Below are 576716 nucleotides of genomic sequence, written 5' to 3'. Positions count from 1 at the left end.
TATGGAGGGGGAGTGAGTGCATGCATATGTGTGCATGAGATGAGGGGAAAGAAACTTCTAACAAGAAGTTCTGAGCAGAAATTGGCGATTTTATGGCAGTTTCCCATCACCCCCCTAGAGAGGTGTTTGAAACAAAGAAGGCTCATTCAACAAGTCTAGAGACAGAGAAAACAGTCCACTAGCGTTTATAGTTTTGCCCAGCTCACACATACATATATACACACATTCATATATGTACATACACAAGTATTTATACATACACACAAGTTCCGTTCGAAAAGCAAGCAGCCGCCTTCAATTGCCAGACTTTCAAAATGAAAATAAAAACTTGCTAAGGTAGAGTTTCTTCGTGACAAGGATTTTAAGTTATTGAAAAGTTATCGGAACTCGATGAAATCGGGCATTTGCCCTCTATTCGAGCAGGAGAGCAGAGCGAGCGGCCGCTCCCCGGGGAAGCTCCCAAAGGCCGCCTCTCAGCCCGGGGAAGCCGGCAGACGAAATTGCCAGCCCAGAGCAGCCTGGGGTTTGGGCCACCAGCGTCACCCACTCTATTGACGCAGCACTTGGGGAACCTTCCCTCCGGAGAAGCCTTACAGAGAGGCGGCTCCCCAAGGCGCTCTCGACCTGCCAAGCCCCAGATCTGCTGCCCCTCCTGCCCCACGCCCGATCCTCGCAGGGTTTCCATTTAGGTGGCTTTCTGGCGCCCTCACGCCCCGCAGTGGCGGCGGACCGTGGACCCCGGGGACTTGCCGGGTCAGGCCCGCGGCGAGCGCACTGCGTCCAGATTCCGTCGCCTTGTGCCCTGGGGCTGCCCCCCGAGCACATCCGGCAGTTCGGGAGGCCGAAAACCCGAAAGCCCGAGCTGCGGGGAAAGAAGCTGCGGGCCCGGGGGGTCGCCGAGGAGGTGGAGCATTGGCAGCGGACTGGCGAGGGCGCAGCCCTCGGCCCGGTTTAGAACTTCCGCCCCTGGCTGGCCAGCATCCCTGGCCCCGGAGCCAAACCCCTCCCCCTGTCCCAAGTGTCCTCCAGAGTCTGGCCCGGCCTCGAGGTCACCTGGATGCTGGATCCGGGTTCCGGGGCCCAGCTCTCACGCCTCCTCCGGGCCGGGCGGCCCGGGCTGGGTCGACTTGCCCTCCCCCTACGACACCCCCTCTTCCCCTCCCCGCGTTGCGGCTGTTGCCGAAAGGGCCTCGGCTTCTGGCCCAGCATCTCCCACCTGGACATTGGCCTAGCGACGGCAGCCACAGCCCTCTACACAGCGAACAAGAAACTTTCATCTCCTCTCTCCTCTCCTCTCCTCCCTCGCCCCTTTCTTTTTCTTCTCTTAATCCCAGGATTTTATGGGTTGAGCATTAAGAAAACTCGCCGGCAATGTGGGATTAGATAAATACTCTCATTAGGGGCGGGGGTGGGGGGGCGGGAATCGTGCTACTTGATACCTCCCAACTTCCCCGAGACCGTGGCAGCATATGGACCCGAGCGCGCCGGGCTCCAGCGTGGCGGGCCCTGGGGACCGCCTGAGCACATTCCAGCGCGCACAGCCGCTCCACCTCTCCGCGTCGGAGCTCGGTTGGGCGCTGCAGCTGCCGGCGAAACGGGGCCCGAGGACGCGGGAGCGCGGGACGTAGCGGGCCCGGGACGGGGCACGCACCTCAGCCTTGGGGAGCTAACCAGGCGCGCAGCGTGCAGGCCCGGGCTGGGGTGGCGCTGGTCTGGGGACGCAGACGCCCGCCTAGGCGCACCCCAGGACGCCCGCATTCGCTTCCCCCCCAAATTTGTGCGCTCCAGCCCGCGCCTTTTCCCAGAACTGAAGGAGGGGGTATATTTCGTTTCTTTCTTTAAACCTCTGCACCATCCTGGGGGTTGGGGGATGGGGGAGGTTCCGAGCCGCGGGCCTCGCCGGCTATACACCCCGCCGGGGCCTGCGCGAGCCTAAGGTGTGTCCCCGCCCGGGTCAGCGCTGCGCTCTGCGCAGTTTCTTTTCCTTGTTAAGCTTTTCTTTCTCATGTTTTTTCCCTTTTCTTTAGTTTCTTTTATTGTTTTCTATGTGTGTCTTTCTCTCCCTTTTATGAATGGGCCGCGGTGTCTTTGTTCTGGAGAGAAGCGCCCGTGTCGCTGACTTTTGTGAACCAGAGAAGGATCTTGTAAAACCTCCTTTTCTCCTTCACACTTCCCACTCCCACCCCTCCTCCTTTGCCCCTTTGATTAGATGTTCCCTCATCGTACAAAAAAAAAAAAATGTAATTTCGTTGGTCTGGCGGCCACTTTCTTTGAACATTAGCTCGCTTTCAGCTCCAACTTCAATTAGAAGGAGTTGATTTTGAGAGATCAACAAAAGAACCGACCAAAGCCTTATTAAAGATCCTAAGAAGATCTCCCGGGTCCTTTGAGAAGCAGTTAAGGAAACAGTGCGCCCTCCATCATATTCTGTTACCGTATTTTATTCGGACTCCAAAGGAAAGTGTCGCTTGGGGGAGGGAGAAGCACTTTGATGAGCGGCGGCCGCGGCCCCTTTTCACTCAGCGGGCTCCCCCTTCCTTCTCCCCTCGCCCAGCGCCGGGTCCGTTCTGGGTTCCCGACCCCGCAGCCCAGGCAGCGCCTGCGCTCCCCACCACGATGCACCCGGCGACTGCTTGACTCGCCCTCACCTCACACCTACTCCAGTTCAAACTTTTTATTCCTCCCGTAGGGGTGGGGGGGAGCAGGGATTAAGAAAATGGGGTAGGAATTCCTCGAAAGGCAGGGAAGTCGTGCCTAATATTAAGGAGGAGGTGCCATTTAAAAGAATTACCTTGCTTAGGATTGGGCCGAAAAGACGTTTTTTGTTTTGGGTTTTGTTTTTTTGTGTTGTTGTTTTTTTTTCTTTTGCCAAGTCCACTAAGGTAGATGTGTTTGAGAAGTTTGTTCGGCTAGGAAATGGGCTTCGCCAGTACGATCTACACGGGGAAACCGCTTCAGGGAGGCTCCTTCTGGGCATGAAAGAGAAAAACTGAAGGCGGGGGTCTGTGGCCCCATCTTACACCTGACTGGCCCTGGCGGGAGAACTGGAAGGAGACAGAGGCAGAGTATGAAAGATAAAGTTTCCTATCAAAATCTTTCGATTCAGAAGTAGAGTTTGTGCAAGGGGAAAGAGGCTGAGCTCCGACGTTGCAGAAGAAAAGTTTAAGATTTGCAAACACCCTTCGTGGGGGTTGGGAACTCCTGGAGACGCCGAAGAGCAGGTAAGTGGCGGGCCGCTCCTGCGGGTGCTGTTCCCGAGCGCGGGAGCACTGAGGCGCTGAGGCGGGATCTGCGCACCCGGAGCTGCGCCCGCGCTCGGCAGAATAGCCTGTGCCGGCACGAGCCGCCCGCGGCATCCGTCTGCAGGTGGCGGCACGGTGGAAGACGCTGGGGACCGCGGCGCCGAGAGAGGGGCTGAGGGCCCGCTCTCCTCCAGCCCGCGGCGCCGAAGTCCTCGCGCCCACAACCCGGCTGCCTAGCCGGTGGCGCGCGGGGACGCGAGGGAACCGGTTCTCCACCTCGCCTCGTCTCTGCCACTCCCTCCAGGGCGCTGAGAGGGCGAGAGAAGGGCGGGGGCCCCAAGGCGGCCTAGGGACCGGCGTCCCCCTCCGCGGCCAGGGCTCGGGCGCAGTACAAGCCTGCATCGCCTAGGTCTGTGCCGCGTTTGCCTGCCAAGCCCTGGAGTTAGCGCGCGACCCGGGCGGGGCGGGGCGGTCTGGCGGGCTGCGCGGGCGGGGTGCAGGGGGCGGGGGAGGGCGGGGGCGCGCGGAGGTAACCCCGGGCTCGGGCTGCCATTGCCCCGCTCCCTGTCACTCAGCCCGCGCGGGGCCGGGGATTGGCAGCCTATCCCCGTTACGCACTCACCTCGCGTTCACATACCCGGGGAGGGCAGTAGAAAGGTGATCAATCTTCATCAGGCTACATTTCCAATCACCTAAACAACCGAGCAAGACAAGCCACTCCGACAAGGTAAATCGCTTGATTTATTTAGTTTGCAAAGTGCCTCTGCAGGACTTCCCCAGCCCCCACCGCCTCCACGTTGTACCGAGAGTGCAGCGGCAACCGCGAGCCGTCCCCCAACTCTGCCCCTCTTACTCCTACCTTTTCCCCTGAGGCCCCTCGGCGCGGTCCCGGGCGAGGTAGTGTCTCGGGAGCGTGTAGGGCTTCGCAAACAAAGTGTCTGTGCAATAAAGTGAAACCTGGAGGGACACGCACAAAGCCAGTGGAAAGAAAAAAGAAAGGAGGAGGGAAGTTGGGAAAAGAAAGAAATCCGGGGGTCCTAGAGAACCGCCAGCCCGGCGGGTAATTCCTGTGCCGCTCTGTTTTGCAGGTTGGCTGCCGGCGGGTCGGTGAGGGTGCGAGGTAGATGGTGAGCAGCCCCGGCAGCTGAGGGCAGGTAAGGAGAAAGCCGTGGGGCTGCTGGGGCTTTGGTAACGCGCGGAGTGCTCTCGCCTCTCGCTCATCAGACTAGTCCCAGCTTCCCGGGTCCCGGCAGGTGGGCGGGGCTGGGGAGCGGCCAGGCTCCCCTCCCGGCGCGCGGCGGACCCCAGGGCTCCGCTGCGGCCCTGCGCCCCCGCCTCCTCCGAAGTAACCAAGCTGAAGTGCTAAGTTTGGAGAAAGTCTTTAAAACTCACGCTGCAGCCTAGCAGAATCACCTCGGCTGTTTCCCTTTCGTCCCCTTCCCTGCAAATTGGGTTCCCCTGTCCAGGCCATGGGTCTCGAAGAATAGGAGCGGGAGGCTTCTTTAGCTCTAACTTCTCTCCCTGAACTCCCTAAGCCCGGGTCCCAGGCCTGCGCTGAGTTCCCGCGAAGCGGGATGAAGCAGCAGGTCTTCTGAGACTCCAATCCATTCCCCCAGCACCACTTCCTTACTCCTGAGAGTAGTGCCTCAGGTTCGGAGCACCTGGGGAAGCCAGGCTGACTTTCCCGTCCGGGGAAGCGCAAGCGACGCCGCCGAGGCCTAGTTTTCCAGTCCCGATAGGATGCTGGAGCCGGGAGTTCAGCTGGTATGGAAGGCAGGGAGCGCACGGGACCTGCTGCCCTCACGCCTCCCAGATCGCGAGAGCCCTTGGGGAACTGGTCGGGCCACCTCTCAGCCCTCTCCTGGACCCTATTGTCCGCCACCAGGACCCGCAGAAAGAAGAACCGGCTTCAGTTGGTGAAGACAGGCCTGCGGCCCTGGCGGGGCACCTCTAACCTAGGGCCGTGTCTTAGGGCCGCATGGCTACAGTGGCCCCTTCTGCGTCTTCAGGCCGCCTCTGGGGCTCCCGGGCCCGTAACTGCTGTTGGGGTATAAAGGGATTTCGGGTGAGCAGTCTTTCAGCGGCTGAGCACAGAGAGGCCAACTGGAGGGGTGGCTGAGGGCCCTGGGATCGGCACTTCGCCTCTGAGACCTTTGGAGGAACGTACTCTCCTAAGTGGGCCTTGCCTCCCTGAGAGGTAATGTCTACCTTTCCTTTTCGCTTTCAAAAAGATTTCAAACAAAACGAAACAACCTCTCATCTCTGGGTGGCCTGCCGCGCGGGGCGCCCAGTGAAGATTTTCTGGTGCATATGGGGCCGGCCCTCTCCCGACTAGAATTTGCTTAGATTTGGGACCTTGCACAGTCCGCGGTTCAGGCTCTGACTTTCCCCAACGTGGCTCTGCTTTTAACCTCTCCTCACTCCTAGCAACACCCTACGAGCGTATTTGGCCCATTCTAACCCTGAACACAAGCGATGAAGATACAGAAAAGTTTGCTTTTCAAAGAAGTCTTGGTCTTTGGACTAAGGCCTTGTAGAGCCGAGTTGGCCGCCCTGTGCAGTCTGTAGCCTGTGTCCCCTCCCCATTCCGAGGCTCCTTGCCTCTGACAAGACCAGGAAGCCGAGCTGGCTGCGAATGATTGTTTCCTTGTGTTTCTTGTCTCCATAGGCCGAATCCCCATACAAAACAGAGCCTGAAGGACTGAGCGGTGGGAGCCCCGCACTGCGCCAGGCCCCCTGGATCCGTCGGGGCGCCTCCACACGGCTGTTAGCATGATGTCTTACCTCAAACAACCACCATATGGCATGAATGGGCTGGGCCTGGCCGGGCCCGCTATGGACCTCCTGCACCCCTCCGTGGGCTATCCCGGTGAGCACCAGCCCCTTGGGGACTCCCAGCCTCTTAGGTTTGAGCACACACTTTGTGGCTGTGTAGGCACGGACAGCCGGTTGCCTTGACTGTTTATAATGCCGGGCATGGGGCGGGATGGTGAGGTGGGCCAGGGTGGTGGAAACGGGCAACGTGCAACCTCACCTGTCTCCTGTTGTGACCCCACCACTCGCATAGGGATTCGTTTTTCATAGGTGGCTTTTTTTGCTGTGTGCATGTGTGACTCTCTTCCTTTCCCTCCAACACTGAATGAGGAATGTAGACACTCACCATGCCCTGGCAGGAAGAGCCAAGCTTCTCTTATGCCAAGCGATTGGCTGAGCTGAGGAAGGGGATTCTCCCTCCCTAAATTGTCCTCAGGACCGGTTGTCTGCACTAACTTTTGCAGTGCTGTTGTGGATAGCTTGAGCGGAATTCTAGCTTTCTTTTCTAGCTCCCGCTTTTTCTTTCACTCCCATTTATTCCCTCAGAAAGAAAAGTGTTTTCCAGGTGGTGTGTCTGTGCACCTCCTTTCCACGCTCCAGCCAGGGAGTGTGAAAGAAGGGAAACTGCATAATTTCTCTTCCTTCCTTAACTTCCTTCCGAGAGTCAGGGAAGGGGGCAGCCCTGGAGTCTTGAAGATACTACCTCGAAGTCACACACATGCACTTTCTACCACCTGTGGCCTCCCAGGCTCGGCCTCTGGGGGAGTTTCTTTTACTCGGAGCTTGGCTTTCTTTTGCAACCGCTTTTTTCAGGCCTGCGAGGGGCCTGTCCGCGCCCTCTGGCGCGGGTCCTCATGGTCACAGTTGACCGGAGGCGCTCCCCCGTGTCCCCTCAGCCACCCCGCGGAAGCAGCGGCGGGAGCGCACCACCTTCACGCGCTCGCAGCTGGACGTGCTCGAGGCGCTCTTTGCCAAGACTCGCTACCCTGACATTTTCATGCGCGAGGAGGTGGCGCTCAAGATCAACCTGCCGGAGTCCAGGGTCCAGGTGCGCGCGCCGGACGCTCCAGGGTCAGGGTAGGGGTGCTGGGGCGGGTAGTAGAGGGGATGGTCTGGTTTGGGGGCGGGCCTACAGACTGGGCAGACCCTCCCAGACAGTCCCCAGCAGCTCTGGGCCTGGACCTGAAAGAGGCTGGAGAAGAGGGCAAAGTTGAAGGAACTAACTTAGAGCCCTGGTTTGGCCCTTGGCCCCCGGGCGCCTTAGGTATCAACGTCCTTTTTAGGATTGAGGAAGGACAGACGAGGCTCTCCCGTAGGTAGTATGCCCTGAGAGTGCAGCCATTGCCTGTGTTTCTTGGGCCGCCCCAGGACTTGGGAGTTTCCTTCGGGGTCCTGAATTCTGCCTCAGTCCCTGCCTTGCATCCTGGGGATCCTAGAAATGGAAGAGTGGAGCTTGGCCGGAGCCCGGTGCTCTCTCTGGGAGTGCGCTCGGCGAGTAGCGTCCGTTTGATTAGACGCTTCCTTTGCCCTGAGAAGATGCTAAACGCAAAAACAGGCTATCGGCTTTGCTGTTTCTGTTTTTGCGATGAAAGAGCCCCGAAAATAGTGTTTGGATTATAATTTAGAACTCTCCGCAAGGGCCTTTTATCTTGCCTTCTTTCACCGGAGTCTCGAGAAAGAACCAGGAATGCAATGCCAAGTCCCGGGGCCTTCCAAGACGAGTGAGAACTTCATGATTGACTGTACTATTTGGTTCCCCACTCGGAGCCAAGAAGCCTAGAGGAAACGCTGCCCAGGCTTCCTTCCCTAGTCTCCGGAGTTCCGCCTCTGTTTAGCTGCTCGACTTTGCTCCTGCTCCCACCCCAACTCTCGCCCTGCCCAGCACCGGGCCTCCAGGGGCCGACGGGCTCCGACCTCAAACTTGGTGACTGTCCTGTACTTCGCGGCCTGCCCTGTGCCTCTTTGCTGTGTCCTGAGCTCTTGCCATAGAAGGCAGGAGCTCCAAACATACGCGGGCTCTTGGGGAGCAGCCAACAGCGGCAGTTTAGAGATGGCTGAACTTGCGGCGGGACAGGAGCAAATGTTTCGCCCTAGGGCAGAGTTGCTCTAGGGGTGGGGATGGGCACATCCCTATTTGGCCAGAGGAGGGTCTCTGAGCAGTAGGATGGGGGAGGGTGGAGGAGCTGGGAACGCAGGGGCTGGGTCTGGCCGGACTAGAGATGGGGAGGGGCGGAGGCGAGATCCCAGGCGGGGTGGTGGGCCCAAGGGGCGGGGGAGTAGCAAGCTGCTGCAGCCTACTGACACACTCTCCCCCACCCGGCCTACTTCAGGTCTGGTTCAAGAACCGTCGTGCCAAATGCCGCCAGCAGCAGCAGAGCGGGAGCGGGACCAAGAGCCGCCCAGCCAAGAAGAAGTCGTCCCCGGTGCGGGAGAGCTCGGGTTCGGAAAGCAGCGGCCAGTTCACACCGCCCGCCGTGTCCAGCTCCGCCTCGTCCTCTAGCTCGGCTTCTAGCGCTTCCGCCAACCCAGCAGCTGCGGCGGCGGCGGGCCTAGGCGGGAATCCGGCGGTGGCGGTGCCGTCGTCGTTGAGTACGCCCGCTGCCTCGTCCATCTGGAGTCCGGCCTCCATCTCCCCCGGCTCAGCCCCTGCGTCTGTATCGGTGCCCGAGCCCCTGGCCGCGCCTAGTAACGCCTCGTGTATGCAGCGCTCGGTAGCCGCAGGCCCGGCCTCGGCCGCAGCCTCTTACCCCATGTCCTACGGCCAGGGCGGCAGCTACGGCCAGGGCTACCCCACGCCCTCCTCTTCCTACTTCGGCGGAGTGGACTGCAGCTCCTATCTAGCGCCCATGCACTCGCACCACCACCCACACCAGCTCAGCCCCATGGCACCCTCCTCCATGGCGGGCCACCACCACCACCATCCCCACGCGCACCACCCATTGAGCCAGTCCTCGGGCCACCACCACCACCACCACCACCACCACCACCAGGGCTACGGCGGCTCGGGGCTCGCCTTCAACTCTGCCGACTGCTTGGATTACAAGGAGCCTGGCGCCGCCGCTGCTTCCTCGGCTTGGAAGCTCAACTTCAACTCGCCCGACTGTCTGGACTATAAAGACCAAGCCTCTTGGCGGTTCCAGGTATTGTGAGCCCAGGAGAGGGAGAGGAAGAGAAATGAAACTACCTGCGCTCTCCGTGGTTCCTGTCCTGTTGCTGCTGCACCGCCCGCCTTTGCCTCAGCTTCCAGACATGATATTCATGCCCCCAAAAGATGCCCGTTGCCTGCACTGCCGCTCTCATCTTTGTGCCACTCGCTTGGGGGGGTGTGCAAACCCGCCCACCCCTTGGATGAGCGGACTGGTGCTTTGGCTTGGCCCACGAGTTCTACACGGGAAAGCTGTGCGCTCTCCCTCTCAACCCCCGACGAACTTCTAAGTCACCCCTTTCCAGTCGTTCTGGACAGTTAGTATGCACTTGCAGCCTTCGGAGTTCCTCGCTCTGACTGGTTGTTTGAGCCCTACACTTTTATTTATTCTTTCTGGACCCTGGAGTCACTAACTGGCATGTGTCTGCCCTTTGGAGTGCACCCACACTACGCCCAACCAACCACCAAGTGTTCCTCCCTCGCGGGCTGCCGTCCGTCCCTTCCTCTGTCCTGGGCCCCGCTTCCCGCCTGCAGGCCAGGGCTTCCCGGCTTTTCCTCCTTCCCAGCGGGATGCGCCGGGGCCGGGCTCGAGGGAGGAGCGCCCCCCAGCTTCTCACGCTCAGCCCCGCCCTGTGTAGAACTGGCTCAAGCGTCCGCCTCGGTGGGAATGCTGTACATAGTGGGTCCGTTCCAGCGACCACTTACACTTTTTAGTTGCTGTTGGTTGAATGGAGCATATCTCGTTTTAGCGCCCAGGAAATAGAACTTTAAGATATATACGTATATATGCACACATATATATATATATAAAACAAAAGCAAAAATATATCCCTCTGTCCCCCTGCGTCTCTTCCTTAAACGATGGCGCTTTTAATTTTTCAGTTGTTGCAAAGCTGCCCTGCCCTCACACTTCTTTCCTATATGTATTTATTCAAGAGAACCGTTTGGTTCCAGGAAGCTGGGCGCAGAGGACCGGAGGGTCCGGGAGTGTGGAGGGAACAGCCGCGTCAGGCTGCGGGGGAGGAGGGGAGGCTGGGTTGGGGCGTAGGACTGAGTCCTGCACCAGGTCTAAGCACAGGGTCGTGGTTCCTGTTAGAGACCAAAAACAAAAGGAAAGAAAAAAAGTAAAAATGCAGCGTTATGGAAAAACAAACAAACCCAGGCCCCAACCCCAGTTCCCATTCCTCTGTCAGCTTCTCTCTTTTTAAACACCCCCGTTTTGTCTAGTGAGTTCTTAGTGCACCTTCATTCTAAATCTGCGGAGAGCCCGCGCCTGTGTATCAATTTTGGCTTTGGCCATTTCGTCCAGTAGGTGGGAAAGTAATTCGTAAATTTAAGTTGTCCGATGTGAAGATCACAAATTACTTGTTGAAATGTAAGGCAGCCCCCCCCCTTCCTTTATCTACATTATTTCCCGAAAATAAATGCAAGTTAACGAACGGCTTGTCAGTGTGGCTCTTCTGATTCCAGCACCCGTTCCGGGTGTGGGGAGGGGCGGCGGTAAAAGGAGAGACACTCCTGTGTTAATAACCCGCGTGTTAATGATTTGTGTGAATCTGGAGGCCAGAGGATAGGGCGGGAAGACTTGGCAAAAGGAGTCCCCAGAAACGTTCTTTTAGGGAGTATCCTCCCCCCTCGGTCGGTCCAGCCTCTGCCCGGAGGCGGTTTGACCCCGCGTCCCCTCTCACCGTCTGGGGCAGAGACAGGTGTCAGGACTCAATTCCCCAAGCAATTCCTTTCTCTTTAGAGGCAGAAGCAGGAGCCTGGCACTGATTCCTTCACCCTAATTGCCTGCACCAGAAAGAAGGGGGGGAGGGGAAGAGGGCCGGGAGGCGGGAAAGGATAGCTCTGTAATGCACTCAGAGCTGAGCCAAAAAGGAAAAGAAAAAGAAAAAGGAAGAAAAAAAAAAAATCCAAGTCCTGCATGTTGGCAGCAGACAACCTTTCTTTCTGCTGAGCTGTCCCGGGTGGCTTCACGACGCTGGGGGATCCGAGTCATTCCTTTCACGTGCTAAGATGTCCTTGTAAAGCCTCATACCCTTTCCAAAATTAGCCAAATTATCTTTGTTCGTACTGTGAAGTTTAAAACGCAAACACAAAATCTAGAAAGTCGACAAGGACGCGTATCACTTTGGCTTACAGCAGGGGGTCGGAAAGTACGGTTCCACCTTTCCCTGAGGGAAGACGGAGATAGCGGTGGAGATAGGGTGGGATGACATCCCCTACACACACACACACACACACACACACACACACACGCACACACACACGCACGCACGCACGCACACACACATACATAACCCAGAGCTTCAAGCTCTCCAGACTCTGGCCTGAAACCTCCTGGGTGTGAGAAGCTGCTCAACTTTTCCACGGGCGGGAAGGAAATAAGGAAAAAACGAAAAGTTTCCTGCAAAGTTACCAACACACCCTATTCTTTTTATTCCGTGTGAGACCTGATAACACAACGTGAGGTCGGGTTGGGAGAGTGACCCCTCCCCCAGGTCCCGTGCGGAGCGAGGGCTCCGGCCCGCAAGCCCCGGCTGTAGGAAAGCGTTCTCGCCGCGGGCTCCCTCCAGACTCCGTAGGCCCGGCCCGGGCGCCGCGTGCATTCCCACTCCCACAGACCCATCAGCCCCGACTCCGCCAAGGCCCGCTGGAGGGCGCAGCCGCGGCCCCACAGAGCTTGGCCCCGCGGCGCCGCCCCCTGAGGGAGACCCAGAGCGCAGGGCCTGGCCGGGCCGCGCCCGCGCCCGCGCCCGCGCGAGCTCCTCCTTAAATGCCCGGCCAAGACCGGCCTGCGTGATGCGCCGTGGCCCCTCGGGTGCGCGGTCAGCACGTGCTGGTGAGGCTGGCGGGGCGGCCGGCGAAGAAGCGTCTAGCTCTCTCCACACAGGCCTGGGCCTCCCTGGTGTTTTGCTCAGCCGACCCTGCCTGACCCACCACGGGTCGCCCTGGCTCACACAGCAGCTGCCAATGCCATTCGAGGCCCAGGTGCTAGGCTGCCCCCTCCGGTGGGTCCCGGAGGTGGGCTCAGGGCGGCCCACCGGTACTCCTGGCGGCTCGGTGGACTGCAACCAGGAGACCCGGCTTTGCACCTCCTCGGACAACTGTGTGGTCCCCGGAGCAAGGTACCCAAACCCCTGGACCTCGGTTTTGTCGCATTTGTTGTTTGGCCCCACTGGTCCTGGGACCGTCCAGAACTTAACACTGTGGGTCGAGGAAGCGCGCGTGTGGGCCTGACGCGCCGGTGGCCGGGCCACTCCGTAGCGTCTCGAAGCTTCGGCGTTTGCGTGCCTAGGCAGACGGGGACCAGTGGCCGGGCACACGGAGGCCTGGCGGGAGTTCCCGCCTGGGGGACGAGGCTTCGAGGAGAGGCACGTGCTTTACCCCAGCGCCTTCCAACCTGCGCCGAGGCCCGCGGCGCTGAGTGGAAACCAGGTGCTGGTTGGTGCCCCTCCGGCCGCAAGAATGTGGGAGCTGGAGTGAGCGGGGTAGATGGGTGGCCCTGGAGGGGGAGGCCGGAGGTGGCCAGGACGCCAGGACAGGGCAGCCGCGCTGGCTGGGAGTCGCCGGGGCGAGGCGGCGGCTGCGGGAGCGCGGAAGGTCCCTCCCAGCCCGGCCACCTGTTAACCCGCAGGTTCTGGGAGAACCGTCCTCAGCTTCCCCTTCTCCCGAGGGGGGGAAGTTTGTTCAATTTGGGTTTTAGTATTCTTGACGCAATTGAAGCAGTTAGAATGGAAGAGCTCGAGGAAATTTAGCAACTTCAGAACGTTTAGCAACTTTTAGACGCCTACAGTTGCCTGTCTTTTAGTGCTTAACGAAATCTCCCTGTTTTCTACTCACGGCTTGTGTTCTCCTTTCATACTCTAGGGGCAAAAAAGTGTGCCCTTAAGTGAATACGTGTGAGGTGCTTTAGGAGCAAAGGATAGGTCAGATTTGTGATTTTTTTGAATTTAAAAAAAATCCTTAAAGCCATCCCCAGAACACCGCACTAATTTGCTGAAGCTCTGAAAAGACTGAATGAAGTAAGTTTGTTGTAGAGCTTTTCAGTACTCGTTTATGGTAGCTACGGAGATTTCCCTAAATTGAGTTGTTTTTTTTTTTAAATTAAACTGTCCTACACCTGAGAGGAAAAACAGGTGTAAAGACTCTGAATGTCAGAAAATTCGTGCCTGCTACATTACAGAAACCAAAAAAAAAAAAAAAAAAAAAAAAACTGGTTTCATCGCTTGTGTCAAATTGCTAGTTTTTTCATGTATTTTTCATGTATGTTCAAAATAGCAGTTTCACAGGAAAATTGAGAATTTTTTTCAATTGCAAAAATATGTGACACATTCACTACTCTGACAGAATTGTTATTGATGTCATTAAGCACTGATAGGGACTAAGAATTTAGAGATACAAAAATAAAATATATCTGATATGTTATAGTTAATATATACATTATTGGTAAAGAAAATCTGTATTACTATTCAAGACCAAAAAAAAAAAAATCATTTGGCTTCTGTTGCAGAGTTAATTTAAGAACAGCAACAAGATATCTTTGTAAAATTCCTTCATTGAAATTGAACAACTTCTCAAGAAGTTATTTTATATTTTCCACACTTTTCTCTCCCTTCCCCCATACATTTTAGTGTCTGCAATGAGAATGAAAAAAGCTCTTAAGTTTAACTAAGGAATACTTGTATTCAACAATACCATACTTAAAGTAAAAACCACAAACTAGAAAATGAATGCTGCATAATTATGCATTGCTTATTTGACAACAAGAAAACTGCATCATTGTTTTTAAGAATGAGTAGTTTAATTAAATGTGTGAGTGTCTGGAATATACTTTTTGAAAAGGAGAAGCTTTTGGGGGGCTATGTTTAGTACACAGTTCCTGAAAAAACAATTATGCCTCCTAATCATCCTGTTAATATTTACTGATATCTGAAAAAAAATGTGTGTGTGGTGGTCTGGGAGGACATGTCATTTTGACATAATGATTCTTTAATCATGCTTTTAAAATAAGTTGGACTTTACTTAAAACTAATTAGGTGCAGTCTTTCAAAAGTTTTTAAAAATCAAAAATGTTTCCCAGAAACCTTCCAGTAATTTAGGTGAATTGAGTTACATAATATAGCCAAAGGTGGAACTGATTTTAAGTATATCAGTTTTTTTCTTAGGAAAAAAATAGAGCAAGGAAGTGTATGGTATGCTCATAACTAAAATGCATATCCCTTTAATTATGAAATTATACATTCATGATTCTTGGACTATTATTTCAAAGATAAGGATATGCTTAAAAATATTTGAGTTCTTTTTGATCAAATAGGACTCTGATTGATTTAATCAATGGCAGTCCATCAAAATTTAAACATTGAAAATCTATTGTGTTACTAAAAAATATGCTTCTATCCCCTTTGGATAACTTACTTGGTGGCTAATATAACCAAAGACACAAAATTCCAGTCCATTCCTAAGGTCATAAATATTTTCTTTTTCAAAGATTATTCTTTGTTGAACAGCTTATGAAAACTATTTTAGAAAATTTTAAAGTGGATTGTAAAGTTAGTGTTTAAGGAACTTAAGACAATTTTTTTCAGGATCAGAGTATAAATAACTAATTTTGATATTAGGTAAAATTAACTTAAATGTAGTAATAATACATGGTTTCTGGTTCAACAAATTGGTGTCTAAAAAGCTCATGAAATATTTTTAGGAAACAAATATTCTTTTGTGTGTTTAGAGCTCTAAATGCTTATAAAACATACCATCATCTGCCATAGACATTTACATAAAGGAATCATATGTCTTTTAAAATTTCATTAAAACACTTTATTGTGAAATAATATGTGCAAAAGAAAGCATAAAACAAATAAATACACTTTAAAGAGAAAGAAAAATTACTAGGAACAAACAAAAAGTTCTTAAATACTTGGAAAACTAGATTTGGAGTTGGCTACAATATCAGCATTTTAATTTGATGTTACATAAATTATGTCTATTTATGTTTTAAGGATTTTGATAAATCCTTTAGAGTAGTGGCTGATAATATAGGGACACCTTTTTAAGGCAGAAAAATAATTAAAATAATAGGATATAAAAGATCCATAGACCTTTGAAAATCCACAGAATTTCTTTTTTGATGGAAATATTATGATTTATGTTTATTTATATTTTTAATGAAGGGGCACTAAAAGAATCTGTCTTCTTGTTTCGCAAGCATGGATATTTGATCTCATCCAAAGCTATAGCTTCAGCTTTGATTTTATTACTGATGACTCTCAAATCCACATTACTAGGTCAGACCCCTCCGTTGGACTTCACATACATTCTCTGAAAAGAGGCTGTTGAAGTTTGACTCTTAGGAAGTTAATGATATGCTTTAAAGTGATGGAGGAAGAGAGGGAATGTGTGAAATATAGATGAAACAAGATTAATCATGAGTTAATTGTTGAAACTGAGTGAGAATACATGTAACTTCACTATAATATACTTTTATATAATTTTTTGCAATAAAATGTTAGTTTACAGAAAGTTTTGACAGTATGTTGAAGGGATTGAGCTTCTCATGCTTTGGAGTTTTTATTGTATTATTCACATACATTCTTTTATCTGTTCTCAAGTCTTGTGGTTGGTGTGAGGCTCAGAGTGGGTTGGTTATTTACACAAAGGTTAAATGGTTGGTAGGTGGCAGAACTTGGTACTCAGTCTTTTAAACAATCTGTTATTAGCATTTATTTTATGCTGAATTTACTCTCAGGCCTTAAGTTTTTGTTCCATATCTTCTGGGATATATCCTTTTTCTTCTGTGCAACCTCATATTCTGGTTTAGTAACAATCGTCTTTTTTTCAGCTGGATTCTCTCCACGTGTCAGACAGAGCTCATGTATGGGTTAATCGGCCCATGAGTTCTGTAAGTTCTGCACCATATCTTGAGAGCTTTATTTACCTGGATGTGCTCAATGGTCAGAGACTCGACATCTAAACCCTTAAGTTTAGCACTACTCTCTGCTTTTTAGGCATGTGCAGTGAAAAGTAAGCTCTCTTTTTTGGGCCACCAATCCTGCGTCCAGCCCTACTGCTTGGCCTGGGCATACCTCCCAACTCCACCATTGTAATAACAGAATGGCATACATTGATTCTGTAAAGTGACATCCTTCAGATATACATACCCTTGATGGCCTGGGCAGTTTCACTAGTGTCCTAAAGTGAACACGGAGATTTGAGCCTCTTGATTTGCATGATTTTGTGCCATTTTCTGGATCAAGTGAATAACACAAAAAAATTTTCAGAGGTTACCTCAGGCTGCTTACCAGAGGAGCTGGTACTCAGTCTTCAAATTCAATGCTCTTTTGGCTGTAAGAGCTACCTAAAATATATTCAAACACATTAATTTAAAAAAAGTACATCAAATCACTTGAGAATCGGATTACCAGATAGATATCAATAAAACATGCTTTATCTAAGTTCAAGTTTTAAAATGTGAGTATTGGTAACTGAAAATTATTTCCTGGTACATTATTACCTTTATGTTTCTGGGCATCACTTCAGTCTCATTATTATGAGTGTTCAGAAAAATATTAATTTAGTATTAAATGAGAAGACTAGTTTAATACCAGGTCTTTTATCTCCCTTTTTAGTTTCTTATTAATTTTAGTTCCTTACTAATTTTTAATTTCTAAGTAATTTTAAAATTCCTTACTGGTTGGTTCATTTTTATGAGTGTTTTTTTGTTTTTGTTTTTGTTTTTGGCTGAGAATTTTTTGCTCCTTAAAATATTGCTTTGCTACATTTAGGAGTTCTAATCTGGGGAAAGTTGCATAAACCAGATATGGAGTTGAGATAAGATTAATATCTCTGTATATGAGACTTAATTTATTTGTAAATAGATATTTAAAATCTCACTGATCCTACTAAATCATTGTCTTTTTAGGATATATTTTATGTTTCAGAGATCACATCACTATAGATTTAGAATTCTTTTATTAAAAAGCTAAATGCAGGATTCTTGTTTAAGTTGTATCTTTATTTCTTCAGTTTTTAAGAACACTTGATCTCATGCTTTTATTTTTGCGACTGACTTCCTCAGTCTTGCTCTTACCTGATATAAAAAAATAAAGGTTGTCTGTTTGTATTTAATGTTTGGAGAAGAAAACATCTAGTATATATTTTCTCCATGTCTCTCCTCAGTGGAGGCATAAACTTTATCACACACTCAAATCAGTATCTGATAATTCCTGCATGCCTTTTTATTTGTACATTTTGGAACTGAGATCACCTCCTCCCCCATGATTGTATTCCAGTCTGTAAAATAACTAAATCTTTTATCCCAAGAGAGATTATAAGTCAGTAGGGGTCCTAGTGCTGAGAGGAGCCTAAGAAATAGGACTATGGTTTCCTGTACAGCAGGTCCTCAAATAACATCATTTTATTTAAAGTTGTTTTGTTATAACATTGATGAGATGATATTAACTCTTGTTTATATCAGTTAGCCTGTGGTAAAATTGGTTTCTTCATTTGTTTTATGTTTCCCTTAAAGCCACAGAACCTAGAACAAGGATAGTAAGGACTTCCTGTACACCCAGACCTTGGCACAGTTACAGACACATGGTAGGTCTCAACAGTGTTTGCTGAGTGAATGAAAGAATGAAATCCAGTCATCAGCCTTGAAACAGTTTTAAATGTAATTCATCTCAGATCTTTTTTCTTAGTGGTTTTCAAAGTTTTAAGTGGATTCAATAGCCTGTTTTCTTAATCTCTTTTAGTCACCCTTAGAATCAAAACGTTTTTGGTTATTTCTTACTGTTATATCTCTTGTTTAAAGAGATTTTTCAAAACTTTGTTCATTAAAATTTAAAGTTATAAAATATATTTATAAGTCCATAAAATCTATATGTACATTTTATCAAATGGTTATCAACTTAACACCACGTAATCACTACTACTAAGGTCAAGGAATATAACATTATTGGAATCCCAAAATTCTGTGAATATCCCTTGCCTGTTACAATCACTGCTGTTTCCCTAGAGGTAACCACTATCCTGTCACTATAGTAATTGTTTTCTTGCTTCCCTCTTTTAACTTAACCAAATGTATATGTATTTATAAAAGCATGGATTTTATATGAATAGAATTACATTGTATTATTTTTCTAACTTGCTTTTTTCATTTACCATTATGTTTATCAAATTCATTCTTGTTACTGTGGGTGTCTGTAGCTTCTTCATTTTCATTGCTCTATGCTGTATAATATTCCATTCTGTAAATATACCACATTTATTTATTTGTTTTACTGTTGATAGGCATTTGTGATATTTCCAGTTTAGGACAATTATAATGATGCTGCTCTGACCATCCTTTTGTGTATCCTGATGCACATAAAGAAGCAAATCTCTCACAAGGGTGTCCAACCTTTGGCATCTCTGGGCCACACTAGAAGAAGAATAGTTGTTTTGGGCCACACATTAAATACATTGCAACATGTAATCACAAAAAAACTCATAATATTTTAAGTAAATTTACTATTTTGCATTGGGCTGCATTCATGGCCATCCTGGGCTGTATGCAGTGAGGGCTGCAGGTAGGAAACCCCTGCGAGTATATTGTAGGAAGAAGTTTCTGAGCCACAGGGGACACATATTTTCAACTTGACTAAATGCTGTCACAATTTCCCAAATTGGTCGTGTTAATTTATATTTCCAAATAGTATATGAGAATTTCAGTTGCTCCATATCTTTGTCAAAGCTTAGTGTTGTTACAGTTTTTAAATTTTGTCAATTTTGGTATGTAGTAATATCTCATTGTGGTTTTAATTTGTATTTTCTGGATTACTGGTAAGATTTAGCCCCTAGTCTTACATTTAGATATCTTCTTTTGTGAAGCATCTGTTCTTATATTTACCTATATTTCCCTCTTTTTTTTTTTTTAGTAGATTGTCTACCTTTTCCCTTTGATTTGTAGAAGCTCTTTACATGTTCTGCATTCTTGTCTTGTGTCAGTTATATGTGTTACAGATATATTTCCCACTTTGTGGACCTTTTCATTCTTTCTTATGGTGGGTTTTGTTTTTTTTTAAATTCTTACCCAAGGATATGTTTGGAGAGGAAGGGAGAAAGAGATGGAAAGAGGGAGGGAGGGTGGGCAGGCAGGAGGGAGGGGGAGAGAGACAAAATAGGAAAGAGAGAAAAAGGGGGAAAGGGATACACCAATCAGTTGACTCCCAAGACTCCTGGATGCACCACAACTGCGGATCAAACCTGCAACCTTTGGATGCATGGGATGATGCTCCAACCAACTGATCCACCTGGCCAGGGCTTTTATGGCATTTTAAATAACTAAATTTATTAATCTTTTCCCTTTTGATTAGTGCATTTTGTGTGTCTTGTTGAGGAAATCCTTTCTTACCTCATGATCAAGAAAATATTCCCAATACTTTTTTATAAATGATTTCTTTTAAAAATCTTGCCTGAAATATTTGTCATCTTACTTTTTGTAGTGTGCAATATTTGGCAATGGTTCCTCTTTTCCCTTCTTGAAACTTCATCTGCTCACATGACTGCAAGTGTCATCTTTATGTTGCTAATTCCAAAAATCTATTTTTGGTATTGACTACACTCCTTAGCTGAGATCCTTATTTCCAACTGTCCCCTGGATCTCTCTACTTATTGTCTTGTAAATATCTGCAAATATCGCAGGTTAAGCTCATTTTAAAAATCTTTATTATTATTATTATTATTATTATTATTATGGTTTAGATTAATTCATCCTATAAGCCAAAATACATGGTGGAATCTTAGACTCTTATTTTCTTGCTGTCTCCAGTCAAATAGCCATCATGTCTAAGTGATTCTGCTTCTGAAATACACGTCAAATCCATTCATTCCCTTCTCTCCAGCTCCACAATTACTGCCTACAGCTCTACCTAGTCTGGTACAATAGACTTCTAATTGGTTTTCCTGCCTTCCTTCTATTCCCCTTCTCTAGTCAGTCATTCACACTGCCACAGAGTTTTCTTTCTAAGGCACAAATCACCTGTCTTTCCTGCTTTTATGGCTTTTTATTGCCTACGTTAGAACAAAAAGTTCAAGTTCTTTCACATGGTGTCTACCATTATTCTGTAGGAATTATGTTTTAGGCACACCAGGCTACTTTTTGTTTGTTTTTTTTTTTAAAGAAGCTGTGTATTTTATTCTGCTTTTTTTTTTTTTTTTCATGTTTTTCCCTCTGCTTGGAATAGTCTTCCTTCTACCTCTTCCCACTGGGAAAATCCTATTCCTTCTACCACCATTCCCGGTAAGAATTAATCCTTCCTGCCTCTGGGCTTCCCATAGCACTTTATTCATACATTTATTGCAGTACTTATCATATTGCTGTATATTTATTGCTTTATGTATCTGTCTCACATGCGAGGCTATGAGGTTTTTGAAAACAGAGAATATGTTTTATTAATCTTTTTATTAGAATCTATCAGTGCCTGGTACAAAATAATATTCAATAAATACTTGAATTAAATAATTGTGTTAACCTTATATAAGAAAATAGAAATGTATATACTGACTTAAAAGTTGTGAGGCGGGAAAAACATTGGTGAAAGGGTACAATGAGCTGTTCTTTGTGGGTGGGGTTCTAGCTGAAAAGACTAGAACATGCTACTCTGGCCCAACATTAACTGCAGGGACAAAAATAATTTTAAAAGAACAAATCAAAATTGATTGACTTCTCTTCATTTTAAAAATGGGACTTACATTTCAAACAGACTTAGAATACAAAGTTAAATAAAAGTGACTTTTTAAAAAGTAAGAAATTCACAATATAGCTGAAGAAATTTGTCTTTTTTTCAGAGAACATATTAATGGTATAGTCTATCATATAAGTTTTATAATTTGTCTATATCTCTGTTTTGACAATGCTTGCTATCTTTTACTCTGGGAGGTTCTGGTAAATCAGGTACCCCTTAGGTTTAATCAGAACAGTAACAGGTTAACAGTATTGCATGTGTTAATTCTGCAGACTCCCATAAAAAATAAAAGATCTGATGACTTGAGTCCAAATATTTACTTTAGGTTCACACAACACAATTGAATTGTGATTAGACAGGTTTTTGGTTTGTTTTTTTTACAGTTCATCTGAAGGAAGCAGGTTCATGTTGAATAGCATTATCTTTCTCTCTTATCATGCTAATATAACTGATTCACTGTATGCACAAGAATATTCTAAATACAAAATGTTCTTACTAAAGAAATGTTAAGAGCAAATTGATTTTTATTAAATATTATAAATTGTCCATATCTGGAATTTTTATTGCAATAAATCTTTAAAGAAGCTTGAAAAAGTTTGTGTGCAGATATGTTCTGATGATGAATTTATAGATTTTGAAATAAATTAGCCCCTGATCCTAAAAGCAACTTCCAGATAAACATAGTCAATTGAATATATGTGTTTATTTTCACTCTTGAAAACATACTAAAATGAAAGTCTAAAGAAAGGCAGAAATTACATAAGGACAAAGAAAACATGAGACACGATGTCAACATAACTTTGGGAGCTGAGACATTGGTAGGTGAGTGGTAACTAACTTAGCACAGAAATCTGAACTCTCAGTCTGTGCAGTTGCCGTCAACCTGCCCCACCTGCCTAGCAGAGAGAGCAAATATCAGCCAAGGGCTATGCAGATGTTGATGGTTTCCAGGCAAGTGGCCAGCATGAACTCAGTAGGAACCAAAGCTCTATCTAGGATAATCTATTTGCAATACGTATGTCTAGATGCTTTGAGCCTGGGAATAACTGAACATTCATATATAAATTATGCTATATAAGTATATATTATAAATGATTACAGGAGTAGGATGATGGTATCTGAGGAAGAACCTTAATGGCTCGGTTAATTCAACAGGTGTATCATAATTCTAGATGTTATGCAGTTATAATATCTACACCTACACTGTCCAGTACAGTAGTCACTAGCCACATGTGACTTTCAAACTCGAAATTTTAAGAGCAAATTAATTTTTCATTAAATTGTTATATATTATTTATATCTGGGATTCTGATTGTAATAAACCTTCAAAGCAACTTGAAAAAGTTTATCTGTGCAGATATTGAGAAATATGGCTAGCCTGAATGGAGATACAATGTAAGTATAAAATTAACCTGGATTTCAAAGACTTCGTAAAAAATGTAAAATAGCTCAGTAACTTTTTATATTAATTGCTTATTGAAATATTTTGTATATATTACATTAATCCAAATATGTTATTAAAATATTTCACCTATTTTTTACTTTTTTAATGTGGATACTGGAAAATTTTAAATTACATATATGGCTTTTATTATTTTTCTTTTATTCAGCTGTGAATAGAGGTATTGATCCTTAGGGGTGGCTGGTTTGGTTCCCTAGTTTGTCTCCTACAAGGGCTGTTTAAAATGAAGGTACTTTTCCTGACTAGTTTCACTTAGCATAATACCTTCTAGGTCCATCCATGTTGTCGCAAGTGGCAAGATTTCATTCTTTTTTTTATAGCTGAGAATATTAAATTGTATGTGTATACCATGTCTTCTGTATTTATTCATCTGTCACTAGACACCTAGGTTGCTTCCATATCTTGGCTGTTATAAATAATGCTTCAGTGAACATATAGTGCATAAGTATTTTCAAATTAGTGTTTTGGATTTTTTTTAGATAAATACCCAGGAGTAGAATTGCTGGATCATATGGTAATTCTCTTTTTAGGCTTTTGAGGAATCTCCATACTATTTTCCATAGAATCTAAAACAAAAGACAAACAAACAAAAAAGACAGAAGCCGAGATCAAATTAAACTGATGGTTGCCAGAGGGTGGGGGAATGAATAAAATGGGGAATATATTCAGTAACAGTGTGATAACTTTGCACAGTTACAGATAGTAATTATTAGACTTAGTGTGGTGATCACATAGTAAGGTATATAAGGGTAAAATCACTATATTGCATACCTGAAATTAATATAATATACTCTACCAACTGTACTTAAATAAAAAGAAGGTACTCTAGTATGTCCATTATAAATAAAAAAATAAATGTAATGAAAGGTACTCTAAATGGGGACCTCCTACATAACACGCAGCACATCTCAGTAGCACCTAAAGTATCACAATATATAACTTTGGCAAACTACAGAACTAATGGTGGTCTGAGTATTTATTGAATAAAGTAGAGTAGTCTAAAGTTATCAATAGACATTTTGCTAAAATCTGTAAAATTTTTTGTTACCCATACATCATGCTTCTTCAGCACCTCTTGTTCCCTTCATCCATATAATTTCTGTACCTGATTACTGAATGCTATAAGAGAAAACCACACAGCTGAACCAACTGAGAATACCATAGAGTCTTAGTTAGCAACCTGGCCTTGGGTTCTCAGTTTCCTAACAATACCGAGTGGGGCGAAAGTAGATCTATAGTGGTGAGTACACAAAACACAGAGGTTATTCTTGTATTATTATTTATTAATTATTATTTCCCGTAAGAACAACTGTAAACCTACTTCTGTCCCTACCTGGTATTTCTGTGTTTTCCTAGTCATCTCTTTAACCTAGTCTTGATAATGGCTATTTAAAACCTCTTTCAACTCTTCTCAAACCTCCTACATTTGGGTTTTGAAGCTATAACCTCAAAGTTGTGGTGGCCGCGCCCGGACGTCCCGCTGACCGCTCGCATACTTCTGAGAAATGTCTACCAATGAGACAGAAGCCCCTGCCAACACTCAGGTAACAGCTGAAAAACCAGTACAGCAGCCCAGCGTGGTGGGCCGAGTGGCCAATATGCCCCTCGTCAGTTCCACCTGCAGCATGGTATCGGTGGCCTACACCTCCACCAAGGCGAGCTACCCCCACATCAAGACGGTCCGTGATGCAGTGGAGAAAGGCATGAAGACCCTCACGGCTGCTGCCGTCAGTGGGGCCCAGCCCGTCCTGTCCAAGCTGGAGCCCCAGATCACATCAGCCAGTGAATACACCCACAGGGGGCTTGATAAGCTGGAGGAGAACTTGCCCATCCTACAGCAGCAGTCAGAGAACGTCCTGGCGGAAACTAAGGAACTCGTGTCTTCCTGGGTGTCCGGGGCCTGAGAAGTTGTGTCCAACATGGTGTCCAGCGCCAAGGACACAGTGGCCACCTGAGTGACAAAAGCAGTGGATGTGACCCGGGGAGCTGTGCAGAGCAGAATGGACATGACCAAGTCTGTGGTGACCAGCAGCGTCCACTCAGTCATGGGGTCCCGCGTGGGCCAGATGGTGCTGAGCAGAGTGGACACAGTGTTGGGCAAGTCAGAGGAGTGGGTGAACAACCACCTGCCTACCTGCCTATGACAGACTCTGAGCTGGCCCACCTCGCCACGCCCGTGGAGGGCTCTGACATGGCCTCAGTGCAGCAGCAGCGGCAGGAGCAGAGCTCCTTCATGCATCTGGGCTCCCTGTCGGAGTGGCTGTGCCAGCGGGCCTACCAACACTCTGTCTGGGAAAACTGCAGCACACCAGGCAGAAGGCCCAGGAGGCCCTGCTGCAGCTGGCGCAGGCGCTCAGCCTGATGGAAACTGTCAAGCAGGGAGTTGATCAGAAGCTGGTGGAGGGTGAGGAGAAACTATACCAGATGTGGCTCAGCTGGAACCAGAAGCAGCAGTACCAGGGCATGGAGGGGGACCTGGCAAAGCAAGAGCAGGTCAAGTCCCAAATGCTCACCATGTTCCGGGACGTTGCCCAGCAGCTGCAGGCCACCTGCGCCTTGCTGGGGCCGAGCATCCAAGGGCTGCCCACCCATGTGAAGGATCAGGTGCAGCAGGCTCAGCACCAGGTAGAGGACCTCCAAGCCACCTTTTCTGGCATTCATTCTTTCCAGGACCTGTCCGGCAGCATCCTGACACAGAGCCGAGAGCGAATTGCCAAGGCCCGGGAGGCCCTTGACCACATGGTCGAGTATGTGGCCCAGAACACACCCATCACATGGTTGGTGGGTCCCTTCGCCCCTGGAGTCGCTGAGAAAGCTCAAGAAGAAAAGAAGCAGGAAAGACAGGAAGGGGGCTCAGTGTCTCAGTCCCTCCCCTAAGGCCCAGCGGAGCCCTGGACGCCCTGCCCCCCAGCTCATCTTAGCTACTACCTTGGGAAGCTGGGGTCTCCACCCTCTCTTGGAGCATGGAAGATACATGTTTGGAGCCTTACTTCATCAGTCATTAATGTGATATTTCTGGACATTTTTTTCTAGAATGTTTTGAAACAACTGTTTTAGAAAAAGGTTCCAAAATTTTGTTTTCCTTCTTAAAAACCAGAGACATAGTTCCCCTATTCAACTTACTTTTCTACATCAAGGGCCCCATCCAGCAGTCTTTAGGTACCGGACTCCAACCTCTGGCCTGTGAAGTGGGCTTCCTGAAACAGGGTGGGAGAGGGTGGAGCTTCCCAGGTGCATCCTAGAGTAGAAGGGGGCTGAGACCTGCCTGGCAACTCACAGGTGCCTGGAGCTTCAGCGTTGCCTTAATAAATTTTACCTGCAGCTAAATAAAATAACAAACAAACAAACAAACAACAAAAAACCCCTCCTGTTTTTGTTCTCAGCAGATGACCTTCTTAATTCACTGAGAAAATACTGTGAAAGGTGTCAGAGAAGAATGCCCTTGACTTTCAGTTACATACACCATACATTTATGCCATACTCCCAGTCCCAGGGGTGTCCAACCCACAGCCCATGGGCTGCATGTAGCCCAGGATGACTATGAATGCAGCGCAACACAAAATCATAAATTTACTTAAAAACATTTGAGGGTTTTTTTTTGTTTGTTTTCTTTAGTGTTTGTTTATTTAATGTGTGGCCCAAGATGACAATTCTTCTTCCAGTGTGGCGCAGAGATGCCTAAAGGTTGGACACCAGGCTCACAGCCATTCCTTTATTCCTGTCTGGTGCTAGGCCTGGTGGTTCTCTACCCCTGGTTAAATCTTTGTCCTTGTTCTGCATCTCTTGGTTTCTGTGATACTCTACTCTTCTGGTTTTTATTCTAATGTCTTTTCTTCTTAAGTTTTTGTGACTCCCTCTTTTCTGCTGCATTAGATATTGTTGTTTCTCAGAATTTCCAATGTGGGCTGCTGTTTTACTTAACATACCAACACTCCTTAAATAGTCACTCCCACATTTTCAGTTCTGAATCTGTATCTTTAGCCCTAATCTATAGACCCAATTTCTTTTTCTTTTTAAGATTTTATTTATTTACTTTTTAGAGAGAGAGAGGAAGAGAAGGAGAAAGAGGGAGAGAAACATCAATGTGTGAGAGATGCATTGATCAGTTGTCTCTTGCTTGCCCCAAGCCAGGCAACCTGGCCCACAAGGCAGGCATGTGCCCTGACTGGGAATCAAACCAGCCATCTTTTGGTTCACAGGCTGGTGCTCAAGCCACACCAGCCAGGGCTGTTGACCCAATTTCTGCATCTTCTGGACATACAACAGTACCTCTCCTACCAAATCTGTAGAGGCTGGAGTATAGTTCTAGATACAGTTAGAGAGGCAGTATCTTAGGTTATTTTCTATAATGAACTAAAGGAAGATTGTTTTAGTGTAATGTTGTTGTTAATGCCAGCTATGCAATCCACAGAAGAGGTTTTGTTTAGGTCAGTCCTTCTCTTCCTATTCACATTTTCCTTGAAAAACTCAAGGTCATTACACAGCCAGTGTCACTTGTCTTGGTGTTTATTTGCTTAATTGTAGCTCCAGAATTGACCACACTCCCTTGCTTTATATAAAGAAAGAGCTCTTATGATTCCTAAAAATGGATGTAATTTAACTATTTTTAAGTGGCATAAATTGCATTCATAACATGCAACCATCATCACTGTCTTATTTCTAAAAATTTTTCATTACCACAGAGAGCTACTTTGTCCCATTAAACAATAACTTTACATTTCCTCTTCCCCCCCAGAGTCTGGTTACCTCTAATATACTTTCTGTCTCTACGAATCTGCCTATTTTATATATCTCATATAACTGGAAACATACAATATTTGTCATTTTGTGTCTGGCTTATTTCACTTAGCATCATGTCTTCAAGGTTCATCCACAGTATGGCATGTGCCAGAATTTTCTTCCTTTTTTAAGGATAAATATTTCATAGTATGTGTGTGTATACCATTTTGTATATCTGTTGTTGGACTCTGGGTTGTTTTCATCCTTTGGCTATGGTGAATTATGCTGCCATGAACATGGGTGTACCAATATCTGTTCCAAACCCTGCTTTTAATTATTTTGGGTATATACTCTCATACATGGAAGTGGAATTCCTAGATCATATGGTAATTCTATGTTTAATTTTTTGAGGAATGACAACAGTCTTTTCCATACTGGCTGTGCTATTTTACATTTGCACCAGCAATGCACAGGTGTTCCAATTTCTCCACATCCTGCTGATACTTGTTATTTTCTGGGTCTATTTTTTTTTTTAATAACGGTTATTCTAATGTGTGTGAAGTGGTATCTCATTTGTGGTTTTGATCTGCAGTTCCCTAATGACTAGTGATGTTGACTATTTTTTCACAATTTTTTTGTCCATTTGTGTATCTGCTTTGGGGAAATGTCTATTCAAGTCCTTTGCCCATTTTAAAATCAAGTTATTTGTTTTTTCCTTGTAGAAATATAGGAATTCTTTATATATTCTGGATATTAAGCCCTTATCAGATATATGACTTGCAAATATTTTCTTCTTTTCCATGGATTGTCTTTTCACTCTGTTGATTGTATCCTTTGGTAAACAAAGTTTTAAATTTTGATGCAGTCCAATTTATCTATTTTTATTTTTTTGCCGCCTTTTGTTGCCCTTTCCAAGAAGTCTTTTCCAAATCCAATATCATGAAGATTTCTCCCTGTTTTTACCTATGAGTTTCGTAGTTTTAGGCCTTAAATGTAGGTCTATGATTCACTTTGAATTAATTTTTATATTTGGAGCAAGGTAAGTTCCTAATTTCATCTTTGCATGTAGATATTCAGCTTTCTCATCACTATTTGTTGAAAAGACTGTCATTTCCCCATTCTTTAGTCTTGGAACCATTGTTGAAAATAATTTGACCTTATATGCAAGTGTTTATTTCTGGGCTCGCTATTCTATTCCATTGGTCCATTTGTCTATCACAGTATGACACACTTGATAACTGTAGCATTTAGTAAGTTTTGAAATTGTATGTGTGAGTTCTCCAACTTTGGTCTTTTTCAAGGTTGTTTTGGTTCTTCTGGATCCCTTGAAATTTCATGTGAATTCTAGGATTTTTTTTTTTTCATTTCTGCCAAAAATGCAGTTGGGATTTTGCATTGAATCTGTAATTACTTTGGGTAGTATTGTCATTGTAACAATATTAAGTTTTCTAACCTGTGAACATGGAAGATCTTTTTATTTATGCCTATTTTAAGTTTTTCAGCAGTGTTTTATAGTGTTCAGTCAATAAGTCTTGTACCTCCTAGGTTAAGTTTATTTTTAAGTATTTTCTTAAAATTTTTAATTATGGTAAAGTATAAGATAAAATTAACCATCTTAACCATTTTAATGATTCAGTTCAATAGCATTAAGTATGTAAACATTGTTGTTCAACCAATCTCCATAACTCTTTTCTTCTGGCAAAACTAAAATTTTAAACCCATTGAACAGCTCCTTATTTATTTGCTCCTTCCCCCAGCTCATGGCAAACACCCTTCTAGTTTGTTTTTTCTTTTTTTTGAACAATGAGCTCAGATCTTTTATGTACCTTTAGAATGTCTCATCAACATTGATAAGGCATCTTTTTTAGGAAGAAATTCAAAGGAAAAGTTAATTATTGATTACTTATGTTCAATGTTTTATTTATTTATTTATTTATTTATTTAGTCAAATACATTTCTCTCTGCCTACCCCCCACCACTTTCCCTAGCCCCCTCCCTCCGTCCCTCCCTCCCTCCCTTAACTCTTCCCCTTTGGTTTTGTCCATGAGTCCTTGCTATATGTTCCTTTCCCCTTCCCTTCCTTTTCCCCCCGCCCCCGCTCCCTCCTTCCCTCTTATCTCTGTTGATTTCTTTTCCTTTCAGTGTTGCTGGCCTTATTTTCCTTGCATCTTTATATTGTTGGTTAGGTTCCGCTTATAGGTGAGATCATATGGTATTTGTCTTTTGCCCCCTGGCTTATTTCGCTTAGCATAATGCTCTCTAGTTCCATCCATGCTGTTGCGAAGTTCAGTAGTTCTTTTTTCCTTTCTGCTGCATAGTATTCCATTGTGTAAATGTACCATAATTTTTTGATCCAATCATATCCTGATGGGCATTTAGGTGGCTTCCAACACTTGGTTAGTGTCAATTGTGCTCCTATGAACATTGGAGTGCATAGGTTCTTTTGAATTGGCATTTTGGGATTCTTAGGGTATAGTCCCAGTAGGGGAATCACTGGGTCAAAAGGCAGTTCCATTTTCAGCTTTTTGAGGAAATTTGACGCTGCTTTCCACAATGGCTGCACCAGTCTGTATTCCCTCCAACAGTGTACTAGGGTGCCCTTTTCTCCACAGCCTCGCCAGCACCTGTTGTTTGTGGATCTGTTTATGATGGCCATTCTGACCGGTGTGAGGTGGTACCTCATGGTGGTTTTGATCTGCATTTCTCTGATGGCTAGTGATGCTGAGCATCCTTTCAAATGCCTCTGGGCCCTCTGTATCTCCTCCTTGGAAAAGCGTCTGACCAGGTCCTTTGCCCATTTTTTGATTGGATCGTTTGTCTTCTTGGAGTGGAGTTGAGTGAGTTCTTTATATATCTTGGAGATCAAACCTCTATCTGATGTATCATTAGCGAATATAGTTTCCCATACGGTTGGCTCCCTTTTCATTTTGCTGATGTTTTCTTTTGCCGTGCAGAAGCTTCTTATTTTGATGAGGTCCCACTTGTTTATTCTTTCCTTTATGTCCCTTGCTTTAGGAGACATATCGGTGGAAAAATTGCTGCGTGGGATATCTGAGAGTTTCCTGCCAATGTTCTCCTCTAGGACTTTGATGGTGTTGCAACTTATATTTAAGTCTTTTATCCATCTTGAGTTTATTTTTGTGTATGGTGTCAGCTGATGATCCAATTTCAATTTTTTGCATGTAGCTGTCCAGCTTTCCCAACACCATTTGTTGAAGAGGCTATTATTGCTCCATGATATGCTTCTGCCCCCTTTGTCAAATATTAGATGCCCATAGAGACCTGGGCTTATTTCTGGGTTTTATATTCTGTTCCACTGGTCTATGGCTCTGTTCTTGTGCCAGAACCAGATTGTTTTGAGTATAGTGGCTTTGTAGTATAGTTTGATGTCCAGTATTGTGATCCATCTTACTTTGTTTTTCTTTCTCAAAATTGCTGCAGCTATTCGGGGTCGTTTATGGTTCTATATAAATCTTTGAAATGTCTGTTCTATTTCTGTGAAATACGTCATTGGTATCTTAAAAGAGATTGCGTTGAATCTATAAATCACTTTGGGTAGTATGGACATTTGGATGATATTAATTATTCCAGTCCATGAGCACAGTATGTGCTTCCATTTATTTGTGTCTTCCTTAATTTCTTTCTTCAATGTTGTATAGTTTTCTGTGTAAAGGTCTTTTACCTCTTTGGTTAAATTTTTTCCTAGGTACTTTATTTTTCTTGTTGCTATATCGAATGGTGTATTTTTCTGATTTCTTCTTCTATTTCATTGCTGGTGTACAAAAATGCCTTTGATTTCTGAATATTGACTTTGTATCCCACTGTTTTGCCAAATTCACTTATTAGGTTGAGGAGTTTTTTGGTGGAGTCTACAGGGTTTTCTATGTACACTATCATGTCATCTGCAAACAATGATAGCTTTACTTCCTCCTTTCTTATTTGGATGCCTTTCATTTCTTTTTCTTGTCTGACCGCTGTGGCTAGGACTTCCATTATGATGTTGAAAAGAAGCGGTGAGAGTGGACATCCTTGTCGTGTTCCCGATCTTAGTGGGAAAGCTTTTAGTTTTTGCCCATTGAGTATGATGTTGGCTGTAGGTTTTTCATATATGGCCTTTTTTACGTTGAGGAATGCCCCATTTATTCCCATTTTGCTGAGTGTTTTGGTCATAAATGGGTGCTGTACCTTATCAAATGCTTTTTCTGCACTTATCGAGATGATCATGTGGTTTTTCTTTTCTTTTATTTATGTGATGTATTACATTGATTGACTTGTGTATTTTGAACCATCCCAGCATCCCTGGGATGAATCCCACTTGATCATGGTGGATAATCTTTTTAATGTATTGCTGGATGCGGTTTGCCACTATTTTGTTGAGGATTTTAGCATCTATGTTCCTCAGTGAAATTGGCCTATAGTTTTCTTTCTTTGTAGGGTCTTTATCTGGTTTTGGGATCAGGGTGATGCTGGCCTCATAGAAAGAGTCTAGGTGTCTTCCCTCCTCTTGGATTTTTTGGAATAGTCTGAGGACAGGGGTTAGCTCTTCCTTAAATGTTTTGTAAAATTCTCCTGGGAAACCGTCCGGCCCTGGGCTTTTGTGTGCTGGGAGTTTCTTGTTTACTGCTTCAATTTCCCCTGCTGTTATCGGTCTGTTCAAGCTTTCTGTTTCTTCCTCCTTCAGTGTTGGAAGATTATACTCTTCTAGATATTTGCCCATTTCATCGAGGTTTTCAAATTTCTTGGCATATAATTGTTCATAGTAGTTTTCTGACAATCCTTTGTATTTCTGTGGTATCAGTTGTTATTTCTCCTCTTTCATTTCTGATATTATTAATTTGGGTCCTCTGCCTTTTTTTCTTGATGAGTCTGCTTAAAGGCTTGTCAATTTTATTTATCTTTTCAGAGAACCAGCTTCTGGATTGGTTGATCCTTTGAATTGTTCTTTTCGTCTCTATGTCATTCAGTTCTGCTCTAATCTTGACTATTTCCTTTCTTCTACTTGCTCTGGGATTTATTTGTTGTTGTTCCTCCAGTTCTTGAAGTTGTAGTGTTAGGTCTTTTATTTGAAATGTTCCTATCTTTTTTAGATAAGCCTGTATTGCTATGAACTTCCCTCTCAGGACTGCCTTTGCTGTGTCCCATAGATTTTGGACTATTGTATGTTCATTTTCATTTGTTTCCAGAATTTTTTTGATTTCTTCTCTTATCTCATTATTGACCCATTCATTGTTTAATAACCTACTGTTCAGTTGCCATGAGTTTGCAAGTTTTTGAAGTTTCTCTTTGAGGTTGATTGTCAGTTTCAAGCCCTTGTGGTTCGAGAAAATTTTGGAATTATTTCAATTTTCCTGAATTTGCTGAGGTTTGCTTTGTGTCCTATCATGTGGTCTATCTTTGAAAAACTGCCATGAGCATTTGAAAAGAATGTGTATTTTTCTTCTTTGGGTTGTAAGGTTCTATATATGTCTGTTAAGTCTATTTGATTCAGTGCGTCATTCAGCTCCACAATATCTTTATTAATGTTTTGTTTGGAAGATCTGTCCATTTTTGACAGTGGGGTGTTGAAATCCCCTACTATCAGTGTGTTGCTGTCTATATCTTTTTCGAAGTCATCCAAGATTTTCCTTATGTACTTGGGGGCTCCTATATTGGGAGCATATAAGTTTACAATGTTGATGTCTTCTTGATAGATTCTTCCTTTAAGTATTATAAAGTGCCCCTCTGTGTCTCTTTTTATGGTCTTTGTTTTGAAATCTACTTTGTCTGATACAAGTATGGCAACCCTGGCCTTTTTCTCTTGCCCATTTGCTTGGAATATTTTTTTCCATCCTTTTACTTTCAATCTGTGTAGGTCTTTTGCTCTGAGGTGGGTCTCTTGTAGGCAGCATATGTGTGGGTCATGTTTTCCTATCCATTCAGCTACCCTGTGTCTTTTGATTGGGGCATTTAGTCCATTTACATTGAGAGTCATTACTGATAGAAACTTATTCATTTTTTCTCTTTGTACCTGTGTTTTTCTCTTTCTCACTCTTTTCCTTCATCTTCTTAAACCAGTCCCTTGAGCATATCTTGGAGTGCTGGTTTGGTAGAGATGTATTCTTTTAGCCTTCTTTTGTTTGGGAAACTCCTTATTTCCCCTTCTATTTTAATTGAGAGCCTTGCTGGGTAGAGCAGCCTTGGTTGTCGGCCCTTGCTTTTCATGACTTGGAATATTTGTTGCCATTCCCTTCTGGCTTGTAGTGTTTCTGTTGAGAAGCCAGCTTTTAGCAGTATCAGGGCTCCCTTGTATGTTACTTTCTCCTTCTCCCTTGCTGCCTTTAGGATTCTCTCTTTGTCTTTGATAATTGCCATTTTAATGATGATGTGTCTCGGAGTGGACCTCTTTGGGTCCCTCTTGAGTGGGGTCCTCTGTGCCTCCTGGATCCATGAGAGCCTTTCTCTCTTCAAATTAAGGAAATTTTCCATTATTACTTTTTCGAGGAGGTTCTCTATCCCTTGCTCCTCTTCTTCTCCTTCTGGTATCCCTATTATACGGATATTATTGCGTTTCAAGTTGTCCTCCATTTCCCTAAATGCCTCTTCATTCTTTTTGAGTCTTTTTTCCATTTCTTGTTCTTTCTGGGAGCTTTTTTCTACCTTATCCTCCATCTCACTGATTCGATCCTCGGCTTCATCCAGCCTGCTTTGGATTCCTTCTACTGTGTTCTTCAATTCAGAAATGGTATTCTTCATATCCTCTTGTGTCTTCTTGATAGTTTCTATGTCCTTTTCCAGGTTGATATAGTTTGTTGTAAGATCCTGATAGTTTCTCTGCAGTTTCTCATAGTTATCTTTGAGCTGGCTGAGCTCATAGAGCTTCCTTAGAACCATTGTTTTGAATTCAATATCTGATAGTTCCCTTGCTTCTGTTGCATTTAGCTCTCTCTGTGGGGAGTCTCCTTTTCGACTCATTTGGGGAGAAGTTCTTTTTCTTCCCATTTTTGTGAGAGTCTGTTATGTAATTTACTTACTTATTGATTTATTTTTGCTTCTGCTTCATTTTGGCTGTCTAGATTTCCTGACTTTGTGGATTAAACTTCTATGGTAGTAGGCGGGTCTTTTTATTTATTTATTTATTTATTTATTTATTTATTTATTTATTTTTTCCCTTTACTTTTCTTTCTGGGCCTGCCTCTGATGATGTCAGTTGTTGACCCTATATGACCTTAGGTCATTTGTTTGAGCCTTCGAGGAATCTACTGTCTGTGTCTGACTCCTGCTTTGGGCAGCTCTGTGACCCCTTCGGCCAGGGATCGACTATTTCTGTGGATCGCTCTGCACTCACGTTGGCTCCTTGAGTGCACTCTCTGGCCTGGCAGGATCCCCCACCCTCCTGGGCTCACGCGTGCTTGTCCCAGCCCAGGGGGCTTATTTGCGACCTCGCGGACTCGTCTGGCCCCCCAGGCCAGCGGGCCCCAGGCACTGGTCAGTTTAGGGTCTTCTATTGTGTGTTTTCCCCACTTTTGGCTCTTTGGATTTGTTGCCTGCCCTTGCCAAATGGAGACTATGGAAATGGGAGGAAGTCAGCTCCAGGACTCTCTGGTTAATCCTGTCTCCAGTCTCTCATCCAGGGACGCTGGGCAGCTCTGTGACCCCTTCAGCCTGGGATCAACTATTTCTGGGGACTGTTCTGCACTCAGGGCCGGCGCGGATCGATTTACACCTGCCCTCGCCGATCTGTGCACTCCCTTGCAGGCCCCATTGGTGCCAACCTGTGGGAGGCCTTGCCAGCCTGCATGGGTCCACACACATGCCCGCCAACCCTCGCCGGCCACTCAGCGCAAGTGTGCTCGCCTGCACTGGGTGGTTTTGGGCTGTCTATTGTGTGCTTTTCAGCTTTTGGCTCTTTGCGGGTGTGGCCTTTTCCCGCACAATGGAGGCTAGGGAAAGGAGAAGGAGTCAGGACTCCCTGGTTCCCCCTCCCGTTCTTTCCCCAACTCCTCTGTCTCCAGTCTTTCCTCGGGGGTCTCTGTGCAGTTCTGTGACCCCTTGGGCCAAGGATCCACTATTTGTGTGGACGGCGTTGCAATCGCGGGCAGTCTGGTTCATGCGCACCCCGCTTCTCCCTCTTTGGGGGCACACCCTGCCTGCCCAGAATGGAGACTACAGAATGGGGAGGGAGTCGGGACTCCCCCGTTCCTCCTCCCATTCTTTCCCCAACGCCTTCGTCTCCAGTCTCTCCTCAAGGCTCTCAATGCTACTGAGTGACCCCTTTGGCCAGGGATCCTCTGTTTCTTCCAGCCAGTCTGCACTTAGCCCCCCAGCTCACATGCGCACAAAAGGCAGGTTAATTGATTCCCTTATGCCTGAGCGAGATGGTAGCTGCAGAGTGGGAGGTGAGTTATCACCGGGGCTCCACTGGCTACCCTCTCAGTTCTCTTCACAAAGTTTTCCTCACCAATCTTTTCCCAGGCACCAGCCCACTCTGCTGCCGCCTCTACCCAGAGATCAAGGAGGGTGGCTGCCACTGCAATTTTTGCATTGGCCCTTTAAATGTCTGTTTGCACCCCCAGCCACCTGTCTCTGGCAGAGAGCGCCCCTAAGCTTTTCGGGGTTGCGTTTTGTCTGTATTTTCCTGGCTTTAGCTGCTGTAGTTTAGAGGTCCCTGTTTATGATTCAGACCCCGTTCTCGGGGGAAGCTAACTGGCCGTTTCAATGTCCCTCTGGTGCTGGTGCCCGTGGGCACCCAGCCCACCCTCTCGAGCCTCCACCGCAATTTTCACCCATTGGGATGGGTGAGAGTCGAATCCACTGTCTGTCCGCAGCTCCAAGGCTCCTCTCTATCGTTCCATTGTTTTCCAGGTGATTACTCCACTATTTAGTCACAATTCCAGTTTGGTCTTGGGAGGAGGAGGTCAGCGTGACTCCCATTCACTCCTCTGCCATCTTTCTTCCCCTTCTAGTTTTTGTCTCTATGAATTTGACTTCTCTAGGTACCTCATAAAAATGTAATTATACAGTATTTGTCTTTTGTGACTGGCTTTTTCTGTTAGCATAATATCCTCAAGATTCATCTGTTATAATATGTCACAATTTTCTTCCTTTTAAAAGCTGAATAATATTCCATTGTATGTATCATATTTTGTTTATCCATTCATCTGTTGATAGAAATGTGGGTTGCTTCCACCTTTGACTATTGTGAAAAATGCTGCTCTGAACACCAGTATACAAATTTATTAGTTTGCTATGGCTGCCATAACAAAATACCACAGATTGTGTGGCTTAAACACAGTAACTTATTTTTCTCACAGTTCTAGAGGCTGGAAGTCTGAGATCAAGGTGTCATCAGGGTTGATTTCTCCTGAGTCCTCTCTCCTTGGTTTGCAGTTGGCTACCTTCTCTCTGTGTCCTCATGTGGTCTTTTCTCTCTGTGCACGTCCCTGTATCTCTTCCTCTCCTCAAAAAGACACCAGTTGTTCTGGATTTGGGCCCTCCACCTCACCTCATTTAACCTTAACTACCTCTTTAAATGCCTAAGCACTAATGCAGTCATATTCTGAGGTAGACTGAGGTTTAGGACCTCAGCTTGTGATTTTTGGGGGGACACAATTCACTTCACAACAACAAATGTCTGTTTGAGATCCAGCTTTCAGTTATTTCAGGTACATTGCACAGAAGTGGATTATATGCTAATTCTTCTTTTAATTATTTGAGGAACTGCCATACTGTTTTTCATGGTGGCTGCAGCATTTTACATCCCTATCAACAGTCCACAAATGTTCCAATTTCTCTACATTTGTTATTTTCTGTGGTTTTTTGATAGTAGCTTTCCTAATGAGTATAAGGAGTATTTTATTTTTTCAATATTCTTAAGAATGAAATTGTTTTCTTAATTTCTTGTTGATATTGTTCAATACTAGTATATAGAAATACAACTTATTTTTGCCTGTTGATTTAGTATCTTGCAACCTTGCTGAATTTATTTCTTGGATTCTTTAGGGTTTCCTATGTAGAAAATCATGTTGTCTATCAATGGAGTTTTATTTCTTCCTTTTGAATGTGAGTAATAATAATAACTTCTTCTTCTTCTTCTTCTTATTGGCTAACTGTTCTGGCAAGAGCTTCTAGTACTATGTCAACTAGAAGTGGCAAAAGCAGGCATCCATATCGTGTTGCTGATTTTAGAGGAAATCAAAGCCTATTTTTTCTCTCAAGTCAAATCTTCCACATATAGAGAATGGTCTTTCATACTTGAGATTGATTTCTTATTAACTTGGTTTGAATGAAGAAACACAGAGCTTATTAAGAACAAAAGGAAAAAATATGGGATGGAAGAAGCTGGGACAAAGCTGATAGGAACATCGCCAGGTTTGACGAGGTGTTGAAACAGAGGTGGGCTCAGGGGCATCCAAGAATCGCCCCACCACTAGGAGGCAGTCCCCAGCTGTCTCAGAGCTAATTTCTAATAACTGGTTCATTGATTATGACAGGTATTTTTATAAAACAAATAAATATAAGATTAAAAAATAAGTATAATTCATGAAAGTTTCCTGTGTGCTTGGCTTCATCAATATGGAGTCCATGTAATTTATTATATATACTTTGAGGGAAAGAAGGTGCTGCTACTGATCCTTCCTGAAAAGCAGGTGTGAACTGATTATCCCAAGCAAACTGGACATAGATCATCCTATTTATAGAGTTCTTCACATTCCTAGATTACAACTGTAGTTAACATTTAATCTTCAGACTCTTCATTATGATGGCATATTGATTAATTTCTGTAAAGGAATTGGCTGCTAACACAATCTAGGGGTGGTTTCATAAATTTGATAAATTTAATGTAAACAGTTTCAGATTACAAATGAACATTGATAATAAAAGATAACTTATGAAAAATGTAGCAATCCATGCTGCTGTTACCTCTATTATTGCACATAATTAAATCTGTTCTCTAAGCTGGACTGTGCTTGAGGCAACCCTTTTTTGTCTGTTAGATTAGTCAGAGTGAACCTTATAGTGATGCAACATTTTATGATGATTGATGATGAGTTTATAGCTCTTTTCTGTTAAGTGGTATTTTTTGAGACTTTATAATAGCATATCTGAGTCAATTTACTCACCCATGTATGACAGAATTCATTTTGTATAAATAGTGTGTGGGTTTTTTTTTTTTAAAAACCTTTCTTTATGAAAGGAGGTATGTGTGACTTATACACAGGACTGTAATCTTTGATATCAACCTAAAAGTTTAGGGATTTGTTTCATAACATATTAGTAAACTGTCATGATTCTGTGGTCTATAACATTTCTTTAACCTTAACAAATAATTAGTTTATGTTATTAATTTCTACCACCTACCTGGCAAGAATAAAGTTTTCCATCATTTTATCATTTGTATGAAAAGTAATATTCATCTTTTTTAGCTGCTTTGCTGGTTCTTTCTGTAGTCCTCTAACCTGTGGGTGTCTTCCATCTCTAACCTTCTCTGTATTCATTACCTGTGTGAGCTCACTCATTCTGGTGATGAAAGATTCACCTGTACCTTTATGTTGGCTTTTAGAGATACTTGAACTGATCATCTCAATTTCATCAAATATAAAACTTAACCCATCTGTATGTTACACCCTCCCTTCACAGTTTCCTGAGGTTACTCACATTTGTCTTTCTTACTATAAGTCTGTCTGTCCTATATGTTACTACCAGTCTTAATCTTTACTGCTCTCTCTAGGAGTCTAGAGAGGCTTCATTTTGTATGTTACTTTAAATTCAGGCTCTTTTGCCTTTGAAGACTTTCCATCGTCTAGGTCCACCATTCTTGCTGATCCTCCCAGGATCTAATTTTACTTCTTTCCTTCCTTCCCTGGCAGTTAGGTTGGTCTCTTCTTTCATGGTAAACATACCTTGCTAATACTGTCTAGTTAATTCTGGAATGTACAGTAGAAGGTCTACCATAGCCTGAGCCTTTCCTGATCGTCCCAGCCTCCTAATACTATTGCCTAATTATGAAGATTTGTTTCACAAATGTTTAGAAGGAAGTGGGCATTCAGTTATTTGTTTTGACTGGTGTTTCCTTCACTTAGCCTGTAAGTTTTATGAAGGCAGATGGACCTCTGTTACAGATCTTTGGGCTTCAGTGTAATAAAGTGCTAGATGCATAATAAAGGCTTGTAATAAATTATATTTTAACATACCATATTTTCCAATATTTACCTTAACCACACTATATTTCTGATTTGCTTTAATTTAATCATATTTTGGTTAATCATAGGTTATCCTAATTGAAATCCTCATCTTTAGTTATTCTAAATGCAATTGTCAGGGAGTACTGCCTGTTTTAGGGGGAGGTGCTTTTCTAGCCAGGAAAGAAAATGCAAGCACAGTTGATTAAACGGGTCATTGCTTTTCTCACCATAAAAGGTTTGGGGCATCTTTGCTTTCTTAAGGCAGATCAGCAGAGGAATCCAAAAGGAAACAGTATGATAAACAGGAAGATGTCCAGGTGGCTGAAGGAATTTTCCAAAACCCTGACCCTAGACAGAACCAGCACTGGAAATGAAGACCTGGCATGATGTGCCATCAGACCAGGTACCCCCAAACCCACTCTCCCACACCAAGGCAGTAGTTTCCTTATCCTGCCTTAGACTTTAAGGGAAAAATGGTCAGTCAGAGTGACAGTTTATGATTACACAGAGGCATGTAGTATTTATAGTGAAACATTGCCTGAGAAATCAGTCCTTGCTTCTTCCTCAGTAATTCGACTGCTTGAGAAGAGCCAGGAAAATTCTGTTTCATTTGCCAATTTATGAAGTGAATGGCAAACTACTGATATTTAGTTGCTACATATAACATTTGAAGAATATATCGATATTTCAAAGAAATAAAGGAGGAGAAGGTTAACAGTATCAGTTATTACTTATAAAAACAAGTGCATGAACATTTAGTTGTCATGTATTCTGCCTGATATTTTCTCCCAGGTTAACTAAAGTACAAAGTAAGGAGAAACAGGAAGCAATTACTATTAAAATTCCTGCATATCTATAAAATCCAAGGGCTGGCAATTAAAACATAGTCAAATGATTTTAGGATATTTCTTTTAATATTGATATACAGGGTGGGGCAAAGTAGGCTTACAGTTAATATGGAAAATAATACAATAATAAAAATATAAGAATAAACTCTGGTTTTGCATACTAACAGCTATAAACCTGCTTTTGCCCCACCCTGTATAAGTATTCAATTTCAAACAAGAAGGAAAAAGTTAGTTTTTTCCCCTCCCTCTATAGAAAATTTCAATAAAGCGGTAAACTTGAGGTTTGGGTCTTTAAAAGTTTTTTTTTATTTTTTGAGAATTTTTTAAAACTATTTTTTCATAATTTTTTTAGATTTTATTTATTTATTTTCAGAGAGAGGGAAGGGAGATAAACATCGATGTGCAAGAGAAACATCCCTTGGTTGCTTTCTGCATGTCCCCAACCAGGGACCCAGCTGCAAACCCGGCATGTGCCCTGGCTGGGAATTGAACCCATGACCTTTCAGTCTACAGGCTGGCACTCAATCCACTGAGCCACACCAGCAGGGCAGGAATTTTAATGAAAGACATATGTTTGTATCAGCCATATTCATACTGTATCTAGAAAATCACCTATCCTGGGAAACTATCTCAGAGTTTTCTTTCAAACTGAAAATAACATATTTAAAATACATATGTAACCCTTTTAGTGTACAGGTATCTTTTTTACCACTGTTTATAGGATTGGTTTTATCCATGTCAAATGTAGTTCACAAAGACAAAGAACAAGTTCCTTTGTCTAGAGTATACAGACAGCATCACTCCATGGAGCCAATGAGGAGGGTTGGGTAGGGACAGAGACAATACTTTACCCTGGGAATAGCAGCTCTAATTCTAGGAATGGTTCTAAGCAGAAGGCTTGGCATCAGCACATAGATATTTTGTTGAAGTGCTGCTACACAGCAGCCTCAACCATTACATTGTCAAAAATAAATCATTTTCATGTAAGCTGGTGGGCCTTGTTTTCCCCCTCCTCTTAGGTGTCCCTAGACTCTTGGGCTACAATGATTGAGTTCTCAAGGATGCAGGGCAACTTGGTGAGTACTTTTGGAGGCTACAAGGTAACAGATATAATATTTATCAAATACTCATTATTATCTAGGCATTGGATACTTAAAAAGGAAAAGCTAGTTGTTTTTAGGGTAGTGGGATAATGAGTAATATTTAATTTTTTCCAAAATTGGACTATCTTTACCATTACTATTAAAAGAAAAAAATCATTTTGTAATTGATAGTTCTCTTCTTATCTGTGGAGCATGAGATGACCAAATCATTTTTGCATGATGAGAAGGGTCAATTTTGTTGTACAAATGGCTGAAGAAGAGCTGGATAAGACACTTTGTTCACAGCAAATGAGCTGTGATGTTTATCTGAAGGCTTATTTTTAAAGTATAATTTCTCTCTGCTACAAGTTACTTCAGACAGTCTCACAACATGACCAAAGTCAAAGTGTTTAATTTGCTGCAAATTATTACAAGCCCCTATAACCTGCAGATATTTTTTTTTAGACTGGAGATAAGAGGGGAAAGCAAACAATTTGTATAACTATCACCATATGTGCATGATCAAAACAAATTATTTTAAAGTTAAAATTTGCTAAATAAAATACATCTTGTATAAAATATTAACATCCTTAATATTTATCTTAGCTTACCAGTTGTGAAGTTGTAAAGACATAATAAAAATTAGCCATTTGCTGTTACTAAATTACAGTCCATATTAAAGAACATATTCTACTTAGAAAAATTTGAAAGTTTTAACTGCTGACTAGGAAATTATAAAATGTATTATTTTAAAAAGATTTCTTGACAGACAAATCAGTATCTCTGCCAGTTTTTGCATCATTATTTTTGGCAGGATAATAAGCTGTAATGCCAGGATTCAGATGTACGGTAGTCAGAATTATAGATGATCCAAAAATTCATTCTCAAACTGTGATATATCTCACACCCACAGGAAATAGAGCATGGATTACAAATAACTAGGTGTATACATGGTTTTAAAGCTACCCAAATATAGCAGGGGAAGTGACTGAAAGCAGGGTGAGAACTAAGCAAGCAGCATTGTTCCCTCTCTGACCACTCCCTAACATACAGCTCCACAACACAGAGAAGTGGGTTGTCCCCCTTCCCTGCCCTGAATATCTAAGGCTCCACCCCTTACAATGTAACAGGTGCTCTGAGACAAAGAAATATGGCCCAAATGAAAGAACAGATCAAAACTCCAGAAAAAGAACTAATTGATGAGGAGATAGCCAACCTATCAGAGGCAGAGTTCAAAACACTGGTAATCAGGAGGCTCACAGAAATGATTGAGTATAGCCACAAAATAAAGGAAGAAGTGGAGGCTATACAAAGTGAAATAAAGAAAAATATACAGGGAATCAGCAGTGAAGGGAAAGAAACCAGGACTCAAATCAATGATTTGGAACAAAATGAAGAAATAAACATTCAACTGGGACAGAATAAAGAAACAAGAATTCAAAAAAAATGAGGAAAGGCTTAGGAACCTCTGGGACAACTTTAAACATTCCAACATCCAAATCATAGAGGTATCAGATGAAGAGGAAGAGCAAGAAATTGAAAATTTATTTGAAAAGATAATGAAGGAAAACTTTTCCAATCTGGTGAAGGAAATAGACATGCAAGTCCAGGATGCTCAGAGTCACAAAGAAGTTGGACCCAAAAAGCACACATCAAGGCACATCATAATTACATTAACCAAAATTAAAGATAAGGAGAGAATCTTAAAAGCAGCAAGAGAAAAGGAGACAGTTACCTACAAAGGAGTTCCCATAAGACTATCAACTGATTTCTCAAAAGAAACCTTAGAGGCAAGAAGGGGCTGGCAAGAAGTATTCAAAGTGATGAAAGGCAAGGACCTACATCCAAGATTACTCTATCCAGCCAAGCTATCATTTAGAATGGAAGGGCAGATAAAGTTCTTTCCAGATAAGATAAAGTTAAAGGAATTCATCATCATCAAGCCCTTATTATTTGAAATATTAAACTGAATTATCTAAGAAAAAAAAGATGATCAAAACTATGAACACTAAAATAACAACAAACTCACAACATCAACTGACCTTAAAATACAAAAACTAAGCAACCAGAACAGGAACAGAATCATAGAAATGGAGATCACATGGAGGGTTATCGGCAGGGAGGGGGAGGGTGTTGGTGATGGGGAGGATAAGGGAAAAGGTACAGGGAATAAGAAGCATAGTTGGTAGGTACAAAATAGACAGGAGGAAGTTAAGAATAGTATAGGAAATGGAGAAGCCTAAGAACTGATATTTATGACCTACGGACATGAACCAAGAAGGGGAAAATGCTGGAGGAAGGAGGAAGGAAGGTACAGAGTGGAGGGGGATAGGGGAGAAAAAATGGGACAACTGCAATAGCATAATCAATAAAATATACTTTAAAAAATAAAAAATAAAGCTGCCCCAATAAAGATAAGTTACTAATAAGGGGATGAGAACTTTTGTACTACCATAATTTTGATTATGTATTTTAAGTTACCAGAACATTCAAGGCCTTAGCACTCTGTCAGGCTTTGGCAGTACATGATGGTAAATACACAATAATGCTCAGCACTTTTTGAGGGTAAAGATATAACTTTAAACAGTTTGTGACATATATATTCTTTGCTTATGAGGAAGCAGTTGAAGTTACGGAAGAAAGGAGTTCATTGATAGAGTATGGCGTGTACTTCTCTCTTACACAGTATACAGATGAGCTGTCAGAGGCTCTGGTGGGTAGATATGAACTCCAGAGCTCTGGAGAAGAGATTCCTATTCCATGATTACAGTAGGAAAGTAGAAAGAAAAATCTAAACAGACACTCCTTCAAACATTTGTTCAAAATTTATTTTATTGAAGATAGTAAGAAAATTATACCTCATTAAATTCATAACAAAAGATTCACCAGATGCATAGACTACAGCTTAAATTTTTTATGTTGCAAAAAATTTTTTTTCCTACCACATACAACTAAATCGTGTTATTTATTCACACTCATTAAGGATTGAGTGTCTCAGTTGCCCTACTTGATCTGACTTCTCCCTGCCTTTCTGCCATCATCTTCTATGATTTATTTCCTTGCTTATAAAATTCCAGCCACAGAGAAGTATTTTTTTCCCTTATTCTTCAAAGGTCAAGCCTGTTTTTGTTTTGAGACTTGCTTATGCTTTCTTCTTAGAATTTCCTGTTCCCCCCTGCCCTATCTTTGTATGGTTGGTGTCTTTATCCTTTAGTCTTTTGTACTTCAGTGTGGCCTTCTCTCACTTTCAGTCTGTAAACAGCTCTCAGCTCAGTCTTCTTTATAATATCATCTGTTTTCTTAACAAATAGTATTTATTACTATATATTACCTTTTTAAAATAATGTTTATTACTATTTATTATCTGCTTCTCCTAGAATTTAAATCCCCAAGAGCAACGACCTTTTTCCTTTTGTTATATGTCCCTCATAACTAGTACTCAATAATATTGTTGAATAAATTATTAAAGTGAGAAAGTGTTATTCAAAACATATTGTAAAGTTATTTTTCTGGTTTTTATGTTGGCAGCATGCTTCTTACTTTTCTGTGTTTTGGCACTGTAGTCAGTTTTCTCATTTTTATTCTTTTTTAAATTGAATTTATTGGGGTGACACTGGTTAACAAAATTATACAGGTTTCAGGTGCATAATTCTGTAGTCAGTTTTCTTATGCCGTCTTCTGAATGAGACAGCTTCTTGTGTGGCATATTAAAGGTTTCAAATTTGAGTTAAAAAATAAATTACTTTTTTTCTGGTAAATAGCACCATGCAATGGATGATTTAATTCTACATTTTCTGCAGATTGTGACTGTGAGTTTCAAGTGCCTGTTGGCCATTTGGATCAGATTTGGTAACCTCCAGTGGTACTGTACAATCTAATAGGTACAATTTGCAAAAATATTTGATGGAGATAGGTTGGGGCTCGTAAGAAGCATTTTAAAATTTTCTATCAAATGCTGTCAACTTTGGTGGTTTGGAGACCGGTAAACATTTGCTTGGTTATGAAGCATTTGCTTTAAGTGGTCCCTTATTATCAATCTATTCAATTTATTCCAGTGATGTTACAGTGCTTCTTGTAGGCTGGCACTCAGGTAGCTATTTGGTCAGTTAACCCTTTAACCCAGCCCTGGGAGAAGGATAGGTATAGATGCATGTCAGTTTAAGTATGATAGCAAGAATTTGAGGAGTTCTTAGCTGATATTCCTTATCAGTGAATTAGGAGGGAAAGACATTTGCTCAGACTAAAGGGAGAAATGGCAGGATGGGAGGTTTGAGGAAAGCAGTGAAGAGCAGAAGGAGATTGACTAGAAAACTGAAAAAGGGTTACTGACCGAGTAGAGTAGAGGACCAAACTGAGATAGGTAATGATACATTTCAGTGGTAGCAATCTATTTATATGTATGAACAATTGGAATGGTAAATTTTGGGGTAATATAATACCCAATTCTTATTTTTTTGAAATATGTTAGTTGAAATGTTGAAGACACTATCAAATGGGGTTTCCAATGTATGGTCATATAATATATGATATATAACTAAAACACAAAGGGCTAAGGTAAAGGGGTATTTATATGATGGTAATGTTTCTACATTTCACTTCAATTGTTAAAATAGTTATTCTAAGAAGACTGTGGTAAGTTAAGTAAGTTCATTGTAATCTGTAGAGCAACCACTAAAAAAATATGCAGAGTTATACTAAAGAAATATACAGATATAATAAAAAACACAGCAAATAAAATGAAATCCCAAAAATACTCAATCTAGAAGAAGGCAAAAAATGGGAAATAGAAGTGAAAACAGAGAGACAAATAGAAGACAATAAAATGGCAGTCTTAAATCTAAACATATCAATGTTTATATGACATATAAATGGTCCAAATATAACAAAGACAGCAATTGTCAGAATCAATGATAATTTTAAAAAAGACTATTATACTCTGTAAGAAACCCACTTTAAAAATAATGACATAGTCAGATTAAAGGGACAGAAAAAGATATATTATATAAATACAAATAAAATACTGGGAGTGTCCATATTAATATCAGACAAAGTAGACTTCAGAGCAAGGAAAATTACTGGGGATGTTTATAATGATAAAGGACCAAGATGACTCACTACTTAAAAATATCTATGCACCTAACAAAAGAGCTTAAAATATATGATACAAAAAATGGTAGAATTGAAAGGAGAAATGGGCAAATCTATCTCTGTGAGAATTTCAGCATTCCTTTCAGTAAGTGACAAAATAAATATAGTAGTGTCCACTTGTTTACAGGGGCATGTTCCAAGTGAATGCTGAAACCACAGATAGTATCTAAGCTGATACATACTATCTTTTTTCCTATACATAGCTATGATAAATATTTGTACAAAGTAGGCACAGAAAGAGATTAACCACAATAACCTATAATAAAAGAGAACAATTGTAATAGTATACTGTAATAAAACTTATGTGAATGTGGTCTCTCAAAATATCTTATTGTACTGTACTCACCTTTTTACTTAAAGGAAGCACTCTATGGCTTCTCTTTGGCACTTTATTGCATATCCAAATTGCCAGCATCACTACTCTTGTGCTTTGGGGCCATTCAGTAGAATGAGTTACCTGAACACAGGTATTGTGATACCACAACAGTCAATCTGATAACCCAGTTGACTAGTAAGTGTGTACTGTGTACAGCTTGGGCACACTAGACAGAGAGATGATTCACTTTCTGGGTGGAATGGAGTGAGATGTCACAAGGTTTCATCAGGCTCCTCAGAACAATGCGTGGTTTACAACTTATGAATTGTTTCTTTCTGGAATTTTTCATTTAATATGTTTGGGCTGAAGTTGAAGGCACGTAACTTAAACTATGGAAAGCAAAACTGCAGATAACGGCAGACTGTTGTATGCTCAAATGATAGAATAAAATGATCTAAGATGAAGAGACTTAAAAAATAAAATCACACTGAAGTGGAGGAGATAGGTAGATATTCAAATTGAATCTTGACATTAACACCGTCTAAGAATAAGAATAAAAAGTGTCTTATGTTGAGGAAATTTCACAGCTTGAGTGCCTTACTACGTATTGTTGAGGCATAGAGGACAGTACTTACTGGTGCCATTTCTCTCATGCCTTCTCACTTTTGAAAAATCAGTAGTCCTCAGATTTTAAGGAAAATCTGTAAGAATTTGTTTCTCCCTTCTATCATGTTTTTGGAAGTCCTTAATTATTTCCTAAAACTCTGTAATATGAAATGTTTTGTGAATAATTTTCATAATCAAGGAATGTTTGGTTGCAAAAACAGAAAGCCATTCAAAAGTTTCAAATAAAAGGGTGGGGAGAGTGGATATCATAGATGGGCATTTCATTTTGTTTAATTGCTGGCAGACTTGAGGAAAGCTCTCTGGACCCAGCTGGCTTGTTGACATTTTTCTGCATGTTTGCTTCTCTGTTCTAACTCATTATAAAGTGACTTTCCTGCTCACATATTCACTTGCACAAGACCTTATCATGAACATTTCAAAATGATAGCCTAAGACCTAGAGTCTATATGACCTCTGGCTCTTCTTCCCGCAATTTAGTTTCCATGTTCTAATTCCAAATCAACAGGAGACAGTAATTGCTTCAATCAGTTGTGTTCTGGAGGTAGGGTTTGGAGTGAAGAGATAGGATGAAATGGCACAAGGGATCTATCCGTTCCAGGGTTATGAGCAGGGTGGGTTATCAAAGAAGAAATTACTGACATCTCTTGTATATATCATGAGAAATTTTATTTTTTATATATATAATGTGAATATTTACAGAGTGAAGCAAGGGACTTCCTTTTTAGTCTCACAATGTCTTTCAATCTACTTGTGAATTATGTGAGGTCATCTCTCCTTTCTTGATAGCATCAACCTTATTAAGTGATCACAACTGAGAACGTACTGATTTCTGGATAGAAACCCCCCAAATGAATCCCTATTTAAGATTTTACTTTTTATTTTATATAAAAGGCTATCAAATGAAGACTTGAATTCCATCTCATAAAAATTATATGACATTTATTTGACATTTGTAAATAAAGAAGTTTACTCATGTTACATAGATAGTTTTGGATATTTTTGACATTAAATATAAGAAGTCCATTCATGTTACATAGACATTAAAATCTAATATGTTAGGAAAATCATTCTTGTTCTATGTACATTTATAGTATTGCTTCCTGCATAATTTTAAAATTTGAAATCCTCTTAACATGCAGAATAGATTATGATATACTGAAGGATTAAGCTTTACTGTCTTGTGTCAGATTAATCCCTCAAATATAGATCATCACTTGAACTAACAGAAATATGGCTGCAATTCAGCAAAAAGAAAAAAAAGAAAAGAAAAGAAAAAAGAAAGAAAGAAAAAAACTCAATGGATAAGTTATTTTATGCAGGATGAATGACATGCTTCTTGACTGGTTGATGTGTACTTCTCCAAATTAAATTTAAATAAACCTCATAAACATATTTTTCTCAGATTTACATTGGGATTCATGGAAAAGGTATCTCTGATGGTTTATGTGGTTTATTATGGTCATTAAATATTGTTTGGGTTCTTCTCACTTTATTGGAATAACTCAATTTGTAAAGATATTTTTCATTTTTATATAAAAATTTTTGTTTTTTAAAACTTTGATTTCCTTATCCTACAAGTACAGGTAAACTTTTACATTTAAAAAGCGGTTAATCCTATAAGAATGTTGCTCTACTTGCTTATGATTATGTTTTTGAGTAAAAGAGGTAAAAATTATATATGTATAGGTGAATGTTGAAATGGAGCATGAAAAGTGAAGATAGCTGTTATAGCATAGGGGTTATGGTTTGAAATTAATGTACAGTTAAGGAATATTTAAAGGAAATTTAAATAGAGCATGCTCTTTTCCTAACAGGAGGTTGTATGAAAACAATTTCAAACTGTCATTTTATGTAAATAGTTGAGTGGTAGAGCAGAAATATTGGCTTAAAATAAAAATGTTTGATTTATTTAGTTATTAAAATTTTATTTATTTTATTTAACTGATTTTTTTTTTGAGAGAGAGAGAGAGAGAAAGAGAGGGCAAGGGAGAAAGGGAGAGAGACCTCAGTTTGTTGTTCCATTTACTTACTCATTCATTGGTTGCCTCCTGTATGTGCCCTGACTGGAGAGTGAACTTTCAAAGTTGGTGAATCAGGCAACATTCTAAGCAACTGTGCTAACTGGCTAGGGCCTTAAATAAAGTTATTTTAATAAAGATGTTAAAAAAAAGAAGTTCTAATAAACTTGTATAACTCATGAAAAATATGGGTATAGTTTATGTTAGCATAATTATGAGAGAGAAAAGGAATATACCATTTTCTTTGAAAAGTTGATATGGGAAGTATAGAAGATTGAAGAAGATTGTTAGAGCAAAATTAAAATCTGAAGTTTTAAAGAATTGTATTTTAAATTACATAACTTTTTGAAAAGCAAATCAGTGGTTATTTAATTGGGATTATAGTTCTAGACTATTAAAAGACAGTAGTCCCCCTTATCCATGAGGGAAATGTTCCAAGACCCTCAGTGAGTGACGGAAAGCACAGATGAGTACCAGATCCCAATCAATTTCTTCAACTCTGCTGGAAATGTGGCAGCAGCTTCTTTATCAGCAGGTGCAGCGTTACCAATAATTTTTATACTTTTCAGTCCGAACTTATTCCTGAATCTGTGTCACCATTGCTTACTTGCAGTAAATGGCTTGATGTCATTTGCTGAAGGGTGTCCCCTAATGAAGTTTTCCTACAATAGATTCAAAGCTTTCTAGAGTAACAGGTTACCATCAATCAGAATATGTTTTCTGTTCAAATCTTCCATTCACAAATTTTTAATGCCTTTTCATCTTAACTACTTATCACTCATTGCGACCATAACTTTTATGGCTTGAGGTGCAACAGCAAAACTAGCCTGAATTTCTTTGTCCTTCTTAACTAATTCACAGGTAGATTTATTCTTACCATAGATCTTAGCAACCTCAGCATGTGATTCTTTTTCTTATTAAATCAAAAACTTTCACCTTTAACTTAAAGCACTTTATGGCTTCTCTTGGGCATATTTGAATTACCAGCATCGCTACTCTTGGGCTTTGGGACCACTGTTAATTAAAATAAAAGTTATTTGAACAAAAGCACTCTGATGCTATGACAGTTAATCTGATAACTGAGATAACTACTAAGTGATTAATGGGGGAATTATACAGGGAGGGGAAAAATAGGTTTATAGTAGTTGGTATGGAAAATAATACAATAATGAACAGTAATAAAAGAATGTCCTGGCTGGTGTGGCTCAGTGGACTGAGTACCCGACTGCAAAGCAAAGGGTTGCCGGTTCAATTCTCAGTCAGGGCACATGCCTTGGTTGCAGGCCAGGTAAGATCCCCAGTGGGGGGTGTGCGGGGGGCAACCACATATTGATTGATGTGTCTCTCCCTCTCTTTCTCCTTCCCCTCTCTCTAAAAATAAATGAAATCTTTAAAGAAAACCTTTTTTAAAAAAGAATAAATTCTGTTTCATATACTCACAACTGAAAACCTACTTTTGCCATCTGTATATAGCAGGTCCTTAAATAACATTGTTCAACATAATTTCAGTATAATGTTGATAAGATGTGATAGGAACATAACTCGTTTATATCAATAAAAGTGGTATTGTTGTACATCGTTTCACTTAAAGTCATATAAACTATTGACAATGTTAAGCAAAGACTTTCTGTACAGCATGGATACACTAGACAAATGGATGATTCCGGGTGGACAGAGCAGGACAGTGCAAGTGTAGTACCAGTTTTGTTTTTTTGACTTCTTAATGAACCCAAACCATTTAGATAATAGGTATTCCAAACAGTTTATTCTAGTAATCAGGCACAATGTCATAGCTAATATGAATTATTGTGGAATTATTTGGGGCCTGGAGATTTTGGAGAATAGTTGAAAAAGCTTATGGACCTATTCCTAAAGAGGAAACCTGTCAGTGCTAGAGCAGGTGCTCCCTAGCCATTCTTGTCTATGCTGCTGCTCTCACTGTAGAGCTGTGGTAGCTCATTCACAATCCTGCCAGTCTGTCGCAGAACAGGAATACCAATTTATTAGAATAGTTAATTAATAAACACTTCCAGGTTCACAGCATTTGGAAAACACAGCATTTGTAAACCATGGACATTGTCAAAGATCTCTTACATAATATATTTTTGCTACTATCTAAACATGGATTTCTATATATGTGAGTTAATTTCCCCAGAGGAATGTGAAGTGGGAAAATGGGAAATTTACTTAAGAACTAACTGTTGTTGGGCTTTGGGGCCATTGTTAATTAAAATAAAAGTTATTTGAACAAAAGCACTCTGATGCTGTGACAGTTAATCTGATCATTTTAATTATCAGATAGTTAATCTGTCTAGTTTTTACCTAGACAAGTGGCAAACTTATCATTATATAGAACAAAATAGTTTTATTTATATTCATATTTTATCTTAATATCTCTTTAACTTTTTAGCATAGATTATGGTCTACTCACATAGGACCTGGAAATAGTGTACTTTACTAGTCTCTCACCTAGTTGAAGAAGACAAAAGGATATGGGAGATCAGGAAATGTGGTTCATATTTTTGGTTCACTATTTACTAGAAGGTCTGGAGAAAATGTTGCCATCTTAACAAAAACTATCTCAATACAATTTTTTTTCTTTAAAAAATGAGTTAGCTTTTGATTAATATGATAAAGAGGATTGGAATAGTAAAATGAAAATTTGCTGGTAGCTCTACATTTCTTTTTATCACAGCTCACATACTATGTATTACTAAAACTCTTCCAGAGCAGTAGCAAATTGAAAAATGTAATTTGAATTTCATCTTTTTAAAAAATTTAACCTTTATTTTATTTTTTCCTATTACCCTTTGTTCCCTTATACTCCCTCCCCATCCTATTATGGACTTTTACAATTGTAAAATATATGCTTTCTACTAATGAATGGGTGTCGAGAACTTTGAAGGGTCTGAGATTTTTACCTTACTTGCAAGCTAACAAGTTAGCAAACTAATTTCATACTGGTATAAAACATGAGACTCCTCAGACAGAGATAAAGGACACTATTTCTCACAATAATAGTACTTAAAGTATCAACTTTTAGGGGGGAAGGTGGCATTGATTTCCTGAGCCCTACTCCTGTAGGGTGATGGTAAAGAGTGATAGATGACACCTCACCCTCCATGGGCTGTGTAAAGGATAGGAATTCTGAGCTTAGGGAACTCAAGATATTTTATAACTGGCAGTAAGCCCACCTGTTGATTCAGAGGGACGCAGTATCTTGTTCCAAGGGGGAGTCAGTGCCTCATAGCAGTAATTCAAGAGACCCATAGAAAATTGTCTCCTAACAGTGGGTCTGGGATGAAAGTTTTGCTTAATACTTTATATTTGCTTAACACTTCATAATGCAAATTAATAATATAAACAAGATCACAAGAGGAAATGTTTAAAACACTTGCAAGAGCCAAGTTTAAGTATACTACTTTTGAAGCACCAAGTAATTTACAACTGAAGAACCTTACAAAATTTTACATTATTGAAAAAAGTTAAGCACTTTTACTTAGGATCACTTTGCCATTATGCTGCATGTTTTTGAAACTAATAAAACTTGGCTTTCAAAACATTCTATTTTTTTATAGGTTTTATTTATTTATTTTTAAAGAGAGGAAGGGAAGAAAAAAGAGAAGGAGAGAAACATTGATGTGTGATAGATACATCAATAGGATGCCTCTTGCACACCCCCAACTGGGGACCTGGCCTGCAATCCAGGCATGTGCCCTGAGTGGGAATGGAACCAATGACCTTTTGGTTCGCAGGCTGGCACTCAATCCACTGAGCCACACCAGCCAGGAATCAATTTATTTTTTTTAAAACCATTTATTTATTTATTTAGACAGAGGGAAGTGAGGGAGAAGGAGAGAAAGAAACATAGATATGAGAGAGAAGCATTGAGGGAATCAAACCCATGGCCCCTTGGTTTGCGGGATGACACCCAACCAAGTATGCCACACCAGCCAGGGAAAAAAACACTCTAAACTTAAACATAACTAGTTTATATTCCTTTTTTGCTCCATACAGGGAAGTTTTATTCAGTAAAATACAAATTTCCTATTATTTACACCAAACCAAAGTGAATCATTCTTAGAGAACCACCATCTCCAATTTCCTGAAAGAAAACAAATAAGAATAATTAAAATAATGTTTATACAGAGTGTAAAAAGAATTGACTTTATATTTTTAATTTAAATATTTAAAAACAGTGAAACAAAATAAAATAGTTTTAAATGCATTATATATGTAAACAAGAAACCTATACTTATCTTACTCTTAAAATTTTGATAGAGTATTCATAAAAATCAATGAAGAGAAATAATATATGAAGCATAAAAAGACAAAGAAGGAAGGATAGGAAATTAGTTGAAATTTGGAAGCATCCAAAGGCTCCTACAATGAAAAGTTGCAAACTGTTGGTCATCATTTCTGATTCCACCTATTTGATTTTACAATACTATCTATTCTGAAAGGTCCTATGTAGCATATAGTTCTTAATTTTAATATATTATTAAGTAGTTGATAGTGGCTCTTGAGGTAATGATTCATAGGAAAGATAACAGTTTTATAAGCCCTATATAAAATTTTATAAAGCTGCAAAGAGATACTAACAAGAACCCATTTTCCATTTTATATTTTTTTTTCTCCCCCTACAGGGATTTTTAATTTTTTAATTATATTTATTGATATGACATTGGTTAATAAAATTACATAGGTTTCAAGTGTAAAGTCCCACGATATATCACCTGTATATTACATTGTCTGTTTACTACACGAAGTCAAATCTTCTTCCCTCACCATGTATTTGATCCTCTTTACCTTTTACTACTCCCCCATCCCCTTTCCTCTCATAACCACCACGATATTGTCTGTGACTGTTTTTGCTTGTTATTCTTGTTTTTACATTTGTTGCCTCCTGTTTTATATCCCACATATGAATGAAACCATATGGTTTTCGACTTTTTCTGTCTGACCTATTTTACTTAGCATGATGGATCTCACGATCCATTCATGTTGTCACAATGGACAGTATTTCATCTTTTCTTATTTGGCTGAGCAGTATTCCATTGTACGTATGTACCACATATTCTTTATCTAATCATCTATCAAAGGACACTTCAGGTGTTTCCATGTGTTGGCCACTGAATAATGCTGCAATGAACATAGGGGTGCATATATCTTTGCAAATAAATGTTTTCAAAATTTTTGGGTAGATACCCAGAAGAGAGGTTGCTGGGTCATATGGCAACTGTATTCCTAATTTTTGAGCAACTTCCATACTGTTTTCTTTAGAGATTTTACCAGTTTACATTTCTAACAGCAGTGATCGAGGGTTCCTTTTTCTCCACAACCTCTCCAACACTTACTATTAGTCTTGTTGATAATAATCATTCCTACATGTGTAAGGTGATCCCATTGTATTGCCACAGACATGGCAGAAATACCAAAGGTCATACTAGAGTACTATGAAACACTATATGCCAGCAATTTCAATAACCTAGAATAAATGGATAAGTTCTTAGAAATATATAATCTCCCTAGACTGAATCATGAAGAACTGGAAAATCTAAATAGATAGATCAACAGTGAGGAATTTGAAACAACCATGAAAAATTCGCCAAAATGTAAAAGTCCAGGACCAGATGGATTCACTAGTGAATTCTACCAAACATTCAAAGAAGATTTAATACCTGTCCTTCTCAAACTCTTCCAAAAAATTGAAGAACAACAATACTTCTAACACATTTTATGAGGCCAACATAACACTGATACCAACAACTGGCAAAGATAATGAAAAAAAAGAAAACTACAGACCAGCATCTCTAATGAATATAGATATAAAAATCCTAAATGAAATAATAGCAAATCAAATACAACAATACATTAAAAAAACATGTTGTGATCAAGTGGTGTTCATTCCAGGGGCAAAACGTTGGTTCACCATATGCAAATTGATCAATGTAATACACCACATTAAAAAAAAAGGATAGAAATCATATGATCCTATCAATAGAGTCAGAAACAGCATTTGATAAGTACAACACCCATTTGTTATTAAAACACATAAAAAAAAGGGCCATATATGACAAACCTTCAGCTAATATCATACTCAATGGTGAAAAACTGAAAGCTTTTTCTCTAAGATCAGGAACAAGACAAGGATGTTCACTCTCATCACTGTTATTCAACATAGTTTTTGAAGTCCTAACCAGAGCAATCAGGCAAGAGCAAGAAATAAGTCATCCAAATTGGGAATGAAGAAGTAAAATTGTAACTTTTGCAGATGACATGCTTCTTTTTAATTAATTTTTTTCCACATGATATTTTAATAGATACCTAAAATTTACCATATCAAAATCCACTTCCTATCCCTACCTGACCCCTGCCCTGGCAAATCCACATGGTCTTTTCTCACACAGTAAATAGAAATTCCTTTTTTTTCCTTTTTTTAAATTTATAAAGCATATTTATTCTATTACCGTTGTCTCAATTTTTCCCCCTTTACCCCCCTCCTCCCATCTCACCCCCACCCCTGCTCCCACAGTCAATTCCCACTCTGTTCTCCATGTCCATGGGTCATTCATACATGTTCTTTGTCTAGTCCCTTCCCCTTCTTCCCACCATTGTCCTCCTTCCCCATCCCCTCTGGACACTTTCAGTCTGCTCCATGTCTCCGTGCCTGTGGTTTATTTTGTTCGTTAGTTTATTTTGTTGAATAGAGTCCACTTCTAGGTGAGATCATATGGTATTTGTTTTTCATCAACTGGCTTATTTCACTTAGCTTAATATTCTCCAGTTCCATCCATGTTGTCACAAAAGGTAGGAGTTCCATCTCTCTCTTCCTTTCTTTTGTTCTTTTTTTCTTTCTTTCTTTCTTAAATGCAGATTGACTTTATTTTTTTAAATGTCAAAGTTAATTATAAAATACTAAAATAATTTAAAACCAATATAAAGTCTCAGCAATTAAACCAACATGACACCAGCATAAAATAATCAATTAGATCAATGAGGTATAATGAGCATTCTAGAGACAAATGTATATATCTGTTGAACAATATAATATGTGATTAAGTTGATATTTCAAATCAATGGGGAAAACTAGGCTTATTCAACAAATAATGTGCATAGACCACTATTACTGGCAATAAAACAAATATAGAGCCTTTTTTCACACATTATACAAGAAATATTCAGATGAGTTAAAAATCAATATGTAGAATCTAAGGAGTTTTAGGAGAAAATAGAACTAATATTTTTCATGACCTGAAGTAAAATATTCAACCCCAGAAGCTATAAAGTAAATATTGACAATATGACTATATTAAACATTTAAAACTATATAGTAATATACATATTAAAAATAGTTGAAGGACAAGGACTAGAATAGGAAAGTCTTTGCAACACATATAAAATATGGTTAATAGGTTTTTGGGGTTTTTTTTTAGAGAAAAAAGTTCTACACACCTTTAATCAATCAATAAAGAATACCAAAAAGTCATTTAAAGCTTTTTTAAAATAATAGAAATAGGCAAGAAATAAATGAAAACAGGTTTAGTTTCAACAAATAATACAGCAGTAATTAAAATAACATCATTGTCACAATCAGATTAATGAGTATTAAAAATATTGGTAATATCAAGTATTGGCAACTATGAAAGGAACTAGGTATTTATAGAAACTTTTTCTTCATCTTAAAGCAGTCCCTTAAGCATATTTTGCAGTGCCAGTTTGGTGGAGGTGTATTCTTTTAGCCTTCTTTTGTCTGGGAAAATCTTTATTTTGCCCTGCATTTTAATGGAGAGCCTTGCTGGGTATAGCAGTCTTGGTTGCAGGACTTTACTTTTCACTCCTTGGAATATTTCTTGCCATTCCTTTCTGGCTTGCAGTGTTTCTGTTGAGAAGTCAAATGCTAGTCGTATCGGGGTTCCCTTATATGTTACTACCACTTTCTCCATTGCTTGATTTAGGGTTCTCTGTTTGTCTTGATAGTTGCCATTTTAATGGTGATGTATCTTGGAGTGGGCCTCATTGGGTTCCTCTTGAATGAGACCTTCTGTGCTTCCTGGACTCGTGTGACTTTTTCTCTCCTCCAATTAGGGAAGTTTTCCATCATTACCTTTTCAAACAGATTTTCTATCCCTCCCTCATCCTCTTCTCCTTCTGGTATCCCTATTATATGGATATTATTACGTTTCAGGTTGTCCTGCATTTCCCTCAATGCCTCTTCATTCTTTGTGAGTCTTTATTCATTTTCTTGCTCTTTCTGGGAGCTTTTTTCTCCCTTATCCTCCAGCTCGCTGATTTGGTCCTCAGTTTCATCTAGCCTGCTTTGGATTCCTTGTACTTTGTTCTTCAATTCAGAAATGGTATTCTTCATTTCCTCTTGTGTCTTATAGATAGTTTCTATGTCCTTTTTCATGCTGACATAGTTTGCAGTAAGTTCCTCATAGTTTCCCTGTAGTTTTGGTAATTCTGAGCTCACTGAGCTCATTGAGCTTCTTTAGAACCATTGTTTGGAACTCAATATCTGATAGTTTACTTGCTTCTATTTCATTTAGTTCTATTTCTGGGGATTCCTCCTTTCCCTTCAAGTAGAGCGTATTTCTTTGTCTTCCCATTATTTGTGAGATTCTTTTCTTTTGCTTCTGACTCTGAAGTTGATCTATCTTGATTTCCTGACTTTGTGGTGTGAATGTCTATGGTAGGAGACCGCTGTTTTTACTCTCTGGATCTGCCTCTGATGATGTCAGATGTTGTCCCTGTCTGACGTTAGGCAGTCTGCTCGAGACTTCCAGGAATCTACTGTTGTGGCTGTCTCCTTCAGCTGTTAATCTAGTCAGTCTGCACTCAGCAGGTCACCTTAGACAGCTCAGGACGGGGCGGAGTCCCTCCTGGGGGCAGGATTATTGAGTCCTCTCATGCTGCTGCTGTATGGGGGAGGAGTCCGCACTGGGATCCCGCTGTCCACTCTCTCTGTTCTCTCCCCAAAGCCTCTTCCCCAGTCTCTCCTCATGTCTCCAGACCTCTCTGTGCCCCCTTTAGCCAGGGATCTATTGTCTGTGGCTGCCACTCTGCCCTCAGCAGGCAGCTTAGACAGCACAGGGTAGGGTAGAATTCTACCTGGGGGCAAGGCTATTGGGTCCTTTGATGCTGATGCTGTTCAGGGGGAGTGGCCTCCGCCTGAGCAAGATGGCTGCTGCCACATGCGGGATGAATCCTGTCGGCCACTCTCCCAGTTCTCTTCCCAAAACCTCCTTCCCTAGTCATCCTGGGGTCTCCAGCCCACTCTGCCCCTGCCTTCCCTGGAGACCACGGTAAGTGGCTGCAATAAAAATGTATGCGTTGGTCCTTTAAACAGTTCTTTGCATCTCCAGCTGCCTGTCTCTGGCAGAGAGCAACCCTGCCACTTTTTGCAGCTGGCTGTTTTCTGTGTACTTTCTAGGCTCTGGTGCTGTGGGCTAGAGATGCCTGCATTTGGTTTAGACTCCGCTCTTCTCAGAGGGATCCAACTGGCCATTTCAATATCCTTCTGGTGCTGCCACCCGTGGGTGCCCCGCCTGCCTTCTTGAGTCTCTACCACACTCTTTACCAGTTAAATTGCGCTAAAGCCGATTCTTCTGTCTCTGAGGTTATAAGGCTCCTCTCTCACTATTGTTCAGTTTTTTGTTTCAGGTGATTTCTCCGAAATGTAGTTGTAATTCCAGGTTGGTCCTGGGAGGAGGTCAGTGTGACTGCCACTCACTCCTCTGCCATCTTGAAATCTCTGATCTTTATATTGACAACCCTAAAGACTCCATTCTGAACAAGGATTTTATGATACGATTTTGAAATTGGAATATGTTTAAATGTAAGACTAATGATAAGTATTATTTGAAAAATAACACCTACTTAAAAGTTTGGAGATAACCTACTTAGTCTTGAAATGGTATAGGGGAAATGTAAAGAGAATAGGGATGACGGTTGTACTTACACTAATGTCATAATTGGAGACATTTCTCTTAAAGGTTATTCTTTAAGTTATACTTTGAATGTTCCTTTTGCTTCTAAGAGAAGCCTTTCAAAAAAATCCTACATTATAGTATTTTAAGTAGTTATACCTCAGAGAAAACAGGTGTGGAGCTGGCAAGTAAGGAAACATGTACGTATGCAAGTGCTAGTGGATCCTGATGAACATAAACATCTTTTAAAAACCTGGAAAAACAGGTAACAAGAAGAATGAGTAATTTAATAGTGCCTGGGGCTTGCGTGTGTATACTGGCTTTTAGCTTTCAATTTGAAAACAAAAAAATCATTTATATAAGCACTGGTATTTTTTAAAAAAGCATAAGCTCCAGCTCATCGCTTATAAGCTACTATATCAAAATCTATTTTTTACACCACTAGAATGGTTATCAATAAATCTAGATTTAGCTTTTGGTCTTGATCACTAAGTAGCAGAGATCCTACATAAATTATTTTCCTAATATTTGGATATAATGGGTGCATGAAGGCCAGATTTTGCATACTCAGGAAGTATCATCTGTTTCAGCCATATTCTTGATATTCTGTAGAGTCTTCCATTCAGGCCTTAAGACTTCTCCTATGTTACTAATTACATTTTACAAAGGAGAAATCACAGAATTAACTGCTGAAGGCTCTACCAGGATTAAAATAAACTTTTCCTTTGAAGGATATTTTAAAATCTATCCTGTTTTTAAAGAAGACTTCAGGGCATTTCCAAGGTTTCCATGAGAGTCTTTCATGATAAATAAACTTGAATTGTACTCTATTTACTTTACATGAATATTTTGATGATTAATGAAATAATATATTTTGAATTTTCATTTATTTAATAATTATTAAAATAAAGTATATTCATTAACTAAAATTTGGAAAACAAAAATTTACCCATACTCCCACTAGTTATGTAAAAACTATGATTTAAGATGTATTTATTTCCAATCTCTTTTTTCCCCATATATGTGATTTATTTGTTTTTAAAGCAGCAGAAATCGTATTGTTTATACATTTCTCTACGTTTTTGGTTTGGGTTTTTTTGTTTTCATTTTATTCCTCAATACTCCCATATACATAGTCTTTTTCTTTAATGGCTAAATTTTATTTCATTAAATATCAGTACTATGGTACTCCTTAACCATCCCTCTATTTTTGTTAAATTTATACTGTTTCTGATTTCTTCTTTTTTTAAATAACCCAATGAAAGATATTCTTAGGCATAAAGTTTTTTTCTGTGTTTAAGATTGTTTCCTTGGTATAGAGTTATAGCAGTAGAATTATTGGACCTAAATTACGAACTTTTAGGACTCTGGATAAACAGTATGGAATTGGTAGTTTTGTGTTATTTCTTTCATAACTTGGGAGGAGGTGATTTTTGTTTGATAATAGGAAGTTATAGTTTCAGCAGAGGCTTGTTTTTATTTTATTAAGTGCTGAAACTGTGCTCATCCTTAACTGAAGGCAACATGTTAATTCATGTAATAATTTAATGCAACAAAGGGGTTTTCCCCCACCCCTCATTTGAGTTCTATATATAGCTAAGAGTATTTTCTGAGCCACACCCTACTGCTGTTTCCTAATGTTGGATGATAGCAGATCACTTTATTTATATACAGATTTATTTTAAAAATTTATTGAATTTATTGGGGTGACATTGGTTAATAAAATTATATACATTTCAGGTGTACAATTCTGTAATATTGAATACATCATCTGTATATTGTGTTGTGTGTTCACCACCCGAAGTGAAGTTTCCTTCCGTCACCATTTATACTCCTTTCCCTGTGGTAATCGCCATACAGTTGTCTGTGTCTATGTCTAAGAGTTTTTCTTTTTAATTCTTTTACATTTTTTCACCCAGCTCCCCAACCCCCCAACTCCCCAAATTATAAGTCCCCTTTGACCACTGTCAGTCTGTTCCAAGTATTCAGGCCTCTATTTTGTTTTTGTTGTTGTTTATCTTGTTCATCATATTCCACATATAAGTGAAGTCTAATGGTATTTGTATTTCTCGGACTGGCTTATTTCAATCTTCAGGTCCATCCATGCTGTCACAAAATGTAGAATTTCCTTTTTTCTTTTTCATGGCTGAGTAGTATTTCACTGTGTAAATGTACCACAACTTCTTTTATCTACCCCTCTACTGATGGGACTTGGGTTGCTTCCAAATCTTGGCTAATGCTGCAATGAACATAGGGGTTCACGTATTCTTTTGAATCAGTGTTTTGGATTTCTTCATATATATTCTGAGATGTGGAATCTCTGCATCATAAGGCAGTTCTATTTTTAATTTTTTTGAGAATACTCCATACTGTTTTCCATAATGGTTGCACCAGTCTGCATTCCTACAAATAGTGCATGAAGGTTTCCTTTTCTCCACATCCTCACCAGCATTTGTTTGTTGATCTATTGATGACAGCCATTCTAAGAGGTGTAAGGTGATATCTCATTGTGGTTTTACTTTGCATCTCTCTGGTGATTAGTGACACTGAGCATCTTTTTGTATGTCTAGTGGCCACCTGTATGTCCTCTTTGGAGAAATGTCTATTCAGGTCCTTTGCCCATATTTTAAATTGGATTGTTTGTTGTTTTGGTGTTGAGTTGTATAAGTTCTTTATAAATTTTGGATATTAACTCCTTATCTGATATATCATTGGAAGATATGTTCTTTCATCCAATGGGTTGTCTTCCATTTTGTTGATGGTTTCCTTTGCTGTACAAAAAATTTTTAGTTTGGTGAAGTTTAATTTGTTTTTTTTTCTTTCATTTCCTTTGCTCAAGGAGACATATCAGAAAAAATATTGCTATAGAAATGCCTGAGATTTTACTGCCTACATTTCCTTCTAGTGTTTTTATGGTTTTGAGTCTTACGTTTACGTCTTTACTCCAGTTTGAATTTATTCTTGTATATGATATAAGAAAGTGGCCTAACTTTTTTGCACTATTGTCCAATTTTCCCGACACCATTTATTTGGTTTTTTTTACATTTTTAAATCATGTTTATTCTATTACAGTTGTGCCAATTTTTCCCCCTTTAGCCCTCTCTACCCAGCCAACACCATTTATCGAATAGACTAACCTTAACCTATATTATGTTCTTGCCTCCTCACACCCTATTTCTGTTAGCTAATGTTTTAAATGTACACAAATGTTAGTAAGCAAACTCTGCAGACAAGTTAAGGTTTGCTTTGCTACCAACTGGATTTTGATCTTTTGTGCACTTAATACAGGTATTTTTTTAATTATATTTTCCCATGTGTTACTAATGTTTTTTTATAAAGTTCCTGATTTTGTTCAACAATAATTTAATCTCTGAAGTATACTACTTTACAGATAGAAGAAATCTTAAAGTTTCTTAATCTGAAACTTTTTTCATTTTGTTGATGAGGAAACTGAGGTACACATGGGTTAACTGTTTTGTTCAGTCGCTAATTTAGTTGCAGAGCTGGAATTAGAATTTAATTTTTTCCCTGTGAAGTGCTTTTTTCACCACAGCATTTTGAATATGCTGACAAATAACACGTATTACACAGGCTGCATTATGATTGATTCTTATGATTGCCTGTTCCTGTCATTTAAGACTCTTGTTTATAGGCATGCCAGTAGCCCGTCTGTATGACGGGAGATGCTCTCCTGAGCAAGTTGTCCAGTTTCCAAGTTTCACTGTTGAATATTAACCCTGTGCCTTGCATATTTGGGATCATTTGAGGATTTATTTTTAATCAATATTCTTGAGTTTTGGTGTTGATGTTCTTTCTAGAAAAAGAAATGTCAAATTGTCTACCATCTAGCACTTGCCAAAAGTTGGCTTAAGGCTTCTGGTACTTATAAGAGACAGGTTGATAGGTAAACTAATTATCTATAACTTTCCAACTTCCTCTGTGTTAAGTAAACCATCAGAAAGGAATGTACTTAGAACAAACATGTCACTTTACCTTTCCACAAAAATGCCTTCACTGAATTATGATTCAGTATAATTACCTTAGATTTTATTGAAGATTTATAATAAAAAGATCTATGTGAATAGGATTTCTGTCTTTCTCAAAACCCTACTTGAAGACCTGTTTAGTTTGTTTTTCAGTTTTCGAACACAAGCATTCTTGAGTGTGAGCAGTGAAAGAAATATTTTTATACAGATGAATATACTATTTCATATTTTAAAAAATTAACTCAGTAAGAACAATAATGAACTGTGTTTTGGAATTCACAAAATGCTTTCATGTTACCTAATTTGACATAACAATCCCGTGATGTTATTAAATACAATTATTCCCATTTTACAGATGAGGAAATAGGTATAAAGAAATATGTGGCAGTGAAGAAGTGGCACTGAGATACGGGAACTAAGATAGTTGCCTACAAACCCTACAAATTTTTTCTATTGTACCATTATGCATCCTCAAGTAAACCTATTTCCCTTTTTTGCCTTACTTTCCCCGAATTCAGAGCTGAACTCTGTTTTAATTTGTATAAAACAGTGCAAACATTGAAGAACATTTCTTATTTTGCGACTTTGAATGAACTTTAATTAACTTTTCCTTCAATTAATTTTACTTTAGATACTCTATGTAAAATAACCTTATGAGCTGCTCCAACTATTTCAGAAAACAGATAGATCATAAATACTAAGATAAATTGGTTTATATCTATGAAGAATGACCACTGTATTATGGTTGTACTGACACTTTGTTTTTTATTACTTGTTTATCTAAGTCTTCTTGAGGAATATGTTGACACATTTAAAAATAGTTCTTAAAAAATCATTCTTTGGATGAGAGAAATAAATATGAGAATATCATTTATCCATGTGAACAAAGAGCTTAAGATGTAGATTAACAAACTTTATGATGAAAGTATCGATGACACAAAATTGCTACTTTTAAGTCACACTTTTAGTCCTGGCCAGCGTGGCCCAGTTGGTTTGGCATTGTCCCACAAACCAAAAGGTTGTGGGTTTGATTCCTGGTCAGGGCTCATGCCTGGGCTGTGGGTTTCTTCCCCACTTGGTGTACAAGTGAAAGGCAACCAATGGATGTTTCTCTCTCACATCAATTTTTGCTCCCTTTCTTTCTCCCTCCCTTCCCCTCTCTCTGGAATCAACTTAAAAAAAATTTTTTTTATTCCATTATGTATATGTACCATAATTTTTTGATCCAGTCATCTACTGATGGGCATTTAGGTTGCTTCCAACACTTGGCTATTGTAAATTGTGCTGCTATGAACATTGGGGTGCATAGGTTCTTTTGTATTGGCGTTTTGGTGTTCTCAGGGTATAGTCCCAGCAGGGGAATCGCTGGATCAAAAGGCACTTCCATTTTCAGCTTTCTGAGGAAATTCCACACTGCTTTCCATAGTGGCTGCACCAGTCTGCATTCCCACCAACAGTGGACTAGGGTTCCCTTTTCTCCACAGCCTCGCCAGCACCTGTTGTTTGTGGATCTGTTTATGATGCAGCAGAAAGAAAAAAAGAAGTACTAAACTTTGCGACAGCATGGATGGAACTGGAGAGCATCATGCTAAGTGAAATAAGCCAGGGGGCGAAAGACAAATACCATATGATCTCACCTATAAGTGGAACCTAACCAACAATGCAAAGAAGCAAGGAAAATATGACCAGCAACACTGAAAGGAAAAGAAATCAACAGAGACAAGAGGGAAGGGGGGGGGGCAGGGAAAGGGAAGGGAAGGGGAAAGTCAAGGAACATATAGCAAGGACTCATGGACAAAACCAAAGGGGAAGAGCTGAGGGAGGGAAGGTGGGAGGGGGCAAGGGAAAGAGGTGGGGGGAAGGCAGAGACAAATGTATTTAAAAAGTAAATAAATTAATTTAAAAAAAAAAGAATTTGAAAAGAAAAAAAAGTACATAAATTAATTAAAAAAATAAAAAAAAATTTTTTTTAAATCACAGTTTTAGAAACTACATACTTCAGTTATAGAAGGTGCTCTTTATAAAGAAGGATAATTGTCAATATGTAAATATTGGGGATATATATATGTGTGTGTGTGTGTGTGTGTGTGTGTGTATGCGCATATATATGTGTATATATACTTGTACTTTTCCCTCCTAGGTGATTATAAAGACTGAAAGAACATTATAAGCAGCATGTTGCTATAACTTTAATAATTCCACAATAAAAAATGAGTTTCCTACCATTTCTAAGTCTAAGATTTCTTCCAGACAGTATCCCAATGAGTAGTTCAGGCAAGACAATATAGATATATAGATATATAGATAGATAGATATAGATATATAGATATATAGATAGATATAGATATATATAGATATAGATATAGATATAGATATATAGATATAGATATATAACAATATGATTTATTACTTAGTTGTCTCTGACCAAAGTCAGTGGTAGGGAACCAGAGGTATGCCCCATACCTAGAAACTAATTACAGGCCCAAGTTAGCCTCTTTAAAGTTTATCCATAGATCAATGGAACAGAACTGAGAACCCAGAAATAAACCCACATCTAAATGGCAAGTAATTTTTGACAAAGGAGCCAAAAACAAACAATGAAGAAAAGAAAGCCTCTTCAATAAATGGTGCTTGGAGAATTGGAAAGCCATACACAAAAGAATGGAACCAGACTGCTGTTTGTCACCATATGCTTCATAAAAATTAATTCAAAATGCATCAAAGACCTAAAAATAAGACCTGAAACAAAACACATAGAAGTAAACATAGGTACTGAACTTATGGACTTTGGTCTTAGAGAAGATTTTATGAATTTGACCTAAAAGGCAAGGGAAGTATTTAAAAGCAAAAATAAATGAATGGTACTATACCAAATGAAAATGCTTCTACACAACAAAATAAACCATCAACAAAACAAAAAGGCAACCAACTGAATGGGAGAAGATATTTGCAAAGAACAGCTCTGACAAGAAGTTAATATCCATGATATATAAAGAACTCATACAACTAAATAATGATAAACAATCCAATTAAAAATGGGCAGAGGACCAGAACAGACACTTCACCCATGAAGACATACGAATGGCCAATAAATATATGAAAAGATGCTCAATTTCATTAGCTGTTAGGGAAATTCAAATCAAAACCACAATGAGATACCACCTTACTTCTGTAAGAATGGCTATTATCAAAAAGACTAATAATAAGTTTTGGAGAGGTTGTGGAGAAAACAGAACCCTTTATTATTGCTGTTGGAAATGTAAACTGGTAATATCACTAAAGAAGTTTCTCAAAAACTAAGAATACAGTTACCACATGACCCAGCAACATTTCTTCTGGGTATCTACCCCAAAAATTTGAAAACATTTATTTGCAAAGGTATAGGCACCCCTATGTTCATTGCTGCATTATTCACAGTGGCCAAGACATAGAAACAACTGTGGTGTCCTTTGATAGATGATTGGATGAAGAATATATTGTACATATATAGACAGTGGAATACTACTCAGCCAAATAAGATCAAACACTGCCATTTGTGACAATGGATAGATCTGGAGAATGTCATGCTAAGTGAAATAAGTCAGACAGAAAAAGTCAAGAACCATATGATTTCACCCATATGTTAGATATAAAACTGAGAGAAACAAAGGAAAAACTGAATGATGACTCATAGTCAACAGTATGGTGGTTACCAGAGGAAAACAGGGATTGGGGGAAGGTAGAAGGTAGAAGAGGGCAAAGTGGGTTAAGTATATGGAGAAGGAAGGAGACTTGACTTTGGATGGTAAACACACAATACAATACAATACACAGATGATGTATTATAGAATTTTACACTTGATGCCTATATAATTGCATTAACCAATGTCACCCCAATAAATCCAATAAAAATTTAAAATTATCTAATAAAATTTAATATAGAACTCAAATTCTTTCTCCCAGCTTCTGTGATTGGCACAAATCCCTCCTAAAATCCCTAGAGCTAGTTATACCTGTAGTGGTTTAATTTCTTTCTTTTTCTTTTAATTATTTTGGAAACTGTGGTGAAGTATACTAACATAAACTTTACTGTTTTAACCATTCATGATTTCCCCCACCCCTAAGGAGACATTTGGCAATGTCTGGAGATGGTATTTTGTTGTTATGATAAGTGGGGGGGGGCTACTGGCATCTAGTAGATAGAGGCCAGGATGCTGCTAAACATCCAACAGTGCATAGGAGGGTCCCCCCCAAACAAGAATTATCTAGCCCAAAATGTCAATTGTTCTGAGGTTGATAAACCCTGGTGTGGAGCCAGAGTGTTTGGGGTTGAAATCTAGCAGTACACTGTACAAGCTGTGTGACTATGGGGAAGATGCTTAATTTCTGTGTCTGTGTCTCTAAAAGGAAACTAATAGTAGTATCTACCTCATAGGGTTGTTGTGAGAATTAACTGAATTAAAATATTTAAAATACTAAAACCAGTGCCAGTCAGAAAAAGTACCTGATAAATATTAGCATTAATTATTTTATTTTAAAATTATTTTTTATTTAATGTATTCAATTGATTAAAGTTGATAAATAGTTGATAAAGAGACATATATTGAAAAAGTTATCAACAGAAAATTATTCAAAGACACATAAAATCCTACTTTGACCAGAGGGGAGGAGGATTTTACAGGGGAAGAAGGGGAAGGGTCAGTCAAGGAGCATGTATAAAGGAACCTGGACAAGGGCAATGCCAGGGGAGGGGAGGATTGAATGTGGGAGCGGTGGGCAGGGTAGGGGAGAACAATGGGGGTAAAATGGGGACAACTGTAACTGAACAACAAAAAAAAATCTTTTTAAATGTACTGCATGACAATTTTGAACGAGAAAATCCTTTGCAAGCAATAATGATAGGTTGTTAAAATCTGTACTTGAAGTGTATGTACTTAATAATTTCTAAACAAGAAACTATAAGGCTGAACATAAAATGTGTGTGAGTTAGTGCTAATCTGAACTTAAGCTATGTTAATATCTGAACTCAAACACTTATAGACGATTAGGTTACAATAACCATTTTATATAACTGGTATCTCTCTTATTCTGTATTACTCTTCTAGAAAGATCCTTGGGAAGTCAGTTTCTTGATTGGATATCATGTACACCTGTTTATCTGTAAAGTTTTGAAAGGATATAGTTTTTTTCTTTAACAAGTGTTTAAAAAAACAAGCTACTTTAAAATATATAAAATTTATGGTTTTTATTTAAGCTTTAGCAAATTACTTACAGATTATTATGTATATACAGTCAACCGTAATGTGGAGTATTTCCCTCCAAACAAATCAAGAATTTTAAAAAGTTTATTTTCAATGTAGATATGTCCATAATGAAGACTGAAGCAATGATTTTGATAATTGTTATTAGTATAGTTCCATATAATTAACAAAGTCTTACCACATACATGGTCACAACAGAGTTTCATAAAAATCCTGTGGGGTATGTGGCAGTATCTCTATTTTGCAGATGAGGAAGTTGAGGCTTACAAAGATGAAGTGATTTTTCCTAGGTTATAATGCTAGTAATTGTGGGACTATCATTAAAACTCAAGTCTCACAAAGAATCAGTTACTATAATCCACTGTGGGCTTTTAGGAAAATGATGAGGCTTAGTCTGACTTATACCTAAGCTTTCTGAAATTGGTATAATGGCATTGATATCTCTTTTCAAAATGATGTAATGTCAGCAGAATATTGAGAGGCACCTCACATGCATTACTTATTAATATTCACATGAATGTAATAAACATGAATTGGTTAACTTTGTCATTATTATAAACCTTTTGCTATTAAACTTATAATTTGAGATAATTTCAAACATACCAAAGTATAAAGAATGGTATATTTAAACTGCTATATTAACCATCACCCACCTTCATCAATTATCAACTCATGGTGACTTAAATTCACCTATATCCCTCCTTTCTCACCATTGGCTTATTTTGAGGCAAATTTCAGACATATAATTTCATTTATACATATACAATTTTATTTTTCAGAAATAAATATTTTAATAATTACAACTTTAAAATACTGAAAAGCTGAATATTTTTCTAGATAGATGTTTCCACTTAGCAGCTTTTCCTGAGTTCAAAATAATAACATACAGTATGCTTTTTTCTTGGAATTTAAGGTCTAATAAGAAACAGTAATTGAAAGTGTTTTACCTGTTCTATGCAGTCTTCTCTTATTTCTCCTTCTAAAATAAAAAATCACAACTTTAATTTTCTCAAAATCTAATAAAGGACCTTTACAAAAATTGTTAACAGAATCTTTTAACATCCTCGCTAAAAAGAGAAATACTTAAAACAGTATTAACTTAAACAAATTAAAATACTAAAAAAACTATAGAGAAAGCAATAGCCAAACTTCAAAATAATTGGTAAGTAAGTACCAATTATTCTCACACTTACATGTTTTGGTTAATTTATGCACTGAAATAAAATGAGCAGACTATGCCTATATTATACTTTCTGTTCTTAAAATGATGCCTTAAAATTTGCATGGCAACTAAGTTTCATCTATGTGCCAATTCTGGTTCATTAGTGGTGGTTATCCAGGGAACTGTGGAACTGTGTTGAGAAGTTTTATGAGGATTTTGTTATTATTATGCTTAATAATAAAGAATACTGTATTTGATTAGTGGGTGTTTGCACTCAAAGCAGTGATATACCTGCTGACCCTGGCTTAGTACATCAAAATGTTGCTTTTAAAAGAGGCATCCTTACTTAAGTTAGGCTAAGAAAAAAGAAGTGTCATTACTGACACAATCTAATTTCTCGTTATTGATGGATATTAGGTAGACATTAATGTACATATTTCCATCCTTGAAACAAGTAACTTCTGGTATTTTTAAGCCCCAATATAGTACTTAGTGCATGCATGCATATACCACTTGTTTGGCACTGTGCTTATATTAACTTATATTACTACTTGTTTCCTTTATTTATTTAGTCTACCTTCCCAAGTAGATTATATGTTTTCTAAAACTTATCAGCAGCATTTTATTCTTCCTTGTAGTCCTAGCACCAAAAAATACGTTGATGATGATTATATTTCTATAAAAATACATGAAACTTGTCTGTCTGTAATTCTAAGTTGCTGTTTTGGCACATTTTTGTATACACTGAGGTGTTTTGTTTAGTTATATAGTTTAAAATATTTCATAACATTTTAAATACAATATGGAGCCATGCTATGAAATATGGATTATAATACTTTCCTGTGGCATCTGGATTTAAAAAAAGTAATTGAATGGCTCTTGCATTTAAGTAGATAAAAGTTAAAATCTTACTGTAAGATGATTATTCTCTTCTGGAAGATTTCTAGGACTATATTAACAATCTCTCTCAGAAACTGATTCAACATTTTGTCTTCCCAATTGTCAACAAATTATTCTTATGACTAAACAAAAGTAAGACAAAGCTACTCTGCTTTAATTTATGCATGTTTTTAAGAGTCCTCCATAGACCATAAAAACAGGAGAACTTTGTGTAGTTTTAAATAGTAATTCTTATTCCTGTAATTTTGACATTTTTGAGCTAACAACTTTACTTTTAAATTTTTTTAATAGACAACAAGTTTCACCAAGTTAGTTACTGTTAATCTTCATTGAATCCACGCTAATTTTATCATATAAAGGAAAATTAACTTCTATAGCAAATGCATTAAAATCTATGATTGAGTTCCTAGATAGACATGTAAAGAGACTGGTGTAATGAAGTGATTGCTTCTGGTTCTGGTATGTTATGGTCTTTTAAATATGTACCACTTCTGTTTATTTTTCTCATAAAAGCCAGTGTTACTGCTTCATTTAGTTTCTTGCCAAATGTGACAATTCCCATCCTTAACTGTATTTGTCTTAGTTTAGATGAGGGGCCCATATTATGTAAAGGGCCAGATAGTAAATATTTTAAACTTTGTAGGCCAAGAGGGAAAATTGAAGATACTATGAAAGTATTTATATAACAAAAGAGAAAAATTCTACAATATTTTTATTGATGAAAGTCAAATTACAATAATAATTGAGTATAATTTTTTTATTTTGTGGAGATGTGGGATAGCACTTCATTTATCTGGAGTTCAAAGTTAGTGTTCTGTCTCATCAGACTCAGTTTCAAATGCTCATCTGTTAACACTGATCTCTGGTGAGATTTTATGTATTAATATTTTCAAAATGCCCTTTCAAGGAGATAAGTACAAGTACTGATATCAATCCATGATCAGCATCTCATTTTTTAGAATACATTAAATTCTTCTCTTGATTTTGACTTTTAGCATGTCATTACTTTGCAGATTAATCATTTCCAATTGCAGGTTAGGTGGAAGCTCTTCAGTTGCAGCTGATGGATTTTGAAATACAAAAATTTTCTCAGCATTTGCATCCAGGTCTGAAAAACGTGGCTGGAATTAGAGAACAATTGTTTTGGTTTTTTGTGACTAAGTGGTTTCCCAGGATTAGAGACTTAAAGTGCTAAAACTTGGACAATTTCTTACCCTAGCTGAAACTTAGCTTGAGATCAGAAAATTTATCTACTTCAAAATTGTATGGTAATATAGATCTTGTTTCTTGATTTATTTTTTGACAACACAACTTGACATTACTTGTGATTCAAACATTGAAGTGGTTTAATGTCAGTAAAATTTCACATATAGTAATTCTTTTGCATTTCAATTTTAAGTTTACTTCATTAAGAAACACTATCAAGTTTGCAGCCAAAACTACAAAGCCATTCTGTTAGATAACAGTGGTCAAGGTGATTCTTCTTATTCAGAAAAATTTCAGTCTGAACCCAGAGCTTAAAAAGTCACAATAAAAATTTACCACTGCTGTTTTTGAACTTCTGCATTTTTGAACTTATCTTTTTGAACTAGGGCAAGTCAGCATATTCAACCTCTGTTGTTTTCTTTTTTTAATTTTCATATTTATTTTTTAATTTTTAAAATTTTTTATTGTTCAAATACATTTGTCTCCATTTTCCTGCCTCCACTTTCCCCAAACCCTCTCCCCTCCCTCACTCCTTTCCCACTATGGCTTTGTCCATGGGTCCTTTATATATGTTCCTTGACTTGACCCTTCACTTCCCTTTCCCTGCCCCCACCCTCCCTCTTGATTCTGTTGGTTTCTTTTTTCTTTCAATGTTGCTGGTTATATTTTCCTTGTTTGTCTATTTTGTTGATTAGGTTCCACTTATAGGTGAGATCATATGGTATTTGTTTTTGACAAAAATTCACAAAACTGACAATGGGTAAGCCCACAGGAGTGAATGATGTTTACCTTCCAGTGTGATATATTGAGTAACACATGATCGATTCAAATATTTTTTGCAAGGTACCTGCTGATTGGGTAATATGAATAACCATAAAATGTAAACACCTTAAATTTTTACAAGCTTTGTAAATTTGTTTTTTTCTCCTCTACGTATATTAGCATCATCAGTTGTAACACATTCCAGCAGATTCCACTTTAGGTTTTACTGAATTAATGTTTTCTTAACTTCTTTGAAGATATTATTCCCTGAAATTGTTTCACAATTTCACAGACTGTTCATAGAGGCTAATTCTTTCATTATTCCAAACTCGGCATCGATTCCGCAAAAAAAAAAAACAGCAACATTCATAACATCTGTTGACCAAAGAAAACCACTTGAAATCATTCTCCTTGGGGTGGTTTTTTTTTTTTTTTTGCCTTGTTTTTAAGTCAACTATTAATGTTTCTTGCAGTGTTCTCAATTTTTGAGCAACTATACTTCCTGAATGGCTAGTAGTCTCACAAAGGTTTATTTTCTATAGACATATTTCTTCAGCTGCTATAATTAAGCATAATTTAATTAACTCATCATCATTAAATAGCTTTCCTTGCCTTGTTAACAAATGAGCCACTCAGAAACTTAGTCATAGCCTCATCTTTATTTTTTATTTTGTGGAGGATTTCTTCTATGATTAAACATTCCATTTTAAATTTTCAAATTTTTCTGACCATTGTTTGCTCATGGGCAGGATATATTGTGATGAATTCTTTGTCTGGTAATATTGGTGTCTATCGGATTGTTTTGAGCCCAGCTATAGTGTCACTGCATGATAAACACAATGCTTTGCCATCTAATTTGATAATAAAACAATCCACACTTCGCTGTGCCTTAAAAGCATGACATCTGAAGTCCAATTTTATATTTTGGTTTTGATATGAGCATGCACTGATAACAAAATAAAAATTGTAGTACGGTAATGTGCATTGCACTTGAAATGCTGTGGGTTTATAACTGTGCTACTATAATTTGCAGGTACCAAGCAGTCACACAAAGTGCTATTCAGTTCTGCTACTGTAGCATGAAAACAGCCATACACAATATATAAAAGAATGAGCATGGCTGTGTTCAAATAAAACTTTACTTATAGACACTGAAATTGAATTTCATATAATTTTTATGTGCCATTAAATACTGTTGTGCTATTCTTGCATATCCTCTTCTATATGACAAGTCACTTTTCTCTCACTGCTGTGAAAATTCTCTTTGTCCTTGACTTCTGACAATTTAATTATAATGTGTCTCATGAAGATCCCTTTGTGTTCAACCTATTTGTGAACTTTTGGGCTTCATGAATCTGGATGTCTGTTTCTTTTTTTCCTATTTTGGGGTGACACTGGTTAACAAAATTATACAGGTTTCAGATGCACAACCCTACAACACATCATCTGTACACTGTGTTGTATGTTTACCCTAAGTCAGGTCTCTGTCTATTGCCATGTATCCCCTCTATACCCTCCTCCACTTCCTCTTATGCTCCCCTCCTCGGCAGTTACCACACTGGGTGCCTAGTTTCTTCCTGGGATTTGAGATGTTTCAACTATTTCTTTTAAAAAGTTTTTGCCCTCACTTTTTCTCTCCTCTCCTGGAACTCCCATGATACATATATTGATTCCTCATATCAATCCCATATGTTCCATAGATTTTCTGTATTCTTTTTCATTCTCTTTTTTGTTGTTCAGTGCAGTCATTGTATTCTTCAGCTCCAAGTTTTTAAAAAAAATTTTCAATGGTTTCTATTTCTTTTGTTCACATATTGTTTTCCCTTTTCTTTTTCTTTATTTTTTCTTTTTTTAAAAGTTGTCTACTTGTGTTCACTTTTAACTGAGCATCTTTTAATGATTTTTTTTTTTTTGGAATCTTTTGTCGAGCAGTTCATGGATCTTTCTTTCTTTAGGGTTGGTTACTGAAACTTCATCAGTCTCTTTTGGTTGTGTTATATTTGCCTAATTTTTTTGTGATCCGTATAGCCTTGCATTGGTATCTGTGCATTTGAAGGAGCACAGACTATTTTTGACACATAAAGTGGTATCTTCCAGGTGCTGGAGAGATAGGCTTGCCTCTAGGACTGCAGTCGAGCAGGCAGGGCCTGGTCACGAGGCTGCTTCCAGTTTCACAGGCAGATCCTTGGTTGGCTGGCCTGTTACTGGGGACACTACCAGGTGTAGCTTTTGCTAGGTCCCCAGGTGATGGGGACTACTTCTAGGTCCACAGTTGGCAGGCTTCTTACTAGGGGTGCAGATTATTGTGCCTTTTTCCAGGTCCCTGGGTGGATAAGACTGCCTCTGAGATCATGGTTGAGCAGTTGGAGCTAGTGATAGGTTACTTCTAGGTTCACAGTTGGGTCTGCAGACAGGGGGCCTATTATTGGGGTCATAAATTGTGTGGTTCCTTCCAGGTCCTTAGGGCTGGTAGTAGGACCATAAATGAATGGAGCCACAGCCATGTCCACAAGGGAGATGGAACTGTTCCTGGGTATGCAGTCAGGTCTGTATTCATCAGGCCTGCTACCAGGGTGGGGTCATGCCTTGTCAGAGTGTTCTGCCTTGGTCTTGGGCTCCACTGGAGTGTTACAACTTCCGCCCTGGATTTTGAAGCTCTCATAGTGGCACTTTTGTTCATGGATGGTTGTCAAATTAGTATTTCTGTGGGGGAATGTGGGCTGGGGAATCTCATATTCTGTTATGTTGCTACTAACCATCAATATTCAACTTCAACTTTACTGCTGGCCTTGTAAAATACTATTAACTCTATACTTTTCTTCAAATTCAAGGGAAAACAAACTTAGGGGGAAAATACCACTTTTTTTCCTACTAGTAATCCCATATCTTTAAGCCATTAATGCCAGAAGAATCACTTTAGATTGTTTATTCAAGTGCCCATCCTTTATGAAAATCATTCCCTTTGAAATTGTGAGAACAACTGAAGAGTCGGAGTGACAGTATTTTGAGTCAGAGTTGGGACCATATATTTTATAGGCTTTGTGACGTACAGTTAGTAGACCTGTTTGTGGAAAAAAAAGTTATTAACCGCCACATGCTTAGCACTCCACAATACTTCTCTAAAAATTCTTTTACTCTCCTAACCACTTCCCTAAGATGCTAAAGTTGTTCCCATATATTCTCAATAGTTCCTTCCCTAGGCTATCCAGAAAAAAAAAATCATATAAAGTCTATTCATTCCATATGCCTTTCTTGTCCTTCTCTGTATATTCCTTTCTCCAAATTTTGCATTCATAAGTTTCAAAGATTTAGTTCAGCAGAATTGGTGCATTATCAGAGGGAAAAGTAAAAAAAATGAGTAGGCCCACCCTAGAGTCATCATTAGGGGACAATGGAAAGGGGCAAATGAGAACTTTCAAATATTAACTACTTTTGTCCCTTCACAGCCAGTGATCTGTGTATTATCTATGCTGTTTATTTCCATAATTTCTTATGCAATTTCTTTTGCATGTTGAAATTGTACTTTGAAGGCCACCATCTCAACTGAAGATCTTGACTGGAGGTGGTTGTTTTGTTACTTTGACCTTTTTTTGTACCAGTTTTAAGTAGTATATTTCATGGCTGTCTTATAGTACTTACTAAGTACATTTCTTTCATATTGAGTCAGGCAAAAGACATTCCATTTTTCTTAGTGACCTTCAGAGCCTGTTTGCTCAAAGTGTAATTTCCAGGCTAGTAGCATACACATCACTTGAGAACTTATAGAAATTTAGAATCATGGGCTCCACCCACACCTCTTGAATGAGAATCATTATTTTTAACAAGATTCCCACATTTGCTTGCATGCTCAAGGACTTAAAATTAAGTCCCTATCATAAGCAGGTAACTTGGTATTTTACATTATACCCACCAACATCAGTTTTATAGCACACCAAATAGAAATGCCCAGGGCTTTCATATTTTTATTCATTTACTGAAAGCTCTCATCAGGTATAATGTTATTTTTCTGTTATATTTTGAATACTTTGGATACCATGGATACCATTACCTTTTTTAGTACAGGCCTTACCCATCAAAGGTTCAGCACAGGTGTCTTTTTCAAGTTCATTCCTTCTGTTAAATACTTGTCTGTTGTATAAATTGGGGAAAGATAAAAAAGAAAATTATATGGTTAAATGTTATGGAGTTTTAAGTATTAAATATTTTCAAACTCCTGAGGTTTTAAAAAATGTAATTAAAAATTTTCTTGCAACCTTTTAACAATGTAATTGCTTAAATACCATAATGTTAAAAACATTGAAAGCTGATTTTAATTTCACCACTATCAAATATTTCATAGGACATTTTGAAGAGCATTAAATCCAACTTTAATATACAAGTAAAACATCTTACACATACAATTTTCAAGAATATCATATACTTTGAATTATACATTATAAATGTTTATAACTGGTTTCTTCACTCAGTATAATGCCCTGATATTTATCCAAGATTTTACATGTATCAATAGTTTACTTTTTTTTAATCTGTAGACTGTTTTTAAATCCTCACCCCAGGATATGCTCATTGGTTTTAGAGAGAGGGGGAGAGAAACATTGGTGTGAGAGAGAAAAAAAATCTATCGGTTGCCTCCAATATGCACCCCAACCAGGTATTAAACCCTCAATCTTTTGGTGTGCAGGGCAGTGCTCCAACCAACTGAGCCATCAGGCCAGGGCAATAGTTTGTTACTTTTTATTGTTGACTAGGATTTTATTGTATAGGTGTACACGTTTGTTTATTCACCTGATGAAGGATATTTATTTTCCCAGATTTTTGCAATTGAGTAAAATGGGTATAAACATTCAAGTACTGGGTTTTGTGTGGTATGCATTTTCATTTCTCTAGGACAAATAGTCAAGAATAGCACTGCTGGATTATATGGTAAATATATGTTTAGCATTGTAGAAAACTGCTAAACTGTTTCCCAGAACGGCTGTACCATTTTGTGGTCTTACCAGCAATGTATGAGAGTCCCCATTGTTCTGCATCCTAACCAGTGCTTGGTATTGTCAATAAGTTTTTATTATAGACATTCTAATAGGTTTGCAAAAGTATCTCATTATGTTTTTAATTTTCCACTTCCCTTATGACTAATGATGTTGAATTTTTTTCATTGCTTATTTGCCATCCCTATATCTACTTATTAAAGTGTCTGTTCAAGTTAAGTCTTTTGCCCATCTTATTTTTTTTCTTATTATGGAGTTTTCAGAGTTCTTTATATATTCTGGATGCAAATACTTTATCTGTTATTTGATTTAAAGCTATTTTTCCTAGCGTGTAGCTTGTCTCTTCATGCTCTTACCAGTGTTCTTTGAAGAAGGAAGGTTGGTAAAGTCCATCCTACCAGTTTTTAATGGGTCCTGCTTTTAATGTCAAACCTGAGAATTCTTTGACTAATTCCAGATCATGAAGATTTACTCTGATGTTTTTTCTAAAAGTTTTATAGTTTTACATTTTATATTTAGATCTATGATCTACTTTAAGCTAATTTTTGAGTAACGTGTTAGGTTTAGTTTGGGGCTCATTGTTTTTACACTTAGACATTCAGTTGTTCCAGTCCCATTTGTTGAAGAGTATCCTTTCTCCATTGAATTGCCTTTGTGCATTTGTCAAAACTCAGTTGGGTATATCTGTATGGGATGATTTCTTGAGTCTCAGTTCTGTTTCATTAATCTATGTGTCTATCCTTTTGTTAATGCCACAATTTCTTGATTAGTATAGTCCTATGGTAGGGAATTACAAACCACAGTCTATGAGCTAAATACACCCCAAGCCTATTTTTGTACTGAAATATATACCCACATCCATTCATTTACATATTGTAAATGACTGCTTTCTTGCTACAGAGGCAGACTTAAGAAGCTGTGACAGGGACTATGTAACCTGCAAAACTCAAAATATTTGTTAAAAGGCCCTGCACAGAATATGGTTGCTGACTTCTGCTTTAGAAAGAGTCTAAGATCATGCATGATTCCGCCAACATTATTTCCTTTTGTAAAAATATTTTCTGCCTTTTTATATAAATTTAGGATCAGATTATCTACATCTATTTAAAAAAAGCCTTCTTCATTGTTGATTAGGCTTGTTTTAAATCTTTAGATCAATCAGAAGACAGGTGATATCTTTACTATATCAAGTCTTCCAATTCATAAACATGATATGTATCTCCATTTATTTTGGTTTTCTTTGATTAAACTGTTTTATAGTTCTTGGCACCTGAATTTTGTACATGTTTTGGCAGGTTTTTACCTAAGTACTTCATTTATTTTGGAACTATTGCAAAATTAAATTTTTTTCATTTTCAACTGTAAATTACTAGTATAAAGAAATACAATGGACCTTTGTGTGTTGGTTGTATATCCCATGCTTTGCCAAATTGCTTATTAGTTGTATGAGTTTTTGGTAGATTCCATGGGATTTTCATGGAGACTATCATGCAGTTCTGCAAATAAGGATGGTTTTATTTTTTCTTGATCAAGCTGTATGTTTATTATTTCTTTTTCTTGACTTATTGTACTGGGTAAGACTTCAGCACAAGGTTGTGTAAGAGTGGTGAGAGTGGAAATCTTTGTTGTGTGCCCTGCCATGTACCCAATATTAATGGGAAAACATTGACTCTTTCTCTACCAAGCACAATGTTAGCAGTAGTACTTTTTCTTTTCTTTCTTTTTTTTTTTTCTTTGGAGCTGCTCTCTGTAGATTCAGGAAGTTCCTTGCTATTCCTACCTCTGAGTTTTTTAAAAATCATGAATAGGTATTAAATTTGGTCAGATGTTCTTATTTTGAACTAGTTGATCCGATCAACTACTTTTTCTTCTTTAGACTGTCAATATAGTTATGGATTTCATTGATTGGGTTTTGAATATTGAATGAGCTTTTCAATCTGAAGATAAATCCCACTTAATCATAGTGCACTTTTCTTTTGATATATTACTGAATTTATCTCTGGCAAGGGACATGCAGAGCTTGGTGTACCTTGAACCATAGGTAATAAGCCAATAGATTGGGCTATAAGGAAAAAATGTCACATGGTTGTGTCAGGATGTTTCAAGACGCATTTAGAGGATTTTCCTAGAGATCTGCACTATGCAGTTCAGCACCCTGTCCAGCTCTGTTTTCCGATGTACATGATATAGCAAAACTGAAAGCCTATTATTTAGGCTTTCATTATAGATATATATATATATATATATATACTTTTTTTTTTTTGTCTGTGAGGCACCATCTTCGTTAGGTTATTTTTTGCTTTTCATAACTGCCTCTGTGAAAGTTTTAATTTTTTAACTTTTTTCATCTCTATTTCTTGATGCAGAAAGGTATGGGAACCTAGATTAAAAAATAACTGCAGGAGACCGTATCTGAGGATATGGTCTGTTTCCACAAAAAAAAGAAAAAAAAGAAGTCCCTTAAAATGAATCCCTTTAAAATGGAATTGAAAATCATAGTAAATAGTGACAATTTGACTAAAAAGAAAGGTAAAAACATATAGATAAATTTATTTTATCTTATATGAAAATATAGGTTACACTTTTAATTCTGCATGAATTCTTAGAGGACACAAAGAGTGACTCAATTTTATTTGATGGATGGAGAGTGGCCCTAATTTTTCTATGTGTAAGTTCATTATATTTATGGCATCTTTGACATCATACATGATCATAAAGGGAGCCATTTTTTCAAGACATAATCAAGGACTTCATTTTGTTGAGGTTTCATTAATATTTCTTTTGCAATTCTTTTAATTTTATTATCCTTGTAGAATTTCTCTTTTTCAGTTGATTGATCTAAGTGATATTTCATCCCTCAAGGTTTTTTGCATGAAATCTACACATTTCTCCATTTTATTGGCTTCGTGAAACACTTTTGTTTTGCACAAAATTTTCAGTTGTTTTGAGATATGTTAGCATTACTATGTGGAGTGTTAACATAGCTGACAATCAGTGAAAACACTGATGAACTAACATTTAATACTAAATGCTAAATGCTAGTGAAGATAAATGCTAGTGTTCACTGGGGGGAATGGACTCAGTTTACTAGCAGTTCATTCTTAAATATTTCACATTATGTAGACTGTTTATTTTGTGTAACCATAGGGTTTCAGATGATAAAGACCCTTCAAAGTTATGAAGTTTGAAAGCTCTGAGCTTTGTGGAAGGAAAGTACTATGCAAATAGTACATGTCACATGAAGTACATTCATAAAGGATACAGATTTCAAAATATGTAATATTAATAAGGTTTTGTACATGAAATTATACTTTCATGTTTTCCATTTGGCTTGGTTAATAAAAAGAATACAGCAGACTTCTGGTCAAGATGATGGCATAGGTAAACACGGCTCGCCTCCTCACACAACAACATCAAAATTACAACTAAAATATAGAACAACCATCACTCAGAACCATCAGAAATCAAACTGAATGGAAGTATGACAATTACAGAATTAAAGAAATCCCATCCATCCAGAAAGGTAGGAGGGGCAGAGATGGGAAATGGGCTCATCCTACATCCATGGGTGGTGGATAAAAATTTGGGAGGGATATCTTGGGAGCAAGGAGTCCCAGCCCCACACCAGACCCCCTAGCTCAGTGTTCTAGTGCCAGGAACACAAGTCCTCATAACTTCTGTCTGCAAAAACTAGTGGGGAGTAAGTTGGTAGAAGAAACTTTGGGAGTCTCAAGCAGTTCCCCTTAAAGAACCCACACATGGACTTACTCAGACTCACTCCCTCTGAGCTCTAGCACTGGGGTAGCAGCTTGAAAGGCACCAGTGGCACACTGGGAGGAAATGAAATATCTGGCATCGAGGTGGGAGTTGGGGAATAGCTTTCTCCCAAACAGAAAGGTGGGCAGAAGCAGTTTCCCCTTTTCTGAGCCCTCCTCCCATAGAGCCGCAGAGCTGGCAGGCAGGTACAATATCTGAAACTCCATCACCCTGGCTAACACTATTTGCCTGCCCTGGAGATCCCCTGAGACTCTGTCACACCCAATTTATGGGTCAACAAAAACTTAACTGTGACTTTTCCATATGAATGGCTGGTCTTGGCTCATGCTTCACAGTTTCCAAAATCATATCAAACAAGCAACATCCAGCTTCAATAAGCCACCACTCCCTGTACCTCTTGCTAAGTGGCTCCAGGCCAGGCACTAGCAGCAGCTAGCCTATATTCACAGCTTAGCTTTGCTTGAGAATCTCCAAGCCCAGCACAACTAGCAGCTATCTCAGATTGTGTTATAGCTCATGCAGGGTGGCCCTAGGTGGAACACAAAAGGGGGCTGACCTTGGCCTGGACCACCTGGGAAGCCTCAGAGCCTGAGCACCCAGTGGACAGCTATAGATCACATTGGAGCACCACTACCCTGCCCCTGTACAGCTGATCCTCCACAGAGGGCAGAGGTTGGTGAGTGGTCACAGCCAGTCCTTGTAGCTAACTGGCATGGGTAAATCCCTCTCACTTACAGCAATCAAAGCTCAGCCACAGGAGGAGGGTATATGCAGCCCACACAAAGGGTGCACCTCAAGTACCCAGCTTGGGTGATAGGGGACACTGTGCCACTGGGCCCTACAGGACACCTACTACATCAGACCATGCTACCAGGACAGGGAATCATAGCAGCTCTACCTAATACATAGAAACAAACACAAGGAGGCTGTCTAAGTAAGGAGGCAAAAAAAAAAAAAAACAAGGCTCAAATGAGAGAATAGATCAGAACTCCCCCCCCCAAAAAAAACCCTAAAAAAAAAAAGGAGGTAAGCAATGTCAGATGCAGAGTTCAAAACACTGTTCATAAGGATGCTCAAGGAACTTAGTGAGGACCTCAACAGCATAAAAATGATCCAGTCATAAATGAAGGATACACTAATTGAAATTAAGAAAAATTTACAGAGAAACAACAGTAGAGTGGATGAAGCCTAGAATCAAATCAAATATTTGGAACATAAGGAAGCAAAAAACAAACAAAAAATCAGAAGAAGAAGAAGAAAAACAATCCAAAAAAACATGGATGGTATAAGCAGCCTCTCAGACAACTTCAAGCAATCCATCATTTGCATTACAGGAGTGCCAGAAGAAGAAGAAGAGAAAGAGCAAAAAAATTGGAAATCTATTTGAAAAAATAATGAAAGAAAACTCCCCTAATTTGGTGAAGGAAATAGACATGGAAGTCCAGGAAGTATGGAGATTACCAAATAAGATGGATGCAAAGAAGCCCGCTCCAAGACACATTGTAAATAAAATGCCAAAGGTTAAAGATAAAGAGAATCTTTAAAGCAGCAAAAGAAAAGCAGTTAGTTACCTCCAGGGAGTTCCCATAAGACTGTCAGCAGGTTTCTCAAAAGATACTTTGCAGGCTAGTAGGGATCGGCAAGACATATTCAAAGTCACAAAAGCAGGGACCTACAGTCAAGATTGCTCAATCCAGCAAAGATATCATTTAGAATTGAAGGACATGACTTCTAGTCCAGACGGAGGCATGGGTGGACATGCTTCGCCTTCTCACACACCACAAGAAGACTCACAGCTAAACTCTAAACAAAAAACATACAGAAGTGCCAGAAAATCAAACCGTATGGAAGTCTAACAACCAAGTATTTAAAGAAGCCACATTCATCCAGACAGGTAGAAGGGCAGAGATGGAGAGCATGGGTGGAGAGGACGCAGTGCAGGGTGAAGAGGCGGCAGTGGTGGAATGGGCAGTCCCACATTCACAGGTGGTGGATAAAAATCAGGAGGGGGTATATTGGGAGCAAGTGATCCCAGCTCCAGGCCAGACCATGCAGCCCAGGGTTCCAGCGCCAGGAACATAAAAGCCTTACAACTTCTGTCTGTAAACACCAGTGTGTGTTGTGGTGGCAGAAAAAAAGCCCAATTTCTCAGGAAGGTCCCTTTAAAGGGCCTGCATTATCCTTGAATGTACACAAACCCACTCACTCAGGGAATCATCACCAGGGCATGAGTTAAAAGAGCACATCACATACAGGAAGTGAGTAAAGTGTCTGGAAACAGGGTGAGTGCCAGAGGCCAGCAGCAGCATTGGCTCCTCCCTTCCCCCTCCCACACACAATGCAACAAAGCAGTGGAGCAGGTTGCCCAGCCCTGACGAATACCTAAGGCTTCCCCTCTTAAAACTTAGCAGGTGCCCTAAGACAGGGAGTCAAAGCGATTCTATCTAATATACAGAAACAAACACAGGGAGGCTGCCAAGTTGGGGAGACAAACAAATATGGCCCAAATGAAAGAACAGATCAAAACCCCAGAATAACTTAGTGAAACAGAGAAAGTCAAGTTATCAGATGCAGTGTACAAAACACTGGTGATAAGAATGCTCAGAGAAATCATTGAGTACAGCAAAAAATAAGGAAAGAAATGAAGGCTATATTAAGTGAAATAAAGAAAAATCCACAGGGAATCAGCCATGAAGGGAAAGAAGCCAGGATTCAAATCAATGATTTGGAACATAAGAAATAAACACTCAACCAGAATGAAGAAACAAGAATTCAAAACAAAACAAAACAAAACAAAACAAAAACAAAAGCACAAGAAGAGTATAAGATGACTCTGGGACATTTCCAAAAGCGCCAACATCCAAATCACTGGGATAACGGAGAAGAGGAAGAGAAAGAAATTGAAAACTTATGTGAAAAAATAATGAAGGAAAACTTCCCTAATCTGGTGGGGGAAACAGACATACAAGTCCAGGAAGCACAGAGTCCCAACCAAGTTGGACCCCAAAAAAACCACACCAAGGCACATTTTAATTAAAATGGCAAAGGTTAAAGAGAGAATCTTAAAAGCAGCAAAAGAATAGCAGAGAGTTTCCCACAAGGAGTTTCCATAAGACTGTCAGCTGATTTCTCAAAAGAAATTTTGCAGGCAAGAAAGGAATGGCAAGAAATATTCAAAGTGATGAAATGCAAGGACCTACAACCTAGATTACTCTATCCAGCAAAGCTATCATTTAGAATGGAAGGAGAGATAAAGTAAATTTTACCTTGTCTTGGCTTCCCAGACAAGTAGAGTTAAAGGAATTCATCATCACCAAGCTATTATTACGTGAAATGTTAAAAGGACTTATTTAGGGAAAGTTGTGGGGGGGAGGCAGAGACAAATGTATTTGAAAAAATAAAATAAAATTTAAAAAAAAAGAAAAAAGAAAAAAAAGAAAATCAAAACTATGAACATTAAAATGACAAACTCACAACTATCAACAACTGAATCTAAAAAACAAAAACAGAAACATACTAAGCAAATAACCAGAACAAGAACAAAATCATAGATGTGGAGATCATTGGGAGGGTTATGAGCTGGGAGGGAGAAGGAGGAGAATGGGGAAAAGGGGATTAAGAAGCATAACTGGTAGGTACAAAATAGACAGGAGGGTGTTCAGAAAAGTATAGGAAATGGAGAAGCCAAAGAACTTAGGTGCATGACGCAAGGACATGAACTAAGCGGGGAGGAATACTGGAGGAAATGGAGGTACCAGGTGGAGGTGGGCAATGGGGGAAAAATTGGGATAACAGTAATAGCATAATCAATAAAATATAATTAAAAAAAGAATTGAAGGTCAGATAAAGAGCTTCCCAAAGAAGAAAAAACTAAATGATTTCATCATCCCCAAGCCTTAATTATATGAACTGTAAAGGGACTTATTTCAGAAAAAGATCAAAACTATGAACAATAAAATGACAATAAGTATTTATCTTACTAACAAGTGAATCTAAAAAACAAACTAAGCAAACAAGAAGAACAGAGAGAGAGAGAGTCACGGGTACTTGAGAGGGGTTTGACAGTTTCCAGATTGGAGGGAGGTGTGGAGGAATGGGTGAATAGGTGATTGGATTAAGAGGTTCAAAGAGGTAGTCACAGAATAGCCATGGAGATGTAAAGTACAGTATAGAAAATGGAGTAGCCAAAGAACTTATACACATGACCTATGGACATGAACAATGGTGGGGGGATTGCCTGAGGGAGTGGGGGGTGCTGGGTGGAAGGGGACAAAGGGTGAAAAATTGAGACAACTCTAATAGCATAATAAACAAAAAATAAAAAATCCATTCCACACCAAAACACTGACACTTAGGATATATAAATTTTGGAGTTTGAGATTTTCTAAGGATTTTGCTTTTCTAGTTCTAGTACTAGAGAACTTCTATTTCATAAAAGAGCTATGAGTCCATAAAGCAGCTCATTTCCTGAGTTTTTCTTGAGACGTATTCAGGCTACAATAAAATATAACTTCTCTTTCACAATAAGCTTTATTTAGTGGGTCAGGAAACAAAAATAAGAAAATTCATAGGACACCAGATTAGGCTAGAGAGAAAATGGAAATACTCTTTTCATTCTTCAGCTCCTATGATCTTTCTCATATTGTCTTGATCAGCCTTCTCCAACATAACTAGAGATTCAGTAAAAACCTGAGAACATCTTTAGGTTGTCAAATTGCTGATACCATTAAATTTTTTTTTTTACCATTTTATTTGTTTTAAAAGAGTTTAAGATTATCTGTCTTCTTTGGAAATATGTTTAAGATTGGCTGGGTTTTTTTTGTTTGTTTTTTAGTCAAATACTGAGGCTTAGAAAAAGATGTCTCTACTTATTTTCTAGTTTTATAGGCAGCAAACATAATACACCTAAGTGGGAATAATATGAACTTAACCAGTTCTAATGTACATTGTTATCTTGAGAGCTGAACACATGGGGAATGCTCAGTACATTCCACATTTCAGTTTAAGATGCAGAAATGAACTTCCTAGACATATGCCATATGCTCTCATATTATGCCAAGTTAACAGGAATTACAAGACTGAGATGAATAAACAAGGTCAATTTAGGCTGAGCCAAATTAGACAACAGAACAGTCAGATTTTTTTGTTGACTGGACAGTTGTTTTGAGACAATCTTCATGAATAATAGCCTGTAATTTTTTTTCTGGTAATTCTAAATATAGGCAGACCCACCAGGCATTCTGTTGACTAGATTTTTGTAAACACTGAAAAATTCCATCACTTACATGTTTAGAGGTACATATAAGGATTCTAATGTATGGGTATTTTTTATTTTAACTTAAAAAGAAATTTTAGATATGAATCAAATAATATTAAACCAAAAACTTAATAACTTTTATCAGGACATTATTTCATTTGGAGTTTCTTAGGTATAAATTTAGCTATAATAAATAGCAGGGAACTAAACATTATAAATTATAAAGTATTATAATTTATATTGTTAAATTATAAAGTATTTATAATTAATTATAAAGTATTATAATTAATTTATGATAGTAAATATTAAGGAAGTAAATTTGCTACAAATAGAAGGTTTATTTGTTCTGTAATGAATGTAGACCTTGAAGAGGATAATTTAATACAAAAGGGAAAAGTGAGGCAGCCAAAGTTTACTTATTTGCAATATAATAACTTATTTAGGGCAGTACCAAATCTGAAGTTAAGTATATTTATTTTAGTCCTAGGATCATTTATTTTATCAGTGCCATTCTCACACTGTATGTATTTTTTTCCCTTCTAAAGTGATTGTTCTTTGAGTTGTGTAACCTTTTTAAATTGTTAGGTCAAAAATATGAAAAACCAACCATTTGAATGGTGGCAGACTTAGTCCACCACATCAAAAATATGAAAACCAACTATCTGAGTAATACTATTAATGATACAGAACATATAAAGTCTCAGTTTATCCACATAACAGTGATTTAAAATAAAACAAACCCTCATTTATACCCTAGAGGATATAATTGCTTTAAATTTGGAAGTGCCTGATTCTTTAATGTTTAAAATGCCTACCCACTTAGTACCAGCTATATATTCTTATATTCCTATATATTCTTGTATTATAAAATATTTCTTTTATTTACTTAATAAATGTTTAGTAAGCTTCTGTTACATACCGGACACTTTTTAAAGTCCTGTGGGGATGCAGCAGTGAATAATAAAAACAAAAGACAAACATCTCTACATTTATATGGTTTACATTCTAGTAAGTTTGTTTGTAAACACAAGTGCACTACAGTCTATTCAAAACCAGTTTTTGGTTATTTTCTGCCTTATATTTAGTTCAGATTAATTCAGTTTATGAATTCTGTCATGGGCTACTAAGAAGTTAAATTTTCATTTGGTGATTTGTAAGCATATGAAGGATATAAATGGTCACTGGTAAGAATTTAAAATTAAGTGGACATTTATAGAGTAGGCTGATATTTTATGGTTCATTCACTCATTCACAGAGGAAGTATCTGTTGAATGCTCAACAGTGAGCAGAAACAGACACACCCTTCACTACTGGCAAGTGGGACTAGGCTGTGGGCTGTGCTGCCATCCTGTTCTCTTTTCCTTCTTCCAGGGGCTGAGACATTACTGAATTACTGTACTCTTGCTTTTTTGTTGTCTTTAAACTTGCTTTGTCTGTTGAAGGAGAAATTAAAACAAAAGCTTTAAGTATCTTTGGAGAGCTAAACTTCTGCAAGTGCAGTTCTGATGTTCAGACTTAGCCCTGAGCCCCAGCATTCAGATGGCAAAGTACGAAAACAGACCCCACCAAAACATCCTCTGATATCAAGTCAGTCCAGTCATTCAAAATGATGTTAAAAATGCAGACCACATCCTAACAGTTTGTATTAGTTTTCTCTTGCTGTTGTAACAAATTATCACAAATTTAGCGCCTTAAACAGGATGCATTCCTTTCTGGAACTTTTAGAGGCCACCTGCATTCCTTGGATCGTGGCTCCCTTCCCTCATTTTCAAAACTAGTGAGGGCAGCTTGAGTCCTCCTCACAGTGAATCTGATGCTGACTCTTCTGCCTCCCTCTTCTACATTTAAGGATTACATTAGGCCCATCTGGATAATCCAAGATAATCTTCCTATTTTAAAATCAAATGATTAGCAACTTTAATTCCATCTGCTGCTTTAATTACTCTTTGCCCTGTAATACAGTCACAACTTCTGGGTATCAGGATGGGGATATCTTTGGGAGGCCATTATTCTGTCTCCTACACACTGATATCCTACCATGGCTTCTCACTGCCATGCAATTAAAACAAAGATCACATACCCTAGCATGACCCATAGAGACCCTAGATAATTTATCATACTTCATTTTCCTTTACAATTTAGCTCTCTGTTTCTTGGACCTCCCAAACTTGTTACCACTCTAGGGTCTTTGCATGTGCAGTTTCCTTTCCCTGCAATGCTCTGTCAATTCACCACATCTTCATATAGATAAGTCCTTGACCTTCAGGTCTCGACTCAAATAGTCCCTCCTGAGTGAGGATTTCTCTGATCACAAATTCTTTGTAGTTTTTGTTAGTGTTTACCATTAATTGAATGACTTTTTGCTTATGTATTTTTGCTTGTTTCTTATCTATATCATTTGTCTTCCTGCCACACACACCTGACTGAGAATGGCAAGAGAGCAGTGGGCCAACTATGTGTCAACTACGGACCAGATATTGTGGTAGAGTTTGAAGAAATTATAATGTCTATGACATTCATGGTGGTTCCTGCCTTCATGGAGTTTACAGGTTTTAATGAGGAAACATATTAATCTAATTATCAACCAAGAGAATAAAATTACAAATGACAGTGTTAGTGTGTCTTTAATACCCAGTAGGACTTGTTTTCCCTCTCAGTTTTTTAAGTGTTTTCCTGGATATTTCCGTATACTTGTTTTTTATATAAACTTGAATATCAACAGTCTAACTCCATAAAAAAGTATGTTGGCATTTTATTGGGATTACATCAAATTTGTAAGTTAATTTAGGGAGCAGTGACATTTTTATGATGTTGAGTGATCCTTTTCAAAAAGAAGGGAATATCTTTCCATTTGTTCAAGGCTATATTTATGTCTTTCAAAGTGCTTTAAAATTTCCCTCATGTAGATTTTGTGTATTTGTTGTTCAATTTATTTCTAAGTGTTTAATCTTTGCTAATATCATAAATAAAACCATAAGTGGGGTTTTCCTCTACTATTATGTCCTCTAACTGGTTACTGTTTGTGTATATGAAGGTTATTGATTCCCATATGTTAATTTTACATCCTTCTATCTTACTGCATATTTAAAATATTTCACTTTGTTTTATCATAAATTCCCTAGGGCTTTTCAGTTACATTGTCATATCATTGCAAATAGAGATAGTTTTATTTCCTTTTCAATTCTTATGCTTACAGTTAAAAAATGAGCAAAATTTTTAAAGAACAGTCAGATAGTAAACATTTTAGGCTTTGAGGGTCATAGGCAGTCTCAACTACCAAACCAGGGACAATAAATAAATGAATGGGATGGCTGTGTTCTAATAAAACTTTATCTATAAAAACAGACAGCAGGTTTGGATTTGGCCTATGGGCCATAGTTTGCCAACTCTGGCTCTATTTGATTTACCTAATTGTACTGGCTAATCCTTCCAGTACAGTGTTGAATACAAGTAAAGATTGTGGGCACTGTTACCTTGTTTCTCATCTTAGTGGAATTGCCTTTAGTGATTAAATGAGATGGCTGGCATTAGAACTAAGTTCTGTATACAGGGATGGGCAAAAGTAGGTTTACAGCTGTGAGTTTATTCTTGTATTATTATTTATTAATTGTGGTATTTTTCCATAAAAAAAAAACTGTAAACCTGCTTTTGCCAACCCCTGTAAATTCTTATGTTAAGAATGTGTCTCCCAATTTCTATTTTCTTGAGCGTTTTTTTAATCAAGAATGGGGGCTGAATTTTATCAAAGGCTTTTTCACCTTCTCTAGAGATAATCTTATGATTTTTATTAACCTTAGATCTAATACTATGATGTATGATATTAATGGATTTGATAACAATGAACCAAGCTTGTACTCTTAGGATAGACCCAGGTAATGGATTTTGTTTGCTAATATTTTACTTACTATTTACATTGATAGTCATGAATGATATCGATGTATAGTTTCTTTTATATATACTAGAGAATTTTTTCCTTTATTTTCAATGTATTGGACCACTTTATATAACATTGGGAATATCTGATCTTTGAGGGCGTGGTAAATTCTCCTATCAAACCATCTGGGCCTGATGCTTTATTATAGGATAAAAGTTCTAAAAGAACTTTGTCTATTTTTTAATGGATATTGGGCTGCTGCAGATTTCTAAATCTAATGGTGGTCACTTTAAATATCCATATTTACCTAGGAAATCACGTATTTTCCTGTTTTCCAAATTATTTGCATAGAAATCTGCAAAGTAGTCTCATGATTTAAAAAAAATCTCTTACAATGGTTAATTCTTTCCTCCCTTTGCCATTTTTTTATTTTTTTATTATTATTCTATTACAGTTGTCCCAATTTTCCCACCTTTGCCCTCCTCTGCCCCTCTCTGCCCCACTCACTCTCCTGCTCCCACAGTCAATCCTCACACTGTTGTCCATGTCCATGGGTCATTCATACATGTACTTTGTCTAGTCTCTTCCACTTCTTTCCACCATTATCCCCCTTACCCCTCCCCTCTTGTCACTGTCCATGATTCTATGCCTCTGGTTCTATTTTGCTCATTAGTTTATTTGACTCATTAGATTCCTCTTATAGGTGAGATCATATGATATTTGTATTTCACCGACTGGCTTATTTCACTTAGCATAATATTCTCCAGGTCCATCCATGCCGTTGTAAAAGGTAGGAGTCTCTTCTTTCTTTCTGCTGTGTAGTATTCCACTGTGTAAATGTACCACAGATTTTTGATCCACTCATTTACTGATGGGCACTTAGGATGATTCTAGCACTTGGCTATTGTAAATAATGCTGCTATGAACATTGGGGTGAACATAGGTTCTTTTGAAATGGTATTTTGGGATTCTTAGGGTATGTTCCCAGCAGTAGAATTGCTGGGTCAAAAGGCAGTTCCATTTTTAGTTTTTTGAGGGAATTCTATACTGTTTTTCACAGTGGCTGCACTAGTCTGCATTCCTACCATAGTGCACCAGGGTTCCCTTTTCTCCACATCTTCACCAGCACTTGTTGTTTGTTGATTTATTAATGATGGCCATTCTGACAGGTGTAAGGTGGTATCTCATTGTGGTTTTAATTTGCATCTGTCTGATGGCTAGTGATGTTGAACATTTTTTCATATGTCTGTGTGCCTTCTGTATGTCCTCCTTGGAGAAGTGTCTATTCAGGCCCTTTTCCCATTTTTTAATTGGATTGTTTGTCTTCCTGGTGTTGAGTCATATGGGTTCTTTGTATATTTTATAGATTAAATCCTTGTCTGATGTATCATTGGCATATATGTTTTCCCATAGGTCAGTACCCTTTTTACTTTGCTGATGGTTTCTTTAGCTGTGAAGAAGCTTTTTAGTGTAATTTTGTTCCATTTTCCCCCTTTATTTCCCTTGCCCTAGGAGATATATCTACAAAAATATTGTTACATGGGATATGTGAAATTTTCCTGCCTATATTTTCCTCTAGGACTTTTATGGTGTCATGACTTAAAGTATTTAAGTCTTTTATCCATTTTGAGTTTATTCTGGTGTATGGTGTAAGCTGGCTGTCTATTTCATTTTTTGCATGTAACAGTGTAGTTCTCCCAACACCACCTTTTTGAAAGGCTATCTTTACTACATTTTATGCTGCTGCCCCCTTTGTTAAATATTAATCATAGAGACAAGGATTTCTTTCTGGGATCTCTATTCTGTTTCATTGATTTATGTGTTTGTTCTTAAGCCATTACTAGACTGTTTGATTACAGTAGCCTTGTAATATAGTTTGATGCTGATACTGTGATCCTTCCTACTTTGTTATTCTTTCTCAAGATTGCTGAGGCTATTTGGGGTGTTTTTTTGTTTCATATACATTTTTGAAATATTTGTTGTATATCTGTGAAATATGCTAAAGATACTTTAATAGGAATGTGTTGAATCTATAGATTGCTTTGGGTAGTATGGACATTTTAGTGATGTTAATTCTTCCAATCTATGGATACAGCATTTGCTTCCATTTATTCATATCTTCCTCAATTTCTTTCTTCATTGTTCTGTAGTTTTCTGAGTACAGGTTTTAACCTCCTTGGTTAAATTTATTCCTAGATACTTTATTTTTCTTGTTACTATAGTAAATGGGATTTTTTCCTAGTTTGTCTTTCTGATATTTCATTGTTGTTATACAAAATGCCAATGATTTCTGAATATTGACTCTGTATCCTGTTTTTTTGCCAAATCACTTACTAGGTTGAATAGTTCTTTTTGTGGAGAGTATAGAGTTTTTTAATGTACACTGTCATGTCATCTGCGAATGACAGTTTTACATCCTCTTTTCCAATTTGGATGCCTTTTATTTCTTTTTCTTGTCTGATGACTGTGGCTAGAACTTCCAGGACTATGTTGAATAAGAGTGGTAAAAGTGGACCCCCTTGTCTTGTTTCTGATCTTAATGCAAAAGCTTTTAATTTTTGCCCATTGAGTACGATGTTGTCTGTAGGTTTCTTGTACCTGGTCTTTATTATGGTGAGGTATGCTCCCTATATTCCCACTTTGCTGAGTGTTTTTATCATAAATGGGTGCAGGATATGATCAAATGCTTTTCAGTGTCTATTGATATAATCATGTGATTTTTGTCCTTCATTTTGTTTATATGATGTATTATGTTTATTGATTTGCAAATATTGTACCATCCTGGCATCCCTGGGATGAATCTCACCTGATCATGGTGTATGAGCTTTTAAATTAATGCTGGATTTTGATTGCCAGTATTTTGTGGGGGGTTTTAGCAGCTATCTTCATCAGAGATAAGTTTTATTTCTTTTTGTTTCTTCATCTGATACTGGAAGTAGGATAATACTGGCCTTGTGAAAAGAGTTTGAGTCTTCCCTCTTCTTCAATTTTTTGGAATAGTTTGAGAAGGATAGGAGTTAGTTCTTATTTAAACATTTGGTAAAATTTGCCTGTGAAACCATCCACTTTTGTGTGCCTGGAGTTTTTTGATTACTGCTTTCATTTCACTAGTTGTTATCAGTCTGTTCAGGCTTTCTGCTTCTTCTTGATTCCTTTTTGGAAGATTGTATGTTTTTAGAAATTTACCCATTTCACCCAGGTTGTCCAATTTCTTGGCATATAGTTGTTTATAGTCATTTCTTACAATCCTTTGTATTTCTGTGGTATCACTTGTAACTTCTCCTCTTTTGTTTCTGATTTAATTTAGGTCCTTTCTCTTTTTTTCTTGATGAATCTGGAATAACGGTTTGTCAATTTTATCTTTTCAAAGAAGTGGCTCCTGGATTCATTGATCCTTTGTTTGTTTGTTTTTTTTTTTTTTTAGTTTCTATGTCATTTAATTTTATTGTGACCTTGACTACTTCCTTCCTTCTACTTGCTATGGGATTTGTTTGTTGTTGTTCCTTTAGTTCTTGTAGATGTATGGTTAGGTTTATTTTAGATTTTTCTATTTTCTTTAGGTAGGCCTGTATTGAACTTCCCTCTTAGGACTGCCTTAGCTGTGTCCCATAGGTTTTGGGCAGCTGTGTGTTCATTTTCATTTGTTTCCAGATACTTTTTGATTCTTCTTTGATCTCGTTGCCCCATTCATTACTTAATAACGTGTTACTCAGTATCCATGTATTTGAGTGTTTTTGAGTCTCCATGTATTTGAGTGTTTTTGAGTTTTTTCCTTGAGATTGGTTTCTGGTTGCAAGCCATTGTGGTCTGAGAAGATGCTTGACATCATTTCAGTTTTTTTTAATTTGTCGAGGCTTGTTTTGTGTCCTATTATTGGGTCTACCTTTGAAAATGTACCATGTGTATTTGAAAAGAATGTATATTTTGTTTCTTTGGGGTGAAATGTTCTGTATATATCAATTAAGTCCATTGGATCGAGAGTGTTGGTCAATGCCACAATATACTTGTTGATTCTTTGTTTGGAAGATTTATCCATTGTTGACAGTGGGGTGTTAAAATTCCCTATAATGACTGTGCTGCTGTTGATCTCTTTGTTGACATCTTCCCAGTTTTTCCCTATATATTTAGATGCTCCTTTGTTGGGTGCATATATGTTTAAAAGGATTATATGCTCTTATTGGACTACTCCCTTAAGTATTATGTAGTGACCTTCTTTGTCTCTTGATGGCTTTTGTTTTGAAATCTATTTTGCGTGATATAAGTATTGCTATCACATCTTTTTTTCACATGTCCATTTGCTTGGAATATTTTTTTCCTATCCCTTCACTTTCAGCCTCCTCTGTAGATCTTTTGTTCTGAGGTGGGTCTGTTGTAGAACAGCATATATGTGGGTTGTGTTTTCTCATCCATTTAGCTACCCTGTATCTTTTTATTGAAGTGCCATTTCTTATTTCGTATATTTATGGTTTCTCTCATTTTTATTGATCAAGTCAACTTTTTCAACTTTATTAAATTTTTAAAAAATATCTACATTTGATATCTTGTGTATTCTACAGTTTTTATTTACCTTTTACTTAGGGGTCAGTAACCTATGGCCTGTGGCCTAATCACCTATTTTTGTAAATAAAATTTTATTGGACCAGAACCCTGTCAATTCATTTATGTATTAAAAATAGCTGCTTTTGTGCTATAACAGAGTTGAGTAATTGCAGCAGAGAACATAGGTCTACAAGCATAAAATATAGACTCTAGATACTTAGGAAAGTTTCCCAACCTCCACTCAGATCATTAATTTGCTATTATCTTTATCATTTCCTTCCTTTTGACTAGCTTTGGTTTACTCTCATTTTTTTAATAATTTTTGAGTTGGAATTAGTACATTTATTTTATTCTTTCATTTTCTCTAATGAAAGTATTTAGTGCTTTGACTTTTTCTCTGATCATTACTTTAAGTATATCCAATAATTCTTAGTAGTAATGTTTTCATTATAATTATTTTTTAGAAGTTTTATGTTATATTTTCCTCTTTCACCCAAGAGTTGTTCACTAGAAGCTTTTAAAGCTTCTAGGAGGAAGGTCATTTTGTTTCTTGGTAAGGACATTTCTAGTTGTATTGCTTTGTGATCAGAGGGAGTTTGAAATAATTCTTCCTTATGGAACTTAGTGATATCTTTTTGGCACCTGATATATGATCACTTTTGGTGAATGACTATTCCATGGGTTCTTGAGAATAAAATTTATTTGCTATTATCAGAATTTGTTGAATATCTATATATATCTGCATTACCAATTATGTTATTTAGGTATTTTGTCTCTTTATATTTTGCCTACCTAATCTATTTTGTAATAAGAATAATGAGTTAGTCTCCTATTACTGGTGTTTTTCTGTCTTCCTTTTTGTAATTTTTCAAAGAGATGGTTTCTGTGTTATTAGGTGCATAAATAGTTGTAAGATTATATTTTAGTTATGAAATTTGTATGGTAGCATTTCTTTTCAATAGTTAATGCTTTTGGGTTTGAATTCTATTCTCTCTGTAACCAAATTTCCATTGTTGGTTTCTAATTTTCATTTGCCTGGCATATCTATTCCCATCTCTTTATTTTTAGCTTTTCTGAATCAGTTTATTTTAAGTGTATCTCTTGTATGCAGTTCAAAGCTGGATCTTGGTTTACAAGCAAATTAAAATTTTTTTCTTTTATTAGACAATGTAAGTCCATTTGTACTAATTGATATGACTGATATTCTTGGTCCCAGGTCTGTCTGAATATTTCTTTTTTAAATATATTTTATTGATTATGCTATTACAATTGTCCCAATTTCCCCCTTTGCCCCTTTATGTACCCCCATTACCTCCAGCAAGCCCCCTCTTAGTTCATGTCCATGGGTCATGCATGTAAGTTCTTTAGCTATTCCATTTCCTGTACTGTTCTTAACATCCCATTGTCTATTCTGTACCTACCAATTTGTACTTCTTAACCTTTGTACCTTTTTCCAATTCTCCCCCTTCCCCTTCCCAACTGATAACCCTCCAAATGATCTCCATATCTATGATTCTGTTTCTGTTTTTCTTGTTTTCTTTTTTTTTCCAGATGCAATTGTTAATAGTTGTGAATTTATTGCCATTTTAATGTTCATAGTTTTGATTTTCCTTTTCTTAATTAAGTACCTTTAACATTTCATATAATAAGGGCTTGGTGATGATGAACTCCTTTAATTGTACCTTGTCTGGGAAGCACTTTATCTGCTCTTCCATTCTAAATGATAGCTTTGCTGGATAGAGTTATCTAGATTGTAGGTCCTCGCTTTTCATCATTTTGAATACTACTTGCCAGTCCCTTCTAGATTGGAAAGTTTCTTTTGAGAAATCAGCTGATATTTTATGGGAACATCTTTGCATGTAACCATCTGCTTTTTCTCTTGCTGATTTTAAGATTCTCTCTTTATCTCTAACCTTTAGTTAAGCATTTTTAGTTATGATGTGTCCTCTTCTTGTCCTTCTTGTTTGGGACTCTCTGTGCTTCCTGGACTTACGTGTCTTTTCCCTTTGCCAAATCAGGGAAGTTTTCTTTAATTATTTTTTCAAATAAGTTTTCAATTTCTTGTTCTTTCTCTTTTTCTTCTGATACCCTATGATGCAAATGTTGGTATGTTTGAAGTTGTCCCAGATGCTCCTTGGCCTATTCTTTCTCTTTTGGAGTCTTTTTTTTTCTTTCTATTCTGATTGAATTTTTTTCTTCCTTATGTTCCAAATCATTGATTTGATTCTCAGCTTCATCCACTCCACTGTTGGTTCCCTGTAAAGTTTTCATTATTTCACTTAGTGTAACCTTTACTTTTGCTTGGGTGTTTTTTATGCTGTTGTACCCAATGAGTTCCATGAGCATCCTAATAACCAGTGTTTTGAATTCTGCATATGGTAGATTGCTTATCTCCATTTTGTTTAGTTCATTTTCTGGAGTTTTGTTCTGTTCTTTCATTTGGGACATATTTCCTTGTCTCCTCATTTTGACAGCTCTCCTCCGTGTTTGTTTCAGTGTATTAGGTAGAGCTGCTTTGACTCCCTGTTTTAGTAGTATGGCCTATTGTAGAAAGGTGCCCCACTAAGTTGGATGGGACAAAGCCTTAGGTAACTGCCTGGGTGGGGCAACCTGTGTGAATGAAGTTAATGGAGTCTCAGATACTGTGTTGTTGCTCTGTGGTTCTGTGTCCCCTAGAACCTCAGAAAGGGGACAATTTTTCTGCCTGGCCTCTGGAGTTTTAGGAAGTTGTCCCTCCGGACTCACCCTGCTACCAAACACTTCCAATTTCTCCTGCTATGCCAAGAGTGCCCTTCCAACTGCTATTCCAGTGCTGGAGCCCAGAGGGAGTGAGTCTGCATGAGTCTTAAGTTGGTTGTGGGCTATGAGAATCTCACGTTTTTTTCTGCCACCCCAATTCCCACTGGTTTTTACAGACAGAAATTATGGGAACTTTTCTGCCTGGCACTGGAACCCTGGCTTGGGTGGTCTGGTGTGAGGCTGGAGTCCCTCACTCCTGAGGTATCCCTCCTGATTTTTATCCACCACACATGGATATGGGACCACCCATTCTGTTTCTCTGTCCCTCTCTGTGCATCTCTGTGCCTCCATCCCTCCTTTCTGTGTGGACCAATGTGACTTATTTAATTCCTTGGTAGTCAGACTTCCATACAACTCAATTTTCTGACGATTCTGGGTGAGAGTTATTTTGTAGTCTAGTTGTAATTTCTGCTGTGGTTGTGTGAGAAGGTGAGCCGTATTTACCTATGCCTCCATTTTTACCTGGATATTTCATAATTATGTGCATTTGGTTATATTTGCTTATGTTTCTATATGAAGTGCATATGTGTTTCCTTTGTCTTAGTCTCTTTTCTTAGCTTTTAATTGCATGACGTATCAGTGTTTATTGGCATCTTTTAACTCCCACTTGTATACAACAATCCATGAGCTTATTCTGCTTTTATCTTTCACTATGTTCTCCTATTCTCCTCCCATTTTTCAGTTGTATCATTTGTACTTAATCACGCTATTTGTACATGAGTCTCCCATGTTCATCTTCTGTTTATATGTAATTGAAATGTTCACAATCAATATGTTCACAATTTCTTTGCTGAAGTTTTCCAAGATATCCATGGTTGGGTGAATCTCTTAGAACATTCCTTTAGAAGGATTCATGAAAACTGGTTTTTTTTAGGCTTGATATTTGAAGGAGAGCTTGGATGGATACAAAATTCTTGGTTCACAGTTTGTTTCATTGAGTTTTAAAAAATTGCAGCTCCAGTTTTGCCTTGCCTTGTTATTTTATTTTTGAAACAGTTCATGCTAGTTTAATTTTTATGCTTTTGTAAGTTACATGATCTTTTTACCAGGAGACCTTGCAGATTTTTAAAATTAATCATTGGAATCTAAGAGCTTTGTTAGGGTATGTCTTAGAACCAATTGTTCTAATATATTTTTCTCAGGTACCTGAGATGATTTCTTTTTCTTTTATTTTTATGGTTATAGCATAGTATTTTAATTTACTTTTATTTTTAATTACATTGATTGGGGTAACATTGGTTAATAACATTACATAGGTTTCAAGTGTACAATTCTGTGATACATTAGTTGTATACTGTATTTTTTGCCCACCACCCAAAATCAAATCATCTTCTGTTACCATTTATTCAATATTTGACCCCCTCATCCTTTTATTACCCTACCTGTTTCTCTCTGGTAACCACCATACTGTTGTCTGTGTCTATGAGTTCTTGTTTGTTCATTTGTCATGTTCAGTTTTATATCCCACATTGAGTGAAATCATATGGTTCTTAATTTTTTCTGTTTGACTTATATTAGTTAGCATGATATTTTCAAGGTCCATCCATGTTGTCAGAAATGGCAGTATGTGGATCTGAATCTTTTTAAAAAATTATTTCTGAAACATTTTCGTGGCTTATAGTTTTAAATAATACTTCTCTTTCGTTGTTTTATTTTTCCTTTCCAAGGACTCCAACTGTACAAATGCTGTTTCTTCTTTGCCTTATCTCCCATTCTATTACAGCAAGTCCTTGAATAGCACTGTTTCTCTCAATATCCTTTTGTAATAATGTTGATGAAAAAAACTATTTCTTGGATGAGACCATGGTCTGTGTGGAGTTTGGACTTTCTTCCCACTCTATGTGGGTTATTTTCTGGGTACTCTGGTTTCCTCCCACATCCTATATACACTGGAATGATCTCCAGGAGAGTGGACCCTTTGTAGTACAGGTTTCCCCGACTAGGTGAGTGATCTATGAACCCATCTGTATCAGTGTACCAACTGGCATTGTTGTGAGAGGCTGTGTTTGGCTTCAGTGATTTTTTTTTAAGGCTCTTTCAACATGTTTGCCCATTTCATGATGGGTGATTTATGAACACACCTGCCCACACTGCGTTGAGTGTTCAGCAGTTTGTGACCACAAATGGCATGACCCCCATGCTTCATCTTTCTATTCACCTAATCTCACCCTGAGCGACTTTCTTTTTTGTTTCCCTGGATGAAAATTTCCCAGGATGCCCTCAAAGGAAAGTATTTTGCTGACGTGAAACAAAAAGTGGCAGAAGCAGTAAAAGGCATTGAAATTGATGAGTTCAAAAACTGTTTTGAGCAGTGGAAAAAACGTCTTGATAGGTGTATTGCATCAAATGGAGAGTACTTTGAAAGTGACTGAAGTTTAAACATGTAAGAATACACAATTTTTTATAAATAAATTTCTTCCTTGGGGGGTCCACCCCTTGTATATGCATGTTTAGTTGACAGGTCTGAACTGTCCCAGTCTGCATGGGTTTGGGTGAGTGTGAGAGCACACTCTGCTATGTAAGGGTGTCCAGTCCAGGAAGGGCTCCTGCCTTTCGCCCTGCGCTGTCAGGACAGGCTTCAAACACGCGCAACCCTGAACTAGAATCAGTAGGTTGTAAAATAATTATCTTACTTGTTTTCAATTACTCTTTCATAAATGTATGTATAGTTCACATTTATTTCATTGTTTAATATTAGAAGTGCTTTGGGTCTTTATTTAGAAGTTTGGTGATGTTTTTGTGGTCAGAAATATACCATAGGAACTTAACTCTTGTTTATATCAATTAGTCTGTGGTAAAATGGTTTCATTATGTGTCACTTCACTTAAAAGTGGCAGTTTTCAAGAACCTCTCAAAGATGTTATGGATTTACCATATATCTCCCTGACATTTTTTTACTTTTTAAAAATATTCTTCTCATTCTCTTGTTTTCTGCCATTTTTAGTGCTTTTATTAAAATTGGTTTTGAGTTTATTTTCATTTTGATATCTTGTAATTTATTCTTTGTCTCTGAGATAATACTGTCTTTTCTTTCTTTTTAAATTTATAAATCATGTTTATTCTATTACAGTTGTCTCAGTTTTTAGCCCTTCACCCCCCACCACCCATCCCACCCCCACCCCCCACTCTCACAGTCAATTCCCACTCTGTTCCCCATGTCCATGGGTCATTAATACATGTTCTTTGTCTAGTCCTTTTCCCTTCTCTCCACCATTGTCCTCTTTCTCTCTGCCCTCTGGTCACCTTCAGTCTGCTCCATGTCTCCATGCCTGTGGTTTATTTTGTTCGTTAGTTTATTTTGTTGAATAGAGTCCAGGTATAGGTGAGATCATATGGTAATTGTCTTTCATCAACTGGCTTGTTTCACTTTGCTTAATATTTTCCAGGTCGATCCATGTTGTCACAAAATGTAGAAGTTCCATCTCTCTCTTCCTTTCTTTTGTTCTTTTTTTCTTTCTTTCTTTCTTAAATGCAGATTGGTTTTATTGTTTTAAATGTCAAAGTTAATTATAAAATATTTTAAAAATTTAAAACCATTGTAAAGTCTCAGCAATTAAACCAACATGACACCTGCACAGAAATAATCAATTAGATCAATGAAATATAATGAGCATTCTAGAGACAAATGTATATATAAAACAATGTAATATATGATAAAGTTGATATTTCAAATCAATGAGTAAAATAAGGATTATTCAACAAAGAAAGTGCATGGGCCACTATTACTTGAAATAAAACAAATATAGAACCTTATTTCACACATTATACAAGAAATATTCAGGTGAGTTAAAAATTGATATGTAGAATCTAAGGAGTTTTAGAAGAAAATAGAATATTTTTCATGACCTGAAGTAAAATATTCAAACCCAGAAGCTATTAAGTAAATATTGAAAGTCTGACTATATTAAACACTTGAGACTATACAGTAATATACATATTTTAAAAAGTTAAAAGAAAAAGAATAGAATAGAAAAGTATTTGCAACACATCTACAACATGGTTAATAGGTTGTTTTTGTTTGTTTGTTTTTAGGAGAAAAGAGTTCTACAAACCTTTAATCAATAAATGGATAAAGAACACCAAAAAGCCATTTAAAGCTTTTCTAAAAAAATAGAAATAGTCAAGAAATATACTAAAACAGATTTAGTTTCAACAAATAGTAAAGTAACAATTACAATAACATCGTCACAATCAAATTAATGAGTATTAAAAATGTTGGTAATATCAAGTATTGGTGACTGAGAAACAAACTGGGTATTCATACACTCTTCTTCTTCATCTTCTTAAAGCAGTCCCTTGAGCATATCTTGCAATGCTGATTTGGTGTAGGTGTATTCTTTTAGCCCTCTTTTGTCTAGGAAACTCTTTATTTTGCCCTCCATTGTAATGGAGAGCCTTGCTGGGTAGAGCAGTCCTGATTGCATGACTTTTCTTTACATTACTTGGAATATTTCTTGCCATTCCCTTCTGGCTTGTAGTGTTTCTGTTGGGAAGTCAGCTGCTAGTCATACTGGGGCTCCCTTGTATGTTACTACCACTTTCTCCCTTGCTTCCTTTAGGATTCTCCGTTTTTCTTTGATATTTGCCATTTTAATGATGATGTGTCTTGGAGTGGGCCTCATTGGGTTCCTCTCGAATGGGACCCTCTGTGCTTCCTGGACTTGTGTGACTTTGTCTCTCCTCCAACTAGGGAAGTTTTCTATCATGACTTTTTCAAACAGGTCCTCTATCCCTTGTTCCTCTTCCTCTCCTTCTGGTATCTCTATTATACGGATATTATTAGGTTTCAGGTTGTCCTGCATTTCCCTCAATGCCTCTTCATTCTTTGTGAGTCTTTTTTCATATTCTTGCACTTTCTGGGAGCGTTTTTCTACCTTGTCCTCCAGCTCACTGATTCGGTCCTCAGCTTCATCTAGCCTGCTTTGGATTCCTTCTACTGTGTTCTTCAATTCAGAAATGGTATTCTTCATTTCCTCTTGTGTCTTATTGATAGTTTCCATGTCCTTTTTTCCTGCTGATGTAGTTTGCAGTAAGTTCCTCGTAGTTTCCCTGTAGTTTTTGGTAATTCTCTCAGAGCTCGCCGAGCTCATTGAGCTTCCTTAGAACCGTTGTTTGGAACTCAATATCTGATAGTTTACTTGCCTCTATTTCATTTAGTTCCATTTCTGGGGATTCCTCCTTTCCCTTCGAGTGGAGCGTATTTCTTTGTCTTCTCATTATTTGATAGAGACTCTTCTCTTTTGCTTCTGCTTCTTAAGTTGATCTGTCTTGATTTCCCGACTTTGTGGCGTGAATTTCTATGGTAGGAGACCGCTGTTTTTTTCTTTCTGGATCTGCCTCTGATGATGTCAGATGTTGACCCTGTCTGATCTTAGGCAGTCTGTTCGAGACTTCCAGGAATCTGCTGTCTGTGGCTGTCTCCTTCAGTTGATAGTCTCTCTGTACTAAGCTGGCCAACTGAGTTACAACAGAGCATGGCAGAGTCCCTCCTGGGGGGGGGGGGTTAGTATATTTCTTGACTATTTCTATTTTTTTAGAAAAGCTTTAAATGGCTTTTTGGTGTTCTTTATCCATTTTTTGATTGTTTGTAGAATTTTGTCCTTAAAAACCCTATTAACCCTTTTTCAGATATGTTGCAAATACTTTCTTATTCTATTACTTGTCCTTTAACTTTTTAAAATATGTATATTACTGTATAGTCTCAAGTGTTTAATATAGTCAGACTTTCAATATTTACTTTATAGCTTCTGAGTTTGAATATTTTACTTCAGGGTAGGAAAAATATTATTTTGTATTTTCTCCTAAACTCCTTAGTTTATACATATTGATTTTTAACTCAGGTGATTTTTTTTTATATAATGTGTGAAATAGGACTCTATCTTTGTTTTATTTCAAGTAATTGTGGTCCATGCACCTTATTTGTTGAATAAGCCTTATTTTTCCCATTGGTTTGAAATATCAATTTAATCATATATCACATTGTTAGACAGATATATACATTCGTTTCTAGAATGCTCATTTTATTTCATTCATCTACTTGATTATATCTGTGCTGGTGTTGTGTTTTAATTGCTGAGACTTTATAATGGATTTAAATTTTTAATATTTTATAATGGATTTTGACATTTAAGAAATAAGTAAATAAAATCAATCTGCATTTTTAAAAAAATGAAAAAGAAGGAAGGAACTCTGACCTTTTGCGACAACATGGATGGAACTGGAGAATATTATGCTAAGTGAAATAGGCCAGTCAGTGAAAGACAGATACCATATGATCTCACCCATAAGTGGAATCTATTCACAAAATATACTAACGAACAAAATAAACCACAAGCATGGAAACATGGAGCGGACTGAAAGTGACCAGAGGGGATGGGGAAGGAGGTCAGTGGTGGAAAGAAAGGGAAGGGACTAGACAAAGAACATGTAGGAATGACCCATGGACATGGACAACAGTGTATGAATTGACTATGGGAACGGGGCCAAAGTGGTTGGATGGGTGGAGGAGGGCAAGGCAGAAAAATTGAGACTGTAATAGAATAAACAGGATTTTTAAAAAAAAAAATGTGTTTTCAGTTTCCCAAAAGTTTTTCATGAGCTTTTATTCTATAATCAGAAAGTGTGAATAAACATTAATATGAAGGTAAAAAAATATTTACTATATCTGCTATTTGTACTTTACATCCATATGACTATTTTGTAACTTCTTAACCTCCTCACCTTTTTGACCTAGCCCCTCTCCAATCTGGGAACCATCAGTTTGTTCTCTGTATCTATTAGTCTGTTTCAATTTTGTTTATTTGTTTTGTTCTTTAGATTCCACATCCAGTTGAGATCATAGGTATTTGTCTTTCTCTGCTTGACTTGTTTCACTTAGCATAGTGCCCTTTAGGTTCATCCATGTTGCTGCAAATGGTAGGATTTCATTCTTTTATGGATGAATAATACTCTATTGCATATATGTACCATCTCTTCTTTATACATTTGTCTACTGATGGGCATTTAGGTTGCTTCCATATCTTGGTTATTTAAATAATGCTGCGATAAAAATAAAGGTGAATTTATCTTTTAAATAAATAAATAAATAATAAAAATTTTATATCTGATAAAGGACTTATATTCTGAGTATATAAAGAACTCTGATAATTCAACAATAAGAGAACTCAATTAAAAATGGACAAAAGTTTTGAATAAATATTTCATCAAAGAAGATATACTAATGGCTAATAAATATATAAAAATGCTCAACATCATCAGTCATTAGGGAAGTGAAAATTAAATCACACTGAGCTACTACTCTGCCACCAACTAGAATGGTTATAATACCTAGCATAGGCGAGGATGTGGAGAAACTGGAGCACTCATACATTGCTGGTGGGTATATAAAATGATGTAATCATTTTTGAAAAAAAAATTTGGCAATTTCTTAAAACTAACAAATATTAAATTTACAATATAATCCAGCTCTTCTACTCCTACAAATCTACCCAAGTGGAACAAAACATAAGACAACTCAAAGACTTATATGTCAGTATTTATAGAAACATTATTCATAATAGCCAAAAATGGAAATAATTCAAATATCAATCCACTGGTAAGTGAGTAGATAAATATCCATGCAATATCATTCTATTTCACAATTAACAAGGAATAAACTGTGTGATGTGACATGTATGAACCTCCAGAACATAATGCTAAGTGAAAGAAACCTGACATAAAAAACAGCATTTTGTGTGGTTCCATTTATATGAAATTTCCAGATTGTATGATTTCATTTATATAAAATTTCTCCAAGACAGAAAGCAGACCAATGATTGGCTCAGGTGGGAGTGGGAGTTGACTGTAAATTGGCACAAAGAAACTATTGGGGGTGATGGAAATGTTCTAAAACATTTGGTAGTAGTTGCAAATTTTACAAATTTACTAGACATCACTGAATTGTATAATTATAATGGGTGAATTTTATGGTATATGTAAATTATACCTCAGTAAAACTATTTTTAAAACAGTAAACTGAGTGATGACTTCCAGCCAGCTGAATATACGATAATAGTGGCTGCCTTCCTTTTCACCTCCCAATACTTCCTTTATAAACAGTACAAAACAGAAGAAAGGAAGAAATGGAACTACATGAACACCACACTTTGGGCATGACTTGAAGACAGAATGTCCACAATTCATAATAAGTGTACATAAAATGGAAAAACCACCAAATCCCAGTTTATGATCTCTCCAACTCCTGGTATTCTAGATCAGAGCATGGACTACAGGAAGGGGCCTAAAATTAAAACTACCATGCAACTTGAAGGGGCTTTTGGGGAGAAGGGATAGGTGGGTGATCAAAGGCAAAAAGAGGCACCTTTGGCAATTGGATGTGAAGGAAGAAAGACGTATAAGGGGGAAATTTACTTTCTGCAAAACAAGAGAGAGCCCAAATATGAGGTCATATAACTGCATCAGGAATGTGCAGAGTTTAATTAGCCCCTCTTTGGTTCTCCCATTTCCAGGATCTCCCTGTTAAATTTCTGACTGGACTGCCATTCTGTGACTTGACCTAATAAGCAAGCTAGTAGAACTGTGGCCTTTTCTGTTCATGAACTATCAACTTTGTTACTTTTACTGTTTTACTGACCGTGAGTTTGCTACTTTTACTGACAATGCTGCTTGCTGAATGGGGTTTTTCCACTCTTAATCTCCAAATCAGATCAGCTATTGGTTTTCACAGTCTGTCATACCCTACTGAAAGCACAAGGTTCTTAACTAGTTTGGGGGTGGCAGGAGAATGGGAGCAGTCTCCTAGAACATCACAGATTGCCATATATCATGTATTTCATATATGATATATATCACATATTCATACACATCACATATATATGAAGAATGTGGTCTGTTCACAATTATTGCATATAGTTGGGATCTTTAAGAGCAAGTATGCAAACTACAGACCACACTACAAATCCTGCCCACTTCCTGTTTTGTAAACGCTAACAACCACTCTCATTCATTTATTTTCTCTGGCTGCTGTCATGCTACAAGTAATTGCGAGAGTCTGTATGGCCAACAAGCATGATGTATGGCCTTTTACACAAGAAGTCTTCTGATCTTTGCTTCAGAGTATTATCGTCATCATAATTAACATTATAATTTTCATTATAAATAACACTATTTAGTGTTTTTAATTTCACTTTTATCATTATATTTATTTCCTCAATAACCCAATGTGGCAAGTTGAATGATATTAAATGACCTTTTATCAGATTCCAAAAACTAATGGCAAGCTTGGTATAACATATAATTCAAACTAAATATTCAAAAAAGTAATATTTTAATCTAATAATTTAACAATCCTAAAATTTTTAACAAGAGAATACAAATAATTCAGTACATTAATAATAATTTTATTTTGGGCTCAAATAATATTCTAAAAGTTTTTTGTTTACATTCAATTCTGTCTCCATCATGCCTGCTGTTGCATGACCCAAATACTGCAAAGCCTTAGACATGAGAAAATGCACATTTCCTGTGACATTTTGAAATATCATTGCTTAACTATTAGTTTACATTTAAAAGAGGAATCTTTAAATTGTTTAATACTAAATACTTTTCCTTTATGCAGCAATTTTCTAAGTTCAACATATCTTACCTGTTAGACGAAGCATTCAGTGTTCTTTGTTGCATAATATGACTATGGATAGAACAAAAGGTAGGGAGGTTATCTGGAAATGAGTCTTCTCCTTGCGTTGTTAATGACAGGCCAAGAAAATCTTCAGCTAGTGTATCCCCTCTGTTCAAAGGTCCCAGGAGTTCTGTTAAAAAATGATAAGACATGAGTCAAATACAAATACAATTTCTGCTAATTGCTTTGTAAGTATGATTACCGGAACACTTGTACATACCCCAATGAAACTTTAAAAAAAATTTGTCAATTTACTAGGTAGAATACAGTGGAAATCCTACAGTCACCTCCCCTATTATTTTTGTCATTCTTATACTTAGTTCAACCAGGGGAATCTAATAACTGAATAATGAATTTTTTTTAGTTCACATTTTAATAATTCATTTACAACTTGCCCAATAGGGTTTTTTGTACAAAAATTTTAAGTACATTTTATTGATTATGCTATTACAATTGCCCCATCTTTCTCTCCCCTTTATCCCCTTCTACCCTGAAGCCCATTGCCATCAGCATTCTCCCCATCCCTTAGTTCATGTCTATGGGTCATACATGTCAATTCTTTGGCTTCTCCATTTCCTGTACTATTCTTAACCTCCCCCTATTTTGTGCCTACCAATTATGCTTCTCATTCCTTGTACCATTCACCCAATCTCCCCTCACCCTGCTGATAACCCTCCATATGATCTCCATTTCTGTGATTCTGTTCCTGTTCTAATTGTTTGCTTAGTTTGTTTTTGTTTTTTAGGTTCAGTTGTTGATAGTTGTGAATTTGTTGTCTTTCTACTGTTTATAGTTTTGAGCTTTTCCTTTTTTTTACTATAAGTCCCTTTAACATTTCATATAATAAGAACTTGGTGATGATGAACTCCTTTGACTCGACCTTATCTGGGAAGCACTTTATCTGCCCTTCCATTCTAAATGATAGCTTTGCTGGATAGAGTAATCTTGGATGTAGGTCCTTGTCTTTCATGGGTTTGAATACTTCTTCCCACCCCCTTCCTGCCTGTAAGGATTTTTTGAGAAATAAGCTGATAGTTTGATGGGAATTCCTTTGTAGGTAACTGTCTCCTTTTCCTGGCTGTTTTTAAGATTCTCTCCTTATCTTTAATCTTGGGTAATTTAATTATGCTGTGTCTTAGTGTATTCTTCCTTGAGTCCAATTTCTTTGAGCTTCCTGGACTTCCTGGAAGTCTATTTCCTTGGCTAGATTGGAGAAGTTTTCCTTCATTATTTTTTCAAAACAGCTTTCAATTTCTTGCTCTTCCTCTTCTCCTTATGGCACCCCTGTGATTTGGATGTTGGAACATTTAATGTTGTCCCAGAAGTTCCTAAGACTCTCCTCATTTTTTTTTGAATTCTTGTTTCTTCATTCTGTTACAGTAGAATGTTTATTTTTTTCCTTCTGTTCCAAATCACTGATTTAAGTCCTGGTTTCCTTCCCTTCACTGCTGGTTCCCTGTATACTTTTCTTTATTTCACTTTGCATAGCATTCACTTTTTCTTCCATTTTGCATCTGTACTCAACCATTTCAGTGGGCATTCTGATTACCAGTGCTTTGAACTCTGCATCTGATAGGTTGGCTATCTCCTTTTCCGTTAGGTCTATTTTTGGAGTTTTGATCTGTTCTTTCATTTGGACTATATTTCTTTGTCTCAGCACTCCTGTAATGTTGTAAGGGATGGAGTCTTAGGTATTTACCAGGGCAGGGCAACACAGGTCACTTCGTTGGTGGTGCTATATGTGGGGGAGGGGTCTGAGGGAACAATGCCACTTGCTTTACTTTTGCCCCACTTTCAGTCACTTCCCCCACTACCCACAAGCAAATTGGGCTTTCTTAGTTCTGATTCCTGAGTGGGAGGGTTTTTGTATGTTCTAGGACCCCATGGATCTCTCCAATGAACTCTCCTGTGAGGGTGGGAGTTTCTCCCACTGCTGCAGCTCCCACAGATTTTTACCACCAGTGGTTTTGAGGCTTTAGTTTCCTAAGCTGGAGCCCCCCATCTGTTTTGTTCCCTTCCAGCTTATCCATATGTGGATGTGGGATCGCCCAGTATACCAGCCGCTGTCTCGCCCACCCCGTCTTCCAGCCACCGCCATGTCCTGCATCCTCTCCACCCCAGCTACACATCTCTGCCCCTCCTACCAGTCTGGATGAATGTTTATTCTTTAACTCCTTGGCTGTTGGACTTCCATACAGTTCGATTTTCTGGCAGTTCTGGTTGTTTTTGTTTTTAAATTTGTTATTGTCCTTCGGTTGTAAGAGGAATCAAAACTGGTCTACTTATGCCTCCATCTTGGCCAGAAGTCCTCCCATTCAAAGTGTTTTTAACAAACATTTTATTAATTAAATATTATATTTTTTGTTACTGGAATATTTTATTATAATGGAATGTTATAAGTGAATTATTTAACTTTCTTACATGTAGCATACAATTTGAAAACAAAAAAGAAAAGAAAATATCCTTTCCAATATTCCAATAAAATTCTTAATTAGAATTTTGAAGTGTATAGAGTTTGCTACTCCCATATCATACGGATTTAGAGAGAAAACATAACGAAGTTGTGAAAAATATATACTTGTAGAAACAAACTTTATTAAAAGTCTAAACTTTTAAGACCACACTATGTGTATTTTTTAAACTTTTTTATTTATAAAAAACACATTTTTTTTTTACCATGCTCACCATTTTTAAGTGTACAGTTTAGTAGTATTAAATGTTACCGTGCAACAGATCTTCAGAATTTTTCTCCTTTCAAAACTGACAGTGTATACTTATTAAACAACTTCCCATTTCTCCCTCTCCCCATGCCCTGGTAACTACCATTTTACATGTTGTTTCTATAAATCTGACTACTTTAGATACCGCATATAAATGTTATCAGACATTATTTGTATTTATGTGACTAGCATATTTCACCTTGCACAATGTCTCCATAGTTCATGTACATTTTAGCATGTGACAAGATTCTCTCCTTTTTAAGGCAGAATGATAATTGACTGTGTATACTACATTTTGTTTATCCACTCATCTGTTGATGGACACTTGGATTGCTTCCTCCTCCTGGTTATTGTGAATAATGCTGCTATGAACTTGGGAGTGCAGAGAGGAATCACTATATTGTTTCGATTGTGGTTGCACCATTTTATGAGAGGGACTCCTGAAAAACTGGAATTATCTTCTTGAGGGCAGGTCCCTTGTAGTACAGACTTCCCCCACAAGGTGAGTGTTCTAGGAACCCATCTGTATCAATGTACTAGCTGGCATTGTTGTTAGAAGCTGCATTTGGCTTCAGCGAATTTTTTTGAAGACTCTTTCAACACATTTGCCCATTTCATGATGTGTGATTTACGAGTGCACCTGCCCACACCACGCTGAGTGTTCAGCAGTTTTTGACCAAAAATGGTATGACCCACCCCCATGCCCTACTCTTTGCCAGATCTTGTTCTGAACAACTACTTTTTTTGTTTCCCTGGATGAAAAGAAATTCCTCAAAGGGAAATGTTTTGCTGATGTGGAAGAAGTGAAACAAACAAACAAACAAAAAAATGGCAGCAGTAAAAGGAATCAAAATCAAGGAATTAAAAAATTGTTTTGAGCAGTGGAAAAAACATCTTGATAAGTATATTGCCTCAAATGGAGAGTACTTTGAAGGTGACTTAAGTTTAAACATGTAAGATAAATACACATTTTTTAATAAATAAATTCTGGTTTTTGGGGATCCCCCATTGTACAATCCCACCAACATCACACAAGTGTTCCGATTTCTCCACATCCTTGTCAAACTTGTTTTCTGTTTTTTTTTTAAAAGAGTAACCATCATAATGGGTATAAGGTGATATCTCATTACAGTTTTAATTTGCCTTTCCATGGTAATAGTGATGTTGAGCATCTTTTCATGTACTTATTTGCCATTTGTATGTCTTCAGTGAAATGTCTACTCAAGTATTTTGCCCATTTTTGAATTGGGTTTTTGGTTTTGAGTTTTAGAAGTATTTTATGTATTCTGGATTTTAATCCCTTATCAGATATATATTTGAAAATATTTTCTCCCATTCGGTGTGTTTCCTTTTTATTATATTGATTATGTCCTTTGATGCACAAACACTTTGAATTTTGATGTGCAGTGGAACCTCAATCCTTGAGCTTAATTTGTTCTGGAAGGCTGTTCAACAGGTGATTTGTTCAAAAACTGAATCATGCAGGTCACTAATCATACAGGTATCAGCATGAAAGAGTGGTCAGGTTGAGAACTGAAGTTCTGTTCAACAACTGAGACATTTTTTCTGTGAACAACTTGGTTGGCAACTGAATTGTTCAAGATGGAAGATGTTTGGGAATTGAGGTTTGACTGTAGTACAATTTATCTATATTGCTTTTGTTGCCTGTACTGTTGGTGTCATAACCAAGAAATTACCAAATCCAATGTCATGAAGGTTTCTCTGTTGGTTTGTTTTTTTTGCCCAAGAGTTTTGTATTTTCAGGTCTTTCATGATCCATTTTGAGTTAATTTTATGGATATGGTGAACAGTAAAGGTCCAACTTCATCTTTTGCATATGGACAGCCAGGTTTCTCCACACTATTTGTTGAAATAACTGTCCTTTTCTATTGAATGGACTTGGCACCCTTGCTGAAAATCATTTGACCATATATTAGTGGGATAATTTCTGGGATCTTAGGTTCTATTGGCCTATATATCTGCTTTTATGTTGGTACCATACTGTATTTATTATAGTAGCTTTGTAGTAAGTTTGGGGATGAGATAATGCAAGTCCTCCAGTTTTGCTTTTTTTCCATATTGTTTTTGGCTATTCAGGGTCCCTTGTAATTCCATATGAATTTCAGGATAGGTTTTTCTCTTTTTGAAACATACATCATTGGGATTATGATAGGGATTACATTGAATTTGTAGATTGCTTTGGGGTATAAGGATATTTTAACAATAATGTCTTCCAGTCCATGAACATGGGATATTTTTCTACTTATTAATGTCTTCTTTATTTTATTTTAGCAATATTTGCTACTTTTCAGTGTACAAGTCTTTTACCTTCTTAGGTTTATTCCTAGTAATTTTATTCTTTTTGATGCTCTTATAAATGGAATTGAAAATTTCCTTTTTTAAAATTTCCTTTTTAGCTCTCCACTTATAGGGTATAGAAGCACAACTGATTTTTGCATGTCAATTATGTATGCTGCAACTCTGATTAATTCATTTATTCTAACATCTTTTCAGTGGAATCTTTAGGTTTTTTAATATATAAGGTCATATCTCCTGCAGAGATAATTTTGTTTCTTCATTTCTAATTTAGATGCCTTTTATTTGCCTAATTGTTCTGGCTGGAACTTCTGGTATTATGCTGAATAGAAGTGGAGAGAATGGATGTCCTTGGTTTGTTCATGATCATAGAGGAAAAGCTTTCAGTTTTTCACCATTGAGTATGATGTTAGCTGTGGGCTCTTTATATATGATCTTTACTACATCAAGATATTTCCTTTTATACCTAGTTTGTTGAAATTATTTTATCATGAAAGGGTGTTGAATTTTGTCAAAGATTTTCTTCTGCATCAATTTACAAATGTGTGTGTGTGTGTGTGTGTGTGTGTGTGTGTGTGTGTGTGTGTAGTATTTGTCCATTCTGTAATGTGGTGTATTATATTGATTTCTGTAGGTTGATCTATTATCTTTGCATTCCAGGAATAAATCACTTGGTCATGGTGTATATTCTTTTTAACACGCTGCTGAATTTGGCTTGGTTGTATTTTGTTAAAAAAATATGTCAACATTCATCAGAAATACTGGCCTATTTTTAAAGCATCTTTGTCAGGCTTTGGTATTAGGATAATGAGGGCCTAGTAGAATGAGTTTGGGATTTTGTTTCCTCTTCAGTTTTTTGGGAAAAGTTCCTGGAAGACTGCTGGTATTCTTTTCTAAATGAAGTCATCAGGTGTGGACCTTTCTCTGTAGGAAGATTTTTGATTACTGATTCAGTCTCCTTACTACTTACAGGTCTGTTCAGATAATTTTTTTAGTATTCATTTTTTATTTTATTGCTTATGCTATTACAGTTGTTCCAGTTTTTTCCCCCTTCATCTCCTCTGCCCAGCCTGCCCTCCACTTCCATAGTCAATCCCTACCCCTAGTTTATTTCTTCATAATATACTCTTGGTAGGTGGTATGATTCTAGAAATTTATCCATTTCTTCCAGATTTTTCTGTTTGCTGGCATTCAATTGTTCATAGTACTTTCTTATCCTTTTTATTTCTGCTTTTCATTTTTGAGTCATCTCTCTTTTTAGTTAATCTGGATGATGGCTTTTCCATTTTATTGATATTTTAAAAAGGGCTCTTAATTTTGTTCACTTTTCCTATGAATTTTCTGGCCTCTCATTTATTTTGGCTCTGATCTTTGTTGTTCCCTTTCTTCTGCTAAATTTGGGCTTAGTTTGTTCTTCTGTTTCTAGTTCTTTGAGTTGTAAAGTTAGGTTGTTGATTTGAGATCTTCTTTTTTGACATAAGTATTTACTGCTGTAAACTTCCCTATTAGCACTGCTGTCACTGCATCCCTTAAGTTTTGGTATGTTGTGCTTTTATTTTCATTTGTCTCAAGAAACTTTTTAATTTCCCTTGAGATTTCTTCTTTGTCCTGTTAGTTATTTAAGATTGTGTTGTTTAATTTCCATGTTGTGATGGTTAATTTTATGTCAACTTGACTTGGGTAAGGGATGCCAAAACAGCTGGTAAAGCAATATTTCTGGTTATGCCTGGGAGGAGGTTCAGGAAGCAAATAACATTTGAATCATTAGACTAAGTAAAGAAGATCCACCCTCACCAATGTGTGCAGATACCATTCAATCTTTTGAGAGCCTGAATAGAACAAAAAGGCAGAGGAAGGGTGAACTGTCCCTCTTTTTGAGCTGGGACATGCATCTTCTCCTGCCCTCTGACATTGGCGCTCCTGGTTCTTGGGCCTTTGGACTATGGGACTTGCACCAGTTGCCCCCCGAAGTTTTCAGATCTTCAGTCTCAGACTGGGAATTATAGCATTGGCTCTTCTGGTTCTTAGGCCTTTAGACTAGGACTAAATTACAACACTAACTTCACTGGTTCTACAGCTTGCAGGTGATGTTTTTAGGACTTCTCAATCTCTATAATTATGCCAGTCAACTCCAATTATAAATACCTTCATATATCTATATATAGACTGTTGTTTCTGTTTCTCTGGAGAACGCTAATACACATGTATTTGCATTTTTAAAGTTTTCCTTCTGCTGTCGGTTTCTAGGTATATTCCATTGTTAAGAAAAGACAGTTTTTATGATTTCAGTCTTTTTTATTTTCAGACTTGGTGGTGGTGGTTGTTGTTTTTTAGCCCAACATAAAGTCTGTTCTGGAGAATGTTCCATGTGTACTTGAAATGAATGTGTTCTCTGCTATTGTTGGATTGAGTGGTCTATATATGTGTGTTAAGTCCAATTGATGTATAGTGTTGTTCAAGTCCTCTATTTTACTATGTATGGTTGTCCCTCCAAAAATGAAAGTAGGGAATTAAAGTCTTCTACTAATATTTAGTTACTTTTTCTTTTCCCTTCGGTTCTATCAATGTTCGTTTCATAAATTTAAGAACTCTGATATTTTGCAAATAAATATAATTGTTATATCTTCCTGGTGAATTGTCCTTTTTACTTTGATTGTCCTTTCAAATGTACTTGTCTCTTCTGACAGTTTTTGGCATAAAGTCTATCTGATATTAGTACAGCCACTTCTGTTCTCTTGTTATCATTTGTGCAGAATCTTTTTTTTATTCTTGTGTTTCCAGCCTATTTGTGTTGTTTAAATATAAAGTAAACCTTTTGTATGCAACATATTGTTGGATCCTTTTTAAAAATCCTCTCAGCCAATCTATGTCTTTTGATTGGGACTTTAATCTATGTGCATTTTCAAAAGAACATAAACACCCCTATGTTCATTGTAGTGTTATTTACAATTGCCATGATATGGAAGCAGTCCAAGCCCAGTGTCCTTTGGTAGATGAGTAGCTAAAACAACTATGGGACATTTACATGATGAAATGCTACCTGGTTGTAAAAAAGAATAACATTTTATCCCTTACAACAGTATGGATGGACCTGGAGAACATTATGCTAAGTGAAATAAGCCAGTCAGAGAAAGACAAATACCATATGATTTCACTCGTATGTGGAATTTAATGAACCAAACTAACAAGGAAAATGGGGACAGGCCCATAGATGGAGAACAGGATGCCAGCTGAGGGTGGGGTAGGTTCAGGGGTGAAGGGATTGAGCAAAAAGGAAAAAGAACTCATGGACATGGACAACAGTGTGGTGATTGCTGGGGTTAGAGAGGTATAAGAGTACTAAAAAGTAATGTGAAAACTCTAGCTGGTGTGGCTCAGTGGATTGAATACCAGCCTGCAAACCAAAGGGTTGCTGGTTCGATTCCCAGTCAGGGCACATGCTAGGGTTGCGGGCCAGGTCCCCAATGAAGGGCAACCACACATTGATGTTTCTCTCCCTCTCTTTCTTCCTTCCTACTCCTCTGTCTAAAAATAAAATCTTTAAAAAAAGGTAATGTAAAAAATACAATAAAGATTAAGTTTTTAAAAATCTATGTACATTTAAAGTAATTACTGATACAAAGGGATATAGCACTGCCATTTCGATACTGTTTTCTGTATGTCTTGTGGCTTCTTTTGTCCCTCATTATTCCCCTTCTGCCTTCCTTTGTGTTTCTTTGATTTTTTTCTTGTAGTGTTGTGTCTTGATTTCCTTCTCATTTCCTTTTCTGTATGTTCAATAAATATTTTCTTTTTAGTTATCATTTTGATCACATAAAATACCTTATAAAATCATAAAAATCTATTTTAAACCATTAATTTCAATCTCATAAAAACTCTACTCCTTTATAGTAATGTCATCCTATTTGTTATTGTTGTTACAAATTATATCTTTATATATTACATACTCATTGGCATAGATTTATAGAGCACTTTTAGGCTTTTGTCTCTTATAATCTATACAGTAATTAAAAATGGATTTATGCAGCAAACTTAAAGTAATACATGATTATATATTTGCCCATATATTTACCTTTATTGGGTAATTTTATACTTTCATATAATTTCATGTTGCTATCTAACATCCTTTCATTTCAATTGATAGAACTCAAACTTTTAAAAAAATACTCATCCAAGAATATATTTATTGATTTTAGAGAGAGAGGAAACATGAGGGAGAGAAAAATCAATTTGTTGTTCCACTTATTTATGTATTAATTGGTTGATTCTTGTATGAACTCTGACTGGGGATCAAACCCACAACCTTGTTGTATCAGGACGATGCTCTAACCAACTGAGCTACATGGCCAGGACTTTCAGTCACGTTGTGAATGACTGGAATGTTACCCACATCCTGACTATTTGTACATTGGACATTGCAGATTTTCCTCTCTTCATGGTGCCAGTACCTTTTATTCCTATCTATCTTTGTTAAAAGAATGAAATTGGTAACAAAAACTATTGTGATGTAGCATTGGCTTTTCTTTTTGTGAGTATTCTATTTCTGCCATGATTTTCAAGTAAAATCTTTCAAGTAAAGATGTTATATTGCCAAACCAATAAAGGTTTTTTTTTTTTTTTTGTTCTTTTGTACCATCTGACCAATGGTTGCTAGTTTATTGATAGGAAAACCTTACTAATGTCTTATGGGTTCAACATCCAGTTGGGCAGCCCTGGATCAGCCAGTAGGTAGGAACCAGCCAAGGGTGTGGTTGTCCAGGCCAACTGGCAAGTAAGTGTGGAAGTCACACTCACTAAAATCTCTCCCATATGTGACAGATGCTTCTTGCGTTGTACTGTATTACACTTGCATAGGACATCAATTCAAAGGGAACATCACCCATTAACTCTGGGTGATGGGATAGTTATAGGGGTTTAATGAGATGCCCAAGTAATCCCTCATGGTGGCTATTATGTTTGTCTGCTTAGTGGCAGGACAGCCTCACCCATTCTCACTCCTAAACATGCAGGAGACTCTAAAAGTGTTTACATCAATACATTCACCACTCCTTTTACTTGGCAGCTTGACCTCGCTCCTCCTTTCAAATTCTACCCTTACTGAATGACCCAGACACATCCAACCAAATGCCCAGTGACATAATAATACACCATGCACTGTGAGATCCCATCCTCAGCTTGTCATCTACTATGTACTTCTCTAACTGTAGGGCTTTTTCTCTGTATTATTAGTTAATATAAGTTCTGCTCTTCTGCAGTATTTGAATTTAGACTAATTTACCTGACCTCATTTACCATACCAGCCAGGCTACTGAGGCAAGAAGAGTTATTATTGGCATTACAGCCATAAAAATAATTATTGGTCCAATAAAACACAACAGTATTTTTTATATATTAATCCTGTAAACCAAAAGCATAAATAAATGTTATGGGCTATTTGCACCCAGGGATGTTTTCTAAGTGTGGACATTTTTGATAGGGACAAATTTCAAGGACCTATTAGTGTGGATCAAATGTCTCCACGGACATTTTGGACTGGACCAAAAAGCTGCTAATCTCTACTAAGTAGCAAAAGAATCGAGGTTCATATCTGTCATGTCTGGCTCAGAGCCAACACTATTTCATTTCTTCAAATAGCCCAAATCAAAAGAACAGAAGTGAGCTAAGAGAACTTGCTGCTTTTATATATTTGTCTTCTGAAATAAATAGCACTATTTCCTTGGTGATATTATACATTATTCTTTAAATCTAGCTAGTCTTTTGTTGGCTTTGTGCCTTCTAAGACGATATTCTTTCCAGTCTAAAATCTCCAAAGGATTTTCAGAGTAAAACACATTTCAAGATATGCAATCACATGGAAGAATGAAAATCTTTTATAATATTGTTTGCTAAAATGACAGCTCTACTTAACAGAAACCATTAAAATATTTACAAAGTAGCAGCTGCTCTTGTAAAAAAATATGGCTTTTTGGAGGCATAAAAATAAATAAGTTGATAAGTACAAGATAAGCCATTTGTAGGCGTCTTTGTGTACATAGCACAATATATAGAAAATTCTGATATTTACAGAGCAATTATAATATAAAACCTTTTAAGTTAAAAGGACACAAAGTTAGAACTGTTTACAAGAATTCTTCATACTGATCTTTTAAATAATTTAGGAAGCCCCCAACATAATTCTTTTAAGAAATGTTAGGTTTTTTTAAAATAGCTTTGTTCTTAAAGATAACTTTACATTTTATATATGTATATATAAAATTATCTCCCTGTTCAATTCAGTTGAGTTCTTTATTGAACTAGAATTTCAGCCAGTGGTCTTATGAAAACAATTATAAGTCATAGGAAATAAACCAAGAAAACAAAAATGTTTAAAAGCAACCGAACATTTGCATTTTTATGCTTTAATCTACTAATTTGATATTTTATATATATACACTGAGTGGTTGGTTTTGCTTTTTTTAAACAACCCCTTTAAAAAAGCAAACATTAAAAATCTGTAATGTTGGCCATTCTTACTAGTTTTCTCAAAATGGAGCAACGATACCCAACTATTACAATCCCGTTATTTTTGAAGGGAAAACTATAAAAAGTGGCTTTTGGCAAAATATTGTTTTAAATTTTTATTTATTTTTAATGAGATGGGAAGGGAGAGAGAAAGGGGAGTGAAACATCTATCAGTAGCCTCCCTCATGCCCCCAGCAGGGGACCTGGCCCGCCTATGCTCCAACTAGGAATTGAACTGGCAACCTTTTGGTTCGCAGGCCAGTGCTCAATCTACTAAGCTACACCAGCCAGAGCCTTTTGGCAAAATCTTGATAGTTACATGGATGAATAACATTGGCCATGTTTCTGTGATATGAGCTTGTTCATTTTATTCAGTGACTTCTGAATAAGAAGCATTAGAATGAACGGGAAATCTGATCATGATTTCTAAATCTCTGATATATTAATAGCTTGAGAAAACTACATATTATAATTTTGTTATTAAAATTTCAGTGTACTTCCAAACTTTTAAAATATTGAGAATATTTTTCCCTCTCATATTTTCTTATACCTCCAAATACAATATTTTCCATGCTGTTTTTTAACTTTACTTTTATTGCTGATACTATTACAGATGTTCCCATCCCCCTCTTCCATGCTGTTCTAAATGAAAATAGTATTTTTCTATCTTATAGCCCCTGAAAAAGGCATGAGATTAAGATGATAAGGGGGAATTGGGATGCTCAATAAAGTACCAACATCTTAGCAGAAGTAAGAAAAAGCAGGAAAGAAGAGCTAAAAAGGTTAAATGAGGTAAGCATTGGCAACTTTTAGGGTTAATGTTATGAAGTCCTACATTATTTCAAAGTGTTCATATGATCTCTATGAAAGTCATGCTTTTCAAAGTAAGAAATACGGAATATATTGTCTTGAACAGTTCCATTTTCATTAGAAAGTATGGAAGCACAAATAGGAAAAATATGCACATTATTAATAATGTATTGTAGTACTTCATGAATGAAAGTTTGTCTTTAACATTGAGTTTTCCCTTGTCATCTTTTGAGACCTTTGATATATGTACCTCAGTGTAAATGAATAATGACAAATCGTTCTTTGGAGAGATGTAACTACAGTTGATCCTTCAACAACTCAAGTTTAAATTGCATGGGCCCACTCATATGTGGATTTTTCTCCATAAATACAGTTGGCCCTCCATATTCATGCACTCACAGATTCAACTAAGCTGGGATCGAAAACAGTATTTTCCATTAGTGGTTGGAACTGAGCAGAAGCTGAGGGTTGACTGTATGCATTGTTCTATGCCATTTTATATTAGGGAACTGAGCATCCGTGGATTTTGTTATCCACAGGAGCCCTGAAACCAGTTGACCTACATATACCAAGGGCTGATGTAGTTAAGCTTTTGGGGTATTAAAAGTTATAAGTGAATTTTCAACTGCATAGGAGGTTGTCACTTTTAAATTATTCAAGGGGTCAACTGTATATGTACTTTTTATTTTTTCACAAGGGTGTCTTTGGGTTAATATCTACAAGTGGGATTTCTGTAACTGTTATATCTTCATTGTAAATTTTATCTTTTTCTCTTTTTGGTCTGATTTCTACCTTATCAGGTATAGAGTATGAACTCTAATTTCTTTTAATTTGCATTTTCCACATCTATGTTTATCTTTTTATTTTAATCTTTCCAGACCACTCACCTCCTTCCAGCCTTCCCTTCTCTTTCTGACAGTGTGTCTGTGTGTATCTATTTATTGTGCATGCATCACAGTATTACATTTTGCTTTGCTAGCTAATCTGAACTTTTTCTTTTTATGAGTTAAATCCATTTGCACTTTTAAAAGATTTTATTTATTTATTTTTAGAGAGAGGAGAAGTGAGAGAGAAACATCAATGTGTGAGAGAAACAGAGATTGGTTGCCTCTCTCACACCCCCAACTGGGGGGCGGGGAACCCAGCCCACAACCCAGGCATATGCCCTAGCTGATAATCAAGCCAGCAACCCTTCAGTTTGCAGGCCAGCACTGAATTTACTGAGCCACACCAGCCAGGGCATAAATCCATTTACATTTTGATCTTTATGTTCGGCCTTAAATTCATCACCTTGTTTTATCATTCACAGTCTATTTATGTTTTCTGCCTTATTTAATGTGTATATTAACTTTTAATATTTAGGAAGGTTTATACTTATTCCAATGATTACATTTATAGCTATTCCTTTATATAATATTCTTGACAGTTTTCTTTTTTAGGGGAACATTGTCTGTTGGTTCTCTACTGTGAATATACTGGAATTAGCTACTAGTTCACTTTCCCCTTTATCCATCTTCTGTAATGTGAGATTTGAAGTAGTATTTCTTTTACTTACAGCCAGTAACTATTCATTCACCCCACATTTTTGATAGCTGTGATCTATTATATGACTGTCTCCCTTATAACTATTATTTTTTTATTGTGGTAAAAAATACATAATAATTTATCATCTCACCATTTTCAAGTGGAGTCAGTCCCCATTTAAGATGGTTTGACTTAAGATTTTTCAACTTTACAGTGGAGTGAAAGTGGGTTTCTGCTCAATTCAGTAGAAACCTGATAGGCCGAGTTATGATATTTGGTAGATTGTATGCATTAAATGCATTTTTAACTTAAATATTATCAACTAAGATGGGTTTATTGGGATGTAACCCTATTATAAGTCAAGGAGGATATGTATACAATTCTGCAATGTTAAGCATATTCACAGTGTTTGCAACAGATCTCTAGAACTTTTCCACCCAGGAAAAATGAAACTCTATACCCATTAAAACTAATTCTATCCCCCTGTATTCCCCTACCATCCACCTTTCTTCTTTCTGTTCGACTACCTTCGATACTTCATATGAGTAGAATCATGCAGAATTTGTACAGTTAGTTTCATAGGTTGATATATTTCTTATGCTCACCAGTGATCCTTATATAGGTGTCGCATCATTTTGGTTGCCTGAATCTCTTTCTCTGGTAGATTCCCCAGTAATGGCTTATGGGAATAATAGGTTGTTTTGGCTGAATATAAAATCTTTGGCTTACATTTTTATTTTCTTGAGCATCTTAAATATATTACTATATTATTATATTCTGGAATAAAGTGTTGCTATCAAAAAATGATCATAATCTGATTTTATTTGCTGGAATAAAGTGTTGTCATAAAACAGTGATTATAACTGCCCTGGCCAGGTGGCTCATTTGGTTGGGGCATCATCCTGGCATACACCAAAAGGTTTTGCATTTGATTCCCAGTCAGGGCACATACCTAGGTTCTGGGTTCAATCTCTGGTTGGGGCTCATACAGGTTGCAGCTGATTGATGTTTCTCTCTCACATCAATTTTTCTCTCTTTCTCTCTGAAATCAATGAACATGCCATGGCCAGTATGGCTTGGTTGGAGCATCGTCTCATAAAACAAAAGGTCGTGGGTTCAATTTCTGATCAGGGCACATGTCTAGGTTGTGGTTCCATGTACAGGAGGCAGCCAATTGATGTTTTTGTCACATCAATGTTTCTTTCTCCCTTCCTCTTTCTCTGGAATAAAAAATATATAGGTATAAAATCAATAAACATATCCTCAGGTGAGGATTAAAAAAAGTGGTCATTATCTGACTCTGTTTCCTTTATAAGGTCTTAGTCTTTTTGTCTAAACACCCAAAGGATTTTTTTGTCTGTTTTCTTTAAAGTCCAAAATTTTCATTAATATGTGATGATATAGAAAATCTTGGGCTGATTTTTTAAGATATGTGATATGCCCTTTCATTTTGCAGTATAAAGTCTTATTTATTTCAGAATTTTTTTTAATTTTAACATCTTGTCAGTTTTATTTTTTTGCTTTTAAAAAAAATTTATAAATCATGTTAATTCTATTACAGTTGTCTCAATTTTTCCCCCTTTAAGCCCCTTTACCCATCCCACTCCCACCACCCCACTCCCACACTCAATTTCCACTCTGTTGGAAATTCATACATGTCCATGGGTCATTCATACATGTTCTTTGTCTAGTCCCTTCCCCTTCTTTCCATCATTGTCCTCTTTCCCCATCCCATCTGGTCACTTTCAGTCTGCTCCATGTTTCCATGCCTGTGGCTTATTTTGTTCATTAGTTTATTTTGTTGAATAGAGTCCAGGTATAGGTGAGATCATATGGTAATTTTCTTTCATCAACTGGCTTATTTCACTTGGCTTAATATTCTCCAGTTCCATCCATGTTATTGAAAAAGGTAGGAAATACACCTCTCTCTCTCTTTTTTTCTTAAATGCAGATTGAATTTATTTATTCTTTTAAATGTCAAAGTTAATTATAAAAATATTTTAAAAAATTTAAAACCATAATAAAATCCCAGCAATTAAACCAACATGACACCAGCACAGTAATAATCAAGTAGATCAATGAAATATAATGGACATTCTAAAAACAAATGTATATATCTAATTAATATATGTACGATTAAGTTGATATTTCAAATAATGGTTAAAATAAGCCTTATTCAACAAATAAGGTGCATAGACCACTATTACTTGAAATAAAACAAACAGCTCTATTTCACACATTATACAGGAAATATTCAGGTGCGTTAAAAATCAATATGTAGAATCTAAGGAGAAAATAGAATTAATATTGTTCATGACCTGAAGTAAAATAATCAACCCCAGATGCTATAAAGTAAATATTGACAATATGACTATATTAAACATTTAACTACATAGTAATATACATATAAAAAAAGTTAAAGGACAAGGAATAGAATAGAAAAGTATTTGCAACACATCTAAGACATGGTTAATAGGTTTGTTTTTCTTTTTAGGGAAAAGAGTTCTACAAACCTTTAATAAATAAATGGGTAAAGAATCCCAAAAAGTCATTTAAAGCTTTCTTTAAAAAATAATAGAAATAGACAAGAAATATACTAAAACAGGTTTGGTTTCAACAAATAGTAACGGAACAATTAAAATAACACCATTGTCACAATCAGATTAATGAGTATTACAAATATTGGTAATATCAAGTATTGGCAACTCTGAAAGGAACTGGGTATTCATAGAAACATTTTCTGCATCTTAAAGCAGTCCCTTTAGCATATTTTGCAATGCTGGTTTGGTGGAGGTGTATTCTTTTAGCCTTTTTTTTTTTTGTCTGGGAAACTCCTTATTTCGCCTTCCATTTTAATTGAGAGCCTTGCTGGGTAGAGCAGTCTTGATTGAAGACCTTTGCTTTTCATGACTTGGAATACTTCTTGCCATTCCTTTTTGGCTTGTAGTGTTTGTTGAGAAGTCAGATGCTAGCTGTATCGGGTCTCGCTTATATGTTACTACCTCTTTCTCTCTTGCTTGCTTTAGGATTCTCTGTTTGTCTCTGATATTTGCCATTTTAATGATGATGTGTCTTGGAGTGGGCCTCATTGGGTTCCTGTTGAATGGGACCCTCTGCGCTTCCTGGACTTGTGCGACTTTGTCTCTCCTCCAATTAGGGAAGTTTTCTATCATTACTTTTTCAAACAGGTTCTCTATCCCTTTCTCATCCTCTTCTCCTTCTGGTATCCCTATTATATGGATATTATTATGTTTCAGGTTGTCCTGCATTTCTCTCAACGCCTCTTCATTCTTTGTGAGTCTTTTTTAATTTTCTTGCTCTTTCTAGGAGCTTTTCTCTACCTTGTCCTCCAGCTCGCTGATTCAGTCCTCAGCTTCATCTAGCCTGCTTTGGATTCCTTCTACTGTGTTCTTCAATTCAGAAATGGTATTCTTCATTTCCTCTTGTGTCTTATTGATAGTTTCCATGTCCTTTTTTCCTGATGATGTAGTTTGCAGTAAGTTCCTCGTAGTTTCCCTGTAGTTTTTGGTAATTCTCTCAGAGCTCGCCGAGCTCATTGAGCTTCCTTAGAACTGTTTGGAATTCAATATCTGATAGTTTACTTGCCTCTATTTCATTTAGTTCTCTTTCTGGGGATTCCTCCTTTCCCTTCGAGTGGAGCGTATTTCTTTGTCTTCCCATTATTTGATAGAGACTCTTCTCTTTTGCTTCTGTTTCATAACTTGATCTGTCTTGATTTCCTGACTTTGTGGTGTGAACTTCTATGGTTGGAGACTACTCTTTTTTTCTTTCTGGATCTGCCTCTGATGATGTCAGATGTTGTCCCTGCCTGACCTTAGGCAGCCTAATCGAGACTTCCAGTAATCTACTGTTTGGGGCTGTCTCCTTCAGCTCTTAATCTATTCAGTTTGCACTCAGCAGGCCACCTTAGACATTCAGGGTGGGGCGGAATCCCTCCTGGAGGTGGGTTTATTGGGTCCTCCCACACTGCTGCATATGTGGGAGGAGTCCGAACTGGGATCTTGCTAGCTACTGTCTCCTTTCTCTCCCCAAAGTCTCCATCCCCAGTGTCTCCTCAAGTGTTGCCAGACCTCTCTGTGCTCCCTTTAGCCAGGGATCTACTCTCTGTGGCTGCTACTCTGCACTCAGCAGGCAGTTTAGACAGCACAGGGCGGGGTGGAATCCCATCTAGGGGTGGGGCTATTGGGTCTTTTGATGCTGGTGCCTCTCAGTAGTCTCTGCCTGAGCAAGATGGCTGCTGACGCATGGGGGATGAGTCATCCCCGAGATCCCGCAGGCTACTCTCTCAGTTCTCTCCCCAAAGCCTCCTTCCCCAGTCTTTCCTCAGGCGTCTCTAGCCCACTCTGCCCCTGCCTTTGCCGGAGACCAGGGTAACTGGCTGCTAATGAAAACTTATGTGTTGGCCCTTTAAACAGTTCTTTGTGTCTCCAGATACCTGTCTGTGGTAGAGAGCAGCCCTGCTGCTTTTTGCAGCTGGCTGTTTTCTGTGTACTTTTGGGCTACGGTGTTGTGGGCTAGAGATCCCCGCTTTTGGTTTAGACCCCGCTCTCTCAGGGGAATCCAACTGGCTGTTTCAATATCCTTCTGGTGCTGCCACCCACGGGCACCCCACCTGCCTTCTCAGGTCTGTATCCAACTCCCTACCAGTTAGATTGTGCTAAAGCCAATTCTTCTGTCTCAGAGGTTACAAGGCTCCTCTCTCTCTATTGTTCAGTTGTTTGTTCCAGGTGACTTCCCCACAATTTAGTTGTAATTCCAGGTTGGTCCTGGGAGGAAGTTAGTGTGATTTCCACTCACTCTACCGCCATCTTGATTCTCCTCCTCCTATTTCAGAAATTTTTTCTTTAGAGTATTTTTAGGGTTTATTCTATTGTATTGCTTTATTTATTCTTTTTTAGGAATTCTTATTATACATATGTTGGATCTTCTTTGTCTATTATCTATAGCACTTTCTCTGGAGCCCTTTTAATCTCTTCCTCATTTTTTTTCGGATTCAGTATATTTTATTCAAAATACACGCTATTATTACTGATGTATAATAAACGTTATATTTGCTTCAGGTGTATTATGTAATATTTGATATTTACATTACAAAATGATCCCTACAGTAAGTCCAGTTAATATATATCACCATAGTTATATATTTTTCTTGTGATGATAACTTTAAGATCAATTCTCCTAATTTCAAAACATGCAATACAATATTAACTGTAGCCATATTGCTGTACATTATATCCCATGACTCATTTTATAACCAGAAATTTGTACCTTTGACCCCATTCACCCATTCTCCCCTACCATGATGCTTCCCCTGCCCACCTGAGACAACCATTAATCTGTTCTCCTTACTGATGAGCTCATTTTTGTTGTGTTTTTCAAATTGCACAATAAGTGAGATTATTCAGTATCTTTTTCTTTCTGACTTAATTATCATAGTACCTTCAAATCCATCCATGTTGTCACAAATGGCAAGATTTCATTCTTTTTTTGTGGGTGAATAATACTACATTATACATTCTCTTATCCATTCATCTATTGATGAATACTTAGGTTGCAGTTATGTCTCAGCTATTGTAAATAATGCTGCGATGAAATGGGGGTGCTGATATCCTTTTAAAGTGAGTGTCTTTGTTTCTTTCAGATAAATACTCAGACGTGGGTTTACTGGATCATGTGGTAGTTCTATTTTTAAATTTTTTGAGGAACTTCCATGCTGTTTTCCATAGTGGTGACACCAATTTACATTCCCACTAATAATGCACAAGGGTTCCCTTTTCACCACATCCTTGCCAACATTTGTTATTTCTTGTCTTTCTAATAATAGACATTTTCCCCAGGTGTGGGGTGATGTCTCATTGTGGTTTTGATTTGTGTTGTCCTGACAATCAATGATGTTGAGCACATTTTTTTCTTTTTTTTTATTTTTTCAAATGCATTTGTCTCTGCCTATCCCCCACCACTTTCCCTTGCCCCCTCTCTCCTTCCCTCCCTCAGCTCTTCCCCCTTGATTTTGTCCGTGAGTCCTTGCTATATGGACTTCCTTGACTTTCCCCTTCCCTTCCTTTTCCCCGCCCCCACTCCCTCCTTCCCTCTTGTCTCTGTTGATTTGTTTTCCTTTCAGTGTTGCTGGTCTTATTTTCCTTGCATCTTTGTATTGTTGGTTAGGTTCCACTTATATGTGAGACCATATATCTTGGAGATCAAACCTCTCTCTGATGTATCATTAGTGAATATATTTTCCCATACGGTTGTCTCCCTTTTCATTGTGTTGATGTTTTCTTGGGCCGTGCAGAAGCTTATTATTTTGATGAGGTCCCACTTGTTTATTCTTTCCTTTATGTCCCTTGCTTTAGGAGACATATCAGTGAAAAAATTGCTGCGTGGGATATCTGAGAGTTTCCTGCCAATGTTCTCCTCGAGGACTTTGATGGTATTGCGACTTATATTTAAGTCTTTTATCCATCTTGAGTTTATTTTTGTGCGTGGTGTCAGCTGATGATCCAATTTCAATTTTTTGCATGTAGCCATCCAGCTCTCCCAGCACCATTTGTTGAAGAGGCTATTATTGCTCCATTTTATGCCTCTGACCCCTTTGTCAAGTATTAGATGCCCATATAGACCTGGGCTTATTTCTGGGCTTTCTATTCTGTTCCACCAGTCTATGAATCTGTTCTTGTGCCAGTACCAGATTGTTTTGAGTATGGTGGCTTTGTAGTAGAGTTTGATGTCCGGTATTGTGATCCCTCCTACTTTGTTTTTCTTTCTCAAAATTGCTGCAGCTATTCGGGGTTATTTATGGTTCCATATAAATTTTTGAAATGTCTGTTCTATTTCTGTGAAATACGTCATTGGTATCTTAATAGGGATTGCGTTGAATCTATAAATTGCTGAGCACATTTTCATATACTTGTTGGCCATCTGTATTTCTTCTTTGGGAAAATTTCTACTCAGATCCTCTGCCCATTTTGTAATTGGATTATTTGTTCCTTTTTTTCTATTGAGTTGTATGTTATTTATTTCAAACATTAACCCCTTATCAAAAATATGATTTGCAAATACTGTCTCCTAATCTGTAGGTTACATTTTCATTTTGTTGGTTTCCTTCACTTATTTTTGATTCAAGTGTTTTCTCCTTTAAATTCTCTAGTTAACAGAAGACACATGTTTTTGGTCTTGTGATCCTTCTAGTTTGACCTTCATCTCTGAAATGATTTTTCCTTCTTATTTTTATTTATTTTCTTCATTCTTTCATCTCTATAATGAGAAGTAATGTCATTCTGTAGTGTTTTCATTGTTTGTAGGAAAATTATTCTTCTCCTTATTCTGTTTTTTAAAAGTAACTTTGTGTGAGATTTTGTTGCAATCTTTTATTATTAATTTTTAATGAGAAATTGGGTTTTCTATACATTTAAGACAGCAGACTTGGCCACATTTTTTATCTTCATAGATCTGGAGCATGATAGTCTCTCATGTTCGTCAAGTAGTCAGAAATACGATTTCCTATTGTCTTAGTCCAGTTAGGCTGCTATGTCAAAATACTACAGACTGGATAGCTGATAAATAATAGGAATTTATGTCTTATAGTTCTGGAGGCTGAAAGTCCAAAAATAGGTCATGCACTTGTGAAAGCCCTCTTCCATGTTGGAGGCTGTTGACTTCTCACTGTCCTCATGTGGTGTAAGGGAGGCAATGGATCTCTCTGCAGCCTGTTTTATAAAGGCAGTAATCCCTTCATTAGGGCTCCAACCTCGTGATCTAATCACCTTGCAAAGGCCCCATCCTAGTACCATCATCTTAGGCATAAGGGTTTCAATGTATGTGTTTTGGGGGGACATATTCAGACCATAGCACCCATATTCTTCCCTTTAATTTCAACTTACTTTTTCCTGTGGCTTTATTGTGCCTATTATGCTGAATTTGGGCTCTATTCCCACTGTTTCTCCTCAGTTTGGGGAATTTATGTAGAGATGGTTGATTTGTTAGTTTTAAGTATTTTTAAGACCCAGAATCTAGGCTATTCCAGCACCACTATACCCTCTCACAGTTCCATTGTATTTTCAAATCATAGCCTACAGTGCTCCCTCAATTTTCTGCTACTGTTCTGAGAATGAACCTGCAAAATTTTCCAGTTAATAATTGAGTTCTCCATCTCTCAGGGTCATAAAACCTCCCTACCTTTTGTCTGTTTCTTCCATTAATTTATTATTTGTTTGTCTCCACATTCATAGTCTGTATTCATGCTGAGTCAAGATGATGTGAGCTTTTGCTCTTCTGCTTCATGAATGGTTTCTGTCCTCCCTGAACTAGACTTAGGATACCTGCATTACTGTTTCACAGGTGCACAGTCCCAGTCAACTCCCTAACTGGCAGTGTCCCTGGAGTGCGCTGTGTCTACCTAGTGTGACTGAGTGCTTGGAGACAGAAACAAGAGCCCCTGGGGTCAGTGAAAAAAAAAAAAAAAACAGTGAGAGTAGTGGTGTTTCACAGATGGCCCACAGTGCTGTCCCATCCCTCCCCTTCAGGTTAGGGATGTAGTGGTGGCAGTGGTGGCGGCGGTGATGGGGGGTGTGTGTGTGTACTAGGAACCTCCTGTTTATTATACACCTCGAGTCTCTTCATTGTTCCAGAATAGAGTCAAGCCCAGCAAAGTCTTTTTTCCTTGCTGATTCTGCCAAGCCTGTTCTCTTGGCTTTGGTTTTGCTGGCTAGTAGGTAGGGACAGTGAGACTCTTGTTCATCCATTCATCCATGTCACTAATTAGATCATGAGGCACTTGACCACCTTAATAGTGTCACAGTTACTGAATTTCTTCACTTCAACTTTCGGGGGACTAGCTAGAAATCACATTGTGTTAACACCCATTTTGGGCCTTCACAATCCCATGAAGTTTTTAGTGTATCTTGTATTTGTTGGTGATTTTTCCATACCACTTACATTTTAGAGTTTATAAGAATATGTTTCCAACTAGATTTTGTTGTAGATGTTGTCCATGGACTTTGGGGATCACTATTCTACTTGCTCTTTCTGTTTTTTATTAGAGATTTCAAGAATATTCAAACACTACACTGATGCCATCATCTCAGAATCCTCTGGCAGCATTGATTTTTGTAAAAACAGGGAATAACCCAAATATCCAGCAATAGGATATTGGTTAAACAAACTGTAGTGTGTCCACATAATTGAACAATAGCTGTTAAAAAAAAGAAGGGGTCAATCTACATATACTCACATGGAGCTCTGCAAAATACTTTGTTAAATTCTTTTTAAAAGGTAATTTGTAAAACAGGAAGTAATGGATGGCCATGTTTTGTTAAAAATATGTGAAAGGGTCCTGGCCAGTGTGGCTCAATTAGTTGGAACATTGCCAAAGGTTGTGGTTTGATTCCCAGTCAGAACTCTTACCTGGGTTCTGGTTTTGGTCCTGGTTGGGGGCCATACAAGAGACAACCAATTGATCTCTCACATCAATGTTTCTCTTCCTCTCTCTCTTTCTCCCTTCCCATCTTTCTAAAATTGGTGAGCATGTCTTCAAGTGAGGATAAATTAATCAAATAAAAGTATGAGACCTCCTTTCTCTCTCATTTAAAAAAAATGTGAAAGGGGGAAAGCTAGAAAAATATGTAATGTTAAGACTCCTTTTCTGTTGGGTAGGAATATACAGAACTTTTATTTTTCAAATTAAACATTTCATCAGTGTTTAAATTTTATATGTGTATGTGTATTACTAACTTTTGTCATCAGAAAGTATATATTTGAAAAACAATGACTATTATATAAAATTATATAACTTAGGAAATTAACATATATATAATTAAAAAATGTAGTATACACAAACATACACATGCACACATAACATATATGTAACATAACAATATTACTTGCCTCTGAAGAGAAAACTGGTGACCTCAAAGTGGACTTGGGATTAGACCTTTTCACTAGATACCATACCTTTTGAATTCTGAACTATGTGTGTGTTCTTTTTTCAAAAATCAAGCATAATTTAAAATTTCAAAAAAATATGCACATACATTTAGAAATCATCTAGAATAGGTAATTTAGTAAATGGCCAAAATTCATTTCTTTTTTAAAAAAATGCATTAGTATAGGTAATTTTTAAAAAGATTTTATTTATTTATTTTTTAAAGAGAGTGGAAAGGAGAAAGAAAGAGAGGTAGAGAAACACCAGTGTGTGAATCGTCAGTGGGTTGCCTCTCAGCCCACAACCTAGGCAGTGCCCTGACTGGGAATTAAACCAGCGACATTTTCGTTGACCAGCCAGCGCTCAATTTACTGAGCTGCACTGGCCAGGGAAGCTTAGGAGATTTTTAAACAGAATAAATAAAACCAAACATTTTATACTAAAAACTGATGTTTTCTTCTAAGGACTACTATATTAATGTAGTCTAAACACATTGAATTAAGCTCACCTACAAGATATATTTTAAATAACATTACTTCCACATATTTATTCTGGCAAGTCATTGACAGGTTTTTAAAAATCTCAGCAACATGCTTTTCCTTTGAAGCACAGAAACCCATAAAACAAGAATCAAAATAATCTGTTAGAACAAGAGCTGCTATCCAGCCCTGACTGTGTGGCTCAGTGGACTGAGTGCTGGCCTGCAAATCAAAGGGTTGCTGGTTCGATACCCAGTCAGGGCACATGCCTAGGTTGCAGGCCAGGTCCCCGGTACCGGGGTGCATGAGAGGCAACCACACATTTCCAGCCTGGTGCCTGTTTTTCTGCAGCCTACAGCGTAAGAGTGATTTTTACATTTATAATGGTTGGAAAAAAGTCAAAAGAAGAAAGATATTTTGTGACGTGAAAATTATATGAAATTTATATTTTTGTGTCCATAAATAAAGTTTTATTGGAACTTGATTTTAATCATTCATTTACATATTGTCTGTGGTGACTTTTGTACAATGGCAGAGTTAAATAGTTGTGACAGCAGTGGTATAGCCCACAAGTCTAAAATATTTACTGTTTGGCCCTTTGTAGAAAATATTTGCTGACCTCTGCTTCATTAACCTAGAAAAGCCAGGTCCATTAGAATCATAGGTTCTAAATCATCTCTTTAGTTTTATTTTGGTTCTGACAGAGTAATCAACAAAACAATTGAGTTGATCCTCAATTAGTAGTTTTTCATTCATGACTTAGATAAATTGAGACCAACAAATAAATAAAATTATTTGAAATAGCTTTCTTTCTCCTGAACTAAAATCTTACCTCACAGCTGTCATCCTAGAGTAAAAGGGAAGACTAACATATCATTTTGTGCTGGGCCACATAATTAATGGATCAGTGCACACATTGATAGGTTTAGATGAAAAGTGACTGAAATTTGAACTGTTAGCTTTCCCTTTTCTTGTTACTTCAAAACTAGTTTGGGCTTTAAACATCAGCTTACAGGTGTTTATCTTTTCTTACTTGTCACATAAATAGGATTCCTGAGACATACTTTTATGGTTCGGTCCACCTAAAAAAGAAAAACCCAAGAATCCTACAATTTAATCTACAGATAAAGACTAAACTACCTAATGTCCCTTAAGGTTGCCTCCATCCATTGACATACCCTTCATATGCATTCAGATATGAAAAATCAGGGGTGTCACTATTGAATACTAAGTTACCAAGCAATTACAGAGAAAGGTCTTTTCCTCAAAGTTTGAGCACTGACCAAAATTCAATTTGGCAATTCCCAGTAAAAGGATTAAAATCTTTAATACTAATCTAAAAGCTTAGACATTTGAATCATTATCTTGTTGAAATTAGACCACAAAAGTTATTTTACTGCCAGTAAGGTTTTTGATCTCAAAAGAAAGGGATGAGGCATTTTCACTAATTATATTGTGCTTTTCTGTACAATTTGAATTTATTTGATGAATTAGTATTACTTTTATTATTATGACTAAGATTAAATTAGCTAATATTTAGGACAGAATATTTAGAATATTATTAGTTAGAAGTCAGTAACCTATGCTATTTGTTTTCATCCCTTATTTCATTTATTTCAAAATTGTATAGTTGTTAGAAAAGTTTGATGTAGATATATGTTCTGCATTTAATATTTTAATGTAAAATTAAGCATTTCTCATAAAATATAGCACGCTTTAAAACACAGATATTCACCCCTCCCATAGTTATTTATAAAGATAATAAAAGTTTCTAGTGAAGCTTTTGGTATTAATAGAAATTTTAATTCAGTATATATATGGTCACACTGAAATACATTGTTAATAAGATGCTATAAAATACTGATTCAAAACTTGCCAACAATTAATAAAATTATTTTCTTTGTCCTCAATCTGAAATAGTTGCTGATATAATGAAGCCTGAATTAACTAATTGTAATGTTTAAATGTACAACTGATATACATGCATAGTGTCATAAATCTTTTTTGCATTGCTCTTCTCTACTTGGGTTTTACTATTTAATTTTTTTTCCAGATGGAGACTTTTATGAGCCAAAACATAGGAACATTTTCTGAATATACCTTTAGGCATTAACACACAAAAAAGGAGTGGTATTATAACCTGACTTGTTTAAAACATCACTATGCTACTTTCAATGACAGCTTACAATTTACAAGTAGGGTGTGGCCAATAATGTCGCTGAAGCAGACATAAGCATAGGTTTTCTCTTATACACACTTCTGGCTTGTCAGTCACACCTCCCAAATGCTTTGTTGCATAGGCATGCCAATAACTAAAACCACATTTTATCATTCTTATACCCAAAGGCTTTTAAAAGGCCATCAACCCTATCAGTGTTTGAAAACCCCAGATTAAAGTTGAAGTCCTCAGAGACTTCTATTTCATCTAAAAAGAATAAAATTTTCTTGTGACTGATACAATGTATTATAATTAAAATTATAATTTATCAAAACTTAAAATTTTGGTTTTAAAGTACTTGTTCTGCCTTGTTTTCAAAATTTTCTATATAGTAACTTTTATATATCTCTAAAATGTTAATACAAATGACTGAAATATATGTATGTATGTAGGCATGTATGTATGTTATCTTCAGTGGTTTAATGCACATTAAGGTCTAGTGAAAACAAAACAACAGCAACAGAAAACTCTATGGCTATGGCTCTGGCTATCTGCTCCCTACATCCCCTTCCCCTGCTTCCCCAAACACATCATCCTTAGTAAATTTTTCTTATTTAATGTGTTATCTGTCTAGATTCTATCTTTTGTGGGGTAATCTGGTACATATTTTAACTTAAAGGCATAGATGGGTGATAGAAGCAGGGGTTAAACCATTAAAAGTTCTATGTGTGTTTAAGCACTTTCTAGTTTATAAAATTGGTTCTCATTACAGCAGATTTCAAAATTGGACATGAGGTTGTTGGGAATTTGTTACTTCTTGCACATCTTTTGTGATTGGAGTATGGGGTGAAAAAATAACTTGAGAGATGTAGGGAGCAACTGAAGAGTGGTGAATCTGACTGGACATTTATGACTTTAAGCTGAATATGAGGTGGTTACAACATGACTGTAGAAGTCTCTAGGATATTTTTACCTAAAATGGGTAGTATGGATGTATCCTGGAGGAAAATAGTGTCTTCAACTTTGATTATATCTCCTGATGACTACTGTCTATTGCTTGGTGCATTGGAAGATTTTTTCTTTTTAAGTCTTTTTAGGTTTCTTAGCCTGAAGTCCATCTGAACTAGTGATTGGTAAGAGTTTGAGAAGTTACCTAGTGGTGCAGAAAAAAAACAGGTGTAAATTAAAATTACTATGCAGTGATATTCTGTAAATGAATGTAAATTATTATTTATTGGCCATAGTAACCCTCAAGTGCAGGACTTCTGTTTTTGTTTTTCCTTTTAGATACATTGAACCAGATGTATTGGCAGATGACTTCCCCATCTCCTTGTCTATATCCCTTGTTTTTAGGGGCTTGTCTCTAAAAGGGCCTTGATTAGGCATTGTTATGCATGCATGTCCACTTGTTTGCTCTTGTCTCAGGTAATTAAAATGATGTGGATAACTTACGATCAAAACTGAAGCAAAACCTTATACTTTTTTTGAGGTGTTTCATTAAACAGGGCAATGAAGTTAGAAAAATGGGGAATAAAATAACCAGTGAGTCCCAGAAAAGTTTAAAAATCTTTGATGAGAGGTGTGGGTTGTCCCATTTGGGGTTGGATCCTTTCTCATAGTTGGATAGAACATTGTTGAGGAGAGTCAACTTCAGGCTGTCAAAGATGCATTCTTCGGCATTGGTCCAGTGGTGGTATTCTTGCAGACTTAATTCCCAAAGCTGAACTGCTTTGCCTACACAGAGACTCATCTGAAGTTGAAACTAAGGATAAAAATCAAAATTTCATCCATGTATATGATTACTCTTAATATAAAAAGTCAACCTTTGACTCAGCAATTCCACTGCTGGGATTATTCTCTAAGAATCCTGAAATATCAATTCAAAAGAACCTATGCACCCCAATGTTCATAGCAGCACAATTTACAATAGCCAAGTATTGGAAACAACCTAAGTACCTATCAATAAATGAGTGGATCCAAAAAATTATGGTACATTTACACAATGGAATACTATGCAGCAGAAAGAAAGAGAAACTCCTACCCTTCACGACAGCATGGATGGAACTAGAGAGCATTATGCTAAGTGAAATAAGCTAGGGGGTGAAAGACAAATACCATATGATCTTACCTATAAGTAGAACCTAATCAACAAAACAAACAGGCAAGAAAAATATAACCAGCAACATTGAAAGAAAAAAACAAACCAACAGTAACAAGAGGGGAGTGGGGGTAACCGGGAAAAGAAGGGGAAGGATTAAGTCAAGGAACATGTATAAATGACCCATGGACTGAGTCAAAGTGGGGAAGGATTGGTGGGAGGTGGGGGTGGGTAGGGTAGGGGAAAGTGGTGGCGGGAAAATGGAGACAAATGTATTGAACAATAAAAAAATCAATTAGGGGAGAATAAAGATGGCGAAGAAGTGAGTGTCTCCTCCCAAGGCCAACATGGAATTACAACTAAATTGTGGAGAAATTGGCTGGAACAAACAACTGAACAAGAGTGAGAGAGGAGCCTTGTAACCTCGGAGACAAAAGAAACAGCTTCAGTGCAATCTAACTGGTAAGGAGTGCGGTACAGACCTGAGAAGGCAGGCGGGGCACCCCCAGGTGGCAGCACCAGAAGGATATTGAAACAGCCAGTTGGATTCCCCTGAGAGAGCGGGGTCTAAACCAAAAGTAGGGATCTCTAGCCCACAGCACCAGAGCCCAAAAAGTACACAGAAAAAAGCCAGCTGCTAAAGGCAGCTGGGTTGCTCTCTGCCAGAGACAGGCGGCTGGAGATGCAAAGAGCCTTCTATAGGGCCAATGCAACATTTTTATTTGCAGCCACTTACCCTGGTCTCCAGCAAAGGCAGGGGCAGAGTGGGCTAGAGATGTCTGAGGAAAGACTGGGGAAGGAGGCTTTGGGGAGAGAACTCAGATAGTAGCCAGCGGGATACTGGTGCTGACTCATCCCCCACGCAGCAGCAGCCATTTTGCTCAGGAAGAGGCCACTCCCCCTGAGCAGCACCAGCATCAATGGACCCAATAGCCTTTCCCCCAGAAGGGATTCTGCCCTGACCTGGTGCTCTCTAAGCTGCCTGCTGAATGCAGAGCGGCAGCCACAGAGAGTAGATCCCTGGCTAAAGGGGGCACAGAGAGGTCTGGTGACACTTGAAGAGAGACTGGGGACAGAGGCCTTGGGGAGAGAATGAAGAGAAGAGCCTGCAGGATCCTAGTGTGGACTCCTCCCCCATACGGCAGCAGCGGGAAAGGATCCAATAACCCTACCCCCAAGAGGGACTCTGCCCACCCCTGAGCTGTCTAAGGTGGCCTGCTGAGTGCAGAGTGAATAGATTAAGAGCTGAAGGAGACAGCCCCAAACAGTAGATTACTGGAAGTCTCGATTAGGCTGCCTAAGGTCAGGCAGGGACAACATCTGACATCATCAGAGGCAGATCCAGAAAGTAAAAACAGCAGTCTCCTGCCATACAAGTTCACACCACAAAGTCAGGAAATCAAGACAGATCAAGTTATGAAACAGAAGCAGAAGAAAAGAGTCTCACAAATAATGGGAAGACAAAGAAATATGCTCCACTCAAAGGGAAAGGAGGAATTCCCAAAAAAGAACTAAATGAAATAGAGGCAAGTAAACTATCAGATATTGAGTTCCAAACAGTTCTAAGGAAGCTCAATGAGCTCAGCGAGCTCAGAGAGAATTACCAAAAACTACAGGGAAACTACGAGGAACTTACTGCAAACTATATCAGCATGAAAAAACACATGGAAACTATCAATAAGACACAAGAGGAGATGAAGAATACCATTTCTGAATTGAAGAACATAGTAGAAAGAATCCAAAGCAGGCTAGATGAAGCTGAGGACTGAATCAGTGAGCTGGAGGACAAGGTAGAGAAAAGCTCCTAGAAAGAGCAAGAAAATTAAAAAAGACTCACAAAGAATGAAGAGGCATTGAGGGAAATGCAGGACAACCTGAAACGTAATAATATCCATATAATCGGGATACCAGAAGGAGGAGAAGAAGAGCAAGGGATAGAGAACCTGTTTGAAACAGTCATGATGGAAAACTTCCCTAATTGGAGGAGAGAAAAAGTGACACAAATCCAGGAAGCACAGAGGGTCCCATTCAATAGGAACCCAAGGAGGCCCACTCCAAGACACATCATCATTAAAATGGCAAATATCAGAGACAAACAGAGAATCCTAAAGCAAGCAAGAGAGAAAGAGGTAGTAACATATAAGCGAGACCCTATACAGCTAGCATCTGACTTCTCAAAAGAAACACTACAAGCCAGAAGGGAATGGCAAGAAGTATTCCAAGTCATGAAAAGCAAAGGTTTTCAATCAAGACTGCTCTACCCAGCAAGGCTCTCAATTAAAATGGAAGGCGAAATAAGGAGTTTCCCAGACAAAAAAAAAAAGGCTAAAAGAATACACCTCCACCAAACCAGCATTGCAAAATATGCTAAAGGGACTGCTTTAAGATGCAGAAAATGTTTCTATGAATACCCAGTTCCTTTCAGAGTTGCCAATACTTGATATTACCAATATTTGTAATACTCATTAATCTGATTGTGACAATGATGTTATTTTAATTGTTCCGTTACTATTTGTTGAAACCAAACCTGTTTTAGTATATTTCTTGCCTATTTCTATTATTTTTTAAAGAAAGCTTTAAATGACTTTTTGGTATTCTTTACCCATTTATTGATTAAAGGTTTGTAGAACTCTTTTCCCTAAAAAAAAAAAGAAAAACAATAAATAAAAAACCTATTAACCATGTCTTAGATGTGTTGCAAATACTTTTCTATTCCTTGTCCTTTAACTTTTTTATATGTATATTATTATATAGTTAAATGTTTAATATAGTCATATTGTCAATATTTATAGTGTCTGGGGTTGAATATTTTACTTCAGGTCATGAATAATATTAGTCCTATTTTCTTCTAAAACACCTTAGAATTTTTTTCAAATTTTCCATAGATTGAATTTTTAAATAAAAAACATGAGAGAAAAATGTAAAAACAACAAAAAAAACACCTTAGAATCTACATATTGATTTTTAACTCACCTGAATATTTTTTGTATAATGTGTGAAATAGGGCTCTATATTTGTTTTATTTCAAGTATAGTGGTCCATGCACCTTATTTGTTGAATAAGCTTTATTTTACCCATTGATTTGAAATATCAACTTAATCATACATATATTAATCAGATATATACATTTGTCTCTAGAATGTTTATTATATTTTATTGATCTACTTGATTATTTCTGTGCTGGTGTCATGTTTGTTTAATTGCTGAGACTTTGTAATGGTTTTAAATTTTTCTAAATATTTTATAATTAACTTTGACCTTTAAAAAATAAATAAAATCAATCTACATTTAAGAAAGAGAGAGAGGTGTATCTCCTACCTTTTGCAACAACATGGATGGACCTGGAGAATATTAAGCTAAGGGGAATAAGCCAGTTGATGAAAGACAATTACCATATGATCTCACCTATAAGTGGACTCTATTCAACAAAATAAACTAACGAACAAAATAAACCACAGGCATGGAAATATGGAGCAGACTGAAAGTGACCAGAGGGGAGAGAGAAAGAGGACAATGGTGGAAAGAAGGGGAAGGAACTAGACAAAGAACATGTATGAATGACCCATGGACATGGACAACAGAGTGGGAATTGACTATGAGAATCATGGGATGGGTGGAAGGGATAAAGGGGAGAAAATTGAGACAACTGTAATAGAATAAACATGGTTTATAAATAAAAAAATTAAATAATTTACGCAGTAAAAAACAAAACAAAAAAGATCAACCTTTGGATTTTGACTGAAGTGCACTGGCATGGGTTTAAGGACATTACAAGTTACTTTTAGTTTAAGAGTATATGGAGAGCTTTTCCACTTACAAGTGTACCCTGTAAATCCAGCTGCTTTAAGATTCAGACCATCAGAGCTGTAGGATATTGGCACAATAGGAGTTCCTGTCCTTTTTTCTTTTCTTCTTTTAAATAAAGACATTAAAAAAAAAACAACAAACAAATCCTGGAGATCTCCTGTATCATGGCCATAGATCAGGAATGTGGGAACAAGAGCCCCTGGCTTGGATAATAACTACAATGTCTGCCACATTAAGCACCAAATCTTTAACCTGAAGTTCTAGGGACAAGGTAATCCCTTTTGTCTCCTGGTCTCAGAAGACCTTCACGGGGAAGCGCATTAGGTCAGAATTCTAGGAGTGGATATAGCAGATAACACACCAAGCTAGATGGTTTGTAGACTATGCTTCCATCCCTCCCTTTAGAGGAAATGCTTGCAGTGTTTCAGTCAGCAATACAACATGGTTGTATCAGCTTGCATTAGCTGTTATACTAAGAGTGATTCTTTGTATAGATAGAAGCAACTTAATACTTCATTATGCTTTTTAGTATAGAAGTGTCACAAGGATTTATTTTAGTATAAATCACTTTCAATTTGTTTTCCTTTATATTAAAGTTGTGATACTCCATTGTTATTAAATTGTGTTAAAATGTTCATTATCTATGAATTTTATTTTAGCAAAGTAAAATTGATGTCAAATAAAATTATTTGTTTAAAAAAGAGGAAAAGGATAACAACCAGCTGATCTCATCTATAAGAAAAAAATGGGGCTCTGGCCAGTGTGACTTAGTTGGTTGGAGCATCGTTCATAAACTGAAAGGTCATGGGTTTGATTCCTGGACAGGGCACTTGCCCAGGTTGTAGGTTCAGTCCCCAGTCGGGGTAGGTACAAGAAGGCTACCAATCTCTCTCCCCTGCCCTCTTCTCACTCTGTCACTCGCCCTCCCCCATCCTCTTTTTCTAAAAGCAATGAAAAAATGTCCTCGACAGGATTAAAAAAAAGAAAAAATGGGGAAGTGGTACCAGACAAGCAAATTATCTATACAAACAATATAAAATGGATATATTTTTAATTTTTTAATCTCTCATTAAACAAAAACAAGAAATGACAATATCAGTACTAAATAAATATGTCTAAATGTAGGAAACTTAAATAATAGAAGAGAAAACTAGGGATTCCTATATTAGGGGTGGAAGAAAAAAACTGCTCCTGAATTCTATTCATACCTATTCTATTCATTTGAACTAAATTGTGTAATGAATTTATTCAGATAATTTCTGATAGACAAATGATAATCAGTGAAGACATAGATTCTCCATTAACCTAATGATATTATCAGAGAATGTTTTAACACCTTCCTATGTGAGTATCTCTAGACAACATATTGTTTTGAAAATCTGAGTAACACTGACAAGCCTAGCTATGTATAGAATAGACAATATTGCTACATTTATGAAGGCTCCATGGAAAAGAGAAGCTGAACTGTAATAACCCAGTTTCTGCTTCCCTGTGGAGTTTACAAGAACCTCATTTAGGGAAGTCAGTGGGCAGGGTTTAAGTGAATTCTGCGAAGCTCAAGACTTACTAGATTCACATAGGGTAATTCAGGTGAGGGTGGAGAAAAGCATGTGTTGGGGATGCCAAGACTATAGGACCTTTGTAGATGCTACAGGTTTTCATCACTCGTCTGATTTTGAAATCTCTTGCCTGGAAGGTCTGCTCTGATTGCCAGTGTTCTGGGAGCCAAGCAGGGAAAGAAGACCAGATATCTTAGTATTTCCCCATACTAAGTTGTACACAATCATTTAATATTCCTGTTTTTGACATGGTACTCACCCTAGGGTCTCTCTTTTACTCTTTCAGAGAATAAACCCCTGGAGAATAAGCCTCCATTCTTATGCTGGGTCAGTCACTCAACAGAATAAGGATCAAACCACTTTTTAAAGAACTTTTCTCCTATTGTTTTGTTTTTATCCCTTCTTTATGTCCTAATGTCATAGTTACCTGAGAGCTTTCTCTTGAATTTGAGAATTCTAGTAAGTCAGTGATTTTTATTACAAAGTTTGAAGGCATTGCTCCACTGCTGTCTTGCTTCCTATGATGCTGTTGAGTTCAAAGTTGTTTTGAACCTTTGGATTTGTATAATTTGGCTTCGTTCTCAGGCTCCCCCTCTGCTAGGTTCTTCTTAGATTTATCAGCTTCCCACCCTTCCCATTTCTTCCTCACCACTGTAGTTTTGGGAGAGAGCAACACTAAATGGGTGAAGATAGCCTGCCATTTTCATAACTGTCCTTCCTGCCTTCTCAATGAAGAAAAGGTTTTCAGAATTGCATTGTTACAAATTAATCATTTAAAATCACTTTAAATACTTGCCTACCTGGATTGTGGAAATAGTCCTCCAAGGTATTTGAAAGCAAAGTTGCTACACTTTTTCAATATGGTATTATTAATAAATAAATATTTTCAAGTGGAAAGAGCAAGTCTAAAACTAGAAATACAAAATTTTAAAAATGCCAGAACTCAACACTTTTACATCCACTCAAATAGTTCAGATTTCAAATGAGATCCTTTACATCTCTTCTACATAATATTTTGTGTCATTTTAATGATATTTAAGTCAATTTTTTCCTTTGAATAAAACCTTTGTTTCAAATGCCATATAAATAGTCAAAGGAATGTGTAGTGGAGATTCCTTTATTCTACCCTCTAGACTTCTATTAGTAGCCAAGTCAGTAATATCTGTAGTTGCCTAGTGAACTCTACTAATGGGAACACACTGGAGGTCTTTCATGTAATGACCAGAATTCATCAAACCTACAAAAGAGAAACATTTTTGTGGATATCTTGTATGCTTTGATAGAAATAAGCTGTAGATTTTCAGTGAAATATAATTTTCCTTTGATAGCTTAGGCTGAAATTTTCATTTTATTATTTAAAAAAACTCCTACTTCATAATAATTATGATATTTTCTCTATTTTTTAATATTATTATGAAGGGAACCTATATCCCTCCCAAACCCTTAATAGGTAGGAAAACTAAGACATACAATATTATTTTTTGTTATGTAGTAAATTTTCAGAGATTTGCTCATGTAATAAAGTTTGATAATGTTCAGTGTATTATTATGGACAAGGTAAAAACAAAAATCTCTTCTGACCTTTCTCTCTCTATCCTTGCCAAGATTTTGTATTAACACAGCTTTTTATTTTATTTGTTCTTATAGGTGTTTAGTAATGTCTCATTATGGTCTTAGTTGGCATTTTCCTAAAAGCTAGTGATGTTGACATTCTTTCACTTATTTGCCATCCTATATCCTTTTCAGTGAAATACCTCTTTGTGTCTTATGCCAATTTTTTGTAATTAGATTGTTTTTACTGGTGACTTTTGAGATTTCCTTATATATTCCAGATATGAGCCCTTTGTCAGATACATGGATGCCAATCTTTAGCATCTTTACAGAGCAAAATTTTACATTTTGAATTGTCCAATTTATTTTTTTCTTTTATGGATTATGACTTTAGTTGAGAACTCTTCACTGAGCCTTAGGTTCCCCAATTTTTCAGTCTTTTAAAAGTTTTATACTTTCCTATTTTACATTTAAATCTATGAAGTTTTAATTTTTGTATAGAGTATGAGTTGCAATTCCAGGCACTTTATTTTTCTTGGCCTATGGCTAGCCAGTTGTTCCATCACCATTTGTTGAAAAGGTATTCTTTCTCCAATAAATTGCTTTTTCACCAGTGTCAAAAGTCATTCAGGCATATTTGTGTGGGTCCATTTTTGGATTCTCAGTTCTGTTCCACTGATCTATGTCAGTCCTTCCACCAATACTATAGTCTTGATTACTGTAGCTGTATAATAAGTTTTGAAAATGGGTAAATTGTGTCTATGAAGTTTTTGTCTGTCTTTCGTGTTCATTTGTTGCTTTTAGTTTTATACCCCACATATGAGTGAAATCTTATGGTTCTTGACTTTTTCTGACTTATTTTGCTTAGTATGATATTCTCAAAATCCACCCATGTTGTTGCAAATGGCAATATCTCATCTTTTCTTATGGCCAAGTAATATTTCATTGTATACATGTACCACTTCATCATTTTCCAATCTTCTGTCAAAGGACACATTGGTGCTTCCATGTTTTGGCCATTGTGAATAATGCAGCAATGAACATAGGGGTGCATATATCTTTGCAAACAAATGTTTTCAAAATTTTCAGGTGAATACCCAGAACAGGGATTGTTGGGTAACATGGTAACTGCATTTTTAATTTCTTGAGGAACTCCCATAGTGGTTGTACCAGTTTACATTCTTCTCCACAACCTCTCCAACACTTGTTATTACTTGTCTTTTTTGCTAATAGCCATTCTAATGTGTGAGGTGGCATCTCATTTGTAATTTTGATTCGCATATCCCCAATAGCTAGTGAAGCTGAGCATATTTCATACATCTGTTGGCCTCTCTTTTTTTTTTACTTTTAACCTTTATTGTACTTATTAGCTTTTAGTCCCCTTATTACCTGCAACCACCAGCAATCACCACACTGTTGTGCATATCCATGAGTCCTTTTTCCTTTTTGCTCAATTCCTCCCCCTCTAACCTCACCCCGGCACTAGCTGTCATCCTGCTCTCCATCTATGAGTCTGTCCACATTTTCCTTGTTCGTTCAGGTTGTTCATTAGATTCCACATAAGAGTGAAATCATATGATATTCATTTTTCTCTGACTTGCTTATTTCACTTAGCATAATATTCTCCAGTTCCATCCATCCTGTCACAAAGGGTAAAATTTCTTTTTATAATTGAGTAGAATTCCATTATGTAAGTGTTCCATAGTTGTTTTATCCACTCATCTACTGATGGACACTCGGGCTGCTTCCACATCTTGGTGATGTAAATAATGCTGCAATGAACATAGAGGTGCTTAGGTTCTTTCAAATTAGTGTTTTGGGTTCCTTTGGATATATTCCCAGAAGTGGGATCACTGGGTCAAAAGGTAGATCTATTTTTAATTTTTTGAGGTATCTCCATACTGCTTTCCACAGTGGCTGCACCAATCTGCATTGCTACCAACAGTGCAAAAGTGTTCCCCTTTCTCCACATCCTTGCCAGCACTTGTTTGTTGATGTATTGATGATAGCCATCCTGACAGATGTGAGATGGTATCTCATTGTGGTTTTAATTTGCATTTCTCTGATGATTAGTAACGTTGAGCATCTTTTCATATATCCATAGGCCATCTGTATGTCCTCTTTGGAGAAGTGTCTGTTTGGGTCCTTTGCCCATTTTTAAATTGGGTTGTTCATGCCCTAGCTGGTGTGGCTGAGTGGACTGAGCACCAGCCTGCGAACCAAAGGGTCGCTGGTTCAATTCCCAGTATAAGTATGGCACATGCCTGGGTTGCAAGCCTGATCCCCCAGGGGGCGCATGAGATGCCAACCACACATTGATGTTTCTCTCACTTTCTTTCTCCGTCCCTTCCCCTCTCTAAAAAGAAATAAGTAAAACTTTTAAAAATAAATAAATAAATAAATTGGGTTGTTTGTTTTTTTTGGTGTTGAGTTTTGTAAGTACTTTGTAAATCTTGGATATTAACCCTCTTTTCAGATGTATTGGTGAATATGCTCTCCCATTCTGTGGATTGTCTTTTTATTTTATGATTTCTTTGCTGTGCAAAAGCTTTTTAGTTTGATGTAGTCCCATTTGTTTATTTTTTTTCTTTTGTTTCCCTTGCCTGGGGATATATATCTGATAAAATAGTGCTACAAGCAATGTGCAAGATTTTTGCTGCTTATGTTTTCCTTCAGGATTTTTATGGTTTCGGGTCTAACATTTAAGTCTTTGATCCATTTTGAATTTATTCTATTTATTCTCGTGCATGATGTAAGAAGGTGGTTTAGTTTCATTTTTCTGCACATGTGTCCAACTTTCCCAACACCATTTATTGAATAAACTACCTTTAGCCCATTGTATGTGCTTGCTTCCTCTACTGAACATTAATTGACTATAGAGGTGTTGGTTTATTTCTAGGCTCTCTATTCTGTTGCATTGATCTATGTGTCTGTTTTTATGCCAGTACCATGCAGTTTTGATTACTATGGCCTTACAGTACAGTTTGATATTAGGTAGCATGACTCCTCCAACTCTGTTCTTTCTCAAGATCGCTGTTGCTATGTGGTGCCTTTTGTGGGGTAGCAATACTTACATCCAACAAAATAAGACTTTAAAACCAAGGCTATAGTAAGAGACAAAGACACTACATAATGATACAGGGAATACTCCAACCCAAGAGGATATAACCGTAGTAAACATTTACGCACACAACACAGGAGCACCTAAATGTGTAAAGCAAATCTTGATGGTCATAAAGGGAGAAATTGACAAAAATAGAGGAATAGTTGAGGATTTTAGCACACCATTGATTTCAATGGATAGATCTTCCAGATAGAATATCTGTTGGCCATTTCTATGTCTTCTTGGAAGAAGCATCTGTTTAGGTCCTCTGCCCATTCTTTAATTGGATTGCTTATTTGTTTGATGTTGGGATGTATGAGTTCTTTATACATTTTGAATATTAACCTTTTGTTGGAGCTGCTGTTTGCAAATATCTTCCTTCATTTGGTCAATTGCCGTTTTGTTTTGTTGGTGGTTTCTTTTGCTGTGCAGAAGCTTTTTAATTTGATACAGTCCCATTCATTTACTGTAGAACCCTTATAGTATCTTTTTCATTTTTGTTATTGTATTCATTTCTGACTAGTTCTTTCTTTTGGTTTCTATGTACTTCTTCATGCTTTTGAAGTTCTCACTAAGTTCCTTGAGCATGCTTATCTTTGTTTTGAACTCTGTATCTGGTAGCTTGCTTGCCTACATTTCACTGAGTTCTTTTTCTGAGTATGGAACATTTTTCTGAAATGGAACATTTTTCTGAAATGGAACATTTCTGAGTTCCGTTTCTCCTGTTCTTTCAATTAGGACATGTTTCTTTGTCTTCCCATTTTGCCTGCCTCTCTGTATGGTTTCTGTGTATTAGGCAGATTTTCTATCTTTGGTATGGTGGACTTGTATAGTAGGTGTCTTGCGGGGCTCAGAGACACAGTCATTCTGATCTCCTGAGCTAGGTGCTCCATAATATCCCTTATGTGGATTATGTGAACTTCCCAGTTGTTGTTGAGTCTTGATTGCTGTCAGCCTGTCTGTGGCGGGGTTGCCCCTCTGGCTGCCTATGAGGATCCACCCCCAGTGCAATGTATGAGCTGTTATGCAGAGACTTGCTTCACGAAGCTGAATTTGTCCTAACAGGGTCTAGTGTCTGCTGAGATCTCCTTTTGTGTATAGAGTTTGAGGAGCTAATTGGGTCATGTTATTATGTGGTCTGAAATGCTGGTTGTATTGGTTCTGAGGCCCTTTGGGAGGGGATCCAGTGCCAGTCCATGTCAAGTGCTGCCAATGATGTGCCCTGAGATACCTGTTTGGAGCTACAAAGAGATCCACACCTTGTGACTGCTTCTACTGGGCCGCAGTGTGTGTGGGAGGGGACCTATGATTGCACTAAGGCCAGTTTCCATTAGCACTGAGCCCAGGGACAAGTCAGCAAAAGGTGGTACATGAGTTGCTTAAGGGAGGCTCTCAGCAAATAACCAGGTAGAGGCAAGTGGTGTTTACCAGACTGATACATATTCAAACTTGGCACTGTGCTGGGTGTGAGGTCACACAGCAATAGTCTTAGGGTACACCAAGTTTAGCAGCCACCATTGTGTGCCCACAGACCTTTGTGATAGGGCTGGGTCTCAGGAATTCATTAGAGGCTAGCAGTGTTCATCAGGCCCACAGGGAACCCTCTGCACAGGAACACTGGTCTAGTGTGTGTGAGACAAATGGCCCACCCAAAATCTTGCCACAGAGCTCAGTTCTTTCCTGAGTCTGCCTGGACCTACTGTAGAGTCTTCTGCCCTGGAGAGACCATGCTGACCATGGCCAGCTGACAGTACTGCAGAGCACAAGCTCAGCAGGGCTGGGCCACCAGAAGTCAGGGTGGTGGAGCTAACAGTTCTTCCTTGATGGGGCTAGTGGATCTCCCATTGGATTCAGAATGCTGTTACTCTGACTGTGAGGGCGGGCCAGTATAGGTTCGTGAGGGGCTCAACTACTATCAACTCCTGATTACTTTTGATTCATCTTTGGATAGTATATCTTTTACCATCCTTTTACTCTCAGGCTACCTATATCATTATGTTTGGAATTAGTTTCTGGTAAACATCATATATATACAGGCCAATATTGAAGATATTGCAGGTTCAGTTCCACAGTAGGGCAATAAAGCAAGTATTGCAATAAAATGACATAATCTTTTTTGCTTGTGGAGGGTATTACCTTTAATTTGTAAAAAGTTGCAACATCTGTGAAGTATGATAAAAAAAAGGTAGACCTATATAGGATCACGTTGTTTTTTTTAAATTATATTTTATTGATTATGCTATTATAGTTGTCCTGATTTTTCCCCCTTTGCCCCACTCCACCTAGCACACCCTACTCCCTCAGGCAATCTCTCCACCATTGTTCATGTCCACGGGTCATGCATATAAGTTCTTTGGCTACTTTATTTCCTATACTGTACTTTACCATCCCCATGGCTATTCTGTAACTACCTACTTGTAGTTCTTAATCCCCTCACTTCTTCACCCATTCTCCTCCTTCCCCTTCGCATCTGGCAACCTTCCAGTAACTAATTTCTTCTCTCTTGCTTTTGAGAGTCTCTCTTTATCTTTAATCTTTGGCATTTTAATGATGTGTCTTGGAGTGGGCCTGTTTGCATCCATCATAACTGGGACTCTCTGCACGTCCTGGTTGTGCATGTCTATTTCCTTCACCAAATTAGGGAAGCTTCTTTCCTTTTTTCAGATAATTTCCAATTTCTTATTCTTTCTTTTCTCTTTCTGGCACTCCTATGAGGTGAATGTTGGATTTCTTGAAGTTGTCCCAGAGACTGTTTGTGCTATCCTCATTTTTTAAATTCTTTTTATTCTTGTTCTGAGTGGTTGTTTTTTGCTTCCTTATGTTCCAAATCATTGATTTGATTCTCAGCTTCATCCATTCTATTGTTTCCTCGTAAATTGTTCCTATTTTAATATGTATCCTTTATTTCTAACTGGAACTTTTTTATGCTGCTGAAGTCCTCATTAAGTTCCTTGAGCATCCTTATGAGTAGTGTTTTGAACTTTGCATCAGGTAGCTTGCTTGTTTCCATTTTGTTTAGCTCCTTTTCTGGAGTTTTGATCTGTTCTTTCATTTGGGCCATGTTTCTTTGTCTCCTCGTTTTGGCTGCCTCCCTGTGTTTGTTTCTATGTATTAGGTAGAGCTGCTATGACTTCCTGTCTTGGTAGTGTAGCCTAATGTAGTAGGTGTCCTATAGGGTCCATTGGCACAGCCTCCCCTATCACCCAAGCTGGATACTCGAGTTGCACCTTTCATGTGGGCTGAGTATATCCTCCTCTTGTAGTTGAACCTGGGTTGCTGCTGGCAGGTCAATGAGAGGGATTTACCCAGGCCAGTCAGCTGCAAGGACTGGCTGTGACTACTGACCACCAATTTCTGCCCTCTGTGGAAGGCCAGCTGTGCAGGGGCAGGGTGGTGATTCTCTGACATGTCCACTGGGTGCGTAGGCCCTGGGGTTTCCTCATTGGTGCAGTCCAAGTTCAGCCCCTACCTGTGTTTTGCCTGGGGCATCCTTCCTGAGCTGTAAAGCAATCTGAGATGGCTGCTACTTGTGCTGAGTTTAGAGATTCCCAGGTAAAGCCAATCTGCAACTCTAATCTGGTGTTTAGGGCTCACTGAAGCCAGCTGTTGGTTGTCTGATAAGATTTAGGAGCCAAGACAAACCATTCTTATCGAAAAGCAACTTGGGTGGGCCCATAAGTTGGGTGGGGTAGAGCCTCTGTGGATCTCCAAGGTGGGCACACAGTGTTAGCCAGGTTGATGGAGTCTCAGATGTGGCACCAACCTACTGGCTCTGTTGGGGGGAGGGATCAGCAAAGGGACAATAGCCTTTGCTTGCCCCAATGCTAGACACTTCAGTCTCTCCCTGTACACCACTGGTGTCCTTCAAACTGCCACCCCAGTGCTGAAGCTGAGGGAGAGTCTGAGTAGGTGAGTCTGCATGTGGGTTCCCCAAGAGGAACTGTTTAGGGCTCCAGAAGCCTCCTTCATCAATTCAATCCCTGCTGGGTTTTTTTTAAATTTTATTTTAATTTGTTTTTTCAAATACATTTGTCTCTGCCTCCCCTCCAACATTTTCCCTTGCCCCCTCCCTCCTTCCCTCCCTCAGCTCTTCCCCTTTGGTTTTGTCCAGGAGTCCTTGCTATATTGTCCTTGACTTTCCCCTTCCCTTCCTTTTCCCCGCCCCCCCTCCCTCCTTCCCTCTTGTCTCTGTTGATTTCTTTTCCTTTCAGTGTTGCTGGTCTTATTTTCCTTGCATCTTTGTATTGTTGGTTAGGTTCCACTTATAGGTGAGATCATATGGTATTTGTCTTTCGCCCCTTGGCTTATTTTGCTTAGCATAATGCTCTCCAGTTCCATCCATGCTGTCAGGAAGTTTAGTAGTTCTTTTTTTCTTTCTACTGCATAGTTTTTGCAGCCAGAAGTTTGTGGGGACTTCTCTTCCTGGCACTGGAACCCTGGGCTGGGGCGCCTCGTGTGGGTCTGGGACTCCTCGCTCCCAAGATATCCCTCCTGAATTTTCATCCATGTGGATGTGGGGCCAGCGGTTTCCACATTTGCGCCTCTCCTGCCAGTCTGGATGGATGTGATTCTTCAATTCCGTATTTGTCAGACTTCTATTCAGCTGGATTTTGTAAATGTCAGACTTTCATTTAACTTGATTTCTGACGTTCCTGAGTAATTGTTGTTATATATTTTAATTGTAATTTTGTTGTGGTTGTGTGAAGAGGCAAGACATACCTGCCTACATTACCATTTGACTGGAAGCCCTGGATCATGTTTTTTAAAATGCTGCAAATCTCTGTTTTTTAACTGATGCATTTAGATCATTGATATTTAATTATTGCTATGTTAGGACTTAATTGCTATTTTTTTGTTTTCTCTTTTTTAAATGAGACATAATTGAACATAACACTCTATGACGTTAGGCATGTAACATGATTTGAGATATAGATACAAAAATGTGAATTAACAGAATAGGATTACTTAACATCTATCACAGCAAATAGTTACAATTTTTTTCTTGTAATAACTTTTAAGATTTACTCTCTAACTCACTTCAAAATATATAATACAGTAAAGTGTAGTCACATTATAGATCCAGAACTTGTAAGGCCCCCTGCCCCCAAAACCAAATTATCTACTGGAGGGCAGGTCCCTTATTGTATAGACTTCTCCTGCTAGGTTAGTGTTCTAGGAACCCATCTGTATCAGTGTAACAGCTGACATTGTTGTGAGAGGCTGTGTTTGGCTTCAGTGAATTTGTTTTGAAGACTCAACACATTAGCTTATTCATCATCGAGGATTTATGAGTGCACCTTCCCACACTATGCTGAATGTTCAGCAGGTTTTAACCAAAAGTGCTTTTTACCCCCATACCTCAACCCCCTATTCATCCAATCTTGCCCTGAACAAATTTTTTTTGTTTCTCCAGATGAAAAGAGTCCTCAAAGGGAAATGGTTGGCTGATGTGGAGGAGGTAAAACAAAAACTGGCAGAAACACTAAAAGGCATCAAAATTGATGAGTTCAAAAACTGTTTTGAGCAATGGAAAAAAATGTTGATAGGTGTATTGCATCAAATGGAGAGTATTTTGAAGGTCAATGAAGTTTAAACATGTAAGAATACACAATTTTTTAAAATTAAAAACTCTTTTTCTTTGGAGTTTTTATCCAAAGTATTTACCCCCTTGTATTTATCTTATAAGTCTGTACCTTTTGACCCCTACACAACTTTGCCCAGCTCCTGCCTCTGGTAGCTGTCAATCTGTTCTCTGTTTGATTTTTCTTAGATTACATATATATGTGAGATCATAGGGTATTTGATTTTCTCAGTTTGATTTATTTTGCTTAGCATAATGGCCTCAAGGTCCATACATAATGCAAATAGCTAGATTTCCTTCATTTTTATGGCAAATAATATTCCACGTGTATATGTATATTTATATAATGTATACATAGATACATAATGTTATATCTATATGTATGTATATATAAAATACATTTTCTTATCCATTCATCCATCAGTGAATACCTAGTTTGCTTCCATGACTTGGCTATTGTAAATAATACTGCAGTGACATGGGGGTGCTGACAGCTTTCTGAGTTGTTTTTGTTTCCTTCAGATAGATGCCCAGAAGCGGATCTGCTGGATCATATGGTACTTCTACTTTAAATGTTTTGAAGAATCTTCATAATTTTTTCCATAGTAGTCACACTAATTTAAACTCCCAATGCACAAGGGCCTCCTTTTCTCCACATCCTCACATGTCATTTCTTGACTTTTCTTTTTCTAAAATATTTTGTTACATTTTTCTCCATTGCCATTTATCCCCCCCGTACACTTTGTCATTTTGGTAATAGCTGTGAGGTGACATCTCATTGTGTTTTTTTTTCTTTTTCAGCATTGTAGAAAAAAAGTATATATTTAACAATGTAATGCATCATTAAATTGATATTTCAAATCAATGGGGGAAAATAAGGCTTATTCAACAAAGAAGTTGCTTGGACCACTATTACTTGAAATAAAACGAATATAGAGCCCTATTCCACACATTATACAAAAAATATTTAGGTAAGTTAAAAATCAGTATGTAAAAATCTTAAGGAGTTTCAGGAGAAAATACAAAAGAATACTTCTCTTACCCTGAAGTAACATATTCAAACCCAGAAGGTATAATGTAAAGTATTGACAATATGGCTCTATTAAACATTTAAGACTATATAGGAATGTACATATAAAAAGAGTCAAAGGACAAGTTTTAGAATAGCAAAGTATTTGCAACACATCTAAAGAAGTGTTAATAGGTTTGTTTTTGTTTTTTTAGGGAAAAAATTCTACAAACCTTTAATCAAAAAATGGATAAAGAATACCAAAAAGTCATTTATAGCTTTTTAAAAATTATAGAAATAGGCAAGAAATCTATAAAAACAGGTTTAGTTTCAACAAGTAATAAAGTAACAATTAAAATAACACATCATTGTCACAATCAGATTAATAAGTATTAAAAATATTGGTAACACCAAGTATTGGTGACTGAGAAAGGAACTGGGTATTCATACACTCTTATACACTCTTCTTCATCTTCCTAAAGCAGTCCCTTGAGCATATTTTGCAATGCTGTTTTGGTGGAGGTGTATTCCTTTAGCCTTCTTTTGTCTGGGAAACTCCTCATTTCGCCTTCCATTTTAATTGAGAGCCTTGCTGGGTAGAGCAGCCTTGGTTGCAGGCCTTTGCTTTTCATGACTTGGAATATTTCTTGCCATTCCCTTCTGGCTTGCCGTGTTTCTGTTGAGAAGTCAGCTGCTAGCTGTACTGGGGCTCCCTTGTATGTTGCTACCTCTTTCTCCCTTGCTTCCTTTAGGATTCTCTGTTTGTCGCCAATATTTGCCATTTTAATGATGATGTGTCTTGGAGTGGGCCTCCTTGGGTTCCTCTTGAATGGGGCCCTCTGTGCTTCCTGGATTTGTGTCACTTTTTCTCTCCTCCAATTAGGGAAGTTTTCCATCATGACTGTTTCAAACAGGTTCTCTATCCCTTGCTCCTCCTCTTCTCCTTCTGGTATCCCAATTATATGGATATTATTACATTTCAGGTTGTCCTGCGTTTCCCTCAATGCCTCTTCATTCTTTTTGAGTCTTTTCATTTTCTTGTTCTTTCTGCGAGCTTTTTTCTACTTTATCTTCCAGCTCGCTGATTCGTTCCTCTGCTTCATCTAGCCTGCTTTTGATTCCTTCTACTGTGTTCTTCAATTCAGAAACTGTATTCTTCATTTCCTCCAGTGTCTTATTGATAGTTTCCATGTGTTTTTTCATGCTGATATAGTTTGCAGTAAGTTCCTCGTAGTTTCCCTGTAGTTTTTGGTAGTTCTCTCTGAGCTCACTGAGCTCATTGAGCTTCCTTAGAACCGTTGTTTGGAACTCAATGTCTGATAGTTTACTTGCCTCTATTTTATTTCTCTCTCTGGGGATTCCTCCTTCCCTTCGAGCAGGGGGTGTTTCTTTGTCTTCCCATTGTTTGTGAGACTCCTCTTTTTCTGCTTCTGTTCTTAAATTGATCTGTCTTGATTTCCTGACTTTGTGGTGTGAACTTCCATGGTAGGAGACTCCTGTTTTTTTTTTTTTCTTGCTGGATCTGGCTCTGTTAATGTCAGCTTTTGATCCTGTCTGACCTTGGGCAGTGTGTTCAAGACTTCCAGGAATCTGTCTGTGGCTGTCTCCTTCTGCAGTTAATCTAGTCACTCTTCACCCATCAAAAGATGGTTGGCCGACTTAGAGACACCACAGGGTGGGACAGAGTCACTCTTGGGGATAGGGTTATTGGATCCTCTGATGCTGCTGCCACTCCGGGGTGTGTCCTGCCTGAGCCAGGTGGCTGCTTCCATATGGGGGAGAAGTCAGCACCAGAATCCCCCCGGCTACTCTCTCAGTTCTCTCCCCAAAGCCACCGTCTCCAGTCTCTCCTCAAGTTTCTCTAGAACACTCTGCATCCCCTTTAGCCAGGGATCTACTCTCTGTGGTTGCCACTCTGTACTCAGCAGTCAGGCTTTTGCACCACCAGTCCTGGGCCGAGTGCCTCCTGGGGATGGGCTATTGTATCCTCTTACACTGTTGTCACTCAAGAGAGTGGTCTGCCTAAACAAATGGCTGCTACTCTATGCGGGATGAGTCAGCACTGGGATCTCACCAGCTACTCTCTCAGTTCTCTCCCCAAGGCCTCCTTCCCCGGTCTCTCCTCAGGCATCTCTAGCCCACTCTGCCCCGCCTTTGCTGGAGACCAGGGTAAGTGGCTGCAAATAACAATTTATGTGTTGGCCCTTTAAACGGCTCTTTGCATCTCCAGCCGCATGTCTCTGGCAGAGAGCAACCCTGCTGCTTCTCACAGCCGGCTGTTACCTGTGTACTTTTTGGGTTCTGGTGCTGTAGGCTGGAGATCCCCACTAATGTTTTAGACCCTACTCTTCTCAGGAGGATCTAATTGGCCGTTTCAATATCCTTCTGGTGCTGCTGCCCTTGGGTGCCCCACCCGCCTTCTTGAGTCTCTACCACAGTCCTTACAATTTAGGTTGTGCTAAAGCTGATTCTTCTGCCTGTCCGAGTTTATAAGGCTCTCCTCTCGCTATTGTTCAGTTGTTTGTTCCAGGCGATTTCTCTATAATTTAGTTGTAATTCCAGTTTTGTCCTGGTAGGACGTCAGTGTGACTTCCATTCACTCCTTTGCCATCTTGATTCTCCCCCATTTTAAATTTTTCAAAGGGGCTTTATATAACCAGAAATCTATTATTCTTAAAGGGAATCAGGGAAGGATCAGGGTTTTTATATAAGGTTCCTAAAGAAAATAAAATGCCCTACATTCTCAGATCTAATCATCATATAATTTGCTATGCGGTAGAATTCAGTTTAAAGCTGATCTTGTTCAGCTCCCACCACATACTTACATACATACAAATCTTTCAAGAAATACATATGTCAGGAACTTTCAGTGTCCTGGTGATGCACTGTGGCTTGTTCCTATGGCCTACAAGTGCCACTTCCAAGTTCAGTGACATCATGTTGGTAGCCTGAAATTGGCCAGAGTATGAGTATTTACATTATAGAAAACTGGTTGGTTTTTTTGCTTTTGTTTTGTTGTGGTTTTTTGATGAGCTAGCTATTAATCATTTAGCCACACATCACTAAGGTACTCCCTAGTTATTGTTTTTGAAGGCCAGGTCTCTACATATCAAAGAAAGGACTATACAACTCTGCCTGATTCTATAGCTAACAACTGAATTTTTAACATTCATGTATTCTTCAGTTTTCTATAATTTAATTGAGAGTATAAAAGAGAAAGTAGGGTCCATACATAATTTATTGCATATCTTTGAACCTGTAATAGCAGTGTCGTCCAATAGAAATACAATGCAAGCCACATACATAATTTGAAAACTGCTACTATATCTTAAAATAATTCTCAAATCAGATGTCAAATTTTTATTGGAATTACATCGTATTTAGATTTCATAAAATTTACAGTTGAATAATTACTTTGGAGTATTCAGGTTGATTCAAATGTTCCTACAAAGTTTATAATCACTAAACTATACGTTTTTACATTTAAATTACTTAATATTATATAAAATTTAACAACTAGTTCAGTCATACTAGCCATATTTCAAGAGTTCAGTAGCCACACATAGTAGTGGTTACAATGTTGGGCATTACAGCACTACAGCATCAGTACTTCCCAGACGGTTGGGCTTTACTCTCTTCCAGGTTGAAGTGTGGAATCAAATTAGTTATTTCACTTTTCAGTGCTTCAATTTTGTGAGACAATAATAACCTTAGAAATATGATGGTTTAATAGCTATAACTAATAAGTTCTGATGATTGCTGTAATCATGAAATCACTTGCATGATATAGCAGCTCCCTTTCTGGCATGTCATGTTATTTTAACAACTAATTCATCAAGCAGTAACAGCATTTTGAAAAAGAGCTTAACCTTGTTAAATGTTAGTAGCAATAAATGCTAAGCATTTATAGAGTATTTTTCATCTTTAAAGGGCTTTACAAATTTTAATTAATCTAATAACATAATACAGGGTCCAGCACAAATAACATCCCTTTTTTATTACAAAATGTTTTATTACAAAATCATAAGTATGTAATTCTGTAACATAACACTATCACACTCAAGCACACCATATGACATTTTAGGTGAAATGTTCAAATTAAAACTATAAACTATTATACCCATATTATTATCCTACCAACCACATTCAAGCAGGCGTTACTTCTTCTGGACCCTCTTTTTGATTCCTGTTAGAAATGAACTCCTGAGGCCAAATAGGTCTTTCTGCTCAACAAAAACCTTCACTACACTTGTCATACACTCTATATTATAATATACGTAAAGTGTTAATATCTTATTCCTGAGTACACAAGATATTCATATTTAGTAACTTTTCTGATTCTTAGTACCATAATAAACTAATCTCTACTAAGAAAAATGATGGTATGTAATGTTCATTACTTGTGTATTGTCTGTAAAACTAACAAAAGTCAAGCATAGCTTTCTTGATTATATAAAACAGATTTTTAAATTCCCATTTTTATGGTACTTAACCTCTAAAACTGTCACCAGAGCCAAAATAATAATATCCATTTTTATGGGCTTTATAGGTTTCAAAGTGCTTACCTGCATCTTTTTATTACTCAGCAACCCTTCATAAACAAGACAGGTGTTGTTATGCCCTTTTTTTTTTTTTTGGATGAAATTCTGAAAGGCTGAATGACTTGCTCAAAGTTACATATTGATCAGTGCAAGACCTAGAGCCAAAATGTAATTCTTATGATTTTAGCCATTTGTCAAGTGCTTACTATATGTTGGACAATATGTTGAACTGTTTGTGTATTACCTCATTTAATGGTCATGACATCCCACAAACATAGCTATTTTACAGGTGAAAAGGATGATGTAGAAAGCTGTTACCCATAGGTCTTTTTTTTCCTCAAAACATTTGTTCCTCTTTACTAAGCTGAATCTAAAAATAAAATATTATGGTTAAGAAAATAAAGGAACTAAATTAAAAATAAAAGTAACTGCTATTTACTAGCACATATTATTAGTCAGCCATGATACTAAGCTCCGTGATTATGGTCGTGTTTCATATTTACCATCATAGGAGTTGAGATTAGTTTTCCCATTCATAAATAAGGACACAGACTCTGTTAGAGTAAGAATTTTAAAACCTTTCCTCTTTGATTCCAAATCTCATACTCAGAACCCACTCTGCCATCCTGCATTTTTATTTCAAGTCCACTGCTATTTCCCATATTCCTTGCTGCCCAAAACTGCTTGTTACTTTTTTTTTTTTTTTAGTTGGTTTGCTTTGGGTTTCATTCGTATTTTGAATTAAAACAAGATAGTAGGAAAAGTTTTCTTTGTCACCTTTGTTTACCATATTATACTAACATTGCCAAAAATGCATGCTTAAGCCATTGTCATAGCATACTGCAGGGAAGTAGATTTGTGCAGTGTCTCATACACAATTGCTAACACCTTTGAATAGTAAGTTGGCAGGTAATAACACTAATGCAGAACTGAACTTCTTTACTTTGGACTTTGAGCTAAATGGTTCCTTCACTTATTAAATGGTAAATTTCTGCTATTCCTATAGAACTAAAGAAAGTTGACTTGTTCATTCAGTGGGTATTTTTATTTAAAGCTATATTTATAACAAAGTATGGGACTGAAGGCAAAGCATTGTTTAGTTAATTTGGTTAATGGAGCTAAATACATATTACTAAAGACTACTGAGTGTGTATGAAGGGTGATTACTTTCCCTCAGTCAGAAATTCTTTTTTCCTACATTATCTAAATATCCTTATGAACTCATTTTGTGTTGCCTTAGTTATCAAAAATAAGTGTTTAGATCTTCATAACACTTTTTCATCACAAATGGTATATTAACCTAACCACCATAAATGCTCCCAGGGCATACTGTCTTTTAAAATTAAGTTAATTCTTTTATTTTTCTGGCTAAATTCCATTGGTACTAGATAGCTACCATTTTCCTGGTAAGACTTTCTTGAAGAAGGAAGTAAAACAAGTTTGTCCACATACGTTCATATGCAAGAGCAGAAGAGAAGACAAAATGTAAAAAAGAAACATGTCCTTTCTAGTGAATGTCTTATCTAGGATTAGAGATATTCATAAATGTATGCATTGTAGTAATGCATAGAGATGACTGTTTTAGTTGTTTTTTTAATTTATAGTTTTTCAAAGCTAATAATGTACATATATGGAATGCATTCATTTGAGCAGAAGAAATAGTTGGCAAACATTTTTATGTCAAGTGGTATGTGTGCTAAATATATAACCTTTCTTCTAACTCAATGTGACAGGGTGTGATACATCACAAAGATGACTGAGGTCAGGAATTTCAAGAAATCTTGAAAACAAATAGTAATTTTATGTCTATTGGCCATCTGTATGTCCCCCTTGGAAAAGTGTCTATTCAGGTCGTTTGCCTGTTTTTTAGTTGGATTGTTTCTTTTCCTGGTGTTGAATCATATAAATTCTTTATATATTTCGGAGATTAGACCCTTGTTTGTTGTGTCATTGGCAAATATGTTCTCCCATACAGTTGGTTCCTTTCTCATTTTGATGAGTTTCTTTAGCTGTGCAGAAGCCTTTTAATTTGATGTCGTCCCCTTGGTTTATTTTTTCCTTTACTTCCCTTGCCTTAGGAGATATATCAGCAGAAAATATTGCTATGTGGGATATCTGAAACTTTACTGCCTATGTTTCTGCTAGGACTTTTATGGTATCACAACTTATATTTAAGTCTTTTATCCATTTTGAGTTTATTCTGGTATATGGTGTAAGTTGGTGGTCTAGGCTCATTTTTTTGTGCATACCAGTCCAGTTCTCCCAACACCATTTATTGAAAAGGTTATTTTTACTCCATTGTATGCTCATGTCCCCTTTGTAAAATATTAATTGACTGTAGAGACATGGGTTTATTTCTGGGCTCTCTCTTCTGTTCCATTGATCTATGTGTCTGATCTTATGCCAGTAACAGACTCTTTTGATTACAGTGGCCTTGTAGTATAACTTAGTATCAGGTACTGTGATCCCTCCAACTTTGTTCTTTCTCAAGATTGCTGTGGCTATTCACTAGACATTAGAAAGATGTAAATTTAAACATGATGAGATATAACCTCACACCTGTCAGAATGGCTATCATTAAAAAAATCAACAAACAGCCCTGGCCAATACTCAGTGCATTGAGTATTGGCCTGTGAACCAAAGGGTCACCAGTTCAATTCCCAGTCAGGGCACATGCCTGGGAATTGGTGAACCAAAGGGTCACCAGTTCAATTCCAAGTCAGGGCACATGACTGGGTTGCAGGCCAGGTTCCAAGTTGGGGGCATGTGAGAGGCAACCCCACATTGATGTTTCTCTCCATCCCTTTCTCCCTCCTATACCCTCTCTCTAAAAATAAATAAACAGAATCTTCTTTAAAAAATCAACAAGCAGCAAGTGCTGGTGGGGATGGGAAGAAAAGGGAACCCTAGTGCACTCTTGGTGGGAATACAGACTGGTGAAGCCTTTGTGGAAAACAGTATGGTATTTCCTCAAAAAATTAAAAATGCAACTGCCTTTTAATCCAGCGACTCCACTGCTGGGAATATACCCTAAAAACACTAGTTCAAAAGAACTTATGTACCCCTATGTTCATAGCAGTACTATTTACAATAGCCAAGTGTTGGAAACAGCTAAAAGTGCCTATCAGTAGATGAATGGATTAAAAAATTATAGCCCAGAAAGAAAAGTAAAGGGATAAATAAATAAATAAATAAATAAATAAATAAATAAAAAGACCCACCTACTACCATAGAAGTTTAATCCACAAAGTCAGGAAATCTAGACAGCCAATTGAAGCAGAAGCAAAAAGAAATAAATAAATAAGTAAATTACTTAACAGACTCTCACAAAAATGTGAAGAAAAAGAAATTCCACCCAAATGAGTGGAAAAGGAGACTCCCCACAGAGAGAGCTAAATGAAATAGAGGCAAGGGAACTCTCAGATATTGAATTCAAGACAATGGTTCTAAGGAAGCTCAATGAGCTCAGCCAGCTCAAAGATAACTATGAGAAACTGCAGAGAAACTATCAGGATCTTACAACAAACTATATCAACCTGGAAAAGGACATAGAAACTATCAAGAAGACACAAGAGAATATGAAGAATACCATTTCTGAATTGAAGAACACAGTAGAAGGAATCCAAAGCAGGCTGGATGAAGCTGAGCATCAAATCAGTGAGATGGAGGATAAGGTAGAAAAAGCTCCCAGAGAGAACAAGAAATGGAAAAAAGACTCAAAAATAATGAAGAGGCATTTAGGGAAATGCATGACAACCTGAAACGCAATAATATCCGTATAACAGGGATACCAGAAGGAGAAGAAGAGGAGCAAGGGATAGAGAATCTCCTTGAAAAAGTAATGATGGAAAATTTCCCTAATTTGAGGAGAGAAAGGCTCTCGTGGATCCAGGAGGCACAGAGGACCCCACTCAAGAGGGACTCAAGGAGGTCCACCCCAAGACACATCATCATTAAAATGGCAACTATCAAAGACAAACAGAGAATCCTCAAGGCACAAGGGAGAAAGAGAAAGTAACATACAAGGGGGCCCCGATACACCTAGGAGCTGACTTCTCAACAGAAACACTACAACCCAGAAGGGAATGGCAACAAATATTCCAAGCCATGAAAAGCAAGGGCCTACAGTCAAGGCTGCTTTACCCAGCAAGATTCTCAATTAAAATAGAAGGGGAAATACGGAGTTTCCCAGACAAAAGAAGGCTAAAAGAATACATCTCTACCAAACCAGCACTCCAAGATATGCTAAGGGGACTAGTTTAAGCAGATGACAGAAAAGAATGAGAGAGAGAGGAACACAGGTACAAAGAGAAAAGATGAGTAAGTTTCTATACGTAGTATCTCAATGTGAATGGACTAAATGCCCCGATCAAAAGACACAGTGTAGCTGAATGGATAAGAAAACATGACCCACACATATGCTGCCTACAAGAGACCCACCTAGAGCAAGAGACCTAAACAGATTGAAAGTAAAGGGATATAAAAAAATATTCCAAGCAAATGGGCAAGAGAAAAAGGCCAGGGTTGCCATACTTGTATCAGACAAAGTAGATTTCAAAATAAAGGCCATAAAAAGAGACCCAGAGGGGCACTTTATAATACTTAAAGGAAGAATCTATCACGAAGACATAAACATTGTAAACTTATATGCTCCCAATATAGGAGCCCCCAAGTTTATAAGGAAATTGTTGGATGACTTCAAAAAAGATATAGACAGCAACACACTGATAGTAGGGGATTTCAACACCCCACTGTCAAAAATGGACAGATCTTTCAAACAAAACATTAATAAACACATTGTGGTGCTGAATGACACACTGAATCAAAGAGACTTAACTGACATATATAGAACCTTACATCCCAAAGAAGAAAAATATACATTCTTTTCAATTGCTCATGGCAGTTTTTCAAAGATAGACCTCATGACAGGACACAAAGCAAACCTCAGCAAATTCAGAAAAACTGAAATAATACCAAACTTCTTCTCAGACCACAAGGGCTTGAAACTGGAAATCAACCTCAAAGAGAAACTTCAAAAACTTGCAAACTCATGGAGACTGAACAGTAGACTATTAAACAAGGAATGGGTCAATAATGAGATAAGAGAAGATATCAAAAAATTTGTGGAAACAAATGAAAATGAACAGACAACTGTCCAAAACCTATGGGACACAGCAAAGGCAGTCCTGAGAGGGAAGTTCATAGCAATATACAGGCTTACCTAAAAAAGATAGAAACATTTCAAATAAAAGACCTAACACTACAACTTCAAGAACTGGATAAACAACAACAAATAAATCCCAGAGCAAGTAGAAGGAAGGAAATAGTCAAGATTAGAGCAGAACTGAATGACATAGAGACGAAAAGAACAATTGAGAGGATCAACCAAGCCAGAAGCTGGTTTTTTGAAAAGATAAATAAAATCGACAAGCCTTTAAGGAGACTCATCAAGAAAAAAAGAGAGAGGACCCAAATTAATAATATCAGAAGTGAAAGAGGAGAAATAACAACTGATACCACAGAAATACAAAGGATCGTCAGAAACAACTATGAACAAGAAATTTGAAAATCTTGATGAAATGGACAAATTTTTAGAAAAGTATAATCTTCCAACACTGAAGGAGGAAGAAACAGAAAGCTTGAACAGACTGATAGCAGCTGGGGAAATTGAAGCACTAATCAAGAAACTCCCGGCACACAAAAGCCCAGGGCTTCACAGGAGAATTTTACAAAACATTTAAGGAAGAGCTAACCCCTGTCCTTCTCAGACTATTCCAAAAAACCCAAGAGGAGGGAAGACTCCCAGACTCTTTCTATGAGCTAACATCACCCTGATCCCAAAACCAGATAAAGAACCTACAAAGAAAGAAAACTACAGGCCAATTTCGCTGATGAACATACATGCTAAAATCCTCAACAAAATAGTGGCAAACCGCATCCAGCAATACATTAAAAAGATTATCCACCACGATCAAGTGGGATTCATCCCAGGCATGCAGGGATGGTTCAATATATGCAAGTCAATAAACGTGATACATCACATAAATAAAAGAAAATACAAAAACCACATGGTCATCTCGATAGACACAGAAAAAGCATTCGATAAGGTACAGCACCCATTTATGATCAAAACACTCAGCAAAATGGGAATAAATGGGGCATTCCTCAACATAATAAAGGCCATATATGAAAAACCTACAGCCAATATCATACTCAACGGGCAAAAACTGAAAGCTTTCCCACTAAGATCGGGAACACGACTGGGATGTCTACTCTCACCGCTTCTTTTCAACATCGTATTGGAAGTCCTAGCCACAGCGGTCAGACAAGAGAAAGAGATAAAAGGCATCCAAATAGGAAAGGAGGAAGTAAAGCTATCATTGTTTGCAAATAACATGATAGTGTACATAGAGAACCCTGTAGACTACCAAAAAACTCCTCAACCTAATAAGTGAATTTGGCAAAACAGCAGGATACAAAGTTAACATTCAGAAATCAAAGGCATTTTTGTACACCAGCAATGCAATAAAAGAAGAAGAAATCAGAAAAAAAATACCATTCGATAAAGCAAGAAGAAAAATATAGTACCTAGGCATAAATTTAACCAAAGACGTAAAAGACCTGTGTGCAGAAAACTATACAACATTGAAGAAAGAAATTAAGGAAGACACAAATAAACAGAAGCATATACCATGCTCATGGATTGGAAGAATTAATATCATCCAAATGTCCGTACTACCCAAAGTGATTTATAGATTCAACGCAATCTCTTTTAAGATACCAATGACGTATTTCACAGAAATAGAACAGACGTTTCAAAGATTTATATAGAACCATAAACGACCCCGAATAGCTGCAGCAATTTTGAGAAAGAAAAACAAAGTAAGATGGATCACAATACTGGACATCAAACTCTACTACAAAGCCACTATACTCAAAACAATCTGGTTCTGGCACAAGAACAGAGCCATAGACCAGTGGAACAGAATATAAAACCCAGAAATAAGCCCAGGTCTCTATGGACATCTAATATTTGACAAAGGGGGCAGAAGCCTAAAATGGAGCAATAACAGCCTCTTCAACAAATGGTGTTGGGAGAGCTGGACGGCTACATGCCAAAAATTGAAATTGGATCATCAGCTGACACCATACACAAAAATAAACTCAAGATGGATAAAAGACTTAAATATAAGTTGCAACACCATCAAAGTCCTAGAGGAGAACATTGGCAGGAAACTCTCAGATACCCCACGCAGCAATTTTTTCACTGATATGTCTCCTAAAGCAAGGGACATAAAGGAAAGAATAAACAAGTGGGACCTCATCAAAATAAGAAGCTTCTGCACGGCCCAAGAAAACATCAGCACAATGAAAAGGGAGACAACCGTATGGGAAAATATATTCACTAATGATACATCAGAGAGAGGTTTGATCTCCAAGATAAATAAAGAACTCACTCGACTCCACTCCAGAAGACAAACGATTCAATCAAAAAATGGGCAAAGGTCCTGGTCAGACTCTTTTCCAAGGAGATTCAGAGGTCCCAGAGGCATTTGAAAGGATGCTCAGCATCACTAGCCATCAGAGAAATGCAGATCAAAACCACCGTGAGGTACCACCTCACACCGGTCAGAATGGCCATCAGAAACAGATCCACAAACAACAGGTGCTGGCGAGGCTGTGGAGAAAAGGGCACCCTAGTACACTGTTGGAGGGAATACAGACTTGTGCAGCCACTGTGGAAAGCAGAGTGGAATTTCCTCAAAAAGCTGAAAATGGAACTGCCTTTTGATCCAGTGATTCCCTTGTTGGGACTATACTCCATGAATACAAAAACGCCAATACAAAAGAACCTATGCACCCCAATGTTCATAGCAGCACAATTTAGAATAGCCAAGTGTTGGAAGCAACCTAAATGCCCATCAGGAGATGATTGGATCAGAAATTTATGGTACATTTACACAATGGAATACTAAGCAGCAGAAAGAAAAAAAGAACTACTAAACTTCGCAACAGCATGGATGGAACTGGAGAGCATTATGCTAAGCAAAATAAGCCAGGGGGCGAAAGACAAATACCATAGGATCTCACCTATAAGTGGAACCTAACCAACAGTACAAAGATGCAAGGAAAATAAGACCAGCAACAGTGAAAGGTAAAGAAATCAACAGAGACAAGAGGGAATGAGGGAGGGGGGGCAGGGAAGGGGAAAGTCAAGGACAATATAGCAAGGACTCCTGGACAAAACCAAAGGGGAAGAGCTGAGGGAGGGAAGGAGGGAGGGGGCAAGGGAAAGTGGTGGGGGGTAGGCAGAGACAAATGTATTTGAAAAAATATATAAAGGAAGCAATGATTAATTTCAGATTAAAAAATAAATAATGGTACATTTACACAATAGAACACTATGCAGCAGAAATAAGGAATTCCTACATTTTGTGACAACATGGACAGAACTGGTGGTTACTATGCTAAATAAAATTAACCAGTCGGTGAAAGACAAATAACATATGATCTCACTTACAAGAGAAATCTAATGAATAAACTAACAAGAAAACTGAACCAAAGATTTGGAAACATGGAACAGACTGGTAGCTGCCAGAAGGGAGGGAGGAGGGTGGAAAGAAGAGGAAAGAATTAGTCAAATAACATGAATGAATGACCTATGGACATGGACAACAGTGTGGAGATGGGTTATGGGAGCGGGTGGTGGACTACATGGAAGAGGGCAAAAAGGGAAAACTTGGACAATTGTACTAGAATAATCAAGAATAAAAAATGTTAAAAAAGAAACATAGTATTTTATTAGAACTATGGAGTATTTAGTGGGGTTTTTTTTCCTTTTATCAAAGAGCTGAGTTCAAGTGTTTAAATACTTAGAAAAGTCATTTATTCAGGGAAAAAAGAATGAATATATCTGGCGATTGGAGTATGGGAAGAATTTTTAGATTCCTTCACAGTTATAGTACCTACAAGGAGATACATTTATTTATTTAGAGTTTACACATCCTTTGGTGACCAAACAATTCAAGCAATAAGTTTATTTCTGTCACGTACTTAACTTTTTTATCTAAAGCTTTTGCAATTATGTAGCTATCATTATACACTCCTGTTCCAAAACATAGTGTTTCAACAAGGAATATACTTAGATCACATGACCTACCTATACACTTTACATTTTTATTATCAGTATATGAGAATTCCAGTTCGTCACCATCCTTGTCAGCACTTGTTGTCCCCAACATTGTTTACTGATTTTACTCACTGTAAATTTAATTTATATTTCTCTGAGGACTAATGAAGTTGAGCATCTTTTTATGTTTATTGGAAATATGAATATATGTTTTGTGAAGTTCCTTTCAAGACTTTTGTCTATAGAGCATTGTTCTATATCATTGTTCTATAGAGCTATCATTCTTTTTCTTATGATTTTAAGGAGTTCTTTATGTAGGTGTTAGCTCTTTGACATCAGTCTTGGTAATTTTTGAGGGAGATTTGCACCAAAAGTTAAAGCAACAAAAGCAAAAAAAAAGTAGGTAAGAATCTATCAAACTGTACAGCAAAGAAACCCATCAAAAAATGAAAAGGCAATCACACATTGGGAGAAAATATTTACAACTGATATACCTAATAGGAGGCTAATATTCAAAATATGTAAAGAATTCATACACTTCAACAGAAAAAAAAACAAACCACGATCTTATTTAAAAAATGATCAGAGGATGTGAATAGACATTTTCCCAAAGAAGATGAACACATGGTCAAAAGGTACATGAAGAAACATCGGGGAAATTCAAATCAAAACACACTGAGGCAGTTCCAGCAAGAAAAAAAACAGGAGTCTCCTACCATGGAAGTTCACACCACAAAGTCAGGAAATCAAGACAGATCAATTTAAGAACAGAAGCAGAAAAAGAGGAGTCTCACAAACAATGGGAAGACAAAGAAACACCCCCTGCTCGAAGGGAAGGAGGAATCCCCAGAGAGAGAAATAAAATAGAGGCAAGTAAACTATCAGACATTGAGTTCCAAACAACGGTTCTAAGGAAGCTCAGTGAGCTCAGTGAGCTCAGAGAGAACTACCAAAAACTACAGGGAAACTACGAGGAACTTACTGCAAACTATATCAGCATGAAAAAACACATGGAAACTATCAATAAGACACTGGAGGAAATGAAGAATACAGTTTCTGAATTGAAGAACACAGTAGAAGGAATCAAAAGCAGGCTAGATGAAGCAGAGGAACGAATCAGCGAGCTGGAAGATAAAGTAGAAAAAAGCTCGCAGAAAGAACAAGAAAATGAAAAGACTCAAAAAGAATGAAGAGGCATTGAGGGAAACGCAGGACAACCTGAAATGTAATAATATCCATATAATTGGGATACCAGAAGGAGAAGAGGAGGAGCAAGGGATAGAGAACCTGTTTGAAACAGTCATGATGGAAAACTTCCCTAATTGGAGGAGAGAAAAAGTGACACAAATCCAGGAAGCACAGAGGGCCCCATTCAAGAGGAACCCAAGGAGGCCCACTCCAAGACACATCATCATTAAAATGGCAAATATTGGCGACAAACAGAGAATCCTAAAGGAAGCAAGGGAGAAAGAGGTAGCAACATACAAGGGAGCCCCAGTACAGCTAGCAGCTGACTTCTCAACGGAAACACGGCAAGCCAGAAGGGAATGGCAAGAAATATTCCAAGTCATGAAAAGCAAAGGCCTGCAACCAAGGCTGCTCTACCCAGCAAGGCTCTCAATTAAAATGGAAGGCGAAATGAGGAGTTTCCCAGACAAAAGAAGGCTAAAGGAATACACCTCCACCAAAACAGCATTGCAAAATATGCTCAAGGGACTGCTTTAGGAAGATGAAGAAGAGTGTATAAGAGTGTATGAATACCCAGTTCCTTTCTCAGTCACCAATACTTGGTGTTACCAATATTTTTAATACTTATTAATCTGATTGTGACAATGATGTGTTATTTTAATTGTTACTTTATTACTTGTTGAAACTAAACCTGTTTTTATAGATTTCTTGCCTATTTCTATTATTTTTAAAAAGCTATAAATGACTTTTTGGTATTCTTTATCCATTTTTTGATTAAAGGTTTGTAGAATTTTTTCCCTAAAAAAACAAAAACAAACCTATTAACACTTCTTTAGATGTGTTGCAAATACTTTGCTATTCTAAAACTTGTCCTTTGACTCTTTTTATATGTACATTCCTATATAGTCTTAAATGTTTAATAGAGCCATATTGTCAATACTTTACATTATACCTTCTGGGTTTGAATATGTTACTTCAGGGTAAGAGAAGTATTCTTTTGTATTTTCTCCTGAAACTCCTTAAGATTTTTACATACTGATTTTTAACTTACCTAAATATTTTTTGTATAATGTGTGGAATAGGGCTCTATATTCGTTTTATTTCAAGTAATAGTGGTCCAAGCAACTTCTTTGTTGAATAAGCCTTATTTTCCCCCATTGATTTTAATATCAATTTAATCATATATTACATTTTAGACAGATATATATGTGTTTGTTTCTAGAATTCTCATTTTATTTCACTGATCTACTTGATTATTTCTGTGCTGGTGTGATGTTTTAATTGCTGAGGTTTCATAATGGACTTAAATTTTTAATATTTTATGATGGAGTTTGACATTTAGAAAAATAAAATCTGCATTTTAAAAAAAAGAAAGAAGGAAGGACAGAACCCTACAATTTGCAGCAACATGGATAGAACTGGAGAATATTATGCCTAATGAAATAAGCCAGTCAGTGAAAGACAAATACCATATTATCACACCTATAAGTGGAATCTATTCAACAAAATAAACTAATGAACAAAATAAGCCACAGGCAAGGAAACATGGAGCAGACTGAAAGTGACCAGAGGGGATGGAGAAGGAGGACAAAGGTGGAAAGAAGGAGAAGGGATACCCTTAGAAGGGACTAAACAAAGAACATTTACGAATGTCCACATGGACAGGGACAACAGATTGGGAATTGACTGTGGGAGAAGGGGCAGCGTGGGACGGGTGGAGGAGAGCAAAGGAGGAAAAACTGAGAACTGTAACATAATGAAAATGATTTAAAATTTAAAAATTTAAAAATTTAAAAAAAAAAACAAAAACAAACAAAAATAATAAATGATGTTGGCCAGTTTTCAAAAAAAAAAAAAATGAATCTATAAAGTGCTTAGGGTAATCTGGACATTTTAATGATTTTAGTTCTTCCTGCCCATGAGCACGGTATAACCTTACATTTATTTGTATCTTCTTCAGTTATGTCTTGAATGACTTACAGTTTTTCAAGTACAGATCTTTTATCTCCTTGGTCATTTTATTCCTTGATATTTTATTCTTTTTGATGCAATAGTAAATGGGGTTTTCTTTTTTTTCTTTCATTTCCTGTCATCCACCATCCTTTGAAATGAAAATTTTTTAATCCTTACAGACATTATTTTTTCTTCATTGTAAAATTGTTATGGTTTGTAGGAGCTAACAATAAACTTATTTAATAAATTATGGGTTTTTATGGATCAGGAAACAGTACTGTCCTAGGTTCTGTATTATTCTTTTTTTAAATTTTAATTAATTTATTTTTCCAAATACATTTGTCTGTGCCTTCCCGCCACCACTTTCCCCTGCACCTTCCCCCCTCCCTCCCTCAATCCTTCCCCATTTTGGTTTTGTCCATGAGTCCTTGCTCTATGTTCCTTGCCTTGCCCCTTCCTTTCCTTTTCCCCTGCCCACCCCTCCCTCCTTCCCTCTTGTCTCTGTTAGTTTCTTTTCCTTTCAGTGTTGCTGGTCTTATTTTTCTTGCATCTTTGTTTTGTTGGTTAGGTTCAGCTTACAGGTGAGATCATATGGTATTTGTCTTTCGCCCCCTGCCTTATTTCGCTTAGCATAATGCTCTCGAGTTCCATCCATGCTGTCGCGAAGCTTAGTAGTTCTTTTTTTGTTTCTGCTGCATAGTATTCCATTGTGTAAATGTACCATAATTTTATTCATTCACCTACTGATGGGCATTTAGGCTGCTTCCAACACTTGGCTATTGTAAATTGTGCTGTTATGAACATTGGGGTGCATAGGTTCTTTTGAATTGGTGTTTTGGGAATATTGGGGTGCACAGGTTCTTTTGAATTGGTGTTTATAGTCCCAGCAGGGGAATCACTGGATCAAAAGGCAGTTCCATTTTCAGCTTTTTGAGGAAATTCCACACTACTTTCTACAATGGCTGCACCAGTCTGCATTCCCACCAACAGTGTACTAGTGTTCGCTTTTCTCCACAGCCTCGCCAGCACCTGTTGTTTGTTGATCTGTTTATGATGGCCATTCTGACCGGTGTGAAGTGGTACCTCATGGTGGTTTTCATCTGCATTTCTCTGATGGCTATTGATGCCGAGCATCCCTTCAAATGTCTCTGTGCCCTCTGTATCTCTTCCTTGGAAAAGCATCTGCCCAGGTCCTTTGCCCATTTTTTTGATTGGATCTTTTGTCTTCTTGGAGTGGAGTCGAGTGAGTTCTTTATATATCTTGGAGATCAAACTTCTATCTGATATATCATTAGCAAATATATTTTCCCATATGGTTGACTCCCTTTTCATTGTGCTGATGTTTTCTTTAGCCATGCAGAAGCTTCTTATTTTGATGAGGTCCCACTTGTTTATTCTTTCCTTTATGTCCCTTGCTTTAGGAGACATATCGGTGAAAAAACTGCTGTGTGAGATATCTGAGAGTTTCCTGCCAATGTTCTCCTCTAGGACTTTTACGGTGTTGCGACTTTTAAGTTTTTTATCTATCTTGAGTTTATTTTTGTGCATGGTGTCAGCTGATGATCCAATTTCAATTTTTTGCATGTAGCCATCCAGCTCTCCCAACACCATTTGTTGAAGAGGCTATTATTACTACACTTTATGCTTCTGCACCCTTTGTCAAATATTAGTTGCCCATATAGACCTGGGCATATTTCTGGGCTTTCTATTCTGTTCCACTGGACTATGGGTCTGTTCTTGTGCCAGTACCAGATTGTTTTGAGTATAGTGGCTTTGTAGTATACTTTGATGTCCAGTATTGTGATCCCTCCTACTTTGTTTTTCTTTCTCAAAATTGCTGTGGCTGTTTGGGGTTGTTTATGGTTCCATATAAATTTTGAAATGTCTGTTCTATTTCTGTGAAATATGTCATTGGTATCTTAATAAGGATTGAGTTGAATCTATAAATTGCTTTGGGTAGTATGGACATTTGGATAATGTTAATTCTTCCAGTCCATGAGCATGGTATATGCTTCCATTTATTTGTGTCTTCCTTAATTTCTTTCTTCAATGTTGTATAGTTTTCTGCGTACAGGTCTTTTACGTCTTTGGTTAAATTTATTCCTAGGTACTTTATTTTTCTTGTCGATATATTGAATGGTAATTTTTTTTTCTGATTTCTTCTTCTATTTCATTGTTGGTGTACAAAAATGCCTTTGATTTCTGAATATTGACTTTGTATCCCGCTGTTCTGCCAAATTCACTTATTAGGTTGAGGAGTTTTTTGTGGAGTCTACAAGGTTTTCTATGTACACTATCATATCATCTGCAAACAAGGATAGTTTTACTACCTCCTTTCCCATTTGGATGCCTTTTATTTCTTTTTCTTGCCTGACCGCTGTGGCTAGGAATTCCAATACTATATTGAAAAGAAGTGGCAAAAGTGGACATACTCGTTGTGTTCCCAATCTTAGTGGGAATGCTTTTAGTTTTTGCCCATTGAGTATGATGTTGGCTTTAGGTTCTTCATATACGACCTTTATTACATTGAGGAATGCCCCATTTATTCCCATTTTGCTGAGTGTTTTGGTCATAAATGGGTGCTGTACCTTGTCAAATGCTTTTTCTGCGTCTATCGAGATGAATATGTGGTTTTTGTCTTTTATTTATCTGATGTATTACATTTATTGACTTGCGTATATTGAACCATCCCTGCATGCCTGGGATGAATCCCACTTGATCGTGGTGGATAATCTTTTTAATGTATTGCTGGATGCGGTTTGCCACTATTTTGTTGAGGATTTTAGCATGTATGTTCATCAGCGAAATTGGCCTGTAGTTTTCTTTCTTTACAGGTTCTTTATCTGGTTTTGGGATTAGGGTGATGCTGGCCTCATAGAAAGAGTCTGGGAGTCTTCCCTCCTTAGGATTTTTTGGAATGGTTAGAGAAGGACAGGGGTTAGCTCTTCCTTAAATGTTTTGTAAAATTCTCCTGTGAAACCGTCTGGCCCTGGGCTTTTGTGTACCGGGAGTTTCTTGACTACTGCTTCAATTTCCCCAGCTGTTATCAAGCTTATCTGTTCAAGTTTTCTGTTTCTTCCTCCTTCAGTGTTGGAATATTATACTTTTCTAAAAATTTGTCCATTTCATCCAGGTTTTCAAATTTCTTGGCATATAATTGTTGATAGTAGTTTCTGATGATCATTTGTATTTCTGTGGTATCAGTTGTTATTTCTCCTCTTTCATTTCTGATATTATTAATTTGGGTCCTCTCCCTTTTTCTTGATGAGTCTGCTTAAAGGCTTGTCGATTTTACTTATCTTTTCAAAGCAGCAGCTCCTGGATTGGTTGATCCTTTGAATTGTTCTATTCATCTCTATGTCATTCAGTTCTGCTCTAATCTTGACTATTTCCTTCCTTCTACTTGCTCTGGGATTTATTTGTTGTTGTTTCTCCAATTCTTGAAGTTGTAGTGTTAGGTCTTTTATTTGAAATGTTTCTGTCTTGTTTAGGTAAGCTTATATTGCTATGAACTTCCCTCTCAGGACTGCCTTTGCTGTGTCCCATAGGTTTTAGACTGTTGTCTGTTCATTTTCATTTGTTTCCACAAATTTTTTGATATCTTCTCTTATCTCATTATTGACCCACTCCTTGTTTAATAGTCTACTGTTCAGTCTCCATGAGTTTGCAAGTTTTTGAAGTTTCTCTTTGAGGTTGATTTCCAGCTTCAAGCCCTTGTTGTCCGAGAAAAAGCTTGGTATTATTTCAGTTTTCCTGAATTTGCTGAGGTTTGCTTTGTGTTCTATCATGTGATCTATCTTTGAAAAACTGCCATGAGCATTTGAAAAGAATGTGTATTTTTCTTCTTTGGGATGTAAGGTTCTATACATGTCTGTTAAGTCTATTTGATTCAGTGCGTCATTCAGTTCCACAATATCCTTGTTGATGTTTTGTTTGGGAGATCTGTCCATTTTTGGCAGTGGGGTGCTAAAACCCCCTACTATCAGCATGTCAATATCTATATCTTTTTTGAATTCAGCCAAGATTTTCCTTATATATCTGGGTGCTCCTATGTTGGGTGCATATAAGTTTACAATGTTTATGTCTTGACAGATTCTTCCTTTAAGTATTATGAAGCGTCCTTCTGGGTTTTTTTATTTCCTTTGTTTTGAAATCTATTTTGTCTGATATAAGTATTGCAATCCCTGCTTTCTTCTCTTGCCCATTTGCCTGGAGTATTTTTTTCCATCCCTTTACTTTCAATCTGTGTAGATCTTTTGCTCTGAGAAGGGTCTCTTGTAGGCAGCCTATGTGTGGGTCATGTTTTCTTATCCATTCAGCTATCCTGTGTCTTTTGATTGGGGAATTTAGTCCATTTACATTGAGAGGTATTACTGATAGAAACCTATTGATGTTTTCACTTTGTACCTGTGTTTTTCTTTTTCTCACTCTTTTTCTTCATCTTCTTAAACCAGTCCCTTTAGCGTATCTTGTAGTCCTAGTTTGGTGGAGATGTATTCTTTTAGCCTTCTTTTGTCTGGGAAACTCCTTATTTCCCCTTCTATTTTAATTGAGAGCCTTGCTGGGTAGAGCAGCCTTGGTTGCAGGCCTTTGCTTTTCATGACTTGGAATATTTCTTGCCATTCCCTTCTGGCTTGCCGTGTTTCCATTGAGAATTCAGCTGCTAGCTGTACTGGGGCTCCCTTGTATGTTACTACCTCTTTCTCCCTTGCTTCCTTTCAGATTCTCTGTTTGTCTCTGATATTTGCCACTTTCATGATGATGTGTCTTGGAGTGGGCCTCCTTGGGTTCCTCTTGAATGGGGCCCTCTGTGCTTCCTGGACTTATGTCACTTTTTCTCTCCTCCAATTAGGGAAGTTTTCCATAATTACTTTTTCAAAGAGGTTCTCTATACTTTGTTCCTTTTCTTCTCCTTCTGGTATCCCTATTAAACGGATATTATTGCTTTTCAGGTTGTCCTGCATTTCCCTAAGTGCCTCTTCATTCTTTTTGAGTCTTTGTTCCATTTCTTGTTCTTTCTGGGAGCTTTTTTCTATCGTATCCTCCATTTCACTGATTCGATCCTTAGCTTCATCCAGCCTGCTTTTGATTCCTTCTACTGTGTTCTTCAATTCGGAAGTGTTATTTTTCATATCCTCTTGTGTCTTCTTGATAGTTTCTATGTCCTTTTCCAGGTTGATATAGTTTGCTGTAAGATCCTGATAGTTTCTCTGCAGTTTCTCATAGTTATCTTTGAGCTGGCTGAGCTCATTGAGCTTCCTTAGAGCCACTGTTTTGAATTTAATATATCTGATAGATCCCTTGCCTCTATTTCATTTAGCTCTCTCTCTCTGGGGATTCTTCCTTACCCCTCATTTGGGGGGAACTTCTTTTTCTTCCCATTTTTGTGAGAGTCTATTATTTTTTATTCATTTTTTTTATTTATTTTTGCTTCTGCTTCAATTGATCCATCTAGATTTCCTGACTTTGTGGATTAAACTTCTATGGTAATAGATGGGTCTTTTATTTATTTATTTATTTATTTATTTATTTATTTATTTATCTTTACTTTTCTTTCTGGGTCTGCCTCTGATGATGTCAGTTGTTGACACTATCTGACCTTGGGTCATTTGTTTTAGCCTTCCAGGAGTCTACTGTCTGTGTCTGACTCCCATGATTGTCAATCTGGTCATTCTGTCCTCATCTGTCAGACTTAGGCACCACAGAGCGGGGCAGTGCCTCCTGATAGTGCGACTACCGTGCCCTTATAGGCTGCTATCACTCAGGTGAGTAGTCTGCCTGAGCCAGATGGCGATCATGGACTGGGGAAGAGTCAAGACCAGGACTCCCCAACGCCTCCGTATCCAGTCTCTCCTCGAGGATCCTTGGGCAGCTCTGTAACCCCTTCGGCCAGGGACCCACTATTTCTGCTGATCACTCTGCACTCTCACACCGGCTCACTTGAGTGCGCTCACCGGCCCGGGCAGGATCCGCTGGCTCTCTGGCTTGGGCGGGCGCCCTTGCCCTGGCCCGGGGCTCGTGTACTCGCCTGACCTCGCGTGCTTGCCTGCCACCTGGGTGCGCACCCCGGCACTGGTCAGTTTAGGGTCTTCTATTGTGTGCTCTCCCCGCTTTTGGCTCTTTGGGGGTGTGGCCTGCCCACACAAAATGGAGACTATGGAAAGGGGAAGAAGTCAGCTTCAGGACTCTCCAGTTAATCCTGTCTCCAGTCTCTCCCCAAGGGTCCCTGGACAGCTCTGTGACCCCTTCGGCTAGGGATCCGCTATTCCTGCGGACCATGTTGTAATCACCTAAATGGGGTTTTCTGAATTCTCTTTGATAGTTTGTTATTGGTGTATAAAAATACAACTGATTTCTGAATATTAATTTTGTATCCTGCTATTTCATTGAATTCATTTAATAGTTCCAATAGTTATTTGGTGGATTCTTTAAGGCTTTCTCTATACACTAGCATGTCACTTTCAAATAATGACAATTTTATTTCTTCTTTTTCAATTTAAATGCCTTTTATTTCTTTTCATTATCTGATTGCTATGGCTAGGACTTCAATACTATGTTGAATACAAGTGATTACAGTGGACATCCTTGTTTTGTCCCTGATTCTAAAGAAAATGTTTTAGCCTTTCACAGTGACTATGATGTTAGTTGTGGGTTTGTCATGTATGTACAGCCTTTATTATGTTGAGATATTTTCCTCTATCCTCACTTTGCTGACAGTTTTTATCATGAGTGGATGTTGATTTTGTCAAATGCTTTTTCTGAATCTGTTGGTATAATCATATAATTTTTATCCTTCATTTTGTTTGTGGTGTATCCCTTTAATTGATTTGCAGATACTGAACCAGCCTTGTATTCTGGGAATAAATTCCATTTGACCATGCTGTGTGATCTATTTTATGTATTGCTGAATTTGGCTTGCTAATATTTTGTTGAGGATTTTTTGCATGTTTTCATCAGAGATATTGGCCTATAATTATCCTTTTCTGTAGTGTCTGTGTCTGGTTTTGGTTTCAGGGTAGTGCTGACATCATAACAGGCGTTCAGAAGCCTTCTTTCCTCTTCAGTGTTTTGGAATAGTTTGAGACAGATAGGTATTCTTTTCTTTGACTATTTAGTAAAATTTACCTGTGATGCCATCTAGGCCAGGGCTTTTGTTTGTTGGGAGATGTTTACTGATACAATTTTATTAGTAGTTGTCAGTCTGTTCAGATTTCCTTTCTTCCTTGATTCAGCCTTAGAAGACTGCATTCTTCTAGGAACATACTAATTTCTTTCAGGTTGCCCAATTTGTTGGTATATAATTGTTCATAGTATTTCCTGGTAATTCCTTGTGTATTTGTGGTATTGGTTGACACTTCTCTTTCATTTCTGATTTTATTTATTCAGGCCTCCTCTCTCTTTTCTTGAGGAGTCTGGCTAAAGGTTTATCTATTTTGTTTATCTCTTTCAAGAACCAGGTCTTTTGTTTAATTGATGTTTTCATTTATTTTTTAGACTTTATTCCATTTATTTCCACTGATTTTATTAATTCCTTCCTTCTACTGACTTTGGGCTTTGTTTATTGCTTTTCTAGTTCTTTTAGGTTTAAGGTTAGACTGTTTGAGATTTTTCTTGCTTCTGAGACAAGCCTGTATTGCTATAAGTTTCCCCTCTTAATACTGCTTTGGTTATGTTCCTTTGATTTTTGGAAGGCAGCTATGCTCACCACTATACCACCAGCGCCACACAGTTCCTTTGATTTTTGGATTGTTGTGTTTCCATTTTCATTTGTCTCAAGGTAACTTCTGATTTCTTCCTTAATCTTATTGTTAACCCATTCATTGTTAGCAGCATGTTATTTAGTCTCCATGTGTTTATATATTTTAAAGTTTTCTTCTTGTAATTGATTTCTATTTTCATACCATTGTGATCAAAGAAGATGTCTGATATAATTTTAATCTTCTTAAATTTCTTAAGACATATGTTGTACATTGGAAAATATTCCATGTGCATTTGAAAAGAATGTATATTCTGCTTTTGGGTCCAATGTCCTGGGAATATAAATTAAGTGTATCTGGTAATGTATCATTTAAGGCCACTGTTTCTTTGTTGATTTTCTGTCTGGATGATCTATCCATGGTATCAATGGGTTGTTGGGGTCCCCTACTATAACTGTATTACTGATGATTGCTTCCTTTATGTCTGTAAATATTTGCTTTATATATTTAGTTGCTCCTACGTTGGGTGCATAGATCCTTATGAGGGTTATATGCTCTGGTAGGAATGAGCCTTATCATTTTGAAATGCCTTCTTTTTCTCTTGTTACAGCCCTTGTTTTAAAGTCTATTTTGTCTGATATAGGTATTGCTAGCTCAGCTTTTTTTCATTTCTATTTGCATGAAATATCTTTTCCATCCCTTTAGAGCTATGTGTCTTCTAATCTTAAGTGGGTCTCATATAGACAGTATATGAATGGGTCTTTTAAAAAAATCCATTCAGTTCTGTATGCCTTTTTTTAAAAATTTTATTTTATTTTTTCAAATACATTGTATGCCTTTTGATTGGAGTATTTAGTCCATTACATTAATAGGTATGTAGTTACTGTAATTTTGTTCATTGCTTCTTTGATTATTTTGTAGTTCTTCTCTATTCCTTTCCTATTCTCTTCCTCACCTCTTGTATCTTGATGGCTTTCTGTAGCGTCATGTTTGGAGTCCTTTCTCTTTATTTCTTGTATATTTCTTCTGGAATATGTTAATAGCAGTCTAGTTGATGGTCACTTTAGTTCAAACACATTCTAAAAATTATTAGCACCTTGGCCCTCCAGGTGACTCAGTTGGTTGGAGCATCATCCTGTGCATCAAAAGGATTGCTCGTTCAATCCCTGGTCAGGACACATACCTAGGTTGAAGTGTGTACAGGAGGCAACCAATCAATGTTTCTCTCTCACATCAGTGCTTCTTTCTTTCTCTCTTCCTCTCTCTCTCTAAAATCAATAAAACATATCCTTGAGTGATTAAAAAGAATTTTTAAAAAATAAATATCACTAGAATATTTACTAACCCCCTCCACATTTTTCTTTTGGTCATTATTTTTTACTTCTTTTCTGTGTGTTTGTGTGTAACCTTTAATTTATGTTGTCCTTACAAATGATCTTCCTATTTTTCCTAGTTAGCCTTTGTATGAGCTCTATAGTTGGTTCATCCACTGCTTTTACTAAGTGTTTACCTTTGTTAGTGAGGATTTTTTCTTCCCTGTATTTTTTCCTTTTTTTAATCCTCACCCGAGAACATTTTTTTCATTGCTTCTAGAGAGGAAGGGAGAGAAACACTGATGCTAGAGAGAGGCATTGACTGGTTTCCTCCCATGCACACCCAGATTGGGGATCATATGTAAGCTCAGACCAAGGATCACATGGGCCTGTGCTGACTGGGGATGGAACCTGCGACGTAGTTTTGATCAGGAACCCTGATCAAAAATGGAACCCACAACCCTTCAGTTACAGGATGATGCTCAGATCAACTGAGCCACACTGGCCAGGTCTCTTTCTTGCATTTGTATTTTTGATCTTTTTTTCCTACTTAATGAAGTCCCTTTAACATTTCTTGTAATAATGGTTTAGTGGTGATGAACTCCTTTAGCTTCCTCTTGTCTGGGTAATTCTTTCTCCATTGATTCTAAATGAGAGCCTTGCTAGGTAGAGTAATCTTGGTTGTATATCTTTTCTCGTCATCACTTTGAATATTTCATGCCTGTCCCTTCTGGTCTGCAAAGTTTCTATTTAAAAATCAGCTGATAGTTACATAAGACAAATTGCATTTCTCTTGCAACTTTTAATATTATTTCTTTGTCTTTAATTTTTGGCATTTTAATTATGATTTGTCCTGGTTTGGGCCTCTTTGGATTCATGTTGTTTGGATCTCTCTGTACTTCTGGGACTTGTATATCTTTCTCCTTCACCAGGTGAGCAAAGTTTTCAGTTATTATTTCTCCAAATAGGTTTCTTAATCCCTCACTTTTTCTCCTTCTGGTACCTCTTTATTTCAATGTTTACATACTTGCTGTTGTCCCAGAGGTCCCTTAAACTATCCTTAGTAATTTCTTTTTCTTCTTGGTGTTCCAACTGGATGTTTTTTGCTACCTTACTTCCAGATCACTGATTTGATTCTCTGCTTCATCTAATATACTGTTGATTTCCTTTAATGTATTCTTCATTTCAATTATTATATTCTTTTCTGACAGGTTCTCTTTAATAGTTTCTTTTAGTTGGGGTTCTCATTGAGTTCATTTGTTCTTCCCCTAAGGTCATTGACCCATTGTTTTGAACTCATTTTTAGATTGCTTATTTCCATTTATTTAGGGTTTTTTTTTTTTCTGGAGTTTTGTCCTGTTCTTTCACTTGGAACAATTTCTTTGTCTCTTCATTTTGTCTAACTTACTGTGCTTGTTTCTATGAATTAAGTAGATTTGCTACATCTCGCAGTTTAGACAGAGTGGCCTTTGTAGTACATGTCCTATGAGGCCTGGAGGCACAATCTTCAGGAATGTCCATTTTGTGGATTGTATGTGCCCTTCTGTTGAAGTTGAGCCTTGATTGCCGTTGGCATGTCAGTGGATGGAACTGATCCTTAGGCTAATTGGCTGTGAGTGCTGGCCATGACTACAGCAGAAAAGTGATTGTGTATGGACTGACCCCATAGACTGGGCATTGCTTTTGCAGAGCTCTGGTGCTAGCTGAGTACACCAGTCGGGTGTGTCATTCTTGGAGCGGACTGGATTGTACTTTGGTGTGGTCTGAAGCCAGCCACTAGTTGTGTTGGTTGTGCAGGATCTTGACAGGGGCTATAGTGGCAGCCAAGGTCAGCCTCAATTTGTGTCAGGCTCGGGGCTCCTGGTTGGAGTTACAAAGTGATCTGCCATTGGTTGCCACTTGTGCTGTGCTTGGAGGCACTCAGGAGAGGCTGAGCTGTGAACCAAGGCCAGCTGCCACTAGTGCCATGCTTGGGGCTCTTTGCTCGGCAACATAATGTGTGCTGAGGTCCAGAGACCCTTGTGCAGAATTTTTGGATGATTATTTAAAGCTATGTTCCAGACCAATACTGGCCATAGCTTGTGCCAGGCTTGGGGCCACATCATTGGAGTTACAATGGAAGTTGAGGACAGCACAAGCCTTGTGCCAGCTTGGAGATACTTAGCAAGTGGTACAGGGTATGCTCAAACCAGCTGCTGCTTGTTTGGGGTTTGCAGACCCCTGAGAGATTTTAAGGGTGTCTGTAGCACAAGCCAAGGCAGTTTGTTTGTATGCAAAACCTGCTTTAAGTGGCTTGGGCCAGCTGTGTGAGTTGGGTGGGATGAAGTCTCAGGGAATCCACAAGGTGAGGTGAAGAGTGTTAGCCAGGTTAACAATAAACTCAGATATGGTACTTACCTGCTCCTGTCAACTGGGAGGAAAGAGGATTTAAAAAAGAAGTAATGGTGTCTACCAATGCTTTTGTCCCTGGGGTCATCCACCCCAAGCCCTGCTTCTCCAGCCCTCACCCTGAAGTCAGGCAAGTCAGTTCCTCCCCAAATGTCCCTGGTGCTCTTGGAGCTGCAATGTCCACATTGGGGCTCAGAGTGAGTCTGTTCACTGCCTCTCAAGAAGAATGCCTGGACTCCAGAAGCCCTCCATACCACTTAGATGCAATACCCACTGGTTTTCATAGCCAGCTCAGGATTGTTCTTCCCAGCACTGGTACCCTGGGACGGGGTACTGGGTGTGGCACTGGGACCCTTCATTTTATAGGAAGGACTGCCACAGCCAAGGGATTACCTCTGAATTATTAAGTGCCACACCAGTGAGTTGGGACCTACCTATTCCACATTTCCACCCCTGCTACAAGTCTGTCAAGGCTTCTTTATATCCTTAGTTATAGGACTTCTGTTCAGCTAGTCTTTAGTTGGTTCTGAATGATGGTTTTTCTATAATTTAGTTGTAACTTTGATTTGGTTGTGGGAAGAGCCAAGGACAGTGTTTACCTACTTTGCCATCTCAACCAAAAGTAAGACACCTTAGTATTCTTAAAATTTGTAGCATATTATTGTATGAATTGATTTGTCCATTATATTTTAGGATTCTTGATAGAAGATTTTTTTACTGTACTACACACTAGCCAAGTTAAGATGCATTCTATTTATTCTTAAATTCATGGTTTTATTAGTTAATATTACATACTAATCCTCAAGCAAAAATCTTCATTGTTTACTTGCAGAACATTTAATTACCAGTGATTTTTGCCCTAGATCAGCACAATTTACTAGCCTAACTAATGAGTAAGGCAGAGAAGATTTGAGACATTGACTCCTTTCTGAAAAGAAGAAAAGGTAGGTTTAAAGCCCAAGTAGTTAATGTTTCTTCCTTTCCCCCCAGGAAAATACTATTATCTTTTGCTAAACAACTGACAATTTATGACAAGGTAAGTTCAGCAAATATGATACTTTCTTTCATAATATAGTAACCTAGTATTTCAGAATTCAAAAATGTTAATTAAATATTTAAACAATGGAAATATCTGATCTGAAAATGCCTCATTTAGAGAAAAATCTATAGTTACGGTAATTAAGAATTCACATTATTTAATGTTCTATGACTGACAACATTATGTCACCACAAAGAAAGGAACAAAGGTTGGATAATCATGTATTCTTTGGAATTTACTTTTAAGTTATACAAGTAATACAGTCTTGTGTAGATCACTGCAGCTAAGGAAAGTAGTTAGTCTTTGATGTGCTTAACATTATGAAAGGATTAGGATTATGTCTTCAGGCAAAAATGCCTAGAGGAAGGAAGGTGTAGATGAAAACTGACATCATGACACAATAAATAGAAGACTGGAATGAATATATCTCCTCTAAGTCAAAAAGCAACATAATGTAGTCTCTCAAGCACAGTACAGGTAAGCAGTTAACTGCAATTTTATACGGGAGAATTAAAAACTTTTTTTGTAGCTTGATTTTAGAATAATAATGAGATATCTTAAGTATAAGAACAAATCTTTACCTTCATCCAGGTATTATCTACTAGATACATTTTTATACATTTTCCCAATAGTATCATGATTTTGTACTAAAACAAAAGATGCGTTTAGGAAGAAAATGTATTAAATATCAGGTTTTTGAGTGACTTTTGATGATATGGGAATACCACTGGGTAACAGAAAGTAAGATAAATAAAGTATTTGAATTTTGCTAAATATGAGGTCTGTCCAGAAAGTATCCAGTCACATACTATGAAAGAGAGACATTTATTGAAGATACAAGATCGAAGAAACATTGTACAGAGGACAATGATGCTTCAGCCCCCTTCAAAGTATGCACCTTGGGACCTCACACAGTTTTCCCAATTGCCATCAGCTGCCCCATCGTATTTTCCTGAATCTCATTGATGGTCTGAAATCTCTTCCGTATCAAAGGTGATTTTAGCTTTGGGAAAAGTCAGAAGTTGCAGGGCACCAAATCTGGGCTGTAGGGGGCTGAGTCACCTGGGTGATTTAATGTTTTTCGCACAACTCTGCACAAGATGTGATATATGAAAAGGCATGCTGTTGTGATGAAGCTGCCAATCACCAGTTGCGGTTTTCTGAGTCATCCAAATAGTTTCCATGGAGGAATGTTCAAGTTTAATGCACAATGTTGATGCAGATTTGTTGCTCTACTCATTCAGTAATTTTGAATGCAATGGCCACACAGTACACATGCTCAGTCAATGGCATCTACCGCCCCCACTGACTAGTACATGCATGCACATTCCAGTCCACTCTCTTTGGCTGCCAGGTTACACTGATGTCATGCAAACTGTTCTTGTTATATTAATGGCTGGACTTCTTCCAGACAGGCCTCATATATACAGTAAAAATAAGAAACAGACTAACATTTTCTCTCTGGGTGATAATATAATGAATAGTTTTTACTTTTATACTGTATTTTTAATACTTTATAGTTCTCCATTAAACATAAATAAGCTTTATATCAGAATTTAAAAGTATATTTAAAAGGAGATGACAATTTATAAAGCTACAGCCTTTATAAGTTTAAAAGGTGAAAGATTTATATGATCTGAAGACAAACCAGAGTATGCATTGCATTTTTATAGCACAGTATCTGCAAGATACATATATGATAAATGTATTTGGAACTACAGTGCATTTGGAAGTTTCCTAATATGTGAATGTGTAGACAGTCACATGAGGTGCAGCTGGGAATTATCTTTGAATAGGGTTTGAAAATAGTTCCACAGAGGACGTTGTTTCACCACTTATCTTCTTCTTTTACATACTCTTCGTCAAATCTTATTGTAACAGGTGAAGTGTGAGCTCCCCCCTCCCGCCAAGTTGCTACTGCTTTTTACTGTGACAGTTATTATGCTGGGTTTGTGGTCACCCCACCAAGATATTTTCCAGACTTTCATTAAACTTAGTGGTAGACTTATGAGCAGGTTTTGTAAAATGGGTTAGTAGCAGAAGTGATGTGTAATAACTCTTCTGTTATATGTTGAATAAGAAAAGAGTATAACTTCCTTTTTTTCCCTTTCCTCCTTATAGGTAGGGATGTAAGTCTTCATATATGCAGATGAAGGCTATACTCTAGAGATGACAAAGCAACATGATGGAAGAGAACCTGGTAATCTGATACCAGCACACCCTACCAGACCTGGAACACCTTCCAGGATTGCGTGAGAAAGAAAGAAAAATATTTCTTTAAATCACTGTGGACTCTGGTTTTGCAGAAGCCTATACTGTTTCATACCTAATGCACATGTTTGCATTATTCTACCACTAGTACACCATCAATGAAGCTCATTTAACCCTGGTTATTTTGATTCAACAGACTACTGAAGGTCCTCACAAGAACAATGAGGCAAGAAGACAAAATAAAAGGCATACAGATCAGAAAGGAAGAAGTAAAACTGTTTCCTTTTACAGATGAGATTATATATAGAAAACACTAAGGGCTCCACCAGAAATCTGTAGAATAAGCCAATTCGGTAGAGTTGGAGGATATAAAATATAATCATTGTTAAACTACTAATGAATTATCAGAAAAGAAATACAACTGCATACAAAATATTGGGTTGGCAAAAAAAATCCATTACATTTTTTCCATATAATGGCTCTAACAGTGCTTAGTTGATTTTAATGTCATTTGAAACAATTTTGTTAGATTGTATTGTGACAGCTTTCATATCAGTGTGAATTTTTGTGCAGCCATTTTAATATTGAGGATGGAAGATCCACATTTTCAGCATACATTCTTTATTATTTGAAGAATGGTAAAAACACAACGGAAATGCAGAAATTTTGTGCAGTTAATGGAGACTGTGCTATGACTGATCAAATATGTCAAAAGTGGTTTGTGGAGTTTATTGGAACTACTGACATTTTGGCCAAATCTTTGCTGTGGGGCTGGTCTTATGCATTGAAAGACGTTTGGCAGCACACCTGGCCTCTACCCTCTAGAAGCCAACAGAGGGAGATCGCCAACAAAATATCCAAATCAATAAAGTTATTGGTGAAAATGAAAAGTGTGTTATGTATTCCAGAGAAAAAGTCATATGGACTTTTTGGCTACCCCAGTAATCTCAGAGGTAAAAAGATATCTGTGCATTAAAAATGGAAAGTGATGAAAGAAGATACAAATAAATGGAACAATATCTATGTTCTTGGGTAAGAATTCTTAAAATGTCCACCTGGCCAGGTGGTCAGTTGGTTGGAGTGTCATCCAGTACATCAAAAAGTTGCAGGTTAAAGCCCTGGTTGGGACATGTATGGAGGCAACTAACCAATGTTTCTGTCTCTCTCAATCAAACATATCCTTGAATGAGGATTTTAAAAAAAATGTCCATACAACCCAAAGCAGTTCACAGAGTCAATGCAATCCTTATCAAAATTCCAATGGCATTTTCCACATAAATATTCCTAAAATTTTCATGGAACCCAAAAGGACCCTGAATTCCCCAATAAATCTTGATAAAAAAAGACAAAGATGGAAGCATCACACTCCCTGATTACTGTTTTTACTTCTGCAACTTTGTGATAAAATTTATATTGTCATTAAAACAAAGTAGGAGGGATGACAGTACTGGTATCAAACTATATTACAAGTCTAGTTATGGCATAAGAACAGACACAAAGATCAATGGAAAGGAATAGAGAGCCCAGAAATAAACCCAGAAAATATGGTCAATTAATTTACAAGGAGATTTCTAGTCAATACAGCAGCATAGAAGACCATAAACTCACCTCCTCCCACAGACACATCAAATCTATACCTATAAATGGGTCAATTTCCACTGAGAAGAACTGAGGGCTAACTGAACAGATTCTGCACAAAAAACAAGAGAGACAGAAACATGGCATCAAGGGAACCATTCCCCCAATACACTAACCTGCAGTAGGGAATGGATTACTAAAGGGACCACATTCAGTAGATTAGAAGGTACTTAGATGACATCTGAAAGAAATCCATTTACTAACCTTAAAGCATTTGCCAAATAGAAAGGGAACTTCAGGAACTCTCTTTGGTGTCAGAGGTACCAGAGTGCCACTTGTTGTACTCTCCCCTTACTTTGGTCAAAAAGGTATGAGCATGATCTAGGCACTCTAGTCAGCTGTGTAAAGCCATCCCAGTGCACCCAGATCCACACAAGATCTGTGGCTTACTTAGGATCAGCTTTAACTACAGCTTCAGGCCTCAGCTTGTTTAGAATAAGCTGTAATAGTAGCTTTACCTGAGTCTTTCTGTGGACTGCTCTAGCTACAGCCTTTAGCATACAGATCAGACAGCCTCTAGCTACAAGCCTCTAGTTACAAGCCTCTAGCTACAAGATGCACAGTGGTCCCAGCGCATCTTGTCCTCAGGACTCCCCATAGCTCATACACATTTCAGCTAAAGCTCTGGACTCATACAAGGCTTGATTTTGGGACCCTGTGTGGCCTGAGCTTGCTCCACTACAGCTCCAGATAGCCTGCCAAAATAGCCTGTCTGTTTTAACTCCAGGACTCCCCAGGGCCACTTTGGTTCCAACTACAGCCCCGGCAGACGGCCAAGGCAGATCTGCTCGGCTTGCCCCTGGATATCCCAGTGACCCCGTGCCTCTACAGCTGCAGGTCCATCTGGCCTGCCAAAAAGACCAGGTACACAAAGTCTAAAAAGGGGGAGCTCCTAAACAAGGTTACCCCTCCAAGGCTGAGAGAGGTTGCTTTTTCACCAAATTCATAGAGAGGGAATTTTAAATAAGGAGAAGATAAATAGGTTACATACTAAACAATAGGACAAAACACTAGAAAAAGAACTGTATGAAATGAGACAATCTACCAAGAGTTGAAAACAATGGTTAAAAAGATGCTCAATGAACTCAGGAGAAGAACAGAAGAACTTTATGAAAACTTCAAAAAAGAGATCAAAATATAAAGACTAAATCAGAACTGAAAATCACAATAACTTAAATGAAAAATAACTAGAGGGAATCAACTGTACATTAGATGGTGCAGAAGAACTAGTAAGTACGCTGGAAGACAGGTAGTGGAAATTAATTGGAACAGCAAAATGAAAAAAAATTAAAAATGAATATAGTTTATGGAACCTCTGGGACAACATCAATCACAACAATATTTGAAACATAGGTGTCACAGAAGAAGGGAGAGAAAGAGAGAAAGCCTATTTAAAAGAATAATGGCTGAAAACTTCCCTAACTTCATGAAAGGAAAAGATATCCATGTCCAGGAAATACAGAGAGTCCTAAAAAAGATAAATCTTAACACTCTCACACCAAGACATATAATAATTAAAATGCAAAAACTTAAAAATAGAATCTTAAAATCAGCAAGGAAAAAGCAGCTATGTACAACAGATCCTGCACATGACATTCAGCTGAATTTTCAGCAGAAACTTTGCAGGCCAGAAAGAGTGGTTTGATATATTCAAAGTGATTAAAGCAAAAACTCCAACCAAGAATACACAGCAATGTTAGCATTTAGAATTTAAGGAAATAGTTTCTCAGACAAGGAAAGGTAAAGGAGTTCATCACTACTAAACCAGCAATACAAGAAATGTTAAATAAAATTATTTTAGCAGAAAAGAAGGCCAAAAGTAAAAAGAAAAAAATTGTAAAGAAAAAACTCAGTTTTAAAGGCAAACATTTAGTAAATGTAGTATATTAACCAACTGTAAAGCCAGTATAAAGGTTAAAAGACAAAAGTAGTAAGAGCATATATAAGTACAGTAATAATGTAAGGCATAACATACAAAGATTAAAAAATGATGTTAAAAACAAACATGGTGGGAAGGGTGAGCAAGAAATGTAAAGCTTTTAGAATTTTTTTTTAATTGTTGTTCAAGTACAGTTGTCTCCAGGCAGTGAAAGACAAATACCAGATGATCTCACCTACAGCTGAAACCTAATCAACAAAACAAACAAGCAAGCAAAATATAACCAGAGACATTGAAATAAAGAATAAACTGATAGTAACCAGAGGGGTGGGGGTGGATAATGGAGGAAAGAAGAATGGGTTCTAACTTAAGTGACCATTTACTTACAACAGACTGCTATAAATATAGCTTGTTACATATGAATCTCATGGTAACTGCAAACCAAAAACCTATAATAGGTGACAAAAAAAGAAACCACAGAAATCATTAAAGATTGTCATGAATGTACAAGAAAGAAAGAGAAGGAACAGGAAATTTAAAAAACCCCAGAAGACAATGAATAAAATGGCAATAACCACATACCTATACATAATTACCTTAAATGTAAATGGGAAATAATCCAATCAAAAGATACAGGGTGGCAGAATGGATTAATAAAAAAAGACCTGTATCTAGTAGAGACTCCCTCCCGCTCAAAAGACACATAATGACTGAAAGTGAAGAGGTAGATTAATGAAGAACTCAAGGAGGAAAAAAAAATTATCTGGTGACCAATAAAATGAAAACACAACAATACAAAACCTTTGGGACACAGCAAAAGTAGTTCTAAAAGAGAAATTCATAGTAATATAAGCCTACCTCAAGAAATAAGAAAATGTCAAATAGTCTCTCACCTTACACATAAAGGAGCTACAAAAAGAAGAACAAATAAAGCCCAAAGTCAGTAAAACAAAGGAAAGACTAGAGATTAGAGTAAAATGAATAAAAGAGACAAAAAAACCAATAGAAAAGATTAATGAAACAGTTTGTTCTTTTAGAAGACAAATAAAATAGATAAACCGTTATCCAGATGTATCAAGGGGAAAAAAGGGGTGCCAAAATAAAATAAAATCAGAATTGAAAGAGAAGTGAAAACAGGCAGCACAGACCTACAAGGATTATGAGAGAATACTATGAAAAATTAAACACCAAAAAAATTGTACAACTTGGAAGAAATGGATAAATTTCTAGAAAATTACAATCTTTCAAAGCTGAATCAGTAAGAAACAGAAAATCTGAACAAACCAATATTAATGAAATCCATCAGTAATAATAATAATAATAATAATAATAATAATAATATCCTACCAATGAAGAAAATCCAGGACCAGACATATTCACAAGTGATTTCTACAAAATATTCAAAGAAGAATTAATTAATAACTAACTATTCTTCTCAAACTATACAAAAAATTGAAGAGGAGGGAAAGATTCCACACTCATTCTATGAGGACAGCATTACCCTGATACCACAATTAGAGAGACAACAAAAAAGAAAATTACAGATCAATATGCCTAGATGCTAAAATACTCAACAAAATAGTAATAAACCAAATTCAGCAGTACATTAAAAAGATCATACACCATGATCAAGTGGGATTTACACAGGGATACAGGGATGGTTCTATATCTGCAAATCAATCAATGTGATACATATGGGAAACAAAATGAAGGATAAACATCTTACTGTCATTTTAATAGATGCAGAAAGCATTTGACAAATTCAATATCCACTTATGACAAAAATTCTCAACAAGAAGGAACATACCTGAACATAATACAGACCATACATGATAAACCCACAGGTAGTATTATATTCAACAGGAAAATGTTGTAAAGTTTTTCTCTAAGGTCAGGAACAAGACAAGGAAACCCAATCTTACCACTCTTATTCAACATGTTATTGGAAGTCTTAGCCACAGCAACCAGACAAGAAAAAGAAATAAAAGGTATCTAAATTGGAAAGGAAGTAAAACTGTCACTATTTTCAGGTAATGTATTATATATAGAAAATCCTAGGATACCACCAAAAAAAAAAAAAAAAGTCTATTAGAACTAATAAATGAATTCAGTAAAGTTGTGGGATAAAAATTAATATCCCAAAATTGGTTCCATTTCTATAATCTAATAATAAACAATCAGAAGAGAAATTAGGAAAATAATCCCACTTATAATTGCCTCAAAAAGAATAACATATCTATAAATAAACTTAACAAAGCAGGTGAAGGACCTGCTTAACAAAGCAGGTGAAGTACACTGAAAAGTAAAGACATTGTTGGAAGGATACTGGAGACACAAATAAATGGAAATATGTGTTCATAGACTGGAAGACTTAACATTATTGAAATGGCCATAAACCTAAAGTAATACACAGATTTACTGTAATCCCTATCAAAATTCCAATGACATTTTTCACAGAAATAGAACAAAGAAATCCTGAAATTTTTATGGAACCATGAAAGACCCCAAATAGCCAAGGGACTCATAAGGGAAAAAAAAGAACAAAGACCGAAGTATCATACTTCCTGACTTAAAACTATCCTATAAAGCTACAGTAATCAAAAACAGTATAGTACTGGTAGAAAATCAAATGCATTCCAACAGAAGAGCCCAGGAATAAACCCACACATAGATGGACAACTAGTTTTTGACAAAGGCACAAAGAATATTCAGTGGAAAAGGGAATGTCTCTCCAATAAATGGTCCTGGGAAAACTGGAAAGTGACATGCAAAAGAATGGAATCAGATTGCTATCTGATACCATATACAAAAATTAACTCAGGATTTCTGATTAAGATGGCAGCATACATAAACATGGCTCACCTGCTAGTACAACCACATCAAAATTACAACTAAATTATAGAACAACCATCACTCAGAACTGGCAGAAATTGAGTTGAATGGAAGTGTGACAACTATGGAATTAAAGAGACCACATCCATCCAGACTAGTAGGAGGGATGGAAATGTGGAACAAGCTGGATCTCACACCCACATGCGGTAGATAAAAATTCGGAAGGAGTATGTTGGGAGCAAGGAATCCCAGCCCCACATCAGGTCCCCCAGCCCAGGGTTCCAATGCTAGGAAGATAAATCCCTACAACTTCTGGCTGAAAAAACCAGCAGGGACTGAGTCTATGCAAGAAACTTCTACAGTCCCAAGCAGTTGGTCTTAAAGAACCCACACACAAATTTAGACTCACACCCTCTGAGTCCAGCTCCTGGGTAGCATCTTGAAAGGCACCAGTAGTATACAGGGAGGAAATGAAGTGACCAGCATCAAGGTGAGAGCTGGGAGACAGTTTTCTCCCAGGCAGAAAGGTGGAACAGCTGCAGAGCCAGCAGGAGGGTGCCGTATTTGAGACTCTATCAACCTGGCTAACGCTGTTTGCCCTGCCCTGGAGATCCCCTGAGGCTCTGCCCCACCCAACTTACAGCTGTTAATAGTAGCTTTTCCATATGAATGGCAGGTCTTGGCTCGTGCCTCACAACTTCCTAAATCCTCTCAAACAAGCACCAGCCAGCCTCATTGAGCCCCTACCTCCTGTACCTCTTGCTAAGAGGCCCCAGGCATGGCATTAGCAGCACCAAGCCTAGGTTCACAGCTTGGCTTGCTAGGGAATCTCCAAGCCCAGCACAAGTAGCAGCCATCTCAGATTGCCCTATAGCTCAGGTAGGGGTGGCCCCAGGCAAAACACAGGTTGGGGCTGACTTTGGTCTGCACCACATGGGACACCCAAGGGCCTGTGCACCCAGTGGACATCTATAGACCACGTCAGAGCACCACCACCTTGCCCCTGCACAGCTGATCCTTCACAGAGGAAGGGGGTCGGTGGCAGTAATCATAGTCAATCCATGCAACTGACTGGCCTGGGTAAATCCATCCCATTGACCAGCCAACAGCAACCAAGGCTCAACTAAAAGAGGAGGGTGTACTCAGCCCACACAAAGAGCACAACTTGAGTACCCTGCTTGTGTGATAGGGGAGGCTGTGCCACTGGACCCTACAGGATACCTACTACATTAGGCCATGCTACCAAGACTGGGAAAATACATGCTACCAATACATAGAAAGAAATGCAGGGAGGCTGCCAAAATGAAGAGACTAACAAACATGGCCCAAATGAAAGAACAGGTCAAAACTCCAGAAAAAGAACTAAACAAAATGGAAATAAGCAATTAATCACATGCAGAGTTCAAAACACTGGTTATAAGGATGCTCAAGGAACTTAGTGAGGACCTCAACAGCATAAAAATGATCCAGTCATAAACAAAGGATATACTAATTGAAATAGAGAACAGTTTACAGGGAAACAACAGTTGAGTGGATGAAGCATAGAATCAAATCAATGATTTGGAACATAAGGAAGCAAAAAAACAAAAACAACAAAACAATCAGAACAAGAAGGAAAAAAAAATCCAAAATAACGTGGATAGCATAAGGACCCTCTCAGACAACTTCAAGCAGTCAAACATTTGCATCACAGAAGTGCCAGAAGGAGAAGAGAAAGAGAAAAAAATTGGAAATCTATTTGAAAAAATAATTAAAGAAAACTTCCCTAGTTTGGTGAAGGAACTAGTCATGTAAGTCCAGGAAGCAAAGAGAGTCCCAAACAGATGGATGCAAAGAAGCCCATTCCAAGACACATCATAATTAAAATGCCAGAGGTTAAAGATAAAGAGAGTATTTTAAAAGCAGCAAGAGAAAAGAAGTTATCTACCTACAGGGGTGTTTCCATAAGGCTCTCAGCTGATTTCTCAAAAGAAACTTTGCAGGCTAGAAGGGATTGGCAAGACATATTCAAAGTCATGAAAAGCAGGAACCTACAGTTAAGATTACCCAGCAAAGATATCATTTAGAATCGAAGAGCATATAAACAGACTTCTAAGACAAGATAAAACTAAAGGAGTTCATCATCACCAAACCATTATAATATGAAATGTTATATTTAAGAAAAAGAAGATGATCAAAACTATGAACAATAAAATGGCAATAAATACATACCTGTCAACAACTGAATTTAAAAGAACAGAGACAGAATCACGGATACTTAGAGAGTTTTGATGGTTGCCAGATGGGAGGTGGTTGTAGGGTAATGGGTGAAGAGGTGAGGTGATTAAGAAGTACAAATAGGTAGTTACAGAACAGCCATGGGGAGGTAAAGTACAGTATAGGAACTGGAGTAGCCAAAGAACTTATACACATGTCCCATGGACATGAACAATGGTGTGAAGATTGCCTGAGGGAGTTGGGGGAGTGGGGAAGGGAGCAAGGGGGAAAAATCAGCACAACTGAAATAGCATAATCAATAAAATCTAGTTTTTTTAAAAAGAAAATAAAAAATTAACTCAAAATAGATTAAAGACTTGAATATAAAACCAGAAACAATAAAATAGAAAAGAAAATAAGCACTGAACTTATGGACCTTGGTCTCGGGGGGTTTTGTGAACTTGACCACAGAGGCAAAGGAAGTAAAAGTAAAAATAAATGAATAGGACTACATCAAACTAAAAAGCTTCTTCACAGCAAAGGAAACTATTAACAAAACAAAAGGACACCAATCAAATGGGAGAAGAGATTTATAAACAACACTTCCAATAAAGGGGCTAATATTAAAAATACATAAAGAACTCATAGCCAAATCAATCTAGAGAAAGGAGAATGAAGTTGAAGGTATCATGCTTCCTGATCTCAAACTACAGTAAAAACTATAGTAATTATAGTAATCAAGAGAGTATGATATTGGCACAGAAAGGGACACAGGACAATGGAATAGAATAAAGAGCCCTCCCAAAACTTATGTTTATATTCTCATTTAATCTACAACAAAGGAGGCATAGATATCCAATTGGGAAAAGGCAGTTTCTTCAATAAATGATGTTGGGAAAATTGGACAGATGTATGGAAAAAATAAAATCGAACCACTTCTTATACCACTTACAAAAATAAAGGCAGAATGGATTAAAAAAAATATATATAAATAAATTATATATAATTTTATTTATTTTGACATGTTTCCTTGGGCAAAGGCTACATAAGCAAACATAAAGAAATGGGGCTACATTACATTACAAAGTTTTTGCACAACAAAGGAAACCATCATCATGAAAAGGCAACCTACTGAATAGGATAATATATTTGTAAATGATCTATCTGATAAGGGGTTAATATTCAAACTATATAAAGAACTCAAATAACTCAAAATAAAAAAACACCAAACAATCCAATTAAAAAGTGGACACAAGATCTTAATAGACATTTTTCCAAAGAAGACCTACAGATGGTCAATCAGTACATGAAAAGATGCTCAACATCCCTAAGCAACAGGGAAATGCCAAGAAGTCCAAGCCAGAGCAATCAGATGAGAGAAGGAATTAAAAGGCATCCAAATTGGGAATGAAGAAGTAAAAGTGTCACTTTTTGCAGATGACATGATTCATTATATAGAAAACCCTAAAGACTCAACAAAAACAAAAACAATAAATAAATACTAAAGTTGTGGGACACAAAAATCAATTACAAAAATCCACAGCTTTCCTGTATATTAACAATGAAATTTCAGAAAATGAAATGAAAAATAATTCCATTTGCAATGCAACAAAAAGAAAGAATAAAGTACCTAGGAATAAAGTTTACAAAGAATGTGAAGAATATATACTGAAAATTACAAAGCATTATTAAAAGATCAAAAAAGACACAATGAAATAGAAAAGATATCTTGAGTTTATGGATTGGAAGAATTAACGTAGTTAAAATGTCCACATGACACAAAGCAATATACAGATTTAATGCAATCAGAATCAAAATACCAATGACTTTTTTTAAAGAAATAGGACAAAAAATTACCAGATTTGTATGGTACCACAAAAGAACCCGAATAGCCAAAGCAATCCTGAGGAAAAAAAACAAAGCTAGAGGTATCACACTACCTGACTTGAAATTATATTACAGAGCAACAATAATCAAAATAGCATGGTATTGGCATAAAAACCAATGAACAGAATTGAGAGATCAGAAATAAAACCACATGTATATGGGCAAATAATTTTGGACAAAGGAGCCAGAAACACGCAATGTTGAAAAGAAAACCCCTTCAATAAATGGTGCTGGGAAAATTGGAAAGCCACCTGCAAAACAATGAAACTAGATTACAATTTGTCTCTATGTATAAAAATTAATTTAAAATGGATCAAAGACCTAAATATAAAATCTAAAACAATAAATTACACAGAAGAAAATGCAGGTATTAAACTATGGACCTTGGCCTTAGAGAATATTTTATGAATTTGAGCCTAAAGGCATGGGAAATAAGGCAAAAATAAATGAATGTAACACAATATTAAAAAGCTTCCACACAGTAAAATAAACCATCAACAAAGCAAAAAGGCAACCAACTGAATAGGAGAAGATATCTGCAAACAACAGCTTCACAAGAGGTTAACATCCAAAATATATAAAGAACTCATACAACTAAACAACAATAAAGCAAACAATCCAATTAAAAAATGGGCAGAGAACCTGGACAGGCATTTCACCCATGAAGTCATACAAATGGCCAACAGACATTGTTCAACTTCACCAGCTGTTAGGGAAATGCAAATCAAAACCAGAGGGAGATACCACCTTACTCCTGTTAGAATGACTATTATCAACAAGGCTAAGAGTAAGCGTTGGAGAGGTTATAGAGAAAAGGTAACCCTCATTCACTACCGGGAGGAATGTGAAGTGGTACAGCTACTATGGCAAACAGTAGAGGTTCCTCAAAAAACTCAGAATAGAGTTACCTACGACCAAGCAACCCCTCTTCTGGGTATCTACCTGAAAAATTTATTTATTCTTAAAAATATATGCAACCCTATGTTCATTAGAGCACTGTTCATGGTGGCCAAGACATGGAAATAACTGAAATGTACTTTGACAGATGAGTGGATAGAGAATACTGCTCAGTCATAAGAGAAGATAAAACACTGCCATTTGCAACAATATGGATAGATCTTGAGAAAATTATGCTAAGTGAAATAAGTCAGACAGAAAAAGTCAAGAACCACATGATTTCACTCATACGTGGGATGTAAAACTAAAACTCACAGACACACACAACACTATGGTGGGTAGCAGAGGGAACGCATGTAGAGGGGTGTAAATGGAAAAGGGGGACAACATATGGTGATAGAAGATGATTTGATTGGGCGGTGGGCACAGAATGCAATATACAAATCATGTATCATAAAAATTTATACTTGAAACCTATGTAATCTTATTAACCAGGGTTCATTAAATTAATTTTTAAAAATTATGAGAGATCACCTCACACCCTTCAAGTTGGCTATTATCAAAAGGGCAACAAATAGAGAATCCAAGATAGTGGCCAACTAGGTGGAAGCTACACTCATAGTCTCCCAGGACTAAACTGGAATTACAACTAAATTATAGAACAGTCATCCTGAATAACCAACTGAAGACTAGCTGAAGATAAGTCTTATAACCAAGGATTTACAGAATAAATCACATTGAGACTGGAAGGAAGGGCAGAGATGTGAAAAGGGCTGACCCCACTCACAAAAGTGGCAGCTGTAGTTCTGGAGGGACATCTCAGCTGTTGGAGGCTCCCCCTGAAAAGCGTGGTGACTCAACCCCAACCCAGGTCCCCCAGCTGAGAGCACCAGAGCTGGAAAGATGCACCCACAAAACGTCTGGCTGTGAAAAGTAGAGGGGCTCTTGTCTGTTAGAGAGAAAGAGAGGAGTCTGTTAGAGACACAGATACCCTCTTAAAGGGCCAATGCAAGAAAATTTCATTTGCAGCCATTCACCCTGGGCTCTGGCAGAGGTGGGGTGAATTAAAGTCATGGGAGGAGGGTCTGGCGTTTATGGGAGAGAGCAGAAGGGACAGCCACTGGGGTCCCTGTGCTGAGTCACTCTCCCACACTGCAGACACCATCTTTCTTGGCTGGAGTACTCCCCTCCCTGTGGCATCAGCTTGGGAAGAAATAGTAGCCCTACCCTCTGGACTCCCTCTTGCCCCACACTGCAGAGCTTTTGCCCTGCTGAGGAGTCCACTCAGCCAGGGTACAGGGTACAGCCATAAGAGAAGATAAAACACTGCAGGGTACAGTATTACTTGGCCAGGGTACAGAGGTCTGGGGAGACACATGGGTTGTCAGTGAGTTACGTGGCTTTGGGGTGGGGACCAATTTATCCACTTTCCCATGAACCTGACTGGTACTTACCTCTCATGAGAGATCTACCTGCCCCACATTCTGGGCTCTGGGAGCCCACCTTCTCAATTCCTAGTGGTTATACTCTGAGGAGGCTGGAGTAAAATCCAGGACAGACTGAGTTGTATGGTTCTGAGGCAGGTGCCACAACCTGCAACTTCCCTGAAACCTGAATAGCAGCTCCACTTCATGGGAGATCCAATAGCCCCATCCATCTGACTCCCGGCAGCCCCACCCTGCTGAGCTCTATCTCCTCCAGCAGAATCTGGCACAGACAGAGTTGTGTTGCTCTAGTAGAGAGGCCATTTTTTCCTCGCAAGCCTGACTGGAGCAGAGGCTTCCCTTCATATGGCTAAGCCTTGGTCTGTTGAGGCTTCATTAAACTTCTGCTGACCTCACTCTAGCAACTCCCTGAGACTCTGGCCCAACACAAAGGTGTGTGAGCACCCAGTGGGTTGCAGCTAGACTTGGTATACACAGAGACATTTGCTGAGTGGCCTCAGACACAGCACTGGCACTGAGTTTGAGCCTGTATCAGTTTGATGAGCACCACTTGCTGCTAACCTGATGAATCACTGAGAACATACCTCATGAAACTTGAGCTGCCAGAGGCTCTTCCAGTGACTGAGCCTAACAGGCAGCCAGCAGGTGGAAGCAGACAGAGGCAGATCTTGAGGTGCCTTGGGACTTTTGCTGATCTGCACCTGGGGCCAGAGCTGGTAAAAGCCAGCCTTGGTGCACAGCTTGGTTGTTCCCTCCTGCACCCAGGCCCAGCAGAGGCAGCCACAAACTATGGATCACTTGTAGCTACAAACACATTGCCCAGGGCCAGTCACAGGCAGCATCTGACATTGGCCTGCTTTAGAATTCCTCCCAAGTTGGCCACAACCAACACATCCAGTGGCCAGCTTCAGAAAACATCAGAGCAGGATCCAATAAGTTTCATAATCAGCATATCCAAAGGGAGATCTCACCAGGCACCAGACCCAGCTGAAGTGACTTCCAGTTCTTGTGGTCAGCACCTGTACAGCAGCTTAATAATACTCTTTCAAATCATCATCACTCTTGACATGGTTACTGTTAATGACACATCTGTTCTGATTATTCTGGTATGTTTTTACTTTTATTTTTATTATTTTTATTTTTAATTAATTAAATTTATTTGGGTGACTTTGGCTAATAAAATTATATAGATTTCAAGTGTACCTTTTACATGATACATGATCTGTACATTGCATTGTGTGCACCACCCAAAGTCAAATCATCTTCCATTACCCCATATGTGGCCAAGATATGGAAACAACCAAAACTTCCAATAGAGGATTGGATAAAGAAGATACGGAACATATATACAATTAAATACTCTTTTGATATCTTACATAATTTGCTCTCTTGCTTTCATCAATGAATCCCTTTGAAAGCCAAGGCTTAATTACTTTCTGCTTCTGAAAAAACTTGAGAGACACGGTTGAATTAAATTTAGGAAATCCAAGAGAAAATTAGCTTTCTCAGTATGATTTGGGCTGTAAAGAAGAGACTATGATGAGGAAATTACATACTCTTTCCTAATTCCATTATGAAATCTTATGAAAAGAACAAAGTCCTTCTTACTTTTTGCTAAGTAGTGATTAATCACTGATCATCAATTTTCATAATAACACAATTCCAACTTATATATTTATATTGTACTACTTATCCATGCTTAACTTTTTAAAAAAGACATTGTCTTTACAAAGAAAGTAATTCAGATTAAGCAACCATGCCCTAAAAACATAAACAGAAATGATACTCAAAAAAGTATTGATTAAAACAAAAAGCACTTTAAAAAAACCAGCATGAATTCTTACCAACTCCAGTGGTGATTGATTCTGCATCAATGTTGCTAGCTCTTTTTCTTGCCACTTCAGCTAGTGCCAATTCACCCTTATCTAGTGCAAGGTAATGGATGTCCTTTGGAAATAAAGCAAAATAAAAGATTAATCCAAAATGAATCTTGGTCAAGTTACAAAGAAGATATTTTGAAAGAAAGAACTTATTGTTCAGATTACAAAGCAGACATGGCCGATGAATATTCTTTTATTTTTTTCATTTTAATTCTGTTTTCATTCCAGTATAAGCAAATTTTCTTGAAACAGAGAGTACAGATATAACTAATGGCAATTATTTAAAGAAGTTATTTTAATTCTTTAGGGAAAAAGACAATAAAACCTTTTATTTTGTTTGAGTATGTCAAACAAAAAAAATAAAATGTTTGACATACTCAGCCTTATCAGGGAATAAAAACCTTAATTACTATTTTCCTTAGTGAGGTTTTAATGAAGAAAAATCTCAGAAAGCTTCTTCAAAATGCAGCTCTTTGGAATACAACTACACAAATGTATCTGGTAAATATACTCTGTTCATATTATTAATACTACTATTCTTTTGAACTCAGTCAATAAACCATTGCCTACTAAGTGCCATCAGTTTCTGGAGTATAGAGCTCAATTACAATACCATATTTCAAGCAGCTTTGAGCCCTGTGGGGAGACAGACCACTGTAAATGACAGTTAATTAACTATATAATAGTGTGATGGGTTTTATGGCAATATTTCCAGAGTGATAACTGAGTGAAAGAGGAGGAACTAACTAATCCTTGATCTGAGTCTTGAAGGATAAATAAGAGTTTCAGTAGGAGAGGGAATGGAGCAAAGGTGAGAGGGAATGAAAGATACAGTCCATATATGTAGAAAACCTGAGAAAACAGTTCTGTTAGGCAATTGCAGGTCTTTCTATGTGAAAGAGGTATTGGATGTGTGGGGGAAAACTAGTGGAAAATAATAAACAAGTGGGTAAAGGCACAAAAAAGGACTTAGAACTCCTTTGGTACACAGAATGATTACTGGAATGAAAATTTTACTGCAATAAAAATGGAAGAAGAATATGAAGTCAGTTTACAATGAAGATATGTAAGTAGCCTATAATCATGAAATGATATTTTATTTTACTAATACTCAAAAGTTGAAAAATGTAATTTCAATTAAACTTTAAAGTTAATATTTAGTGATTGCAAAGTCTGTGAAGAGACAGGCACTTACATTTAATGAGAATATAAGAATTTATGAAGAAGCGATTGATAAACTGGCCTATAGGCTAAATATAGCTGCCTTTGGTACAGTCCGAGTTAAGAATGGTGTTTGTATTTTTAAATTGCTGAAGAACCGTGCTCTTATATTTACCTCTGCATGGCTTCTGAATAAGCTTATGCTGCAGATTTGAAAATGTTTCAACCTAAAACTATTGTGGCAAAACTACTTATATGTGAAACTTACACTGATATTTCAATGAGAACTAAGGTTTGACTTACAAGTAATGTCAGGCTGTGATACATTTCTAGCACTGTCAAAAGTTAAAGTGAGATCTCCATTTCTACACAAATTCCTAGCAATGTATTTTCTGATTTCAATCCCACGGGGGAGTTTCTCAAACTTGATGCAGGTACAAAGAAATTTCCATATTCCAAAGTCTATTTAACAGTGCAATTGAAGAACTTTAATTAGAAGTGATTAATTTGCAATGTAATGCATGCCAAGAGGCTAACAGAGTTCTAAAAACATGACTTATTATAGGTTGATATCAATATATTTCAGGGTCTGTCTTTGAAGAAAGAAATTTGCAGCAATGAAATATGTAAGATCTCATCATAGATCAGCATTAATAGATGAACATTTGCAATAGATTTTGATAAGGAACATTAACTTGCAACCCAAATAGAAATGTTACCCCCACCAATTTCCATATTCATATTTATAGACCTGTCTTACAACAATCATATTCAGTTATTATATTTTAATTTCATCAGTAAAGACATATGAAAATATTTTCTTTCTTGTTATATACAGGTACCTTTGTAACTTCAATTTTTCCTCCTGTCCCATAAGCCTGCAATATTTGCCATCTGGCCCTTTGTAGGAAAAGATTCCCAATTCTACATTTTAACAACATATCAGAATTTAAAATTTGCATAAATATTCTTTTGGGAAATCTTCCTAAGGAAATGATGTGACACTGTATGTCCAAGATTGGTGATGATAACGTAACTTATAAAAATGAAAAATTTGAAGCAATGATATATATCAATTGAAATAATCATGTTCTTTGTTTTAATCCAGAGTATCATACTTTCATAACAGATCCTTCTATTTAATAAAGAAACTAGTAATAATTAACATACATTACTGTATTCAATTTGTGAGTATTTTATTTAAGAATTTTGTATCTGTGTTCATAATTAAGAAAAGTCTATGACTTCACTTGAGCTTGACTGCTATCAAGGTTATACTATGCTTATAAAATAAGTTAGGTGGCTTTTTTCTATTTTTCTCAATGGCAATATTTCCATGTGATTCTTCACTGAAAAGAAGCAAAAGATATACAATACATATAAAAAAAATTGCCAATCTGATTAAAATTTAAACATATACCTACTTATGCTGGAAAGACTATACATAATAAAGGTATCAATTCAGATCCCAATCAAACTGTGAAAATTGGTAGAATTCCAATCAAAATCCCTTCAAGGTTTTAATAGGACTTACAAGTAGATCTTAAAATTTATATGTAAAAACAGTCATATATCTAAATCTGACTCTAAATATCTAAAACTGACTCTAGTTAACATTAAGATTATATGACACTGGTAATGCAGACATAAAAACCAAAGAAAAACATATCCATACAATATGGTTCACCAGAGTAGCATTTTCTTTTCCTTCAAGAACTTTTTCTTTGCATTCACAACATGGCTAACTGACATACAAGGCTTAGCTTTCAGCCTATATCAGCTTTTGATATGCCTTCCTCACTGAGCTTAATGATTTCTAGCTTTTGATTTAAAGTTTGAGACATACAACTCCTCTTTTACTTGAACACTTAAAGGCCACTGGAGGATTACTACGTGGACTGATTTCAATATTGTTGTGTCTCAAGAAATAGGGAGGCCTAAGCAGAGGGAGAAAGACAGGGTAATCACCAGTTGACAGAGCAGTAAGAACATACACCACATTCACTAAGTTTGGTACCGTATTTGGGTGTATTTTCGTGGTGCCCCAAAACAATTACAGTAGTTACATCAAAGATCACACTGTAATTGAAAAAAATAATTAAAAATAATAAATGCATGAATAAACCTACAAAAAAGATCACTGATGACAGACGACCATAAGAAATATAATAATAATGAAAAGTTTGAAATATTCAGAGAATTACCAAAATGTGACACAGACATGAAGTGAGCAAATGCTGCTGGGAAAATGGTGACAGTAGACTTGCTCCATGCAGGATTGCCACAGCCTTTAATTTGTATAAAACACAGTATCAGGCAGTGCAGTAAAGGAAAGTGTAATAAAAGGAGGTATCTGAACATGGTCTTAACAAAATGCAGTAGACTGTGTATCTCTGTCATTCCTTGCCTCTTGGTTTGACAGAGTTCATAACCCTTCAGGGTCTGATATAAGACATATATATAGTATCTACTGTTTGATCACTTCACAATTGGTTATCCTTGGACTCCATTTATTTTTAAATTTTTAGATAATCTTAGTGTTCGAATTTAGTTTAAATGTTTGATGTATACAATTAAATGTGTTCATATACCTCTGAGAAATGGCCATATTCCAAACAAATTAAAAAATAAAAGCTACTTGACTTTATATTACATTTTTATGTGTTTTACCTGAATAGACCAGCACATACAGGAATAAAGGTCATTAAGAAAAGCTGATCAAGACTAACTAAGGCTAAGGTACTGTTAAACCATACCACATTAAAGACACTCACTGCAAGAGGCCAACAGAGTAGTCATACCCTGCCACTCATCCTGACTTCAAACTTAATCAACAGCTGTTAATAAAAAATAATTTTATAATTATGGGCTGTTTACAATGTGCCAGATGCAGAGGTTAATTTATTACAAAGTTGATGAAGTTTAAACTTCATTGCCACTTACTTACATGTCCTTTCCAGTACCTAATTGTACTTGAAATGTAAAGTTCTTTTTTATAAGAAGTCAAATGATATAAGTTTCAAGCCCTATAAAACATGGATTTACCCCTAATGCCCAAACATCAAGGTTTGTACATACTAATAGACTGCATTATCACATGCTTAATTGCTTAGAATCATGTGTTTGGGAGGCATAAGGCACAAAAAGACATTGTTTTTACAAGCTTTATAGTCCTTTTTTGTCTTCTTGGTGTCCTTTGGAGATGTATTTCTAAGATTAAAATGGCATATAACAAATCTAAATGGACAACATAGACGGCAATATGTCTGAAAAGTGTCATATTGGTAAATCCCAATCTTTACTGTCACACAACCAGAGTTATTTGGTAGATAGTTTTATTATTAAAATGTAACTAACTTGGAAACAAGTTTTCAGAAAAATATTCAGAAGAATGAACCACTTAATTTCTGCCATTCTTTCTCAATGACAATTGTATAATTTACTAGTTGCTAAAATGATTTATTAGTATCCTCATTTAGCACTATTAAGTGAAATTGGCTTCCACTGAACAAAAGATAACAAGCACTGATAATCTTTGGCCATGATCCAGGTTTAAATTTACATGTATCCTGTCTGTATCATCTAAGATCTAAAATAAAAAACTTGGCTCAGAGAGAGAAGATGGCAGAGTGAATGGGAGTCACGCTGACCTCCTCCCAAGACCAAACTGGAATAGTGACTAAATAGTGGAGTAATCACCTGGAAAACAATGGAATGATAGTGGGAGAGGAGCCTTGGAGCTGCGGACAGACAGTGGATTCGACTCTCACACATCCCAACAGGTGAGAAGTGCGGTGGAGGCTCGAGAGGGTGGGCTGGGTGCCCATAGGCACTAGTACCAGAGGGACATTTAAACGGCCAGTTAGCTTCCCCCGAGAAGAACGGGGTCTGAATCATAAACAGGGACCCCTAAACTACAGCAGCTAAAACCAAGAAAATACAGACAAAACGCAACCCCGAAAAGCTTAGGGGCGCTCTCTGCCAGAGACAGGTGGCTGGGGGTGCAAACAGACATTTAAAGGGCCAACGCAAAAACTGCAGTGGCAGCCACCCTCCTTGATCTCTGGGTAGAGGCGGCAGCAGGGTGGGCTGGTGCCTGGGAAAAGACTGGTGAGGAAAACTTTGTGAAGAGAACTGACACAGTGGCCGGTGGAGCCCGGGTGATAACGCACCTCCCACTCTGCAGCTACCATCACGCTCAGGCATAAGGGAATCAATTAACCTTCCTTTTGTGCGCTCTGCACCTAGCTTGTGCGTGTGAGCTGGGGGACTGAGTGCAGACTGGCTGGGAGAGCCTTGAGGAGAGACTGGAGACAGAGGCATTGGGGAAAGAACAGGAGGAGGAACTGGGGAGTACCGACTCCCTCCCCGTTCTGTAGTCTCCATTGTGGGCTGGAAAGGCTCGACCCCAAAGAGGCAGAAGCAGGGCGCGCATGAACCAGACTGCCTGCGATTGAAACGCAGTCCGCACAGGGGGTGGATCCTTGGCTGAAGGGGTCACGGAACTGCCCGGAGGCCCCTGAGGAGAGTCTGGAAACGGAGGCATTGGGGAAAGAATGGGAGGAGGAACCAGGGAGCCCTGAATCCCTCCCCAGTCGGTAGTCTCCATTGTGGGCTGGAAGGGCGCGCCCCAAAGATGCAGAAAGGGGGTGCCCAGGAACCAGATTGCCTGTGATTGAAACGCAGGCCACACAGGGGGTGGATCCTTAGCCGAAGGGGTCACAGAACTGCCAAGAGACCCCTGAGGAGAGACTAGAAACGGAGGCGCTGGGGAAAGAACGGGAGGAGGAACCGGGCAGTCCCGACTCCTTCTCCTTGCTGTAGTCTCCATTGCGCACGAAGAGGCCACACCTCCAAAAAGCCAAAAGCCGAAAAGCACACATAGACACCCCCAAAACACCCAGTGCAGGCGCGCACACTTGCGCACGAGTGACCTGTGAGGGTTGGTGAATGTGTGTGTGACCCGCGCGGGCTGGCGAACGCTTGCACCAGCCGGCAAGACCTCCCACAGACTGGCACCGATACGGCCTGCGAGTGAGTGCACAGAGCGGCAAGGGCAGGCATAAATTGACCCACCCCGCCCGCTATTGCGGAGTGGCCCACAAAATTAGCAGATCCCCAGCCGAAGGGGTCACAGAGCTGCCCAGAGTCCCTGGAGGAGAGACCGGAGACAGGATTAACCCGAGAGTCCTGGAGCTGACTTCCTCCCATTTCCCGATTTGGCGAGGGCAAGCAACGTACCCAAAGAGCCAAAAGCGGGGAAAACACACAATAGAAGACGCTAAACTGACCAGTGCCGGGGAGCTCGCCGGCCAGGGGGGCCAGATGAGTACGCCAGATCGCAAATACGCCCCCTGGTCTGGGGCAAGTACGCAGGAGCCCAGGTGGGTGCGTGATCCTGCCCTGCTGGGAAGCACGCTGAAGGAGCCCATGTGAGAGTGCAGAGCGATCCCAAAAAATAGCCCAGCCCTGACCGAAGGGGTCACAGAGCTGCCCCAAGCAGGAGTCAGACACAGACAGTAGACTCCTGGAAGGCTCAAACAAACAACCCAAGTCATATAGGGTCAACAACTGACATCATCAGAGGCAGGCCCAGAAAGAAAAGTAAAGGACAAAAATAAATAAATAAATAAATAAATAAAAAGACCCACCTACTACCATAGAAGTTTAATCCACAAAGTCAGGAAATCTAGACGGCCCATTGAAGCAGAAGCACAAATAAATAAAAAAAATAAGTAAATTACTTAACAGACTCTCACAAAAATGGGAAGAAAAAGAAGTTCCCCCCAAATGAGGGGTAAGGAAGAATCCCCAGAGAGAGAACTAAATGAAATAGAGGCAAGGGAACTATCAGATATGAATTCAAAACAATGGCTCTAAGGAAGCTCAATGAGCTCAGCCAGCTCAAAGATAACTATGAGAAACTACAGAGAAACTATTAGAATCTTACAGCAAACTATATCAGCCTGGAAAAGGATACAGAAACTATCAAGAAGACACAAGAGGATATGAAGAATACCATTTCTGAATTGAAGAACACAGTAGAAGGAATCCAAAGCAGGCTGGATGAAGCCGAGGATCGAATCAGTGAAATGGAGGATAAGGTAGAAAGAAGCTCCCAGAAAGAACAAGAAATGGAAAAAAGACTCAAAAAGAATGAAGAGTCATTTAGGGAAATGCAGGACAACCTGAAACGCAATAATATCGGCATAATAGGGATACCAGCAGGAGAAGAAGAGGAGCAAGGGATAGAGAACCTCCTCGAAAAAGTAATGATGGAAAATTTCCCTAATTTGAGGAGAGAAAGGCTCTCGTGGATCCAGGAGGCACAGAAGACCCCACTCAAGAGGGACTCAAAGAGGTCCACCCCAAGACATATCATCATTAAAATGGCAACTATCAAAGACAAACAGAGAATCCTCAAGGAAGCAAGGGAGAAGGAGAAAGTAACATTCAAGGGGGCCCCGATATGCCTAGGAGCTGACTTCACAACAGAAACACTACAAGCCAGAACTGAATGGCAATAAATATTCCAAGTCATGAAAAGCAAGGGCCTACAGCCAAGGCTGCTCTACCCAGCTAGGCTCTCAATTAAAATAGAAGGAGAAATAAGGAGTTTCCCAGACAAAAGAAGGCTAAAAGAATACATCTCTACCAAACCAGCACTCCAAGATATGCTAAGGGGACTGGTTTAAGCAGATGAAGGAAAAGAATGAGACAGAGAGGAACAGAGATACAAAGAGAAAAGATAAGTAAGTTTCTATCAGTAATATCTCTCAGTGTGAATGGACTAAATGCCCCAATTAAAAGACACAGCATAGCTGAATGGATAAGAAAACATGACCACACATATGCTGCCTACAAGAGACCCACCTCAGAGCAAGAGACCTACACAGATTGAAAGTAAAGGGATGGAAAAAAATATTCCAAGCAAATGGGCATGAGAAAAAGGCTGGGGTTGCCATAGTTGTATCAGACAAAGTAGATTTCAAAACAAAGACCATAAAAAGAGACACAGAGGGGCACTTTATAATACTTAAAGGAAGAATCTATCAAGAAGACGTAAACATTGTAAACATATATGCTCCCAATATAGGAGTCCCCAAGTACATAAGGAAAATCTTGGATGACTTCAAAAAAGATATAGACAGCAACACACTGATAGTAGGGGATTTCAACACCCCACTGTCAAAAATGGACAGATCTTCCAAACAAAACATTAATAAACATATGCTGGCTCTGAATGACACACTGAATCAAAGAGACTTAACTGACATATATAGAACCTTACATCCCAAAGAAGAAAAATACACATCCTTTTCAATTGCTCATGGCAGTTTTTCCAAAGATAGACCACATGATAGGACACAAAGCAAACCTCAGCAAATTCAGGAAAATTGAAATAATACTAAACTTTTTTTCGGACCACAAGGGCTTGAAACTGGAAATCAACCTCAAAGAGAAACTTCAAAAACTTGCAAACTCAGGGAGACTAAACAGTAGACAATTAAACAAGGAATGGGTCAATAATGAGATAAGAGAAGAAATCAAAAAATTTGTGGAAACAAATGAAAATGAACAGACAACAGTCCAAAAGCTATGAGACACAGCAAAGGCGGTCCTGAGAGGGAAGTTCATAGCAATACAGGCTTACCTAAAAAACAGAAACATTTCAAATAAAAGGCCTAACATTACAACTTCAAGAATTGGAGAAACAACAACAAATAAATCCCAGAGCAAGTAGAAGGAAGGAATTAGTCAAGATTAGAGCAGAACTGAATGACATAGAGACGAAAAGAACAATTCAGAGAATCAACCAATCCAGAAGCTGGTTCTTTGAAAAGATAAATAAAATTGACAAGGCTTTAAGCAGACTCATCAAGAATAAAAGGGAGAGGACCCAAGTTAATAATATCAGAAACGAAAGAGGAGAAATAACAACTGATACCACAGATATACAAAGGATCATCAGATACTATTATGAACAATTATATGCCAAGAAATTTGAAAATCTTGATGAAATGGACAAATTTTTAGAAAGTATAATCTTCCAACACTGAAGGAGGAAGAAACAGAAAGCTTGAACTGACCAATAACAGCTGGGAAAATTGAAGCAGTAGTCAAGAAACTCCTGGTACACAAAAGCCCAGGGCCGGACGGTTTCACAGGAGAATTTTACAAAACATTTAAGGAAGAGCTAACCCCTGTCCTTCTCTGACTATTCCAAAAAATCCAAGAGGAGGGAAGACTCCCAGACTCTTTCTATAAGGCCAGCATTAGCCTGATCCCAAAACCAGATAAAGAACCTACAAAGAAAGAAAACTACAGGCCAATTTCGCTGATGAACATACATGCTAAAATCCTCAACAAAATAGTGGCAAACCGCATCCAGCAATACATTAAAAAGATTATCCACCACGATCAAGTGGGATTCATCCCAGGCATGCAGGGATGGTTCAATACACGCAAATCAATAAATGTGATACATCACATAAATAAAAGACAAAAACCACATGATCATCTCGATAGACGCAGAAAAAGCATTCGATAAGGTACAGCATCCATTTATGATCAAAACACTCAGCAAAATGGGAATAAATGGGGCATTCCTTAACGTAATAAAGGCCATATATGAAAAACCTACAGCCAATATCATACTCAACGGGCAAACACTGAAAGCTTTCCCACTAAGATCGGGAACACGACAAGGATGTCCGCTCTCACCGCTTCTTTTCAACATCGTTTCGGAAGTCCTAGCCACAGGGGTCAGACAAGAGAAAGAGATAAAAGGCATCCAAATAGGAAAGGAGGAAGTAAAGCTATCATTGTTTGCAAATAACATGATAGTGTACATAGAGAACCCTGTAGACTACCAAAAAACTCCTCAACCTAATAAGTGAATTTGGCAAAACAGCAGGATACAAAGTCAACATTCAGAAATCAAAGGCATTTTTGTACACCAGCAATGCAAAAGAAGAAGAAGAAATCAGAAAAAAAAATACCATTCGATATAGCAACAAGAAAAATAAAGTACCTAGGCATAAATTTAACGAAAGACGTAAAAGACCTGTACACAGAAAACTCTACAACATTGAAAAAAGAAATTAAGGAAGACACAAATAAACAGAAGCATATACCGTACTCATGGATTGGAAGAATTAATATCATCAAAATGTCCATACTACCCAAAGCAATTTATAGACTCAACGCAATCCCTATTAAGATACCAATGATGTATTTCACAGAAATAGAACAGACATTTCAAAAATTTATATGGAACCATAAACGACCCCGAATAGCCGCAGCAATTTTGAGAAAGAAACACAAAGTAGGAGGGATCACAATACCGGACATCAAACTCTACTACAAAGCCACCATACTCAAAACAATCTGGTACTGGCACAAGAACAGACCCATAGACCAGTGGAACAGAATAGAAAGCCCAGAAATAAGCCCAGTTCTCTATGGACATCTAATATTTGACAAAGGGGGCAGAAGCCTAAAATGGAGCAATAACAGCCTCTTCAACAAATGGTGTTGGGAGAGCTGGACGGCTACATGCCAAAAATTGAAATTGGATCATCAGCTGACACCATATACAAAAATAAACTCAAGATGGATAAAAGACTTAAATGTAAGTCGCAACACCATAAAAGTCCTAGAGGAGAACATTGGCAGGAAACTCTCAGATACCCCACGCAGCAATTTTTTCACTGATATGTCTCCTAAAGCAAGGGACATAAAGGAAAGAATAAACAAGTGGGACCTCATCAAAATAAGAAGCTTCTGCACGGCCCAAGAAAACATCAGCACAATGAAAAGGGAGACAACCGTATGGGAAAATATATTCACTAATGATACATCAGAGAGAGGTTTGATCTCCAAGATATATAAAGAACTCACTCGACTCCACTCCAAGACAACAAACGATCCAATCAAAAAATGGGCAAAGGTCCTGGTCAGACGCTTTTCCAAGGAGGAGATACAGAGGGCCCAGAGGCATTTGAAAGGATGCTCAGCATCACTAGCCATCAGAGAAATGCAGAGCAAAACTACCATGAGGTACCACCTCACACCGGTCAGAATGGCCATCATAAATGGATCAACAAACAACAGGTGCTGGCGAGGCTGTGGAGAAAAGGGAACCCTAGTCCACTGTTGGTGGGAATGCAGACTGGTGCAGCTACTGTGGAAAGCAGTATGGAATTTCCTCAAAAAGCTGAAAATGGAACTGCCTTTTGATCCAGCGATTCCCCTGCTGGGACTATACCCTAAGAATACCAAAACGCCAATACAAAAGAACCTATCCACCCCAATGTTCATAGCAGCACAATTTACAATATCCAAGTGTTGGAATCAACCTAAATGCCCATCAGGAGATGATTGGATCAGAAATTTATGGTACATATACACAATGGAATACTACACAGCAGAAAGAAAAAACCTACTAAACTTCGCGACAGCATGGCTGGAACTGGAGAGCATTATGCTAAGCGAAATAAGTCAGGGGGCCAAAGACAAATACCATATGATCTTACCTATAAGTGGAACCTAACCAACAATACAAAGATGCAAGGAAAATAAGACCAGCAACACTGAAAGGAAAAGAAATCAAGAGAGACAAGAGGGAAGGAGGGAGGTGGGGCGGGGAAAAGGAAGGGAAGGGGACAGTCAAGGAACCTATACCAAGGACTCATGGACAAAACCAAAGAGGAAGAGCTGAGGGAGGGACAGAGGGAGGGGGCAAGGGAAAGTGGTGGGGGGTAGGCAGAGACAAATGTATTTGAAAAAATAAATTAAAATAAAATTTAAAAAAATAAAATAAATAACTTGTTGTTCCTGGGTCCTCATTACCTTTGCATATTACTTTTGTATTTACTATCAGAATGAATATGCAAGTTTACAATAAAAAGTATATAGAGCTAAAAAAAATCTTGAATAGATTTAATCTTTAAATCATACTTTGGATTAATTACTGACATAATTATAACTATTACAATATATTATGTTATAACCATTTCTAATTTTCATCATCTCTGAGGATTCATAGGTTTATATGATACATAGAAGCACTTAAAAAGGTAAGCAAAAACTAAATGATGATATAATATGTCAACCTGGCAAATGGTAAATTATAAAATGGTCATATACATATTTAAGATTACCATGTTCTAGCCTTTCCTGCTGTAATATTTTACTTAGTTAAAAATCAACTGACAATTGAACATTTAAATTCATAATCTTCAGTTTTACACATTTTAGTTTTGTCCAAAACTGCTTTCAGAACATTCAGGTTCATGATGCTCTACTACAAGTAGAGATAAAGTAAAATGTTGATATCATTCCTAATCTACTTATTTAAAAATAACATTCCTGGACAATCAAGATGGCAGAGGAGTGAGTGAAAGTCACACTGACCTCCTCCCAGGACCAGTCTGAAATTACAACTAAATTGTCGAGAAATCACCTGGAACAAACAAGAGGAGCCTAGTAACCTCGGAGACAGAAGAATCGGCTGTAGCGCAATCTAACTGGTAAGGAGTGCAGTAGAAAATCGAGGAGGTGGGCAGGGTGCCCATGGGTGGCAGCACTAGAAGGATATTGAAATGGCCAGTTTTATCCCCCTGAGAAGAACGGGGTCTAAGCCATTAGTGGGGATCTCCAGCCTATAGCACCAGAACCCAAAAAGTACACATAAAACAGCCAGCCGTGAAAAGCGGCAGGGGTGCTCTCTGCCAGAGACAGCTGGCTGGAGATGCAAAGAACTGATTAAAGTTGCCAACGCATAAATTTTTATTTGCAGCCACTTACCCTGGTCTCCGGCAAAGGTAGGGGCAGACTGGGCAAGAGACGCCTAAGGACAGACTGGGGAAGGAGGCTCTGGGGAGAGAACTGAGAGGGTAGCTGGTGGAATCTGGGTGCTGACTCATCCCCCATGTGGCAGGAGCCATATTGCTCAGGCAGAGACCACTCCCCCTGAGTGGCAGCAACGTCAAAGGACCCAATAGCCCCGCCCCTAGGTGGGATTCCACCCTGCCCTGTGCTCCCTAGGCCGCCTGCTGAATGCAGAGTGGCAACCACAGATAGTAGATCCCTGGCTAAAGGGGGCGCAAAGTGGTCTGGAGACACTTGAGGAGAGACTGGGGACGGAGGCTTTGGGGAGAAAACAGACAGTAGCTGGCAGAATCCCAGTGCTGACTATTCCCACATATGGCAGCAACGTGAGAGGACCCAATAACCCTAACCCCAGGAGGGACTCCACCCCCTCCTGAGCTGTCTAAGGTGGCCTGCAGAGGGCAGAGTGACTAGATTAAGAGCTGAAGGAGACAGCCACAGACAGGAGATTCCTGGAAGTCTCGAACAGACTGTCTAAGGTCAGACAGGGACAACAGTTGACATCATCAGAGACCGATCCAGAAAGTAAAAACAGTGGTCTCCTGGCATAGAAGTTCACACCACAAAGTCAGGAAATCAAGACAGATCAATTTAAGAACAGAAGCAAAAAAAGAAGAGTCTCACAAATAATGGGAAGACAAAGAAACACCCCCTACTCGAAAGGAAAGGAGGAATCCCCAGAAAGAACTAAATGAAATAGAGACAAGTAAATTATAAGATTCTGAGTTCAAAACAACAATTCTAAGGAAGCTCAATGAGCTCAGTGAGCTCAGAGAGAATTACTAAAAACCACAGGGAAACTATGAGGAACTTACTGCAAACTATACCAGCATGGAAAAGGACATAGAAACTATCAATAAGACACAGGAGGAAATGAAGAATACAGTTTCTGAATTGAAGAACACCGTAGAAGGAATCAAAAGCAGGCTAGATGAAGCAGAGGACCGAATCAGTGAGCTGGAGGACGAGGTAGAAAAAAGTTCCCAGAAAGAGCAAGAAAATTAAAAAAGACTCAAGGCATTGAGGGAAATGCAGGACAACCTGAAACATAATACTATCCATATAATAGGGATACCAGAAGGAGAAGAAGAGGAGTAAGGGATAGAGAACCTGTTTGAAAAAGTCATGATGGAAAACTTCCCTAACTGGAGGAGAGACAAAGTCATACAAGTCCAGGAAACACAGAGTCCCATTCAAGAGGAACCCAATGAGGCCCACTCCAAGACACATCATCATTAAAATGGCAAATATCAAAGACAAACAGAGAATCCTAAAGGCAGCAAGGGACAAAGAGGTAGTAGCATATATGGGAGCCCCAATACGGCTAGGAGCTGACTTCTCAACAGAAACATAGCAAGCCAGAAGGAAATGGCAAGAAATATTCCAAGTCATGAAAATCAAAGGCCTGCAATCAAGGCTGCTCTACCCAGAAAGGTTCTCAATTAAAATGGAAGACAAAATAATGAGTTTTCTAGACAAAAGAAGGCTAAAAGAATGTACCTCCACCAAACCAGCCTTGCAAAATACGCTAAAGGGACTGTTAAGATGAAGAAAAAGAGTCTATAAATACCCAGTTCCTTTCGCAGATGCCATACTTGATATTACTAATATTTTTTAACATGTATTAATATGTTTGACACAATGATGTTATTTTAATTGTTTCTTTATTATCTGTTGAAACTAAACCTGTTTTTGTATACTTCTTGCCTATTTCTATTATTTTTAAAAAGCTTTAAATGACCTTTTGGTATTCTTTATCCATTTTTGATTAAATGTTTGTAGAATTTTTTCCTTAAAAAAGAACAAAAAACAAACCATTAACCCTTTTTTAGATGTGTGGCAAATACTCTTCTATTTCTTGTCTTTTAACTTTTTTATATATATATTACTGTACAGTGTTAAATGTTTAATATAGTCATATTGCCAATATTTTACTTTATAGTTTCTGAGTTTGATTATTTTACATCAGGGTAAGAAAAACATTATTTTGTATTTTCTCCTAATAATCCTAAGATTTTACATATTGATTTTTAACTCATCTGAGTATTTCTTGTATAATATGTGAACTAGGGCTCTATATTTGTTTTATTTCAAGTAATAGTGGTCCATGCACCTTTTTTGTCGAATAAGCCTTATTTTACCCATTGATTGAGATACCAACTTAATCATATATTACATTGTTAGATATACACGTTCGTCTCTAGAATGCTCATTATATTTCATTGATATACTTGATTATTTCTGTGCTGGTGTCATGTTGGTTTAATTGCTCAGACTTTGTAATGGTTTTAGGTTTTTTAATATTTTATAATTAACTTTGACATTTAAAAAATAAATAAAATCAATCTGCATTTAACAAAGAAAGAAGAAACAAAGGAAAGAATGAAAGAGAGAGAAAGAGATGAAACTCCTATCTTTTGTGACAACATGGATGAAACTGGAGAATATTAAGCTAAGTGAAATAAGCTAGTTGATGAAAGACAATTACCATATGATCTCACCTAAAAAGTGGAATCTACTCAACAAATAAACTAACAAACAAAATAGACCACAGGCATGGAATCATGGAGCAGACTGAAAGCAACCAGAGGGGATGGGGAAAGAGGACAATGGTGGAAAGAAGGGGAAAGGACTAAACAAAGAACATCTATGAATGACCCATGGACATGGACAACAGAATGGGAATTGACTGTGGGAATGGAGGGTGGGAGTGGGATGGGTGGAGGAGGGTAAAGGGGGAAAAATTGAGACAGCTGTGGTAGAATAAACATGATTTATAAATTTAAAAAAAGTTTCCGCACTGAAAAAAAATTATACAACTTTTAAACAACAAAAATAAATAAATTAAAAATAAAAATAACATTTCTTTTCATAGGGCAATAAGAACTTTTAAGAGTTAGGAATAAAATACTGGTTCTGATAATGTGTCACTATTTTAGAATTTTTGTATTTCATAGATGTGAGAAAAAATAACTTTCAAGATATGGAAGTATATTAAATAATTTGTATTATAGTTATATTGATATAAATTTAAGTAATTAGTTCTTAATGTCTATATGTTTCATAATATTTCTTATATGTTATAATAATGAATAATCCTTTTAAATTTGAAAATATATGGGAAGAACATATATTTTGTTACCAAATGAATTTACTTGGAACGGTACATGCTTTCATGTTAGACTAAGTTTTGGAAATTACACATTTTTGAAGTTTTCATAGAACTCATAAATAAAACATATGGTTTCCTTTCAAGAGTTATATTTTGGGCTTCTTTAAATTTTCTCTTTAGGGCTACTAGACTATATAAATTCATTTATTTAGAATGTAATTTTTAGCCATTTATATTTTAGTAGAAAATTATCCATGTTTCATTAAGTTTTCATGTTTATTCCACTGTTGTATATAGCATTGGTTGTTGAACAACACAGATTTGAATTGCACTGGTCCACTTACATGTGTAATTTTTCAATAAATACAATCAGACCTCTGTATTTATTGGTTTCATATATGGATTCAACCAACCACAGATTGAAAACAGTGTTTTTGGTCTGTGATTGGGAATCTGCAGGTGCATAGGGCCAACAGTATGCATTGTTCTATGCCATTTTATATAAGGGATTTGAGCATCCACAGATTCTGGCATCCTCAGGGGATCTTGGAACCAATCCCCTGCAGATACCGAGAGCCAACTGTAGTTAAGATTTTGGCGAGTTAAAATTTATGTGTATATATATTTTTTTGCATGGGAGGTTGTCCCCTAACCCTCACATCATTCAAGGGTCAACTGTATTATTACTATTATTATCATTTTTAAAAAATCTGGCCTTTCTATATAATGCTGTGGAGCGATCTCAGGATATATTGAGTTAAAAACATTAAGTTGCCAAACCATGTGTTTAGTATGCTACTAAAGCAGGGGCTTAAAAACACACACACAGGGGTATAGATCAATATATATATGCATATTTAATTATACATATTTTCTATAAATGAATGATAAACCTAAAGTGGCAGCCTAAAGGGCAAGGAAAGGAAAATGTGAAGAAGGCAAAGATTGAAGCTATACCTCATTGAATATACCAGTTTTTAAAGTACAATTATACATAGTTGTAAAGTAAAATTAAATAAAAATACAGAGTATTCCTCAAATATCAAAAGCAAAATTAAATTAATGGACTTAGTATATCAAATTTGTGGCATAACTTCATGCAAATAGCTATGTCAAATCTATTTAAAATATAGACATTTTTTTATCCCTTGTGGGATATCTCTAAGAACAAAAAAATTGCAAAGAAATCTTACAATGTTTCCATAATTATTCTACTAGGAATAATATTTGTAGAAATATTCATCAACTTTTTTCTAACAATATTAAGTAACATTTCAGCAAACAGCCTGTGAACCAAATCCACCTTACAACCAATTATTGTAAATAAAGTTTTATTAAAATGCAGCCATAGTTATTTATTTACATATTGTCTGTGTCTAGTTTCAAATTACAATTGCAGAATCGAACAGTTGTGACAGAGACCACATGGCCTGCAAAGCGTAACATACTACTGGCCCTTTACAAAAAAAGTTGGCCTACCCTTGTTCTAGCTCTTTTCCCCTCTGGAGAACAATGACAAACTCAGTGAAATAAGCACTCTATCACATAGTCTGTGAACCTTAGTGACCATGTATTACTAAAAGAAATCAGAACTACTTGTAGATATGGTTGATTCCAGGTTGCAGGTACCTTGTCATACAAGAAAGGAAGAAAGCTATCAGTACTATTGGAGTCATCCCAATAGGACTCAGGAGCCAACTGGGAAGGGAAAGGATTTCTATGGCTAAGATGAGTGCAAAAATATTCCCATCTGTACGCTATTTAAAGGAATACAACAAAATTCGGCACTCAGCATAAAATTCATAAACTCCGGCTTCCAGATTTTAAGAAGAAGACATAAGAAGAAGAGCCCTGGCTGATGTGGCTCAGTGGACTGAGTGCTGGCCTGTGAACAAAAGGTCGGAGGTTCAATTACCAGTCTGGGCACATGCCTGGGTTGAGGGCCAGTTCCCCAGTTGGGAGTGTGTGAGAGGCAACCAATCAATGTATCTCTCACACATTGAGGTTTCTCTCCTGCTCTCTTCTCCTCCCTTCCCCTCTCTCTAAGAAGTAAATAAATAAAATATTTTTTTTTAAAGTAAGAAAATGTGACCCTAACCAGAAGAAAAATTGGCACGGAAAATCTGCTCAGTTTTTCTTATAATCAGTTTTATCAACTATAAAATAGGTATAATTACATTGGTTAAGATTATTATGAAAATTAAGTAAGGTAACTTAAATAAAGCCTTTGGCACAAAACTTGGGATTTTGCTGGTGATCAAGAAAAGTTAACTCTTTGGGGTTGGGGGGTGGGATGGGTGGAGGAGGGCAAAGGGGAAAAATTGAGAAAACTGTAATAGAATAAACATGATTTAAAAAAAATTAAAAAAAAGAAAAGTTAAGTCTTTTGACTTTGTGTTATAAAATGATTTTGTTGCTAGTAATCACAAAGGACTTGGCTTGCTCTTGAACAAAACAGACTATAAATTTAAATAGGCATAAACACCAGTATCTTCTACCCTTTCAAAGGGAAAGACCTGCATTATTAATCTTACAAGATTAAAACAATTCTTCACTTAAAGAGCTGAAAATATATCTATTTTCTTGAAAATTAGTTAAAATGTGAGAAAATTAGGTTTTTCTCTTTAGTGCCTTTAATGTAACCAAAAGATAAACCCTAATATATACTTTATAAAATTTCATTTGACCCATTTTGGCATATAATTGATGACATGTCATGCTGAAAAGTAGAATTTGTGATATTTAAGTCTCTCAGTGATTAATAGTTCAAACATAATAAATATCACACTGCGTGGAGTTATCCAAAGTTGGAAAACAACTAGTGTCATGTTTAATACTTCACTCACCTCCCAAAAATATACTGCAGAACTTCTGATTCTAGTTATCCAGATAAGGATGTATCAGACAAATACTCCTGCTGAGAGCAACTAGAACAGCTGGATGAAATAATTTTAAAAATTCTGTTTAAAGAACTTGTAGTTTAGAGAACTACAGCAAGTATTTGAAGGACCAAGATCCTAGACAGAAGTAAAGCCCAGTGAGGTAAACCTGACATTTGGCGCTGGTTTTGCTTTTCAATGTACTTGCCAATTTATAATTGCCAGCCAACACACTGAGAAACTTAGCAGAAAGTAGTGTTTGAGAAGTTGAGAAACTGTGCAGAGTTTTAGGTGAGTCACTGGGCTGAGGATACAAAGCTAAACTTCAGGGCTTATTGAGGAGGCAGGGCTTTCAACTGGGATTCCTCAGGGGCTATCTTCCTGATAAAAGTGTCAGGTGGAAACCAGCTCTCAGGCTGAAGCTCAGGCTCAAATACACTCAATCCTGGAGTGATGTTGTTTAACTCTTGCACTAACTATCTGCCAGAGCAAAAGTAAATTTTTTTCTGGAGGTAAAATAACATTATATAAAGCCTCAAACTGTCCCATTTTTTAAATGCTATGTCCAACATTGAATTTAAAAAATGAGCAAAAGACAAACAGACTCATAGAAATAAAGACCAAAGGGATGGTTGCCAGGGGGGAGGGTGATAGGAAGATGGGTAAAAAGAATGAAGGGGAATATAGTCAACAATACGGTGGTAAGTTTGCATGGTGACAGATGATTACTAAAATTAGTGGGCTGATCACATTTTAAAGTGTAAAAATGTCAAATAACTGTATGTATACTTGAAAATACTGTAATTAAAATATAATATTGTATGCCAAATATACTTAAAATAAATAAATATATATTATTAAAAAAGAGCCCTGGCTGGTGTGGCTCAGTGGACTGAGCACTGGCCTGCAAACCAAAGGGTCACTGGTTCGATTTCAGTCGAGGCAAATGCCTGGGTCGTAGGCGTGGTCCCCAGCTGGGGATGTGCAAGAGGTAACCACACATCGATGTTTCTCTCTCTTTCTCACTCCCTTCCCCTCTCTCTAAAAATAGATAAAAATCTTTAATAAAATTTTAAGAAGTTAAAGAACAAAGGAATAGGACCAAATGACCTCAAACAACAACAACAAAATGACCCACCAAAAGGACATTAGTCAAGAGAAAAAAATTATAGGAGGCTTCTGTTCTAAGATGATGACATAGGAAGACTCTAAACTCACCTACTCCCAGAAACACATTGAATTTACACCTACAGACAGAGCAATTCTCCCTAAAAAACTGACGCTTGACTGAACAGCTTCTGCACAACAGAGAGACAACACAGAAACAGGTGTGCCTGCAGCCTCCTCCAGCTCCAGCTTCCAGCTGTGGGACTTGACTCCCAGCCCCCAGGACTCCCCTCAGCTCACCCTCACCTAGTTACAACTCCTGCTCAGTTGTGGCTTGTCCCTGGGACTTCCTGTGGACACACTGGCTTCAGCTGCAGCACCAGCGGCTTACCTCTGGAAATTCCTAATGCCTGCACATGTTCTACCTTCACCTCCAGGTCCAGGTGTGGCTTGCCTTGGAGACTACCTAAGTCCCGAGCCCATTCGGCTACAACTCCAACTGACCTGCCAACGTGGTCCCAATGTAGCTTGCTCCCAGGTCTTCCCTTGGCCTAACTCACTCCAGATACAGCTCCAGGTCCTGGTAAGCCTTGCTGCACCACTCCCTGTGGCCCATCCATGCTCCAGTTCCAGCTGGCCTGCCAAAGACACTTGGTGCATGCAGCCTACAAAGGGGTAACTTCTACTCAAGGTCACTCCTTCAAGATTGGGAGAGGTTGTTGTTTTGCCTCATTCATAGAAACACACACAGAGAAGCAGCAGCCAAAGCGAGGAGACAGAAATACATCCTAAATGAAATACCAGGAAAAAACCCAGAAAAAGAACTAAATGGAACAGAGACAAGCAAACTGTCATTCAAAACAATCGGGAATAAGGATGCTCAGAGATCTCCTAGAGAGCTTCAACAAAGAGTTAGGAAACACGAAAAGGGAGACAGAAAACATAAAAAATGATCCAGTCAGAAATGAAGAATAGAGTAACTGAAATAAAGAATACATTAGATAGAATCAAGCAGGTTAGATGGAACAATGGAGCCAATCAGAAATTTGGAAGACAAGGTAGTAGAAAACACCCAATCAGAACAGAAAAAAAAAGAATTAAAAAGATGAGGATAATTTAAGGGACCTCTGAAATAACATCAATCAAGCATGTCAACATTTTCACCATGGGGTCCTAGAAGGAGAAGAGAGAGAGAAAGGGACAGAAAACCTATTTAAAGAAATAAAGGCTGAAAATTTCCCCAACCAGGTGAAGAAAGCAGACATCTAGGTCCAGGAAACACATAGAGTCCCAAACAGGATGAATCCAAACAGGCCCACACCAAGACACATCATAATTAAAATGCCAAAAGTTAAATCAACAAAGATTTTCTTTAAACTTCAAAGTTGGAAGCAAACAGAAACAAGCTTAACTATACACCAAATGATAATAACCATGTTTAAAAAAAGTGGGAAACAAGTAACTTTTAGTTACAGTACTTTTACTCCCCTCAGTCTGAAGATAAAAGGACAAAAATAACTGCAAAGGAACCTTTAATTTGATTTAATAGGTTAGTAGATTTATTGTTAATAGTGGTGTGGGTGTAGTAATTCTTAAATGAGTTTATGTGTATTGTACAATTGAGCAAAGGAGCAAATATACTGATTTTTGGGGAGCCAGCCTTCTCACAGTGAGAGACAGGAGCTACAAATATAAAATGTTCAAAGACAACAATAATGTGAAATGGCTCTTTTCCTCAGTCTATCTGCTGAAAGGACATGAGTAAAAACACCTCAGTGGTGATGAGCACACCTAGCTTCCAGATCTCAAGCTCTGATATCACTCCCCACTACAAAGTACCAGGGGTCCTTAGCAAAATGAATGAGTCCAGGGATGGGGCTGGGAGAGTAAGCCTGGATCACCTTTTTTAAAAAAAGATTTTATTTATTTATTGTAATTAATTTATTTATTTTAGAGAGAGGGGAAGGAAGGAAAAAGGAGGGGGAAACATTGATGTGAGAGAGAAACATCAATAGGTTACCTCTTGTACACACCCCCACCAGGTACCAAACCTGCAACCTAGACATGTGCCCTGACCGAGAGTCAAACCAGTGCTTTCTCTTTGTGCAACAACATCCAACCAACTAAGCCACCAGTCAGGGCTTATTTTATAATAAATAAATATTTATTAGGGAGGGAGAAAGGGAGGGTGAGAAACATCAATTGGTTGCCCCCTGCTTGTGCCCCAGCTGGGGACTGAACCTGCAATCCAGGCATATTCCCCAATCGGGAATCAACTGGCAACACCCTGCCCTATGGGACAATGCCCTACCAACTGAGCCACATGGGTCAGAGCAAGCCTGGGCCATCTTGTGCCAGAAGTAAGAATGTGCTCAAAGAATGTAGGCATGGCAGCCAGCTGAAGGTGCTCCCAGAGCCAAATATGGGACAATCTGAACATCAAAATAAGTAATGATAGTAATGGATGATAACCCATTGAATAAAATCAGAACCCATGGATCCATACTGACAGAGTCAATAAATAAGGGAGAAGGAAAGACCATTACAGAAAACATGTTATAAATGCAGAAGGAATGACGGAATTTAAAAATTACTATCTGGCCATCATTATAGTAATTTGATTCAGTCTAGAACTATCAATGTCCTGTAAGGAACAGGATATGCACATAACTTCAAATAGGCTCCCCACAGGTTAGTTATTTATTACAAAGGGGAAAATAGTAATTTTACAGTAGAGAGACTTGAGGACATGTCCAGGCCTTGGTGACTGAAATTAGTACCATCAATATGGGAACAAGTCAACAGTCATCAGCCACCTGATAGGATCAATGAAAAGAACACAGTGTTACTTCTGGAGCATTCCTGCCACTTATGCTTAACCTGAATCTAACGAAATATCGTATGAACCGAAGTAGAGGGACATACCACAAAATAACTGACCTGACGTCTTCAAAATGTCAAAGTTGAGAGGACAAAGGCTAAGACTCACCCAGATGAAGGAAGGCTAAAGAGCCATGACAACTGAAATGCGACAGGTGATCTTGGATTGGATCCAAGGCCTGAAAAATTCTTAGTAAAGAGGACAAGTAAGACTATGGGTGAAATGTGAATAAAATCCATGTGTTAAATTTAAAAAATTATAGTAAAAGATATAACTAATGAGCTAATAAGAGGGAAAAACAGAATAATACAGTTGATACAGAAAAGGGCAAGGATGGTTAGATATGAGGACAGAATAGTTGGTACCTACAGAAAAGAGGTTAGGACAAACACAATTGTACTATCATTTTTGTGTTATACTCTAAGTAAATAATCCAATTAAAAAGCAAAAATTGTGAGAGCTGATTAAAAATACCCAACTCTATATTGCTTAAAAGAGATATAACTTATTTAAAAGGAACCATGGATATATAATATATGAAGGATATATGAAGCATACACAAACTGAAATAAGGCTGGTGTAGGTATACTTTATTTTTTAATCATTTATTTATTATTAGTGAGAAGGGAATGGAGAGAGAAAGAGATGTAGAGAAGCATCAATTGGTTGCCTTTCATATATGCCCCAGCTGGGAACTGAACTGTTGATCGTTTGCTTTCTGGGACAACACCCAGCCAACTGAGGTAGACCAGTCAGGGCAGAGTAGGTACACTTTAAAAGTTTAAAGTGAAGTAGGTTTTAAGGCAAGAGCATTACTAGAAAATAGAAGAATGTTTCATAACAATAAGGGCTCACTATACCAAAAAAAAAAAAAAAAAATAGCTCTAAATTGGCATGTAACTAAACAGCCTTAAAAACAAATAAAAAGACAAACAGTGAAGCCCACAATCACAATACACTAGTCTCAGTGAAGAGATAGAAGAAATGAACAGTGTGACTAATAAACTTGGTTTGATATAGAACAGTGTTCCTGACAACAGTAAATTGCAGAGTATACATTCTTTTTAATATACATTGAAATTTTACCATTGACTATATAATGAGCCATAAAGGAAGTTTCAATAAATTTCAAATAGTTAATATAATACAGAATAGGTTCAGGTGTATGTGTGTTCCTGGAAAATGGTCATTGTTTACAATTATAAAAAATGCAGGAAATGCATTTTTTAAGAAACCATGGTCAAAGATTTCAAAACAGAAGTTTTAGAAGTATTTTGAACTCAATAATAATAAAAAAACATAAAAAATGTATTCTTAAAAACATAAAAATTGTCAGAACACAGTCAAAGTTATGCATGAACGGAAATTATACCCTTGAAGGCAGATATTAGAAAATAAAGGCTGATGGACATGGACAACAGTGTGGTGCTTGTCAACTGAGTTTGGCTGTGTTTCAATAAAACTTCATATATGGACAATGAAATTTAAATTGGAATATCATATTTTTTTAGGTGTCATGTAATAATATTCTTTTAAAATTTTTCAGTGATTTAAAACTATAAAAAAAGAAATTCTTGGGCTGGATTTGGCAGGCCATAGTTGGCTGATACCTAGCTTATATGACCACTTAGGCTACACTGAAGAGTAAACAAAAAGATAGGTCATTTCAGGCCCATGTCCTCAGGTCCAGCACCTTCATACTGACTTTTTAATATTTAAGGCCTACTGATATCATGCTATATGTCTTTATCTCTCTGCCACTGATAACTGCTAATGTAAAAAGACTATTTTCAGATTAACAAGTATTTTTTTTGGTGATCCTTTTCTGTTCTATGTGGTACTAATTTTAGTTTTTTAGGAAGATATATCTTGGCAGTAGAAAATCCATTATACATAGGAATAATCCTGTTTATTTTATGAACTTTTAAATTCAAAGAGGTGATATTTCTCAGTATATAGGCTAGATCTATAGACCTCTCCCTAGATGATAATTTAAATAGGAACAGTTGATCTAATATAAAACATGATAAATTATTTTAAACAATTTCAACATGGAGCTTCAAATGTATATAAAAGATTTGTGGGCTTAAATGGAATTTTGAGGCCATCATTCTTTCTTAAGGCCTCAGTGCTTCCTCTTAAGATATACTTTGGGCTATAAATAAGCAAAATTACATAAGAGAGTAAAGATGCAGCTTTTTGACAATGATTGTTCACTTTTACAAACAAAAAGGAAAGTAAACCTATTTCTCTCCTTCCCTTCTTTTAGATTCTTATTTTTTACACATAAAAATCCTTATGGGTTAGGTTTAGCCCATCAGTAGAAAGATTTCCTGGACTACAGATTTAAACTAACATGAAAACTTTCTTATTATTGCCATTGGTAAAACTGAGACTAAATGCTAAAACAGATTAAAGAGAAAAAGATTAATAACCACGGACAGATGGAAGAAGAAACATCACCAAAACAAGAATGGTGGGGAGTGTGGAGAAGGTGTAAGAAGGCTGGCTGGGCTCCCACAGGTGGCAGCTGAAGTTCCAGAGAGCTATTTCATCAGCCAGCAGGGGTTCCCCCTAGAAGTGCAGGGTCTAAACCCCAAGCTGGGCTCCCTAGCCTACAGCACCAGAGCCAGGAAGGAACCCAGATAATATCCTTCTGTGAAAACAGAAGCACAGTTTCTGTCTGCCAGGGAGAGCTAGCTGGAGATGCAGAGAGCCTATTAAACGGCCAACACACAAATTTCATTTGCAGCCACTTACCCTAGGCTTCGGCAGAGGGAGGGCTGAGTGGACTAGAGTAGGTTGAAGAGAGTCTGGGGTTGGTGACTCTGGGAAGAAAACTGATGGAATAGCTGCCAGAATCCCTGTGCTGATGAGCCATCACTTCCCATTCCCTGGAGGCCATCTTTCTCAGGCAGAGCATTCCCTCCATGTGGCATAGCCTGAGGGGAAGCAATAGCCTCATCCATGGGAATTACTCTGCACCACCCTTTGGTACTTAATCCAGGCTGCTGATTACAGTTTAAGGCTATATCCCTGATTACTTTAACAACTAAGGTGGAAAATACAAAGAAGTAGACTAAATGACAAGACAAAGGAACAGACTCCAAATGAAACAACAAGAGAATTCTCCAGAAGAAAAACTAAATTAAATGGAGGCAAGCAATTTGTCAGATAGAGCTTAGAGTAATGATTCTAATGATACTTGACAGCATTAAAAAAAGACATAGAAACCATAAAAAATGACCATTCAGAAATAAAGAATGCAACATTTGAAATAAATAATACACTGGAAAGTATAAACAGTTGGTTAGATGAAGCAGAGATTATGATCAGTGATTTGGAGACAAGGTGGAAAAAAAAACAAACCCAGGCACAGCAGCAAAAAGGAAAAGGAATTACAAAAAATGAGAAGAGCTTAAGAAACATATTGGACAATATGAAGCATAACAATATCCACATCATGGGAATACCTGAAAAAGTAGAGAGCGAGCAAGGAATTGAGAACTGATTTGAAGAAATAATGACTGAAAACTTCCCTAACCTGGTGAAGGAAAAAGACACACAAGTCCAGGAAGCTCAGAGAGTTCCAAACAAGTTGGACCTGAAGAGGGATACACTGAGACACATCATAATTAAAATGACAAAGCTTGAAGACAAGGAGAGAATCCTAAAAGCCACAAAAGAAAAGCAGGTATTACCTAAAAAGGAGCATCAATTAGACTGTCAAATGATTTCTTAACAGAAACATTTCAGGCAAGAAGGGAGTGGTGTGAAATATTCAAGGTGATGAAATGCAATAATCTACAACCAAGGCTACTTTACCCAGCAAGGCTATCATTTAAAACTGAAGGCAAAAGAAGGAGTTTCTCAGACAAGATAAAGCTATAGGAGTTTGTTAACACCAAAACAGTTCTGCAACAAATGTTAAAGGACTTGCTTTAAGAAGAAGAAAAAGAGAAAGAAAAATAAAAAAGGAAAACAGTCTAACAATAAAATTACACTAAACACATATTTATCAATAATAACCTTAAATGTAAATGGCTGAATGGTCCAACCAAAAGATACAGGGTAGCTGAAAGAATACGGAAACAAAACCCATATATATGCTGACTCCAAGAGACCCATCTCAGACTGAAAGATACACACAGACTAAAAGTAAAGGGGTGGAAAAAAATATTTTATGCAAAGGGAAAGGAAAAAAAAGCTGGGGTAACAATACTTATATCTGACAAAATACTTTAAACCAAGTATTAAAACCAAGGCTATAGTAAGAGACAAAGGACACTACATAATGATAAACGGAACAATACAACAAGAGTATACAGCCCTTGTAAACACTTATACATCCAACATAGGAGCACCAAACATGTAAAGCAAACCTTGATGGACATAAAAGGAGATAGACAGGAATACAGTCATAGCTGGGGATTTTAACTCCCCATTGACTTCAATGGATACATGTTCCAGACAAAAAATCAACAAGGAGACAGAGGCCTTAAACAATACATTAGATCAAGTGGATATAATTGATATCTTCAGAGCATTTTACCCCAAAGTAGCAGAATATACACACATTTCAAATGCACATGGAACATTTTCTAGTATAGGTCACATGTTAGGACACAAAAGTAGTCTCAGTAAATTTAAGAAAATTGAAATCATATACAGCATCTTTTCAGACCACAATGCTATGAAACTAGAAATCAATCACAAGAATATTGAATAACATGCAAAGACATGGAAGCTAAATACCCTGTTATTAAGCAATGAGTGAGTTAACAATGAGATCAAGGAAGAAATCCAAAGATACCTTAAAACAAATGAAAATGAGGACACAACAATCTAAAACATGTGGGACAATGGGAAAGCAATCCTAAGAGGGAAATTCATAAGCATTACAGACCATTCTCAAAAAACAAGAAAAAGCTCAAATAAACAATCTAACTTTGCACTTAAAGGAACTTGAAAAAGAACAACAAACAAAGCCCAATGTGAGTAGAGGAAAAGATCAGAGCAGAAATAAATGAAATAGAATCCTAAAAAAAAAAAAAAAAAAAAAAAAAAAAAAGATCAATGAATCCAAGAGCTGGTTCTTTGAAAAGATTAACAAGAGTGACAAACCTTTAACCAGACTCATCAAGAAAACAAGAGAAAGGACCCAAGTAAATAAAATCAGAAACAAAAGAGGGAAAATAACAAATGACACCAGATAAATACAAAGGATTAAGAAAATATTATGAACAACTATATGCCAACAAACTGGACTAGCTGGACAACATAAATTCCTGGATAAATTCCTGGAAACATACAATCCTCAAAAACTAAATGTGGAGGAATTAGAGAATCTGAATAGATAGATTATACCTAGTGAAATCAAAGCAGTAATCAAAAAACTCCAAACAAACAAAAGCCCTGGACCGGATGGCTTCATGGGTGAATTTTACCAAACAGTCTAAGAACTAACATATCTCCTCCTCACACTATTTCATAAAATTCAAGAGGAGGGGAGGGTCCCAATCTCATTATATGAGGCCAACATTATCCTAAGTCCAAAACCAGATAAAGATGCTACAAAGAAAGAAAATTATAGACTAATATCCCTGATGAACATAGACACTAAAATATTCAACAGAATATTGGCAAACAATGCATCAAAAAGATCATACACCACAACCAAGTGGGATTTGTTCTGGGAATGCAAGGTTGGTACAATATTCTTAAATCAATAAATGTGATTCATCACATAAACAAAATGAAGGATAAAAACCACATGATATTAATAGATCCAGAAAAAGCATTTGATAAAATCTAGAACCCATTTATGATCAAAATTCTCAGGAAAGTAGGGTTGGGGGAACATATATAAACATAATAAACGCCATATATGACAAACCCACTGTCTGCATCATACTCAATGGGCAAAAACTACAAGTGTTCATGTTAAGATCAGGAACAAGACAGGGATGTCCACTTTCACCTCTCTTTATTTAACATAGTACTGGAAGTCCTAGCCATGGCAATCAAACAAACAAACAAAAAAAGAAATAGAAGGCATCCAAATTGGAAAGAAAGAAGTAAAATTGTCATTATTTGCAGAGGACATGATACTGTATATAGAGAACCCCAAAGAATCCACGAAGAAAGTACTAGAACTGATAAGTGAATTCAGCAAAGTAGCAGGAAACAAAATAAATATCCAGAAATACAGTTGCATTTTTATATGCTATAAGGAACTAACAGGAAGGGAAATTAAGAAAACAATCACATTCTCAATTGCTACAAAAAGAATAAAATACCTAGGAATAAGCCTAACTAAGGATGTAAAAGATCTGTACTCAGAAAATTATAAGACGTTGAAGAAAGAAACAGCAGAAGATACAAATAAGGTGAAGCACATACTGTGTTTATGGAAAGGAAGAAGTAACATCATTAAAATGTCCATACTACCCAAAGCTATCTATAGATTCAACACAATTTATATAAAGATTCCAATGACATATGTCACAGAACTAGAACAATTATTTCAAAAATTTATATGGAGCCACAAAAGTTATCACATAGCAACAATGATCTCAAGAAGAGCAAACTTGGAGGAATCATGCTACCTAGTATCAAAATATACTATAAAGTCACAGTAATCAAAACAGTATGGTACTGGCATAAAAACAGACACATAGATCAATGGAACAAAATAGAGAGTCCAGAAATAAACCCACACCTTTATAGTCAATTAATATTCAAAAGAAAAAGCAGGCACATACAGTGGGCTAAAGATAGTTTATTCAATAAATGGTGTTGGGAAAATTGCTCAGGTGCATGCAGATAAAAGAAACAGGGAACCTTCATACACCACACAGAAAAATAAATTCAAAATGGACCAAACACTTAAATGTTAGGTCAAAACAACAAAAATGTAGACAAAAACATAGGCAGCAATTTCTTGGACATTGCTCAAGGCAATTTTTGTATCGGATATACCTCCCCAGGCAAGCAAAAGAAAAGAAAAAATAAACAAATGAGACTACATCAAACAAATTATTTTCCACAGCAAATGAAATCATCAACAAAATAAAAAAACAACTCACAGAATGGGGGACCATGTTTGCTGATATATCTGAAATATCTAAAATTTATAAAGAACTTAGAAAACTCAACACCAAAAAAAAACCCCAAAAACAAACAAAAAAAAACAAAAAAAAAACCAACAAAAAACCCCCACCCAATTAAAAAATGGGCAAAAGACCTGAATTGAAAACACATTTCTCCAAAGAGGGCATAAGATGGGCAATAGACATAAGAAAAGATGCTCAACGTTACTAATTATCAGAGAAATGAAAATTAAAACTACAATGAGATATCATCTCAGACCTGCCAGAATGGCTATCACAAAAAAAAAAAAATCAGCAAAAAAAAAAGTGCTGGTAAGGATGTGCAGAAAGGGGAACCCTTTTGCACTGTTAGTGGGAATGCAGATTGGTGCAGTTACTGTGGAAAGCAGTATGGAGGTATCTCAAAAAATTGGAACTGGATCCACCTTTTGACACAGCAATCCCACTTCTGGGAATATATCCGAAGGAAACCCAAACACTAATTCAAAAGAATGTAAGTATCCCTACATACATTGCAGCATTACTTACTATTGCCAGGATATGGAAGCAGCCCAAGGGCCCATCAGGAGATGAGTGGATAAAACAACTATGAGATATTTACACAATGGAATACTACTTGGCTATAAAAGAGAAGAAATTTTACCCTTTGAGACAGTATGGATGGACCTGGAGAACACTGTGCTAAGTGAGAAATCAAGATGGTGGGGGAATAAATGGAAGTCACACTGACCTCTTCCCAGGACCAATATGAAATTGCAATTAAATTGTGGAGAAATCACCTGGAATAAACAACTGAATAATAGTGAGAGAGGAGCCTTATAACCTCGGACAGAAATAAAAATCAGTTTTAGCACAACCAAAATGGTGAGGAGTGCGGAAGAGACTCAAGAAGGTGGGCAGGGTGCCCACAGGCGGAAGCACCAGAAGGCTATTGAAATGGCCAGTTGGATCACCCTGAGAAAAACAGGGTCTAAACTATAAGCAGGGATCTTCAGCCTATAGCACCAGAGCCCAAAAAGTACAAAAATGACAACCAGCTGTGAAAAGAGGCAGGTTTGCTCTCTGTAAGAGACAGTAGCTGAAAACACAAAGAGCCTTTTAAAGGATAAATGCATAAGATTTTATTTGCAGCCACTTACCCTGGGCTCTGGCAAAGGTGGGGGCAGACTGGGCTAGAGACACCTGAGGAGAGACTGGGGAAGGAAACAATAGCGCCACCCCCAGAAGGGACTCTGCCCTGGCTCAGTGTTGCTAAAGCCTGACTGCTGAGTATAGAGTGGCAGCCACAGAGAGTAGATCCCTGGCTAAAGGGGGCATCAGAGTGTTCAAAGAGGTCTTGAGGACAGACTGGAGATGGAGGCTTTGGAGAGAGATCTGAAGGAGTGGCTGGTGGGATCCCAGTGCTGACTGCTCCCCCATACGGCAGCAGCCACCTGGCTTAGGCAGACCACTCCCCTGAGCGGCAGCAGTGGTAGAGGACCCAATAACCCCACCCCAAGGAGGAACTCTGCCCCTCCCTGTGGTGTCTAAGTCAACCTGCTGAGTGCAGGGTGACTAGATTAACTGCTGAAGGAGACAGCCACAGACAGGAGATTCCTGGAAGTCTTGAACACACTGCCTAAGGTCAGACAGAGTCAACAGCAGACATCAACTGAGGCAGATCCAGAAAGAAAAAACAGTGGTCTCCTACCATAGAAGTTCACACCACAAAGTCAGGAAATCAAGACAGATCAATTTAAGAAGCAAAAGCAAAAAGAAGAGCCTCACAAATAATGGGAAGACAAAGAAACATCTCCAACTCAAAGGGAAAGAAATCTCCAGTGAGATAAATAAAACAGAAGCAAGTATATCATCAGATAATGAGTTCAAAACAATGGTTCTAAGAAAGCTCAATGAACTGAGTGAGCTCAGAGAGAATTACAAAAAACTACAGGGGAAACTAGGATGAACTTACTGCAAACTATATCAGCATGAAAAAGGACATGGAAACTATCAATAAGACACAGGAGGAAATGAAGAATACAGTTTCTGAATTGGAGAACACAGTAGAAGGAATCAAAAGCTAGATGAAGGAGAGGAATGAATCAGTGAGCTAGAGGATAAGGTAGAAAAAAGCTCCCAGAAAGAGCAAGAAAATGAAAAAAGACTCACAAAGAATGAAGAGGCATTGAGGGAAATGCAGGGCAACCTGAAACGTAATAATATCCATATAATCGGGATACCAGAAGAAGAAGAGGATGAGGAAGGGATAGAGGACCTGTTTGAAAAAGTCATGATGGAAAACTTCCCTAATTAGAGGAGAGAAAAAGTCACACAAGTCCAGGAAGGACAGAAGGTCCCATTCAAGTGGAACCCAATGAGGCCCACTCCAAGAGACATCATCATTAAAATGGCAAATAGCAAAGACAAACAGAATCTTAAAAGGCAGCAAGGGAGAAAGAGGTAGTAACATACAAGGGAGCCCCTCTACAGCTAGCAGCTTACTTCTCAATAGAAACACTACAAGCCAGAAGGGAATAGCAAGAAATATTCCAAGTCATGAAAAGCAAAGGTCTTCAACCAAGACTGCTATATCCAGCAAGACTCTCAATTAAAATGGAAGGCGAAATAAGGAGTTTCCCGGACAAAAGAAGGCTAAAAGAATATACCTCCACCAAACCACCAACTGCAAAATATGCTCAAGGGACTGCTTTAAGAAGATGAAGAAAAAGAGATTACGAATAGCCAGTTATTTTCACAGTCACCAATACTTGATATTACTAATATTTTTAATACTTAATCCGATTGTGACAATGATGTGTTATTTTAATTGTTACTTTATTATTTGTTGAAACCTGTTTTTGTGTACTTCTTGCTTATTTATATTATTTTTAAAAAGCTTTAAATGTCTCTTTGGTATTCTTCATCCATTTTTTGATTAAATGTTTGTAGAATTTTTTCCCCAAAAAATAAATCCAGAAAAAACTATTGACCCTTTTTCAGCTGTGTTGCAAGTACTTTCCTATTCTATTATTTGTCCTTTAACTTTTTTATAAGGATAGTGCTGCATAGTCTTCAATGTTTAATATAATCATATTGTTAATATTTTACTTTATATCTTCTAGGTCTGAATATTTCACTTCAGGGAAAAAAATATTTACTATTTTTTCAGAAAATTCCTTAGCCTTTAGATATTAATTTTTAACTCATCTGACTGTGTTGTATAATGTGTGAAATAGGGCTCTATATTTGTTTTATTTCAAGTAATAGTAGTCCATGCACCTTATTTGTTGAATAAGCCTTATTTTCCCGATTGATTTGAAATATCAATTGAGTCATATATTACATTGTTAGACAGATATATACATTTGTTTGTAGAATGCTCATTATATTTCATTGATCTACTTGATTATTTCTGTGCTGGTGTGATGTTTTAATTCTTGAGACTTTATAATCAGATTTACATTTTTTAATATTTTATAATGGATTTTGAAATTTAAAAACATAATTAAATAAAATAAATCTGCATTAAAAAAAAAAAGAAAGATCAACAGAACTCCTACCTTTTGCAACAGTATGGATGGAACTGGAGAATATTATACTAAGTGAAATAACCCAGTCAATGAAAGACAGATACCATATGATCTCACCTATAATTGGAATCTATTCAACAAAATAAACTAATGAACAAAATAACCCACTGGCATGGAAACATGGAGCAGACTGAAAGTGACCAGAGGGGATGGGAAAGAAGGACCATGGTGGAAGGATGGAGAAGGGACTAGACAAAAAACATGTATCAATGACCCATGGACACGGACCGTTCCCAGAGTGGGAATTGACTAGGGAAGTGGAGGGCAGGGTGAGATGGTGGAAGAGGACAATGGAGGGAAAACTGAGACAACTGTAATAGAATAAATATGATTTATACATAAAAAAAGAATATTATGATAAGTGAAATAAGCCAGTTAGAGAAAGACAAATACGATATGATTTCACTCACATGTGGAATCTAATGAACAAACAATTAACAAGGAAAATGTGAACAGACTCATAGATGAAGAGCAGGATGACAGCTAATGGGGGGAAGGGGAAGGTATGGAGTGACTGAGCAAAAAAGGAAAAAGGACTCATGGACATGGACAACAGTGTGGTGATTGCTGGGTGGAGGAGAGTATAATGGGACTAAATATTAATGGAAAAAATACAATAAAGATTAAATTAAAAAATAGATTAGAAGATGGCTTTGATGATTGTGTATTAATTTTCGAAGCAGTAGAAATTACAGAACAGAGAAAGTTTGCTAGACACTACACATTTAAATATTCAATCTTTCAGTTTTTATCTTGATTAGAAAATATTGGGACTATAGACATAACAAAGTAAAGACATGACGAAAATCTACCTTTACTAGGGTGAGTATTGCCAGAGGTGAGAAGATGGAGATAAAGAAGAAAATCAATGGGATCAGAAACATCTGAAAATTACTGTAATTAAATTTCAGACACTGTGATGCCAGCATGCATAGAGTTTGGAAAAATAATAAAATCTTCCCTCAATATACTAATATGCCTAACTCATTTTCATATAACAAAATACAGATGACAACAGAAGGTTCATACATTTGTAGTAATTAGAAAGATTTTTTTCATAATCAGTGAAAGCAGAATTTAATTGAATGATGCAAAGTTAGAATTTAAATAACAAATTCAGTATGAAAGACAAGTGATCTAATGCCATGAATCCCTATTAACAAGGCTTAAACTATGGAATGTCTTCATTCTGCAGAAGATTCAGGTAAAAGAGCCTTCCATTTTTTGTTGTTTCAAGAAGTTTTTGTTTTATTGTTTTTTTGACAACAATCTCTGTGGAGCAGAAAACATTGGGAAACCAGGAAAGGAACGCTACCTTTTTTGTTCATCTGATCTCACTGTGACATTGTGGTGAAATATCTTATAAAGTAAGAGCCTGATACAGAACACAAGGATCTGTAAGAAACTGGTCAATTTTAATGTTTGTAGCTTATAAATAGGAGGACTGAATATATGTGCATTTATAACCTCTTTGGTCCACTTTACACTGTGATTACTTTAAAAATACAAGTGAGAACATTCAAATTTGTTACTTTGCCCTAAAATCTAATGGACAGACTGAGCATATTCAAGACATATGGAGTATATTTTGCCCTATGTCCTGGCTTCTGTAGCTGTATTTCTTCAGAGAATAGATTAGAAAGGCATTTAAGCTCATTAGATAGAAAGATGTCATCCCCTCACATCAAAGTACATGAGGAAAAAAGTTCAAGAATTACAAATTTTTATAAAACATTAAAAAAAAAACCCTTTTGGCCCTGGCAAGGAAAATGTCAACAAGTCAAAAGAAACTAAATGGCTATTGACCAGTTTCATGAAGGCAAAGCTGCAAGCCAAGACGGCATAATGCTTTCCTACCATGAGGGTAAGGCACAAATGACACTAATCCTTTTTAATGGTCACAAAAGCTGACAACTTACTCAGACTTAGAACTGAAGGCACCAAATCATCTCTGGGAATGACTCACCATAAATAGGTCACGAGCACCAATATCAACAGCTAACAGAAATGCCTTCTCAAATCTCTGGTACCTGTAAGGAAGATATGTTATCTATTAGTGCAAACAAAACAACATAAAAGCAGACAGCTGTTTGTTTAATGTATTTATGTGTCATTGTTTTTGGTCTTCTGATGGCAAAAATATTTTCAGACAGTGGAGCCTTTGTCTACTGGGCTATTCTGAATGTGAAATATTACTGTACCTAGGAGGAGCTGAGCACAGTGCCCATGGAGGCCCTTCAGTACCACTTACCAGGAGCAGCATAACCCAGAGTAGAACAGATAACTTAGGAAATATATTTTTTAAAACTTTTCCCTTTATTGTGCTTTGTAAGAGAAAAGTATGGGGACTTGGAGACCACAGCAAGATAAGATTAACAAATTAAAAGTTGAGAAAAGTATAGTTAAAAGTTGAGAAACCAAATGTTGCATTACAAAAGTCTCATTTGTGAGTTTTTAACAAAATTAATCTTAGACTGTTGTAAAATGACAATGTAAGTGGTTTCTAAATATTTTTTAAAATAATACTTTTCTACTTTTTTTCCAATCATTTTCTTTCCCTAAAGTAAAATGTTGAGAATTTTTTTTGTGCAAGCTTAATTTGAGGCTAAGATAGATGAGAACCAACTGCAGTTTAAATTAGTTACCTTTATAAAAAGTTTAACATCTTGAGAGAAAAGTATGTCATGAATATACAGTTAATCGCTGAACTCAGGGTTAGGGATACCAAGCCCTACAGAGTCAAAAATCCACCTTAATTTTGACTTCCCCAAAACTTAACTACAGTTGGCTCTTGGTATCCATAGGAGGATTGGTCCCAGAGGCACTTGCAGATGCCAAAATCTATGGGTTCTCATGTCCCGTTTTTAAAATGGTGTAATACATATAGTCAGCCATGCACATCTGCAGATTCCCAACCATGGAAGAAAACATTATTTTCAATCAGCATTTTGTTAAATCTGAGGATGTGACCCCTGTGGAGGACCCACTGTATTTATTGAAAAAAAAAAAATCTGCATGTAAGTGGACCCCTGTGGTTCAAAGCTCTGTTGTTTGCGGGTCAACTTTGCATAGGGTTTTGGAAGGAAAGATCATCTTTATTTTGTCTGAATGCTGAGATTTACATAGGTATAACTGTCAGTTTTTCTGACTCTAGAAACAAGCAGGTAAATTATCAAGTTATTCTGTTCTCTTTATTTTATGAATTGTGGTGGAACAAAAATATCAGATTTCAAATAAAACAAATCAGAAATATGGAATATTAGTTAACAGGTTATATAAATTTTATTAGATAAACAGCTAAAATAATTAAAATTCAAGCAAACAAGGCTCATTCTTATAACATATAAGCTGGTAGGTGTAGAACCTGAACCACTTACTTCACAGTTTCCATGTTATGTTTGATGACTGTTTTTTCCTCCTTGGCCCTTCTTACTAGCATTTCTGGTACTAACCTGAATCCCTTTCAACTATGGAAGATCAGAAGGCAATTGTGTTTATCTTTGTTCCTGGAAGCCCCTGGTTCCTTATATATTCAGTGGAGATGGAATGTAATAAGGAAGAGGACAGAGAATTAGCCAGTTCTGCTACTTTTCCACACATTTATTGCCATTTTGTGTTTGTTTATATTCCAGTGAAAATTTCCTGGCAATAGTCCGTCTTCTTCTGATGATCAAAATTAAGGATAAATCCTTATCTTCTGTGTCCTTTGGCCACATCTGACTCTATAAACTTTTCCTCCTTGAAAGCATCACTTTCCTGCATTTGGAAGTGCTATTCTTTTCTCATTTCTTAGATTTCATCTTCTTAGTCCCTTTCCTAGTTCATTTTTCTCTGCCTGCTCCATGAAGTTGGCATACCCTAGCCCTCTTTTATTTATGTTCACTCAATCCAGTCTCCCAGTACCTCAGCCACTCCCACTGGTAATCACATCAATGACTCATAACTCTATAGGATCCACATCTCTCCTGAACTACACACTCTTGTTACCAGGTACCTCAAACAGGACTAACAGGTCCACTGATACATCAATTTGGCTACCATATATATGATAAATTGAAATTTGACAGTGAAATTAAGGGGAGAAAGTTAGGATATACTCTTCTTTCTAGGTGAGCAGTGACCATGAACATAATGATAAAATGAAAGAGCTGGCATTGGTATCTGGCAGCATGGTCAGCCAGCAATACCAAAGGGAGATCCCGACTGCACTGCTATAAAATATATGTTAAAGTATATCACAGGACTCTTAAAAAAAAGAAAAGAAAAAAAAGGGAAATCTCCAGAGATACCACACTATCAATCAAAAAATAACCAAACAAAATCCCTCGACTGACACTTGAGTAAGGATCCCTGGGCTGAGAACAAAAGCGGGTGAGTGGGAAGGAAGACAGAACTACTCCAAGGAGATTGGATCTTGAACAAGTTTCAAAGTAAAGGTGCTAAGCCTGAGATTTGTGATTAAGCCAGGGGCAAAAATGGTCCCAGGTCATTAGTGCCTCTACCTCTGGCAGAAACAATTTAAAAAATTATGTCTAGGTTAAAGTAGATTTGACAGAAGCCCCCAGGATTACTATAAATTAAAATAGAAAAATATAAGTTCACAAAGATCATGAAATACACAAGGAAACAAGCTACTCTAACATAAAATTAGACAATAAACAACAGTGTTATATCTCCATGGATTTCAGATCATTGAATTATTAAAGTTAGAATATAAAATAATTCATTATAAGATATTTATACTGCAAATAAACATGCAAGAAGATACAGTAAAAAATTATCAGGTAGACTTTTCAAACAATAAAATAAAATTTTTAGAAATTAAAATTTTAATTACTGGAGTTAAATAACTTGGCACATTTGAGAGAATTAGTGAACTAAAAGATACACAAATAAGAGATTACAAACAACGTTGCACAGAGATAAAAGATAAAAAAATATAAAGAGGTTAAACAAGATAGAGGAGATGAAAAGGTTTAACATATCTAATCAGGGAATTAAGTTAATGGCTGAGATGATATGAATCCATAAACACAACAGGAACAATGCATATCAAGCAGGATAAATTTAAAGAAACATATAATTATGCACATTTGTAATGGAAATGCAGAACTCCAAAAATAAAAAGATCTTAAAAACTGCCAGGGAGAAGACAGGTCACCTACAAAGAAATTCCAAATAGACTGACACCAGACCCCTTAATGGCAACACTGAAAGGTAGAAGACAGTAGGAAAATATCTTCAAATTATGGAGAGAAAATAAGCATCAATACTGTATGAGGTAACAGTGGACTTCTCTTACAATATGAAAGTAAAATAAAGACCCTTTCAGATATACAAAAACTGAGTGTATTTAACAAATCTTTAATAAAGAGACTACTAGGGGACATATCTCAGGAAAAAGGAAAATGACCTCAGAAGGAAAGTCTGAGAAGCAACAGTTTTTAAAAAAGGGATTTGGTTAAAATACAGGTAGATAAATAGGCATACACACACATCTTTTGATGTATTTTAAGATCTGAAAATATTTATTAGCAATATCATATAAATCAGAGGGTATTTAAAGTGCTATGGTCCTTGCTTTTTTGTACTGTTGAAAATATTATTTAATGTTTGAATTTGGTTACTATGGATATCAAATTTCAATGTTAAATGGTTTTCAGGATATGGAAATACAACAATTAGTTTGTCCATCACTAGTTGATGGTCACATGGAATGTTTTCCAGTTGGCCCTATTATGAATAAAGCTGCTATGAATATTCATATATAAGTTGTTACACATAAGTGTTTTCATTTCTCCTGGGAAAAAATAAACATAATATTACAATTGCTGGGTCATATGGTAAGTATACGTTTAACATATAGGGAGGAAAAAGATGGCGGAGGAGTGAATGGGAGTCACATGGACCTCCTCCCAAGACCAAAACGGAATTGTGACTAAATAATGGAGAAATCGCCTGGAAAACAATGGAATGATAGAGGGAGAGGAGCCTTGGAGCTGTGGACAGACAGTGGATTCGACTCTCACACATCCCAACGGGTGAGAAGTGCGGTGGAGGCTCGAGAGGGTGGGCTGGGCGCCCACAGGCACCAGCACCAGAGTGACATTGAAACGGCCAGTTGGATCCCCCTGAGAAGACCAGGGTCTGAACCATAAACAGGAACCCCTAGACTACAGCAGCTGAAACCAGGAAAACGCACATACAAAATGCAAACCCGAAAAGCTTAGGGGCTCTCTCTGCCAGAGACAGGCGGCTAGAGGTGCAAAGAGACATTTAAAGGGCGAACACAAAACTTTGCAGTGGCAGGTGCCTTCCTTGATCTCTGGGGAGAGGCAGCAGCAGAGAGAGATGGTGCCTGCGGAAAGATTGGTGAGGAAAATTTTGTGAAGAGAACTGAGACGGTGGCCAGCAGAGCCCCAGTGATAATGTACCTCCCACTCTGCAGCTACCATCTCGCTCAGGCATAAGGGAATCAATTAACCAGCCTTTTGGGCAATCCGCACACAGCGAGTGGGCTGGGGGCTGAGTGCAGACTGGCTGGAAGAAATAGAGGATCCCTGGCCGAAGGGGACACACAGCTGCATAGAGACCCTTGAGGAGAGACTGGTGACAGAGGGATTGGGGAAAGAACTGGAGGATTATCTGAGATCCCCGGAGCAGACTACCTCCCCATTCCGTAGTCTCCATTTGGGCAGGCAAGCCTGGCCCCCAAAGAGGTAGAAGTGGGCACGGGAGCTGGAAGTTGCGCAATTACAACATGGTCCACCGAAATAGTGGATCCCAAAGGGGTCACAGAGCTGCCCAGAGATCCTTGGGGAGAGATTGGAGACAGGACTAACTAGAGAGTTCTGGAGCTGACTCCTTCCCTTTCCGAAGTCTCCATTTTGTGCAGGCAGGCCATGCCCCCAAAAAGCCAAAAGCAAGAAAGCACACAATAGAAGGTCCTAAACTGACCAGTGCTGGCGAGCCTGCGTGGTCCAGTGAGGGTGCCTGCCTGGGCCTGTGCACAGGCGTGCCCGGACCAGCTGGGGCGCCTGCACAGGCTGGCACGTGCGCGCAAGTGAGCTGGTGTGCGAGTGCAGAGTGGTTTGCTGAAATAGTGGATCCCTGGCTGAAGGGGTCACAGAGCTGCCCAGAGACCCCTGATGAGAAACTGGAGACAGAGGCATTAGAGATCCCAGTGCCAACTCTTCCCCAGTCCATGATCTCCATTTTGTTCAGGTGGACTACTCCCCTTAGTGACAGCAGCCTATAAGGGCACAATAGTCCCGCCATCAGGACGCACTGCTCCGCCTGTGGTGCCTAACGCTGACAGATGAGGACAGACTGACCAGACTGACAATCACAGGAGACAGACACAGATAGTTGATTCCTGGAAAACTCAAACAAACGACTCAAGGTCACATGGTGTCAACAACTGACATCATCAGAGGCAGACTCAGAGAGAAGAATAAAGAAAAATAAATAAATAAAAGACTCCCCCTACTACCATAGAAGTTTAATCCACAATGTTAGGAAATATAGACAGATCGATTGAAGCAGAAGCAATAAATAAATAAATAAATAAATACTCTCTCACAAAAATGGGAAGAAAAAGAAGTTTCCCCCAAATGAGGGGAAAGGAGAAATTCCCACAGAGAGAGCTAAATGAAGTAGCGGCAAGGGAACTATCAGATATTTAATTCAAAACAATGACTCTAAGGAAGCTGAATGATTTCAGCCAGCTCAAAGATAACTATGAGAAACTGCAGAGAAACTATCAGGATCTTAGAGAAAACTTTATCAACCTGGAAAAGGACATAGAAACTATCAAGAAGACACAAGAGGATATGAAGAATACCATTTCTGAATTGAAGAACACAGTAGCAGGAATCCAAAGCAGGCTAGATGAAGCTGAGAATTGAATCAGTGAGAAGGAGGATAAGGTAGAAAGAAGCTCCTAGAAAGAACAAGAAAAGGAAAAAAGACTCAAAAAGAATGAAGAGCATTTAGGGAAATGCAGGACAACCTGAAACGCAATAATATCGGCATAATAGGGATACCAGAAGGAGAAGAAGAGGAGCACGGGATAGAGACCTCTTTGAAAAAGTAATGATGCAAAACTTTCCTAATTTAAGGAGAGAAAAGGTCTCACACGTCCAGGAAGCAGGGAGGGCACCATTGAAGAGGGACCCAAGAGGCCCACTCCAAGACACATCATTAAAATGGCAAATATCCGAGACAGAGAATCCTAAAGGCAGCAAGGGAGGAGATAATACATACAAGGGAGCCCCGATTCAGCTAGGAGCTGACTTCTCAACAGAAACACTACAAACCAGAAGGGAATGGCAACAAATATTCCAAGTCATGAAAAGCAAAGGCCTACAGCCAAGGCTGTTCTACCCAGCAAGGCTCTCAAAATAGAAGGCGAAATAAGGAGATTCCCAGACAAAAGAAGGCTATAAGAATACGTCTCCACCTAACCAGCACTGCAAGAAATACTAAAGGAACTGGTTTAAGAAGATGAAGAAAAAGAGTGAGAAAGAGGAAAACACAGGTACAAAGAGAAAAACATGAATAAGTTTCTATTAATAATAACTCTTAATGTAAATGGACTAAATGCCCCAATCAAAAGACACATAGCTGAATGGATAAGAAAACATGACCCACACATAGGCTGCCTACAAGAGACCCATCTCAGAGCAAAAGACCTGCACAGATTGAACGAAAAGGAATGGAAAGAAATATTTTAAGCAAATGGCTAAGAGAAGAAAGCAGGGGTTGCAATACTTATATCAGACAAAATAGATTTCAAAACAAAGGACATAAAAAAACCCAGAAGGACGTTTTGTAATACTTAAAGAAAGAATCTATCAAGACATAAACATTGTAAACTTATATGCACCCAACATAGGAGCACCCAGATATATAAGGAAAATCTTGGCCGAATTCAAAAAAGATATAGATATTGACACGCTGATAGGGGATTTTATACCCCACTGCGAAAAATAGACAGATCTCCCAAACAAAACATCAACAAGGATATTGTGGAGCTGAATGACGCACTGAATCAAATAGACTTAAAAGACATATATAGAACCTTACATCCCAAAGAAGAAAAATACACATTCTTTTCAAATGCTCATGGCAGTTTTTCAAAGATAGACCACATGATAGGACACCAAGCAAGCCTCAGCAAATTCAGGAAAACTGAAATAATACCAAGCTTTTTCTCGGACAACAAGGGCTTGAAGCTGGAAATCAACCTCAAAGAGAAACTTCAAAAACTTGCAAACTCATGGCAACTGAACAGTAGGTTATTAAACAATGAATGGGTCAATAATGAGATAAGGGAAGAAATGAAAAAATTTCTGGAAACAAATGAAAATGAACAGACAACAGTCCAAAATCTATGGGACACAGCAAAGGCAGTCCTGAGAGGGAAGTTCATAGCAATACAGGCTTACCTAAAAAACACAGAAACATTTCAAATAAAAGACCTAACACTACAATTTCAAGAATTGGAGAAACAACAACAAATAAATCCCAGAGCAAGTAGAAGGAAGGAAACAGTCAAGATTAGAGCAGAACTGAATGACATAGAGACGAAAAGATCAATTCAGAGAATCAACCAATCCTGAAGCTGGTTCTTTGAAAAGATAAATAAAATTGACAAGGCTTTAAGCAGACTCATCAAGAATAAAAGGGAGAGGACCCAAATTAATAATATCAGAAATGAAAGAAGAGATATAACAATTGATAGCACAGAAATACAAATGATCATCAGAAACTACTATCAACAATTATATGCCAAGAAATTTGAAAATCTTGATGAAATGGACAAATTTTTAGAAAAGTATAATCTTCCAACACTGAAGGAGGAAGAAACAGAAAGCTTGAACAGACCGATAACAGCTGGGGAAATTGAAGCAGTAATCAAGAAACTCCCAGCACACAAGAGCCCAGGGCCAGATGGTTTCACAGGAGAATTTTACAAAACATTTAAGGAAGAGCTAACCCCTGTCCTTCTCTAACCATTCCAAAATCCTAAGGAGGGAAGACTCCCAGACTCTTTTTATGAGGCCAGCATCACCCTGATCCCCAAACCAGATAAAGACCCTAAAAGAAAGAAAACTACAGGCCAATTTCGCTGATGAACATACATGCTAAAATCCTCAACAAAATAGTGGAGAACCGCATCCAGCAATACATTCAAAAGATTATCCACCACGATCAAGTGGGATTCATCCCAGGGATGCAGGGATGGTTATATACGCAAGTCAGTAAAGGTGATACATCACATAAATAAAAGAAAAGACAAAAACCACATGATCATCTCGATAGACGCAGAAAAAGCATTCGATAAGGTACAGCATCCATTTATGATCAAAAAACTCAGCAAAATGGGAATAAATGGGGCATTCCTCAACATAATAAAGGCCATATATGAAAAACCTACAGCCAATATCATACTCAACGGGCAAAAATTGAAATCTTTCCCACTGAGATCGGGAACACGACAAGGATGTCCGCTCTCACCGCTTCTTTTCAACATGGTATTGGAAGTCCTAGCCACAGCGGTCAGACAAGAGAAAGAGATAAAAGGCATCCAAATAGGAAAGGAGGAAGTAAAGCTATCATTGTTTGCAGATGACATGATAGTGTACATAGAGAACCCTGTAGACTCTACCAAAAAACTCCTCAACCTAATAAGTGAATTTGGCAAAACAGCAGGATACAAAGTCAACATTCAGAAATCAAAGGCATTTTTGTACACCAGCAATGCAATAGAAGAAGAAGAAATCAGAAAAAAAATACCATTTGATATAGTAACAAGAAAAATAAAGTACCTAGGCATAAATTTAACCAAAGACGTAAAAGACCTGTACGCAGAAAACTCTACAACATTGAAAAAAGAAATTAAGGAGGGCACAAATAAATGGAAGCATATACCATGCTCATGGATTGGAAGAATTAATATCATCAAAATATCCATACTACCCAAAGCAATTTATAGACTCAACGCAATCCCTATTAAGATACCAATGACATATTTCACAGAAATAGAACAGACATTTCAAAAATTTATATGGAACCATAAACGACCCCGAATAGCCTCAGTAATTTTGAGAAAGAAACACAAAGTCGAGGGATCACAATACCGGACATCAAACTCTACTACAAAGCCACCATACTCAAAACAATCTGGTACTGGCACAAGAACAGACCCATAGACCAGTGGAACAGAATAGAAAGCCCAGAAATAAGCCCAGGTCTCTATGGGCATCTAATATTTGACAAAGGGGGCAGAAGCATATCATGGAGCAATAATTGCCTCTTCAACAAATGGTGTTGGGAGAGCTGGACGGCTACATGCAAAAAATTGAAATTGGATCATCGGCTGACACCATACACAAAAATAAACTCAAGATGGATAAAAGACTTAAATATAAGTTGCAACACTGTAAAAATCCTAGAGGAGAACATTGGCAGGAAACTCTCAGATATCCAATGCAGCAATTTTTTCACTGATATGTCCCCTAAAGCAAGGGACATAAAGGAAAGAATAAACAAATGGGACCTCATCAAAATAAGAAGCTTCTGCATGGCTAAAGAAAACATCAGCAAAATGAAAAGGGAGCCAACCGTATGGAAAAATATATTCACTAATGATACATCAGATAGAGGTTTGAGGTTTGATCTCCAAGATATATAAAGAACTCACTCGACTCCACTCCAAGAAGATAAATGATCTGGGCAGATGCTTTTCTAAGGAGGAGATACAGAGGTCCCAGAGGCATTTGAAAGGATGCTCAGCATCACTAGCCATCAGAGAAATGCAGATCAAAACCACCATGAGGTACCACCTCACACCGGTCAGAATGGCCATCATAAACAGATCCACAAACAACAGGTGCTGGCGAGGCTGTGGAGAAAAGGGAACCCTAGTTAACTGTTGGTGGGAATGCAGACTGTTGCAGCCACTGTGGAAAGCAGTGTGGAATTTCCTCAGAAAGCTGAAAATGGAACTGCCTTTTGATCCAGTGATTCCCCTGCTGGGACTATACCCTAAGAACACCAAAATGCCAATACAAAAGAACCTATGCACCCCAATGTTCATAGCAGCACAAGTCACAATAGCCAAGTGTTGGAAGCAACCTAAATGCCCATCAGTAGATGACTGGATCAAAAAATTATGGTACATATACACAATGGAATACTACGCAGCAGAAAGAAAAAAAGAACTACTAAACTTCGCGGCTCATGGCTGGAACTGGAGAGCATTATGCTAAGCGAAATAAGCCAGGGGGCCAAAGACAAATACCATATGATCTCACCTATAAGTGGAACCTAACCAACAATACAAAGATGCAAGGAAATTAAGACCAGCAACACTGAAAGGAAAAGAAATCAAGAGAGACAAGAAGGAAGGGGGGGGTGGGGAAAAGGAAGGGAAGGGGAAAGTCAAGGAACATATAGCAAGGACTCATGGACAAAACTAAAGGGGAAGAGCTGAGGGAGCGAAGGAGAGAGGGAGCAAGGGAAAGTGGTGGCGGGGAGGCAGAGACAAATGTATTTGAAAAAAATAAATTAAAATAAAATAAAAAAAATTAAATAAAAAATAAAAAAAAAAAAGAAAATAAGACAACAACACTGAAAAAAAAAAAAAGAAAGAAAGAAACCAAGAGAGACAAGAGCGAAGGAGGGAGGAGTGGGCGGCGGAAAAGGAAGGGAAGGGGAAAGTCAAGTAAAATATATCAAGGACTCATGGGCAAAGCCAAAGTGGGGAAAGACTGAGGGACAGAGAGTGGGGAGGGGAAAGTGGTGGGGGTAAGGCGGAGACAAATGTATTTGTAAAAAATAATTCATTAAAAAAAAAAAGAACAGTATGAAGACATAAGAATTCAAAAAAATGAGGAGAGGCTTAGGAACCTCTCAGACAACTTTAAACAATGCAACATCCGAATCATAGCGGTCCCAGAAGGAGAAGAGAAAGAGGAAGATATTGAAAACATATTGGAAAAAATAATGAAGAAGAACTTCCTCAATCTGGCCAAAGAAATAGACTTCCAGGAAATCCAGGAAGCTCACAGAGGACCCAAGGAGGAACACACCAAGGCACATCATAATTATGTTTCCCAAGATTAAAGATAAGGAGAGAATCTTAAAAGCACCAAGAGAAAAGGAGACAGTTATCTACAAAGGAGTTCCCATAAGACCCTCAGCTGATTTCTCAAAAGAAATCAAATCTTGCCAGCCCATTTGCAGGCAAGAAGGGGCTGGAAAGAAGTATTCAAAGGCATAAAAGCTAAGGATCTTCATCCAAGATTACTCTATCCAGAAAAGCTATCATTTAGAATGGAAGGGCAGATAAAGTGCTTCCCAGATAAGGTAAAGTTGAAGGAGTTCATCATCACCAAGCCTTACTATATGAAAAGTTAAAGGAACTTATCTAAGAAAATGATGAAGATCAAAAACTATGAATAAAAGAGAGGGGAGGAGGAGAGGAAGAATAGGGGAAAAAGTACAGGGAATAAGCAGCATAAATAGATAGTAAATAGGCAGGGGGGAGGTTAAGAATAGTATAGGAAATGGAGAAACCAAAGAACTTACATGTATGATCCATGGACATAAACTAAGAGCAGTGGGAATGCTGCGGGGGTAGGGTGGTGTAGGGTGGAGGGGAATAAAGGGAAGACAAAAATGGGACAACTGTAATAGCATAGTCAATAAATATATTTTTAAAAAACCATATAAGGAACTACCCAGTGATGTTCTAAAGTGATTACAATATTTTATATACCCACTAGCAATAACAGGAAATATCGGGTATATCCACATTCTACCCAATACTTAGTATGCTCAGTCTTTTTCATTTTATCCTTCTAATGGGTATATAGTAGTTTCTGATTATGGGTATAACTCATATTTCTCCGATGACTAATGGTTTTGAGCATCATGACTTTTTTTTTCATATGAGTTTCTAGTGGTTATAGCACCATTGTTTGAAAAATTCATTCTACATCAAATTACCTTGGTAATTTAGTAAAAAAACAGTTGTAGTAAGTTTGGAAATAAGGAAGTATGAGTCTTCTAAATTTGTTCATTTTCAAGATTGTTTCGGATATTAGGGGCCCTTTGCAAATTTATATGAATTTACAGACTGGCTTTTCCTATTTTTGAAAAGAAATTGGAATTTTGGGAGGAATTGTATCGAATCTATAGACTTCACTGGGTAAAACTGCCATCTTAGTAGTAAGTCTTCCAATCCATGAACATGGGATATCTTTAAATTATTTAAGTCTTCTTTAATTATTTTTAGCAATATTTTTTAGCTTTCAGTGTATGTTTTGTCACTATCTCAGTTAAATTTATTTGTACTTACAGTATGCTACTGTAAGTAGAATAGTTTTCTTCATTTCCTGTTTGGATACTTGTTGGTGTATAGAAACGCACCTGTTTTTTGGTTGTTGTATGTTGATCTTGTAACCTGCAACCTTGTAGAATTAATTTAACAGGTAATTAGTTTTCATGTACATTCTTTGAGATTTTTTAAAATATAGAATCATTTGCAAACAGAGATAATTTCTTCTCTTTTTTTCCAATTTAGATATATTTTATTTCTTTTTCTTGCCTAAAAGCTCTGGCTAGAACTTCTAGTACAACACTAAATAACAGGGTGAAGATGGACATCCTTGTGTTGTTCTTGATCATAGGGAGAAAGCTTTCAGCCTTTAATCACTGAATATGATGTTAATTGTAGTATTTTCATAAATGGCATTTATTATGTTGAAGTTTCCTTTACTCATAGTTGGCTCAGTTTTTTGAAAATGAAGGGGTGTTGAATTTGGTCAAATACTTTTCTGTACCAATTGAGATGTTCATATGTATTTTCCCTTGTTCTATTAATGTGGTGTATTACATGAATAGGTTTTCTTACGTTGAAACCATGCTTGCATTCCTGGGATAAATCCCACCTGGTCATGATATATAATCCTGTTACTATGTGTTGGATTTAGCTTGCTAGCATTTGGTTGTGGAGGATTTTCACATCCATATTCATTAGGGATATTGGTCTGTAGTTTTTTTCTTATGGTGTCTTTGGCGTTATAGAATAAGTTAGGAAGTCCTCCCTCCTTTCCTCTAGCTTAGTAAAATTTTGAAAAGGTTAATGTTAATCTTTGTTTAAATGTTTCATATAACTTCATCAGTGAAGCCATCTGGTCCTAGATAGAACTTTGGAGGTTTTGAATATGATTCAATCTCTTCATTTGTTATAGATTCATTCAGATTATCGATTGTTTATTGAGTTTGTTTTGGTAGTTTGCGTGTTTGAAAGAATTTGCCTGTGCCATCTATGTTATCTAATTTGCTGCATGCAAATGTTTATAGTCTTGTCTTATAATCCTTTTTATTAGCTTGGTGCCTTCTCTCTCTCTCTCTCTTTTTTAAGTCTGTCTAAAGTTTGTAAATTTTGGTGATTTTTTCCAAAGGACTTTTTAAAATTTCACTTCCTCTGTTTTTAAAAATTCTTATTGTGTTCCTCTCTGCTTTAATCTTTATTTCCATCCATCTGCTAGGTTGGAGTGTATTCCCCCCACTTTTTTTCTGGTTCCTTACATTGTAAAGTTAGGTAATTGATCTGATATTTTCCTCTTTTTAAATATAGATATTTGTCTATATTTAATATAGATATTTAATGTAGATAATTTCCTTTCTTAACTCTACTTTTGCTGCATCTCACAAGTATTGGTATGTTGTGTTTTTGTTTTCATGTGTTTCAAAATGTAACAATGTGATTTCTTCTTGGACCCATTGGCTGTTTAAGACTGTGTTGTTAAATTTTTATGTATTTGTGAGTTTTCCAGTTTTTCATTATTGATTTCTAGCTTTATTTATTGTGGCAGGAGAATATACTTTGCATAATTTCTATCTTTTTAAATTTATTAAGATTTTTAAAATGTCCTATCAGTGGCCTATCCTGGTGAATCTTCCATGTCTACTTTAGAAGAATGTGTGTTCTGCTGTTATGAATACACATCTGCTAGATCTAATCTGTGCAAACTGTTGTTCAAGCCCCCTTTCCCTAGTAATCTTCTGTTTGGATGTGCTATCCAATGTTGAAAATTGGGTGCTGAAGTCTCCACGTAGCACCCCACTTTCTTGTGCAACTTGTATAACTATTATTGTACAACTTTCTATTTCCTTCAGTTATATCACTCTTTGTTTCATATATTCTGGAGAGCCTTATGGTTTGGTGCACATACGTTTAAATTTGTCATATCTTCTTGATACAATATTCCTTTTATTCATAGATGATGTTCTTCTTTACCTCTTGTTATATTTTTTTAACTTTATGTTTATTTGTCTGATGTTAGTATAGCCACTGCATCTCTCTTTTGCTTAAAAACTACAAGCTTTCCCCTTAAGATTAGGAACAAGACATGGGTGCCTGTTTTTACCACTCTTATTCAACACAGTATTGGGAATTCTAGCCACAGGGATCAGACAAAAAATTTTTTAAAAAAAGGTATCCAAATTGGAAAGGAGGAAGTAAAATTGTCATTATTCACAGATGACATTGATAATGTACACAGAAAACTCTATAGTCTCTACCAAAAAAAACTGCTCGCCCTAATAAGTGAATTTAGCAGGCAAAATAGCAGGTTACAAAGTTAATATTCACAAATTGATGGCATTTTTGTTCACCAATAATGAAATATCAGAAAGAGAAAGTAGGAAAAAATCCCATTTTTTACTATAGCAACAAGAAAAATAAAGTACCTAGGAATAAATTTAATAAAGGAGGTAAAATATCTGTATTCAGAAAACTATAGAACACTGAAGAAACAGATTAAGGAAGATACAAATAAATGCAAGCATACACTGTGTTCATGGATTGGAAGAATTAACATCATGAAAATGTGCATACTACCCAAAGCAATCTATAGATTCAATGTAATTCCTATTAAAATACCTATAGTATATTTCAAAGATCTAGAGCAAATATTTCAAAAATTTAATGGACCCAAAAAGGAGCCTGAATAACCTTGGCAATCTTGAGAAAGCAGAAAAAAGCAGGAAGGATCACAATACCTGATATCAAAGTATACTACTACAAGGCCACTGTAATCAAAGCAGTCTGGTACTAGCATAAGAACAGACACACAGATCAATAGAACAAAATAGAGCCAGAAATAAACCCATGTCTCTATGGTCAATTAATTATTTGACAAGGGGGCATGAGCATACAATAAAGTAAAAATAGCCTTTTCAATAAATGGTGCTGGGAAAAGTGCCTTGTACATGCAAAAAAATTAAACTAGATTACCAGCTTACACCATACACAAGAACAGAATAAACTCAAAATGGTTAAAAGACTTAAAAGACAAGTCGTGACACCATAAAAATCCTAGAGGAAAACATAAGCAGGAAAATCAGCTATCCCATGTAGCAATATTTTTGCTGATATATCTCCTAGGGCAAGAGAAATAAAGGGGCGGGGGAAACAAATGGTACTACATCACACTATAAAGCTTCTGCAGCTCTAAGGCAACCATCATCAAAATGAAAAGAAAACCTACCATACGGGAGAACATATTTGCCAATGATTCATCAGAAGAGGGTATGATCTCCAAAATACATAAAAAACTCATACAACTTAACACCAGGAAGACACACAATCCAATTTAAAAATGGGCAAAGGACCTGAGAGACTCTTCTCCAGGGAGGACATGTAGATGGCACATAGACATGTAAGAAGATGCTCAACATCACTGGCCACCAAAAAGATGCAAATTGAAACCACAATGAGATGTTGCCTTGTACCTTCTGGAGGGGCTGTCATTAATGAATTAACTAGCACTGGGTGCTGGAAAGGATGTGGAAAAACAGGAATCCTGGTGCACGGTTGGTGGGAACGCGGACTGGTGCAGTCACTGTGGAAAGCAGTGTGAATTTTCCTTAAAAACTAAAAATGGAAATGCCTTTTGATCCCGTGATTCCACTACTGGGAATATACCCTAAGAATCCCAAATCACCAATTCAAAAGAACTTATGCACCCCTGTGTTCAAAGCAACATTATTTATAATAGCCAAGTGCTGGAAACAGCCTAAGTGCCCATCAGGAAATGACTGGATCAAAAAACTGTGGTACATTTACAAGGTGGAATACTGCACAGCAGAAAGAAGGAGCTCCTACCTTTTGTGACTGCATGAATGGAACTAGAGAATATTATGCTAAGTGAAATAAGCCCGTAGGTGAAAGACAAGTACCATATGATCTCACCTAGAAGAGGAATCTAATGAACAAAATAAACTAATGAACAAATAGAACCACATGCTTGGAAACATGGAACAGATTGACAGTGACCAGAGGGGAGGAAGGAGGAAAATGGTGGAAAGAAGGGGAAAGGACTGGTCAAGGAACATAGATGAATGACCCACGGACATGCACAACAGTGTGAAAACTGACTGTGGGAATGGAGGGTGGGATGAGCAGACAAAGGCATGGGGAGGGGGGGAAATTGGGAAAACTAATGAAATAACAATAAAAAATGATTTAAAATATTATAACCTCATAAGCAATACCCAGAGTAACAATAATAGCAACTATCATTTATTGAGATATTGTATTAGTTACTAGTCTAATACTTTATATGTATTAACTCAAGTAATGTTTACATCAACCCTGTCAGGTTGGTACTATTTCAATATCCATTTAATCAATGAAAAACTCGAACACAGAGGTTAATAAGCAAAATTTGCCAAATAAAATACAGAATACTCAGTTAAATCTGAATTTCACATAAATATTGAATAATGCATTAGTAAGTATACACCATGCAATATTTGGGACATACTTATCCTAGATAATTCTATATTATCTGAAATTTAAATTTAACTGGGCATCCCTTATTTTTATTTGCCAAATAAATCTGGTAACACTAAGCTTCCCAAGGTCCCATAGCTAGTCACTTGTATAGCAAGACTTGGAACCAGATAGTCTGGCTTCAAAACTTGCACCCTCTACCTTAGTGCTGCTCTAATGCTACCAGGAAAGAATGAACTATGTGCTGGAGGCTTATAGGTCCTTCTTCTTCAGGTCATGTTTCTGGTTGTTAGGTTTTCTGAATCAAGAAGAGAAATGCCATGCTGCATTCATTAAAAATGAATGATCAAATTGCTTCATGGTTGGCTCCAAACCAGAGAGGAGATGAGCCAGCTCCCTCTTTGGCTGCTACAGTATGTTAGGAATCCAAAATTCCATCACTTTGAACTCTACAAGTTTTAAAACTAGTATCATTCAAAAGTTATCATCAGATACACAGTGAACTACAAGTACATTTACTTTTATAGAGTACTTACAAAATACCTCTAATGCTTGAAGTTCTGTGTTAGGACTCAAAGGGTTAGAAAACCTATGACATTAGTCCTTGATCCTAAGCTTCTCATCGCCTAGTAGGAGAGACAGCCATAAACAATGATAATAACTATTGCTTATTAAGTACTTAATACAAGCTAGTTGCTTTTACTGGTTAATTGTTTATAATTTTGACAATGATGTTTAAGGTTAGTAAACTCCTCTTCTGTACAATGGAAGTAATAAGAGCTTAAGTAACTTGCCCAAAATTACACATCTAATTATGAAGCTAGGATTCAAACTTAGTTCTGTTCGACTCCAAAGCTTGGGCTTTTCAAAAATTATTTCATGCTATCTCCACAACTGACTAAAATTTCAGGCTACAATAGAGCTGCAAATTAAGACTTAAGGGAGCATTCGTAACTACTGCATCCTCCTCAGTACTTAATAGAGGGGTAATTTATAGCTGCTGTTGATTATTAAGATGGCATGTAGTAATTAATCAGATTGTTGGTGTTACAATTCTTATTAAAGATATTATTTGTGAGACCTGTCAGTTATGATGAGTAACTGGTAACAGACTATCACCATAAACATAATGGTAGAAGTCATTCATTGCTCTCATGTGGATATTAATAATAGTATGTTTTGACATGACTACTGACATTCTTATATATTAAAAAATACTAGGTTGAATAATTCTATGCTAGTATATTAATCCAAAATAAATTAAAATACCAACCTCCAAATTAATGACAGTTGGTATATTTAAAACTATTTAAATATATATATTTATTAAATTAAATATAATATTTAAACAGTATATTTATAAGAATATAAATGAAAAGTTAGGGCCTTTGACTATTCAAAGGAGAATTTCAACATTACTGCTTAACCAACGATACTTCTCTAGAGAATTATTCAGTGAGGTATTCTGAGAACAACAATTGTGTCAACATATGCTCTTCTAAGAACATCAAGATTTTCCATAACAGCTGAGCTGATGAAAGACCAGTATAATAGTAACCCTGTAAAACAAGCTGAGAAAGATGAATATAGAAAGTATTGAGAAATGTTTCTCAAGAGTAACTTCATGGAATCTTGAGCTTCGTTTCTCTCCAGTTTCTTCTGCTGAATAAGGAGGAGAGGTCTGTATGCCTCTATGTTGAGTACAGGAATGACAAACTGTGATTAGTAAATCGGTTACAAATTTATATGCATTGGTTGTTCATGTTAAATTTCATCTGGGAAGTATGGATAGAGGTAACAATCTAACTCAAAGTGTCCAATTTATTCTGGAACCTTGAGTTTGTTAGAAGTCTCTGGTGCTTTCCTAAAGTTATAACTGGTGGTTTTTATGTAGGGTATATATTTCAAAAGAAAAATAATTTAAATCTTAGCTTAAATATACATATTACTTTTAGGTTATACAGTTCTAAAAATTTTCTTTAGATGTTCCAATTTTCCTATACTTTTATTATTTTAGTTAATTTTAACCACAGCCAAAATTTCCCTCTAGTTTGTATTGTGCCAAATTAACTCCTGGATATAACTATTTTCTACCCATATCTTTTTCTCTATGTATAGATTATTTCTAAAGATAAACAATTTCTGATTAATTTATTGTTACAGTACAAAATAAGATGCAAAAGTGAAAGTTTTATTAGCATTTTTCATTGATCATTAAATACTAAATTATAATTAGAAGCCTCTGGAAAGAAAACTTGGAAGTTGGTTCTCTCTTTTTATTTCCCATATATGATGTATATAAACGTACATTAAATGGACATATTTGAAGTCATTTGGCTTGGGAATAAACAGTCATATTTTCATCTTTTGAAGGGGAAAAGAACATTTGGAAAGGAGGAGGCTCATGAAAACTGTGACTGAGTTGCTCACCTGTGTGCCCGAGGGCTGCTCACTCACAGAGGTGCTCGTCTGCTAAACAACAGCAGGGTCATTCCTGTGGAGCTGCAGGCTCTCCCAGATCACATTCAGGGAATAGGCTAGAACCCAGACATTCTTTTTCAAAAGGCTGAAATAGGGGGATTTATAAAGTAGAGGATTTCCTTCCCTTAACACTGTGTGCTTCTCTTTCACCTACGCTCTGCTTCTCACAGCTATTTCTGAGCCACCCCCCTCTCATTAACACCTGGTGGGTATGTGTATAAGGATGACACTGGGTGTAGTTGCTCTGAGGTCTAAGCCCCTTTCTTTGCAGAGCACGGTATAGAGTATGTTGAAGAGGAGGGATTTTGGTGGAGTGGGTACAGTTCTGCCTGTTTCATTCTGGCCCTATGTTGGACTCTTGATTTTTGTAGGGATTTATGTATGGCTTTACAAGTCTCTTGGCAATCAAAGCCATTTTTGAGGCACAGTAAGGCAAGTTATAAGCTTCTGTGATGCTGTTTACCTATAAAACTTTGCATAGCCAATTTACATACTTTTTTAGTCCTTTACACTCCTTTTCCCAAACCCAAATATGGTTAAGTAATAAAAACTGTTTTGAAATGATATAAAATGCTAAATATCTTTATTTAGTTTAAAAAGATGTTGGAACAATGTTAAATATTTAACACTTTCCTGTGCTTCCTATTTCTTATAGATAAAAACAAATTTCTTCTAACCGATTTTATAAGATTAGTGATAAATAAGTTAATATATGAAAATATGCTTCATAAATTAATATGAAGCCATTTTCAATGTTTACTGCTAATATTTTTTGAAGAGTATTATAACTTGGTAGCAAAACAATATACAAACAGTAGATGTTTAATTATATCATGGAATGAATAAATTTGAGGAATCATAGAAAGCTATACTTGAAAATACAAGAGCTGGAAGGTGGAATACCATTCAATGTTCCAATTCAATCTGGGCTCAAAAGAGGAAAAGGAACCTGGAACCACTGTCTCCTACAGTGGAAAGAAGGCTGTTGAGCACTTTACCTCTGCTATGGTTTGAATGCTTGTCCCTGCTCCCTCCAGTCATATGTTTAAAACCCAATTCCTAACATGATGGTATTAGTACTGTTAGGTGGGGTCTTTTGGAAGGTTATTAGGTGACAAGAGCAGAGACTGGTGAATGGGATTAATGTCCTCACACCTTCCACTGGCAAGGACACAGCAAGAAGGCGCAAACCAGGAAGAGCGCCCTCACCAGAATGTGATCTTGCTGGTACCTTAATCTTGACTTCCCAACCTCCAGAACAATGAGAAATAAATTTCTGTTGTTATAAGTCATGCAATATGTGGTATTTTGTTATAGCAGCCCAAATGGACTAAGACAACCACCTCTGTGTGCCAGACCCTTTCCCTAGCCTCCAGTAAAACCAGAGTCACACATGCAGGAGTGACATGCTGTCCAGCTTGAGGATGCCAGCTCTGTGCCTTGGAAGCTTGAGTTCATTCCTTAAAAATTAGGTGAACCTAACACGAATTTACTGATTCCTGCTATGTCCTAGTATACTAGCTCTTTTTAATGAAAATTGGTAAAGTACTTCTCTTTGAAAAAAATACTTAAAGCATTCATTTAATATTTCAGTCCTGCTCCTATTTTCCATGGTTTTTAAAAATTAGCAAACAGAGTTTTTACTTGTAGAATACTTTACCTATGTAAAAATGTTTCCCAGTAATTGTTTTATTGGATACAACACTCCTGAGATATGAGAGGCAGAGATCTCATTTCCAATATTACAGATAAAGAGCTTGTGAAAGATCTCTTGGTCTTAGGTAGAACTGGGATAAAAAGTCATATCCCTTTACTCTAATTCTCTTTCAACTCACCACAGATGGTTAGCTTAGATACAATGCAAGGGAAGTTAAATTCTTCCCCACTTTGTAGGTTACAACTCATTTTAAAAATCCTAAAAACTTCTATATGGCCTACATCAGTGTCCCATTAGTCTGGGAGGCACTTTCTAGAACTTGAGAAAAGCCCTTGCTCCCAGAGTTCACTTAGCTTTACCATTTTCATCTTCTTCCTTGGAGTTGCTCTATCTCCTATTCCCCATCTCCTATTTTCTTTATCTATCCTATCTCTTCCTTCCTGTCCCTATACTCTCACTCTAGTCCCTCTCTCCCTTCTTTCCACTCTCCATCTCTCCTCTCCCTCTTTTTCCCCCTTCTCCTTCCCTCCCTTTTACATTTACATCTCAAAACCATTTCCCTAATGTTTGAATCTTAGCATAATCTGAGCACAGCATTCTGGCTCCTACATCTATCTCATTTAAACATCAGTAACGCTAGCAAATGGTCTTGCAATATTTCTCTCATGCTTACAAAATACAAATTTGCATTACCAAAGCACATCCACAAACTTTTAAAAAGTATATTTTCAAATAATCCAATTAGAAAGGAGACAAAGGGCATGAAGAGATACTTACTGAGCCAGGGCATAAACAGATAGAAAATAAACACATGAAAAGATCTTCAACATCAATGGCCATCAGGAAAATGCAGATGAAAACCACAGTGAAATACCACCACACATCCATTATAATAGTTAAAATTAAAAATAGTAACAATGCTAGCAAGGATGAGGAGAAACTGGATCTTTCATACATTGCTGATGGGAATGCAAAATGACACAGCCTCTAGCAAAACAGTACAGCAGCTTCTATAGAACTAAACTCACACCAGCTGGCATATGATTTAGCAAGCACACTCCTGGGCATTTATCAAAGAGAAGTGAAAACTCGTAACTGCATGAAAACATGTCCATGAATGATAATAGAGGGTTTATTTGTAACAGCCCTAACCAAACAACCAAAATGCTCCTTGATAGGTAAATTTCATGATTTTTAAAATTGTACTTTTAGAATAACATTTCTTTGTAGAGTCAGATTGGCAGCTTTATATGTATGTAAAAGGTGGCACCCATTAAAACATTTTCCCCCAAACAATGCAAAACAAACCAAATGTTAGCTTTGCATTAGACTACAGACCAAATAATGGAAGTCTATGTCTTGGTATAACTTCAGAATTAGAAACTAGTTATCTGGAGAAATTTAAGCTCTTGATATCTTATGGTTAGAATCTCAACTGTGAAGTGACATTAGTAAGCAATTTTCTATCCAACAAAAGATAATCAAGAAAACTACTACTTCCTTGTTCAGATCCTTTAACTTTTGTTACTTTTCTAAATTCTTTTCATTTTTACAAGGAAAATTCTTAAATTGACACAATACCTATGCCAAACATAGGTTTTTGGTTTTTATTCTTTTATTTTAATTATAAACTTAATACACAAATATCTTCTCTTCACAATTCAACAACGCAGATAAAGCAAAAACCCCTTCAGAGCCACCTCCAAGATCCAAACCCAGGTATAAGGAAAGGTGAACACTTTTATTATTATGTATTGTGTTTTGTCATACCTTTCCCTTACATAATAACGAGCAAAATAAAGGGTTTAAACACATAACAGCTTTAACAGGGATTTCCCTTAGACATCTGTATCCAGTGAGTGAACCTCCATTATTTCTTTCTCTCAAGGAAAACCTTTATGTTTTACTAACCTCTTACTATTTAGCTGCTTCTCACTAGTCTGTGTTTATCTGTGAACACAGGCATGGTAGAGCATTCTCAGCAAAGTGCTCTGGGCTAAAAACAGACATTAATTAAAAATGCCGATAGCAACCCAGGCACCTGTTGTTTCACACTTCTTTTGCTCAATCCCCAGTCTGCCAAATTCCATCCTTTATTTCAATAGTTCTCTGCAGCTTGTCTTCCATTCCACCCGTAGGTCCTTCGCTGTAGCGATCATTTACCCTTAACAGGAAAACCATGTTGTACTGATCAAACCTATCAGGATGACTACACAGAGTCAGCTTAGGGAACAAAATGTCACAGCTCTGATTAAGAATGAACTACATTCTAACGATAAATGTCAGTTGTCTGGGTGTGATATACTGGCAAATTTAACTATGGGAATATGAATTTAATAAATTAGTTAAATGTACATCTTTCTTCCATGTCTCTTGCAGATCTCAGTAGAGTGTGCTCATGGCAGGAGATGATGACGAAAAGGAAGGAAATATATCTAGCACTAAGAAAGAACAGGTCAGAATTTATAGTGACCTTAATCACCAAGACACATAGTCAGGAAAAATTAAGGTTCTTGAAGTGTAACTACAGAACTGGCCACAAGGCTCAACTGGTTAGAGCATGGTCCTGATGCACCAAGGTTGCAGTTTTGATATCTAATCAGGACATATATAAGAAGCAACCAATGAATGCATAAATAGGTGGAACAACAAACTGACATCTCTCCCTCTCTTCATCTCTTTCTCTCTCTCTCTCTCAAATTCCTCTCTCTCTTTCTAAAATCAATAAATAAAAACTTTTTAAAAAGACTACGGATAAGTCACTGAACAAGAAATAAACTATATAAAAGTGAAGTACTAGATGAAAATATGTCAGAAAGATTTACACAGTGGATCATATAAAGTAATCAAGACTAAACAAGTAATATTGTGGCCAAAATAGTAGTGAGATAATAAGTGTATAAATTGGAATATCCTGAAACTGATCACTGACCCTAAATTCTACTATGCATGGGGTTACAACCTCAGCAGATACAAGACAGCACTTTAACGCTATTCTGTACTCCTGACATAGTGGGTGGCACATAGTAAATAAACATTTGTTGAGTGAATGAAAGTTTCTTTAATATTTTATTGTTGTTCAAATACAGTTGTCCCCATTTTCCCCCCATTGCTCTCCCCTGCCCTGTCCCCCGACAATGTTCAATCCTCTCTCCTGTTGCTGTTGTCCATGGGTCCTTTATAGATGTTCCTTGACATGAACCTTCCCCTTCTTCTCCTGGTTATCCCCCTTCTCCCTCCCCTTTGGTCGCTGTCCGTTTGTTCTTTTTTTCCATGCCTCTGGTTCTCTTTTGCTTACTTGTTTGTTTTGTTGATTAGGTTCCACTAATAGGTGAAATCATATGGTATTTATCTTTCACTGCCTGGCTTATTTCACTTAGCATAATACTCTCTAGTTTCATCCATGCTGTTGCAAAGGGTAGGATTTCCTTCTTTTTTTCTGCTGTGTAGTATTCTGTTGCGTAAATGTACCACAGTTTTTTGATCCACTCATTTCCTGATGGGCACTTAGGCTGTTTCTACCACTTGACTATTGTAAATAGCGCTGCTATGAACATTGGGGTGCATAAGTTCTTTTGAATTGGTGTTTTAGTCAGTGTTCTTAGGGTATATTCCCAGCAGTGGAACCGCTGGGTCAAAAGGAAGTTCCATTTTTAGTTTTTTGAGGAAATTCCATACTGCTTTCCATAGTGGCTGCACCAGTCTGCATTCTCACCAGCAGTGTACTAGGGTTCCCTTTTCTCCACAACCTCATCAGCACTTGTTTATTGATTTGTTTATGATGACCATTCTGACCAGTGTGAAGTGGTACCTCATTATGGTTTTAAAATGCATCTCTCTGATGGCTAGTGATGCTGAGTTTCCTTTCATATGTCTCCAGGCCCTCTGTATGTCCTTCTTGGAGAAGTGTCTATTCAAGTCCTTTGCCCATTTTTTAATTGAGTTGTGTCTTCCTGGTGTGGAGTCATGTGAATTCTTTATATTTTTGAAGATCAAGCCCTTGTCCAAGGTGTCCTTGGCAAATATATTTTCCCATATGTTTGGTTCCCTTTTCATTTTTTTGATGTTTTCTTTAGCTGTGCAGAAGCTTTTTAATTTTATATAGTTCCATTTGTTTATTTTTTATATCCCTTGCTCTAGGGGACATATTGGTGAAAATATTGCTGAATGGGATATCTGATATTTTCCTGCCTATATTCTTTTCTAGGACTTTTATGGCGTCACGACTTATTGTTGTAAAGTTGGTGGTCGAGTTTTATTTTTTTGCATGTACCTGTCCAGATCTTGCAACACCAAATGGTGAAGAGGCTACCTTTACTCCACTGTATATGCATGCCCCCTTTGTCAAATATTAATTGATTATGGGTTTATTTCTAGGCTCTCATTCTGTTTCCTTGATCTACATATCTGCTCTTATGCTAGTACCAGACTGTTCTGATTACAGTGGCCTTGTAATATAGTTTGATCCCTCCTATTTCATTCTTCTTAATTGTTAAGGCTATTTGGGGTTGTTTATGGTTCCATATCAATTTTTGAAATATTTGTTCTAGATATGTGAAATACGTCATTGGTATTTTAATAGGGATTGTGTTGAATCTATAAGCTGCTTTGGGTGGTATGGACATTTTAAAGACATTAATCCTTCCAATCCATGAACACAGCATATGCTTCCATTTATTTGTATCTTCCTTAATTTCTTTCTTCAGTGTTCTATAGTTTTCTGAGTACAGATCTTTTACCTCATTAATTAGGTTTATTCCTGGTACTTTATTTTTCTTGCTGCGATAGTAAGCAGGATTTTTCCTAATTTCTGTTTCTGATATTTCATTGTTGGTATACAAAAATGCCTTCAATTTCTGAGTATTGACTCTGTATCCTGCTGTTCTGCTAAATTTACATATTAGGTCAAGCAGTTTTTTGGTGGAGTCTATGGGGTTTTCTATGTATACTATCGTGTCATCTGCTAACAGTGACAGTTTTACTTCCTCCTCTCCAATTTGGATGCCTTTTATTTCTTTTTCTTGTCTGGTCACTGTGGGTACAACTTCCAGTACTATGTTGAACAGAAGTGGTAAAAGCAGACCCCCTTGCTTTATTCTTGATCTTAAGGGGAAAGCTGTTAGTTTTTGCCATTGAACATGATGTTGGCTGTAGGTTTCTCATATATGGCCTTTATTATGGTGAGGTATGTTCCCTCTACTCCCACTTTGCTGAGTGTTTTTATCATAAATGGGTGCTGTACTTTATCAAATGCTTTTTCAGCATCTATTGATATGATCATGTGATTTTTGTCTTTCTTTTTGTTTATATGATGTATTGTTTACTGATTTGCAAATATTGTACAATCCTTGCATTGCTGGGAGGAATCCCACTTGATCATGGTGTATGATCTTTTTAATGTACTGTTGGATGTGGTTTGCTAATATTTTTTTGAAGTTTTTAGCTTCTATGATCATCAGTGCTATTGACCTGTAGTTTTCTTTCTTTCTTTTGTCTTTATCCGGTTTTGGGGTTAGAATGATGCTGGCCTCATAAAAAGGGTTTGGCATCTTCCCCTTTTTGGATTTTTTGGAATAGTTTGAGAAGGACTAGGGTTAGCTCTTCATTAAATGTTTAAAATTCTCCTGTGAAACTGAGATACCAGAACCTTCATAAATTGCTGATGGGAATGTAAAATGATACAGCCACTTTGAAAAACAATCTGGCAGATCCTCAAATGGTCAAACATTGAGTTGCATATGACCTAGCAATTCCACTTGTGTGTATAGCCAAGAGAATTGCAAACATACATTCATACAACAACTTTTCAATGAATGTTCATAGCAGCATTATGTATAATAGCAAAAAAGTGGCAACCACCCTCATGTTCACCAACTGAAAAATGGATAAGCAAAATCTAGTATATCCATATGATAGAATATTATAAAAAATGAAGTACTGATACAACATGAATTAACACTGAAAATATTATGCTAAGTGAAAGAATATGTGACATAAAAGGTTACATGTTGTACAATTCCATTTATAAAAAATGTCCAAAATAGGCACATTCATGGAGGCAGAAAGTAGATTAATGATCTTCAGGAGCTAGGGAGAGGGAGGACTGCTTAACGTGCAAGGAGTTTTTCTTTGGAATAATGAAAATGTTCTGAATTAGATAGCAATGGTGGTGATATACTAAAAAGCACTGACCTATACACATTAAAATGGTTATAATGGTGAATTTTTATGTTATGTTAATTTCATCTCAATGAAAAAGTAACATAAAAAAATCTAGGTTAACAAAAATTGGATTATAAAAAAAGTTTAAGTAATCCACATGAAGGCAAGAAAACAAAAACAGTAAAAAAAAAACACAAAAAACTGAGAAAGCAAAAAGAAAACAAAACAAATCAACAATCATCAAGTGCTGGTGAGTTTGTAGAGAAAAGGGAACACTAGTACATTGTTGGTGGAAATGAAGACTGGTGCAGCCACTGTGGAAAACTGGAATTTCATCAAAAAACTACAAACACAACTTCCTATTGATCCAGTGATTCCATTGCTGGGACTATACCCTAAGAATCTTGAAACACCAATCCAATAAAACCTATGCACTCCAATGTTCATAGCAGTGTTATTTACAATAGCCAAGTGCTGGAAGCAACCTAAGTGCCCATCAGTAAATGAATGGGTCAAACACTGTGGTAAAGGGGTGTTGAACCTTTTGGTATCTCTGGGCCACACTGGAAGAAGAGTTGTCTTGGGATACACATTAAATACACTGCGACACATGATCACACACACAAAAAATCTCATAATGTTTTAAGTAAATTTATGATTATGTGTTGGCCTGCATGCAGTCCATGGGTCATGGGTTGGACACCCCTGATACACAATGGAATATAACTCAAAGGGAAGGGAAGGGGAGGGAAGGGGAGAGGAACAAAGGGGAGGGGAGGGGCCAGGAGAGGAGGGAAGGGAGGAAGGAAGGGACTTCTACCCTTCCCAACAGCATGGATGGAACTGGACAGCATTATACTAAATGAAATAACCCATGCAGTGACAGAACAATACCATATTATCTCACCTATTAGTGGAAACTAATCAACAAAACAAACAAGCAAAATAGAACCAGAGAGGTGGAAATAAAGAACAAATGGACAGTGACCAGAGGGTAGGTGAGAGGGGGATAATGGGGAAAATAAGGGGAAGGGGCAAGTCAAGGAAAATGTACAGAGGACCCATGGACACAGACAATTGGGTGGGGATTGACTGTGGGAGTGGGCAGAACAAGGAAGAGCAATGGGGAAAAATGTGGGACAAATGTAACTGAACAATAATAAATACATAAATGGGAAGATTTAAGCCCTAACATATTAATAATTACATTAAGTGAAAATGGTCTAAATGCACCAACTAAAATAGAGAGATTGGTAGAATTGATTTAAAAAGATGACCTGCCTATATGTTGTCTTCAAGAAACTCACTTAAAATATAACAATATAGTCAGGTTAAGACTTAAGAATGAAAAATATATATTATGCAAACAAATAAAGTGTAAATGGCTATATCAATAGCAGATAAAAATGCCTTAAGAGCAAAGAAAATTACCAGAGGCAGAGAGGGATGACAAAAGGGTCAAGCCATCAGAAAGATACAGCAAACCTAAATGCATATGCATCAAACATCAGAACAGGAAATATGTGATGGAAAACTGATAAAACTGAAAAGAAAAATAGACAAATCCCCAATTACTGTTGGAGACTTTGACACTCTTCTCTCAAAATGGACAGAACTAGACAGAATACCAGCAAAGAAATGGCAGAACTCAATGACATTATGAACTAACTGCCTCTATTCATATTTTTAAAACACTCTACCCAACAACATCAGAGCACACATTATTACCTAGATAGCCTAGTCATACAACAAACTTTAACAAATGTAAAAGAATGGAAATCAAAGAGTATGTTCTGTGACTACAATCGAAACAAACTAGAAATCAGTAACAGAAAGATAATAGGAAAATTTCCACTTAGCAACAATACACTTCTAAGTAATCAATAGGTCAGAGAAGAAGTCTCAAGGGGATGAATACATTTAACCAAATGAAAATATATCAAAATGTATGAGACAGTTAAAGAAGTAATTAGACAGAAATGCATAGCATTAAAATACTCATTGGAAAAGAGGAAAAGTCTCGAGTCAATAATCTAAGCTCTCATCTCAAGAAAATAGGGGAAAAATGAGCAAAATAAAACCAAAACAAAGATAAAAATAGTAAAGATAAGAATAGAAATCAGAGAAGTTGGAAAAAAAGTAGAAAAAAATCAATGAAACAAAAGACAGCTTCTTTAAAAAGATCAATAAAACTGATGAACTTTTAGCAAGGCTGGCAAATAAAAAAAGACACAAATTACCAATATTAAGAATAAAACAGGGATATCACTACAAACCCTGAAGATATCAAAAGGGCAATAAGGGAATATTACAAACAACATATACACATAAATTTGACATTTTACATTCCAATATAAAATGTATAATGTGAATAGCTCTATAAAGGAAATTTGATACATAAATTTAAAACCACTAAAAGAAGACATCTCTAGGCCTAGACTGTTTACTGAGAATTCTTTTAACTGTTTAAAGAATTAATAGGAATTCTACATAATCTCTTCCAGATAGCTGAGGCAGAGGGAGTACTTCCCAATTCATGTAACAAAGTTAGTGTTACACTGATATTAAAATTAAACAAAAATAGTACTTAAAAAGAAAACTACTGATATGCTTCATCAGAATAAATGTAAAAATTTTTAACAAAATATTAGAAAATAGATTTAAGCACTGTATGAAAAGAACAATGTACTATGACCAAGGGGGATTTATACCAGGGAAGCAAAACTAGTTTAATCAATGTCATTGGCAATATTAACAGGCCAAAGAAGAAAAATTACATAGTCATATTAATAGAAACAGAGAATGCATTTGACAAAATTCAACAACCATTCATGATTAAAGACTGTCAGATAAATAGAAAAAGAGAGGGACTTCCTCAACTTAATAAAGAACATCTACAATAACCCATAGCCTACATTGTTCTTAATAGTGAAAAATTGCATATTCTCCTCTAACAATGGGAACAAGACAAGGATGTCCACTTCTCATCATTCTTTTTCAACATAATGTTCAAAGTTCTAACCAGTGCAATAGGGAAGAAAAGGAAATCAAAGGTAAATATATCAAAAGGAAGAGAAAACTGTCCCTATTTAGAAATGACATGATGATTTATATTAAAAAATCCAAGAAACCTGCAAATAATCTCCTAAAATGAATTGAATTCAGCCAGGTCACAGGATAAATAAACATATACATATCAGTTGTATTTCTATATAATGACAACAAACATGTGAACACCAAAATTAAAAATACAGCACCACTTACAATCAGTCAAAAAAGGTAAGGTGGACTCAAGATGGCGGAGGAGTGAATGGAAGTCACACTGACCTCTTCCCAGGACCAATCTGAAATTGCAATTAAATTGTGAAGAAATCACCTGGAATAAACAATTGAACAATAGCGAGAGAGAAGCCTTATAACCTCAGACAGAAATAAAAATCAGTTTTAGCACAACCAAAATGGTAAGGAGTGCGGTAGAGACTCGAGAAGGTGGGTGGAGTGCCCATGGGTGGCAGCACCAGAAGGATACTGAAACAGCCAGTAGGATCTCCCTGAGAAGAATGGAGTCTAAACCATGAGCGGGGATCTCGAGCCTACAGCACCAGAGCCCAAAAAGTATACAAACAGCCAGCTACGAAAAACGGCAGGGTTGCTCTCTGCCAGAGACAGGCACCTGGAGAAGCAAAGAGCCATTTAAAGGGCCATAGCATAAATTTTTATTTGCAGCCACTTACCCTGGGCTCTGGCAAATGTAGGGGCAGAGAGGACTAGAGACGTCTGAGGATAAACTCGGGAAGGAGGTTTTTGGGGAGAAAACTGAGAGCGAAGCTGGCAAGATCCTGCTGTTGATGCATTCCCCATGGGTCAGCAGCCATCTGGCTCAGGCAGACCACTCTCCTAAGCAGCAACAGCATGAGAGGACACAATAACCCCGCCCCCAGGAGGGACTCGGCCCTCGCCTGGTAGTGCTAAAACCTGACTGCTGAGTACACAGTGGCAGCCACAGACAGTAGATCCCAGGCTAAAGGGGGCAGCAGTGATCTAGAGACACTTGAGGGGAGATGGAGGCTTTGAGGAGAGAACTGAGATAGTAGCAGGTGGGATCCCGGTGCTGCCTCCTCCCCTATACGGCAGCAGCCACCTGGCTTAGGCAGACCACTCCCCTGAGCAGCAGCAGTGTCAGAGGACACAACAGCCCCACCCCAAGGAGGGACTCTATTCCACCCTGTGGTGTCTAAGTCGGCCTGCTGAGTGCAAAGTGACTAAGTTAACAAGTGAAGGAGACAGCCACAGACAGGAGATTCCTGGAAGTCTTGAACAGCTGCCTAAGGTCAGATAGGGTTAACAGCTGACATCATCAGAGGCAGATCCAGAAAGAAAAAACTAGCGGTCTCCTACCATAGGAGTTCACACCACAATGTCAGGAAATCAAGACAGATCAACTTAAGAAGCAGAAGCAAAAAGGAAGAGTCTCACAAATAATGGGAAGACAAAGAAACACTCCCCACTTGAAGAGAAAGGAGGAATCCACAGAAAAAGAACTAAATGAAATAAAGGCAAGTACACTATCAGATATCGAGTTCAAAACAACAGTTCTAAGGAAGCTCAGTGAGCTCAGTGAGCTCAGATGGAATTACAAAAAACTACAGGGAAACTATGAGGAGCTTGCTGCAAACTGTAGCAGCATGAAAAAAGACATAGAAACTATCAATAAAATACAAGAGGAAATGAAGAATACAATTTCTGAATTGGAGAACACCGTAGAAGGAATCCAAAGCAGGCTAGATGAAGCTGAGGAATGAATCAGCAAGCTGGAGGATAAGGTACAAAAAAGCTCCCAGAAAGAGCAAGAAAATGAAAAAAGACTCACAAAGAATGAAGAGGCATTGAGGGAAATGCAGGACAACCTGAAACGTAATAATATCCATATAATAGGGATATCAGAAGGAGAAGAAGAGGAGCAAGGGATAGAGAACCTGTTTGAAAAAGTCATGCAGAAAACTTCCCTAATTAGAGGAGAGAAAAAGTCACACAAGTCCAGGAAGCACAGAAGGTCCCATTAAAGAGGAACCCAATGAGACCCACTCCAAGACACATCATCATTAAAATGGCAAATATCAAAGACAAACAGAGAATCTTAAAAGGCAGCAAGGGAGAAAGAGGTAGTAACATACAAGGGAGCCCCAGTACAGCTAGCAGCTGACTTCTCAACAGAAACACTACAAGCCAGAAGGGACTGGCAAGAAATATTCCAAATCATGAAAAGCAAAGGCCTGCAATCAAGATTACTATACTCAGCAAGGCTCTTAATTAAAATGGAAGGCAAAATAAGGAGTTTCCCAGATAAAAGAGGGCTAAAAGAATACACCTCCACCAAACCAGCATTGCAAGATATGCTCAAGGGACTGCTTTAAGAAGATGAAGAAAAAGAGCCTATGAATACCCAGCTCTTTTTGTAGTCACCAGTACTTGATATTACCAATATTTTTAATACTTATTAATCTGAGTGTGTCAATGATGTATTATTTTGTTACTTTATTATTTGTTGAAACTAAGCCTGTATACTTCTTGCCTATTTCTATTATTTTTAAAATGCTTTAAATATCTCTTTGGTATTCTTCATCCATTTTTTGATTAAAGGTTTGTAGAATTTTCTCCCTAAAAAAAACCCCCAAAACTATTAACCCCTTTACACATGTGTTACAAATACTTTCCTATTCTATTACTTGCCCTTTAACTTTTTTCCTATGTATATTACTGTATAGTCTTAAATATTTAATATAGTCATATTGTCAATATTTTACTTTATAGCTTCTGGGTGTGAATATATTACTTCAGGATAAGAAAAATATTATTTTGTATTTTCTCCTAAAACTCCTTAGATTTTACATATTGATTTTTAACTCACCTGAATATTTTGTGTATAATGTGTGAAATATGGCTCTGTATTTATTTTAAGTAACAGAGATCTATCTATGCATCTTATTTGTTAAATAAGTCTTATTTTCCCCATTGGTTTGAAATATCAATTTAATCATATGTTACACTGTTAGACATATGCATTTATTTCCAGAATGTTCATTTTATTTCATTGATCTACTTGATTATTTCTGTGCTGGTGTCAAGTTGCTTTAATTTCTGATACTTTGTAATGGATGTAAATTTTAAAATATTTTATAATGAATTTTGACATTTAAAAAAATAAATAAATGGGCATTTAAAAAAAGGAAACAAGGAACTACTACCTTTTGTGTCAACGTGGATGGAACTAGAGAATATTATGCTAAGTGAAATAAGCCACTCAGTGAACACAGACACTATATGATCTTACCTATAAGTGGAATCTATTCAACAATATAAACTAATGAACAAAATAAACCACAGGCATGGAAACATGGAGCGGACCAAACGTGATCAGAAGGAATGGGGTAAGAGGACAATGGTGGAAAGAAGAGGAAGGGACTAGACAAAGAACATGTATGAATGACTCATGGACATGGACAACAGATTGGGAGTTGACTGTGGGAGCATGGGGGTTGGGGGTGGGCGGAATGGGTGCAGGAGGGCAAATGGGGAAAAATTGAGAAAAGTGTAATAGAATAAACATTATTTTTTTTAAAAGGTATATTTGTTGAAAGAATGTGTACTCTACTTGGCCAGTGTGGCTCATTTGGCTGGAGCATAATCTGCTAGACTGAAAAGCTGTGGGTTCAACTTCTGGTCAGGGTACATACCCCGGTTGTAAGTCTGATCTCCGGTTGGAGCGTTTGTGAGAAGGCTACCAAGAGAACTTTTCTCTCTCACATTGATATTTCTCTCTCTCTTCCTCCCTCCCTCTCCTTCTCTATCCCCGCCCCCCCTTCTAGAAGCAATGGAAAAAAAAAGTCCTTGGCTGAGAATAAAAAAAAAAAAAAGAATGTGTACCTTAGTTGTGATGATGTAAAATGTGTATCCTACTCATTCTTCACAATTTATACTGATATACCATAATTTTTTACTTAGAATCTGGAAAACTTAGAACCCATAAGTAGGATAAGGTTTCCTTAGAAAACAGAGATTTTATTTTTTCTACTCAAAGAATCCTTAGAAACATAGGATCAAAAAATGTGAGGGTAGGAAAAAAAACCCTTAAAAGTACGAGGAAATCCCACCCAGTCTCATTTCCTCCCTTCAAACCAACAATGCATCTCCTACAAATGTGAACAGTTTTGAGCTTTATTTAATTTTAAAAGAAGGCATTTCCTTTTAAAACATGCAGTCTTGATGGGGCCAGATATCACCTTCAAGGGGACAAAAATTTGGTTCTTAGAAACTGAAAAAAAATCTTAGCTATTACAATAGTCTGTGGGCTTCTAAAGCCCCACCTAACCTGACAAATCTTACTTATACCTTAGTATTTAACTCATCTTGTTAGGAAGAAATTAAAGTTACTTAATTTAAATGTATTTTTTTCTTCTTGGAATGGCAACAGTGAAAAACAGGTTGAGAAAACAGTTCTAAAAGATTCATTAAGTCCAACCTTACTAATTGTTAAATATCTATAACACCATATTGATAATAGCATGCATTGTGCCATTATTACGTGCCATAGTCTACAATAAGCTCTGTTACAGGCAATTATTAATTCTCACAACATTCCAATGTGGTATATAGGAAATGGAGAGGCCAAAGAACTTGTATGTATGACCCATGGACATGAACTAAGGGGAGGGAATGCTGGTGGCAAGAGGGTGCAAGGCAAAGGGGAAAATAGGGGAGAAAAATATGGGAAAAACTGTAATAGCATAATCAATAAAATATAGTTTAAAACACATTCCAGTATGGTAGGTATCAGGAAATGGTTATTTACAAACCAAGAACTGAGCTAAGGAACATTAAGAATGTGTCCATATTCAAAATTCCCAGATGCTGTCCTCTATACTGCACTATCTCTCCGCACCAGCATATATCTCTTTTGTCACAGTTCTCTAGAAAAGATGAAGTCCTTCGTCCTTTTATGTGATTCAGTTCCCAGTATGATGGCATAGACTTTGAGGTCAGATGAACTCAAGTTAAAATTCTGGCCTGCCACATATTGTACATAATTGTTGGGCAAGTTACCTAATTTCTCTAAGTATCCCTTGGCCATAAAATGGGGAGGCTATATGCTTATATACAGGATGTAAGGATTAAAATGTGATGATGTTTATAAAGCCATTAGCTTTAACTGGCACACATTAAATAGCAACTCACATAATAATACAATTAGCTCATATATATAGACAATGAATATAATCATTATTAAAAACAAAAGAAATTACTATTAAAGCAAGTGGGCACAGAAGGTTTACGGGAAGCCTCATAATTTTGTTGAAAACTTAACTGCTTTAAACTGCTCTGAAAAATAAAGTGTATTAATTATAAAATTTAAAAAAATGAGAATTGAATATATAAAAGAATTAAAGCTGCAAAATGTCAAATTTCACCTATTTAATTGCCAAAGCTTTAAGATACTGATTACTTCAACTGTGGGTGTGACGAGTAATTTCACAAAATGATGACAGGGACATGTGACAATATACATCAAGAATCTTATAAATGTAAGTAACTTCTGACTTGCTAATCTACTTCCAGAAATAGATTCTCAGTAAATAATTAGATAAATTCACAAAGATGTGTGTATGATATATACATCTCATCATATATATATATATAAAATCATTATGTATATGAATATTGTTTATAGTAGCAGAAAAAGAGGAAATAATCCATGTCCATAGAGAGGACGATGGTTGAATACATCATGGTGGTGCATGCTCAAAATGCATGATGTGGATCTATGTTTATGGACATTAAAAAAAGGGCAATGATATTACATTGTGAACAAAATTATGTGTTATTCTGCTACAGTCTTAAAGCTATTTTTTTTTTTGGAAAAAATGTAGCTTATAGTTCTAAAAAAGTATGATGACAATGCACAGTCCTGTAGATCAGGAAAAGCTGAATTAATGGCAGGGCTTTAGGTTTTAAACATTTATTTATTTATTATATTTATTTATAAAATATATGAACTAAAAGACAAGTACATATTCTCATACAGCAATAATCCCATGTGATCAGAATGCTCATGAAAGATTTCACTGAAGTAATGTCTTTTTTTCAACCACTTTTACAACACTGAGGCTCTCATGCTACCTTTCCAAAAAAAAAGCTAGTATTTGTTCCCTTAATAAAATTTAGACAAATTCTCCTTATTTCTCCACATACTGACAAAATCAAGTATCTCTTTCTATAAAATGTAATGAGATTGTTAATAAGGATCAGCATCTACAGCAAAGTGAATATTTTATTATTTGAAAATGGTTATCAGTGGGGAAGGAAAGGGAAGAGACAAGAATTAAAAAAAAAAAGAAACATATATTATTTATTTGTCTCCCTTAGAAGGAAACAGATGGTGAAAATACTTACTATAATTAGAAGTGAAGTTACATCACCTGTTTGTAGTTTTTTGAGATCTATCAAGTTCAAATACATAATAAAAGGGTGAAGAATTATTAAGGTTATGTCTGCACTTTATCAAACATAAAGGAAACAAATGTATTTCACATAAGGTAGATATATTCTAAAATTTATTTATTGATGTTAGTATTTCACGGTCTTTCCTTTAGCTATGAGATCCACAAACGTAATAAAATCTGCCTAATAAATTGTTGAGTGTATTTTTCTCTCCATGTTTCTTTTCAGACCTCAACAGGGTAAAGTATCTAACAAAGCAGAATTTCTCCTAGACTTTATAAAATGTCATGAATGTCAACAGCCAAGAATCATCTCTCTCTTAATAGCCACAATTTGCATATACCATGCATACTCTTCACTATATGATAAGACACCTTTGATTTTTACCATGTCAGTAAAGGCTGTCCTCATCTACAGTACTAAAGCTGTAGCGTTGTAACAGAAGTATTCATGGCCATCTCTAGTACATATCAATCGCTGGTAGGTGCTATACTTAAAGGCCATTTATTTAATACAGTGAGTGTGAACATGTCCTTGTGTCTTTTAATCTCCCATTTGCCAAACTCAGAAGAGAAAAACCTCCTGATAAGAAGCATGAGGAAGTCAAAAGCATCACCTGAGGCCAGTCTGTGGTTTGAGACAGTAAGAGTCTTGATCAGGAGCACTGGGTCTGCAGATACAGTTCAGTTTCTTATAAATGTGGCCTTTTATCCAGGCACTAGATTATCACTCACTGAATAAGAGTAACAGAGAAGACAGTGGGGAGTTACATGCAAGAGAAAATGAGTGATAAGCAGCTCTAAATAGACAACTCCACTCGAATTTAGGCTGAAAACAAATTTCTACATCATGTATGGAAAGAATAACTGATGACTAAGGTAAAGGAAAGTCTTAAGATTCATCCATTCAACAGATGCTTAACAAGCAGACTATTCCCACTTTTAGCTTCAACTCCACAATGAATTTAATCTACTCTCACACTGGACAAAAGAGAGTTCTGAAGTCCATTACAGTAATTCAGCTGGAATAGAATGGTTATTATGGAGCTTCTGAAATAATCATGGTTTTCTCTTTAATAATACAGTTTTTACCCATTTTGATTTTTAGACATAACATCCAAGAGAGGCTATGAGCAACATAAGCAAAATTTAAGGACTTACTTCATCAGGACAGCATCTTGGGACTACGACTTCATGGGAAAAACATTAATTATTACGTTTAATTTCTTTAGTGGTTATAGAGCTATTAGATCTTCTATTTCTTTTTCAGTTTTGGTTTTTTATTTTTCTAAGAAATTTTCCATTTCGCCTAATTTTTCAAATGTGCTGTAATGAAGCTGTTTATAATATTACCGTTACTCCAATTTTTAAAAATCTGTACATGATAGTCATTGATATGTCTATCATTAGATCTCTTTTACAGCTTTAATACTGTTCACTATTTTCTGTTTTACTCATCTTGTCAAAGACAAATGCTTGGCTTTACTAATCCTCTTCTATAATTTTGTTTTCCATTACATTAATTTCTCACCATATCTTTATACTTCCTTCCATTTTTCTTGGGTTTATTTTACTGATTTTTTAAAAATTTCTTAAATTGCATAGCTCTTTGATTTTGAATCTTCTTTTCTAATGTAAATATTTAAGGCTATATATTTCCCTTTATAACTCTGTCTTAGAACTCAAAATTCAGATTCCTCACTCAAACTCAGCATGTCCAATACTGAGCTCTTGACCTCTTCCCACATGCCTGTTCTATCTGTAGCTTTGCTAGTCCTCTCAACAGCAACTCCATTTTTCCAGTTGCTCAGATCCAAACACTCTAAGTCATTCCTGATTTCTCTTTATAACATATTCTTTGTCCAATCTGTCCACAAATTCTGTCAGCAAAACCTTCAATATGTCCAAAATCTAACCACTCTGTCCTTATTCCTTTTGCTACCAATCTTGCTCTAAATGGCGATCAATTCTCAATTATTAAGTCTGCCAACTGGTCTTCTAGCCCTTGACTTTCAAAGGTCTATTCTCAATATAACAACTGAGTGATCCATTCACTAGTTGGTTCCATATCATCTACTGACTTTCCCTGCCACGAAAGGGAAAAATCTAAATTCCTTACAATAGCCAACAAAAATCCCATTTTACCAAGCCACCTGGTACCTCTGTACTGTTTTGTTATTATTCTGCCTCTTATTCACTGCTCCAGCCAAACTACTGGGATTTAACTCATACTTCACCTTCTTTTTGTTGTTGTTGTTGTTTTGTTTAAAAATTGAAATTGTTGATACAAGGTTTTGGTACAATAATTCCCTGTAGTTTACAGTAAAATAAAGGAATATATTTGATTGATCTTTCAAATATGAGACGGTGTCATGATTATGTTTTGAATTGAAATTCAAGTGAAACATACTAAGTCAGTCTAACTGTAAAATTTAAGTGACTAGCAAAGTTTTATAAAAATAGCAAATTATACTCTTGGCTGACAGCCTTCAAGTTCTGAAAAGTCCCCGGTAGGTAAAAAATTGATTTCTAAAACAGGGGTTTTTTAACCACATCGCTCCTTCAGCATCTGCTGTCTGTTGATGCACAATTCTGTATCACTGATGATTTTGAGAAGAGCTTTTCTTTCCTTATAGTCCTCAAGTCTTTTTTAAGTATATTTTACTGATTATGTTATTACCGTTGTCCCAATTTTCCCCTTTTTCTCCTCTCCACCTTCCCTCCAGAAATCCCCCATTTAGTTCATGTCCACAGGTTGTGCATACAAATTCTTTGGCTTCTCCATTTCCTATACTATTCTTAACATCCCCCTGTCTATTTTGTATCTACCAATTATGCTTCTTAATTCCTGCACCTTTTCCCTTATTCTTCCCATTCTCCTCCCAGCTGATTAACCCTCCAAATGATCTCCATATCTATGATTCGTTCCTGTTCTGGTTGTTTGCTTAGGTTTTTTCCCCTCCTTTTTAGATTCAGCTGTTGATAGTTGTGAATTTGTTACCTTTTTGAAGTTCATAGTTTTGGTCTTCTTTTTCTTAAATAAGTCACTTTAACACTTCATGTAATAATGACTTGTTGATGATGAACTCCTTTAGCTTTACCTTGTCTGGGAAGCACTTTATCTGCCCCTCCATTCTAAATAATAGCTTTGCTGGACAGAGTAATCTAGGTTGTAGGCCCTTGCTTTTCATCACTTTAAATACTTCTTGCCAGTCCCTGCCTGCCTGTAAAGTTTCTTCTGAGAAATTAGCTGATAGTCTTTTGGGAACTCCTTTGTAGGTAACTTTTTGCTTCTCTCTTGATGCTTTGGAGATTCTCTCTTTATCTTTAACCTTTGGCATTTTAATTATGATGTGTCTTGGTGTGGTTCTTTTTGGGTTCAACCTGTCTGGGACTCTGTGCTTCCTCAGCTTATTATATGCCTATTTCTTTTGCCAAATCAGAGAAGTTTTCTTTCATTATTTTTTCAAATAAGTTTCCAATTTCTTGCTCTTCCTCTTTTCCTTCTGGCATCCCTATGATTTGGATGTTAGCATGTTAGGAGATGTTCCAGAGTCATCTTACACTATCCTTGTTTTTAAAAAATTGTTTCTTCTTTCTGTTCCAGTTGAATGTATATTTCTTACTTATGTTCCAAATCACTGATTTGAAACCTAGCTTCCTTCCCTTCACTGTTGATTCCCTGTAGATTTTTATTTCATTTTGTGTAACCTTCACTTCTTCCTTTATGTTGTTGCCACACTCAATGAGTTCTCTGAGCATCCTGATCACCAGTGTTTTGAACTCTGCATCTGATAGGTTGGTTATCTCTGTTTCATTTAGTTCTTTTTCTGGGGTTCTGTTCTGTTCTTTCATTTGGGCCATTTTTCTTTGTCTCCTCAATTTGGCAGCCTCCTTGTGTTTGTTTCTGTGTATTAAGTAGAGCTGCTTTGACTCCTTATAAAAGGTATCTGTAAATTGTGTGAGGCTGTGCCTTAGGTAATCACCAGGGTGGGGCATCCTGCTTCACTGCTTGCGGCTCTGTGTTGGGGGAGGACTCAGTGAGGAGATTGTGCTGATGCTTGGCTTCTGGGGCTTTGCCTAGCACTTGCCCCATTTCCAGTCACTTCACTCACTCCCTGTATGTGACTGGTGCCCATCCAGCTGTTGCCCTGGTGTTGAATCCTGGAATGGGTGGGTTTGCCTACGTTTTTAAGACCATGCAAGCTCTTTAATTGGAGTTTCCTGAAAATTTGGCCTTTCTTCCACCACCCCAACCCCCACTGGTTTTTACAGCTAGAAGTTTTGGGGATTTATTTTCCTGGCCAGGAACCCAGGGTGTGTAGTCTGGCCTGGGGCTGGAATCACTTGCTCCCAAGTTCTTTCCACCATGCATTAATGTGGGACCAACTGTGCCCATTCCACCACCTCCACCGCCTCCCCGCACCACACCGCTTCTCCTCACCTCTCTACCCTGTCTCTGCATTCCCACCCTTCTTACCTGTCTGGATGAATGTGGCTTCTTTGAATCCTTGGTTGTTGGACTTCCATTCAGGTTGATTTTCTGACAGTTCTGGGTATTGTTTTGAGATTCAGGTATAATTCTTTCTGTAGTTGCATGAGGAGGCAAAGTGTGTCTACCTATGCCTCCATCTTGATTAGAAATCTCATATTTTACCTTCTTACTGAGGCCTTCCTAGACAACTTTATTTTAAACTGTAGTCTACTCCACCACTCAGTACTCCCTACCCTCTGTTCCTGCTTTGTTCTCCTTCATGGTACATAACATTACCTAACATACTATTTAGTTACTTATTTACATATTGTTTCCTTCACTACAATGTAAATTTTATGATGCCGCAGATTTGTGTGTGTTTTGTTTATTGCTATATTCCTAGCTCTAACAATAGTGCCTGGCATGTGGCATTCAGTAATTAATAGTTGAGTAAATATAACTCTTTCTTTAACATTTTTATGGACTTTATGGCCTAGAACATGTTGTTTTTTAAAATGGTTTTGTTGGCTCATGAAAAAAAGTGTAGTCTCCAGTTGTTGTATATAGTACCCTATGCATGTCCATTAAAACAAGCTTTTAATTATACTGTTCAAATTTTATATTTCCTTTTTTTATTTCCACTTAACCTAACAGCACATAGGGCAGCGGACTTGTCAATTTTTATTTTATGTGTACTTAAGCTATGTTATACATTTAGAACTGTTATTTCTTCCTTGTAAATTGATTTTTCTGTTGATACTGATCTCTAGTAATCACTAGCAATAATTTTGCTTTAAAGACTATTTGTATAACATTATTAGCTCCCTCTTGGGTGTTGACCTAGTACACCTTTTTCCCATTCTCTAGTTTTTAAACTTTCTATGTTTTTATGTCTCTTGTAAAAACTTAGAAAAAAATCTGATTCATTGATCTTGCCAATGAACATTTTAGCTCACTTACATCAACAATTATTGACTTTTTAACTTGAATTTATTGGGGGTGACACTGGTTAATAAAACTATATATATTTCAGGTGTACAATTCTATAACATATCATCTATATATGTATAGTATGTTGACCATTCAAAGTCAAGCTTCCTTCCATCAACATTTATTTCCCTTTAACCTCTTCTATCTCTCCCAACACCCCTTTCCCTCTAGAAATCACCATACTGTTGTCTGTGTCAACAGGTTTTTTTCTATGTTTAATTAACTCCTTTACCTTTTTCTCCCAGTCCCCTACCCTCTTCCACTCTAATAGCTGTCAGTCTGTTCTCTGTATCTATGAGTCTGTTTCTAGTTTGTTAGTTTATTTTGTTCATTAGAATCCACATATAAGAGAAACGATATGGTACTTATCTTTCTCTGACTGGCTCACTTCACTTAGCATAATGTTCTCCAGGTTGATCCATGTTGCCATAAAGGGTAAAATTTTCTTCTTTTTTATGGACAAGTAGTATTACATTGTGTACCACAGCTTTTTCATCCACTTATCTGCTGATGGGCACTTGGGCTGCTTCCAAATCTTGGCTACTGCAAATAATGCTGCAGTGAACATAGGGGTGTGTATATTTTTGAATTAGTTTTTGTGATTCTTGGGATATATTTTCAGAAGTGGAATCACTGGGTCTTAAGGCAGTTTCATTTTTAATTTTTTGAGGAAACTCCATACTGCTTTCCACAGCAGCACCAGTCCGCATTCCCAGAACAGTGCACGAGGATTCTTCCTTCTCCAGATCCTCACCAACACTTGCTGGTTTGTCGATTTACTGATGACAGCCATTCTAACAGGTATAAGGTGATATCTCATTGTAGTTTTAATTTGCATTTCTCTGATGATTAATGACATTGAGCATCTTTTTGTATGTCTGCTGTATATCTCTATATCCTATTTGGAGAAGTGTCTATTCAGGTCCTTTGCTCTTTTTTTTAACTGGATTGGGTTTTTTTTTATGTTGAGTTGTGTAAGTTTTTTATAAATTTTGGATATAACCCATTATCAGATGTATCATTGGCAAATATGTTCTCCCATTCAGTTTTCATTTTGTTGATGGTTTCTCTGCTGTGCAAAAATTTTTTAGTTTAAGGTAGTGCCATTTATTTTTTCTCTTGTTTCCCCTGCCTGAAGAGACATATCAGAAAAAATATGGCTATGAGAAATGACTGAGATTTTACTACATTTCTTTTCTTCTAGGTTTTTTATGGTTTCAAGTCTAACACTTAAGTCTTTAATCCATTTGAGTTTATTCTTGGGCAGGATGTAAGAAGGTTGTCTAGTTTAATTTTTTTGCATGTATCTTTCAAATTTGGTTTTAAAATTCATTTCTACTAAGTCACTGGGTATTTTCCATTTTCCATCTTTTTTTCTATGTTCTTTCCACTGCATGCTGCACTCTCCCCCAATTCTTGACTTCTTTTGGGATGCATTTTTTTCATCCAAAATTTTTCCTCTGTTTAAAACTTATATATCCTGTACCTATTCTTTTAGTGATTACCCTAGAAATTTTACCACATATATTTTATGTAATAAAAACTGGTATTAATAAATATCTCTAGCTTCTTTTTGAAAAGGAGAAACCTCAGAATTCTTTCATTTCTTCACTCTTTTTCTGACATATGTGTTCATATTGTCCAGGATTTTGTCTTAATGTTTAATACTGTGATTTAGATATCAGCGTTTATTTTTATATAATCAATTCCCACCAGTTTACATTATTTTTTGCCTACCATTCCTTCTTGCATCTCCTATCTTCCTTCCTTCTAGTTCTCTCTGAGAAGACACTGCTCATCAAGGGTTTTGGATTGATTTGGGGAACCTCTGATCCACTCTCCCAGTCTATTTAAGCCTAAAGCTTTGTCTTCAACTCTCTGAGTAAACAGCCTTTGTAAACCAAGCACCTCACTGCCAGCAGATGCCTTCAAGGCAAACTTTGAATTTGCTCACTCTTATGGAATCAAGCATCCTTGTCATTTCAATCTTTGAGTGTTTACCTTAGTTTCCTGCCAGGTCAACCATGCTTTAAACAAGTATTTTAAATATATTATCCAGCATTTTTAGATGATCTACCCAGGAAGTTTTTCTCTGAATATTCTATCTTATTCTCTAAATATTCTTAGGTAATTGTTTTAGTATTCATATCCTTTGAATTCATTTCATACAATTATTTTATTTACTATGTATGGTCTATTAGTGAAAAGTATAACTGAAAAAGCCATTTGTAAATATAACTTGTTATTAACATTTTTAGTTATAAAAAATTATTTTTGCTTATCATATTATATTTTGCATAACCTAAGAGTCATTTCCAAAAGACTACCCATTCTCCCTGAATTCTAAGTGTAATTATTGACTGAACATAATGTATATTTTCCCCAATATCTAATAATAGCAACTTTCAAATATCCAAGAAGGTTGAAAGGATATACATTTATGATATAGATTCTATCACTGTCACTTTACAATATTGTATTATCACATATCTATCAATCTTAGTAAGTATTCATCAATTCATCTTACTTTCTTTTTGCACTTCAAAGAAAAATATAGACATCAGTACACTTCCCCACAAATACTTCAAAAACATAAGTATTTTTATTCTTAAGTAAAAAAACTTCCTTTCACAACATTTTGCTTACTCTTTTATAAGCATTTAAAAAGTATGTCTCTCAGGGGATTCCAAGGTGGCTGTAGAGTAGGTGGACACTCCACATATCTCCTCCTGGCTCCAAACCAGATTTACAGCTAAATTACAGAGCAATCATCCAGAATAACCAACTGAAGGCTAGCTGAACTGAAGTGTCATAACCAGGAATTTATAGAAGCCACACAGAGACTGGTAAGAATGGCAGAGAGGTGGAAAGGGCTGACCCCGCACACGTGTGGTGGCTGAGAAGCAACAGGGATATCTCAGCTGCATAACTCTCTCCCAACAGAAGAGTAGAGTCACAGCTCCCCTGCAGTCATCTCAAAGCCAGTGCAATAGGCGACAAGAGGAGCCAGATAGCATGTGGTAGTGAAAATCAGTGGGATTCATTCCACATGGGAGAGAAGGGAGTCTGCTAGAGACTCAGATGCCATCTTCTCAGGCTTAAACTCTCTTATTATTACAGCACCAGCCCAAGGAGTGCACTACCCAGTCCTCCAATGACTGGCAACACCACCCTGCCCTGTTCAAGTCCTGTCCTGCAGAGGGGTCTGCTGGTTGCCACCTATAGGGGGCATTTGGGGCACTCTTTTTCTGGAGAAGTTTTTTCAGAGACTTAGATAGTAATTGAACTGTGTAGCTTTGGAAAGGGGGCCATTTTTCCCCACCTTGAGCACATAGCTGCACTACACTCTGACTCCCCGCTTTGAATCACTCAGCCTGTCCTTCCACTCCCTCTGGTGCTGCCCTGCTGAGCCCCCGTCCTTCAGGGTGATCCAGATGCTGTACAGAGCAGGGAAATTTGGAACTTTCTCCTTGGAGGCTCTTGCCTGTGAAGAAGAAGTCCCTGCCCTTCTACTATAGGCTTGCTGGCACCACCCTCAAAGGGAGACTATCTAAGTCTGCCCCGCCAAATCTCCATGACTCTGTCCTGCTGGGCTCCTTCCTCCACAGGAGGAAGGCACTGGGTATTTTGGTTGCTTCCATTTCATTTAATTCTTTTTCTGGAGATTTCTCTTGTTCTTTCATTTGGGGCATATTTCTTTGTGTCCCCATTTGGTCTGCCTGTTTGTGTTTGTTTATTAGGTAGATCTGCTGTGATTCCCAAACATGTTATTAAATAACATGTTATTAAACAATGAATAAGTTACCAATGAGGTCAAGAAGGAAATCGAAAGTTACCTGGAGACAAATGAAAATGAATACACAACAACCCAAAATCTACAGGACAAAGTGAAAGCAGTCCTGAGAGGGAAGTTCATAGCACTATCTGCCTATATCAAAAAGCAGAAAAACCTCAAAGAAACCATCTATCTTTATAATAAAAGAACTAGAAAAGTAACAATAAAGGAAGCCCTTTATTGTAGAGTAAGTAGAGGAAGGAAATAAAGATTAGAACTGAAATAAATGACACGGAGACTAAAAAAATCAATACAAAAGATCAATGAAACAAAGAGCTGCTTCTTTGAAAAGATAAACATGGTTGACAAGGAAAAAAGACTCACCAAGGAAAAAAGAGAAGATCCAAATTAATTCAGAAGTAAAAGAGGAGAAGTGACAACTGACACCACAGAAAGACAAAGGATTTTTTGTAGGAAATCATTAAGAACAACTATATGCCAATAAGTAGGACAACCTGAATGAAATGGATAAATTCCTACAAACGTACTATCTTCCAAAACTGAATGAGGAAGAATAAGAAAACCTGAATAGACTGATTACAACCAATGAAATCAAGCAGTAATCAAAAGAAATTCCCAGCACAAAAAAAGTCCTTAAAGGATGGCTTCACAGGTAAATTTTACCAAGCATTCAAAGAAGAACTAACACCCATCCTCCTCAAACTATTCCAAAAATTTCAAGAGGAGGGCAGACTACCAAGTTCATTGTATTAGGCCAGCATTATCCTACTTCTAAAACCAGATAAAGCTACTACAAAGAAATTATAGGCCAATACTCCTAATGAACATAGATGCTAAAATCCTCAACAAACCCATGCATAAAAGCAAAGTGGGGAAGGATTGAGGGAGGGAAGTGCGGATGGGTGGGGCATGGGAAAGTGGTGGCGGGGAAAATGGAGACAAAGGTATTTGAACAATTAAAAAAACACAGAAAAATACCAAAAAAATAAATAAAATAAAATCCTCAATAAAATATTAGCAAACGGGATCCAGCAATACATTAAAAAGATCATACACCATAATCAAGTAGGATTTATTACATGGATGTGATGTTTGTACAATATTCACAAATCATTAAACATGATACATTATATAAAGAAAATGAATGATAAAAATCACATGATCAGCTCTGACTGGTGTGGCTCAGTGGACTGAGTGCTGGCCTAAAAACAAAAATGTCACCGGTTCGAATCCTGGTCAAGGTACATGCCTGTGTTGTGGGCCAGGACCTCAGTTGGGGGTTACAAGAGGCAACTGATGAATGTTTCTCTTCACACATTGATGTTTCTCTCTCTTTCTCCCTCCCTTTCCCTCTCTCTGAAAACAAATTCATAAATTCTTTTTTAAAAATCACATGATCATAGCAATACATACAGAAAAAGTATTTGATAAAATCCAACACCCATTTATGATAAAAATTTTCAGCAAAGTGGAAATAGAGGGATCATGCCTCAAAATGATAAAGGCCAGATATGACAAACCCACAGCCAAGGTCATATTCAATGGCTAAAAAATAAAAGCATTTCCCGTAACACTGGGAACAAGACAGGGATGTACATTTTCACCAGTCTTATTTAACATAGTACTGGAAGTCCTAGCCATATCAATCAAACAAGAAGAAATAAAAGGCATCCCAATTGGAAGGGAGGAAGTAAAACTGTTATTAGTCACAGATGATATGATATTGTATAGAAAACCTTAAAGACTCCATCAGAAAGCTACCAGATCTAATAAATAAATTTAGCAAAGTAATAGGATACAAAATTAACATTCAGAAATTGGTGGTATTTTTATATACTAATAAATTAGCAGAAAGAGAAATTAAGAAAACAATCTCATTTACTATTGCAACAACAAAAAGAAACCTAGAAACAAATTTAACCAAGGAGGTTAAATATCTGTACTCAGAAAATTATAATGTATTGAAGAGAGAAACTGAGAAAGATACAAATAAGTGGAAGTATATACTATACTCATGAATAGGAAAACATAATATCAAAATATGCTCACACTAATCAAAGGAATGTAAAGATTCAACGTAATTCCTATAAAAATATCAATGGCCTATCTTATAGATCTAGAAAAATATTGCAAAAATTTATATGGAACCAGAAAAGATCCTGAATAGCCTCAGCAATCTTGAGAAAGAAGATCAAAGTAGGAGGGATCACAATACCTGATATCAAACTATATTACAAGGCCATAGTAATCAAAACAGCATGGTAGTGGCACAATAACAGGAGGCATATAGATCAATGGAAAAGAATAGAGAGCATATAAATGAATTCATGCCTTTATGGTCAATTAATATTTGATAAAGGAGGCAAAAACATACAATGGGGTAAAGACAGTCTCATGCAAAAAAATGAAACCAGACGATCAACTTACACCACACATGGAAAAAAACTCAAAATGGATTAAAGACTAAATGTAAGTCACAAAAGCATAAAAACCCTAGAAGAAAACATAGGCAATAAAATCTCAGATAGTTCTCAAAACATTTTTGCCCATATACCTCCTTAGGCAAGGGAAACAAAGAAAAAAAATAAACAAATGAGACTACATCAAACTAAAAAGCTTTTGCACAGCTAAAGAAACCATGAACAAAATAAAAGGGAACCCACTGAATGGGAGAGCATATTTGCCAATGATACGTCTAATAAAGGGTTAACTTCCCAAATATAAAATTTATACAACTCAACACCAAGAAAACAAACAACCCAATTTAAAAAATAGGCAAAGGATCTGAATAGACACTTCTCTAAAGAGGATATACAGATGGCCAATAGACATGTGAAAAAATGCTCAATGTCACTAATCATTGGAGAAATGCAAATTAAAAACACAAAGAGACATCACTTCATGCCATCATAATTACTATATCAATAAATCAAACAAACAAGTGCTGGCGAGGATGTGGAAAAAAGGAAACCCTAGTGCACCTTTGGTGAGAATGCAGACTGGTATAGCCACTGATGAAAACAGTATGGAGCTTCCTCAAAAAATTAAAAATGGAACTGCCTTTTGACCCAGCAATCCCACTTCTGGGGATATATCCAAAGAAACCCAAAACATCTCCAAAATATATAAAGAACTCATACAACTCAACACTAGACAAACAATCCAATTAAAAAATGGGTGAAGGACTTGAAATACTTCTCCAAGGAGGACATACGGATGGCCCATAGACATATAAAAAGATGCTCGACATCATTAGCCATCAGAGAGATGCATTTAAAAACCACAATGAACTATCACCTCACACCTATTACCATTAATAAATCTACAAACAAGTGCGGCGAGGTTATGGAGAAAAGAGAACCCTAGTGCACTGTTGGAGGGAATGCAGACTGGTGCAGCCACTATGGAAAGTGGTATGGAATTTCCTCAAAAAACTAAAAATGGAACTGCCTTTTGACCCAGTGGTTCCCCTGCTGGGAATATTCCCTAATCACCAATTCGAAAGAATTTATGCACCCCTGTGTTCATAGCAGCACAATTTATAATAGCCAGGTGCTGGAAACAGCCTAAGTGCCCATCAGTAGATGAGTGGATCAAAAAACTGTGGTACATTTACATAACGGAATACTACACAGCAGAAAGAAAGAAGAAACTCCTACCTTTTGCAATAGCAGGGATGAAACTAGAGAATGTTATGCTAAGTAAAATAAACCAGTAGGTGAAAGACAAATACCATTATGATCTCACCTACAAGAAGAATCTAATGAACAAAATAGAGCCACAGGCATGGAAACATGGAATAGACTGATAGTGACCTGAGGTAAGGGAAGAGGGTGATAATGGTGCAAAGCAGGGCAAGGGACTGAAGAGTATGTATGAATGACCCATGGTTATGGACAACAGTGAGGGAATTGACTGTGGGAGTGAGAGGTGGGATGGGTGGAAGAGGGCAAAGGGAGGAAAATTGGGATCACTGTAATAGAATAACAATAAAAAGGACTTTAAAAAAAAAAACCCAGAAACCCAAAACACTAATCAAAAGAATATGCAGCCTATGTTCATTGCAGCATTACTTACAATAGCCAAGATCTGTAAACAGCCCAAGTGACCAAGTGAGTAGATTAAAAAGCTGTGGTAGATTTACACAATGGAATACTACTTGAGTGTAAAAAAAAAAAAAAAGAAAAAGGAAATCTTACCTTTTGTGACAGCATGGATAGGCCTGGTTATTATTATACTAAGTGAAATAAGCCAGCCAGAGAAAGACAAATACCATAGATCTCACTTATATGTGGATTCTAACAAACAAAATAATCTGACAAAATAGAAAGAGAAGCATGGAAACATGGAACAGATTGACAGATGTCAGGGGGGAGGGGGATTGGAGAGTTCAGTGAAAGAGGTGAAGGGATTAAAAACATTGTGTGTGTGTGTGTATGTGTGTGCAGTCTGTCTGGAAGGTATCTAGCCATGTAATATGAAAAACAGAATAGAGACATTTTTGAAGAAGATACAAGACAGAAGAAATATTGTACATAGGACAATGATGCCTCAATCCCAAGGTGCCTTGGGAACTTACACAGTTCTTCCAATAGCCATCACCTGCCCCGTCATAATTTCCTGAATCTCATCAGTGGTCTGAAATCTCTTCCCTTTCAAAAGTGATTTTGGTTTTGGGAAAAGCCAGAAGTTGCAGGGTGCCAAATCTGGGCTGTAGCGAGGCTAAGTCACCTGGGTGATTTGATGTTCTGCCAAAAACTCTGCATGAGATGTGATGCATGAGTGGGTGCATTGTCATGATGAAGCTGCCAATCACTAGTTGCCCATAGCTGCAGCCTTCCGAATCATCCAAATAGTTTCCACAGAGGAATGTTCAAGTTTAACAAAATCTGATGAAGATTCGTTGCTCTACTCAGTCATTTTTGAATGGGATGGCTACACATTACACATGCTTACTGAATGGTGTCTACCATCCCCACTGACTAGTACAATAAGGTCATAATTTTCACACATGCGCATTCCAGTCCACTCTCCTTGACTACCAGGTTACATCTATGTTGTACAAACCATTCTCGTTAACAATGGCTATGCTGCACAAACCATTCTCGTTAACAATGGCTATGTTGCACAAACCATTCTCATTAACAATGGCTGGACTTTTTCCAGACAGACCACACACACACACACACACACACACACACACACACACACACACATACACACACACATCACACAGACACAGAGAGCAGTATGGATATAGAGGGAAAGGGGTGTGGGTATAGGTGGAGGTGAACACAGTGGGTATAAAAGGAACATAACCAGACTTTGCTTTGGACGGTGGGTGGCGCAAGATGCAGTGTGCAGATGATGCAGTTTTGTTAAGTTGTACACTTAAAACTTGTATAGTTTTGTAAACCAGTATCACCCCAGTAAATTCAATTTAAAAAATTATTTCATTAACAAATATAGATATATTTGTCTAACTTGTCAATGATATTAAAATGCTTTGATGTTGTGTTAAAATAAATAAATAAGTAAAAATAAGAAACATGGCTCTGTGCCACAATCACATAATCCATATGGGTCAGAAAACAAGTGTTATATTTAAGAGAGGAAAAAGTAAAATGAATTAATCAATAATCCTTTATAATATATTTCCATGTTAGTAAAATAAGCTTGATCTGTGGCACATTAATTTGAAATGTTTTTTCAGCATCTAGTTATTCCTATTATAGTTTCAATTTGTTCATAATAAAAGTTCTTGTTAGTATTGCCCTATTCAGTAGTTCTGGAGTACTATTCAATTTCATGGAGACCAAGAGGTGAACAATCACCTTTTGAACTTAATTTAGGCTAAGTTGCATTGGCCTTCTGTGATACTGTGACTTACAGTAAGAAATATATCTTTGGTCTTTGTCTTATTTCTGGCACAGAGCTCCTAATGCCCTTGGAATTCCCTAAGTGATAAAGCCAAAGGACACCACCAGATGGCCAATATAAAAATCTAATAGACTATGTAATTGGAAGCAGGAGATGGAAAAGCTGTATATTTTCTGCCAAAACAAGACCAAGAGCAGATTGTGGTGCTGCCCACAAACTGTTAATACCAAACATAAGGAGTAGAGCTAAAGAAGAGCAATAAAAGAATCGTAGTGCCAAAATACAATGTAAATAACATTCCTGATGGATTTAAAGTTCACATAATAAAACAGATTTGCACTGCTAAACTGAAGTGATCAAGGGCCAGAAGAATGGTGGAAGGACACTAGAAATATATAGGGAAAGACTGTGAAAAGGCAATGTTGCAAGTTAAAAGGAAAGAAAAATCTAGATGTTTGACAGAAGAAACACTAAAAATTGTCAAGAGACAGGTGAGAGGCAAAAGCAAAAGGTGATAAAAAAGCCTGAATGTAGTTTTTCAAAGACTGTCACTTAGAGATTAAAAAGAACTGTTACACTAGTAAATGTAAGGTGATAGAAGAGAACAAAAAAGAAAAAAACGAGATTTTTACCAGAAAACTCAAGAAATAATAGGGAAATTCAAACCTAGATTAGGAATGTTGAATGACCACCAATGAAGCACACTGTCTGACCAGGAAAAAATAAAGGAAAGGTGGAAACGGCATACTAAAAATCCATACAGAAGAGACAAAGAGATGACAGATACTTTACAGATGATTCCTATAGAAAGAACCTGCAATTATAGAGAACAAAGTAAAAGATGCCCTGAAAATATTAGGAAGAAATAAATCACCAGGAGTAGATGAGATATAGACAGAATTATTTCAAGCCACAGGCACTGAACCTATGTCAAATAAGAATGTCAAAATATTACCAAAAATATGTCAATTAAAATGGAAAACAGTACAGTGGCCTACAGATTGGAAATGTTCCATATACAACACAGTCTTCAAGGAGATGCCAGTGAATGCAGACTATAAGACCATTTCTCTAATTTCCCACGCAAGAAAAATGATGTTTAGGGTGATGCAACAAAGGCCACCTTACATGAAGCAAGAAAGGTGGGATGTTCAAGCTGGATTCCAAAAAGGAAGAGGTACTCAAGACCTAATTGTGAGCACTCACTGGATGCTGGACTGCTCCAAAAACTATCAGAAGAGGGTGGGTCTATGCTTCTTTAGAGACTACAGTAAACCCTCTGACTGTTAGATCATGCAAGGCCAGTGGTTGCTCTGGAAAAAAAAAAGGGGTGTTCCTCAGCACTTGATTGTCCTGATGTATAACCTGTGCTGTGGACAGGAAGCCACAGTCAGGACAGAATATGGACAGACTGAATGGTTTCTTTTAGGCAAAGGTGTCAGACAAGGGTGTATTTTATCTCCCTGTTTGTTTAATGTGTACACAGAACATATTATTAAAAAAACTGGACTAGACTCAGAGAAAGGAGTAAAAATCGGTAAAAGAAATATCAATAACTTAAGATATGCTGATGATATTATCTTACCTGCAGAAAGGAGCAATGATTTGAAATGACTTCTGATGAAGCAGAAAGAAGAAAGTGCCAAAGCGGGACTGCATTTGAATATCAAGACAAAAATCATGACTACAGAAGAGTTAACAGAACTTTTAACACAGACAACGAACGAACTGAAATTATTCAAGAGTTTTCTTACCTTGGTCCACTCATCAATTTAAATGTAGACTGCAGCCTAAAAATCAAAAGGCTTAGATTCAGAAGGGCAGCCATGGAAGAATTAGGAAAGATCACCAAGAGCAAGGCTGCATCATTAGAGACCAAGGATAAAATCATCTACAGTCTTGTATTTTATTATGTATGAACACAAAAGTTGGGCAGTGAAAAAGGCATATAGGAAAAAAGTTGACTCATCTGAAATATGGGGTAGGAAGAGAGCTCTCCGGATACTCTGGACTGCCAGAAAAATGGATTAGTAGGTCCTAGATTAAATTAAGCCCAAAACATCACTGGAGACAAAAAACGGCAAAACCGAAATTGTCCTTCTCCAGGCACACCATAAGAAGGGAAGTGCTTCAGAAAAGACAATAAGGCTGGGAAAAATAGAAGGCAGCAAGAAAAGAAGAAGACCAAATATGAAATGGATTGACACCATAAAAGAAGCCATAGGAATGAATCTACAGGAGCTGAGTGGGGCTGTTAAAGGCAGGACATAATGAATATTACTCATTCATAGATTTTCCTGGAGTGGGAACTGACTCAAAAGTAACTAACACACACACGAGCCAAAAAGGTAAAAGTCAAGTCTTTGTTTTTCATAACAAGCTCCTTTCAATCACATGTGAGTTTTTATTAGTGAAGTGACTTTCTGAAAGCCCCTATAGATTGAGAACCAACCACATGATTAGAGGGTTGGAATTTTCAGCTAGACCCCAAGAACTCCAGGAAAGGGTGTGGGAGTGGAAGGGGTTCAGGGCGGGGGTAGTTGGAGGTTGAATTAATCACCAATGGCCAATGATTTAGTTAATCGCATAATGAAGTCTCCATAAATCCCCATAAGAAGGGATTTCAGAGCGCTTCTAGACTGGTGAATACATGGAGATGCTGGGAGAGTGGCAGGTATGGAGAGAGCATGGAGGCTCTGTGCCCTTTTGCACATAACTTGCCTTATGAATCTCTTCATGTAGTTATTAATTTGTATCCTTTATTTTATTTATTTTTTAAAGATTTTATTTATTTATTTTTAAAGAGAGGGGAAGGGTGGGAACAAGAGAGGGAGAGAAAAATCAATGTATGGTTGCCTCTCATGCGTGCCCTCTATTGGGGACCTGGCCCGCAACCCAGGCCTGTGCCTGAGTGGAAATCGAACTGGTGACCCTTTGATTCACAGGCTGGCACTCAATCCACCGAGTCACACCACCCAGGGCATACTTATTTGTATCCTTTACAAATGTTGGCAATAGTAAATAAACTGTTTTCTTGGATTGTGTGAGTAGCTCTAGCAAATTATTGAATCTGAAGAGGGGGTAGGAGACATCTCTAATTTGTAGCCACATGGGATAGAAGTTGTGAGTAACCTGGGGACCTGGTACTTGAAAATGGCATTTAAAGTATGGGAAGTCTTGTGGGATTGAGCCCTTAACATGTGGAATCTATACTAATTCTGGTTAGTGCCAGAATTGAATTGATTGAATTGAACTGTAGAACACCCATGCTGTCAGAGAATTGGTCAGTGTAGGAAAAAACTTCTGGTGTCAGAAGTGTTGTGACTGTGAGAGAAAAGGAAAACTCTACTTTTTCTTTCTAGACACTTTCTATAGATAAGAGGCTTCCAACTTAATGGTTTTATGATTGATATCTTTGAAATTCTGTTACAATAAACACTTTATTTAGCTACCATATGAAGCCTGTTCTTCTACTGCTTTTTATCTTCAATGTTAGCAGCAATGATTTACATTTATAGGGAGCATTTCTTTATGAAAATTGATCACTTTAAGCACATACAATAAGGTGTCAGGAAAGGGCATAAGAGGTAAGTTACAAAGTTTAGATTCATTCAGATTTGGAGGAAGGATGTCAGGATAATTTATTATACTTGCTAAAGACAAAAAGGGTAAAAAACAAACAAACAAACAATAAGATGTTCATGGACTCCCTCTGTCAAGATAAAAACAAAACTGTATACAAAAAAATTTATTTTAGTAACTCACACAACATAATCGTCTATCATCACAAATTCACACTATTAATACCCTATTGATGCATGAAATTAAAATCAGTCTGGTATTTATTCTTATTAATCAAAAGAGTCCGATCTGGATTTAGGTAATCTGAGTCATCGGCTTCACCAGTGAGTGATCCTAGGTACATACCTACTCTGCATGGCACTCCTTTCTTTCATCTTCAATTTAAAATTCCCTATGATGGTGTTTACTGTTTAGGACTTAGTCCATTATGTAATAAATTTTTTAGAGTATTAAAACACTGGTTAGGCAAAGTAAAGGGAGCAAGGCAATTCTAGCTTTTCACAAATACAAAAAAGGTATCTGGCCTGTTTCTCTTCCCTCAAGCAGGAGAACTTCCTGGCAGCAGATTAAACGAAAGAATGGTTCCAACTTACGCCATCTCATTTAATTTCCTCTGAATTTACTTTTGTTTTTTTCATAATGCCACATATAGCCTACTGTCAAAAGAACTAATAAACACTCATTATAACTAAAATAGTACCAAATCATGCATAAAAGAAAACCCGAAAAACCTAGTATATATCCCAAGAGAAAAACATTCAGTTCCAGATGTAACCACAAAGAAAAACTAGAGTCTAATAACAGCAGTCACCTAAACAAAGCACATCCAAAAAGTAAGTAGAATGCTGCATTTGAGAAAAATCAATGAACAAAACAATTGCACAATAGTAGCATATGTGAATATTAGTAGGATATGAGCATACGAGGGCCAGCAGCCCTGGAATACTGGCATTATCATGTTAGGGAATGTAATGCTTATGCACAAAGAAATCACTACATAAAGTCACAGAGGCCAAAGACACAGTGAGGCCACCAAGAGTATGCCTCCAAAATGCCTGTTCCATTCATGTTAATCTTTTGTGTTCTTCAAGCAAGAAGTGAATTCATTAATTTTCCCTAGGAACAGGGAAAACAAAATAATAGTGAGTGCAAAGAACAAAGCCCTCATTTCAAATAAATGTAACAACAGCCACTATTTTTGGCAGAGGTTCACAGGTAGAAAGCTGCCTCATTCAGGGTGAAGAGTCTCTTGGAATATGCTAAAGCCATTCACATGAAAAGGCAAAATTCAATTACAGATCATAATTCATACAATGTATTAACATTTCTCAGCTTCTAAAATGACAGTTTTCCCAAGGCTTCACCTTTGGGTAGAGATCCAAGTGCCACTTTATATATAGTATATTTATTTGTCAAATGATAATACCCCCTTAACAGGGTTGTTCTAAGAAAAAAAAAGAGACTACATGAAATTGCTTTCAAGGGTTAAATAGAATTTTAACAAATTATGTTATAAGTAAACGTAAAATTCTAAACTCAATCTAATTACTTCCTTTTGGTACACAGAGTTGAAAAATTTATTACTTTCTATTATAAAATATATCATATATAAAAGTACATAAAATGTATACACTTAGCTAAAAGAATACTAATTTTTAATGGACCCAGGTATATACCCCATTCATCTTAAGAAATGGAACATTATTAATACCTTGGTGGCTCCTAGAAATCTATTTCTAGACTTCTCTTAAGCCACTCCATACTATCCTAGATTTTGTGCTAATTACTTCCTTGTTTTTATTTATAGTATTGACACATTTATATATATTTCTAAACTAACTATATCTACTTACCTATCAGTTGTCATCTATTACTATCAATCCATTCATCTTCCACCCATCCATTTTTTGAACTTTATGGGATATGCTGTATGTACTTATCCTTCAACTTTTACAATATTTTTCTCAGAGTAATTTATTGACATTATCTAATTTTCCATATAACACCTGTGGTTAAAGGAATGTATTATACCCATTCAAAGCAGAGAAAATGAGGCACAGTAGAGCTAGCAACTTGCCACATTTTATGAGAGGACAATGGACAAATCTTTCTACAGTAATTTTGAAAGTAAAGCTAACCAATGACTCAGAGCTTTTTATAACATTCATATTTTTAGCTTCAATGAAACTAAAACATTTCTCTAGCGTTAGGAGCACAATTAAGTTAATATTTTTAAATTGATTTTACACATTTGTTATTTTTTGCTTTCATATTAAAGGGGAAGTTATATTAAAGTGTGTGGATCATGTAAAAGCCCTAAACAATATTTAAATATATTAGCTAAAAGGAAAACAAGAATGAATTAAATAAAGGATATCAAGAAAAGATTTGGTTTTCTCTTTGGGTATGGACTATTAGAAAACAACCGTATTATGGAATATTCTAATTAAAGAAGATGGCTCTTTAAATAGGCAATTAGTTTAATACTAATTAATCCAAAGATATCATTCACCTGAGCAAGTGGTGGAAGAATCTCCTTGCATATTTGCTGATTTGGTCTCTATATTCCAATATAGTTGTATCGAGGAGTGGTCTTGTTGGAGCATAGAAGGTTCCAAGGCTTGCCTCAAGCTGTGCTGTGGAATTCAAACATAGCAGCACTAAAACAAGTGAAACTCCTTCAATTACAACAGAATACTCATGTTTGCAGTCAGTCAGGTTTTGCAAACTTGGATGAAATGTGAGCTTGTTGCAGGAAAGATGAAATTAAAATATGACAGCTGGTACAAAAACAAACCTGTGTATAAACTTTCACTTAAGGCAAAGCTGACAATGACTCTGAGCAACAAAAAAGCTGTCAAAACTGAAGAAATCCATAATGAATCAACCTCTCACCACAAATGGGTAATTAAAACAGTGACTCATCAAAGCAACACAGTTTGAACTAGTATTTCCAGTAAAATCAACTGTGTGCTCAACATTTACTCTCTTTAGTTGAAAGGAAAAAACTAACCTGACCACACTGGGAACTGAAATCAGTATTAGAAATGTTTTTTTAAAAATAATACAAATAAAAATAGCCTTATTGTAGTATCTGTAGAGATATTCCTATATCTATTACAATATTAAAGAAACAGTGAAAGTCCCTGTATGGTCCCCAAATCATGTCCTAAACAGTAAGATTGATAGTTCTGTCCAGGTGTGAAAGCTAACACCCTTGGGAGGGATGACATGCTAATCTCTTCTGGGTCAACTGACACCTTCCTAGGAAGGAAGGATTGGAGAGCAGGTTTTGATAAACCAGAGTGTTGTAACAAGGAGAAAGAGGCACATTTTGCCTACTTCACAATTTTACCAAGACATGCATATGGGGTTGTATTTCCTCCCAGAAATACCTGGAAGTTATATAATTAGCATAATGGTGATAGTATGAGTACATATGAGAACACTCATTTCACAGTTAAGACTCCAATGATTCTTATGCTACTTACCAGTACTTGGTTGAATAAAAAGTTTTTTATTTAGTGAAACTCTTTAGTTTTAGGTGTATTTGGGTTTGAAAGTATTGAATACCTCATCAGAGTAATTGCTATGGACTTGGCTAAGCTGTAAATAATTTCCTTTTTAATCTCAAATCTAGACAGTAAAGTAAGATGAACTTTAGGGGTATTTTCTTTCAAACCAGCAGTCAATTTAGATTAAAATTGAATACAGCAAGGTTATTGTGAAAACAAGCCAGATTCTCTTGCCATCACTTGTTTTCTTGACAGCATGTTTTGTACATTTGAAATCTTCGAGCCTACATGGAATACTCGTAATTCCCAGCACAGTTATAGATTCATTAGATAACCCAGCTTGATGTTTAAGGCAGAAATGAAGATCTCAAAGATAACCACAACTCGGATACAAATAAAAACTCACTGGGTTTCACTAATAAAAGGAAAACAAATTACCATGTCAAATTTGTGGACTGAGATAGAATAAATCTCAATAGAGAAGAATTCTGAATGGTTTAGAAGCGTGTTTTGCAGTTACTTGGGGAAACATGCATATACCTACTTAAAATGTACATATTCTGATAACCCAGCATCATGCAAGTATTTTATTTTAATAGCCTAGTACCATACAAGCTTTTTATTCCCAATTCCCTTCAGTATGGTTCCTGAAAATATTCTTTATTAAGGCAAAAACCTGATAATGCCATTTGTGAATTCCCTAATAATCTTTCTTATAACACAGGAATCTTACAATACAAATTCACTAAGGTGTTAGCAATTTCTGGGTCCTGAGTGACAGCAAATATTTTATTTTCTCTATATTTCTTCAACTATAAATTTAGGGTCTCTTGTATAGATTTGTGTAACATAAAAGGTTTTCTTTGGGGACTCTGCTTCATTTTTTTTCTATAACTTACCCAATCTTGACAGTGTTCCAATATTAAGAAATAATTACTTGAAATAACTCTTCAGGAAGAAATATTACAGTAATCTCTAGTACCTAAAATTTTGAAGTTATATTCTTTTTACTTTTAACTAATATTTGAGTACCAACTGTGGGTCAAGCACTGTACTAGGCATTTTCTCATTGTAGTAATACTGGAATCTTCATAGATGAATTGGACTACCTCCAAAAAGCACATTCAAGTAACATTAAATAAATATTTATTGTGGGCCTCCTGTGAGTCGTGCCAAGTCCCATCATGCAGGCTTTTTGAAGGAACATGTTCTTATTGATTATTCTTCTCTGAAATTACTAAAATGAAGGTTACATGCAGAATTCTATCTAAACAATTTATTTACTTTGGAAACAAAATAGAATAAAAAAATCTATAACCTTGCAAAGCAAATAGAGGAAAACAAGCTCTCCAGTAAAGACCTTTTGATGTATTTCCTGTTTCCCCTACGTTGTAAACTATCCTGAGGACAGTTTCTCATTGGCCATGATTTCCCACCAGTAACATCAATGTTTTTTACAAAGACTTGAAATAAAGAAGGAAGTACAAAAACTTTTAGTTTTGTTTTACCTAAAACTTATTAAATAATAAAAATAACATACTGATAAATGATAAATATAAAAACTTCATTACTGTATGTAGCACATATTTGTTTTTTCTTTTTTTTTAAAAATAGTATCTTATATCTCTTTGACAATAAACATCTGAGATCCTACTTACTGGGGGAAGGTAGGGAAATCGAAGCAGGCAGAAGGGAGAGTGGTATCAGAACTACAAGTTAGAATGAAAATAAGCAGCAGCAGCAGCTTGGGCTGCAATTCTGGCGTGCGCGCGTGCACGCGCGCACACACACACACACACACACAATCAGGGTTAAGGACTATTGTGCAGATGAAGGACTTGGGGTGTGAGAGAAAGATATTGATGTCTAAAGTAAAGGAGGAATAAGGACCTTTGTTTGGGGCCTTCTGTCTACCAGACTCTAGCAAGTACATGAAATTCTTGATCAAAGTTTGAAATCTGAGCATGTTCCACACATGAACTTACACTGAAATATACAATCATGGCACTGTAAGTTCCAACATAGGTATGTACAGAAAAGTTGTTTTTTATGTTGATAAATACTATACAGTAAGTACCACATGGGAGTTATTATCTGAAATCTAATCTTGTCAGTTTCAATAAGGCATTAACATTTTTGTCTTTCAGTCTTCAGTAATATAACTGAGAATAATCCTCATAAATAACTGACTCAAAAAAATGTACATTTATATGCAAAACCCATTTATGAAAATATATTTCAAGTCTGACCTTCTCTCTCTGGAGTGAGCTTTTGTCTAAGAAGATGGTTGACAATGGCACTCATGCTGACAAAGCACTGATGGCCCAGAGTGTCCCAGTTCATACTGCTCAGGATGTTTATCGCCTCGTAGATCTCATCATAGTGAATGTACTGGAAGATGATGTCTACCAGGCCCAGCTGTCCTTGCGTGAAGATACCTGTTACAAAAAATGTAAAACTAAGTAAATCTTTTAAAAATAAAAAGTAGAATAAAACAGTTAAGTTTTCAATAAAGGAAAAAAAACAGTAATCATTTCTTGCTTAAGTGCTGGAAATGTGAAATTTGGGACAAATTTTGAGTAATATGGCTTTGTGGTTAAACAGTCATTTTAAATAATACCTACCAACTCTGTCTAGCTTATTCTTATCATTTCAGTACATATTAATTAATTTATATTCCATGTAATCAATCTGCTTAAACTAAAAGTGAGTAAGCATGAGAAGAATATTTAGGTAGACCACAATAGCTAACACTGTTTTTCCTATTAGTTGTTTAGGCTTCTGGTGTATACATTTAAAAGCAGGATTTTGATGTGAACACAATTCTTATTGACCAGCTCCATTAGTTCTACATTGCACCTAGTCTTCAGCTCCATGTACTTGGGGGAGAAGGGAGTACAAATGTACAAAGGACAACTATAGTATGACTATACAAATGCTTTGGGTCTGTTTTTATTAATTGGTACTCTCAACTGAAGTTTTTTCATAGCTACCACATACCAATTTATTTTGAATTGGCATTTAGAGATTGTTCTCTTCCACTGAAGAAATGATCAGTATCAATTCTGCTATTGCTCTCCTTTACAACTAATATTTGCTATAAAATAGTGTGGTAAAATAGAAACACATTTGTTTATCTTTTTAAATGAAAGAAAATCCACGAATAATCTTAGAGGAACAAGAACACAAAACAAATGGGGGAGCATTGAGTTCTAGTTTTGTTCTATTGGCTTTTTAACATGGCTTATCTCATTTGAAACTAACAATTCCTGTGTAAATGACAATAAATAGTAGGGCTTTTAAGCAGGTTATTATTTTTTAAATCCTTTAAAAATGTCAGGCAGTAAAAATCTGTTTTTTAATTCAGACAATGCTTATGAATTTGAGTCTACAAAAACTTTTCAGTACAAATAATCATAAAGCTAAGTAAGAAAATTTACATGAAATTTGTAAGCTGTAAAATATATAAAATATTACTGCAATTCTTTTCATTACTATCATCATTTGACTGCAATGTCTTTAGGTTTCAGGATTTTAAAAAATATATTAGTTCATGAGAAAAATGTGAAAATTCTTCATATTAACTTCATGTCACATCAAAAAGAGAACTTGTGCTATATCTAACAGGATTCAACTTGATAGAGAATCTGGGGACTTGCCCTGGCTAAGCAATAAAACTTTACTATTCTTTTTGTGTTGGTAGAATCAGTTAGTGCTGCTGTCCAAAAGCCTTCAAGAGCCTGCAGTCAAGCACTGAAAGAACTCATAAATCAGAGTGGTTCTTTGGCAGTGGATATTAATGTGGAGGAACTTTTGCAGGTAACTGAAAATATCCAAAATCTGCTGACTCTATTTATACCTTATGTAATACTTCTATCAAGAGAAAGAACTGATTTTTCAAAAGCTAATATATAATATAATCATAATAAAATTGTGCAAAAGGTGATACAGAAAAAAACTTTTAAAAGCAACCCAAAAAGAGACACATGATGTACAGAACAACAAAGATATAAATAATCACAAACTTTGCTCCTGAAATTAGGCAAGACAGAAGACAACAGCAAGACATTTTTTAAATGTTGATAGAAAAAATTAGGCTAAAATTCTCTATCTTTATAATAAAAAGTTAAAAATTCATGAAGAACGTAACAATTTTAAATAACAGAGCTCTGAAATAATAAAGTAAAAACAGATAGGAAAAAAGTCAATTCTATAATTATAGTTGGAGATTTCAGCACTTTTTTATCACTGAGAGAACATATAAACAGAAAACCAGTACGAACAGAAAAATACTTGAAAAACATTATTAATGATTTTGACCTAACACTTATAAAACATTTCACATGAGAAAAGTAGAGTACTCATTCTTTTTAAGTACACAAAGAACATCAACCAAGATGGAGCATGCTCTGGGCTATAAAACAAGCCTCGGTAAATGTAAATGTTTTGAAATCACACAGAGTAGGTTCTGTGGCCACAACAGAATTAAATTAGATATCAATACAGTAAGATATCTGGAAAATCTCCAAGTATCTAGAAATTAATCAACATTCTTCTCAATAACCTATGGGTCAAAGAAGAAATTGCAAAGTAAATTAGAAAATATTTTGAAATGAATAACAACTTTAAAATAACATCAAAATTTGTAAGGTATGACTATGACAGTACTTAAAGGAAAACTTCTAGCTGTTTCAATTAGAAAAGGAAAAAAGGTGTAAAAATTAAAAAAATCCAAGTTTCCATATTAAGAACCTACAGAAAGAAGAGTAAATTAGACCTAAAGTAAACAAAAGGAAATAATAAAAATAAGAAACAGAAAATAAACAAAGACTAGAGAAAATCAATGAACTCAAAAACTGGTTCTCTGAACCACTGAAAGGTGCCACAAATTTTTTAGTCTAGTTAGGAGTAACTTCTATGAAATAGCCTGGCCAATTAGAAAGAGAAATTCCATTCATTTGGCTGGGTTTTTTTTTTTTCCCAAATAAAAACTTACCTTATAGCCACTTTTAGACTGAGAAGCTAAATTGAACAAGCAATCATATTTTATCTAAGGAAGTATGATTTTAGCAATATTTTTCAGTTTTGAAGTCTAAAGCATCAACTGAAAATGAATTTTTGTAGGAACTTTTAATTGCCATTTGTACTTAGTATTCCCTTATGTGTATATATACACCTGTATGTGAATATACATACAAGCTATATACACATGTAACACAGCCTATCACTATGTGACACCGGTTGCATACTGAGGATTGCAGTAAGGGCTGGTGAGCTGGGGGGAATACTGTGGATATTTAATAACTACTTGTTTTTAAATTAATGAATGCTTAGCCTTTCTATGTGCATAATGGCACACGAGCTTGATACCTAGGAGTTCGACAAACTGAGATGTTCACTATTCAGTTGCAGACTGGGGAAATAGCTTAGTATTTGGCATTAAGACTATGAAGGGTTGCTAGGTTTGAGTCATCATTCTCTCTCCTTCATCCAATGGTGATTGAACAAAAAACTATCAAAGCTCATTCAAGAAGAGATAGATAAGCTGAATGACCCTTTATTATTTGGATTTGAATCTGCAGTTAAAAAACCTTTACATACACATACATAACACATACACAGTAATACTGCAACACACACACACACACACACACACACACACACACACACACACACACACACAACTTGCATGTCCAGATGCCTTCACTGGTGAATTCTCTTAAATATTAAGATAAGAAACAATATCAACTCTACAGAACTCAAAATGTAAGAGGAGGGAACACTTCCCAACTCATTTCATGATGTTAGCATTACACTAATACCAAAAACGACAAAGTCATTAAAGGAAAAGGAAAAGTACAGACCAGTATCTCACATAAATAAATACAAAAATCCTTAACAAAATATTAGCAAAACTACCACACATTAAAAAAAGATAATTATCATAAACAAGAGAGATTCCACAAACACAAGGTTGCTGAAACATCTGAAAACTAATCAACTTAATTCACCATATGACCAGACAAAATATATAATCATTTCAATAGATGTTGAAAAAGCCCTTGAAAAAATTCAGCATAAACTCAAAATAATACATCTCAGCAGACAAGGAATGGAAGTAGATCTTCACCCTAATAACATCACACTTACAGAGTGAAAGATTAAATGCTTTTCACCACAGATCAGAAGCAAGGCAGGGATGGCCTCCCAAGGGAAGGTATGTTGGTATCACAAGGGAATGATACAAACAAAAGGACATATATGTTGGATAAGAAGATGTAAAATTGTTTCTAATTGCAGTTATCATATTCATCTATGTAGAAAATCCTAAGGAATTGACAAGAAAGTTACTACTAACAAGTGGGTTTAACAGTGCTATAGGATACGTGGTCATATTTTAAATTTTTATTTCTATATAACCCCAATGAATGATTAAAAACTGTAATTAAAAATACTATTTATGATAGCACCCAGAAAAGTGAACAAAACATGTACAAGATCAACACTGCTGAAAGAAACTAAAGAAGACCTGAATAACAGGAGAAAGAGACTGTGTTTATAGGTTAAGAGCTTCAATATTGTTAAATTGTTATTTTTCCCCAATTTGATCTATGGATTCAGTATAATCTCAATCAAAATCTAGGAGGTCTTTTTGCAGAAACTGACAAGTCAGTTTTAAAATTTATATAGAAATCCAAAGATCTAGAGTAGCCAAAACAATTCTGAAAAAGTAGAACAAACTTGGAGGACTAACAGAACCTAATTTTAAGGCTTACTATAAAACCACAGTAATTATGACAAGGTGGTACTCACATATAGACATATAGATTGGTAGAAGAGAAAAGAATCTATTCATAGGCACACACACATATGGTCAACGTAATTTAATGAGGAAAGGATAATCTTTCCAACAGTTGGTGCTGAAAAAACTGAATAGTCATACTAAAAATTTACCATATGATCTCACCTATAAGCAGAACCTAACCAACAATACAAAGATGCAAGGAAAATAAGACGAGCAACACTGAAAGGAAAAGACACCAACAGAGACAAGAGGGAAGTAGAGAGGGGTGGGCGGGGGAAAAGGAAGGGAAGGGGAAAGTCAAGGAACAAATAGCAAGGTCTCATGGACAAAACCAAAGGGGAAGGTGAGGGAGGGAGAGTAGGGAGGGGGCAAGGGAAAGTGGTGGGGGGAAGGCAGAGACAAATGTATTTGAAAAAATTAATTAAAAAATAAAAAAGAATAAAAATCATGTCTAAACAAAAATAAAAATAATAAAAATTTAATTTCAACCCATACCTCACACCATATGCAGAAAATTAAGTTGAAATAGACAATAAACCTAACTGTAAGAACTCAAAACCATAAAACTTCTAGAAGAAAACAGGATTAGACAATGATTCCTTTAATAGGACATAAAAAGCACAGGCAATAAAACATAGAATTTTAAAAATTAGATTTAATTAAATTAAAAGACTTCTGCTACCTGAAACATGCTGTTAAGAAAATGTAAAGGTAGCCTTGGCAGGGTGGCTCAGTTTGTCAGAGTGTCATCCTGCACACCAAAAGATTGTGGGTTCAGTTCCTGGTCAGGGCCCATACCTAGGTTGTAGGTTTGATCCTCAATTGAGGTGCGTACGGGAGGCAATCAATCTCTCTCTCTCTGCCCCCTCTTCTTCTCTCTCTAAAATCAATAAACATATCCTCAAATAAGGATTAAAAAAAGAAAATGAAAAGGTAAATTACGCTAGGAGAAAATATTCACAATACTAATATCTTACAAAAGACTTATATTCAGAATATATAAAAAGTCTTATAATTCAGTAATAATTCAATTAAATGTGGGCAAAAGACTTGGAGATATTTCATCAGAGAAGACATGTGGCAAATAAGCACATAAAAAGATGCTCAACTCCAATACTCATCAGGGAAATGCAAATTAGCGTCACTACACATCCACTAGGATGGCTAAAATTAAAAAGACCATTAATGCCTGGTGTGACTGAGGATCTGGAGCCACAAAACAGTTTCCTAAGTTGAACATACACTTACCATGTGGCCCAGCCATTCTACTTCTAGGTTTTTCTCAAGACAAATTAGAATATGTGTCTATACAAAGACTTATACATGAAAGTCTGTGGCATTTCAGTGATATTAGCATAAATATGAAAACAATCCAAATGTCCATCAACATGTGAGAAGATACAGAAATTGTAGTCTTATCTATATAATGGAATACTACTTAGTAAAGGAAAATTTACAGATATACCCATCAATATGGAAGATTCCCACCAATTAATTGTCGAGTGAAAGTAGAAAGACAGAAGAGAGTAACTATTTTTTTAGTTTATTTCTATGAAATTCTAGACAAAGCAAATCTAATCTGAAATAACAGAAAGTGGGTCAATGCTCCTTAGGTTTGAGGGTTGTGAGGACTGACTGCATATGGGCCCGAGAGAATTTTGAGTGGGGGTGATGAAAACATTCTATATGCTGTTGTGGTGGTAATCATGAAGATATACACATTGTTAACACCTACTCCCTGTACATTTAAAATTGGTACATTTTATTTTATGTAAGTTATACTTCAATAAACTTATGTAAAAATCCATCATCACTCTAGTTTGAAGAATACAGAGTGCTGTCTGGAATAGCAGTCCATTTCAAATGATAAAAGATCCAATTTTAAGATGACTTGGGCATATAATACAGTATCTGACATTTCTTTCCAGCAATTAATTACCACCTGGGTAAAGTATAATATTTAAATAATTTGCTATAAAATAACTCTTTTGAAGAAAAAACACTTCTTCTAAAAGTTCTAAGAGAAAAATACTACTTGCTTTTTAGAGTAACAGACACACACACATGTGCAGACATACATATTGCCTATGTGAGAGAAGTTAGCTTTAATTATTTCTTGTTTATATTACCACTTGAACATTTAACCTTTCCCAACTTTGTAGGCTCTATGAGAGCATTGTGGGGGCACTGCCAGTAGATGGAATACTATCAGCACCACTATGGGAAGGAGAGAGTGGGAGAGTATGTTCTGTGAATGGGGAGCTACACTAGTGTAGCCCAGCTGGGGAGATTAAGCCTGAGAGGCAGATGAAGGCTGAGCAACCATTGAAGGACTTCAAGCTGGAGAATCCATGACCAAATCTGCACTGTTAGATTAACTGGGGGCTGAAATGGCAACATTGGTAGGCAGAACATTATAGATGGCCACTGCTTGATCACAGGAGAACAGGATACAACTAGATTAAGGTAATGATAGTGAGGTTCAATAAAATAACATGTTTTTGACAGCATTTAGAAGACAGGATTGAAATTCTGATTTGATATGGCATTAAGGGTGAGAGAGAATTCCCGGATGACTCATGACCTGGGATTCCATCTGAATAATTGTACCATCCATATATATGGAGAATGCAGGAAGAGAAGTAGGTTTGGAGAGAAAGATGATGACTTCATGTCTGTACTTGGTGAGTCTGAGGCACTTGTGTACATCCAAGAGGAGGTATCCATCAAGCCAGGTGAGTATGTGGATGTGGACTCAGGGGTAGCCTGGGCTGCAGTCAGAGATGGGACAGTGAAATTAAAAATAAACTCTCAATCTGTATAAAAGGGGAGAAAAGCTAAAAATGGTTCCATCAAATGCTGAGAAGTAACCAAGTAAATAAAAGAAATATATGCATCAAATAGAAAGTCACTGGGTGACCTTTCCAAGAGCAGTTCCAGGAGAATACTTAAGACAGAAGCAAGAATTTGGGGCTGTGAGGAGTGAAAAAGAAGTGAAGAGGCAGAGGAAGTCAATGTTCACTAATATTTCATTGAGTTTGACTACGATAGGAAGGTGAGTATTTATTTCATTAATAACAGAGGGGAAACAATTTTAAGGAAGAGATGTGTTTGTTTTAAGGTATGGTTTGGGCCTGTATCTGCTGATGTAGGAAGAATTATGTGGGGAATGGGGAGCAACACAAAGTAAAGGGGTCAAACAGAATGTTGTGGGATTAAGAATAAAAGTGGTGGAACCAGTCTTGGACAAGAGGAAAGGCTCCTCTTCCAGTGAGTATAAAAGGAAAAAAGGATTGAGGGTAGGAAGTGGGAAGGGGATGTAGGTGGGGCAGGGGAAAGTGGTGGCAGGAAAATGGAGACAAATGTATTTGAACAATAAAAAAAATAAAAAAATAAAAATAAAAAAGATTTATGCAAATATAGATATGTGGTTGGTTGGTTGGATGGGTGGATGGATGGATAAGCGGGTACTAAGAAGCTGATAAACTTAATGAACCAATTAAAAGGTGAAATTATCTGTTGAGGGGGCAGGGAGCTGATCATGTGAGTTTAAAGAGAGGGGTAAGGATTAGAGAAGGTACTGATGAAAATGGAAAAGCTTTAATATTTCCATAGTATAATGAGGGACTAATTTTTAAAAAATTAATCTCAGTCTCGGTATATGGAAATATGGGATAGTGATTGTCAGTAAAGAAATTGTGATTACATACTGTTTTGTATAAAATATAACTTCTTGCCTCCTATATGGGAGGATGACGGCTAACTCCCTCCTGAAAAAGACATGTTCTTAGAATTCTTCTAATAGCAGTGGTGATGACCTTTAAATTCCCAATGCATTTGACTGATGATTATAAGGATTTAGAATGGAAGCTCTAGCCTTGGAACAGAGTTTTCCTTCAACATTATACTAACTGACCTATTCTAAGTGTCAAACTCCAAAAATCTTAGCATGCTGGCACCAGCCACTGCCACGTTTACATATGAGAGCATTCTATTTTAAACTATGATCTATCTCAGCTTCTTAAATTGTAAGCTACACCTTTCATGTCAAATTTTCCAAAGCCTTGCATAACAAGCATATGAAAAAAATCTCATAAATGCTCCCCAGTAGGGAAACTGCACATGTAACTACCTGTTTATATATGCAGTAACTTGAATTATACATGAAAATTCCACATGGCTGCCCAGAATCAGCACTGTGTTAATTCAAGAAGTATATTAAAATTTTTGGATGTATTTAGTAGCAGAGCCTAAGAAAAATCTGTCCTTTAAACAAGATTTTCTTTAAAAAAAAAAAAAAAGATCTGTTAATTGGAATCTACTGTTTCAAGGAATCTACTCTTCCTACAGAAAAATATCTGTAATAAACATTAATTTTATAACACATTTTTAAAATCTTGGGAAACTCCATATTTAGATCTTTTAAAGAGTTTGTATGGCTGTAAATTTTCCTTATTCTAGAAAATGTAAGAATCATATTTGAAAATAAAATTTAAAAGATAAATGTCAATTGCAGGAGTTATCACCTTTCTATTTGAATACTTGACTTCTATTGGATAATTCTATTCCAAGAGACCTTCTTTGAAAGAGGTGACAGCCAACTCATTGCCTAATTGATTTAGGAACAGTGCCCTGGGAGACAGTCCAATTAAGTTTACAAGCTGGCAATTAGCAGGAAGCCCTCTAAAGCCCTACACTGAGAGCCTGTTTACTTTAGTAAGAAGGCAAATGTGCTAGAGATAGGAATAGAAAGCTGTGCTTTTTGCAAAGCTGTTGTGAGTAGGCCCACAAGGGAAGGCTGAAGAAGAGCTAGGTATATGTGGGCAGACAGCCTTCTGTTTGACAGGTAACTGAGTAATTTATAGGGTATGTGTATGTATGTGTATGTGTGTGTGTGTTTTAACAGACATGCAAAACATCTAACATCCACTTTAATGAGTGTTGTATATGAAGACATACAACTGTTAAAAATGCAGTAGGACAAAGCAGAACTGGATTATCTCATAATAAATGAGATTTCAAACATTTTTTTCTTGGACGATATTAACATTATGAATAGATTTAGTTGCATTTTTATTATGTGAGGAAAAAAAAGCCCTCAAATTATATCCATATCTTTCAGGTTAATCAAGAAATTTTCACTAGATTTATTTCATGTGTTCAATTTCAAAGGCAAATAGGTCTTTTATTAAAAAAACAAAGTAAACAGAGCTATTTAATAAACACTACAATGTCTTCAAAAACTTAATTTTGTACCACAGAACCAAATCCTATAAGGGGTTTTTAAATGTATTTGCTCTCCTAAGTTTTCAAGTAACAATAATATGCAGTAATTAAAATATGTTTTTCAAAACCTATGTGAAGTTTTATCAAAAATTTTTAATTTTACAAACTACCTAAAGAATATCATATATTCCAGGGTATAGCTGGTAATGCAAAACTACAAAAAGCAACTATATCACAATAATGAGATTGTGTTTTAAAGTTTCCTGGTTGAAATGGGCTATATGAATACATAACTTCTATAATATTTAATCCTTTTGAATATTTTTAGCTAAAAAGGAAAACAAAAAAGTTGCAAAAAATCTTTACCAAATACTAAACATTTGCTTTCCCTTCTTTTTTTCTTTTTAATGATTTTATTTATTTATTTTTAGAGAGAGGGAAGCAAGGGAGAAAGAGAGAGAGAGAAACATCAGTGTGTGGTTGCCTCTCAAGCATCCCCTACTTGGGACCTGGCTCTCAACCCAGGCATGTGCCTTGACTGGGAATTGAACCAGCAACCCCTTGGTTCCCAGGCTAACACTCAGTCCACTGAGCCACATCAGTTGGCTGCTTTCCCTTTTTTTAAAACACTTGTTTTACACAATTCCAATCTAGGAAGCAATGGACACCTAAAATCTAAAATAATTTTCACAGAAAGAGTATTATGGTCCTACAAAGAATTTTTTAATGGACATAATAAATGCTTTTAAAATATTCACATACCTACTTCTAAAGGAATTTTTTGGTAGACAGTTTATTTTGAAAAAGTATCAAATGTAAAAGTTCAGGCTTTTGACTCATCACAATGGATACTTAGTGCAATTTCCAAATTCATCAATATTACCACCCAACGGTATTGAAGGATGTTCCTTGACATTGGGAAAATCATTCTCAAAGAGTTCCAAAGGAAATGATATGATATGTTTCAAAGGCAAGCATATTTATGGGATGACAAAGAGGTAATCTACATGCTAAAAATAGTTTATATTAATTATGATATCACCACCATAAACACTTTAATTTACTTACTCACCAGCTTCTTTGACTTACCAAGTTTAAACAAAAGTACACCCAAAGGTCCTCTGTCAAACCTGAGGAAGAGGAGATTGTAGATGTCCTCACTTTCAGGCTTCTGAGAAACAACCTGAGGAGCTACCCACTGCATTTGAACAAGGCTGCTGGAAACATCAAAAAATTTTTTGAACTGCAGAGTCTCCCTAGGTGAGCGGTCTTCAGCCAAGAGTTGGATGTTAATAGGGGATAGAGCCATATCAAAAATTTGTAGCTCTCCTTGGTTGCTGCCAACTAGCAGAATGGTGCCACTTGGGTGGCAGCTTATTAATGAAGGCAAAAGTTCAGCTTGAGCTAAAAGAGTCACTCTACGATGAGTTTCATAAAGAATTACTGAAGAATCCTCACAGCCCAGAATCAGTTTGTCTTCAGTAACATTCCTGCAACAGCTAATGGCCTTGGATCTTAGTGGTATTCTGGTGACTGAGACACACTGAATTTTGTTCCGAACACATTCATAGATGCAGCTGTCAGCCATAGGCTCTTTGTCTCCACTGATGGAGTGCTCCACTGTCAACACCTGGCAAGTCTGTTTGGTGCCAAAGCAAACATCCAGTGGATCCCATTCTGTGCGTACAGAACTCAGAACCTGAAAGAAATGTATGAAGTATGTTCACAAAGAACTTGGTTTTTCTTCAGCTGTCACACATATGCCTATATATTAATCCAGCATCCTAATGAAGAACATCAATTATCAGCTTAAACATTAGCAATATATAAGTATGTGTGTGTATAATCACATAGAACACATATGTAAATATATACCACATACATAATAGAAATTAAACTATAAGATTTTAACTTGACCACTTTGTTTTAGGTCTGTAAATAACTAAAAGACAAATATGTACCACAGTATATAAAAACAAGTAAGGTAGGTTTTTAGTGAAATAATAGTTAACAGAATATCTAAAACCTTTAGGAGTTTGATTTTTAAAAGGATGAATCAAAAACTTGAAAGAATTTAGCTCATCTCTTTTCCACCCATTATCCTTCCCAATTCTGAAACTATTGGTAAGTTATTTACCAAAAATACATTTCTAATTAGTAGGGCAGCATAGATAAAGGAAAAGGCTTTATAACCCTATTAACAGTCTCCTAGAAATATTTCATTATCAGAAAGGACATGAAGGGTTAAGTAGAAAAAAAGGGTTAGGTAGGAAAAATAACAATGTAATGATTGGTTTTAAAATGAAAAATTAAGACCTGGTAAGTAATTTGAATTGTCAATACTTGTTAATTTACAATACTTGTAAACACTGGTGATCAGGATGCTTAAAGAACTCACTGAGTATGGAAAACACATAAGGTAAGAAATGAGTGAAATAAAGAAAAATCTACAGGGAACCAACAGTGAAGGGAAGGAAGCTAGGTTTCAAATCAATGATTTGGAACATAAGGAAGAAATAAACATTCAATCAAAACAGAAAGAAGAAACAAGAATTCAAAAAAAAGAGGAAAGTATAAGAAGACTCCTGGACATCTCCAAACGTGCCAACATCTGAATCATAGGGATGCCAGAAGGAAAAGAGGAAGAGCAAGAAATTGGAAACTTATTTGAAAAAATAATGAAAGAAAACTTCCCTGATTTGGCAAAGGAAATAGGCATATAATAAGCCACGGAAGCACAGAGAGCCTCAGACAAGTTGAACCCAAAAAGGACCACACCAAGACACATCATAATTAAAATGCCAAAGGTTAAAGATAAAGAGAGAATCTCCAAAGCATCAAGAGAAAAGCAGAAAGTTACCTACAAAGCAGTTCCCATAAGACTATCAGCTAATTTCTTAAAAGAAACCTTGCAGGCAGGAAGGGACTGGCAAGAAGTATTTAAAGTGATGAAAAGCAAGGGCCTACAACCTAGATTACTCTGTCCAGCAAAGCTATTATTTAGAATGGAGGGGCAGATAAAGTGCTTCCCAGACAAGGTAAAGCTAAAGGAGTTCATCATCAACAAGCCATTATTACATGAAATGTTAAAGGGACTTATTTAAGAAAAAGAAGACCAAAACTATGAACATTAAAAAGGCAACAAATTCACAGCTATCAACAACTGAATCTAAAAAAAGGGGGAAAAAGCAAACAGCCAGAACAGGAACAGAATCATGGATATGGAGATCATTTGGAGGGTTATCAGCTGGGAAGGGGAAGGAGGAAAATGGGGAAAAAGGTGCAGGGATTAAAAAGCATAATTGGAAGTATAAAATAGACAGGGGGATGTTAAGGATAGTACAAGAAAAGGAGAAGCCGAAGAATTTATATGCACAACCCATGGACATGAACTAAGTAGGGGATTGCTGGAAGGAAGGAGCATACCAGGTAGAAGGTGGCAAAGGGGGAAAAATTGGGACAACTATAATAACATAATCAATAAAATATACTTTAAAAATATCTAGGCAGAAGAATTAAAAACATAAAACAACAGGACATTCAGTTTATTCATATATAAATGTGGGAGACCATAAACCTGAAGAGTAGTATTAAAATAGCTTTAAATATTTTCTAACACTGTCAAAATCTTCAAAATCAGATGCAGAACTTAAAACACATGATAAAAGTTCATTAATTTTCTACACATGCAACTCACAAAAGTGCATGTAAAATCTGATAAATTCCAACTGAGTTACTAGTATTGTATGAAGGTCATTTTCCTGAATTTGACAATGTATTGTGGTAATTAATGTATGTAGTATTTGTCGCAAATACTGTCATTGGGGCAAACTGGGGGGAAAATACAAGAAGGGAATTAGCTTTTAACAATTTCAGCAATTATTTTAGCAGTTTGTTGGGAGTAAAATGATTTCAAAATTCAAAGGGTTTTTTTGCTTGTGTTTTTTTATCATCACTCGAGGACAAGCTCACTGATTTTAGAGAGAGGGAAACAGAGAGAGAGAGGAGAGAAACATCAATGTTTCTCTCATGTTGTCTCTCGTACTAGAAACCAAACTCGCACCTTAAGCATGTGCCCAGACTGGGAATCAAACCCGCTCTGACTGACATTTCAGTTTATGGGACCATGCCTCAACCAACTGAGTCACACAGGCCAGGGCTGTTTGTTTTGTCGTTGTTATTGTTGTTGTTGTTTTTTAAAGCACATAAATAACGCTGGATTGTGGAAGTGAAAGGGAGTTGATGTAAATTTTACTAAAAAATCCATCCTAAACATTATCACCAACTGAATCTTTCTCAACTAAAAGACTTTGCTCCCACTCTCCCTTTTAAACTGATCATTGGCTACCCACTGACTAATGAGTTAAATTTTTATTTCCCTTCCTGGAATGCAAAAGCCTATAGGACCCATACAGAAACTCCTTCTCTCCTCACTCTTTCTTTGTTTTTCTTTTTGGTGTAGTAAATATTTCAGTATGTGTCAGGCAATGGTCCTCGGATCTGGGGATACAACAATAAGTCTTCACCCTCAGAGAACACACACTCTAATCGCTGAAGACAAGGCAACAATTCACAAAAAAACAAACAAACCCAACATTCTTAGGATGTTAGTGATCCTATATACATACTTTCTAAGTGCTAGGTAGCCGAGGTGGCTAAGAAAGGACCCGGAGCCAGAAAAGTCCAATTAAGGGCTTTTATTCAAGGAGGAACTCTGCAACCAGGGGACGGTTGGAACAGAGGACAGCCCCAAGGGAAAGGGTAGAAAAGCTTTTAAGGTATGTAGCAGACCCCCAGCGAGGGTGAGTCACCTTGCTCACCTGCTCCTGGTGTCCTGAGTATCTGATTAGGGAGGGCTGATTCTGTAGAAAGTTGAAGGGAGAGGGAAGGGGGCAATGAGAAAGCGGCTCTGCCTCAGCTTCTGATACAGGGAATCTTGTGGTCAGGTATTCAGCCAGTGACTATACCTTCTTTGTTCCTGCACAGGCGGTGGTTTAGGTCCATGTCCCAATACATTCCACCACTAAGTACAATGAAGAAAAATAAAGCAAAGTAAGTAGAATGAGGAGCGGCAGGAATGGGGAGGAGAGTTTATACAGAGAAGTGAGGACAGAGTTTTCTAATGAAGGTGACCTGAAAGAAGTGAAAGGTGAGCCATGCAGCCACTTAGGAGAAGAGAGCTGAAACAAACACCCTGAGGTGGGGCTCGTGGCCTGATAAAGGAATACAATAGATAGACCTGGTTAGAGAAGAGAAGAGAGAGCAAGGAAGAAAGTAGTGGGAATTGGGGGAGGGGAAAAAATTCTGTAGTAGCTTATAGGCTACTTTGAATGGACTTTGGCTTTTTCTCCAAATGAGGTGAGAAGTCAAAAGCAAAGGAAGGACAGGATCTGACTTGTAAATTCTAGTGCTAACTCATACAGTTTCCCCTTATTACTCTGAGTTCAAACTAAAACCTGCCTTGCATTTTCCCAGCTCTGTAGCTTGTGAAATTAATTAAATAAGAAGGCCCTAAGACTGAATAGGCTAAAATGTCATGGTGGCCTACTCAAGCAAACCAAAATCTAAGCTTGTAAATGTCTCAAGGCTAAAAATCAAAATGTGAATGATAACCAGTCAGGTTTTAAGCTACAGCCAGTCAAATAATTTCCTTTCTTTGTTTTTGCACTATCTCTATAAATCTTTCCCCTGGCTTCTGTCTGTGGAGCGCTCCTACTGGCTTGAGTTTGGCGCTATCTGACTGGAATGGATTTTTGCTCAAATACACTCTTAAAATTTTTAATATGCCTCAGTTTGTCTGTAACAGTTTCACTCAATTTTTCTTCCCAACTACACTCACCCTTCTTAGAACAAAATCAGATGTATCTCAGTTTCTAGATTCCTTCCAGGTAGGCAGTGTTCTTCCTTCCTGGGATCTCATCTCCTTACCCATTTCCCCATTCCAACTTGGCCAATGACTCTCTGGTGACTTTGGCTTTTTATTTACTGCTAAGGCTTGTTCATATGTCTTTTTTTTCACTGAGGTTTAAATCTATTTTCTTTTTTTATTTTTTATTTTTTATTGTGTCCATGTAGCAGCTAGCCAAAAGCTATACTGGTAGTAGGTATGCAATAAACTTTTTAAAACTATGAATTTAATAAAAAGAAGCACTTTTTAATGCTGTTAAGATATGCTTACAGACAGCTTAAAGTTTTGTAAAGGAAGCCTCAGGGAAGAAAACTGAGAAGGCCAGGTGACTCTGAGTAGGGCCTGTACTCATACAGACAGCCTCAAAGGAGGGGCCCAGCTAGATGGCAGTCTAGGCATAGAACAAGTTAGGCTCAAGGTCCAGGGAGAAGGATCCAAGGCGCCTTCATTTGCAAAGTTAGCGAGACTCTCTCCAATAAGCTCTGTAGTATTACCAAAAGAAATAAGTTAAAAGGGGAGTGTAGTATTATGATTTACAAAAAATAATACATATATATTTGGTCATTCAAATGGCAAAAATATATTTTTCATATATCTTTGGTATTTGTCAACAGTTCTTGGCTCATAGCTCCCTAAACCCTGGGATCTTTCCTAAGTATTGAGAGTCATAAAGATATCTCTTGTTACGTTAATGAGGTGAGTTTTAGAAAGCACCCAAGAATTGATACTTGTTGCAATGGAGCCAACCTTGTTGATTAGAGGGTTGGAACTTTCAGTCCCACACCCTGACATCCAAGGAGGGAAAAGGGTGGAGACTGAATCAATGGCTAATGATGTAATCCACTATGCCTACGTAATGAAGCCTCCATAAAAACCGGAAAGGACCCGTAGAGGGTATGGAAGTTCTACACCTTTTCCTATGCCTTGCCTTACGCACCTCTTCCATCTGGCTGTTCCTGAGTTAGATCCTTTTATAATATACTGGTGATTCTAGTAAGTAAAATGTTTCTCTGAGTTCTGTGAACTGCTTTAGCAAATTAATCAAGTCCAAGGAGGGGGTCTTGGGAACCTGATTTATAACCACTTGGCATTAGTACAGGTAACACCTGGATTTGTGATTGATGTCCAGAGTCCAAGGAGGAGGTCATGGGAACTGCCAATCTGTAGCAGGTGGGTCCACAAGCAGATAACAACCTGGGCTTACAAGTGGGGTCTGAAGTTTGGGGTGGGGGTAGTCTTGTAGGACGGAGCCTTAACCTGTGGACTCTGATGCTATCTCTGAATAGATAGTGTCAGAATTGAGTTGATTTGTAGGATACCCTGCTGGTGTCCAAGAGTTGTATATTGGTGTGGGGAAACCACACACACAGGAATTGGTACCAGAGCCAGTTTAGGGAGTAAGACTATGGACTCCATGTATACCTTTTTCTCCGCTGTCTATCCCAGACAACTCTAAAAAGCAAGTGAAGGTCAGAGGATGACCTCCTGTCTTTCCAAATAAATGGCTACAATTCATTTAAGGGAGGAAAATGTCTTACATGGCCTAATTAAAGCTACCATAAAAGTTTAAAGATTAAAAAGAAAAAAAACACAATGTGCATAAGTTTCAATAAACAATAAACCCATCAATAATAAGGCAGAAAATAGGGTCCTGTGCTAATCACTTTTCATACACTGTTTAACTTTTTTTAATACTCCAAAGTTAGTTATTACAGTCTACAGTAGTGTCTCCTTATCTGTAGGGAATATGTTCCAAGACTCCTAGTGGATGCTTGAACTGTGGATAGTACCAGACCCAATATATACTATGTATTTTCCTATACATAAATACTTAAAAGTTTAATTTATAAATTAGGCAATTTCGTGGGTAGAAGACTCATTCTTACCACAGATCTTAGTAACTTCAGCATAGACTTTTTTTCTTTCCCATGTTCAGCTTTTCATTTAAAGGAAGCACTTTATGGCTTCTCTTTGGCATATCCAAATTGCCAGCATCACTACTCTTGCACTTTGGGGCCACTATTAAGTAAAATAACAGTTACTTGAACGTAAACACTGTGATACTTCGATAGTCGATCTGATAACCAAGACAGCTACTGAAAGGATAACAAGTGGTAAAGTATGCAAAACATGCTAGACAAAGGGAGGATTCACGTCCCAGGCAGGATGGAGTGGGATGGCACAGATTTTATCACGCTCCTCGGAATGGCATGCAATTTAAAACTTGTGAATTCTGTTTTATTTCTGGAGCTATCCATTTAATATTTTCAGACTGAGGTTACCACACGTAAGTGAAATTGAAGAAAGCAAGATTTTGGATAAGGAGGAACTATTGTACATTATAAAAATAAAGGAAATAAGGGTCAGAGAGATGGTAGAAGTTGCCCTTGGTCCCGAAGTTAACAAGCGACAGCTGTAGTCTTGAACACAGATCTGTCTGACTCTAAAAACCAAGTCTCTGCAAGATACACTGCCTCATGAGCACAGGAACTAATAAGTTTACATGAATATACAGCTCTTTCTCTATGCGATCAGACAGGGAATGAGAAGAACCACAAGCATTAGGAACCTGAAGCATGGTGGAGGGATCCCACCAAGGAGAGAGGAGTAAAAAAAAGTGAAGGGATCAAAGAGACAAATTATGCAATGACAGTGGAGCCTGTTAACCTCAGGAATGAGAAGGACACTTGTTCAGAGCTATTTTTGTCAAAAAGCAAATAATATAGGTAACTTTGCTTTGTAAGACCGAGGAAGTTTAAAAGGCAAAGTTCTTAATAAGCTAATTTCTTTTAAAGATGTTTTATTATTAGACTGAGTTGTACTGAAAATAAAGAGCATACTTTGTAAATATACATGTAAAAACATCCCTAATATGAAGCAAATAAAAGTTATACTGTTTCCTTACAAGATAAATTATACAAACACAAAACATTACTGCTAGTTTTTGACCTGAAAAGAAAAACTTTGTTTGTTTTATGATGTTCCATGGAATCTTTTGAAAGTACTATATTGTCATGAACAGACAGGGTCAAGTTTATATGACTCTTAAAATATAATAAAGTGACATTAGCATTAAAATCCAAAATACCTGTATGCTTAAAAGTATTTGATATAGTTAGGTTCAGAATTTAATTCCAAGTTGGACCTGATCCTGTACAACAACCACAAGCAACCCCACAAGGCAGAAGCTGCATATAACAAGGTCTGACTCCTAGTTCTGGTGAAAGACAGCTCTGTGATCTTGGGCAAACTAACATTTTGGAACTGTAGATTTCTCAACAGTAAAGTGAGGATTTATTAACCTGCGTTAGAGAATTGCCATGTGAATTAAAAATAATGTACCTAATATGCAGGGGACAGAGGAGCCCCCAATATGACAAGTGGCTACTATTTTTTCCGAAGAGAAAATCCTGGATTCTTTGGCCAAGATTGCAGATAAAAAGAATGAGAGATACTTTTCCTCAACAAACCCCAGGTCTGGCTATTTAGAATTTATGGCTGACACTATGGACAGAGGTGGGCAAAAGTAGGTTTGCAATTGTAACACAAGTAACACAATAATAAATGAATAATAATACAAGAATACATTCTTGTGTTTTGTGTAGTCAAAACTGTAAACCTACTTTTGCTCACCCCTGTAGTTGTATACTATAAATGTGGAATACAATTTTAAGCAGAGAAAAAAATGTGGCTTGGAAGTTAATATGAAACTGATTTCATTTATTTACAATATTTAGCACTGTGTCTACATGACAGTAGCTCAATAAACACTACTGAATTAATACATTTTAAATAAGACATACAAAGCTCATACTTAATTTCATGATTTTTGAATTTATCTAAGTTGATACTTATGTGATTTTAAAATATATCAATATTATTAGAAAAGAAACATTTCAGGGGGGAAGGCAGAGACAAATGTATTTGGAAAAATAAATTAATTAAAAAAAGAAACATTTCAGTCTATGAAAATAATAAATCTGCGTATAAAGGTACTGCCGTGATAAAGGTATCATGTACCATATAAAAATAAACAATGAGTATTATGTATGAGTGACAGTAAATCTACACAGGGATATGTTTATAAACAATTTCACTGACCCAGCATAGAACCTAATGCAAAAGTTTTGGTCAATGAAAAATACTGAAATGACATTTGGATGTTATCTAATTGTGATATTAATATTTTTAATTTAAAGGAAAATGGACTGGGCTTCCAATTAGAATTAGACGCAAGACATTTTACATACAAGCAGAGAGAAAAACACTATCATCAATAAAAATGAGCAATAGGATGCAGAAGGAAATTTAGTCTTTCAGTTTTTCTAAGAAAATGCTAATGTGATAGACCAAGATTATGAAAAGGAACAGTTACATCTACATTTCCAGAAGCCTTTTAAAAAACGTATTAGCTCTTTTTTGAGATGCCTCAGAAGTGGTTGGCTGCTTCAGGATGAGGTGAACATCTCTTTCCCAACCACCAGCTGCCAGAAACTCATTGAAGTGAACAATGTACACAAACTTTGTCCCTTTTATGAGAAGCATATGGCCACAGAAGTTGCTGCTGATGTTCTGGATGAAGAATGGAAGGGTTATGTGGTTCGGATCAGCAGTGGGAATGATAAACAATGTTTCCCCATGAAGCAGGGTGCCCTGATGCATGGCTGTATCTGCCCTTTGCTGAGCAATGGGCACTCCTGTTACAGACCAGGGACTGGAGAGAGAAAGCACAAATCTGTTTGGGGTTGCACTGAGGATGCCAATCTCAGTGTCCTCAACTTAGTCATTGTGAAAAAAGGGGAGAAAGATATTCTTGGTCTCACTGATACTACTGTGCCTCATCCATCACCTGGGGCCCAAAAGAGCTAGCAGAATCCACACACTCTTCAACCTCTCTAAAGAAGACGATGTCCACCAATATGTTGCGAGAAAGCCCTTAACAAAGAAGGTAGGAACCCTAGGACCAAAGCACCTAAGATTTAACGTCTTGTTACTCCAAGTGTACTGCAACACAAACATCGGTATATTGCTGTGAAGGAACAGCGTACTAAGAAAAATAAGGAAGAGGCTGCAGAATACGTGAAACTTTTGGCTAAGAGGATGGAGGCGGCCAATGAAAAATGCCGGGAACAGATTATCAAGAGACATATGCTGTCCTCTCTGAGAGATTCTACCTCTAAGTCTGAGTCCAGTCAAAAACGGGGTTTTCTAAGAGTAACAAGTAAATAAGGACAAAAAAAAGTTGTTAAAGTATAACCTATTGACTGAAGAACAATGTGGTAAAAATGTGTTAATACATTTTCTAGGTATAACACGTTCTATTAGCAGGTCATTTGCAAATAAGCTGAAAACACCAAATACAAGTTATGTAGCTATTGCAAAATACTAAGAAAGAACACAGACTTTTTAAAATCCAAACTTGCACAGGCTAAGACTTCTCTCATCTTATATTTGTGCGGGCAGATTTTCCTCCCAAAATGAACTTTGATTGAAGTATTAGTCACAAGATAATCAGGCCAAGATATACTGCTAAGATAAAGAAATGAAATCTATGGTGTGTACTGAAGGGAAAAATGCTAAGTGACAATGCCCTGAAGAAAAACCACAGAGAAGAGAAGAATCCAATAAGAGAGGACTGTGGTTGGTGATACTCATGTAACCTAGCAAGATGAATCTGAAGTCTACTCTTATCTTTTATGAGGCATGCTCATTGTTATCCTCTAAAAACATCATGATCAGGAATTCCCTTTTCTCAGAGAATGGTCTTGGTCTGTCCTCTCTCTCTTTTTTAATTGAGGTATGACTGACATACATTATATTAGTTTCAGGTATAGAACATAATGATTCAATATTTGTATACATTGCAACATGATAACCTCAATCTAGTTAACATCTATCACCATACTTAGTTACAAATTTTTTTTCTTGTAATGAGCATGTTAAGAGTTACTCTTTTAGCAAGTTTTGAGTTCTTGATTTGAATCCTATCTTCAACTACAGATTTAGTGAATTCTGAAGTCTAGTAACTCTTCAAAGAATCTTAAAATATATACCAGGAGTTTCAGGAACTGATCATTAGAATTCTAGTGGGACTGCCTATGATTTAAAAAAAAAAAAAAAAGGTAAAAGCTTTCTAACAAAAGCATAGTGAAAAGGTGAACAATGAGAATGGGAAGAACAATTTTAGATAATTAAGGGATGGAAAATAAAGACTTCCACAATGTGTGGTAACCTGCTAAAAGTCTAAGTGAGAATCTGAAGGGAAGGTCCCTGCTTTAATTCTAAGGTAATAAGAAGGTAAAAGGAAGTTAAACGCACAGAAACACAGGTGGTGTTTTAGCTAAACCACAGGCTGTGCAATGTTAGAAGTAGCCAATGAAGTGAGATTGTGATACCAGCTGAGACATGGATGACCAAGGCTCAATGGTTTATTTTTGTTGCTTTGCTTTTAAAAACAAAACAAAACAAAACTGTGTGTTGACTTGAAAATTTCAAGCAAAGAAAGAGCAGAAAAGATATAGACTTTCGGGGTCCTGAAGGTCTTGGAATTTCCCAATTTCAAGAATAAACAAGTTGGTTAAAGTCAATTGTTTCAGTCAAGTTTAAATTAGTCAGCTTTAAGGTTGTAACTAGTTGAAAAAAATGCACACTGAGATGATTTTTTTATCTGTATTTGAGAAAATAGAACTGATCCAAAAGTCATCAAAGGAAATACAGTATACAGAAGGAAAGGTATACATAGTCAATACGATTGATACCTTCTCTGGAAGACATTTTAAAATTAAGAAAGCACAAAAATCAGAAAAGCAATCACAGTGAACTGGAAATAGGCTCAAAATTCTCATGCTTTAGCTAGAGGGTACTTATTATGACCCCTATAAAATCATCCAATATATACATCAGGAAAAAATTTATTTAAAGTTTCCTTTTCTGGAACTGAAAACTTTTACCAGTTGGTAATGAGGTTATTTAAAAGATTATGCAGTGCCCTGGCCAGGTAAAGCACTTGGTTAGAGTATCATCCCAATATGCCAAGGTTGAAGGTTCAATCCCTGATTAGAACAATAAATCTTTTTTCTCCCTCCCTTCCTCTCTCTCTCTCAAATAAAAAAAGATTATGTAGCAGCCAAAATTCTAGCTTATTACTAGAATTTATTCTTAAATCTAAATTCTTCCCCCTCACTTTTCAGAAATCTTTAAGATAAAAGGCATACTTTATTTTTAATTCTTTATGGTGAAACATTCAACAGACACATGAAAGATATAATAAATGTGAAAACAGCTTTATGAAATATTATCCCTTTACTACAATTTTCCTAAAGAAATAAAATATCAGATACTCAGCCTGGCTGGTGTGGCTCAGTGGATTCAGTGCCAGCCTATGAACCAAAAAGTCGCTGGTTTGATTCCCAGACAGGGCACATTCCTGGAGCTGTGAGCCTGGTCCCCAACTGGGGGCATGAGAGAGGCAACCAATCGACGTATCTCCCATGCATCGATATTTCTATTCCTTTTTTTCTCCCTCTCTTCCCCTCTCTCTAAAGATAAAATAAATAAAATCTTGAAAAAAAATAGATATGGTTGAAACCTGCCAAATCTCATTCCCTTCCCTTTTCTCCCCAGAGGTACTGCTGTTATTAATTTGGTATTTATTCCTATTGTACTATTACAACATCAATCTAGAACTATCCTGAATAATATTTAGCATTGTTTTGAATCTTTTAAAATTTCATATAAATGTTATTACTCTGTATCACACTGTTATTCCCTTTTGCTCAACTTTTCTTTTGAGATTTAATCACATAACTCTAGCTCCTTCATTTCAACTTCTGTTTAGTATTCCACCTTCTGAATACCACACTACAAAACAGATTTTTATTCTCCTGTTCCTAGACATATAGTTGTTTCTAATTTATTTTGCTATTAAAAACCATATTGCTATGAACATTACTGTACGTGTCTTTGTGCAGGTGGGCCAATTTTTCTTAGTATAAGGGACTCACACCTCCAACCATATTAACTGTTTCTAAGTTGCTCTGCATAGTGAGTTACTAAGTTACTTCCAATAAGCAGTGAATGAAGAGTTCATTACACATCTTTACTTATCCAAATATATCAACTAAAAATAAGATAGCAATAGTTCTTTTGAAATGGATACATCTCTTATTTTTAATAACTTTCAATGAAATCTGACATTTGTATACAGGATAAATATAGAAATGTCTTACAAGCTTAGAAAAACAGACATATCTAGTAGGAGGTATAAACATTCTCTTATGCATTATTTTTAGTATCTGAAAGTTATCAACTTATATGCTTATATTAATAAAATCTTCTAATCCATGGATCTATTTATTGTAACAGTCAATATAATGTGAAAAAGTTATTTTATGAAAGAAAAGAGAAATGTATCAATGGAACATAATAGAGAACCCAGAAATAGACCCACTTCCTGTATCTCACAAAAGAGTAAAAGTGATTCAATGGAGAAAGAACAGTCTTTTCAATAAGGCAGTGCTAGAACAACTGGACATCTGCATGCAAAAACATGAATATACACATAGGTCTTAAACCATTTGCAAAAAGTGGGTTGAAACTAAACATGTTTATTATAATCATGAATATGTTCTCATAATGTGGCATTGGTGACATTATTGCTTTGAGTCTCTTTAAAGCCCTACATGAAGGAGACAGTTCAACTAAACAGAAAATCAAGAACCTACAGAGAACTAGATGAGAGTTAAAAGAGAGCACTATATGTAATGACTATGTGCTCTAATAATATAAATAAAATACAGCTAGGAAGGTGCGCAATTACAACATGGTCCACCGAAATACTGGATCCCAAAGGGGTCACAGAGCTGCCCAGAGATCCTTGGGGAGAGATTGGAGACAGGACTAACTAGAGAGTTCTGGAGCTGACTCCTTCCCTTTCCGAAGTCTCCATTTTGTGCAGGCAGGCCATGCCCCCAAAAAGCCAAAAGCAAGAAAGCACACAATAGAAGGTCCTAAACTGACCAGTGCTGGCGAGCCTGCGTGGTCCAGTGAGGGTGCCTGCCTGGGCCTGTGCACAGGCGTGCCCGGACCAGCTGGGGCGCCTGCACAGGCTGGCACGTGCGCGCAAGTGAGCTGGTGTGCGAGTGCAGAGTGGTTTGCTGAAATAGTGGATCCCTGGCTGAAGGGGTCACAGAGCTGCCCAGAGACCCCTGATGAGAAACTGGAGACAGAGGCATTAGAGATCCCAGTGCCAACTCTTCCCCAGTCCATGATCTCCATTTTGTTCAGGTGGACTACTCCCCTTAGTGACAGCAGCCTATAAGGGCACAATAGTCCCGCCATCAGGAGGCACTGCTCCGCCCTGTGGTGCCTAACGCTGACAGATGAGGACAGACTGACCAGACTGACAATCACAGTGGGAGGAGAGAAATGAGAAAACATAGGCAAAAAGTTTTGGAATGTTCTCAGTAGTTTACATTAACAGTGGTGATATTATTATGAAAAACCCAAGAGGAAGGAAGACTCCCAGACTCTTTTTATGAGGCCAGCATCACCCTAATCCTAAAACCAGATAAAGACCCTACAAAGAAAGAAAACTACAGGCCAATTTCGCTGATGAACATAGATGCTAAGATCCTCAAAAAAATATTGGCAAACCGCATCCAGCAATACATTCAAAAGATTATCCACCACAATCATGTGGGATTCATCCCAGGCATGCAGGGATGGTTCAATATATGCAAGTCAATAAATGTAATACATCACATAAATGAAAGAAAGGACAAAAACCACATGATCATCTCGATAGACGCAGAAAAAGCATTCGATAAGGTACAGCACCCATTTATGACCAAAACACTCAGAAAAATGGGAAAAAATGGGGCATTCCTCAACATAACAAAGGCCATATATGAAAAACCTACAGCCAACATCATACTCAATGGGCAAGAACTAAAAGCTTTCCCACTAAGATCGGGACCACGACGAGGATGTTCGCTTTCACAAGTTCTTTCCAACATCATATTGGAAGTCCTAGCCACAGTGGTCAGACAAGAAAAAGAAATAAAAGGCATCCAAATAGGAAAGGAGGAAACTATCATTGATTGCAGATGACATGATAGAGTACATAGAAAATACTGTAGACTCTACCAAAAAACTCCTCAACCTAATAAGTGAATTCGGCAAAACAGCAGGATACAAAGTCAATATCCAGATCAAAGGCATTTTTGTACACCAGCCATGAAATAGAAGAAGAAATCAGAAAAAAAAAATAGCATTCGATATAGCAACAAGAAAAATAAAGTAACTAGGAATTTTAACCAGGGAGGTAAAAGACCTATACGCACAAAACTGTACAACATTGAAGAAAGAAATTAAGGAAGACACAAGTAAATGGAAGCATATACCATGCTCATGGACTAGAAGAATTAATATCATCAAAATGTCCATACTACCCAAAGCAATTTATAGATTCAACGCAATCCCTATTAAGATACCAATGACGTATTTCACAGAAATAGAACAGGCATTTCAAAAATTTACATGGAACCATAAACGACCCCGGATACCTGCAACAATTTTGAGAAAGAAAAACAAAGTAGGAGGGATCACAATACTGGACATCAAACTATATTACAAAGCCTCTATACTCAAAACTATCTGTTACTGGCACAAGAACAGATCCATAGACCAGTGGAACAGAATAGAAAGCCCAGAAATAAGCCCAGGTCTATATGGGCAACTAATACTTGACAAGGGGGCAGAAGCACAAAATGGAGCAATAATAGCCTCTTCAACAAATGGTGTTGGAAGAGCTGGAAAGCTACATGCAAAAAATTGAAATTGGATCATCGGCTGACACCATACACAAAAATAAACTCAAGATGGATAAAAGATTTAAAATATAAGTGGCAACACCATAAAAGTCCTAGAGGATAACATTGGCAGGAAACTCTTAGATATCCCACACAGCAATTTTTTCACCAATATGTCCCCTAAAGCAAGGGACATAAAGGAAAGAATAAATAAGCTTCTGCACGGCTAAAGAAAACATCAGCAAAATGAAAAGGGAGCCAACCGTATGGGAAAACATCAGATAGAAGTTTGATCTCCAAGATATATAAAGAACTCACTCGACCACTCCAAGAAGACAAATGATCCAATCAAAAAATGGGCAAAGGACCTGGCAGACGCTTTTCCAAGGAAGAGATACAGAGGGCGCAGAGACATCTGAAAGGATGCTCAGCATCACTAGCCATCAGAGAAATGCAGATCAAAACCACCATGAGGTACCACCTCACACCGGTCAGAATGGCCATCATAAACAGATCAACAAACAGGTGCTGGCGAGGCTGTGGAGTAAAGGGAACACTAGTACACTGTTGGTGGGAATGCAGACTGGTGCAGCCACTGTGGAAAGCAGTGTGGAATTTCCTCAAAAAGCTGAAAATGGAACTGCCTTTTGATCCAGTGATTCCCCTGCTGGGACTATACCCTAAGAATCCCAAAACGCCCATTCAAAAGAACCTATGCACCCCAATGTTCATAGCAGCACAATTTACAATAGCCAAGTGTTGGAAACAGCCTAAACGCCCATCAGTAGATGATTGGATCAAAACATTATGGTACATTTACACAATAGAATACTACGCAGCAGAAAGAAAAAAAGAACTACTAAACTTCGCGGCAGCATGGATGGAACTCGAGAGCATTATGCTAAGCGAAATAAGCCAAGGGGCGAAAGACAAATACCATGTGATTTCATCTATAAGAGGAACCTAACCAACAACACAAAGATGCAAGGAAAATAAGACCAGCAACACTGAAAGGAAAAGACACCAACAGAGACGAAAGGGAAGGAGGGAGGGATGGGCGGGGGAAAAGGAAGGGAAGGGGAAAGTCAAGGAACATATAGCAAGGACTCATGGACAAAACCAAAGGGGAAGAGTTGAGGGAGGGAGGGGGGGAGGGGGCAAGGGAAAGTGGTGGGGGGAAAGCAGAGACAAATGTATTTGAAAAAATAAATTAATTAAAAAATATTGGTGGTATTATGATTATTCTGAGACTGTTAAGTGTGGACTGTGGGATAAAATAAACAAGCAATTATTTTAAACTCAACCCATACTCCTGCTCTAGGAGTGTTGGCATTGAAGAGAGAAGACAGAGATGTACAGAAGAGGTTAAGTTAAAAACCTGTAATACTGAATTTGAATTACAAGTATCAGTATGAACTCACTCTGAATACCTATATGTATAAAATCTCTGTTCTAATAAGGAAATCTAGAAACAATGACCTACTCAAGAACAATACAATATCCCTAACTCCTAAATTTGTGTTTAAAATGCCCTTTCCAATGAAAAGAAACTACAGCAACAGATTTGCCTGACATATCTTGTTGGGCAAGGGGAAAAAAAAATAAACAAATGGGTCTACATCAAATTAAAAAATTTTTACACAGCAAAGGAAACCATCAACAAAATGAAAAGACAATCTACTTGTTGGGAAATGCCCTGTCTGATTTTAGGAACTGTAGCCTCCCTGACAGGCAAGAGGGCCCCAAGGCTGGAAATAATCAAGGAGGCCTTGGGAAAACAGACCACTAAGGAGATGAAATCTGTCACATCACCATGCTTGGCTTTGTGATGTTGGTTGTTGATGATGGGTAAATTCTCTTGCAAGGAGAGATGACCTAAGACAGACATCAGCCAATATGGGCAGCAGAGAAGGACTTTGGGGAAACAGAGAAAGGGAAAAAAGGCCCACAGCCCTCGGCTCTGCTTGGACATGGCCAGGGTCCTCGGTCCATCTGAAAGAAGTCTCCTTATTTCTTGGTGGCTCTGCCCCACCCACCTGGCTCAGGCTTGAAACAATACTAAAGGCAGGTACAGCGCTAAACTGGATTAGGGGGTTCCTGGGGACAATCAGGCCTAGAAGTAAGTTCCTCTAAGCATGCTTTGTTTTTCCCTCAAAAGCTATGATAACTGGCTCCTACTAAGAAGGACATTTACTTTTTTTTTTCTTTTTCTTTGGTTGAGTTTCCTGTGCTAGAACCCTGGGGTGTGCTGTTTGTCTCAGTCCCCTGTTGTACCTTCCAGTTTATCTGCACATGAATGTTGGACCACCAGTTTGCCAGCGACTGCTTCACCCAGTCTGGTCTGTCACCTTGACGCGTGTCCTCTCTGCCCGAGCTGCCTGTCCCTACCCCTCCTACCAGCCTGGATGAATGTTTCTTCTTCAACTCTTTGGTTGTTGTACTTCCACACAGTTCGGTTTTTTGGCAGTACTGGGTTATTTTGGGGGTTTTTTTAAGACTTCATTAATTTTAATTTATAAATCATATTTATTCTATTACAGTTGTCTCAATTTTTACCCCTTTAACCCCCTCCACCCATCTAACCCTCACCCCCCGCTCCCACAGTTAATTCCCACTCTGTTGTCCATGTCCATGGGTCATTCATACATGTTCTTTGTCTAGTCCCTTTCCCTTCTGTCCACCATTGTCCTCTTTACTCATCCCCTCTGGTTGCTTTCAGTCAGTTCCATGTTTCCATGCGTGTGGTTTATTTTGTTTGTTAGTTTATTTTGTTGAATAGATTCCACTTTTAGGTGAGATCATGTGGTATTTGTTTTTCAACAACTGGCTTATTTCACTTAGCTTAATATTCTCCAGTTCTATTCATGTAGTCGCAAAAGGTAGGAGTTTCAGCTCTCTCTCTCTTTTCTTTTGTTCATTCTTTCTTAAATGCAGATTGTCTTTATTTATTTTTAAATGTCAAAGTTAATTATAAAACATTTAGAAAAATTTAAAACCATTATAAAGTCTCAGTAATTAAACCAACATGACGCCAGCACAAAAATAATCAATTAGATCAATGAAATATAATGAGCATTCTAGAGACGAACGTGTATATCTGTCTAACAATGTAATATATGATTAAGTTGATATCTCAAATCAATGGGTAAAATAAGGCTTATTCAACAAATAAGTTGCATGGACCACTATTACTTGAAATAAATATAGAGCCCTAGTTCACACATTATACAAGAAATATTCAGGTGAAATATTTCAAGAAAAAATGAGTATGTAAAATCTAAGGAGTTTTAGAAGAAAATAAACTAATATTTTTCATGACTGAAGTAAAATGTTCAAACCCAGAAGCTATAAAGTAAATATTAACAATATGAATATATTAAACATTTAAGACTATATAGTAATATACATATAAAAAAAGTTAAAGAACAAGGAATAGAATAGGAAAGTATTTCCAACACATCTAAATCATGGTTAATAGGTTTTTTGTTTGTTTGATTTTAGAGAAAAAAGTTCTACAAAACTTTAATCAATAAATAAAGAATACCAAAAGTCATTTAAAGTTTTTTGAAAAAAATAATAGAAATAGGCAAATATATACAAAAACAGGTTTAGTTTCAACAAATAGCAAAGGATTAAAATAACACCATTGCCACAATCAGATTAATGAGTATTAAAAATATTGGTAGTATCAAGTATTGGCAACTCTGAAAGGAACTGGGTATTCATAGATTCTTTTTCTTCATCTTCTTAAAGCAGGCCCTTTAGCATACTTTGCAGTGCTGGTTTGGTGGAGGTGTATTCTTTTAGCCTTTTGTCTGGGAAACTCCTTATTTTGCCTTCCATTTTAATTGAGAGCCTTGCTGGGTAGAGCACTGTTGGTGGCAGGCCTTTGCTGTTCATTCCTTGGAGTAATGTTTCTTGCCACTCCCTTCTGGCTTGCCGTGTTTCTGTTGAGAAGTCAGCTACTAGCCATAACAGGGTTCCCTTATATGTACTACCTCTTTCTCCCTTGCTGCCTTCAGGATTCTCTCTTTGATATTTGCCATTTTAATGATGATGTGTCTTGGAGTGGGCCTCATTGGGTTCTTCTTGAATGGGACCCTCTGTGCTTCCTGGACTTGTGTGACTTTTTCTCTCTTCCAATTAGGGAAGTTTTCCATCATGACTTTGATTTCAAACAGGTTCTCTATCCCTTCCTCATCCTCTTCTCCTTCTGGTATCCCTATTATCTGGATATTATTAGGTTTCAGGTTGTCCTGCATTTCCCTCAATGCCTCTTCATTCTCTGTGAGTCTTTTTTCATTTTCTTGCTCTTTCTGGGAGCTTTTTTCTACCTTGTCCTCCAGCTTGCTGATTCGGTCCCTCAGCTTCATCTAGCCTGCTTTTGATTCCTTCTACGGTGTTCTTCAATTCAGAAATGGTATTCTTCATTTCCTCTTGTCTCTTATTGATAGTTTCTGTGTCCTTTTTCGTGCTGATAGAGTTTGCAGTTAGTTCCTCATAGTTTCCCTGTAGGTTTTGGTAATTCTCTCTGAGCTCATCGAGCTTCCTTAGAACTGTTGTTTGTCACTCAGTATCTGATAGTTTACTTGCCTCTATTTCATTTAGTTCTATTTCTGGGGATTCCTCCTTTCTCCTTTCCCTTCGAGTGGAGCGTATTTCTTTGTCTTCTCATTATTTGATAGAGACTCTCTTCTCTTTTGCTTCTGCTTCTTAAGTTGATCTGTCTTGATTTCCTGACTTTGTGGTGTGAACTTCTATGGTAGGAGACCGCTGATTTTACTTTCTGGATCTGCCTCTGATGATGTCAGATGTCGTCCCTGTCTGACCTTAGGCAGTTTGTTCGAGACTTCAGGTATCTACTGTCTGTGGCTGTCTCCTTCAGCTATTAATCTCAGAATTACATTAATCATAGACCCTGACCTGAGGCATATCTCTTGTGTTCCTTCAATGTTATCTATGATCTCTATTTGTTTCTGTAAACATAGCCTTTTGACATTAATTGATGAGCTCTGCATCCATACCCTTGTGCATATGGTTCTCAATAAAAGCCTTTGGACATGGGGGCTCGCGGTCTTCTCCCTTTGAGGGAAGAGCCATGTCCCCTCCCCAGGCAAACAGAGAAGTGTTTGGACAATTCATGTTTATTCCCCTCATCCATGACAACCTTGGGACAGGCTCTGCGGGATTCAGAGCCTCGTTCCCTCCTCAGATGGCTCCAGACAGTAACCCTCAGATCCAGGAGCGTCCCACATGGTGCTCCCCGTGACATCTACCAAATGGAAGGAGATATTTGTCAATGATATATCTAATAAAGGATTAATATCAAAAATTTATAAAGAACTCATACACCTCAACACCAAAAAAACCCTCAACTATCCAATTAAAAAATGGACAGGAGACCTGAATAGACACCTCTCCAAAGAGAACATATAGATGGACAACAGACCTATGAAAAGATGCTCAATGCCACTAATTATCAGAGAAATGAAAATTAAAACCACAATGAGATATCAACTCACACCTGTCAAAATGGCTATCATCAATATATCAGCAAATAACAAGTTGCTTGCAAGGATGTGGAGAGAAGGGAACCCTTGTGCACTGCGGAAAAAAGTAGAGTCCTCAAAAAATTAAAAATGGAACTTCCTTATGACCCCACAATTCCACTTCTAGATGTATACCCAAAGAAATCCAAAACAGTAATTAGAAAGAATTTATGCACCCCTGTGTTCAATGCAGCTTTATTTACAATAGCCAAGATAGGGAAGCAATTGAACTGTGCATCAAGAGACAAGTGGACAAAAAAGCTGTGGTACATGTATACAGTGGAGTATTACTCAGCCATAAGAAGGAATGAAATTTTAATATTTGTGGCAGCATGGATGGATCTAGAGGGTATTATGCTAAGCAAAATAAGTAAGAGAAAGACAAATACCATATGATTTCACTTATATGTGGAATCTAAAGAGCAAAATCCATAAACAAACAAAACAGAAGAAGACTCAGATGAAAAAGATGCAGAGAACAAACTGATGTTTGTCACAAGGGAGAGGGTTTGGATGGCTGAGTGAAAAAGGTGAAGGGTTTAAGAAGTAGACATTGGTTGTCACAAAATAGTCATGGGATGTAAAGTATAGCATAGGGAATATATTCAATAATATTGTAATAACTATGTATTGTGCCAGATGGGTACCTGAAATATTACGGGGACCACTTTATAAAGTATATGATTGTTTAACCGCTATGCTTTACACCTGAAACAAATACAAAATAATACTGAATGTAAACTGTAATTTATGAATAAAATGAAAATAAAAGAAACTAGAGCTTTTTGAAGAAATGGCTATGTTCAGGTCTGGGGAAGAAAATGTACAGGATGCATGTGGAACAGATTGTCATACCAGATAGCAGGGAAGTTGCCAAGACAAAAAGAGGAGCCACTTTAAAGAAGCTCCCACTGTCCAAAGATAAGACAATCTGAGCTTCCAAAAGGATAGAAATTACAATTTATGAATACTATTGAGTCAAATATGTTTAAACCCATGATTTTCATAATGTTATTTAAAAAAAAAAAAACCCAAAGACTATTTGGTTACCTTCAGGGAGTGATGGGGAACCAATGCACTATCTTGAAAACTGGTAAAGAAAAGAAACATTTATATCGACTGTATTATATGAATTCAACCAATGGGAAAACAAAGGATCAGTGGAACTGTCTTTTTATAAAAGTATCCTGATTAATAAATGAAAAATTAGTAATATAATTAGAATATCAGCATTTGCAACCCTAATGACTTAATGGATCTAGGCATTGAGCATCCATAGCTGATAACATCAAAAAAGAGAGACAACCAAAAGAGAGAGAGCCTGACACTATGTGTCTTCTGGTAAAAAGACACACCATCCCACTGTCTTGCCAAATCTGACCATTAACTTGCAGAATTTTTAAAAGACAGAGAAACATGTTGAACCCACCATGACTGTACAAATAATAAAATCCACATGTTGGACACTGTAGTTTCTACAGATAAATTTTAACGGAGAGAAAGGAATGGAGAGGGAATTTACAGATTAGAAAATATTTAGGAAACACATTAAAGTGACACACTGAAGTGTTTTTAGCAGATAATATTAAGTTGTATTTTGGGGGGATGTATATTTAGGTGATAAAAAGTATATGGGCATGCAAAAAAGTGATTAAAAATCACGATGGAGATTACTTTTGGGGACTGGGAAGGAATTAAGATCATGACAGAATACGTGGTGGTATTTCTGGGAGCCTGGCAAAGTTCTACTTCTTGACCTGAGTATGGTTCCAGGAGTGCGTCCTTTGTAATAGCTTAGTAAAATACAAATTTATTTTGTGTTATTTTCTTTATGTGTATTTTATAATGAAGGGATTAAAAAAATACATCACCTCTAACATAGAAAACCTCTGTTATTTGGTTGAAAGCTAATGCAGTATATACATTTCTCTGAAAAAGATGTTTCTTAAATATTTGACTTTTCAGTTGGATGCATTAATAATGCTTTATGACTGCTTCTTTTATCAAATCATACTGTATTAAAACCTGGTCACATTTTTACTTTCCCATCAGTTGATGCTCCTCTAAAACACTGTGAAAATAGTTTTCAACCTTTATGGGAAATAAGTTATGTTTCTAAGGTTATATTTCCCTAGCCCTGACAACAGGTTTTAAGGTTTAACAGCTCTGCTTATGTGCTTTTGATTAACTTGGTAAACAAATTCAGGTGACCTTTTCTGAGTAAGGTATCTTGAAATTAACACATTACTTAGAAAGCATTACCAGATCCATATGGCTGAAAAGTTAAAATACCAGCTCAAAGATAAAAGGGAAGAATAAAATTGTATTGTCATCACATTTTTGACAGTGAATGAATTAAATAGTTCTAAGATGATGACAGTAACATTTCAAATGGAAATATAAAGAGTATGTGAGATTAGTAAAAATACTACCATATTAAATACGATAACCTACAGATACATTATTAAAAACTTTTAAAATTAATTTACTGATAAATTTTTTTCACACTATCTATATTTTTCAAAAGAAACTCTTTTCCTAGACTACATGACTCTCTATGCTTCTAATTAAGATATGTACTGTTGTTTAGAGCTCCGTAGTGTGAAATTAGACAAACAGTTTTATAATATCCATAAAATAAAAAATCCTCCTCCTCTGACAGACTGATAATTCAGTCAGTCACGGAGAGCTTATTTCTGTTTCCTTTGTTTTCTTTCTTTTATTTATTTATTTTTTTAGCTGCCTGTTAAGCCAATTTTCTACTTAGAATCTACTGTTAAAACTCTCATTTGGTTCAGTATGTGGGCTATATCATTTCCATGGTCTATTATTCAAAAAAAAGATGGCTTTATTTATTTACTTATTTATTTTACTATGCCGCAAAGCAGTGGCTCTCAATATGGATGCATATGTGAATCATCAAGGGAACCTGTAAAAGAATACTGACAGCTCCACCCTTTCTGGAGATTCTGATGTAACTGGTCTGGGTGGGCCCCTTTGCAAAAGCTCCACAGGTGACTGTATTGCATTGTTAAGTCAAGGAACCACTACTCTAGGACCTTGCCAGTGCACCAATAAAAAATTAAAAATAAGCTTGTTATATTTTTCTGATTTAACTTGGATGGGGAAATGCTTCATAAAAATTTTATAGTTCAATAGGTGCAAAGATTAAATTTCTTCTCTATGAAGTGGCTAGCTTTATAGTTTGAATTTTAGGGTTTAAAAGTATTTTGTATCTTTTGAGAAATGCAAATTAAAACCACAATGACATATCACCTCACACTAGTCAGAATGGCTATTATCAATAAATCAACAAACAGCAAGTGCTGGCAAGGATGTGGGGAAAGGAGAACCCTTTTGCATTGTTGGTGGGAATGCAGACTGGTACAGCCACTGTGGAAAGCAGTATGGAGTTACCTCAAAAAATTTAAAAGGAAACTGCCTTAACACTCAATGATTCCACTTTTGAGAATTTATCTAAAGAAACCTGAAACACTAATTTTAAATAATATAAGCACCCCTGTGTTCACTGCAGTGTTATTTACAACAGCCAAGTTATGGAAGCAGCCCAACTGTCCATCAATAGATGAGTGGATAAAACTAATGAGGGACATTTACACAATGAAATACTACTCCACCATAAAAAAGAATAAAATTTTACCCTTTGCAACAGCGTGGATGGATCTGGAGAACATTATGGTAAGTGAAATAAGCCAGTTATAGAAAGACAAATACCATTATGATTTCATTTATAAGTGGAATCTAATGAACAAACTGAACTAAAAAGCAAGAGAGACAGACTCATAATAGAGATCAGGTCAACAGCCTTGGGGTGGAGGGGTGGTGGGTAGACAGATAAAGCAAAAAAAGAAAAAGGACTCAAGGACACAGACAACAGTGTGGTGATTGTGGGGGGAGGGGGAAGCAGGGGGGCAGAGGGTGAGAGTAGATGGGTGGAGGAGGAAGAATATATAAGGCAGATAAATGGTAACAGAAAAATACAATAAAAAATTAAAAATATATTGTATCTTTTATTCTAATATTAGTTCAAGAAGTTCATTGGTCACTAGTGAAAAAAAAAGCCTGAATACTACTTTTATAGGGTTGTGGTTTTAGTTCGTGATACACTAAAAAAAAAAAGAAAATGCTACAATTCATAAAGATTATGTCTTTACATTAAAAGACATTGGAGAATCAAGATGGCAGAGGAGTGAGTTGAAGTCACACTGAAAGCCTCCCAGGACCAACCTGGAATTACAAATAAATTGTTGAGCAATCACCTGGTACAAACAACTGAACAACAGAGAGGAGCCTTATAACCTCAGAGACAGAAGAATTGGCTTCAGTGCAATCTAACTGGTAAGGAGTGCAGTAGAGACTCGAGAAAGTAAACGAGGTGCCCATGGGCAGCAGCACCTGAAGGATATTGAAATGGCCAGTTGGATCCCCCTGAGAAGAGTGGGGTCTAAACCAAAAACGGGGATCTCTAGCGTACAGCACCAGAGCCCAAAAAGTACACAGAAAACAGCCATCTGAGGAAAGCAGCAGGGTTGCCCTCTGCCAGAGACTGACAGTTAGAGAGGCAAAGAACCGCTTAAAAGGCCCACACATAAATTTTAATTTGCAGCCACTTACCCTGGTCTTGGCAAAGGTGGGAAGAGTGGGCTGGAGACACCTGAGGAGAGACTGAGGAAGGAGGCTTTGGGGGAGAACAGAGAGAGTGGCCAGCAGGATCTTGGTGCTGACTCATCCCCCATGTGGCAGCAGCCATCTTTCTCAGGCAGAGATCACTCCTGAGCGGCAGCAGCCTCAGAGGACCCAATAACCCCACCCTCAGGTGGGATTCCATCCTGCCCTGTGCTGTCTAAGCCGCCTGCTGAATGCAGAGTGGCAGCCACAGATAGTAGATTCCTGGCTAAAGGGGGCGCAGAGGTCTGAAGACACTTGAGGAGAGACTGGGGACAGAGGTTTTGAGGAGAGAACAGAGAGTAGCTGGCAGAATCCCAGTGCTGACTCCTCCCCCATACGACAGCAGCATGAGAGGACCCAATAGCCCCGCCCTCAGGAGGGACTCCGCCCCACCTTGAGCTGTCTAAGGTGGCCTGCAGAGGGCAGAGTGACTATATTAACAGCTGAAGGAGACAGCCACAGACAGTAGATACCTGAAGTCTCGAACAAACTGCCTAAGGTCAGACAGGGACGACATCTGACATCATCAGAGGCAGATCCAGAAAGTAAAATCAGCGGTCTCCTACCATAGAAGTTCACACCACAAAGTCAGGAAATCAAGACAGATCAACTTAAGAAGCAGAAGCAAAAGAGAAGAGAGTCTCTATCAAATAATGAGAAGACAAAGAAATACGCTCCACTCGAAGGGAAAGGAGAAAGGAGGAATCCCCAGAAATAGAACTAAATGAAATAGAGGCAAGTAAACTATCAGATACTGAGTGACAAACAACAGTTCTAAGGAAGCTCGATGAGCTCAGAGAGAATTACCAAAACCTACAGGGAAACTATGAGGAACTAACTGCAAACTCTATCAGCACGAAAAAGGACACAGAAACTATCAATAAGAGACAAGAGGAAATGAAGAATACCATTTCTGAATTGAAGAACACCGTAGAAGGAATCAAAAGCAGGCTAGATGAAGCTGAGGACCGAATCAGCAAGCTGGAGGACAAGGTAGAAAAAAGCTCCCAGAAAGAGCAAGAAAATGAAAAAAGACTCACAGAGAATGAAGAGGCATTGAGGGAAATGCAGGACAACCTGAAACCTAATAATATCCAGATAATAGGGATACCAGAAGGAGAAGAGGATGAGGAAGGGATAGAGAACCTGTTTGAAATCAAAGTCATGATGGAAAACTTCCCTAATTGGAAGAGAGAAAAAGTCACACAAGTCCAGGAAGCACAGAGGGTCCCATTCAAGAAGAACCCAATGAGGCCCACTCCAAGACACATCATCATTAAAATGGCAAATATCAAAGAGAGAATCCTGAAGGCAGCAAGGGAGAAAGAGGTAGTACATATAAGGGAACCCTGTTATGGCTAGTAGCTGACTTCTCAACAGAAACACGGCAAGCCAGAAGGGAGTGGCAAGAAACATTACTCCAAGGAATGAACAGCAAAGGCCTGCCACCAACAGTGCTCTACCCAGCAAGGCTCTCAATTAAAATGGAAGGCAAAATAAGGAGTTTCCCAGACAAAAGGCTAAAAGAATACACCTCCACCAAACCAGCACTGCAAAGTATGCTAAAGGGCCTGCTTTAAGAAGATGAAGAAAAAGAATCTATGAATACCCAGTTCCTTTCAGAGTTGCCAATACTTGATACTACCAATATTTTTAATACTCATTAATCTGATTGTGGCAATGATGTGTTATTTTAACTTTTCTTTTATTATCTGTTGAAACTAAACCTGTTTTTGTATATTTCTTGCCTATTTCTGTTATTTTTAAAAGCTTTAAATGACTTTTTGGTATTCTTTATCCATTTTTTGATTAAAGGTTTGTAGAATTTTTCCCTAAAACAAAATAAAAGAAACCATTAACCTTGTTTTAGATGTGTTGCAAATATCTTCCTATGGTATTACTTGTCCTTTAACTTTTTTTATATGTATATTATTGTACAGTCTTAAATGTTTAGTACAGTCATATTGTCAATATTTTACTTTATAGCTTCTGGGTGTGAATATTTTACTTCAGGGTAAGGTAAATATTATTTTGTATTTTCTCCTAAAACTCCTTAGATTCTACATACTGATTTTTAACTCACCGGAATATTTCTTGTATAATGTGTGAAACAGAGTGGGAATTGACTGTGGAAGCAGGGGGTGGAGTGGGATTGGGGGTAAAGGGGAAAAACTGTAATAGAATTAACATGATGTATAAATTTAAAAAAAAACATTATTTCCCTAAATGTTTCTTCCAAAAGACATTCATCTTTTGCATACAGAAGTTCACAGGAGATTCTGAAAAGAAAATATTTCCAAATTTTTCCTACAGTTTAATTTTGATAGAGTGACTGAAAGGGCCAAATTCAACACAAAAGCTACTTGCCAAAAAGATGAATTACATATCTTAACACATTAGGGTTGACAAAGGGGACATTAACTACGCAATCAGTGGTAAATAATTAAAAATCATGTGCAAATATCATATACAACTTTATTAAAATTTATTCAAATACTTCATACAATGGATAATTTTTCAGAAATACAAAATATGGAAGGTAATGCAAGGAAAAAATAGAATTCCTGAAGAACAAACAACCCTTGAAAAGTAGAGCCAGTATGAAAAATCTACCTTTCTTGAAAGACACCACACCCAAACAGTTCTATAAGTGAGTTTTACCAAACATTCAAGTATGAGATAATTTCTTTTACTGTTTCAGAGAGAAGGGAAAAAAAAGCTAGCCAAATCACACCATAGGCGAGAACAGTTCTGATGTGAAACTGAGAAATAGTATAAGAAAGTAAAATTGTGTACCAATCTCATATCTGAGCAAATTGTAAAGGCTAATATTCACTCCTTACTATCTAAGTAGAATCAATTATTATCCATTGGCTTCACTATAGCTTACACATGCTCCATCCATAGCACCACATGATACTTCCAGTGCACTTATATACTTTCATATTTGTCTCTCATTGGTAGACACTAAGATCCTTGCAGGTAGGGACAGTTCTGCATTCACATCCCATGGCGTGAACTACAGTGCTTACTCCATGGTCGTGCTCAGCAGTTTCTGAAGGATGTAGAAAGAGAAAGGAAAGGGGCTTTCAGGTAGAAATAGCAGTATGGGCAGGAGGTGGGAAATAATGAGGCAGTGAATAAAACATTTGGCTAGAACACAGGTTTGTATAAGAATACAAGGCTGAAAAGGCAAGTCAGAGCCAGTGAAGAGTGGGCTTTTCAGTGCTGAGGCTAAGTTTAGTTTCGGTATCTACTGAAGGCTTTTGAGCAGGCAGTGGCTAAATCAGACGTGTGCTTCAAAATCCAGATGAGCACTTTTTAGAGCTGTTGGGGAACTGGAGGTGGACTATCTAGTTTAAATCCATCATTTTAAAAATTAGAAAATTAAAGTCAGAGAGGATAGGTGACCTACCTAAGGTCTATCAGGCAGAAGCTCAGAGGGAGTAAACTTGACTAGGTCACACAGTTAGTATATGGTCCAACCAACAGGTAAATCCAGGTTTATCAGCCTCCAAAGTCCATGATCTAGATGACAGCAAGAGATGAGGTATGCAAACCAGATGTGTGCCGTTTTAGGACAGTCCTAATTTCAGGTACTACACTGATTTCAAATAAAGGTAATGTGTGCAATGTATAACTAAATGCTGTTTTAAGTATCTTTACATTTGTTATGAAACAGAACATTTAACAGAATTATAATTAGCTTTATTACATTGTCTTATTTATTTATTTATTTATTTATTTATTTATTTATTTATTTCCCCACCTAAGGACATTTTTTCCATTGCTTTTAGAGAGACAGGAAGGGAGAGAGAGAAACATTGACTGAAGAGAAAAACATCAACTGGACTGGATGGGAAACCCAGGCCTGTGCCCTAACCAGGATGGAACCTGAAAACTTTCAGTCACAGGATGAGCTCCAACCAACTGAGCCACACCAGCCGGGACACATTGTCAATTTAGTTAACTATTTTAATCAATTAACTCCGAAACCCAATAGTAATAAAATGGTGGGCATGAACAGGAAATAAATGGGAACAATGCATTTCCTTAGCCTTACAAAATCCACCCTAAAGCATTACCAGTGGTGTTAGTTAGTGCAACAGAATTGGAAACGTTCCAGGAAAAGGTTAATTATGAATTAAGTAATCAAAAAGGACTTTTCAGTCTTAAAAGTCAGAATCAAAGTTTATAAAACTAAAAGAGGTAGGTAGTGATAGAGACAGAGAAAACTTGGACATTCATTACATCTCAGAATACTAATTCTGTGAAGTACTTTTTAAAGCCTGAAAGATAATAGACATAGGAAATATAGGAACACACCACTTTTCCCAGGCAAAAACTGTTAAAAAATGGGGGGATGCTCTTTTTTTAAGCTATACAAAAGCAAAACAGAACTTCATCCTGAAAGTATTGGTACAAGCTGAAAATATCCATAGGTTCGCAATATTGAATGATGATAGAACCATTGTCAGGAACAAGTATAGGGCGAGACATTGTCCTCACCTGTTAGAACAACCGTTTTGGTGCTCCTGTCTGAGGAAGCATGCTAGACTGAGGCCCCTGCTCCATAGCCCTCCATACAAATTCTTGCTCCAAGCCATGGTTTAGAACCACAGCATTGGGCACAAAGTAGGCATTTGACTGTTTCTTAATTGACTGACTAATGTTTCAAGAAGGTGACTGATAACAACTTTGCCAAACATGAAATTATAAGCAAACAGAGATGATAGTACTAATAACGATAAGAAGAACCACAATAGTGATCCGTAATAAACTTTATGTAGGTATTTCTCTAAATGCATGTATTACCAATTTATCTTCATTAACTCTATTTTTAAACTAACAAAACCACAACACATAGACATTAGTAACTTGCCCAAGGATCAAGAGCTAGGTAATAGCAAAGCTAGGAATTGAACCCAGAAGCCTTGCTCTAATTATTATGCTATTCAGGCCAGCCCTGAAATTGCCTTTGTAACCTTTAGGTATGATACTTTTAAGGATCCTCTTTCATATTCCTTTTCTGAGTATTAGAAAAAATAAATTATAGCTTCAAAAAGCATTTGCATTTACTTCAGAATAGAAAAAACAAATAATCTTATTTTATTTTCTCTTCAATAAAATACAGATATTTCTTTTTAGATTTACCTCCAGTCTTCCTTGAGCATAACCCAGGAGCAGCAGATTGGCTCTGTCCTTCTCAGCAGAGATGGGGGTCCATGGCCAAGCATCATCACTGACCAGTGGCCACCAGCAAACAACTATATCCTGAGCACAGTTGATAGCTAGATGACGCTCTGTTGTCCTGTTTACTGGGCCAGGTATTTCATGATAGGAAATCTAGGGTGTTTTAAAAAAAAGAAAAAAAAGTATACAAGAATCATTTTTAATTCAAAATCTTCAAAGTATTATAATTAAAGTATCTGTAAATGTAGATAAATGCAAGTAAATATGCATGTTAAACATGTGCTTAAGGAGGTGTCGGAATTTACCAAATACTTTTGACACGTATATAAAAAAGACATATGTTCAAAATTCTCTCCATTTTTAGCAGAGGAAAGAAAAAGGAAAAATATGGGTTAGGGAGGAACCGGCTGTGGCAATCTCAATCAATACCAAAATGGACAGTCATGGTTGCTTGACAGCATCAACCTGCACCTAAGATTTAAGACCAGCCATGTTAAATGACAAGTTCAGTACTGCTGACCAAGAGGGTCTGAATACTGTTTAAGACATAACACGTTAACAATGACTGGCAACACTCAAAGGAAAAACAACTTGTGGCAAATACCACTTTAAAGAACATGTGAGACATATACACACATATTCTGCAAAAAACAATAAGCCACAGCATCATGTGTAAAATTTCATTCAGCTTCTGAGAATTATGCTTCTCTTAGGAAGAATTTGTAAAAATTTATTATTCAAACTATGTTATTTTGGAACATGGTTATTTGAAAACATAAGCACAGCACCATCTGGGTGACACATGCCAAGGAAATATAGATTGCACCGTATTTCTGCTTAAGGAATTAATGGAAGGTTGATAGCTTGGAGGAAAAAAAAAAACTATCTTGCCATTGCTGGTCAGCAATAATCGAACCACTTTCTGGGGATTAAGCGCATGGCTAAGCCTACTGGACCAGACACTAGCAAAGGGCAGGGGGTCTTCTTATCAGAGAAATGCTTCTGGAGCCAGTCTCACTACATGACAGATTGCTTTCATATTCCTGTCTGCAAGGCAACAAAGGATGGCAGTAATGCGATAATGCCAGAGTGCAATGGGTGTTAAGAACCCGTTGCATTTATGTATTGTATTTAGTAAATAATCAGGCTCATCCAAATTGTGATCTCACCACTCAGCCAAGGCCATTAAAATCAAGGTTAATGCTTTAATAATCCTCTGCTATTTTTAAAAATATGGTCAAAAGAAACCCTTTTCTATTTGCATGGCCATAATATTATTGACCTCTTCATCCTCTGAATGCACATCAAAAGGAACTGAAATCAAAGTAATTACCAGTGTTGTTCTCTCATGGTAAACATTTAACTCCTTGCACTGTCCTCTTACTGTTAAATAAATTGAATTGGTTTTTTTAAATGCAGACAGGAAAACTTGTTAAAAGTCAATAGTTTCACGATATTTACCCTGTAATTTTCTTTACCAAAAACACTTCAATCTAAAAGAATTAAATTATGGTACAGCTGTAAAGAAAAGCAGAATTATAATTCTTTACACTGTTTCCTTGTTTTCAAACCCAAATGGGCAATGACAGACAACACACGTGTACTTTATGCTTGGAAGTGCAAATTCTTATATTTAAGCTCTGAATATCCTTAGTTCTCTTCTTGTTTGAGAGAAATACCACAATGGAATTACTATGGCCTTAAATACACATATTCTTTCTTTTTATGTCCCACTTGCCACGTAAACGTATGACTTACAAATTTCTACATGAGGAAACAATTAAACAAAAGACTTATACTTTCAGTCCTCACAAAACACAAATCAAGTATGTATCTGAAAATTCATGTTTCCAACAAGTTTGAATGGCATCATATTCTGTCACGATGGCATATATAGCAAGTAAAAAAGTTTCTTAAAATATCCTTCCAATTGACAAAAGGCAGTTTTTTAACTCAGTATTAAATACTTATATTCAAATACTGAAACAGAATATGAAATCTATGGGCTTTCCAAAAGGATTACTTCTCTAATTATAGAAATACGGAGTTGCATATCATAATTTTCCAAATCCAAAGGCAGAAAGAATAAACAAATAATTCTCTTACTTAAGGTAAAAGGGCCCACATATTCAGCTTATTTCCCCCTTCTTTTCGTAAGAAAAGATGATGTCCTGACAGTTTCTCTCTTCTCTCACTAATGGAGAGCTACTGTTCTTCAGCTGGGAGGACTTCATTAAACCATCCATCAATCCAAAAATGGACAGACTAGTCAAACAACATTTTATATGACAGCATTAGAAACACTTAAAATAGTTTGACTTATTTCATATTGGTGCATTTTGAAGAACACTACTGGTGAATAAACACTATTTCAAGTAAATCTACAATTAGCCATTCTGGAAAATAACATACCATTAAAAATGTTAACACTAATTTTTGACTAAAATAAATACATGAGTACTGCTGGTTTCCAGCTAAAGAGAATCAATATTACACAAAGGGTTATAGAAGCTCCACAAAGCTGGTAAACAAAACCAAATTGCAGTTTATTACCACAATGAAAAACTTATTTACATTCTATCCTATATCAAAAATCTCTTTTATAAGAATAGATGTTTCTGCTAAATAAAATCAGGTTCTCCCTCATACCACTACCAACTCAATCACAATAAGAAATAATCTCAAAGGAAAAAAGGTTAGGTTAAATACTACTTTTTCAAAAACACACACAGATTCAAGCCACAAAGCTGACTTCTAGAAATCTTTTGCCTTTGCTACATATTCTAGGTATGGTATAAGTGTGCATCTGTTTTAAGGAAGCTGTATATCAGCTCTGTTCCCAGTGAACAGTGAACTGTCTCAAATCCACGTCACAGAGGCTGAATCAATCTTGCAAACACAAGACATTGCTAAAAAGAGGCCTTGAACTGAAACAGCCTGGAAAATGTATTAGATACTCATCCTAGCAGAGAATATGCCTTCCAAGCAGTTAAAATGTAATGTGGCAAAACTTAAATTAAACACATCATTTAAAATAAAAATCCTGCCTTAACAGATGTAAAGTCCCTGATACAAGGAAACAAATTACTTGGAGTTAGTGAAGGGAGAGATACTAACACCTGAAGATTTCTTTTTGCATTTTCTCTCATTATAGTTGGAGGGGGGAATCGTCCCACTCCTTGTTTGGTACACTTTTCTATTGACCGTTAAAAGTGCCTTCTTCTTTCTTTCTTTTCTTGTGAAATAGAAGCCAGAGCAGCTATCCTAGCCTAGAAAGACAATGTGGCGTCTTACGGAAAAAGAAGAATGGTATACATACTACCACTAACAACACAAACATTTTTAAATATGTAACTTGCTTCTATGATCTGTCTTTCACTTCCGTAAGAACTATAAAAATTGCTCCGAATATGCCATTGTTAGACCAACCCCATAATGAGAATAGGAAAAAAACTTAGGAAAAAACTGTTTCTAGTGAATCAAGCTTAATCCTATAATGACTCTGAAATCCAGGAATGTTCAAGAATAATGAGCATAACATTACCTCATGTAATACTCAAGTATACCTTAATAATTAACAATATGACTATTTAAATAGAAATCTCTACCTTATAATCCAAAGCTGAGATTTTTTCCAGTCTTTTGTTTATATCAGGAGAACCCATCTTCTTGGTAAACTGAATAAAACACAGTTTGTTTTGTGCCAAAAATGAAAAGATGATAAAGCTGTCTGTGAGAAGAGCTTAAAAAAAAAGAAAAGATTTAATAACACCATCGAATAATAAGTTAGAATAAAATAATAATGAACTGATTTTTTTCCATTGAAATATTATAAAAGGCTATTTTCAAAAGATAAATGTTAACTGAAATAACTAAAGTCTCTTAAATATCATTATGACATTTTACAAGGATATTGATATTGGAAAGAAATGATAATCATCAACCTAATCACACATGGATCTGATACCTTTCCTTCTTTTCTGAGACCATTTCAATATACTCTGGTGTTTGGGGACTACCACCAAATAACAGTCAATATAGTTGGAACTAGAGCTATAAAAGCATAACATAAGGACCATTTAATACCTGAACATAAAGATAAAAATATATACCTCTATTTATTCTTAGCCTTTAGTCCTGTGTTTATATGAAATAAATCATCTGAGAATAAACTGGATTTATTAAGGAATACACACCAATGTTCCCCACCAATCTTATTTCTTTATTCTTAAATTTTTCATCAGTGAACTTTCTTTTGAGGATATACAAGCCAATGAAATAAAGCATTTTATTTCTAATATGTGCATTATATAAATTAATATTTAATAAGGAAATAAGCAAAAATATTTCTACAGCTTTATTTCTAAAGCATATCAGTAGGTAGATAATTTTGGAGTTGCAGAAAGGGCCATTAATATGATATAAAATGATTTATAAAAACAACTGAGAAATGTTTTATGTTTTTCCTAGCATTAAAAAAATTATTGAACGTTTTATGTATTTTTCTTTACTGTTACTCCCCTCACTGTGCAGTGACCAATGGTAGAGCTACACAATTAGAGGAGAATCTGGAGAACTGCCAAGAAATCACTGTTATCACAGTCTCATGAGAGTGCATTATTTTGGGTACAAATAAAAGAAACAAGTGAAAGAAGATATCTCAGACACGAATAGTGTTGGAAGTCTCCTTTCAATTCTTATAGAGGTGCATCAGTACGATAAAATCACAGTCACTATTTTATTTGCAGTGTCAACAAAGGGGTCGATTATGAGACATGAAAATGAAACCTCTTCCATAGGGAAACTTCCTTAGCATCATATTCCTATAAAGAAGAGAAAATGGAACACTTACAGTCCTTATTATTATCAGTAATATTGCTAATAGCCATCCTAAAGACTGCTTTTCTTTAAGATGATGAAATTGAGTCTGATCTATTCAGAGGTAGCCCTGACCTCTGTCTTTTCCATTAGACCACACTTCCCTTTGATTATTCAAATTAATCAAATTCAAATTAAGATAATGACAATTTTCAACCTCTAATGAAAATACAATCTGTTTCTTAGAACTTTTTCTGTGACTAAAAGAACATAACCTTAAAACTTTAGGAATCAGTATAGTACAGTGTAAAGAAAATGGGTTCTGCAGCTAGAACCTGGGTTCAACTTTCAGCTGTCATTTTGAGCTGCTCTTAGTATCACATTTGTGGGCATGTTCCTTAGTATCTCAGCTCCAATTTCCGGACCTATAAGGTGAAAATAACTATACCTTGTAAGCAGTTGTTTCTTGAACTAAATAAAATGGGTAGGCTGGTAAAGCATAGAGCCTCTTAGGGATCAATAAATGTCAGTATCCTATCTTTTAAATATCTGCCTTAAAATCTTTTTATGTGTTTTGTAGCAATTGTATACCATTATGGTATCACTTAAAAGGATTCAGATTTATCTAGTATATTTGGCATTGATTTTTGATATTTAGAAATACTGTGCAGTCCCTATGTTGCACACCTGAAACTAATATAATATTGAATGTCAACTCTAATTTTAAAAAAAAGAAAGAAAACATTGTCTGGTTACGGTCAGTTGGGGGAGGGGGATGTCAGGGGGTGAGGGAAAGGTCATCAAGGAACATGCATAAAGGACCCATGGACAAACCAAAGGGGGGTAGGATTGAGGGTGAAAGGTAGAGGTCGATGGGGCAGGGGAGAGTGGTGGGGGGGGAAATAGAGACAACTGTACTTGAACAACTTACAAAAAAGGAAAAAAAATTAAATATTGTCTGGACTGCCTCAAAAGTTAATACTCATAGACTTTGGTAACATACAATCTTCCTAAGAGACAAAGCACAGATTTTTTTTAACCGAGAGTTATGTTGACACATTTGGGTTATTTATTCAAAGTTAATTTGAAAATGAAAAATATTTGAAACATCAACAATAGGAAACTAATTTTGAAAGAACACAACAGAAAACCCATTTTGAAAATATAGTCACATGTTTTAAGGAAAAGGTGAAAAATATTCAGAGCATGAGCCTACCACCTAACAAAAACTTTGATATTAAATATTAGTCAAAACTTGTATTGATCCCATGGGTAGTAACTATGCTATTACAAGCAATTACTAGTGTTTTCCAGTCCCCACTGGTAATAATTAGTCTACCTGTTGACAACTATTTCTCCTGCCCCACTGTTAATTGTAGGCAATTGATTTGCACATGGGGGTAATTACCATCACTGATGGTGTCTGAGATGAGCTTCCCCACCAGGCTTCTGTCAATCACCACTTTCTCCAGCTGTGGCCCAGAAAGACTTAGGGACACCAGCACACCTGAACCAAAGAGGAGCTAAAACCAGGTAAAAGAGGAGAGGGAGAGGAAGATATATTGAGGATTAGAATCTTTCAAAAATCTTTCTCTAAATGCATAACATATTTACACATGCATTTATACCATGAAATTACAGTTTTTCTTCATCGAAAAATAATCATTGACAGATACAGATGGTTAAATGATGCAACATGATAGATGCACTGATTAAAGCTACAGGCAAAAATTGAGTTTAGTCCATGCTTATTAAAAGACTAATCTTCTCAATACTTAGAAAGTACTCATGCAGAAATAACTGCTTTGCATTGCATTCCAAAAGGTAATATGTTCTATTAAAATATTTTGAAAGAGTACTGTTTATATCAAAAATTAAAAGATTTCTTGACCTTTGAGTAGTCATTGCTACCCACAATAGAAAAGATGTCATCATGACAACATGAATGTGAATGATTTATTTGGAATTTAAATCTCACTTTTACAAATAAAGATTTTGTCCATCTAAAATATTAAAATACATAAAATCAAGACAATTGAAGTAAAATGTTAAATTCAAAAATTCATAAATGATACATACCAGAAATAATTTCTCAAGAAGAGGTAAAGAAATGTAGTAAAGTATCCAGGCTTTATCAATATCAGTGCTCACCCAGCCACCCAACAAAAGATGATTTAATATCACCATTATGATTTTATACTGCTCTTTTCAATTTGTGACGGCATAATTCATTCATCCCCAAATGTTTAAAACTTCTGAAGGACTATGCATATGCGTATGCTTGTTATCTATGAGATTATGAAATATCAACATTGGAAGAAATTGTTTCACCTTCAAGGCAACAGACTCAAAGCAGATGAATCATGGAATAGCATATGGTATAAGAGGAAAAAAACCAATTGTTAGTAAACTTAGCATGAACATGCCAGCCAAACCCCAAGACAACTATGATTTTAAACAAAATGGGAATTCCCCACCTACCTAGGCATCATGTCCCAGCTAGAAAGGATGATTCTGTGTCAAGGCATATTGGGACATGTGTGAAAAATGAGCAGCATGAGGGACCAGGGCAATATAAAGAAAGACCACTATTCTCCCACTGCCTAACAGATTTCAGGCACATGATCAGAAAAGACACAGAAGGGTCCCTTTGTACTTAGCTGTTAGAATGTTTGTCTTAATCACGAGAAAGCTTTCTTTTAAGTCTTGTGAACATCACGATTTAATGGACTGTCCATTTCATATTAATGCCATTAAACAGGGTAGATGGGGGTAGGACTTAATCACCTTTATTGGTTTTGGAGAAAGCACATTTGTTCCAAGAATTTCAAATCATTTTTGCTACTCAATTACATCCAGCCCTGTAATATACCTTGATGGGAAACACTGGTATTTCCATTTGGGGGAATCCCCCCATAAGAACATAGCATGTGGTCTTCACTCCCTAAATTCTTCCTTCTCAGGAAGCCAATTTTAGGGTCATCTTTCATATCTAGTTCTTCTCCTTGTAATACCCCTTTCCTCCCTCCCCAATTTATTCAAAACATCTGAAAAATAAAGAGAAAAAGACAGATTTTAATCTACTAAAACTTTATACCTATACCCTTAAGCACCTCTCTTCTTAATTTTCCAGAGACTACTGGCTCCTATGGATACTGGCTAGGCCACTTCTATGTTTTTATCTTTAGTGCCTAGAACAATGCTAGGCACATAGTAAGTGCTAACTTAATGTTTAGAGAAATAATCATAATTAACTCATTAAAGGATCAGATAATTCATAGAAGGACACCTAATTTAATCTTCCATTTCCACATGACATGGACGTTCCTTCTGCAGCACCACCTCACGTATCCTTCAAGCATCCAACCCATGCTTGGACACTGCCAGTGACCAGGTGCTCATGACCTTATAAATAAGCTATTCCACCATTGGACAGTTCTAATCAGTTTAAAGACCATTCATTCATTTCTTTCATTCAACAAAACTGAATGTTGAATATACAATATGTTATGCACTAAATTTCATGGCTCAAAAGTGAATCAAATATAATCCTTAAAATAGGTTAAATGTAGGTTAATAGAGGGAGATGGAATACAAGTTAGTAAGCATAATAAAGTGTTATTACTGGTCCTATTATTATAGAAATACCTACTGCATAAAATGAGGGGATTAAGAAAGAGATGGCAACACTTAAGGCAAAGACTAACACTGTCTTCTTAGGGCAACTACAGTACCCCAGTTTTTCTTCAATAGCACTTTTTAAAATACTAAAATAACACAGTGATTAAAAACATGTACTCTAAAATCAGAATGAAATTAGCACTAGCTCTGACTCTTATTATCTTTGTGAGGGAGTTACTTAACTTCTCTGCAATTTCATTTTTTCATCTAAAAAGAGATAGGATAGTATCTACTTCATAGGATGAAGATTAAATAATTTTTTATAAATGGTATCTGGAATAATGCCACATAGTAAATGTTTGCAATTACTATTCTTTTTACTTAACCACTACTCATATAATGTATTCTCACTATATTGTTTGCCATCTCTGAACACATTCTTTTGTGTTTTTAAAAACCTTGTGCTCAGACAGGACTCAGTATTAGACATGAAAAACTCTAGACGCCAGGTGAGTTATAAACAGTACAATCTTTTGTTACCTTTCCCACTTGCTATGATTTCACAAGGATATTGTCTCCAAGGTATTTACAAGTTCATTCAAAACTTTGGAATTTAATTTGTCCAAGTCTTAAATTCTTATTCCTTATTTTCTGTTCTCACTGCCATTATCATCGCTGCCATGAGGTTCATACATTCAACTCATTCATTCCACATATTTAGTACTTCGTATGAGCCAGGCCCTAGAGGATACCCTTGCCCTTATTCCTCTCAGGGAGCTTGCATTCAAGTGTGAACACAGGAAATAAAGTTTTAATATAATGCCATATAGCAACAAGGACTACAGAGAAAAATAAAGCACTATAAGGATGGGAATTTAAGGAACACGCTGTTTTAAGAAGGATGACTAATAAAGACATAAAAAGCCCTCTCTGAAGAGATATTTGAGTATAGACTCAAGTGAAGTAAAGGAACTAGCCACATTTTTTTTTTTTTTTTTTTTTTAAGAAAGGAAGCTTGAGTCAGCAAACAGCAAATACAAAATCTCTGAGGTCAGGATGTACCTGAATGACTAAAGAAAGTTAGGGCAGTGTAGCTGGAGGGGAATGAGGGTGACATATTCATAGAGGACAAAATCACAGAGAGAGTCAGTGGCCCGGTTAAATTGGACCTTTTTTAATGAGAAGCTATTATGTTTTAAGCAGAAGAGAATTATAATCTAATTTGTGTTTTAAAGGTGAACTGAGCAAGAGTAGAAGCAAGGAGACAATTAGGAGGCTGCTCTAAGTGAGAAGATGATAATCTCAACCTGAACAGCAATGTTAAAGGAAATGATAGGTTGAAAGATCTGAGACAACAGAGTGGGAATTGGCTGTGGGAGTGGGGGTGGGGTGGGATGAGTGGAGGGCGGAGGGGGATAAAGGGGTAAAAATTGAGACAGCTGTAATAGAATAAACATGATTTATAAATTTAAAAAGAAAATACAATAAAATAAAATTCTGCCACAGAAAAAGAAAAAAGAAAAAAAAGAAAGATTTGAGATATATTTTTAAGGGGATCAACCAAGACTTGCTAAAGGATTGGATGTGACATACAAAAGAAAAACTCAAAGGTGTTTAGGTTGAGCAGCTGGGTTTACTAAGACAAGGAAATGAGAAGGAACAAATTTAGATTAGAGGGAATCAAGAGTTTGTTTTCAGGAATGTTAAATTTAAGGTGTCTACGGATCTACAATTAGATACATCAAGTAGACAATTAGAAATGAGTTTGTAGTTCAGGGTCAAGTGAGGGTTGGAGGTGTATATTTAGGAGTCATCCACAATAAATAGGTAGTATTTAAAGTCATAAAACCAGGTAAGCTCTCCTTAAAAAAATGAGTGGAGAGGTCATAAGGGTGGGGCCCTAATCCAACCTGACTGCTGTTCTTTTAAGATCTCTGGTCTCTCTCTCTCTCTCCATGTACACACACAGAGAAAAGGACAAGTGACACACAGCCTGAAGACAGCTGTCTACAAGCCAGAAAGAGAGTCTCACCAGAAACCAACGCAGGCCTTGAAACTGTGAGAAAATAAATTTTTGTTGTGAAATAAAAAAAGAATGAAAAGACAAAGGTTCAAAGTCTGAGCTGTGGGGCATTCCAATCTTTAAATATGTTTTAAAACAGGTTAATCTTCTTGACACTTATTTTGGGTACTCATTAGAATCAAGGTATGGCCATCATTTTAGATCTCTTGTGGTCTAGAGGCAACCCTGACACCAGATTTTGTATAAATAAATTAATAAGCTAATTAATGCATTTTTATTTTAAAAGCCTATGGGGGAAGGATAAAGATTCCAAATAGAGGTGCCAAAGATCAAAGATACTTCTGGATGTGATAATGAAGGTAACTAGAATTAGGAATAAAAACAGTCTGAAACTCAGGAAAAGAATATTCCAGCTCAGACAGGAAAGTACTTCTGCCTGTTTACCCAAAAGGTTAATTCTTAAGCCTGCCAAAATGGAACGGGCTATGTAAGATTTGGCAAGACAAGAAGGAAAAGGGCATTAAGATATTGTCCTATTCCACCCCAAAGGGCGGTGCCCCAGAGCAGATCTGAGCTTGAGAAGAGATCCACAGGATGAATCAATGAGATCATGGGGTTTGAACTGATACTTTCTCTTCTCTGACACCCTCCTAAATAAGAAGTATCATTCCTGGTTATTTCTGGTCTAACCATGTTTCTTTCTATTGCCTTTTTCATTTTCTCCTCTTTTTCTCCAACAAGCTTATAACAGAGATGTGCTTTTTCTTTAAGAATTAGGGAAATGATTCCCACAATCTTCAGCTGGCTCTTCAAAGTGGTTTCTCTTATGCCTGCAATCTACAGTGCTTAGATTAAGTACTCAACTGGATGTGAAATGGCACTGGGAGAAGAAAATTATATAACATTATTAATCAAAACAAAAATAACCACAGTAATCTGAGTTCCATTCAACAGGTCAAAAACATGTGAGTGCCTCCTATATGTGTCAATTATATATGGGATACAACAATAAATAAGGCAGACACATTGGTAGAATGTGTGTAGATTACAGAAGACCTCATCTCAGAGAGAAGTGAAGTTTTTGGTTAGGATAGATGACTGCTTCCTAGAAGACGTAGTTTATTACCCATAAGAAAAGACAAATATATCACACTTGTTTTCAAGTATTGAAAAAGAACTGGTACACTAAGTCTTTGTGAGCAGGCTATTTTATAATAGTGGTCATGAACGATCCCATTGCATTCAATATTCTCATAGGTTAAGAAAAGTACCCTAAATCCATGTGATTATTCACACATCTGGGAGGAAATTAAAAGTAAAGGTATGCAGGGTCAGTACTAAAAATCAACAATGGGTGATAGGTTCAATCCATGATTTGAGAGGTAAGTCATGGACAGGGAGCCAAGACTGATCCCATGAAATCATAAGGAGACATATGGGAGACAGCAGGTACTGAACACAATACACAGATGTAACAAAGTATTAGGACTCTTAGAATTACAGGGCTGAAGCAAATATTTAAAGTCTTATAGAGACACTCTCCTGGAGGCCAAGTGAATTTGCATCCTGATAGTAACAAATACCTCCCCCAATCCAAACCACGGGGTAAATGCTGGTGGAACTCTGAGAACTCCAGACAAACAATTTTACGTTATGGAAATAGAATGAAGAGTAATCACTGATCATTTCAGAAGATAACCTAGTAGAGAAATAACACGGTTTCTGTAATTTATTCCTTCATTCAGTAAACATTTATTGGGTATAGAGGGAAATCATGCCCAACTAACCCATTAAAGTACAGAGACAAAACTGAATGTAACTAAGATAAGGATAAAAAATTTAATTGACTCATTCCAGGGAATTGACTTAAGGGCAAGGAACGAAAGGACAAAAAATAGGTTTTTTTCCTAGAAAAAGAAACCTAATATAATTTAAAATCCAGCCTATATAATAAGAATATATTCTGTATTTATATACATATAATTTATATAATTATGTATTTAATATTCATGTAATTATTATATGTATAATTACATAAAAGTGACCATCTCTAGAAAATACTTATAACTTACAATCATGGTCAAATTCACAAAGGTAAATCATATATTTGCCAGTAGTTTTAAAGATATAATGGATAAATTATATCTTTATATAATTCCAGTGTCAGGAAGTGAACAAGAAGACATGCCAGGCAACACGTCACTTTTGTACAAAATTTTATAATTTACAGAGGACTTATATGCACTTTTTCTATAATGAGTGTATAATACCTATACAATTCTGGTACATAATAAGTACACAAATTATAAAAGCTGTAGTAACAAGGTTAATCATCATCCTAATTCACAATCAGGAGTGTAAAGCAACTAACCAAAGGTCTCATAATTAGTGGGAAAGTAGACTAAGACAGGAAAAATCCGGTTCTTTCCCCCTGCTGCTGCGGAATTAATATCCATAACTTTCATTTCTCAGTTGACTTCCATGCAATATCTCATCTGGTTTTCCTCCTTTAGCTCTTACTATACTCTACCAGGGATGTCCAACCCACAGCCTGCGAGTCACATGGAGCCCAGGATGGCTATGAATGCGGCCCAACACAAAATCATAAATTTACTTAAAACATTTTGAAATCTTTTTTTTTGTGTGTGATTATGTGTCACAATGTATTTACAGTGTGGCCCAAGACAACTCGTCTTCTTCCAGTGTGGCCTAGAGACGCCAAAAGGTTGGACACCCTGGAGGGTTTGGACTCTAAACCAATTTCCTTCTAAACCAGTGGTTCAGAACTCAGGGAGATTCTGGTTGCCAAGGGACACTTGGCAATGTCTGGAGACACTGTGATTGTCACAACCTCTATATGTAGCCACTTCCACAGAGGCTCACCTAAGAGAGTGCTTATAAATGAGTTGCTGTGGAGGCAAAGGTGTTTTCCATATCTCCATCAATCAGATTTGGGGACTCCTCGAATTCTAACCAACACTTCTCTCACATACAGAAAGGGTAATGGATGAGGATCTGGTCAGATATCTTAAATGGAGTGGCGGGCAGTGCACAGTTCAGATCAGGAACCTGGGCCTCTTCCACGTGTCTCTAATCATGTTCAGGGTTATGGCTCTGGTGATTAATGCCAGTTGTCAACACAGAAGGAGCCCCAGGGCAAATCAGAGGGCTATGGTAGCTTGATAGAAATATCCTGTAAGAACACCTCCTTGCTTACCTTCCAATTCTCGGCTCACCAACCAGCCTTCTTATCTTTAACTTAGTCTCTTGAGTAATTAATTCATCCATCAGGTGGGAATGCCCCAAGCATATGAGTGAGGTCTGTGATGCCAAATAGATCTCACACTGCGAATTAATAAACTACCATGATGGTTAATAAATCAGTTGCTTGTGAGTTTAGTTGCTGTGAATGCTGTTAGTACAAGAAAACAAATGAAGATAACACAAAAGATAGATAAGTTTAATTAATCAGAAATTTTCTGCCCAAGTCTATGATACACTACTGAAGTAGGGAGGAAATTTTTAAAAGCTGCAGACCTACATGAATAGAATCATCCCATTTTATCAGGGAAAAAGCAGGTGTGGTATGTGTACAAAGTTTGTCCAGAAGGTATCCAGCCACATACTATGAAAAAGAGAGACATTTATTGAAGAAGGTACAAGATACAAGAAACATTGTACATGGGATGATGACACCTCAGTCCTCCTCAAAGTGGGCACCTCAGCACCTCACACAGTTCTCCCAGTCGTCATCAGCTGCCCTGTTGTACCTTCCAGAATCTTATCAATGGTCTGAAATCTCTTCCATGTTAAAGGTGATTTTAGTTTGGGGAAAAGCCAGAAGTTGCAAGGTGCCAAATCTGGGCTGTACAGGGGCTGGGTCACCTCGGTGATTTGATGTTTTGCCCAAAAATTCTACACTAGACACGATGCATGAGCAGGTGTGTTGTTGTGATGAAGCTGTCAATCACCAGGTGCCCATAGCTTCAGGTGCCTTCTGAATCATCTGAACAGTTTCTGAGGAAGAATGTTCAAGCTTAATGCAAAATTTGATGCAGATCAGTTGCTCTACTTGCTAGGTCATTTTGAATGTGACAATGACACAGTACACATGCTCACACTCAATGGCATCTACCGTCCCCATTGACTAGTACAGTGAAGTCATCATTGTTCATGCATGCGCATTCCAGTCCAGTTTCCTTGGCTGCCAAGTTAACATTGATGTGGTGCAATCATTTTTGTCATATTAACAACGGCTGGACTTTTTTGGACAAGCCTCACGTTCGAAACTGCTGTCATTTCACAGCCACATAAGTAGTGCATCTGCTAACTTAATAGTTTTATTTTTTTAATTTTAGGGTATAAATTACAATTTGGCAAAAGCACATGATGTGTTTTCTCTATCAGCTACATTGGCATATGAAACATAATATTCTCAAATATGAATGTAAAGTTTCTGAGTTCTCACACCCAACCTTAGGTGCTTTTAGTTTATACATACATTTCTAACTGGCTCATTCCAACTTGTGCCTCCTATGCAAAGTTCTAAATTTGAAATGTCATGTTTTAAGTTTTTGTCTAAAAATTCTCTGTAACTATTTCAATATAATACATTAAAAGTCTTTTCATTAGCTAGCTATGGAAGTAACTTTACTTTCCCTTTAAAAAACAGATAAATGCTTGGCATGTGTTTGTTTCTACTTTGTAAAATATATATTAAAACCAACATGAAAGGAACTAGATTATTCATAGTTGAATTAATTTAGCCTTACACACATTTACTATTAACTATAATGGAATATATGAAGGACATTCATAGTTCTATGCTGGCTTCCTTTGGGGCAAAATTCCTTGAAGTTACCAAAACAGTAGTAGACATGATTGCCAAGGGCGGAGGCAGGGAATTATGAGTTTCTTTAAAGAAATATTTTAAAATAAAAACAATTAATAAAAGAGACGAAAGAGCCATTTATAAAAAAAGCAGGAGGGAAATGTTGATTGATGATACAAAGACACACTATTATAAATAAGATTAAAATTTCCTTTGTTCCAAAACTGGGTTCATTTCTTGCTGTATTTTCAAGAGTAAATAATTAATGCATCAATGAATTATCATTATCACAGGTCATCAAGATAAAATGTAAACTCTATTTTTGCTGGAAAGGCATGAATTTTTTGCTTAAGAAAATTATCAGGGCATGATACTAAACGTCCTAACTGAACATGAAGATTACTCAGGTACAATGTTATGTATGTACAAACAAACAGATACACCTTCTTATTCTTAAAATTTTTGTGGGTGTGATGGCCATGGACATGTACCACTCAGAGCTCCTTCAGGAGGAATGGAAGCTGGGAACAAAGTTAACTGACAAAGGCCACACTTTCCGCTGGTGGCTACTACCCAATGACTGAACGTGGTGGGGTATTAATCCTATAGCAGACCCCTCTAATGGGCAAGTTTGGCCCATGGACTCCCTCCTTGGCCTGGCTGAAACTTTCTCAGCACCATATTGTAGCCTGAGGCTCTTTATACCCAATCCTTTTTTTTTTTCCCTCCTTTCACAGGGTTCAGACCAGCATCTCAGTCAAACAGCTCTCCCCACCTATTCCTGTTCTTTCTTCTATTCTATTTTTCACATCTTCCCCATAAGTCCCTTGCATTCCTAGTACCATCTTGACATCTGCCTCTGGGGAGCACTCTGGGAATGTTTAAAAATATTTTAATTAAAGAAATACATATAAATTGTTAAGATGTCAGAGAATATTTGAAATTATTGTGTACTGTCTTACCCCACCACAACCTCTCATCCCACTTACAAATGTAACCATTTTCAAGTTGCAGCAGTTTCTTCTGATTCTACCCCCACATTTCTAAATATGCGTGTCATTTAGAACCATATTCAGGGACACACACCAGAAACCTCAAAAAATCATTACTGAACAGAATGAGTTTGTTTTTCCTAAGAGAACAAGAAATCTCGAGTTTGGGAGTACATAGCTGACAAGACATCTCCATGATATCATCAGGTAGCAGGGGATATCATCATCCCCTCCCACTTTATTAAGTGGCTTTTTGTCAACATTACTCCAGCAATTAATTATCCCCTTTCCTGCAACAATTTTTCCTCTACTGGATCACTCCCATTAGCATACCAATAGAAATATAAATGTTATTTCTTCCATCTAAAAAAGAAATTAAAATCTCTTTGACCCCACCTCTCCTTCCCTATTTCTCCATTTTCCTTTATAACATAACCTTTGTTATGTTGCAAATCTCTCGTTTCTCTCCCCCCCTTATCTCTTAAATAAATTCCAATCAGGCTCCTGCCCACACCAGCTACTGAAATTGCTCTCATCCAGGTCACCCGTGACCTCTGCGCCACTCCACCTGATCAATGGTCAATCTCAGGCATCTTGTTGCTGGTATCTTACATACCAGTTATACCTGACTTTCTTCTTGAAACTTAATTTCCTGGACACCACATTGCCTTCAGAATGCTCTACCCCTGGCTACTCCTTCTTAGTCTCCTTTCTCCATTTCTCCAGTCTCCAAATGCTGGAGGACCCCAGGGATCAGCCCTTCAGCCTCCTCTAGATCTCTAGCTATACTCCCTAGGTGATTTTCAGCAATCTCTTGGCTTTGATACCATCTCTGTGGTTTTCTCCCAAATTTACCTCTCTAGCCCAGACCATTCTCTGAACTATAGATTGCTATAATTAATGATCTATATGAATGTCTAATGGGCATTTCAAACATTGATGCCCAGAACTGAGCTACTAATGTCTCCTCAAAAATGCCTTTTCTCAATCTTCCCCTTCTCAGTGAATGGTAAATCTAGTTCCTCAGAAATTTCTTCTACACCCCACATTTGATCCATTAGCAAAATCTGATGTCTCAAAACTTAAGATATACTCAGAATCGGGCTAGTGCACACCACTTAACCACTCCCATACATCAAAGTCACTATTATGACTCCCCTGAACTATGGGAACCACCGTTAACTGATCTCTCTAATTTGATTTTGTCCCCTGAATGTGTTCTCATGGCAATAGCCAGATTGATCCAATTAAAAAGTAAATCAGATCAAGTTCCTCCTCTGCTCAAAATTTTTCAAGGGTTTCCCACCACACTTAAGAGTTAAAGGCAAGTCTATTTAAGGGCCTAGAAGACCTTATATAACTAGTGCCTCATTTCCTCTGCTCTCAATCTTTACTACTCTTCTGCTTGCCCATTATACGCCAGTCATATTGATTCTGCTGTTCTTCAAACATGCCAAGTATACTCCCATCTCTGAGCCTTTGTACCTGCTGTTTCCTCTACCTAGAACGCTCTTCTGCAGATATCTTCTATGGCTTGCTCCTTCATGTCTTAATCACATAATATTTTGGTGAGGCCTTTCCTGGTCACCAAATATCAGGCCCATCCTCCCCACCAGCCCCCAAATACTTCCTATCTTTCTTGCTTTCTTTTTCTCCAACAGTTTTCACTTTCTTACATAATCTAAATTCTACTTATCAATCTTTTTCTTGTCTTCCCTATTAAAACAAGGATACTTTTTCCTTGTATACCAAAGATACAAGGTCATTTTTGCCTATTTTATTCACTAAACACTAAGCACTATTATTTGGCATATGCAGGCATTAAATCTATTTGGCTTTGAGTCAAACGTGAGTTCATGTATATCTCAGACTTATCTCAGATCCAGACTTGAAGAAAGCACAGAACAGACACTGAAAAAGCACATCTCAGGTGAGTATGCCCCTTTAATAAGCTTTCTTATAAGCCCTATCAGCGACCTCTGCTTGCTTTGGCCAGAATTGCTCCATATGGCCACATCTAGCTTCAAGAGAAAAAGAAAAGCTGAGTATTTAAATTGGTGATATTGCCACTCAGAACATCATGGTCTGTTCCTAAGGAAAAATGGATATTGGGCAAGCAACTAGCAATGTTTTCCATATATGCTGTTATCTTGATTTAGTTGTTATTTACTGATTTCTTATTTTAATGAATCTTTGTCTTATGTATATTATCTCTCATTAGTAATTATTATTGATAATAGTGATTAATAATAGCTATTATCATTAGTTCTCCTATATCAGATCAGATATATGGTCTACCACGTCCTTTTCTTCCCTCCTTCCAACCTCCCTAGAACCTTCTGTACCCTGCCCCAATTTGGACTAGTTGCACTCTAGGCCTAAGGCACAGTTTTTATTCTAAGACTTCACTCCCATACTATGTAAGATCCTCTGTTTCCTGGATCCTAAGAATCTCTGTTGTTTTAAGACAGTACATGTTCCAATAACTTCCTGAGAAAAGTACATGGCAGGTAAGTTGTTTTTTTTTTTTTTTTTTTTTGAGCAAACAAGTCTGAAAATGTCCTTGTATGAATGACAGATTAGAAATCTGCATAAAGAATTCTAGGCTAAAAATCACTTCCCTTCAGAATTCTGAAAGCATCATTCTACGGTCTTCTAACTCCTTGTTAGTGAGAAGTCTGATATAAGTCTGATTCCTATTCCTTTGCATGTATCTTGTTTTTCCTTTTTACTCCGAAAGCTTTGAGAGATTTTTTATTTTTGGTTTTCTAAAATTCACAAAACATGCCTTGATATTTGTCTTTTTTAAATCACTGGGTTCTTTTAAATTGGAAACAAGCAACCTCCAGTTCTGGAAAATTCTTTTTTTGCTGCCTTTCTGTTTTCTCTTATTAGTTAAGATATTAGATCTTCTGGCCTGAAACTCTAATTTTCTTATCTTCTACCACCTATGTTCACTATTACATCTTTCTGTGTTTCTGTTCTGCCTTATAGGAATATTTCAACTTTATCTTTCAATATTTCTATTAATTTTTCTGTTTATGCTGTCATATTCACAAGAGCTCCTTTCCTTTTCCCTGACCACTGCTTAAAAAAAAACAAAACAAAAAACCATTCCTTCATGTTTCAGGTATGCAACAACTACTTTTATTTCTCTGTGGGGATCAATTTTAATGCCCTGAATTTAAATTGTTTATTTCACTATTCACGATTCTTTTTCTTTTCTATTTTAGCCTCAACTCATAGATCTCACATTTACAGATAGAGAATTTCCTAAAAGGTATCATAATCTCTGTTTCCCTGGGTACATTTATTCATTTTAAGTATATTTTATTGATGGTGCAATTACAGTTGTCCCAATTTTTCCCTTTTGCCCCTCTCCACCTGGTACCCCCATTCCCTCCAGCAATCCCCCACCTTAATTCATGTTCAGGGGTTGTGCATAAAAGTTCTTTGGCTTCTCCATTTCCTATACTATTCTTAACATCCTCCTGTCTATTTTGTAGCTCCAATTATGCTTCTTAAACCTTGCATCTTTTGCCCCATCTTCTGCCTTGCCACTCCCTGCTGACAACCCTCCATGTGATCTCCATTTCTATGATTCTGTTCCTATTCTGGTTGTTTGCTTATTTTGTTTTTGAGTTTGTTTTCTTCTATATTCAGTTGCTGATAATTGTGAGTTTGTTGTCATTCTACTGTTCATAGTTTTGATCTTTTTCTTAAATAAGTCCCTTTAACATTTCATATAATAAGGGCTTGGTGATGATGAACTCCTTTAGCTTTATCTTGTCTGGGAAGCACTTTAACTGCCCCTCCATTCTAAATGATAGCTTTGTAGGATAGAATAATCTTGGTTGTAGGTCCTTGGCTTTTCATCACTTTGAATATTTCTTGCCAGTCCCTTCTTGCCTGCAAAGTTTCTTTTGAGAAATCAGCTGACCATCTTACGGGAACTCCTTTGTAAGTAACTCTCTGCTTTTCTCTTGTTGCTTTTAAGATTCTCTATCTTTAACTTTAGGCATTTTAATTATGGTGTGTCTTACTGTGGTCCTCTTTGAGTCAAACTTGTTTGGGACTCTCTGTGCTTCCTGGACTTGTATGTCTATTTCCTTCACCAAATTAGGGCAGTTTTCTTTCATTGTATTTTCAAATAAGTTTTCAATTTCTTGCTTTTCATCTTCTCCTTCCAGCATCCCTATGGTTCAGATGTTGGCACGTTTGGAGATGTCCCAGAGTCTTCTGATTCTCTCCTCATTTTTTTGAATTCTTGTTTCTTCATTCTCTACCGGTTGACTGTTTGTTTCTTCCTTGTGTTCCAAATCGTTGATGTGAACCCCAGCTTCCTTCCCTTCACTGTTGATTCCCTATGGATTTTTCTTTATTTCATTTAGTGTAACCTTCATTTCCTCCCTTATGTGTTTGCTGTAATGAGTGAGATCTCTAAGCATCCCGATCACCAGTGTTTTGAACTCTGCACCTGCTGGGTTGGCTATTTCCATTTCACTTAGTTCTTTTTCTGGAGTTTTGATCTTTCGTTTGGGCCATTTTTCTTTGTCTCTTCAATTTGGCATCCTCCCTGTATTTGTTTCTATGTATCGGGTAGAGCTGCTTTGACTCTATCTTGGTGCACCTGATACATAATAAGGGGCGGAAGTTTTAGGCATTTGCCAGGGTGAGGCAATCCACTTTGGCACTTTGTGGTGCTGTATGTGGGGAGGGGTCTGAGAGGGAACAATGCTACTTTTTCTGCTCTTGCCTGGTTTCTAGTCACTTCCCACATACAACTGGCGCCCTTCTAGTTGCTGCCCTTGTGCTGAATCCCAGAGCAGGTGGGTTTGCATGCAGTTCCTTTAAATGAACTCCCTTGAGAGACTGGCAGTTTCTTCTGCCACCCCAACCTCTACTGGCTTTTACAACCAGAAATTATGAGGCTTTAATTCCCCAGCTCTGGAACTCTGGGCTGCGTGGTCTGCCCTGGGGCTGGAATGGCTAGCTCCCTAGGTGTCCTTCCCGGTTTTCATCTGTCACAGGTGAATGTGGGACCATTCTTCTGGAGGCTGGTGGTTGCCGTTGTCACTGCCTCACTTCTACTATCTTCAAATCCAGAAAAACCTCTAGATTGGTGTTTCCAGAAAATACTTATTCTGTATCATTTGTTCTTTATACAAACTCCTTCTGGTTTTCATGTTTTATCCTACATTGTACCACCAGGCTAATTTCTGCACTACACTCTTACTCTCTTTTTACTCAGTGTCATACAACTTAGCACTCGTTAATGTCCTAGTGATTCCATGTGTTTGTTTTCCTTGACTAGATATGCTGGGGACTCAACTTGCACCTTATAGTTCCTCGGTATTTCCCACAACGACAGCAGTCGATGAAGTCTGTGTGATCAGTTTTGTATAAATAACATACAATTACTAATAGTTATAACTTTAAAACCACATTTGTCCATTATTATTCTATGAGGAAATCAAATGGATTTTCATACAATTTGATGAAAGGAGGGATCAGGTAATGATGCTATCCATTCTACAACTGACAAGGTTGTGATAAAAGGTTTCATAAGGTCACAATTTATCTGTGACATGCTTCAAAAATAATTTATACTTTACATAACCTTTTTTAAGTAATTCATGACAAGAATTAAAAAAGGAAAATATCTTCTCCTGGCATTTTAAACTTGAACATGGAAATGTAAAATTGTTATAAAAACGAAATCAGAATACAGTTGACTATATAGTATGTACTTTTATGGTTAACTGTATATGTATAATTCAAATAATTTATTCTAAAATCAATATAGGTGAAGTTATATCTATCTTAATGATTATACTGCTTTTAACTGTCTGCAAATACGAGTGTTAAAGTGGTATAAATTTAATAGTCTTAATGCTAAAAATATTATTTCCTAAAAATAGTTTGTTAAATGGTTTAAGAAATTCAAAGCAGGAAATTATTAAACACTTTCTCATCACAAAATCATTTCAGGAGACTAAAAAACAATGAGAAATATATTTGATTACTAATAAAACTAAACTCTAAATTACACTTCACACTTTTAAACTAGGAATAGGCATAGTCTATAAAACTAACTTCAAAAGACAATTTTCATTCAAAACATCTATAGGTAAGTCTTTAGGGGTGTCCAACCCATGGTCTGCGGGCCACATCCAGCACAGGATGGCTATGAACGTAGCCCAACACAAAATTGTAAATTTACTTAAAACCCTTTTTTTGTTCATCAGTTTTCATTAATGTTTGTGTATTTAATGTGTGGACCAAAACAACCCTTCTTCTTCCAGTTGGCCCAGGGACACCAAAAGGTTGGACACCCCGTCTTAAATATTCTGAATTCGTAAGTGGAGAGAATTACTTTTAAAGTATTACAATATATGGGTCATTAGATCAACAACATGAACTAAGCTCTGGTAATGATGACAACCTATAAAACTCATTATTCATCAGAGGGAAAATCCAAGCTCAGACTGCATATTCTGAAGTCCTTTATGTTGTTGCAGTTGCCTTCCTGATTTCTAAACCATTGACTTTCTGGAGAAATAAAGATCCCTTAAGAAGAAGACAACAATACAAATTCTAAATTTAATAAATCCTAAATTTGCCATGGCTGGGGCGGGCAGTGGGGAGATTTATATTAGTTGAGGAGGAGCCACAATCAAAGACTGAAGTTCAACTAAGTACCAATACTGAGAAACTTTTTGCACTCTTTTTCTAAAGGTTAGAGAACATTATATTATGATCAACTGGTACTATTTTAGAGATAAATATATGGGGGAAGTTACAAATAGAAATTTAGGCACATGTTATCTTTAGAGCCACCACGCTGGGGGATGCACAAAAGAGGGCCCTGAAGAGAGCTTGTGGAAGTGGTTTATTTATTTTGCAACTAAGAAAGGGTTAAGGGGATCCTTCTAAATTTTAGCTTGTGCACCAAATTTTTAATTTACTGTGACATTAGAGATCTTTAGGAAAAAACAGATATACCTATTTTTAGAAGACCTAGCTAACAGTCCTGTCTAGAAACTGAGGAAGTGAATTGATAATGTTAAGTGGTCTCTCAATGGTCCTAAAGATGTGGGGACTAACTCAGACCTGTGAGCAGGTTGGAGGTAAAGTTAGTTTGTTAAAATATACCACATCGGGAATGTGCTGGTAAGTAAAAGATCTACTTTAGGAATATCTTCTTGATCATAGAAATCAAGTACAAAATATGACAGGACATAAAAAATAGTAAATTCCACTGGAAATTAAAAGCAGACGCATTTGTATAACAGCTTAAGAAAACAGTATTGTCAGGTCACTGTAAATTACAAAAAGAATTTTGTATATATTTTATCATGCAAATTCCTTTTTTGCATTGAATAATTCACTAGTGAGGGGCATTCCTCTCCTTTCTCCCCCATTTCCCCCACATATATATACACACAAACTTGCTTATTAAATTAAAATGCAATAAAGTCTACTTAAAAAGGATTGCCTTTTTGGGATGCTCCACTGCATATTTTAAGATGCCTGACATGTTCCGACTTACCCAGTGCGATTGTAAGGGTGGAGGCAATGAGACACACCTCATACTATAGGTGGTAGGCATGCCCTCCAGTCAAATAATTTTGTGCTTGCTTTTAAGGTGAGTAATGGTATTGAGAAGTACAATTTGAGCTGCACTAACTTTAAAGCTTTCTGTGGCAAATATGTATTCAAGTTTTAAAGTCTGATTAAAACTTTTATGAAAACAAATTATGAATTTTTAAATAATGCCGTTCTTTTCAATAGTATCCTAAGTTGAATTTAAAAAGTATTGTGGTTCTAAAAATATCAAATAGTCTTTGGAAAGTGATAATTTATGACAGTTGAGGAGGTAACTAAATAGTTATCTTCATGAATAAAGGTACACAAGTTTTAACAAAAAATAAGGTGAAACAAGAGTCCATTAAATGACAAACAAAATCAGTCACATTATAACAAGAATTTAAATTGACACAGTATATTCAATTCCATAAAACAGTCATAATTATTAGTATGACTGATGTAACTTCAATTACATGTATCAGTAGAATATGACTAATGGTTCTTTCTGTCACAAGCAAGTAAATTTTTCTACACAAAGAGTATTTTTTAAGTCTATCAGCAAAGATGAGGCATTTATCCATTATTTTGTGATCAGTGGACACTAATTGTTATGATTATGTCCTAAATCTAGTTTCATTCAACAAATAACTCCTTGTCTAGGTCCTAACTGTGCTGTACAATAGAAATTTCTGTGATGGAAATGTTCTGTATCTAGACTGTCCATATTACTAACATGTGACTAATGAACACTTAAAATGTGGGTAGTATAATTGAGGAACTGAATTTTTAATTTTATTAAATTTTAATTAAGTTTATACTTAAATAGCCACAGGTCACTCAAGGCTACCATGTTAAGCAGCACAGCTTAGCAGCTTCAAAGAGTAAGAGCAAATGTCTTATTATGTTAGGTCTAACTCTAGTCTGTTTGTTGATTTCCATAAGCATGGCATTCACAAATGTTTGAGTGGTATGCCAAAAAAAGCCTTCCCCTATGGTTTTGTCTTCATTCAAAAATATGATTAAATCTATGCCAGTAAATATCTAGTACAACATTCGGACAACACCAAATAAAAAATACCATCTGAAAACATTTTTATTAGTGCTTACAGTGTGTCAGTACAGCTACCCTGATTAATGAGGTAACCTGGTGGCCTATGTCAATCTGTCTAATGTTAGTTCTAGAATGACTAGAATTCAAACTATGAAATATCCACTCCTAAAAAGTTTTTGTCCATTACCTATCATAACACAAGAATACCAATTACCGCATAGTTTTCAGCTCCATTGGTTAAACACTGCGAAAGCACGTCAAACCATTTTACCTGACAGACATATTTGTTCTTCCATTTGCTCAGCACACACTGACTGTTTTGCATCAGCTCCTGAAGGAAACAGAAAAAGAGAGAGTGCAGTTGGCTATGCACACTGTCGTTATCAGTTAAAGTGCCTCTGATTTGCAAGCAAAAAAAAAAAAAAAAAAGTCAGCATGCCACACAAAGATGCAACTGTTTTTAAAACTCCTCACTGGACAAAAGCAAAGCTATCATCACCAGGAGAGTTGATCCTTTATGAAAATTAAAGCTGTTGAGAGATGTTTTAAAACAGATTTGTTTGTTGCCATTTTTGAAACTTTTGGAAAGATACCTCCAACTCTTTGAGTGAGTCTCGAAGTTTTTCTGGGCGTCTGTTTTTGAGAGTCCACGGATAATCTCGTGCTGGCAAATAAAACATGTACTACAGTTAGTTAAACATGACTTAAAAAGGAAACTCTTCTTAGCAGTGTTCCTAAGGAAGATTAAAATAAAACACCTCCTTAATTGAGAGGAAGTGGGCTTCATTTCCATCATCAAATGACAGCCTTTTGAAAGGCTTTGTCATTGGAACAGAATTTTTACCACAAAACAATCTCCCTGATCATAATTTTATGATGACAACCAACAAGGCTTGGAGAATCCCTGGGAAAGTTTCCTAAGCCTGTGAACCTAGTATTTAAAGGTAAATGACCCACTCTATAACAAAAAATAACATTTTCATATAAATAATGAAATGTTCAATCCAAAAAAATTTCAAAATTCCACAAGTAGACTTCTCAGACCTGAAAATTCCTAGTGAGTAAATATAGTGAGGAAAGAAGTAAAATACAAAAAATGATGCACAGAAAAATAAATTTTAAACTAAGCAATACAGTATCACATATTAAGACTAAGGAAAAAATTTAGAAAAATCCAAGTTTTAACAAATTATGTACTAATAGTTCCCTTTTTTATGTTAAATAATACTCTTTCAAATCTACACCACAATTCAATAATGATAAAACTTTGTTGTGTTTTAAATACTTTTAATTAAAACATAAAATTATTTAGTAGTCTCAACATTAGCCTAAATCAAACTAAAAATAGTTTTGTTTAAAAAATTAACAAGATGCTAAATTGATTATAATATCTATTTCATCACAATAATGAATTAATCTATGAATTCTCTTAATTTAAATGAGTTCTATATATGTGTGTGTGTGTTTTGTGTGTATATACATATATAGTATTAATACACAGACATTAAAATTTTATAGCATAATTGCTATATATCTTATTTCAGCAAATTAATTTTATTTTATAAACAAAATTTATGTTAGAGCATATAAGCAAATTTTAAAACCTATGTTACAGCTACTAATACAGTATTTTTAAAAATGAAATACCATTTAAAACAAGAGAGCAATTAGGATTTTTCAGCTCTACCTATATTCCAAACAAAATGTAAACTATATTTAAGCCATTAAAACCATATTACATTGTAGCAATATTACATTAACATATTTATATATTTTAGAACAGAAGACTAAAGAGAATAAAATGCAAATACTGATCATTACAAATCTTATTTTCTTAAAATAGGTAAAACAATGATTTAGGCATAGGACAAATAATAAAATGTCCTCAGAATTTAAGCATGATACACTTATTTTAAATATACTGAATAATATAAATATTCTTTATGAATATTTATAAGAAAGTTTGTTTATATAAGCATAAAAAAACTGGATAGAGATTTCAATGCTCTAAATTAGAAATGCCTAACAAATACAATTCTTACTCATATGTTTATATACCTAAACAATGGAAATTTATAATTATAAGAAATTTAGAAGGAATAAAATTTCTTACTCATGCAGAAAGCTTAAAATATTTTTTAAAACTGAATCTTCAAGGATATTAAAATTCCAGTTTCATAATAATTTCATAAACTATATAAAGTAAGCTTACATTCTGCCAGCTTCTGCTTTTCTTCTAAGTTACCATGCTCTGTTGCTGATACTGTGGTAGAGAGTTGGAAGGAAGGAAAAAAAAGTAGAAATTATTTTTTATTATAACATATTTTTATATGCACATAGATCTTGTATTATTATACACATCATTGAGATTAATAAATTATGCTAAACTTTTTTAAAAGCAATGGAAAACAATGCCATAATTTGGATGTTTTCATTTCATAGAGTTATTTCCTAAATTTGCAGTGAAAAGCCTTATGTAAGCACAACAGGTGGGCTGATATCCTGAGCTTGCAGTCTCATCAGATATGGAAGGGAACTGCAACTGAGCCCAGAACAGAAGCTGTTTCAGTCTGTCATCAGAACCATGAAGTCAGCCTATGAACCATCAAGCTAAGCACACAAGATGCCTACACAAGCCCCACTTCAACAGAGACCAAAACAGGAAGTAACTCTAGCTAGAAAGACCTTTTGGCCCATCAAAAACTTATGGGATTAACAGGATTAATCAGATAAAGAAAATTGATCATTCACTCAGAAATGTCTATTTCAGATACCAGGTGAGGATCCGGCACAACCCACGCATTAACAATGCCCTCTACTGGGATGCTGATAAATAAATGTGAATAGACTGTCCAGCTATCAGTCTGATCAGCAGTAAAATGAAAATTTTCATGTTCTTTTCCAGCATTTTATCAATATTGCTTTATTTTATATAGAATAGGTATCAACCCCAGCATTTCTCTGAAGAACTGAAGTGACTTTTCTTCAGTCTGTAATTTATTTAATGGTCAGTATCATACAGTTTAGAATATTTAGTTTATAAAAATTAGCTGAGCAGAACAGATACTTTACCTGGTTGATCGGTCTTGTCATAATACTGGTATATACCAATATCTCTATCTATAGAAAGGAAGAAATAACATTAGATTATGGTAAAAAGTTCTGGAGAATAAGAAGCCAAACCAGATTATATGGCAGGGAGGACAAAAACAGTCTCTTTATGTTACTAGAAATAAAATGATTTAAAAATATCTAGACATGGGTTTACGTATTATAGGGATAATAGAAAGTTTGTCAATCTAATTAGAAAACATTTACACAAAACTAGAATGCCATGAGGAAAGGAATAGTAAAGAACTGACATCAAGGGAAGACTACCTCTTCTCTTTCACACTTCCTCTGATATTTTTCACAGGGTGCTACCAAAAGGGAACTGCCACTATGTAATGCCAAATGAAATCAGTGGGTGGAAGAAAATTGCCCTAACTGTTGAATTCTGAGCTGTGGCTTTCTTTTCTCCTATTTAGCTCAAGACTGGTAGGGTGTTTGGTGGGGAATCTGTAGGAAAGAAAGAAAGAAAGGATTAGAGTAAGGTATGGATAAATTATCTGAAGCTGTTTAGACTATGAAAACCCTCCAAACCCATTCAAAGTCAGATGCTCTGACAGGACTGAAAAAGAAGCAACGCTAGGATTCCTAGATGTTGAGAGTGATTTAATCAAAAGATCTGTTCTTACAGTTTAATTACAGGATAACAAAATAACTGTGATCATTTTCTTCCTATCTGTGGATAGTGAAATTTTTCTTTGAAGTAACATTTGTTTCCTTTCATGCAAAGTAACTCTAGTTACTAACAAAAGGATAGAACTATAAGTGGAAGCAGTACAGGCTGCCCCCTAGTGACCGCTTCAAACTGAACGATGAAACTTCAAAATGTATTACACCTAAAATTAACTTTTTAAATATAGTTTTCAAAAACAGTCAATCATGTATACTTAATGAAGCTCTATTTTATTCATTATGCTACTAACTGGAAATATAAAGAATGCATTTTAGTTCTATTAGACTAAAAATACCTAATAAGAAGTGATTGGGAAAGGTCATAAGTAGGGATCCTAAGACACTGCTAATATTTCATTTCTTCATCTGGGTGATAATTTTATTAATGTGTTCACTTTAGACAGTTCAAAGACAGTTAAAAACAGGTCCTTATAATTTTTATACTTTTAAATACATGTTATACTTTTATAGTACTCCATCATTCCATGCATCCAAATATTTACAACTCTGTATTAGCACTACGAAGAACATAAGGGCCCTGAATTCTGTGCACAAGTCTGACCTGAAGTGGGGTGTCACAATCCAAGCAGGATAAGGAGGGATCCACATTAGGAGACTTCCCAACATGGGATGTCAGAGTCTAAGCTGGATAAGAAAGATGTACACGCAGAGAGTTGGCCTGACATTCTGTGTTAGAACCCTAGCAGGGTGAGAAGGATATTCACATGGGACAGTGGCCCAGTGTGGGGTGCTACAGGCTGAACAAAGTGAGAACATCCACAAATGGCAGGAGCCCAACATGGTGTGTCAGAGTTCATGTGGGTGAGGGCATCCATTCAGCAGACAGAGTGGCCTCAGAGACAGGAGACTGATTGCATACAATGTGATTGATTAAGTTAAGTAAATAAAGATACAGGAGCCCCAGCTCTCCCACCATCTGCAAAAAGATGTATTCTGTACAAATACAGAAAGGGATAAAATTAGAATGAACACTGTTAGATTAGAACTGGAGGTACCAATGTGAATTCATAGGGTTTTTTTTTTAAGATCTTATTTATTTATTTTTAGAGAGAGGGGAAGGAAGGGAGGAAGAGAGGGAAACATCGATGTATGACAGATATATTAATCAGTTGCCTCTTACTCGCCCCCAACTGGGGACGTGGCCCAGAATCCAGGCATGTGCCCTAAGTGGGTATCAAATCAGAGACCTTTCAGCTCACAGGCCAGCACTTAATCCACTGAGCTACACCAGCCAGGACATGGGTTGTTGTTTTTTTTGTTTGTTTTTAATCTGCACCCGAGGACATGTTTATTAATTTGAGAGAGAGAGGAAGCGGGGAGAGAGGGCAGGAGTCAGGGAGGGAGAGGAAGAGAAAGAGAGGGACAGCGGTGGGGAGGGAGTGGTGGACATCGATTGCTTGCCTTCCATATGCACCCTGACCAGGGATAAAACAGCAACCTAGGTATGTACCCTGACTGGGAATTGAACCCACAACCTTTTGGTGTAAGGGATGACACCCCAACCAACTGAACAATCTAGCCAGAGCTGAACTCATGGTTTTCAATATAAAGAGAGAGATATAAAAGTAACTGTGGTTATAAATGTGAGTGTATACATACATATATATATATTCTCTAAGCTCTGCCCGCCAAGGGGGCCTGGGAGCAAAGAACACACGCAAAGCACACCTTGCATTGTTAGAACACACTTCTATTATTCCTCCCTCCACAAAAAAATGTGAAATGCAAAGAATATGAATATAATTAATTGTATGTCTTAGCTGTATGTTTGAAATATTATTTTAATAACAAACAGAAATGCCTTTGCCATTATCTAGCTCACAAATACTTATGAATATAAATCAGTTATTATGAACAAAAAACTCCAGCAAAAATTGAACATGTATGTATTTTAGGAGGAAAAAATATTAGGCCAATAAGATTAGTTTTCACAACAGAAAATCTAACTCAAGATGAAAAATAAGTTAATCAGAGTAACTAAAAGGAATTATTTTCCTTAGCCAACTTTTCACTAAGTAAAAAGAAACTAATGCAACTTCAGCTAGAGAATCTAGGCTCTAACCTTTGTTAGTATTTATTTATAATGTTGTAACTTGTATTTGAAAAATATTGAAATTAATCCAGAGCTCATTTACCCGCAATGTGTAAGGTATTCTTCAAAGACCACAGGTGCAGTTCAGTCAAGCAGAAAGACATCTGATGGCAGAAGGAATCGCTGTCCTGTTTAAAATAATTAAAAAGATGTGCCAATTAATTATCTCCTATTGCCAATAAAACCAAGATCCCTTAAAAATAACAGAAGCATTTGCCACTACTGATATTTAAGATATGGTTCATTAAAATAAACATTTTCATATATCTTTGGTTAGCCATCCAGGAATAAAGTCCAGAAAAAGGAAAAATACGCTTCTTTTCCTATACTTACTATTGTCATCATACTGAGAAATGTGGTAAGAAGAATATATGAGTTTTCAATGACGTCTTTGGTTTTTAAGAGTCTGAGTATCTTTAGAATTATTTAGTATTTAGGCATTTTTAAAAACATTTTTAAGGGAAGGGCACATCTGTTAGCTAGTTCTTAGGTACAAACACATTTTGTGGAATGTTTTTAATGTACAAAGCACATATTACAATCTCTCACAAACAGGCTAATTAAAATAAAATTTTCAAGGTAAATAACATAGGGGTACTATAAGAAACACATTTATTTAGAAGTAAACTATGTGAAAACACATTAGCGTTCAGGTTACTTTGTTATTGTACTCCAACTGCATTAAAAAATGGAACAATAAATAATAAGAACAAAAAATGTACATCCTGAATTTCCTTCCAGTTTCAGTAGCATGGATTAGTGATGGATATTACTGATACTTTTTTAAAAATCAAGGAGAACGTAATCACTTTGGACTGATTTGAAGACGACCAATCTGAATCAGAAAAAAGCAAACATTTTATAAATATTTAAAAAGAATTTATATAACCTTCAAATATCTGCTTGTAAATACATATAGTACCATAGTCTGTGTATATTTTACTACATATTAGAAATACATGTAGTAAACTACCAATACTTTCTTTTTTAGAGATCATAAAAGAATTGTTCTTTCCAATAAACTTCTGAATAATAAAAGAAGCTTAAAAATATTTTAAGACATCTTTTAGATGAAGAAAGAAGCCCTTGGCTTCTTTAACTTTAGCAGTGACAAAAAAATATTTTCTATACTATTCATACCAGTGATAATCCAAAATAATTTCAGACATTAGCACAAAATTCTTGGGCATTTCTTCATCTTTACATTTGACCTCAATGCACTTATAATCATCAAGAAACTTGAACGTTCAATTAATAAGACACACTGTGCTAATTATTAAAATAGCAAAGTGAGCAATGTAGCAGCATAAATAAGAAGGGTCTGAACCAACCTGGAAGAGTGGGCCTCAAGAAAGGTACAGAGAAGTTTTGAAATGTTAGAACCTTAAAGAAGTATTATATTCTAACAACTGTATGATGATGATAACAGATAATACTAAGTACCTACCTCATGACAAACATTGTTCTATACATTTGATATAGAACAATGTATTGATATGTATTAATTCATTTAATTCTCATAGCTACTCTTTGAATTAGCACCATCATTACTTCTATAATGAGGAAACAAAGCACAGATAGGTCACATAGCCAGAAGGTAATGGAGACAGGCTTTGAATCTAAGCAGACTGGCTCCAGAGTCTGAGCTCACAACCACAGCACTCTCCCTCATCTGGCTCTACAGAGGTATGGGAGGGAGAGTGTGCAGTCCTTTGAGTAAAAGAAAGACAAGTCCCAGGGATGGTGGTAGATCAAGACACATGATGAAAAGTGACAGACAAATTAAGTTGAAAAGGGTAGAAATAAAGAGGCTATATATAATAATAATAGTAAGTTTTGAGTTGATACGAAGTCATCCTTTTCCTTATACTAAAGTGCCTTAGAAGTTAGAGATAAAACAAAGGCTCTTTCAGTCCCCAGATCTGCTCTCCTCTAACCAGAAGCTAGCTGCCACTGTACACAGGCAGGGGGTAAGAGAGCAAGTGGACTGTATTACTATGAAAGAGGACACAGTTCCTTATTAGCAGGAAACAGGGAAAAAGAGATATTAAACAACTTAAAATTTTTCATTTCAGCTGAGTATTACCTTTCATAGTTGTCACCTATGACTCTAATGAGCCTACTGTTACCAAAAATATTTCTGAAGCTTGGTTCTTAGGAAATGTTTTAAACAGTTTTATGAGGCTCTTTTCAGAATTATTACATTATAGTTATGCTTAAACTAAAATACTTCCTATATGAAAATATGTAAACTGTACATTTTCATTGGGATTGGTAAAGCCTAGATGCTTATTTAGTCAGTTCATTAAGTAAATATTTATTTTGCATTTATTAAGCTTGGTGTGTAGATTCAAGACTCTAAGAGGCTGATCTCTTATTCTATTCAATAACTTCTCAGCTTACTAGCTAACTTGGACAAATTACTTATCTTCTCTAAGTTCTCCCAGCTATAAAATCGGTATAACGATGTACCTACCTCAGAATTGTATTAAGGGTACCATTATTCAGTTTACTTTATTGTTGCTGTTTTTGGTGCTGCTGCTATTATTACTCAATATGTCTAGCACTATGTACATTTATATGGAAAAAATGAAAATGTATTAAATATGATCTCTCATTTTATATACTTATTTCACAATGTGAAATGAATGAATAACTACTAAGTACAATAGGATTTTTATTAAGGAAAAACATCTGTAGGTGGAGAAGTTTCTACATAAAAGGAAGTATTTGAATTGGGACATGCAAATGGGTTTATATTTCAATGGGATAGTAAAGAAAGGAAGTAATGAAACAGGTGCAGACTTCCTCCAATATTCAGCATCAAAAGTCGCAACTTCTAGACTATACTAAAAAATAAAAACTCACATTAATCAATGTAATGCTTATTCAAATACCAATAATTAGAATTTATGACAATTTTGGCAAAGACGAAGCTGAAGTTTAGCTGTTAGTAGCTACATAAAAAGATTTTATCATGCAAATTAAATACAGATAAAGTTTTATAAGTGAAACCAAAAGGGCAATACCTTTATTTACATTCAAAAGAAGACTTCACATGAAATTATATATTTCAGTTTATGTCAATTCAATAATAAAGAAGTGGTCAAAACTTTCCCGATAACAGAAATGAAAAGTGAAGAATAATTTTCTTTGTAATCCACGTGGGCTATTTCTAAGAGGCAGGAATGCTTTTAACTAGAATACCCATAGGTCTATTATCCATATCTTTACTAAATTTTAAAATTCTAAACCACTCAAAAATCATGCAGTTTGGGGGGAAATAAGCAAAATGAGGTCCATGGAGAGCTTCAAATGTCAAGTGCAAAGTCCTTGACCCTCTGTATCTGGACATAAGGGGAAATCCTGAGAATAGTATAGTGTAGAGTCTATAATTTGTACTTGCCTTCCTGCTTAAGACCTAAAAATTCACATCTGGTTCCAATGTAGGTGAGAAAAATGTACAGGCTAGTTATCAAAATGTCTGATGTACAAAAAACACTGTACTACTTCCCACTAAAAAGTAAAGGACAAAACAGGGAGAGAGATATTTTACTTTACAAAGAACTTTATGGCCCCAGAGGGAATATTTTGTTAGTGGACCTCAGAATAGTGGACTCATTGAGAGTGGTGTTATTCAGTCAAAATGGGATCCACACTCAGCAAAAGTAGACATGGTAGCCAAGGAGTAACCTATACACCTGAAGAAATAGCGACAATAATCAGTTGATAAAGCAAGCCTCCAATGCTCTAAATTTTCTTTGCAGCCACTTACCCTGGGCTCCAGCAGAGAGAAGGCAGAGTGGAATGGAGACACTAGAGGAGAGTCTGGGGTTGGTAGCTCTGGGGAGAGAACTGAAAGAACAGTCCCAAGGATCCCTGTGCTGAATCATTCCCCACACAACAGAGCATTCCACTCTGAATGGAACCAGCCTGAGGGGAAGCAGTAGCCCTGTCGCAGGAATCACGTTGCCCTACCCTGTGGTGCTTAAGCCAGGCTGCTGATTATAGCTTGAGGATATATCACAGATTAAGTTTAACTACTAAGGCAGAACTCTGGGAGTTCTATGAGACTTTGGCTGACCCTCTCTGAGACCTGGTGCATCTGATAAAAGCTGAACTTGGTGTGTAGCCTGATTCTTTCTGTACACAAACAGGCTCAGCAGAGGGAGCCACGTATTGTGGATCACTAATAGCTTCAAACAGATTGACCAGGGCAAATCACAAGCAGCATCTGACAAAGGCCTACACCAGAGTCTTTGCAGATCTATCTAATACATAGAAACAAACACAAAGCAGCAGCCAAAAAGGGGAAGACAAACAGACCCCAAATGAAAGAACAAGAGAATTGTCCAGAAGAGCTAGATGAAATGGAGGAAAGCAATTTATTAGAGAGTTTAGAGTAATGATTATAAGGATACTCAACAGAATGAAAAAAGACATAGAAACCATAAAAGAAGACCAGTCAGAAATAAAGAATGCAATATCTGAAATAACTAATACTCTGGAAGGAATAACAGTAGGTTAGATGAAGCAGAGGATCAAATCAGTGATTTGGAAGACAAGGTAGGAAAAAACACCCAAGAAAAGGACGGGGGGAAAAGAATTTAAAAAAAAATGAGAGCTTAAGAAACATTTTGGACAATAGGAAGCATAACAACATCCGCATTGTGGAAATAGCAGAAGGAGAAGAGAGCGATAAAGGGATCGAGAACCTATTTGAAGAAAAAACAAGCAAAAACTTCCTTAATCTAGTGAAGTAAAAAGACACACTAGTCCAGGAAGTCAGAGAGTCCCAAACAAGTTAGACCCAAAGAGTCCTACACTGAGACACATCATAATTAACATGACAAGGCTTAAAGACAAGGGGAGAATCCTAAGAACCAGAAGAGAAAGGTAGGTAGTTACCTACAAGGAAGTACCAATTAGACTGTCATCTGATTACTCAACAGAAACATTTCAGGCCAGAAGGGAGCAGCATCAAAGACTCAAGGTGATGAAAAACAAGGACCTACAACCAAGGCCACTTTACCCAGACAGGCTATCATTTAAAATTGAAGGAGAAATAAGGCACTGCCCAAACAAGAAAAAGCTAAAGGAGTTTGTTAACACCAAATCAGTACCATAACAAATGGTAAAAGGCTTGCTTTAAGAATAAGAGAAAGAAAAAGAAAAAAACGGAAGAAAAGTCTAACAAAAAAATGGCACTATATACATATCTATCAATAATCACCTTAAATATAAATGGCTTAAATACTCCAACCAAAAGACATAGGGTAGCTGAATGGGTAAGAACACAAAACTCACCCCTGCTGCTGTTGCTCAGTGGTTTGAGTGCCAGCCTGCAAACTAAAATTTTGCTGGTTCAATTCCCAGTCAGGGCACATGCCTGGGTTGTGGGCCAGGTCCCCACTTAGAGATGTGCAAGAGGCAACCAATTGATGTATCTCTTGCACATTAATGTTTCTCTCTCTCTATTTCTCCCTCCCTTCCCACCTCTGAAAATAAATAAAACCTAAATTAAAAAAATACAAGACCCATATATATGCTGCCCCCAAGAGACCCATCTCAGATAGAAATATACACACAGACTAAGAATAAAGGGATGGAAGAAGATATTTCATACAAATGGAAAGGAACAAAAATCTGGGGTAGCGGTACTTATATCTGACGAAACAGACTTTAACACCAAGACTATAGTAAGTAACAGAGAAAGAGTACTTAATGATAAAGGGAACAATCAAAAAAGAAGATACAACCCTAGTTAACATTAACACACCCAATATAGGAGCACCTAAATATGTGAAGCAAACCTTAATAGACATAAAGGGAGATATGGACAAAAATACAGTCACAGTCAGGGGTTTTACCACCCTATTGACTTCAATGGATAGATCTTCCAGGCAGAAAATCTAGTCTCGTTTAAGTAGAGAGCAGCCTTAAACAAGCACTAGTATCAAATGGATTTAATTGATATCTTCAGATATTTTACCCCAAAGCAACAAAATATACATACTTTTCAAGTGCAAATGGAATGTTTTCTAGGATAGACCACATGTTAAGACGCAAAACAAGTCTCAATAAATTTAACACTGAAATCATATCAAACATCTTCTCTGACCACAATGCTATGACACTAGAATCATTCAGAAGAACACTGAAAAACATGCAAAGACATGGAAGCTAAATAACATGTTACTAAACAATGAAAGGTTCAACAATACGACCAAGGAAGAAATCCAAAGATGTGTTGAAATAAATGAAAATGAGGATATAACAATCCAAAAACTGTGGGACATTGGGAAAGCAATCCTAAGAAGGAAATGCATACTATTACAGGCCTATCAAAAGAAAAAAGAAAAAGAAAAAGAAAGAAAAGAAAAAAGCTCAGGTAAACAACCTAACTTCGCACTTAAAGGAACTTGAAAGAGAACAGAAAACAAAGCCCAAAGTGAGTAGAAGGAAGGAAATAATAAAGATCAGAGCAGAAATAAAGGAGATAGAGTCTTCAAGAAGATACAAAAGATCAATGATGCCAAGAGCTGGTTCTCTGAAAAGATAAACAAAATTGACAAACTTTTTACCAGACTCATCAAGAAAACAAGAGAAAGGACTCAAATAAATAAAATAAGAAATGAAAGAGAAATAATAACTGATGCCAAAGAAATACAAGGGATTGTAAGAAAATATTATTAACAACTATATGCCAACCAACTGACAACCTGGATAAAATGGATAAATTCCTAGAAACATACAATGCTCCAAAACTAAGTCAGGAAGAATCAGAGAATCTGAATAGACAGATTACACCTAGTGAAATTGAAGCAGGAATCAAAACCTGCCCCCCCCCCAAAAAAAAAACCCTGGACAGGGTGGCTTCACAGGTAAATTTTACTACACATTCCAAGAAGAACTAACACCTCTCCTTCTCAAACTATTTCATAAAATTCAAGAAGAGAGAAAGCTCCCAAACTCTTTTTACATGGTCAGCATTATCTAAATTCCAAAACCAGATAAATCCACTACAAAGAAAGAAAATTATATGCCAATATCCCTAATGAACATAAGTGCTAAAGTCCTCAATAAAATATTAGCAAACTAAATATAGCATGCACTAAAAAGACCATACACCACGATCAAGTAGGATTTATTCCAAGAATGGAAGGCTGGTACAACATTTGCAAGTCAATAAATGTAATTCACCACATAAACAAAATAAATGATAAAAACCACATAATCATATCTATAGATGAAGAAACAGCTTTTGATAAAATCCAGTACCGCTTTATGATCAAAACTCTCAGCAAAGTGGGAACAGTGGGGACATATCTAAACATAATAAATGCCATATATAACACACCCACTGCTAGCATCATACTCAACAGGCAAAAATTACAAGCATTTTCCCTTAATATCAGCAACAAGACAGGGATGTCTGCCTTCACCTCCCTTATTCAACATAGTACTGGAATCCTAGCCACAGCAATCAGACAAGAAGAAGAAATAAAAGGCAACCAAACTGGAAAGAAATAAGTAAAACTGTTATTATTTGCAGAAGGCATGGTATTGTAAATGGAGAACTCCAAAGATTCCACCAAGATACTAGAACTGATAAATGAATTCAGCAAAGTAGAGGAATACAAAATTAATATGCAGAGATCAGTTGCATTTTTATATGCCAATAATAAACTAACAGAAAGGGAAATTGAGAAAGCAATTCCATTTGCAATTGTTACAAAAAGAATAAAATACCTAGGAATAAACCTAACTAAGGATGTAAAAGACCTGTACTTGAAAAATTATAAGACACTGAAGAAAGAAATAGAAGACGATACAAATAAGTGGAAGCACATACCATGTACATGGATAAGAGGAATTAACATCATATAATGTCCATGCTACCAAAAGTAATCTATAGATTCCACACAATTCATATCAAGATTCCAATGACATATTTCACAGAACTAAAACAAATATTTAAAAACTTTATATGGAACCACAAAAGACCTTGCATAGCAACAGTATTCCTGAGAAAGAAGAACAAAGTTGGAGGAATCTCCCTACCTAATGTGAAACTATAGGGCCATAGTAATCAAAACAGCATGGTACAGGCATAAAAACAGATAATAGATCAATGGGCCAGAAAAGAGAGCTCAGAAATAAACCCACACCTTTATAGTCACTTAATATTAGACAGAGGAAGGAAGCACATACAATGGGTTAAAGATAGTTTATTCAATAAACAGTGTTGGGAAACTTGAACAGATATGTATATATAAATGAAACTAGATCATCTTCTTAAATCACACACAAGAATAAATTCAAAATGGATCGAAGACTTAAATGTTAGACTGAAACCATATAAATCCTAGAAGAAAACATAAGCAGTAAAATCTCAGACACTGCTTGCAAAAATCTTTTTATTGGATATATCTCCCCAGGAAGAAAACAAAAGAAAAAATAAATAAATGGGACTTCATCAAACAAAAAAGTCTTTACGCAGCAAAGGAAATTGTCAACAAAATAAAAAGACAACCCACAGAATGGGAGAACATATTCGCTGATACATCCGATAAGGGATTAATATCCAAAATTTACAAAGTACTTACAAAACTCAACATCAAAAACACACACCGCCCAATTTAAAAAATGGGCAAAGGACCTGAATAGACACTTCTTCAAAGAGGACACACAGATGGCCAATGGACATATGAAAAGATGTTCAATGTCACGAGTCATCAGAGAAATGGAAATTAAACCACAATGAGACATCATCTCACACCTGTCAGAATGGCTATCATCAATAAATCAACAAAAAACAAGAGCTGGCAAGGATGTGGAGAAAGGGGAACACTCTTGTGCTGTTGGTGGGAATGCAGATTGGTGCAGCCACTGTGGAAAGCAGTATGAAGATACCTCAAAAAGTTAAGAATGGATCTGCCTTTTGATTCAGTAACCCCGTTCTGGAAACATATCCAAAAGAACCCAAAACACTAATCTGAAGGAACATAAGCACCCCTATGATCATTGCAGCATTATTTACAATTAAAAAGATATGGAAGCAGCCCAAGAGTCCATCAAAAGATGAGTGGATAAAACAACTACGGAACGTTTACACAATGGAATACTACTTGGCTATAAAAACGGTAAATTTTCTTTAACCTTTTCAACAGTATGGATGGATCTGGAGAACATTATGCTAAGTGAAATAAGCCAGTCAGGAAAAGACAAATTCCATCGATTTCGCTCATATGTGGAATTTAATGAATGATCTGAACGAGGAAATTGGGGATGGACTCATAGATGGAGAAAAGGATGACAGCTAGGGGCGGGGGTAGGTTGGGGGTAGGGGGACTGAGTAGAAAGGAAAAAGGACTCATAGTCATGGACAACAGTGTGCTGATTGCTGGGGAGAGAGGGTATAAAGGGACTAAGTGGGAAAAAAATACAATAAAGATTACATTAATTTAAAAAAAAAAAAAAAACACACCTAACAAGTAGTAGGTACAGCAAGTGAGAAGAAAATGGCAATGTTCATTAATGACTGGACTTGTTTATGAACACATGACAGCTATGGACTCCACAAAACAGGTGTAATTAAGGAGAAGGCCTTGCAGGGGTTATGCATTATCACGTGCAAAAGATAATAATGTGGCTTATTCATCCTTCTCTTTCCGTGAACTTCAAATATCTGCTAGTAAGACCATACAAAAGAGAACTGATAAGAGTACATAAAACAAATTTGTAAAAATCTAGAATAACCAGGTGGACATGGTGGGAGGGGACCAAATCACTATCCTTTTCTTTTTCCCTCTCTTGTTTCAATGCTGCCTTGTAGCTCTATGACAATAGCCCTTCTAGCTTCCTGCACAGACCCTCCTCCACAACTTGCACAGAGCAGTGCCAACCTTCCCTGCCCCTCCCATGATCCTCCCTGCAGCACACAGGGTTCCTTCAAGCAGTCGCACCACCCCCCTAGCAGACTTCTGTGCCCTGTACCGATCACCTTTACACACCTGGCTAGGCTGCTGCAGTAGAGGCAATGAATCCTGGCCAGGACTACTTTCATTATGGCTGGGGATTCCAGTCCCAGCTAACCAAGTCCTACCCATTCCACCTCCTCAGCGGCTACTCCGGCCCTGTGTGTTTCCCCTGTGGTGGGCTAACCACAGGGAGGCTGCAAAGCTTTAGGAATATAGGATAACTTACAGAGACAGCCAATTTTTATGACCTAGCAAGAGGCTTAGCTAATACAATATCATGACTGTAAATCATCTAGTGGTAACATTGGTGAGGACTAAGGCCACTTAAATCAGAGGTCCTCTCTTTTGCAAATAGTGTCCTGGATGAGACCATAGCCTACCGTCTTTCCCAAATGCTAGACCTGGAAAAGGAATTCCTTTTTAATCTCTATTGACCAGAAATAGAATTGAGGTTTCCCATACCGTCGCCCTCACCAAGAAGCAGGTCAGCATTTGGTTTCAGAATAGTAAAATGAAATGGGAAAAGGATAACAACAAAGCCAAATTCCTGGTATCCCAACAGGAGGTGAAGGATGGGGAAACTAAAAAAGCCCAAGAACTGGAGGAAGAAAGAACTGAAGGCCCTTCAAATTAACAACTACTTTAAAAATTTTATTATATACTTTTAAAGTTAATGCTCAATATATGCTGGTTTACACCATCTATTTTTTTTTGTTGGAAGGACTCTACCTGTGTTTCAAGCTACTTTCATATCATTGCTCTTGAGATCTCTGCACTTGAGAGGGATTTGAGTGTTAAAAGTTTCTAAAAAAAAGTTTCTAACATCACGTAGAAGCAGCCCTTGAGCTGACCTATGTAAGGGCAATTTGACACTAACCTTGCAGCAATATTTTTATAATGGTAGCTCTTGATGTCTCAGCTAGTGATTTTGTTCAACAATGAAAACTTACTAATAATTACCACTAAATAATTGAATATAAAAGACTTCATTAATCAAATAAATATACTTGAAAATTTTAAATCTTTGTTTTATAGTGAGTAAATTTAGATAACTATTAATTTTTTAAAATAATGCCATGTAATATTTACTTTGATTAAAATGTAATATTTACATATTTTTCTTTCTGCTTTTACTAATGGTACTGGTGCCTTTTGTTTACTTCTAAAATGTTTCTTGATGTAAATGTAGTATCTCTGGGAAAAGTCTAGGCCAAATATTTGGAAAGCACATGTTAACTGAAGAGTGTGTGTTTAGTCCAGATTCTGCAGTGTCCTTTAATTTGGGGAAATTATTTGGGCAGTGACAAAAGATTCAGGGAAATAACAAAGTTGACATTTAATCATTTTTCTGTAGTCTATACCATTTATGGCAACTTAATCATCTAGAGTGAATTAAAAGCTAATTATAACATTTTCCTTCATTAATTTTTCACTCTAGCAAGTCACTTTGTGGAATCCCTCCCCTTTCTAAACTTCCTTTCCTTTACAACTGCATTTGATATGAACTAGAATTCCTAGGTCCCAATACAGTGGCCACTACTGTGGGTTTTTTTTTTTGGAGGGGAGGTCAATCCTACTGTTGATAGTAAAAGTGGCACCAGGTGCTAGACTCCTGGAGTTAGACCATATCTTGGTTCAACAACCTTGGTACTTGAGTTCTGGCTAAGAAAGAATTCAGAGCCAAGACTCAAACTATAAGAGAAAGTTTATTTAGAAAGTTACAGAGGTAGAAAAGAAAAAGTGAGCTGTTAAAGAAATGGGCTCAGGAAAAAAAGTTACAGAGGCAAAAGAAGGGCCCTTAGAGTTTAGGAGAAAGAGATACACAAGGAAAACATGCCTGGGGTAAGGGAAGAGGGGTTGGGAAAAGGTGAGAGTATGCTCCATAGAGTCACTCAACATCCTTCTTAGCCCTCAAGATGTCTTGCTTTCTCCACAGTGTGCAGTTTGTTTGTTTTTTTAAAAATGCAGACCTTTAAACATCTTGCATCTTACTCAAGAATGCCAGCAGTTGAAAAGAATTTTCTTGTTTGAAGAATATGCCTGGAGGAGGTAGTCAAGACTGAACTTGTATTATTCAAATATTGTATTAGTGCATAAATAGTTGTTTTGAAAGGAGGGGGAAAGGGAATTTCAGAAGAATGCTAGATTCTGCATCCTGGGACAAGTGTGTAAAGCTGAGAAATACTGCCCCATTCAGTGCCCTTGTGTATTTCTCAGGGGATAAAACCCAATGTACTTGACTTAGAACTAGAACAAAGTAGTTTTATAGGGGGAAAATGAATGAAAGAATGAATTAATTAAAAATACAGCAAACTGTCTTAATATTGAGCACTGAATAGGAAAAGGAATTATCCAAATGAAAGGAATAGCAGTTGGAAGAACCAAAACAAAAATTGACCATAATTTTTAATTTATTTTAAAATATCTTTTTAACTTTACAACTTTCTGATATTTTCATTTTATAAGGTAGTTGATGACAGGCTCAGATGTCTCTGAAGGCCATTCTGAATACAAACTTCAGGGTCCAAGCAAGAATAAGCAGCATGACTTAAATTGAGCTTGACCTAAATCTAGATATTTTTTATTGTGTGTGTTAAGGGTAAGGGGCAGGCAGAATCTATGACAGCCCAAACTTTTGGGACACAGAAATGAGAGGATTATAGAGAGCTCATTATAATAAATTAATATTTATTTGCTTTAAGAATAATTATTACCATATACACTAAATTTAAAGTAGAATGCAAAGTAAACAGTTGTACTAAGATGCTGTGACTTGTTGTACTTCTCATATTTTGAAGAATAAAAACTATATTTTAGAGACAAAGATTAACTTGCCACTAAATAATTCTTCAAAGTACTTGCCTTTCCTGATTTCTGAAGTCAGCTATTTTTAACTGCTTTGGGAAGAATAGGAAGCTTGAGGAAAAATAAGACCCTAATATAAAACATGATGGGAAAGAAATAATTAACAAAGAGAAGACATTGGTGTAGTTTAATAAAAGTAAGTGATACCATGACACCAAGAAGACATTTAAGACAAAGGTGTACTAGCAAAATACCTCAAATAGCCTAAGGGAATATCTTCGGCATGAATTTAGAACATATACTTGCTATTGATTATCAAGAGATGTTCTAAAGAACATTTATTCGTCAGTCTAAAATGTACAAAAAAGATAAACAAAGAGCATGAATTTAAGATAAACCCCAGGTTAGTTGTATTAGGTGTTCTAGTCATTCATGTTGCCTGTGGAAATGGGTTCTTGTCGCATCACGAAGAAAGCATTTTGGGAACCACATATGGGAGGATGAGGTGTAGTGGTAAGATTTATTGAAGATGGAGCAAACACAAAGGACTGTCCTCAGGTACCTGGAGTCTGTGTCTCATCTACAGCTGGGTAGTTCAGCTCTGTCCCATTGTGGAAGAAGTCCAGTCTTGTCTTCATCAAGCCCAGAGGAAGGGCCAGTGTCCAGAAATTCTGTGCCACTGGTTCAATCCATGCCAAAGTTTAGTCCAGTTTAGTTTCTGTCCCCACTTGGCAACTTAGTCTCTGTTCCTGGCCGTGCTCCAGCTGGCATTGTGTTGCTGTACCTAGGTCTGTCCTTGGACACACATGGCTGCTGGGCCCCCATGGCTGCTATGGAGGTAGAATGCACAAACGCATGCTACAGAGAAAGACCTTTGTAAAGCTTTGATTAAATTACCTTGAGTTTGGGAAAGACCAGGTGTTCTTTCAAACTACCCAATCTATTTTTCAATCCTTTGAGGGCTTGTGCTAGGCCCTCCCCTTAACCAATCTGGCCTTTTCCCGGATTAGACACCTTTCTTCTGTGGTTGTCATGGCTCCTACTGCGCATACCTCAAAGTAGAAGGACTTCCTCCTGCACCATCTTGGCTTCTGCAGCACAGGCACCCAGCAGAGGAATTTCCTCTATTGTTTTTACTCCTCCCTTGGTAATCCCAGTTAATGACTGGTAACCAACCCTTCCTGCCCTCTTTGGAGATTAGGTCCTGAGGGCGGAGGATGCGTCAGCCCCCTTGGGAGCCTATGACTGCTGTGGTTTCCTAGTGAATGAGGTTTAATGTCTGATTCTCCCTAGTTTTATTAGGTTATGTCCGATTCCTTCCTTTATTTGCTTCCTTAACTGCTTGCTTCCTTTATTTATAAGTGGATACCTATGCTAACAATAACTAGGTAATTTTCAAATTACATAAAACACAGTATATTTCCCCCACAATCTCTTATCTAATTCCATCAACACAGACGTATATTAATACCAGTAAAGCATATACATGAACATATTTAATCAGTGTCACATTATCAGAACAAAAAAGTGAGACATTCAACATTAAACAAAACTATTAAGTAATTATAAAGTTCATGTAAAGGGCAGAGCAGTCTCAAAATAAAGAAACCTCAATCTTGGATTGACCCCATTGTAACAGAAGACTGGAGTACTAGGGACACTGGGTCATTTGGACCTGAGAGAGTCCTAGGATATCTAAATATGAAGTATCACAAATACTTTCAGCACTTTAGGTATATGACATTTTATCACAAGTCATAGATACAAATATTGACAAAGCAGAATCTCTACTATCAAATACCTGTAACCTACTGCAGCAGATAAAATAGACACAAAAACAACAATATGGAATTTGTGGTAAGTGCTAATTTAGCAACATAAACAAAGGGCTATGGGTGTTCAGTAAATGTTCTAGTTTGAAAAAAAAAGAAGTGTGCTTAGAAAGTAGAGGGCATTTAAGGATTGTTTTTCATAGAGGGAGAGATAAAAAGGAGGGAACAATATTCAAAAGCATAAATTGGAAAGAAAGATGCAAGGATTATTTAAGAAAAAAATAAGCAATTGGTTTCATGCACAAATAGAAGAGATAAATCAGAGCCACACTAGGGAAGTCTTTGAATGCCAAACTTAAGAATTAAGATTTTGTATCTGTTAGGTAGCTAACTGAAGAGTAATGAAAAGTTTCTGATCTGGTAGTTTAGGAAGGGTAATCAACAGATCAGAATTTTTGTTGGAAGATTAACAGTGCAAGTGGGAATATTAAGAATGGAAGAAGAATATTTGATACAAGTGACCCGATAGAAATGGAATGAAGTAACAGATAACACCAATATACCACAACAAAGACTTGAATTGGGATGGTGGCAGATGGACTAGAAATAAAGAAACAGATTCAAGTGATCTTGTGAAGAAAGAATCAATAGCATGAAAGGACTGATTAAGTATAGAATGAGGGAGAAGGAAGAATCTGGAATAACCATCAAGGGATGGGGATCTGATTACAGCACAGGCAGTGACCCTTGCTTTGAACAGGACTCCACTGAGCAGGCATACCTCCATCATGATGTGCCTGGTAAAAGGGTTCTAGTCATTCTGTTCACAGTGATTGCCTCAATTATTCAACTCACACACTTCAATTTTCCAGGCACCTGACCTGGCTACTCAGTCTCCTGTTAGACTTTAGCCTTGCCCCTCAGCTGTAACTCTGGCTTTTCCTCTTCCTTAGACTGTGCTTCAGCTTCTTCACCCTGTAAAAGCAGTCACAAATACTATTTTTCTTGACCACACCGGGTTTCCAGGAACTTCTTATCTATATCTATTCCCACTGGGTATATCCTAGTTTCAAGCGCAGCACTTGAGTTAAAACGCATATAGAAACAGATTAATCTAGAAAAGGAACAAATTTTGCTAATGTCAATAAATTAAGTTTTAAAAACAATGACAGACTATTTTTCTTGGTCACAACTGATCCCCAGGAACCTCTTACCCATATCTGTTCCTACCTGGTGTGCTCTAGTTTTGAGGGCAACACTTGAATTAAAACATATATAAAAATAGGTTAGTATAGAAGGGGACCAAATTTTGCCAATGTCAGTAAGTTGAATTTTAGAAACAATGGGAGTTTAAGGTGTAAGAGTAGATAGGGGTATAAATTTCTAGCTGAAATACAGGAAAACACAGGAAAGAGGCCTGGGCCATATAAACTGTTGTGGAACTTTCCAAATAGAAAGATAAAATTGCTGACAAAGGTCCCAGGACAACAATTAACTCAAGGGTAGATATTTTTATAATTTTCCAACAAGGAGAAAATGAAAAAGACAGATTAAGACAAAACAGTGTCATGAAAGCCATGGAGGAGAAAATGGTATGTGTGTTTTAAAGTGGTCATATAGGGATCAAACTTGTTAATGAATTTTAATGTAGAGATGACCTCAATATGGTTTAATGAGAAGTAATGTTTTACCGAGGACACAGAGATTAAATCTTCTAAACAAGGTGCGGTTCTACTGATCTATGTTGGGCTCTAAGCCAAAAGTGTCTTAACTGTAATGCTGCTGTGACAAATATACTCCAAATCATTTAGCCTCTTTGCCTCAATTTTCCCACCTGCAAAAGGGATAATAATATTGACCTGCATTTGTAAGAATGCTGTAAGTATTAATTAATGTAGTATAATGCTTTTGAAGATGAAAAGTGCTGAATATTATTAGTGGGTATTGCACAACTAATTGTCTATAATGCTGAAAAGTTTATCCTTTAATTTTATTCAAACAACAGTTATCAAATAAGCGTCCTAGCTCTCTTAGTGACATTTATCTTCAAATATTATTTCTGACAAAAGTAGATTTACACCTGTGAGTACACAAAACACAGAGTTTATTACTGTAGTATTTATTAACTATTGCATTATTTTCCGTATGAGCTGCATATAGATTTTTTCCATATTATAAGTACTATGTCATAGCACATAAAGTTCTAGATATGTTCAGAAGTCTAGAATACCTTTTCATCCTAAATGTTAAATGTTAATATTCAGGACATGTTTATATGATAATTATTACTGATTGTGAGTATTCAGTAAATGCTAAAAATACTTTAACTTATAAAATTTTAGATTTAACAAACAACACTCAGCAAATGGTAGAACCAAAATACAAAAGCACAAAGCACTGTGTTAAAAGCACTAGTATGTCATTTTAAAAGAAGCTATAGAGCCCTCACCAGTGTGGCTCAGTGGGTTAGGCATCACCCAGCAAAGCAAAAGGTTGCTGGTTCAATTCCCGTTCAGGGCAGGTCAGAACAAATGCCTGGGTTGCAGGCCAGGTCCCCAGTGTGCAAGAGGCAACTGTTAGATGTTTCTCTCACACATTGATATTTTTCTTCCTCTCCTTTTCCTTTCCTTCCTCTCTAAAATTAAATAAAGTTTTAAAAAAAGTTATAAAACCTAAAAGTGCATAAAAAAATGGAGAAACTTTTAAATCTATTAGATACTCTGCCTATTGTTTCTTCTTGGGTTCTAAAATTATGATAGTAATGCACACTTTTTGTTAGAAAAAATGCACAAAATAGGGAAGTACTTAATGTTAAAATGAACATGTTCCCCTCCCACCACTCTCCTACTCTGAAGGGAGCCATGGCACTGCAAGACATGTGGCCGTCCAGACTTTCTTGATGAATCTAGAATATGTGGACATATTCTATACTGACTTGTTTTTATTTTTGTAAAAACCAGGTTTTATTATACATACAATTTGCTTCTTTTCATTGAACACCATAGCACGGATATTCTCCCAGAGAGCATATACAGATTTACCTCATTGTAGGTTGTTTTTTTTTTAATATATTTTCCTCTAAGCACTGTTTTCATGACATTCTGTAAAATTGTGATTTGTTGTATTTAAGTTTTTGTTGACTTTAAAAGATTTTATATTATCTCTTTTGGTTTTCCTTTAACTCATATGTTATTTAGAAGTATTTATCCAATAATTGGGGATAATATAATAGGTTTAACATAATCCCTTTAAACTCATTAAGATAGTTTATGGCCCAGAATACAGGCTATCTTTGTAAATACTCCATTCCACATGTACTTTACTTTTTTTACACTTTATTTTTAAATCATGTTTATTCTATTACAGTTGTCTCAATTTCTCCCAGTTTGCCCTCCTCCACTCATCCCACCCTGCCCCCCACTCCCACAGTCAATTCCCACTCTGTTGTCCATGTATATAGGTCATTCATACATATTCTTTGTCTAGTCCCTTTCCCTTCTTTCCACCAATGTCCTGCTCCCTCATCCCCTCTGGTCACTTTGTCTGCTCCATGTTTCCATACCTGTGGTTTATTTTGTTTGTTGGTTTACTTTGTTCATTAGTTTATTTTGTTGAATAGATTCCAGTTATAGGTGAGGTCATACAGTATTTGTCTTTCACTGACTGGCTTATTTCACTTAGCATAATAGTCTCCAGTTCCATCCACGCTGTTGCAAAAGGCAGGAGTTCCTTCTTTCTTTCTTTTTTTTTAAATGCACATTTTTTTAAATGTCAAAACCATTGTAAAATATTAAAAAACTTAAATCCATTATAAAGTCTCAGAAATTGAAACATGACACCACATAGAAATAATCAAGTACATCGATGAAATAAAATGAGCATTCTAGAAACAAACATATATATCTAACAATGGGATACATGATTAAACTGTTTTTTCAAATCAATGGGGAAAATAAGGCTTATTCAACAAATAAGGTGCATGAATCACTACTTCTTGAAATAAAACAAATACAGAGACCTGCTTTACATATTATACAAGAAAATATTCAGGTGAGTTAAAAATCAGTATATAGAATCTAAGGAGTTTAAGGAGAAAATACAAAATAATATTTACCTTACCCTAAAGTAAAATATTCCAACCCAGAAGCTATAAAGTAAAATATTGACAATATGACTATATTAAACATTTAAGATTATACAGTAATACACATTTAAAAAAATTAAATGACAAGTAATATAATGGGAAAGTATTTATAACACATGTAAAAAGGGTTAATAGTTGTGTTTTTTTTTTAGGGAAAAAATCTACAAACAATTAATCAAAAATGGATAAAGAATACCAAAAAGTCATTTAAAGCTTTTTAAAAATAACAGAAATAGGCAAGAAATATAAAAAAACAGGTTTAGTTTTAACAAATAATAAAATAACAATTAAAATATCATTGACATAATCAGATTAATATTACAAATATTGGTAATATCAAGTATTGGTGACTGTGAAAGGAACTGGGTACTCATAGACTCTTTTTCCTTATCTTCTTAAAGCAGTTCCTTTAACATATCTTGCAATGCTGGTTTGGTGGAGGTTTATTGTTTTAGCCTTCATTTGTCTGGGAAAATCCTTATTTTGCCTTCCATTTTAATTGAGAGCCTTGCTGGGTAGAGCACTGTTGGTGGCAGGCCTTTGTTTTTCATTCCTTGGAATAATATTTCTTGACATTCCCTTCTGGCTTGTAGTGTTTCTGTTAAGAAGTCAGCTGCTAGCTGTACTGGGGCTCCCTTATATGTTACTACCTCTTTCTCCCTTGCTGCCTTTAGGATTCTGTTTGTCTTTGATACTTGCCATTTTAATGATGATGTGTCTTAGAGTGGGCCTCATTGGGTTCCTCTTGAATGGGACCCTCTGTGCTTCCTGGACTTGTGTCACTTTTTCTCTCCTCCAATTAGGGAAGTTTTCCATCATCACTCTTTCAAACAGGTTCTCTATCCCCTGCCTCTCTTCTCCTCCTTCTGGTGTCCCTATTATATGGATATTATTATCTTTCAGGTTGTCCTGCATTTCTCTCAACACCTCTTCATTCTTTTTGAGTCTTTTTGCATTTTTTTGCTCTTTCTTGGTGCTTTTTTCTCCTTTATCCTCCCGCTTACTGATTCGATCCTCTGCTTCATCTAGCCTGCTTTTGATTCCTTCTATGGTGTTCAATTCAGAAACTGTATTCTTCATTTCCTCTTGCCTCTTACTGATAGTTTCTATGTTCTTTTTCATGCTGATATAGTTTGCAGTAACTTCCTCGTAGTTTCCCTGTAGGTTTTGGTAATTGTCTCTGAGCTCTCAGAACTCAATGAGCTTCCTTAGAACCATTGTTTGGAACTCAATATCTGATAGTTTATTTGCCTCTATTTCATTTAGTTCTATTTCTGGGGATTCCTCCTTTCCCCTCAATTGGGGGATGTTTCTTTGTCTTCCCATTACTTGTGAGGCTCTTCTTTTTTGCTTCTGCTTCTTAAATTATCTGTCTTGATTTCCTGACTTTGTGTGCAAACTTCTATGGTAGGAGACCACTGTTTTTTCTTTCTGGATCTGCCTCTGACAATATCAGATGTTGACCCTGTCTGACCTTAGGCAGTCTCCTCATTATATTTTAATAACTGAAAGATGTGCCATTGGATAGTGGCCATAATTTAATTCACTGTTCCCTTAATGGAAAGCATTCTTTTTCTACGTTTTGACTTACAAACAATGCTACTACTACTATGAAAATATATGCACATGCCTTATGTTTGATAGGTACTGCCAAATTGGCCTCTAAGATTGTACCAATTTACAGATCCATCAATACCATCACTGCCCACTTCCCTATCACCTCAGTAAGATACAGCATTACCAATGTGTTACCTTTTTCCAATCTGGTAGGCAAAATGTTGATTCAGTTAGTATTATGGTCCATTTTCCATTTATTAAATAAGTCAAACATCTTTTTATGTATTTTTAACAATTTTGTTTCTATAAATTACCTTTTCCTAGGTTTTGCCCATCTTTTTATTGAGTTCTTTATCCATTTCTTTGTGTATGAATATTAACCTTTTGTTCTATACATTGGGAATCTTCCTTTTTAAGTTTTTTCATCAACTTAATAAATGAAAACAAGGGAATGTAGAATTCACCTTTTTAAAAATACTGGGTATAACATAACAGAAAGCTGTTTTAATTCAATTCAGTGAGTGCTGTGCAAAAGTGCCATGGCCAGAGAATGGATCTTCACAGCTGCTAAAACTTGGCCAGGTGATGCTATTTCTAGATGAAGCAAAAGGCAATAGATTCCCATGTCCCAAGAAAACCTGTCCATTATTCTTATCAAGAGATTAGAAGAAATTCTATGCCTAGACAAAAGTCCCTTCACTTTCCCAAAATAAATCATGGCAAAATATTTATAAATCTGCTGTTGTACTAAAATTTGGAAAATATTTCTCTAGGGTATTGTACAAACCATTTAATTCACTTAGTTAAATAGATCTTGTCAATTTCACATTTTCTGTACTGTAAGCAGTTTTGAAATTTAGACAATTTATCAATGGTTTCTTCATTGTGGCCTGTTTCCTCCTCTTCTTTCTAATTACATGCATCAAATTAAATTTCACTAATATTTAAAGATCAGTGTTGACCTTTGCATAGCCATTTTCTAGGTTCCTGTTAATACAAACATTTTGTTTGCTGATACTCATTTTAACTGTTTTGCTGCACAAAATTTCCATTTTTCCAAAGAGACTTGTATGTAGTTGATGTGCCTTTTTCCATGACCTTGCAAAATAACTGCAATGGCTTAGATAAGGTATTTTAGAAAGAAGAAAAAAGGAATGCCTGAGTAAGCTAGTAATATCAACAACAATAAAATAACCTTTGCTTACAACCACCTTCAACATATGCACCTACCTCTCTGATCTTAACATATATAAACTTAATTCTTGTTTTTAGGATGTATCTAAATCACTACAATAAAAAGACAGTGAAAATAGAAAAGTTGGCAATGTGATCATGACAAATCTAGATTATATCTCCAGAAATATAGTTTTATGCTGCACTTGAATAGATAAAAGGAAATGTGATTTTGAAGAAAAAACTGAATTTCAAGAATAATTCCTAAAAAGCTGAGTTATAGACAAGAGAACACTGAAATACTCTTATCTAAACCAATGCTAACTGCCAAAATAATTTGTCAATTTAGAGTTACTGTTTTAAGAATCATATAAATCAAAGGCTGTTGCAAAGTGAGTAAGCATAAAAAAAGATAGAGATCCTTTCTCTTCAAATAGGAAAGACAGTGAAAAATTTTGAAGTAGCCTGCAGCTATACCACCTCAACCTTGTCAGATTTCACTTGTCAACACTTTGATGACAGATTGCCACCCCCCTCTAAAAAACAAACCCTAGTAACTGTTGAAAGAAATGGCTTCTTATAAAAAGGGGGATATCTCATGGAACTTGATAGTTGTATACTTTAAAATCCTTTCTTCCCAAATGAGACTTGAAAAACATTTTTCTGTGGCTTTTTATCAAAACTGAGAAGCTAAAGACCCCTCCTGCTCTGGGGAAGTAAAAGGGAGGATAACATTTTTTAAATCTTGCTAAATGTTTTTCATATTCATTATTTCCTTTAATCCTTAGAGTAACCTTCTGAAATTATGTACTAAATTTTGGGGGAATGTGTGTGCATATGTAGTGTATGTGTGTGTGCAAACAGTATTTTTTCTGGGCAGGGAACAGCAGTTTCTCCAAGGAGTCCATTTGTCTCCCCACCCTTCATCTCCAAATAAATGAACCCTGATAGACTCTAAACCTCTTAATCACAGATATGAAAACTGAGGTTCAGAGAATAAAAGGAATTTGAACAAGTTCGGTCAGCTGGTTAGGGGGAATAGTCAGGACTTGAACTCCTGCCCACAAATTATCTGTGCAGTGCTCTTTCTACTCTGCCTCCTTCTGTTTAAATGCTGTGCTAAATAGAACCTTTTAGTTAAGTTTCTGCTTCAGCACCTGCGACAAGTGTTAGTTTAGACTTGTATAATTAACCCATGGCAAAAGATATAAATGAAACCTATTTTCTGGCTAAATTTATTTAGCTTAGAAAGGCCTTGTAGGAAGTCACTTGAATGACTATTTAAGCATTATTTTTAATTAATTTATCAATAGTTTGTATATAAACTGATGTATCTAAAACTACTGATTAAGATTGGCATTTCTTAAGTCCTAAAGAATCTCCACACTATTTGCTTAGCAAACTTCATAGATAATAGAAAAATAAGCACCAACATGAATTATTTTTTATGGTTGGTAAGTATATCAATGTCTTCCTTTTAAGTTACTATATCAGAGAAACCTTATTTCAATTTTGACTACCCTTATTTCATAATGGCTCTCATTAAGTTCTCAGCCTCTCAGTCTCTGTAAGTTCTGAATGAAATGTAAACAAACCCTAAATACTCAGTTTATAAGAATTCTGCAGTGAATCCCATTATATTGTGATTGGATCTTCCTTTGTACTCTTTCTTCCCTCATTGTTTTTTTCCCCACCGTTACTAATGGTTTGTCACAGCATTACCACTTATATAATACTTTTATTATTTTTGTTTCAGTGGTTGAATGGAGAACCAAAGTAGGTAACTCAGGAAAAAAAAAAACAGCCTTTTCTTATAGAAATGAAGGCTTGTGAATAACCACGAAGGTCCCCTGAGAAGGGATCAATTTCACCTTAATATATTTAACACAGGCATATATCATCACAGCTTAAAATGTTAATAATTCCCCAATGCACTAGGAAATTATTACCTGATATTTAAAAATCAGTAGACAAGAAAGATTCTAGATTATATTGTTTTATCCTAAAGCCCACACAATAGGATTAATAAAAAAATTGTTTCCTATGTTTTTAAAACTGCATTCTATATTAAGCTGCCAAGTAAATGGGATAATGTATTTGAAAATATGTGGCAAGTGATAATTGTTCAATAAATGTCAGTTTCCTTTTCCTGATTATTAAATAACCATAAAAGAGTCTGATTTCAATAATGCAAAAGAAAAAAATTCTAATTATTTTAGCATTTCAATGGGTATCATTTCATCTTCTAATTATTTTCAGTTTGGTTCAACCTACATTTGCTAAAGATCTACAAAGTGCCAAACCCCCTGGGTGAGGCATTCAAGGATATGATAGAAAGTAAAAACAAGTAGTACCTGCACTTGAGGTCATAACTTAGTGGGGAATGGGGTGGTAGGAGGAGAAAAACAATACAATTACATCAGAGTATGGAAAGTAAAATAGAACCATGTCCAAGAAAGTACAGAAAAAAGAGTTATTATTTGTAGCATATGACACAATTTCAATCACAAAAACAGAAATTACATACAGTAATGTGTCAGTTAACAACAGGGATAGATTCTGAGAAATGTATCATTAGTCAATTTCATCAATGTAGGAATATTATTGAGTATACTTACATAAACCTCAATGATATAGCCTACTACACACTGAGGATATATAGTATAGTCTGCTGCACTAGCCTCCAAATCTGTATATGTTACTGAACTGAATAATGCAGGCAATTGTAACACAATGATATTTATGTATCTAAACATATCTAAACATAGGAAAGGTACAGTAAAAGTATTATATAAAATATAAAAAATGTTACACCTGTACAGGGCACTTACTATAAATGGGGTTTGCAGGACTGAAGTTGCTCTGGGTGAGTCAGAGAGAGAGCAGTGAGTGAACGTGAAGGCCTAGGACATTACTGTATACTACTATAGACTTTATAAATACTATACATTTATGCTACACTAAATTTAATAGGTAGTTTTTTCTTCAGTAATGAACTAATCTTAGTGTAATGTTCTGACTTTATAACTTTTAACTTTTTAAATTTTTGACTCTTTTGTAATAACTAACACTTAACTTAAAACACATTTATAACCTTACAAAAATATTTCCTTTGTAAAAAATATTTATTTAATATTTATTTTAGAGAGGGGGAGAGAGAAAGAGAGGGAGAGAAACATGGATGTCAGAAAGAAACATCAATTGGTTGCCTCTTGCACACACCCCAACTAAGGACCAAACCCACAAACCTGGCATGTGCTCTGACCAGGAATCAAACCAAATCAAGTGACCTTTCTTTCGCCTTGTGGGATGACGCCCAACCAACTGAGCCACACCTTTCAGGACAAAAAAAAAATTTCTTTTTATACCTATTCTATAAGCTTGTTTCTATTTAATATTTTTTTTACTTCTAAATTTTTTTATTAATAGCTAAGAACATACACACATATTAGCCTAGGCCTATACAGGCTCAGGTTAATCAATATCACCATCTTCCACCTCCATATTCTGACCCACGGGAAGGTTTTTGGGGCCATCACATGCAGAGAGCTGCCTTCTCCTAAGAGAACAATGCCTTCTTCTGGAACACCTCCTGAAGGACCTGCCTGAGGCTCTTCTTGAGGTGTCATTCTTTTCAGAGGTATGTCCATGGTGGTTTGGTTTGTTTCTTTTCTCATCAAAGATTTGCTTGAAGCAGATAATACACCATAAACATCCCTCTCTATTAATAAAAACCTTTTGGTGTTAGAGCCCACATTTTCAAATTTTAATTTAAAGAGCTTGTTGAGGTCTCCAAAAGCTTCTGCTAAACCCTGCACCGTGAATTTTCTTACAGGTTCTTTTTCTTCCAGTTTCCTTTCCTTTTTTAAAAGATTTTACTTATTTTTAGAGAGAGGGGAAGGGGAGGAGAAAGAGAGGAAGAGAAACATCGATCAGGTGCTTCCCCCAAACCCTCAACCAGGGACCAGGCCCACAACCCGAGCATGTGCCCTGACAGGGAATCCAACTGATAGCTCTTTGGTTCATAGGCTGGTGCTCATTCCACTGAGTCATACCAGTTTCAATTTACAGCGTGCAATGCTGCCCCCAAGCAACACTGTTATACTGTCCTTCAAACCTCAAAACTTGACATCGACTCGGCTTCCTTACAGATGAAGTCCTCTCAGACATCTGCTACAACATTAGGGAAATTTCATCCATATTGAATATTTGCTCTAGCAAGTAATTTTCCTCCACAATCAGCTTATCTGGAGTTTCAAAAATTCTTCAGCTGCCTTCACATCAGCACTCACACAGACTCACCACTCACTTTCACATTATGTAATGAATGGCAATTCTTGAATCATTTAAACCACCCAGAGCTAGCAGTAAATTCAACATTGTAGTTGAGTCCAGCCTTTTCTTTCAATATCACAAACAATTGTTTTTCCTCCTTTTGCCATGACTGTCATAGTGCAGAGAAGGATATGCGTCTGTGTCTGGTCTTTAATCCAGGCCAGTGGAAGCTTCTCCATGTCTGATATAGGTCCTTCTCGAATTTTTAGTCTCATCGTCTTCAACGAAGCAGATCCTTGAACAGCTTTCATCACTTTGTTCTTGTACTTCAGATCATAGCTGTGGTATAATGGAACATACTTGACTGGTCATCAAAAAATCATCACTGATTTTCCACCTTCACAGTCCTCACTCACTTTTAATTTCATTTCCAGATCAATCACTAGAGACGGCTTACTACTGACAACATTAGGAGGGCGTTTTGTATGTTTAGGAGCAATAGTAAATGAAACAACACAAGATTAAATGAAACACAAGAGAAAACAATGCAATCAAGAAACAAGGTAAACAGGAGAGGCTGTACAAGACTGCTGCCAGCCTAACATGCCAAATTGTTTTATGGCAAACATTTTTTGTACATAGAAAGAGTACATTCTAAAATAATGATAGAAAGTACAGTAAAGTAATACATAAACCAGTACCATAGTTTGTTATCAAGTATTATGTACTATACATAATTGTATGAGCTGTACTTTTATTCAGATGGCAGCATAGTAGGTATGTTTACACCAACATCACCACAAATAATGCGAGTAATGATAGTTATGACATCACTAAGCAATATAAGTTTTTCAGCTCCATTATAATTTTATGGTACCACCATCATACATTCAGTTCTTTATTGACAAAAACATTGTTATGCAGTAAATGACTTAGAGCAAATATCATGAAAATGACCTGAAGACTAGCAGAAGAGATTCTCCACAATTGAGGATGTAAAGAAAAAGCCACATGAAGATGACTAAGAGGGGCAAAGACATGATCTAGTCAGGACCTACACCCCTAGTGTGGCATATCAAAAGTGGAAGGGAGATCACAAACATCAAGGTCCCTCCTAAATGGCAAGAGGTCCAAAACCCACATTGGGCTCCCCAATAGGAACTCTAGAGGAGAAGAGAGAGTGGCATAATATATGCAATGGGATGAACTCTATAATCCAGAATACTCTAACAGTCAAGGTTATCATTCAGAATTGAAGGAGAGATCAAGGTTCCCAGACAAGTAAAAGCTAGAAGGAGTTCATTCACCACTAAACCAGCATTATAAGACATATTAAAAGGGACTTCCTTAAGCAACAACAAAAAAGGTCAAAACTACAAATAAAATATATTTAAAAAATGTCACTAGTAAAGGCAAACACATAGTGAAGGTATTGGATCAACCACTTTTAAGATTTGTACAAAGGTTAAAAGAAAAAAATAGTAAAATCATCTGTACCTATAATAAGTTAATGAATACACACACTTACAAAATTATGCAATATGATGTCAACATAAAACATTGGAGGGGGAAAGTCTTAGAATGCTTTCAAACTTAAGTGACCCTTAACTTAAAACAGAGTGCTATATACGAGGTCTGTCCAAAAGAAGTCCAGCCACTGTTAACAAGAATCGTTTGTACAATATCGATGTAACCTGGCAGCCAAGGAGAGTGGACTGCAATGTGCATGTGTGAACAATGGCCACTTTACTGTACTAGTCAGTGGGGGCGATAGATGCCATTGAGTGAGCATGTGTACTGTATGACTGTTGTATTCAAAATGAGCAAGTAGAGCAGAGAATCTGCATCAAATTTTGCGTTAAGCTTGAACATTCCTCTCCAGAAACTGTTTGGGTGATTCAGAAGGGCACAGCTACGGGCAACTGGTGATTGGCAGCTTCATCACAAAAATGTGGCCACTCATGCATCGGGTCTCGTGCAGAGTTTTTTGGCAAAACATCAAATCACCCAGGTGACTCAGACCCCCTACATCCCAAATTTGGCACCCCACGACTTCTGACTTTTCCCAAAAATGAAATCACCTTCGAAAAGAAAGCGATTTCAGTTAATGAGATTCCGGAAAATATGATGGGGCAGCTGATGGTGACTGGGAGAACTGTAAGGTCCCAAGGTGCCTACTTTGAAAGGGGCTGAGGTGTCATTGTCCTATGTCCAATGTTTCTTGTATCTTCTTCAATAAATGTCTCTAGTTTTCATAGTAAATGGCTCGATACCTTCCGGACAGACATCATACATAGGATGTTACATATAAATACATGGTAACTATAAGTCAAAACCTATAATAGATATATAAAAAATAAAAGAAAAGAACACAAACACAGCACTAAAAACAGTCATCAAATTACAAATGAAGAGAACAAAAGAAGAAACAGACAGAAAAGAACTACAAAAACAACCAGAAAACAACTAACAAAATGGCAATTAGTAACATACTTATCTATAATCACCTTAATTATCAATGGATTAAATGTTTCAATCACAAGACAGCGGGTGGCTGAATGGATAAAATAAAAATATCCATACATATGCTGCTAATAAAAGAGTCATTTCATATTTAAAGACACACACAGATTAAAAATAAAGGCACAGAAAAAATACCCCATGCAAAAGGAAATGAAAAGTAATGGCTACAAGTATGCTCACTGAACTCAGAGTCAATAACTGGTTTTGTTGCCATCTCAGGCTACAGTTGTGTGTCTGTAAACAGCACAGTTCAGGACTTGGCCCAGAGCAAGTGAGTAGGTGCCTAGGAATTCAAAACAGGGTTTGCTATTTTTTTAGTAGTTAGTAAATATGTCGGTTATTTTCTAATAAAGAAAATTAGATGATAAACATTTTAACTATAAAATATTTTTATTTATAGTAAAATACATATGAGTGCATGGTGAATTTGGTATGAACAATAGTTACTATGCATCCTCTTTTCATGAATATTCCAATATACACTTATGTAAAGTACCTAATTTATGAAATTGATGTCTGGACACGATTTAGTATTTCAAACACAAGTTTCATGGCGTAACTTTGTTGCAAATTTTTCAGAATGTGACACACTCAAAAGTACTTTCCATTAAAGATACTCAATAAAAGCTTTAATGCCCTAGCTGGTGTGGCTCAGTGGATTGAGTGCTGGCCTGTGAACCAAGGGTTGCTAATTCAATTATCACTCAGGGCACATGCCTGGGTTGCAGCCAGGTCCCCAGTGTGTGGAGGGCATGTGAGAGGCAACCACACGTTGACGCTTCTCTCCTCCTTTCTCCCTCCCTTCCTCTCTGTCTAAAAATAAATAAATAAGTTTTTTTAAAAAAAAGGTTTAATACTGTTACAGAGCAACAGTCAATTCCTGAAAACTACATTTGTTTTGAGTGTTAACCTCCTGTATCTAAAAAAAAAAAAAAAAAAAAAATAGCGGAGGAGTGAATGGGAGTCACGTGGACCCCCTCCCAAGACCGAAGTGGAATTGTGACTAAATAGTGGAGAAATCACCTGTAAAACAATGGAACAATAGAGGGAGAAGAGCCTTGGAGCTGTGGTCAGACAGTGGAATCAACTTTCACACATCTGAACAGGTGAGAAGTGCGGTGGAGGCTCGTGAAGGTGGACTGGGTGCCCACGGGCACCAGCACCAGAGGAACATTGAAACGGCCAGTTGGATTCCCCTGAGAAGAACAGGGTCTAAACCATAAACAGGGACCCCCCAGACAACAACAGCTAAAACCAGGAAAACACAGACAAAATGCAATCCTGAAAAGCTTAGGAGCACTCTCTGCCGAAGACAGGCAGCTGGGGATGCAGAGACATATAAAGGGCCAACGCAAAAATTTGCAGTGGCAGCCACCCTCCATGATCTCTGCATAGAGGTGGCAGCAGAGTGGGCTGGTGCCTGGGAAAAGATTGGTGAGGAAGACTTTGTGAAGAGAACTGAGACGGTAGCCAGCGGAGCCCTGGTGATAACTCACCTCCCACTCTGCAGCTACCATCTCGCTCAGGCATAAGGGAATCAATTAACCTGCCTTTTGTGCGCTCTGCGCACAGCTTGTGCATATGTTGGGGGGAGACCTAAGTGCAGACAAGCTGGAAGAAATAGAGGATCCCTGGCCAAAGAAGTCACACAGCTGCATAGAGAGCCTTGAGGAGAGACTGGATACGGAGGCGTTGGGGAAAGAATGGGAGGAGGAACCAGGGAGTCCCCTCTCCCTCCCCATTCTGTAGTCTCCATTTTGCGCAAGCAGGCCTCCCCCGCAAAGACACAGAAGTTGGTGCATGGGAGCCAGATGGCCCGGGAATACAATGCCGTCAGCAGAAATAGTGGATCCCGAGCCAAAGGGGTCACAGAACTGCCCAGAGACCCCTGAGAAGAGATTGGAGACAGACGCGTTGGGGAAAGAATTGGGGAAAGAATGGGAGAAGGAACCGGGGAATCCCAACTCCTTCTCCTTTCCGTAGTCTCCATTGTGTGCAGGCAGGTCACGCCTCTGAAGAGCCAAAAGCTAAAAAGCACACAATAGACAGCCCAAAACCACCCAGTGCCGGCCCGCGTGCACACACGTGCGAGCGGCCAGCTAGAGTTGGTGAGGGCGTGTGCGGATCCACGACCGCGTGGGCTGGCGAGGGCTCAGGCAGGCCGGCCTTCACAGGGCCAGTGAGGGCTCGGACAGGCCGGCGTCCACGGGGCCTGCGAGGGAGTACACAGACCAGCGAAGGAACGTGTAAACGGTAAACTGCCACCTACGCCACCCGCGAGTGCAGAGTGGTCTGCCGAAATAGTGGACCCCGGTCCAAAGGGGTCACAGAGCTGCCCAGAGACCCCTGAGGAGAGACTGGAGACAGAGGCATTGGGGAGTCCTGATGCTAACTCTTCCCTAGTCCACGATCTCCATCTCGCTCAGGCGGACTACTCCACTGACAGCAGCTTATAAGGGGACGATAGTCCAACCATCTGGAGGCACTGCTCCGCCCTGTGGTGCCTAACCCTGACAGATGAGGACAGAGTGACCAGACTGACAATCACAGGAGACAGACAGAGAGAGTAGATTCCTGGAAAGCTCAAACAAACTGCCCAAGTTCAGACAGGATCAACAACTGACACCATCAGAGGCAGACCCACAAAGAAAAGTAAAGACAAAACAAATAAATAAAAAGACCTGCCTACTACCATGGACATTTAATCCACAAAGTCAGAAAATCTAGAATCAATTGAAGCAAAAGCAAATAAACAAACAAATAAATAAAAGACTCACAAAAGTGGGAGGAAAAAGAAGTCCCCCCAAAAGAGAGGAAAGGAGAGATCACCACAGAAAGAGCTAAAAGAAACAGAGGCAAGGGAACTAACAGATATTTAATTCAAAACGAAGGCTCTAAGGAAGCTCAATGAGCTCAGCCAGCTCAAAGATAACTATGAGAAACTGCAGAGAAACTATCAGGATCTTACAACAAACTACATCAACCTGGAAAAGACATAGAAACTATCAAGAAGACACAAGAAGATATGAAGAATATCATTTCTGAATTGAAGAACACAGTAGAAGAAATCAAAAGAGGCTGGATGAAGTCGAGGATCGCTCAGTGAGATGAAGGGTAAGGTAGAAAAATGCTCCCAGAAAAAACAAAACATGGAAAAAAGACTAAAAAAGAATGAAGAGGCATTTAGGGAAATGCAGGACAACATGAAAGGCAATAATATCCACATTAATAGGGACACCCAAAGGAGAAGAGGAGCAAGCGATAGAGAACCTCTTTGAAAAAGTAATGTTGGAAAACTTCCCTAATTGGAGGAGAGACAAAGTTGCACAAGTCCAGGAAGCACAGAGGGCCCTATTCAAGAGGGACCCAAGAAGGCCCACTCCAAGACACATCATCATTAAAATGGCAAATATCAAAGACAAAGAGAAAATCCTCAAGGCAGCAAGGTAGAAACAGGAAGTAACATACAAGGGAGCCCCGATACGGCTAGGAGCTGACTTCTCAACAGAAACACTACAAGCCAGAAGGGAAAGGCAAAAAATATTCCAAGTCATGAAATGCAAGGACCTACAACCAAGGCTGCTCTACCAAGCAAGGCTCTCAATTAAAATAGAAGGAGAAATAAAGAGTTTCCCAGACACAAGAAGGCTAAAAGAATACGTGTCCACCAAACCAGCACTACAAGAAATGCTAAAGGGACTGGTTTAAGAAGATGAAGAAAAAGAATGAGAAAAAGAAAAACGCAGGTACAAAGAGGAAAAAGTGAACAGGTGTCTATCAGTAATAACTCTCAATGTAAATGGACTAAATGTCCCAATCAAAAGACACAGGATAGCTGAATGGATAAGAAAACATGACCCACACATATGCTGCCTACAAGAGACCCACCTCAGAGCAAAAGACCTACACAGATTGAAAATAAAGGGATGGAGAAATATATTCCAGACAAATGGGCAAGAGGAGAAAGCAGGGGTAGCAATACTTATATCAGACAAAATAGATTTCAAAACAAAGGCCATATAAAGAGACCCACAGGGACACTTTATAATACTTAAAGGAAGACTCTTTCAAGAAGACATAAACATTGTAAATATATATGCACCCAACATAGGAGCACCCAAATATATAAGGAAAATCTTGGCCGAATTAAAAAAAGATATAGACAGCAACACGCTGATAGTAGGGGATTTAAACATCCCATTGTCAAAAATGGACAGATCTTCCAAACAAAACATCAACAACGATATTGTGGAGCTGAAGGACGCACTGAATCAAATGGACTTAACTGACATATATAGAACCTTACATTCCAAAGAAGCAAAATACACATACTTTTCAAATGTGCATGGAACTTTTTCAAAGATAGACCACATGATAGGACACAAAGCAAGCCTCAGCAAATTCAGGAAAACTGAAATAATACCAAGCTTTTTCTCGGACAACAAGGGCTTGAAGCTTGAAATCAGCCTCAAAGAGAAACTTCAAAAACTTGCAAACTCATGGAGACTGAACAGTAAACTATTAAACAATGAATGGGTCAATAATGAGATAAGAGAAGAAATCAAAAAATTTCTGGAAACAAATGAAAATGAACATACAACAGTCTAAAACCTATGGGACACAGCAAAGGCAGTCCTGAGAGGGAAGTTCATAGCAATACAGGCTTACCTAAAAAAGATAGAAACATTTCAAATAAAAGGCCTAACACTACAACTTCAAGAATTGGAGAAACAACAACAAATAAATCCCAGAGCAAGTAGAAGGTAGGAAATAGTCAAGATTAGAGCAGAACTGAATGACATAGAGACGAAAAGAACAATTCAAAGGATCAACCAATCCAGGAGCTGCTGCTTTGAAAAGATAAATAAAATCGACAAGCCTTTAAGCAGACTCATCAAGAAAAAAAGGGAGAGGACCCAAATAAATAATATCAGAAATGAAAGAGGAGAAATAACAACTGATACCACAGAAATACAAAGGATTGTCAGAAACTACTATGAACAATTATATACCAAGAAATTTGAAAACCTCGATGAAATGGGCAAATATCTAGAAGAGTATAATCTTCCAACACTGAAGGAGGAAGAAATAGAAAGCTTGAACAGACCGATAACAGCTGGGGAAATTGAAGCAGAAATAAAGAAACTCGCCACACACAAAAGCCCTGGGCTGGACAGTTCCACAGGAGAATTTTACAAAAACATTTAAGGAAGAGCTAACCCTGGTTCTTCTCAGACTATTCCAAAAAATCCAAGAGGAGGGAAGACTCCCAGACTCTTTTTATGAGGCCAGCATCTCCCTAATCCCAAAACCAGATAAAGACCCTACAAAGAAATAAAACTACAGGTCAACTTCGCTAATGAACATAGATGTTAAGATCCTCAAAAAAATATTGGCAAACCGCATCCAGCAATACATTAAAAAGATGATCCACCATGATCAAGTGGATTCATCCCAGGCATGCAGGGATGGTTCAATATATGGAAATCAATAAACGTAATACATCACATAAATAAAAGGAAAGACAAAAACCACATGATCATCTTGACAGATGCAGAAAAAGCTTTTGATAAGGTACAGCATCCATTTATGACCAAAACACTCAGCAACATGGGAATAAATGGGGCATTCCTCAATGTAACAAAGGCCATATATGAAAAACCTACAGCCAACATCATACTCAATGGGCAAAAACTGAAAGCTTTCCCACTAAGATCATGAACACGACAAAGATGTCTGCTTTCACCACTTACTCAACATAGCATTGGAAGTCCTAGCTACAGCAGTCAGACAAGAAAAAGAAATAAAAGGCGTCAAAATAGGAAAAAATAGAAGAAATAGAAAGTTTGAACAGGAAGTAAAACTATCATTGTTTGCAGATGACATGATAGTGTACATAGAAAACCCTGTAGACTCCACCAAAAAACTACTCAACCTAATAAGTGAATTTGGCAAAACTGTGGGATACAAAGTCAACATTCAGAAATCAAAGGCATTTTTGTACACCAGCCATGAAATAGCAGAAGAAATCAGGAAAAAAATACCATTTGATAAAGCAACAAGAAAAATAAAGTACCTAGGAATAAATTTAACCAAGGAGGTAAAAGACCTGTACTCAGAAAACTATACAACATTGAAGAAAGAAATTAAGGAAGACACAAATAAATGGAAGCATATACCATGCTCATGGATTGGAAGAATTAATATCATCCAAATGTCCATACTACCCAAAGCAATTTATAGATTCAACACAATCCCTATTAAGACACCAATGACATATTTCACTGAAATAGAACAGACATTTCAAAAATTTATGTGGAACCATAAACAATCCCAAATAGCTGCAGCAATTTTGAGAGAGAAAAACAAAGTAGAAGGGATCACAATCACAATACCAGACACCAAACTGTACTACAAAGCCACTATACTCAAAACAGTCTGGTACTGGCACAAGAACAGATCCATAGACAAGTGGAACAGAATAGAAAGCCCAGAAATAAGCCCAGGTCTATATGGGCATCTAATATTTGACAAAGGGGGCAGAAGCATAAAATGGAGCAATAACAGCCTCTTCAACAAATGGTGTTGGGAGAGCTGGACGGCTACATGCAAAAAAATTGAAATTGGTTCATCGGCTGACACCATATACAAAAATAAACTCAAGATGGATAAAAGACTTAAATATAAGTCGCAACACCATAAAAGTCCTAGAGGAGAACATTGGCAGGAAACTCTCAGATGTCCCACGCAGCAATTTTTTCACTGATATGTCTCCTAAAGCAAGGGACATAAAGGAAAGAATAAACAAGTAGGACCTCATCAAAATAAGAAGCTTCTGCATGGCTAAAGAAAACATCAGCACAATGAAAAGGGAGCTAACCGAATGGGAAAATATATTTGCTAATGATACACCAGATAGAAGTTTGATCTCCAAGATATATAAAGAACTCACTAGACTCCACTCCAAGAAGACAAATGATCCAATCAAAATATGAGCAAAGGACCGGGCAGACACTTTTCCAAGGAGGAGATACAGAGGGCCCAGAGACATTTGAAAGGATGCTCGGCACCACTAGCCATCAGAGAAATGCAGATCAAAACCACCATGAGGTACCACCTCACAATGGTCAGAATGGCCATCATAAACAGATCAACAAACAACAGGTGCTGGCCAGGCTGTGGAGAAAAGGGAACACTAGTACACGGTTGGTGGGAACGCAGAATGGTGTAGCCATTGTGGAAAGCAGTGTGGAATTTCCTCAGAAAGCTGAAAATGGAACTGCCTTTTGCTCAAGCAATTCCCCTGCTGGGACTATACCCTAAGAATCCCAAAACACCAATTCAAAAGAACCTATGTACCCCAATGTTCACAGCAGCACAATTTACAACAGCCAAGTGTTAGAAACAGCCTAAATACCCATCAGTAGGTGACTAGATCAAAAAATTATGGTACATTTACACAATGGAATACTATGCAGCAGAAAGAAAAAAACTACTACACTTTGCAACAGCATGGATGGAACTAGAGAGCATTATGCTAAGTGAAATAAGCCAGGGAGTGAAAGACAAATACCATATGATCTCACCTATAAGCAGAACCTAACCAACAAAACAAGGATGCAAGGAAAATAAGACCAGCAACACTCAAAGAAAAAGAAACAAAGAGAGACAAGAGGGAAGGAGGGAGGGGTGGGCGGGGGAAAAAGGAAGGGAGGAGGCAAGTCAAGGAACATATATCAAGGACTCATGGACAAATCCCAAGTGGGGAAGGATTCAGGGAGGGAGAGGGAGGAGGGGGTAGGGGAAAGTGGTAGGGGGAAGGCAGAGACAAATGTATTTGGAAAAATAAATTAATTAAAAACATAAAAATTTAAAAATTTTAAAAAAACCTCCTATATCTAAATCACTGACTATGCCAGCAAAGAAATACATAAACTTTGCCTTCAGAAATTGCATTTACTTATTTCTAAACCTCAGCAAATTTGGAAAATATCCAATGTTTTAGTACTACTCATTTTATGTCTGATCAAAAAGAGGAAAGAAACTTCTCAGCTAAGTAGGGAGCATCTACTGTATGCTGAATGCTTTATATGCATTTTATCTTTTAGACTTTACAACAATATGCAGTATATTTCCCTATTTTATAAAGAAGAAAAGTGATGAAACTACACTTTGAACAGTTCCATCAAATTTGTCTAATTCCAAAACTCATCATTTTGTCATTATTGTAGGGTGTTTAAATCAATTTTTTAAAAAGTTCTGACTGCTCCACCCCATGTTCTAATTGCTACAGCCCTTTGTGAGCCTTGAAGACTTCCGTCCAAGATGCCTGTCACCCCCACACCAAAGGGAGAGGGCATAGCCAGCCACCAAGTTACGAAGACACCCAACCTGTAGAGAAGACCACATTTGGGGAGGGGAGCTGGCCTCTTGCCGATGTCCCCTTGCCAACTATGTGCATGAACCTCCTAGGACTTAGATCCACCGGCTCCAGGCCATTTTTCAGATGACTACAACCTCAGGACAAACCTATGCCAGAGCTGCCCATCTAGGCCGCTCTCAAACACCTGATGTACAGAAACTATGAAGATGAAAAAATATTTATTTTTTAAAGTTGATATTCTTTCATTAGATTAAATATATGAGTAATTCATTTTGAACGTGGGCACCCTTTCCAGTTCTACCACCAGCTCTTTCCCCTTTTACACCAATATGGAGTATACTCTAGCTACACAGAAATGTTCACTGTTTTACTGAAAGAGATGGGGAGGAGAGAGAAAAATAGGAGAAACAAGGGAAGAAGAAAGAAAAACAAAAACCCTCCCTTTCAAGTCTTTCCCATTATCTGTCACCACCGTCATGTCCTCTATTCCCTTCTTAGCTCTGCTTCTTCTTAAGTATTATATTATCCCGATCTTTCTACTTCTTTCCATCTCCATTATTACCATTCTAGCTTGGTCCAACATCTCATCTTGCCTGGAGTACTTCAATAGCTTTCTAACTGGTCTCCCATTTCCAACTTTTCAGCATCTCTTATCCATTTCCCATAAAATATAAAAATATTTTAAAATTTTAATATATTATGCACCATACATAATAATATAGGATTTAAAATATTTTTAAATATATAACCTATATTACTTTATTTCTTTATCTAAAACTCTTTGAAAAGCTTCTCCTTGCATTTGTCTTGAAGTCCTTATACTGGCATGTGTACCCGTGTGAGCTGGTCCCTTCCTCTTCTATATAGTCTCCCTTCTCTTCCCCACAGAAAGACAACTTGGGGTAAAATTGTAAAGAGCCTTAAATAAAATGCAACAAGTCTGAACTTTATCCCACACGTTGATAGTTTTCAGACTTTTTTTTCCTGGCAGAACACATTTCCTTCAATAAGACACTTCATGTAACTCTGATATATAAAATGTGTAAAAGTAGACATGTTTTGGTTGGACCAAGGTCCGGGGGCCTATTCCAACCACTAATATAAACAGTTCCCTAAGACCAAATGTTTACATAGCAGGGTGGGGCATTCTTTAGTTCTCAAATTTTAGTTTAGTATTGCATTGCCTGGATTGACCTATTTTGGCTCAGGTTCTCTCTCCCACTTTATCTTTTAACTATTTCTTTAATTTTATCTCCCAGATTAATATTCAGTCTGTAGTTAAGCTCTATTATTTTGCTCTTCGTGTGGGTGTAGTTTTTTCTTAGTTTCAACAATCATATTTTTAATTTCAAAGATCTCTATCATTTCTTCATTTGGACAGTGGTCTGTTCTTATTCCATTATCTTCTGGATTCTCTCAAAAATTATTAAGTAGAATATTTCATATGCTCTTCTGTTGAGTTAAATGTTTATGCAAATCAGCTGTCTGTTCATCTTGGCTCTTCTTTTTCCTTCACTTGGTTCTCTTAAGTGTCTGATAATCCTTGGCAATCCATTCATATTTTAAAATGATCTATAGTGATGAGTATATACAGCTGGCTCAGGTTTTCTCTATAGCCACAGACCTTTGTTTCCCCCCACCTGGTCTCCTTCAGGTACAGGACAGCTAACTGCTGGTATATAAGGGGTGACGGCCACATTAAAATGTACAGCTAGCCCGAAGAGGCAAGCTGACAAGGTTCCAACTGGCAAAAACAAATACACAATGTATTTCCCTTCTGGGCAGGACTGCATTTCCTTTTCATTTTTCCTTTTTTCCTTCCGCCCATGTCTGTAACATAGATAAGTACTCCCAAGTCACTTCATTTTCTACACTGGAAACCTTTCCCAAACAGGTATTTCACCTTATGTATGACTTTTGATTTTCAGAATTGGCAAATGCCACTGCTATCTGCTGTCGTTAATGTGTATGTGTATGTGTGCACATGTGTGTCTATCTGTGTGTGAGAGAGAATACACATGTGTGTCTGCATGATTTGAAGAGAGAGGAACAATTGGGCAAGAAGAAATATTAGCCCTCCTATTTAATTAAACCAGAAATGAACAACGCCTCTTTACCCTGTCCCTTTCACCAGCTGACAAATACAGGTGATTTTTTTGTCTAATTTACATTAATATTCTTCCTCTCCATCACTATAATTGGATTTGGACCAGGACTTCTACTTCTTTCCTGGGCTACCTCAAAAATCTATTTAAAGAGCACTTCTAGAATTCCAATCAAGATGGAAGTATAGGTAAACATGGCTCACCTCCTCACACAATCACATCAAAATTGCAACTAAACTATAGAACAACCATCACTCAGGACAATCAGAAATCAAGCTTAATGGAAGTCCAACAACTACAGTATTAAAGAAACCACATTCATCTAGACCGGTAGGAGGTAGGGGAGGAGATGTGGAATAGGATGGTCCCACACCCACATATGACAGATAAAAATTCAGGTAGGCTATCTTGGGAGTGAGGAGTCCCAGCCCCACACCAAGCCCCCCAGCCCAGGGTTCCAGTGCCAGAAAGATACGTCCCCATAACTTCTGGCTGCAAAGACCAGTGGGGATCGAGACGGTGGAAAAAAATTCTGGATTCCCAAGCAGTTCCTCATACAGAGCCCATACACGGACTCACCTGCTCAGACTTACTCTCTCTGAGCTCCAGCACTGGGGTAGCAGCTTGAAAAGCACCAGTGACGTACAGAAAGGAACAGAAGTGTCTAGCTTCAAGGCGAAAGCTGGAGAACAGCTTTCTCTCAGACGGAAAAGCAGACAGAGGCCACTGTCCCTTCTCTGAACCCTTCCCCCACAGAGCCACAGAACCAGTTGGCTGGTACCATATCTGAGACTCCATCAACCTCACTAACACTCTTTGTCCTGCCTTGAAGATCACCTGATCTCCAACCCAACTTAAGGACCTACGCAACTTTTTAACAGTTGCTTTCCCACATGAATGGCTCATCTTGGTTCACACTTCACTATCTCTGAAATCCTCTCAAACAAGCAACAGCCAGCCTCAGTGAGCCCCCAGCCCCTATACCTATTGCTAACTGGCCGCAGGGTCGGCACTAGCAGCAGCTAGTCCAGGTTCAAGGCTTGGCTTCACCTGCAAACCTCCAAGTCCAGCACAAACAGCAGCTACCTGCAGATTGCTTTATAGCTAATTCAGGGTGGCACCAGGCAGAACAGAGGTGGGATCTGACCTTGGCCTGCACCATCCGGAAAACCCTAGAGCCTGCACATCCAGTGGACAGCTACAGACCATGTCAGAGCACCACCACCCTTCCCCAGCACAGCTAATCCTCCATGAAGGGTAGAAGTTTGTGGTCAGTGGTCACAGCCAGTCCTTGCAGCTGACTGGACTGGGTAAATCCCTTCCATTGACCTGCCATAGCAAACAAGGCTCGACTAGAAGAGGAGAGTGTACTCATCCCACACGAAGGATGCATGTTGAGTACACAGCCTGGGTTATAGGGGTGGCTGTGCCACTGGACCTACAGGACATCTACTACATTATGCCACACTACTAAGACAGGAAGTTATGGTGACTATACCTAATACATGGAAACAAACACAGAGAGCCTGCCAAAAAGAGCAGACACAGAAAGATCAGACAAATAAAAAGAGAGATCAAAACTCCCGAGAAAGAACAAAACAAAAAGGAGACAAGCAATCTATCAGATGTAGAGCTCAAAACAATGGTTATAAGGATGGTCAAGGAACTTAGTGATGACTTCAACAGCATAAAAAGATCTAGTCAGAAAAGAAGGATACACTAACTGAAACAAAGAACAATCTACAGGAAAAAAACAGCACAGTGGACGAAGCTCAGAAATCAATGATTTGGAAAATAAAGCAAAAAACAACCAATTAGAAGAAAAAATAATCCAAAAAAAGAGGATAGTACAAGGAGCCTGTGAGACAACATCAAGCATTCTTTTCGTATGTTTGTTTTTGTTTGTTTGTTTCTATTTTACATGTGCAACTTTAATAAAATAAGGGAAAGTCAAATCATTAAAAGTAATCTAAATGAAGAACAGTTCTAATCCTCTGAGATTCACTCATAGCATGATTGTTAATATACATGATTACTTTAATTATTTTCTTTTTGATCTGTTAATTTTTTTTATTGTTCAAATACATTTGTCTCCGTTTTCCTGCCACCACCTTCCCCTGCCCCACCCAACCCAACTTCCTACCTTCAATTCTTCCCCACCTTCGCTTTGTCCATGGGTCCTTTATACATGTACCTTCACTTGTGCCTTCACATTCTTTTCCCTGTTATCCCCCTCCCTCTTCCCATTACGTTACTGTCCATTTGTGTTTTCTTTCAATGTTGCTGGTTATATTTTCCTTGCTTGTTTTGTTGGTTAGATTCCACTTATATAGGTGAGGTCATACGGTATTTGTCTTTTGCCCTCTGTCTTATTTCACTTAGCATAATGCTCTCCAGTTCCATCCATGCTGTCGCAAAGGGTAGTAGCTCTTTCTTTCTTTCTGCTGCATAGTATTCCATTGTGTAAATGTACCATAGTTTTTTGATCCACTCATCTACTAATGAGCATTTAGGTTGCTTCCAGAACTTGGCTCTTGTAAATTCTGCTGCTATGAACACTGGGGTGCATAGGTTCTTTTGAATTGGTGTTTTGGGATTCTTAGGGTATAATCCAAGCAGTGGAATGCTTGGGTCAAAAGGCAGTTCCATTTTTAGCTTTTTGAGGAAATTCCAAACTGTTTTCCACAGTGGCTGCACCAGTCTGCATTCCCACCAACAGTGTACAAGGGCTCCCTTTTCTCCATAGCCTCGTCAGCACCTGTTGCTTGTTGATCTGTTTATGATGGCCATTCTGACCGGTGTGAAGTGGTATCTCATTGTGGTTTTGACCTGCATTTCTCTGATGAATAGTGATGCTGAGCATCCTTTCATATGACTCTGGACCCTCTGTATCTCTTCCTTGGAAAAGCGTCTGCCCAAGTTCTTTGCCCATTTTTTAATTGGGTTGTTTGTCTTCCTGGAGTGGAGTTGTGTGAGTTCTTCATATATTTTGGAGATCAAACTTTTGTCTGAGGTATCATTGGCAAGTATATTTTTCCATACGGTTGGCTCCCTTTTCATTTTGCTGATGTTTTCTTTAGCCATGCAGAAACTTATTTCAATGAGGTCCCACTTGTTTATTCTTTCCTTTATGTCCCTTGCTTTAGGGGACATATTGGTGAAAATATTGCTGTGTGGGATATCTGAGAGTTTCCTGCCTATGTTCTCCTCTAGGACTTTTATGGTGTTGCGACTTATATTTAAGTCTTTTATCCATCTTGAGTTTATTTTTGTGTATAGTTGGTGTCAGTTGTTGATCAAATTTCAATTTTTTGCATGTAGCTGTCCAGCTCTCCCAACACTTTTTGTTGAAGAGGCTATTTTTACTCCAATTTATGCTTCTGCCCGCTTTGTCAAATATTAATTGACCATAAAGACATGGGTTTATTTCTGGGCTTTCTATTCTGTTCCACTAATCTATGTGTCTGTTCTTGTGCCAGTACCAGACTGTTTTGATTACAGTAGCCTTGTAATACAGCTTCATGTCAGGTGTTGTGATCCGTCCTACTTTGTTTTTCTTTCTCAAAATTGCTGCAGCTACTCAGGGTCATTTACAGTTCCATATAAATTTTTGAAATGTCTGTTCTATGTCTGTGAAATATGTCAGAGGTATTTTAATAGGGATTGTGTTGAATCTATAAATAGCTTTGGGTAGTATGGACATTTGGATGATATTAATTCTTCCATTCCATGAATATGGTATATGCTTCCATTTATTTGTGTCTTCCTTAATTTCTTTCTTCAGTATTGTATAGTTTTCTGCATACAGGTCTTTTACCTCCTTGGTTAAATTTATTCCTAGGTACTTTATTTTTCTTGTTGCTATAGCAAATGGGATATTTTTTTCTGATTTCTTCTTCTGCTATTTAATTGTTGGTGTACAAAAATTCCTTTGATTTCTGAATACTGACTTTGTATCCTGCTGTTTTGCCAAATTCACCTATTAGGTCAAGTAGTTTTTTGGTGGAGTCCATAGGGTTTTCTATGTACATTATCATGTCATCTGCAAACAAGGATAGTTTTAATTCCTCCTTTCCTATTTGGACGCCTTTTATTCCTTTCTTGTCTGACTGCTGTGACTAGGACTTCCAATACTATGTTGAATAAGTGGTGAAAGCGGACATCCTTGTCTTGTTCCTGATCTTAGTGAAAAAGCTTTTAGTTTTTGTCCATTGAGTATGATGTTGGCTGTAGGTTTTTCATATACGGCCTTTATTATTTGAGGTATGTCCCACTTATTCCCATTTTGCTGAACATTTTCATCATAAATGGATGCTGTACCTTATCAAATGCTTTTTCCGCATCTATTGACATGATCATATGGTTTGTCTTTCCTTTTGTTTATGTGACGTATTACATTTATTGAATTGTGAATATCTAACCATCCTTGCATCCCTGGGACAAATTCCACTTGATCATGATGGATGATCTTTTTAATGTATTGCTGGATGCAGTTTGCCAATATTTTCTTGAGGATTTTAGCATCTATGTTTATCAGTGATAATGGCCTGCAGTTTTCTTTCCTTGTAGTGTCTTTATCTGGTTTTGGGATTAGGATGATACTGGCCTCATATAAAGTTTGGGCGTCTTCCCTCTTCTTGGATTTTTTGAAATAGTCTGAGAAGGACAGGGGTTAGCTCTTCTTTAAGTTTTTTGTAACATTTTCCTGTGAAACCATCCATTCCAGGGCTTTTGTGTGCCATGAGTTTTTTGAGTACTGCTTCAATTTCCTCAGGTGTTATCAGCCTGTTCAGGTTTTCTGCTGCTTCTTCATTCAGTGTTAGAAAGTTATACTCTTCTAGAAATTTGTCCATTTCATTGATGTTTTCATATTTCTTGGCATATAATTGCTCACAGTAATTTCTTACAATCTTTTTTATTTCTGCGGTATCAGTTAATATTTCCCCTCTTTCATTTCTGGTATTATTTATTTGGATCTTATCCCTTTTTTCTTCGTGAGTCTGCTTAAAGGCTTGTCAATTTTATTTATCTTTTCAAAGAACCAGCTCCTAGATTGGTTAATCTTTTGACTGTCTTTTAGTCTTTGTATCATTCAATTCTGCTCTGATCTTGATTATTTCCTTCCTTCTACTTGCTCTGGGACTTATTTGTTGATGTTTACCCAGTTTCTGAAGTTGTAGGGTTAGGTCTTTTATTTGAAATGTTTATATCTTTTTTTGGTAGGCCTGTGTTGCTATGAACTTCCCTCTCAGGACTGCCTTTGCTGTGTCCCATAGGTTGGGCTGTTGTGTGTTCATTTTCATTTGTTTCCAGAAACTTTTTGATTTCTTCTCTTATCTCTTCTTACATCTTCTCTTATCTTATTATTGGCCCATTCATTGTTTAATAGCATGCTACACTATTCAGTTTCCACAAGTTTGAATGTTTGAGTTTTTACCTTGAGGTAGGTTTCTAGTTTCAAGCCCTTGTGGTCTGAGAAAGTGCTTGTTATGATTTCAATTTTCTTGAATATTTTGAAGTTTCTTTTGTGTCCTATCATGTGGTCTATCTTTGAAAAAGTTCCATGTGCATTTGAAAAGAATGTGTATTTTGCTTCTTTGGGATGAAAGGTTCTATATATGTCAGTTAAGTCCCTTTGATCTAATGTATACTTCAGTTCTGCAATATCCTTGTTGATGTTTTGTTTGGAAGATCTATCCATTGTTGACAGTGGGGTGTTAAAATCCCCTACTATCAGTGTGTTGCTGTCTATATTTTTCTTGAAGTCCTCCAATATTTTCCTAATATATTCGGTGCTCCTGTATTGGGTGCACATATGTTTACAATGTTTATGTCTTCTTGATGGATTCTTCCTTTGAATATTATGAAGTGTCCTTCTGTGTGTCTTTTCATGGCCTTTGTTTTGAAATATAATTTGTCAAATATGTGTATTGCTACCCCTGCTTTTTTTTTTCCTGTCCATTTGCTTGGAATATTTTTTTTCCATCCCTTTACTTTCAGTCTGTGTAGGTTCTTTGTTCTGAGGTAGGTCTCTTGTAGACAGTATATGTGTGGGTCATGTTTTCTTATCCATTCAGCTACCCTATGCCTTTTCATTCAAGCATTTACTCCATTTGTGTTTACAGTTATTATTGATAGGTACTTACTCATTTTTTCCCTTTGTATCTGTGTTCCTCTCTTTCTCACTCTTTTTCTTCATCTTCTTAAAGCAGTCCCTTTAACATATCTTGCAACACTGGTTTGGTGGAGGTGTATTCTTTTAGCCTCCATTTGTCTGAGAAACTCCTTATCTTGTCTTCCATTTTAATTGAGAGCCTTGCTGGGTAGAGCAGCCTTGGTTGTAGGCCCTTGCTTTTCATGACTTGGAATATTTGTTGCCATTCCCTTCTGGCTGTAGTGTTTCTGTTAAGAAGTCAGTTGCTAACCATACCAAGACTCCCTTATATGTTACCACCTCTTTCTCCCTTGCTTCTTTCAGGATTCTCTCTTTGTCCTTGATATTTGCCATTTTAATGATGGTGTGTCTTGGAGTGGGGCTCACTGGGTTCCTCTTAATGGGACCCTTTGTGCTACCTGGACTTGTGTGACTTTTTCTCTCCTCTAATTAGGGAAGTTTTCCATCATTACTCTTTCAAACACGTTCTCTATCCCTTCCTCATTCTCTTCTCCTTCTGGTACCCCTATTATACTGATATTATTATGTTTCAGGTTGTCCTGCATTTCCCTCAATGCCTCTTCATTCTTTTTGAGTCTTTTCTCATTTTCTTGCTCTTTCTGGGAGCTTTTTTCTACCTTATCCTCCAGCTTGCTGATTCATTCCTCAGCTTGATCTAGCCTGCTTTGGATTCCTTTTACTGTGTTCTTCAATTCAGAAATGATATTATTAATTTTTTCTTGCCTCTTATTGATAGTTTCTATGTACTTTTTCATGCTGATACAATTTGCAGTAAGTTCCTCATAGTTTTCCTGTAGTTTTAGTAATTCTTTCTGAGCTCACTGAGCTCATGGAGCTTCCTTAGAACCATTGTTTGGAACTCAATATCTGATAGTTTACTTGTTTCCATTTCATTTAGTTCTCTTTCTGAGGATTCCTCCTTTCCCTTTGACTGGAGGCTGTTTCTTTATCTTCCCATTATTTGTAAGACTCTTCTTTTTTGCTTCTGCTTCTTAAATTGACCTGCCTTGACTTCCTGACTGTGTAGTGTGAACTTCTATGATAGGAGAGACCACTGTTTTTTCTTCCTGGATATGCCTCTGATCATGACAGATGTTGATCATGCCTGACCTGAGGCGGTCTTTTTGAGACTCCCAGGAATCTACTGTCTGTGGCTATCTCCTTCAGTTGTTAATCTAGTTACTCTGCACTCAGCAGTCAGGCTTAGGCATCATAAGGCAGGGCAGAGGCCCTCCTGGGAGCAGGGCTATTGTGTCCTCTTTCACTGCTGCTGCTCAGGGGAGTGGTCTTCTCGAGCCAGATGGTTGCTGCCACATGGGGGAGGAGTCAGCACCGGGATCCCGCTGGCCATTCTCTCAGTTCTTCCCCCAAAGCCTCAATCTCCAGTCCCTCTTCAAGTGCCTCTAGACCACTCTGCTCCTTTTATCCTGGGATCTACTATCTCCCAAGCATTCTAACATTCATGTCTCTAGGGTGCCAGAAGGAAAAGAGAAAGAGCAAGAAATTGGAAATCTATTTGAAAACAATAATGAAACAAAACTTCCCTAATTTGGTGAAGGAAATAGATATGCAAGTGCTGGAAGCACAGAAGTCCAAAACAAGGCGGATGATAAGAGGTCCACTCCAAGACACATCATAATTGAGATGCTAAAGGTTAAAGATAAAGAGGGAAGCTTAAGAGCCGCAAGAGGAAAGAAGTTAGTTACCTACAGGGGACTTCCCATAAGACGGTCAGCTGATTTCTCAAAAGAAACTTTGCAGGCTAGAAGGGATTGGCAAGAAATAGCCAAAGTCATGAAAAGCAGGAACCTACAGCCAGGATTGCCCTACCCAGCAGAGCTATCATTTAGAATCAAAGTGCAGATAAAAAGCTTCCCAGACAAGAAAAATCTAAGGGAGGTCATCATTACCAAACCATTATAATATGACACGTTAAAAGGACTTATTTAAGAAAATGAAGATCAAAACTAAGAACAATAAAATGGCAATATGTATCCATAAATGATTAAATCAAAAAAAACAAACTAAGGAAACAAGAAGAACAGAGGTATAATCATGAATACAGAGAGCATTTTGATGGTTGCCAGATGGGAGGGGGAAGAGGGAGAATGGGTGAAGACATGAGGGGATTAAGAACTACAAATAAGTAGTTACAGAATAGCCATGGGGATGTAAAGTACAGAATAGGAAATGGAGTAGCCAAACAGCTTATACGCATGACCCATGGACATGAACAATGGTGTGGGGACTGCCTGAGGGAGTTGAGTGTGCTGGGATGAGCGAGGCAAAAAAAGAAAAATTGGGACAATTGTAATGGTATAATCAATAAAATATAATTAAGAAAATAAGAATAAAAATAAAGAGCCTCCCTGCCTCAACCCAACCTACTGATATATCTTTTCAAAGAACAAATCTCATCATATCATACCTTTATTTACATGACTCTGAAATTAAACTAATGGCATTATCTTTGAATCTTTTAAAATTGTGAAATATATTATACAAACTAAAGTTTATGAGTACTACTTAATGAATAATAAATCAATGTCCCATACCCACCATTCCACATAAGTAGATCATTACAGTACCTTGCATCCTCTCCATAATTGCATCCCTCCCATTCCCTCTCCCAGAAGTGACGAGCACCTTAAATTCTGGGTTACTCATTCCTTTCCCTCTTTCAAAATAGATTATTACTTATGTGTTCATCCTTAAGGAATATATTACTGGTAAATGGATACGATGTGGTATATCCATACAGTGAAACAGTATTCAGTCTTAAAAGGAATGAAATAATTACTCTATTTAAAATCTTCCTATGGCTTCCTATTGCCAAGAGCATAGAGCTTTAGCATGGCAATCAAGGCCTTCACAATCATTTATTATTACCTTTCTCATCCTACCTCTATTACAAACACTAGTACTGTCACTAGGTGACACACAACTTGTTACCTCTTTAGCCTTATACTTACCTACATTTTACTACACTGTCCCTCTATCTGGAATATATTTTCCACCATTTAGTAGCTTCTTTAAGCTTTCCAGATGCCACCTCCTCCATGAAGCATACCTGTTCCCTAGTCAGAGAAAATCGTTTCTTCATCTGATATTACAGAGCCCATTATCCATATTTCCAACATAGTGTGCACTTTGTACTATAATTACATTTCTACTCTAACTTCTGATACCTTTTTAATCACTTTCATCCTTTGGTTTCAGTGACATTGCAGTCTCCTCATTTTCCTCCTACCTCTCTCCAGGTGCTTCTTCTTAGAATTTTTTCTATCTTTCTTAGTATTTTCTTCCTTGGTATGGCACTTTTTCCTCTAACTCTTAAATACTGGATCCCTTACAGTTCTATTCGGGATCCTTTTCTATTCTCTTTATATCCTCCCTCAAAACATCTCATCTACTCCAAGTACTACCTGCATGCTGATGACTTAGTCACTTGTCCCCATTTATCTCTTGAGCATCTGCTTTATATATCCAATTTCCACTGGCTATCTCCACTCAGTATTTCACATTGATTTTAAGGTCACAGTTTCTAAAACTGAATTCATATTCTTTCCTTTCAGATTCCTTCCATGGCTCCAACCCCACTGAATGGAAGCCTCAGCTACCTAGTTGAGTGTCACTGTCAATACTATTTCTTCCACAAACCTCCACATCTTGTCAATCACCAGCTCTGTTACTGTTACTACTTAAATATTTCATAAATTTATCTACTTCTCTCCATCTTATTGCTGTCAAAGTATTTTATGACTCCAACACATCTCAACCAATTACTTAGAAAGTCCTTACTTTGTACCCCAACCTCAAATCTGACTCCTTCCTATCCATTCTCTACTGCCAGCATAATCTTTCCAAACAGCAACGATAATCATGCCACTTCTCTGAAAAGCCTTAACAACTTCCCATTCCACCAAGGATGAAAATATAATGATACACAAGACTATGCATGAATGATCAATAGTTTTTCATAGCTCCAGCTTCATCTCTGAACACTAAGCCTTGGAGTCTCATGAGTCATGCCATGTTCTCTAGCTCCTCTTTGCCTTTGTACATATTATTTCATGGCAGATTAATATAACTCTCCTCATTTCCCTCTCTCTCCCAACCCTTTATCTGAGTAGCTCTTACAAATACTAAGTTTCAGGCAGGTTATCCAAAACTTTCTCCAGGGAGCTTTCTCCAATACCAGACCCTCTTAAGATTTGGTTAGACGGCCAAGCCTAATTCCACCACAGGTACTTTCAGAATACCATTTGCTTTCTCAATCATAGCACTCATCAACTTACATACTTATTAATTACCTATTTACTTGTCTATCTCCTCCACAATACTATAAGCAACTTGAGCCATGACAGGTAACATACTCACTCTTATAGAATACACTAATATTTTACAAATATTTTTTGACAAATGAATGAATGAATGAATATTTACTTCAGCTAAACAAGGACACATGGTTCCCCCAAGGGCAAAATCTGACTCAAATTATAAAAGTACAGCTCAAAATGCTAGGAAAGAAACCTCAAGAGCCATACAGTCCAAGCCTCTGCTTTTAAACAAGTAAAACATAATCAACACTTCAATCATATATAACCAAGTATTTATAAATTATTGTTGGCAACGTTATTTAAAATAACATGTGAAATTACAAAATCAAACATATAGAATCTCAAATAAGGTGTTAAATTAAAACTGATTCACTACATATGAATCAGTGCATTAATATGCTAATATAGAAAAATAAAAACATTGAGAAATGTGACTACCCTATAGAATTGGAATGCTGTAACCTAAGTTTTTGTCGTTTAAAAATACTTTAAACCATTACTTCAAAATAAAAGATCTGCTTTTGAAAAATTGCTTTAGATATTCAAAAGGAAAGAAATTCATAAAAGCAAGATTGTCCAGCTATGAAAATACTCCTACAATTTTAGCATATATGATGTAAGTATGTGTGGGGAACCACCCTGCCTGGTTTCAGGAACTGCAGTTTCACCGACAGGTGAGAGGGACCCAAGGCTTGAGCTGAGCAAGGAGTCGTTGGGAAAACAGGCCACTGAGGAGACAAAACCTGCCCCCCGGGCAGGGGCACAGCCCCTGCCTCCCTCACATCACCCTGCTTGGCCCCGGAGGATGGCTGGTTAGTCAATGACAGGTAAGACCCCTCAATGGCAGGGTCATCCTAAGACAGGCACAGTCACAAAAGGACCATCAGGGAAGGACTTGGGGGACACGGAAAAAGGGCAAAAGACCCTTACCCCTTGGCTTTGATATGGCGGTTGTCCTCATTCTATCTGAAAGAAGTCTCCTTATCTCTTGGCTGCTCTGCTCCACCCACCTGGCTCTACTAGAGGCAGCCCTAAACTGGATCGGGTGGTTCCCAGGGGGAAATCAGGCCTAAAAGTAAATTACTCCCCTTGAAGCATGCTTTGTTTTTCCTAAGCTATGATAACCAGCTCACACTGGGAAAGAAATTTACATTATTCATAGACCATAACCCTAAACCATTTGGCGCTCTTATGTTCACTCATCTCAGACCCATGCAAATCGGTGTGTTCCTACCCCTTGTCTTCCTCAAACATCACCTATTCTCTGTAAACATTAACATATTGATGTAATAAGATTACCTGTACATTCCTACTACCTAGCCCCCACAGATAACCCTTTCAATAAAAGCCAGTGAGCACAGGGACTCAGGGCATTCTACACTAGAGGGAATTGCTACCCCATTTCCCGGGCAGACCGAGAAGCGTCTGGAATGACTTATTTTCTTTCCCCATCTGTGGCTACCTGGAGCGGCTCTGCAGGACAGAGTCTGCCTCCTCTCAAAGTGGGAACTGACTGTGGGAGTGGGGGGAGGGGGTGGGATAGGTGGAAGGGGGTGGGATGGGGGTAAAGGGGGAAAAATTGAGACAACTGTAATAGAATAAACATGATTTATAAATTAAAAAGTAAATAAATAATTTTTTTAAAAAACCCTGCGCACTTTCTTTATATTTTCATGGCAACCATCAAAATCACTAGTGTCAACACTTCCTTTAAAAACATTCATTGATATATCATTCAAGGAAAATATTTTTAAAACGTATTATTTTAACATGTATTTTCAAACTGGCAAGAACTCCACAATTGTAAGGGCTTACATTTTTTAAAGTAATAAAGCTAACAGAAAAGATAAAACTACATTAACAGAATTTCACTGCGTAATGATTCTGAGAGCCAGAATTCTATCACTTCTAATGAAGTAATAACATTTAAGAAAAGTAAATTATTCATTCCTGGAAACCAATCACTTTTACTTTGTTTTAAAACAACTCATGAGTTGAAATGCAAAATAACTCTGTGGTTAGTGCAGATATTTTCAAAACAATACAGGGCTAGTCACTGGAGTCATGGCTGGTGTTTATTTATTAGATCTTTTTCAATTCTTGAACCCAACTCTGCTAGAACTCTAATAAACTGTTAAAGAATATTGTGTCAACATGTGGTGCTAAAATATTTCAAGGAAATCTATTTTAGTAACAATGGTATTTGATAAAAAGTAAAATTTTTCCCAAACATGCAACTAATTTTTAAAAATTTGTATTTCCTTCCAAGACATTTAATACATAGTTTACATACATAGAAAACTGCATTATCTTATTGTGATCTGGCTAATTTTTTTCACCACTAAAGCCTCCCTTTTCATTTGAAGTCAAAATTATACATATATTGCAAGGTGAAAGCAAGTAGAATTCTTTCATATTAAAGCTTCTGTAACATGTAGTTTGAGTAAGGTCTGCTCCACAAACGATGATTAAAAAAATTCTAGTAAAATTTTGATTACTCCAAATATGATCAAATAAACTTTAAAAGTATATTTCTTTCCAATCATTGAACTATTATATATAGGCAATCAGAGGATCTATAATAGTAATAAGTAGTTTCATTTATTTGTAGATAGATAAATAGTTGATAAGTCATTTCTTGAGTGATTCAGAACATGGTTTCTATCTTTTATTTCTTAAATAGTCTAACAATTTCATCATTTTTATTGGTATTCTAAATAGAAGCAATTCTAAAATTGGTATTTCATTGGCATTCTAAAAGGGTTCTATCCCAGGAGTTTTGTAATGAGTATTGTTATTTTTTGTTTTTAATTAAGCCCTGGCTGGTGTGGCTCAGTGGATTGAGTGCCAGCCTGTGAACCAAAGGGTCGCTGGTTCAATTCCCAGTCAGGGAACATGCCTGAGTTATGGGCCAGGTCCCTGGAGGGGTACACGTGAGAGGCAACCACACACTGATGTTTCTCTCTCTCTCTCTTTTTCCTTCCCTTCCCCTCTCTCTAAAAATAAATAAAAATTAAAAAATTAAAAACTAGACTTTTGAAAACTACATAGAAACTATTTTCTGTATCTTAAAAGTGGCTTAAAGATGATTTGAACATTTCTATAAAAGAAATGTTTTTTATGTTAAGTAATATTTAATTTACAAATTATTTTTATAAACAATAGATATGAATATTTATTTGGCCTCAGTTAATAATCCTTATAAAACATCAAAATACTTGTTTTTTCTTTTATAACGATGTTAAACTCCTATAAACTCAGAGTATTTAAAGCTAGTGCAAACAAATTAATCTAAGGAATTAAAAGGTACAGAATACAGAAAATTCATTGCATAAGATTTTCACTCTTAGAGTAGATAATTATGTAGAGAGAGCAACTTATTGGTACACCTCTCTCATGGCTGCTAAGGAATGGACTTTGCACTTGCAATTGGCACTCCAAACCATTCATAAATAAAGAAGTGTTAATGATGGACCAGAAAACATGTGAGTGCATTTTATATTATACCTGATAATAATAATGTTGCTATACATGATTGCTTATACTAAATACAGAATGCAAAAAAGCAACAAGCTAGAACTCTATTATGTATTTTCCTTATTAAAAAATAACTAAATTCTGCATTTCAGTTTTTAATTGGTCTCATTTTCATTTAATAAGAATTTGACTCAAATACTTTATGATTTCTTTAAAAACTGCACAGTCTTTACTGTCAGGATTTACAATTTAATACAGTGCATAATAAAGTAAGTTATAATCATTCACAATTTTTTATTAATTGTGTAATGTTAAAAACAACTTCAGATTACTTTCATACATTTTTTTAAAAGACTATTTATTTATTTATTTTTTAGAGAGAGGGGAAGAGAGAAAGAGAAGGAGAGAAACACTGACATGAGAGAGAAACACTGATTGGCTGCCTCCTGTATGTGCCCTGAGCTGGGACCTAACCCACAAACCTGGCATGTGCCCTGCCCAGAAATCAAACCGGCGACCTTTCTCTCTGCAGGATGACGCCTGGCCAACTTAGCCACATCAGCCAGGGCTAATAAATATTTTTACCATATTATCCTCTGTTTTTTTCAAAATCACTTAATATTATGAAAAATACAGAAATAGATATTAAAATACATAGCAGATGTTTCAATTTCACCTCAGATGGTATTAAAGCAGCAAATGTTGGGTTTCTGCCCTTTTCTTGCCCCCCACCCATTTTCTGATCAGTAAATGTATTATTAAATTTTTAAAAGTAAGGGTGCAAGAGTTATATAAAAGCCAGACAAGTTAGTAACTTCTAATTAATAACACCACAGAACAACTGGTCTTTTTGACATCACTTTTAAATCTCTTTGAGCTACTTCCAGTCAAGATTGAGGAATAGATAGATACACTTTGCCTCCTTGCACAACAAAAAGGACAACAAATTTAAAAACAAAAAAAAATAACCAGAACTGCCAGAAAATCAAACTGTATAGAAGTCCAACAACCAAAGTGCTAAAGAAGAAACATTCATCCAGACCGGTAGGAGGGGCAGAGATGGGAAGCTGGGGCCAAGAGAACACAGGGCAAGGTGGCTCCTGGTGGCCTGGGTGGTCCCACATTTGCCTGCAGATAAACCGTGAGGAACAGCTGGGGAGTGAGACAGACCACACAACCCAGGGTTCCAGTGAGGGGAAAAAAGTCTCAAAGCCTCTGGAGGTAAAAACCTGTGGGGGTTGTGGCAGCAGAAGAAATTCCCAGTCTCACAGAAGAGTCCGCTGGGGAGCCCCACAGGGTCCTAGAACGTACACAAACCTGGTCACCTGGGAATCAGCACCAGAAGGGCCCAATTTGCTTGTGAGCAGTGGGGAAAGTGACTGAAGCCCGGCAGAGAGCTGAGCAAGTGGCATTGTTCCCTCTTGGACCCCTCCCCAACACACAGCATCACAACGCAGCGAATTGGGTTGCCCTGTCCTGGCGAATACCTAAGGTTCTGCCCCTTCCAACGTAACGGGTTTGCCGAGACACAGAAATATGGCCCAAATGAAGGAACAGATCAAGGCTCCAAAGAGAGAAGTAGGCGATGAACAGACAGTCAACCTATCACATGCATAGTTCAAAACACTGGTATTCTGAATACTCACTGAATTGGCTGAGTATGGTCGCAAAATGGAGGAAAGAGTGAAGGCTATGCAAAGTGAAATAAAAATATACAGGGAACCAACAGTAAAGGGAAGGGAACCGGGACTCAAATCAACGACTGGGAGCAGAAGGAAGACATCAACATTCAATGAGAACAGAATGAAGAAACAAGAATTCAGAAAAATGAGGAGAGGCTTAGGACCCTCTGGGACAACTTTAAACGTTCCAACATCTGAATCATAGGGGTGCCAGAAGGAGAAGAGGAAGAACAAGAAATTGAAAACTTCTTTGAAAAAATAATGAAGGAAAACTTCCCTAATCTGGCCAAGGAAATAAGACTTCCAGGAAGTCCAGGAAACTCGGAGAGTCCCAAAGAAGTTGGACCCAAAGAAGCACAAACCAAGGCACATCATAATTAAGTTACTCAAGATTAAAGATAAGGAGAGAATATTAAAAGTAGCAAGAGAAAAGGAGAGACAATTATCTACAAAGGAGTTCCCATAAGACTATCCAAAGAAACTTTACAGGCAAGAAGGGGCTGGCAAGAAGTATCCAAAGTGATGAAAGGCAAGGACCTACATCCAAGATTACTCTATCCAACAAAGCTGTCATTTAAAATGGAAGGACAGATAAAGCGCTTCCCAGATAAGGTCAAGTTAAAGGAGTTCATCATCACCAAGCCCTTATTATATGAAATGTTAAAAGGACTTATCTAAGAAAAAGATCAAAAACTATGAACAGTAAGATGACAACAAACTTACAACTACCTCTTTTTAAAAAAGAAAAAAAAGAAAAACAAACTAAGCAAACAATTAGAACAGGAACAGAATCATAGAAACAGAGATCAGAGGGAAGGGGGAGGGGGAAGATTGGGGAAAAGGTACAGGGAATAAACAGCATAAATAGTAGGTACAAAATAGGCAGGGGGAGGTTAAGAATAGTACAGGAAATGGAGAAACCAAAGAACTTAAATGTACAACCCATGGACATGAACTAAAGGTGGAGGGAATGCTGGGGGGAGGGGCAGGGCAGGGTGGAGGGGAATGAGGGGAGAAAAAAAATTAGACAACTGTAGTAGCATAATCAATAAAATATATACTAAAAACAAAAATAAAAAAGAAATTAATAATAAAATAATAAATAATAATAATCTTTAAAAATAAATAAATAAATAAATCTCTTTTGAGCTAAATTTTTGGTCAGCATGTAAAAATCAGCCATAGCAATCCCTTTACTCTAATGAGTATTCAATGTGTAGTTTCCCATACATCAAAAATAAGGCGTGCACAGTTTATCTTTCAAATATCTAAATAAATATGTACATATATAGTACAAAATCAAAATTCCTTATAAAACTTTAACATATGTAATATATACAAATATACATATTTATGCATCAATAATACATACACCCACCCACACATGTGCACGCATGCCTGTACCTCCACACACTAGCAGTCTTCTACAAAACTAAGAAGTTGAATTACAGTCATTAAAAGGATTATCCAAAATAATCTGCATAGCAATATCTTGGTGGAGGTCTGAATGAGCTATATATTTAACAGGGCACGTCAAATGTGAGGATTTCCATTCTTTAGACTATATGTATTGCCTAAATGAAACTGTTTGAAGCCTGAACATCTCATTCAAATACTGTGTGCCTGGGAAGGAAGCATTTTTTCTTCTTCCTGAAGGGAATTTGATGCTTCTGAAAGTCTGATATATTTGAAAGAAAAAGTGTAGCACTAAACTAAATTAAGTTTTCATAGAACAAACACTGTAGCTGCATGAGCAATTCAAATTTTCTATCACCAATGTTTCAATCCTTTTTTCAACAGAATGATTTTCTGGGGTCATAGGTTGCTCCCATTTTCATGGCTATTCAACCCCCTGGCTAATGTAGCTAACATGGGTGCCATTAAATAGTGACAATTGTGAAAATGGATATACTTGCAAAAGCAGCAAGTCATTTTATAAAGGCTACCAACTACTATAAAAATAGTGATCTTTTTCAATTCCACAAATTACTTCTATACGATTTTATCTAAAACTAGCTTGCATGATTCAAATACTAAGTCTATATTTTTTCAATAAAATATTAATTACACATTACATTCCAAAGTTTAAAATGGGACTGAAAATAAATTTGAAGTAAAAATATGTATCATCAAATAAGTCATGAGCAACGGCCCAACTTCTTGGCCTTATAGTAATCCCAAACCATCTCTGATGCATGTGTGTCCGTGAGTCTGTGCGCACATATACCCCTGTTTCACAAAGAGAAGGGAAATGACTCTTCCCTTCATATCTCCTCTACTAATTACTGATAATAACTTACTGGTATTATACATTAAATAAGCTTGAATATATTTGGAAATAAATGTGTAATATATATAATTTATTCATAAATAATAATACTACCTCAAAATAGAAATATCAAAAATGCCAAAGAAAAATACTAAGTAGTCTTGAAGAGAAGTAATATAACATCAGAAGAAAAGAATTTTGTAAAACAAATCTAAGTTTCTAAAAATCTAATTTTTGTATAGGTATTTGTACAGGGAAAATAAGTTTTTAAAATAATAAAGTCCTATGTTGTTTCACTACATTAATAAAATGTAAAATCAATTTTGTTTAACTTTGTGTCTGATAAAGCACATATGATTCACAGCTAGAAAAATAACATAAAAATACACATTAGTTTGTGTAATTCTGTCAGTTATGATAGCCTACTTAAGTACCTAAATTGATTCTGACTCTTCTGTGATTATCAGTGAATATTTTAAATGTTAGATCGCTTAATTTTAATTATGTGCTTTAAATGCTGCATTAAATGTGCTTTATAAAGATATTTAAATACAAATATAACTGAAATGGCATCATTCACTAAATTGCTGGAAAACAGAACTTTCTTTCAATTTCCAAAAGAACTGTATTTCAAACTGGAAAAGATTTTAAAAGGGAAAAAAAGCTTTCACGAAAAAACTTCAAAATTAAGAATTACAGCTTTAAATAATTATCTGCAAGTAAAACAATAATTATTTTTCATCTTAGAAACTAAATATTTAATTTAATAACCTAATGACCTGGACTTACATAGAAATGCAGGGCTTATTTTTTTAATGGATGAAAAAAGACAAAACATGCCAAGGGGAAAGCTACTTTTCAAGTTTCAACTGATGACCAGTCACTTGACAAAATAGGGTATGTAATATTACAGGCAACAGCTCAATTCTATGGCATTTTAGAATGATTTAACCTAGTAGAGGGTAATCCTGTTTAACTGCAGTCACAGAGCAAGTCAATATTTAAATACTTATAGAAAATGAAATTGAATCAGTTTTTTGGGGGGGGCGGGGGGTTCTTTCCATACTTTGTTGAGCTTAAAATGCAATATAAATATACAAACTTTGAGACTTCTGTCTAAATCATTCATTTTAATATCTTAAGAATTCTTATTTACAAAGAATCTCTTCAACCATAATTTCAATTTCTTTCTCCTGCCTTCCAAAAACAAACAAACAAAAAACAAAACAAAAAAAAAAAACCCACCAAAAAAAACCTTCCACATACTTCATCATATGGTCCTTGCACAATTGCGCCACCTAGTGTTTACTATAGTCCTACAAATTTAGTAAAGCTTTCTCAGTATTTAAAACAAAACTACCATCATCATCATCCTGATACTACCACACTACATCTACCATCCAAACCTTAACTTGTATCTTTTTTCCACTTATATAACTTTAATAATTTTAGATGCATTAAAATTTTAGGTTTTAATAGTGATTTAAATATTGTACATGTACCCTGAGATAGGCTCTCAACTCTGAAAATACTTATTTCAAATGTGCTCATACTGACTGATTACTTACTATTTCAAAAATAATAACATTTTTAAATGTAGAATATGTCTGAATGTCTAAACTAACAGAAAAATGAGAATTGTGGGATGTCCTCTTCCCATAACATACCTTCATTGCAAAGGCAATGACATACCTTTTCCTCTCTCTACTCTTTTGGCTCCCTGGGGGCAACAGGGCAGGCTCTTGTTCTTGTTCTCCATCCACCATCACATTTTAAAGTCTATTTAGTTGTGTATAAGGAAGACATACTACTCTAGTTTCCTCAGTAAATAAGTATTAGATTTTGTACAATCAATGTACCTATTACAGTGTTCAGCAATAACTTCTTTAAATGTTCACCCATGATTAAATTAAGTTTACAATATTAACCTGACACTTTTTTAACAATGTACATGATAATTAGAAGTCACTATTACTGTCCTATATGGCAACCAAGCATAAGTGATAGAGAGTTCACATGAATTACTGCTATCAACATTGCCTTTACATACAGTTAAAACCAATCATTCCAAAGGTAAACTGAAGGGAACAGTAAGGTACTCTAAGGCCATTCCAAAGATATTATACCTATTATCTACACTTGAGAGAGCCAATCCTATTCCTTTTCTAGCAGCAGGGAACCATGGTTTTAGATTACAGAATTCCCTGGCTGGTAAGCATACCAGTTCTCCAACTTGCCAACCTCCAGCACTGGAAGCCAAGAGAGCCAAATACACTTTGGCTTAGAACAGTAGTTAGTGTTAAAGTATATTAAAGTGTGTATGAGAAAGAGGGAGAGGGGGAGAGAGACAGAGACAGAGAGACAGGAAAATGGAGGGTTTCAATCCAAACTGAAAATTAGTCCAGGTTCCCCAGCTGAACAGCAGAGGTATGCATGCAATCAAATCGTCTTTTGATGGTGCCTATTTCTGTTCACCAGTACTAGGCCTTTATACCATGCAGTTTCTTATCTCTTAAGTGTGATAATCTGCCCTTCCTTTTATCTTTGGACATTTCATTTTTCACCTTACCCCTGACCAGTACAATTTATATCATTTATTTGTCTAAAGCTGAACACAGAAACAATACAAGTGATATCCTTAGTGCCACAATATCAAGTAGAACCCAGATCTACTTAAAAACATTAAAGTGTTTATGGAACACCTATATTCCCTAGAGTCTGAAAGTATGGCAAAAAAATGGACAATGGCCTGCAAAGGTTTGCTTCACTAGCACCTCTAATTGCTTGTGATTTAAGCATTGGATTACTATTGCCATGAGAGCGGGCTCTATAATAATATGAGGAGCTCAAATGAGAAGTACTGTAAAATGTGGCTATAATTCCAAAACATTTTCTGACTTAAATAAGACTTACTAAAAACTTTTCTTTTGCTATGCTGGTCCAGAGATCCAATGATCCTAGAGGCACACTCTAATAATAAAGTCTCCTAAGATTGTGAGAGCCATAGCTCTCAGGATCCTAACCCTAGCCTAGAACCTCAAGGCGCCGACACAATGATGTGAGATACTATGTTCAGTGAAACAGAAGGATGAGAGTATGCCTCTGAGAAGCTTAGCCTGTAATTACGATGGCTTAGCAAAAAAAAAAAAAAAAAACCAACAGGAGTGTGACATTTGTTCCTGTTTGGCCAGTAGAATAAAATGAAACTAAATAATGCTAAAATAAATATTTTTATGCATAAGCTATGTCATACTAGATAACTCAGCCTTAAACGTGAACTCATACCAAAACTGTAATGTAGCTTTTAAATTCAAGAGGAAAAAAGAGAGAGTCTAGACTTTCCAAAGTTAGAGAATCTAAGTCACAACTATCTCCACTATGAAGCTTGAGCCTTTAAGTGCTACATTCTCAATGTGAAAATGAAGCAGAAGTAAATGCACTCAACCTCCTCTACCCATAGAGGACTCTAAAGAAAGCTGCCCTGGCAGTGAACTGGGCCAAAGGATACTGTTCCTAACAAACTGTAGCCAAAAGCCAGGCATTACACAGAATTGCAGCCTCAATTATTTTGACCTGGGTACCTAAAGCACTTTAGGTTTTTGAATTTAGCCCACAGTGGTGTCAGACTGCTAAGTGACTTCAAAAGCAGAAGCAAACACAATTCCTCTAGGAGGAGTAAGTGCAGGCATACTCTGTTTCACTGAGCTACACAGATATTTTGTTTTTTTACAAAGTGAAGGTAAGACCGTCCACCAGCAAAAAGATTACAACTCACTGAAGTCTCAGATAATGGTTAGCATATTTTAACAAATACTTTTAATTAGGCATATACATTGCTTATTAGACATAATGCTGTTGAACACTAAATAGACTGCAATATAGTGTAAACATAACTTTTGTATGCATTGGGAAACCAAAAGATTTGCATGACTTGCTTTACTGCAATATTTACTTTATTGTGGTGGTTTGGAACTAAACCTAGGGTATCTCCAGAGTATGCCTGTATATACTTCATTCTAGACTTTAAAGAGTTCCCTATATTAATTTTCAAATAAAAAAATGACAATGATACAAGTTATCATGACCAAGAACTAATAAAAGCAATAGGAAGAAGAAATAAGCTCAAAGAGTTAATATGTTGAAATTATGAGGCACGGATTATAAAATAACTATGCTTATATTTAAAAAATAAACCTAAGGTTAAAAATACTTCAGAGAACAGTAAACTCTATTATAAAACAAAGAACATATTTTAGAGGGATGTAACTAAAACTCCTAGAAGTGAAAGACATAACTGAAATGAAAAACTCAATTAAAAAAATTGCAGATTTAAAGAGCTGGAAAAGATTAAATTATTAGTTTGAGAGTTAGTTCAAAATACTTAGAGTAGTTTAAGAAACTTAGAGTATAAGTAGGAAGTCCTATGGTATGTATGATTCCTGCTCGAATAGAGAGATTGGGATAGAGGCAAAATTGGAAAAAATACTAAGAAATTTCCCGCATTGATGAAAAACAATAATATACATATTCAAGAAGCTCAACAAATCCAAAGTAGTGTTTAAAAGGAAATAAAATCACAATGAAACTCATAAGGCCAAAGACAAAGCCAAGATCTTAAAAGCACTTAGGTTGGCTTCAGTGAAGCAACAGTTAGTTGACTGACTTCAACAGCCACAACAAAAACCATGTGCTAGAAGAAAATAAGTATGAATCTAGAAATTTACACTCAGAAATAACATCTTTAAGAAGAGTATTTTAAGAATTAGAGCAAAATTAGGGCATTTTCAGACAGAAAAACAAAAATAAAAATAGTCTGGAACCAGTAAACACAATTCTATTAATATATGGTACTTTAGAGAGAAGGAAAATAATGCCAGACAGGGATCTGAGATTAGTGGACATTTGGTCCTGTCCAAAACATCCACATTTAGAAAAATGGCCTTGGGTTCAAATAGTCCATAATGTTTATTTCTACTTTTAGCTTATAAGGTTAATACATAAAATATACTATCATGTTTTATTGATCCAATATTTGAGTTGTGGCTGTATTGCCAACAATAACCCCTTTGGCCTGAGTGACCTAGCTGGTAGCGAGTGGCACATATGTTACATAGGTAGGTTGGGTTGGCTTTCAAATCTTACAGAAAAGTGGGACATATTAACTATGGACCAAATGTCTCTGCAGACATTTTGGACAAGACCCCATTTCAAGGACCTTTTGGGATGGACCAAATGTCTCCATGGACATTTTGGAAATGAAAAAAGAAAAATGAGAAACACAGGTATAAAAGCCTGTATTAAACTAATAATAATTTCCTTTGAGGTCTCAAAAAAAAGAGAATTGAAATGTAATGGGTTGTAGAGCATGGGTTCCCTGAAAGTAGAGGAACAAGCCCCACAATTCTTTATTGGGAGAGGAGGGAAGAGCAGATGGTACAGCGTTTAAGATACATTGCATAACAAAAGGCAAGGTAACGGACATGCCTTCCTGAAGGGAAGAGGATGCTACCCAGGGTGAATTGTGTATGTGACTCTGAGAACATGCAGTGACTGATGACATAGCTGGGGGGAGTTCATACAACTTCTATGTGAGAGGCAGGGAGAAGATGCCACCCTGGATGCCCCTCTGTCACTGGGAACTCTTGTCCTGACTAAAGATGGCAGCCAAAAGAGGGTAAAAGACACTGGGGAACTGGCAAAAACAGGACACTAAGACACCATAGGAAGGGCTAGATGTGAGATTACCAAGGAAGTTCCAAGGCAAGCATTTAAATGAGGGCGGGCTGAAGGTTAGGAGGGGAAAAAGCCATGGGGTCTGCAGTGAAAGGAGTTCCGCTGGGAGGTCTCAAAGAGTCAGCGAGTCTGCCATGAGGAGGTTGCCCTGGAAGTCTGCCTGGGAAAACAGGCAGAGCTGACAGAGCTGTGGGGACCTGCCGAGCCACTGGATTCGTGAGAGATGCTTGGAGCAGAATTGTGACTGGAAATGCTGACCTGAGAACTTCTGCTTTTCTGAAAGTTGATGCCTCTGTGTGGCACATTCTGAAACTGGCCAGGTTTGGCAAATGGAGGCAGGACTATGTGTTTATTTGTTTTGGGGTGTTTTTTTGTTGGGGGGGGCAGTTAAAGGGAGCAGGACTTAACAGCAGAAATCTGCCATTATTCTGAATCTGTATTACCTTTAAATAAACAACCCCTTTCCTTTTTCACCAAACACCTGAATTGGGACTCACACTTCTTAAAAGTAGACAATCAAACCCCACAGCTGTTCCAAAACAGCATTTACAGGGTTCTGTAACAGAAATACAAATCAACAATAACATATAAGCATGAGGTAGGCAAAAGTAATTTAAAAGTTCTAAGGTCCTTTTATTGTCTGTGAAGAAAATAGAGGTATTAGTCGTAGACCTTAAAAAGTTAAATACAGTATGTTTAATTTTTAGGGTAACCACTACAAGAGAAGAAATGAGTAACTTGCAAACTAGTGGAAGGGGAAAATGGAATGATAAGAAAATACAAATCTAACAATGAGTTATCTCACTACACACCTATTAGAAGATGCAAAATACTAATACCACCAAATGTTAGTGAAGATGTGAAACAAGGAGTTTCATTCACTGACAGTGGGAATACCGCCTCTTTGGAAGACAGTGTAACAATTTCTTACAAAACAAAATATTCTCTTACCATAACCCAGCAATCACATTCCTTGGTATTTACCCAAATACCAAGTTGTTGACACAAAAACCTGCACACAGATGTTTGTAAAAGCTTTACTCATAATTGCTGAAACTTGGAGGCAACCAAGATATCCTTCAGTAGGTGAATGGGTAAATAAACCACAGCATATACAGACAATGGAATAGTATTCAGTACTAAAAAGAAATGAGCTATCAATCCATGAAAAGAAATGGAGGAACCCTGTATGTATATTACTAAGTGAAGGAAATCAATTTGAAAAGGCTACATAGGTAGTGATTACAACTATGTGGCATTCTGGAAAAGGACATAATATAAAAGAGCAGTGGTTGCTGTGGGTTATGGGGAGAAAGAGATAAATAATAGGCAAAGCATATAGGCCTCTTAGGACAGTGAAACTATTCTTTATTATACTTTGATAGTAGATAAGTACCATTATATATTTGTCAAAAATCATGGAGTGTATAAGACCAAGAGTTAATCCTAATGTAAGCTTTGGGTGATGAGATGTCAATATAGATTCATCAACTGTAACTAATGTACCATTCTGGTCAGGGAGGCTGTGTGTGTCTGGGAACAATGGAATTATGAGAACTGTGTACCTTCTGTTCAATTTGCTGCGAACCTAAAACTGCTCTAAAAAATAAAGTCTATTTTATTAAAAAAACTCAATACAAAAGAAGGCAAGAAAAGAGAGGAAAAATAAATATAAAATAAGAACAAAAAAATCATAAAATAAGGTGGTAACTGTAAACCTGAAAGCACAAGCAATTCCATCAAATGTAAGTGGATTAAGTAATCCAGCTAAAAGATAGCGATTGTCAGACTGGATTAAAAAGCAAATAAAAAGCAAACGCGTGATATTTAAGAGATACATCTAAACTGTAAGAATACACAAAAATTCAAAGTAAAAGGAAAAACAATTTATCACAAATACTAACCAAAAGGTGCCTGGTTCAGTAGCAACCCCCCACTCCCCCCAGAAAAAAGAGCCTTTAAGATTAAAAAGCATTTCTAGAGAAAGAGAGGGTCAATTTATGACGATGGAGTTTCAGTTCACCATGAAAAAATAATTCATAATGAGTATGCACACAATAATACAACCTCAAAATATATAAAACAAAAATTAACAGAAGTAAAAGAACAAATGAAGAAATCTACTGTTTCTAATTGAACAGCCAGGAAAAAAAGTCAGAGAAAAGATAGAGATTAAAAAACACCATTAAAACATACTTGGTCCAATGGGCACACAGAGAACACTACACTCGGAAACTAAAGAATACACACTCTTTTTAAACTCAATTTAGAAATTAAAAAATCTAATGGACCAAAACAAGTTTTAACAAATATGAGATAATACAGAACAAATCTCTGACCAAGTAAGCTAGAAATCAACAACAGAAATAGAACTAAAGTAAATTGTAATGTAACAACTGCAACTGAATGGAAAAAACTCAATAGAAAAAATGTTAAGTATAAAACAATAAAAATATAATGTGTGCTAAGTATATATCTAAATAAGTTAAAAGGACTGCAAAGTAATATTATTCACAATATCCAAGACCTTAGTGCCCATTGGTAGATGAATGGATAAAGAAAATGTGAAATATATACACATAAAGAAATATTATTCAGCTTTAAAAAAGAAGAAAATTCTGCCATTTGCAACAACATGGATGAACCTTGAGGATATTCTGCGGAAGTGAAATAAGCCAGAAAAAGAAAGACAAATACCACAGAATTTCCCTTATATGTAGAACCTTAAAAAAAAGAAAAGAAAAGAAAATCAGACTCATAAACAAAAAGTAAAATGGTGCTTATTGGAGACTAAGGGAGTGGGAGAAAAGGAGAGATATTGACCATCCTCTCTTCCTGGGAAGATTCTTTTCCTCCGTGTTCACCAGACTAAATTACTTCTTAGCTCTCTGACCTCTCTTCCTTAAATGCCATGTTTTCTAGTTTATACTTAATATTCCTAAGAATTCCATCCCAGGTCCTCTTTTCTTCTCTCTATCCTAAATAACTTAGGATAAAGTTAACTTATCAATATCCCTGAGTGATCTTTTCTTCTTCCACAGCTTCAATTTCCATCCACAAAATTAAATCTCAAGCACATGCCCACAGGAAAGTACGCTGTCGCCCCTCCATCTACTCCAACCCTAGAAATGAGAATCCCTACATGTTACTTACTCACTAAGGACCAAAACTTGAACCCCTCATCTTCAACAAACCTGTCCATCTTCTTGCAGTTCTAATTTTCTTGAATGGCACTACCATTCACTTCATTCCTCAAGAAAGAAATTTACCTATTGTTTTTTACTCCTTCTCCCTTGCTGCTTACATCCAATCAATCATAATCCACTAAACTCTACTTTGTTTTCCAAATTGATCTAAATCTCTTCTCTACCAGCATTTATTCCAAGATTTAAATAACAAAGCCCCTAAAATTCATGATTTCTTATGAACAGTACAAAACTTTGCTACTTTCACAAGAAAAATTAGGTTAGTTTTCATTTACTTCTATACCCATCTGTATACACTTAACAATGTTTAAATGTCTCCCATATTTAAAAAAGGAAAATGAGAGTTACAGTTAAGATAGAAGACAAGGTAAATTCTGAGATTGCCTCCCTCCATGATCACATCAAAATTACAACTAAATTATAGAAAATCCATCATTGAGAACCACCTGAAGGCTAGCTTAACAGAAGTCATGTAACTAAGGATATAAAGAAAAAGCCACGATGAGAATAATAGGAGGGGTAGAGATGGGGAATGGGCAGGTCCCACCATCCATGGTGTGGAGATTAAGAAATGGGAGTGCTATCTCAGCTTCAGAGGCCCCCCTGAGGAGCAAGGGGTCCCAGCTCCCCCATGGACTCTCCACAGCCTGGGGGCACTACTGCCTGGAAGAGGAGTGCCCATAACACCTGGCTATGAAACCCAATGGGGATGGTGTCCCAGAGAGACAAAGGGCTGTGAGAGACCAAGACAAGCTGCTCTTAAAGGGTCAGTGTGCAAACTCATTCACTCTAAGCTCCACTGCAGGAGCAACAGCTCAAAAAGCACCAGGGCATATGGGAGAAATTAAATCAACTAACTTCAGGACAAGGGCTGGAGGGGCAGGGGTTAGGGCAACTCTCCCCAGGGATGGAAGTGCTGGCAGGTGCCACAGTTCCTTTGTTGAGCTTTCCTTCCATACAACCAGCCCAGTGGAGCTGGATGGTGGTCGGAAGCAAATCTGTGCTCTCCATGAAGCTGACTAACATCGTCTGTCCCACTCTGGTGATTCCCTGAGACCTTACCCAACTTGATCACCCAGCCTGAGACTCTTCCACAGGAGCAGCCTGGCTCAGCTAGCGCTCCAGACTTACTTAAAGAACTGGGAACTCCACACCAGTAGCAGCTGCCTTAGGCATGTGCTGCAAACTTTCTAAAAGGCCCATAAATTCTACACAAGTGGCAGCCACACTCAGCATACATTATACATCCTGCCAAGCAGCCCCACGCACAGCATAGGCAGCAACTAGTCTCAACTTGCCGTGTAACTCCCAACAGGTGGCCGCAAATCTGGCATTAGGTGGCAGCCAGTCTTGGCCTGTAACATAGGTCTAATTAAGCAACCACAGGCCTGGCACAAGTGGCACCTGGCCTCAGCTGGCATTGTAATGCCCACCAAAAGGTCCCAAGCCCAGTACAAGTGGCACCCAGACTCGATTCACAATATAGCCTCTCCCAAGAGCCTCCAAGCCCAGCACAAATGGCAATCGACTGCAGATCACTTTGTAACTCTTACTGGGTGATCCCAATGCCTGTATAAGCAGCACCTGATCTTAACCTGCACCAGAGCCCCTCCAGATCCAACACACCCAGTGGCCAGATTCAGACAACACCAGAGTCCCCATCCAGCTCCAGAAATGACACATCCAAAGGGCAGCCTTAGCTGGCACCAGAGCCCCACTAAATGCAACGCCCTCTGTGGGGCCAGTCCCCACATAACACCTCATCTGCTGTAGTCATGGCCAGCTCTCTCACAGCGAGTCAGCTTAAAGGCCCACTTCACTCACTGACATGCTAGCAGCAACCAAGGCCCAACTACAACAGGAGGGCACACACAACCCACACACAGGATACCCCTGGAGCACTCAGCTCAGGTGACCAAGGGAGATTGCACCAGTGAGCCACACAAGACACCTACTACTTAGTGCCAACCTGTCAAGACAGGGAGATGTAGCAGATCTACCTAATAAAATACATAGAAACAAACTCAGGGAGTCAGTCAAAATGAGGAGATAGAGAAACATGTCCCAGTTAAAGAACAAGACAAAACTCCAAAAAACAAACTAAACAAAATGGAGGCAGGCAGTTTACCAGGTCCAGAGTTAAAAACACAAGTTATAAGGATGCTCATGAACTTCGGAGTACAATAGATGAATTCAGTGAGAACTTCAAACAAGAGGTAGAAAATATTAAAAATGAGATATAAAACATTTTTAAAAGAACCAATCAGAACTGAAGAATACAATAAGTGAAATGAGGAATACACTAGATGGAATCGATAGTAGATTAGTTGAAGCAGAGTATTGAATCAACACAGCTACCAGGAAGACAGGATAGCAGAAAACACCTAATTGGAAAAGAAAAAAGAACTTTAAAAAATGAAAATAGGTTAGGGGACCTTTGGGACAACATCAAGTGTACCAATAGTCACATTATGGGGGTCCTAGAAGGAGAAGACAAAGGGGCTAAAAGTCTATTTTAAAAAATAATACTGAAACTGCCCTAACGGGGTGAAGCAAAAACGCATATAAGTCCAGGAAGCATAAAGAGACCCATTCCAAGACACATTATAATTAAAATGCCAAAAGTCAAAAACAAGGAATCTTAAAAGTAGCAAGTGCTCTCCATTGACCTGGCTAATATCACTGGAGTGCAAGGAAATGAAAGCTATATTTCTCTAAATGTATCTTGTTTTATAGATTTGATTTGGGAATCACACAGAGATTTACTAAATTATAAAGTGCAATTAAATTAAAATGAAGGAGAGAAAGACAATCCTAAAAACCAAAAGTAAAATAAAATTCAATCACATCAAGAATTACTTTAAGTGACTTTAAAACACAGCGATCTGCTATTCACTCCTAATGGAATATCCTAATGGAAGGAGAGAGAAGAAATACCAGAAATAAACTGTTTTTGGTAATCATATTGCTAGTAACAACATTTCTATTCTAAAACTATATATTTTTCATTTAAATTTAAATAAGTATGTTGATATCATTTTGAATCAAAATTTTCAAAATGAGAAAAGAAATACAATAAAATCAGACAAGTAAAAACTGAATTTTAATTGAAAATATCAGTATGAACTCGTGATGTGTTTTTCTCCTAAAAAATACATATTTCTTTTCTTTATCCATTAAGAAGGCCTAGAAGCTATGTCCAATCAAGTAGGGGCCATGCTTAGTGCCCATACTGTGGCCTCTACATACATACATTTCCAAAAGAACTAGGGTTCCTTAGAAAAAAGGCTGATGTCAGATCTGGAACAAAAAAATGTGTAAGATGGCCCTTAAACACCTGTCACACAGAAATACAAAGGAGCTCTCAAAGACTACTGGGATTATGTCAAAAACAAAACAAAACAAAAAAAACCCTCAGGAGCCAACTCAAAGGGACTACACTTTGGAAAATAGTTGAACTGAGCATTATCTCCTAAAACTGAACATTTACATACCATATGGCCCAACATTTCTACTTATAGGTATGCATTCCCAAAAAGTTGTACAAGAGAGGAGATGTACAAGAATTATGTCTTCAGAATACCAAAAACCTGCAAATAATCCAAATGTCCATCGATAGGAAAGTAAATAAATTATGGAATATCCAAATACTACACAGCATTTAAAACAAATGAACCACAATGAAGCAACAATATGGATGAACTTTAGCAATGTAATATTAAGATGTGGGCTGTTGCCAAAGTTACTGCTTTCCCCCCAATAGTGAGTTTACAGATGCCTACTACTTTTTAAAAAAAATAATAGCTGAAAGAGAAAAAAGAAGCTTTTCATATGGAAAACTTTGGATATTTAAAAAATCTCACTGATCAAAAATACAACTACTATAATGGCAAGAAATGTTGGTCACACTGATCTTAGATATTAAAGCAATTGGCCCAAAATATATTAAAAGCAAAATTCTGGCATAATATTTTGGTTCCCTGAAATCAAATATACATATACGAACTTTTTGTTCAAATAGAAAGTACCATTTGAAAAGGGTGATGAATATTTTCATAATCTTCTAGATTTCTAGTTTTTCTTTTTTAACTTATCCCCAACATATTCTTTATTAACTCCCCTTATCCTAGTATCAGGTAAGCATGAGTACTTTTCGCTTTATTTAAAACATTTTATAATTTATATTTTATTAAAAAGGCAAATGCATTAAATTACCCAAAGAAAACCGTAAAAATTTCTTTTACTAGTATCTGTATTTGGGCATTCTTAAATTAAACAATGTTAAGAGATGGTAACTTTCATTATAAAAAATAAATTACCCATTTTCTTTTATGCTGTTTTTTCCAGTTATTCACAGAGAAATTTACCTACACCAATTCATTTTTAAAAATCATTTTAATTTTAAACAGATGCTAGGAAGCAAAATAAAATGCCAACTTTTTAAGATTTACATCCATATCAAGTAACAAGTACTTAACGGATAACTACGTATATTAAAAATCAATTCAATTTAAAAAACAGCTAGACACTGTCAGGAAGATTGTGAGGTATAAATATAGTATCTCCTCTTTTGGAATTTACAGATTAGTTGAGAAAACATGGGGTACAGACATAAATAGTAAAACAAAAATGCAAAAGATTTAATGGGAAATACATGATTAAATCAAAGAAAACGCATTAACAAACAATCTATAAGATTACTGAAAATCACCATAGACCAAGAATGAGAAACTGCTTCCAGAAACAAATAGAAGCCATGATGTGCTTTGTCGGAAAAGTAGCAAAATTCAGAAAATAATAGAGGTGAGAGAATCACATGTAGTTAGAACCAAAGATTTTTTTTCAGGGGTAAAAAAAAAACAAAACACGTATGTCTGAAGACAGTATCTACTGGGCAGTACAGTTAAGAAAAACTGGAACAATAGGTACCACTAAACTGCAAAAGGCTATCAATGCCAAACTAGGGTGTGAAATGAAATTTAATCTGTCTAGGCCTAATGGCACTGAAAGCATCCAACAGCCTTACACTGACACTTGGGCAAAACAATGAATATAATAAAAGCTTTTGCCCTGACTGGTGCAGCTCAGTTAGTTGAGCACCATCCCCCAAAGCTAATGGTAGCGGTTCAATTCCTGGTCAGGGCACATATCTGAGTTAGGGGCCTGGCCCCAGGCTGGGGCGCAGGTGACAGGCAACCAATTGATGTTTCTCTCACACATCAGTGTTCTCTCCCTCTCTTTCTCCCTCTCTTTCCTCTCTCTAAAAATAAATAAATGAAATTGTGCGCGCACGTGTGTGTGTACAGCTAAAGAGAGAGAGAGAGAGAGAGAGAGAGCGTGTGCACGTGCACACATGAGCTTTCAGTTCCCCTGCCCCCCACCTTAAGGAAGTGGGGTGAGGTTGGGGACCAAGGTGAAGAATGGATATAAAAATAAGCTTAACTTTACCAGCTTTCCCCAAGTAACAATAAAATCACAAGTGAATAAGGTGAACTGTTAAACTGTTAAATTCTATTTATGAAATACAATACTATTTTTTTCTTTTGTTCTCTTTAAAGACTAAGTATTTATGTCAAAGTTGTGGGAAGTATTCTCCCCAGTCTTGGTACATGCCAGAGCCAGTTACTTCTGCAGCTTGAACTTGCTTCAAGGTCAGTCATTTGGTTAGGTCAGGGGATGAATGCCTGGGATATTTTGTCCTTCAGGATATTTACCCTTCATGCATCTCTGTTTAAAAATTATTTATGCACTTTGGAGTATAAGAATTTTTAAGGTAAAAGAAAACAAAAATCCCATGTCAACCTTGTTATGTTCAAAGCATAATCTTTCACTCATTTATTTTCTATAAAGGTGAGTTTAAAGTTACCTTTACATTAATCTGATCATTTAAGAAAAAACTTTTTCTTGCTAAATAGAGCATTCAGTGTGAACTGGGTCATAGAACTCCTCAACTTTACAAGATACAAGAACATTTTAAAAACTGCTGTGGAATAATTTAAAACTAACAAAAAGTTGCAACAGTACAAAGAATTCATAAAAACCCTTGATCCAACTCCCTCACTTGTTAGCATGTTACCCTCAATAAACTTAAATTCTCGTAAACACACATACAAATTTTTTCTGAACCATTTGAAATTAAGTTGCAGATACTATGTGCCGTTACCCCCTAACATTTCTGTGTATATGTCTTTAAACCAAAGACATTGCCCTGCACAACCACAGTACAATCACCAAAATCAACTAAGTAATATCATTTTATTATTCAAAGCAGAGACCTAATTCAAATGTCGCCAATATTTCCAAAAATGTCCACAATCCAATCCAGAATTGTGTTTTGCATTTCACTGTCACGTCTCTTTGGTCCCCTTCAATCTGAAATACTTCCTCAGTCATTTGTGACCTTGACAATTCTGAAGCATAAATGGTGGTTACTTTATAGAATGTTCCTCAATCTAAATTATTCTGATGTTTCCTTGTGATTGGATGTCATTTACATATTTTTGGCAAGAATGCCACAGAACTGACGTTATGTTCTTCTAGGTTTATATCAGGAGGCACACAATGTTTATTTGTCCTATTACTGGGATTGGTAATTTCTATCACTTGGTTAAGATGGCACCTGCCAAAATTTCTCTGAGTTAATAAGTATTTTGTACTTATTAAAAAGTAATTAGTAAGTATTTTGTGGGGCGATATTTTGAAACTATGCAAATATCCTGCTTCTCATCAAACTTTCACTCATTAGTTATAGCATCCATTGGTGATTTTGCCTAAATCAATTATTGAGCATTGCCAAAGGTGATTTTCAAATTCTAACATTTATCTAGATTTATTAGTTGGTATTCTCTTGTAAGGTAGAGCATTTCATTTAACCTCATTTATTTATTCATTTATTTACATCAGTACATCCTCAAGCATTTCAATTTATTCAATGAGTTCAATCTATCATTTGTTTGGATGTTCAACATGTCACTGATTTGGCTGGTAGCGCTCCTTCAAGCTGGTGCCTGTGTGCTTTTAACATGGTTTTATCATTCTTTCAACACTTCATTGATTTCTGGCACAACAAGCCGTTTCTCCAAGGAGCATGGAGAATGATATTTAGAAACCAAGATTTGAGCACTAGTATATTCATTGTTACTAGACTGTCATTGCTTCTAGGCCCTCTTAGGGGTCAGAGCTAGGAAATATATGTAGAAATATACACAAATACACACATATGCATATACATACACATATATAGCCCAAAGCAGATTCGGTAACTAAAATAACTGCACTTGTAATTCTAGTCTATGATCATCCAAACAAAAAAGTTGTGATAAATATACAATGGTTTTCATATGATGTCACAAAAAAGTCTAATACAGATAGAACAGGTGATGGACGAGGGCAAGTAAGTAGACCTCCTCTACTAATCCACTAGACTGAGAAAGTCAGGCAGAAACTATCGCACATGCAATTCATAATAACAGGTGTTCTTTCTTGTTGAAAAGGGGTATTATTTAATAGAATGATCACTGCAACGTGGAAATGAAGAAAGTCTAAAGTACTGCTAAATAAGATTCATCGCTGATTTGTATATTATTCAGAAACAAAGGGTCAGAGACACAGAAGGCCACATACTGTATAATTCCATTCATATGAACAATACAGACTACACAAATCCATAGAGACAAACAGAAGATTAGTTGCCAGGGGCTGGAACAAGGGGAAAATTGTGGGGGTGGTGGCAGTGACTGCTATGAAATGTGATTCTGGGATGGTGAAAATGTTCTGACTTTAATAGTGGTGATGACTGCAAACTGCATAAGTGTACTAAAAATCACTGAACTGTATACTTAAAAGGATGAATTTTATATGTGAATTATTTCTCAATAAAAAAGGGAGGGCCAATAACGCAAGACTTCCTAACAGCAAACCAAATGTTAACTTTTGAAGATTCTCATGTTGCCAAACTTTTGAAGGCTTTCCTGTACACCAAACACGACAAATAACACGTGATAAACAATACTGCCACATAGGGGGAAAGGTGATTCATCAGAAAAGGTCAACTTGTCAAGAGTATAATTGGAATTTTTAATTTTTCACTTCATTAGTTGACAGAAGTCTAACTTAGCACGGTAATCATCTTGTAGCATTTAAACATACAGGCATGCTTTGGAGTTTCACTGTTAGAATTCTGTAGTCTGTGGTTCCTGGAATATTTGATTCAGCAGATGTGCAGTGCATGTTTTTGAGACTTCCTGCCAACACCGTTTCAATTTCAGCCACAGTCTCTGACTTGCTGGCGTCTCCCGGATCCAGGCTTCTTGTAAACTAAGCCCTGAGTCCTTGACTTTTTCATCCAGTAGTTAATTAAATGCCTATGGGGTGCCTCCTTCTTTTAATAGAAAGTGAATTTTCTTCTTACTGTCAACATGAACTTGATTTCAGCTAACTAAGAACACAGTTGACTTTTTCTTCAATGCTTGCCATCATCAATCAAAAGGAGTAAAATTTTAAAATTTTGTTATTTAAAACTTATAAAAATATAAGTATAAAAGAAATTAAAATAATTAAACTTTCAAATGATGTTTTTTCTAAGTCTTTAGCATTTATATTTCTGAAGTTGTTAAAGTTAAACTTGCACTAAGCTATTAACTCTGAGACACTATTAATTTTTTTAAGATCTCAAATTTAGCCATAGTCATTCAAGAAGAAACAGTAGTTAGAAAATTCAGAAGACCATAACTTACACAAAAACTTGCACACCCTAAAGACACAGATGATTTTCTTTTCCAAAACAGAACTTAAAAAACAAACAAGAAATATCATAATTGTTTGGATAGAAAATTAAGTACAAACAAGAAAGGGCCTAATTAAAGATGACTTAACTGATCTTTTTTAAATCTAAAAGTTCAATGAAGGCCATCTTGTGATGCTAAAAGAACTGAGTTAATAGTTATTATTCAAAATAATTCATAGAAACAAACAAAAAAATTGGAAAAGTGCCTAATTTAAAAAATTCCATTGGGATATAGAATGTTGAAGGTATCAGGACATTAGAGTCAGTGATTCTGAAAGTTATATGGCCAACTAATCTAAATTTTACCTCTAGAAAAAGTAAAGAGAAAACATACAATATATTACAAAAAATAGGATACTAAGCAACATACTTTTTAAATAGCCTAATCAAGGAACAAAAGAGAAATTTTAAATAGCCTAATCAAGGAACAAAAGAGAAATTTTAGAAAGTCTCTTAGGTTTCATATTAATGCATACCTATTAGGTGGTTACAAACTGGTTATAAGTTTGTTTTTAAGTGTTATCAATGGATAAGAACTATCCAAAAGGAAATAATAAAAGCTTAGAAGCTGGTTCTAGGCCAAGTGTTAGCTAAGTATTTTTATCCATCACCCAGATAATTGGCTGAAACAACCATCAAATATCTAATAAACCAAAAAGGAAATAGCAAACCTGGTCAAGGTCCCTTTGAGAACAGCTAAAGCAATCAAGAGTATATTTTTGTAAAAATATAGATCAAAAAGACAGAACTATTTCTGTTTAAAAGACAAAAGTAAAATGCGATAGCATTTATCCTAAGATTTGAAAGCCACAAACAGGCTAAGCAAGGAATGATTATTAAATCTCAACATATTAGAATTAAAAACTGCAAGCCTCAAAGTTTGTAGAGCATTGTTTTAAGATCCCTTGAAAAGTTAGTTTTGTATTTTTTTCAGTGGACAGACACCTATGAGTTTGTCATTACAATACTTGGCTAAAAGTACAATTAATTAGGTTCAATAAGGGTTCGAATAAATGTATGATGATCATTGGTCAGAACCAATAAAAAATAGGCTAAAAGGTATAAACCTTGAAAATACATAGTAAATATTTTTAATAAATTCAGAAAATTAAAGAAATATTCAAACTCCACAGGACATAAATTACAGTAAGGTATCTAGGAACCACACAGGGGTGTCCAACCCTCTGACATCTCTGAGCCACACTGGAAGAAGAGTTGTCTTGGGCCACTCATTAAATACATTGCAACACATAATCACAAAAAAAAATCTCATAATGTTTTAAGTAAATTTAAGACTTTATGTTGGGCCACATTCACAGCCATCTGGGCTGCATGGGGCCTGGGGGCTACAGGTTGGACACCCCTGAAAGAGAACTAAGGAAAACAAGGTGTCAGTGATTTAGCACCATGCCTACTTTCAATTCATTTCTGAATCACTTACTGTTTCTAATCAGTGCCTTGCTCATTGTGATACCTCAAATATTTGATGAATGAATTATCATATTGCTAGGCAATCTAAAAACCAAGGATGAAACAGGAGTGACATAATCAGGAATCCCACATGAGTTAAGCATCTATTTTTAAAAAGCACTAAATTCTATTAGAGGTTATAGAACTATACAAAAAAATTGTAAAACTGGCTGGGCATGTTGAATAAAATAACTATAAACACAATTTAAAAGTTAAAGAGAGTTGACAAATGAAAACCCTGAGTTATCTTTGGCACCTCCCTTTCTCTCACCATCCACAGGTGCATATACAACAATCACCTACAGTCCTGTCTAGTTTACATCTGAAATATTTCTGAATGTCTAGTTCTTTCCATCTCCTCTCCCACCATCACAACTTACTACAGCATCCCCAACTAATCTACATTCAATACCTCCTCTACGCTGCAGGCAGGCCCTGCAAGATGCAGAATGAATCCTGCCCCTCTCCAGCCTCAAATCCACTGAAAATTCCCATCTGTTTTCCTTCCCTTGGCCTGCAAGTTCTTCCAAGTTCAACTTCACTGATCCTACACCTTGCTAAGCTTTAGGCTCACCAGCTTCTCTTGGGTCTCCAATATACCAGGCTCTTTCCCTCAAAATAAACTGTCTGATTACAGCAGAGGAAGCACCCTAATGAGCAGTTCAAAAAGGCCCTTCAGATTCTCTCACATGCCTCAAACCTCTAGTCTATCCTGTATATAGTTATAATTTTTCAAAATAACCAAAGGAAAGGAGTAGGAATTGTGGTTGAATGACTGGCTCTCCACCCATGTCAGGCCATTTTTCATCACTTATCTCAATACTAAGCAACTAAAATGAACTGCAGAAATAACTGAGTGCTGGAACTAAGATCAAAATTATCTACAATTCTCATTTTCAAATTTTGCTTTTAGCAAAACATGATTAATCTCATTGACTTAATACAAACACTACAAATGTGAACTTACAAAAATACCCATTGTAAATAAAATATCACTTTTGTTTTATACATTGCGATAAAATGAAATTTTTTAACTTGGAAAAAAGTTCTTTATTATTTTTAAAAAGTTTGAAAATATACATATACTATGTATCATCAAACAGAAATGGCAGAGGACAAAATCGAGAAGGATTTTTATGAACCCGATACAAAAAAGGGATTCAAAAAATGCTTATGTCCTTCCCCACCAAACAGCCTGATTTTTCTCTTTTTCTCATAGCCTTCATCTCACCCATTCTACCCTTAATTTTGCTAGCTTGGGCTATGGAAGCTCTTGTTTTCCAGTCAGGTATATTGAAAAAGGTGCCATGAGAGTAAAGGAAAGGCTAAAAACAAAATAAAGCCAAAAGATGAAGAATCTGGGATAGGCATTACCTGCCCCAGGGATTGATTAGGGAAATACGTCTACACAGATGATCATTATCAAGTTTACACAGGGGAGGGTGAAGTGTATATATGCTATACATGGGGAAAACAAAATACCAAGAACATCAGAAATGGAAATGAAGGTTTCTCATATTCCTTATTTTAACAAAGGCTTTACCTGTAACTTAGTGTTATTCATATACCACACTTTATTTGCAATATGCTAATCATGAAGCTTAATTTAGGTTGCATTTTCTGAGGAAGAATAATATAGTCATTAGAAGAAGCACAAGCTCTAAAGTCAGGCATCCTGGGTTTAAATCTTGGCTTTGACACTTATGAAACCTTGGATAAATTATTTAATACCAACATGCCAAACTTTCCTTGGGATAAAATGGAATTAATAATAGCAACTACCCTATTAAGGTTGTTGTAATGAAGAGATGTGACAATACATGAAAACAGCTTGACACACAGCATGCAATATATGTTAGCTATTATAATTATTATTTACTAGAGAGTTTCAGCATTATTTCAGGCTGTTGGTATTTTCTACTAACCATGTAAAAATTACTTCTGTTTGAATATCTAATCGCTTAAATAAATTCATAACTCCTTTGAAATCTGGATTCAGCTGCATGCCAGCATATTGAAAACTGCTGACCTCATCTTTTGTCAATACCTCTTTTCATTATTTTTTAATGGTTGCTCTAAAGATAATATATATCCTTAACTTTTCAGAGCCCACTGGGAGTTAAATTTGTACCTCTTCATGTAAATTGTAGGAACCTTACAATTCCCTTCCTCAACATTATGTTAAAATGACTGTATATATCATATTCACATATGATATATATGTCACAATAAAGCATTATAATTTTTACCTTAAATAAGAATATGTGTATTATAGAACTTGAGAGAAATAAATATATTTGCCCACATATTTTCCATTTCAGATGCTCTTCATTCCTTCAGAAGATCCAAGTTTCAACCTACTATCATTTCCCTTCAGACTAAAGAACTCCCTTTAGCATTTTTTGTAGTGTAGGTCTGCTGGTTTCATTTTCACCTGTCCAGTGTTATTCTCTCTTTCCAGTGTTGAGCCCCTTCGATTTCTTCCTGCTTATGGTCATTCTCCAGTACCTTCAGAGAGTTGTGCAGTTTTTGTATTTTGTCCAGAATTTTTAATGGTTTTCTGCAGAAGGATTAGTTCAATACAAGCTACTCTACTATTACTAGAAACAGTTAACATTTTAAGACTCCAGAAAAGTTTTAAATATTCAAAGGATATTCTTGGTCATGTGACCACAGGTAAAATTGGATAATATTTCAAGTCACATATTCATAGTTGTCACTATTATTCCATAAATTAATTCACACAGTTTATTAGGTTATAATTCAGCAACCTACATTGTACCAGCATTATTTCTATTTTCCCCACAGACAATAGCTACACTTCACTTTGTCTGATGTAAAAGTGCTTAATGATCATATACCTAGAAACATAACAATGTATTTTGCTGATTCTTCTACTCGAGGTTTTTTTTTTAATGTAAGAAACAAAAACCAATTCCAATGAACTTTAACAGAAAAGAAATTCCTTGCACGAAAATCAGGTAAATCACAGAATCAATGGAAGCTTAGAACATCAGGCTCCAGAGAAAATCAAAGGAGGCAAGGTATGATAAAAAAACCTAAGCCATAAATACTCTCAGATCCCAAAGCCCTTAGAACGCATTGAATACTCATCCCCATTCTCCACTTCATGCTGCCAAACTCTCAACTAGTCCACAGCTGCATTGTTTAACCAAAGTAAGTTAACACCATCATCCCCTTAGGAGGCAGTGCCCTAGGCAGGACTATCTGACTGGCTCACCGTCTGCCAAAGTAAACAGGTAGAGCCTACCTCACCATATTTAATATTTCCCCAAAATAAGAAGAGTATGCAACTGTTAGATCTAATATATTATTACAGAATGGAGAGCATAAATGATTGACAAGAGCAAACATCAGAACAAATCATACAATTTGACGATTTCATAAAAATAACACCACGCTACCTTCTTTCATAGTTCGGTGCTTCATACAATATGACGATTTCATAAACATAACACCATGCTACCTTCTTTCATAGTTCGGTGCTTCTAATTATTTTGCAGTTATACCTAACTTAAAATATGATATACAAAGCTCTCACTTATGAAATAAGGCAAGGAGGAAATAATGCCATTAAAAGAGGATTCTTGCTTTTCAAAAGTATTCATTGGTGGATTCCATCAAATAACTGGCTCCTCCATTAAAATTAAAATAAGATTAAATTTATTTCTAAAAACCCTATTTTCTTCTACTTTCTGAAGCAGGACACAGGTTTTATCCATTCAACTTTTGCATTTACACCCAGAACAGCATATTATTGATTTGTAAGATTTATGAAATTTGGGGTGCCTACCCTCACAGAATTTACATGACTACACTGAAATAACTAGGTGGACATGAAATGATTTCTTTCTTGCAACTACTAAAATCAAGCTAATATAAGTACCAGAGAAAAAGTCAGTATTGAAAGTAAGAAAAATTTGTGAAAGACTGAAATTTAATGGGTGTCTTGGCTATCTCAGCCATTTGTCTGTCATTGACAAGGCTTTTTTATAACTCTGCAAAGAGAGAAGTTAACTTGTATAAAATTGATAGTAATACAAATGACTCCTGTCTACAGAATTGCAAATTGGTCCTGATTATTGTCCAGGTCATAGGGATCAGTTTTGCCTGTTCTACATTGATTTGTAAATTCATTTCAGCATTTATTTGACTATAAATAAGTGGTACTTGAAACAGGCAAACAATATCATAATATCATTAATTAATGAGTTAAACAGAATCACTGACTCGTGCTCATTTTATATTTGTATAAAAGTTATGATCATACCGTCTTTTAAAGAGTATCCATTAACAACAGCCTGCTTAGTAGAGGGCTAAAATAAAAAGATAAACATACAACACTGCCACTAATAATTCTATAATACAACCTTTAAAAAATATGGCAAAGAGCTGCTTAGAAAGTAACTGCTATAACTAAAGAGATTTAGTATCATTGATACAATAATATTTCTCTAAAAACATGATAGAAATAGCCTAGAAATGCAGTTCTCTACTAAACATTATGTCTGTCTCCATACACACATGCGCTATGTATGTGTATATATATAAACACATGTACTATTTTTATAATAAATATATACTGTACACTATATATTGCATACAATGTAGAGTATACATAAACTTATATTACTATACATATATATAGCACACAGCATAGAGAATGTACATGTATATGTATATGCCCATATGTATGCTACAGACAGCATAAAAATGAGAACTACCCTAAGATTAAATGGATAACGATTTCCACCACTTAGAAAAAGAATCCAGAAAATAACTATGAATCCTAGACTCCTGTATTTTAACTCTCACCTAGTTGTATATTACAATGAGGAGCATAATTAATTTGGCATTAAGAGTTTTTTTTCTTTTTATAGGCATGTAGTTAAGCAATTTTATCTTTCTGATTAGACATAGGTTAAATAGTACAAGTAAATACCTTTCTGATAATCAATTTATAATAATCAGACTTTCACAATCAGGAAAGACCATGGCCTTTTAAAGCCTTCACTGTAAGGCATCTCAGCATCATTTCAAATAATAGTAACCAGAATGCTTTTTAAAAATTCTTTGATGAGGTCCACTCAGTATGGTAACTTAATTCATTTTAGATGCATATTTCAAACTGTTATTTAATCCTACCTAGAGAGTAATTTCCAAAGTGGTATTTCCTGAAGTCAAAAGCCAGACTTCATGTCTCTAGAATAATCATGCCTTGTAGTAGTTTTAACTTCAGTAAGTCTGTATGCCCTTCCCAAAGCAGTTCTGGCTGGCCTGGGCTTGTTGTAAATAGTTGGTTCAGTCAGACAGCTTTTTAAATGTCAACACATTTAAGAATTCACATGATGTACAAGGAAAGTATTGTACTTTAAAATAAAGATGTGTTTCTTCTTGTGAAATAAAGTTAATTATTCGGGAGAGTCTGCTTAAAGGAAATGGGGTAGTTTTATGTTCTCTAGTAAAGAACTGAAAGGGTATCTCAACCTCACTTTTTCCTCCCTTTCTCCCATTTAGAGCATGACCTAGTGATCAAATGTTTTATGTATGACAAAAAAAGAAACATATCATTAAAGGATGCAAACCTGCAAAATCAAATGGTCATATAAGCCTGTGGGATTCCAAAAACTGTTCTGTATTTTTAATATCTGAAAATAATCAAATAATTTTATGTTAAATACAAGTTTTCCAGGCATCCTAGTACATATCCTCTAAAAGTTTAAACAAATATACTTGATATGAAAAACAGCATTTTATCCAAATATCAAATATTACACTGAGTATTTGAACAGCAAATACAAACAGACCTAATCCCAATCACAGACTATGTTGTGAAATGTTAATGTATTTAAATTTTTTAATTATACATGGAATTAACTAAAATACTGCACATCAAACAATTAGTTATTAGTATTTTAGTCATATTAAATAACAAGAATACATGGACAAGTGATACTCAATGCAAACAATTTTCAAAGGCAAATTGTACATTGTGGAAAGTCTAGTTTTGGCTTTTGGAAAATGTTAACTGCTAGTCTATACAGATATTCACAAAGTGCTAAATAGCTCTTTCAAGGAAAATACTAAATGATGGCACTGTGATAACAGAGAAGTATAAGAAAACATTCTGAGTTATATTTATACCATTTAAGCCAAATTTATAGAGCAGACTTAATTAACAGTCATGGTTTCACAATATTTTTAATGAATAATCCAAGGTATTTAATTATTAAAATCTTTGTCCTAGTTTTATACCAATATTCAGCATTGTAATTAAAATAAATGAAAATAAATATCACAATATTAATATTCTAAAATAACTCAAAATAAATCACTTAGCTTACACTGCCAACAGACAGAGTAGGCTCTGTTCTGCCAGGATGAAGAACCAGGAAGCAGAAATATGTTGCCAACTATACCCTCTGTAGCCACTTGGGGAAATTACCCTCTCCACCAGCCATACTGCAAGGGGAGCTGGCCACAGGATATTCCAGTGAAAAGGGATAATATGTGTTCTGACAATCACGACTCCTCTCCAACTGCCCCCCCACACACACTTGAGTGGGCTGGAAATGGGCACCTGACATAGTCTAGAGATCAGTAAACAAACTATGAGGGGCCTGGTAGGGGAAGCTCTGCCCCAATAACGACAGTGTTGACCTCCCAAGCCCATCAGCCTGCCTCTCCCTCTCTGCTCCCCCCACTCTCTCCCTGCCCACCCCCACTCCCTCTTTCCCTCTTAGCCCCTCCCTCCCACTCTCGCTCTCTGAAACTATGGATACGCCAAACAGTTAAGAGCAGGAAGAAAAGCAGAAAGATTTAAAAAGTCAGGTTATTGATAAATCTGTGAACTCTTAAAGCTAAATGGATAATTACAATAGATAACCAAGAACCCATGACTGAAAATGAAAAATGTGTCTTTTCCTTTATGGAAAAGACCATACGGACATTTTGGCCAACCCAATAACTCCCAAATTACAGGGTCTGGAAAACTTCTGGGTTTCTGAACACATCAAGGTGCTGGGAGGGTGACACACGCAGAGAAAGCATTGAAATTCCGTACGCTTTCCCCCATACCTTGCCCTATGCATCTCTCCCACTTGGCTGCTTCTGAGTTACATCTTTTATAACAAATCAGTAATAGCAAATAAACTGTTTTCCTCAGTTCTGTGAGCCATTTTAACAAATTACTGAACCTGAGATGGAGTCATAAAACCCTCCAATTCACAGCCAGTTGGTCAGAAGTATGGGAGAGGCCTGGACTTGCGATGGCTCTGAAGTAGAGGCAGTCTTGTGGGACTGAACCCTTAATCTGGAAGGTCTTGTTAACTCCAGGTAATTAGTGTCTTAATTGAACTGAACTGTAGAAAACCCAGTTGGTGTCTGAGGAAACCTGGATAACTGTTTGGTACAGAAAATCAATATATTTAGCATCAGAACTTAGTAGTAAGAAACAAGTAGATAATGAGGGGAAAAAAACTTACAGTAGAATGTCATCTAATAAATGTTAGAGAAATCACAGACTTTGAAAAGCATTTTACAATCACAGTAATAATTGATTCAAGTGGAAAGCATCAGTAACTATTGAAACTATGGGCTAAAGTTTGATGAGAAACAGGATATTAATATACTCTCAAAGTATGTCCCCACTGATTACTTATTAATTGCAAAAGGAAAATATAGTAATTTTGCAGGAAAGAAATCTGGTGAACAACACCTCAAACCACTACAATTAACTTCACAAATAATAAGACAAATTGATGTAATGCCCCGATAAGACCACAACATCTCTTAGAAAGTCTTCCTGCAAAATTGCATAACCTGAATTTAATTAAGAAGAACTTCAAACAAACCCAAATTGGGGAACATTCTACAAAATATACAGCCTATACTCTTCAAAAATGTCAGTGTCATGAAAGACAAAGAAAGCTAATGAGCTGTTCCAGATTATAGACATGCCATCTAAGTTTAATCTATGATTAAATCAAAAAATAAAATAAAAAATATTTAATCTATGATCTTGTACTGGGGAAAAATAGTATAGGACATTATTGCGACAACTGGTAGAATTATGAATATGAGAGAATACAAATAATACTAGTTGTGAAAGAATTCAAAATATATACATTGGTTTCTGCCCCTGGTTCCTGACACAGGGCACATAAAACCCTTTTAAGTAGGGGTGCTGGGAGGATCTTTTGTTCTAATATTTAGACTTTGACCCTAATTTCTAGCACAGAGCTCCTAAAACTTTTATAATTTCCTAAGTGGTAAGAGCACTAAGAAAATCTTTTGCTTGAATATTTGGTCTTTGAGCCCAGTTTCTCATACAGGGCTCCTAAATCCCTTATCATTTTCTGGGTTATATGAGTGTCTTTTGTTCTAATGAGGCAACTCTGAGTGGACTCCTGGATGGTTGTTGGATTGGGGTTGATCACTAAAAAGACCAAGAGAAGCTGAAATTTTCATCCCCTTCCTCCATTCTCTATAGAAAGAGAAGCACTCAAAATGGAGTTAATAATTGATTGTGCCTACATGATGAAGACTCCATATAAATCCCAATACTGTGGGGTTTGGAGAGCTTCCAGGTTAGTGAACACATCATATACTGGTAGGGTGACAAACCCCAACAGCATGCAGGACCCTCCAAAATCTTGCCCTAAATATATCTTTATTTAGCTATCCATATGTAGCCTTTATCAAATCCTTTATTATGCAATAAACTGGTACACATAAGTAGGTGTTTCCCTGAGTTCTGTGAGCTGTCCTAGCAAATAACTGAATCCAAGTCGGGGAGATCAGGGGAACCTATAATTTGTAGCCAAGTTGGACAGAAGTTAATGGGTAACTTGGAAAGCTACCACTTGCTTCTGGCATTGACGTTAGGGGTAGCTTTGTGGTACTGAGACCTTAACTTACATGATCGGACTCAGAATTAAGTGTCAGAATTGAGTTAAACTGTAACAACACCCAGGTGACATTACAGAATTGCTTAGTATGGGAAAAATCCTCACTATTTGGCAACTAGAAATGTCAGAAGTGGAGTGCTCTGAGGACTAAAGGAGAAACTTAGAAGACTGAGTTTTTTCCTGCACAACTATAATGCATTAATGTTAAATTTTCTGAATTTTATAATTGTATGGTGGTTATGGATAAGAATGCCCTTGTTCTTGGAAAATATTACTGAAAGATATAGGGATAAAAAGGGTATGATGTCCTGGCTGGTGTGGCTCAGTGGATTGAGCGCCAACCTGTAAACCTGAGGGTTGCTGTTTTGATTCCCAAGTCAGGGCACATGCCTGGGTTGTGGGCCAGGTCCCAAGTTGGGAGCACATGAGCGGCAACCAATTGATAGATCTCTCATACACTGATCTTTCCCTTTCTCCCTCCGTTCTCATCTAAAAGTAAATAAACAAAATTTTTTAAAAAAAAAAAAACAAAGAGTATGATGCCCTCAACTTATTCTCAATGGTTCAGAAAAAAATTACATTGGTTGGCGGGAGGTAGAGAGAAAGAGAGGAAGAATGTGTGTGATAAAGTAAAAATGACAGGGTATTAGTAAATCTTGGTGAGGGGTCTTCGAATTTCTTTGTATTTTCCAGCAATTCTTCAGTGAATTTAAAATAATTTAAAAATAAAAAATAAGTTTTGAAAATAGCTGAGCTTGCAATAAAGAGGAAGAGCTCCTATTTACCAAAAAGAAAGTAAGAACTAAAAACCTTATTGGTGGGCATATGAAGCTGTGTTAGGAGAGAGAAGGTATGGATGGCACAGGATGGGGAAAGCCAGAAGGAGCCCAGAAAACAACCTGGGTTGAGAAGAGAGTGCTGTAAGATTGGGGAAGACAACGTAGTTAGAATTCTCTGGAAGGGAGAAAGACACACAAAGAGAGAACTCCAGAGACCTTCAGAAGTTTCCCCGTGAGAAGTCAGCTGAGTACTGACAATATCCACATATAAGGAAATTTCATAAACCAGAGAACAACCAGAAATGATTAGAGATCTGTATTTGGCACTCATAGAGGGCTAGGAATAGTGCCTGTTTCTACCAGGTCGAAAGAAAAACTTTGCAATTCATGGTAACTGAGTAGAGTATCCAGAAAAGACTTGCCTCAGAAGTAGGGAACTATTGGCCCTAGACTGAGCTCTACTCGGGTACTACGTAATAAATCTTAAGAGCAAATCTTGAAACGCTCAAACTACTTTCAAGTAACTTAACTGCATCCCAGACTAAGCTCAAAATCATAGAAAAATAAAAATATGCTACAACCAAAAAGATAACATTCATAGTGTCTGGCATTTAATAAAAAAAATTACCAGGCAGCCAAAGATAAAAATATGATCCATAATAAGAAAAAATCAATCAAAACCAATCCAGCTCTGACAGGATTTTTAAGATATTATCATTAAGTAGCTAAATCATTAAAACAATTATTATAATGTATTCCATATAATCAACAAACTTAGACATGAAAGATATAAAAAATATCCAAATCAAACATCTAGAGATGAAAACTGTAATACATGAGATGAAAAATACAATGGGTGGAATTAATAGCATATTAGATGTTGCAAAAGATTAGAGACCTTGATGACATAGCAATTAAAACATAAAATAAAACCCAGAAAAAACAGAATTTGTATAATGAACAAAGAGCAGTGGTACTACTTTAATCAGCCTACTATACACAAATTTGAGTCCTCAAAACAATGGCAGGATGGAGGAAGGGGCAGGTAGGGAAGAAATGTTTAAAGAAATTAGTGACCAAAATTTCCCCCAATTTTTTAGAAACTACAAACCCACAGATCCAAGAATCTCAATGAACCGAAGCATAAGAAACATAAAAAGAACTACACCAAGGCATGCCATAATCAAATTACTCAAAACCAGAGATTAAAAAAACAGATATTTAAGTGCAAAGGAAGAAAAATAAAGATGACAGCAGATAACATCAGAAACAAGACACATGAAAAGACAGTAGATCACCATCTTTAAAGTACTGAAAGGAAAAATTATCAACCTAGAATTTTATACTCAGTGAAGATGTCTAAAAACTCAAAGACAAAACCAACTTTCCATACATACAAAGCTGAATTCTTCACCATTCAGTCTACATTATAATAAATATTTTTAAAAGGGAGTCTTTTAGGCAGAAGGAAAATAAATCAGACCATATCAGAAACATGAACCTACAAAATGAAATGAAAATACTAAAAAATGGTAGCTACATGATTAGATATTTTTCTCATTATTTAAATCTTTTTAAAGGATAATTGTTTGAACAAAAATAGTAGCAATGTAGTATGGGGCTTACAACTTACGTAGGAGTAAAATGTACGATAACCATAATACAATGGTCAGGAGGAAAGACAGGGAAGTAAATTACAGAAAGTTCTTACACTACAAGTGAAATAATACAGAATCACTAAAAGGGAGATGTGACAGAAGGATGAATGCTATAAACTCTAAGGTAGTCACAAAAATAACAAAACCATTACCACTAATACCCTCACAAAGGAGATAAAATGGAATCATAAAAAATTTCAATTAACCAAAAAAAGAGAAAAAGGGGAAATAGGGAACAAAGAATACATAGGACAAATAGAAAGCAAACAGCAAGATGACTGATTAAACCTAACCTTGAAAACTTGAACAGGATTTTCATATATGAAAATCCTTCTGTTAGGGTAGAGATTTATGAGATACCTTTATTCTTTTCAAAGTTGCTGTTCCATAATAAAAGGCTCTAAGCCATTTTACATATATATTTATTTTATATATATATTTTTATAAAATATATAAAGAAGATTGAGCAAATGTATGTATGTATTTTAAATGGGATAAATCATATTAAAAGTTTAAAAATGAATAAATGAAAAATTACCTATGTAGCCACACACCTTAAAAAGCAGATGATTGCCCTGGCTCAGTGGATTGAGCATCGGCCTGCGAACCAAAAGGTTATTCCCAGTCAGATGAGTCCCAGTCAGGGCACATGCCTGGGTTGCGGGCTGGGTCCCCAACAGTGGGCGTGTGAGAGGCAACCACAAACAGATTTCTCTCCCTCTCTTTCTCCCTCCTTTCCCCTGTCTAAAAATAAATAAATAAAACCTTAAAAAAAAAAAAAAGGCAGATTACCAGCACTCCAAAGACCCCAGTTGCACTTCTCCTCTCCTCCCCAGGCAGCCACTACCCTGAATTCTGAATTAATCATTTCCCTGCTCTTCTTTCTGGTATTCCCAGATATGTATGAAACCCTGAATAGGATTTTTATACATTTTTTAAATTTTATAAGTAATAGGATCATACACAGAGTATGATCCTATTATTTATTTTTCCTTTTTCACTCGACATTACATTTTTGATATTCATCCATGTTGGAGTGTGTAGTCATATAGTCCATTCATTTTCAACATAGTCATTCATTCTCTTATTGATAGGCAAATTGCTGTTTAGAGTTTTGCTCTTATAAACAGTGCTTATGAACATTCTTGTACATCTCCTGATTTAAATGGATAACTATAGGAGTGTAATCACTATATTATGTTTTCAGATTTTATGGTCACTTTATGTTATTATCTCCATTTTACCCATAAACGGAGACTTACAGAGACCAAGAAATTTACTAAAGGTCACAAAATAAAAAAATTCAAGGTTAGTTAGTTCACATTCCTGGAAATAAGTAATTATTAAAAAGAATCCTGATGGATAATATTTTATCTTGTTTTATACATGAAGTTGAAAGAGGAGGTCCTAGTAATTGACTTTAGTCAATTCTACCTCTTGACCACTCACAGAAACTTAATTACCTGAAGATTACACAAGTACAACTTCCATCCTGTTAAAATATCCTGCTTCATCATTCCTGAACATTCTGGTCCAATATTTTATAGTTAAATATATTGGGATGTGTGTAAATTGTATATGTGTTTAGTAATAAAAGAAAATAATAATGAAGCTGTTCTCATTGTAACAATTTTAAATTAAATTACAAGTATTTTTATTTCTTCCATGAATAAATTTGATTTTGGAATTACTATGTTTAAGACTCACTGAAGTGAATGTAATCATTATTTTTAAAATACTCTGTATCCATTTTAGGTTATTTAAAAATAGTTTCAAAAGCAATTTTGCATGTCATCTAAACCAATCAAATAATTTCCAAGATACTCAACATTATTCTTACATTTAAAGAAAGAGAATCCAATCTTTTTTTATTAGCTAAGTCAACTAATTTTAGCCTTGTATAATCCTTCCACTTTAAAATGTTTATGTGGAGAGGATTCTGAGAAGAGGTGGAGTAGGAAACACCAGGGATCTATCTCCCTACCTACAAAACAATTACACTGGCAAACCCGATGTAACTATTTTGGAACTAAGGAGTCAGTGGAAAGATTGCAACTTCCTGGGGAAGACTTGAACTGGTAATTTCAGTAATTTCAGGCAATTATAACTCTTAGCAGTAAGCAGCTACCCAACCCTCACCCCCCCAGTCACATGGCAGGCATCTATGCACATGTCTGTAAAGCAGCTTGCACACAGTTTGTGGAAACCAGGTGGGACAAAAGAACTGTCCCCCAAATACTAGGGACCTGTCCTCTGATTGCTTACTACCGTTTCTAATCACAGAATTGCAGACGAAGACGTAGATGGCCATTGTTTTTGCATCTCCCTTCATTGCTGCAACCCCTTCCCCCTCTGGCTAAAATGATGTCCCAGAAACTTAAAGGGCCAGAGCCCATTTGATCTCCTTTTCATTTTTCCTCTTTAGGGAGTGAGACATTAAAAATTACAACATTCAAAAACCACTGCAGCCCTGGCCAAGTGGCTCAGTTGGTTACAGCATCATTCCATATACCAAAAATGTTGTGGGTTAATTCCTGGTCAGGGCACATACCTGGATTACCAGTTCCATCCCTCATTGGCTGCATACAGGACACAACCAATCAATGTTACTCTCTCACATCAATGCTTCTCTGTCTGTCTGTCTGTCTCTCCTTCTCTCTCCCTTCCCCTCTCTCTCTCTAAAATCAGGATACATATCCTTGCGTGAGGATTAAAAAAAAAATTGTTTATACATGGAAAATTAGAATGTATGCCCAAAGAAAGGCTCATAAAAGACCTAGGCAGACGTTAAGTTTATACTTTAGTCTGATCTTCAGCACAGAGACAGCCTACAACAATCAAAAAATAAAAACAAAAAACAAACAAAAATGCAGTCTGAGTTTCAGAGTTATCACAATAAGATTCAAAAGTGGTCAACAAGAACAAAAAAAATCACAAGTATACAAAAAATAGTAAAGATGGCCCACTCAAAGCAAACAAATAAAAAAAGAAATGTCTCTGATAAACCTAATGGCAGATGTTCTAGGCAAAGACTTTAAAACAACTCTTTAACATGATCAAAGAACCAAAGAAAGATGTAGAGAAAAAACAAAACAATGTGTGAACAAAATGAAAATATCAATAAAGAAACAGAAAACCTAAAATAAGCCAGAAAAAAGATACGGAGCTGAAAAGTACAATAACTGCAATGAAAATTCACTAGATGGATTCAAAGGCAGGCTCAGACAGGCAGAAGACTTGTTGAACTTGAAGATAGGACAATGAAAATTATGGAGCCTCAGAAACGGAAAGAAAAAAGATTGGAGAAAAGTGAACAGAGCCCAAGGAAACTGTGGGACACCATCAGTCATGTCAATGTAGGCATCCTGGGAGTCTCAGAAGCAGAAGAGACGAGAAAAAAACAGAAAAATATTTGAATACATAATGCCCCAAAACTTTCCAAATTTGAAGAAACACATGAAATAAACATCCAAGAAGCTCGATAAATTCCAACTAAGATGAACTTGTAAGTCCCACACCAAGACACATTATAATCAAACTTCAAAAAGAGAATCTTTAAAGCAGCAAGGCAGTAAGTCATCACATACAAGGGATCCTTAATAAGATTCCCTGCAAGTTTTTAGTCAGGAACTTTGGAAGCCAGCAGACAGTGAGCAGATGTGTTCTAAGTGCAAAAGAAAAAAAAAACTGTCAACTGAGAATCCTATATCTGGCAAAACTGTCCTTCAAAAGTGAAGGAGAAATTAAGACATTCCCAGGAAAACAAAAGTTGAGGGTATTCATGACCACTAGACCTACCCTGCAAGAAATGTTCAAATGAGTCCTCCAAGGTAAAATAAAAGAACACTAGAGAGTAAATGAAACTTAAAGCCATATGAAGAAATAAGAAATGTCATTAAAGGTACATGGACAATTATAAAAGCTAGTATTACTGTAACAACAGTCTGTAACAATACTTTGTTTTCTACATGATTTAAGAGATTAATATATTTAAAGAAAAAACAATTAGTGTAAAAGTTAATCTTATCGTAACTTAGATTTTTAGTACCACTAGTATATCTAGATTCCATTGCATATTTTTGGAAGAGAAAGTTTTATTTAAAAATTCAATACTTATAATAAACTGAAAATTACAACATTTACAACTATATGAATATGATATATTTTAGATGTTAATTTTAAAATTGTGATGAAATATGTAGTTTTAGAAAATGAGTAAGATCTTAATTTCCTGGACATTTGGCTAGAAGAGCTCATACCATTGAAACTGAGTTTCCTAAACTGTAAAATGAGAAAAATATTCATTCTACTTCAGATTAAACTATATATTATATATTCAATATTATGTACTATATACTGTATTTTTACTATATGTACACACACATAAACATATATGCTTTTTGTAAAATGTAATACAGTATGATTAAATTTGTGAGGGTCTAGAAAAACAGCACCTCCCTTAATTTGGAGTCCTTTTGACATGAACTAGACAGACCAAGGAAACCATCACATGACAAATGCCAGCTGCAAGTCATGAAGACCTGACTCATTTACAGAGGCTACATTTTAAATTGAACATATAAATACCCAAATTCCTGTGCCACAATTCTTTAAAAGTAAACAGTCAAATATGGGAGGGTATTACAAAAACAGATTTGGGAACTAAGGCACTGAATTGTTCAACTAAAAAAGGGGTAGGGGGGCCTTGGCCTTGTGGCTCATCTGGTTAGAGCGTTGTCCTGATAGCCAAGGCTGTAGGGTCCATCCCCCGTCAGGGCACATAAAGGGACCAACCAATGAATGCACAGATAGCTGGAAAAACAAACTGATCTCTCTCCCTCCCTCCCTCCCTCAAATCAATAAATAAAATAAATAAAATAAAGGAGCAGGGGACTTAGATTCAGAAGCAATGCTATGAACAGCAATACTTACCCAGTCAATCCCATCTTTTGGGGACAATTTGCAACGTCTTATCTTTATAATAAACATTTTGCAACATAAACTCTAAAGTCTGTAGCAAGATTATGAAACCATTAAAAATAACATATACCTATTTTGAGGGGTCTCCATCTAAAGTTCTCAGTAGTTTGATTTAGATGGCGCCCATGACAGTATATTCCCCAGGCAAACCAAGCATACTAGATAATAAATGCATCATATTGGGAAAAAAAGATAATTTTGCTAAATACATATTTTAAAATCTAAACTGTTCTTAATCCTGCCTAAAGATTAAGCCTAATAATTTAACTAAATGATTTGGTAAACAATAATAGTCTATTTACCAAAAAGTTGATAATATATAAATTTTTATTAAAGTATCAAATTACATCTAAAATTATAGATATACTATTTCACAACTTCTTCCAATCATTTTCCAATATGTAGTATAATTTGTGTTTATAAAATTTCTGCCTAGCAAAAAGTTTGAAACTGATTAGGTTCATTAAGCTCAGATTAGTTTTCCAACTTCCACAATGACAACTTTAAAAGCATTCCACTTCCAGGGGTGTCCAACCTGCGGCCCGTGGGCTTCATGCAGTCCAGGATTGTTATGAATGCGGCCCAACACAAAATCACTAATTTACTTAAAATATTATGGGATTTTTTTGTGATTATGTATCACAATGTATTTAATGTATGGCCCAGAGATGCCAAAAGACCAGACACCCCTCGTATACCTACTGTGAAGAAGGCATCAAGTTGTGTTCTATGAGGCATTTATCAATGTATAGGACAATATCTGAACTCAAGGCAATTATCAGTCTTATCACTGATACAGAAATGTTGAAAGCACTGTACAGTGCACACCACCTAAATTCTACAACGTTTTACTATACAGTATTTCCTCATATATTTGGTTTATTTATATTTTAATTTTCTGTGAACATAACCATCCTTCTATACATCCATCAATCCATCTTCAATTTTTAATGACTTTCATAGGAAGTTGCAGGCATAAATATGTTTCACCCCTAAATATTTCAGCATTCTTATCATTAACTAGAGTTTAAATTTTAAGTTTTTAGATAAAATTTACAAATATGAAATGCACAAATCTTAAGTGTACAATTTCCAGATTTTTACCAATGATGATATCTCTGTAACCCAAACTCCTATCAAGGCATAGAACATTACTGTCACCCAGAAAGTTCCCTCATGCCTATGCCCAGTCAGCGACCCTTCCCCCAACTCCCAACCCTCGAGGGAAACACTACAGTGACTTCTTTCCCACCAAAAGTTAGTTTTGTAGATAATTTTTAAATCCAAAATTTAAAACAAAGCATAATCATTGGGCTGATGAATCAAAAAAAGACTTCATGGGAATGTACAGATGTATAGAGAGATGATAAAGTAAATATGACAAAATGTTTAACAATTGTAGAAGTTAGTTGGTGGGCACATGGGTGTGTCTGTTATCAGTTTATTATCTCTCAGATCCAAATCTACTTTTTTTTGGCCTGCTTTGTGACTCTGGACCTAGACTCTAAACACTTCTCCCTTGCCAACTTGAGAGAGGGCAGTGGAGTGACCTTATAAGGTAATAGCAGCAGTGACACACGTCCCTTCTGGATTCTGGTCTCCATTATTATGAATATTCAGCATGAGAGCCCAAGAGCCTTGCTGAGGAGACAAGTTCCAGCTGCAGCCTCAGGTCTCAGTGTCCCCCCTGACAGTGGGCACTTCTGCAGATGATTTAGCCATGGCAGACATGCCCTTTCTGAAGAGGTCTGAGTCCAAGTTTTGGGAAGAAGGGGTCTCTCCCACGGGTCTTGCTTCCCCATCCTACAAGTAGAAACTGCTCTTTACACCGGCCACTGCTTGGACTCAGACTCAGAGAAAGTCCTGTTACTTTCTTTTTATGATCACAAAATATATCTATAATCACAAAAGTGAATATATATGTGTGTGTTTATATCAGCATATTATCTCTCGAAGGGGTTGGTAATATTCTGTGTGAAGCTGGCTGGTAAGTACATTTGCGCAAATAATAAAATTAATACCCCATGTTTTCTCTACCCACCAATACATTTAAATTCCCCTTAGGTCCCTCTCCAGTGACATCTCTCTTCTTTCTCATTTCTTAAAAATTACAATTATTGTGAAATTTGATTGACAAAAAGAATGTTTGTTTAACCTAAACTGAAAATATTATAAATTACAAACCCAGCAACACAATAGGAAGAACTCATAATAGAGAGAAGGACAAAGAAAGCAAATATTTCCAAATAAAAATATATATTATGAAAGTTCATAAATAGCACATATCAACATAGACCTGTTACACACATTAAAATATAGAGATGTCCCAACTGGATTCCTCTCTCTCCTTACCACCATTATTGGTAGGGTCTGAGCTGGTCACGCTATTTTAAGCCTCTACGTTGGCACATGCTTTTTCATCTACTTAAAATGTGGCAGGGACATAGGTATTTCAGAATAATAGCAGACAAATGTTGTTTGGTGTCACCAGGGGAACGACTCATCTTTCTCAACTTCTCCTGAAGGCGGTAGGCTTGCTGATGCTGTCTGGTTCAAGATCCAGGATAATGTAATGTTTGTAAACATTTCTAAATAGACACATGGAGAATGTGAATATGTGTTCTTCCACAATAAGAAGGTTATGGTTAAGACAAGAATTGGGTTTCTTCCTTTTCTCTGACAATATCCTTCCTTTGTATTGAGTATCACAAACAGCTATGCACTCTATAGGGAACACAGTGACTAAAGAAATGCCCCAGCAAAGATAAGTTACAGCTGCCCCTGCTCTGGCTGATGCCTTGTTTTCACTAAATTCTAACAGCTGTGCAAAACAACTTGCTGTGATGATGAATATTCTGTATTGTGTCCCATGTGGTTATTGAGCACTTGATATGTGGCTGTGGCTAGTATGACACAGGAGTTGGATTTTTCATTTTATTTAATTTTAATTCATTTAAATTTAAATCGCCATGTGCGACCAGAGGCTACAGTCTTGGACAACACAGCTCAAGAGCCTTAAAAAAAAAACCAGGAACTTAACATATGTTTGCATGTTGGGAGTTTTCTGACACAGAAGTGGCATTTGAAACCATGCAATTCATGAAACAGATCACTTAAGTGTAGGCAAACATATACAGGCACTCCAATGTTAAGAGGTCAGAAGTAAAAAAGAACTTGGCAAGGAACACTGGGAAGGGGCAAGCACTGACATAAGAGGAAAACCAGAAATCTTGTCTGAGAGCCAAGTGAATAGTGATTCAAGGTCGAGTCATTCAGTTATGATAAATGCTATTGATAGATCAAGTTGAAAAGTAAGGTATTATATTACTCTCCCAAAATAGCGAACCCTCCAAAACTGAAGAGCAAAAAATTTAAAGATACCACTTCGCATTCATTTACCAATGATTTAAAAAAATATTATACCAATGTTATCTAGTACAGATATTTCATTTACATTCATTACATATATACTATTCTAAAGCATCACATCTTCATTTTACTATCCACATGAAACAGGGTTTCAGAGAACACAAAAATTCTCTTGGCAGCATAAATTATGAATGAAAACCTCTTAAGTTTTTTACCAGTTGAGAGTGCCTGAAACAATCAATGTCTCCCATTAGGCTGCCACGCTTTCCTTAGAAGTGCAGGTGTGGCATCATTTAAAGATCAAGATGGTTTAAGGAACACCCAGTTTCCAAAAGAGAAAGAGCAAAACTGTCAACATTCACAAGGACATGGAGAAAAAGTTAGATCCGTGGACCGTGAGCTCCAGGAACGGAGTGGCTCACCTCCCACAAAACAGGCGCTCAATGCTTTTCATTTAACTTTTAAAGAGCTGCATCTCACAGCGGGGAGGGGACCCTCCAGAATATCGTTGCCCCAACACTACGCGGAAAAGGGACCGGCGAGCTCGAGCGCAGCCGCCGGGTATATCAGCACCTGGGTCGATAAAGCCAGCGCCCGACGGCGCAAAACTGCATCCCGGACCTTCAAGTTATTATTTTTTTTTTTTTAAAGAAAGAAAAACAAAAACAAAAACCCTGTCCTACGACCCGGGCTCACCTGCCTGTGGAGAGGAGAGGACCCGCGGTCCCGGCCTCCGCAGAGAGCGTCCCCGCAAACCTCCCACCTCGTCACCTGACAGTCTGGGGTGGATGGTCCGCTGGCTAAGAAAGGAGGACAAGCAGGGCGCGACTCACTCACTTGGTCTTCTGAGTATCAGGGGAACGGCAGTCACTGATTCTTCAGGTAGCCCCACATCCGCCTTTGCTTGCGCTTGCTCTCCAGCCTAGTTGCTTAGCAACAGGAGAAGCCTTCCAGTCTTTCCGACACGTCAATTTCTCCCGCCTCTCGAGTGTGTGAATAATTTTTTTAAAAGATTTTGTTTCCGGGTCGCGCGGGCTGTACGCAGCGGAAGGTCTCTTTACCTCCCACGTTTACCCTTGAGGGAGGTAAAGTCTAAGTTGTGCACATGTGGACGAGGTAGCTAAGGGGTCTGATTCTACTCCCTCGACTTGCTGGGCGCCATCAAATAGTCCTTTACTCTTGAGTCCAGACCATCTGATTATCGCCGTTCTCCAATCACAGCGGCTCACCTTCCGGGACTACTTTTCAATCGGCTAGGAGCGCAGAGAGAAGGGCGTGAGAAGACACTCTGACTTCGGGAAGTGTAGTTCACACTTAAAGAAAATGAGTTGGATAGTGCGATAGAATCAGGAAAGCATAAACTACAGTTCCCAGAGGGCACCGCGGTCGGGAGCGGAGCCTTCTCTCTCAAATAGCGCGCTTTCCCCCGCAGTCGGTCCCGCTGTAGAGGTGACCTGACTCCCTGAGCTCGTTTCGCAGGTGCCGGAATTGTCCGTGCTTTCCCTCATCATGGTGAGTGTGGGCCCCTAGATCCTGCCCACATCTGGCCTTCACTGCCTTGTATGGGGTTCCTTGCGCTTGAAGGACTTTTGGGGGACAGCTGTGCCCTTGCCCTTTGGAAAACCCCGACTTACCTTCTGGGGACTGTCGCAGTGACCCAGTAATGGGAAAGGGATTGGTTTCCACCTGGGGAGAGGGTTTCTTAGAAGAACTCTAGAGAAATCTCTGATTTTGGAAGGGCGCGGCCTGAGATACAAAAATAAGAAGTTGTGGATTTTCTCCAAAGCACGATATGGGGTTTGATTGCGGGGATTGGGGGGCAGTCCTAATCTTTTTTTTCTCCTCTTATGCCCATAGTGTTCTTAAGGCTTTTGTCGGCAAAGCCCTTGAAACTAGAAGGCCCTCGACCAAAGATAGTGTTTACCAGGTGCTCCAGATTACGATCTGCGTTTTCGGGAGACGTGTTTCAGCCATATCTAATTTACTGCCATTTAAAACCCGCTCGCTGAACTTTTGTAATACCAGGACGTGTGGCAGTGACAGCAACGGCAGCCAAATAACTAGTGCATATATTTTTTACTGATGTGCATGTTTTGAAATCTAGAACCACTTTTTATTTTTTCATTTTATTTTTAGTAGTTTATTGTATTTTTCCATATCCATTTATCCCCCGTTTACCATCCTCCACCTCCACCCATCTTGCTTCCCACTACTTTGAAATGTTACACAATGTAACCATCTTGTCCTGAAGATCCGGATACCTGGATTACCACATCCCGTGTTTGCTGAAAGCAGAAGGGGGAGGCGGTGGTGAGGGAACTCTGACGTAGTAATGATCTGCCCGGTGTCTGAAGGTGACATTTGACATCAGACTGAAAAATTGCGTTGGTACTTGTATTTATAGTTGAGACTATTTGACCTTCGCAAAATACTAAAATGAGTGGGGAATGTGGGAAAATATTTGAATAGATTGGAAATTTTCCAGAACCTGAACAAAGGCCAGGGGGATTACTCCATTTACCTTTTACAGGGGAGCCAATGGGGACAGCTACTAATTCTCAGTTAAACCTAGATTTCTTATTGATTTCATCAAATAACATATTTCATCATTTAAATGATGGTTTCCGTGGTTCTTGACCTAATCTTAGCAAGAAAGCAGAGACATTTATCATCAGAGAACTGCAGACTTTATAATTTTACAATTGATGGGGACCTTTTAAAAGTCATTTTGACAGATATTCCCCACTTCATATCTTAAAATTGAGTTTATTGAAACCCAAAGAGAATGTGATTTGTTCAAGGTCACACAACAGTTTGTCCCCAAGAATCTTAACTACACTCTTTCTATTTTACCATATTGTGTCATACAGGCATTTATCAAGTCATAATGAAAATTTATTTTTAGTAGCTGAGGTTCTGGATGAAGAAGAAAGCTCATTCTGCGAATATAAACTAAAATACGTTATCAGCATTTATATTACCTCATAGCTTTATTCCTTGCAATTTAGAATACTGGAGTTTATAAATTATGGGAAGGGAATTTGGAGATTATTTTCTCTAACCTTAAAACATAGCCTGGTGAGGTCAAATGATTTTCCCAAGGTCACAGAGAGATCCTGGGCCCCCATTCTGGTATTGATTTGCTATTCAGTAGATCAAGCCAGGGCTCACCCGTGGAAGGTCACTGAGCACCAGGTAATGCAGAGACCTTGATGAGGACCAGTCCTATCAGTGTGCCAAAACTGACGGCAAATTTTCACATGACTCAGAATCTCTTTGCCTCCTCAAAAGGGTATGTGAACAGTCACTGAGTTAGAAAAGAGCCATCTTCTGGTAGGCTATTCAAAGCAGCTTTTTTAAGGAGGGAATTTTTAGCTTATGTCCTTTTGTAGGGAGTGACAAAAAGGATAAACTATATGAAGGAATCTGAACAATACTGTTTGTCTTTTATGTTACAGAAATATAAATTAGAAAGCAAGAAAGAAAAAAGGGAATACATGGGTCATTCTGTAGAATAACGGAAAGCATACTTAAATTCAGGCTTTATAACTGAGACTTGATCACATGTGCAAGACAGAGCCTGCATCTGTAAGAAGGTCATTAGTGCCCTGCCAAGAGCAAAGACATTTCTCCTTTGGATCTTGGCAGACTGCCCAGATATCTAAGCAAAGAATAGTAACCTGTCTTCACACTGTAACATTGTGAAAGTCAGCAGGAAGCTCCCACCCTCCTGCTTCTCAACTGCAATGTTCCAAAGAGCAGAAAGAACCAAATATGCAGTTTGTTCTTTCCCTTTTCATCATCAAACATTCTGACACTAACTAGGCTTCATGCTGCTCTTAACGAGATGGAATTACCTTCCTGTGAAAAATAAGTTGCTCAAAGATACAGAAGAAGGAAACTGCTGAGGTAGGATTAGTAGCTATTCATTAGCTGGCCATAGACCCTTCCCTAAGGAATGTGATACCGTGAACATACTTTAGTAGCTAAAATTAATGCCTAAAGTTGCGTTATTCTGGTATAACCATCTACCTGACTTTCTGGGAGGTTAAGCTTTATAGGTAATGATACTTTCCCCCTCAGTTTTTTTTATCCCAGCTTGCTTTACATTGAAGTAGCATACGTTTATAGATTTCTTAATTCTCATTTTCATTCACTCAGCAAATGTTTATTGAATGCTACATGGATTGCAATCTTGAGTTAAAGGTGAACTGCCCTCAGTTCACAGTCTGAACTGAGCTGATGTGGGGTTGGGGTTGTGCAGTTCACAATCTAGTGGAAAGTAACAGACTTGTAAATAGGAAAACAGGCTGTAATAATCCTTAGAGGAAAATTCTATGGTGACAGAGATCCATAATTATAGTACTTGCTACACACTGTTCTTAATGCTTTGTATGTCACCTCTCTCAATCCTTACAACTACCTTATTTATTAGGTAGCTGCTATTATCTCCATTCTACTGTAGGGAAACTGAATACAGAGAAGTGAAGTGACCTGCCAGGAAACATACACTATAGCTGAGGAGTTGTGGAGTCAGGATATGAACTCAGAAGTCTGGCTCTAGAGACCGTATCTTTACTACGGTCTGCTGCCTCTCTAGTCCTTGGACCTGAAGTGTAGTACCAGATACATAGTAGAGGTTCAGTGACTAGCATATTGCTTAATGAATGGAGTGAGATAACAGTTCATCCATTGATTTATAAGACTATATCATTGGAACTAGTGACATAAAATAATTTTGCTAACTATAGCAGGAACTAAAATGGTCATTAAGTTTCCAATTTTCAAAATACTTTAGAATTCAAAGTATATATTAATAAAGTATTTTAACAATTTTTTGAAATAGGTTTGTTTCCAAACAATTCTTTTTATATTTCTAGGTTTTGGGCAGCAATTTTACAAGATCCAGGTATTCCTTCAATAATTATTTGAGTTCCAGCTATGTGCAAGGAACTGTTCTAGGCAGTTGGGATACAACAATAAATTTAAAAAAACAAACCCTTGTCATTAAGGAGTTTCCATTCTAAAGAGGGAGAAAGTAATTTCCTCTATCCTCCTTTTCTCTAAGGGAAGAGGAGGAAATGACAAAATTAAAAACATGTAAAGGCCTTATGATAGAAAGCAATCATATACAATAACTTTGTGTTCTTTATAAACCTAAAGTCTATTGAGGAACATAACTATGTATTGTATTAAAATTAGCTTATTTGGGAAACTATCACATTGTATATTTAGAGATATGGATGGGGAAGAGCCTCAGGAAATCAGGGAGAAACTGTCTTCATAGTTTTTTCTTTTTTTCCACTCCCACTCTGGTCACACCTTTGAGGAAGAAATTGCACACATAGTCTGCTAGGATCAGATTCATTTCTCTACAATTTGGCACGCACTTCGTGAGATATTTTTTCCATTGACTTTTAGGCACCAAAATATTAAGTGCTCCTGACCTTCAGAGGGTCGGGTGGAAGGTTAAACAGCCCCTTGAAGGTGGTAGCCTCCTTCCATCCCTTCTCTGAAAGAAGGAACTCCAAATACTGGGTTGGTTAAAAAAGTTCAGTAAAATGGCTCTAGTTGTGCTTAGTTGTCTTTAACTTCATTTGAAACAATTTTGTTAGATTGTATTGTGACAGCTATCATATCAGCTTGCACTTGAAAAAAACATGAAAATTGGTGAATTTTTGTGCATCAATTTTACTATTGGAGATGGAAGAAGATACACATTCGTTTCAGCGAATTATGCTTTATTATTTCAAGAAAGGTAAAAACAACTGAAACACAAAGATTTATGCAGTGTTTGCAGAAGGTGCTGTGACTGAATGTGTCAAAAGTGGTTTGCAAAGTTTCTTGGTACTATTGATTTTGGCCAAATGATTCTTTGCTCTGGGGCTGTCTAATGCATTGGAAGGTGTTTAGCAGCACCTCTGGTCTCTACCCACTAGAAGCCAATAGCAGGAGATAGCCAACTTACTCAGAATAATCAAATCATTAGTTTTTGGTGAAAATGAAAAATGTGTCTTTTATTTTACAGAAAAAACCATACAGACTTTTTGGCCAATGCAATATTAAATCAAATGTTTCTATCCCGGCCAATTCAATAGGCCACTTCTCTCATGCAGGTAGTGAGAGAGGTGACACAGAGTGGAAGTCCATTTAACTTATTCTCATGACTCAAGGTTGTTACTTTGACATTAGTTATCTTTGTACACATGTCCCTATTTTGTTAAGGGTCTGTTGAGATCAGTAATACAATTTCACTCTATTACAACTAGTTTGTACTTTGCTCAATTCCTCCCTTTTATTTTTTAAAATTTCATTGTATTTTTTTCCGTTAACATTTAGTCCCCTTACACTCCCTCCAGCAATCACCATGTGGTTATCCATGTCCATGAGTCCCTTTTCCTTTTAGCTCAATCCCTCCCCAGCTTAGCTCACCCTCCCCCACTAGCTGTCATCTGTTTTCCATCTATGAGTCTGTCCCCATTTTCCTTGTTAGTTCAGTTTGTTCATTTGATTCCACATAGAAGTGAAACTGTATAGTATTTGTCTTTCTCTGGCTTATTTCACTTAGCATAATGTTCTCCAGGTCCATCCATACACATTGTTGCAAAGGGTAAAATTTACTTTATTATGGCCAAGTAGTATTCCATTGTGTAAATGTCCTAGTAATTGTTTTATCCGCTCATCTTTTGAGGGACTCTTAGGCTGCTTCCATACCTAGGCAATTGTAAATATCGCTGCAATGAACATAAGGGGTGCTTATGTTCTTTCCAATTAGTGTTTTGAATTTCTTCAGGTATGTTCCCAGAAGTGGGATTGCTAGGTCAAAAGGAAGATCCATTTTTAATTTTTTGAGGTACCTCCATACTGCTTTCCACAGTGACTACACCAATCGGCCTTCCCATCAACAGTGCAAAAGGGTTCCCCCTTTTCCACATCCTTACCAGCGCTTGTTTGTTGATTTATGGATGGTAACCGTTCTGACAGGTGTGGGATGATACCTCATTTTGATTGTAATTTGCATTCCTCTGATGATGAGTAATGTTGAACGTCTTTTCATATGTCTGTGTGCCATTTTTATGTCCTCCTTGGAAAAGTGCCTATTCAGGTCCTTGCCCATTTTTTAATGCAGCTGTTTTGTTTTTTTGGTGGTGTTTTTTAAGGTCTTTATAAATTTTGGGTTATAATTTATCAGATATATCAGCAAATATATTGTCCCACTCCGTGGGTTGTCTTTTTATTTTGTTGATGATTTCCTTTGCTGTGCAAAACCTTTTTAATTTGATGCAGTCCCACTTGTTTATTTTTTCTTTGTTTCCCTTGCCTGGGGAGATATATCCAATAAAATATGCCAACAAGCAATGTGCAAGATTTTGCTGCCTGTGTTTTCTATTACTGTTTTTATGGTTTCGGGTCTAATATTTAAGTCCTTGGTACATTTTCAATTTATTGTGTGTTGTTTAAGAAGATGACCTAGTTTCATGTTTATACACGTATCTGTCCAATTATCCCAACACCGTTTATTGAATAAACTATCTTTAGTCCATTGTATGTGCTTGCTTCCTCTGTTGAATATTATTTGGCTATAAAGGTATGGGTTTATTTCTGGTCTCTGTATTTGGTTCCACTGAGCTATGTGTCCATTTTTATGCCAGTACCATGCTATTTTGATTACTATGGCTTTATAGTATAGTTACTCCAGTTTTGTTCTTTCTCAGGATCTCTGTTGCTGTGTGGGGTCTTTTGTGATTCCATATAAATTTTTGAAATATTTATTCTAGTCCTGTGAAGTACGTCATTGGAATCTTGATAGGAAATCCATTGACTCTATAGATTGCTTTGGGTGATACGGACATTTTAATGATGTTAATTTTTCCTATCCATGAACATGATATATGCTTCCACTTAGTTGTATCATCTTCCATTTTCTTCTTCAGTGTCTTAAAATTTTCTGAGTACAGGTCTTGTATATCCTTGGTTAGGTTTATTCCTAGGTATTTTATTCTTTTTGAAGCAGTTGTGAATGGGATTGCTTTCTTAATTTCCCTTTCTGTTAGTTTGTTATTGGCATCTAAAAATGCAACTGATTTCTGAATATTAATTTTGTATCCTGCTACTTTGCTGAATTCATATATCAATTCTAGTAGTTTCTTAGTGGAGTCCTTGGGGTTCTCTATGTACAGTATCACATCATCTGCAAACAAAGACAGACATCTTCCTTTCCAATTTGTGCAGTTTATTTCTTCTTCTTATCTGATTACTCTGGCTAGGACTTCCAGTGTTATGTTGAATAAGAGAGGTAAAAACGGACATCCATGTCTTGTCCCTAATCTTAAGTGGAACAGTTGTAGTTTTTGCCCATTGAATATGATGCTGGCAGTGGGTTTGTCATATATGACTTTTACTATATTTAAGTATATTCCCTCTCTTCCCACCTGGTTGTAAGTTTCTGTAATAAATGACTGCTGGATTTTATCAAATGCTTTTTGTGCATTTATTGATATGATCATGTGGTTTTTATCCTTTATTTTGTTTATGTGGTGAATCATTTATTGATTTACAAATGTTGTACTTTGCATTCTTGAAATAAATCCCACTTGATCATCATGTGTGACCTTTCTGATGCATTGTTGTATTCGGTTTGCTAATATTTTTGAGGATTTTAACATGTTCATCAGGGATTTTAGCCTATAATTTTCTTTCTTTGTAGTGTCTTTACCTGGTTTTGGAATTAAGATAATGCTGACCTTGTAAAATGAGTTTGGAAGCTTGCCTTCCTCTTGAATTTTATGAAATAGCTTGAGAATGAGAGGTGTTAGTTCTTCTCGGAATGTTTGGTAAAATTCACCTGTGAAGTCACCCAGTCCAGGACTTTTGTTTGTTGGGAGTGTTTTGATTACTGCTTCAATTTCACTAGGTGTAATCTGTCTATTCAGCTCTGATTTTTCCTAATTTAGTTTTGGAAGATTGTATGATTCTAGGAATTTATTCATTTCGTCCAGTTTGTTGGCATATAGTTATTCATAATATTTTCTCCACAATTCTTTGTATTTCTTTGGTGTCAGTTGTTACTTCTCTTTCATTTCTGATTTTATTTATTTGGATCCTTCTTTTTTTCTAGATGGGTCTGCTTAAAGGTTCATCAGTGTTGTTTATCTTTCCAAAGAACTAGCTGTTGGCTTCATTGATCTTTTGTATCATTTTTTTAGACTCTATTTCATTTATTTCTGCTCTGCTCTTTATTCCTTTCTTCCTTTAACCCACTTAGGGTTATTCTTTTGTTTATTGTTCTTTTCAAATTCCTTTAAAGTGTGAAGTTGTACTGTTTATTTGAGATTTTTCTTGTTTTTTGAGATAGGCCTATAATGCTACAAATTTCCCTCTTAGCATTTCCCAGTGTCCGGCAGATTTTAGGTTGTTGTGTCCTCGTTTTCATTTGTTTAAAGGTATCTCTTGATTTCTTTCTTGGTCTTGTTACTGACCCATTCGTTATTGAATAACATGTCATTTAACTTCCATGTCTTTACATGTCTTTCAATGTTCTTCTTGTGATTAATTTCTGATTTGATAGCACTGTGGTCAGAGAAGACACTTGATGTGATTGAAATCTTCTTAAATGTATTGAGACTTGTTTTGTGTCTTAACATGTGGTCTATCCTAGAAAACATTCCATGTCCACTTAAAAAGTGTATGCGTATTCTGCTGCTTTGGGGTGAAATGCTCGGAAGATACCAATTAAATCCTTTTGATCTAGTGTGTCATTTAAGGCCACTGTGTCCTTGTTGATTTTCTGTCTGGAAGATCTGTCCATTGAATTCAATAGGGCGTTAAAATCTTGGGACTATGTATTTCTATCTCCTTTTATGTCCATCAAGATTTGCTTTACATATTTGGTGCTCCTATGTTTGGTGCTCCTAGTATGAGTGTTTACTAGGGTCATATCCTGTTGTTGGATCGTTCCCTTTATCATTATGTAGTGTCCTTCTTTGTCTCTTACTATAGCTTTGGTGTTAATACAAGTACTGCTCCTCAATCTTTTTTTATTTTCCATTTGCATGAAATATCTTTTTCCATCCTTTTACTTTCAGTCTGTGTGTATCTTTCCATTTAAGATGGGTCTCTTTGGGGCAGCATATATATGAGTCTATTCTTTTCCATTAAGCTACCCAATGTCTTTTGGTTGGAGCATTTAAGCCATTAACATTTAAGGCGATTATTGATAGATAGATATATATCTAGTGCCATTTTATTGTTAGACTGTTTTCCTATCTTCCTTCCTTCCTTCCTTCCTTCCTTTCTTTCTTCTTTTCTTATTTCTTCTAGCGAGGCCTTTAACATTTGTTGCAGCACTGGTTTGGTGTTAACAAACTCCTTTATCTTTTTCTTCTCTGGTAAGCCCTTATTTCTCCTTCGATTTTAAATGATACCCTTGCTGGGTAAAGTAGCCTTGGTTGTAGGTCCTTGATTTTCATCACCTTGAAAATTTCACATCACTCCCTTCTGGCCTAAATGTTTCTGTTGAGTAATCAGATGACAGTCTAATTGGTGCTCCCTTATAGATAACTGCCTGCTTTTCTCTTTAGGTTTCTGGAGTATCGCCTTGTCATTTTAATTGTGATATGTCTCTGTGTAGGCCTCATTGGGTCCAACTTGTTTAGGATTCTCTGAGCTTCCTGGACTTGTGTGTCTTTTTCCTTCTCCAGATGAGGAAAGTTTTCAATCATTATTTATTCAAACAGGTTCTCAATCCCTTGCTTGCTCTCTTCTTCTGGTATTCCCATGATTTGATTTTCTTATGCTTCGTGTTATCCAAAATGTTTCTTAAGCCTCCTCACTTTTTTAAAATTCTTTTTATTTTTGCTGATGTGCTCTGGGTGTTCTTTTCTCCCTTGTCTTCCAAATCACTAATTCGATCCTTTGCTTCATTTAACCTACTGTTTATTCTTTCCAGTGTATTATTTATTTCAGATATTGCATTCTTCATATGTGACTAGTCCTTTATGGTTTCTGTGTCATTTTTCATGCTGTATCTGATGAATTGCTTGCCTCCATTTCATCTATTTTTTCTTTTGGAGAACTCTCTTGTTCTTTCATTTGGGATCTGGTTCTTTGTCTTCCCATTTTGGCTGCTTTGTATTTTCTGCTTTAGTTGCTAAATTGATCAGTTAAATTAATCAAGCTGTAATCAGCAACCCATGTTAAGCTCCCCAGGGTGGGTTAGAGTAATTGCTGCAAGTGAAGCTGTTGCTTCCCTTCAGGCTGATGCCATTCAGAAAGGAATGCTTTGCCCAAGGGAGATGGCTTCTGCAGTATGAGGAATGACTCAGCACAGGGATCCTGGTGGCTGTTCCTTCTGTTTTGTCCCCAGAGCCACCAACCCCAGACTTTTCGCAAGTGTCTCTAGGCCACTCTTCTGTCCTTCTGCCGGAGCCCACTGTAAGTGGCTGCAAATGAAATTTGGTGCATTGGCCCTTTAAAAGGCTGTCTGCATCTCCAGCCATCTCCCTGGCAGACAGAAACCATGCTGCTTTTCACAGCTGGGTGTTATCGGCGTTCCTTCCCAGCTCTGGTGCTGTAGGCTGGGGAGCCCAGCTTGGGCTTTAGACCCCACACTTTTCAGGGGAAACACCCCCAGTCGCTGAAGTATCCCTCTAGAACTTCAGCTGTGGTCTGCAGGAGCCCAGCCAGGCCTCTCCCACTTCTTCCACACCCTACCAGTCTTGTGGTGGTGAAGTGGTTTCTTCTGTCTGTCCGTGGTTATAAGGCTTTTCTCCAGCTAATGTTTAGTTGGTTATTCTGGGATGATTTCTCTACAGTTTAGTTTTAATTCCAGATTGGTCCTGGGAGGAGGTTAGTGTAGCTTCCACTTATTCCTCTGCCATCTTGAATCTCCCTTCCTCCAACTTTTAGAACTAATTTCCCTCAGAATTAGGTTGTCAGCTATCACTACATGTTGCTCTTGTTATTTATTATTTAACATTAAAATTTATTATAATACAGATATTACTATTTTCTCATTTTTCTCAAAAAATAAGGCTTGTCCTATCTGGCATGGCTCAGTTGTTTGAGTATCATCCCTGCAAAACAAAAGGTCACTGGTTCCATCTCTCGCCGGGGCACATGCCTGGGTTGTGGGCCATTCCCAGTTGGGGCTCGTGCAAGAGGCAACCAATCAATGTTTCTCTTGCGTATCAATGTTTTTCTTCCTCCCTTCCCCTCTCTCTGAAAATAAATACAATATTTTTTTTAAAAAACCACTACCATTTAAAAAAATAATAAAGGTAAAGGATTATGTTTCCTCCTCCAAGTAAGTAAGTTGAATCGCGATTCATAATTTTATTAAAACTTTCGGGCTTATTATATATGGAAAAATTCAACCACTGTCACTCCTGTTCCTGGTGTAAAGATTCTGTGGAGCTGATGGGAGTGGGGGCAATTCGCATGAGAGGATTTGTAGGGTTCCAGTGGCTACCAGGGGTTATATCACACATAATGCACATCAGCATTGTTAGGCCTATTTTTAGTGGTAAAATATCCTTTAAAAGATGAATGAGATTAAGTAAGTAAATCCAGTTTAACAGTAAGTTAAATAATACCATATAAATATACAGCAAAAAGACACATTTCTAGAAGTTGCTTAATTTGTGCAGACTGTATTTATTGTGACAAGTCTGGGATAAATTAATTTTCTACTAAGCCACACAAAGAGACTTTAAAATTTTACATTAACTTTTAAAATGTGTTGTCTCAATATATACTCCTAAATATCTTTAGGATAAAATAGTACTTTTTAATAAAATGTTAATTGGGCTCTGTCATTACAGCCTGAACCAATCAGAGTCCTTGTGACTGGAGCAGCTGGTCAGATTGCATATTCACTGCTGTACAGTATTGGAAATGGAGCCGTCTTTGGTAAAGACCAGGTAGGGGCAACTGTCTGTAAATCTTAAAGTAAGAATACTGTCAATAGAACTCTGTATTTAGTTGCAAAGAAATTTTTTAATGGTGAAGGAATGGGTAATCCCAATAAATGTACTGGGCACACTGCTATAAATGGAAGCACCCCTCCAGGCAATTATAAATGCTTTGCAAATCATGTACTTAGTTGATTTGGTGCAGCCAGCAGGTGTCAGTCCGTGTAAAGTATTCACTAATGACAGGAACAGTAGGGAGAGTAATGTGGGGGAGAAAGTTGCTGAATCAGCACTTTATTGTTCGTAAACTCTTTTTAGACCCAAAACAGACAGGTAAATCTACTTCCCAGTTTGAAGCACACACCCTCCATTCCAACAGGTCTGATTAATGTACATTAAAATTGTTTTCTAAAGTATTCATATATCCATCCTCTTCATCCATGAATATCAAATTCTTCCTTCACCCCAAATACTATGGTTAGCTTTCCATTAACTCCAGTGCTACATAATTTCAATTTGATATTCCATGTACACCTTTAAAATTCAGTAATAGTGACTCCTCTTACTGTGTCTGTTAGCAGCTATTGCTGATTTTATAGCATTCCTTTATCTAAAAGTACCATCTTGTTAAATGCTTGAACTAAAATAATTTTGAATAATGGGAATTATACACATATACACATCAAATAAGCACAAACTTTTTAAAAAGACTTTTTTTGTGTGGCTAAATGACATAACCTACACTGACAGATGCTGCCCTTGATATTCATTTGGCAGCCTATCATTCTTGTGCTGTTGGATATCACTCCCATGATGGGTGTCCTGGATGGTGTCCTAATGGAACTGCAAGACTGTGCCCTTCCCCTCCTGAAAGGTGAGTTAGAGAGTGGAGGGGAGAGGGATTTTCATAGTACTTTATGTCTCAAAAAATAGATTGCAGATTTTTGTTAACCTGTTCATTAGAAATTGTTTCATAAAAGTAGTTTGCTTTTGTTTCTTGAACTACAACTACTTGATAAGCTGTACTATACCAAGAGTAAATAAAGGGAATCAATCATATGCCAAGAATAAATAAGAGTAAAAGTAAGAAAGCTAGTGTAAAGTAACTATACTTTTATCCAACATACTTACATATAATCTTTTACTAATTAAGTATAGTATTGCATAGGGTTGTGTATCAGAGATTGTCTATACTGCGTTACTATTTAAAGTCTATTTAAATAGTAATAGTGGTGTCCTGTAATGGAGAACTTTTTTAACTCTAAATGATGTCTTCCAGAGCCATATGCTGCCCTGAGGCTGGAAATGGGTTGGTCCCTCATATTGATAGTCCCATCCCATCTGCCACTCATCTGGTTGAGATACAGTGTAAATTGTCCTAATCGTACTACATAGTTTGAAAAAGTCTGCCAGAGTTCTGATAAGAGCCTTTGAGAATCATTGAACTATTACATAAATGTAAGACAGAAATCTTAAATTTGATTGAAAGGCTTATTAAAAGTTAGGTTAAATCATAAACTAACTTGGATATTTTTATGTAGCTATTCCTTTATTGTGAACTTTTTCTTATGATGAGGACTTAATACTCTCCTACAAGTTGGCAAAATGTATACCCAAGAGAAACCATGCTCAGAATTCATGTATTGGGTTGGCCAAAAAGTTCATATTGTTTTATTTGTAAAAGAAAAGACATGTTTTTTCATTTTTGCCAGTAACTTTATTGATTTGGGTATTTTGAGTATGTCAGCTTCCTCCCACACAGTGTAACGTTGATTGTTGTCAGTCAATGTCTCGATTTGACCGCTGTCAACTTCAACTGGTCTGCCCAACTGTGGAGCACTGTCCAGCAAGAAATCTCCAGCACGAAACTTCACCAACTAATTTTGACATGTCTAATCAGTCACAGCACCTTCTGCATATACTACGCAAATCTTTTTTTGTGCTTCAGTTGCATTTTTACCTTTCTCAAAATAATAAAGCATAGTATGCCAAAAACATTGCCTGTTTTCTTCCATCTTCAATATTAAAATGACTACACAAAAATTCACCACTTTCGATTTTTTTTTTTAATGAATACTGATATGACGGCTATAACAGTACAATCTAACAAAATTATTTTGAATGAAGTTAAAGACAATTAAGCACTACTAGAGCTGTCTTACAGAAAAACTAAACGAACTTTTTGGCCAACCCAATGTATGTTCAATAAACATTTACTAGAAGGGATACTGCCTTCTAACTCATTTGGATGTACACTTATGTAAGAGAGTGTGTTACTCTGCCCAAGCTGTTTAGGGGCTCCCTTGCTTCACCCATTTCCAAATCAATTTACTCTGTTACTTTTATTCCTCTCTCTGATGAGTTTCTTCTGCCCAGGTTACAGGCAACTTGTCAGTGGTCAGCTGTGAGTATGACAGGGAAGGGATATTTAGCAAATGTGTAAATGTGTGGCTGGGAATAAGATGGCTTTTTTGTTTTTGTTTTTTGTTCTTCTCCAACTGGTCTTCCTACATATACCTATCTGGGGGCTAATAGCAGCCTATGACAAAAGTTCACCGATCTAAAAATGTATGCCAAATCCTGGTTGTCTTAGTCCATGTGAGCTGCTTTAACAAAAATACCATAGACTGGTTTATAAACAGGAGAAATTTACCTCTCACAGTTCTGGAGGCTGGGAAGTCAAAGATCAAAGAGCTAGCACATTGGGTGTCTTACGAGAGCCCAGTTCTTGGGTCATCGATGGCTGTCTTCTCACTATGTCCTCACATGGTAAAAGGGATGAGGCAGCCCTAAGGGCACTAATGCCATTCATGAGGGCTTCACACTCATGACATGATCACCTCCCAAAGGCCCTGTCTCTTAATACTATCATAATGGGGATTAGTTTCAACATAAAAATGTTGTGGGAGACACAAACATTCAATCTGTAACACTGGTCATGGACTTTCTAATTGCTTTAATACTTAAAGTAATGGTAACTTAAACATTAGGTGAATTAATTTCTCTTTTGTGTTATCTGTGGTTATTAGTCTGAGTAACAAATGCCTTGAAAGTTATATTGTATCTTTGCATTAATCTGATTATAAAAGATAAAAGGTATAGAATTGTTGAAATTGAGACAATTATTGAAAGGGGAAAAGCAGAACAAATATATTGACATTTCTGCCCATGTTATTGTTGAATTCATAATTTGTCTTTCTTAGTCCCCTAAGACTTTTATCAATGTGATTTGTAAAAGTAAACATTTGCTATAAAGTGAACGAGTTACTGGATAAATACAGATAAGAATCCTCAGACTTTGGTGTTTAAGTGTCTCTATGTTTATTGCCATGTTCACAGATGTCATCGCCACAGATAAAGAAGAGGTTGCCTTCAAAGACCTGGATGTAGCCGTTCTTGTGGGCTCCATGCCAAGAAGAGATGGCATGGAGAGGAAGGATTTACTCAAAGCAAATGTGAATATCTTCAAATGCCAGGGCGCAGCCTTGGAGAAATATGCCAAGAAGTCAGTTAAGGTGACCAATACAGTAGTATTTTCTGGGGTTTTTCATTATCAGCATGTGAAACTTCTGCTTTCCGTATTTAAATGAAAACAAAATTATTTGTCCACCTCCCCACCTGCTCCTACCCCCATCCAGTTCTATGCAATAGTCAGTAAATAGAGGTACATAGTTTTGCTTGATAAGCTCTCCCTTTCTGGGTTTTCCTCTTATGGTGTAGAAGCCTGTATTCAGAGGTATTCTAAAATATTTTGTCTTTTACTATTCATGAAAGTTTAATATTAGTTTGTAAACCCAAAAGGCACAGAACTTCCTGGTGCCATTAAGCTGTGTGGGAACATTTGTCCAGACATTTGGATTTGTGCGTGACTGTGGAGGTGGGTGGCTGTAAGCTGTGTTCTTAGCAGTAGGAGATAGATGGTGGCTTCTGAATACTCAGAATTTCTCAATACAGTGATATGTTCATGTCTTGAGGAGGTGACTCCTATCCTCTTATGACTTCCTATCCTCTTACGATCAGGCTATTTCCTAAATTTGTCTTGATATTGCAGTAAAGTCTCCTTTTACCAATTAAATATCAGTGAACTAGAACTTAGTTATCACAGCAGAAGGCTTGCCAGTCAGAGATTTTGTTGATTTTGATACACTTCTACCTCTGTATGCTGACTTCAAAGGAAGGTAAAAGAAATTTTATAAGATTTTTAAAGTTGCCAGTTACAATATTCTGTTATAGTACTTCACAGACATCTGACTGTTTGCTTTCTGTGGACTTCATTTCAAATAATTACCTTTTATTTTCTATAATCATTAGCAGAAAATAATAGCGATAAGTTAAGTAGTAATCCACAGGTCTCTTATTAAAAAATTAGTTGTAGTACTGTTTGCACTGTAATCGCCCACACAGTAATTGCCCCTTGGCCAAGTGTACCTTTTTGGGAAACACATACTGACATGGAGTATTTAAGGGCATTAGCTATCATGTCTGCAGCTTGCTCTCAAGTAGGCCAAAAACAAAAGACTAAGGGATGGTGGGTAGACAAGGAGTATAGAGAGAGGGAGAGACGAGGCAAATTAGAGAATCGGGGTCATGGGATATGGGAGTTAGTCTGTAATATGCTTGTAGCTTTTCTGTAAGCTTATTATTTCACAATTTTTTTAATTTTGTTAAATATTTTTAAAACTTAAAAGTCCATGCATACATTTTTCTATACTGTATTATAATCCAGTGTATCCCATACCTCCCCAATGTTTAAAAAAAAAAAAAAGCCTAAAATGCTTTCTCTAAAGATTAATTCAGTAGGTGTGGAAATATTGGGACCTGGTAATCTGTATGTTGGCAAATGTCTCTTACTTCTTAGGATTAGGTGAGTTTGAGAAGCACTTTTAATGCACAGAAACAAATCATTGTCCTAAAGCAGACTGCTTGAGTAGAATTTCTTTCTTGGACTACTTTTATAAGAAGGAAAATTTTTATCAATGAATAAAACTCAGAGATAGAGCCCTAGATTACTTGGTTTTTTGTGGCAAGGAGAAAAATGCTTTCTCTCCTTTTGGGCACAAAACAAAATAGAAAGATACATACTTAGGTCCTGGACAGCGCTACCTGAAAAGTGACTTACGTACATAATGGTGGTTTTATTAAAGAAATGTTTTCAGTAGTCACAGCAAACCCTGACAAGGGGGGAAAAGGTTTATAGAAGAGAGAATAGAAACCTACTAGAAACTGTTTACATTGATAACTACATATTTAGCTGACACAAACTTGATACAAAGGATACATGTTATACATTTGTCAGTCCTATTCAAAGACAGTTTGGTTAAGCAGTGTATGGTCTGTAACTCCGCTGTGGTGGGTTTCCCTAGGTTATCGTGGTGGGAAACCCAGCCAATACCAACTGTCTGACTGCTGCTAAGTCGGCACCATCCATCCCCAAGGAGAACTTCAGTTGCTTGACTCGTTTGGATCACAACCGAGCTAAAGCTCAGGTAAGAAAGATGCCATTTAAAGTTTTGTGAATGTTGAATTTTGTAAAATCTTTTTTTCTCACTTTTAAAGTAGCTGAATCGTAGTTGTGCTTTTGTTGTTGTTGTTTAGTAGGAAGGTATTCCAATTTCTAGGGAGTCTTTATATCTGGTCTTATAAGGACTAGAGCTGAACTTCCTACTTAATTTTTCAAGTATATTTCATTTGCTAATGATAATTAAATGGTGGTTGCTAATGTCCTTCTATGACATTAGTTAAAGAGTATTCACTAGTATAGAGAATTTTCATTATGGTACATAATTGAGTTTATTTTTGTCAGATGTATAGATTATAAAATGAAAGACTTCAGCTTCATGTGTTTTATGTGGTTCTGTTTTCTTTTTCCCTACAGCTAAGCAATCGGATTCAGATTTTTTAATTGTTAATTTCATATTCTGCCTTTTAATTTTATATCTTTTCAATATTCTACACTTCCATAAAATTTCATACTTTTCACTATTTAGCAGCTAAGTTTTAATTAATAGTCAAAGTTTCTTACCTCTTGGAGCCTTAGGTAAATATGCCAAGGGGTCAGTGACCAGGGTATTAACCATAGCTTAAAAAATTAAAAGACCATGCCACTCTTCTATAATAGTTTCCTAGGCTTTCTCAGATCTAGATGATCCTGGTGCCCTTAGAAGCCAAGACAAAGTTCTAGTTCTGAAACATAACTTCTTTTCCTTAGTCATTTTCTGGCCATCTCTCCTTATGCACAGGTATCACTGCTAGATAGGTCTATGAGTTTAGTCCTTTCTCTTCTAGAGAAGACAGCTTTGCTTAGTTTCAAGAAAACAACTTTTTAGCAAAGGATGGTGTGAGCCCTGCTGTACACTGAGAATTTATAATCTTTCAGCTTTGGAATGCCCAGTGAAGGAGAAGATAGTTTACATTCCATAAGCTTCTACTGTGAGCTGAATGCTTTACATATAATTTACCATTTAATTTTTATAATAACTGTATGAGATATCCATTATCACTATTTTACAGATAAGAAACCCCAGGAAGGACAGGGAACCTACTTAAAATCATACACCTGGTAAATGATGGCGCCACCTAGATTAGCTTAAGTCCAAACCCTTGTGTGTATTCTTACACTGTTGGATCAAGTAACCTAAATCAACTAACTTGCTCTGTGATCTTGAGGAAGTGTATCTAAGCTATAAAATGGGGTAATAATTATATTTACATCAAAGTGGTTAGGTAGGTTAAATGAGATAAGATCTATGGTAAGACCTTATCATGGTGCCTGTCACATTGTAAAGCTCAATGAAGGTTGGCTGCTATTGTTAAGAGGGATATATCCAAAAGTTGAGAAAAATCATATCCCTGAATATTCCAGTTAATTTAGAAGGTCTTTGGATAATGAACTTAAATTGCAAATAATTCCTGAGAAGATGAAGGCTGTGAGGCTGGTCTTTTTCCTTAGTATTTAGGTAGAGTCTGGTGGCTAGGAGTGAGTGGGAGTTTGTTTGAATGACTGGAGGCAGGAGATTTGGGTACTATAGAAAATAGCACAGACGAATGGTATGGCCTGTAATTTGGGTACCATAGAACATGTACTATATAACAGTTAAGGAAAGATATTACAGATGTTTGCAGTTGTAGATTCTGGATTGTCAGATGGTTATTTAATTTTGTTGCAAGAGGGAGAAAGGTAAAATGACAACACCAACAAACTTCCATCTTTGCTGTTTACCTGAGACCTTGGGTGAAGCTGGCATTGGAAAATTCTGCTTACAGAGATACTACTAAGTGACACTTTGTCCCTCTGCCTGAAAGAGTTTTTCTTGTAGGGGTGAAAGTCTGAATGAGGAAAGAGGGAATAAGAAGCTGTCTCATCAAACTCTAATATTTGGTACATGTTCAGCATGCCAGTCTGGCACAGTGACAGCTTTTAGGAAGTTTTGAAGCAGCATTTTCTTCCTTAATCCAGTGGAAAAGAAAATAACAAATCCAAAGATGAATTTTTCTTACATGAATGGTGACTAGTCTTACATAACTTGTTTTGGAATTCAGAGGACTTTGCTACCTAGCAATTGTTTATCACCTTCAGAACTCCCCTGTGTATTTGCAAACCAGAATTGCATATGTGTCTGCTAACAAGGCAATCTGGCAATGAAACGAGCTAGCTGGTATAAGGGGAAGAAAATTGCTAGGGCTGGAGAATTAGTGGAAAACCACTTAATAGAGTTACGTGACAGACATGAGAGTGTCTAAGAGAGTGAGAAACTGCTATCCTGGATACATGTCAATTTAAACTAGCTCTGACATGAGTGATATTCAGAAACTACATCTGCAAAGTACTGGCTTTTGCTGTCCTGACAGAAGTGGGTTAGCTCAAGAGATCAAAGGAACTAGAGGAGGTGGGCAGGCCACAGGACAAAGGGAGTAGGAGGAGCTCTGTAGTGAGGAGAGGCCTAGAGACAGTGTATCTTTGCTACTTTAGAGCATTTGAAGCTGACATTCAGCAAAATGTTCTGAGTTCTTGGTAGTGTACATCTTGGGTTACTTGCCCCAGATACAAATTTTCCTCTCTTCCCTACAATGCCAGCTAAATATAAATACAGATAGTTCTTCCCAAGTTCTTTCAGCTTATGGCACAGACAGAAAATGGTACTCATTGTACAACACACCACTCAACCCCAACGACTGAGCAGGTCAATACCTGGGTATACCAGAAACCAGCCATCCCTCTTAATTCATGAAGATTGATATTGTAGTTAATACTTGTAAAACTCTAGATGAAGCAGGATTTAAAACAGAAGTGATTTTTTTGTTTGATTTTTATTTTTTTATTTGGAATAATTATAAACTCAATAAGTTGCAAAAATAGTACAGAGAATCCCATGTACCCATTATGGGCTTTCCTGAGTGTGGTTCCATCTTACATAGCTCTAGAGCATTATCAAAAGTAGGGAATTAACTGGACTGCACACATCACTTTTAACTAGAGTTACTTAGACTGCTGCAGTTTTTACATTTTTGTATTTAAGACATTTAATCATATATCTAGATTACTATAACCACCATAGTCAAAACACAACACTGTTTCATTGCCCACAAAAGAACTCCAGTTAGTTAGAGTGTTGTCCCCATTTGCCAAGGTTGCAGGTTCGATCCCTGGTCAGTGCATATATAAGAAGCAACCAACGAATGCATAAATAAATGGAACAACAAAGCAATGTTTCTCTCTAAAATCAATAAAATTTTTTAAAAATTCTTTTTTGACAAATTTTCTGGTTTATCATAAATTCGTCTAATTAGAAACAAATTACTCATACAACTAACCATATTTTTTCTGCACATTACCTTACCAGGCAAATCACAAAAGAAACAAGCTGATTTTTATTTTATTTAAATCTTTCAAAAAATAACTTTCTAACCCTTTCTATGTCCGTAATATAATTGATGCTCATGTGACCACAAGACCTGCAGGATCCCAAAGTGCTTTCTGAAACTACAGCAAGAGATTGTTACATGTAGTATAACTTTAGTATTATATATGTTATTTTAAACTGTTTTTTCCAGTTTGCTAATCTGTAAAATGAAGACAGTCAAGCTTTGTTCATCTGAGATCCTTCCAATTCCAAAATTTCATGTTTAGGATTATTTGAAAATTACTCAGTTTATATATGATATAATAAATATTTCACCTAAATGTAGAGAAATCACCAAAATACCTAATTGCTCAGAAGTGCTGAGGCAACATCTCAAGTAAGTGATAACAACAAAGTAAGATTCAGATTTACATATTCAAGCAATATTGACCTCTTGCGTGGTATATTTGATAAACCCATGATATTAATAAGTTAACTACATTCTATATGATGCCCTCTACTCTTAAACAGCAGGTCACAATTTGAAATGAAAAGCATGTGTCTAAGTACTGTATTTGTTTCCTGTTTAACTAGATTGCTCTTAAACTTGGTGTGACTTCTGATGATGTAAAGAATGTCATTATCTGGGGAAATCATTCCTCAACCCAGTATCCAGATGTCAACCATGCCAAGGTGAAACTTCAAGGAAAGGAAGTTGGTGTTTATGAAGCTCTGAAAGATGACAGCTGGCTCAAGGGAGATTTCATCACAGTAAGAAAAACCTGGGAGCTCTCTTGAATAGCCAGGCATAAAGACCTCTTGAGAGAGACCACATTCCTGATCTGAGTGTTCCCCAGTGGTGGGGGGGGTGGGGAAGAAGGACACAAGGAGAGCAGGTCTTTCGCAGTAGTCTAATGACTACATACTTCACTTCGGGGTCAAACTAAGCCTTGCGATCCACTCTGGTCTGATCTGTTTTGTGGTAGTCAGGACTGATTGTTAAATTGGAAAAAACTAGAAAAATTGGGGAAAAATCTAGTTAGCTTTATACAGAGGTTCATTTCTTTGTATGAAGTATAATAAGCATCTGTGGAGATTTGTAGTTTTCTGTTTTCTAAAAAGTATGGTGCTTCTAACTGAAATGGGTTAGCAAGGCCAACCTTGGGTTTGGAGGGGACACATTAAGCCATGGTTGCAGCCTTTCACCTCAGGATCAGTTTGGAATTGATGAAAATGCAGCTGTTACGATTGGGTAACACAGCTGTCTCTACCTCTCCCACCCAGACTGTGCAGCAGCGTGGCGCTGCTGTGATCAAGGCCCGAAAACTGTCCAGTGCAATGTCTGCTGCGAAAGCCATCTGTGACCACATCAGAGACATCTGGTTTGGGACCCCAGAGGTAAGGACTCAGTGATTTACACAGGCCACTCTTTTACTTATGCCCCCTGATACTGTAATATAAAGAAAACATATCTGTAGCAGTCAAGACAGGTTAGGGTCACATCCTGGCTCAGCTGCTTACTACCTGAATAACGTTGGGAAAGTCACCTAACCTTTCTGAGCTGTCTCGTCATCTTTTACATGGTTGTGAGGGTAAAGAAAGGAGATACATATAGAAATCACCTAGCACACATGGCAGGAGTGACAGGTTTTTCATCTTAAAGCCTATATTGGGTCATAGTTATAGAATTTTTAAAAAAAGGATTTTGTTTCTCTGGCCTACTTCAAGTAGCACATAGATTGAAAGAGTGAAGTGAGACAATACCCATGGAAGCTACCCTGTCATGGAAGCTACCCTGTCATGGAAGTGCCTGCTGCTGGTTCCTTACACAGTAATGAAGTTGGGCCCATAGAGAGAACATGTCACCAACTTTAACTTTGTTAGTTCATGTGTCATTTGGTTATAAAAACTAGTTCTTAAGCACCATAAGAATGTAAAAATTGTTATTTTCAGGGAGAGTTCGTGTCCATGGGTGTTATCTCTGATGGCAACTCCTATGGTGTTCCCAATGATCTGCTCTACTCATTCCCTGTCACAATCAAGGTAAGGTATTTTAGAGTTACTTCCCTCTGTCCCTTACTGGGAAAGGAGTTGTATATTTTTATTAATAATGGCATAATTTAGTCTAGAAACTTGTTCCTTTACTAATTTAGACATTTTTCTTAGCTTTAAAATTACATAAACACAACTTAAGTCATGGAAAGATTGAAATTAATCTGGAAAGCAAGATTCAACTCTTCCCACTAAATATATTTTGTTACTATGCCTCTAATCCGATACCTACAAATAGTATCTTCTAAATGAAGCAATAGTTCTCAGTATTGTTGCTGTTTATTATAAAATGATTAGTTTTTTTGTTTGCTAATTAATCTGCATTTAATGATTTTCTTCTAGATTCAGTAAGCTTTAAATTCAAGTGTTGAGTTTCTATCCAAATTGGTAAAGTGTAAAGGGGGCCAAATACATGGTGACAGAAGATGACTTGACTTTGGGTGGTGGACACACAATGCAACATGCAGATCATGTGTCATAGAAATGTACACTTGAAGCCTGTAGGATCCTATTAACAAAGTTCACCCCAGGAAATTTAAAAAATATTTTTAAAAAATAAAAATTACCTGTTAAGATCTGTGTTTTGATTTGCTTCTTTAGAATCAGACTTTAAAACAGATACTCTAGATTGAAGTTCAAACTAAATTGTTCCTTGCTAGAGAATCAGTTTTAATTCAGTTGTAAATCTCTTATTTCCAATTATATTCAAACAGAATAAGACATGGAAGATTGTTGAAGGTCTCCCTATTAATGATTTCTCACGTGAGAAGATGGATCTTACTGCAAAGGAACTAACAGAAGAAAAAACAACTGCTTTTGAATTTCTTTCCTCTGCCTGACTAGACAGTCATTTTGAAATTACTAAATACCCGAAAGCTGAAGAATCTAAATGTCGTCTTTGACTCTAGTAGCAAATAATAATGCTATACTTAAATCACCTGTGAAACAGCACATTTTAAAGATTGTGTGCTTCTCGGTACAAATTTGTGACAGTTTATCATCATGCTATTAGTGTTGCATTCTAAATAAAATATATATATTCAAATGAAGATGACTTAGACTAATTTTTAACTAATATTTTGTTTCTATTTGGAAAACAAACTTGCATGTTTCCCAGCTTGCTGAAGGGTGTGTTGTGTTGTTCTTTTTTTAACCTGCGAAAGGCAGTTAAGATGCAAAATGTCGCAAGGGAAGGCATATAGGAAAATCTGCCTTTGATAGTGAATCAATGTAGTGCAGAATATATTTTTAAACATGACCTTTATTAGGTAGTTAAACACCTATCATATTTTTTTAATCATAAAGTTCATGCTTTGTTAGAATTTGATTCTAACATTAGCTGTTAAATAGGTTGCAGGTAATACTCTGTTAAGAGTTTAATGCCATTGTATGAAATGAGAATAATCATCTTCATAATAGAAAAAGTAGCAAGTCTTCCCTTTAGGTATTCCTCTAAAGCAGATAAGGAATCATTTACATTTTATAACCAGTAAATGCTCACTATACACAATAGACATTCAGTATCATCAGTCTCTCAGGATCTAATATATAATGCTTCATGGTGCTCAAATACAAGGTTGGGTGTTATTTAAAATTACCTACATTGTTGGGTTGGCTAAAACATCTTGTGTTTCCGTAAAATAAAACATTTCATTTCTACCAATAACTATTGATATGGATATTTTGAGTGTGTCGGTGATCTCCCACTATTGGCTTCTAGTAGGTAGAGGCCACGGTTGCTGCTAAACATCTTCCAATGCATGGGACAGCCCCACAGCAAAGAATTATGTGGCCAAAATGTCAATAGCACCAAGAACTCCACCCAACCACTTTTGACACGTTCAATCAGTCACAACCCCTTCTCCATACACTGCACAAATTTTTTTTTTTTGCATTTCAGTTGTATTTTTACCGTTCTTGAAATAATAAAGCATAATACACCAGAAATGTTGTGGATCTTCCATCTTCAATATTAAAATGGCTGCACAGAAGTCACCACTTCTGATGGTTTTTTTATTTAATGCACACCAGTATGACAGTTGTCACAATACAATAACAAAATTGTTTCAAGTGGCATTAAAGACAGCTAAGTGCCAGGAGAGCCATTATATGGGGAAAAAAAAGACTTCTTGGCTAACCCAATATATTTCATAAGTAGGAAAGAAGTAAAAAGTGCTTTTGTAACTCGTGCTAATTAGACATTAAAAATAAAATTTCATGTGTGATTAACTTTTTTATATAAAGGAAGTTTGAATATGTACCAGCTATATAACCAGCAGTTCCCTGCTGTTAAAAACCTGCCGTAAAGGATGCTAGAAGGAGCTTAGAAGGCTGACAGAGAAGCATGCTCTACTCCTCCCTTGGCTTCTTCCATCATTACCTTCTTTCCACTTAAGCCAAAAGGAGAATATGAAATGAGTTAAACAGATCTTCAGAAGAGCAAATAATTGGAAGCATAAAGATAATTTCATGTAGAATTTTTTGAACAAAGTATGTGTTTTAAGAACTAGGAGGTACAAGTGGAAAATCAATATACGCTAAATTATCTCCAAAATGTGTTCATCTCTGTCACCCATTTGTGTAAAATAGCCTGTTAATTTGATTCTGTAAATTACACTGATCCTTCAAAATCAGGGATCAGATAAACAAGTGAAATAGTAGTACACTTTGGAGAGACCTGGTGAATTAGAGAAACAAGTCATTTCTCACCAACTACGTTTCAGAAGCGTGGCTTTGTGTTTGAATCTTCACACTGCAAAATTTCTCTCTGCCGGTTCTTTATACTATTTGCTTCTGTTACTTTAATTAAGAGAACAAAGCATTGTATTGCCTACTCTCAATGAACAAGAGTCTGGGCCTAGGAAATCGTGCCCTTAAGAAGCATGAAAAATGCTTGTGAAAAGGCCAAGTATTTCATAAGCATTTTACTAAAACTTGAAGAAATGACAAACAGGTGAATTACAGGGCAAAAGGCATATTTTAAATCAGTGAAGTTGGGTTCAAACTTTCCAGAAAGGTTACAATCAATAAACCTTAGGAGAGAATTGACCTCTGCAGGTCATGACCCTGGTAATAATGTCTCCGAAACAGAAAAAGGTGGCCAGCAACAGCTTTTTAAAAAATAATAAAGTGGACTGTGCTTCCTTAATTATAAGGAAGCATAAAGAGAAAAAAGCCCTATAATCCTATTGCCAGTTAAATCATTTTAAATAAAAATTACTGTATATGTCAGAAAATCAATGAAATGGTGTTAAATGAAAACTAAAAACCCTTCTCCCAAGGATAAACACGTTTGAAACTTTTTATCCTTCAAGGAAGAAAAAATACACTATTTTGAGAGTTTTTTTCTTAAAAAATGAAGGAATATACAATGAAATGTTCTTTACTCATCTGACTGCCACCCACTTAAACCTCATTTTCGTCTTGCCTGTGGTACAGAAATAGTGTGTAACCCAACTACATGCGTAAATTTGTGTGGGTGCATGTTTTTAATCATCCCCTTTTTAAACATAAATTATAATAAATACACTGTTCTGTACTGTTTTTTCCCCTCAATATATCTTACAGCTATATTAATACCTATAGAGCCACCTAATTCATTTAACCGCTGTGTAACCGTCCACTGAATGGATATACCATATTTTACATAGCTATTCATCAGTTAATGGGCTTTTCAGGTTCTTTACAATTCTTTACTACTATAAAGATTCTGAACGATATTTGTAAGTAGATTATATCACACATGCTTAAGTACATGTGGGATAAATTCTTTAAACACTTATTTTTTTAAACACTTAAGCCAGGTTTATTTTAAAAGCAGCAGTCTTCTGAATCCTATAGTAATATGTATATTTAAAACCATTTTAATTGGGGGTTTTTGTTTTTTTACAAAACCTTGATTAAACCAGCCACAATATTTCTCAAGGAATATTGATCATGGGCAAAGTCTATTAGAAGGTACATTTTTAGTATATATACTTAAGAATTTGGCTATAGAAAAAGCAATGGGAATAGGTTCTTAGTTGTCCCTTTGAAATTAGAATAAGAGCTCATAATCTTTATGATTTTTATGGCTTTAAACAACCTTAACAAAACAAGAAACATATCCATGTTTTGTTTTCTGAATATCCATTGGTTCTGATACAACCTCAAAGGGTTACTGACTCAGTAAGAGTGCACAGACTTTGAGATATATTTCCATTAATGTCTTCTAATTGGTATTACCCAGCACAGTTCCTTATAATATAGCAAATGTTGAACAAACATTTAATGAGTGATTAAGTTCTTGCCCATTGTCCTCTAACTCAGGTAGGAATACATTTGTGACCTAGAGCTGAATCAAATCAGTAGTCTGGCCTGGGTATTGCAATTGAGTTTTAAGAAGAACAGATGTGTTTAAATTGTTTTAATTGATTTTTTGAGAAGAGAAGCATTGGTTTGTTCTACTTATTTATGCATTCATTGGTTGATTTTTGTATGTGCCCTGACTGGGGATAGAACCCACAAACTTGGCAAATTGGGATGGCATTCCAACCACTGAGCTAGGGCAGAGCAGATGCGTTTAAATCATCCAGTTTCTTCATGTCCCCATCACCATTGCTCTGGTCCAAGCCCCTCATCATTGCTTCAAAAAGACTACTGCAATAGAGATGGGAATGTGCTCAGTGTGGAGTCTGCGCCTTATATCTCCCCCAAGTCCAATCTAGGCTTTGCACCAGAGCTATTGGTTAAGGATATTTTACTTCCCACTTTCTGCTATTATATAGACAAACCCTTGCACTTGGAAGTCAGACAAACCTGGATTTAGACCCCAGCTCTTTTACTAGGTGTCCCTAAACAACCTTTTTAAGTTTATTCTCTTAGCTACAAGATGGGGATAATAAGTCTCTCCTTCATAAGGTTTTTATGAGGATTAAATGGAAAGCACATAATAAGGGCTTGATTTATTTGTTGGGTTTTTTTCTTTTTTTAATTTCTTAAATGCCTATCATAATCTGGCCCCAAGTGACACTTCCCAGCTGCATCTTCAACTGTCATTCCCTGTCCCCAATGCACCTTCACTCTAACCACATTAAACTACTTGGACAGCTGTTCACTTCCATGGCTATATCTTTATTTTGCAGTTTTCTCTTCTTGGAATATTCTCTTTCTCCAGAATGCAATAGTCAATGTGTGCTTATTGATGAAAAGGGGAAATTCCAAGTACCTCTGTCCCACTGTCTTAAGATTAGTTCTCAAAAACTAGACCTTAAGAGGAGGTTTCCAGCATTTGAGCACATGTGACTTATTAAGGCAATGCTCCCAGGAGAAATTTCTAAGGAAGAGGGACCAGCAGGGACATAGAAGAGGAGGAAGTCAAACAATGGTGCATCCAGCCAGCATGGCTCCAGCCTGATCAAGTCAGGGACTCTTGTCCTGAGGGGAGGAGGCTGGGACTTTCATAGTCCCCAGCCTTTCAGTCACAGGTTAGGGAAAGGGTGGGTGGTAATAACCAGACCTCCCCTACTCTCTCTGCTGCCAACAAAGCAGCCTCTAGCAGCCCAGGCTCAATCTTTCAGAAAAGAATCTCAGGTGCTGACTTTGGGAAGCAAAAGAAAAGTTAAGGGGGTAGGAGTGTGGGTGCTCAAAGGGATCTGGGCAGAGCACCATTGTCCATTCAATTCACCCACTCAACCGTACTGGTTTCTAATGAAGCATAGTGGAGCACTACTATTTCATGCTCAAAGGGAGAAGGCATTAAACCTGGATTCTGCACATGATTATGTCTGCATGATTTTCCACTCATGTTTCTTATTTTATAGCCCTGAGAATAAGCTTCCTAATTTCAGTATAGAGCTGAATTCATATTACTTCATTCAGGCTAGCACTGCCTTGGTAATAATATTCTCAGACTTTGAGAATTTCCCAAATAAATTCCCTCAAAGTCAATGTTACCCTGTTCATTTATTCAACAGAGAACTTAGTGCAAAGCACTGTGTTAGTCCCAGATATATTATTGAGTTCTCTTTTCACTTAACATACTATAAACAACACACTTAAAATTACAATAAATTCTTTGGAGGAAATAGTGCAATGTTAAAAAAAAATATGGGAGAGAACCCACTAAAATAGGAATGATTCTTTGAGACCTTCCATGGAGGTGATACTTAAAGCCCAGACCTAAAGAATAAGAGGGGAGAGGAGAATTCCTTCTTTACCCCCACAAAGAAACTAAATGGACAAGCCCTGTGCTTAGAAAGAGCTCTTCCTCTTCTAGGAAAGAAAAGACTAATAGGCCTGGAGCAAGCTGAGGGGTGGGATAAAGAGCCTCAAAATGGAGTTTGTGGGGGTAAGCAGAGGCAGTTTGCGCTAGACCCTTATCCTGATACAAGCTGTGAGACTATCGGGACCGAGCTGGTCTGCATTTTGGACCACCCAGAAACACATATGGGCCACACTTTGAAAAACAGTCTACAAAAAAAGTGACTGGTACTTTTTTATGGGATATCTTGACATTATCATAGCCATCTTGAGTTTTCATAAGGTTCATAATACCTACATAGGACTGTGGTACAATTAAATGAGATAATATTTAAATAGGTGCTTGACACTTAGTAGGTGAAAAATAAATGTTACTTCTTTTTGTTGACAGTGAAATGGCACCAAATGTTAGACCTCAGTCCTTGAGTTCAGCTAAGAAAAGAATTCAGAACCAAGGAACTCAAATACAAGTGAAAGTTTATTTAGAAAGTCACAGGGGTAGAAGTGAGCTGTGGAAGTGAGCCAGCTGGGAGGCAAAAGAAAGGACCTTGGCGGTTAGGAGAAAGAAAGCTAAGGTAACATGCCTTGAGGAAGGAGAGAGGGAAAGGCACAGACATGCTTCAGAGACAGTACACCTGAGGAAATGGGGTGGGGAAAGGCATGTGTGTGTGCATGTGTGTGCGTATGTGTGCATGTTTGCGTGCATGTGTGTGTGTGTGTGTGTGTGAGAGAGAGAGAGAGAGAGCACGCAAGAGCTAGGTCCTTTGTCTTAAGGGCTTTAACCTGGAGGTCTCAGGGTAGGATCTCAGTAAACTATTCATCAGCTTTCCAGGTATGTCACCTCGGTGCTGTGGTCTCCACCGATAGGTCGGTGCCAGGGCAGGGGGTCATTAGTCATTGCAGCTGGTCCTAAAGTCAGCCATGGCATCACCCTGCCTGGCCTTGCTGCTTCTCTGGGCCTGGAGCTGAAACACAACTGAGGCCTAGATGTCATCTCCAGTTGGACCAAAATTCTATCCCTGTGGAGAGCAGACCCGAGGCTTTGTTCCTAAGATTATTTAATGTGGATCAGAACTTCATTGTCTTAAGGGCTTGATGCTTAAGGGAGTGGTCCTGCAAGGGCTTGTATGGGAGTCATATGAGACTATTCTCTGGCCTCCTTGTTTTTCCTCTAAGGGAGTCTACTGCATGCATGACTAGTGACATTGAGGGAGGAAAGGTCAGGGGAGGGTCTGAACCACGGGACCAACGATAAGCTAAGGGAGAAAAAGGTCACCCTGGAGGTGAGCTCCCACCCTACGAAACTTGTCTTCCCAGTTTTAACCATTGCTAGGCACCCGGGGCTTTCTGCCCTGGTGACATTCCATACCTGGCCTATCATTCCTACTCTGCTTATGCCTGTTTAACTGCCTATACCATATCATTTTCACTACTTACATTTAGCTTAGTGACAAAAGGAAACCATATGATCCATTGCTAAGGTACCAGACTAGTCTAGTGGAAATTCATAGATTTTTTTTCTAACTTGCAAAAAAAGTATAACCTGCAAATTTGAGTACTTTGTATATCCTTTACTCTATAGCTTACAATAAGTACTATCAAAGAAAAATAAATGTAATTTTAAGATTCTAGTGACTTTGGTATTGCCAATAATGTTTATTAGTGGACAGTTTTGCTTATCCTGAGTGAAAAAAGGCCATTACTCCACTTCCTTCCCCCTTATTAGCATTATAATGCAAATACGGTAGCTGTAATAACCATAAGAAAGAATGGCAGACCTCAGTCCTTGAGTTCAGCTAAGAAAAGAATTCAGAACCAAGGAACTCAAATACAAGTGAAAGTTTATAGGTTTGGAAAACACAGCACGCAGGTTTTCCAAACCTATAGAAAAGTTCTATAAGAGTTTGAGCCAAATTTTTGAGAATATGCCCAGAAGCAAGATCTCAATGGATTGAGAAAATGCCCTGGAGAATGGCAGTTTTGCAATCCCTTTTATGCACTTTGAATCAAAGGAGAAAATATGAGGAAGGTACAAGATCTCCACTGGTGGTAGATGAAGGAGGCAGGAGATAGTAAAGTGGGGAGAACTCTCAAGGATTCAATAAAAAGCAAAATGGAGGTCTGTCTGGTGTGGCTCAGTAGATTGAGTGCTGGCCTGTGAACCAAAGGCACACCGGTTTGATTCCCAGTCAGGGCACATGCCTGGGTTGCGGGCCAGGTCCCCAGTAGGGAGGTGCACAAGAGTCAACCGCACATTGAGGTTTCTCTTTTCTCTCTTTCTCCCTCCCTTCCCCTCTCTCTTAAATAAATAAAATCTTTTTTTTTTTAAAAAAAAAAGCAGAATGGAGAGCACATACTTCTTTTACACTGGTGGGTACAGAGTAGTTAATAATTCACACTTACAGCACATAGAGATAGTATACAGGGAACAAGATAACAATGAGGGGTTCTGTGATCTCCAGCTCTGGCGGTCTTCTGTGTTGGTGCCTGCAATTGTGCCTTTGATGCATAAGAAAAGGTATGTTATCCTAGATACATAAGAAAAATAGGAAAGGCTCACTTAGAGTAAAACTGACCTATGCTAACAAAGGTAGAGTTCTGGAATACAACTACCTGCCCACCTGCGCTGTTAATTTGTGATCCAACCATCTTGTGTGGTTCCTTTTCGTCACTGAGCTTGTCAGTCTTACCATGTAGACACCCTGAGTTTGTCAGGTTTATTACATAGCCCTCTTTTGTTCACAGTACTTAAACATAGCACCCTATGCATAGAAGAAAAAAATATTATAAAGAAAAAATTTGTGCAAATAAGGATATTAGTGATACTATGCAAAAAACTAAATCAAATTACAATCCATACATTCTCCAACATACCCAAGGAGAACTAGGCTCAATTAAGTGAAAAACAAATAAATTTAGAAATAGATGCAAACCAAGAGCTTTTGCCTTGTCTCTACTCTGTGGGCAAGTCCTCTGGTGCAGAACTGGTGGTAATTAGTATCTCACCGGGGAGGAAATTTTTAAGACCTTTCAACTAAGCCATTCAACATGCAGAATAAATTCTTGCATATTACTCTAGGAAGAAAAAAACTACATCAGCCATGTTCTCAAAACCCATTCCACTAACAATTAACTATAGTTTAATGTCTTTGTTGGAGTGATAATGTAGACTAGTTGTCTTTCAACTTGACCATCAAACTGAAATTTTTTTCAGAATGCTCTTGACTTAGAAAAATAAGATTAAAATGATTACATTGTCCTTTCAGATGAAATTGTGTCCTCATTATTTTATATATAATATATAAATATATATAATATATATAAATTTTTATTTCAACTTTTTATTGGAAACTACAAATATCTTGAAACAACATTACTTTTAGGCAAGACAACATGAAAATAAAAAAAGTGGGGGGTGATGTGTTAAAATTCTTCCTCTATACTATTTGTTGTCTCTTATGGTTTTTTCATTTATTAAAATAATGCATTTTGCATTTCAACTACTAAATCCTTAAGGATTAAGATAGATTTAAATGAAAGAGGAGCTTATGTAAATGCAACCACCTTTGAGTTGGAAATGGAACAATTTTCTTCTCTGCTCAGGCACCAACATCCTGTTGAGAAGAAGATTCTCCAAAATGCTCAAGCAAGTGTTTAGAATAAAAACTCAGCCAGCATGGAGTGGAGAACTCAGAAGGTGGGGAGGATGCTTGATTTCCTGGGGACAAACTGCATCTTTGAATTTAATAGCTTAAAGGCAAGTACCATCTGCAACTTAGGTAGAAATGGGCTTTATTGTGTTCCTTCAACATATTCAATACAGTCAAGTGTCATCACTAGTTTATTATTAAGAATTTAATTGCCCAGGTGTCAAGCCTATTTTTTTTTTTTTGCTTCTGAATTCATTTACTGCAATTGTAAATGATAAGTGATTATCTTCTATCTTCATCACTTAGTCCCTGATCACCAGGCATGCTGGAGCAATTTCTCTTTCAATATCCTTGGGCTCTAGTTGTCACAATTCTGCATAGGCACCACAGCCCTTTTTAAAACACATTACTCTTGATAGAAGAGGGATAATCATTAGGTTTTAAATTGGCTGTAAATTGTATGTTGTAAGTAGGGTCTGTTTCAACACTGATCCATGTTGAGATATAAAATTAAACATAACCACTATCATGTATCCCAGGAGGATTTTCTTTATTCTCTGATCCTTTTCCATTTCTTGACCACTGCTTCCTTCCCCCAACACATACCAGTCTGCTGGCCATTTAGGGAACAAGAAAAAAGAATGAGGGGCAGAAGACGGTTTTAAGCTGATATCAGTATGCTTGGTCATGGATAGCTCAGATCACCCACATAAATTACCCAAACAGCTTCCTTTTAAAAAAACTAACAGAAGGAATTTTAAGGCTTTAAATGCCCATCCTCCATTTATCCATATCCCTCCTACCCTAAAAGACTTTGCTCAATTGTCACTGCCTCTGTAAAGCTCCAATGTGAAATGATTCTTCTGTCTTGGAACTTTCATAGATATTTTCAGTATAATTAACTCATTTGGCCACTAATCATGTGGCCTTGCAGCATTGCCTTCCTTTGAACCCTAGCTGCTATTACTGTTTAATTTTCCATGGTTTTATGTCCTGTATCACTTGAATTTAAGCACATGAGGACAGTATCTATATCTTATATTCTCTAACAGTCTAGCACCATGCTGTGAACTTAATGGACTTTTAATAATTATTGTTGATTTAAAAGTAAGCACCATGCAACTTGTTCACATGAAAAGTCTATTAGAATGAATTCATTAAATAACACATTTGGTGAATATCTCCATAAAGGGATAATTTTCTTGCTTTGATCTTGATTACCCCATTTTGTTTTCTAGAACTTTTTAGTCTCAAACTTTGAAAGTTTCTCAGTTTCCCAAGAACAGAATTTCTAGCAGAAAATTTTTAATTCAAAACACAAAGCTCATATATATGTTCTTAACTTTCCTTAAGGCTGCCATTATATATAGTCATGATATTTGATAATATAGTCATGAGAGTCAAGGAGCATTTAATAAATAAGTTTTTATTTCTAGTCAATGATTATATTAGAAAGGCACAAAGAAACTTTTGCTATACTTAAAAAATACTGAAAATGACAACAGTAATGTTTTATAGTGTGAATAAAAAGGGGGCCATATAATAAACTTGACAAGCTCAAGGGGGTCACATGGCAGGCCTGACAAGCTCAGTGACCAAAGTAACAATGCAGGATGGTCTCATCACAAATTCCTAACTGGGCAAGGGAATGTCCCCAAAAGGAGCCACTCACACATGTTTGTGTCTTTTCACAATGCCAGATTTATTAAAGGAGACCTCCCCAATAAGCCAATAGATTTACATGCACATTACACATAGAGGGGGAGCTTACATGATAAAAGCAAGCCAAGCAAACATCCAGCATGAAGTCCTGATCACTGGTGGTGTCTGCAGGTGGAGAGGTAGGTGTCGGTCTTTCTCCAGGTGGCTGCAGTGCAGTGGCAGCACGTGCCTGGTGAAGTAGAAGTCCAGCAGGGCTCCAAGCATAACCCATGTTACAACCAAGCTTGAGGATGGGTGTTCAGAGCTCTGAGTTCTTACAGACCACCAAGGGTGGGAGTCCCACTCATATCAGTGTCCAGGTGGAGTCCTTATCCAAGTGGTTAGACTTATGGTTTTGGGCATTCTGAGCCCCTCCTAAAGGTATTCCCATTGTACCCCATAACCTCAGTCTTAACATAGCACTTCACATAACTATCATGGCTGACAATTACGCCATATTGGATTGTCAAAATGGTCCAAAAAGTCCTCTCTGCTCTTGCTCTATATAGCAAGTCATAGGTAGTCATATTGTAGGCCTCTAGGTTTCTTAGCAAAGGTCACTTTTGCCTTAGGTAAGCCCTGCCGATTGTTCTTATGTATCTAGAATAACATACCCTTGACATATCAGGTAATTTTCTTTTCTAGACCTCTTGAAGGCACAACCCCAGGCACCAAAGCACAAGACCACCAGAGCTTGGTTCTTTGAAAAGATAAACAAGATTGACAAACAGTTAATCAGACTCATCAAAAGAGAGGGAGAGAGAAAATGAACATGCAAATAAATAAAATCAGAAATGAAAGAGAAGTAACAACTGACAACACAGGACTGTAAAAAAAAAAAAAAATAACAAACAACTATATGCCAACAAATTGGGCAATCTGGACAAAATGGGTAAATTCCTAGAAACACACAATCTTCCAAAACTGAATCAGGAAGAATCATAAAATCTGAATAGACCAAATACAATTAATGAAATTGAAGCAGTAATCAAAAATTTCCCACAAACAAAAGTCACAGACTAGATGGCTTCACAGGTGAATTATATCAAACATTCAAAGAAGAACTAACACCTGTCCTTCTCAAACTATTCCAAAAAGTTCAAGAGGACGGAAGACTCCCAAGGTCATTTTATGGGGCCAGCATAATCCTAATTCCAAAACCAGATAAAGACACTACAAAAAAAAAAAAAGGAGAGAGAAAAATATAGGCCAAAATCCCTGATGAACATAGATGCTAAAAGCCTCAACAAAATATTAACAAACCAGATCCAGTAATACATTAAAAAGATTATACACCATGATAAAGGAGATTTATTCCAGAAATATTTTTTCCAGAAATATTTATAGCAGTGTTTTTTCTGATATATTACCTCAGGCAAGGGAAACAAAAGAAAAATAAACAAATGGAACTATATCAAACTAAAAAGTTTTTGCATAGCAAAGGAAATATTCAACAAAATGAAAAGACAGCCCACTGAACAGGAGAACATATTCACCAATGATACATCAGATAAAGGGTTAATATTCAAAACATATAAAGAAATTATACAACTCAACACCAAGAAAACAAATAATCCAATTGAAAAATGGGCAGAGTACCTGAATAGACACTTTTCCAAAGAGGACATACAAATGACTAACAGGCATATTTTAAAATGCTCAACGTTACCAATCAACAGAGGAATGCAAATTAATTCCAGAATGAGATATCACTTCACACCTGTGAGAAGGGCTACCATAAATAAATCGACAAACAACAAGTGTTGTCAAGGACAAAGACAAAAGGGAACCCTCTTGCACTGTTGGTGGAAATGCAGACTGGTGTAGCCACTGTGGAAAACAGTATAAACTTTCCTCAAAATCTAAAAACAGAACTGCCTTATGATGCAGTGATTCTGTATCTTGGAATATATCCGAAGAAACCTGAAACACAGATTGAAAAGAATATACTCACCCCTATATTCATTGTAGCACTATTTACAATAGCCAAGATTTGGAAGTAGCCCAAGTGCTCATCAGTAGATGAGTGAATAAAAAGATTGTAGTACATTTACAGAAATAAATACTACTCAGCTGTGAAAAAAGAAGGGAATCTTAACTTTTGTGACAGCATGGATGACCCTGAGAGTATTATGCTAAGTGAAATAATCCAGTCAGAGAAAGACAAATTCATATAATTTCACTTGTATGTGGAAGCTAATGAACAAAATAAACTAATGAACAAAATAAAAACACACTCATGGTTACAGAAAACAGACTGACACCTGTCAGAGAGGAGGACGGTTGGGGAGCTGGGTGGAAAAGGTGAAAGTATTAAGCAAAAAACAAACAAACAAACCTCATAGACACAGACAACAGTTGGGTGATTACAAGGAGGAAAGGGGAAGAATAGATGAGGGTAAAAGGAAGATAAATGGTAACAAAAAGAGACTTGACCTTGGATGGTGAACACACAATACAATATACAGATGATGTATTATAGAATTGTACACTTGAAACTCATGTCATTTTATTAACCAATATCACCCATATAAATTCAATTTAAAAAAAGAAAAAAATGGTTTAAACAGAATGGGGAGGAAGTAGATTTACAGTTGTTTGTATGGAAAATAATGCAATAATTAATTTTTTAAAAAAGGAAATAAAAGACCACCAGAGCTGGAGACCACAGAACCCCTCACTGTTATCTTCCTCCCTGCACACCATCTCTGTGCTATAACTGTGAATTATTAACTATCCTGTAGCCATCAATGTAAAAGCAGTATGTTCTTCTCCATTTTGCTTTTTATCAAATCCTAAAGAGTTCCCTTTTTTGCTTTCTCCTGCATTCTTAGTCTACCACCAATGGATTTCATGTACTTTCCTTACATTTTCTCCTTTGATTCTAAGTGCATAAAAGGAATGCAACATTGCCATTCTCCAGGGCATTTTCTCAATCTATTGAGATCTTGCTTCCGGGCACGTCCTCAAAAAATTTGGCTCATACAAACTTTTATAAACCTTTTCCATAGGTTTTGACAGTTTTTTGTTGACAATAATCTCCATAATGCTAGCTTCTTGCTCTATAACATGTGACTATTATACCTTTTAAAAATGTTTATACCAATAAAAATTACTGTTTTCTCTCTCAGTGGAGAAAAAAATGCTATTACAATTGACCCTTGAACAACATGAGTTTGAACCACACAGGTCCACTATACACAAAATACCCTAAATGTGTTCTCTTTCATATGGTTTTCTTAGTAACATTTTCTGTTCTCTAGCTTACTTTCTGTGAGAATAGTGTATATAATACATACAAAATACAAAATATGTGTTAATCAACTGCTTATGCTATTGGTAAGGCTTCCAGTTAACATTAGGCTTTTAGTAGTGAAGTCTTGTGGGAGTAAAAAGTTACATGTGATCTTTCATCTTGCAGGGGCTCAGTGCCCCCAACCCTCATATTGTTGGAGGGTCAACTCTATTTGCACTCCTAATTCTCAAAAGAACATTATTATCATACAGATAATTATATTTGAGGGTATGAATATGGATAGTAATAATGAATCAGGGTAGTAATAAATGTAGGGAAACAGAACATGTCACCCTAAAATATACCTCTCTGGCCTAAGGATTATTTTGAGCTGAAAGCAACTGAGAAAGAACAGACACAGGGTGAGCTTACTGCTGTCCTCCTGTCTACCTGGAAAAAGATCATAAAGTCCCCTTGCAAAGTTATCCCTTCCACCCCACTTCCTGTACCTCGTAACCAAAGATGAGATGGAACCAAGTAAGAGTCTACACAAACAAACCTTAATATTTATCCTTTATCTACCATTAGTTTCCTCTCACATATTTGCCTTCCTATAGTTTGTCATCCCTACAAGCTCAAAGCTCTTTTCCTTTGTCTTGTTCCTTCTTTTTAAATTTATCCTCCTTTGCCTAATGTCATAAAATCCTCCAAGCCTAGCTGCTTCTTTGGGGACTTTCTTTTCTATGAAGCCTCCGGGGTCACAGAATACTTCTAACATCACATAAATTTATGTGCCTGTTCTCCTGTTAACCTGTCTTTTGTCAGTTTATTTCACAGACTCAGCCAGAGTACCAAAGAGGATAGAGGAAAATTATCCTTCCCTACATATACTTATAGATAGTAAATCTAAAATTTTGATAGTGAACATTGGTTTTGACAGATATATTTCTGAGTTCTAAACAAAAACAATAATAAAGCTCATCTTTAAAAATCTATTTAGCCCTGGATGATATGGCTCAGTGGATTGAGCACCGGACCGCAAAGCAAACACTCGCTGGTTCAATTCCCAGTCAGGGCACGTGCCTGGGTTGCAGGCCAGGTCCCCAGTGGAGGGGCACACGAGAGACAACTACACATTGATATTTCTCTTTCTCTGTTTCTCCCTCCCTTCCCTTCTCTCTGAAAATAAATAAATAAAATCTTTAAAAAAAATCTATTTAAAAGGCAAAAAATGTCAACTGTGGAAAAGCTAAGAAGTGGAGATGTTAACAATAGGGAGAGAGATTCCAGTCCATGTTTCAAAATAATTTTGCTGAACTTCTATTAGAAAATTCACAACTATATATTTAGGCTTCATCTGGTTTACAGGAACTCAGTTTTCCACACAGAGGACCAACTCCCAATTTAACACTTTGGTATGTGGCTCAAGAAGGTTGGTAATAATGCCATTTGCAATGGCTGCCCACCTTTTTAACAGAAAAATCACAGGACCCTGGGAGGGGAGTGTGTTGTATGGGAAGTGATTTGGCAATCAACTGGGTAATTTAGAGAACACCTAATGGCCTGAAAGGTCTCCCCTAAAGACCCCAAATCCAGGACCAGAATTTAGAACATTGCACCTCAGAACTGGAACCAGTCTCAAGATTACCTACTCTAGTGGTCCTAGTACGAGCTTCAAAAGACCCCCCCCCCCCCCAGGATTTGACATTATATGTAAAATAATTATAAGAAGGCTCTGAGAAGTTGAGAAAAGAAGGCAGCCTGGCTAGGGACTTCAGGACCTCAAAAAACTACATGGGGTAAGTATATCTATGCATGCCTTATATATCCCAGAAGCCAACAACCTGGAAATTGTCAATAGTTGCAAGTAAAAAGGTACCATATAGGCCTACTCTCTTTAGCTAAAGGAGCAGGAAAAGTGAATCTTAACAAGAGAAAAACCTTCCAGACATTAACTACCCTGTGCCAGCCAACATCACAGAAAAGAACATGGCCTCATGACAACTCATACCAGCAAATGCCAAGTGGGGAGCCTAGAATTCCACTCAGGCAATACTGTAAAGAGACATCCTAACCCCACCACTGGAATGGTATCAGAAAAGCGAAGTGGAATTCCAGGTCTTTCATCCCCACAGGGAGGAGCAATTTGAAGCCATTTCTGTGGTATCAGTAGAGGAGTCTGTACTTCCACCCCACCCCAGCAGTAATGAAACACCCCCTCCTCTACCCCATGTTCCCATGGTGTCAGAGTAGGGCTAGAGGAGGATCAGGACTTACATTAGCAGTAAGAAGACCATTCCCCTCTTGGTGCCAGTGAGAGCCACATGGGAAGCAGTAACGAGGCACTCTTACACCTCTCAGTCAGGGAAATACCAATGACGGCTTTTTGGGGATCTGGAAGTCTCATCCTCAACCAGGAGTATTGAGGATTCTCCCCAACACCCAATTTGGGTGTCAACATAGGCTGAGGGAGATACCTAGATGTCTACTCCCAGTTGGCAATAATGAGAGCCCTCACTTCCTCTGCCAGAGTGATATCAGAGAAAGCCAAATAAAACAAAAGATCTAAGTAAGATCCAGAGTAAGATTTAAGATCTCCTAACATAATACTCAAAATGTCCAGGTTTCAATTTAAAATCACTTGTCATACCTTGAACCAGAAAGATCTCAAATTGAATGAAAAAAGACTATATATAGAGGCCAACACCCAGATGACAGAAATGTTAGGATTATTTGACAAGGATTTTTAGGCCATTATAAAAATCCAAGGAATTACGAACATACTTGAAACAAATAATAAATAGAAACTCTCAACATAAGTTTAGATGTATAATGTAATACTTATAGCAACTACTAAAAAACTGTAAGAAGAATAAGATAGGAGGAACCATTTCACTTGGTTTCAAGACTTATTATACAGCTACAGTAATCAAGACTAAGTAGTATTGGTGAGTGGTAAACACATATACAAGTGGAACAGAACAGAAAATCCAGAAACAAATCAATACAATTACGCCTAACCAATTTTGACAAAGCTTCAAAAGCAATTCAATGGAAGCAAAATAGTCTTTTCAATGAAAGGTGCTGAAGCAATTAGATATCCATAGGCAACAAAATGAACCTAAACCTAAACCTCATACCTCATATAAAAATTAACTCGTAAAGGATCACAGCCTTAAATGTAAAACATAAAACTTTTAGGAAAAAAACTGTAGGAGACAATCTTTAGGATCTAGAGCTAGGCAAAGCATTCTTAGATGCAACATCAACAACATGATCCATAAAAGTAAAATTAATAAATGGGATTTTTATCACAATTGAAATTTTTTGCTCTATGAAAGACCTTGTTAAGAAAATGAAAAGACAAGCTGCAGACTAGGAGAAAATATTTGCAAACCGCATTTCCAACAAAGGGCTAGTATCTAGAATATATTTTAAAAACTCAGTAGCAAAGTAACCAAGAATCCAATTAGTAAATGGACAAAAGACACAGACAGATATTTAGCTAAAGAGGATATACAGATGTCAAGTAACCACATAAAAACATGTTCAACATCATTAGCCATTGGGGACATAAATATTAAAACAATAATAAGCTATTACTGCATATCTATCAAAAATAGCTTAAATGAAAAATAAAGACAATGCCAAATGCTGGCAAGAATGCAGAGAAACTAGACCACTTATAAATTGCTGGTGGGACTTAATATGGTACAGCCATTATGGAAAACAGTATGGTAGTTTCTTGAAAAACTAAACATGCAATTACCATTTGACCCAGCAATTGCACTTCTGGGCACTTATCCCAAATCAAGGCTTAATATTCACGTAGAAACCTGCACATGAATATTTACAGCAGCTTTATTAATAATAATTCCAAAGTGGAAAAAACCTAAATGCTATTCACCAGATGAGTACTTAAATATATTGTGGCACAACTATGCCATAGAATATGACTCAGCAAAATCTAAAAAGAAATAAATTGTTGATACATGCAACAACCTATATGAATTTCCAGAGATTTGTGTTGACTAAAAAAAATCCCAGGTTATATATTGTATGATTCCATTTGTACAGTATTTTTAAAAGGTTTTTACTGATTTATTTTTAGAGAGAGGAGAAGGGAGGGAGAAAGAGAGAAAGAGAAATATCAATAATGGTTGCCTCTTGCACACCCCGCACTGGGGACCTGGCCCGCAACCCATACATGTTCCCTGACTGGGAATCAAATCAGTGACCCTTTGGTTCTCAGGCCAGCGCTCAATCCACTGAGCCACACCAGTCAGGGCTGATTTATACAATATTCTTGAAATGATAAAATTATAGGTACAGAAAACAGAAGTAATTTCCAGGGGTTAAGGAGTGGGTTAGAGTGGCTAAAAAAGGGCACTATAAGGTATCCTTGTGGTGATGGAAAAGTTCTGTATCAATGTCCATATCCTGGTTGAAATCCTATTTGCAAGATGTTACCATTCAGAGAAAGTGGGTAAAGATTACAAAGTTGTCACTTTTTATAACTATATGTGAATCTATAATTATTTCAAAATTAGAAATTTAATTAAAAAAGAAAAGAGCCCTGGCCAACGTGGCTCAGCTGGCTGGAGCATCATTCCATAAACCAAAAGATCGTGGGTTTGATTCCTGGTCTGGGCACTTACCCAGGTTGCAGATTTGATCCACAGTCAGGGTGCATAAGAGAAGGCTACCAATCAATGTTTCTCTCTCACATCAATGTTTCTTTCTCTATCCCTTTCTCTTTCCCCTCCCCTTCCCTTCTTTCTAAAAGCAATGAAGAAAAAAATCCTCAGATAAGGATTAAAAAAATAAGTAAATTTTGGTTCTTGGGCCCCATCTGTAATATGACCAATCGGGATTTCAAGAATAAGACCTAAGAATCTGTATTCCTACCAACTTCCTTGACTATATTGGAGACACTGTCCTGACGTTCATCTGCAGACTACCATTTGAAAACAACTAATGTAACCCAGACTTTTGTTGATGCATGGATTCCTTTTAAAACTTCTCTAGGTGACACCTGATCATCTGCTTGAATATTTTTGGGAAAATGAACCCATTGCCAGTCAAGGCAGCCCATCCTCACCATAGGAGAATATCATGGTAGGAGTGTTCTTCAGTTTTGAGCCAAAATCTCTTTCTCTATAAGAAGTTTTAGCCATTGGATATATGGCTTCCCTGTTGGCCAACTCTTCATGCATGTGATAGTCCCTAAGACTTTCCTCTCTTGATTTTCTCATTAGATATGGTTTCAAGCCCTCACTATCTTGACTACACTAATCCCAATATATCTGGAGTTGAGGGGCTTCCCAGGATGTGGAACTTTCAGTGCTAAAACTGAGAAAGTACTAGTGAAACCCAGACTAGTTGGTTATCCTAAAATTCAGTTTGTCATTGTTCTTTTCTTATTTTTTAAATATTTTATTGATTGTGCTGTTACAGTTGCCCCATTTTCTCCCCCTTTGCCTCCCCCCACCCAGCAAAACCTCAGGCAAAACCTCAACCTTTGTTCATGTACATGGGTCATGCATATAAATCCTTTGGCTACTCCATTTCCTATACTGTACTTTACATTCCCATGGCTATTCTATAACTACCTACTTGTACTTCTTAATCCCCTTACCTCTTCACCCATTCCCCCGCAACTGCCTCCCATCTGGCAACCATCAAAACACTCTAAGTATCCATGATTCTTTCTCTGTTCTTCTTTGTTAGTTTGTCTTTTAGATTCTATTGTTGACAGGTATGCATTTATTGCCATTTTATTGTTCATAGTTTTGATTATCTTCTTTTTCTTAAATAAGTCCCTTTAACATTTCATATAATAATGGTTTGGTGATGATGAACTCCTTTAGTTTTTTCTTGTCTGGGAAGCTCTTTATCTGCCCTTTGACTCTAAATGGTATCTTCACTGGGTAGAGCAATCTTGGCTGTAGGTCTCTGCTTTTCACGACTGAATATTTCTTGCCAATTCCTTCTAGCCTACAAAGTTTCTTTTGAGAAATTGTCTGACAGCCTTATGGAAACTCCCCTGTAGGTCACTAATGGCTTTTCTCTTGCTGTTTTTAAGATTATCTCTTTATCTTTAATGTTTGGCATTTTAATTATGATGTATCTTTCTGTGGACTTATTTACATCCCTCTTGTTTGGGACTCTGTGCTTCCTGGACTTGAATGTCTATTTCCTTCATCAAATCACAGAAGTTTCCTTTCATTATTTTTTCAAATAGATTTTTAATTTCTTGCTCTTTCTCTTCTCCTTCTGGAATCCTTATAATGGGAATGTTGGTTTGCTTGATGCTGCCCCAGAGGCTCCTTATATTATCCTCAGTTTTTCAATTTCTTTTTTCTTGTTGCTCTGCTTGGTTTTGTTTTGCTTCCTTATGTTTCATATCACTGATTGGATTCTTGGCTTCACCCACTCTACTGTTGATTCCTTATAAATTGTTCATTTCCATTAGTATGTCTTTCATTTTTGCCTAGTTCTTTTTTTATGCTGTTGAACTACTCACTGAGTTCCTAGAGCATCCTTATAACCAGTGTTTTGAATTCTGCATCTGATAGATTGCTCATCTCCATTTTGTTTAGTTCTTTTTCTGGAGTGTTGATCTGTTCTTTCACTTGGGCTATGTCTGTCTTCTCATTTTGGCAGCCTCCTGGTGTTTGTTTTTGTGTATTGGTAGAGCCACTATGACTCTTTCTTGGTAGCATGGCCTAATGTAGTAGGTGTACTGTAGTGTCCAGCGGCACAGCTTCCTCAATTACCCAGACTGAGTACTCGAGGTGTACCCTTTGTGTGGGCTGAGTACACTCTCCTCGTGTAGTTGAATGTTTTTTGCTGTTAGCAGGTTTGGGAGGGATTTACATAGTCCAGTCAGCTGCAAGAACTGACTGTGACTACTGACCACCAATGTCTGCCCTTCATAGAGGATCAGCTGTGCTGGGGCAGGGTGTTAGTGCTCCGACGTGTCCTATGGTTGATCGCTGGGTGCACAGGCTCTGGCATTTCTTGGGTGGTGCACGTCAGAGTCAGACACCACCTATGTTCTGCCCCGGGGCCACCCAGTGTGAGCTACAAACAATTTGCAGATGGCTTCCACTTGTGCTGGGCTTGTAGGTTCCTAGGCAGAGCCAAATTGTGATCCAAAGCTGGCTGCTGTTAGTGCTGGGCCTGGGGCCACTTAGCCGAAAGTACAGGTTTGCAGGTAGGCCTATAAGTTGCCTGGGGCAGAGCCTTAGGTAAACATCTAGATGGGGCAAACAGTGTAAGCCAGGTTATGGAGTCTCAGATATGGCCTCTACCTGTCAGTAGTGTGGCTCTGTGTGGGGAGAGCTCAAAAAAGGAACAATGGCCTCTGCCTAACTTTCTGTCTGGGAGAGAGCTGTCCCCCAGATCTCACCCTGATGACAGATACTTCAGTTCCTCCACGTATGCCACTGTTGCCTTTCAAGCTGATACCCTCTTGGTGCTGGAGCTCAGAAGGAGTGTATCTGAGTAAGTTGGGCTTGGGCCCTGTAAGAGGAACTGTCAGGGAGTCCAGTAGTTTTATTCACCAACTCCAATCCCACTGGTTTTTACAACTAGAAGTTTGGGGGCTTCTCTTCCTGGCACTGGTACCTGGGGCAGTGGGTGCTGGTGTGTGACTGGGACCCCTTGCTCCCAAGATATTTTTTCCAAATTTTTATCAACCACACATGGATGTGAGACTCACCCATTCCACATCTCCGTGTCTCTTACCCTTCTGTATTGAGGTAGTTTCTTTTGTTCCATAACTGTTGGATTTCTATTCAACTCAATTTCTGACAGTTCTGAGTGATCTTTAGTTTGTATTTGATGTGGTTGTGCGAAGAGATGAGCTGTGTTTAACTATACCTCCATCTTGACCAGAAGTTTCCTGTTCTTTTCTTATTGAACTGTAATTTACACACAGTGAAATTCACCCTTTTAAAGTGTATAGTTCAATGAATTTGACAAATGTACAGTCATGTAAACTCCACCAAAGTATTCACATTACCCCAAAATGTTGTGCACCTTTTCAGTCAACCTTGTCCCCTGACAACCTGCAACCATATGATTTCTGTTATAGTTTTGATTTTTCCAGTACGCTATAAAAATGGAATCAAACAACATGTACCTTTTGTGCCTGGCTTCTTTCATTAGCATAATGCTTTTGCGATTTATCCATTTTGCTGCTTCAATAAGTACATCCCTTTTTATTGTTAAATTTTGTCATCATTTTTAAATGTCCAGAACTCAACCCTAGACCCTAGAAATGAATCACTTAGGTGAGCACAGCAGAAAGATTGACAACTTTCACCTTTTATTGGAACACTGATTCTCTATGATTGTAATCAAAGATCACATTAACTTTCTCATCTGTCAGATTGCAAAATTTTCTCATTTACATCTTTACCAGAGAAAAATTCCAAGTCACTTTCACATAGATTGCTGTTTGGCAATTGTTAGGATCCAACTGATATTTGGGACCAAAATACCACACTTAACTTTTTCCCTTTTATAGTATTTTTTAAAAATTGGGCTATACTTCAGGTGCCATAAAATTTACTATTTTAAAGTGCACACCAGTATATTCACCAATTGCAACAATCACCACTATCTGATCCTAGAATATTTCTACCCCAGAAAAGAAACTCCATACCTAATAGCACTTAGTCCCTATTCTCCTTTCCTCCCATTCTTGGTAACCACTAATCTTTCTATATCTACAGATTTGCCTCTCGTGGACATTTCGTATAAATGGGAATCATACAATCTTTGATCTTTTGTCAATGGCTCCTTTCACTTAGCATAATGTTTTCAAGGTTTATCCATGTTGTTCAATGTAATAGCACTTCATTTCTTTTTATAGCTGAATAGTATTCCATTGTATGCATATGCCACATTTTGTTTATTCATTCATCAGTTGATGGACATTTAGGTTTTTTTCCTACCTTTTGGGTACTGTGAAGAATACTGATATGAACATTAGTGTGCAAGTTCTTATGAGAATATTTGTTTTCAATTTTCTCAGATATATACCTAGGAATGAAATTCTGGGTCATGTAACATAGTTCTTTGATGTTCTGAGGAACTGCTACACTGTTTTCTAAAGAAATACTTAACACTTCCCCTTCTTAAATTTCACTATTCATAAAAATCACTCTCCTGATTATCCAGCCTAGTAACTTGATTTTTTAAAAAGGAACGATTTAATCTGGCATTCTGACTCTCTTTCCCAGAAAGTGTGGGGTCCAGAGTGGAGCAGAGCTGACCAATAGCTTCAGGGCTTGGGGCAAATGGGAAACAGGCACGACTGGGGGAAGAGGTTGGTCCAGAAACCAAAGAGACAGGCAAGACAAGTTAACAGATACTTGGCTTGGCCACAGAGGCTCAGACCAGATCTGAAGCAAAGGAGCTGTGCAGGGGTCAGGAATAGGAAACAAGGGCAATAAGAGAGAGAAACTAGTTGTTTCAGAGAAACTCTCTGAGACATTGATATATATATATAGCCAATACACAAGCAAGGGCTATGGTTTCCTTGATGGCTCTGGAATGAGGTATTTGGGTATCCAGTTTGGATATTGCCTCTAAGACCCTTGCTCAAGGTAGAATTATGAGGGAGTTTCCCCACATTTGTTCAGTACAGTAGTTATCAAACTTTAGCTTGAGCTAGTCACCTGGAGGGCTTATTAAAACACAGACTGCTGATCCCCATCCCCCAGGGTTATGATTCAGTAGGTCTGTGTTGGAACCCAAGAATTTGCATTTCTAACAAATTCCCCAGTGATGCTTATGCAGCTGGTCCAGGGGCCACACTTTGAGAACATCTGCCTTAGTGAATGGTTTTATGCCATTGGAAAGCATTTTGAAGAAAGGAGATGGTCCCCTCTATCACCCTTTCAGGAGCTACACTTACCAGTGAATTTAGTACTAAAATTTTCCATGGCTACTTTCCTTGTTTTGTATTACCTAAATATTCATCTCCTGGTTTTGAGGAAATAACTGGAATGCAGGGGAAGGGGTCCAAGTAAAACTGATGCCTGTAAATAAAAATAGGAGGAAGTGAAGTAAGAAGGATCTTGAATGGATGCTTTTATTTCTCACACTGATCCTTAGCCAGTCCGAAAGTTTCCTGAAGATCTGTCTTGGTAACCATTAAACAGTTTTCTTAGCAACTGACCAGCTGCCAGTTTCCCCAGTGCTGGAGCGAGAGGAAAGTGACAGGTTCCTTCACATAGTGCTCATGCTCTGAGAGGTAAAATGAAGTGGGGTTGGCAAAAAGATAAATTATTACAGTTGTAGTATTATTGGTAAGGCTGTGAAACAATATTAAGTACATTTAAATATCTTGCCAAATATCTTGCCAAGCTGGCTGGAAGATGGAGTGTGGAAAACTTGGAGCAGTTCAGTGGACTTAAATTTACAGGTCTTTGGAAATATCCCTCAAATACCAAGAGATAAACTTTGGACAATCATCAGAAAAACAATATGGATCCTGGGTCACTCTCTGACCATGTGGAACAAAGCCACCTGTCAAGCTGAACTGCTCACCCTTCTGAATGCTGAGAGAGAAAATAAACCTTTTTTTTAAGCCATTGTACTTTTGAGTCTCTTAATTATAGCCACTTAGTCTGTGCTGGATATGCTATAAATACATACCATTATACATTTTGAGATAGAAGACATGAGATCATGGAAATAAAGGTGCTAAGCTAGCAGAAGGAGAAATCACTTTAGGCTAGAAATGTCAGAGAAGCCTTCTTGTTTCAGTCAAGTTTCTCCATAGACACAGAATACATAATGTATGTAATATATATTATAAATATACATAGTCAGAGACTTCTTTTAAGGAATTGGCTCATGTGATGTGGGGGCTGACAAGTCTAAAATATATGTAGGGCAGGCTGGCAGGCTGGCAACTCAGGCAGGACTTAATGCTGCAGGACTGAGGCAGAATTTCTTCTCCAGTAAACCTGCTGTTACTCTTACGGCCTTCAATTGATTGGATGAGGCATACCCGCACTATCTTTACTTGAAGTCAATAGATCATAGATGTTAATCACAAAATTAATCTACAAAATAGCTTCACAGCAACATCTAGATTAGCATTTGATCAAAAACCTCAGAACTATAGGCTTGCCAAGTTGACATGTAAAACTAACCATCACAGCTTCTTGCATGAGTGGTATCTGAGCTGAGTCTTAAAGAATGGATAGGATTTCAATGAACACATGGTTTACATCAGGCTGATTTTCACAAGCTCATTATCTGGCTATGTGTTATTGAAGGTATACGAACTTTCCTTATGAATATAAACTGTCTAATTTAAGCCTTAGCTTCACATGAAGAAAGGGATTATATAAACCCATAGTCTGACTCAATGAGTGAGTTGAGTGCTGCAATTCTGAGGGGTGGTTTATTCAGATAACACAATATTGAATTGTGCAAGTGGCCTTAATGACTCTACACATGGACAGTGGCATGGCATTTGCAGAGCTGCTTCCGTGTAGTTCTGGCAAGGACAGAACATTAGCCAGTGGAAGTTCCTACAACATACACACAGTCCAGTTAACTTTGGAGCTTTGTATATGGCATCCAGCAACCTGGATGGCATACCCACTGGGAGAAGGTGGGTCACAAGACTTGTGCGATTCATGAATTGTTGTGAAATTCAAGTAATTGAACTCTTACTGAGTCCTTAGCTGAAGCAGATCTCAATTCAAACAAAGGTGTGTTTTTATTTGAGAAGAGAAACATGGAACTAATTCATTTGAAATAGGGACTATTTCTGTGCCTACGGATAGGAAAATGTGTGGAAGGAACCCACCAGATGGCTCTCCTGCCTACCTCAACTTCTCTGCCATCTGCTGAAATTTATCAGCACTGGAGCTTCATTTCCTTCAGCTAAGATTTGATCACTATTAAAATATGTTAGACTTTCTGAGAGAAAGGTTTTAATAGAAAGAAAGGATAGAGACTGAGGGAACCTAAGGATAAAAAGGATTATTAAAAAATGCAGTGAAGTTGACTGAAGATAAACTTTGCCAAATTTACTCCAAGCCAAGGTGCTGGTAGGACCTGGTTAGAGAACTTAAGTGCATATCTTGGTCCATTTGTTCTTAGTCAAAATGTCGGGTACACTGGTAGATATAACCCTTGATAAGGGAGTTTGAACTTATGACTGTGGTCCTCAAAAGAGTAACTACTACAGATGTGCATGCCTCCTCATTCCTTATAAAGTAAAAAATTTACATAATTTAACAAAAAATGAAACAATTATTTTTAGACACTGGATAATAGGTAATGCAGTACTATGACATCCAAGGGTAATGGATAAGGGGGATAAATGGTAGCACAAAAAATACAATTAAAAAATAAAATAAAAAATAAAAAGATCAACCCTACCATTGCCGTTATTTTACTCTTGGAAATAATTTCTTGGCTTGGGAAGGGGGAACCCAAGCAGAGCCTAGAAGTCTTGCTGAGTTAAGGAGACAGGGATCATTAATAGTGGAGAGAAGGGAGTTTTACAGAGAAACAGATGCAGAAATCTGCATAGAGGTCCTTTTGAGGCATTGACTATCAATCAATATATACAAAGGATGAAACCCCCTGAGGCTGGGCAGAAGAACTGGGGAAGAACAATTACCATATTTTGCTGTGTATAATGCACTCCCATACATAATGCACATCCACATTTTTGGCCCAAACTTTCAGGAAAAAATTTTATCACTTTAATTTTTTAATTCAATTATTTATTTATTATATTTAGAAACAAAACCTATTATCATATTCCAGTGTATTATTTTGCATACAGATATCGTTATTGCTTTCTAGAGTTACACTTTGAACGCATAAGCAGAAATAAAAGAAAAACATTTATGTAGATATGGAATTAGTACTACCCATGTATAATGTGCATCCTTATTTTTTCCTCAAAAATTTGGGCAAAAAAGGGTGCGTGATACATGGCAAAATACAGTGCTTAGAAACTGTAAGCCAAACAGTTCCCAAAACTCATACAGGATTAAGACTAAATTAGATTCCCCACCAGCCAGATTGAAAATACCTTGCTGAATATATGAGGAGTTTAGTAGTGGCCCCAGATAGGTCAAACCTTTATAGTGGGGCTAAATTTGACCTACAGTAAGGCCATGCTAGACTTGTCCTAAGAAAACCTTCAAGGGGAGCCTGGAAAAGAGCAAGCTAACCTGAAAATAACTTCCTGCCAGAAAAAAGTTAAACACAATTTGTTGGAATAAGCACTCAATAATGTGAAATTTAAGTTCAACATCCAATAAAAATTACTAGACATTCAATGACAGGAAAATGTGACCCATACCCAGAGTAAAATTGATAGTTGATAGAAACAGACCCAGAATGACAGATGATAGAATTAGGAGATAAGAACATTAAAAGAATTATCATAAATTATACAAATATTGTCATTGTTCTTTATGGGTTGGAGTAGTGTTCTACATCTTCATTGCCCTAAACAATGCAATCGCTTCATGTTTTAACTCTGATTCTGACACTTTGTTATAAACAACAACAAAAAACCCGGTGTGTGTTTTAAATAGCTTGGATAGAGTTGCTTCATATACTCCCTGTAACAGTGTAATGAGAATGACCAAGGTCCACGTGGATAATCCCTACCCAATGTCAAAATATGTTCTTGGAAAAAGACTCAGTGGATGGTTAAGAAAGTCCTTCCTGGGATGAGTCAGCTGTGTTGAAGCCCTGTACTTTTCTGCTCCATTTCTGTGATGGGGTAATCAGCCCTAAGTACTGACTATGCGGAAAGGTCACTTGGATCCAGTAGTGAAAGAAAGCAGCTTCACAGGACAGACAGCAGAGAATATAAAAGAATAAACAATTCAAAACAGAATTGAGTATTTTGATAAAATTGAGTATTTTAATCAAAAGAAGCCCTTAAAAAAAGATGCTTATCTTTATTTATCATAAAATTAAGACACGGCAGAAAGACATATAACCTAGTAGTTTCCAAAGTCAGGAGTTATCTACGCTTCCTTTAAATGCCCAAATTACAATAATTTGCACCTCTCCATCCCGTGCAATGGCAGGAAGTCCAGTTGTTTACTGGGTTCTCTAATGTGAGTGTTTCTGGGAAATGCTGACAAATTCCACAAGTCTGAACTGCTTTTTGTTGATCACCTCTGGCCCACTGCTTTCCTCTTTTCAGGCCTCCTCTCACTAACTTCAACATTTAGCTGGACTGCTGTTCACAACTTAATCTCAAGTGAATGAGTCTCTCTGCCAAAACAAGACTAGATCTGACCACACTTGACTGAAAATTTCAGGACAACAGAAAGAAATTATAATGTTCATGAGAAAAAAAATTAAAACTAGATATAGAGGGCTGCATGGTAGCCCCCCAAAAGACATATCCCAATACCTGGAACCTGTGAATATTAGCTTATTTGGAAAAAGGATCTTTACAGATGTGACATTTTTTTTGGATAGCTTCTTGTACTTTAATGTGTAATATGCTAGGTATTAGACAACTGCATCTTACAGTGTTAAAAATAAAAGGGAAATCAGATCAGTCATCAATGGCTCCTGAATGAATAACATCTTCATAACCTCCATGCTTATCCTCTTTGCTTCCTGGATGTAATTTAAAAGATCATCAATTCAAAGCATGGTAATTGCAGCTTCTGTTGCAAATTTCAAACTTTTAATTTTAACTATGGTTGATTGTTGTCTCAAGTTTTACAAATGACCAGATCAAGACCAATCCATTTTTATGCCTTGGGTTAACTTGAGCGTTATACGAAAAGCTCTTAACTTTGCAACCAGATCAGTGGAGCTTTGGGCAGCATTAACTGCCAGTGTATTAGGAATAACAAGAAGAGATTGTGCAAACTCTTTAACAGAAAGCTGTTCCAGATGAAATAGAATAGTGAAAACCCAAGAAAATTCCTTAGCAAGTGGAACAGGCAAACTGAGACCAATAGTTGAACAAGATAGCCAAGAAATTTATAGCCAGATACAGAAGGTCACTGCCCTAGAGATAACACCAAGGCCTCAGTTGTATTTCAGCTCCAGGCCCAGAAAAACAGCAAAACCAGGTGGGCTACACCAGAACCAACTACAGTGACTAATGACCTCCTGCCCTGGCACCCAATCAGTGAAGACCATGACTCTAAAAGAGCACACCTGGAAAATTGATGAATATTCTGCTGAAACCCTCCCCCAAAACCTCCCCTAAAATTCCTGCCTGCAAGAGAGAGAGAAAAGCCTCAAGACAAAGGACCCAGTGTGTGTATTCTCCCTCTGGGGAGTGGCCTGCACCATTGCTTTTCCCCTCTTCCCTCACTTCTTCCCCCAAGGCACACATCTCCTAAGCTGTAAGAGACCCTAAGACTTGCAATTAGGGGAACAGGGAGCAACAGCAGCTCCTCCAAAGTTAACCCCCTGAACATGTCCCCAAGTCCCCCTTTTCTCTGACTTCCCAGTGAGCTGAGGCAGACCAGCCTAGGATCTCCTTATTTTACTGTCTCCAGCTTTAATAAAAATGCCCTCCTAGTCACCTGGACTTGTGTTGTGAAATCTTTTCTACAAGAAGTCAAGAACCCACACACTACTGGCTGGCCCTAAGCAGACCCACTCAGGGCCAGGCCCCCTATTTGGTAACACAGAGACCCCATGCTGGTTGTGTAGTTTTTGAGGTATATGGAAAGGGCTGCTTCTAAAGCATCTCCACCCGGAACCACAGATTTTTGACTCTAAAACTCTCCTTATCACACAAAGAGTATTGCATAGAGAGACCTCCATCTGATCACACATGAAATTATTTGACCCACGTAAGATAACTGATACAGATGCATGAGCCTTAGTGTTTTTAATCAGGATCAGTTCATCATCACAAATTGACTCCTATACCACCTCTTCTGCTTGTCCCAACAAGAAGCTTTGAAAGTTCCTTCACTTTCCAAATCTGCCAGCGTTGACAGAACAGTTGCTCCAGAAGCTTTAGCAATGTGTTTAAGGTCCCTTTTTAAATCTCTTCTAACTGCCATTGCTCCAGTCTCCACAGACATATATCATCAATTCCACCAGAAGTTAGAATAACGTTGGCACCCGTTGCCAGGATCTTCCTGATTCACTCCTTGGTGATATCTGATTCTCTCTGTTTAATCTGGTCCAGTTTTTCAGGGTCTGTAATAGATGCCTGTACACTAAGCTTCATTTTGTTTTCTGCAGGCTGAAGTCAAGGCAAGCAATTTTGCATTAACTCTTCTGGTGGGCATGCCTTGGGATCCCACCACACAGGTGAGTGCATAGCCATTGATGGGCATACTCTCCATTTGACTTCTCCCATGGAATATTAATGGAATTGACTACATAGTGAGACTGGCTTCTTACATCTGTATATTTAATAACAAGTACAGCATCTACTACAATATTAGCAAAGAAATCACCACTTATTCCAATAATTTTGGATGACATTGATGTTTTAGCAGCATTAATCAGGCAATCTTTTCCAAGTTCATCTGCATTAATAATTAGATTTTCAATGATATAACACACGGCTTCCTTATAGGCAAGTCAATAGCCACTAATAACTGATATGAGATGAATTTTCTGTTTAGTTCGTCCATGTTTTTTAGAAGTTCTGCTGCAATAATAACCATGGAGTTAGTCCCATCTCTCACTTCTTTGTCTTGCAGATCAGCTAGCTCACAAAGAAATTTAGTTGTAGACTGTTCTATGTCCAGTAACTTTAAGACAGTGGCACCATCATTAATAATGGTTACATCACCAATATTATTCATGAACATTTTATCCAAGCAACCTGGACCGAGAGAATTTTTGCAATATTGACAATAGAAACAGCAGCCATAATGTTCTGGGAGGAGATCACCTCTCCAGTGCTGTGGTTTCCAAACACAGACAAAGGCCCCTCCATTTTCATGGCAGGGTACATTTTGGATTTCACTCACCCAAGAACAACTAGTGCCTTGGTCCAAAGGCCTGGCAGTGGCCACACCAGTGGGGTGGCAGCTGATAGCATGGTTTATAGATGTGACTTTAAGTTAAGGGTCTTGAGGGAGAAGAACTTATGTTGAATTATCTATGTGGGTCCTAAATGCAATATCACATATCCCTATAAGAGAAAGGGAGATTATATTAAAAACTGCAGTGGAGCTGGACACACAGTGAAGAGGAGGAGACAATGCGACCATGGATACAGAGGTTGGAGTGTGGCAGCCATAAGACAAGGAATACCTGTAACCAGAAGAAGCTGGAGGAGACAAAGTATCAATTCTCCCTGAAGCCTTGAGAAAGAGGACACTTTGATTTTGGACTTCTGGCCTAAAGAACTGTGGGAGAATAAATTTCTGTTATTTTAAGTTACCTGGTTTGTTACAGCAGCCACAGAAATCTAATATACTAGATATTACTGACTCTGAACCCATGAGCTTCCACAGTGTCCCATAAGGACCATCTCCATCCTCAGGCCCATGGTCTGTGGCCACATTGTAGGACCAGTTCATTTCCTCATGGTCTAGCTGGAATCTAGGACCCAAACTTCCAAAGAATTGAGAAAATTCCACCATTTAAATAATCTAATCATCTTAATGACCTGCAAAAATGCAACTCTGGTCACAATAAGAACAGCAGCAAAATTATAGGAGTGTAAGTGTTCAAGGGTAAGTGTGTGGAAGGGGAAGGATGGAAAGATAATTGTGGGAAAAACACAGAAAAAAGAGAAAATGAGATAGAGTAAAGAAGTGGTAACAACCTACAGCTGTTGGAGACCATGCTCCCATCTACCCTTTATCAACCTATGTCAAGGCCTGAATAATATCTTAGTAACATGGTACTATTTTTTAAAGTTTAGTGTTTGAACTTCGTGAGAATTCTTCACATAAGCATATATTCAAGTATAAGTTATTATTGCAAATGTTCTCTTCAACCTATTAAAAAGGATCATTTAACTACAATTGAACATTTGATAATATTCAATTCCATTTTGTTAATGAAATATAAATCTAAATTTAAATTAGGACACCCTGTTACAATTTAACATTCCATTATTTTATTTCATAACACTTATCTTCATTTGTAGTTATATATTCATTTGAGCGTGTGTCACAAATCTCCCGAAAACTTAGTGACTTAATAAACACACACATTTATTATCTTCCAGTTTCTATGGGTCAGCTTCTAAGGGTTTTATGGGAACAGATTAGCTGGGTCCTCTTCTAAAAGGTCTCACACAAGGCTACAATCAAGGTGTCAGCTGGGGATGTCATCTTATCTGAAGAATAAACTGGGGAGGATTTACTTCCAAACCTACTCAACTGGTTGTTGGCAGGATTCCTCACAGATCATTGAACTGGGGCCTCAAATTCTTATGAGCAGTTGGCTCCTTGTGATGTGGGCCTTTCTGTAGAGAATCTCCCGAAATGGCAGCGAGAAAGAGGACAAGGGGCACCACCAGTAGGAGAGAGTTAGCAAGACAGAACTCACAGTCTTCTGTAATCTGATCATGGACATTAAATCCCATCACTTTTCCTGTATTGTATGTATTAGAAGCATTAGAAGTGAGTTCTAAGTTCAGCCCAAACACAAGGTCCTGAGTACTAAGACCTAGGAACTTCTGGGGCCATCTTAGAAACCTGCCTACAACAGTAAGTATCCAGTTAATGTCTATCCTCCCTACCTCCTCAATTGACTGTAAACTTTTTGAAGGCCAAGACCACATTTATTTGTTCATGACTGTTTTCCTAGCACCAAGTACAGTGCATGGCAAAGAGTAGGACTTAACAAACACTTGTTGGAATAATGACAAAATGAACATACTGGCTGTAAGTGTTGATGCTTAAACAAGACAAAAGGATATTTCTTTTTTTTTTTTATACTTCTTTTTCTTTTTTTTTTTTATTTACTTTTTAAATACATTTGTCTCTGCCTCCCCCCCACCTCTTTCCCTTGCCCCCTCCCACCTTCCCTCCCTCAGCTCTTCCCCTTTGGTTTTGTCCATGAGTCCTTGCTATATGTTCCTTGACTTTCCCCTCCCCTTCCCTTTCCCTGCCCCCCCCCTTCTCTCTTGTCTCTGTTGATTTCTTTTCCTTTCAGTGTTGCTGGTCATATTTTCCTTGCATCTTTGCATTGTTGGTTAGGTTCCGCTTATAGGTGAGATCATATGGTATTTGTCTTTCGCCCCCTGGCTTATTTCGCTTAGCATGATGCTCTCCAGTTCCATCCATGCTGTCGCGAAGTTTAGTAGTTCTTTTTTTCTTTCTGCTGCGTAGTACTCCATTGTGTATATGTACCATAATTTTTTGATCCAATCATCTACTAATGGGCATTTCGGTTGCTTCCAACACTTGGCTATTGTAAATTGTGCTGCTATGAACATTGGGGTGCATAGGTTCTTTTGTATTGGCGTTTTGGTGTTCTCAGGGTAAAGTCCCAGCAGTGGAATCGCTGGATCAAAAGGCAGTTCCATTTTCAGCTTTCTGAGGAAATTCCACACTGCTTTCCATAGTGGCTGCACCAGTCTGCATTCCCACCAACAGTGTACTAGGGTTCCCTTTTCTCCACAGCCTCGCCAGCACCTGTTGTTTGTGGATCTGTTTATGATGGCCATTCTGACCGGTGTGAGGTGGTACCTCATGGTGGTTTTGCTCTGCATTTCTCTGATGGCTAGTGATGCTGAGCATCCTTTCAAATGCCTCTGGGCCCTCTGTATCTCCTCCTTAGAAAAGCATCTGCCCATCCTTTGCCCATTTTTTGATTGGATCGTTTGTCTTCTTGGAGTAGAGTCGAGTGAGTTCTTTATATATCTTGGAGATCAAACCTCTCTCTGATGTATCATTAGCGAATATAGTTTCCCATACGGTTGGCTCCCTTTTCATTTTGCTGATGTTTTCTTTTGCCATGCAGAAGCTTCTTATTTTGATGAGGTCCCACTTGTTTATTCTTTCCTTTATGTCCCTTGCTTTAGGAGCCATATCAGTGAAAAAATTGGCGCTTGGGATATCTGAGAGTTTCCTGCCAATGTTCTCCTCGAGGACTTTGATGGTGTTGCGACTTATATTTAAGTCTTTTATCCATCTGGAGTTTATTTTTGTGTATGGTGTCAGCTGATGATCCAATTTCAATTTTTGGCATGTAGCCGTCCAGCTCTCCCAACACCATTTGTTGAAGAGGCTCTTATTGCTCCATTTTATGCTTCTGCCCCCTTTGTCGAATATTAGATGTCCATAGAGACCTGGGCTTATTTCTGGGCTTTCTATTCTGTTCCATTGGTCTATGGGTCTGTTCTTGTGCCAGTACCAGATTGTTTTGAGTATGGTGGCTTTGTAGTAGAGTTTGATGTCCGGTATTGTGATCCCTCCTACTTTGTGTTTCTTTCTCAAAATTGCTGCGGCTATTCGGGGTCGTTTATGGTTCCATATAAATTTTTGAAATGTCTGTTCTATTTCTGTGAAATACGTCATTGGTATCTTAATAGGGATTGCGTTGAATCTATAAATTGCTTTGGGTAGTTTGGACATTTTGAGGATATTAATTCTTCCAATCCATGAGCACGGTATATGCTTCCATTTATTTGTGTCTTCCTTAATTTCTTTTTTCAATGTTGTATAGTTTTCTGCATACAGGTCTTTTGTGTCTTTGATTAAATTTATCCCTAGGTACTTTATCTTTTTTCGTGCTATATCGAATGGTATATTTTTTCTGATTTCTTCTTCTTCTATTGCATTGCTGGTGTACAAAAACGCCTTTGATTTCTGAATGTTGACTTTGTACCCTGCTGTTTTGCCAAATTCATTTATTAGGTTGAGTAGTTTTTTGGTAGAGTCTACAGGGTTCTCTATGTACACTATCATGTCATCTGCAAACAATGATAGTTTTACTTCCTCCATTCCTATTTGGATGCCTTTTATCTCTTTCTCTTGTCTGACCGCTGTGGCTAGGACTTCCAATACGATGTTGAAAAGAAGCGGTGAGAGCGGACATCCTTGTCACGTTCCCGATCTTAGTGGGAAAGCTTTCAGTTTTTGCCCGTTGAGTATGATATTAGCTGTAGGTTTTTCATATATGGCCTTTATTACGTTGAGGAATGCCCCATTTATTCCCATTTTGCTGAGTGTTTTGATCATAAATGGGTGCTGTACCTTGTCAAATGCTTTTTCTGCATCTATCGAGATGATCATGTGGTTTTTTTCTTTTCTTTTATTGATGTGGTGTATCACGTTTACTGATTTGCGTATATTGAACCATCCCTGCATCCCTGGGATGAATCCCACTTGATCGTGGTGGATAATCTTTTGAATGTATTGCTGGATGCGGTCTGCCAATATTTTGTTGAGGATTTTAGCATCTATGTTCATCAGCGAAATTGGCCTGTAGTTTTCTTTCTTTGTAGGGTCTTTATCTGATTTTGGGATCAGGGTGATGCTGGCCTCATAGAAGGAGTCTGGGAGTCTTCCCTCCTCTTGGATTTTTTGGAATAGTCTGAGAAGGACAGGGGTTAGCTCTTCCTTAAATGTTTTGTAAAATTCTCCTGGGAAACCGTCTGGCCCTGGGCTTTTGTGTGCTGGGAGTTTCTTGATTACTGCTTCAATTTCCCCAGCTGTTATCGGTCTGTTCAAGCTTTCTGTTTCTTCCTCCTTCAGTGTTGGAAGATTATACTTTTCTAAAAATTTGTCCATTTCATCAAGATTTTCAAATTTCTTGGCATATAATTGTTCATAATAGTTTCTGATGATCATTTGTATTTCTGTGGTATCAGTTGTTATTTCTCCTCTTTCATTTCTGATATTATTAATTTGGATCCTCTCCCTTTTAAGACAAAAGGATATTTCTGCTACCATTTGTGACATGTATTGCTTGAATCGTCTTTAAAACACACACACACACACACACACACACACATTTTCTCTCTGTTACCACTTGCTGTTGTCAACCTAAGTACCTATTCAAATGCAAGATGCCATGAAGATAAATAGCTACACACCGATGTTGTGTTTTGAAGTATCTATGGAACACACAAAATTGTAGGTGAAGCAATGGAGGCCAAATACTTTATAGTTCAAATGAATATTGTGGATAGTTGATGCTGTTGGAGAGCCATCACCAAAGCTCTTTAATGATTCTTGTGCCTTGACAAATCAATAGGACCTTGATGAATGGAAATTGGTAGCTAGACAAAGACTTGAATATAAGGGTATGTGTTTTGTGCACAGGGATTTATAATAGAAGATTAGGCAAGAAAAGAGGATGCCTATTGGGAAAACTTGGAAACAAGACAGGAGGGGCATGATAGTATCTTAAAATGGAATTTATGGAATTGGAATGGAACTTAGTGGTCATACAATCTAATCTTTCACATTAAATATGGGGAAACTGAGGCAGAAAGAGGACAAATGACTTGCCCTTTGTGCCACAAGTCAACAGAAGAGAATGAGGTATTATACTACAAAGAGCATATAGTTCAGTATTAAATAGCTACATTTGAAACCTAGCTCTGTCAGCCTTAGGCAAAGAGCTACTTCACTGAACTTTACTTTCTTCACTGGTAAAGTGATAATAATAGTTCATACTACTTGAGGTTTTTTTTGAGGGTTTAATCAATAGCACTAGGTTTGCTACATGATCTGTATATGTATGTGTATATATATATATGTGTGTGTATATGTATATATAGAATACATACTTATTCATATTCTGACAGAAAATATGAGATGTCTAGATCAGAGAACAGACATTTATTACTAACAGAGCATCTTAGCACTGGTCCTTGAAGCCCCAATCCTGACAGGGTGACATAGTAAAAGCCTAATGCAACAATGTTTATGCAACAGGGCTGCACCACCGGAAAAGAACCCCAAATTATGAGACTTAGAGCTTATATAAGGCTGCTGGCATATCTGCCCATTCTCCTATCAAGATATGTATAAATAAATGATAGATATAGAAAGAAAGAAAGAAAGAAAGAAAGAAAGAAAGAAAGAAAGAAAGATAGATAGATAGATAGATAGATAGATAGATAGATAATCTTTACCCTGTAATGTAAGCAAATGTCTCCAGGAGAGAGGGGCAAGTGGTTCCAGGGAAAGTAAGTCTCTAAATCTCTTCAGAGCAATATCCTATCCCTAATTTCCTAAGCACACTTGCCATTAAAACACTCTTTAACCAATTTTGCCAGTGCTCTTTGTTTAGAAGGTCCAGATAGTGCAGAAACATGAAAATATTCATGGAGAATTGCATCCCAACGGTAGGTATCCACAAAAATGTTAGTTCCCTTCAGGAATTCAAAAACAGTGGTCTTTGCACTACTCTAAATGGCCTCTTGACCTTTTCTCCATAGATGCCACTGTTGTTGAGGGATCAAAGGTTCACTGGCCACTATGTACTCCAAGATGAACAGCTCTACTGACTATGTCATGTCACACATGCTGCCATTTGGTGGTTTCCTGGCTTACAATTTAATGGTCCTTTGGCCGCTTTCTTGGGCTTCTTTTGTGCACGTTATTCTGCAGATGAGGGATTCTGGAGAGCATCTGGTATGCAGTGAGGTAACATTTATAACTATTAAATGATAGGTCCTGTGTACTTGTCTCCTGTCCTCTACCGACTTTAGCCCTACAGATGGGATCACTATTATTTGGGGAAATTTCATTAGAGAGCAGAGAACAAAGATGCCAAGTTGTTCATGCACTATGGTTTAGGCTTGAAACAAATATTTGGAGACTACATGATCTTATAAGCAAGTTATACAATGTACTCCTTCCCTATCCTAGAACTAGAGATAGAACTCCAGAAAGTAAGAGAGCAATAGTGAATACTGTTGCAGATCAGCTCACAACCCAGCTTAGACTGAGGGATGGGGAGGAAGTAGAAATATTAATAGAATTCCCCATAAGGTGACATTTGTGGATTACAGATGAGAGATGATAAAACCATAGCAACAGAAATGAAGAAAGGACAAAGAGATGAACTAGAGAGGTTTTAAGATTTTGTAAGTGATATTTTTAAGACTAGGTTGGAATCTAGAGTGACTTAGGTTTCTAAGTTGGATATTGTGTTACTAAAACATTTGGAGGGAGGTTATAGGTTAATTAGATATTGTAAAAATGGGTATTCCCTTATATTTTCATAAAAACTATTTGTGACTCATGATATTATGGAGGAACTAGAACTGGAATATTTCAATTTGATAATTAATGTTGACATCATATATATTTGTTGATTTTTTTCATGTTTTCAATAAAAACATTTTTTTCTCCTAGTTTGGGAAGTTGCAAGGGCATTTACCTCCTATATGAACACCCATCTCCTACCTAACTCAAGCTATACTGAGAGGCAGTTGAGCATCTGGTAATCCAATTGAACAGAAAATAACAGTTTTGGGAGATTTGAGACCATTAAATCATTACATTTTATTATACACATGTTTGTCTCAAGGTCATTTTTATTTTTTAATTTTATTTACATTTAAATTAAATTTATTGGGGTAACATTGGTTGATATTATGTAATTTTCAGGTGTACAAGATTCTAACTCTATATCTGTGCACTTTATTGCAAGCTACCCACCTGAAGTCTAGTTTCCTTCCATTACCATGTATTTGACTCCCTTTATCCACTTTGTCCTCCCTTCACCATCAAGATCATTTTTAGAATATACAGATGGAGAGGTCCAGATAGAATTCCAAGTAACAAGTAGAGGCTGAAGATCAGTATATAAGTGGTCTTTGAAATCAATGTTTTATACATTAAGATTCTTGATTACAAATACAGAAACCAAACCTGATTAGTTTAAGCAGGAAAATAATTTATTAGAGATAATAGGTTATTGACAGACTCTCTAGAAAGAAAAGATAAATAAGCTTAGAAACTATATGAAAAAAAATTCCCGAATCACACTGTGGGGCTGGGCCCTGCCTCTGCAACTGTACTAACAACACTGCCAACGTATGGCATTGGATACTATCATCAACCTCTGTCATAACTGCCTCTGGACACTGAAGGTGCTGCTTCCACCTTTTCCAGAAGAGCTTCATGAGAAGTCCTTTATTTCTGTACTAGATCCCAACTCAGTTTGGTGTGGGTATAGCTGAAATGTCTATATTCTAGCTGCAAGGGAGGCTGGAACTGTGACTATCAATATGGCCACTAGAGTAGGAGGCAGGGCCTCTAAAGGTGGAAAGAGGATTAAATGTACAGTGTGATCAAAAGAAATAACAAATTTCCACTACAAAAATAGAAGCTGAGATTATGAAAGAGAAGATAGGGAAGTAAGGAGAGAACACAATGATTAGAGCAAATGTTTATTGAGCACTTACTTATTCAGCACTTTATATATAGGAAATAATTTACTTCTTAAAACAACTCTCTCAATAGGAAATACTGATTTGCAGGTAGGGAAACTGAATCAACAGAATGATCAAATACATTGCCCAAGGTCACCCAGCAAAAAGGGCTGACTCCCAGACTTGTGTTCTATACTATTCTGCCTCTCCATGGAGAGAATAAAGGTGGAATTCTAAGAAACACAGACATTTAGCAACTAGATGGAGAAGAAATAAATGATCAGAGAGTTGGAGGGACCTGAAGGAGAGTGCTCTCTCTCTCTGAAACCCTGGGATAAGAGGGTTTCAAGGAATGTTTGTTGTATTAGTTTCTTATCGTTGCTGTAACAAAGCACCACAAATTGAGTAGCTTAAACAACAGAAATTTATTGTCTCATACTTCTGAAGTCTGACATCAAGGTGTTAGCAGGGTTGGTTCCTTGTGAGGGCTGTAAGGAAAAGATTGGTTCTATGTTTCTTTGCCAGCTTCCATTGCTTTACTGGCAATTGTTGGCATTCCTTGGCTTGTGGATGCATCACCCTGATCCCTGCTTTTATGTGGCATTCTCCCTGTACCTCTTCATATAGCCTTCCCTCTTTGTATGTCTGTCTCCAAATCTCCCCTGTCTATAATGACACCAGTCATATTAAATTAGGGCCCACACTACTCCAGCATGACCTCATTTTAAATAATTATATCTGCAAGGATCCTACTTCCAACTTAAGGCCACATGCTGAGATACAGGGGTTAAAACTTCAATATATAAATTTGGGGAGGCTATAATTAAACTTATGCATAACAGTGGTAAACTATACAAATGCTACAGAAAGATCAAGAAGAATGAAGACTGCAAAAAAACCTATTAGATTTGGCAACTAGGAAATTATGGAGATTTGGCAAGAACAATTTCAGTATCATGATGCTGTTTATAGATTATAAAGAAGTTAACATGGGAAAGGGGCTTAAGAGAGGACATGAAGGGAATATGCATAGACAACTCTCCAGGTAAGTTTGATGTGATAGAAAAGGTACAGTCCTCTTTATACAGGGAGGCAGAGCCCTGTGTACCTGTTATTAAGTAGCCGGTGGTGTAAACAGAAATGTTATGATTTCGTGGTGTTCTTTCCTCTGTGTTACGCCAAATTGTTAGCAACTGTGATTTAAAATCAACAACTGGTTCTGGGCAGACATCTGCATAACATGTAGTGGTGTTGCCATAGTGATTGTCACACTAAGAAATTCAGGGAGGTATATTTACACTGAAGCCTCTGTGTTCCAAAATGAAGACATAATTTTAGATACTAAGGACCTTTACATATACCCCTCCTGAATGTTAATGCTATTCAAATGAGTATTAGAGCACTTCAGACACTTTCATTCCTTGAAAATGAAATGCCTTTCTTTTCTCTGCCTGGAGATACTCTTCTAAAATGTAAGAGCTCAAAAACCTGCAAATTCAAACAGGGTTTTTGAGCAGTACAGCAGGAAGGACTTAGGATTTAGAAGGCTGATTTCAGTGCCTGCTGTGTTTTCATTTCTCTTTGCTGGGGCCAGTCGCTGTATTTCAGAAACAGACGCTCTGAAAGCGAAGATGCGTGACTGAGAACATGGAATTGCTTTCCTCTGTATGTTTAAAACTCCAGTTTGAAAGAAATGCTTTATTCCTTTTCAAACTTCCCTACTGTTTTGGTGAATTCATTTCTTACATGATCCCGCAGGACTGAATTTTGTGATCCCGCCTTCAGGCTGGAAATAGTTTAGTTCTGTGTGCTAATGACTCTCAGACTGTGACCACAAGCTGCCAGGGTCTTTTGAAGTTTCTGTACAGCCAAGTTGCTCAGTGCTGGGCATTTTCTATTTCCTTCTGTTTCTACTCCACCACTTTCATCTGCTTATCACTGTGAGAGCCCATGTGGACCATGTTGGAACCTTACCACGAATCCTACCCCACACAAAGATGTCCACACTCTCAACGTTCCACAGACGTTCTCTGCTGGAGAATCAAGGAAATCAACATTGTCAAATTTGTAACCTTGTCAAATTTCCCACTGACAGAGCCAAACAAATTCAGAAAAAGGGGGTTTAGATTGTCAAAAAGCAGATTTTTTTGTTAAACAAATTTTTAGGAAGTTTATTTCATTTGATGAGATAAATTTTTGACTCAAAAAGAAACCGTCTCTGAGAAACATTCATAAATGTTTATTAAAATGGTGTACCCCTATCTTGATTGTAGTGGCTATTCCAGGGGGTGCATACATCTTTTAAAACTTAACAAGTATTATACACTTCAAATAAGTGCAGCTAGCTCATGGTATGCCGATCAAACTTCAATAAAGCAAGTAAGAAAATGTGTGCGCTCCTGAACAAACTTAACTATTTTTTTTGTGTGGTCTCTCACTGCCATTGTATATCAGAATCTGGCTAGTGATGTCACACACCCATTTATTCACCACAGGGAAGGCTGTCACTAGACCTGTCTTTGAGGGCAGGACAGGGCTGGCAGATGTGAGGGGGATAGGCAATTGCTTCATACTGCAAACAAAGTGATTGGAAAAGCCTGAACAGATAATCCTGTGCCTTCTGGCTCAGTGGATGGAACACTGAAGTGATGATAACATTTTAACAATAATAGCTGATTGCTTATAAGCTATATAATAAGTTCGGTTGCTTCCCCCACCCCTTACTTTGCAAGGGGTAGATTATGCTTATCTAAAAGCAGTTGGTTCAGAAATTTTCAGTTTTCCTTTCTTCTCTTTCCTTTTCCACAGCTGCATTAAATTTATTTTTCCCCTGTGACTCTCTTTTGCAGGGTAAGATAACACAGGGAAGAGAACTTCAGGTAACATTTTGCTGTGCCCTCTGGATTCCAGCCAGTGAAATCACATTGTTTTCATGTTCTCCAGGCTTCTTTTCTTTAATATTCAAGTAGCTGCATAGCTAGAAATCCCACCTCATGTTGCATGTTTCTTATGGCTCTTGGGTGCTATTCACACAATCTGGACTCCTTCTGATTTCCTACTTTTCTCTACCTGTTTACTGCTTCTCCAGGACACTGGACCATCTCTTTAGTTTTCTTTGTTCTGAAACCTCAATTCCCTAAGGCAATAAGAGCTTACCCAAGTCTACATGAGATGATTAACAAAAGCTTTTTAAGGGTTTTTGTGGAGGAGGGGGCAACAGATGGATGGCCATTAAAAGGAAAGAAGAAGACACAAAAAAAGATGTTGGGTATCTCTGTTCCTAGAACCTGCATGTCACCTTCCCTTTGCAAGGAGTCACTGGCGGTCCCTGGCCATCTCTCCCTGACTCTGGGGTAGTCTCTCACTGGCTTATACAACCCCACTTCCACTATCCCAAGCCTCAAAATTCCAGTTTCAGTGTCCCCAGGGACACTAAAAAGTCTAAAAAGATACAAAAATGATTCATTCCTTCACCAAAATAAACCAATCCTTTTACAACTGTCAGAAAAGTTTTACCTCACATTGTTCTGGTATTCCTGGATTTGGTTTTAGCACAACTGAAAAATCATCCACAGTACTACATCCCTACCCCAAGAGAACAACTGTCTACTCCAGAAGAAATTCCAGATCTATACTTTCAGAAAAACAGGATATTGATAAAAACTGTGAAATTACACTTTTTATTTATAATATAAATATACATTCATCAGCAGGACTCAAGATCAAGGTATCTGTGCTTCCTTCCCTGCTGGCAATCCAAAAGAGTTAGTGCGGATGGGATGGTAGAAGGTTTATCACACACCCTACTCTCCCTTCCCCAGCCTTTCCAGGACAAACTGAGAAGTTTTGACTTTCTTTCCTCCTTTCCTTCCTTCTCTTTTATATACACTACTTATTTTGTAGTAGATTCTAACAGGCAAGAATTAGATTTAACTCTGTCTTTGGTGTATCATCCACAAACTAGGGCTGGTGTAATTTTAAGAACACTAACTGCTCTCTATAATTACTCACCTTTCCCGGGAGGGAAAACACAGGCTTTGGAAACCGCTGCCAGTATCCTTTCAGTCATATTCTAGTGATCCAAAAAGCTCAAAACTTGGCAATTCTCCAGGATGCATAGGTCAGCAACACATTTGTTCTTTTCTGGTATGAAGCAGATAACAGTGTCCCAACATCCACAGTCAGGCAAATATTAAGGGGAAAGATTTGACACTAACTTCTCCGGACTCTACCCTTTCCCTTTGGAACTCCAGAAGATAAAACGATGAAATCTGGCAGGATATACACAGCAGCTAAAGCTCACACAGTGCAAAGTAGTAAAAAGTCTAACACCACATGGATATGTGCTTAAAGGTTAAGCAATAAGATTCTTCTACAATTTTTAGTTTAAAGAATAGACAAAATGTTATCAACATTTGAAAAGCTCTTCTCATTACATATATTTACTCAGAAGTCCAGTGGTATGCTTAAGCCCTCAGGCTTGTGAAGCGTCCTGCATTGTGAGTACTTCATGGTCTCTCTGAACAGTTGTCCCAGGACCAGTCCAGTGCAAAGCCTATATGACAGTACATGGAGCCCCTGGTTTGAATCCTGGTCTGCTACTTACCAGCGGTGTGAACTCAGGGAGGTTTTAACCTTCTCGAGGCCTCATGTCCCTCAACTGTAAAGGGGGAATGATTATGGTACCTAACCTAGAGATTGTTGCGAGGCAGCAGAATCACAATGCAGTAGGAAGATTATAGGAAAGTGGGTACCTAAAAGTACGTGTGTAGGTGTGGAAGGATGAGTGTGTATGTGCGGAAGGGTGGAGGGGAGGTAGTTAAAAAATAGGGAAGAAGTGAGAAAATGAGATGGAGGAAAGAAGTGAAGAAAGTTTACAGTTGCTGGAGACAGTGCTCCCATCTGCCCCTTTATCAGCCTAGGTCAGCATCAGCAATCTGATTAGAAATGGCGTCTGAGGTCATTAACACAATTCACCTTTGGACTGAGTTAACATTGTAAATAACAAGGGTTAGCAACCTCATATTACTTGAGGTTATGAGAAAAATATAAGGCAGAAGTGTGAGTGGGGGGGAGAAAGAGGGGAATTAGAAAAAAGGAAAAAGAAAGAAGACTGTAGAAAAAGAGAAGGAAAAAAGGCTAAGTTACTGCTTTTGAGGAAATGAGCAGGCATGGTTGCCAAAGCTAAGGACAAGATACTGTGCAGAGAAGGGAGTGAAAGAGAGGATGCCCATTGCATAGCTGGAACCCTTAATTCTGTCCTCACTAAGGCTCAGTGAGGACAAGATTTTTAGAGAGACTAAAGTAGTACCCAGATTATCCAGGAGGACAGTTAGTATCCCCTTCCTTCTGGTGGCATAGTCCTCTCCCATCCCTGGGACTGCAGTGAGACTGCGTCTACCAGACCTCCAGCTACCCTTGTAACTGATGGAGGACACGGATCCTCTGCTCTGAAATCCATCATTAAATTTGTTCTGAGACTATGCTTCCCACAGGCTGTTCCCAGTCAGTGACAGAGTGCAGCAGGAATCCTAAGCAGGCCCATTTCTTCACTTCTGGGAGACACAGGAATCTTCTGATAATGACTTTGGCTTAAGGACTCCTCAGCAACCTTGCTGAACTTTTCTTAGACTATGGCAGTCTAGCATGCTATCACCCATCCTTCCTTCCCTCTCTTCTTTTCCTGGGCTCAGACTTGTTCTATGAACTGATGGCTTTCCCCGCTTTTGGGGGTCTTCTTCCTAATTTCTTTCACAGGTATCCCTCCTAGTAAAGTGCTTGCATATTTAATCTTAATGTGGTGCCTGCTTCCCATATGAACAGGATCTCTAAGCACTAGTAGAAAAATAGGAAGTCCTAACTCTCACTACTCATCATCCACAATGGAATGCCCTAAATCAATGCATTGTGCATTGCAATGCAACAGTATTCAATTATACTTAGACAAGCATCACTGTGCTCTGGGCCTGATGTAAAAGCTTTAGTGGTTTGACAGGTCATCCCCATGCCTGAATGGAGCAATTCTGGCTTTGACTGTGGGCTCTCCCTCAGTCCATCTCTGTGGGGAGGTGTGATATCCATTTTTCCATGCAAATTCCATTAGAACGAAGTCAACTGCAACAACTTATTAATCTTTATATTTTAGGGGTCTAAATTAAGCAAGATGTGGCATAACTGCTCTTCATTTCTTCCCAGAGGCCTTGACCTTGAATTGCTCCATCCAAGAGAAGACTGTTTGGAGTGATGTGGCGAGGAGCCTTGTTTGTCCAGCCATTTCTGTAGATTCTGGATTTCATCATTACATTCCTGAGAATGATGAATACTTGTAACAGCTCATCTTGAACCCACAAAGAAAAATCTGTGTTCAGTATAAGGCTATGTCCTCAGATTTGTTTTGTCTGTCTGGGAAGCAGTATTTTAATAAGTTTATAATTTCTACATAAATTAGAGCATATGAACATAATGAGCATATATGTGGGGATTTGGCATAGGGAACATGCAAACTGTGGTATTTTTTTGTGTTCAGTGAGCTCTACCATACATACAGTCATCTGAGCAAGAACTCTTATTTCCTTGAGACTCAAAGATTTCCTATTTTTTTATTGTGATACTGTACACTTCAGTGACATGTAGCACACTCACAGTATTGTGCAACCATCACCCCTCTAGTTCCAGAATATTTCCATCACCCCAAAAGGAAATCTATATTCATTAAGTGATCACTTATCTTTCCTACCTTCTCCCTGGCCCAAGGCAACCACTAATGTGCTTTCTGTCTTTATGGATTTGCTTATTCTGGATATTTCATATAAATGGAATCATATGATATGTGGCCTTTGTTTCTGACTTCTTTTCATGTAGTAAGATATTTTTAAGTTTCATCCACATTATTGTATGTTATAGTACTTTGTTCCTTTTCGTAGCCGAAAAAGATTCCATTGTATGTTCAGTTAATCTTCATTATTCATGGATTCCATATTTTCAAATTTGCCTACTTGTTAAAATGTATTTGTAACCCCCAAATCAACACAGTGCCTTTGTGGTCATTCCTAGACATGCACATGCACAGAGCTGTGAAAACTTTGGGTCACCTGATGTGCATGTTTCCAGCTGCGGTGGAACAAGGCAGCACTCTGCCTTCCTGTTTCAGCTCTCATACTGTAAGTGCCCTTTTCACTTACAGTGCCTATTTAATTCCAGTGGTTTTTTTGTTTTGCTTTTCATTGGTGACTTCACTGTTTAAAATGGCACCAAAGTGTAGTGCTAAAGTGCTGTCTAGTGTTCCTAAGTGCAAGAAGGCTGTGATGTGCCTTATGGAGAAAATATATGTTAGATCAGATTCATTCAGGGATGAGTTATAGTGCTGTTGGCCATGAGTTAAATGTTAATGAATCAACAATACACATTAAAGAGTCTTTAAACAGAAACACACATAAGACAAGGTTACATATTGAACAGTTGACAAAAATTTTGTGACCACAGGGTCTCAGGAACCTAACTGTATTTTCTTTAGGAGCTATTGTTCAGTATTCACTAATTCAGTGTTCATGGTGACTTTACAGAACATAACTACTGTAAATAATGAGATTCAACTGTATATATCACGTTTTGTTTATTCATTCATCTATTGATGGACATTTAGGTTGTTTCTACTTTTTGGCTATTATGAGTAATGCTGCTATAAACATTCCTGTACAAGTTTTTGTTGAACACTTGTTTTTCAATTCTTTGGGGGCATGTAACCAGATGTCCTCAGTTTTTAATCAGTATGATATCTCCCATGAGAAATTGCTGCCAAATGGTGAAGAGGGCTTGGGGAGTGAAAGATGGTAGAAGAAAAAAGACAGTATGCTGAGGACATAGGTTGGGCTTAGGGTGAAAATAGAACTGGGCTTTGATCTGCAGAGTAAATGAGGCGATCAAAAGAAGCCCAGGTACAAAATTAAATCAAAATCAAGGAGGCCAGGGATAGTTCCAATCAAAGTCAAAATCAGACAGATACTTCAGCTAAGGGTCCACCCGAAATGGCCAGGCAGAAGGCAATGGATGGAAACAGAGGAGAACATATCAGAGAAGAGGAAGGCACGTGGAAAAACCTAGAGAGCGTTCTGGAGTTGCTGGACACAAGTCTTGTTGTTCTTTTTTATAATTTAATTGAGGTATAATTGGCATATAACATTATGTTAATTTAAGGTGCGTAACATGTGATTCAACATTTGCATATATAGCAAAATGACCACCACAACAATTCTAGTTAACATCCATCACCATACTAGTTACAATTTTTTTTTCTTGTGATGAAAACTGTGAAAATCTCTTACTGGTGCTCTTGATAGATGCATACAGCTGCCACTAGGAGCCATTTAGCACAGCTGTAAGAGTGTCACATCTGGAGCCAGGGTTAGCCTGGTATACCAGCCCAGTTTTATGTTAGTAATGTCATACTGAATGAGTTATTCAGTCCTTATCTGTTTCAATTTTCTCATCTTAAAAATTTGCCAATAATGGTAATTATCTCACAAGGAGATTGTAAATATTAAATAAAATAATGAATGTAAATTAGTTAGCATAGCACCTGGCACATAATAAATGCTTGATAAATGCATGTTTATAAATGTTTGTATTCAGAGGAGGGTGATTAGGGCAGAAAGAAGATATTAAGGTACCAAACCCATGCGGACAATTATGCCATATTGAATCCTTTAAGCAGAGGCCAAGATGGAATTAGATGTCGAAGAGATTTCTGGGAGCAATGCTTGTGAAGGATAAAGTGAGAAGAAAGGAGTAGGTAAGAAATGCTGAGGGTAAGAAATCAGATCACAGCGTAGGTCTGATATATATGAAAGGTGAGAGGTAAGAAAGAAAGGAAGATTGGGTAGAAAGACCTTCAAATGCAGTGCAGTTCTCAGCAAGCTTTGGCCAGGCTGATGGGGAGTCCCTGAGCCAAACTTGCCTATTAGAGGAATCCTGCTTCAGGTAAGAATAGTCTGACTTGAGTATCCCCACTGGCCTAGTCACTTAGCAGGGGCCACTGGAGTCTGTGCGTCAGCTGTGCTCTCTCTACAAAAGGCCCTCTTAACAGGACATCTGAAGTGCACATGTCCATGCTCCCTCTCCTCAAACCATAGCTTAACAAAACCCATTACTCATTGGCTGAATTTATTGTGAGAATAAGATGTCACTTTATACTATATGTCTGTATCTCTTAGAGAAGGCCTTATTTGAGAAAGTCTGCCTTCTGGCTGTCTCAAACTTGGTATCCACAAAAAATTCATCCCTAAATACAGTGAAAGCTCCAGAAGGGCCTGAAACTCAGCTTCCCCTTCTGAGGTAAATTTACTAAACTTCCATCTAATTTCCCCCATGAACCTGTTTGTTCCATTTGCAGTAGGTTTTGCCTTTCTACCTAGTTCCTGTTGGATGTAAGGCTGGGTCTGCTTTATGAGTTTCCAGGTCTGACTTTCCCTTGCAGATTGTTCTCACTTTTCCATTTGTTTCATGTCCCCAAAGTCTCAGGCCAGCCCTGCATTATTTCTAATTTTAGCACTGGTTTCCAGAAACCAAATCTCTATCAAGTCCCTGAGCCCTAGTGGTTTGAATCCAGTAATCGAAAAACAAATGTTTTCTTCTCATGGATTAAAAAGAATTTGCCTTTCTACCTAGTTCCTGTTGGATGTAAGGCTGGGTCTGCTTTATGAGTTTCCAGGTCTGACTTTCCCTTGCAGATTGTTCTCACTTTTCCATTTGTTTCATGTCCCCAAAGTCTCAGGCCCAAAGTCAAGTCCCTGAGCCCTAGTGGTTTGAATCCAGTAATCGAAAAACAAATGTTTTCTTCTCATGGATTAAAAAGAATAATATGATTGACTTTAGATATTTCCTTTTCTCTTTGGCTGCAACTATAACAGGTTAAAATTTTTTTTGTTTTTTGTTTTTCCAGAACTTTCTGAGGTGGGGTGGGGGGAGGGAACTTCCCAGGGGCTTTTGGGATATTTGACAAAGTGATTCAGAGTTTATCAAATAGAATGAAAAAGCCAGAAGGGTCTAATCATTTCTGAAAAGAAAAGCTACAGAAGGGTACTTCTTTACATGATATAAAAGTGTATTGAATAGAGTACTACAGCAGTTTAAAATTCACAGAACAAGGTTGCTATAACTGAATTCTACTTAGCTCTTGAATTCTCATGTTCCTTGACAGTAGAAAATACTCAGCCTTGCTTCTTCATTTTAATTCAGTCAGTTTGGCTTAAAATTAAGTAAATATTTAAATCAACTCTGAGATAGGAGGCTACCCAACCTCTTGCTAGGGAGGTGTGTGATTTCCTTTACCCTGAGGATTTATTCTTGTATGGGGCAGGACATCTTGTTCTTGTGCCAGCCTTTTGTCAATTTGAGAGTATAGTGAGTCCTCACCTACCCTGGTCTTGGGGGTCCTTTTGAACCCCAACCCAAGCTTTTTTTGTCCTCTGGATCTTTCATCAGTATTTTTTGTTTTTGTTTTTGTTTTTGTTTTTTACCTCCATTGAGAGCTCAGAAACTTTCAGTATCTTCTGGAACGACCCTGGAGTATGAGACTCTGCCAAGTGCCTCTTGGGTCCATCTGCCTACACATTTCCCTCAGCATGGCTCATCTACCACCCAGGCAGTGAGTTTCTCATAAGGCTGGCTCAAACTCACTAAACTCGGGGCTTCTCCAAGAGTTCTACAGTCTTCTTGGCTGGGATTTCCTCAAAGCTTTCTGGGTGTTTCTATTATACTCTTTTTTTCTGGGCTTTAACTCTAGGTGGGTGGCACACATACAGTGAAGAAGCTTGGGGGGATGGTTCTGAAGTAAAGACTCTATCCTTGATTTAGTCTTCTTTCTGACGGATATTCAATCTCTTGTTTCTTTTTTTTGAGGGAGGAGGAGCATAGAAAAAAATGGCTATTATATATTATTGTGCACTCCTTTTACTCTGGTTTTAGTATAAACTATACTTAGTCCTAAGTGTTTGCCATTTTCTATTTTTTTTCCCTTTTAAAACTTGATTCTAGGGAGGAGAAGGGAGGGAGAAAGAGAGGGAGAGAAACATTGATGTAAGAGAGAACTATCAATTGGTTGCCTCTTGCATGTGTCTTGACTGGGGACCAAACCCACAACCCAGGCACGTGCCCTGACCAGGAAAGCAACCTTTCCATTTGAAGGTTGACATCCAAGAAATTAAGCCACACCAGCTGGGGCCTATTTTTTTAATCCTCACTTGAGGATATATTTATTGATTTTAGAGAGAGAGGGAGAGAGAGAAAGAAGGAGCGAGATTGGTTCCCTCCAATACATACACCATCTAGGTATTGAACACCCGACCTAGGTATGTGCCCTGACTGGGCATGGAACCCCCAGCCTTTTGGTGTATAGGATGATGCTCCAACCAACTGAGCCACCTGGCTAGGGCTGTCATTTTTATTTAAATATTATATGCAATTATAAGAAAACCTTTTTGCACATTAGAATTACTTAAGAAGATGAAAGAAGGTATCAGTGTCCCATAATTTAAAAATATGTATGAAATTATGCTGAGGAAAGAATTAATCTCAAAGGAAACATACTGCATGATACTGTTTATATAACAATCATTACATAACACTTAGAGATATGGGGACAAGATTAGTGGTTGCCAGGGTTTAGGGATGAAGGAGAAAGAATAGGTGTGGCTATAAAGAGTACCATAGTTAAGTATCTTGATTGTAGTGGTGATTATGGAAGACTATAGGTGTAGAAAAAATTGTGCAGACACACATACAAGTACATGTATGTCTGATGAAATCTGAATAAGCTCTATAGATTGTGCCATTGTCAATTTCTTGGTTTTTGATATGGTAGTGGTGTGGGATCTTGGCATGATCTTGGAGAGGGAGCTTTGGGAAAGGGGTACATGGGATTTCCCCGTATATTTCTTTGCAACTTCCTGTGAATCTATAATTATTTCACAATCAAAGTTTTAAAAAACTACCCATAGAAAATTAATGTCTCATTTCAGACCAATTACATAAGATCTCTGGAGAAGAGTCTAGGTATGTATATTTTTAAAACTTCCAATGTGATTTTAATGTGCATCTAGGTTTGAGAAGCGACTGACTTAGAAGGACTGAAGCCACTTTTAATAATTTCGGTGCTTGGATTAAGATTATCTGCCACTAGTCTAGTTTCCTCTAGAGCAAAAGTAAATCTGTGGAAGAAGGTAAAACATCATCCAGGATCACAAATTATTTCTATAGTTTTTCTAAACTCAATGTCCATCAAGAAGACAAAACTTGATTTAAAACTAAGAGTAAAAACAGATAATAAAAACATTCACAGAAAATCCCAATACTGAAGTTATCAACCAAAGATTGAAAAATAATTTAGTGTACATTGGTAGATGGATAAAGGAAATGTGGTATCTATAGATAACAAAATATTATTCTACCTTAAAAAAGAAGGAAATTCTGCCATTTATAACAGCATGGGTGAACTTGAAGGACATCATGCTAAGTGATAGATGTGTTAATTAACTTGATTATGGGAATCATTTCAGAACATATGTATGTGTATATATACATATATATAAAACATATATACACATATTCACATATACACATATATAAAATCATCTGTTAAATATATTAGAAATTTGTTAACTATACCTCAGTGAAGCTGAAAATATATCCATACTTAAAATATCTCTATAAAGAGAAAAACCACAAAGAAAGTAATTCTTAAGCAAAAAAAGAAAACCATATCTATTCATGTAATAGCAAAAGTACTAAAAATCAAAGACAAAGAAAAAGAATCTTAAAATTAAGCAGTCAGAGAATAAGAGACATAAAAAAAGCAATAAGATTAAACTGATAGCTGGATTCTCAAAAGAAAAATTAAAAGTCAGTAAATGTGGTGATATCTTCAAAATGGTAAAAGAAAATCTCTATCAACCTAGAATTACCCAGTAATGATATCCTTCAAATATGAATTAAAATAAGGGCATTTTCAAGCTATTAAAAATTGAGAGGATTTGTTACCAAGGGAAATACAAAAGAGTGCTCTTCAGCAGAAAAAAAGAATCTTAGATGGACATATGCATATGCCAGAAGATTAACAAAAAACAATAGAGTAATAGGTGGATAAATCTACATAAATATTTATGTATATATTTTGCGGAATATCTGTCTTTGTAGATGCTTCAAAATATTTTTTACATAACATTTAACATTTTAAAAAGTATTCTCATATAAAGTATATCATTTTACGTTCATAACCATTCTATGACAGGAAAGTCTATATATATATATAGGAATGTTTGGCTGAAAGTATTTGAAAACCTAATTATAGCTTAAACAAATGAGAATTTATTTTGCTTATATAACAAAATATTCAAGGTAGGAAAACCATGTCATTTGCAGCTGCTGAACATAATCAAGGACTTGGACTTTTTCTCTCTTTGCTTCATCATTCTTAGTTTGCTAGCTTTCAGTCTAATGGTCAACATATGGCTTTACTTCCAGGCATAACACTTCCATTTTAGGAAAGAAAAAGGTAAGGGCAAAAGGTTTCATCATTTGCTTTGTTCCCCTTTCAAGGAAAAGCAATACTTCCCCACATTTGCTTAGCAAACTTCTGCTTATATCTCATTGGCCAGATGGGTGACTCTGGTTGCAAGAGACACTGGGAATTGATGGAGAATTTATCCTTCCAGCCTGTATTGTAGAAAATGACAAAAGGGAAGGGGGTTGAAAGTTAATGTGAAGTAAGCCAGTCTACTGTACCTATATAATGGATAAGGTCAATTGGCTCTCTAAATACTCAGTTCACCCTCCTTTTAGTGTACCTTTTTGTACTGTAGAGATTAGAGAGCTAAAATCAACTTTTCCCAAATAGGATACTGTATGATTTAGCTTTTGCTAATCAAGTGCACTTGTGCAAGATTTGGGATGTGGCAGTGAGTGAGCTGAAACCTATTCTGCTATTTCTTTTTATCCTCTATGCTAGCAAGCACAGCCAGGCAGAGAAATAAGGGCTTTTTCTGTCAGCATTTCAGTAGCTAGTCATTAGCCTCATGGGTAGCAATGGCCCTGTTGTACAACATGCACATCTCAGAGGTTTAGCATTGCTCTGAAGCTAGCAGTGGTGATGGTGATGGCAGCAGCTATCTGACTCTCAATATGTGCTCCTGAAGCCAACAATTCCAATAATTGGTCTCCTGCTGGTGGCAGAAGTGACATCTCTACCAGTGGCTGGTACTGCAAACCCGTTCTGGGAGTTATTTTTGAAATACTAGCCTGGTACTTAACCCTATACCTCTACTTGTAATTGTTTAAATTTTTAATTCCATGTATTAAATAATTTTGCTTAAAATAGCTAGTTTCTGAAGTTGTTCCTGACCAATACACAGGGATGGACAAAAGTAAGTTAATATTTGTGAAAATGTGAAACACAGAGTTAATAAAGCTATTGTAATAATCATAACCCGCATGTCTTTTTCCATATGAACTGTAAACCTACTTTTGCCCACCTCTGTAATATGCTATGGTCTACCTCTTTAGCTTACAAATACTCATACTATCTTTTCATAAAATATATATTTGATTGGGAGGGTCATTCCTTCCCTGAGATTTCATACAGTTCTGATGAACTTTTAAAGGAAAATGCATGAGAAAAGCCTATAGCTCTAATCTTGTTCCTGCTATAGCTGCTCCTTTCTTGCCCTTAAATTAGTTTCTGCATAAGTAATAGAACTTGGCTTTTTCACTCCTTCAAAGTTCCAAAGTGTGGGATTCACAAGTAATTTAGAATGCAGGCAATGGGCAAAGAGCACTTCTCCCAGCAAAGCTGGGTCTTATTCTGTCTCTTCTAGACTGGTTACTCCTAGGCCAGCTTCATTCCTCTTACCAGACTTTGTAGAAAGTAGCAAGCATTCTGAATAGGGTGTGTGTTGGGGGCAGAAGGCAAGAGAATAATTTGAATGAATCAAATTGTTTTAATATAAATATTTTATTGTTTATGTTATAACAGTTGTCCCGATTTTTCCCTTTGCTGCCTCCACCCTTCCTGCCCCACACTCCCACAGTCAATCCCCATACCATTGTCCATGTCCATGGGTCATTCATGCATGTCTTTTGACTAATCCCTTCACCTTCTTTCAACTATTCCCCACCTACCCCCCTCTTCTCTTACAGCTGTCAGTCTGTTCCATGATTCTATACCACTGAGTACTATTTTGCTCGTTAGTTTATTTTGTTCATTAGACTCCACTTATATGTGAGATCATATGGTATTTGTCTTTCACTGACTTGCTTATTTCATTTAGCATAATAGTCTCCAGGGCCATCCATGCTGCCACAAAGGTAAGAATTCCTCCTTTTTTTTTAACTGTTGTGTAGTATTCCATTGTGTAAATGTACCTCAGTATTTTTTATCCACTCATCTACTGATGGACACTTAGACTCTTTCCAGCACTTGGCAATTATAAATAGCACTGCTATGAAAGTAGGGGTGCATATATTCTTTTGATTTAGTGTTTCAGGATTCTTAGGGTATATTCCCAGTAGCAGAATCACTGGGTCAAAAGGCAGTTCCATTTTTAATTTTTTAAGGAAATTCCATACTGTTTTCCACAGTGGCTGCACCAGTCTGCATTCCCTCCAACACTACACTAGGGTTCCCCTTTCTCCACATCATTGCAAACGCTTGTTGCTTCTTGATTTATTAATGATAGCCATTTTGGCAGATGTGAGGTGATATCTCATTGTGGTTTTAATTTGCATCTCTCTGATGGCTAGTGATGTTGAGCATTTTTTCATATGTCTATGGGCCATCTCTATGTCCTCCTTGGAGATGTGTCTACTCAAGTCCTTTGCCCATTTTTTAATTGGATTGTTTGTCTTCCTGGTGTTGAGTCATATGGGTTCTTTATGTATCTTGGACATTAAACTTTTGTCTCATGTATAATTGGCAATTATGTTCTCCCACACAGTGAATTTCCTTTTCATTTTGATTATGGTTTCTTAACTGTGCAGAAGCTTTTTAGTTTGATGTAGTCCCATTTGTTTATTTTTTCCTTTGTTTCCCTTATCCTAGGAGGCATATCAGCAAAAATATTGCTACGTGAGATATCTGAAATTTTACAGCCTATGTTTGCCTCTAGGATTTTTATGGTATTGGAACTTATACTTAAGTCTTTTATCTATTTTGAGTTTATTCTGTTGTATGGTGCAAGATGTTATCTAGTTTCATTTATTTGCGTATACTAGTTCAGTTCTCCTAATACCATTTATTGAAGAGGATATCTTTACTCCATTGTATGCTTTCGTCTTTTTTGTCAAATATTTTTTTAAAGATTTTATTTATTTATTTTTAGACAGAGGGGAAGGGAGGGAGAAAGAGAGGGAGAGAAACATCAATGTGTGGTTGCCTCTTGTGCGCCCCCTACTGGGGACCTGGCCTGCAACCCAGGCATGTGCCCTGACTGGGAATCAAACGCGCAATGCTTTGATTCAAAGTCTGGTGCTCAATCCACTGAGCCACACCAGCCAAGGCGCTTGTCAAATATTAATTGACAATAAAAATGTAGGTTTATTTCTGGGCTCCCTATTCTGTTCCATGATCTATATGTGTCTGTTTTTATGTCATTATCAGATTGTTTTGATTACGGTGGCCTTATAGTATAGTTTGATATCAGGTACCGTGATCCCTCCAACTTTGTTCTTCTTTCTCAAGATTGCTAAGGCTAGTCGGGGTCTTTTGTGATTCTATATAAATTTTTGGAATATTGGTTCCGTATCTGTGAAATATGTCATTGGTATTTTAATAGGAATTGGTTGAATCTATAGATTGCTCTGGGTAGTATGGACATTTTAATAATGTTAATTCTTCCAGTTCATGAACACAGTATATGTTTCCATTTATTTGTCTTCTTGCCAGACTTTGTAGACAGTGGCAAGCATTCTGAAATTGGGGGAAGGAGGCAAGAGGAGCATAATTTGAATGGTCAGATTAATTATTAAAAAAAATCCAGGGTATGCTGAGCAACTGGTTTATTTTTGTCTATAAAATTTTATTCAACTGAATAAATTTTCTCCTCTGAAAAACATTTTCAAATGTAAGGCCTGAATGACATTACCAAAATGGTGGTGTAGGAGAACCCAGACTCTGCCACCTCTCCCCCAAAAGATCAACAATTAGCTATTCATGAACAAGAACAGTTCTGGGAAAGAGCTGGATTCCACTTAAAAAACTTTAGTAACACACTGAAACCACAGCGACAAAAACCAACAGGATATTAAGTGCACGAAAAAGGAAGGAAAATAGTTTAATTTTGCCTGCATCATTCTATCCTCCAAGCTGGTATTACTCAGCATCAAGAGGTAACTCCCCTGCTAGAAAGAGGTCCCCAGGAGAAGGAGAGCATAGTGAGCAACCAGCTTCCCTGACTTTTGGGGCACCACATGGAGGATCCACTTTGTTTTTATCTCACCCAGAGACCAGCAATGCTGAGATATGTAGACATGGTTAGAAAAAATGAGGAAAAGCAGTTGCTACCAGTATCAACAATACATCAGGAGTAAACACAATTCCAAGTGACCTACCCAGCAGACACCCTCAGCAGCTTTTACCACTGAAAAACCAATGGCCAGCACAGCACTACATACTCCCTCCTAATTTCACCACTTTTCACCCAAGGACCTGCACTGGCAACCAGCCCACACTTCTGTAGCTGCGTGAATATGATGCCAACCTAGACCCCCACAGATGTGCCACATTGATGTGCACATACTCAGGGCTAGCCCCTCTAGCTGTGTGCCTGCACACTGCCAACCTGACACCTGTCATGAGCCAATACTGATGCATGTGAATCCATGACAAAATCCTGCAGCCACAGAAGTGCACAGTGACATTAGGCCAGGAGAGAATCCAATGATATATTCAAAGTACTAAAAAAAGAAAAAAATGCCAACCAAGAATAGTTATTCAGAAATGAAGGCAAAATACTTTCCCAAACAAACAAAAGCTGTAGGAGTTCACCACTACTGGACCTGTCTGACAAGATATTGCTAAAAGGAATTCTTCAAGGTGAAACAAAAAGATGCTAATTAGTAACATGAAAATATACAACACATTGGGAAAGGTAAGTATACAGTCAGATTCACAGATTCAGAATAATAACGTAATATAGTGGTATGTTAATAACTTAACTCTACCAAAAAACTACATAGAAACTATGAGGAAACTAGTTTAAAGGTTAAAGAACAAAAGTATTAAAAGTAGTTATAGCCCTGGCTGGTGTGGCTCAGTGGATTGAGTGCCAGCCTGCCTGCAACCAGCCTGAAAGGTCACTGGTTCAATTCCCAGTCAGGGCATACACCTGGGTTGCAGGCCAGGTTGCCAGTTGGGGGCATGTGAAAGGCAATCAATCGATGTCTCTCTCACACATTGATGTTTCTCTCCCTCTTTTTCTCCTTCCCTTCCCTTCTCTCTAAAAAAATTCATAAATAAAACCTTTAAAAATAAAAATAGTTATAGCTATGATAATTTGTTAATAGATACACAATACAAAAATATAAATTGTGACATCATAAGCATAAAATGGAGGGAGTACAAGCATAGTTTTTGAATGCATCCAAAGTAATCAGCTTAAAATAGACGGTTACATTATAAGATGTTTCAAGGAAGCCTCAAGGTAATGAAAAACCAAAAACCTGTTCTCAACACACACAGGATAAGGAGAAGGGAATCAAAGTATACCATTACTGAAAATTATCAATTTACAAAAGAAAACATCAGAAAGGAAGAAGGGAACAAAGAAACTACAAAACAGAAAAATCAAATAACAAGATGGCAATAATAAGTCCATCCTATCAATAATTACTTAAAATGTAAGTGGATTAAATGCTCCAGTCAAAAGGCACAGAGTGGCAGAATGGGTTAAAATATAAAATCCAAGATCCAAGTTAATTTGGAGAATCAGGATGGTGGAGGAGTGAGTGGAGGTCACACTGACTTCCTCCTAGGACCAATTGGAATTACAATTAAATTGTGGAGAAATCACCTGGAACAAACAACTGAATAGAGAGAGAGGAGCCTTATAACCTCGGACAGACAGAAGAATCAGCCTTAGCACAACCTAACTGGTAAGGAGTGTGGTAGAAACTTGAAAAGACAAGCAGGGCGCCTGTGAGTGGCAACACCAGAAGAATACTGAAATGGCCAGTTGGACCCCCCTGAGATGTGCATGGTCTAAACCATAAGTGGGGATCTCCAGCCTACAGCACCAGAGCCCCAAAAGTAGACAGATAACAGCCAGCTGTGAAAAGCGGCAGGGTTGCTCTCTGCCAGAGACAGGCAGCTGGAGACGCAAAGAGCTGCTTAAAGGGCCAACACATAAATTTTTATTTGCAGCCACTTACCCTGGTCTCCAGCAAAGGTGGGGGCAGACTGGGCTAGAGACGCCTGAGGAGAGACTGGGGAAGTAGGCTTTAGGGAGAGAACTGAGAGAGTAGCCAGAGGGATCCCGGTGCTGACTCATTCCTCATGCAGCAGAAGCCATCTTGCTCAGGCAGAACACTCCCCTGAGCAGCAACAGTGTGAGAGGACACAATAGTCCCACCCCCAGGAGGGACTCGGCTATGACTTGGTACTGCTAAAGCCTGATGGCTGAGTACAGAGTGGCAGCCACAAATAATAGATCCCTGGCTAAAGGGGACGCAGAGCGGTCTAGAGACACCTGAGGAGAGACTGGGAATGGAGGCTTTGGGGAGAGAACTGAGAAAGTAGCTGGCAGGATCCTGGTGCTGACTCATCCCCCATACGGAAGCAGCCATCTGGCCCAGGCAGACCATTCCGCCGAGCGGCAGCAGTGTGAGAGGACCCAATAACCCCGCCCCCAGGCTGGACTCTACCACACCCTATGGTGTCTAAGCTGGCCTGCTAAGTGCAGAGTGACTAGATTAACAACTGAAGGAGAGAGCCACAGACAGTAGATTCCGGGAATTCTCGAACAGACTCAGACTGTCTAAGGTTAGATAGGGTCAACATCTGACAGCATCAGAGGCAGATCCAGAAAGAAAAAAACAGTGGTGTCCTACCACAGAAGTTCACACCACAGAGTCGAGAAATCAAGACAGATCAATTTAAGAAGAAGCAGTAAAAAGAAGAGCCTCACAAATAATGGGAAGACAAAGAAACACCCCCCAGTCAAAGGGAAAGGATGAATCCCCAGAAAGAGAACTGAATGAAATAGAGGCAAGTAAACTATCAGACATTGAGTTCAAAACAATTGTTTTAAGGAAGCTCAATGAGCTTAGTGAGCTCAGAGAGAATTACCAAAAAACTACATGGAAACTATGAGGAACTTACTGCAAACTATATCAGCATGAAAAAGGACATGGAAACTATCAATAAGTGACAAAAGGAAATGAAGAATACAATTTCTGAATTGGAGAACACAGTAGAAGGAATCCAAAGCAGGCTAGATGAAGCTGAGGAATGAATCAGCGAGTTGGAGGATAATGTAGAAAAAAGCTCCTGGAAAGAGCAAGAAAATGAAAAAGACTCAAAAGAATGAAGAGGCATTGAGGGAAATGCAGGACAACCTGAATCGTAATAATATCCAGATAATAGGGATACCAGAAGGAGAAGAGGATGAGGAAGGGATAGAGAACCTGTTTGAAAAGTCATGATGGAAAACTTCCCTAATTGGAGGAGAGAAAAAGTCACGCAAGTCCAGGAAGTACAGAAGGTGCCATTCAAGAGGAACCCAATGAGGCCCACTCCAAGACACATCATCATTCAAATGGCAAATATCAAAGACAACAGAGAATCCTAAAGCAAACAAGGGAGAAAGAGATAGTAACATACAAGAGACCCCCAGTACAGCTAGTAGCTGACTTCTCAACAGAAACACTGCAAGCCAGAAGGGAATGGCAAGAAATATTCCAAGTAATGAAAAGCAAAGGCCTGCAATCAAGACTGCTTTACCTAGCGAGGCTCTCAATTAAAATGGAAGGTGAAATAATGAGTTTCCCAAACAAAAGAAGGCTAAAAGAATACACTTCCACCAAACCAGCATTGCAAGATATGCTAAAGGGACTGCTTTAAGAAGATGATGGAAAAGAGTGTATAAACACCAGTTCCTTTCACAGTCACCAATACTTGATATTACCAATATTTTTAATACTTATTAATCTGATTGTGACAATGATGTGTCATTTTGTTTATTATTTGTTGAAACTAAACATGTTTTTGCATGTTTCTTGTCTATTTCTATTATTTTTTAAAAACTTTAAATGACTTCTTGGTATTCTTTATCCACTTTTTTATTAAATGTTTATAGAATTTTTTTCCCTAAAAAAATAAGCAAAAAACTATTAACACTTTTTTAGATGTGTTGCTAATACTTTCCTATTCTATTATGTGCCCTTTAACTTTTTTATATGTATATTACTGTATAATCTTAAATGTTTAATAAAGTCATATTGTCAATATTTTACTTTATAGCTTCTGGATTTGAATATTTTACTTCAGGGTAAGAAAAATATTATTTTGTATTTTCTCCTAAAACTCCTTAGATTTTACATACTGATTTTTAACTCACCTGAATATTTCTTGTATAATGTCTGAAATAGGGCTCTATTTTTGTCTTATTTCAAGTAATAGTGGTCCATGCACCTTATTTGTTGAATAAGCCTTATTTCCCCCATTGATTTGAAATATCAATATAATCATATATTACATTGTTAGACAGATATATATGTTTGTTTCTAGAATGTCCATTTTATTTCATTGATATACTTGATTATTTCTGTGTTAGTGTCATGCTGTTTTAATTGTTGAGACTTTATAATGGATTTAAATTTTTTAATATTTTATAATGGATTTTGATGTTTAAAAAATAAATAAACAAAATCAATATGCATATAAAAATAAAGAAAGAAAGGAGTTGCTACCTTTTCCGACAACATGGACAGAACTGGAAAATATTATGCTAAGTGAAATAAGCCAGTCAGTGAAAGACAAATACCATATGATCTCACCTACATGTGTAATCTATTCAACAAAATAAAGTAACTAACAAAATAAACCACAGTCATGGAAACATGGAGCAGACTGAAAGTGACCAGAGGGGATGGGGAAGGAGGACAGTTGTGGAAAGAAGGAGAAGGGACTCAACAGAGAACATGTATGAATGACCCATGGACATGGACAACAGAGTGGGAATTGACTGTGGGAGTAGTGGGCACTGTGGGATGGGTAGAGAGGGCAAAGCGGGAAAAATTGAGACAACTGTAATAGAATAAATATTATTTAAAATTAAAAATTAAAAAAACCCCAAGATCCTACAATATGCTGCTTACAAAAGACTCACTTCAGCTTCAAGAACACACAAGGCTCAAAATGAAGAAATGGAAAAAAGATATTCCATGGAAATTGAAACTAAAAGAAATCAAGAGTAGCCCTACTTATATCAGACAAAATAGACTTCATGTAAAAACTGTAACAAGAGACAAAGAAGGTCAGTATGGAATGATAAAGAAGTCAATTCAGGCCCTGGCTGGTGTGGATCAGTGGACTGAGCACTGGCCTGCAAACTGAAGGGTCACTGGTTCGATTCCCAGTCAGGGCACATGCCTAGGTTGAGGGCCAGGTCCCCAGTAGTGGGTGCGGGGGAGACAACCACACATTGATGTTTCTTTCCCTTTCTCCCTCCCTTCTCTTCTCTCTAAAAATAAATAAAATCTTTAAAAAAAATAAAATTAAAAAAAGAAGTCAATTCATCAAAAGCATGTAACAATTGTAAGTATATATGTACCCAACATCAGAGTACCTAAATATATTAAACAAATACTAATAGATCTGCAGAAAATAATAGACACCAATACAGTAAGTAATAGTGGGGGACTCTAATACCCCACTTTCAACAATGGATAGATCATCCAGACAGAAAATCAGTAAGGGGTTTCTGTTCAAGATGGTGACATAGGAGGCTCCTGATCTCCCCACCTCCATAGATTTACCAAATCTACAGGTACACATAGAACAATTTGCTCCTAAAGAAATCTAGAAACTAGCTGAGACTCCTATGTGATGAGTGATTGAGAAAAAAAAACCCCCACAAAAAACCAGCCCTGGTTGGTGTGAATCAGTGGATTGAGCACCAGCCTGAAAAAAAAAAAAAAACAACCATCAAAGCTGGTAGGAGAGGCTGAGACATAATCTCACTATAAGCCCCACCCCTAGCATGGTGACACACAACTGGGAGAGAACCCACAATTCCCCGTACCTCCCTGAAGAATGAAGAATTTGGCCCAAATATTGCACCCAAACTTTTAAGACTTCACCCTGAGAGACAGGCTCCCAAAATATCGAGCTCTGAAAGCCAACAGGATTGCAACAACAAGACACACAAGGCTATAGCAAACTAAGAAACAATTCTTAATAATCTTGCATGGACTCACCATGTCTGTATCTTCAGGGCACAGCACAGAGGCAGCTGACTGAAATGCCCAGTCTTTGTGTGAAAGAGGCCTATTTTATTACCTTAAAAGTTGCAACTTGAGGGTCATACCTTTAGTCTAACACACATTTAGGGGTCAACTGCAATCCTCTCCGGAGACCAGGAGGCTGGTATGTGCAAACTTTGTGCTGTCTCTCTGACCCACCCAAGGTTGCCACTGCCTCCATGAAAGTAGCCTATATGCACATCTGGCATCCTGACTTATGTTACTGCCACCCAGAGGACACATCTGTTCATTTTCTGGCTCTGGTGGCCAGCAAGGCTGTGTTCATGGGTTTAATGGAATGGCAGATAACAAAGAAACTACTCTTAACTGGCTATTACCCCAGGGTTCAGTACAGAGGAGAGAGAAATGGTCATATCCCATTCTTTCCCTGAAAAAAGTATATTTGTATATTTTAAAGGAAGTCACTGCATAATAATAAAGGAGGTCAATACAACAAGAGGATAAAACATTTGTAAATGTTATGCACTCAACATTGAAGCACCTAAATATATAAAGTAAACATTAACAGATCTAAAAGGAAAAATAGACAGCAATACAATAATAGTAGGATCAATACCTCATTTTCATCAATGGATATATCATACAGATGAAAATGAATGAGGAAACATTAGACTTAAATGACACATTGGATCAGCTGGACTTAACAAACATTTGTAAAACATTCCATCCAAAAGCAGCAGAATACACATCCTTTTCAAGTGCACACTGAACAATGTCCAGGATAGATCATATATTAGACTACAAAACAAATCTTAGTAAATTTAAGAAAACTGAAATTATATCAAGTATCTTTTCTGACCACAGTGGTATGAAACTAAAAATGAACTACAAAAAGAAAACTGGAAGATTCACAAATATGTGTAGATTAAACAACATACTAGTAAACAACAAATGGGTCAAAGTCTAAATCAAAAGAAAAAAATATCTTGAGACAAGTGAAAATGGAAATACAACATACCAAAACTTATGGGATGTAGCAAAAGTAAATCTAAGAGGGAAGTTCATAGCAATAAAGGGCTATATTATGAAACAAGAAAGATCTGAAATAAATAGCCTAACTTTGCACCTAAAGGAACTGACAAACAAAACAAAACAAAAAAACAAACAAACCAAGCCTAAAGTTAGCAGGAGAAATAAGGTAACAAAGATCAGAACAGAAATAAACAAAAGTGAGAATGGAAAAACAACAGAAAAAAATCCACAAAATTTAATTATCCTTTTTGAAAAAATAATCAAATTTAACAAACCTTTAGTTGCACTTACCAAGAAGAAAAGAGTGAGGACACAAATAAATGTAATTGGAAATGAAAGAGGAGACATTACAACAGATACCACAGAAATAAAAAGGATTGTAAAAGACTATTATGAACAATTTTGTACTGAAAAACTAGACACTCAGAAAAATGGAAAAATTCTTAGAAACATACAATCTACTAAGACTGAATCAAGAAAAAATAAAAAGCCTGAACAGTTCAATAGCAATTGAGGGAATTTAAGGCGTAATCAAATCTTCAACAAAGAAAAGTCCAGCACCAGATGGCTTCACAGGTGAAATCCAGCAAACGTCTAAAAGAGAATGAACCTCAGTGCTATCCAAAGTCTTCCAAAAAAACTAAAGAGCAGGGAATACTCCCAAATTTATTTTATGTAGCCAGTATTATTCTGATACCAAAGCTAGATAAGGGTGCTACAAGAAAGGAAAAATACAGGCCAATATCCTTGACGAATATAGATGTAAAAATTCTCAACAAAATACCAGGAAACCAAACTCAACAGCATACTGAAAGGATCATACACCATGACCAAGTGGGATTTATCCCTGAGATGCAAGGATGGTTCAACATATGCAAATCAACAAATGTGATACACTACAATAATAGGCTGAAAGACAAAATTATATGATCATCTCTAAGATGCAGAAAAAAATCAGACAAAATTCAGCATCCTTTCATGATAAAAACTGTCAACAAATTGGATAATGATGGAACATATTTCATCACTATAAAGGCCATATATGACAAACCCATAGCTAATATATTCAACAGTGAAGGGCTGAAAGCTTTCCTATAAGATCAGGAACAAAACAAGGGTGCTCACTCTCACCATTCCTTTTCAACATAATATTGGAAGACCTAGTCAGAGCAATTAGGAAAGAAAAAGAAATAGAAGGCTTCCAAATTGGAAAGGAAGAAGTACAATTGTCTCTGTTTACTGATGATATGCTTGGATATAGAATACTAAAGACCACACCAAAAAAACATTAGAACTAATACATAAATTAAGTAAAGTTTAAGTACACATAACCAACAAATAAAAATCAGCTGTATTTCTACACAGTAACAATGAACTGTCCAACAAAGAAATAATTAAAGACAATCCCATTTACAATAGCATCCAAGACAATAAAATACTTAGGAATAAATTTAATCAAGGAGGTAAAAGATCTATAAACTGAGAACTACAAGATGTTGATAAAAAAAAACTGAAGACATAAATAAATGGAAAAATATCCTGTGTTCATGGATTGGGAATATTAATATTGATAAAATGTCCAGACTACATAAAGCCATCATAGATTCAACATAATCACTACCAAAATTCTATGGCATTTTTCCACAGAAACAGGAAAAAAATCCAAAAATTTGTATGGAACCACAAAAAACCTTGAATACCTAAAGTAATCTTGAGAAAGAACAAATCTGGAGACATCACACTTCCTGATGTCAAATTATATTACAGTTATAATAATCAAAACAGTGTGCTACTTGCATAAAAACAGACACATAGAGCAATGAAACCGAATTGAGAGCCTATAAATAAACCCACATACATATGGTCAAATAATATTTGACAAGAGATCCAAGAATATTCAATGGGGAAAAGATTGTCTCTTCAAAGTGAATAATCACATGCAAAATAATGAAAGTGGACCCTTAGTTTATACCACTCACAAAAATTAACTCCAAATGGATTAAGAACTTAAATATAAGACCTAAACCTTAAAACTCCTCTTACCTCCTTGGTTAAATTTATTTCTAGGTATTTTATTGTCTTTGATGCTACTGTAAATGGGATTATCTTTAATTATTTTTTTGTTCATTGTTACTGTATAGAAATACAACTGATTTTTGTATGTCGATTATGTGTACTTAAACTTTACTTAATTCATGTATTAGTTCTAACGGTTTTTTGGTGTGGTCTAGTAGTCTCTATCCAAATAGAGAAAAAGCTCCTTGACATCAGTTTTGGTAAAGATTTTTTTGGATATGACACCAAAAGTACAAGCAACAAAATAAAAATCAACAAGTGGGATTATATTAAACTAAAAGGCTTCTCAAAACAGAAAAAATCCTCAATACAATAAAAAAGCAACCAGCAGAATGGGAGAAAATATTTGCAAACCATATATCTGATAAAGAGTTAATATCTAAAATATGTAAGGAACTCATACAACTCAATAGGGGAAAAAAAGCCAATCTGATTAAAATAGGCAGAGGACTCAAATAGACATTTTTTTTCAAAGAAGATATATCAATGGCCAACAGATGCATACAAAGATATTCAACATCACAAATTGTCAGGGAAATGCAAATCAAAATCACAATGAACTCTTTGTACATGAGTGGATAAAACAACTATGGTACATCTACACAATGAATACTACTCAGCGATAAAAAAGAAGAAAATTTCTCCTTTGCAACAGCATGAATGGACCTGAAGAACATTATGCTAAGTGAAATAGCCAATCAGAGAAAGACAAATACCATATGATTTCACTCATTTGGGGAATCTAATGACAAACTGAACTAACAAGCAAAACAGAGACAGGCCCGTAGCAGGATGACAGCCCTGGGGCAGGCAGCAGGGGGCAGAGGGATTAAATAAAAAATTAAAAGGACTCATGGACACAGACAACTGAGTGGTGATTTGGGGAGGGTAGAGGTGGAAGAGGGTATAAGGGGGACAAATGGTAATGGAAAAAATACAATAAAATTTTTTAAAAGAATGCCAGTTGTCTTAAAAACAAAACAAATAAAATCACAATGAACTATCAGCTCACATCTGTTAGAATGCCTATTACCAAAAAGACAAGAATGTCAGTGTTTGCTGTTTTCTATTTCTGCAAGCATGTTTTTGACTATGGAGGGCAAGGAGAGAAAAGAATCAGCTCAACAGCAAGACAGGTTTGTAGGACAGCAAGCAGTACATGGCTCTGGAAAACTGTTCGATTTCCTGCTTCCCTCAGCATCACATCTGCCACAAGATCAGCCCTTTTTAGAAGCAGTTATAAGAGCGTTTGTGGTAGTCAGAAGCTGATTTTTACTTATCCCTTCAGTTTTTATTCCAAACAGGAGTAAAAACATCTTATGCAATAATATCTAACTGAGCATGATAATTGATTGAGCACAGTGATTAAGTGTTTTATATGCATTATCTTATTTAACCCTCAAAACGAATTTATGAGGCAGGTACAATTCATATTCTCATTGCAAGATTTCATGGGTTTATTCCCACAGATCAATGCACAAGCATGGAGGGGTCACCATGGCTATTAATTTACAAACCCATGATTCTTCAGAGGAATTACATATATCTCAATGCAATAGTTTACTTCACATTCTTAAAATTAAGTTTATAAAATTCTACAACACCTATTTTCAGCTTAATACACTTCATAAAACTGTGTATAAGAAGTGTGCTTGTTTCTGGGCATTTATTTACTTAATGATTTGTACACCTTTTTATTTTTTTACTATTTGCTTAAAAGTCTAAAAGTGTTTTTTAAAATGTAAACATGGTTAAATGCAAGTGTTTTTTTTAAATGTAAACATGGTAAAATGATGTGTAAGACTCTGAAGAACTATAGGGGAAATGCTATGAAATAGTAGTCAGACAGAGATCCAAACTAAGAGAACACTGAAGAACGAAAAGAGAAATCAGATAGGGAAGAAGAGAAAAAGGATGTGAAATTTATCACAGACAAGTTCCATGTGAATAATCGATAACCAATGAGCAATAATCAGCCAGGCAAAGCCCTTATCTTAGGGAATGTGAATTCTAAATGTGAGACCACAACATATGACATTAAGAGCAGGAGCTAACTAAGCCTTTGCAGACATTTTCTAGACGCCACCATGAATGCAAACTTGTGACTAACCCTGGTGTGAGAACAAGAGCTGTTTATACACAGAGCAACATAGAGTCCACTTAGCACTGGCTATCATGTCTAAGACACCACTTTTGGTCCTTGGATTCTTTCAATGTTTTATTTGAGAAAACATGGCTTTATTGTGCCTGTAATAAAATAAATATTCAAAAAAGAGTAAGGCCTGACCCAACATTTTCCCATTATTCTCTGTTACTTCTTTGTTTATTCAAAGTTACTTACTCAGTTGTTGAGTGTCATACAAGGAATCACCAGGTTCTATTTAACCTTGCTTGCCAAGGGGTCAGCATGATGTTATTAGCACATAGTACTACACAGAGGCAAGAGTGAAAGTCATAAAACATCATTACAAGGCGACTAGCACAGATTTTTAAAGAAGGCCTAAGATAGATTGAGCAATGTCCTATTTCTATATGTACCTATCATCTTTGCATTTCAGACGGTGGTGGAAACCCCAGAATGAATGTTTAAAGAGGTCAGAAACGGAAGCATGAGTAGGAGTCAGGCAGCTTTGTGTGCGTGGAACTAAGAACAAAGAATGGTCAAGAGACCATCTGCTCCTTCTGTTTGCACAGCCTGCCCTACATTGTTCAAAGTACTTTCAATCGGTTATTTTCACTAACTTGCAAAACAGTTTGCTGTGGAGTACATGGGAGAGAAAATTATTATAAAAACATACTTAGAACTATTAAACTCAGCTGCAATGGTTAATTATCATAATTTTACAAATGAGGAAACTGAGACACAATGAGGTCTAGTGATTTACTTAAGAGCTGGGTATTTAATCCCTGTTTAACTCCTGGCTCTTTGCTCTTTGAACAGCATCCCAGTATCTAACACCCTCTGGGGAACAACCTTGGCCCTCTGCATTTTGGCAATGCACATTACAAAACATCAAGCAGATTGTTCTAAGGTAATAGATATGGAAATGTGTAAATTTTATCTTTAATGATCTCACTGCAGAGCTGTTGACAGCATAAAATCAGAACTAATATAGGTAACTACAAGAATGGGAAATTAAATTACTAGGGAAATGTCATAGGAAAAAACTCTACATGTTATGAAAAAGTATGCAAACATAATAGTGTATATCAAATGGGAGAAAATAAATGCATATGCATAACCTTAAAAATATATTTATTTGTGTAGCTCCTTCAAAAGTAACAGTAATATCACCAATAGCATTGTTGCCCGCAACCAGATCTCATGTCAGCTCCTGTAGCACTCAGATGTTAGTCTCCAATACTATTCTCTATTAAAATGAAAGAGGATTTTTAGTGGATAATTGACTTCATAATTTGGGGGCAGGAAACATTATGTTGAGTCTGACACATCAGGTTTTTGCCAGAAATCAAGGATCCAAGTGTTCAGAGGGCAAAAGAAATTATATAAGGAAGCTTCTCCTGAACTGGCTGTGAACATTTAAGCATCCCAAAAGAATTGATAATAATAAAAATAATTAATTGTAACAAGTTAAAATTGTTAAAGGCTATGATTTCATAGTGATGCTGAAAGAGAAATGTTAACTAAAAGTGACAAAAATTTAGTTGCTATACAAAATAAGAAAAACTATAAAGTTTCAGTTTACCCTGTTATTAATTTTAATAAGTAGAAAGGAATCGATATATAAATATTTAAAAAATTATATACTACAAAATGTATATTATATGTTAAAGTACAGGGTCTGGCACAAATAATGTCCCTTTTTATTATAAAATCATAAGCATGTAATTCTGTAACATAACAATATCACACTCAAGCACACCATATTATATTTTATGTGAAATGTTTGAATTAAAACTATAAATTATTATACTCATATTAATACTCTACTAACCACACTCAAGCAGGTTTTATTTCTGCTGGACCCTGTATATATTTCTATCTTATTAGCAGTAAGAAGTTTATAAAACCTTGTTGAGTGAATGAAAAAATTCCCCAAAACATAGAACCTACTCGCCTTCTAAATGTGATTATTTTCTCCATTATCCTTTTGCCAAATTGCTCTCATTGTTGATATATGGAACAATTTTTCTGCAAGTTTTTTGTTTGTTTGTTTGTTTGTTTGTTTGTTTTTGCAGGATAGAGGTTACAAATTTCTACAGGGATAACCTGATGTCGTTAGAGCCTGGCTTTATCCCTTAAAAAATCTTTTATACATTTTCTGTAAAGAAGCACAATTGACCAGCAGATGGCTCCACAGAGCAATAAAAATCAAAACAATTTAGGGTTGCACGTGTTGGAAATTAATGCTGGAAATCTTTTTTTACAGAGAGAATTATTTTATAATTACATAAATTTGAATAGTATAAAAGAAAATTTTAACTTGCTAAATTAGCCAAGGTAATCTAAATGTTTTGATAAAAAAATAAACATTTTTCAAAAAGTTCATCATGAAGTTGTTAATGTAAATTTCTATTTCAGAATTCATACATATAGATACAAAAGTAATTCAATAGAGATTACAAGAGCAAATAATCTATAATTAATTGCTGCTTTTAAGTACCATCTTCTAAACAATGTAAACAAGGTCAGGAATATTCAGCAACATTATTTATTCAGATCTAAAAATAATGTTATGTATAGGAAAATGTACTCAAATTTTTTTTACATAAATCTTACATAAATTTTATTTTAAAATACAAAGTGACTAATACATAATATAAACTTTATTCTGAAAAATCTCTCCAGGAAAAAACAAAACACATCCTAACTTATATCTTAAAGACATATACTAATTTCCCTTAACATTCTTATATACTAAAATACTACGTTATTTTATAATTAGAGTTCCAAGGATAACAAGACATAGCCATTGTTTTCTCTATATTTTAATCATAACCTATTCTGTTTTGTTCATTCATTCAAATAGCTAATATTTATTGAATACTTGATATGTGCTAAGCAAGTTAATTTAGTCACTTTATTTGTGTGAATTTATTTAATCCTCAAAGCACCTCTGTTAAGTAGATAACCATTATTATTCCCATTTTACAGATAAAGAAACTGAGACACAGAGGTTAAATAACTAGCTCAAATTCAGACAGGTAACAAGTGGCAAATATGCACTTGGTTGTTTATCACCAATTCTACTGGTCTTCCATGCATTCATTCATCGGAAAAGTTTTAATCGAGGGGCCATGTGGTATACACTGTTGTCCTATATGGCATACAAAAAATGTATGCACAGCCCTTGTCTCAGGCTATACACTAGTTAATGAAGACAGTAATATATTTACATTGGTATGATACTTTATAGTTTATGAGAGTATGTTCATATACCCATGAATATTAAATAACTCTAAGAAAACACTGCAGAAGATGGTGTAAGCCAAGTATGTAACAAAATACCACATTAGTGGTACAGGCAGTAATTTAATAATTACTCCAGGCAAAAGAAAAAATGGCTATGCACTAGAGTGGGCAGATATAATTTAATGAAAATGGTAGGATTTGAGTTGGGCCTGGACAGTTGGGAAGGATTTGGGTCAGTAGTGGGAAGTGAAGAAAGCTGACATTCTGGCACAGGGACAGAGACATTTATCTAGGAGCCAATAAGAGACATGATCAGAAATAACTGAAGGCAGGTGAGGGCATTGTAGGAGATACAGCTGGAAAAGTATTGGGTTGACCAAAAAGTCTCTTACATTTTTTTCTTAAAATAAAAGACACATTTTTCATTTTCGCCAATAACTTTATTGATTTGGCTATTTTGAGTATGTCGGCATCTCCTGCTATTGGCTTCTAGAGGGAAGAGGCCAGGGGTGCTGCTAAATATCTTCCAATGCATGAGACAGCCCCACAGCAAAGAATTATTTGGCCAAAATGTCAATAGTACCAAGAAAGTTCGCAAACTACTTTTGACATGTTCGATCAGTCACAGCACCTTCTCCATACACTGCACAAATCTTTTTTTGCACTTCAGTTGCATTTTTACCTTTCTTGAAATAATAAAGCATAATATGCCCAAAATGTTACATATTTTTTCCATCTTCATTATTAAAATGGCTGCACAAAATTCACCAATTTTGATAATTTTTTAAATGCATGCTACTATGACAGCTGTCACAATATGATCTAACAAAACTGTTTCTAATGAAGTTAAAGACTACTAAGCACTAGTAGAGCCATCTGTGGGAAAACCCTAACAGAATTTTTGGCTAACCCAATAGGTGAGGACAGACTTTGGTGACCTTTATGTGGTATAGGAATGTTAGAGACTGCAAGGGCAAGTAATTAGTAATTAACAGCCCACACATTCCTGGATGCTTATTTAGCTGCTAAATGTCACTATTGCATTTGCAGGGGAACTATTAGAGTTGAAAATACTAGTAGACTTGTTAAAGGTTCTGCAATAGTATAAGTCATTTATTGGTTAACAGACCTTCAGTAATGCTTATGAAGAAAGTTTTTAAAAATTATTTTTAAATTAAATTTATTGGGGTGACATTGTTTTGCAAAACCATGCAGGTTTCAATTGTACAACTCAGTAAATCATCTGCATACCTGCCTCATGTGCCCATTGCCCCAAGCAAAGTTTCTTTCTGTCCCCATTCCTCCCATCCCCTCCTGCTCCCCATCCTGTTTCCCACACTGTTGTCTGTGTCTGCGTTACATGTTTTTTTTGTCTAATCCCTTCATGTTCTTTCATCTAGACTCCCAACCCTGCTTCCCCTAACAGCTGTCAGTCTGTTCCACATATTCATGCCTCTCTTTCTATTTTGTTTGTCAGTTTTGTTTATTAGAATCCACATATGAGTGAAATTGTGTGTGTGGCATTTGTATTTCTCTGACTGGGCTCTTTCACTTAGCATAATACTCTTCAGGTCCATCTGCCCATGCTGTCACAAAAGATAAGATTTCCTTTTTTCACCCCCCTACAGCTGAGTAGTATTCCATTGTGTAAATGTACTACAACCTTTTTATTTACCCATCTACTGATGGCCACTTGGGGTATTTCCAAATCTTGGCTATTTGTAAATAATGCTGCAAGGAACATAGGGGTACATATATTCTTTCTAATTAGTTTTTCAGGTTTCTTAGGATATATTCCCATAAGTGAGATAGCTGTGTTAAAAGGCAGTTTGCCTTTAAATTTTTTGAGGAAACTCCACACTGTTATCCACAGTGGCTGCACCAGTCTGCATTCCCACCAACAGTGCACGAGGGCTCCCCTTTCTCCACATCCTCGCCAGCACTTGTTGTTTGTTGATTTATTGATGATAGCCCTTCTGACAGGTGTGAGGTGATATCTCATTGTGGTTTTTCTTATGAAGGAAGTTTCCTGAAAAATCCAGAGCTACTTGATTAATGTATCTATGCTACTACTGTTTTGTGATGCTTGCATGCGAATTTGTGCACTTTTTAATTCTCCTGTGTACATACAGGGTGGGGCAAAAGTAGATTTACAGTTGTTTGTATGGAAAAGAGTACAATAATTAATAAATAATAATACAAGAATAAACTCTGTGCTTCATTCACATACTCACAACTGTAAACCTACTTTTGCCCCACTCTGTATTAGGCCTTTGTCATTCTCCCTCCCCACCTCAGTGAAGGCATTTGCTAATACTGAAAGTTACTTACACAAGAGTAATGGCTTTAAATGATATATATATATATATATATATATATATATATATATATATAATTTTAAAAAGTTTTAGTCTCCATAACAACAAGATAGCCAATCAATTCAATCACTTGTGTGAAAAATAATTAGTAAAAAGTGTTGCCTTGAGTCATTCAGAAACCACTGGATCAATGATTAATGAAGTGATTCAATCAGAAATATACATTATTTGGCAATATTGCAGAAAAACCACTAACTTTGAAACAATTAGGTGGCCAGCCTTTAGAGACATGGTTCCAAATGTGGATTGTCAAGACACCTTATGATCTGCTGTTTCCTTCTTTTTCCCCTTCATTCTCTCCTCAAGTATTTTAGGAGATGTCCTTACTGCTTAAATAAAAGGATGTTAAAATCATTTTTGACTTGAGAATTTTACTCTAAATAATGTGCGTAACACTCAGAGTGTTACAAAATTACAACTTGGAAGTCTTTGGTGAATCAGGAAATAATTTCATTTTATTACCATCCATATATAGTGGATATGTGTCAAAGCACAAAACCTTTGGGACTTGATTCATTTACTGACAGAGCCTAGTTGTACTAAATAATTTGTATTGGAATATCCTCACGTGGAAAGTATAGAAAAGAAAGTGAATGGATTCTGAAAACTTGGTTCAAATCTATCAATTGTGTAAGAACCGTAGTTGAAATGTACCAGGCACATATTAGTTAATACTGCTGGAGAGAGAAAAGGGAAATGTAACCTGTCTGAGATCAATAACAAATAGGTTTTTCAAGTTTAGCCTATGAAACCTAAAGATAAGAAAAGACAGGAAAAACACTGATTATACTGAGAAGGGTTCAACTTCCATCTGGGCAAAAGTTACAGAGTTCTGAAAAAGAGTGAAATAGGAAACAGTTGTTTTTTTTACTAAAAAAACAAGAAACAAGAACACAGGCAAATCAGTAATGAATTGTGCAGAAACAGCAACCAACAGAGTTGCAAATTCAAACTCAATAAGTGAAAGAATAATGATTTTGACACTACCTTTTTTCTTTTGCTTATCTTATTTCTTTTCTTTTCATTAATATGAATGTGGGAATGAGAAACCAGAAACAACAGAAGAGAGAAATGAAGAGAGAACAGAAGAGAGAAGAGAGGTATGAAATGAAGGATAAATAAAGAAAATTAAAAAGTAGAGCATTTATTTTCTAATTTCTGTCTCCTATGCTTTACTTATACATTGCAATATTTCCTTCTAAAACTATTTATCCTTAATATATGTCATTCAATATATACCCTTTTTTCCACTTTCTTATTAATCAAAGATGACACATTTAGATTTAAGATTAAGGTTGCCAGGCAAAATTCAGCATGATCAGTATATTTGAATTTCAGTTAAGCAACAAATACTGTTTTAGTATAAACATGTCCCAAACATTGCATGGGGCAATAATATTTGTTGTTTATCTGAAATTCAACTTTAGCTGGATATCCTGTATTTTTATTTGCTAAATATGGTAGACCTATGAAAGAACCACTAGTCTTAACAGAGATGGATCTTCCTGTGTTTAATCCAGTTTATTAATTAAAATTTTTATTAAAGTACAACATGTGTACAAAGTACACTTACGGGTGTACAGTTCATTGTACATTCACATAATGAACACACCTATGTAAATAGCACCCAGGATGTTATCTGCACCCTAGAAGCCTCCATTGTACCTCTTTCCCCTCAATAAGGGAAATCACTATCCTGACTTTTAACAGTATAGATTAGTTTTGCCATTTCACCACTATTTGTATTTAGTGTCAGTGGCCTCATCTTTGTATTCAAAGAAGGTATCACTACTTGGCAGAAATACAGACCCCTGCCACCAGGTTAAAATCTAGTTAATTGGAGACGGTTGAGGTCAGGAGAAATCTCTCCTGCCTCTACGTATTTAAGTGAATTCTCTAGGCAGTGTATATTCAGAACCCCATCAGTGTATTAGGTGGAAAGAATTTTCCAGGGTACCTAGAAGATAATAAAGGCAGAAATCTAGAAGTTGTGAGTCTTCCAGGATATGGTAGGCTATAAACTTTTGGCTAGGAGATGCTGAGGACCAAGCAGTGGTTTAGTTGGTGATATATTTAACAGGGAGAAAGTCAGAACTAGGCATTTGACACACTTCCCCATTAACAGCCATGTGAAGATGTTCTTACAAGTTACTGTCCTCCAGCATGGGCTGCCCGTTGATAGTGTTCATCTGCACTGGCATAGCTTTGTTGTACAAGGTTGTTCTGTGAAGTTCCATAATACCTCTAAGTCTACTAATTCCCTCAACCAGTAGAGAGGATATTGTCCACATCCTACCAGAATGCATCATAACCATTCTTATAACTAACAACAGGGAATTAGGGCACAGAAGGAGTCCCCTTCCCCTTCTCCCCAGTAGGGCTGCGGAGGGGAGGGCCATAGGAATTGAGCCCTAAGAGAGAGCAGGGTCATCTCTAATAGAACCTTGATACACACAAGTTTAGGAAAGAATGTAGTTCCAGCTTCAGTTCACTGCGTATCCCCCAAGGCTCCCCTGGAGCTGAGCACACAGGGCTGAGTCATTCAATGACATAAAGAAGTGTGGTATGAAGAACTAAAGTATACGACATGGCTGCCTACGGATTCTTCTCCAGTTGAAATCTGAGAATAGGATTCTGATGATTCAATCCAGGAAAGGCCATCAAATATTTGACTGGGTCGTGCCATAAAGATTAGTTTCTGAGTAGCAGCCTTCCAGGTAACAGTGAGGTACTGATGTCTCCTCAGCCTCTCCAACCAAACTCAAAACCAAGAAGTTGAAATATAGTTCTTCCATCTCCCATCCCTGTATTCCTTCCCTACCTGGTGCACAGTCTGTCCCAACACAAATGCAATGGAAGAAGGATGTCTGTGCACTATTGTTCAAAATACCAGAAAAGTAGAACTAGTCAACAATGGAACTGATGACTACATTATGCTATGTCCCAAACAATGTAATTCTACCTAGTCTTTAAAATGACATTGTAGAAGAAAATGTAATAGTAGTCATAGCAGCCATAGCTAGTCCTTAAAGCCTATACTACCTGCCATCCACTATTCTAAGTATTTGGCAAATGCTGACTCACTTAAATATTCACAAAAACTCTGTGAAGAGGAACCATTATTATCCCCACTTGACAGAAGAGGAATCTGAAGTACGTATTTCAGTTAAAGGAAATGCCTAAGGGACACACTATAAGTGTCAGAGCCAGGATTCAAATCCAGAAAAGCTAGCTCCAAAGTTCATACTGTTAGTTGTTACATAATAACGAAAGAAAAAATGTTAATCAGTTATCAGTAAAGGACAAAAGTAAGCTAAAAACAAAAAACAGTTTGAAAAGTGTGATTCCAATTCTATATCAAACATTTAAAAATTATGAGATAATACATGGAAAGAAAAAATATTGTAAGGCTACATTACATAGTATTAATAGTGAAAGTTCAGAGTTTAAGTAAACCTTATTTCTTTCTATACAATTTTTTATATTGTCTACATTGTTTGTAATAAACACTTAAGACTTTTATAATGAGGAAAACATTCCTAAGACAAAACTTTCTTTCTTTTGGCAATATTGGCTCAACAATAGTGATGTACATTCAGGGCCTTCTAGTGTGAAGTCATGAAGGAAGGGTAGTCACATCCTACTGAGAGCTTTCAGGGGACACATCCAGATTACATCATGGAGACTATTTTGCCTTAGAGAAAAGTGAGCTTCAAACACATTAAGACATTAACCTGGTGTGTGGGAGGTGAGCTATGTAGAGCTCTGAGCAGATGTTAGAATGCTGAAGCTGTCAGAGACCTCAAGCTTCTTGAATCTAACCCCTCACTTGGTAGAAACTGAGGCTGGAGAGGTTACCCATGGAAAGTTGGTTAACTGGGAGACCCTTATTGAAAATGACATTAACTTTAGGAAGCAGAATTCAGCAGGAAATTTCACAAGTCATTTAAAATTTAGCCCACAGAATATCATGACAATAACAAGAAACTGAGCGAATTTTTATCTTCTTGTGTCCACAAAAGTTTACTGGAAGAAATCCCTGTGAATGTGTTACAGCAAAGATTTATCCATATATCTTGGGAAAATTCAAAATGAGTTGTGACGGAGAAGAATTTGCCACAGACGATGACATGCACATGTAGTCGGTCCTCCTTTCAGGCTACACCCTCTAACAGGGCTGGGTTATAATCAGTTTCCCTGTTGGTGCCAGTAGAGGTAACCAAGAGTTCCAGGACTTCAGTCTCATCAGGATTTCCTGAGGGAAGCGTAGATTGAAAAACCAAGAGTCTCTCACCCCACCCCACCCTCTGAAGACATCGGGATGAATCAGTGAAAGGAAAGTGGGCAGAGCTGGCGATCTCTAAGCAACATGGTTTTTCAGAGCTTGATCTTTCAATTGGCCACTCCCAGGAGCAGGGCCAATCAGTGTGCGCTGCTGACAGAGCAGTCACTCCAACCAGCTCCCCATTTCAGCTGCGCTCCTTGTCTCTGGCTGATCAAGGCCTCTGGCTCACTGATGAAGTCCTACCTCTAGAGGGCAGTTCAAAACAGGGCTCTCACTGAGTTGTGGAATGATAGTACTTCACAGATTTTAAAGAAACTATTTGAAATGTCCTGAACTGCATTAGTGAAACAAACATATTTTTTCACGGAATATCACAATTTTAGCTACTGTCTCAAGGAATTTGCAGGACTCTATGAGCCCTGTGTACAGACCAAATATGTACACAATATTTAAACGAAAGGAACTATGTGATTAGTTGCTGGAACTATAACACCACTCCCCACCCACCCCCACCAAAAAAAGAAAAAACCCCAGAGGGTTCCAAGGGAAGGCTGTTTCCAACTGAGATGGAAAACAAAGATGGGCCCAAATAGGAAGGGAGGCTGTGGGAGAAGAATAGCCAGAAGAAGGAAAACGTCTGAATAAAAGTTTGAAGTTGTGAAAGAGTCATCAGAGCAAAGTGAGAAGTTCTGTGTTTTAGATAGAGGTGTCCTGTAGCCAAGCCAAGAACTCAGAAAAGAACTGTATTTTATTAAACTTTAGATGTCACGATTGCCATCAATCATAAAATGCACTCAAAGATATTTTAAATATTTTTTTATTTTTATTTAAAAAATGTGTTTTAGGCCCTGCAAGGGTGGTTCAGTTGGTTGGAGCTACATCCCATAAACTGAAAGGTCATGAGTTTGATTCCTGGTCAGAGCACATGCCTGGGTTGCATGTTAGGTCCCTGGCTGGGCACATATGAGAGGCAACAGATTGATATTTTTCTCCCGTCTCCCATCTTCCATCTCCCTCTCTTTCTCTCTCTCTCTGCCTGTCTCTCCCCTTTCCCCTTTCTCTAAAATCAATAATCCCCTGGTGAGGATTAAATATATATATTTATATATTTATATATTTATATATGTCCTCAGGTGGGGAGCCCTGGGAGGCTTTGGAGCAGAGGTGTAATACTACCTGTTATAAAGACTGATTTACTTGCTGTGGTGAGGCCAAGGTAGGATACGTTGTGTTAGAGCTACTGCATTAGTACAGGACGGAAAGAGCTGGAGGGGTGGTGGAAGGAATGAAAAGAGCCAGACCTGAGTCATTTCCAAGGAACAATCAAGTGAATCAACCACACAGTCATGGCTTCCAACTTTTTATGTTTTCTTGTTGCATATTTTTCCTTTCCGGATTTTTGCTAGATGGTAGTTTTTATTATTCTTTTTCTCTCCTACCTAGTGTTTTTAAAGTTTTTGATTCCCATCTTTATATTTCTAATGGTGCCTTTACATATTTAAGCCTACATTTTTATATTGACATAAAAATTAGTAGCTACCCATTTGAAAACTGTATGAAAGATTTAGCTACCTTTTCCCTCTTCCGTCCTCATCCTCATCCCCTCCCTTTTCAGGATCTGTTGGTTTATCACATTTAGAATTTTATTTGGAGGCTAGATTCAGGCACATTCTAATCACGGAGGATACTTGATCATGCTATTCAAAATACTCCCCCCAAAAAGGATCAAACTACCAAAAAAATATTAAAACTTAACGGAAACTTGTACCCCAAGGCCTGTTATGAATTTCAGGTTTTTGTCCATGTTATGCTGCTTCCTAATAATTCTCAACTACCTCTAAATTTTTTTTAGTTTTCAATACTGCTGTAATTTCTATTTCCCTAAATTATATTTTAGCTTTGCTGTTCTTAGAGTACTCATGATTGAATTAGCATATTCCTATTCTTATGCTAGGCTGCACGCCTCTAGGATAAAATATACAGTTTTAGTTGCTGCACTGTAAAGAAATCATGAGAGAGATTCAGAAGAAGAATGTAGGGTGGGGAGGTGCTAGGAATGGTGGTTTTGTTGGCAGGCCTCACCAGTTGGTCCTGTTCCTGGGAGCAGCCACTGCACACCTAGATAAAATGTTTGAAAAGAAAGGGCCACTGCTGAGTAGGCACCAAGAAAAATGATTAGGGGTCTTAAATTTGAGAAAGCGATGACTTTGGGGGCATATGGGTAAGGCTTTTAAAATCACGCAGCAAAGATCAGGTGAACTTACTGATAGAATCCTTACACTAATGTTAGAACATTTCTTAAAACTTTTTTTTATTAAATATTGTATTGTTATTCTGTTAGAGTTGTCCCAATTTTTGCCCCTTTGCCCTCTTCCACCCAGCCTGCCCCCCACTCCCACAGTCATTCCCCACCTGTTGTCCATGTCCATGTCCTTGCCTAGTCCCTTCCCCTTCTTTCCACCCTTATCACATTCCCCTCTGGTTGCTGTCAGTCTGTTCCTTGTTTCCATGCCTCTGGTTCTATTTTGCTCATTTATTTTTTTTGTTCATTAGGTTTCTCTTAGAGGTGAGATCATACAGTATTATTCTTTCACCAACTGGCTTATTTCACTTAGCAGAATATTCTCCATTTCCATCTATGTTGTCACGAAAGGTAGGAACTCCTTCTTTCTTTCTGCTGCATAGTATTCCACTGTGTAAATGTACCACAGTTTTTTGATCCACTCATTTAATGATGGGCACATAGGCTGTTTCCAGCACATGGCTATTGTAAATAGCACTGCTATAAACATAGGGGTGCATAAGTGCTTTTGAATTGGTGTTTCAGGATTCTTAGGGTTCATTTGCAGCAGTGGAATCACTGGGTCAAAAGGCAGTTCCATTTTTAGTTTTTTGAGGAAATTCCATAAGAAATAAATTTATAGAGAAAAACTAAAGTTGTTGAGTTTCACAATAGGTTGTTTGCTAGATACCTTGTTTTACCTCTTCAGATCTAATTTTTATCCTTCTCTGCCCTCTCTGGGTCTGGAAGGTTGACCTATATAGAATGCATCGACAAATTCCCTTTCCCTCTGGCTAAAGTTAGGTTTGGCAAATGTCATGGTGAGAGGCACTGTGGCAGGAGATTGGAAGATGGGAAAGATGGGCTTGGGATATTTTCTCCCCAGTTACCCCTCTATCAGGGTGTGTAAAGTTGGCTGAATCTACCCACTGAAGGCTACCACTCTTGTCAGAGCGCTCTCCCCATACTCTCTGGGTCCTGGGAAATACATCATCCCTTTCCCACTTTAGACTTACAGAGAGTAACAACTCCCCATTTTTGCTAACCCCAGATAGTGCATTATCCTTGCTGATTTTTGTAAACCCTTGTAAATAACCACACCTTGTAAATAGTGCTTTTTAAAAAATTTTAAAAATTTATTTTTAGAGAATGGGGAAGGGAGGAAGAGAGGGAGAGAAACATCGATATGTGGTTGCCTCTAGCATGCCCCCAACTGAGGACCTGGCCTGCAACCCAAGCACGTACCCTTACTGGGGATTGAACCAACAACCCTTTGTTTTGCAGGCCAGCACTCAATCCACTGAGCCACACCAGTCAGGGTAATAATGCCTTTATTCACTTCCCTTAATTATCTGCATGGAGTATGCCATCTGTTTCCAGACCCACGCTGGACCCTGATGTACACATTAATGCCTCTGGAGACCTCTATACCTAAAAAAAATAGTAGGGGTAGAAAATATAAATGTAAAATGGTAACCATGGGAAAAAAACCTAATTTTGTGAAATAGGCCAATATTACACCATTCTGAAATTGCATTATGGGAACAAAGGCCACCTGCTGGGCTCAGTGGTTGAATGGATGTAGACTTTTTCTTTTAGAGAATGGATGCTCCCACCATCAGTTATCCTGGAAAGTGATTAATCCCCCTGCAGGAAATAAATTGAAACTATGGACTATGGAAGGGGGTGTTTCCACCCCCTCTGGATTAAGGATCCATTTGGCCCTGGACTTTGAGGTATGGAGAAGCTTTGAGCAGGCTCACGCCTGTGGTGAGATCTTCCTAGGGTAGTAGCAACATCAAGCTTCTGTTTTTGTCAGGAATAGCAGCAGAGACAATAGAAGCTCAGAGAGGGAAACAAATAGCATTTGAGGCCCTGGGGTAAGGAACCCCCTTACCAGAAAGACATTGTACAACATCTGAATTCTAGCCCCAACAAAAAATAGGAAACATTTATTAGGATGTTGTCTTTGGACTAAGGGAAAAAAGTTTACTTTTTTGTAAACCAGCTTTTTCTTTTTTAATTATTCTTGTTTATATTTTTAAGTTTTTTAATATTTTATTTATTTTATTTTTTATTGTTGTTGAAGTACAGTTGTCTCCACTTTTCTCCCACCACTCTCCCCTGCCCCACCGACTCCCACCTCCCACCCTCAATCTTAGTGGACTTTATTCAACAAAATAAACTAATGAACAAAATAAACCACAGGCATGGAAACATGGGGCACACTGAAAGTGACCAGAGGGAATGGGGAAAGAGGACAATGGTGGAAAGAAGGGAAGGGACTAGACAAAGAACATGTATGAATGACCCATGGACATGGACGACAGAGTGGGAATTGACTGTGGGAGTGGGGGATGGGGGTGGGATGAGTGGAGGGGCGTGAGGGGGGAAAAACTGAGACAACTGTAATATAATAAACATGATTTATAAATTAAAAAATTGTATTTCTAAAAAAATAAGAAAAACTGGAATGTTATTTTGAATGAAATGAAAGTGAAAACAATATATCAAAAAAGAAAAAAGAAATAAGCCAGGCAGTGAAAGACAAATACAATATGATCTCACCTATAAGTGGAGCCTACTCAATGAAACAAACAAGCAAGCAAAATATAACCAGAGACATTGAAATAAAGAACAAACTGACAGTAACCACAGGAGTAGGGGAAGGGGAATAATGGAGGAAAGAAGGGGAATGGTCATCAAGGAATATGTATAAAGGACCCATGGACAGAACCAAAGGAGGCTAAGATTAATTATTCTTGTTTATTCTATTACAGTTGTCCCAATTTTTACCCCTTTTCCCTCATCCGCCCAGCCGACCCCCTGCTCCCACAGTCAATCCCCACACCATTGTCCATGTCCATGGGTCATTCATACATGTTCTTTGACTAATCCCTTCCTCTTCTTTCCACTATTTCCTGCCTCCCCTCTTTCCTCTGGCAGTTGTCAGTCTGTTCCATGTTTCCATGTCTCTGGTTCTGTTTTGCTCATTTGTTTATTTTGTTCATTGGATTCCTCTTGTAAGTGAGATCATATGGCTATTTCCTGAAGCTGAAGTGGGACAGCAGTGGGCATCAATGGGGAGAACTGAGCCCGTGATAGCAGAACTTTTCTGAAGGTCAAAGCAGTGAACTGAGAAGGTCAGAGGGGGTACGTGGGAATATTGTCTTTTGGAGCTTTATCTGTAAGGCAGTACAAATAAAGTTTCTGATACAGTTGAGAGCCCTTTGAGAGAAGTGACTTTCCAGTAAGCAGGCTGGTAGGAGAGAATGCTGTCATAATTTTGCTATAAAATGGAAAGATACTTTCCATGATAGTCATAGACTGGGAAGGGAATAGATGAGTTACAGAAATAGCTTCTGAAGGGTCAAGTAAACCCTGTGTCTAGTGGATTGATAGTAACCTTACTGATGGAAGCTGAAACACATCCTGACCTTTAGAGATTGACACTGGAGAAACCAGGCTGCCCATCCTCAGAACTCCCCTGGTACTTCTGCTGGAGTTAGAATAAAAGATTAGGTGGGTATGGCAAAATTTATGTATTTTTGTTCTCATTGAGGCCCTGCAATTCATTTTCCCGGTACTGGAGACAGGAATAGTTCTTGGAGCTTTTCACAAAGGTGGTGTGGTGCCCTAATTCCTATTTTGGCTTAATGAAACTTAAAATCTCATTAGAGGCCAAAGCAACGCTCATTAGTCATATGAGCCTTGCACGTTTACCAAGAACTTGCCCTCCACTCTGGCAAGAAAGAAGGGCCCTGCGTGCCAGCTGAAAGGACATCACCTGACTATCTCTGGGCTAAGTTTATTAAGCAATGCATGTAAGCATCATCTAAAAATATTGCTGTGAGTTATTAACTTGTTAAGATGCAATTCTCAAGATTTTTTTAAAGTATGAAAAGTAACTTAAGAGAAATTACTGAAAAAGGAATACTGACACTCATGCAAAGAATGCTTTCTTCTGTTCTTAAAAAATATTAATCAAACTTTAGAGGTGTAATTAGCTTAGTACCTAAGATGATAACCTGGGAGAGATTGGGACTTAAGGTTTTAACATAAATTCTTCTATAAACCAAATCCTCCTGAATATGGTTGAAGCCTGAAGTGTCAAGCTCTCTCCTGTTTGCTCCACCAATTATGTATGACTGGGTTCAAAAATTCCACTTCAGGGGCATTTTGTTTCTCCACAGACATAATCATTACTCCCTTCTCAGGAATTTGTGAGCCTGCCTCAAGAAGTAGCCCTTTTCTTCACAAGAGAAGGAGATCCAACATAGTCTGTTCTCCCTAATCTGTTCCTATGCCATCTGACCAAAGTGTACCTATGGAGCCCCAGACTTCCCTACCTCACTGTCCTCTTTTGACCTTTTTATTTAAACTTGAAGTAATCGCCAACAGCATGTGACTCAGGCAGCATGTCAGGGATCAGGGCTGAACTATTATAGCACAGTGGCTTAGCAGCCAAGGGGCAGTTCCTCTGACTCGGACTACGCAGGGCTCTCTGAGGATCCATTCTCTGGCAGCTATGTCACTCAGACAGTAATAGCTACATACTACTGAGGGGCAATTCTGAATTACAACATGGCAAGATCCACGATGGTTGAGCTCATTTTCTGTGTGCATTGTTTGGGCATATTATTTTAATTATATTGACTTTAAAAATGTCTCCAGGAAAGAGTAACATTTATAATTTATGTTTCTAATTTATCCCATCTTAACTCTGTTATGGTTGTAATTCTATTGCACACCACAATTAGCACAGTTTCATCAAGTATGGCGTTACAAGGACGGTAAACTGTTCCCTAAATCATAAGATCAGATAGTGTAACGTTGCCTTTTATGGGCACTACAGGATGGATGGGGGTTGTATATGATTCAGTGCCCCACTATATCTTCAATATCAATGTCACAAATGGAAATGTCTATGGCAACATTCAGAAAACTGAATGTAGGCATATACTTTTAAAAGTCCAGTCTATTTCTACAATAGGCAAATTAGATTAGCCTAATACCAATTTATCCACAAAAGGGTAACAGTTTTTAGGAAAATAGGCAAATGACATGCTATGTGATAATTCAATGGTAATTAGTTAAAATTAGGAAAAACATTAATTAATCAATTAATTGCATAAATTAGTCAAACTGTTGATTCTTATTACAGGAAGAAAGAGGCACAAACCTAACTTCTGGCAACCTTAGACTGTTCCTAAGGTTTTTCTTAGAATAAACATCATCAGAATTGACTTCTTCCTTTAAAGTAATTCTCTTCATTGGGTTGAGGTTAATTATAGTAGCAGCATGGCTAAAGGGCAATTGATCTGCATGGATTGAAGTATTTCAAAGAAAGCACTTGTAAAAACTTACCTGGAATTTCAGGCTGATTTGAGATTTCTTCCTCTGGCACTTTATGGAGATTGTGCTGTTGTTGTTCAGAGTGTATTTTCATTCTGTCTATCCAGGAGCAGATGTCTGTCAGGTATGTGCCCTTTGATTCTTCAGAGAATTCTCCTCAGAGATTAGAGGAGCACTCCTTAGAAGGCTGTGCTCTTCCTGCTAAGACAAGTTCATTTCATTAATGCTGTGAGTTTTCCCTTTCGGAAGTAAATGCAGAAAATAGTTTGGCAGTTCCTGAAAAGATTAAACATAGAATTACAATATGACCCAGCAATTTCACCGCAAGGTATATGTAACCAAAAGAATTGAAAAGAGGTACTCAAATGCTTGCACATGAATGTCCATAGGGGCGGTATTCACAATAGCCAAAAGGTAGAAACAACCCACCAATGAATGAATGGATAAACAAATTGTAGTATACAAATATAATACAACATTATTGTCATAAAAAGGAATGAAACTTGAATGCATGTTCAGTGTCAGAAGCCAGATAGGAAATGTTGCATGGTATATGAGTTCATTTGTATGAAATATCCAGAATAGATAAATTCATAGAGACAGAAAGCAGGCTGATGATTGTCAGAGCCTGGAGGTAGTAAGGTATAAGATTTATGGGGCAATATACATATTTTGTAACTTGATATAAATGGTGGTTGAATAATATTGTGAATATATGAAATGCCACTGAATTGTTTACTTTAAAATGGCTGAATTTTGTTATGTGAATTTCACCTTAATAAAAATAATTTAAAACTGAATGTAAAACAGCACTTTATTCAATTCTCTGCATGACGTACTATGCAACTCAGAATATCCTTTAGTCCTAGGCAACAGGATTATTAAGCCAGAGGTAGAGAAACAACTGTTTGCACCACTTCCTGACAATGAGAAGCTACTTCAGCCACATGTAATATGCCAGATGCATTAAGAGAAGTCTGATAGTTCATCAAGGAGAGAAATGATACCCAGTCCTCTCATTTGTTGGCAGCTGTTTCAAATAGAAGAACCATCATCTCTCTGACAGCTACAGAGCTTGAGATTAATTTTTTATGCTTTTTAAAAAAGTATTTCCAATAGAAATTAATATACTGGCTCTTATGAAAAGAAATCTTGCAATTGGCAATCTGAAAGAGAAAAATGACCTATTTCTGCTCATACATTCCTTTGCATTTAGATTTTTAGTGCAAAAATAAGCCAAGAATTCTCTACTTCTCAGGATCAGGGGGTGTCAGAATTGTCATTCACTATAAAATCATAGGTGCAACAATAGTAATTAAGGCTTTGGGAAATAGACCCCATGAGGGTTAGGAGGGAAAAAGAGGACAACAGTATAGGGATTCAGTGTTGGAAGGATGCCTCGTGGCATGGCGATCATCTCTTGTGCCTTTCCAGAGGAAAGAGAAAGTAAATGTAAATACACAGAGGAGCTTTTTTACAGGATTAACATGTTCTTCCTGCAAGAATTAAAAGAGGCTAAAAGAAGACACTAAAGGAGGCTACAAATTTCTTCAGAAGGCACTTAAACTCAAGGAAGCTGACAGATATGATGAGCTGTGAAGTGACCATCCACCACTCTGACTGGGAGAGCCACAACAGACCAGGATCTTTTTTTCTTTAGAGAACACAACTACAAGACTGGTATCTTACCACTTCACACCAGTCAGAATGGCCATCATAAACAAATCAGCAAACAAGTGCTGGCGAGGTTGTGGAGAAAAGGGAACCCTAGTACACTGCTGGTGGGAATGTAGGCTGGTGCAGCCACTTTGGAAAACAGTTTGGAATTTCCTCAAAAAGCTAAAAATGGAACTGCCTTTTGACCCAGTGATTCCACTGCTGGGATTATACCCTAAGAATCCCAAACACCAATTCAAAAGAACCTATGCACCTCAATGTTCATAGCAGCACAATTTACAGCAGTCAAATGCTAGAAGCAACCTAAGTGCCTGTCAATAAATGAGTGGATCAAAAACTGTGGTACATTTACACAATGGCATTCTATGCAGCAGAAAGAAAGAAAGAGCTACTACCCTTCGCAACAGCATGGATGGAACTGGAGAGCATCATGCTAAGTGAAATAAGCCAGGGGGTGAAAGACAAACACCATATGGCCTCACCTATAAGTGGAACCTAATCAACAAAACAAACAAGTAAGCAAAATAGAACCAGAAACATTGAAAGAAAAAACAAACTGACAGTAACCAGAGGGGAGGTGGGAGGGGGATAACAGGATAAAGAAGGGGAAGGGTCAAATCAAGGAACATGTATAAAGGACCCATGGACAAATCCAAAGTGGGGAAGGATTAAGGGTGGGAGGTAGAGGTGAGTGGGGTAGGGGAAAGTGGTGGAGGGAAAATGGAGACAAATGTATGTGAACAATAAAAAAAAATAAAAATTTATAAAAATTTAAAAAAGGAAAAAATACTGCTATCTTAACAGACCTCTCTACCTGTATCGACCATGCTTCTTTCATGAATATCTTCTTGTTGTCCTAATCTTAAGGGATAAGGAACAAAGTTATTATCTATAAAATAAGCTTTCAGACCTTTGAAGTTGACTGCAAAAAGCTCTTCCCCACCCCAGATAAGTTTCTCATTCTTTGGATAAAAGAATCTTAGTTTTTAATTTGTTCATCTTTGTGGCAGTCTCATCACTATTTTAAAGCTCTTTGTTATCCTC

General features: G+C 37.2%; 3 protein-coding genes and 3 pseudogenes across 5 annotated transcripts; 4 read left to right on the top strand and 2 right to left on the bottom strand.

Annotated features, from left to right (window-relative positions):
* The first annotated feature begins 6014 nt into the window (after positions 1-6014).
* On the top strand, positions 6015-9205 carry OTX1 (orthodenticle homeobox 1). 3 transcript variants are annotated; one of them, XM_054586956.1, is made up of 5 exons: positions 6015-6115; positions 6237-6246; positions 6931-7104; positions 8387-8539; positions 8630-9205. In XM_054586956.1, the coding sequence occupies exons 1-5, from the start codon at positions 6015-6017 to the stop codon at positions 9203-9205; spliced, it is 1014 nt and encodes a 337-aa protein (XP_054442931.1). The 3 variants fall into 3 exon arrangements, with proteins under 3 accessions (XP_054442931.1, XP_054442932.1, XP_054442930.1); XM_054586957.1 differs by lacking the exon at positions 6237-6246 and having other exon boundaries at positions 6015-6111; positions 6953-7104; XM_054586955.1 differs by lacking the exon at positions 6237-6246 and having other exon boundaries at positions 6015-6111; positions 6953-7104; positions 8387-9205.
* A 14689-nt stretch (positions 9206-23894) lies between these two features.
* On the top strand, positions 23895-25266 carry LOC129081376 (perilipin-3-like; annotated as a pseudogene).
* Positions 25267-107366: 82100 nt separating this feature from the next.
* Positions 107367-465038, bottom strand: WDPCP (WD repeat containing planar cell polarity effector). Its single transcript, XM_054586899.1, has 15 exons — positions 464507-465038; positions 368281-368365; positions 365417-365464; positions 364557-364607; positions 362938-363008; positions 362616-362675; positions 343645-343759; positions 341027-341160; positions 337380-337571; positions 306358-306967; positions 295487-295675; positions 292235-292358; positions 234359-234422; positions 198638-198740; positions 107367-107533 (listed from the first exon to the last, which is right to left on the bottom strand). The coding sequence occupies exons 2-15, from the start codon at positions 368339-368341 to the stop codon at positions 107367-107369; spliced, it is 1989 nt and encodes a 662-aa protein (XP_054442874.1). The 5' UTR covers positions 368342-368365; positions 464507-465038.
* Positions 378280-378854, top strand: LOC129081374 (homeobox protein Hox-D8-like; annotated as a pseudogene).
* Positions 465039-465165: 127 nt separating the features above from the next.
* MDH1 (malate dehydrogenase 1) lies at positions 465166-488662 on the top strand. Its single transcript, XM_054586906.1, has 9 exons — positions 465166-465322; positions 476632-476730; positions 477499-477595; positions 480061-480236; positions 482085-482207; positions 486156-486332; positions 486846-486959; positions 487515-487604; positions 488327-488662. The coding sequence occupies exons 1-9, from the start codon at positions 465320-465322 to the stop codon at positions 488450-488452; spliced, it is 1005 nt and encodes a 334-aa protein (XP_054442881.1). The 5' UTR covers positions 465166-465319; the 3' UTR covers positions 488453-488662.
* Positions 488663-517017: 28355 nt separating this feature from the next.
* LOC129081348 (T-complex protein 1 subunit alpha-like) lies at positions 517018-519387 on the bottom strand (annotated as a pseudogene).
* Positions 519388-576716: the final 57329 nt, after the last annotated feature.

The sequence above is a fragment of the Pteronotus mesoamericanus genome, unplaced genomic scaffold (assembly GCF_021234165.1).
Source record: "Pteronotus mesoamericanus isolate MK-2021 breed Mesoamerican mustached bat unplaced genomic scaffold, CSHL_Meso_final contig_98, whole genome shotgun sequence".
Classification (NCBI taxonomy): Eukaryota; Metazoa; Chordata; class Mammalia; order Chiroptera; family Mormoopidae; genus Pteronotus; species Pteronotus mesoamericanus.
The sequence above is the reverse complement of the archived record's forward strand: the minus strand, read 5'-3'. Positions and strand labels throughout refer to the sequence as shown.

Coding starts and splice junctions, on each gene's coding strand:
- WDPCP (XM_054586899.1), bottom strand. CDS start 368,341: ATGTCTTTCTGCTTGACTGAACTGCACCTGTGGTCTTTGAAGAATACC. Junction 365,465..368,280: donor GAATACCTTACACATTGCGG/GTAAATGAGCTC, acceptor TCCTTTCTATAG/ATAGAGATATTGGTATATAC. Junction 341,161..343,644: donor CTCAGACACCATCAGTGATG/GTAATTACCCCC, acceptor TTTTTTTTTAAG/CTCTTCTCACAGACAGCTTT.
- MDH1 (XM_054586906.1), top strand. Junction 476,731..477,498: donor CCGTCTTTGGTAAAGACCAG/GTAGGGGCAACT, acceptor TTCATTTGGCAG/CCTATCATTCTTGTGCTGTT. Junction 486,960..487,514: donor TCTGGTTTGGGACCCCAGAG/GTAAGGACTCAG, acceptor TGTTATTTTCAG/GGAGAGTTCGTGTCCATGGG.
- OTX1 (XM_054586955.1), top strand. CDS start 6,015: ATGATGTCTTACCTCAAACAACCACCATATGGCATGAATGGGCTGGGC. Junction 6,112..6,952: donor CCCCTCCGTGGGCTATCCCG/GTGAGCACCAGC, acceptor GTGTCCCCTCAG/CCACCCCGCGGAAGCAGCGG. Junction 7,105..8,386: donor TGCCGGAGTCCAGGGTCCAG/GTGCGCGCGCCG, acceptor GGCCTACTTCAG/GTCTGGTTCAAGAACCGTCG.